This window comes from Prionailurus bengalensis, chromosome E2, assembly GCF_016509475.1.
Source record: "Prionailurus bengalensis isolate Pbe53 chromosome E2, Fcat_Pben_1.1_paternal_pri, whole genome shotgun sequence".
Lineage (NCBI taxonomy): Eukaryota > Metazoa > Chordata > Mammalia > Carnivora > Felidae > Prionailurus > Prionailurus bengalensis.
Window position 1 is genome coordinate 50,791,226 of NC_057352.1, and position 576,716 is coordinate 51,367,941.

At 39.0% G+C, this 576,716-nt stretch overlaps 1 protein-coding gene and 2 pseudogenes across 1 annotated transcript; 2 read left to right on the forward strand and 1 right to left on the reverse strand.

The window, feature by feature from the left end:
• Window positions 1-152,612: 152,612 nt before the first annotated feature.
• On the forward strand, window positions 152,613-406,597 carry CNTNAP4 (contactin associated protein family member 4). The gene is made up of 24 exons (XM_043599720.1): window positions 152,613-153,165; window positions 190,107-190,217; window positions 229,638-229,831; window positions 284,407-284,554; window positions 300,110-300,313; window positions 301,077-301,261; window positions 302,069-302,212; window positions 305,194-305,455; window positions 313,310-313,459; window positions 319,341-319,512; window positions 326,015-326,121; window positions 329,457-329,576; window positions 339,877-340,074; window positions 344,554-344,710; window positions 349,343-349,470; window positions 368,601-368,771; window positions 369,472-369,690; window positions 385,167-385,406; window positions 387,782-388,006; window positions 389,394-389,527; window positions 390,260-390,347; window positions 400,221-400,439; window positions 400,762-400,833; window positions 405,341-406,597. Exons 1-24 carry the CDS (start codon window positions 153,081-153,083, stop codon window positions 405,532-405,534), a joined length of 3,927 nt encoding a protein of 1,308 aa, XP_043455655.1. The 5' UTR covers window positions 152,613-153,080; the 3' UTR covers window positions 405,535-406,597.
• Window positions 314,436-315,335, forward strand: LOC122495194 (annotated as a pseudogene).
• Window positions 406,598-546,180: 139,583 nt separating the features above from the next.
• On the reverse strand, window positions 546,181-546,306 carry LOC122495344 (annotated as a pseudogene).
• Window positions 546,307-576,716: the final 30,410 nt, after the last annotated feature.

Consider the following 576,716-nt stretch of genomic DNA (forward strand, 5'->3'; position numbering starts at 1 on the left):
CTTAGGATGGTTGCTTTAAATTCTCCATCAGGCAGATGGAGATTTTTTTACAGAAATATTACTTTTATCTGTTTTGCTTAGATCTCTGGCTATGGCCTTATCACGTTCATTCATTTGGGATACATTCCTCTGTCTTCTCATTTTGTTTAAGTCTCCAACTGCTTTTCTGTATTAGAAAAGCCAATTGTGTCTCTTGTTCTTGAAAGTAATGGCCTTATGAAGAACAGATCATGCAGTGCCCAGGCCCTGGTGCTTCAGGTAGTGTCTCCAGTGTGTGCTGCCTGTACCCTCGTCTTGTGTTTTGGCTACTCTATCCTTCAGGCCAGTCATCTGCAGAAGCTCTCCTTGCCTGCTTTGGGTAGTGTTTGGTTCCTGTCCGGAATGTGGTGAATTTTAACCACGTGTGCTCTGGTCTGCTTGTGCAGTGACACCCGTTACCTTCATTGGAACTGAGGCCCTGCAAAACTCTCTGGTCAGGAGATGTGGTATGGGCAGGGGTTTGTGCTGGCCTCCTTGGGGAGGGGTCAGCTGTGCATGAGTGAAAAGGGCAATTTACCAGAGTGCAGGGGGGTGGGATATAGTATAAACAAGTTAGGCAGCCAGCCTTGGTGCTGCACTGCTTCCCATTGGTGGCTGTCCGTTGATGCTGAGGGGTGGTGGAAGGAAATGGCACAGGCCAGCTCCTTTGTTACTGGAGAGGTGTCTCTGTGGATACTGCCTCTCAGGGACATGCTCTTAGAACAGACATGCTCTTAGAACAGCATACAATCTCCCCACTGTGTGCCCTAGATCCTCTTGAGATCACTGTTTCCATGCTGTATGCCCCTGAGTTGTTTTCCTGACTTCTCTCCAGGAGCAGCACAAGGCCCTCTGAGCTCCATTCCAGCAAAGCCCGCTGACCTTTAAAATTCCAAGCTTTAAGGCCTGCTGGTTGTAAGAACTCATAAAATTCAGCCCTTCTCATTTTCCAACCCAGTGGCTATGGGGAAACTTTTTCCTTGTGTGTTTCTCTGTCATTCTTCTCTGTGACCATGGCTTCCTCTTCTCTGCAGCATCGAGGATCCATTTTTCCCCTAAACCGTGTCTCTGCACTTCCTACCTTATTTGATGTGGCCTCTTCCCTCCTTTTAATTGTGGAGCTTGTTCTGTCAGTCTTCAGGTCAATTTCTGGGGTAATTAGGGTGATTTGATAGGTATCTAGTTGTATTTGTGGGATGAGGAGATCCTAAGGGTCCTCGTACTCTACTGCCGTCTTCCTGTCTGAAGAACTTTTCAACTTAACACATTACAGGTTTATGGTAAGTTATAGCCAAGAAACATACCATTGCTGGCCTCACAGGCCCAGCAAAATACTTACTTGTGTTTGGAGTGGGAGGTCATCCCACTCCAAATGATAAGTTTAGGAAGAGTGAATAAGTACTTTAGGACGTATATGGTATCCTAGAAGTTAATTTTAACCGTCTCATCTATACTTAGCCACCTATTTTTCCTGAGTAACACATGCAGTCATCTCTAGGATTTGGGTATTTGTCTGAGTTTCTCTGATTGGCCTAAAGCAATGGAGGGGAGGGGAAAGTGACCCATGGGCAAAATAAAGGGAAGGAGTGAAGTGGCATGACAGAGTGATATCGGAGAGGAGGATGCACAAAAAGATGGAGATGGAGAGGAGCCAACCTGAAATACCAGAGTGCTTGCTGGATCTCTGGCAGGCACCTGTTCTGTCAGTTATTCCCTCCTGCTCTGGTGAGGAGGGATAGAATTCATCACTAGCTTCTTTTCTTCTACTTCCACACCTCTCTCTGGGGTTGGGAAAGGTGAGCAATTTGTTGTAAATGCATGATGAATTTCATTAAGTATTCACAACTGCTGTTAAAATCACTGGAGATCTGCAAAATAGAAACCCAACATGCCCAGAACAGGTTTGACACACAGAGCAAAGATGTGAAATTTGCCAGAAATTAAAAGCTGTGCTGGTAAATTCAGGTCCTTTATGATTCACTTTTTTTTTCCTGAGCAGAACATGATTTTATTGAAATAATGACAGTTACATGTTTTATTAATGTGCTTTTTAGACAGGCTTCATAATATGATCTCATCATAAAATCCTGGAAGGTAATGGATTTATCATTCAATGAGTTAATGCAGTAGAGAGTGCTTTGTAGTCTGGAAAGTGCTAAATAAATACTAGTTATTGCAATCATAATCCACATGGCATTTTGTCTTACAGATTTTTTATTTTAAAACAATTTTGGGGTTACAGAAAAATTATAAAAAAGTACAGAAAGCTTCCAAATACCCCAAATCTAGCTTCCCTTGTTATTAACATTTTAACGTGATATGGTACAATTATTATAATCAATGAGCCAATATAATATACAATTTAAAGTCTATATTTTAGTCAGATTTCCTTAGTTTTTTACCTAATGTCTTTTTTTTTTTTAATTGTTGTTGTTATGTGGTACCATCCAGGATACAACTTTACATTTAATTCTTGGGTTTCCTTAGGATGTTCCTGTCTGTGGCAGTTACTCAGACTTTCCTTGCTTTTGATGACCTTGACAGTTTTAAGGAGTCCTCGTCAGGTGTTTTGTAGAATGTCCCTCATTGGAGATTGGTCTGGTGTTTTCCTTATGATTAGACTGGGTTTGTGAATTTTTGAGAGCACAAGCACAGAGATAAAGTGTAATTTTCATCACCACATATCAAGGGTACATCGTATCAACATGACTTACCAGTCTTAACGCTTCCCTTGATCATCTGTCTGAAGCTGTGTCAGTTTCTCCACTGTAAAGTTACTCTTTTCCTCTTTTTTTTTAATACTGTACTCTTTGGAAGAAAGTAACTATGTGCAGCCCACAATCAAGGAGTAGAGAGTTGTACTTTACCTCCTTTAGGGTGGAGTGTCTACATAAATTACTTAAAACTCTTCTGCTTAGGAGATTTGTCTTTTTTTCCATTTATTTATTCAATCATATGCTTATATCTGTATGTAATTATATTTATTTTTTACTTTGCATTGTCATCCAGTACAACTTTATTTTATTGTTCAAATTATTTTAGCTTTGGTCGTTGGGGGCCATTTATGTTGGCTCTTAGGTCCCTTTGATATATCCCCATCATTGTGAGTGTGTTTTCATTTTATTGTTTTGTTTAGCATTTACTTACTTTCTGGCACCTGAAGATGCTCCAGGCTCATCTTGCAGATATCCTGCCCCAGTACTAGGATCAGCCATTTCTTCAAGGAGCCCTGGTTCCTTTTATTGAAGAATGGCATTAGAAACCAGTATCTGAGTGATAAATGCACTCATTGCTACTGAAGCATCATTCATTCTTCTGGGCCGCCTTAGCTGACAAAGCAAAGTATGTGTCCATACTAACGTTTGTATATACACATATCTATAAATATTTTACAGGTAACCATCGGCATGCACACTAAGATAAACATGAGTTCGTATTGATGTCTTCAACAGCAGTCTATCACCACATGGACCACCTGCTCCTGCTTATCTTAAACAGCCCATTCTAGCAATGAGAAACCTGACTCCCAGCTTTGCCATTCATTTACTTACCTGCTTTACAGATTTCAGCATTTACCATTAGTATGCTTCTTGTGGAAATAGAAGATAGAAGGTAGAATTAGACATGTACAAGATTTGTTAGGAGATAAACCTGGGTGGGGAATAGGATCAGTAGGGGAAGGTTTTAGATCATGAGACACATCTCGGACTTGTGAAAAGAGAAAGAGAAGGAGGGAAGGAAGGCAGTAAGAAGAGAAAGGCAAATGGGGTTAGAGAGGCCTCACACTGTGGTGCACCTCTGAAAAAGTCTTGACCAGGACACTGAGGGGTCCCAGAGCAGTTATTTCCCACCAGAGGAGATTCATCTAGGGCAGAAATGGCTGGCTCTAGTGTTCCCACTGTGCCCAGTCATTGACTAGGAGCAACTCAGATATAGTGTGGCTTTGGGGTAAAAATTGCCACAGAATTTAGAGTATAGCAGCTGGGGACTACCAACAAATGACACAGTTTATTGTAGGATATCCGAGCCACGCATTCCCATGGCCATTACAGGTCTGTATTGTCTAGCTCTGTTTTGTGCTGGATTGTGTCTACCCAGAATTCTGATGTTGATGTCCTAACCCTCAGTAACTCTAAAGAAGTAATTAAGGTAAAATGAGGTCTTAAGAATGGGCCCAATTCTGATATGACTCATGTCCTTATTAGAAGAGGAAATTAGGACACACACACATGCAGAGGGAAGACCATGTCTTCAAGTGGAAAGATGTGACCATCAAGTTGGCCAGAGAGGCGTCAGAAGAAACCACCTCTGCCAGCATCTTGAACTTAGACATATAGCCTCAGAATTGTGGGAAAATTTCTATTGTTTTAGCCATACAGTCTGTCATACTTTGTTATGGCAGCTTTAGCCAACTAATACAAGGTCTTAACATTTAAAAGTCTTTAATTAAAAATTAAAGGAAATTTTTAAATTTAAATTTTACAGGGAAAAATACTATGATATCTAGAATTTATTTTGGCATACTCCGGCGGGGGATAAAAAAAAGGAGGATAGATGATAAAGAATGCCAAGATGATTACTATGGAAATTTTTTGAGTCCATGAAAATTCATTATGTGTTCTCTTTACCTTAGTATATGATTGAAAATTGACATAATAAATAGCTTCAAAATGTAACTAACTCATTATTATTAATTATTGATGGGACTACTAGGCACAGCCTGCCAGGATCTGTATGGATTTTAAAATGTTAAATTTAGAATACCACAAGAATAGTAATGGCTACCCACTGAAAATCAGGAGTTCTACAATACACATTAAGTAAACTGTTCTAATGATTACAATATAGGCCAGTAAAGTAACTGTTATTGGCATTAATTTATACAGTTAGTGAATAACTTAGTTTGGACTTGAAGAATAGCCTACCTGTTTCAAAAGCCAGTGTTGTTTCCACTATACCTTTCTATTATGTCACTGTCTCCCATAAAGTAACTGCTTTTACTGAGTATATGTCAGGTATTTTGTATAAGCAGGAAGGAATGTCAGAGTTGAAAAAAACACTTTTTATGCATCTATGTATACAGTCATATGGTTGTTCTAATTTATTCTGTTAATGTGGTAAAATTGATTTTTAATAACTTTATTTGGATATAATTGACATATAATTAACTGCACATATTTAAATTCACAGTTTCTTAGATTTTAATATATGTATGCACCTGTGTAACGATCACTACAATCAGGATGATTACTATTTCTATCAGCCCCTAAAAGTTTCCTCTTCGTTTTTTATAATCCCTTATTCCTGCCACCTTCAAAACCTCACAACCAGTGATCTGTTTTTATTTATTTGTTTATTAAAACATTTTTTTAATATTCACTTACTTTTTGAGATGGGGGGCGGAGAGGGGCAGAGAGAGAGTTGTACAGAGGATCCTAAGTGGGATCTATGCTTACAGCAGCAAGCCCAACGTGGGCTCGAACTCACTCTGAGATCGCAACCTGTGCCGAAGTCAGATGCTCAACCGAGCCACCCAGGTGCCCCTTTATTTATTTTTTTAAAATACGCTCCAGGCCCAGCATGGAGCCCAGTGCAGGGCTTGAACTCATGACCCTGAGATCAAGACCTCAGCTGAGATCAAGAGTCGGTTAAGCAATAGACTGAGCAACCCACGTGCCCCAACCAGTGATCCATTTTATGTCACAGTAGGTTAGCGTACACTTTTTTAGAGCAGTGATCAGCAGACAATGTCCTATGAGCCAAATCTGGTTCAATTACCTGTTTCTGTAAGCAGCATTTTAGTGGAACACAGGCACATTTGTTTACCTATTGTGTACTTCTGGCAATGTAGAAGTCTGTCTACTTTGGTTTTAAATTTTCTGCTGGGTCCTGTGTAGTTTCTCTGAGAAGACAGAAATTCTCATGATCCAAAGAGGGATGTCTGGATCATTAGGACCCCTTCTTCATACGTCCTTAGTGTCTGCAGTTTTGTGTGCGCACATGGGCATCCTGGTTGCTTGAGATCTGTGGGAGCGTATCACGGGCTCATTCTGTGATCCCTGGTTAAGTTCTGGCTAACTTAGACAGGTGCTGTGTGTCTCAACCAGAATTGCAACCTCATGCTAGCTGTGTTTTAAGTATCCCCGGTTTTTGCTACCAGGATTGCTGCTGTTGTGGACAATGGCCAGGAGTTTGGTAGTTTTCTAGTCTCTGTTCCAAATTAAGTCAGTGCCCTCTGGCAGGGAAGCTGATGCTTCCTGCTTAGCCAGGCTGGTGTGGGAGGAATGAGGCAGATGAAAGCACCCCCAAGGCAAAGCTCCAAGTCCCACTGTTCATTTGCCTCAGATTGGGTAGTTTTCTTAAATTAACTCTTCTGGATTTGTTTTATATGCCTCTGCTTGATCTCCAGCGTGCCAAAATGATTGTTTTGGTCACTTTTGTCCAGTTGCGACATTACTTCCTGTGGAGGGATTTTGCTGGGCTCTTCATACTGTGGTTCCAGAATCCCTGCCTCCTTGAGGCCCTCTTTTAAGAGGTTTCTTATAGGCCCTATAACTCCCTTATTCTCCTCACTAATTCGCATCTTCCAAGAGCTGTCACAGCTTTCTTTGGCACACTTAAAAAACTTAGTTACTGTTATGTGACCTTGATGACATCTTCTGTACTGTGTTTACAGATTATTTTATTCACTTAACGTGTATTTACTTTGTATTTATCATCAGTGTGAAGGGCTCTGAGTTAGGAGAGGTGCTGCAACTTGAGTGGGCCCTTGCTCTCCTGAAATTCACATTTGTGTTTATAGATTAAAAAGTACATATATAATAAGTAGATAAAATTGTATGTGAACATTAGTAGTGCTTTTAGGTAAACAAAACTATGTACTAAAACGATGATAACTGGTGGTAGATAGGAACTGCTTCAAATAGAATGACATGCTTTTCAAAGGTGATAGTTATGTTGCAATGTGAATGATGAAGAGTTCTATGTGATAGTCTGGGGGATGTGTGTTTCATGCAGATAACCCCAAGGACAAATATTTTTTAAATGCTGGGTAATAGTGTGTAAACTGATAGACCTGGAGCTTAGGTGATTAAGAGTCATAAGCAGGAGTAAAGGTAAAAACAAATAAGGTCAGGGGCACCTTGGTGGCTCACTTGGTTAAGCATCCCACTTTGGCTCGGGTCATGATCTCACGCTTGTGAGTTTGAGCCTCACGTTGAGCTCTCTGTTGTCAGTACAGAGCCTGCTCTGTCTGGATCCTCTGTCTGTCCCTCTACCCTTTCCCCACTCATTCGTTTGTGTTCTCTCTCTCTCCCCACCCCCTCCCCCCCCCCGCCATTTCTCTCTCTCAAAATAAATAGACTTAAAAAAAAAACAAGGTCAGGAATTGCTACAAGTATTGGAAAACTATGTATTTATATGAATTGGAGTATGTAAGTAACATTTGACGTAGATCTCGGCAGTGTGCTGAAATGACATTGCCCTCTTTGGAGTTTCAAGAATACAATTTTATTTTCAGTCAATGGAGAAAGTCCCCAACTTTCAAATGGATGCTCTGTCTTTACATCCTACCAATTGAAGGCTTTTGTTATCTCAGTTTCAAACTAGATATGTGAATTAATGGGACTTGGAGAAAAGAACTCAGACATGATTTTAACATTTCAGTGTGGATTGGCTGATATTTCAGTTTCTTACACTATCTGCATGTTTCATGGACAAAGAAATGGATTGACACAAACCCCAGGTTTTGGTTTTCTCTCACCTACTGATGGAGGCTACAAAGCCTTAATATGATAGAAGTTTTCTTATTACAAGTGTATTAGGGCCCTTGACCCTGAAGCCTGGTTAAAAGTTAGAGTCCAGTGTCCTTATTTTTCAAACTGAGGTTTTATCACAGCTAAACATCAACCAGGGAATTTACATGTTGTATGGTTATGGCAGTGAATTATAGAGTCCCATCCTGACCTTACTTTTTAAGAAGCATTTTCAAAAAAGGCAAGCAGGAAGAGCATTTTACTTTCAGATACGAAAACAAAAATATCTAAGCAAGTATGCAGATAATGAGTTACTGTTTGGGGCTGGGCATTAACAGAAGCAGATGTGAACAATGGCATCCACTAGGGGAACATCTCAGCACCTTGTGTAGTGTCCCGCCTAGCTGGAGAAGAGAAGGAGAAACTGAGCTCCTCCAAACAAAGAAATTTCTTGATAGATGTGACTTCTGAAGAGCAATGATAATTTTGACGTTATATGCCACTTCATGGTTAGGTATGACAGTTTTTAGATATTTGTGAAGAAATAGAAGCAGATGAACTCATTTCTCCTAGAATATGGATACATATTCTTCAAAAGGTGAATGTATCCTGCATTAATACCCCTTTCAGCAGAGAACTGAAGTAAAACAAGTATTTATCTTCCATGAAAATGGTGAAACTGGAAAGGTGAAGTATAAAAAGAATCTTCAGAAAAATAATAAAAAGAAGACAATTACTAATAGACATAAGTGTGTTACTTACATCTGCATTTCCCCCCATTTTTACCTCTGTTTGTGTTGTACACTGTTAGTGGCACCTTTTTGATCTCATTAAAAAAGCGAAGTGCCCACTTCACTCGAGTATTAACATACATAGATATGCATGTCCTTAACCACCTGTGGATGAATATGCTCTGTGAACTAAACAAGTAAATCACATTCAGATAAATAGGGCATGAAATATTTCAGAGCATTTTACAGTGTCACTAACAGCCAAAGAAGTGTTATGTTTCTTACTTAAAGAAAGGTTTTAAAAGCAACCACAACAGCATTACCAAATCTAAGTTAATTAACAGTAATTCTGTATTGTCATGTAATACATGGTAAGTATTCCAAAATCCCCAAATGTATCATTTTTCTTTTTAAAAAATTAAAAAAAATGTTTATTTTTGAGAGACAGAGACAGAACGTGAGTGGGGAGGGACAGAGAGAGAGGGAGACAAAGAATCCAAAGCAGGCTTCAGGCTCTGAGTTGTCAGCACAGAGCCCGACGCGGGACTCGAACTCATGAAGCGTGAGATCATGACCTGAGCGGAAGTCGGATGCTCAACCGACTGAGCCACACAGGTGCCCCCTCTTATTGTGGTTTTAGTTTACAATTCCCTGATGGCATATTATGTTGACCATTTTTTATATGCTTATGTCTTGTCTATATGTCTTCTTTGGTGAGGTGTCTTTTAAGTTTTCTGCCCATATTTGAACTGTGAGTTACTCATTTTTTTTAGTGTTGTGTTTTAAGAGTTCTATGTATATTTTGAATAACAGTCCTTCCTTAGATGTATTTTGCAAGTATTTTCTCACTGTCTATGGCTTGACTTCTTATTCTCTTGACATTTTTGGTTTCACTGAAGTCCAGCTTACCAATTATTTTTTCTATGGATCATGCCTTTGGTATTATATCTAAAAGTCATCACCATACTCTAAGTCATCTAGATTTTATTTTATGCAGTCTTCTAAGAGTTTTCTAGTTTTCCATTTTATATTTATGTTTGATTCATTTTGAGTTCATTTTTTTTGAAGTATGTAAAGTCTGTATCTAGATTTTAGAGGGTTTTTTTTTTTGGTTATTGTTATTACTGTTATTGTTTTCTATGTGGATATCGAGTTGTTCCAGAACCATTTGTTGGAAAGACTTGTCTTTTCTCTATTTCACTGCCTTTGCTCCTTCATTAAACATCATCTGACTTTATTTGTGTGGGTCTGTTTCTGAGTTCTCTGTTCTGTTCCACTGATCTGTTGGTTTACTCTTTCTCTAGTACCTCACTACTTTGATTTCTATAGCTTACTAATAAGTCTGGAAGTATGGTAATGTCATTCCTCCAACTTTGTTCTCTCTTTCAGTATTGTGTTTGCTATTCTGGGTCCTTTGCTTTTCTATATAAGCTTTAGAATCAGTTTGTCGTTATCCATAAAATACCTTGTGGATTTTGATTGCATCAGTTATATCATTTTTTAACTGTATGTATCAAGATCCAAATAAGATTCAAGTATTGAAAATTATTTACATATGTTTAAGAGTCTTTTAATCTACCAATTCTGTTTCCCATCTCTCTTTCCATGCATCTTAATGATAGAAGCAACTTATTAATTATTCTGTAGAGTTTTCCACAGTTCTGATTTTGAATAGTATATCTTTCTGGTAATATTTAGCATGTTCCTCTGTTGTCTTTGTTTCTTACAAACTGGAAGTTGATCTACAGGTGTGATCGAATTCATTCTAGAATTTTTGGCAAAATTGCTTCATAGCTTGCCTTCTATACTTCCGTTAGCATGTACTTCATCTCATCTCATCTCATCTCTATCTCTCCCTCTCTCTCTCTCTCTCTCTCTCTCTCTCTCTTTCTCTCTCTCTGATGTTAGCAGCCATTTGTAAAATAGTGATATTCTATTTCCTTTTCAAATATTAGTTGGAATACTTTTTTAAAAAAAATCTCCTTTGTCAACTATTTGGTTACTCAAGAGTATGGCTTATTTATCATAATCAAGAGTTGGTTCCTTAGCATTCTTCAAAGTTTATTGAGACAATTCATCACTAATTATGAAAATGTCTTTAACTTCATTAAAGGATGTTATGAATAACTTTATGGTAATCTTAGAATTCAAGTGAAATTTTATTTATTTCATTTCATTCATTCATTTATTCATTCAAAGATTTTATTTTTAAGCAATCTCTACACCCAGCATGGGGCTCAAACTTACAACCCCAAGATCAAGCGTCTCATGCTCTACCAAACTGAGCCAGTCAGGTGCTCCTCAACTGAAATAAGATTTAAATTTTTTTCATTTATTTTTCAGACAGAGAGAGAGACAGATTGTGAGTCGGGGAGAGGTAGAGAGAGGAGGCAGAATCTGAAGCAGACTCCAGGCTCTGAGCTGTCAGCACAGAGCCCAGTGGAGGGCTCGAACTCATGAACTGTGAGATCATGACCTAAGCCAAAGTAGAATGTGTAACCAAGTGAGCTACCCAAGTGCCCCTGAAATGAGTTTTTAGAAAATTTCCTAGAAAAATACAGTGTACAAAACTAAAACCAGTAAAAAAGGAAATAAAAATGTGTAATAATGGTTACAGATATTAAAACCCTACAAAGGAATCTTTCATGCAAAGTCTTTAGTCTTATATGGTTTCTACCAGTGAGTTTCTAAAAAAATATTCAGTAAAGAAATATTACAATTTCTACGCCAATTATTCCATTATAGAGAAAAGGAGGAAATGTTTCCCAGATGATTTTATGGGTCTAGTATATCCTTGATACCAAAGCCTGACAAGAAAAGTATAAGAAAAGAAAAATATAGAGAAATACATTACATGAATATGAATGCAAAAGTCTAAATAAATTATTTGCATATCAAATGCAGTGCTTATAAATAGGACAATAAATCATGAACAAGTGAGGTTTATTCTAGGAATGCAAAGTTGATTTGACATTCTTATACCCATAAATACAGTTCAAGCATTAACAGAATAAGTAAGAATAAATGTCAAATTGCCATCTCAATAGCTAAATAAAAACCACTTGATAATTCCATACTCATTATGTTTAGAGCATTTAGCATGTTATCAATGGAAGGGAACTTCCTTAATATGATAACATATATAGTGATTTAATGACTTAATTCTGAGAAAGAGAATAAAATAGGTCTGCTATTATCACTTTAATCAACAAAGTAGCAGACAGCTCCACCAGTTCAGTAATGCAGATGCTGAAGTGAACAGAATAAGGAAAAGGAAACTGGTCATCAGTCATGGTATACATGAATGTGTACATGATTATTTCAAAGACTCAAGCACAGAAAATTAGAAAATGCTAATATCTAACAACATATAAAATTAATGTTAAGTTATATTTCATATTTTATAAACCTGTAAAGACGGTGAGTAAACACCTTTCCTCAGGTCTGTCTTTGCATTTATTTAATACAGTAGAAAATATATTTCTATTTATTTTCAACTCAAAACCAGGCAGCGGTATGTATTCTCTATAATCTCAAATGATTTTATAATATTTTATTTACCAGACACAGGAACAAAATTCCTTCCAAAGATTATAATTAAATTTTATGTATACCAGAAATGACCTGCCATAAACAGAGATAGAAATGATGAAAATTAGTGCAACGTGGTACATGGATAAAAGAACAAATAACATTTTGTCTATCTTCAAGAATGTTTCTTGCTTTTGAAATTAAACCCAGCAGGTAAGAAGATTCTAAACAGACTTCAAATTGTTGAACATCTGCTCACCCTAGCACAATCTAAAACAAGGAACACATAACATTTTACAATGGTAAAATTCATACAATCTAGTTAGAATCATTACACTATTAAATTTTGGGGGGAAAGCATGTCTCAAACCCAAATGTTTTCACTTTCAAGTGGTAAAACACTATTAAACTGTTCCAAACAGCTCTTTAATTTCATTAAAAATAGTTGAATATTTTTTGCTAATGTAAAATGTAAATGTAAAATTTTGAAAATGTAGATTGCAGCTTTAAGATGAGGCCGCTTCATTTCCTTCTTTCATACCCATGTGGCACTCTGACATGTTCTGGTTTGCTGCAGATACGAGAGGACTCACTTCATTTTGGGGTGACGAAAATGCCCAAGAATTTATTCTAGTTATTCATGTAATAAATACTCAGAAGAAGGTGACTTGGTCCTTCTAGTCCCGATGTTATCATTCATAGCCCTTGACGAGTTTGGACAGTCACCCTCTGTAGAAAGACTTGACCCATCCCGATTTGCCTCCATCCCAATACATCCTCCTGGGAGGTACAAACCAGTTGGCTTAGAGACCTTAAAGCCCCACTGCATGAATGGTTGCCACAGATGGCTCAAGAGTTTTGTATTGCACAGCTGATTTCATTGCCTCAGCTCGTCTTCCGTGCAGAAAGTACGAAGCTACCCTTCAGTTCTCCAGTTGGTCATCTTCGTAGTTGCAGACAAAACACGTTGTACACTGTATGACATCCTCAAAAAGATGAAAGTATAGTGATGAATGGATCCATGGTTCTCAGGGCTTAAGGGGAAAGAGGAAGGTGCGACTACAAAGGGCTAGCTCGGGGGTGTTTTCTGAGGTGATAGAATCGTTCTGTATCCAGATTATGAAGGTAGTTGCATGGATCTGTGTATGTGTTAACATTTGTAATGTGTACACCCAAAAAAGTCAATTTTACTGTATGGCAATTTAAAAAATAAATCGTCCTAAAAGAAAATTCAAAGTGTCGTTATTTGTAGAGAGGTTTCTGTTGCTGACCCCAGATCCACACCCACACAATTCAGTTAAGTAAAAAGTTTTCCAAGCACAGGCTCCCATGCCACTCTGTGTCTTAAACAGGATTATTTAAAAGCACGCTAAGGCAATTATCCCCTGTTGATGCCTAAGGAGAAGAAAAAAGTTGCTTTTTAAAAAGCTTTTAAACATTTAAAGTAATAAACAGCCTTTGAAAAAGCTATTCTCTTTTGTTAAAACAGCCCCCAGTGCCCCACCACCACAAATGGTGCTTTTGTTGGTGCCTGTATGAGATTGCAAGGGAAAGCAATAGTTTCAAAATTCTTTGCTTTACTGTAAAATTGATTTGAGATTGCCCTTTGCCCTTTGCTTTGTCTAATTGTCCTAACGTGAAGATCACATATCTGTATCGTTATTCAACAAGAATTAGAACAAAGAAAAACCCTGTCCTTGATTGCACAGCAATATAGAAAAAAATGAGATTCGTGTGACTATTTTTTTGTTGCATTGTGTCCTTTATGTTTGTTACTTTAATTTTTCCCAAGAGTTGAGAGTTATCAGATAATAGAGATGTAGAGCTAGGCTGAAGCAGAACTGTGGTTCTCTAATTTGTCTAAGAGAAACAAAAGCCATAAGCTTATCAAATTCTAAGGGCTATGTCTCTGAATAATTCATTTTTAAAAGGATAATTTGTATAAGAATTTGTATGACAAAACTGCATGCGTGGCTATGGAACCTGAAGGAAATCAACAAGCTAAATATCATGGAACTTGTATCAGGGACTTCAGCAATGTTCTTTTGTTTTTGACCTTTCCTCTCCATGCAAAGGGCAGTAATCAACTTTCTTAGAAGATAGTTAAATGGTAAAGGAGTCTTTTTGTGTTTTTGTTTTCATGTAAATTTATCTCAGTGAAATGAATACTTGACTTTCCTTCAGCTGAAATCATTGCTTTCCTAGCTAGAAATATAGATGTTTTTTCCTGGGTTTGCTCTGGGCTTGTTCATTCAAGATAACCTAGTTCAGAACAAAAGCTTACCCAACTGCAGTGAGTGTGCAGGACCAGACATGGACCAGGCCCTTCTTGGTCTGTACCTTTCATGGTGGTGTCAAGATGCTACAACCTAAATTACTCAATGTTTTTCCTCCGTGAATCTGAGAATTGAAAATTTAATGCAACGAAACTTAGTTCTAAATCCAAATGAGAGTATTATCACTCTGTGATTCCTTTTCTGAATCTGTTCATTAAAATATTTCTGTTGGCATATTGCATCACCTGCCTCAGAAAATTGCTTTCATATTTTTGCATTTATTTAAAGTTGTATTTAGGTTGCTACTTCTTCCAGAGATAGTACTAAATGCTTTTCAGAAATAAAAAGTTAATGACATATGGTGTTCCAAGAAAACATATTCGTGTGTATATATTACTCTGTGATGATTTGTGGCACAAACACATTCTTGACATCCATAAGACAAGAGACCTTCTGGATAAAGTCAAAACAAAAAGAACTTGAAAAATAAGTCAGATCTTCCTCAGAGTTGATGGTGAGAAATCAGAGTTGATTAGTGAAGAAAATTGGTAAAGTATATTAAATTACATTCAGAAAGGGGTAGCACAGAATTACGGAACTATGTAAATCAGCATGGAAACTCACTTGTTCATCAAATACCTGACTTTTCTTATAAGCAATGTGATTTTGCCTGAATTAATTCATACATTTGAGGCATAACTTTCAGTAAAATTAGACAGAAATAACTTTCTCTTAAATTTGCCGTCGGAGTGAAACAAAATAGTATCTGCATTTCAAAGAGGTCTAGTATAGTTCTAGACACATAACAAGTGTTCCTTCTCCCTGGATTTTGCTATTTAAAACCACATTCTCTAAACTTTTAAAACTCATAGGACCTTTTATTTTCTAGTAAACTCTCACCTGGAACCTAACATATAACAGATGAAATCAGAGCTTTTTTGGTTGCGGAGGAATTGAAGTCCTGGCTTTGGAGTCCCAGAGTCTCCTTCTGTCTGCTTTTCTCCCTTCCCTCCCCACTTCGATCTCTCTCCCAACTTCCAGACTCTCCTACCCCCACCCCCACCCCCGCCCCTGCCGCCCATACTAAGAGGGCTCTGGAAGCTCTAGGACTCCATTCTCTAGGACTCCATCCGAGAAACACAGTTTGAAAACTCCAACACCACCGTTTGGAAAGACAGCATTCTCAGATTTAATAGCCACAGTATCTTATGTACAAATAATACTTACCATGAACTTATTGGACACAATCATGTTGGTTAAAGGGGAAAAATCTTAAAAATCATTCATGTTAACCTAATGCTTGGAGTTCACTAAAAACCACATACATGTACATTATTTGTAAGTCTTTTCATGTAGAACCAATTTTTTTTTTTTTTTTAAGGAGCAGTGTTCAATTAATGTAGTTCTTAGGAAAACTATACCTGTGATTATATTATCTGTGATATTTAGTTTGAATTTTTTGTAATGTTTGTTTATTTTTGAGAGGGAGAGACAGAGCATGAGCAGGGGAAGCACACAGAGAGAGGGAGACACAGAACTTGAAGCAGGCTCCAGGTTTCACGCTGTCAGCACAGAGGGTGATGCTGGGCTCGAACCCACAAACCACAAGATCATGACCTGAGCTGTAGTCAGATGCTTAACCAACTGAGCCACCCAGGTGCCCCTAGTTTGATTTATTTTTAAGTGCACAGTTCAGTAGTGTTAAGTATATTCACATTATTTTGAAATAGAGCTCCAGAATTTTTCATCTTGCAAATCTGAAACTCTATTCCTATTAACTCCCAGGGCTCCTGGGTGGCTCAGTTGGTTGAGCATTCAGCTTCAGTTCAGATCATGATTTTGTGGTTCATGAGTTCAAGACCCACATCAGGCTCTCTGCTGTCAGCCTGTCAGCCCAGAGCCCCCTTCGAATCCTCTGTCTCCCTTTCTCTGCCCCTCCCCCACTTGGGCTCTCCCCAAAATAAATATTTAAAACAAACAAACGAAACAAAAAAACAACTTCCCTCTGTCTTCCCTCTGTCCCCTGATGGCTTTTTTTAAGTAAAGTAAGATATTGAAGAGATTCATGTACCCATCTAAGAGCAAAATCTTTCCATTTATGTTCCTAAATTTGTCTTGGACTGTCATTCAGAAACATTTTTATAATATGTTCCTTTATTGTGTCTTTCCTAAGCATTCAAATTACTTTTCTCAAGCAGATATTATGTCTCCCTCATATTTCACATATTATAATTGTATTGTAATTTAAATTTCATAGTTATTTCAAACACAACTAGTGTAGGATAGAGGAAACATACCCACACACTTTTAGTAAGCACATACCTGGTTGGAGAAGCAATGACAGGCATCCTAGCAAATGATCATAAGCCATGAGCTGTAGCATGTTATGAACATTGGCTGGTATGACTAACAGAAAGGAATTTATCGATTAATATGGTGTTCATCAAATGTAGATCACTGACAGAAAGTGTGTTGCTATCCATCTATTTGTGTGCTATATAATCTATAGGAATATCTATATCCATATCAATTTGGAAATACAAAGCTGGTAGCTATGTAAATGATCATTGCTGTTGATTGTACACTTTGAAAATGGTTATATGTAGTTAGCAATATTATGTAGATCAAATACTTTGCTATTATGCCGAAGACATCCACTAGAAAAGGCAAGTAAATAAGTCCATAAATAGTGTGTGACAGTAAGCAATATAACTTCCTTTCCTTAACTAAGATATAAGGAGTGTCTATTTTTTTTCTTAAATATAAAACAAATTGCCTTTACTCTTAGCCTATAGTATGGGGAGGATGAGTATTTTGAAATCTGAAATGGATGGAGTGAGGAAGGCAAAGTAGTTTTCAATTTAGGAGGGAATCTAACCAAAGATTACAAATTTGGGGGGTATATAGACTTCTAAACAATAACCTTGGGGTTTCTACAATCTCAAGACCACATTGGCAGTTATAAAATGTTTCAGAGCTCTGTCATAGCTGTTAAGTTGATAAAGAATTTATCAGTGGATTGCTGCTAAGGTAGGGCAGCTCATCTTTTCCCCCTTGGAATGGTAATGAGAACTTCTTGTCTCATTCTTTCATGCCTGTGTTCTTCGCTCACATTGGTTTGTAATTAGGTATAACTCAGTTGAAATCTTCATCACCTGCTGTTTCAATGGGCTGGGAACTGATCCAAATCTTTGATTTAGTGCCATTTTCTTGTTTCTCTTTCTAGCCTTTCCCTTTAATCCTTAGAATGCTGTCTATCATAATCTGTCAAACTCCATCTTTAAAATATGGAAGTCCAGGATAGACACTACAAATTTAGGCTTGTTTTCTATCAATTTTTAAACATATCTGTTTTTATTTTTTAATGCTGACAGAAATACTGTGGTGAAATCAATGGCTTTAACTCACATTCTATGAAAGCAGCTCTCTCATACTTGGTTCTAGGTTTGTTTTTTTTTTTCTCCAGAAATCCTATTTGTTTTTTGAAGAGTTCAACTGCATATTCTCTTGCATATGTGACAAAATTGAGAATTCCATCCATAGATTATGTTCTTGAGATGAGTTACATGGATTGGCTCAACAAGGGTATAATACAGAAACAATGTCTATGAATTCTTGGAAGGAAACGAACAAGTACTTAACCAATTACTCTGCCATCTGTAAACGTGTTTTAAACTGTGTTTGGTGTGTCAGCTAAAAGGGAAGCTGTGTAATACACAGTTTTGGCATCTGAGTTGATGAGAGAATATGTTCTGCAAGCTACCTTCCAGAACACGATCATCTTTCTGGGATTCTGGTTCAATAAACTGTTAAACGAGTGAAATTAATACTTAAAAAAAATTTTTTTTTGTTTTTTATTTTTTGAGAGACATAGTCCTACTTGGGGAGGGGCAGAGAGAGAGGGATACACAGAATCTGAAGCAGATTCCAGGCTCTGAGCTTTCAGCACAGAGCCCCACGTGGGGCTTGAACCCACGAAACCTGAGATCATGACCTGAGCTGAAGTTGGATGCTTAACCGACTGAGTCACCCAGGCGCTCCGAAATTCATACTTTTAACAGTTCTTCCAGGCTTGCTTCTCAAACAGGTATATTGTGCTTATAGCAGGTAGTTTCTGGTTTCTACATCAATCCTTTACTTAGCTAATGAGTCTGTAGTTTGTCAGTGCTTGTGAAGAATGCTTGTCTCCTCCATGTGGCATCATTCAGGATGGCTTAGTTGGCTGACATGACTGACAAGTAGGCATCTTTGCTCCCCTTCAAATGGGTGTCTCCTGCTGGGTCTTTGCAAAGGCTGCCCTGCTTCCTTACAGCATGATGTCTGGGGTCCAAAAGTGAATGTCAAAAGAAGCAAAAGTGAAACTTCCCATTTTCCTAAGACAGGTGCCAGAAATTGGCACAGCATCTTTCCCACCTTATTCTATTGGTAAAACACAAATCCCAGATGCAAGGGGAAGAAGGCACATGGAGCTCATCCCTTGATAAGAGAGCTATCTTCCTTTTTTAAAAAAAAATTTTTACATTTATTTATTTATTTTTGAGAGATAGGAAGACAGAGCACAAGTGGGGGATGGGCAGAGAGAGAAGGAGACACAGAGTCCGAAGCAGGCTCCAGGCTCTGAGCTGTCAGCACAGAGCCTGACACGGGGCTCGAACTCATGAACTGCAAGATCATGACCTGAGCTGAAGTTGGACGCTCAACCACCTGAGCCACCCAGGTACCCCAGAACTTTCAAGGAGTTATCAAAGAAGGCTATGTTTTAATACTACCATGTCATTTATTTAAAAATATTTTTGAATTTAAATTATTCCTTCTTGATGTATAGGTTAGTTAAATAGGAATTTCTTATTCTAAAATACAAGGAAGTTTTCTAGTTATATTTTTGTTACTGAATTCAAGTGTAATTTATATCACGAGATTACTTACTACATTTCATCAATTGTCAGCATGTTTAGGAATCATTTTGTATTTCACAGTATGATTAAAAGAATTTTTTTTAATGTTTATTTATTTTTGAGAGAGAGAGAGAGAGAGTGAGTGAGTGCACACAAGTGGTGGAGGGGGCAGAGACACACAACCTGAAGCAAGCTCCTGCTTCGGATGCCGTTGTCTCCTTCTCTCTCTGCCCATCCCCCACTTGTGCTCTCTCGCTCTCTCTCTCTCTCTCTCTCTCTCAAAAATAAATAAATAAATGTAAAAAATGTAAAATAAAATAAATGTAAAAACTCACAAACTGTGAGACCATGACCTGAGCTGCAGTTGGACGCTTAACCACCTCGGCACCCCTCAGTATGATTGGTTTTTAATGGTTCTTTTTAGAAATGGGGACTATTTAGATATATTCCAAAGTTGTTATTTCATGCAGTCTGATAATCTACATACATAATGTATTACTATCATTTGAATTTTTGAGATAAATGACTGTTTTTCTTTCTTCTACCTGTTCATTTCTTTTCCTCTCCTTTCATGCCATGAGTTAACATGTATATTTTCTTATGTCTTTTCTCTTCTATTGTTTTATAAGTTACACATTCCTTGAGAATTATTTCAGTAATTTCCCCAGAGCTGCATAGATTCATGTCACAGGCATAGTTAATGTATCAAAGTTAACACATATTAAAAATTTCCTTACTTCCCAGAGAAAACAGCATTCTTAGAATGCATTAACTTGATCTGTTATTGTTCTCAGGCATTGTAATCTTCTGTATTATGTATTTTAAAATGTCACTGTGTCTTATTATTATTGTTTTATCCAGTCATCATTCATTTACATTCACCAAGTATTTTTACATTTTCACTCAGAATAAAATACTTGATTGGCATTCATTTTTTAAAATATCATTTGAGATCTCATACCATGTCTTCTTGTTTCCATAATTTTTGTTGAGAAGTCTGTTGTCAGACTTATTCTTGGTTCTTTGAAGCTACTGTATATTATTCCCTCTGGGTACTTAAATTTTTTTCCTTTTTATTTGGTTTTCTGAAGGTTATTTGGTTTTCAAAAACATCAAGAAGTTTTCAAAAATATGATCTGCCTGTAATTATTTGTTCAGTTTTTTCTTTTTTCCCCTTTAGCTTCTTAAATTTGCAGGTTGATGTCTTTTGCCAGTTTTGGAAAATTCTCAGTCCTTTCTCTGCCCCTTTTTCTCTTTTCTCACCTTCAGTTCTTCAATAATATAAACTCTTTTCTTCATATAAGTAACTTATACCCTACTTTTTTCTTTTTTTTCTGTTATTTAGCTTGGCCGTTTTGTTCTCTGCTGTATTACAGGTAACTGAGTTTTTGTTTAGCTATGTATAATTTGTTGTTGAACACATTCATTGTTTTCTGTTTAAGTAATCAATAATTTCCCATTCTTTTTGTCTCTTTTTGTGGTTTACTGTTCTTTTTTTTTTTCCTGTGTTTTGTTTTATTTTATTTATTTATTTATTTATTTTTTTATTTTTTCAATATATGAAGTTTATTGTCAAATTGGTTTCCATACCACATCCAGTGCTCATCCCAAAAGGTGGTGGTTTACTATTCTGTGCAAACATTCTTGATCTGATTTTTATTTCCTTAAACATATTATGCAGAGTTATTTTACAATTCATGGTAATTCTTTTACCTGAATCCTGTATGGGTTTATTTGTATTTTCTGTTGTCTCCTTGATTTTGTTACTTAGTAGCATCTTGTAGTAATGACCTTTTAAGAATTCAGTGCTTGGGGCACCTGGGTGGCTCAGTCGGTTAAGCGTCTAACTTCGGCTCAGGTCATGATCTCACAGTTTGTGGGTTTGAGGCCTGCATCGGGCTCTGTGCTGACAGCTCAGAGCCTGGGGCCTGCTTTGGGTTCTGTGTCTCTCTCTCTTTCTGCCCCTCCACTGCTTGTGCTGTCTCTTTGTCTCTCAAAAATAAATAAATGTAAAAAAAAAATTAAATTCAGTGCTGTATAGTGTGAATAAGAAATTGACAAAATAATTTGCACCCTAAGAGAATGTACCCTTTTCCCAGAGAGGTTGTGCATTTGCTTTGGATAGAAGGTAGGGTCATTAGCAGTCATTGGTCTTGTGATCTATCTCAAGCTTATCCTTATCTTATGATATGGTCCTTTTGTTTTCCAAATCACAGCCTTTCTGATTTACCAAGTCTCTCTCTACTTGGAGGTTCCTTAATTCTGTGTTTATACTCCTAAATTTAGAAATCTGTCAAAAGCGTCTTTTCAGCCTCTCAGACACTTCTAAAATCATTGTCAACTTTTATGATAAATATATATTTTAATTCTTGCATCATCTCACCAAGTTTCTTATGCTGGACTTTCACCTTCTAATTTTTTTATTGCCTCATTAATTCTTTGATGTCTTTAAACAGAAATTTGTAATTTTAGTTTTTCTAGGTAATTTCAATTAGAAGGTTGTTCTTGTGGTAACTGCAATTCAGAGCAGTGGTAGCCACAGGAGCAACAGTTATGCTGAGTGCACAACACAGGATTATACCTGCTTAGTTCTACAAAGGGGACATACAGGTCAACAACCATACTTATACAGTATACTGATACTGTCTTGCTGTAGGTTCGTCTCAAGGACATTTCTGTTCTGAGGTCAATAGGACCATGTGAGGATTATCACCAGTGTCTGACAAATGTTCCCAGTATATTCTTCCCTGATTTATCTGCACATAAATGACAGATCCTTGCCATGCAGAAGGATGTTCTTCCTGTTAAAACAAAACCTGTTGACTTAACTGTGGCGTGTAATTGGGAGACTAACACTGAGACATGAGGTCACAATAATTTTACTATTTGCCTGTGACAAGGACCACATCAAATTGGGGAAGTGGGAAGATATTACTCAGTAGTCTAATCTTTTATATTTAATACCTTAACACATCTAATTCAGATCTACGTAAAGAACTTTAAAATAAGAATCTCTAAAAAATCATGACATTTCAGTCATTGGAATAGAAGATAAAGATAGGTGACATTTTTATTACAGATAATATGACATTTAGAGACCCTATCAAGAGAAGGTATTTTTGAAACAAAGTCCTAATTCTAGAATGCAGACATTTTATTGTCATCTTCCAAAGTAATAGGAATGTAATATATTTTCCTCTTTTTTCCATTGTACTATTATATGCTATCTGCCAGTTTTCTAAAAGTTGTGTACTGTATCTTATATCAAGTTTATCAGTTTTTGGCATAAGTGTATATTGCTAAAAATGTTTTTACCAATTTTATTTCATAATAACCTTATTTTGAGATAGGAAACAAAGTTGTCTTTATCTTTAACCACACTAATTTACATTTTAATTCTATCCTGAGTGAGATATAATTCTAATGCAATGTAATGTTTTGTATTAAGTATTCTATATTTTTAATTTATTGTATCTTGATTATTAAACATGTATTGATTTGAAGGAAAACATTAAAAATACCAAGAAACACGTCCCCTATAAGAATTTCTACTTTCAAAGAATAGGTTTTCAGATAAACATAAGCAGTTGGCTTATAAGCATTAAACTAATTTCATTACCCTTTGAATCGACAAAAAATGGCACTAGTTTCTGAACATAAGAGAAACGTATCTCATGTAAGGTGATTTCAATATTATGTCTAGCTTCTCTATTACTAATATGTGTTGCTTGCAATTCACAAGCCATTATATAATGCCATATAAATTTAATATGCCCTGAAGGGAATATGCTCTAGGGACACATTAAGAAGGCTAAATATGATTTTAAAAGCTATAAACTATGCTTTCCAATCTAGTGTTATTCAATCAGACCTAATTTATACTTCCAGCATAAGCTAAAAACAGAATAGTCAGAGTTTGCCTGGTTAATATCTAAGGCAAAGAGGAACTTTTAGCAAATTCTCTGATGTATCTCTAATTGATACTTCTATTGATAAAAGTCTGACAATGTTTATTAGTAGCCCATAGGAAAAAGAAATGCTTCTGATGGCTATAAGTGCATTTGCAAAAATTGTGTTGTAGTTTGGATCAGTGCCTTTATCTCAGCCAACTTCTTTCATTGGTCTGGTTTCTAAATATAGGCTTCTGCCTATGTTAATACTAAAAATTTCACTGTGAGTGTGATTCAATATCTAATTGTTTTCCTATCTTTGGCTGTTAGCCAGTAATCAGTTTTTAAGCATATGTACCATACCCCTAAGTACTGCCATTAACACCATGACCAACGAATGCAGTACACTCTCATCAACATGCCCCAGCTGTGTTGTCAACCGGGACATGCAACTGAAATACAAAATGCTTCAGCTAAAGGAAAGCCTTTAGAGAACTCCAAGGTCAAAAATACATCTCATGGACCTTGGTATATTTAGGGAAATGATACAGTGTAGTCTTCTCGGTGAAGACAGAAATGCCCACATTTACAAGTGATAATTTAGTGTACTAGAGTGCAATCTAGTCCTCTAGTGGTTATAGTCTTCTGTATAGTCTGCAAAACTGCAATCACCTGTGTGATTTTTATTTTTATTTATTTATTTATTTTTTCAACGTTTATTTATTTTTGGGACAGAGAGAGACAGAGCATGAACGGGGGAGGGTCAGAGAGAGAGGGAGACACAGAATCAGAAACAGGCTCCAGGCTCTGAGCCATCAGCCCAGAGCCCGACACGGGGCTCGAACTCACGGACCACGAGATCGTGACCTGGCTGAAGTCGGACGCTTAACCGACTGCGCCACCCAGGCGCCCCCCCCTTTTTTTTTTCAAACCTGTGTGATTTTTAAATAGCATTATTGAGGTATAATTTATATACCATAAATTTTTTTCATTTTAAATGTACAGTAGTTCTTTAATTTCCTTTAAATTCTCTTTAATTCCCTTTAAATTCCCTTTAATTTCCTTCCCTTTGGAAATGTGTCAAGTAAGAAATTGCTGCGGCTGAGGTCAAATAGGTTGTTGCCTGCTTTCTCTTCTAGGGTTTTGATGGTTTCCTGTCTCATATTCAGGTCCTTTATCCATTTTGAGTTTATTTTTGTGTATGGTGTAAGAAAGTAGTCTAGTTTCGTTCTTCATGTTGCTGTCCAGTTCTCCCAGCACTATTTACTAAAGAGACTGTCTTTTTTCCATTGGATACTCTTTCCTGCTTTGTCGAAGATTAGTTAGCTATACATTTGTGGGTCCAATTCTGGATTGCCTATTCTTTTTTTTTTTTTTTTAATTTTTTTTCAACGTTTTTAATTTATTTTTGGGGCAGAGAGAGACAGAGCATGAGTGGGGGAGGGACAGAGAGAGAGGGAGACACAGAATCGGAAACAGTCTCCAGGCTCCGAGCCATCAGCCCAGAACCTGACGCGGGGCTCGAACTCACGGACCGCGAGATCATGACCTGGCCGAAGTCGGACGCTTAACCGACTGCGCCACCCAGGCGCCCCTGGATTGCCTATTCTATTCCATTGGTCTATGGGTCCGTTTTTGTGCCAATACCATACTGTCTTGATGATTACAGCTTTGGTAGTGGAGGCTAAAGTCTGGGATTGTGATGCCTCCCGCTTTGGTCTTCTTCAAAATTACTTTGGCTATTTGGGGCCTTTTGTGGTTCCATATGAATTTTAGGATTGCTTGTTCTAGCTTTGAGAAGAATGCTGGTGCAATTTTGATTGGGATTGCATTGAATGTGTAGATAGCCTTGGGTAGTATTGACATTTTAACAATATTTATTCTTCCAGTCCATGAGCATGGAATGTTTTTCCATTTCTTTGTGTCTTCTTCAGTTTCCTTCATAAGCTTTCTGTAGTTTTCAGATCTTTCACACTTTTGGTTAGGTTTATTCCTAGGTATTTTGTGGTTTGTGGTACAGTTGTGAATGGTATCCGTTTCTTTATTTCTCTTTCTGTTGGTTCGTTATTGGTGTGTAAAAATGCAACCAATTTCTGTACATTGATTTTGTACCCTGTGACTTGGCTGAATTTCATGTATTAGTCTTTTGGTGGAGTCTTTGGGGTTTTCCATGTAGAGTATCATGTTGTCTGTGAAAAGCGGAAGTTTGACTTCTTTGTCAGTTTTGATGCCTTTTAATTCATTTTGTTGTCTGATTGCTGATCCTAGGACTTTCAACGCTATGTTAAACAACAGTGGTGAGAATGGACATTCCTGTTGTGTTCCTGATCTCAGGGGGAAAGCTCTCAGTGTTTCCACATTGAGGCTGATGTTAGCTGTGGGCATTTCCTATATGGCTTTTATGATGTTTAAGTATGTTCCTTCTATTCCGGCTTTCTTGAGGGTTTTAATTAAGCAAGAATGTTGTATTTTGTCAAATGCTTTTTTGCATGAATTGACAGATCATGTGGCTTTTATCCTTTCTTTTATTAATGTGATGTATCACATTGATTGATTTGCGAATATTGAACCAGCCCTGCAGCCCAGGAATGAATCCCACTTGAATGATTCTTTTTATATGCTGTTGAATTCAATTTGCTAGTATCTTGTTGAGAATTTTTGCATCCATGTTCATCAGGGATATTTGCCTGTAGTTCTCCTTTTTTATAGGATCTCTGTCTGGGTTGGGAATCAAGGTAATGCCAGCTTCATAGACTGAGTCTAGAAGTTTTCCTTCCACTTCTATTTATTGGAACAGCTTGAGAAGGATAAGTACTAACTCTGTTTTAAATGTCTGATAGAATTCCTCAGGGAAGCCATCTGGACCAGGACTTTTATTTTTTGGGAGACTTTTGATAAGTGATTCAACTTCCTCACTAGTTATGGGTTCAACTGGTGCAGCCACTCTGGAAAACAGTGTGGAGGTTCCTCAAAAAATTTAAAATAGATCTACCCTATGACCCAGCAATAGCACTACTAGGAATTTACCCTAGGGATACAGGAGTGCTGATGCATAGGGGCACATGTATCCCAATGTTTATAGCAGCACTTTCAACAATAGCCAAATTATGGAAATCACCTAAATGTCCATCATCTGATGAATGGATAAAGAAGATGTGGTTTATATATACAATGGAATACTACTTGGCAATGAGAAAGAATGAAACCCTGCCATTTGCAGCAACGTGGATGGAACTGGAAGGTATTATGCTGAGTAAAATAAATCAGTCAGAGAAGGACATATCATATTTTTTCACTCATATGTGGATCTTGAGAAACTTAACTGAAGGCTAGTGGGGAGAGGTGGGGGGAAAAAGTTACAGAGAGGGAGGGAGGCAAACCATAAGAGACTCCTAAATTCAGAGAATAAACTGAGCGTAGATGGAGGGGTGGGGGAGAGGGGAAAATGGGTGATGGGCATTGAGGAGGCCACTTGTTGGTATGAGCACTGGATGTTGTATGTAAGCCAATTTGACAATACATTATATTAAAAAATGTATGGTAGTTTTTAATAAATTTATATTTTTGCATGTAACAGCACAATCCCATATTTCCATCTCCCTAAAAAGATTCCTTGTGCCCAATCTCACTTTCCACTTTGAGCCACAGGCAAACAAGAATCTGCTTTCTGTTTACAAAATTTCATTTTTTAGACATTTCCTATTTATGGAAACTTCCTTTAAATGGAAACATATAATGTGTGGTCTTTCAGATCTGGCTTTTTTCACTTAGCATAATGGTTTTGAGGTTCATCTATATTTTGCCTGGAGCAGTAGTTCTTTTTTTTTTTTTTTACTGTTAGTAGTATTGCACTTTGTGGATATACTACATTTTATTTTTCCATTCATCAGTAGATGAACACTTTGATTGTTTTCACTTTTTAACTAGTATTAATAGTGCTACTGGAAATATGTGTTTACAAGTCTTTGTGTAGACCTATGTTTTCAGTTATCTTGTGTAGTTATCTAGAAGTAGAATTGATGGGTTATATGAGAATTTTATATTTAAAATTTTAAGAAATAAACTGTTTTCCAAAGTGTCAACACTATTTTAATTCTCATTATAAATATGCGAGTTTGCCATTTTCTCCATGTTCTTCCTAAGAGTTATTATTATCTGTTCTTAACTTTTTATTACTTTATTCTAGTAGGTGTTAAGTATCACAGGTGGTATTTATTTACCTTTCCCTGATTAATGATATCTCTTATGTGCTTGTTAATTACTCATTTATATGTTTTTGGGTAAAAGTCCATTCTACACTTTTGTCCATTTAAAATGAGCTTTTCTTATTTCTTAGTTTTAAGAGTTCCTTATAGTTTTTATTTTTTTTTATTTTTTATTAAAAAAAATTTTTTTTTCAACGTTTATTTATTTTTGGGACAGAGAGAGACAGAGCATGAGCGGGGGAGGGGCAGAGAGAGAGGGAGACACAGAATCGGAAACAGGCTCCAGGCTCTGAGCCATCAGCCCAGAGCCCGACGCGGGGTTCGAACTCACGGACCACGAGATCGTGACCTGGCTGAAGTCGGACGCTTAACCGACTGCGCCACCCAGGCGCCCCTCCTTATAGTTTTTAGATACACATCTTTTATGAGATATTTGATTTGCAAATAATTTCTAACAGTCTGATGCTTATATTTTTAGTTTCACTAATGGTGTCTTTTAAAACACAAATGTTTTGAACTTTGATAAGGTGTTTATTTTTTCATTTTTTTCATTTATAGAATGTATTTTTGTTGTATCTAAGAAGGTTTTGCATAGCCCAGATTATATAGATATTTTCTCCTATGTGTCATTTTTAAAATTTTATAGTTTTAGCTCTTCCATTTAGACACATTTTTAGTTAGTCACATGGCTTTCTCCATTTTTAAAACCAGCAACAGAGACTCTAGAGTTCTGAATTCGAACCTCCTTCTTGTTTTGAATCTCTTTCTCCAGGAAGAGCCTTGTTTATTTTTCAGAATCATCTGATTAGGTCAGACCCAGGGTGAATCATATCTCTTTTTTAAAGTCAACTGTGTTGTATAAAACAACCTAATCATATTCTGGCATATTCTTTAGTACCTTCCACACTCAACAGAAGGGGCCTACAGAGGATGTGGATCATAGGGAGTAAAATAGAACTACTGGAGATACTAGAATTCTGCCTGATGCTACTACTGATGTGTCTTTTGAAGCAAAATACATTGAGGGGAAAACATATACTAAATACAGTTTCACTTACCACTCTCATGGAGCTTTTAAAAAGTTAAGAGTAACAAAACAAATTCAAAACCATTTACTTCACAACTTTATGTATTAAAACATTCTCAAACTATGATTTTATGTTAAAACTTTCTTAAGTGTATAAAATCTGAGGCCAAGGTTCTAATATGCAGTGGCTTAAGCTGAAATTGTTACAATTATTATCTAATAGTAGGCAATGTAAAGTTTCAGATCTTATGATTGGATAAAGATATATATATAGATATAGATATATATATATATATACACACACATATGTATATATATATATATATATATATATATATATTTTTTTTTTTTTTTTAGAATACTGTCTCATTTGCCATTAGTTCACTGCTAAGATAAAGACAAACACAATGTGGTGTCAGATAAGTATATTTTCATGATAAATAAGAATCAGTATGGTTGCCTTCAGAGTTAATGTGCAGTTTGAACCGGTCTTTTTCAAATTCAAGTGCATGATAATTTACACTGATTGCATTTTCATAAAGATACCTGTGCTTAAAAATGATGGCCTCACAGGAACTATAAAATGTTGTACTTGAATGGCTTTGAAAATAAAAATACAATTATTTGAAAACTGATAGGTTGAAGAGCTTAGAATATATTTGGTTTTAAAGGCCTTCACCTACTCTAATTCTTCATTAAGGAAAATCAATCATAGGATGAGAACATGAATTAGATATCCCTAAATGTCATAACATTTATATATTGGATTTTATTTTTACTTCATTAAGAAACCAAATAGGACTGTAATTAAAGAAAACGATAGCATATGGTAGAGAGACTGTTCATGGTTTTCCCAACTTTAAACACCATTAGAAATTCTACACTGTGAAGGACAAACCAAGTGAACTATATGCATAATTGATTAGAAACTTATCCACTTTTAAATCACAGGGAAATCTACTTTGATTTAATTTGAAATCTGTTACACAACTCTGTTTGAAATTGAATGCCCTAAAATTTCCCATGATATCTGAAAGGAGATGAGAATGAACAAGATGGTGAGGGCTTGAAAACTCTTCTGGCAATATTATTTAATTTTGTAGACTTACTTAGATATATCATGAAATTGTGTATTTATAACTTCCGTAATCTCCCTCTGTAAAGCCTTGATTCAGTAAAAATGATTTGGATACCTACTGTGTACCAGGTGCCAGGAAAACGTTCTGAGCAAACTGAAAAGATTTTCCACCTCGCTGAAGTGGGGTGGAAAAACAAGACAAGCAAAAGTTGTATTTATAATATGTTGTGATAAGTGCTCTCGGGTCTGGGAAGAGTGGGACACAAATCAACACGTGATCTTAAAAGTCACTCTGATCACCCACAGATTATCAGGGTTTAACTTTATTTTTCCCTCTCCCATTCTAGTTTTTGGACTTGTATAACCATGAATTTCCTTGAATGTATTCATGTATTTTTGAAGTATGCACAAAAATATCTCTCCCTCAAGTCCGTAATAATTTTTATTTGGGTTAGTATTCTGTGGCCATGAAAGAGTAGAAGAATGAGGCTTCCTTGAATCTCTGCATTCTCTGTTCCCACTCAAGATTGAAGCAGTACAAGTGTGTAGCAATCATGTGATTCACATTTGTATGTTTGATGTGAGGGGACTCGTGTGTGTGTGTGTGTGTGTGTGTGTGTGTGTGTGTGTGTGTGGTTTATTGTGATGGTAAGTGTGGGATGGCGTGTGCTGTGCTGTGGTGTGTGGTTGATGTAATGTGGTCTGTTGGGGATGGTAGATGTGGGCGTGGGTGTGTAGTGGAGTATAGTATACTATGTGTTGTGCTCTGTGGTGCAGTGAGGTGTGTTAGGGTGACACGGGTGGTGTGTGTGTGTGTGTGTGTGTGTGTGTGTGTGTGTGTGTGCTTGCGTGCATGCACACTGTGGGATGTCGTGTTAAGGGTGGCTTGTGTACTGTAGGGTGGTAGATGTGTAGATGGCAGGTGTATGGGAGATGTAGGTCTGGGAGTCTGGGGTTTGGTGTATGATTCTGTACTTTATACTACATTTTTGAAGTATCATGTTCCTGAAGTCTTATAAACATTGAAGGAAATGTGTTCCCACAAATTAACAAGGAACCCAGGTTACACTCATTTATTATGCACTGTGTGAACTTGCTAAGTTTCAGTATGTGTTTCCTGGTCTGAATGCAATAGCACACACACAGAGAAGGCTTATTGGACATAAGCGGGGCTGGGTGTTCCTAAGATGAATATGACGAAGTGAGTAGGTATCCTCCATGAGCTTCAGTCTAGGAGGAGTATAAATTTGCCACCAATATGTAACTTTTTTGATCTTGACAGCAAGCATGAGGTTTCCATATAGGGAAGGATATACGTATATGTATATGTGTATGTATATGTATATGTATACGTATATGTATATGTCTATGTATATGTATATTTAAATGTTTATTTGTTTATTTTGAAAGAGAGTGAGCAGGGGAGGGGCAGAGAGAGGGAGAGAGAAAATCCCAAGCAGGCTCCATGCTCAGTGTGTAGCCTGATTTGGGGCTCGATCTCACCGTTGTGGGATTATGGCCTCAGCCAAAATTAAAAGTGGGGATCTTAGCCAGTTGAGCCACCCAGGTGCCCTTAGGGAGGGAAATATTTTAAGGGTAATATCCTGATAGATACCTTGAACTAGAGGGTGCGGTCACCAGGCCATGAGTGCACCCAGTCGCCACCAAGAGCTACTCAGTACAAGGAAATAAAATGACTCTTTGGTTCTTTCATCTTTGTCTTTCTGATTGGGAACGGGGGAAAATACGAATGAGAGAAGAGATGTGGAGAGAAGGGATGAGTGAGATTGTGCTACCTGGGGACTGGTGGGGGAGGGGTGAGGTGAAGGGAAGCTAGCAGGTGTTTTAACAAATACTTCATGTTTAAAATCAAATCGGTCACATTCTTGTCGTGTGATCACAGCTTTCATTTCCATCTTTAAAACACTGACTTTTCCTTTAAAATTACCATGGAGTTTAGTAACCTCAGAATGATATGCGGAGAGAGAGTTCCAGAAGGTGCTGTGAAAGGAGACAGAATCAGGAAAGCTTGATGTGGACTTTAGGCAGAGAGGACCCAGATCTGAAATGCTTAATGTCTGTGTAGATATTGGAGAAGATTCTCTACTACTCCAAGAAGGAGTTTCAGGGACTTGCACCACTCTTGAGGAACAGGGGAGAGACCCAGCTGAAGTCTGATTTATACTTATGAGGCCCATTCTTCACCTTACGGGGGGGTAGTGGAACACAATGGTGTCAGAGTGTAGTTTCTCATTACAGTTAAGGCATGAAGGATGAGTAAGTGCCACCGTGGTATAATCGGCAAGAAGAACTGGGCGCCTTATTGACTTGAAGGAAAAAGAAAATTGAGAGAAACTTGTGTAATTGTCTCATGTAGAAAGACAGGATGGAGATGGAACAAGAGAGAGCTAAAGCTCATCTTCTTTTCCTTCCCATGAAATCGTTGCTCCACCAGGACTCTTCTGCTCACCATGGCGTGGATGTGTTTCCCCTTCTCCAGTCAGCTCTCCCTCCTCTTCTTTCCCCATAGCTCCTGCTGATTGATCACCATCTCCTCTGTCCCTCAGATTCCACAATGCAGACTGTCAAAAGTTGGTGCCAAAAATCCCATGGATTTTAGAGTTAAAAACACAAAACACTCATTTTGGTGGGCGGACTCTAGAGCATCCCCTGTAATTTCTGCCCCACCTCATCTTTAAACCCTTAAGTGTGGATGGGACTTGTGAGTTGCTCCTGACCAATAGAATATGAAGGAGGTGGAGGATTATTGCAATTATTGTAATTAAGGTGTCACATCAGTTGATTTTGAGTTAATCAGAAGGAAGAGGTGCCTGGGTGGGCCTGGCTTAATCAGATCAAGGCCCCTACAGCTGCAGCTGAGCTCTCCCTGAGATGAGAAACACACTCTCCATCACTGTCTTGAAGAAGTAAGCTGCCACATTGTGAGAGGGTCTCTGGAGAGGACCAAGGAGCAAGGAACAATGGATGGCCTTTAGAAGCGGAGAATGACTCTTGATTGACAGAAATAAAACAAAAACCTCAGTCCCACAGCTACAAGGAGATGAATTATGTCAACATTCTGAGAGTATTTGGAAGCTGATCTTTTTCATTCAAGGTTCTTTTTTTTTTCTTTTTTCTAGGAGTTTACTTTTTTAGATTTTATTTTTTTAATAGGAAATTTGTCAAATTGGTTTCATTCAAGTTTCTAATGAGACTGTAGCCCTAAAGGACACCTGCATTTTTCCTTGTGTGTTCCTGAAGCAGACAACCCAGGTAGGTTGTGACTGAACTTTTGACGTATGGAAACCACGAGATAATGAATGAGTTTGGTTTTAAACTGCCAAGTTTGTGGTAGTGTGTTATACACCACAAAGCTAATACAGTCACCAATTTTAACTGTACTGAATTATCCAAAAAGATCACAGTGGTCTGAAATGATCAAAATACCATATACCGGTCAAAATGTAAAAGAATAGGTGGCTTAAACAACAGGAATTTATTTTCTCACACTTCTGGAGCCTAGAAGTACAACATCAAGATTCTTGGTCTTCAGTGAAGGCTCTCTTCCCAGTTTGCAGACAGCTGCCTTCTCATTATGTTCCCATATGCATATATACAGAGATTGATTAAATTTTCTTCTGTCTCTTCTTAAAAGAACAAAAATCCTGTTGATTCCAGGCTTCACACTTTTGCCCTCATCTAACCTTAACTACCTCCTTACTCTAGTTGCAGCCGTGCTGGCGGTTAGGGCTTCAGTGTATGAATTTTGAGACATACATTCAGCCCATAATAGTACTTTTCCTCATTGGATTTCATGTACTCCGTAAGTGATGTATAATACATAAATCTATAGGACATAAAAAAGCTGTTACAAAATGAGCAAAATGATGACCAGAACAATAGAAAATTTGGCAGAGGAATCTGTAATGTTTTCTGAAAAGATCATTTGATGTCCTAATGATAAATATAGATGAAAATTATGGCAGTGATTTTGCCTATTAAATTTGCAAAGATTAAAATACTGAAAAGGTTCTCAGTGATGACAAAATGTGGGGAAAAATAATCTGCGTTTTGCTGATTTGACAATTTCTCAAAATTTAAAATGCACATACAGTGTATGCATATAGAAAGATGTCGATTATAACATTGTTAGTGGTAGCAATATATTGGACTCATCTGAATGTTCCATTAAGAGGACAGTAGTTAAATGAATTACTCTGGATATCACTCTAGGAATTTGAAAAACAGGTCGACCTATTTGTATTGAATTTAAAAGAAGGCAGTTACATAGTATTAAGTGAAAAAAAAGTGGCAAGTTACTTGTAGTGCATTATCCTAGGATACATTTACTTATTTAATCAATCATTAATCAACTCGTCAATCAATTTCATCCATGCCCCTAACCACCTCCCCTCTGGCAACCACCAGTTTGTTCTCTGTATTTAAGAATATTTTTTTTCTCTCTTTTTTTCTTGTTGTTCATTTGTTTCTTAAGTTCTACATATGAGTAAAATCATATGGTATTTGTCTTTCTCTGTCTGATTTATTTCTTTTAGCATTATATCCTCTAGATCCACCTATTTGTTGCAAATGGCAAGATCTCATTCTTTTTTATGCCCTTTTGGTATTTGCCCAAACAAAATAAAAACACTAATTTCAAAAGATATATATACCCCTGTTTTATTGCAACATTATTTACATTAGACAAGATATGGAAGCAGCCCAAATGTCTATCATTAGATGAATGGTTAAAGATGGATGCTATATAGACAGTGGAATATTACTATGGTATCTTCTTTACAAATGTACTTAGCGTTGTGTATACAGATCACTGACAATAGTAATAATACCTGGATACTGAGATTGTGGAATGATTTCTGTTTTTTGAAATTTTCTGTATTGTTTGATTTTTTTCATCAATAAAAACTTTTCTACCATGGAGTTTTTTAAAAAGGAGACCGAGTTATGTTTTATAGGAATGTTTATATGATTAAAAATAAAACATCTCATTTTTATAAACAACTCTAGGTTTTTGTTTTGTTTTTAACCAAGTAAAAGGAAATTCATTACCCTTATAACTGTGCTAAAGCTTGCCAGTGTAACTGTACTAGATGATTCAGCTTTTCTATTATTCACTTAGATGCAATACTTTTTCATTTTTAACAATATCTGTGCAGTTTGTGATTCATTCCAGTTGGTTTGGTGAGTTATGTTCCATTGCTGTACCTCCTTACAAAAGAGAAATACAGACTTTAATAAGAGTCATTACTTTGTTGAAATTAAACAAGTCAGTAATTTTTTCCAAGTGGTCCCCCCAAACATGTCAGAATATTATTTTGGTAATTTTGTACTTGATTCTGTTACAGAGCTGCGATTCTCTCATATACGAAGTTCTGTTGGTTTGACTATATGGATAAGATCTAGATAACACCCCCTCTCTCATCTTACCCATTATTCTTTTATCAGTGCATTCCTCCATTACTTCATTAAGAAACAAATAATACCATGATTGTATTGAATGAACATGTTCAAATCATGATGTATGCAGCCACTGTGAATTTTAGTCGTTCCTGTCTCTTTTTTCTTTTTCTAAGGTTTGTCTCCTTTTGTAGGATATAATCACAGTCTAAGTTGATTATATCATACATATACAAAATAACATATTTATCTGGCTCAAAAGGGAAATCCTAAAAAGGCCATATGTCACTGGCCCTAAGTAAACATGATTTATGGTAAGACGACACTCTTTAAGTGATTAGGAAAATATGATAAGACAGCACCCTTTAAATGACTGAGTTGAGAAAAATAGCTCAATCCAGCAATTACAAGCATGCCATGCTAAGCATGACACAAACTCGTCTCTGAGTCATGCACTATATCCTATCTCCTTCCTTCTTGACAGTGAAATGTCCTCAGTTCTGTCTGGCCCTTGATCCCTGTCCAGGTTCTGTAGTGGACTGGATACAAATGACCTGCACCCTCAGTTTCAGACACACAAGCTTTGTGCAGATGTAGATGTCTCCATGAATAGAAAATAGATATGATATTTGAAGCAATTGTCTAGATAACTAAGGCACTAACACATTTTTCCTTTAAAAACATCAACACTCTGATGCCTGTATTGACCAAATTGGTCTTTTTCTTTGCTGTCTGAGAAAACACTTATGTAGACATAGTTAAGGAAACAAAGAAGAGATTTGAAAGTGGAATTTAATCTTATAATCAAACTTTCTTTTCTCCAGTCTCTTTCATGTTAATTATATTTTCAAGTGGCAAAATATTTGAGGCTCTTTGGAAATGAGCCCCGATAGAATTTTTAGTAAGTTACCAACACTCTCTTAGCAATGAGCCTCAATAATGAGGAAGATTGTGCATTTCTCATCTTTTTTAACTCTTGAACATAATCCATATTGCTACATATCTTTATAAACTAGGCTAAGACGTGAGACCATTTAGAAAAATTATTGCGATAAATGGGATTACTATGCCTTAATTGTCATACTGGATTAAAAAAATAAAACATAGCATTTTTTTTCAGTAATAAAACTAAACTTTGAAAATCAGTCTTCTTTTCCTAATGGTGCCTATGTTGACATAACAGTACATGTTGAAATTTGCTATCTAGCTGAGTAGAAATTGATGTTGCCCTTAATTTGGATCCATTATTCCGCCTCCAATGGTCTTTTATATTATTATCTCTGCTCTGAGAGCACTAAGATATATCAAACCCTCTCAGAGAAGGGATGTGTGACCTTGCTCATTGTATCTTTCTTTGAGACTCTGTAAACAAAATGACGTGATGTGTGCAGTAAACCCCACCATAAAAATATCAATGTGTAAATTTGATTAGTAATAATAGTAAAAATAGAATATACATTAATAAGATTATGGAGGAGGAAAATTTTAAGATCCAAAGGTGTCTATTTTGTGTTTATCAAACTTAATCTCATTAAGTTTTAGGATAGTATCATACAGGATCCTTCAACTCAATCTTTGTTCGTTTATTTATGAATTCGGATATTTTACTAAACATTATATGTCAGACATTCTGCTCTGCTCACTGGACACAGAGATAAATAGGAGACCACGACTGCCCTCTGGAGCTCACAGCACAGGGGAAAACCAATATGGAGTCTGAGGGCTTTAATGAAGTTTGGCGGGTACAACCGTAGAAATACATATGGGTTATTAGTGTAGCATTGGGAGGACTCATGAACCAACCTGGGGCTGGCCTGGGAAGTTTCCGAGAAGAAGCTACAGATAATCTGAGATTTGAAGGCCCAGCAACAGTGTCAGCAGAGGATTAGGGAGTCTTCTTAGCCATGGAGAGCCCGGGCGGGGGGGGGGGGGGGGGGGGGGGGGGGAATAGCCTGGGGCTAGGGTGAGCAGCAAGGGGACCAGGTAGGCAGTCGAGTCTCCAGTATGGAGGTGGGAGACAGGAAAGAAGCCGGCAGTGTCTTGAGCATAGTCATTGTTTTAGTGTTTAGTATAAAAAAAAGCATTGTCCTAATAGAATGTATTACTCTTGAGAATTCCCCTCGGCTAGGGAAAAAACCCAGTATTTTTGTTTACAACCAAGAATAATTTATATGCGATGCACTTATTTTATCTTTAAATATTTAGTAAAATATATTGGAATGAAATTTTGTGCCCATATATTTTTTTAATTTTTAAAAATTATAGTGTAATTTTTATACTGTACTATATAGTATAGTGACATAATGTTAGTTTCAGGTGTACAACATAGTGATTCTCTATATGTTATGCTATGTTCACCATAAGTGTAGCTACCGTCTGTTACCGTACATCACCGTTACAATACCATTGACTATATTCCCCATGTTGTACTTTTTATTTTCCTGACTTCAAAATTCACTCTCTCACTGGAAGCCTAAATCTCCCACTTCCCTTCACTCATTTACTTATCGCCCCCCCGCCCCCCCACCCCGCTCTCCTGGCAACTATCAGCTTGTTCTCTGTATTTGTAGGTCTGATTCTGCCAGAAAAAAACAGTATTCTTGATACTAATGCTCACATTACTTCCATTTGAAACCTATCTTTTTTTCTGGAAAATGTTCAACCTGTTCAAAATACAAGCTCAGTTGTCCAAACTATAGATTCTCGAGTGCTGATCTACTGCACTCCCTCTGGATTATTTGGTACCAAGGCAGGACTAACAGTGATTTAGCAAATGACTTACAAAGAATTATAAAGAATTCTTGTGTAAGGGCAGTTGGAAGAAGGACGCTGAGACAGAAGAGGGTTGGGAAGACCAGAAGCAGGGGATGCCCAAGTGAGGAGCAGTTATCTGCAATGTTTCCTGCTGAAAAGACAGAATAAGGAGGGAGAAAAGGAAAAAGACATTGATGGGAGGGGATTGTTTCCCTGTAAGAAGTTATGGTAGAATGATGAGAATCCTACACAGATAAAAATTCAGTTTGCGGTGGTGTAAGGAATGAAGGGTAGTGTAGTGCTTAGAGACTGTGCCTCAAGTTTAAGGCATTTGATGGTCAAAGGAAACATGGAGACAGCTTTTGAGGGAGGGCAGTGGGTGCATATATAGTTGTCCCTTGAACAACATGGGTTTGAACTCTGCGGGTCCACTTATGTGTGGCTTTTTTTTTTTCCTGGTAAGTACAGTACTGTGAATGTATTTTCTCTTCCTTATGATTTTCTTAATAATATTTTCTTTAGCTTATTTTAAGAATATAGTATAATACATACAATATACAAAATATGCATCAGTTGACTATGTTATCAATAAAGCTTCCAGTCAACACTAGGCTATTAATGGTGATGTTTTGGGACGTCCAGATTTTCACCTGTTCTGGGTGTTGGTGCCCCACACCCCCATGTTGCTCAAGGGTCAACTGTATGTATATATTCATATACATATATGTATACACACACATATACATACACACACACACACACACACACGTATGTTCCGTAAGGCAGAACGTGTGATCCCATTTTAGTTTAAAGGACTCTTTTTGGGTTTCATTTCGTTCTGTTTAGGATCAGAAATGAATTCAAGCTTCTAAAATACTGTTACTACTTTGTGCCTGTGTAACACATTCATTGTTCTTCAGATACTTAAAGTCCTTCACATACCTTTGCTAAAGTTGTTCAGTGTTTTAAAGATGAGCTATTTCATGTCAGCTGAGTGCTCAGGGAGGCCGCTTCCTAGAGAGGCAAAGCGTCTCTTTCTCAAGAAGCTTACAGCTTAAGTTAAAAATAAACCTCAGGAAAATGTTCATAGGAAGACATTTATAAAAGAATTCTGAAAATGTTCTACTAAAGATGTATTTAGGTAAGAACATGTCAAACTCTCTGATAATATTCATCGTAAATATACGTTTTTCTCCTCTCCTATATGAAGGATGAGAAGTGGTTGGAATGGAAATAAAACATCTTATTCTGGTTCACTTTTTCCTTTTACTATATTAACTTCAATTCCCAGTCTTTTCTGGTAAAATCATGTGTTGTTTTTTTTTATCAACTTTCCAATACCAGAATCACTTTGTAAATAAGATCTGAATGTTCAAGTCACAGAGGAACCCACGAGAGAAATAAAACAATTGTATCTTCTTACTCTCCATGGCCTTGAAGATTTCACTGATTTAATAACCCTCAAGTACATTTAGGATTATTGCATTTCAAGCAAAATAATTGTCTGCCAATTATTACATTAAAAAAGAAACTTCTATTAACTTTGAAATAAAGTAATTTCTTTCTTTGAATGAATAGAATTAAGTTGGAGGTGATTTTGATGTTATTGAAGAGGCCTTAATCACACTGTCTATTTAAGCTGTTTATCCAGATCTTTTCATGAGAATGCCTAAGGGATGTCCCCCCCCCCCCACCCTCATTACTACACAATTGGGAAAATATTAGATCTTAATAGCAAGCCATACTGGTACATTTTCTACTAGGATCTTTTTTTAATCTGGAATTTAATTTAAGGATTTAATCTAATTTTCTCTTGAATTGCTCATTTTTTTTTCACACGGTTGAAGTGTGGGTTATCATTTAAGAAAACCTCCCAATTATTCAGTATTGTGTGAATACACCAACATTCGAATAAAAATTAAAAAGGAGTTTCAGGTATCTGAAGATGTCTCTTACCACATCACTTTTATTGAAGATACAATTTAATGCTGAATATAGAAGAAAATGTATCCCATTTGCAAAGCTATTTAGAAAAGATAATAATAATCCCTGGGACTTCCTGATCACATAGCATCTGCCAGGCATTGCTCAAATGATTTGCGTTCATTATGTTACTTATTTCTCCCAGCAACCGTACAGGATAGATACTAGTATTATCACCCAAGGCACAGAGAGGTTAAGTAACTTAGTCACACAGCTGGTGAGAACAGAGTCCAGAATCCATACTCAAGCAGTCTATTCAGAGCTATAGCTGATTCTCAAATTATACCCTTTGTGTAACATTTCATTGCTCAACAACTGTTAGCAACAAGAACTGGTCTTTAAATGTAGTATTAAATTTTGGCAACCAACAAAAATTGAGAAATAGCTGACTGCTTACTAGCTGTAATATTTTACATAAATCTATCTCAGAAATTTAGTAGATTCATCTCATAACGGAAACTTAACTGTTTTTCCTGTGTTTTCTTGAGTATTGTTTGTATTCTTTCTGTATCCTAGTTCAAATGATCAATAGAAATGCTGAACAGGACAGCCCTGGCCAGCGTCCCCTGTCACAAAACGTAAATGTCACTCACGGTGGAAATCAATCCAGCAGCTTTGGCAAATGATAGATAAATTAAAATGCAAAATCACTGAAGAGTACTGAGTCCACATTTCACCGTTTTTTTTTTTAAATTTTTTTAATGTTTATTTTTGAGACAGGGAGAGAGACAGCATGAGCAGAGAGAGAGGGAGACACAGAATGTGAAGTAGGCTCCGGGCTCTGAGCTGTCAGCACAGAGCCCGACGTGGGGCTCAAACTCACAAACTGTGAGATCATGACCTGAGTCGAAGTCGGACGCTTAACTGACTGAACCACCCAGGCGCCCCCATTTCACCGTTTTGTCAGTTAAGATGGAAAGTTTCACCAAATGCCTTGGTAAAATTCAAATACTCACATGTTTTAGGGGTGAACTTTTAAAAGGGCCAAGGCAGTGTTTCTGCCAGGCTACTATAATCTCTGACATTACACTTAGCCATGAGAGGATGTTTATAAGTGTACAGGAATGAATGTGCCATAGAAGCAAGGTGTTTTGAAGGTTATTCAAGTGGGAGAGGAGGGATGACCCTACTCATGACTTTCTGCTGTATACTAAGATCTTGAAAGAAATGGTGTCTTCTCACTATGTGGAAAGGCTCTTGGTCAGGGACAAAGTGCAGATGATTGGGCTTTTAAGCAGTATTCTCTTCCATTTGGATGCTAACCAAAAAAAGCAGTGAATTTTGTGTTGGGGAAACCTCAGCAAAGAAAACCAGTTGTACATGCAGTAAATAGATTATCCACAGTAGGTTTCTGGAGCTGAGCAAAGAAGCAAGAGAAACAAAGTCCACAGGGGAGGATGCAGAAGATGTAGGAAAGGGGAGGAACAGAAAAGAGACAGTTGAAGTCAATGAAAGGTGAAGTACAAGAACACACGCTCGTGTACATGGCATATGGTGCCAGCCAAGATGCCCGCAGCGTGAAGAATGCTGACCCAGCTAGCCTGGGTAAAGGATTCTTCCGGCTCCGACGTGAAATTCCTGTCAGCATCATATGCGTATATGTTGTTGTGCTTTTCGTTTAATCACTCAGTGCATTTGTTGAGAAGTTTACCTAGAGGGTCACTAAGTAATTCTTTTTTTTTTTTAAATGATCCTTGCTAGTGTTCTGGTTAAATTATTTGGTGAAAACAAAAATAATGTGGAAAGCTTTAAGTGCCATGTTCCTTATGCCCAGACTGAAGTCCAACTCCAGATGATGTCAAGAACTGAATCTGTCTGGTCTTGTACTTATGTGGGATTAAATAACCACAGAGCATAAAATGGGGCTTGTACAAGGAATCGCTAGTGAGATATATGAGATTATTTAAATTTAAATGAGAAAATCTTCTCATACACATATTTTTCCTATTCTTTAATCATCTTGGTTGTCTCAAGTTAAAAACACCAGTAGTACAAGATTTTACACACACACACACACACACACACACACACGCACACACACACAATTTATTTTTAGATTTTAAAGTTAAATCTAATTCAAGAGACACGATTGGAAATATTTCACTGATTGAAAATGTTACGATATGAAAAAGATCTTAAATGCCATTTAAAATATGAATCTTCAAATGACATGCTTAGTTTCTTTTCACTGTGAGCATAAAGCTCTACTCTGTGGTGGGTGGCTGGAGGGGCATGGAGCTTAATAATCTGATTCATTACATCAGAAGTAAGCATTTGAATTTGGGTTGTCCTTTGGAGATACTTTAATGGTTACAAATATCAAAACAGATTGAAGTCTCATAAATCCCAGAATCTGTCATGATAATTATCATGTCCTATCTACCAATTTTTCTTTAAAAATTTTGTTTTGTTTTTATTTTATTTTGAAAGAGAGACAGAGTGTGAACGGGGAAAGGACAGAGAGAGAGGGAGACACAGAATCTGAAGCAGGCTTCTGGCTCTGAGCTGTCAGCCCAGAGCCTGACGTGGGGATCGAATCACGGACTGTGAGATCATGACTTGAGCCGAAGCCAGACACACAACCGCCTGAGCCACCCAGGTGCCCCTATCTACCAATTTTTCTTTAAGAACAGTAATAATTGGATTTGGAAACTCTGTACTAGTATACATCAGTAGCAAAACCCCTGAATTTTTCACGTGGACAATCTGCATTTCCCCTACTGACCACAGCTGCATTTTGCCACACTACTGTCTCCAGATTTGGGCTGATTTGACAGTTTGAATCTTGCAGATCAGGTAGGTAGACCAGTGAAACACTGAGCAAATCATGAGCAGATGGATTTCTGGACTTTGTTGGGTTTTATCTTTGGGTATTTTAGGTTCAAAGTCATCTTGAAATTTATGTTTTTAATTCCTACATTTATAATGATATGTAAGCCAGAAAAAAATTGCTATTTTCTATTTCCCTTCCACAATTTTTGTGTATTTTGTGCTTACAATGAACTGTTAGATCACACAAAGGATTGGTTTTACCCATTTATTAATATACTACCTCCATACTTCAACCTAGTCTCATGACCTATGATATTAACCAGAGTATGGTTGTTTCATCACACCTTCAGAGGACATCCTGTTTCGATAGCAGATACTTTTATGGAATCTAGGTTGGCTCTATGAACCCCCATAGGAAGATGTTCTCCTGAAGAGAATTGGGTCCCAGCCAGGACGGTTAGATTATACAGCTGTGGGAGCTGCTGGGTGGTTCAGTTGGTTAAACATCCAACTTCAACTCAGGTCATGATCTCATGATTTGTGGGTTCAAGCCCCGTGTCCAGCTCTGCGCTGACAGTTCAGAGCCTGGAGCCTTCTTCGGATTCTGTGTCTCCATCTCTCTCTCTGCCCCTCCCCCACTCATGCTCTGTCTCTCTCCATCTCTCTCAGAAATGAATAAACATTAAAAAAAAAAATTGTACAGCTCTGTAGGGACTCAGCTACACCGTTGAAATGGCGTGGCGTGGGAGAACACCTAACCTGAGAAATATGACCAAAGTGGCATGAACTAAAATCAATAAAATCAATCAGGAAATCACAAAGCATATATTCTGGGCTATGAAGCAGAACATTTTCCCTCAGTGGTAGAGAAATTGTCAGTAAATGGACTTGATTAAGAATAAAGTGAACATGAACCAGCATTTCACACATCTGTTGGGAAAGGATGGTCCAGGAATTCCTTCTCAGTATTCAACCACTTTACAGTAGATTCTGGAAATAGTGTGCTGAAGAGGAAAGAAGGAAATCCGCATTTATTGAGCACTTACAAAGAGTACATTTTGTGCAAGACTCCGTATGGGATTCTCATGGCCGCTCTTGTGAGATAATTATTCCCATTTACAGTTAAAGTCAGTGAGGCCCAGAGACACGGAGTCATTTTGACACATCAGAGTCAGAGGCAGACTCCGCAGCCAGGGCCATTTAATTTATGATCGTGTGCTCATCCCCAAACCATATAATTTGTGAATTTCATTGTTCATTTGTTTCGATAGAAGATGTTCTTTTATTTAACAAGTAATTCCTGGTAAGTCTCTAATATTTCAGACCTTGTCTCCTCTCTCAGACCCTCCTGATACATCTCTCGTTTGCTGGTGTTCCTTGTGATTCTGTGCTAGACCCTTTTGATCATACTTTGCACGCTTTTCACAGGCACCCTCATCCCCTTCCATGGGTGTAATTCTCTCCCTAACCAGTGTGCTGGCTTCACTGATACCCACCATTACATTCTTCAGTGAAATGTATTCATCGATTCCCACGGGATGTTGAACCATTGTGCCTGGGATATTGCATTTTCCACTTTTCCTCCTGCTGGTAGAGTTGTATGCTTATCTTGGTCAGTGGGTTTTGTTCACAAACCTGTTCAGGCAAGTTGGACATGTTATATTGTTTTCTGTATTTTATTTTTTTTATTTTTAGGGGGGTGGGGGTGGGCAGAGAGGAGAATCCCAAGAAGGCTCTCCATTATCAGTAGAGTGTGATGTGGGGAACCGTGAGATCATGACCTGAGCCTAGATCAAGAGTCAGATGCTTAACCGACTGAGCCACCCAGGTCCCCCCTGTATTCTGTATTTTAGGTACAGATTATGCCAATTGAAAATAGATTCAGACAAAAACAGTTGTTTCTATAAAAATCATGTTGAGTGCATTGGAAAGACTTGTTATAGGAAGTCATGAAATTTTTTTCCCTGTTGATTTAAAGGCAGAAAAGAGTAAGAGAATAATAAAAATCTAGATTTCTGTGCTCTGATATTTTTCACAATGTTTTGATGTTCTCATTCCACTTTAAAAACTTGAAACCAGAAACAATTACATAATGCTTTGTGAGTAAAGTTTTGCTTTCAGGGTAATGGAAAACAAAAAGTAGTAAACCTCTCCTAAACCAGAAAATCTTTTGTGTGTTTTAAGTTAAAATGTTTAAAACATATTACTATTTTATGCTTTTTCCTTTAGCTAACGTTTTCATTTAAACAGGGAAATTGAGGAACATTAGTGGGGTGGGCAGGGTTTAGGGAAATTAGTGAAGAATAATGCAGTAATTCAGTGCTACTGACTCAGCAACAGTGAGGGGCACTTTATTTCCCCTGTACTTGAGGAGACCTGGGGACAGTAGCTTGGCCTTTGGTAGAGGGGCAATTAAGGTTGATCCAGGAAGAAGGAAGCCATAGAAAAAGCCACCGACCTCTTTTTCTGCCTCTGATATCCAGCTGGTGCCCGCTTTTGGAGAGATTAATAAAAGACACATAGCATAATCCATCACTTTTGTCTTTTACATCTGCTTTTGATTTTTATATGGTTGGAAAATTTGTGCACTCAACAGTGAACTCACAAATCTCATTACATAATGTAACATCTTGAGGAAATACCAAATAGAACATATTCCCAACTGTAAAATGCTAGCTGTGCCACTGCTGTTCACATAAGGTAGCAGGGAGAAGTGGGGGGTGCAGTTGACGACAGTGGCAGCAAACATTACTGGAACAGCCCCCATTTGTATAGTTCATCACAAAGCCACAGTCAGTAATCAGAACGTTATTCTTCTACTACAACCATTTCTGTGTTTCACTTATTGTGCATTACAACCTTGAAATTAATGGCATTCTTTTTCTGGAGGGGTGAGTCAACCCTTCATTTCTAAAAAAATCCTTGAATATTTAGTGTTCCTATTCTTCATGGAGTTGCGTTAGTTTTTCATTGTCCAGGACTATTGGATAATGGTGTACTAAGGGACGTCCTCTTTGGTCCCCTAAATTTCACATAAAATTTTGTTTGCACATACCCCTCTGCACCATTGTGTAGCAGCAACTCCGTTCCCTCTCACTAAGAAAATCAGCTTCTTGGCCCCCTTCTTATTTTGTGTATACAGCACATGAGGACCTCACAATGAGAGACTTGCCTCATTACTCAACTCTGTCAATCCTTAACTGTATTTTTTGGTGGAAACTTTGCTCCTTTTGACACTAGGACTTTCAAACTCCTTCAGTCATAGTGTTGCTGGACAAAGAAATAAGAAATTTATCAAGTGATAACAATGATGAGGACACTCCTACCTCTACCTCGTGGTTTTTGGACCCACAGATTCCTGCACATTACATTAACTGCTCGCCTAAAGCATAGCCGTATTTTGTTGTACTGTCCTTGACCTTGCAAAGCAATGTCTCTTAACTGGCTTCAGAGACTGGAGCATGTGATAAGTCCAGTGATTTATATGGGAGTGAGCCTGTTGTTAACTTCCTTTGCTGTAAAAGGTGTTACCCTGGTTTGAGGCAATGTTACATGGGATGAAATGGTAATGCATAAGTTGTTCTATAAGTCAGGGATGATAGGAGCTGGATACCACCTGAGACTCTAGGGGATGAGGTGTTCCTTCAAAGTTGCCATCAAGACTTTCGGATTTTCCCCTTGTTTTGTAAATTGGACAATCTTGGTTTTCCATTTCTCTTTTTATCCAAATACATCCTCTACACCTCTCAGGAGCATCCAGCTGACTCTGTTCTCATTAATATTACTAATTCTACCATAGCAGCTAGTAAGTGTTACGGCCGCATGACCTCTTACATCCTGCTTTTCACGTGCGTCTCGTACCAGGTCATCACCAGGGAAAATCTGAATCATCATGATGCCACTTCATCCCGTGGCTTTCCATGAGGCTCTCAAAAATACCAACAACCCATTCTCAGAGTCCCATTTGAAAATTCATTTCTGGGGCATTTCTCGTACCACTTACTATATCTGCCAAGATTCTCACATGAAACACAGGACATACAGTAGGATAATTGAAGAGAATTTGTTAAAGGGACTGTGTATAGAAGTGTGGACAGGATTTAATGATACCCAGTAAAGACGGCGTATGCTATAAGGACAATTGACAATAGGAAGATTTTGCTCTTTGAGCGTCTCCAGCCTTTATTTACTCTTGTGCGGTAAAAAAGGTGAAGGGAGCAGGCTGCAACAGAGGGTAGCTGCAGGGAAAGAGCTACTTCCTTTCTTAGCTTCCAGTCTTCCATGTGACAGGTCTGTCTTTTTTAATTGGAAGGGGAGTGAGAAGACCATCCTTCTCCTTTTGCCCTTACCCATAGAAATAAACTGGTGTGTGTGTGTGTGTGTGTGTGTGTGTTTGTGTGTATGTACTCATATGTACACTAACATTTTCAGCAGTTTTTAGATATCTGTAACTATACTGAAATAAAAATAACATGTATTTTTCAAGATACATTGAGATGTAGAGAAGAGACTAAAGTCACTGAAGCTTTCATTGATATATAGGAAATAATATGGGTTGATTATTGCTATATGCTAAGAAATATGTGAGAAAATATTTCATAGAATACCAGTAATACTCTGAAGAATGGTATAATTTTTAAATGGATAATTATAATGCATGCATAATTCCCTTTATATAGAGACCTGTGTTTGGATTGTGTTCTACATGGACACATAGGAATAATACTATACATGTATTTCATGGTTTATAATTGCTCACCAGAATATTTCTAAGTAGAATAGCATGAATAATCTGCCATCAGTAATAGCTTGTATTTTTGTAACTATGACGACTCTTCCACAATGCAAATCATAATATGAGATGGTTTGAATGAGAATCACTCCTGTAAATCTCTTGGCCAGAAACACACACGTGCACATGCGCACGCGCGCACACACACACACACACACACACACACACACATTCACATTGTTAAACTGCATGTATTATTCAAGTTGACTTGAAAATTTAAATTGTGAATTTGCTAATGAAATGCATTCTTTGAAATAAACAAATACATGAGTCATTGTCTGCAATTTGACCAAGCCAGGCTGTTTCAAAGCTGTGAGATCAATCAGTTCCTTGAAAATCATTGCTAAATTGGATGTATAGAATTGCATTTTTAATTTTACAGAATTTAATTTCTTAGTTTAATTACTCTGCATTGCTTAGGTTGTAAAAGGACCTGATGAGTTATTTTTATTTATAGTGCTCCCATTCAGGGTGCTCATAATTATGTTTCAATGCAATGGCAATATGCAATCATCTATTTCAGTGTCTTTACATTTTTTGAAATCAAGCTTTTGCCAAAGGTTAAAGACCTGGTTTTAAAGATAAACTACTATTTGCTAAAATGATAAACGAGGAAATTTTCACATAGGCACATTACAAAATCATCACATCTGGGTGAAGTTATAATTTCTATTCGGCAAAGTCATCCAGTTTGAGAATTGTTAAATATTTATTGAGTACCTTCTGTGTACCATGCTTGGAAATGTAGAAATTTGATGTTTTCAAGAATCCAAAAGAAAGTCTACTCTTATTTAGGAGGTGCTTTGTGAGTATTGTAACAGTCAGGCCATGTAAAGATACATTTCAGATTCTTTAACTTGGCTTAGAAGACCTTTCATGGCCTCCCCGTCCAGTCCCAGACTGATCTCTCCCTTGAGCCCATCCCCTGTGACAGCTGTCCTGACCTTATTTCAGTTTCTCAAAACACCTTGCTCTCTCTCACTTCTGATCTTTTCCCTTGCTCATCCCTCTTCCTGTCTTGATCTCCATTCCTGCTCCCACATTGTCATCTTCCTGCCGAACCAAGTCCACGTCATCTTTCAGACACAAGCTTAAATGTGGTCTTACTCATTTAATGATACCCAACAGATATTTATTAAATACATTATCTGTTCCCACTTGACTAGGTTAGGTGATCTTGCTACTTGTTCTTACATCCTCTTCCCATTTTATTATAGTACTTATCAACTACCACTCTAATTTCTTAATTAATTTACCTGTCTCCCTTGCAGGATATTTATCTCAGAGAAGGCCAGACAATGACTATGTTATTTCTCCTTTAAATTCTGCCACCTGTCACCAAGACCTCTCTGTAATAGATGCTCTTAAACATTTGGGTAAATCAATCATGGAACAAATCAGACTCAATCATGGATCACAGAATACTTCAACAAGTATTATAGAAGAAGCGAGGAGTGCAAGTGGGGCAGAGTCCTCAGCTTGTTAAAAATAACATAGCCTGTCCTGGCTTTCAGCGCGGAGGACCAGTACAGGCTGGGCAAACTGTCAGAGCTTGTGAAGAAGCTGTGTCCTTATGTAGAGTGAGCCTGGTATGACCATTGGGCTCTTCAGAGGGAAAGACCATAGCATTTCACTCTTTTAGAGTGTGCATATGACACTTTGCTTCAAAGTTGATGCATCAAATGGTCTTCATGTTGAAAGAACTCCCAACAAAGCATTAGCAATCTGCACAGCCAGTTCATAGCACAGCAGCTCAAGAGTTGCTGAATATACTTTGCTTAGTTAACACAGTTGATCTGCCTGGAAGTTTACTGCAGTTAGCACTCAGAGGACATGTATTTTACACTAATGAAATCAAGAATTGTAAAGAGCCCTCAGGTCAGAAGTGATGCATGCAACGATAGAAATGTAGCATTAGAAGTTATATTTATATATACGAAAGAAGTAATTGTCAATTTGGTAACTGTAATTTCCCACTTGGTTTAAGGGAGATTTTCCTTACTCCCTTCTTCAGTCTGTGAACCACAGCCCCTCTGGTGGTCACTGTGAGCTGGTCTGTGCTCTGTGGCCACACATGGTTTTCTGCATTCTTAAACATCCTTTCCCTTCCTGCCTTCCTTCCACTCCTCATGCCAAATGCTTTTAACTTTCAACCCAGTTGTTTTTTGTCAATATTATCAGAGTGACAAGTCATATCCTGAAGACTGTCAAATTTATTTATTTACAACAGATTTTTGCAAGGTCTCTGAAGTCTGAGGGTGAAGGAGAAGACTGCTAATGACTTGTCAGAAGGATAGTTAATCAAATTAAATAGAGTTTTGTAAGTTTTAATGTAGAACCCCCCATCAGGTGATGCTGAGCAAGGCATGGCTTTCCAGCAGAGGTGGTGGACGGTGAGCACATCCTAAGACTAGGCTACTTGGGAGGAGCTCAAGCAGGGAACCCCACCTACCATTTTTCATTTCCTTATGTAAACCAACTATTGATATGCTTTGAGGAATAGAATACCAATTAGAACATTTGGGGCATGAAGGTATTTAGTGGGTGAAGAAACAAAACTATCATTATCAGTTCTGTTGCTTACAGAAAATTAGCAGGTAGCCTAGAGAATGAGAGCTGATGAATATTTTGCATTCATGAACCCAATTCCCCAAGGTGCAACAAGAAAACATGTTCATCTCTGAAAGCAAGCATAGCTTCCAGACATTTCAGCACTTACTTTTAAAATTGTGGAAATAACTCTTGCTTTAAATATGAATCAGAGCTGAAGCTGGGTAATAATTTCCTTCTCTGGTTTGGGTTGCCTTGAATTCTCAATTCAAAACTGTATTACATTGAGTAGAAACATAAAGAAATCAAACAATTGTTCACATACATTTTTTGACAGATATAAAGCCAGTTTATACTTTACTTTTATGAATGACAATTCAGAGAGGTTTACAGGTGATTTGATCACCTAAGCCAGTTTACATAAATGCAATGTGAGGAGGGGTTTCTATTACCAAATTGGACAAGGTTCATCTTTGAGTTTGCATAAAGTGTTCTGCAAATTGTTCTGTTTTGTAACTCTGTACCACAGGATTCTCAACACAGGATCTTTATTGGATTTACTTTCTCTAAGTGGGAAACGATTGATGGCCCTGAATGAAGAAATCAGTGTGAAAGATCAGCATCAGTGAGCAGAAACTGGCTTCACGGTGACTTGCCTTGTCAGAAGCCAAAAATTATAAATCCGTGATAGTTAAAATGGTGTGATGCTGGCATAAATAGGTCAGTGAAGCAACCTACATAGTTGTTAAATAGACTTTGATGTGATGCATACAATAAAATGAAAAGGAATGGATTATTTAAAAAAATCATTGGGATAATTAGCTCTATAAAAAGCATGCACGTGCACACACACACACATCTTAGAATTACTTGTTTGTTTTTATTTAAGTAGGATTCATGCCTGTCACAGAGCCGGGTGCTGTACTTGAACTCATGACCTTGACATCAAGAGTCAGATACTTAACCAATTGAGCCACCCAGGCACCCCCCATTTTAGAATTTTCATCGAACCTCACATGACAAAAAAATATTTTGAGTTTTAAGGTCTATACTTACATTTATACTTAAATCTTTGATATCATAAAAAACCTACAAATAAATTAGGCCAATAAATCAGGAAGGTATTTCTAATTTAAAAAAATCCCTGGAAGAAATAATAAAACAAGCCCTAGGGGCGCCTGGGTGGCTCAGTCGGTTAAGTGTCCGACTCCGGCTCAGGTCATGAACTCGTGATTCACAGGTTTGGGCCCCGCGTAGGGCTCTGTGCTGACATCTCAGAGCCTGGAATCTGCTTCAGATTCTGTGTCTCCCTTTCTCTCTGCCCCTGTCCCGCTCACGCTCTTGCTCTCTCTCTCTCTTTCAAAAAAAAAAAAGAACAAGCCCTAGTATACTTAGCCTTATAAAGTGTATCTTCCGTACATCACAGGCACTGTACAAAGTTAAAGATCAAATGCCAAACTAAGAAAAAAACATTTGCAACTATTATGACAATAGTAGATAATGGAGAGAGATTTAAAATACAGGAAAACCTTGGATTTCAGGTAACTTGTTTTGCGAGTGTTCTCCAAGACCAAGCAAATGGTTCTAATAAATTTTAACTTAAAAAACAAGCGATATCTTGCAATACGGGTAGTACATGATGCCGAATGTCACATGATCACAACTGAGCCAGTGGTTCTTGAAATTCGCTGTGATATATGAGTGCTTTGGATTATAAACATGTTTCCAGGACAAATTCTGCTCGCAAACCAAGGTTTTGCTGTATACATAGGTCATACAAATCTTGAGGGGAAAAAAAAGTGTAAAAACAAAGTAAAAATAAGAAAATGGCATGGAGGGATATTTTAAGGGAAAATGAGATACTCAATAAAAGTTAGAAAAGGTAAATTAGCCAGTAATAAAAAATGTATCAGTTAAATACCAGGCTATAATGCACACTCAGAATCTTTCTGAAGATGTAGTGAATCATGAGGCAGTGAGAGGAGAAGCATACTTATTAGCCTGGCTCCACCCTTGCCAACTCACTTGGCTTGAGTGTGCTCTTTAGTGGATGGTCACAGCACCTGCCGACTCTCACTCCGCAGTGATTTCTTTGGTGTCAGACAACCACTTGGCCTTTTGCCCTGATAGAAGAGGTGGCATCAGTTTCTTACGTGGCTAGCCTTAGAGTACCATGCTTTGTTGGTTGTCTGTAACATTTTCCCACGTCTTTGTAGAGGGCGCCTCAGTTACCCCATTAAGTTTGGCATCAGTTTCCTGTTGGGATATACCAGGATAAATATTCCAGTTTGAGTTCCTTCACAGGCTCTATGCCCTTAACTAGAAAATTTTAAATGGATTTTAATTTAAATGTTAAATGAACAAAGAGATTTATTTTCCATCACATCAATTTCTTTTTAATACAAACAATAGAAAAGGAGCTTTTACTACTCATTACTAACAGTTTGTATTAATTTATGATTATTAACATTTTAATCTACTGGCATTGCTAATTCAGAAAAACATTTTCTCTTTAGAGTAAATTTAAATGAAGCAAAACTAACCATTATTAATATGTATTTGGGAAATAAACGTCTTTATTTTCACTAACACCACAAAGCAAAGATAAACACTCACTAAGTAACTAGACAACGCAACAGTGACAGAGAAGAGCATCATTCAACTAGGACGTTTGTAAAAGCACTTCAATACAGCAAAAATGAGCAAGAAAAATATGAAGTCAGCGTATATCAATTGAGGAAAATTCCTTTTGAAAAAAGTGATAAAATAGAAATAAACTATACTAACAAAATGGAATTAAATATAGTCACAAGACCATTTAACAATACAAAAAACACTTGATTCATAAATTCAGAAGGTTAGAATAGGAATGGACAGCAACAGATGAAACTCAGGAAGAAAGAGAGTTTACTGAAGAGAGGAAAGAGGTGGAAGAAAAAGACAGAATGATGTCACAGATAATAAATTATAAAACGTCCAAGGAAGACATGACTGAAGTTAAACTTTCATTATTAGCATTGCAGAAAGGCAGGACAGCAAGCAAAAGAAGAAAAATGAAATTTTAAAAAAGGAATAAAAAGGATGAAAAGGAAAGTAGTGGGAATGGAAGACAGGAAAAGAAGGAATAACATTCATATTATTTTAGTTCCTGCAGAAGAAAACAAAACGATGCAACAGAAATATTTAAAACTTTAAGGGACTTTCCACACTTTTATTCACATGAACCCATGCACTCCAGTGTTCTATGTATGTATATATACACATTGTGTATCATGCATATATACACATATACACATATGTGCATGCACACACATCTTCTAAAGTTGTTCTCATATTTCATAAGAGACGTAGTGATATTTCCACTAAGAACAAAGCAAGTACCCACGATGTCTGCTGCTAATCAGCACTTTAAGGCAAATATTAATCAATATTTGATCAAGAGAAATGACTCAGGTAATGAGAATAGGTAAAACAGGTAAGGAGGGAGTAAAACTTTTTTTTTCCTTTTTGCAGCTGACATGAATGTATATCTGGAAAAGTAAGGAAATTAAGGAATCACTCATGAAACTAAAAATATTCAAGAAGTTACAGGATATGTCATTAACATGCAAAAATAATAGAAGCAGAGTACCAATTGAGGAAAGGTTTGAAATATTTCTGAAGGATACAAAAGTAGACTTGAACAAATGGGAAAACATCTCTTTTTCTTAGAATAAGTTAATGTTACAACGATGTTAGCACTGGCCAGCTTATTTTCTAAATTTTAACTCCAAACCTGCCCAAAAGAAAACTAACAGCAGTCATTTTTCTTGGAGTCAGACTAATGGGCACTGAACTTTGTATAGAAATAAGAAACTGTAGGAACAGCAATGAAAATAATGAAAAACTATGAGGGGAACAAGCCCTACCAGGTATTACTATGAATTCTCTGTAACTCAAATAGTTTGGTACTGGTGCATGGACAGACAAATAGAATTGTGCACTAGAACAGAAAGTCAAGAAATAGACCCAAATACGTACGGAAATTTAGTATGTGATAAATACAGCAGATGAACTTTGTAATAAGCAGTGCTTGAAAACTGAGTACATGTTTACAGAAAGAGAAAATTAATTCATGATAAAATAGAATCCATTATTCTCCTAAAATATGAACCAAAAGAGCATAAGGAATAAATTATAGTGTCACATAAAACATAATTTAGAATAAAATGTCAGAAAGGAGAGACAATGATGTTGCTTACTGATCAATGTTATAGGACATCAAGAAGTAAATATTGGTATGTAACATTGTAGACAGTGTAACACGTGCACACAAAATGTATTCCTAAATTCAAGCATATATAAATGAGAAAGAAGAAAGGATTCGTACTGTAGGATGCTATATAATAATTGTAGAAGGATTGATGGTGTTAAAAAAATCACCAGGTTCAACCATCATAGTGATAATTTATTCAGGCAATAAATAATGATGGATTAAGGCTGAAAAATAGTGGGTGAAATTTAGATGAAAAACAGGATATTTTTGTGGTTTCAAATATCTTCACAAAAAGTGCTCATTAAATGACAACAGGTAGACGTCATTCTACTCAAGTGGTCAAGGTTAACATCACCAATGTAGAGAAAAACCATCATTTGATTCATGATATGTTGCACCTCTGTGGTATTCCTGCTACAAATGCATAAGCTTGACCTAATCATAAGGAAACATCAAATAAACGCAAGTGGAGGAACGTATTATACAAAATAACTGGCCTAAATTCCCCCCCAAATGACAATGTCATGAAAAGTAAAAAAAAACGTTAAGGAATGTTTAAGATTACAGGTGAATAAAGAATTATGACAAATAAATGCAATAAATGTGTGATCCTAAATCGGCCCTTAGGCTAGAGAGATTATTTAAAGAGCAGTTAATTGTGACAAATTGTGAAATCAGAACATGGACTGCATATTGATCACCAGTATTTATTCAATGTTAATTTCATGATTTTTACAATGTTTGTGGATATTTTTTTAAAATGTTTGTTTATTTTTGAGAGAGAGAGAGAGAGAGAGAGAGAGAGAGAGAGAGAGAGAGAGCGTGAGGGGGGAGGGACAGAGAGAGAGAGAGGGAGACACAGAATCCATAGCAGGCTCCTGGCTCTGAGCTGTCAGCACAGAGCCTGATGTGGGGCTTGAGCTCACAAACTGTGAGATCATGACCTGAGCGGAAGTCAGACACTTAACTGACTGAGCCACCCAGGTGCCCAATGTTTGTGAGTATTTAAGAAAATATTCTTGTTAGAGAATAAATATTGAAGTTTTTATAGGTAAAGGAACAATGTGTGCAAACTCTCAGATGGTTCAGAAAAAAAATCATGAATATGTGTGTGTGCATGCTGTGCACATTTGCACATATATAGAGTTAGAAAAGAGGAAGAGAGAGATGGAGAGAATAAAGAAATGTGGCAAATATTAACAGTGAATCCGGCGAAGGGACTGTAGGGTGGCTAGATAAAATTCAGGAAACCCTGTTAAATTGGGATTTCAAATATAAAAACATTTTTTAGGGTAAATATCAAATATTGCTGTGACCTCCTTATACTAAATAAATTATTTGTTGTTTATTGGAAACTCACGTTTAATTGAATGCCCTCCTTCTCATACCAACTCTCCCTCTCTCTCTCACTTGCCAACTCTGACAGCTCCTTCTGCCATTAATTTGTAAATATGAAATATTAGCTGATAGGATAAATAATCTGTGTAATATCCCTATAGATTCTCTGATGTTTTAAATTATTTCAAAGTAAAAAGTTAGAGTAATGTGGGTTCTTGAAATTCTAATTTCTGTTAACTAATTTACATATGTTTTAGAAGGCGAGGGGCAGAAATGAACTTGGCAAAATTTTTTCGAAGTTTGTGTTTTTTAAAATTTATGTATATATATTTAAAGCTTATTTATCTATTTCGAGAGAGAGAGAATGCATGTGTGAGTGTAGAGGGAAGGGGCAGAAAGAGAGGGAGAGGGAGAATTCCAAGCAGGCTCCACACTGTCAGCGCAGAGCCCAGTGCAAGGCTCGAACTCAGAAACCATGAGATCATGACCCGAGGTGAAATCAAGAGTCAGACGCTTAACCGACTGAGCCTCCCAGCCACCCCTATATTTTTAAATGTTTTAATTGAATAGGTGATGCATAATATTACATTAGTTTCAAGTGTACATAGTTGATTTAACAATTCTGTGCTTCTCATGCTCACCACAGTAAGCATAGTCTCTGTCACCAAATGAAATTACTACAGTATTATTGACTGTATTCTCTATATTGTACTTTTCATCTCTGTGACTTACTTATTTTATAACTGGAAGTTTTTACCTCTTTATCCCCTTCACCTGTTTTGCCCATCCCCCATTCCCCTCCCCTCTGACAACCACTGATTTGTTCTCTGTGTTTATGAGTTTATTTCTTTTGTTTGCTTGCTTTTTTGTTTCTTGGTTTTTTTTTTTAGATTTCATATATAAGTGGCATTATATGGTATTTTCTTTCTTTGACTTATTTCTTTTAGCATAATACTCTCTAGGTTCATCCATGTTGTTGCAAATGGCAAGATCTTATTCTTTTTTATGGCTGAGTAAATAGTCCATTGTGTGTGTGTGTACGTGTGTGTGTGTATACACACATACACAGACACATCTTCTTTATCACTTCATCTGTTGATGGACACAGTTTGCTTTCATATCTTGGCTATTGTAAATAATGCTGTAGTAAGCATAGGAGTACTTACTGTCTTTTCAAATTAGTGTTTTCATTTTCTTTGGATAAATCTCCAAAAGTGGAATTACTGCATCATGCATATTTTTAATTTTTTGAGGAACTTCCATACTGTTTTCCATAGTGGCTCTGTCAGTTTGTATTCCCACCAACAGAGCATGAGGATTGTTTTTTCTCCACATCCTCAGTAACACTTGTTTCTTGTGTTGTTGATTTTAGCCATTCTGAATGGTGTGATGTGATAACTCATTGTAGTTTTCATTTGCATTTCCCTGGTGATGAGTGATATTGAGCATCTTTTCATGTGTTTGTTGTCCATCTGTATGTCTTCTTTGGAAAAATGTTCAGGTCCTCTACTCATTTTTAAATTAGATTATTTATAGGTGTTTTGGTGTTGGGTTCTCTATATATTTTGGATATTAACCCCTTATCAGATATGTCATTTGTAAATACCTTCTCCCATTCAGTAGGCTTCTGAAGTAGGCACATTTTTTAGGCATTCTCATAAAAAGATATATTTGCATATTAAAAAATGTTTTTATTTATTTTTGAGAGAGGGAGAGGGGGTAGGGAGAGAGAGAGAGTGAGAGAGTGAGTCAGAGAAAGAGGGAGACACAGAATCCGAAGCAGGCTCCAGGTTCTGAGCTGTGAAAGCAAATAACCATATTAGGGAATTACTACTATATCTATTATACTGAGAATAAATAAAGCTAATTAATTTTTCTAAGGTATTACAATTTAGCAAGATCCCCACAGCATATTGTCAAAGATAACCTTTAAAACAGTAAATGAAATATCATATATATTTCCGTGAGTTGATTTTTTTCACTCATTCTTCCATCAGCCAATATAATCCATAGACAATTATTAAAAATATTTTTATATTCGGAACTATGTCATTTAATATATTAAATATTAAAGCTGTCTCTCAGGTAAACTTAGTTTTCTGAATATGTAACTATAATAATTATTTAACAGACCTTTCCACCTAAATTCATTGAAGTATAATTTAAAAACTCTCATGTCAACAGAATAGAAATTAAGCATGGTGAATCACTGAATTCTACTCCTGAAACCAATATTACACTGTATGTTAACTAACTAGAATTTAAATAAAAATTTTGGGGAAAAAAGAATAGAAATTAAACAAAATTATCAAAAACTTTTAAGAAATACTTTTCAAAGGCTAATAATATTAACTGAAATTTAAAAAAATGGAATATGAATTTATTTACACAACCTGTGTTTCAGTAGGAATTAATATGGCTATATCATCCTTTATAAGATTATGTTAAACAATCATTTTGTTCTCTGAGAGTATTCTACCTACTGCTTCAACTCTTAAATGCTCATTTGTAACTCTAAAGTCAGACATTTGCCTGTGGTGAGAAACCCAGTCTGCTAATTACTACTATTAATTTGGATGGTGACTTTGCCTTTGTGTATATGAAATATTAGCAGATGTGATAAACAATGCATTTTGAATCTAAAAAACTCAGCAAACACATAAATGCTTTTTTCAATTTTATTTAAATTTGCCCCTGTATCAAAATGTCTGTGTAAATTTTTAAGACAGTAACATTTCTCAGTGTCTCATCTTTTTACATAGGGGTGTGTGTGTGTGTGTGTGTGTGTGTGTGTATGTATTCTTTTTCCATAGGGAAATATGATAACTACATTTCAAAATATCTTCAAAGGTTTGAAAACAGATTTATTTAACATCCTTTTAAAAATGCAATTATATTTCAAGTTTAAAATTAAGAATCAACTGATTTTTAACTGAGGGAAATGAGACTCCGCTAAAAAGAAATTTGGTTTTAGAGAGACCTTGGCAGACATCCTCTGAGGTGGCTGCCTGTAATCCGTTCTTCCCAGTGTTCATGTCTTTGTGTGTTCCCTTCCATTGAGTGTGAGTAGTCCTGTGACTTGCTTCTAAACAAGAATATGACAAAGGTGATGGATATGATGGCTCACACGGGATGCTCCTCATGTGATTACATTCTGTAAGAGTTCATCTTGCCAGTATACTTGCTCTGGAGACTCCTTGCTGGCCAATGAAGATAAGCCACCAAACTGACGAAGTCCACAAGGCAATAAACTGGGAGCAGCCTCTATAAACTGGGGATGGCCTTGAGGAATTGTAGGCAACTCTTAGAAGATGAGGGAACTTCCAACTGACAGCCAATGATTCTGTGTCTTTAGTTCTACAGACGTAAGGAAATTAATTCTGCCTATAATTTGAGTAAGATTATGGAAGTAGTTACTTCCCCATTCTAGCTTCCAGATGAGGAGGCAGCCTGAGCTACACCTTGATTTCAGCTTTGTGGAACTCCTAAGTGGCAGGTTACCCAGCTATGCTGACCCACAGAAACTCAGGGTGTGTGTGTGTGTGTGTGTGTGTGTGTGTGTGTGTGTGTGTGTGTGTGTTTAACTGCTAATTTGGTGGTAATTTTTACCTAGTAATAGACAACTAATGCAGACAACTCTCATTTTCTATAATGTTCCCCCAAAGAGTTTAAAATTAGAGAATGTCAAGATGGCTAAAAAGAAAATAAAGCACATCTTACCTATAAACCATCAATCTAAAAACTTCTGGAATTTTAAAATATTCAGTACAATTAAAGAGATTTTTGTTAATTACATTTTGGCTAAAATATTAGGCAAAATAAACTAAAAAGAGCCCACTTTCAAATAATTCCAAACAAGTGTTAATCTTTTTAAAATTTTTAAATGTTTTTAAATTTATTTTTGAGCGAGAGAGAGAGTGTGTGAGTGGGTGAGGGGAGGAGAGAGAGGGAGAATTGGAATTGGAAGCAGATTCCAGTCTCTGAGCTGTCAGTACAGTTTTAACATCTTAATTAGAATTTTGGGAAAATTACTAATTTTCAAACGGTTGGTAGAGTATTAGACAATCTCTGTTACGGTTTTATGGAAGAACTCAAAAGAAAGCTTAGTACCTTTAAACTGCAGATAGATTGATAATTGTTAAAAAATATAATGGTTTTGTGTTAACAAGGTATATATTTATAATTCACAATTTCCTGCTGAAATAATGAGAAAACTCATCCAGAATATGACCTTAATTTTTAAACATTTTTTCAGCATGATTCTATACAAAAGTATATGATAGTTTAATCCAACTATTCTTGAAAAATCAGGAAGGGAAAGAGAAGTTAAAATTTACAGAAGACTTACCTGGTATATTGTCAATGATGCCTCTGTATAAATAATTTCAAGTTCTCCTTTGGGAAACAAAGGGTCTATTTATGAGATGTCAGGCTCATCTGAAGCAGTACTCTTCTTAAATAATTTGTCTTAGTATCCCCATGAGACAGCAGCTATTCTTACAAGTTCAAATTCTTTGGAGGCTAGTAACTTACAAAATAATGTCTACCAATACATAATACATTGTCCAATGAGTTGAAATATAAACTGCACATTCACTCAGTCATCAGTTTATTTGTTAAAAAACCCCACAACCAAGTTCCTTTGTATTCATCAGTCTGATGCACATTTAGATATTGTATTATACTTCCTTATTCAATACTGAGTTTAGGCCACTAAAGCACCCATCTTACCATTTTAAAACACTCCCTATCTATACCAATAGAAACCTGGTTTGCAGGTATCCTACATTCATAAAAACCCACCTGTATTAAGTCCCACTTACTCGGTTGCCTTCCCCTTTTTCCCATTAGATTCTAGATTTTTTTATTCCCCTTTTCATCCTCCATTCAACCCCTGCCCCTCCCCCCACCCCAACTGCTGTACAGTCTTGGTCATTTTCAGATTTCTAGAAGTATTTTATTTTGATTTTTAAAAAAAAATATTTTTATATTTTTAAATGAATGATGTAATTAACTAAACATTAACAAAAAATTGATATACTCTACAGAAAGCAAATCCTTCCAGGCTATGGTTGGTTCTTTGAAACCATGTAATGAGTGGCCATTTAGGTCAGATCAACAAGCAGTTTTCAAGGCTCAGAATTTCTTTCTAGTATTTTCCCCAGGCACTCTTCTTAAGTATAAAGCCCTTGAATGTTGTCCATTCAGTTTACATCCCAAGGTAAATTGTGAACTTGTCAAACACAAAACAAATGCACCATGCTCCTTGTGACCAGCAGGCGGGCTGAGAGGGGAGCTTGTTGCTAACACAGACACTGAGGTGCGCTGCTCAGCTCAGCAGGAGGGCAAAGGATGAAGGCAGCCACCAACCTCCCAGTCATGCTTTATTTTTACAAAATCTTTGTTTTTTCAGCCTTGAGAAAGTCAAATGCAGCACTTAACCCCATTTCTAGACATTAAGTGCCCAAGTGTGCCTGTATATGCCCTCTCCCTGCTGGTTTAGGTAAGGAACAACCATTTAAGAAATGTTCATTGCCTCTTTATGTAGGCAGAATGCGGCACAATGTCAGTGACACTTGTGCTAAATTTGCTCTCTGGTTCCTGCTGCTGGGAAGTGCATCCTATCATTTCAAAGAATCAAATTTTCATTTGTATTTATCTTGCCAAAGTGAGTAAAGGATGAGTAACCAATCACAGTCACCAGCATCATTATTGTCATCTCTCTGTACATTTCCATTCTTGTATCCTGAGAGATATTAAAGATGTCTTTGCTGTAGGAATAGGTTTTCCATTTTCACTGCTCTGTAGACCAGACAAGGATTCCCAGTTAGAACCAGGACGATGGAGATCACTCTTTATTTCAGAAAATCATTCCTGGAGTAAAGTTAGTTTTGAAGCCACAGAAATCCTTATATTTGGTCTGTTTAGGTAGCACACTACATTTAGCCTGCATGACATCATGTGTGTATGACAGGCTAACCCATAATGAGGAATCACAGATAACAACTTTATGTACAAACAAAAGTCAAAACTTTTCTCACTTAGAAAAGTTTCTCCAAATCAATGGCTCTGTTCTGTTCTCGTATTATGTGCTAAATATACACATTTATTAGTAATTTTGCCTCATAAAGATTTTATAAAAACTATTCATTGCCAAAGGGAAAGCATTTTGAAACCAGAAACACTTTGAGAAGCATGTTCCTCCTTCTGCCTATTTTGTAAAGACTTTTCCCCCTTTATGTTTTCCATTAATATTCTGTATTGTGGTACACAAACATTAGTGTGGATCAGAATTTCTAAGTTAACATACATTTTAAAGCCATTAGAAAAAGCACAGACTGTGGTTGCTCTTTTTATGAGAATGGGGATTGAAGGCAGCTGTTTCAAAAGCACTAATGTACTTCAAACAATGATGTAATATCTAACGTACATAACCTTTTTAAGCCTGGTAATATAGAAGACATTTAGATTTACTATTAAAATGTGTCTCAGTTTTATTTCCTGCAAAAAAAAAAAATACAGAGAGACATGTGGAGCTTTGTTTTTCTATTTGTTATCTGAATGTCATGACCCATAAATAAAACTACGTATTACCCAGAACAGGGATAAATTTGGCAATTATTATCCCAGCCTAACAAAAGTATAAGAAGCTATTTAGGATCATTTAGGATCATAAACGGTGTCCCTGTAGATTAACCAAAAGACCCTTTAGACTTAAGTGGGGACAAATTAAACTGTTGGCTTGGCTCTCAAAGAGTCATCCCTTCTATAAATATTAACTGAGCATCTAATTATTTCCAAAGATGTCTGTGGGAAACAAGTAGACAAAACCATAGTCTGTCATCCTGGAGCTTCCTGTATGGAAGGGAAGGCTTTAATCAGGTCAATACAAGATGTATTAGTTTCTTATTTCTGCTGTAACAAATCAGCACTAAGACAAATTTCTTATCTAAAAGTTCTGGAATTCACAAATATAAAATGGGTTGACAGGCTCTGTTCCTTCCAGAGGCTCTAGAGGAAAATCTGTTTCCTTGCTGTTTTTGGCTCTAAAGTTCCCTCACATTTCCTGGCTCATAGTCTTCCATCTTCAAAGTTAGCTGCATAGATAGCAACTTCAAATCTTTCTGTCTCTGCTTTTGTCTTCACCTATTATTCTCTGATTATGACTATTTTGTCTCCCTCCTGTAATGGCCCTTGTGGTTACATTGGGCCCACTCAGATAATGCAGGACAGTCTCCCCATCTCAATATCCTTAACTTCATCACATCTGGAAAGTCCCTTTTGCCATGTAAGGTGATATATTCACAGTGGGTTGTTTTGAGGGCGGGTGGGAGGCATATTCTGCCTAGGACACAAGGTAAGTTGTCTAAAATGCTAGAACAGTGACAGAAAACAATATGGAGTATTTAAAGGTGGGAGATGGATTGGAATGGGTGAGAGAAGCTAGTGTTGAAAGGGACATAAGAAGAGGTGGGTATAACAGGAAGCATTACTAACAGAGCAAATTATACTACACAAAACAAGAAGCCAAAAGATTCAGATTATGTCTCTGATGTATATGTTCATGCAGATGTTGAGCAAGAGAGAGTCCTTTAGGAATATAATATTAGCAGTAACATAGAATTATGTGATGTGTGCTCATCTTGGGGGGATATTGGAAATGCCAGACAATTAACTGGTTAAGGGAATACATTTTTGAATTTTAATTCTTATTCATATATTCATTTTAATTTCAAATTGTTTGATTTCTAAGATACAAAAAGTTAAGTGTAGCAGAACATGAATAACATTATAAATATTTAATATACATAGGTTTACAGTGCATGTATTTTTTTTTTTTTTTACTTCAGCTCACTTCTAATGGCTCGAACCCAACAATATCAACCATAGCAATAGTGATACTCTGCCCTTATGGCATTAGAGATTACTGGTTCAAGGCATACCTCAGATTGGGGAGAAATGGGAGTCAGGTTCAGCCAGAACTTCAATAGCAGAAGAGTGGGAAGTTAAATATTGTATTATATCTACTACTACTTTGTGAGTCACTGTGTGTGATTTCTTTGTATTATAAGTCTGGGGAATATGGATCCTGAGATAATTTCAAAATTTTAGACCTTAGTGACTGGGGGTATAACCTGAATTAAGGCATAGAATATAGAATACAAAGAAATCAAGGGAGAAAATAATCATAAATAAAGGATCTCAAAGAATAAATGTGCCATACATTCTCCTTAATCTCCTAACCATTGAGTTTTGGTGGATAAATGGATAATTCAGCTGTGTTATTATGTCCTAAGTTGCTTTAATCAAAAGGTGGAGATGGTTAAAGAATGGTTATTCTAGGCCAAGGTGCACTTCCCATTATTTTGGCATTTAATTAATCCATGGCTGGTGATTATAAAACAGAGTTTCTTTACTATAAGATGTGGATTATACTATTTCCCATCTCTTTGTTTTTAGAAACCAATGAATTAGTAACTGTGTGTTACATTTAGTTAGTACTCAGATATTAGCCATTGTAAAAGAATACCCTTCAAAAATGTTTAAAAATAACTGTCATACAACTATATAGTAAGCACATGGAAATGTTTATTCCATCAATGAGGAAAAAAGAAAAATGTTTAGCTGGTTGAAACAAATTCAAATGATAGTGTATATACAAACACAGAAACAAAGAATGTTGGCATAAGATAAGTAAATAACAGTGCAAAACTGGTTAATGCCCTGCAAGACTATATAACCTTAAGTTTTGGAGCTGTCTTTTCTACTAGACAGAAAACATTGGCAGGTTTAACAGACAAGATCTATGAATTAACCTAAAACTTCCTAGAGTCTGGATTCTAATAAGTAATAAATGCCAAGTAAAATAAAGGCACATTCCCCTTTAGAATGAATAGTCATTATTTTGTGGAGACCCATTTGACAGTGTTCCGGTACTTATTGTCATTTTATTGTTAATGACACAGAGCCATCCTTTTGCCTCATTTCCAAGTTTTAAATAATAATACTGTTAAGTTCATTATGCAGTGAGAAAATTGAGCTTTAGAAAAGATGTAACTTATCTTAGGTAAAAAATTATAAATGAAATGGAGGAACCAGGATTTCAACGTAGTAGTTTGGATCTAAATAATTATTAATAACAGTGGCTACTATGTAGTGAGTCTTTTTTATTTTTTTTGAGAGAGACAGACAGAGAGACAGAGAATATGAGCTGGGGAGTGGCAGAGAGAGAAGGGGACAGAGGATCCAAAGAAGACTGTTCTGACAGCAGAGATGTGGGGCTTAAACTCAACCAGCTGTGAGTTGATGACCTAACCCTAGCCAGATGCCCAACTGACTGAGCCCACCCAAGCTCCCGTTTATGTAGAGTCTTAACAAGATACTGCAGACCCAGTGAAATGTCTTTCACATATTAACTCATTTAATTCCCGCCGTTAACATTAAGTAGGTTCTGGTTGTATCCCCATGGACTAAGAGAATACTACTGGTTGCCAGCTCTATGTGTTAATTGGAGTGAGAAAAAACTAAGCCATGGAAGCCCATATTGCACTGAGAATTGTCAGTCTTCATCCAGCTGTATTGAGCAGAAGGTAGATGGGATGTTCACTGCGCTAATTGAATTTGCCAGGTCCTGCAAATCACCATGATGAAGAGATTAAAGAGAATATATGGATTATTTGTTTTTTGAGAGTCTTAATTTAGTGATCCATGCATTCTCCCTTGATTGCCTTCCTTTTTTTGAACTTTATTTATTGATTCATATCATATTATTTTGATTCATGTCTAAGCTTTGAAATCATCTCAGGGTCCCCATCTTCTCCACCTATTTAATTATATATACGTATTGACCATATCTTACAGTTCTCCTTCTTCAAAGTAATAAAAGTGTGAGATTAATAGCAGCATTTCTCTAACTCAGCCTGATTCCATTTATTCCTTTCCAGGCCATGCTCTATGTCAGTTATCTCTAATCTCATCCAAGACAGAGATAGGGCTGTTGTTGGTACGGGTGATATTAGTATTTTTAGTATCAGGTTTGAGGTATACATACAAATTTATAACTGACGCACATGTTCTACTGTCCTGAAATATGGTGCACATTATAAAATAATAACACATTTGAAATGACAGGTACGAAGTAAGAATAAATCAACCCCAGTTGATTTTCTTTCTTCCTATTCGTCTCTTTCCAGATGTGCACATTTCCGTTAGGACATCATAACTCGAAAGTGCTGCCAAGTTATCTTTCCTAAAGGAGTATCTGATGGTTCAGCCCTCCTGCTCAGCATCTTGAAACATTCCTCAAGACTCACAGTCTCTTGAACCTGATGTTTCTTTGTTACCGTATGGTTCTGTTTGGAAAGGCCTTTTTCTTGCCCATCTTTCTCCATAGCCATCTCTCTACATTGATTAGACACTACCATGTTAACACGTGTTTCTTGATGGTCCTTTCCCATTCTCTGTTATAATGATCTTTTCCCTATTTCTTTTTTTTTTCCATTTTTTAACGTTTATTTTTGAGAGACAGAGACAGAGCACTTGTGGGGGAGGGGCAGAGAGAGAGGGAGACACAGAATCCGCAGCAGGCTCCAGGCTCCGAGCTGTCAGCACACAGCCCGACATGGGGCTCAAACCCATGAACCATGAGTTCATGTCCTGAGCCGAAGTTGGATGCTTAACCGACTGAGCCACCCAGACGCCCCTTCCCTATTTATGTATTAAGCACTACCATTGTTACAACAGCATGGCCGTGGACACTTTGGTGCCACTGTCACAGTCTTTATTTCGCCAAGAGAAACTGTAAGAAGACAGACTGTGGCTACATCTTTGTTTTCTTAGCAGAACTTGCAAACAGTAGATACTCAATAATGGGATGTCAAATAAATACCTTCTTTTAAGACCAAAAGAGTCAGACTTGAATTAGTTACTAATTGATCAAGTATTTTAATATTCACTTCTGACTGAATCCCAGAAATCACCTTTTGGGTTTATTTCATGATCCTGATCGGTTGTCGGATTTTTGCTCGATTCACATGGTGGCTTGCAGACAGATTCATACAATTGCTAGCGGATGGGTTTCTATAAATGGGTCAAGATATTATCGGAGGAAAAGTTCACGTAATTCTCAGTTATTCTCTTCAAGAAATAGAATTGAAACAGGGCCTCAGTTTAGACTGAATCTAAACTCTGTACTGCTGTATTTGAAAATATTGTTTGAAGGAGTTTAGTAATTTTTAAAGAGCTTTCTTCTGTCTCTGCTTACATAACAAGAGAAACCACAACCTCTTTGCTTTTTCTAATGGTTTTAAAACTTTACTTAGACATTCTAATACACTGTCATGTTTTCATATCATGATAAATATTTAATGTTAATGGAAAAGAGGCATATATTTTGAACATAAGTGTGGGAGAAATCTTTAAAAAATAGAGAAAGAAATTTAAGTTTCTAAAGGTATTTTATTTCTCAAAATGCTTTCCTCCTGCCAATGAATCTGCTTTTAAAAACCATTATGATACAGAATTACTAATGAATGTGTGTTTAGTACAGGAAGAAAGAATAGGGCAAGCAGCTGCTTTTGAGAAGTAACTTTTCAGGTCTAGAAGACAGTTTCAGTTCCTTCTGTGTCTGGAGTTGATCTTCTACCTTAATTCACATGTGGGGCGCCCTAGTGTACAGAGTGTTGGTGAACATAGGGGTCATGGCGTTTGAGGGTTGCCTAATATACTGAAATGGAAGGACTTATGTGTTGTTAACATAGACCTTCCTTGGGCAATATTTTCCCAAAAGAATGGGCACACATCTAGTCTTTGAAGAATGTGATCTCATGGTTCTTGCGTAACTGAAAAATGATAAGGAAGCCCAGTCTTTAACTGGTTTGTGCAGTAGAGAGCATCATCAGACATCACTCAGGAGGCAAGGATCAAAACAAACTGGAAATTTTTTGCTTACTTTATACAGTTTTGCTCATTTGGGAAGAAAAAAATACAAAAACATCAGTCCATTTGAAATGAAAGTTTGAACTGGACAGAAGTCAGACTTAGTGTCACAACCCAAGAGAAAATGAGCCCTGAGATCCTGCATCGTGTGTTACTTGTGCCTGCATCAGAAAGGTAATGAGCATTTCTCCAGTGCCTGTGCTTTACTTAGATTACCAATGTGAGGATATAATCATGTGAGCTTCCTCACTAGAAACGGGGCCACAGTTGCTGCGGGTACTGATACTGAAATAAATTGGGGGTAATTACATGCATATGAGGGAGCTTCGAGGGCCTCTCTTGGTCCTTCATCTTCCTGCAGACCTGAGCATCATTATGTCAGTGTCAGCATAAGCACCAAGGACTGATCTGTCACCTCTTCTCTATCTCTGCTCTCTGGTACCAGGAGCTGATTTCATGAGCTTCCCAGTGTGCTTGTTTTGGTCCTGACAAATTTATAGTATGCCTTGGGATATAAATTTAATTGACTATCATTTCAGGCTTTGTCATCAGAAAGGTCACTGGAGAAAAAATACACAGGGAAATTCTGAAGTTTGAAAATTGTTAGTTAATTTGAGCTTTTCATTTTAGTGAGGTTTTATTTTTAGGTTCAATTTTACTGTGCTGTGCCAAAGGCCGTTGTAAAACTTGATAGAGAAATAATTTCCTTTCTAAAATGATATAACATTTCATTGTAATTCTAATTATATTTAAGTTAATGGTAATATTAAGGTATATTTTGAATGGAGGCTAAGAGTCCTTTTTGTTTTACTCTTTGGCAACAGTGGAATTGTGAAGCTACCAAAGGTGAATGGCATTCGGGGTTATGTACTGACCACTGACAATGCTTTGGATGCTAAATTCTCTGCCCTGGCTGATGTGAAAAGTGTTTAAATATATGCACTTTAGGGACTACTTGAATTTCAGATTATAGGAAAGAAAGATGCATTATTGGAAATGTGGTTTTCTTGGACCCCCGATTTATTTTTATTTACATATTAAGGTATTTCTATTTAGTCTCTGGGTGGCATTTTCCTTCTAATCTTTTCCTAAAATTTACGCAGAATTGTTGTCTGTATTCTTCCTCATTTCTGCTATAATTGTTTTACTTATAGTGTTTAATAATTCTTCTTTTTATGGGTAACTAAATAGAAGTAGAAGTAAATATTAATCTATCGTCTCCAAAGAAAAGTCAGCATAACAGCCTCAACTTATATCTCTTCATTCACATGTTCATTGTTTCTGTTTTTCAATAAATACTGAGTGCTTCTTGCATATGTATTTTGCTGGGTGCAGGGAAGAATTAAAATAAGGTATGTAGCTCATGCCAACTTTTAAAGAATGCCTGAGGAATGTACAATCTAGGATGTGGTGACACATCAAATAATAAGAACAGCAACAACAAAGAGGCTAATAGTTTTTTTCTTAAAAAGGACATGATGAGCTATTGAAAAAGACTTTTCTAAAGACTATTGGAAAATGTTAGTAAAAAACAAGAAACTGTTGTAAGAATTGAAAAATGAGAAGAATTTGGATAACTCACAAGTCACAGAAGGAAATATAGGAAATGAGATCAGCAAAAGTCAAGGCAGAATTAGGAATAGGGTGGGCAACAGAGAAGTAGGAGCAAGAAGAGGGTTTGTGTGGAAAGAGAAGTTATCGAAATGGAAAAGATGGTTGGAACTGAGTTTTTAAGGCTTTGATTTCCTCTATGGAAGACCGTAGTCCTGAAGGATGATGGCGCAGGACACTTCAATTTCCTCTTGTAATAAGACCAACAAAACCCTTGGTAATTTTGCAGCACAGTAATGATCACGTGATAAGGTTTGAGAAAGTACATGATGTTTTCTTTTTTTTTTTTATATTAAATTTATTGTCAAATTGGTTTCCATACAACACCCAGTGCTCATCCCAAAAGGTGCCCTCCTCAATACCCATCACCCACCCTCTCCTCCCTCCCACCCCCCATCAACCCTCAGTTTGTTCTCAGTTTTTTTTTTTTTTAATTTTTTTTTTCAACGTTTATTTATTTTTGGGACAGAGAGAGACAGAGCATGAATGGGGGAGGGGCAGAGAGAGAGGGAGACACAGAATCGGAAGCAGGCTCCAGGCTCCGAGCCATCAGCCCAGAGCCCGACGCGGGGCTCGAACTCACGGACCGCGAGATCGTGACCTGGCTGAAGTCGGACGCTCAACCGACTGCGCCACCCAGGCGCCCCTGTTCTCAGTTTTTAACAGTCTCTTATGCTTTGGCTGTCTCCCACTCTAACCTCTTTTTTTTTTTTTTCCTTCCCCTCCCCCATGGGTTCCTGTTTAGTTTCTCAGGATCCACATAAGAGTGAAACCATATGGTATCTGTCTTTCTCTGTATGGCTTATTTCACTTAGCATCACACTCTCCAGTTCCATCCACGTTGCTACAAAAGGCCATATTTCATTTTTTCTCATTGCCACGTAGTATTCCATTGTGTATATAAACCACAATTTCTTTATCCATTCATCAGTTGATGGACATTTAGGCTCTTTCCATAATTTGGCTATTGTTGAGAGTGCTGCTATGAACATTGGGGTCCAAGTGCCCCTATGCATCAGTACTCCTGTATCCCTTGGGTAAATTCCTAGCAGTGCTACTGCTGGGTCATAGGGTAGGTCTATTTTTAATTTTCTGAGGAACCTCCACACTGCTTTCCAGAGCGGCTGCACCAATTTGCATTCCCACCAACAGTGCAAGAGGGTTCCCGTTTCTCCACATCCTCTCCAGCATCTATAGTCTCCTGATTTGTTCATTTTGGCCACTCTGACTGGCGTGAGGTGATACCTGAGTGTGGTTTTGATTTGTATTTCCCTGATAAGGAGCGACACTGAACATCTTTTCATGTGCCTGTTGGCCATCCGGATGTCTTCTTTAGAGAAGTGTGTATTCATGTTTTCTGCCCATTTCTTCACTGGGTTATTTGTTTTTCGGGTGTGGAGTTTGGTGAGCTCTTTATAGATTTTGGATACTAGCCCTTTGTCTGATATGTCATTTGCAAGTATCTTTTCCCATTCCGTTGGTTGCCTTTTAGTTTTGTTGGTTGTTTCCTTTGCTGTGCAGAAGCTTTTTATCTTCATAAGGTCCCAGTAATTCACTTTTGCTTTTAATTCCCTTGCCTTTGGGGATGTGTTGAGTAAGAGATTGCTACGGCTGAGGTCTGAGAGGTCTTTTCCTGCTTTCTCCTCTAAGGTTTTGATGGTTTCCTGTCTCACATTCAGGTCCTTTGTCCATTTTGAGTTTATTTTTGTGAATGGTGTGAGAAAGTGGTCTAGTTTCAACCTTCTGCATGTTGCTGTCCAGTTATGTCAGCACCATTTGTTAAAGAGACTGTCTCTTTTCCATTGGATGTTCTTTCCTGCTTTGTCAAAGATGAGTTGGCCATACGTTTGTGGGTCTAGTTCTGGGGTTTCTATTCTATTCCATTGGTCTATGTGTCTGTTTTTGTGCCATGATGTTTTCTTACATAGATTATTCCACCCTGAAACTAATTGGGAGTGGGGAGCCTAGTATCATGCTCAGGCATACTTTGCTATCAATGCTTTGATCATTTTTTAAACACTACTAATTGTTGCCTCAATCACAGATATGATAAAGCAGGAATGGGTTATACTACACCTAATTGTTCTCCCCTCTCTTTTATATTATTCTCATTTTAAGACAATGATTTTTAAAACTTAATTTTTAATTATAAAAATGAGTCATTTTATATTTCTCATATTAAAAAATGAAATTCAGACATTATGCTGGCATGCTCTCTTTTCCTTTTTCCTATCTTAAAAAAGCTAAACCTAATGCTTGCTTTAAAAAATGCAGCAAAGTTGGGGCACCTGGGTGGCTCAGTCAGTTAAGCGTCCGACTTCAGCTCAGGTCGTGATCTTGCGGTTCGTGGGTTTGAGCCCCGTGTCACACTTTGTGCTAACAGCATGAAGCCTGGAACCTGATTCAGATTCTGTGTCTCCCTCTCTCTCTGTCCCTTCCCCGCTTGCACTCTGTCTCTCTCTCTCAAAAATAAACATTAAAAAAATGTTTTTTTAAATGCAGCAAAATTGATATTGATGGGCCCTGGATTTCTTCCGGCTTTTTTTTCCCTCCTGCTGGCTGTCCTAAATGATTGTATCATCAGGCAGATATTAGAGCTATATAAATACATGCATTTTGCTTACAGTCTTCTAAGTCAGGTCTCATCTGCTAATGGGTGACCCAATTCTCTGATGTATTTAAATCCATCTGGTGCTTTCCATGTTTCTCTGATATATTTACTCACTGCTATAATTTAGGTGTCAGCAACATGTTTCTCTGTCTTGAATTATCCACTTTTGTCATTCAGATTATTAGTCTGTTCATTAAATGAGCTTCATTTACATACGACAATGCCTTTGTTACTACTTTTGAATCTCTTTAGGAATTTTGAGATATATTTCTAGACTGTGGATTATGACCCAAATTACAGTTCATCTATCCCCACTAAAGAGACATACCATTGCTTCATATTTCTGCTAGCAAGTACTTGCACATCAAGATTACTTATAAATCACCCAGAGGAATAAATGAAAAGCCAATGGTGAGAGATTAATTAAGTAGGATGTTACTAATGTCCTTCAAGAGAATAATTAATTTATGTATAAATATAGAGATATAAACCAAACTTAAGAAAATAAGAAAGAATCATCCATTAAGGGAGTGAAAATGACAAATGAAGCCCACTCATTCTAACGATTGGCCGTTATATAGAGCATGAAATAGGGGGAAACATGGAATACGAAGTAGGATCCAGTGAACAGTTCGTTGACTTTTCAAAAAAGAGGGATATGTACATCTACAAAAGTGAGGGAAAGGACTGATAAAGGATATTCTAAGCATGTAGAGAGAAATATAATTATGGGGAAAGTCCATGGAATGATGGAAGGTGATATGGGTCAATGGTGTAAGTGGAAAGGAGTTATGAGATGGTGGAGGTTGATTGAGAGGGAGATAAGGTCTTAGTGTATGGCTCTGCCTTTTAAAGTAAATATGCAGCCCTCTTGGCATTGTTTATCTTGAATGACTGAAACTCTGTACCCATTGAACAGCAACTTCTCGTATCCCCTTTCCTCCAGCCCCTGGCAACCACCATTCTACTTCCTATGAATTTGACTTAGATGACCTATGTCATATAAGTAGAATCATGAAGTATCTGACCCCCTGTGATTGGCTGATTTCACTTGGCATAATGTCCTTTAGGTTAATGCATAATGTACCATATAACGGGATTTTCTTCTTTTCTGTGCCTATATAATATTCTATTGTGTGTATATACCACATTTTCTTTACCCATTGATCTGTTGATGTTTTCATTGTTTCATCTGCTTAGCTGTGGTAAATAATACTGTAATGAACATGGGAGTGCAAATACATCTTAGAGATCCTGATTTCAACTCTTTGGGATAATGTTAAGCAAGTGGCATCTGTTGCCTTTATTAGGAGGAGAAGTCTGAGCACTTTTGACCTCTGCATCTTGGCATTGGAGTCACCAACAAGAATGCAATGGCAGTTGAGCACTGGGTGAAATAGCACTATTCGTTTATAGAGGAGGCAAAACAAGATCAGTTTCAATAGTGGATGTCAGTTTGCAGTGGCTGTTAGGTCCCTTGTGGCTTCTGATGCAGGGTGATTAGCCTATGCTACAGCAGAATGACTCTGTGTCCCCCTCCCGGGTACAGATATAGGCATGGGGTTGACCAGGTGCCAGATGATGCTTAAACAGAACAAAGGAGCACACACAGAGTCTAAAACAGGGAACGGTTTTCTCACATAAGGTACAAGTCCAGCATAGATTGTCAGGACTCTTTGTCTTGGCAAGGAAATGTTCTAGGCCTAAACCCATTTTTTTTTTTTTTTAAGAGAGAGAGAGGGAGAGAGAGAATCCCAAGCAGGCTCCACACTATCAGTGCAGAACCTGATGCAGGGTTCGAACTCACGAGCAATGAGATCATGACCTGAGCCAAAATCAAGAGTCTGATGCTTAACTGACTGAGCCACCCAGACCCCCCAGGCCTAAGCCATTCTTATGTTTGGAGACATAAGAATGTGGTGGAGTGGAAGTGAAAAGACTGCATGCATGAGACTAACTTTGCTGACAGATGGATACCCAGAATTGGGATTTCTAGATCATATTGTAGTTCTATTTTTAATTTTTTGAGGAAGCTCCATGCTGTTTTTTATAGTACTTGCACCATTTACATTCTCACCAAACTGTGCACAAGGATTCCAATTTCTTCACATCTTCACTAACACTTGTTTGTTTTTCTGATAATACTCATTCTAACAGGTATGAGGTGACACCTCATTGTGCTTTTGATTTGCATTTTTTAAGATTATTTGTTTTGTTTGTGTTGTGTTATTGAGCGGTAGGAGTTCCATATATATTAAAAAAATTTTTATGTATATTTTTGAGAGAAAGCACGTGAGAGAGTGAGCACATGAGTGGGGAGGGACAGAGAGAGACGAAGACACAGAATCTGAAGCAGGTTCCAGGCTCTGAGCTGTCAGCATAGAGCCCAACATGGGTTTCAAAATCATGAGCCGTGAGTTGATGACCTGAGCTGAAGTCAGATGTTTAAGTAACTGAGCCACCAGGCACTCCAGTTCATTATATATTTTAGAAATGAATCCTTATGAGATAGATGGTTTATAAATATTTTTTCCATTCTGTAGGTTACCTTTTCATTTCATTGATCGTTTCTTTTGCTGTGCAGTTTTTTAGTTTGATGTACTCCATCTTATCTGGTTTCAGATCTTACATTTAAATGTTTAATGCATTTTGAGTTGATTTTTGTACATGGCATAAGAGATCCTCTTGTGTGTTCCTGGCACCTTTGTCAAGGATCAAGACAATATACATGTGGGTTTATTCTTGGGCTCTCTATTCTGTTCCATTTGGTGTATATGTTTGCCTTTCTGCTGGTACCATACTGTTTTGATTACTGTAGCTTTGTAATATGTTTTGAAATCAAGAAGTTGAGGTCTTCAGTTTTGTTCTTTCTCGGGATTGTTGTGACTATTTGAGGCCTTTTGTGTTTCCTTACGAATATTAGGATTGTTTTGGTATTCCTGAAAAAGATGCCATTGGAATTTTAAGAGGGATTGCATCAGATCTATAGATCGCTTTGGTAGAATGGACATTTTAGGAACATGAAGTCTCCAAGTCCATGAACACGGGATGTCTCTCCATTTATGTGTGTTTTAAAAAATTTCTTTCAGCAATGTTTTGTAGTTTTTAGTGTAAGCCTTTCTCCTCCTTAATTTTATTTATAAGTATTTTATTTTTTATGATGCTGGGATAGTTTTATTAATTTTCTTTTCAGATTGGTCATTGTTAGTTATAAAAACACAGTTGGGGGTGCCTGGCTTGCTCAGTGGGTAAAGCATACAACTCTTAATCTCAGGGTCATGAGTTCAGACCCCACCTTGGGTGTGGAACCTACTTAAAAAAAGAAACCCAATTGATTTTTGTATATCTTTATACTTTTTAACTTAAAAAAATGTTTTTAGCATAGAATCAAGAGAAGAAAATAAGAAAGTTGCAAAGACCAGGTGGGGAGAGTTGGGGGAGATGAGTGATGGCAGAAAATCAGTGGAGATCTGGGCATTTAACAGGGTAATATAAGCTGCAGTGTCATGGATAATCAGATTCACGCCTTCAACAATGAGTTCATCCATCTTCCCTGGGTACCTGCCATCCACTACGTGACAGGTAGTGTGATGTGCGTTGGAAACACAATGGTGAAAGCCCAAGGACAGACGGTAAGACTGAATATCTGAATTTTTCAGGGATGGGAGAGATTTTTAGTATAGCTGAAACATAGAATGTTTAGGTCAAGGCAATAGAAAATTTTAAGAAGAGAGGGGTCAACACTGCCACAGTCTGAAGACATATTAGTTAAATTAAGGGAGCATGGGCTCTGTGTTAGTGATAAAGCAGGCATTCGTGATATTGACAAAAGCAGTTCCATTGGATTTATTTTGGGCTGGCAGCTGAATTATGGAGATGTGGCAGGTAAATGAAAAGAGTTGAAATAAGTGGTGAACTGAGCCAAAGTCAGATTAAGACTTAGTGCCTGTAAGCATAAAAACAATAGAGCTTACTCTGTTAGAGGGTATTCTCCATATACTTGTATTTTTCAAAATGACACTAAGTTCACTTGAAGTCTGGATTTGGGACAGCCTTCTTGTACATTATCTAATTGCACAGTTCTGCATGAATACATTGTAATGGACTCCTTGGTATTTTTGTGCTTTTACTTTGTTCATGCCATGCTTGATGCTCACTACGTGTGTGGTTGTTTAGCCCCGACGGGCTCATTTCAGGGAACTGGATTTTGAAGGAGTGGAGTTAGTTGGACTGAAAGTGAGTTGAGAAATCAGGGCTGAGGGTTTTGTGGGGAGGCAGGGTATTTTTTTTTTTCATTGGGGGAAGGCTTAAGGATATTTAAATGTTGAAGGAATGCAGTCCATAAAAAGAAAACAGTTGGATATGCCTAAGAGATGGCAAGATTGATGAAGCAAAGTTTGCTGAAAATTTGGAAAGGGCAAAATTGGGAGAAATGAAAGTCACCAAAGCAACATACACTCCGTTGGGAGCACCCGAGGTGTCTGCCTAGATTAAGGTGTGTTTAAGGCAAATCAACAAAACACAACAACAGAGAGTATCCAGTGATTTAACATGTACGTGTTCCTGCTTAGTTCACATACACGTTGGTTGTGTAAAGTGAAACATTGGCACGTATATTCGTTTATTTTTAGTGAAGTGCATTATATTTTGAGGAATTTGATTACAGAAATTAGTTGAGCTAGACCTTATGCAGTGTTAACTTAGAAAACTTAAAATGATAGCTAGCAATTCTTAAATGATCCCGTGTACACGGCACTCTGCTAAAGACTTTACAAGCATGATCTCACTTAATTTTCATCACAAACCTGTGGGTTAGAGACTATCAGTATTGGCAAGGGTCGTGTAGCCAAAACGTAGACAAGGATTTGATTGTAAAGGCCCTGCTTTTGTCTGTAGTGACACACTGTTGCCAATCATGTAGCATGTTTAAAGTAAGTTTGAACATGCAGAGAGAGTTCCTGTAACCAGATTTGTAATCACCGTGTGTCTCAGACTGAAGTGCAGCTAGATGGGACCACAAAGGTAGAGGACCAATTGGAATTCAAGAAAGGTTTGTTCACACATTATCAAAACTCTGTAACTAAGTATTATTTGAAGGGCTGCTTTATAAGCAACTGGTAGAGATCATTTTAAAAAGTGCATTTTTCATGGTAATTGACAGGTACATAAAATAATAGTGATACCTACCACAAAAATACCTACTGAAACTCATAAAGAAGATTGTTTGAAAGGGGCCAGGCAAAAACTCAAAGGCATATAGGTGGTGTCATGCACTCGCCCCCCTGTGAGCCCTGAGGCTGTCTCTACAGAGTGGTTCTCTAGCTTCCTGTCTGCCTCCCTCTGGTCCACTTCTCTGACGCTCCCTGCTTCCTTCTCTGTCCCCTCAAAAGCCATGTATTCTTGAGTTGTATTCTCTTGTCCCTTCCTCTGTATCCATCATAGGCTCTGAAATCTATACTCCCCTTGCACGGACACGCCTCTACCTCAGCAATGATTTCAGTTCAGTGTCCGGCTAAGAGGCCTCCTGCATATGATTTTATTCAGGTACATAACATTTCTGGGAAGAGCGGCCCACTGTTTTCATTTCTCAGTTGATAAAACTGAACCTGAGAGTGATTTTTCCAAGGTCTAACCCAGAATAACTCATGTTGATGGAGCTTAGATTCTTGCTTCATAGCCTCCAATAGGAAAGTATCACCTGGATGTAGAATTCTCCCAAGACACTTGGGTAGCACAGTGTAAATTGTTTTGTGAATCTCTCTCATTTAGATCATAATTCTTGGGTTTGACAGGTAAAGATGCTGAACTGTGAAGAGTGATGGAAACAATGTGTGAGTATAGATAAGGGCACAGATGGTTGCTGAAAATGATGAAAACAAGGTGCCAGGGGGTATGAAGAATCATACCCCGAATCTACATATTTTGCCTGTTCTCAAAATGACAGAAACTTAGGATAAATAGATGAATGTATGACATCCTTGATGTTACTTTTTTACTATCATATTATTATCAAATGTTCTTAGTGTCTAATTTATCACCATAAAATCTCAATAGACTATGGTATTATAGAATACATACAAAAACATTACTAGTGCAAACCCACTATGCCACGATGAAAAGTCACTAATATAATAGCAAATGTCTTTAAGGGTGCAAGGAGGCCATTAGAAGCTTTTGCCTATGCTTTTCTGTTGCTGTGTTTTCTATTTTTACTTTATTTTCTCTATAATTACAAAGAGAAGAAACTACTATTACCGCCTACTTAAGAGGCTAAAAAGGAAAATGAGTGACGGATTTTTTTTCCACATGCAGCAAACCAATTTTAGATGACTTCTGTTGTTTATTTAATTGTTAAAAGTTCTTCTGATAAACTGCTACAAAATTATCACGCAATGCAAAAAACCTTAATTCAAAAAAAACTAATGCACTGATATTACCCAAACTATAAGTTTCCTAGTTGATCTCTATTTCTTTAAACAAAGTCAAATGATTTTTTTCTCATTATTAGGTATTCTGTTAATTAATCAGTCACAGAGCCACATAGAATAATACCCCTTCCTCTTGTGTATGATGCACTAATTGTATGCACTACTTACGGTCTCTCTGATGCAGCTATATAGATAACCAGTTCAAATTCTAAGCTTCATTTTAAATATTCAATATTCAATAAATATTTATTAAAGCAAATTTAAAGTAGGAGAGTCTCTATTAATGCTTTGCTAAAAATGGAAGTGCAAAATGTACCAGCTCAGTTACTAATTTGTAAAGCCTAAGGAAGTTAGTTAACTTTCTGAATTCAATTTTCTCCATAAGAATAGCATAATAATTTTTTTTCATAATGCTGGGGATTTTAATAATTTTTATTACTTTGTATTAGGCAAAAGGTTCTCAGATTTGACACCAAAAGCACAATCCACAGGGGAATAAATGGCTAAACCTGACTTTAAAATGAAAGTTCTGTGCTCCAAAAGACATCTATAAGGAATAAGAAAGCAAGCAACAGTCCAGAATAAAATATTTGCAAATGATATATCTGATAAATTATTTGTATCAAGAATATCTGAAGAACTCATACAACTTAACAATTAAAAAAACCAAACAACTCAATTTAAATTTGGGGGGAGAAATGGAATGGAGAGTGATTGTTAGTGGGTACGAACTTTCTTTTTGGGATGATGAAATATTCTAAAATTTGATTATGTTGATGGTTGCACAACTCTATAAATATAATAAGAACCATTGAGTTGTACTCTTTTAATGGGTGAACTACATCTTATGTAAATAACATTTCAATAAGTTGCTAAAATGGGCAAAATACATGAAAAGACATTTCACTAAAGGAGACATATGAATGGCTAATAAACACATGAAAAGATGTTCAACGTCATTAGTCATTAGTCATTACAAATTATAAACCCACAATGGAACAATACTTCACACTCACTAGAATGGCTGTAATAAAAATGATAATACAACGTTGGCAAGCATGGGGAGAAAATGTAATCCTCAAACATTACCGGTGGAAATGTAAAATGATATAGCTACTTGAGAAAAGAGTATGACAGTTTTTTTTAAAAAGTTAAATGTGAATGTATCATACAATCCAGCAATTGCATCCTAGGTATCTACCCAAGAAAATGAAAACATATGTTCACTAAAGACTTGTATGTGAATGTTTATAGCAGCATTATTCATAATAGACAAAAAGTGGGAACGCTCAAAATTTCTATGGCCTGGTGAATGAATAAGCAGAATATGTTGTACCCATATAGTGGGATACTACTCAGTCATAAAATGAACTAACCACTGATACATACTAAAACATGAGCAAACCTCAAATTATTATGATAACTGATTGAGAAAAATAGAAGACTATTTGTTGTATGATTCCATTTATATGAAATGTCTAGAAAAAATAAATCTATATGGACAGAAAGGAGATTAGTGGATGCCTAGGGCTGGGGTAGAAACTGAGATTGAATGCAAATGGACATGAGAAATCTTTTTGGGGTGATATAAAAGTAAAGTCAAAATAAACTGAAAGTTATTTAGAGTATTAAGAAGTACCAGGGCGCCTGGGGGCTTAGTCGGTTAAACGTCTGACTTTGGCTTGGGTCATGATCTCACAGCTCATGGGTTTGAGCCCCATGTTGGGATTCTCTCTCCCTCCGCCTCTCCCTGCCCCTCCTATTTTCTCTCTCTCTCAAAATAAATAAGTAAACCTTTTTTTAAAAAAATACCAGGAAGTTTGTTGATGTTCTCTTCATACGTCCACATCAGACTGTTAATCATATGTATAAATACGTATTTTTAGTTTTATATGACCAATAGTCCGATGTTGATATGCCATTACTCTTACATTTCTACAAGAGTACTGCTGGTTTAATAATGGAAAAGCTTCTTAGGAATAGTTATAAACAAGAGTAGGTTCTTTTAAAGGTAATGAAATCAGTAGATTCTGTAATATGGTATAGACCACTTACCATCTTTGCCATATGACTAACCGATGGATCACTGTTGGTAGAATGATCAATTAAACAACCTCCTGGGGTTTGCTTCAGGGTTACCAGTTAAGTAATTATGATGATTAAGAAAAGATGTCTGTTTATTGACATGGTAAGGATTGTTCATTTTTCTTTTATTCTTTATTACTAATAGTAGGAGGAAGAAAATTTGAAAGATACTACATTCAAAACTCAGATACTTGTTCCTTGAATTGTATTTTACTTATGGAATTAATTCCTGTGAGATATTAAGAAAAACAGCTGAGTTGACCTATATAACAAAAATATAATCTTTGTGATTTTCTGAGACCAAAGAAAGAAGTAAGCAATTTGGGAACCTTTAGGAGTCATTCATACAGTGGAGAGAAAGGATCCAATGGTGAGAAAGCCCATCATGAGTCATTGAAAAAATTCCAAGTTGCGATGTGTGTGCTCCGTAGGTCGGAAGGCTACAGAGGAGGCATATGGCTTAGCATCTCTCACAAACCATGTCTTCCCTTTGTAGCCATCCCTTGACCTCTGCCTATATAATGTTTCAAAAAGTGAAAATTACACTTCCTAACAGAAATTGGTCATTATTCCTCTTGGGAGAAGATTCCCATTGTTCTCTGGTGTAACAAAATGACAATCCAGGATATAATACCCTAGAATTTATGGTCCGTTGGCATTCTTCTGGGGTTGAGTATTCTACATGCTACAATCCATGTCTCTGCATGTTGGATTTCCCCTGACATCATTTTTTTTGTGCTAATGAACTTGAATATCAAGTGCACGTGCGTTGGTGACCCCTCCTAACAACAAAAATACAAGGGCGCCTGGGTTGCTCAGTTGGTTAAATGACAGACTCAGGTCTTGATCTCATGGTTGGTGAGATCAAGTCCTGCATCGTCTGCTTGGGATTCTCTCTTTCTTTCTCTGCCCCTCACCCCCTCTCTTTCTTTCTCAAAAGAAATAAACCTTTACAAAAATACATATTCCCCCCAAAAAGTGATGTATAAATATACCTTAATTCTATAGTAAAAGAGTACTTCATCAAAAATGGAGTAGAATGTGTATTTTATGATGTTTGTTAGAATTCTGTGAGAATAGAAGAACCTTTCCTGACCTGAAACTCTTTGGTTTGCAATTTTCTGGAAACGTATAGACATGCTGTATAGCATGAGTAGGAATTGCAGATTCAGCTAAATTGCTAGGATAACATAACAGGGTCCATCAGTCACTGTGCTGTAATTGCTGAAGGTAACAGCCACCTAACGCAGGAATAAATTACGCCCAACTGTTAAGGACAATTATGTGCCTTATCAGTTGGTCAGCAACAAGTGGCTGGAATATATGGACCATTAATCTGTATGTGAGCAGTTGTTCTAATGTCCCTTCCAGAGAGAAAGCAAGACACCTCTTGGCCTCCCTTGTCAATCATCAGCAAATTAAAAACAACCTAACCAGCATCTTCTGTATCACAGGTTATTTTTTAAAAGAGAATATGAGCCTAGATAATAGACCTACAGTACTTTTTTATTTTTGAATTTGTTTGTTTGTTTGTTTATTTATTTATTTATTTATTTTTAGAGATCGTGCATGTGAGTGGGGGGAGAGGGGCACAGGGAGAGAGAGAGAGAGAGAGAGAGAGTGAGTGAGAGATTTCCAAGCAGGCTCCATACTCAGCTCAGAGCCTGATTCTGGGGGCTCGATCCTGTGACCCTGGGATCATGACCTGGGCTGAACTCAGGAGTCGGATGCTCAACCCACTGAGCCATCCAGGCTCCCCAGACCTACATTACTTTTAAAACCAATCAGTGTTTCAGAGCCTTTACCTTCCATGTTTCCTCATATTCGATAACTAAAACATTTCAGGGAGAAGAGGCTCAAAACCAGGAGATTCTGCATGACCTTAATGCTTTCTTCCTCAGCCCAGCCTTGATCCTAAGAGGATACAAAACTGATCATATAACTGATCATATATTTTTTTATAACTAAACAAATACGTATTTTAAAAATGAGAAGCAATGCAACAATATAGGTAGAAAAAAGGGAAGAAACCTGGGAGGTTAATTGCTAAATTCATTCTCTGAAGCTCGGTATATTTTCCAAGTCCAAGTTTTAAATTACAGTTCAGAAAGTTTACCACAAACTCACCTGGTTTTCTAGTAGCAGAGGCAAAGATAGAAATGATTCATACTGTCTTTATGACACAAGCAATCAAATGATAAAGAAAACACAATTTTTAATACTGCCACTGAAAAGAAATTTCATCACGAAGAGACTCTTCTGTTCTGTAGTGACTCATCAGCATCAACAACCTTATCCATGAATTCTGAGAGCATCCTGATTTTCTTTTCATTTTATTTCTTTTAACATTTCTCAGGGGATGGCATAGTACCAAAAAAATTGTTAGGTAAAATAATTGGTTCTGGAGAACACTTGGAAGGCAGACCATGTTTCTAATGAGCTCTAGGGAAGGGGATTGGCAAAAAGAACCTTAGTAATGGATGTTGGCATGCATTATGGACTCAGAGAAGGATCGGCTGTTCTACAAGCAGGAAAAGACCATGTATCACCTGGACAGGAACTGAATCCAGGGACTAGGTGGCCTCTGTGTTGACCCCCTTGGAAGAACATGGGTGTTTTCATTGTTTGTGAGGAGAGTCAAGTGAGTATTCAGGTATGACACATACAGATGCAGGATGTGGTGGAAACCGGCAAGAGGGTCACCGATCTCATTGGCATGTATAGACATTTGAGAAGAACAACATGTCCCAATCTCCCTTGCAGGTAAATTGCGGCCCTGGGACAAGTTTTGAAGAGTGGAACATAGTAAGGGGGTAGCTTTCTCTAGGTCTTGGCCCTGAGAGAATTGGTGTATTCCATGCAAGCTTCTCCTTTCTCCTGTCTCTGTTGTCCATGGCCTGTAAGGTGAGCACAACATGAAAGAAGACTGGTTTTCTGAGAGACCATATGGGAACGGAGGGGATAGCCAGCCATAGTACATCAAACTGTGATGTGAGCTAGAGGGTGTTACCCTGACTAATCTGGTTAATGGAAAAAAATAGTCGTATTTTTTAATGAGGAAATACATAAGAGGCAGAATTTACCTGTCATCTTTAACTTTTGTTATGATTATGTAGTCTAATATTGATCACATTTTTTTAAGTTTAGTAAAATTTCAGACTTATTTAAAATTTTTCCTACCTCTATTATCATTAGAATTTGTTTTGCTTTAAATATTTGTAAGGTGCAGATATGTTAAGTGACCTATCAAGTCACAGAGTTCATGGAATTATCTATTGAATTTTTGGCCTTTTAACTTATTATATATTAAAAAAATTTTTTTAATGTTTGTTTATTTTTGAGAGAGAGAGACAGAGCTTGAGCAGGGGATGGGTAGAGGGAGGGGGAAGCACCGAATCTGAAGCAGGCTCCAGGCTCCGAGCTGTCAGCACAGAGCCTGATGTGGGGCTTAAACTCACAAACTTCAAGATGATGATCTGAGCTGAAGTCAGATGACGCTTAACCGACTGAACCACCCAGGCGCTCCCTATTATTATTATTATTATTATTATTATTATTATTATTATCATTATTATTATTTTAGGGAGTGATTTGATAGCTTTTTTCATTTGTTACTTGGTAATTTGTTCAGAGTATATATTTTTGATAGGGTCAATTGTGGTGTTATTATATTATTAAATGTTACGTTTGTAATTATATTTTCCTAGATAATTCCTCATTTTATTAAGGTTTTCAAGTTTATTTGGGTAGAACTTAAGCAATGTGTTGGCAGGTGGTATATGAATAAACATCTTGATCTGAATTGGGTTGTCTTTACCATTTAATGTCTGTATGAAATTGATAGTCTTTTTGAAATGACTGAAAAAGTCTCTGTTCTTAGTTTTCTTTATATTTTTTGTAAAAAAGTTATTATTAGTACCTATTATCTATTCGTTATGAGAATTAAATACATATATGAAGTCGTTAGAACCCAATAGGAGGTCAGTGTATATTAGGTAGTGTATCATTAGTATCATTAGTGATTTTTCTACTTGCATGATTAGTTGTATTCATTTGCTCTTTCTCCATCTAAACATTTAAATTAATTAATTAAAATTAGACTCATTTCCCTAGACCGACATCCCATCAGTTCTCTAGCCAGATGGGAAGCACATCTCTCTCTCATTGCCTGTGGCAAATGTTGGAAGGGCAGGATAAGGATGCAGAGCATTTGTCGTGCGTGGCAGGTCTTATCGTGGCTTCCTGATTGATTACCCCTGATCTTTGAATCCTTGAATGGGGGAAAAGGCATTCTTTTTTGTAGGCAGACCTAAAAAGAAATGGGAGAAGTTGACAAAGATGAACTAAATTTTAAGTTTTGGGATCTCAGTAACATAAATTCTATATTGTAAAGAATGAGCAATTACAAGGAAGATGGCATAAATATTAATGTCTAGGACAAAGGGTTTGGATTATTTACATTAAAAAAATGACATATTTAATGTACCAACAGTCTGTCATACAACCTAAAAACAAAGATCACTAACTTGTCTTTTGGTAAAGATACACAAAACAGAGTAAGTATTTTAGGAAGCAAAAGTTTTTATAAAAATAGGAAAAACTAGCTCTCTGTTTTGGTAAAACAATATTAAACATTGATTGAACATTTCTAGCCATGCTGTTTGTCAACTATATAACCTTAAGCAAGTCCTCTTACAACCCTGACTCTCAGTCTCATCATTAGTATAACAGTAAAAATAATAATTTTTAATGAGATTTTTGAATCACTGTATAAAAAGTACTATGTATAGCACCTGGAGGGGAAAAGGAGCTTAATGCACGTCAGTGCTCTTTCCCTTTCTTTATTATTCCTCTCTTTTATAGACAGACTCAAGGTGAGGGTAATAAAGAAAACTTAGCTGTGCCATATATTGCAGCAATGTGTAAGAAAATAATACAAATAGTAGGTTATTAATGGAATTTTGATTCCAACTAAAATAGAGGTCACAGCATAAACACTGAAAGGGAGAAACTATACAAAACAATTACTAAATGGTTCCAGGCAGGATTTTAGTTTATATTTTTCTGACTCAGAATGTATGATCATGCATAAGGCCATCAGTGTTTGAAAGTAAAAAACAAAACAAAAAATATCAGTTGAAATACCTTTCCCATAAGGAAAGCAAATATTCTAATGGAAAATACAGAATCTTTTTCTTTAGGGAGCACTCTAAACAACAAGAAAAAATTCTGTTATTTGTAAACATTGCGTGTACATAAAATTTTCCCAGATGACAGCTCTTTTTTTGACTGAGGTAGAATTGACATACTAGTTTCAGGTATACAGCAGAATGACTTGATATTTGTATACACTGTGAAATGATTACCATGGTAAGTCTAGCTACTATCTGTCACCATACAAAATTATAAAACAAATTTTTGTTTCTTGTGATGAGAACTTTTAAGATTTACTTTCTTTTTTGGGGGGTGCCTGGGTGGCTCCGTTGGTTGAGCGTCCGACTTCAGCTCAGGTCATGATCTCGTGGTTTGTGAGTACAAGCCCTGCGTCGAGCTCTGTGCTGACAGCTCAGAGCCTGGAGTCTGCTTCGGATTCTATCTCTCCCCCTCTCTCTCTTCCCCTCCCCTGCTCGCATTCTGTCAATCTCTCTCTCAAAAATAAATAAGCACTAAAGAAAATTTAAAAAGATTTACTTTACAAAATTTTTTTATTTTGAAAGAGAGGAGAGAACCTGCTTTCAGTGCACAGCCCATTGGGGGGCTTGATCTCCCAAACCTTGAGATCATGACTTGAGCTGAAACCAAGAGTCGACTACTTAACCAACTGAGACACCCAGGCACCCCTTAAGACTTACTTTCTTAGCAACTTTCAATTTTGCAATATGATATTATTAAATATAGTCACCATGCTGTATATTTCATCCCCAATAAATGACAATTATTTTATTACGGAAAGTTTGTACCTCCTGACCCTATTCTGTCATTTTGCTCACCTCCCAACCCCCCTGCCCTCTGGCAACCAGCATTGTTTTCTCTGCATCTATGGGTTTTGGGATTTTTTTTTTCAACGTTTATTTATTTTTGGGACAGAGAGAGACAGAGCATGAACAGGGGAGGGGCAGAGAGAGAGGGAGACACAGAATCGGAAACAGGCTCCATGGCCCAGAGCCCGACGCGGGGCTCGAACTCACGGACCGCGAGATCGTGACCTGGCTGAAGTCGGACGCTTAACCAACTGTGCCACCCAGGCGCCCCTGTTTTGTTTTTTATTTAAACATTTTTTTTTAATGTTTATTTTTAATAGAGAGAGAGAACAAACAGGGAGGGACAGAGAGTAGGGGAGACAGAATCCAAAACAGGCTCCTGGCTCTGAGCTGTCAACACAGGGTCTGATGTGGGGCTTGAACTCACAGACTACGAGATCATGACCTGAACCGAAGTCTGACACTTAACTGACTGAGTCACCCAGACACCCCTGTTTTTTAGATTTTACGTATGAGTAAAATCATACAGTATTTGTCTTGCTCTTATTTCACTTAGTGTAATAGCCTCAAGGGCCATCTATGTTGTTGCAAATGGCAAGATTTCATTCTTTTTTATGGATGAGTAGTATTCCAGTGTGTGTGTGTGTGTGTGTGTGTGTGTGTGTGTGTGTGTGTACCACATCTTTATTCATTCATCTATTGATAGACACTTAGGTTCTTTCTGTATCTTCTTGACTATTGTAAATAATGCTGAGGTGGACATAGGGATACATACATCTTTTTGAATCAGTGTTTCAGACGAATACCCAGAAGTGGAATTGCTGGATCATATGGTAACTCTATTTTTAATTTTTTTATATACTAAGTGTTTGAAATCCAGGAGTTTTATACTTCTAGCACACATTAATTTGGATTAGCCACATTTCAAGTCCTCAGTAGCCACATGTGGCAACCATATTGGATGTTCACATGTATCTATTGCATTCTCAATTACACTTGTCTGTCACAAGTAACCAAGGTTGAAATGCATTTTTTCCCCAATTAAACACCTGATGAGACCAATTAGCTTACGATTGTGAAGTATTTGTTTTTGTATCTTCCTCAAAGATCCATCAGATTTTGTAAACTGTTGTTTTTGAAATGAGATTTGCAGATTAATCTGTCAAATGACAAAGTGAGGTGGATCTTACAGGTGGTGTTCTATCTGGATTGATCAGTAGGTAAAACAATTATCAACTAATAGGAAATTGACAATAATAATAAGATAGAAACCCCAAATGCAACACTGGAGACAGTAATGCTGTAGGTTGGAGTAATAATTCCAGGAGGAGATAAATATTAAACACAATGGAGTTTAGCAATTAAAACAGAAAAGAAATGGACAGAAAAAGGAGGCAATGTTTCCCCACCATGTTGAGAATATTATCTAGAATGATTCAGTACTGATGAGCAAATGATGCATGTCTTCTGTTTTCACATCCCAAGTAACGTGTATGGAAAAAAATTAATTTTAATTAGAGTTAAACAGAAAATAGAATTAGCTAGAGTCCTTTTTTTTTTTTTCCTTCTAAGTAGGCTCCATGCCCAGCACAGAGTCCAATGTGGAACTTAAACTCATGACTCTGAGATCAAGACCTGAGCTGAGACCAAGAGTCAGAGGCTTAATCGGCTGTGCCCCCGCAGGAGCCCCAGGTAGACTTTTAAAAATGTTGATCACTTAGGTTGTCTGTTGATATTAGAATTTTGAGTCTTATTCCTAAAAATTTAATAGGTCTATTTTCCTGTTTAGAAAGTTCTCTGGATTATTTCTTGTTTGTCTCTCACAATTTGAAGTTAGACCATGGTGCTGTTGGCAGAGTTTCTGTACCTACACACTAATCAGGGTACACAAATCATGATAAGTGACACCAGCTTAGTTCTGTTCTTCTTCTAGTTAACGATACAGTCATCACAAGCAGATAAAGAGGTAGAAAGCACTAATTGAATGATTATTTCAAATGTTAAAGACTCAGTGCATAATCATGGATTGGCCATGAAGGATAAAAGTCTACTTTTACTTGAGTTTCAGAAACAGGATTTTGGGTACATAAAATTAGAATAAGTGTTTTTATTTTTTTTAATTTTTTAATTATTATTTTTTAATATGAAATTCATTGTCAAATTGGTTTCCATACAATACCCAGTGCTCATCCCAACAGGTGCCCTCCTCAGTACCCATCACCCACCCGCCCCTCCCTCCTACCCCCCATCAACCCTCAGTTTGTTCTCCGTTTTTAAGAGTCTCTTATGTTTTGGCTCCCTCCCTCTCTAACCTTTTTTTTTCTTCCCCTCCCCCATTGTCTTCTGTTAAGTTTCTCGGGATCCACATAAGAGTGAATACATATGGCCTATCTGTGTTTCTCTGTATGACATATTTCACTTAGCATAACACTCTCCAGTGGCATCCATGTTGCTACAAAAGGCCTTATTTCATTCTTTCTCATTGCCACGTAGTATTCTGTTGTGTATATAAACCACAATTTCTTTATCCATTCATCAGTTGATGGACATTTAGGCTCTTTCCATCATTTGGCTATTGTTGAGAGTGCTGCTATAAACATTGGGGTCCAAGTGCCCCTATGCACCAGCACTCCTGTATCCCTTGGGTAAATTCCTAGCAGTGCTATTGGTGGGTCATAGGGTAGATCTATTTTTAATGTTTTGAGGAACCTCCACACTGTTTTCCAGAGCGGCTGCACCAGTTTGCATTCCCACCAACAGTGCAAGAGGGTTCCCGTTTCTCCACATTCTCGCCAGCGTCTATGGTCTCCTGATTTGTTCCTTTTAGCCACTCTGACTGGCGTGAGGTGATATCTGAGTGTGGTTTTGATTTGTATTTCCCTGATGAGGAGTGACGTTGAGCATCCTTTCATATGCCTGTTGGCCATCTGGATGTCTTCTTTAGAGAAGTGTCCATGTTTTCTGCCCATTTCTTCACTGGATTGTTTGTTTTTCGGGTGTGGAGTTTGGTGAGCTTTTTATAGATTTTGGATACTAGCCCTTTGTCCGATATATCATTTGCAAATATCTTTTCCCACTCCGTGGGTTGCCTTTTCGTTTTGTTGATTGTTTCCTTTGCAGTGCAGAAACTTTTTATCTTGATGAGGTCCCAATAGTTCATTTTTGCTTTTAATTCCCTTGCCTTTGGGGATGTGTCAAGTAAGAAATTGCTGCGGCTGAGGTCAGAGAGGTGTTTTCCTGCTTTCTCCTCTAGGGTTTTGATAGTTTCCTGTCTCACATTCAGGTCCTTTATCCATTTTGATTTTATTTTTGTGAATGGTGTAAGAAAGTGGTCTAGTTTCATCCTTCTGCATGTTGCTGTCCAGTTATGCCAACACCATTTGTTAAAGAGACTGCCTGTTTTCCATTGGATGTTCTTTCCTGCTTTGTCAAAGAATAGTTGGCCATACTTTTGTGGGTGTAATTCTGGGGTTTCTATTCTATAGAATGTGTTTTTAAACTCACCTTGTAAGTTAAACAAGGTGGTGTATTAGTCTCACAGTGTTCAAGGTAGATACATGAGATCAGTCATGGGCTTAGCATGACTTACCTTTCCCATTTTAACATTTTCTGGAAATAAAAGAAAGGAACATGTTTGTATGTAGCGTCATGAGGGAGTAAAAGTGATTCTGCCTCAAAAATTTGAATGAAAGATTTAGTTTAGTAGAGTAATAGATCTTTCTATATGCCATTGTAAATCCAAAAAGGATAATAGATGAAAATAAAAGCTATCATGACTCTCATGGTACAATCATGAAAGTGATTTTATTTAGCTGATTTCAAATAAACACATAAAAGAAATAGTTTGAAAATCAGAGTTAGAAACTGTTCAGTGAAAGGTTTTTTTAAAAAAAGGTATGCCACTCTGTCTTTGAAGATTTATAAACATAATTGTGTATGTGTAAAATATATTGTCCAACACAGAAATATCTGTAAGACTGGATATACTCTTTTTCCTTTACTTTTACATACCTTTTTCTATGTTTACAAAATTGATATCTGATTATGATATGAATCAGCCTGATGAGAAAAAAATATATTTTATTTTTTCCTCCTTTTAAAATCAGACTCTTTACTTTGAGGTAATTATAGGTTCATATGCAGTTGTAGAAATAACATTAAGTGATCTTGTGTACTCTTCACCTAGTTTTGCCAATAGCACCATCTTGTAAAACTGTAGTTCAGTGTCGCCACCAGGAAAGTCACATTGATACAATCCACTAATTTTATTTAGATTTCCCCAGTTTTACATGTATTCTGTGTGTGTGTGTGTGTGTGTGTGTATGTATGTGTGTGTGTGTGTGTAGTTGTTTGTAGTTTTGTCACATGTGTGGGTTGCTGTGTCTACTACTACAGTCAAGATAGAGAACAGTTCCATCACCACCAGGAACCCTGTTATAACCACATCCACCTTTCTCTTATCACTTATTCCCATCCCTAACCCCTGACAATCCCTAATCTTCTGTCTCCGTGATTTTTTGATTTTAAGATTATATAAATCTTATATGTAAGATTATATACATGTATGTATACATGTGCAATATGCAACTTTTGAGGTTGGTTTTTTTCACTCAGGACATTCCTCTTGGGATTCATTCACATTGTTCCGTGAATCAGTAATCTATTCCTTTTTATTGCTGAATAGTATTCCATGGTGTGGATGTACCACATTTATTTAACCATTCATCTATCAAAAAACATGTCATTTGTTTTTAGTCTCTGGCTATTACAAATAAAGCTGCTATGGATATTGGTAGGTTTCTGTGTTCTTTCTTATTTTTTAGGCATACAGGTGTAAATCCTATGGAACTTTGCAATGTGGATTTTAAATTTTGTTTTTTAAAAATTGTAAATTAAACAAGATAGTCACATTCAATAATTTCCTTGAAGATTTTTAACAAAAACGTGTTTTGGAATAGTCCTGTAAAAGTAGTTTTTTAGATTTGTGCATAAAACAAAGTTGGGCATATTTGAGATCAAAATTTCCTTGAAAGAGAAGAGAGATAAATCTAGAGAGAACCCTCTAGATGAAGAAAATTAGAGTTTGGGGTTCTTCTTGAATCAGCCTAAAATGCCTGTGATCGCCTCTTGAACAGGATGGGCAAAATGTCCCTGAGTGGTCTGCTCTGGGAGGACAAGGACAGCAAGGGTTGGGCCTTTGGCACTCTTACTAAGTTTAATTATTCCTTTTGCTCTGGAGGAAAGTGAATGAGGAGTTGGCATAGGGCTGATTGGTAAACTAATTGACGATGTCTCTCTTCTCTCCCTGTGGGAGAAAACAGCAGGCGTTAGAAACCATTGTTCCTACCTCTCAATGAGCTTATAAAACCAAATATTATCGTGTGAATAAATGCCATTTTGGATTCCCTTAGAATTACTTAAGGATGGTGTCCAATACTAGAGATCTCATGAAGTCTGGTTTCTCTTTATTCACATCAGGGGCAAGACCTTGCTGAGGCAAAAGCTTTAATACTGTTTACCAGAGACTCCCAATAATAAGAGTGACATCTTCAGAACTTGGAGTAAAGCAAGTTAGATGTTTTTAGAGCATTCTTTGTGTCATTAATAAGGTAGGGGACTCTGCACAGTACTTGAATAAGATAAAAGCATATTGCTTTCTTCAAACAAAACTAAACAATACAAAAACCAGAGACGTGACATATTTTAAAAAGAAAGTAAAAACCCACCAATTCTATACAATACCCACTTGCTTTCTAACACAGCTCTCTTCCTGTAAACAAGTTGAAGGCTGGAGTACTGCATTGAACTGTAAAGCTGAGCTCATGGTGGTAAATCAGGTGGATGACAGTAAGATTACATGTCATTTTTTCCTCATTCAGTTTTGAAGAGGAAGCAATTCCTGAACCTCCAGTCTACCTGTGTGTTCAGGGTAGAGGCTATACATTGTCCTTTGGAAGTGGGGACTGTTGGGTTTTTGTGTTAAGGTCATTTAAGTCACAAAAAAACCCAGAAATTTCTCTCTTTCTGCAAATTAAACACACTCCCCCGTTGTGTGGTAATGGATTTCAGTCCTTTGTAATTAAAGATCCAACTGTTCACCTCCTGAAACCAAGAGCTTTTTACCACGTTGTTGCTTCATTTATCTCTGGGGAAAGACACTGATCCACCCATTTGCTATTGGAGTGACACAGCGCTCTCAGTATTGCTGGCAGTAACACAGTAATAAAAGCAAACAGTAGACGTTTTGGAGAACCATTACCTCAACTCTCTAATGAGTTTTGTTTTTCAAGAGCTTTTCAGTAAAAAAGATTTACAACAGAGGAAACCTCAAAGTAAGATGACTGGCTCTTCAGAGTATTGTCACTGCTCAGAGTGATTAAAATATTTCCTGTCAGGTTCTTCAGCTGGACTTTGTTTCTTTTTTCTAGTATTTCCTTTCATCTTTCTTTACAAATCTCATTTCTTGTTTATTTTCTTCTCTTTCACTTCTAACTCATTTTATGTTTCCACATGACCCATGACAAATTCCTCTTTTTACCGTGTCCTCTTCTGGGTTGCCCAGAAAGCAGATCCCATGGCAGAGGGCATATATTCTATTACCAAAGGAAGCATGAGTGAGCAAGAGGGGAGGGAAGCAAAGAAGGAGGAAGATTGAAGGTGAGGGAGGGTATGTTTTCCTGATGATGCTACTAAGTGTGTTGAGTGTTGACAGATCCATGGTAACAAGCCCCCGAGAAGCTGAATAAACTGCCTTGCAACCAACTTGAGAGCTGAAGGGAGAAACACTCATTGACTGGATCCCATCTCTGGTTGTTCAGAATTTCACCCAATGTGGCCTTGCATTTCTGGTGATGCACGTATGAACGTATGTGGTTCTCCTAGAGAAGTTAACAAGAAGTTAACAACGAAGCTGTGGTGTTTTGAGGGGGATGTTTTTGAGAAGCCAGCCAGAGCTCATGCAGAGCTGGTCATCACAGGAGCAGTGGGACAGGAGCAGAAGACAGTTGAAGCCTAGAGCATATGAGGTGTCGTCTGCCACGTGTCCAATGCACACGGCAGTTGCTTGCTATATATTGTTAGTCCATGCAGAAGCATAGATGACACTGGCTCCTGCAACTGAGGAGGATTTAAAACAGTCTTAGAAAAATGGTCTTGGAATTCTGTTCTTAAGTTTCAAGAGATCACGAGTTCTATCATCTCTGAGCAACTAGCAAACAGGGATCATGCATGATTCATTCTGCATTTCCAAAATGAAGCAAAAGGTTTGCCACAAAACTGATGCTCAATACAATTTTTAGAAATAATGAGCGTTCAGGCATAGTTTGGAACTATAGTTTAGGAACACTACAACTTTAGGTATTAAAAGAAAAACTTCAGTGTAGTTTTATGACACTACTTGATACGACATGATCAGTCAATATTAGAAGTTTGGTCTCTGACATGCTAGCGCCATCTAAGAGGTCTACTTTTAATAATTGTCATGTCAACTTAGGCATCTCTGGAGACCATAATGTGCCCATTTTCATCTGACTAGTTGGTTGGTTTAAACCCTAAAGTCCTAGACATGGAGAGATGTCATCCAGTATGTGAGCTCGAAGGCACATCTGATAGCTCAGATAATAGCTACTCATGCTTATTTGTATTGATGTTGCCTTAGGAAATTGTAGCTAAAATGATTCATTAAGAACACTAAGGTACTGTGGGCAAACAGAGGTTAGAGAATAATAAGTATATAAATTAAATAGGTGTATTAAAGCAGTATTATATTGGGCCATGTTTATTTGGCTTTTTATTTTTTATTTTTGGCTTGTGCTGCTGAAATTTTTTTTTTAAGGATAACTGAATTATGTGTGGTTTGAATCTTAGCACATGTTTAGCTGTTAGATTAAAAAACTCTGATCTTTATTGCTATAGAAGTATTAATTTGTAACAACCAAATGATTTATGTCTCCTCCCAATAAAAATTCAAGCAACAGATTTTTTCAAATCTGGTAATGATAGACTCTTTACTTAGATCTTTTGTATTCTTTAAAAATTTTCTTTTTCGGGGCGCCTGGGTGGCGCAGTCGGTTGAGCGTCCGACTTCAGCCAGGTCACGATCTCGCGGTCCATGAGTTTGAGTCCCGCGTCGGGCTCTGGGCTGATGACTCAGAGCCTGGAGCCTGTTTCCGATTCTGTGTCTCCCTCTCTCTCTGCCCCTCCCCCGTTCATGCTCTGTCTCTCTCTGTCCCAAAAATAAATAAACGTTGAAAAAAAAAATTAAAAAAAAATTTTCTTTTTCATAATATACCTCACATTCATTTACAGAGATATAAGAATTTTGAAATCATATTCTCTGAATAATGTTTAAGATGGATGGCTTTTGATTTGTCCAGTAGCCGAAATGGAAAAAAAAACCCAACAAACTAAAAATTTGTGTTCCCAAGTCTTCATTTAAAGAGATACTGGTTCTGAATTCAACCAACCAGTTGATGGGGAGGATTACTTTCTTTTTTTGTTCATTTGCTGTTTTAGAAATAAAATAGTGGAAATGAGCATACATTTTGATGGGAGCATTAGCACACAGAATGAGAAATGTAAGTATTAATAGGTCTACTTTCTCACTCATCCCAATATCTACACATCCTCAGTCAAGAGACTTGGCAGTTTCTCCTGAATACTCTATCTATTGATATAGATACAGATATGATTTTTTTTCATACTTTATGACTCTGGGTTCCACTATGTAACCAAGAGGATCGTCTGGAGGTGACTGTGCCTGTCCAAACCTGGGAGGACACATGCAAGAGCCCTTGTATGTTTCTGCTTGCTCTCTTGTGCCTCTGATACTGACATTAGAAGTGTATGTCCAGGCTAAGCCACTGGCCCCAGGAAGAAGGTGAGAGACACAATGAGCAGAACTGTTCAGCCTACAGCACATTCTTCCACCTGATCCACAAGCACATGAGCAAGCCAGCCAAGATTTCACAGCCTCCCTGCCAAGGCCACTCTAGATAAGATGACCCCCAGTCAACCCACAGACATATAAGGCATATAACAATATTTTTTTAAAACTGCTCTGTTAAGGGATAGATAGACAGGAAACTGACACAACAAATAGGCGTCTGCTACCCAGAGTCATCATGAACTCTGTGTAAAATATGTTGTTATGTTGAAAACATTTCTGCAAAAAATATAGCTATTATTTTACCTATAGCTATGACATTACTAGCATTGGAGATACACTACTGTCCATCCTTTACTGAAGGAGTCTCTCAAATGTACGTATAGAAGGATATCTTCTGATAGCACTACAGTAAATTTAATTCCATTCCATTCCACGGGGGAATTTGGAAGCGCTATCATCCATAATAGCCTATCCAGCCTTAGAATGTTGTGAGTTGATGTAGAACATTTGTGGTATAGCATTACTTATGGGGATGATTTCCATTAACCAGTCTAATTTATTAAATCTTTATAGAATGCCTGCATAAAAATACAAATATGAAAGGAATAGCCCCTGCCTTTAAGAAGAATATATTATCATTGGAGAGATCAAATATAAGTTAAATTCTATGAAAGAATTTGAGAAATATGAAGACTCAATATCATTTTGGAGTTGGCTTAAATAGGAATGTTTAGATACTGGTAAAGTGTGGTATTTTCCAGAAGATATTTGCCATGGTAAAAGTAGTTTCATATATAGTGAAATGAGTTTTCTTTAATAAAATATGAGAGAATGTGCACCTTAGTTCTCAATGTTAATATTGGAAGTGTTCAACAAGTATTTTTTAAACCACTATCAGAAATGCCACAAATCAAAATTAAAATGATTTTCCTCTTTTCATTTACTTTTTTCTGTATCTACTTCACAAATATCTGTCTTCCCTTGAAGCTAGCCTATTTCAATACCTAAACAAATGTCCCATTCATTGTAGAGTCTCAGAAATAATTTCTCAAGTAAATAAATCATTAAATATCACATTATTTGTGGGGTACTCACATTTGATCACAGTGAAGTCAGTGTTTTGAAAGAAATATTTTAGGGCTCCAAATGTGAAAAACACATGTTATAATAAATTGTGCCCAGATCCCAGGGAGTGAAATCAGTGCCCCCCTATTTTATATTTACCAGTGTTTCTTGCTAATCAGAAGTGGCATCAAATAATTTCTCAGAAGTACTTCTGGTCCTTGTGTGATTTGCTGATAAGTCATGGCACATTTATGGGACACAGACATAGGAAAACCTTTCTTCCTAACCTCTACCTAAATTGTTTATAGATAAAAAGAAGCTCCCTATTTCCTAAGCCATAATAAGAAGGCCTGATGCCATCTCTCATATTGCAGTAGTAGAAAGAGGAAAGTGGAGAGGTTAAAATGGGGGCTCCAAGAGACAGGTTGCCTCCAGGCAGATCTGGCCTGCACTGTTCACTAGCTGGGACACTCTGTTCCTTGGTTTCCTCACCTGTAGAATGGGGATCTAAGAAATGCGCGGGGACTGTTAAAAGGCTTGAATGAATGAACACATGCAAGGTGCGCAGGACAGTGTGGTGCAAGGAGCCGGTATTCCATAGGGGTGAGCTGTGAGCGTGCTTGGAGTCCAGGACATCTACTTGCATTCTTGGGCTGGCTTCTTCATAAATCAGCCCTCTCTCTCCATGGCTTTGAATGTGTTGAGTTTTTGTTTTTTGTTTTCTGCCTGTGTCTATCAACTCCTCCTTTGATATGTTAATAGTACACAGAGCTCATCTTCCTTTTGTAAAGGCTGGTAGGAATGTAAATAGTTCTGCTTTCTGAGTAGGGAGGGAGGCCACATTTGGGAAGAGGCACCAGGCTGCCTTCTGTGCTCTTGCAGATAACCTCAGAGAACTCAGGAAGAGAAAAGTGTGGCCTAGGGAAGTGGCCAGAGCATTTTCTACTATAATTCAGCAGAAGAATCTCAGACAATGCACTACTTCTAGTAAGCATTGCCTTCTTCATTTGTAGGGGGCAGGCTCTAGAGAGTCCTGTGAAAACAAAACATAATATGCTTGAATGCAAAACACTTCAGTCTGTCTTTTCTCTAAATATAACCCATTTTCTCTACTCTCTTTTATTACATCAGGGAAAGAAACTCAACTGTACACCGTTGTGGCTAGTGGGGTTGCGTTCTTGCGTAGTGCTCTTTGTTCTTGGGTTAGAGGAGGCCTGTGTCACATGATGGAAGCAGTGGGGGACTCATGAGAGTCCTTCATGGGGCAGAATCTCATCTAGCGATAGTTTTGAACTAAGCAATCTGCCTTTTTCTCTGAATCTCATGTCAACGGTGGTGACAGGAAGAGGTCCTGATGATGAGGGATGTGTCCTGCAGAGCTGACACAGGCAGTTCTTTTGTTCAAAATGTGTTTTCTGGGTAAGTGTTGAGGCCAGGAGGGTCCGCGGCAGCCTCAAAAAAACAAAACAAAACAATGTTTTTGTTTGTTTGTCTTTTAAACACGAGACACATGAGGATCACATTTTCATAACGTTTCTGGATTTCATGATGTGATTTGTGTTAGCCCCCAAAGTGAAGGAACAGTTAATTAATAGACTGTTATCTTCAGGTGGGACACAAATGATTAATGGTTTGAAATTCAGAAACCCGTCCTTGTTGATGCTCGTCAGAAGCCTTTTACCTGGTTGGTGGTCAGAACCTCTATTACATTTTGTCACAGATCATAAAACAGGCCTGAGTGCCCTCTCTCCACAAAATACAGTGGACAGAATGCATTGGTGAAATAAAAATAACATCTGACAAATCCAGACTTTGGTAATACTCTCATTGCAATATACTCTCTGTTCTTAAACACTTTGGTCAAATGTGTGAACAGTTCGAGAACGCATACAGCAGCCAGCAGAACTAAAACATATGTTTCCTGATTGCCTGGTGTATGCACACACACACAACGGGAGAACACACACATGCTCACTTTTTCTGGCATTTTATTGCAGTTGCTCCTTTGTTTTAATTTTACTATTTTATTCAAAACTGTGATGGATAAATGTGTTCAAAGATTAAAGAAGTATTATGATAAATTAGAAAAGTAAGTGTGGATGTCATTGACACTGATTCTTAATGCTGCAAAATAATTTGATCTTTATTCCTTCAAAGGATCTGACCTTGATCTCCGTATACAATGCAAGAAAAGAGAGATGGGACAACCAGCTGTGCGGTTATTTTAACTCTAAAATAAAGCCACCAGTTTTTTAATATTTATTTTTGAGAGAGAGCACAAGTGGGAGAGGGGCAGAGAGAGAGAGAGAGACAGACAGACAGACAGACAGAATCTGAAGCAGTCTCTAGATTCCTTAGCTGTCAGCAAAGAGCCGGATGTGGGGCTCAAACTCGTGAATCATGAGATCATGAGCTGAGCGCAGTCGGACACTTAACCAACTGAGCGACCCAGTGCCCCTAAGCCACCCACCAGTTTTAATAGAGTTTTGAGTTTTAAAAGTAAGCCTAACATATTCAGGATAAGCAGCACATCTTTCTAATATTACAAAATTTGCAGTCATCATGAAAGTTTATTAGAGTCACTTGCAGATAACTTTATCATGTACGTACACAAATCAAGATAGATATTTATATATGTTGGTATATCAAGAAAAATTCCCAAATGTTTTAGGTATGTTCTAACTTATCTTCTTACAAAATTACTGTGATTTGCCAGAGCATGTTTCTCATTATTTCTAAACATTTGCTAATGGGTTGATTGGCTAGTATTGCTTGAAAGAGTCCCCTGTGTGAATTTAAGTTGCTTCCTCTAAATAAGGTACCTTTTGTTACGCTCCATTGTGTCATTCTTGCAAATTCTCTTAACTGACTCCTCTTTAAAGTCATTTGGTGAAAAACAGGCACAAAGTAGGTTGGTACGGTGTTGGCTGCTAAGAAGACATTAGTGTGTGTGGTTGTAAACATCCCCATCCATCCTTAATTGCATTGCTTTATCACAAACCCAATAGGGGTAAGAACCATACTATAGCAAAGCAATGTCCAGTATGATCTGATGCTCAGCCTAAGAACTGAGTAACAAGTTAAAGACATTATTATTATGATTATTGCTCTTATTATTATATAAATTAATAAGATAAAGGTAACATAGTTTTGGAATTGGTTCAATATTCAGTTGAAAGAGCACATGTAAATTTAGTAATTTTTTCCCAAGTCATACATATACTCATCAGTGAGAACAAAGTTAAGAGAGAGAAACTTAGCTCATCCAAAGAAATAAGATTTTACACAGCTCTGAAGATAAGGCAACTTTTCACCAAAGCCTGTTTCCCCCAGGGTTCTCTGACATCCCCCTGTTGTTGACTTAGAGGAGGAGTCACCCATTTTGCAAATGCCAACCACTAGGTGCAGGTTTGAGGCAAGAATACCCGTCCTCAAACCCGCCCATGGTTCTGAGGTACTAGGGAATGGGCAGAGCTGAGAGACAGAAAAATCTAGATCCAGATTCTAGATCAAAGATATGAAATAGCTAAAGGAAGTCTTATTATTTGAAAACCCATTTTGGAAAGAGGGTGGTCTGGCATTAATCCCATCCTACTACCCTTCCTGGCTATTATGCCATTTTTATAAGACATCAGAGGCAAACATGATGCAGCTCACTTTCTCTCCTGTTGGATCAAACAGAACAGGGACCAAGAGCCATAGTCCCTGGGAGCAACACCTGTGTGGAGTGATCGCTGCACGTACTCACTGCCCCCAGTAGGCATTGTCAGCAGTGAAAACTGAGTATGTGGCACTGTCCTGTCTTTCTTCCTGCTACAAGTGGGAATGTTCGTTGTGGTTATTTAGTGGTCTCATCATTAGCCTACATTAGTCGTGTCAGGGTAAGACGATCATTTGGCCATAGGTAACTAAATGATGAAGAGCCATTTCTGGATCTCTTTGAAAGGAATGCACATCACCCCAAGGTCATGGACCAAGAACTGAGCGGTCAACAGGCCAGACCGTGACAGGATTAGTGTGCACTTTAAGTGCATGTGGGAAAGTTGCATGATTTTGTTCAGAATTTCTTGTTACATTATATATAGGAAGAGAGAAAGTGAGGATGCTAAGAAGGAAAGGAGTAAAATGCAGTCACATTTTTGTCTGCCGAGCTTTCTTTTTTCTTTTGGGAACCCTTAGGTGAGCTATGTGGTGCTATCCATCAGGCGGGCTGGCTCTGTGGGTGGCTGACCTCAAGTGGGCAAATCAGGGCACATGTCACGCTTGGATGTGTTGATTCTTACGTGGGTGAACACAAGAAGAGTCTTCAAGAGTCTTAAGGAGACCGATGTGGGAAAATGGGAACCAGAAGGTGCCAGGAGCATCTCCTGGCTGCCTGGAGATGGCCATGAGAGTGAAATGAAATTTACTTTGCATATCCAAGAAATCTAGCCATACCCATGCCTTAGCCAGGAGGGTGCAGCAGTAAATTAACTATTGTATTAGTTACCTATTTCTGCTGTAACCATTTATAACAAATTTAGTGGCTTAAAACAACACACATTTATTATCTTACAGTTCTGGAGGCCAGAAGTCTAAAATTGGTCTTACATGGCTTAAGTCAAGAGCTGGAGGGTCTAAGGGAAAATGGGTTTCCTTGCCTTTTCCAGCTTCTGGAGGCCGCCTGCATTCCTGGCTCATGGTCCCTTCTTGCACATCTTAATCTTTCTGCTTCCGGTGTCACATCACCTTCCTTGGCTCTAACCCTCTGCATCCTTCTTGTAAGGACACTTCTGATAGATTGGGTCCACCTATTTGATACAGGATAATGTCCCCATGTCAAGATCCATAACTAATCACATTTTCAGAATCCCTTTTGCCAAATAAGATAATATATTAACAAGTTTTAGGGATTTGGATACGGACTCCCTTGGAAGGCATCATTCAGCCTAACACATCTATTTGCAGCTGTTTTGAGTTGAATTTTGTCACTTCCATCCAGGAGAATTCTCATTAAGGCATAATGATTCTACTTTATTATTTCCCTTGGAAGTCAACTGTTAATAATATATCCCCCTGCATTTAGCGTGTATTGTAAATTCTAAGAAGCAGAAATATTTAGAAGACGTGACATTAGATCGTGAATTATTAGTATTTTCATTCATACTATGATTTCAGGCTTGGTTTATTCATTTTTGGTATGCAGGCAACTCCTGATTCACAAGGTTATTGTGAAAATCAAATGAGATTTTTAAAATGCACTAAATTCATGCTGCATGCAGATAGAAGTTGCTTTTGTTATTTTATCTTACGTATGTGTCAACCTTTAGGATAAGTCATTTGCCAAACAATATTAACTGTAGGTTTTCAACATGGATCTTGCTATAATTGCTTTTATGTATTCCTCCTGCCTTAAAAAAAAAAGCAATGTAGGTACCCTCTGGTTAATGAAGGCAGAGAATAGGCAATTTCATCTTTTCTTCTGTCTCAAAATCCACTGGAAAAAAAAAGCAAAACAAGAAAAAATGTAGAAAAACCCAATCTTTATGGAGGCAAGGAAACAGACATATCCCAACACTCCAAATTGGCAAGAAGATAGGTTGAATATCATGAAATATGCTTGGAAACAAGTGAGGACGTGAGGAGCAGAAACATTCCTTTTCAGTATCAGGGAGGCTAAAGATTCTCCCGTGAATCTATGAGATCGTGACCTGAGCCGAAACCAAGAGTAGGATGCTTAACCAACTGAGCCACCCAGGCACCCAAGGATTTAGTTAATTTTGGAAGAACAGTCTGTACCAGTGTCACCAAGGTCCAAGATCTCAAAGTATCCAGAAATACGGAAAATTAAAAAAAAATGATTAATGTAGTTTATAGTAGGAGGGCTTTAATAGATAATGAATTGGAATACAAATAAATGATTTGTCGTACTATGCCAAAATTATCATTTATTATACACGTAATGTAATATTTAATTAAAGCCTAATGAAGATGCATTATATATGTTATATATAATTAGATCATTATATATTAGATCATTGACTAACAGAGGAATCTACTTTTGACAATTTCATGTTGTAGTTTTCAAAAAGTTTATTTTCTTCTTAAAATTGGATATTCTATGAATGTTCTATTTTATATTTTCAAGGCAGAACATTGGGAATGCCTACTCTGAAATTTGTATTTCACTCTATGTAAATTAACACCTGAAGAAAGAAGTAAGACTAATAAATTTTAATAGCAAAAAATACCAAAAGAAATATATAGATGGATATATTTCATGCATATGCCCACAGACTCCAGGCTCATAAGAGTTTGCATGTAATTGGAACCTGGGATGTGCAAAAATCTGGCTCCCTGCCACAAAGATAAAAAGGAATTGAGGATTCCAGACAAAAAGGGAAAAGACAAAGGGAAGGAATATTTATTAAGTCAGTGGGAGAACTTTTCATCCAGACTCAGTAACATAAACAATTAAACCTACTCTGAAACACAGTCTTCTTTTGTTAAAATAAATGCCTTTGGTATTAAGAATCTAGGAACTGATCAGATGCCATGTTAGAGAAGGAATGGGAAGCAAAACTAATTTATTCTGCAGAAATGACTAGTCAGTTTATAGCATTAGGTAGACCATAAAAGTATGAGATAACTACTCAATAAAATGGCATTCAGATACTTGTCAACAGAGTAAAAAAAAAAAATCCCTAGCACTGTTCTGCAGGGGGCAAGTGTTTAAAAATAGGTATCAGTGACAAAGGAAAGCATTGGGAATGTTTCTCATTAAAATCACAAATGGCACTGTGTTGGATGTGAGGACATACAGTCTGTAATGTAGAAATACAATTCAAAATTTCCTTTATAAGTTGGAGAAATGAAATGAACCATCAAAATAGATTGAAATTGAAGAGGGACATCATTGGCTCATTGACTGTGCACTTCCATCGTTAAAGTTTCTCATCTGAAAAACAGACATAAAATCTGTAAACAGACAAAGGACAGAATCCCCGGTCACGGCCTAGTTACGCGTAGCATGAAAAATTTTGATATAAAATCCATATGCATGCTTGACTCGCTTCTAAATGCCATGTGCACTAAATTCTTTTAAAACTCCGTAGAGTAAATTTCAACTATTTAATTTTTGTTGAGGAAAAGATCGTTGTATTTTCAACAACTTTAAAAACCTATTGAGATAATTGGTACTTCTTACTTTTAGATCTGTGCCTTTATTTTGAAGGGGGAAAGAAAAAGATAATTTGAATGTCTGAAATATTTGAAGGCAAGCACTTGCTTTTTTGTGTATTCATGTGTACTCTGTATTTACTTTGATGAGATTGCAAGTTCATCTATTTACACTGAAACCCAGTCAATAAACTAATTTATGCAGGATCGTTGGGAATATTCTTAAGAAGCTATTGATAGGATATAAATGTGTGCCATCTTTGGGCAGAACATGTATCTTCTTGTACATTTTACTCATAAGTCTCAACATTCAGTTAAGTTGCTTAAGCAACTTGAGGGGTTATCTCGTTTGTTCATTGTAGAACTTTAAGGAAGACAAGGTAGGTATTAATGTTTGCTTAAAAATGAGAAATTTGGAATTTAACAGCAGGAAACTATGGTACAAGAGAGGCACTAGATATTAAAAAGAGCACCAGATAATAAACCGGGAAAAGATCTGGCATTGGTTTTCACTCCAACTGGATGGATGGACATCTCTTGGTATCCTTTGGCCTTAGTATTTGCTAGTGTTGTTCTCGCCTACTGATTATTTCTAAAATATGTAATAATTTAATACATCCTAACCATTTCCTTGCCTCTGTGATTCTTCCCATCACAGGTATGTTCCCCACCTTTGTCAGTCGTGTAAACATTTAAAGTAGTACTACACACACAGGGAGTAATAAATGCTACGGCTTAATGTTATTGTTGTTATTATCTATTCAACAAATATTTGTTGAATATGTATAATTGTTATGCTGTGCATCATATTTAAAAAGGGGAAAACATAACACACACACACACACACACACACGATTTCTGTCTCTAAAGATTTCTGTCTTTATAGTCTAATGGGGCTACAAAAGGCATGTATTCAAAATCTGATTCTCCCCATCACGCTGCAACAGCTGCTCAGGTTTTATAAGACAGAGTTCATTGCTCTGACGTGTCACCCAAAGCATTCCATAATCTTACATTTCCCACAACTTTAGCCTTACTTATTGCCATTTGCTGTTTTAAAATCATAGATTTCAATGCACCCACGTTTTTTTTTTTAATTTTCTTGTCTTATCTGCAAATTAGTCATGTAGAATCTCACCTCTGTGCCTTTGTGTTTGATATTTCCTTTCTTTGGAATTTTCTGGAAACAATATAAAGCTGGCTAATTGATACATATCCTTTAGGACTGGGCCCAAATTCTACTTTTTTTACACCTGGTGCAGAGCCCAACGTAGGGCTTTGAACTCATGACCCTGAGATTAAGACCTGAGCTGAGATCAAGGGTTGGATGCTTAACTGACTGAGTCACCCAGGCACCCCAAAGTCTACCTTTTTTATGTAGCCTTCTCTGATTTTTTTCTCAACTTCCAACCCTAGGCTGTGTGTTATTTCTGAATCTGATACATTGGTGTATAACAGTGGTTCTCAACCAGGGGCGGCTGTACTCCATAAGGGACATTTGGCAATGTCTGGAAACATTTTGGTTGTCAAAACTGGGGTAATGCAGCTGGCATCCATTGCATCCATACTACCGAATGTTCTACAATGCATGAAATAGGCTGCCACAGCAAAGAATTTACCTTGTCCTCTATGTCAGTAGTGCTGGGGTTTGGAGACCTCATGTTGATAATTCTGCCTCCTCTACTACAATAGAAGCTTCCCTTGGCCAGTAGCTCTAATTTGTCTTTATGTCCTTAGCATCAAGTCCAAAGCCTGAAGCATGTTACATGATATTTGCTGAATAAATGAAAGAAGGGAGTGAAATATGCATGACTATATGAATAATCAGAAAGTGTTTGTTCAGTAGTAGACATTGACTATAGTGAGACCAAGCGCTGTGCTTCCCAATTTGGGAATATAACTTTTGAATAGGTGGGATTTGGAAGAGGGAATAGGGATAGGGAAGAGAAATCACAGTAACTGAAGATTAAAGTCCTATTAACAGAAAAGGAAAACTAAGAAAAACTTAATTAGAGACCCATGTATACAGTGACATTTTCAGTAGTGTAGACCCTCATATATATGGATGGAAATGTTTGAATAATGTTTATTACTGCAACCAGTCAAAATTAAGGATATGTAGGGTTTCAATAAAAATGGTTATTTAACCTTTTATTAAAATTAGAGTTAATGTAATTTATCTAAATATTAGTACAACATTGATTATTTAAGATGTGCTGTCTCAGTCTTTCTCTTTATTCCAAGCATAAAATTCTGTGTAAGCAAATGCTTCCTTTTTATGCCATTAGTGTGTGGTAGGTGAAAGAATTCTTATAAAATAAGAGCTACTTTAAACTGTCAAACTAAAATCAAATGGAAACAGTTTTGAAGTTTAAAATAGTTCTTTAAATTTTCATACCTTTCTGAAGTGTGTTATTTCCATCAATAAAGCCAGGAAAGCATTGAATTACCACTAGAAGCAGTTCTTGAAATACTTCCAGGTTTTGTAAAGAAAAATCCCCCCAGACTTGAAAAGGCTGGAAATCTCATGGGACACAGGTAGGAAGAGAGAGTTAAAAAGCTATGACAGAGAGTCTGAGATCCCAAACTTCCTTACAACTTCTAATAATATCACATTTTCCAAAAAGGCTAACTGCAAGTGTAATGAGAATTTCCCATTCATGCTCGTAGATAATTAGGAAAACTCACTTATTAATGGATTTCCATGATTTCTCCTTCCAGAATTGAAGGCTTCCCCCTCCTTGCCTTTCAGGTTCTTATAATGTATCCTTTTCTCCCACATTCTTTCTTACCCTTGTTTTTTAACCTCAAAAAATAATTTGTGAAGTTTTTACATATGAATAGTCTCCACATAGATGCATCTTTTAAATGTTCTCCCCTTTGAAAGCTTTTGACTAAAACTACCCACCAAGGAAATGCTCTCCGCAGATGTTGCCTGTGGTCTTTCTAAACAATTGTTATTATATTTTAAATCACCACTTTCATCCGCACTAAAATTTTATAAACAAAACATTCTCTAGAACTCTTTCTTCTTCCGTACAAAAGAATTTGAGTGTCTGACTCTTAGTACCACCTATTGCTTATCACTTAATTGCAGTTACATAGACATTTCTGACCCCAAATTTGTACGCAGTTGGAGTAACAGTTAAGTCATAATGACTTACGCTAATCTTTTACACGCCTGCAGGTGGCTCCATGGCTGCCCACAGATATCAAGTTTTAATCCCCAGAACCTATAAATGTTACTTTACAGGGAAGAAAGGTCTTCTCAGATGTGATGAAGGAAAGGCTCTTGAGGAGAGAGGATGGTTCTGTATTATCAGTATGGGCCCTAAGTGCAAACATAAGTGTTCTTGTAGGAAGGAAACAGGGGACGATTTGATACAGACAGAGAAGGAAAAAGACATACACAGACGAGGGGGAGGCAGAGTTTGCGGAGGAGGAGGGGGAGGAGGATCGTGCAGGCAGAGTTTGGAGTAATGTGATCACAAGCCAAGGAGTGCTCACCGCCCCTTCCTGAAGCTGAAAGAACGGATTCTCCCCTTGGAATCTCTTGGGGGAGCGCAGCCTTGCCGACAGCTTGATTTTGATCCAGTAACACTGACTTTAGACTTTGGCTTCCAGAACTGAGAGAGAATTAATTTCTGTTCCTTTAAACCCTTAAATTTGTGGCAATTTGTGACTGCAGCCACAGGAAATAAATACATGATACATGGCATCAAAATATATCTTAAGAAATGGAAAAAAAGGACAAAAAATGAAAACTCCACTCATGGGCCCATGTATGAATGTTAATGAGGCCAATTCCACCAGTATATATGGAACTCTAGAATCAGGTTTGAAGGAGAATTGGGAAATCATTTGGTGCACGTTGATTCCCAATACAGGAACTCTCTGTAATAACTTGTGTCTTGGTCGATCATCAAGCATTCACATGAGTCCCTTTCAGGGACAGTGAGCTCACCAATTTTAAGGCAGTACCTTTAGTGGTTGGCCAGCTGTGATTCCTTGAAAGATGCGTGCATCATCATAAAAATGAAGACAAGATGAAGTCATTCATTTGACAGATATTAATTGAGCATCTGTAATACATCAGACAACTCTTCAAGACCCTGGGATACAGCATAGTAAAGAAGAAGAAAAAGAGAAAATCATTTTGTAACTTGTCACAGTGACCATGGGAAGCTAATATGTGCCTGATATAAATTTTAAGTGGAAATAAAGTAGTGTGTGCTGACCGAAGTAAGAAATCAATAATGAGAATAAGGGAACGCTAAAAAGAAAAGGAAAAAAAATGGGATTGTTGATAATAAAATGATGGACTTCATACATTAACAAGATGTTGAGGGAGGATATGTTTTTCCAAGCGGAAAATCAGACCTAATATGGAAGCAATTACTTTGTCATTCATACTAAAAAGTTATTGATAACCTCTGGGCAGTGGAAAGTAAAATGGGTTTTCATACAAGTATATAGTTGTTTTAAAAGAGGGAATAAAATAACTTACATTAGTTAATTATATTATATTCTTCTAAGAAAAGAAAAAAATCCTGAACATTATTTAATAAAAATATAGTTTGCTCTTCTGTTTAATTTTCACATACCTGTAGCCTTCTTAGTTCAGCATAGTGCTGAATAAAGTTGCTTAGACTATCATGTCATGGCCTCTGTTAACACAGTAGAATCATATTAAGGGAGCCAGCATATATGGTATTGTGGGGAGAGGCAAGAACAGCAGATGCAAGACTTATGTCTGTGCCTTAAAGACCAGATGGGCCAGATTATGGAGCACTTGCATGGCCAGGATGAGACTTCAGTAACGGGCAACAGAAAGGAATTTACTTTAAAAGTTAAGCAAGTGGAAGAAGGACATGGCAAGAGGATCATTAACGGAAACAGTTTAAGGCAGATGAGAAATAGACTGGAGATGTGAGGAATTGATGAAGGAATCAGTCAGCACTTGGTCTCTTTTGTACAGTAAGAAACATGGTGGCAGGAGGCGGGGGCAGAGAGGCCGACAATCAAATGAAGACCCTGCAGAACTTAATGATCTTTTGGACAAAGGGGAATGAATGAAGAAGAGTCCAACATTTCTCCAGGTTTTTCATAGCAGGGGATTAGGGAAAACATGAAAGGGAAAGAAAAAGTATGGAGGTAAGATGTGGTCAGATAAAAAGTAATGAACATGAACTTCTAAATAGAAGTATTCAGTGAGTAATAGTCAGGTGGGAATAGAATAAAATAAGAAGCCAGAAGTTTGTTTTTCCCAGTAGAAACGCACCCAGGGGCATCAGTCACTTTTATATTAAGACTTATTTTAGCTGATGGGTTTAAATTCCTCTCTGGCTCACTTTCTCTTACCCTGACTCAGAGAGGAAGGTGACATATGAGATTGAGCACAAAAAGACAGTGTGTGGCTTTGGTGAAGTGTTCTATTGGCCTGTAGGTAAGAAAGAATTTATTCAAGCAGAACCTAAGAAACAATTTTAAAAAGTCTGACTAATGTGAGGACTAGTATTTGTAATGATAATACTCATAAGCAGCAGTCTCAAAAAAGGAACTACTGGAACTGGATTATTTGGTCATGAGAAAACAGTTTCACTGTCCATGCCAACCTGGGATGGAATCACGTTGGAATTGCAATTCCAGGGCTCTTTTTTTTTTTTTTCAACGTTTATTTATTTTTGGGACAGAGAGAGACAGAGCATGAATGGGGGAGGGGCAGAGAGAGAGGGAGACACAGAATCGGAAGCAGGCTCCAGGCTCTGAGCCATCAGCCCAGAGCCTGATGCGGGGCTCGAACTCACGGACCGCGAGATCGTGACCCGGCCGAAGTCGGACGCTTAACCAACTGCGCCACCCAGGCGCCCCTCCAGGGCTCTTTTTACAAGGTGTGGGTATTGGACCAGATACTTCATCTGTCTGTATCTCAGTTTCCCTATCTGTAAAAATAAATATTTTCTTCACAGGGATACTGTAAGGATACACTACTCATACTGTGGAAGAACAATACAACAATGCCTATTACAGTGCCTGGCTCTTTGTAAGAACTCAGTAAAAATTCTATTCTTTATACCCTTCTCACCTCCCCCAAATATAAAGAGAAAAAAAATCTATTTTTAATAGGTAGTGCCTGGTTAAGAAAAATGATCATATTTATATTTTGTGAACAGAGGTTCAGGTCAATATATAGGTAATAAAGCTCTACCCTCAAGCTTATATTGTTGTACCTTTGAATCTATGGTATTGACTAAACATTTCTCAGGTTTTAGATTACATTGAGATAAAAAGAATGAGAAAAAATTGTGATGTAAAGCAGAAGGTTTTTATTTGGGAATGTTGAGCTTTAGTGTTCAAATTTTAGCCTTAAGAGAATTTATTGGACTGTAAATTGATTACATGAGCACTGTTCTGCATATATAGTTCCGTAAAAATGTAACACTTAAACTTTCTTAATTTAAAAATTCAGCAAAAGTAACAATATTTGCCATGTATTAAATATTTAATATGTGCTAATCGTGAAGACATTATCACACTTAATCCTGTGAAAACAAACTTTTCACCTCCTAGTTTGATGAAATAATGTCAGATTTAAGTAAATGGTGGCAATATCTACATATTTTAACACTTGAATAAAATAGCTTCACTGTGCCCACACTTAAGTCTAGGAAGCTTAGATGTATTTAAAATTGTTGTATTATATAATAGACACTCAAGAGGGCAGGCACATTAGCCCATTCAGAGCCTAGAAGAGAAGTGAGGACCAACATATTGTAGGATTAAGAAGAATTGCTTAGGGGTGCCTGGGTGTCTCAGTTGGTTGGGCGTTAGACTTCAGCCCAGGTCATGATCTCACGGTTCTTGGGTTTGAGCCCCCAAGCCAGGCTGATATCTGCTGGCTGATAACTCACAGCCTGGAGCCTGCTTTGAATTCTCTGTCTCCCTCTCTCTCTACCCCTCTCCTACTTACACTCTGTCTCTCAAAAATAAATAAACATTGAAAAAAAAAGAACTGCTTAAAACTGACTTTGGATAGTTGGGTTGGAATCCAACTGAGTTGTCATTAGAATTGATTTAATCCAGTGTACCCTCCAGCATTTTATTTGAGGTAGATTTTGGGAGTTTAACTTTCAAGGCACACAGGATTAGAATTCTTTAAAAGGGTACAGGCATGACTAACATTGAGAGGAGTGATGAACACTTTTCAAACACTGGGTCCAGTTAGAGTTCTGGTCATTGACAGACTTAATGCAGTCTGAATCTCTGGTACATCTTCAACAGATGAAACATCAGCCGCATTTTAAGCTTCTTAGTTGGAAGTGAAAAGCGTCTCTGATATTTTTGTGAAACAAATTCTATGATTGTGTGTTTAGCTTGAGGAAGAATAAATAAAACACATCTCACCATTTGTGGCCACCTCTGTTTTGTTATTTAAGCATACTTAAGTCAAATGTTTCAGACCAGTTCAAGCAGGACCAGTTTAAGTCAGAGCTCTAGGAGATGGCAATCAATAGGGATTCAAATTACTCTAAGACTTCAATGTGTGGAACATTTAAGGGAGAAAACAATGTGAAATTAGGTAAACAAGCAACATGCTTAACAGAGGGTGGTTATACAGTTCATTAAGACAGACCATTAAGTCAATAATGCAATGGCTGTGAGCATTTATTTGGGCCCTTTTTCTAGCTTTTCATAAGCTGATCTTGGCTTTGCAATAATTTATTTTTTTCTACAAACGAATACAGTAAATCAGCAAATGTGCAGATAATGAAAAATCAATGCATTCTGTCATGTTTCCACCTCTCTTCAGATAATTCTCACTTTAGAAAGAAACTTAAGCCATCAGATATTAAATTTTTGAAGAAATAAAGGGACATATTGAAGGAGAAAATCATGTAAGATTTGAGGTCAATACAGGAAGTGTATTTGTGTATTTGTCTCAAAGCACTAGTAATGTCTTCTCTCATCTTCAAGTTACCTTTTTTTTTAGAGAGAGAGAGAGAGAGAGAGAGCCTGGGAGTGGGGGAGAGGGACAGAGGGAGAGAGAGAATCTTAAGCAGGCTCCATGCTGACGTGGGCTCAATCCCACAACCCTGGGATCATGACCTGAGCCAAAATTAAGAGTTGGATACTCAACTGACTGAACCACCTTGGTGCCCCTCGAGTTATTTTTTTTTAATCATTCTAATTTGCATTTCCCTTCATAATCAATTTTTTTACATAGATTCATACTCTACATTTAAAATGATGTGACCTGAATGTGAGACAGGAAACCATCAAAACCCTAGAGGAGAAAACAGGAAAAAAACCTCTCTGACCTCAGCTACAGCAATTTCTTACTCGACGGATCTCCAAAGGCAAGGGAATTAAAAGCAAAAATGAACTATTGGGACCTCATGAAGATAAAAAGCTTCTGCACAGCAAAGGAAACAATCAACAAAACTAAAAGCCAACCCACGGAATGGGAAAAGATATTTGCAAATGACATATCAGATAAAGTGCTAATATCCAAAATCTATAAAGAACTCACCAAACTGCACACCTGAAAAATAATCCAGTGAAGAAATGGGCAGAAAACATCAATAGACACTTCTCTAAAGAAGACTTCCAGATGGCCAACAGGCACATGAAAAGATGCTCAACATCACTCCTCATCAGGGAAACACAAATCAAAACCACACTGAGATACCACCTCACACGGGTCAGAGTGGGTAAAATGATCAAATTAGGAGACTATAGATGCTGGCGAGGATGTGGAGAAACAGGAACCCCCTTACAGTGTTGGTGGGAATGCAAACTGGTACAGCCACTCTGGAAAACAGTGTGGAGGGTCCTCAAAACATTAAAAATAGATCTACCCTATGACCCAGAAATAACACTACTAGGAATTTGCCCAAGCAGTATAGGAGTGCTAATGCATAGGGGCACTTGTCCCCAATGTTTATAGCAGCACTTTCAACAATAGCCAAATTATGGAAAGAGCCTAAATGTCCATCAACTGACGAATGGATAAAGAAGATGTGGTTTATATATACAATGGAGTACTACTTGGCAATGAGAAAGAATGAAATCTGGTCATTTGTAGCAACGTGGATGGAACTGGAGAGTGCTATGCTAAGTGAAATAAGTCATACAGAGAAAGACAGATACCATATGTTTTCACTCATATGTGGATCCTGAGAAACTTAACAGAAGACCATGGGGGAGGGGGAAGGGGGAAAAAAAGTTACAGAGAGGGAAGGAGGCAAACCATGAGACTCTTAAATACTGAGAATAAACTGAGGGTTGATGGAGGGTGGGGGAGAGGGGAAAGTGGGTGATGGGCACTGAAGAGGGCACCTGTTGGGATAAGCCCTGGGTGTGCTATGGAAACCAATTTGACAGTAAATTATATTTAATATAAAAAACAAATCAGAAAAAAAATAAAATGATGTGACTTGAAACCCAAAGGAGCTTATTCCTTAAATTGTCTTCCATTTGTAAATACTGGCAAGTAGTTGTCTTTCTATACATTCTTTTTATTAGTTTGCATATTTTATGGATTATTTATTTATTTGTTAAATCACCCATAAATATTTATTTTCTCCATTTCTGTGGGTCAGGAATTCAGGAGTGTTTTGGCTGGGTGTTTTCAGCATGGCGTCTCTGGAGGTTGTAATCAAGTCAGCCAGTGCTGCAGGAATCTGAAGGCATGCCTGGGTCTGGAGGATTTCTGTCAAGGAAAACTCATTCATATGACTAGCAAGTTCATGCTGGCCACCAGCATGAAACCTCTGATCCCTGTCATCTGCACCTCTCCATAGGGTTGCTTGAGTGTCCTTGCAACATGGCAGTTGGCTCTCCAGAGCAAATAATCCAAAAGAGAGCAAGATGAAGTCCTCAGTGTCTTTTTGCACCTAGTTTTGTCAGCCTGGTTCAGTGTGGAAAGAAACTACACAAAAGAATGAATACTAGGAAGTAAGAATCACTGGGGACTGCCTTGGAGCCTGGCTCCACAGGCCACCTTCTGGCCCCCTTGATTCAAATCCTTTCCATTGAAAAACAGCTGGCCCCTACTCAAGAGCCCCCGAAGTCTGATGCCACCACAGCATCAGCTTGGAATACAGAATCTTGGCATCTCAGTTAGTCCGGGTATGATGAGGCTCCTTGGGTGTGGCTCCTTAACTACAGCTCCTGCAGTACATTTCCTGTTGATCTGAAGACTTGTGAACAGCAGCGCTAGCGGGCAGTTCTCCGTCCAGGCCCAGGTACCAGTGTGCTCGCCCTGGCAGCTCCCTCAGTTCTCCGGAACTCTCTGGCAGTGACACAGACCTGCCCCGCAGGTAGCTGAGGGCTGTGCCAGAGGGGCGACCGCCCTGGTTCATCAGCACCCAGCCTCCCGAGTCAGTGGTCGCCTCTGCGAGGCCGGTGAAGGTTTACGTTCAGCTTCACGTACTTGCTGTTCGGGGGCAGTGGCTTGAGATCTTCAGTGGTGGTGCCAGGCTCGAGACCCCGAGGGCTTGGGGGCTTCCAGAGACGCAGACTCAGGCCAGGGAGTGGTGGTGGACGGAAATTCTATGCTCCGTGCCCTGCGAGGCTCCCAAAGACCCCTGAGACCCCTGCCCTTGGGCCAGACCGCCGGGCTCCCAGGGCCCCACTTGGCCACCACGCAACTACACTGGCCCTCAGCTGCCACCACCTTTGATGGTTATTTTGGGAATACGTTATTAAGAACATAATAGTTCACTTAGTGGATACTTTGTGCTACAACTTTGCTCTTAAATCTGATAGTTTAATTGAAAAAGGACCTAGTTGGAAAAGGAAAAACGACCAGAAGCACATGGAAAATATTTCATTGAGAGTAGTAAAATGTAGACCTGAAATTGATTTCAACAATATATAGTGTTTATTTAACATTCCCGTGCGCTCTCAGAACTGATACATACTACAAAACAACAACAGCAACAACCAACCAGTGTTTTTTTTCATGTTTCTTTTGTTTACTAAACAAAAATGTAATGATAAGTTCCAGAGAAGATGCATTATTTGTCCCCAAGTGAGAGAAAGCACCTCTCCTTTCACAGAATGCCAGCCTGTGTCCATTATTCTGGTGACTCACAGAATTCTGAGACATATATCCCAAAACTGAAAAGTTCCAAGCGCGCTTGATGAAAGAAGGCTGAAAGCACTATAAAATGATTTTTAAAAATCGCATCCCTTCCATAATTTCTAGAATCTGTTACCTGCTGATTTGGAGATTCTTGACTCTACAAACTTTAGTGTCTATTTTAACATTAGAGCCTGTAAGAGGTAATAAGCCAGTTTTTCAGAAAGGAAAACAGACACCCACTTACACAGCTTTCCTGATAGATGCTGATTTTGGTAACATACATCTGGTGATTGTTGGTTCATATAAATAATCAAACATGTCTATGCTGGAGACGCAGAAGAGTTTCTAATGATGTCTGTTTATACTGTTATTAATTCCAATGACTTTATTGTTTGGCTAGGCTAAATATCTTAATTTACATATCTTATATTTCACCTAACAGTGTTTTAAGATCCGTTGTTACATAAAACTCTGCTTGCTTTGCTGAATTCATAACTGTGAGGAGCAACATATTTATGATTAATGATGGAAAATATGCTTCCAAGATGTTTTTATTTGCATTTATAGATATAATTTGCTAAAGGATTTATGTGAGCACTACTCATAAATGTTCTGATCAGATGTTTGACTATAAAACATTTCTAAATGCCACACTCCACAGGCTAATGAACTATTCATCTGAAAGTATTCTGACTCACATAAGAATATCCTGCTGTTTTAGCACATCCTAGAACAAGAACATGTTCCCTGGACAGTTGGGAAAATTCAAAGGATAAAGCTGATGATGGACTCTGACCTATGAGTCAGGCAAGACTTAATGAAAGGCCCAGGATAACTAGAGATTAACCTTCAAAATCCAGGTCAGAGTTCACACACAGCCAGGAAAGCCGAGGGCACACGGGACATTCAGAGTAGAAAGGGATGTAATGAGGAAGTCACTTACATGATGACCAAGTATTGCATATGATTAGAGACATCCATGAGAAATTGAAAGACATCCTACCTAGACAGATAAAAATGAATGATATGCCTGGCCCATCTCAATTTATAGATTACTTGTACCTTTCAAGGCAATATTTGTAAATTGATTTCCCCCCACATAACTGCTGTTACCCCAGGTTGGGTTGTAATATCCTAGCCTATCTTTCCCCAGGGAATACTAGATAGCTTTTTTCTCATGGCCACCTTTTTCTAGACTTTCCAAGGCAGTTTGGCTGGCTCCATTATTACCACCTATGTTCATTTTTCTCTTCTTTTCATTCTGTGTCTGATGGTGTTTACCTCTACTTTATTTCCTCCATTATTTTTCGAACTAGGAAAATTATACTTTAACAAATTGTGTCAAAACAAAAATTGCACCAGACAAAGTTAAACAGGGAAGGAAGACTTTATTTAGGCTGCTGCAAAAGGGGAGGGAGACTGAACTCAACTCCCCTGAAACAAAAGGTGGGAGGAATTTTTGAGCATTGGAGGAGCTAGTGGAAAAGTACTGGAAGACATTAAGAGGGAGGTTGATCAATGGGATGTGTTGAGCACATCAAATTATTCCTGACCCTACAAATGTTTTTCACTCTGGTTAGGCCATTTGCTTACTAATTGGTGACCATCAAAGTTAGACTCTTACTCTCCCACAGAGACTGGGAGATAGGGCTGCTGTCTCCTTAGATGTTTACTTTCAAAGAGATGATTCCCACACACTTGAGAAATATTTCCTGGGTTGTAAAGCTCATAAGAGCTGGAAGAGGATTTGCATACATTTCAGAGGGGCAGAGAAAGAATTTATAATTGCAAGTTTTCTAAGTCAGCTTTCTAACAATAAGGAAGTCAGGGCCTGTAGTCAGGAAGAAACCTGTCTAAAATTTAATGAAACTGAAGAGAATATTAATCCTGTCTTGGTCAAATATTTATTATTGTTGAAATATTAACATTTGTATGTATAGTGTATCAGTTGCATATTTTATACTTGAGTATAAATTTTGTAACACACAAGCAAACTTCAGTCTTTAATCTTCTGTCTGTATTCTTAATTCCATTTCCTGCTTGTAGGGGTCCATCATCATTTGTTGAGCCAAAATTCACTAGAGTTCTCCCCAGTGCCAAACACTGAACAGCTTAGACATAGTCCCTCTTCTCCAGGACCTTTGTCCACTGGCTGCAAAGATGCTTAAGTCTTTATCATTGAAAGGTAACTCTGGTCATAGTGGAGAAGGGTGGAACAGCATATTATCCAGCAATGTTACCGTAAGCTGAACCAGAGTCCAGAAGAATATACAAAGCAGTCATTTTCTATATTCTGTTTGCCCATTTTCTATATTCCGGCGCAGAAAGTGTCCACAGTGGAGAAATGCATTGCTCAGCTTGCTCCTGACTCCCCATAGCCTGGGTAATCTGTTCAAAACTGTAGAGCTGCGCTGTCCAATCTGGTAGTCACTAGACACATTTGACTAGTGAGCACTTGAAATATGACTAGTCCAATTGAGAAGTGCTGCGATTGTAAAATATACCTCAAATTTCAGAAACTTATTATAAAAAGAATGTAAAATATCTCCGATAATTTTTATTTATTGCCTTTTAAAATGATACTATTTTGGTTATACTGGGTTAAATATTAAATTGAGTTTTGCTATTTCATATAATATGGTTATAGGAAATTCAGAATTATAAATGTGACATGCATCATATTACTATTTGTCAGCGAAGCTCTAGAAAGTCAGACTTCTACCTTTCCAGTACCTGGAGTATTCCTCTCCTTCATTTTGGTCTCTGTTACAGGGACTCTCCCCTTCCATTTGTGCCTGCTTCTCTAATTCAAATACCAGTTGAAATGGTACCTCCTCTCTACAGCACAGAATTACTTAACACTAGTTTATCATGTATAATGGTTATATACGTATTGTCTTATTCCTCATGCTAAAATCTACTACTTTTTCAGGGCATCTGGGTGGCTCAGTCGGTTAAGCATCCAACTTCAGCTCAGGTCATGATCTTGCTATTCCTGAGTTCAGGCCCTGTGTCAGGCTCTGTGCTGACAGCTCAGAGCCTGGAGCCTGTTTCAGATTCTCTGTCTCCCTCTCTCTCTGCCCCTCCCCCCCTCGCACTCTGTCTCGCTCTCAAAAATAAATAAACATTAAAAAAATTTAAAAATTTGGCTCCCTTTTGTGTCTAACCCCCCTAGACTTTATAAGGAAACACATGTAAAGCTCAATAGGTACCCATTTAATGTGTTAAATTCTGATCAAAGAGCTAGCTGAAAACCTAATGTCCTCAATTTATCACCACATTCTTACCATTTCACCTGCGGGAAAAGGAAGCCGGAAATAAGACCTTTAAGTATGCCGCTGCTCTGAGTTCAGAGAATCTGAGAAAACCCATGCTTGCCTCCCTCCCCACCCTAACCCAGTCATTAGGCCTCAATCGAGGAGTTGGAGCAAGTTACCAGATGGGGTCTGAATTCTTACTTCTCTAAAGGTGCTTGTGCTGGATTCAAGGATAAGTTGAACAGAAAGTTTTCTACTGTGTGAAACCAAGGAAATGATTAGAAATATATTTTTTATTGATGTGAAGGGTTTTTTTTTCTTCACAAGGAATCTTACTCAATGTCGTGATTGTTCCTTTCTTGTAAAAATGATGTCCAAAGGCAGGATTCTATTCATGTAAGCCATCAGTAAGCATCCCTGATAAATGAATGAAAGAAATCAGAGTATTCACTGCAAAGAATTTTGACTCCATGCTGACTTCAAGCAAGTACAATTTAATGGAAACATCAATGACAAAATATTTCTATGGTCAGTGTGCAGACCTATAAATTATTAAATTCTCTGAGGCTGTGAAGGAATGGTAAAACTCAGTTTTCAAAGTGTTTTAGGTAAATGTGTTTTAAAAGAGTTGCTGCTTGGGGCACATATAGAACAGCTTACTTTGTTGCCTTGTAAAAGCCTAATCGAGTAGCCTAGAGCATCATAAGGATGATCATCCCCCCCCCCCCCAATGGAAAGCACCACTTTATCTTTCACATTGTCCATTCTGGGCACACAAGGGAATTATACTTACTGCTAATGCAGAAGATGAATAAGCCCTCACATAAAACCACCGAGAACCAGGATTTATAGGGGCGGATTTTATAGAGGGCTTTAAGATTACGCATTAGTTCACATCCACTGTCCTCCAGCAGCTGACCCTGCGTCTCGGCTCAGAGTCCTGGATGTCCTCCGCACCACGTAGACCCGCCTCAGACAGCAAGACCCCAGTGTGAGGAGCCTTGCCTAGAAAGACATGCTCGACATAGAAGCTTACTTCACTTTCCTCTAGATTCAAGGTTGATGTGGAGACTGTATGGATTGCAATGGTTTGATGAAGCTAAACATTTTCAGTTCCAATGAAAGGAACCACTACGTTACTTGCTCTGAATAATATATACCAAACATGTTAACTCAGGGAACAAAACTCATTATACTTTTTCCGTATTTAAAATTTAAAGGTCATGGTTTCAATCAAGATTTCTTCGTCTTGGCACTGTTAACATTTTGGGCTGAGTAAGTCTTTCTTTTGGTGGTGGTGGTGCATTGTAGGCTATTTAGCAGCGTGCCTGACCTTTATCTGCTAGAAGCCAGTAGCCTCTGTCCCTCGGTTGTGAAAACCAAAAATGTCTCCAGACGCTGCCAAATGTCCCTTGGAGAGAAGGGCAGAATTGTCCCCCGAGCACCACTGATTTAAATGAATGTTTTACAGAGTTAACTTACACATGTGTATATGTATGTAATGCAAATACTCATCTATACTGGATATTTATCCGGGTGTACAGGTACATATGATCACATAAAACTGATATCTAAATACTTGACAAAATACACGAAATAAAACTTCAGTGCAATCAGTGTCAAGGAAAATCAAGAGGGACAATAATAATCTTCTCAAATTATGTATTCGTGTGCCAATTTTTTTGTTGAAAATTTGCTTTGAATATCATTATGTTAATTATGAAAGCACCCATCATTATAATTAAACAAAATGCAGTATTCTAAAAGTGTGTATTGAGCAAATCGAATGAGCCTGATGTTTTTGCAAGGTTTGGGCTGAAGTACAGCAGTGACACAAATGGCTCCCTGCTCTCATGAAGCTTACGGTATAGAGGTGTCGTATAAAAATCAAATAATCATGCAAGCAAATATGAAATCATGTTAACAATTTTGACATGTGCTCTCAAGATAAGGTTCATGGTAGGGACACTTATCCAAAGAAGTGAATTAAAATACTTATGCTATGCCTAGCCATACATATGTCACAAATCAACAATGGTCATTGTATCATTTATTTATTTTTTATTTTTTATTAAAAAAATTTTTTTTAACGTTTTATTTATTTTTGAGACAGAGAGAGACACAGCATGAACGGGGGAGGGGCAGAGAGAGAGGGAGACACAGAATCCGAAACAGGCTCCAGGCTCTGAGCCATCAGCCCAGAGCCCGACACGGGGCTCGAACTCGCGGACCGCGAGATCGTGACCTGAGCTGAAGTCGGACACTTAACCGACTGAGCCACCCAGACGCCCCTCATTGTATCATTTAATTTAATGGTAACGCTCATGGAATTCCAACAGAATACTGGAATAGTTGTTTAGAATTAAGGGACAGATAATCTCGGTTCTCCATGGGGGCAGACAATCTCGTGGCTTCAGGTAAGAGGAAGAAAGACCTAGGGGTCAGGTTGAAGTATCAACCCATAGTCTGAAAGAGAGATTGGAGAGTGGAACAAGTGAGAAGAATGATATTACACAGTGAAATAAAAAAAAAAAATCTAATGTGTTATAATAAGAACTACACTTGAAATAAACACATATATTTGTATACCCACACACATACATACCTATGTATGAGATTTTAAATAACAGTTCTATTTGGTAAAAACCTTATGAAGAAAAGGGCTACAATTTTATTCACAGGCTGTCTACTTAGTGAGCACCCCAACCTCATGGACCAAATGTCATGATAAAGGCATCATAAAACGTTTCTTGATAGTAAATTATTTTTCACTCTTGCTGGAAGTTGAGTGCAGGTTAGGATTGAGGGTTTGGGCGTGAGGTTCGGGTTCATGTAGCCAGTAAGATGGAAGCTCCACTATCTTGTAGCTGAAACTTCTGGAACACTCAGATTCCTGGTTACCATGGCAGGGCAGGGAAAACCAGCAGGATCAAATTGTGGACTTGGCCTGGCCATTTCATTGGACACAACAGTCACATGGTATTGCCTAACCACGCAGGGAAGAAAATGTAATATATGGGGAGTATTAGTATGTCTGCTACATATACTGAAATGTATATTTACAGAAGTATCTATACACTTTGCAACAGTGTTTTATCTAGTATTAGGGTGTTTATGAGAGAAATAAAAGAGAAGGAACTAAATAATCATCAATATAGACAGGTTAGATGCAATCATAATGTGTAATACTACAGGGTGGGTTCTCCAGTGCTTATTTGGAAAGAAGTATGAGATGTAAAGGGCAAAAAAAAAAATTAAAAAAATAAATAAAACATGGAGGATACTCTGCTGGCAAGTTTGGGGATTGGTGATCAAGAGAGAGACTTTTATTTTTAAGTTGATAGGCTCCTGTACTAAATGGATTTCTTTCTGAGTTTTTCATTTTCTACATATGCATTTAACCAAGCATTACTGAATTAATAGGTTAAGAAAATATAAAGGTTGCATTTTGACTACTCAGAAGAGAGACATATTATGAATGTAACAATATCACTAGAGCCCATTCAGAAATCATAGTGCATAAAGGAAGGAATCTTTAGAAGCAATACAAGCTTCAAGCAATTTTAACTTGTTCTCTTTCTTGAGTCTAAAATTGTTCAATGTGCTCAGATACTGACTGGCATTTTGACCATCAATTATCACTGTGTATTTATAGATAGGCTCTTTCCCAGCAATTTCAGAAGGTTAAAGCAAATGTATATAATCAGTCTATTATTTGAGAGAAGATAAAGTGCCATTGAGATTTGTGTAATCAAAGGAAAATGGTTCCAAAGATAACTTTAGCCCTAGCTGGTGTTAAAATGTTGAAAGAAAGAGCTTTTCAAATATAAGATAAATGTATATATTTACTTTTAAATCTAGTCAGTTTGGGACTTAAAAAAATACAGTTTTTCATGTTTGAATATGGCTTTATTGATGCACCATCACAGGAGTATATTATTGGAATTCTGCTTTGCAGGAGTGATGGATGTGTCTTGAGTCAGTCTTATTCAGCCTTAGAATTGAAGCAGTTCTAAGCCTGAAGAGATGCTTCCATTGGTCAGAAGGTTTCCTCTTTCACCTAATCAATACTTATGGTTCAGATAAAAATTCAGAATCACTTCCTCAGGGACCTATTCTCTGACCCCAAGACTAAGTCAGGTTCCCCTGAGTGGACAATTCGACCGTGCCTTACAATTTTCTTTTGCTCTGCTTATTACACCGTCCAGTTTAAGATTTGTGTTTGACGTGACTTGTCTGCCTCACATGACCAGCTCCACATCTGCTTTGCTCACCACTGTAAACACATCCCTGATCACAGTGAGTGAAGCATAACAAGTTTCTAAAGATACCTGTTGAATGAATGCATTTGGGCACACGTACGTGTTTGTGTATATGTCCTATGCAGAGTAACCTGCAAGAGGCTGGGGTTACTACAGGAAGGATCAAGAGTCACGTCTTTCCATCTTGTGTGGAAAGGACTAAAAGAGAATGAGTGTCGGAGCCAGCTCTGAACCAAATTGTACGCTGTGCTGCCCAAGTCCATTTATGATATGATTTTTGAAATCACGTCCCAGATTTGGGAAACATGCTATGTTTCCCATAGACTGACTATATGTATGATGCTTTGGACTATTGTGCCTGCCAGGCTGTCCTGGTCGGGAGTGGGCATGGGTAAACACATTAAGTGATGTTAGTAGGAGTTGGATTTTCCTAAAGACATAAAGGTATATGTGGTGCTGTGAAAACATGATTTTAATCTAAATAATAGGAGACCATTAAATAACATGGAGAGAGATGATTAGAATTAGCAGTTGGAGTTCTTCAGTGGGGGGGGGTACCCCATGAGAAGGGCTTGGTCTTTTTTCCTCTTCCTGTGAATAGTCATGTTTCATTTGCTATATTGTAATTTCCTCTATCCCTAAACCATCAGTAATGTCTGTTCCTCATACTCCAGCCTTTCTTCCAGTGGCAGACTGAGGAATTAAGACAAAGGTATAAAGCGATGATGCTGTGATCATCTAGGATGTTCTGGAATCCTGGCACTCCAGGACGGCATGTGTCAACTAGGTGATCTCAGGTCTGATGATGGTGGAGATAGGTTCCTGGGGAGGGCAAAGGAAGCATGGAGAATGGATGGCACAGGAATTACAGGGGTGTCGAGGGATGAGAAAAGGCTATGTGGAATTAGATGTAGAGAGAAGAGGCTGCACTGAAAAGGTGCATTAGGCTGTATCTTTGGTAAGGAGTTTGAATATCATTCTGCAACCAAACAGGGTTGTAGGTTTCAGAAAGATAATTCAAGAATCAGTGTAAAGGGAGGACAAGACCAATGCCGAAGTCATGAAAAAGTCACGTAACAACAAGGGAGTAGTTTCTAGAAAATGGAGATTGTGATTTTTTATATTCTAATTTCTTAAGTTTTATAAGTTGATTTTTTTACTATTGAAATAAAATATTATTTTGGGGAAAATGATCAACTTAGAAGTTTTACCTGGTTTGGGAAGGGGTATTTCACAGGTTATCAAGATTTTACTAAAGGATACCTGTTTTGTGATATTAGCAAGCAGAAAAAAACAGAAAAACAATCTGCACAAGTTTAGGATTGATGAAAAAGAAATAGCTTTGCATTTCACCCATCAGTCAGCACTCAACTGCATAGTTTGATCAACTGAATCATGAAAAGAGATGTATTTGTATGGTTAAAGAATGAAGCTTTGTTCTAGCACAGGAAGGGGTGTTGTGTACAGGTATGCACACACATGCCTGTGTGTATGTTGTATGTGTATACAATTCACACACACATTTCATCTCCATGAAATCCATCTTCAAAGATTGTAAAAATCTAAATACTGTAGCAATGTTAATTTTATTATCTGACAGAACTTCTCTTCCCAATAATTGCTCTGTAAGAATTAAATGCTAAATCAGCAAACTTCTAGAGTATTCAGTGAATCTGCTATTATGCAAGATTATGTAATTTCTGCTAAGTGGTTCCCAGAGGCTTACACAACAAGTTAACTTTGTCCTAAATGTGGATTAATTTCTTTACTATTTTCCAGCCTCATTTAACCTCTTTAGTGTGAAACATGATTAGTTCATCTGATATTTTATGTGATTTAAATAAGAAGAAAATTAACTCGCAGAAAATTTTAATTCCTTCCATATATTTTAGGAAATATGGCAATAGAGGTTTTGATATTGACTTTTGTCAGGTTTTTCTTTTTTGGTTCTTTTACCTCCGTGTGTGTGTGTGTGTGTGTGTGTGTGTGTGTGTGTGTGTGTAATATAATTTCTAATGACTTTCAGGAAAGATTATTTCATGTTGTTATAAAAGAGTTTCTCCTGTGAATAAAGAATATTTGCTCAAGGAAATAAAGGGAATGGCTGCAAATTTGGCATGACCTTTTGTTCAGTGTTCCCTGTTAAGTTATATATGTACTTTATTTGGCCTGTGCTTCCTTGGTATAGAACTCCTTAAAAATATGAGAATATAGCAACATCAGCTAGCCCAGAAGCAGTGCTATTAACCTATGTGGTCAGGGCAGCTGGGGACACGAGGGAGCAGTTAATCAGCTAATGGGCATTTCTGTAGGGAGAAGTTGTCTAGTGATAACATATGACTCATGCAGCCCAAGTGGACAGCATCATGCTTACTCCACTCCAGAACTAAATCCCGTTCTCTGAGTTGTTTTGCAGCCTGTCTCTGTGGACCTTTTCTCTTCCTTTGCCACTTTACCAGCCGGCCCCCATTAATTTATTAAATACATTGTTCACAGAGTTACCAAATTTAACTATAAAATAAAGGATGTTTTGACTTCATAAAAGAAACAAGTGAAATTTAAATCTGTTACTTACATCCATAACTGGTACTGAAGTAAGACTAGTTTTTTTTTTTCGCTTTTAAGTGATATCTTTATTATTTATTTAACATTTATTAAGTACTATTTTTTTTTCAATATATGAAATTTATTGTCAAATTGGTTTCCATACAACACCCAGTGCTCATCCCAAAAGGTGCCCTCCTCAATACCCATCACCCACCCTTCCCTCTCTCCCACCCCCCATCAACCCTCAGTTTGTTCTCAATATTTAAGAGTCTCTTATGCTTTGGCTCTCTTCCACTCTAACCTCTTTTTTTTTTTCCTTCCCCTCCCCCATGGGTTTCTGTTAACTTTCTCAGGATCCACATAAGAGTGAAACCATATGGTATCTGTCTTTCTCTGTATGGCTTATTTCACTTAGCATCACACTCTCCAGTTCCATCCACGTTGCTGCAAAGGGCCATATTTCATTCTTCCTCATTGCCACGTAGTACTCCGTTGTGTATATAAACCACAATTTCTTTATCCATTCATCAGTTGATGGACATTTAGGCTCTTTCCATAATTTGGCTCTTGTTGAGAGTGCTGCTATAAACATTGGGGTCCAAGTGCCCCTATGCATCAGCACTCCTGTATCCCTTGGGTAAATTCCTAGCAGTGCTACTGCTGGGTCATAGGGTAGGTCTATTTTTAATTTTCTGAGGAACCTCCACACTGTTTTCCAGAGTGGCTGCATCAGTTTGCATTCCCACCAACAGTGCAAGAGGGTTCCCGTTTCTCTGCATCCTCTCCAGCATCTATAGAGTAAGACTAGTTTTTAAGGCATTGCAATGTATTTTCATTACCCAGGTAACACATTTTATAGTCTTATTTCAATACAAGAAACTACAATAAGCTATAAATGATGGGTGCCAATCTCTTTACCACCTAGATAAACCCTGGAATCACCCTTTCTAGGTGTCCTCACCTTCAACTTCCACCAATAAGGCATAGGATATAATAACACATTTTAATTGTTGCCTTTTCTGAAATGGGAAGAATGGGGTTTCATTGTTGTTTTCATTTGTATCCACACATGTGATGTTCTTTATTCTTACTTATTGTCCATGGCCAAAAATGCTTATTGCATCTAACTTACATTTAAACACTTTAAAATCTGCTTTTTGGGTAGAGCTCTATATTACATGGAATTCTCAGGATATTGGATAATTTTGGTCTTGAATATATGTGTAATGATTAGACTTTAATAGCCCACTCTTCATAATAATTGGTAAACTCTGGGAAAATGTGAATAGTATCAGTCATATATATTTTTCATCAAAACATGTTTTAGATTTCTTATCAAGCAGGGGAACAAAGCATAGGCCATCAATCTGTTATAAAAATCTGTTGAGACCAGTGGTTCTCAAAGCAGGGTTCCCAGACCAGAAGCACTGGTATCACTTGGGAACTTGTTAGAAACACAAAGTTTGGGGCCCCACTCAAATCTACGAATCACAATCCTGGGGTCGGGTCCCACTACCTGTGTTTCAACAAACCCTTCAGGTGATTATGATGAACTAAACTGAAGTTTGAGAACAACTGGACTAGATCAACATTGAGGAACATCTTGTGAATGCTGCTTCAATGAGTTTTTCTCACTCCCTGAAGCTCATCACTATGCACGTTTTCTGATAAGACCTTCCCCTCTCCCTTCTTTCTCTCTTTCTTCTTCTCTCTCTCTTTCTCTCTGTCTCACACACTTTCCATCTATTTGTGTCTTTATTCTTTAATCTTTCCCAGATAATAGCTTCACTAATGTATTGCTACATGTGGAGAATCTATTAACTTTTAAGATAAAAAGTTCATTTGCTAAATTTTCCCCATATGTTCAAACTCATAAAGTGCTTGCTCTGATTGCTGTGTATAAACAAGAAGCATATCACTCAATTTGGCATAACTCTAAGAATACTTTTGTGGTCTTACATTAGCACAGAGTTTTGAACATGAGCTATTAAAATCTAAGATCTTCCATACTAGAGGTCATTATAAAAGCCCCAGTATGTGTCTAGATTTTTTAAATTAAAAATCTCAAAAAGTAAAGCATATTTATTCCTATTTATTCCTGTAGGCAGTAGGTGGAATGTAAGTACTGTTATTACTAATGTTATTATATTTCCATACATTACTTTCTTCAATCCTTGCAATAGCCCTTATATTGTCATCTTTCATGTTAGTCTGCTGAATTATACATCATCAAAAAGAATTGGATAGACACTCAAAATTTAAAATTTGTACAACTGGAACTATTTAAGTAAATTCTACTCATCATAACAGATTCTAAATAAACTTCAAATTAGCCTAAGGCTTTTAGTGAAATAAAATCATATGAAAAACTTCAAATTAGCCTAAGGCTTTTAGTGAAATAAAATCATATTAAAAATTTTCATTTGGGGCACCTGGGTGGCTCAGTTGGTTAAGTGTCTGACTTTGGTTCAGGTCTTGATCTCACAGTTCATGAGTTCGAGCCCCAAATCGGGCTCTCTGCTATCAGCCTGCTTCAGATCATGTCCCCGCTCCCCCCGCTGCACCTGCCCCATTCATCTTCTCTCTCTCTCTCTCTCTCTCTAATAAAAACTTGAAAACATTTTTTAAAATGTTCATGTTTAACATTTATAAAATTCTTAAATGTATTGTACCATTTAAAGTTGGGTTTCTGTTATAGAATTTTTAATTTTTAAAAGGTTTTAAAATTTTGTTTTTTCTTTCTATGTAAATAATTATTTGGAAAAATTATTTACATCCTAAGGAGGTATATAACTGTGGTGTTGTGAATTTCTGCATGTTCCAGACTGGGGAGTTTCTGGAGAGTTCATAAAAGTTCTCTTTTATGTAGTGCATTTCAGTCCAACTCATCATTTTCTAAATGTTGAGGGTCTAGACATTCATGGACTTAAAGAATGGTACTGTATTGAAAGTGCAATAAAGAATAAGAAAATGGAGCTCGTTCTTTCCTAAATAAATTCACTCTGGTCCCACTAAAGCTAATCAGAATTTAAGAATAATATAAGAGCCTAGTGCCTATATATTGTCACGTTATAAGCTCCTCTTTCGGAACTAAACTGGTAAAGAACTATGTTTACTTTTGCTGTGGAGCATCACTTGAGAAGACAATGCAAAGACAATTGGAAGTACTCATTTTCTCATTTGCAAAGAAAAAAAGTAACAAAGTGGCGTTTTTAGATAAAACTAGAAGACAAAAACGATTTGATAGAGGATGGTACTTCTCATATCAAATACTGGGTTTTTTTTGGAATTAAAGTTTGAGATGTTTGAGATGTTTTAAACACAGATAAACTAAGAGATCTAGGTTTCTATAAACAGTTATCAAATAGAGAGTAAGCCTAAGGTGTATGAATCATCCTTTAAGGAGAAGTTAATTAACTTGGGTACTTTAGGATCATTCTAACGAAAGAAGGATGGAGATCAGACATAGAGGTTTCACAGGAGAAATGGACATGATCTAATGATCCTGGGCTAATGAGATCTTGCTTTCTTTGGAGGACAAATGTGCATAATTTTGTTTGTAAAAAATCTATTCCATTACATTCAGAGGAATGTTCTTAATTGGAAATGTAATGTAGGATAAAGCATTCATGAGGTTACTAGGCAGTCACATTATAATTTTTTGCCTGCTCAAGATTTACCCCCAGCCTGGTTTTGGGGTGTCCCCAGTAGGCTGACTAGTGAGAAAGAGAGGGGCTTTCCTGCCCGGAAGGAAGGAGGACCACATCTCCCTTCTTGATTTCCTGGCAACTAGCATGTGGGCAGGCACCTGAGATTTGGCTGGTTATTTGCTCCCCACTCAGCCAGGTGGTGGTGAGTCAAAGACAGGGGGACAGCTGGGTCCTAACTCTTGACTCCTCAGGGCTGCCTTGGCTTCTGTGCAATTTCTAATCCAGGTCCTTGAGAATTACATGAATCGGCATTATTGTCCCAGTGTATTTCCTTCTTGCATACACATGGTGGCCAGTATCAGTTTCTTTTGCTTGCAACCAGGATCTCTTGTTTTGAAAAAATATTTTTGCATCTAATTCTTAAGGGTTGACTCCAGTTTTAGTAAGGTGCAGATGCTGCAGTTTTATTTCCTAAGGAAAATCATGGTCTATGCCTCCAAAAATTTACAACCTCATGCAGGAGGTGAATCGGTATGGAAAGTGCTCTGTACAGAGTAATAAAATAATCTGAGTGTTAATATGCATATTAAGAAACCAAATATTATACAGGAGTTTGAGGCAACTCAATAAAATACCAAGAACTTTTTCACACATGGTAGCTGTACTTTCATTGGGTAATTTTGCAAAATAACTGTGTGTGTGTGTGTGTGTGTGTGTGTGTGTGTGTGTGTGTGAGAGAGAGAGAGAGAGAGAGAGAGAGAGAAAGCGAATATTTTGGGTTGTTTAAAAACCTATGCGTGGCTTCCTCAAAGCTACCCAATCCAAAAACTTAGTTTTTTAACATGAACTGCTGTCTCCAGAAAACAAATAGAATTTGAAAGGAAGCCTTAAGATTAAGATCCAATGACTGAATTCTCCAATAAAAATAAAATCCATCCAATTTTCCCCCTGCCTTCTCATGTCTGAGAACTTCTCATTTTAAATACTAACAATGCAAGTCTTTTGAAGCCGATAAAATACTGGGAAGTTTGTTTGCCCAACGTGCTGATGACTGAGTGCCTATGTGAGTGTACATAATGTGCCTGCTGGTGTGACCTCTTATTGGAAATGAAGAAACAGATATATGTAAGGCATATTTCTTCCCTTATATACTCTGAACTTAACACAGGTCCTGTGTAAAGATAAAAGGGAAACTACTGTTTGTTTCTGAACACTTTCATCTAAAATAGATAAAGTTATAACTACCAACTTTGATTTCAGGCTCTTCAGTGAGACCTGGGTACATGTTTACAAATGTGAAGACTCCTGGCATCAGAATTTTCAAAGAAACAACTCTTTTATAGTCTGGCAGGGAACTGAGTAGGGGGAATGATGTAGGGACTTTTTGAATCTGATAATATTTAATCTGTAACTAAATCTGTTTGTATATTATTTTCTTCCCTAGCACAAGATATCTTCTTCCTTAATAGAAATAACAAAATATCTTTGTCTTCAAAAATGTTATCCAGGAATAGACAGTAGACAATAGGATACAAAAGTATGAAAGTATTTTTGAAAGACTGTTTTTTATAATGCAAAACATTTGCTGAATTGGAGGTTGATCAAACCTACATCCAAATCTGTTGGCCTTGGCCAATTGCCTGGAATTAATACCTATTTTTAAAAAATTTTTTTACTTCATTTATCTGGAGAGAGAGAGAGAGAGAGAGAGAGAGAGAGAGAGAGAGAGAGAGAGAGAAAGAAAGAGAAAGAGAACATGCACAAGTGGGTGAGGGACACAGAGAAGGAGAGACAGAATACCAAGCAGCCTCCACACCATCAACGCAGACCCTGATGTGGGGCTTGAACTTACAAACTGTGAGATCATGACCTGAGCCGAGATCAAGAGTCAGATGCTTAACTGACTGCACCACCCAGGCACCCCAATAATACCTAGTTTAAAAGTTACTTTCATTCTAATATCCATGTACAGATGAAGTCACTGTGAAAGAATGGATGGGTATTTGAAATAGGAGGAACTTGTTTTACACAAAATCCTGCATTAACTGGGGCATTGTTGGTGTGGAGAGGGGTGGTGATCAGGTGAATATTAGAACATCCTGAAATATTAGACATCTGGCCAGTGATTGGAGTTTTGTGATGTCCAAAATACATGGTCTCTCACAATCTGGGCTATAAATGATGGACAATCATGTATTATCTAATAAAAGCACATCCTTCATATGGGGTAACACCTGGAATTCTGTACTTTTATCATTATTCCTGCCAAAGTTAAGTCATTTTCAGAATCTTCCCTGGACTTCTAGTTGAAATTGTTGCATCAACACTGTTTTTTTCCCCTTCTTAAACTCCACTGCAATGATAGGAATGTAATTTTAAAAACAATCAAAGCATATGGAAAATAAAGAGTTCTGAGAGTCCACCATCAATTAAAGATACCAGCTTTATGGGGAATCAGAAGGCAACTGAGGTAGGGGCCACCGTAGGATTCAGTATCGGTCAGTGAGATGCAGGAGAAATTGTACTGGCTAACTTTTTAGAAAGTTATTTCTTTTCCTAATAAGAGCAGTCCACAGGAGATGAAAGGATTTTGCCACCCTGGCTAGCCTCTGCTTTCTGCTTTTGAAGGTGGTCCTCTTGCCTGGAGCAGAGTCAGCCATCGTGCAATGTGATTTGACAACTATAAAAATACAGAGCAAAATACTGAGGGCAGCAGGGAACAGCAGTAACGGTGTCCCTCCAGAATTACTGTAGATGGAACTAGAACCTCGGCTTGTTTAGATCACTGTTGTTGGTTTTACTATTACTTGTGCCTGAAATTCCTAACTGATGTAATGAGGTAGTAAAACATGTATGAATCTCGCATTAACCAAAACTATAAAATAGCAACTTTGTATGGGTAGTTTGAGAGGCACTGGGGTATGGTGAGGATACACTATGGTATCATCTGTTAGAATCCAAAACAAATAATGCACAAAAGTGCATCACTTTTTAGAGTATGGAGGTAAGTGCCAGGGGAAAGATTAGGGTGCCTGCCGTGAAAATTAGGACAGGGAAGGTGGAGATCATAATAATAATGACTAACATTTATTTTGTGCTGTGTTGCAGACATTGTGCATATTTTTTTACACATTTGTGCCCAACAATTCTACGAGGTGGGACCTTTGTAATCTCTCCACTCATCCGATGAAGCAAGTGGAGCAGAAATATATCAGATGACTTGACCTAGGACAGTTAATGAATGTTGTTTGAAGTAGGAGATGGCTGTTGTTCATTGTAAACTTTTTAGTGAAATCTCATTTTTTCACTAAGTACCTTTATTCATGTAATGAATGCAGAAAAAATCATTTAATAGATTCCAACTACTGAAGATTTATTGGGGCGCCTGGGTGGCTCTGTCAGTTAAGTGTCTGACTTCGGCTCAGGTCATGTTCTCGCGGTCCCTGAGTTCGCGCCCTGCGTCGGGCTCTGTGTTGACAGCTCAGAGCCCGGAGCCTGCTTCAGATTCTGTGTCTCCCCCTCTGTCTGCCCCTCCCTTGCTCACACTCTGTCTCTCTCTCTGTCAAAAATAAATGAAGATTTAAAAAAATGTAATAAAAAGAAAATATTTATTCGTTTCTCATTTTTTTGAAGAAATTCAGTATCTGTGAATTAATGTCTCTGAATCATTACCTTGTAATATTATAGTCTTAAAATATAATAGAATTCTGGATCTGAAAAGCCTATATAAGGCTTTAAGTGGATGTTTGTGATGTCAGGCAACACTTCTGGAAGTGGGCTTTGTCAGCCAGAAATCCTCCTGCTGAACACTCTTCTAAAATGTCAGGCGTCTTGTAAGAGAATCATGAGTTTGGCAAATCTTGCATTTACACATGACTTAGGTAATTGTTTCTGTTTCATTGAGCACCACATATCCAAATAGATTGAGTTAATTTTAAATTAAAGTCAGATCAGATAAAACTAGGAACAATGTAAAATAAATTAACTTCATTTAACTTTTACCCCAGAGAAACCAATGCTATTTCTTTAAGAAAATTTCTCATAATTTCTTCAAAAGTAGTTTCTTCAAAAGTAATCAAGAACGTAGATCCTTGTAAAGATAAACTTCTATTCATAACAGGAGAGCCTAGAACCTTGGATCTGAATAAGGCTTTAAGGATTGCTTAGTCCAACTTAGATCAGGCCTACACATATTTTTGCAAACAACCAGAAAACGAGTAACCAGTATCTGTCGCATAAATTCCATAACAAGGAACTCAAACCTTTTGAGGTCATCCAGAGCCAATCCAATTATGTGTTAAAGACTCTGACCTAAATTGGAATTACCTTTAAGAATTAATAATCTTGGGGCGCCTGGGTGGCGCAGTCGGTTAAGCGTCCGACTTCAGCCAGGTCACGATCTCGCGGTCCGGGAGTTCGAGCCCCGCGTCAGGCTCTGGGCTGATGGCTCGGAGCCTGGAGCCTGTTTCCGATTCTGTGTCTCCCTCTCTCTCTGCCCCTCCCCCGTTCATGCTCTGTCTCTCTCTGTCCCAAAAATAAAATTAAAAAAGTTGAAAAAAAAATTAAAAAAAAAAGAATTAATAATCTTGATTAAGAAAGCTTGAAGTAACACATGTTTATTAAACTGATATATAAAGATAATTATATGAAAGGCAATGTGGGCTTTCTCGAGTTATTTCTTTTCCCATTAGAGTTGATCCAAATCAAAGTGGCTACAAGGTACCGTTAGTCACAGAAAACTTTTCTTTGGATGGGACATGGGAAAAGGACATTGCACACTCTATAGTTTTGTTGTTGCTGTTTATGTAGGGACTAAAGTAAGTAATTTGATTCTGCCTTTATGAGAATCTAAATCTTGATAATTTGTTTTATCTCTGGCAAAGAACTTTGTTTTCTTCCATTTGAAAAAATTATGATAACATTAAGTCATCTTCAGTATCTAACGGTATCGTCTAAATCGGCAATAGTTTTTACTCACATCTCCTGCATGGAGGGCTATAGAATTTATGGCATTTTTGTAAAATCTAAAACATCTTTCAAATAATGAAATAATCATTTCATGACTTTCATTCTTGAATATGGTCTTTGATTTCACTGATTATATCCAATATGAGTATTTACATTTTACTAATCTAAGAGAAGGCAAAGAAAGGGAGACAAGATGAATTTTAAAGTTGGGTATGGTACATCTTAGACTTTTAAAAATAGATGTTTATGCATAGGAAAGAGTTGTCCTTAATTGATTTTACATAGCCATGGATTTAAAAAAATCATTAACTCTAATGATTGGAATGAAAACTTAGGAGTAGACGGAAAGACAACATTTGAACATAAAGGTGGTTTTCTGTTTTTACATTTATTTTTTAAACAGTAGAATTACTCTTGTTAAATGTGGTCTTATGACATTTCACTGTTATAAGCAAGAAATAGCTCTTATTTGAGGACAAGGATTGAAAATGGATGGTGATAGAAAAGAGTCACTGTGTGAGAAATAGATTTAGTGAGTTGAAATTTTCACTGCTTCACCTTTAAGTTACCTCCTTTGACTATTTATAACTCTATAAAAGGTGAAGTAAGCTTGTTTGATGTGAAGACTTACTTTTCATGCCTATGTAGGAACAATTTCTGATATAGGAGTCATTCTAAGTCTATTGAAGCAAAGTCATCCTAATGAGAGGTCATTTATGTACTTTAATGTAGGTGTTTTTCCATAGCTTAGGGAGCATTAAGCGTGGTCTTCATGCACGTTGTGAGGAAAGCTTCCTAAATGTGTGACTTAAACATACAGTGGGGCATAAGCAGCATTTCATGATATCGGATTTTAATAAAAATAATTAAAAATTTCAGAATATCTTTAATATTAGGGTATAAAATATCTCTGTTGCAAACTAGTATTAAAAGTTTGAGTATATTACATTTATACATGTGAGAGTGTGAAAATGAACACACTCGTCCAAGGTGACATCACCATAAATTGCTATTTTAACACCCAGAGCCAAGGTGAAAGACTAGTTAATGTTCCAAGTAAGTGTCTAAAGCCATCTACACATTATCTCTTAAGCTTAATTCAGGATTCAAAGAGTCTTACCCTCCTCATGGATAAGAGGAAGAGAAGAAGGGAGGAAGAGAAGTTAGGGAGGGAAGAAGGGAGAAAGGAAGAAAGAAAGGAAGAAAAATGGAAGGAAGGAAGGGAATCTTACAGGTCTAAGATGTATCCAAAAATTGAGTTTTCACTATATCTAATGCAGGCATAGGCAAAAATGTACCACATTTTTTCCTGTAAAAACATTAAACTCAAACAACCTTCTTATGTGTTATTTCTATGTGTAACATAATAACAAAGCCATTATGTTGAGACTTTGGTTCTTCAGTGTGTCCTTTGTTTTCCCTGGCTTTAAAATAAATGTTATGCAGTTACTCACTTTGCATTTCACTAACCCAATAGAGCACAATCATTATGCAACTAAATATAACAAAAAAAAAAAATCAAAGCACTGGTAATCCAAAATAACCTCGAGTTCATTCTGTCCATCATCTTCCTCTGAGGAAGGGAGGTGAAGAGATATTTAGACATGCTTGTGGAAGTGTGTCTTGTCACTAATCTCCCCTCATTTCATTTCTGTAACAACCATGTACAGTAGGTATTTTATGGATGGAGAAATAGTGGTTCTTACAAGGAGCCTAGCGATGAAGTCAGATACAGGATCAATACGTAAAGTCAATAATTTTTAAAATATACCATCAACAAACAGTTAGGAAACACACATATGTGTATATGTATATTTAAAACATATAGTTACCACTAAAATTATAGCGGGTCTAAAACCTAACAAAATTGTGCAAGCCTTGTGTATGGATGTTTTTGAAACTTTGCAGTTGTGCATTAGAGAAAATGTTAACAAATGCACACGTATCCCACGTTCATAATGGAAACACTTATCTCCTGAGGATGTCTTTTCTTTCTAAGTTGATTTATGGACTTGAGACGTATCCAGTGAAAACCTACAGGAATTTTCCACGAAACTTGACAAGCTGATTCTAAACTTTACGTGGAAGTACAATGGTTCTAAAAGATAAGTCGTGCCTGAACACAAAGATGGATAATGCATAATCTAGAGAGCAAGATTTTAAAAAACTAGGTAATTAATATAGTGTGCCACTGGTGCAGGGGTATATAAATTGACCAACCCAATAACATAAAAAGCCCACAGATGGTGCCAATAAAAATATGGAGAAAAATATGAACTTGCACTTCCTCAAAAAGAAGGATATATATTCAGTAAGTAAACACTTGAAGAAAAGTTTAAATTGAGTACAGGCAGAAACATGCACAATGACCCACTATGTTGTGCTTATTCAACTGGCAGAAAATTAGGAGAGGGGAAAATTCCCACTGTTTGAGAGGATGTCGATCAATGGAATTTATTACTCATTACTGACAGCTATTTAAATCAGCACAACCATGTTGAAAACTGGTTAAAAAAAAAGAAAACTAGTTTTATATTAACTTATGAATTTGAACATATGTACATTTATCCGCCTCTACTTATGTATCATGTAAAAATTTTACATCTTGCACCAGGAGACATAAAGAAGATAATTCATAGCAGAAGTTTTCGTAATTTAAAAAAATTCAGAGATGACCTGATTCATTGTAACCAATTAGTGTATATTCACACAACAGGTAGCAATAAAAATGAATGAACTACACCACCCGAAGGCAACAGGACAGTGTAGGTTATTCTTAGTAACATCCTGTTGCATGGAAAATAAAAAGCCGAAAGGTATGCAGTATGACTTCTTTTATATCTTCAAAACTCTGTAAAACTAGGCCTAGTTCAGGTGTATTCCTTATATTAATTAGCTTCTGTTCATTATTTTTTCCAAAATTAAGAAATAGACTCAAGGGTACCTGGGTGACTCAGTTGGTTAAGGGTCCAACACTTGGTTTTGGCGCAGGTCATGAGCTCACAGTTCATGAGTTTGAGCCCCACGTCGGGCTCTGCTCTGATAGTATGGAGCCTGCTTGGGATTCTCTCTCTCCCTCTCTGCCCCTCCCTAGCTTTCTCTTTTCTCTCTCTCTCTCTCTCTCTCTCTCTCTCTCTCAAAAAATAAACATAAACATAATAAAAATTAAAAAGAAAGAGACTAAAAATATAAATGAAATTAAAGGAAGAGACATGTGTGAACTGGTGACATGGAATTATGAACCAAAGGTTATAATTAATCCCATAATCCCATTCTGTGTAGCTAATAAAAAAAGAAATTAGAGATCAGAGAAGTTATTTTATTTGTCTAATGTCATACAAGTTCAATGGTATGCAGACTTAATACCGTCAGTGGGATTTAAATCCAGTATCTTTTCACCATCCCAACTTGCCATAAAGAATGGGGAAATAGAAAAGAGAAGTTCTTTAGGCTAGCTTTGCACCAAAGTTCTAAAATTATAGGAAGTGTACATTCTGGCAACTATTCAGTATAGTTCTGTAAGACACCTATGTCTAATTTTTCAAAACTTACCCCCCCCCCGATATTTTTCTAGCCTCATTTAAAAAGAAGAAAATAGATACACAAAAATGCTGAGACCAGCACTGACATTTTAAATATTTACAATAAACTGAAAGCACATTTTGTAATGCATTGTTCCACACACTCCAACTCAGATGTCTTTAAAGCATTTTCATAACATTTTACCTTATCAGAGCTGAAAGGAGCATTTGAGATCATCTCTTCAGATCCTCTTATTCGACAGATAAAGTTACCCAAGGTTACAGTGTTCATAGCAGAATCTGGACTCAAGGTCACTGCTGGTATCTAAATCCCATGGCGGTTTCTAGCCCTGATCCAGTGACCTGAGGGATTTCCGTCATTCTAGACAGAATAATGCTTTTAGAAGCAATTTGAGAAATAAAGTGAATGCCAAATATTCTAGCGTATTCTTCACACGGGAGATAGCTCTACCACAATGTATTATGCTTCCACCAAGTGCAGTCTCAGTAGAATTTAGCAGGTGCTCCCACTGAGCCAGCCCCTCTGCTGCCTCAGGTGAAGTTTCCTAAAAGTAGTGAGGATAGAAAAGTAAACTGGGGATCTCTTATAGTACACAGGAATAAAATTGGTGTAACAATGGGGAAAATGTCCTTAGTCAGGCTTGGAAATTATTTAAAATGCTTTATTAGGTGTATTTGAAAAGGGATGCCACTTTGAGAAAACTCAAATTAAATTTAACTTCAATACCTTGTCAAAAAGTTTCTTATTCCTGTTAATAAAAAATAAGCCCTTTGCATGTTATCTGGTCCAAGAAACAACTGTCTTTCAAATATTTTAGTCTTTCCTAAAAAGAAAACAAACAAACACCTTAAAATGTCATTTTCTCTGTCTTGAAATCCTTTCTCCTGCCCAGATGGTGACTTAGACTTCTGTCTATCGCTTGAATTCCAGTTTAAATGTTACCTCCTCTGATCTCTCAGTTTGTTAGATGTCTTTCCTAGAATTAGTCTGGGTCCACCTCATTTTCACCTTACCTCAGTCCTCGTTACAACAGAACTTGCTTTAGGGGCACCTGGTGGCTCATTCGGTTAAGTGTCCAACTTCAGCTCAGATCATGATCTCACGGTTTGTGGGTTCCAGCCCTGTGTCAGGCTCTGCACTGGCAGTGTGGAACCTGTTTGGCATTCTCTCCCTCTCTTCCGGTCTCTCTCTCTGCCCCATCCCCCACTTGCATGCACACACTCTCTCTCAATAAATAAAGAAACTTCAAAAACAAAAACAGAACTTGCTTTAGAGTTACATACCTGTCCACTGTTGCGTTGTGACAGGTGGAGGTAGGTACTATGTCTTACTCAGTGTGCTGGTCGTTTGCCATTTTCTCTGAGCCCCATTCTTGTCTCTGCATGTTCTGCCTGGTGTTATAGGAGGCTGGAAAACTGTAGGCGACATTTCCCAGGCTCCTATAATTTGTAGTTCCTGTTAGGTTCAACTCATGAGAGGTAGAAAGAGGGATAAGATACTCCTTTCTTGAACTTGATCTTAAGAGCAGCAAGGGTGGCCTGGGAGTCAGGGAGGCTCAGCAGCAATGGAAGTGCCTGGAGGGCAGGCTGATTTCCTTCTGTTCCTCCAGCCCTTCTGGTACTCACATAAGCAAATTCTGGAAAACTGTTTGAAACTCATAGAATGGCTCTGTTTATTCATATTTGGAAGTAGTGGAATGTTTAATAGAAAATAAGTAGTAAAAAAAAATAATAATTTGGTTGAGAGAGAATCCTTACTAATGAAAAATGGTTTTAGGTCTGCAGTTGCAAGACTTTGTAGGGATACCAAACTCTTAATAGAAAAACAGTCATTTAAAAAAAGGATTATTTATTAAATCAGGCACCTCTCAATTATCATTTTTGTGTAACAGTAGCATAGACACGCCCTCACTCACTCTGTTAGGTCATTTGTAGGTTAGTTAGTTCATTGTTGAGTATAAGATGTCAACATTATGTATACACCCAGCAAATTGAATGCAAATTTATTTTAGACTTCAAAAGATAATGCTTTGACTATCAAAAGACTAAGAAAGGCCCTTGGAAAAATTGATGAAGGCCACAAATATTTTTGTAAAATTTACCTTTCATGTTTATGTTGTTAAAGTCAGACAGATGCAAATGATGTCTTGTCATGTTGTCACACAGTTTTGTCAGAAAAATAACACACAGATAAAGAAGTCTCAGCATGAGTTAGATTATTTAATGGATGTAGATTCTTTCCATCCTCTCTTTGCAATGCGACATTGCTACTCCCCCAACACTGAAATGGAATCTCTTTCTCCAGCCCCTTAAATCTGAGGTGGGCTTGTGACTTGCTTTGACGAATAGAATGTGTTGGCATTGACGTAGCGTGACCTCCAGAGATGAAGCTTCAAGAGACCTTGCAGTTTATATCTTCTTCCTCTTTGATCACTGCTCTGAATCATCCACACAAGGGAGCCAATTTAGCCATGTGGAAGAGAACTGAAATGCTCCATCTGGCACCCAATCACCAAACATGTGAAAGAGGCCATTTTGGATTTTCTAGTTCGTCTAAACACCCGAGATAGGAGAAATAATAAGTCTTTATTGTCTTCAACCATGGCATCTTGGGGTGGTTTTTACACAGCAAAATTTGACTGAACCACAATACTTGCTTCAGTTTTAGATTATTTTAATACTAGCAAAGAGTTGGAATATGTTCAAAATTGTTCCTTTTTTAAAAGACCATGCCCTTTTTCATATAAAACAAATAATTGGCTATTTTACCAATCCAAAATATTTTTATAGCCAATTTTGTATTATCTTTGGACAGTATTCCATGGGTGAACACATTTTTGTCATTGTCGTAACCTCCATTTCTGAAAGAAAGTGAATGGACAAGAGGAATGGGCAGGTTTTTATGAGTGGTCAAAATACTCATCCCAATACAGGTCCATGTCTTCAGGGAAAAACGTGACATATTTAGTATGCAGGCCAGTGATTTTGATAATATACGATACAATGCGATATTTTCAATAGTATGTATGAGTTTCTTAAAATTTCCCTTTATGCAGTTAACAAAAATTAGGAGAGTCATTGGTCAAAGGTACAGTTTGTTCAAGAATGTGCAACTTTATAAATTATATATCTCTCTCTCCTTTAGAGGAAGATCCTGTGACACTGAAATTTTCTTGAAAATGAGTCAGGTGAAGAGATAATACCTATAAAGCTACACATCCAAAATGTGATGTCATTGAAAGGTTGTTAGATATATAACTATGCATTCATATACATGTGTCTACATGTATATATGTTACATATGACATTTATAACACATGTACTATATGTAACACATGTAGCACAAGTTGTGTTTCATGACTTGTGAGAAACACAAAGTTAAGAAAAAGTGCAAACACATAAAAGAAAATTAATAATACTGGATACTGGATCTGTGTTCAATGGCATATAAGTGGAGGTCCTAAAGCAAGAAAATTGTGACTTTATTAATTCGATCAGGGCATTCAGTGAAGTGCAGATCTTCTTCAACATAGGATGGGGTATGTTCTGATAAACACATAGTAAGTTGAAAATATCATTATGTTGCAAATGCATTTCATAAACTTAACCTGACAAACAGCATGGCTTTGTTTAACTGACCTTAAATGTGCTCAGAACATATACATTAGCTTGTAGTTGGACATTACCTCCCGAGTCAAAGCCTGTTTTATCATCAAGTGTTGAATATCCCTTGTAATTTATTGACTACTGTAGTAAAGGTGAAAAACAGAAAGGCTGTATGGGTATAGACAGTGGTCAGTCTATCCAGTTTTGACCCCCATGATCACATTGCTCATTGACTGGAAGCCATGGCTTGCTGCCACTGTCCAGCATCATGAGAATATGATTGCATAGCACAAACCTGGGAACAGATCCAAATTCCAAATCTGCAGTACAGTTTCTACTGAATGAGTATTGCTTTTTCCACTATTTGAAGTTGAGAAATCAGAAGTCAAAATATCTTAAGTTAGGAACTGTCTGTAAAAGAATTTCACAGGGACTTGGTAACTTAAAAAGGCTCACATCATTTTGTGGATATTTTTTTGCCATAAAGAGAACATGAATGTAATGGACTTAAATATTATAAATTTTTTATGCAAAAATGGACATGGGGTAACATCATCTCAATGTATAACATACAACTATGGGAACTCAGAGGGGTCAAAACTGATATTCTACCTCACTGCCTTTTGAGAGGTATCGTATCTATGATATGTATTTTAAAATCTAAGGGTGAGTATATTAAACCTTTGGTTTGGGCTAAACAGTGACATCAAATAAAATTTACAATAGATTTTTGGGAAAGTTTTTAAAAGCAATTTCCTGGATTTATTTTATTTTATTTTGTTATTTTTTGAGAGAGAGAAAGAGAGAACCCCAAGTGGGCTGCACACCCAACACAAAGCCTAATGTGGGTCTTGATCTTATCTCCATGAGATCATGATCTGAACCCAAATCAAGAGTTAGGCACTTAACCGACTGAGCCACCAGGTGCCCCAGAATTTATGTTTTTAAAAACTTTATTGAGGTATAATTGACACACATAAAGCTGTATATATTTAATATATACAACTTAAGAGTTCATGGGTTTATTTTTATATTAATAATGACAGGACACATTTATTACCCTCTCATTGTGTTAAAGAAACTAGGAACTTTGTATTAATCATTCTTTTTCATTGAAGTGTAATTGACACACTGTGTTAATTATCCTTATATAATATTCACACCTCACCTGGAAGGAAGGTATAAATATCAAAGGTGAGAGAGATTTGGGGACTTGCTCATGTAGATGAAAGAAGTAGAAATTGGGAACTCCTGATCTTGGGTTTCTTCCTGTTTCATTCAGCTGGGTCACAGTGCTCTCTATATTTTAGCTATCAATTTTATTCTATTTTCTAGTGTTCCTGTTTTCTTCTTTTATTTCCTCACATCCAAGCTACTCTATTTTAAAATGTGAATCAGAGTATGCACACTAATCCATATAAGAAGACCATTGTATACTTTAATTATGCCACACACAGTCTGTCACTTTTGTTTATCACCTTCGTAGGAGTATTCAACACACACCACCAAAATATTGTCTATGAATATCCAAGGTGGTTATTTCAGGCAGTTGAATTCACTTTTTATCCATAAAGAGCGTAGCGACTTTTTTCCTCTTTTGAGACTTTACAATCTGAAATTTTAATGCACGTAGTTTCAATAGGATTGGAAGGAAAATTGCCTTTAAATGCTTTTAATGGGAAAATTAGCTACTGAAATATTGACATATTGTAAAAATGTTACCCAGCCTTTGCAGACATCGAGAGCAGCACTGTCCAGTATGGCTTTCTGCTCGGACGGAAATGTTCTCTATCTGCATTGTCCAACATCTGGCTATCGTGAGTGAGCAACTGATCCTAATGTTAATATGGCTAGTAGCTACTGTGTTGGTTAGCAGGTCAAACTGAAATGACTTCACACGTCCCTCCACCTCCTAGGGCTGACCTTCTCATCCTGTTCAGGCAACACAAAGAACGGGAGCTAGTCTTTTTAAGATTGTGTGTGAATCTTGCAACAGTGCTCTTCCTTTTTCTCATCACTGTAAAGATGGCACCATTACCATGTTTGCAAAAGTAAGGACCAGTTTTACTTGTAGGAGATTAACCCCAGGTACCCTCCGTCTTCCATTACAGTAGTTTTCTACCTGCAAGTTGGAGAATTGCTCCCTGAAGGCACTTTAAGGCACATCAGCTGCCAGGCATGAAGCTTGCTGTGTGTTGTGGATCTGAAGATCTAGGTAGTGGGTGGATTTGATTTTCCTGGACCTGCCTGAGGCCAAAATTGTTTCCACTTCATTATTCTGAGAAATGGAAACGTTCCATGAGGCAGTCTAGAGTTCTGAAACATAAATGCTAGTAGATATAAGAAAATTTTCAAAGTCCTTATCTACCAAATTCTTTGTTTTCTGCAGCAACTGTGTTCCCTTATGCTTAAATCAGTTCACTATAAAGATATCACAAATCTAAGCATGACATTTTCTAGCGTTATGCATTCCTACTGGGATAAGCTTTTTTTCCTTCAGAGAAGTAAAACCGAATGCTGTAGTCACAAGGTTTCACCAAGACAAAAGTGTACAGGAGGCAGATCTTGGACAACTGCTTATCCTTTTCTTCATCCTCCCCATTCCCCATCGCTCTCTATCCTTTATTCTGTTTTACTTTTTTGTCCAACCCACTGGAGCCTGGTGATCTTTGACCATTCCTAAATCATGGTCAGTTTCTACGAAAAGTGCTGAAGTTCAGATGAGGGTGATCAAAACCAATATTTTTTTTTTAGAGTACTTGGATTTTAAGCAAAATGTTCTATGTGTTTAAGAAATTGAGCATTTTGTTGTATGCTGACTATATTTAAAACAGTTTGATGGAATCAAGGATTTATTTTCTAGCTCCTGAAGTCTCACCCTAGTTTTGTGTACCTATTGTTATTATGTGTACAGTTAACCCTGGTTAAGGGTCATCCTAAGCTTTCTATATCAAAGAAGACATCTAAATCATGAATTATCAAATAGGAAAGCTGCGTGTTAGTGAATATTGGCATAATGACTTATTCAATTAGACATGAGATCATCCACACAGTACTTAAAAGACACGTTCAAGCAAACTGTTTACAAAAGAGCTTTTTTAAAAAACACTGTTTCTCCTTCTCTGATCTCTCAATTCCTCATGGATAGTGAACGGACTTTTGGTCAGGGACACCATTTAGAAAGAATTCTTCATAAAATAGCATGCTTGTCTTAGGGGTAACAGAATTATGTAATACCATCATTTATCCCGCCACCCATTGTGGAGGAATAGGCATCAGGTTTATCTTCTTAATTGAAACAACCAAAGTAAAGGGACAAAATACATAAAATAATTGGTCTTAAGACACTAGATACCAGGAGACACAGGACAGTGATCTCCGAAAGCTGAGAGACAAAGTGAACTCTACAGTGGCCTCAGCTTGTTGCCTGTAGAATATTTCCAGGCAATGGTTACAGAGAGGAGAGGCCCAGACAGAGTCTGGTGGATTCTCTGAGTCGAGCAGGTAGAGCTGGGGTTTGAGACCAAAGCAGTTAGAATACACAGGGGAGAGTACCAAGGCGAAAAATGTTGCACGGGGGGAACCTCGGACATCTGTGGAGGATTCTTTTGGAGTATTCAGCAGAATGTCAATTAGCACATATGTATGAAGAAATTATCAGAGACCAAGAATAAACATTCAAAAATATTGGAGGGAAGAAGTTTTGGCATTTTCATGGAGTGTGGGAAAATGTCTATGCCTACCAGCAAGACAAAGAAAACTTACAATTCACAGGGCACTGGATAGACCACTCAGGAAAGTCTTGCCTCAGTAGTGGAGAATAATCAGTGCTAGGCTAAGGACTACTCCAGATTCACCTAAAAATCATGAAAGCAAGACCTGAATGGATCAAGTTATTTCTAAGTAACTTAGCTGCATCCCAGAATAAATAAGAAATTTTATAGGAATACAAAAATATCCAGTAACTAAAAAAGTAAAATTAATTTCACACAATATCTGGCATCCAATCAATGATTAACAGGTATGTGAAGAAGCATAGAACACAACCCATAATGAGGAAAGTGATCAATAATAATCTAATATTATTATAATCTAACAAATGTTAGAATGAGCAGCTAAGGACCTTAAAATACTTAATATAATTGTATTCCATATGTTCAAAAGGTCAAGTAGTGTCATGGAAGAAATACAAAGGATGAAAATTGAAGTTCTTGAGCAAAAAGTTTTAGTGCCTAACATAAAAAATACTCAAAATAAAACAGCATGTTAAATATGGCTGAACAAGAGACTAGTGAACCTAGAGACGTAGAAATGTACGGCATTCAAAATAAAATACACAGAGAAAAATTGAAAATGAAAAGAGCATCTGTGAGATGCAAGACTATTCCTACTGGCCCAATATACATGTAATTGGAGTCCCTGAAGAAAGAGGGGCAAACAAATTAGAAGAAATAATGACCAAAGTTGTCCAAGTTGATGAAGATGATAAAATGTAGATCCATGGTGCTCATATTCATGGACTGGAAGACTCAATATTCAGGGGTCATGTTTATCCAAGTTGCTTTACAGATGTAACACATCCCAAATAAATTCCAGAGAGGCTCTCTTGGCGATATTGGCAAACTGATTCTAAAGTTTATACAGAAAGACAAAAGACCTGGAAAAGCCAACACAATACTAAATAAGAACAAAGTCAGAAACTGACACTGTCCAACTTTAACTTTACATTAAAGCCATGGTAATCGAGACAGCCTGCTATTGGTGGAAGAATACACGGAATAATGGAATAAAAGAGCACAGAAATAGGCCCACACAAATATATTCAACTAACTTTGAAAAGGAGCAAAGGCAATTCAATGGAAACAATGTAGTCTTCAAACATTTCAACTTCCACAGAAATGGGCTCAATAGGGATTATAAATCTACATGTCAGAAGCAAAAATATAAAACTAGGGGAAATTTTTGGAGAAAATGTAGATCTTGAGTTTGGTGAAAAGCCTATAGATACCATATCAAAAACAAGATCCATGAAAGATCCACAGATGGGAAGAAGATATTTGTAAAACATGTATTTGATTAATGAATTATATTTAAAATATACAAAGCTCTTACACTCAACACTAAGAAAAAAATACAATTAGAAAATGGCAAAAGACCTGAACAGGTGTCTCCCCAAAGAAGATATACAGATGGCAAGTAAGCATACGTAAAGATGTTCAAGATCTTTTGTCATTAGAGAATTGCAAATAAGCACAACAATACAATACAACTACACTCTTATTAGAATGCCTAAAATCCAGAAAACATAATAAAATTGCTGGCAAGGAGGTGGAGCAACAGGAATTCTCATTCTCACTGGTAGGAATGCAAAATGGCACAGTCACTTTGAATGACTGGCAATTTTCTCAAAGGTTAAGCATCATCTTAACCATAGGATCCAGCAATCACACTCTTAGAAATGTATCCGAATGAGCTGAAAACTTTTGTCCACACAAGATACTGCATGTTAATGTTGATAGTAGCTTTATTAATAATTGCCTCAAACTGGAAGCAACCAAGAAGTGATTCAACAGTAAAAGGATTGACAAAAGTGGCATATGCATACAATGGAACATTACTCAGCAATAGAAAGAAAGGAGCTAATAAGCCATGAAAATCATGGGTTGAATCTTAAATGTGTATTGCTAAGTGAAAGAAGCCAGACTGAAAAGGCTACGTAATGTATGATTCCAGTTATATGGCATTCTTGGAAAGGCAAAACTATTGGTACTTATGGAATTGGAGGAAGAGTAGGAGAGGGTTAAGTAGATGAAGCATAGGAGACCTTTGTTAAGGGCAAGAAACCATTTTGTATTGTCTTATTTATGATTATGGACGCATGACCCTATGCATTTGTCAGAAGAGAACCTTACTGTGTGCAAATTAAAAAAAATATGTAAAGAGTGTAGGATTACCTGGATGGAATGCAAAATGTGACAAAACAATTATCTGTATTAGAAATGTATGAAAAACCCCATTTAAGGGGAGGAGTAAAAAAGATTCTGAACTAAGTTAAGTTTGGAAGTGAGTAGAGTCTGCAAGACTAAAGGAATAGTACCTAATCACTATAGTTTAGTTGATAAAGGTGTTTTACATGGGAGTAGAGGTTAAATATTGTGCTAATACTCCAAAGCCAATTGAAATTGAACAGTTAAGTAAATGAGGATGGATGGGAGTCAAATTTCTCATTGTTGGAATGGTAGTTTACAGATAGGAAAGAGAAGGATGCTGGAGTAATCCACATGATAACAGACTGAGATTGGAGACATCACTGTGAAATCATATTTAGCTTAATATAGATACAAATAAATAATGACACGGAGATATTTATAGATATCTGGATATACGCAGGTTAGTATATACATTTATTTTCTTGCTCTTTCGGCAGAGAGGACCTAGAAGTAAGGATACCAGTAGCAACAAGCATACTCAGGACCCAGAGCTTGGTTTCTAATAACCTTTAGTAAAAGGAACCAATGCTCTTTAAAGAAATAGCTGATTCTAGGACAGTGGCAAGAAATACAGAAAATGAGCTTAGAGAGTCCTTAGAGAAAATGATGCCAGAAACTAAGGAAGTGCTGAAATGTGTGCACTCACACACACGCACACACACACACAAACAATGGACGTATGTTAAAAAAAAATCCCACATGATTCAATCAAAAAGGCTACTTATAGAAGCTTTTTCATCCAAAGATGGAACAATTTGAGCAACAAAGTAGAGTAGTATTAGAGACCAATATATAACATAAGTATCCATAAGCCATATGATTGATTAAATAAATAAATTGGGAGAATAGATGAATCTTTCATGCAGAACAATTCCAAACGGTTTATAGAGATATTCTGCTCTCAAGTCGGTGGAGTATAATTCCCCACCCCTAAGTGTGTGTTGCACATAATGCCTTCCTTCCAAAGAGGAAAGAAGAAAAGGATGAAAAAAAAGAGTAATCTGACACTTTCTCCTCCGAGTGATCAAGGTCAACATCATCAATGATAAGTCACGTTAATGGTACATACTCTTGTATAATCTGATCAGAATGGCACTTTACCTCTGTAGTCCTCTCCTCAGAAACTTCATTTCTAGTTTAATCATGAAAAAAACAACAGACAAACCCATTAGAGGGCCGTTATAAAAAATAGCTAACCAATATTTTCAAAACTGTTAAAAAAATAATAAGGTAAGTCTGAGTACCTGTTACAGCCAAAAGGATCCTAAGGAGGCATAGATATTAAATATAGTGTGATATTCTGGAAGGGACCCAAGAACAAAGAAAGAACATTAGGTAAAAATGAAAAATATCTTAATAAGATAGGGATTTTTAGTTAACGATAATATGCCAATATTGGTTCATGAATTATAATGAATGAACCAAACTAATGTAAGATGCTAAAAATAAGGGAAACTGGGTATGGAGGGTAAATGGGTACTTTCTGTACTATCTTTGTAATTTTTCTGTAAGTCTAAAACTATTTTTATATTAAAATTTATTAAAATATTTCATAACTATTAACTATTTAAAATATCTTAAAATATTTATTTTAAAAAGGGAACATTTCAAGTCATGAAAGAACCAACACTCACTGTATAATACATAATATTTTAATCAGACTATCTAAAAATCTTAAATACTTTCTATTAAAAACTAAATTATATGTAATCAAATATTGTTGAATCATGCAAACTATAATATATATGTGCATGTAATAGATGCTATGATAATAAATGTATGCATATTACACATATTTATACACACACGATATGTAATATATAAATAATGTATGTCATTATATAATTCAGGTAGGCAAGAGTTACACATTTTCTTTAATATTAAGGAAAAAAAATAGGGAAGTTGCAGTACCACATAAAAAATGTGCATGTTTTTCCTTATTACTATTTTTTCCGAAGAGAACAGCCAGTGTTGCCTATAATTTTTATCTGTATTTGCCAATTAAACCTTTATTATGGAAGGGTTGTGTCAGGTGAGATGTTAATAGAAAGAGTGCTCTGCTAGAGCTTTCCCTGTTTGCAAAGTTGCAAAACTCAATATGTGTCTTATTATCAAAGTCATCACTTACACGATTTATAACATACTGATTAAAAGAGAAAATAAAACAGTAGCACTTAGGGCAATAAAAAGTCGCTTAGGAAAAGTGTGTTTATGTTTCAGAATGTTAAATCCCTTTACTGAAAATGCAATACAAAATAAAAGTAAATACCATTAATAAAATATTAACTCAATAAAGGTTCAGTCCCAACAATGACAACGGTGAATATTTTTGTATATTTACTGGTTATAGCATAGAAAACATTGTTTATATTCAATATAAATATTTTTGGGAAGGGGCTTTTCGCAAAAATTTTATTGTCTCATAAGTAGCTGATCTGAGATGAATTTCAGTGAGTGGGGGTGGTGATTCCTCAGTTCCCCACACCAGCAGGCAATTCTCAGGACACCAGCAGGGTGTCCAAAAATGCAACTCAGTTCTGACACCATCAACCTGGAGATCACATCAGATTATCAGGTTAAGGGCTCAGTTACAAGACTGCCCTCCCTCTCCTAGTTTTCCTGTACTTCTGACCAACCGGCTATATGTAAATCAGAGGTCCCTGCAACCCCTTCCCCCCTCCTTGGGTTTGATTATTTTGCTAGAGTGGTTCACACAACTCAGATAAAATTTTTTTTTAAATTTTTTTAATGTTTATTTATTTTTGAGAGAGAGAAAGAAAGTGTGAGCGAAGTAAGGGTAGAGAGAGACACAGAATCTGAAGCAGGCTCCAGGCTCTGAGCTGTCAGCACAGAGCCCGACGTAGGGCTCGAACTCATGAACTGTGAGATCATGACCTGAGCCGAAGTCGGACACTTAACTGACTGAGCCACCCAGGCGCCCCATAACTCAGAGAAATATTTTACTTATTAGATTGTGGGTTTACTATAAAAAGATATTACTCCAGAACACCAGACTTAAGAGGTCATAGAGTAAGGTATGGGGGAAAGGGTGAGAAGCTTCCATGCCCTCTCCAGTCATACCATTGTCCTTGAATCTCAACATGTTCACCAACCTGGAAGCTCTCTGAACCCAGTTACATGGGTATGATTAATTGTATCATTGGCTGCTGGCAATAGAACTCCGTCTCTAGCCTCCCTGTCCACCTCAGAAATGGGGAGGCAGGGAGGGACTGAAAGTTCCAAGGCTGAGGCAACCAGTCCCAGCCCTTAAGTTACCTAAGGGTTTTCCAAAGGTCACCTTATTAACATAACAAAGACACCTTTATCACCCTTTATCAGAGGAAATTCCAAGGGTTTGGGGAGCTGTGAGCCAAGAACAGCAGAAGAAAACCAAATATAATAAGAAATCTATTTTGGTCATTTGGATAACCAAATATATATATTTGTTATAAACCACAGTATTGTCCCTGAAGTATATTTTAGTTAAAAAAAATCTATTTTGAATAGTGACATCAGCAAAATTAAAGAATAAGAAGCCCACCTTGAAATTCCAGAAACCAGTTAGGAGATTCAGGCCCCAGGTAAAACAGTTGTTACTTGAATAAAGTAAACAAAGGAGAGCATCTTGATCTCTTTCTAGTCTTTTGATGTGACTTTGTTCCACTCTGGCCTGAAGGTCTTTTTCCAATCTAATTGACAGTCTAGGAGCCTCCTGGTACACTGTGGTGGGACGTACAGTTCTCTGGCAAGTTGTACCAACAGGAAATTGAAAGCTTTATTTTACAAATTCTAACACTTTGATTTGATTTATAATGCTTTCTCAGGCAGGGCCTGGCCCATAATATGCATATGGCAAACCCTAAGCACCAGCAGTTGTGTTTATCTTAATAGGTGAAAAATAGAACCACAAATGCATCCACGGGGAGAAGTGATTCGTGGCATCTGAATCAGCAGTACAGTAATGTGCAAAATTAGGGCTCTCTGCTTTCCTGATTTTCCCCATTCAGACTCTTTTTTTCTTTTTTTCCCCTGACACTAAGCACCATCTGGTGGGGATGTAGAAAAGAAACACAGGTGAGTGGGTCTTGGTGACCAACCCTTGCCTGCTACTAATGGGTCATGTCCCTTTGGTAAGTGGAATTCCTGTGCTCATTGAATTTCTCATCTGTGCCAAGTGAGGACAAGAACAATGATGGTCGTGTAACTCCTAGGGGCTTTCACTTTATGGCATTGTCTTGGCCATGAGGTTGATACTTTACTTATCCTTGGTGCACAGATGAGGAAACAGAAGCAGAGGTGATACATAGCTTGCCCAAGAGCATGTGCTGGTCGGTGGTATAGCTGGGGCCGACATTGAACCTGGGCTGCCAGACTCCAGCATTGCCTGCTCAAACCACTCCTCTGTATGGTCAGAATGCAGATATGTAAGGCCAGTATGTAAATGATGACTCAGTCAGTGCTAGGTACTTAGTAGGAGGTTGTCACAAATTCTATCACAATGGCTGTTTAGTCATTATTCCCTTGTATTGTTAAAAAAAAAAATCAAAGACCAAAGTAATGGAGTTACTTAATTAGAACCATAATGAAAGCTGAATTCATGTCTAGGCCCCTCTCTTTGCAAAGTCTACCTTCTCTCCCTTGCTTCACATTATCCAGGCCATGTCTCCCCTGTGTGGTCATCATACGGGGACAGATGTTGCGGAGGCTTGAAATGCTCTGAGCTTCTCTCCAGTGCCAGTCTCCACCTCATTCTATAGCCATAGCCCCTGATATGGAAAAATCCATCATAATGGCTGCTATGATAATTTATACTTAGTCTGAAAGAAATTATTGGCACAAAGGGCTCAAGTATTTTTCATTTATATGTACTGATCCTTTTAAAATGTATTCTCTAATTTGTTTTTTGGGAACAACTAAATATAAAGTTTTAATAGGAAGACACCGTCTCTCTTCTGGAGAGCCCAAGAACCTGTTCCTCAGTGTGGGGTCACTGAAAGTAATGATTTTAGAGCTTTGCAGAGCAGAATGCCACCCCCAGCCTTCTCTCCTATGCACTGTGACAACTGTGGACATACTACTTGCAATTTCCCTGAGGTTTAGTCTCTTTGTTATCTAGACATAATGATATTTCCCTCAATGATTGCTATAATTATTTAATTAGGTAACAAATGGCATATAGTATGTGTTCAATAAAATTTAATCCCCTTCAGTAATTACCTAACAGAAATTGTCAATTTATATCTGCTTTTGCTTAATATATTATATTGGAAAATAACAAAATCAGGGATGTAGGCCTAGGAATACAAGTAAACACTCAAGCAATGACCTTTCTTTTCCCTGCTGTTTTTTCCTAAGGCTTTGGGTTTTAGCCACCACTGACTGGTCAAGGAGGAGGTGTGCTGTGATGTGAGAAGCAGTAAGTCCCAGGCTGAGAGCATTAAAATTGGAGTCAGAAAAACAAAGTGCAGTGTTCAGTGCTTTACTTAACTAACTCTACGACCTGTTCAAATTATTTAAATTCTCTGTTCTTGTGTTTTCATCTGTAAAATAGGAAAAGTAAAAATATCTGTTCTGCTTTGTTTGTAGGCAAAGCTAAACTTGTTTGTTTAGCTCTTACAGCTAGACAGGAGGATGCTTCGGTCATTTTTCTCCTTCTTTCACTCTTTCCATAGCAAGGGTGCTGCTGCCATAGGCTTATTTTTTCTAATGTGTAATCACCCAGAGATGCTTGGCAACTCTTAGATTCCTATTCTTATAAAATAGATTATAAGATTATAATCTTATAAGGATAGATTCCTATTCTTATAAAATCCAGCACATTATCAGTTAAATATCTTCACATTTCTTTTAAAGAGATTATTTATCCTCTCTGACACCGTGTGATGTACTTATCATTGTGTGATATTAACTCCACTAGTTAAATATTTTAATATTCTACTCAAGAAATGGCAGTATTCATGGATCAGCCATTAGAAGAGTAATTTTTCTGTGGCTGATGGTCTTCTGAATTCAAGTTTATTCCTCCCTCCTTTAGAGCATTTGAATTACATCTTTACATTGTTTAGGCTTGGTGTGTGTGTGTGTGTGTGTGTGTGTGCGTGTGCGTGTGTGTGTGCATGTGCGTGTGTGTAGGGGGGGTTCCCGTCTTTAGTATCCCAGCATTTTTCACTTCAGGCCTTTGGGGAATTGTTATTAAAGAATTTGTAGGATGCAGCTGTCTATTCACAGCACGATGCGTTCATCAAAATAAATCCATCCAAAGCGCTCAGTTTGTGGATTTGTCCTCCTGATGCACTAAAATAAGAAATGTTAATTTCTCGCAGACTATTACCAGATGATTCTAAATATCTGCCAAACAGGAATGTCTGTTTCCTTGTGAGGAATTTCCATAATAAAATCCTGGCACCATAGCTGAGGAGGATAGTTTTATATAAACAGAGAAAAACAGCAGCAAGTATTTTCCCCGAGCACAGTTTTAGCTACAATTTACCAATACTGCTTAGTTATTTCTGTCTTCTTTTATGCTTTTGTTTTGAAACATAATGCAGTTTTACCTGGATGCCCTCCCGGATATTTACGAATGTGCTAGGTGTGTTGACTGGCTCCGATAAAGGCAAGACCTCCAGAAAATCCGGAGGCTTCGCCGACTCGCCCCTTCCCCCACCCACACTTCCAGAGGGGAGAAAGGGTTAAGGACTGTTGGAGAAGAGCGGGGCGGGGAGGGAGCCCCGAGGAGGCCTCGGAGCAGCAGGCCTCGTCTGCAGGTGCAGCTTCCATCAGCGGCTCGGCGCGCGGTGGGTTCTGAGCGCCGCTGTGAATTTGGAGGAGGGACCGCGGCCACAGTCGGGGACCGCCGCGGCGAGGAGTGGGCGTGGCCTGGTCGGTGTGGATGCTTGTTCGGAAAGATGCTGGGTGCTTTTCAGTGAGGAGCCAGGGCTGTGTGGGGGGAGCGTGTATGTGCCTGTGTGGGGAGCGTGTGTGTCTGTGTGTGTGTGTGTGTGTGTATGAGACAGAGAGAGAGAGAGAGAGAGTGAGAGAGAGAAAGGAGGGAGAGCCACTGAGAGACCCAGAGGTGCTGAAGACCCAGACGGCGCGGAGAGCCACTCACGATCTTTTGGGGGAGCCCAGTAAATGTGAACATGGGGTCTGTCGCCGGAGCTGTCCTCAAGACGCTACTTCTGTTATCTACTCAAAATTGGAACAGGGTTATAGCTGGGAATTCCTGTAAGTATACAGCAAATGATTTAAAACTTGCAGTGGTGGTGGGGGGGGGGGGGCTGTCTGCGAAACTTTAATTCTGTTGTTTTTATGATTATTTTTTGTAACTGGAATTGCTGCAAAGCATATTGCTATAAATGAAGCCTCACTTAAAAATCCTGCGAATGTGACTTGCTTTACACATGTCTTTCTTCCTGGTCTGGTCAAAATATGCAAAGTGTCATTTCTTTTTTTTTTGTCCAGGAGCAGACTCTTATCCTCTCATCTTTGAATATTCATTGAATAAAGCTCAAGTTCTAGTAAAACATTAAATTAGCATCTTAACCAGGGAATCGCCTGCGAATGTCTTCATTTCTTCCTTTTTAAGGATTACTGAATTCTATTGGAATTATGTCTAACAGGAAAACAACTGGCAGACTTCACATTATGCTGCATTAGCTTAGGTTTCTGAAGTTTGCATTGGCAGACTGCATCTTTAAAATGATGCCAGGCTGATAACTGAAATGCACTGCAGAATTCAGGAGCAAAATTGGTGGAGGTGAACCTCAGTATTAAGAATTGTGCCCTCACTCCGTATAGAATGAGATTTGAGTACTCTTGAAAGAGGGGGCTTGATTCCTACAGTTTGCTTAAAGGAAAAACATTCAGGTGCTTTGTCAGAAGTATTAATTCTTAAAAGTATTATTTTTAACTTTATACATTTGTGATTGAATATTCTAAGTTATTTGATTCAGGGAAGATCAATTAAGACTTTATTTCTTGTTTAAGTATCATCTGAAATAATTTGGCCGAAGTCCCTTCATCCACTTTTTATTGGAGATAGAAAAAGTTTTAAAAGTTATATTTGGCCTAAATCTCTAAATGGGAGAATTTCTATATCCTCCATGAATGATAAGTAAGCTCTGCAAATTCAACTTTTTACCTCTTTCTCTGATTTAAAAAGAAAACCTCAGTTGCTTTTCCAGAAAGGGCTATGAGGCCTGTTCAGGAATTTATGCTGCTGCTGTATAACCAGGGTTACGTTTAGGGGATACGAACAAGCCAGTAATCAGGCATTTGCTATGGCACATCCCTTGAGGACACTGAAGCACTTTGATGTGGGGAAAACATAATAAATGGCCCACCTGGCACAGGCCAAATGTCCCTTTACACTGTGTGGCTACTGTGATGTCAGGTTTCCATGCAGTATTAGCTCATTTAATGGTATGGTGTATCTATCACTCTGCAAGAGAACATCCCTCAGATGGCTGTCCTGTGTTTCAGATTCAGTTTTAATTTGGTTGTATAAGAATTCCATGAGACCAGAAAATTTTCATGTTTTCACTTAGTCACAGTCTTTGAATGCTGTCATGGTAACATTTGACAAGCGTTGTAGTAGACAAACGGTAACACGACAGACACGCAGACCCCTGCACACAAAGTTTTGCAGAGAAGGCAGAAGTAATTCATCGTCCAACTACAGAAGTTCAACAAAAAAGGAAGGCACTAGAGGTCACTCTTACAATGTGAAGCACATCACTTGAAGCATCCTTCCCTTCAGAAAAGCAGAGCTGGAAGTCTGGCCTAGACACAGTCCTGTCTTTCCAAGACACTGCCTGCGTTTGGGTTTATAATGTGTGAGTGCGATTGATACTTGTTTTATTGATGGTTGTTTATGTTTCTTTTCTTGAAATCCAGTAAAAGGCACATCGACATGAAATAGCTTTCTTTTTGTAACGCATCTTTTAGTGTGTTTACTGAATACATCTCAGAGGAGCTGCTGAGACTTGAGGAGAGCAGGAAATTCAGGGGTGCTTAGCTTTGGCTGAGCCTCCGGCTGACACTTAAAATTCCAACTCCGGTTCTGTATTTTCTCAGCTTTCGTTTGTTCACGAAGTGGTTTAATGCTCTTCTAAGTATTTGAAAAACTTAAAGAACCTATAGAATTTTAAATTATTAGGAATTCTTTAAATATTAAAGTTGGAGTTCTTGCTTACCATATGTATTGAGTTGACAGTCCTTAAAGTGTCAAAAATGCAGTAAGTGCCCTCATATAATTAACATTGCATCTAGTAATTTCTTGTTAATGTCACCTAGGTGGTATGATTTGCAGCAATATATATAAGAGAAAAATTCATTGCCTAATTTTTATTTTATTCTTTAATAGTTAGGTTTTTTTGTGTGTTTGTTTTTGGGTGTTTTGGGGTTTTGTTTTTCTTTTTGGGTTTTTTTTTTTTGGTAGGGAAGCAAGGTCTACTTACTACATAGGAGCTTCGTATCTTTTGTCTTGTTTAGAAGAACAAGTGTATATGTTTCCCAGCAAGGTTGGGGTTCAGTGTATGGACAAGTGACCATCAACCAGCATAAACATTTTGAAAGTGTTAAAATAACTCCAGTAATTCTTCTGGACAAGACTTTGTGTTAAAACATGAATCAATCTCGGATACCAATATTAAAGGCAGGGAGAACTGAATATAAATAAAGAAAATTAAAGGTCGGTCTCCCAGGTGAATACAAAGACCTTCTCCCTTTATTTACAGCTGATTCACCAGGAGCAAATCTGTTATTCACTGAGTCAGCCCAAAACTATCCCGGGCTGCCAATGTGTAAGTTTTCATGGGACAGCACTCTGTAAACCAGGCACAGCTCAGGGATTAGATGCCCTTTAATTTGAATGTTAGATGGTCTAGTTAATCAACAGGGTGACTTTACATCAGAAGGGTTCTGTGCAGACACACACAAATATACATGTATGTATGTCTATGTGTATGCGCATGTGTATATATGTGTATAAATCTGTAAAAAACCACCGGCCCCATGTGTTCACACATATTTGGTGGCTCCGCTTACTCCTCTCACCTGTCTAAAGATGAAGTAGGTTGAATGGACCACATTCTTTGCCTACTAGCGCCCTACTTGGCACTTCAAAAGCAGTGAATCAGCCCCAGGTCTTTCCTCTATGTTCTGGTCAAAACAGATTTGTGACTGTATTGAGGTGTTCCTTTCTTGAAAGTTTAGAGACGGATCCTGGTGGAAGGGCTTGCTGTTTCATACGTTGCACAGGCTGTTGGTTTCTTCACTTGCTACTAAGAGACATGCACTGAGAAGGAAGACCTCTATTTTTATAATTGTTCTTATGGACTCATAGTTTCTTGCTGAACCCTAAGATGTTTTGGGGGGAGAGGCTGACTCACCACAAAAGAAGGAATGGGTGTATATACTAAGGCAAGTAAGAGTCCTGTTGTTATTTTTACTCTTGCAGATCATGTGATGAAGGCTTTCTGACCTCCTCCCCAGCCTTACTTTGAAAATATTTAATGCTCACCAAGTAGCTTATGAATGACTTAATTAGAAGTTAAGTTCTTTCTTTTATCTAATTGAAAAAAAAGGCTTATCTGATACCTACCCTAAGGGAAGCCTGGGAAGGATATGTTGAAATCAGCAATAGGTGAAGGTAATTCCTTGAGCAGATGATCACTTTTGTGGGCTTTGGGATGCTGTGTGAATGCAACTGGACAGATTCCCAAATTGTTCAAACTCCACCTTGTGATTCTTTCTCAAAGTTTCCTTCTTTTTCCTCCTTCTCCCAAGAATTTCTTTCCATGGCAAAAAAATAACTAGACCGTAACAGTGAAGTACTAATAAAATATAATTACATGACACAATGCATAAATTGCTGAGCTTTGGACATAGAAGTAAGCATGTGCTTCGGCTTCCTTTTCTAGCAATGATACTAGTTTGTTTTCACCAGCTTGGTACATTCTCCCTACTTCTGATTGTAGGCATCCCCAGTAATTTCTAATAAGGGCAGCCTCCACCTCCGGGGATAACGCAGCTCACAGCTAACATGGGATCAAAAGTAGGACTTCCACATGAAACATAGTGCTTACTCTAAGTGATAAACATCATTGTCTCCTGAACTTAATTGCAGAATTTGTATCAGATACAAACAGTTCCTTTAGGGGACCCAATCTCGGTATCAAGATGGAATTAATTTACCTCTTCAGTGAAAACAAATTAATAGAATTGCATAATATCAATTGTCAGATAACATAATAATATTTAGCTCAGAGGTTGGCAAGATATGGCCCAGTGGCCAAATACGGCCCGGCCCGCTGCCTTGTTTCGTAGAGCCTGTGAGCTAAGGGTGGTTTTTATATTTTTAAATGTTTGGAAAAAATTAAAAGCAGAGTTCTTTGTGGTCCAAAAAAGTTACATGAAATTTCAATTTCAGTCATCCATTCCTCTCATTACTAGACCCGTATGGCAAAAATTTGTACTCAATTATTGTTACATTTTGCATTTTATCAATAAAATGTTCTCAAAATTGATGTCCCTCTCTTTCTATAAAGACCTACATGATATTCTTTACTCTCTGGCCTTTTATAGATAAAGTTCATTGACACTTAATTTAAGTAACATACAAAATAATGGTGAGACATGGGTCGTATATACATTATAGTTCTATGATAAAATTCAGTCTTAATTATTTAGCACAGAAATATGTACTTGTGGAATCATGGTACTGAAAGTAATGCTAGTATTACCAGGAACTATTAAAGAGGAGACCTGCAGATTAGTATCTTCCTCGTGTGTTTCTTCTTCAAGACTTTCTCATTCAGAAATCTGTTATTTCTGAATAACATACAGGTACGAATTACTTGCAACTCTTTGTAAAGCTTCAGCATCTTAGATATTTTAAATGAACACTCTGTTGTTATTTTATACTTTCATGAGTGTAAATTATCCCATTCCATACTAATCAGAAACTTGCACTTGGAATCACTGATTGTATGAGGGAGATGATGTTACTGGAAGAGTGTTCTTGTCCCTATGACTTTTACAGTAGCAGCTTCTTACAAATTTTGAAATTGGCAAACTTGCTAGAATAAATTAAAAAATAGATTTTCATTTAAGCACTCCCCACTGAGAATTCATAATAATTAAGCAGGTGCCTTTCACCTACTCATGCCAACATAATTAATTTTTATGTAAATGTCTTGTCCATTTGGAGTTGTATTTACTTTTCGTTTCCAAGAACTGCTCATTGGCCTCATTTTATTTACATTACCCTGTTTAATATTTTTTTTTCAGTTAAAAATTTGATGGAGCCTAACATTTTACAAATTCTTTTCACTCTAATTCCAGTGACATTTTTTTCCAAAGTAAGTAGCCATATGTTAAAATACTTTATTTTTCGTAATTTTGTTTTTAATGGCTCAGCTTTAATGAAGAGTCCTGTCTTACCACCCAAAGACCAGTTTCCAAATCAAAGACAACCAAGGACAGTCTCACAGAGCTCACTCCAATGTGACTCACTCTGGGTGTCAGCAAGAACTTCGGTGGAGCGCATGACTGCTGTGAACTGATGATGAGGGACAGTGACACTATCATTACATGGCTTTGAATTTTTTCATATTAGAGTATCAGTCTTGCTCCATAATTATCCATTTTTCTGCATTTGATCCCGTATTTAGAATTTGAGTTACTTTTACCTCAGATAAATCAATATTAGGGCCTTAATATTATCAACTAATGAATTCCACGTCTTTGGGTTGCCAGCTAGTCAGTTTACCTAAGTCCTCCATTCTCCTTTTAAAATCTCCACCTTTCCTCCTTGGTGATTAAAAGTTCACAGACCGACCCAGCCCCTGAAAACAGTAGGAGGAGTTATGAAAGCTTATCCAACATTGTTATATACATCCCAGATATGTATAATTAGGTTGGTAGTGAATATCTCTGGTGAAATATTAAATAATGCAGGCTTTGATCTAATTTTTTTCAGTGGGCTGGTATTTCAATTCTTGCCTAGCTTATTTTTTAAAAATTTTTATTGATTCAGAAATTTTGGCCTCCATTACTTATTTAGTGTTTATCTAGAATTAGTGCTGTTTTTCAAGACGAGTATGATAGGGAAGAGGAGACCTCTGGCAGAATATTTGCATAGAATAGGAGATGTTTCAAGAATTCGCTGCATTCATGAGGTGAAATGAGCTGTGTTGGTGGTGGTGGTGATGGTGGAGTGAATTCTCAGAGAATATGTGGATAATTGTTTGAAGGGCGCTTTCAATTATGGACTTTTAGAAATACTCTTTAACAAACCAAGCTTTAAAAACAGGTCTTGAATTGTAGGATAAAATGCTAAGGTCACTTAAAAGAAAAGATCTAAGAAAGAGAAATAAATGCCCTGAACTAAGTGAGGACAAAAATTAGGGAGCTTTAGGAGACCCTATGATTATCACTGAAAGTCCTTCTAAAAGAATGAACTCATTGAAAAGCCTCACTTAACTAGATATACTTAAATGAAATAACTTAGTCTGGAGATGTATGTTGTAATTTGAAGGCTTTGAGGGTTTTTTCTTAAAAACAGACTTAAAAATTTCTTGAGAAATAATAGTTTAACCATAACTCTAAATGACAGTAAATTGCATTTCTAAATAACAGAAGTATCATTGACCATTGGATTATCTTCTTGACTGCTTTTTTAGGGGGAAACTGATGTCTGAGGTTGCAACATTTACATTTTTTCCATGGGCTCTAAGGCTAGCTATCCACCTGTGTGCCTCAAATAGGTACACATGTAGGTGTGTATGCATATATGTATTTTTTTACTTGACTTCTCCAACCACCTTTCCTTGTTTTTTTAAACTGTGAATTTCAACCTTCCCCAATGCTGACTGCTCCAGAGTCCATTTGGTACAGACCAAATCTGATATGGTCCTGCACAAGTAAAGATATTTTTGTTTCCTAATTGATTTCTGGAGGGTAAAGTTTTTGTCCAAATGTCTTTTGCTGAAGTATTCACATACATGGTACCTGAAACTACAGTGTTATGGAAACGTAAAGAATGTACATGTAAAAAAAAAAAAAAGAATGTACATATAAAGTCCATTTCAACTTCTCATTATTCCTTCAGTTCTCTTGAGGAAAATTGGTATATGAAGAGGAAGTGTATGTGTTTGCTTTGGTTTTGTTTTTTTCCCCTCCCCATGGATTTTTGTCATGGTTCATGGAAAAGTGGTACGCTGGTAATAAAATCAGAGACATAGCATAACAGGAGGTAAAATTGGGTCTGTTTATATTACAGTTAATGAGTCATTCCATTGTAATAATTGGGAAAGTGAGTGAAGCTTGAAAACATTTGACATTTTAAGTAGTTTAAAATTAGTAACTATAAAAGTTTTTAATGCCATAAGTATTTAATAGAGCAGTGATGAAATTTACCTCTAAGGTTTTTAAATCACAAAGGAAAAAAATGGTATGATACGTATCAGTTGGCTATAGCTCTAATTACTTTTTTTATTAAGTACTTCTCATTACTTGGCAGTGCTCTAGAATAAGATATTATGTGCTTCTAAATCATAAAAGGCATATTTGTTTCTGTGACCATTCTTTCCCCACTGGCAATTATGGTACTTACAACTGAGGTCATAGGTTGGTATTAGTTTAGAAACAGCATGCAAATATATAAATTCACCTGCCTTCCTAAATTGCATTTATCGTATAGTTTCAAAGCAAACTGTAACTTTTAATTTTATTACTTAATTTCCTCTGCAGTTATAACCTATATATGGAGATTTTTTAAAATGCCCTTTAAATAAGGGCACTGATAAACTCTTTTTGGAATTGGTTGCAAACCTTAGAGTTGGTAGATACCTGGATGATATTGAATAGATGTCTCAACTGAAGGACCCACACCTGAGAGCACCACAGTTTCCTGTCAACATGACCTTTGCTCTGTCAGACTCCAGAGAGAGATTTTTGGGAAAATTTGAGAAAGTGAAATTTCTCTCTGGGCTAATAATTGTGCCCTAAGGTGTGTGTGTGTGTGTGTGTGTGTGTGTGTGTGTGTGTGTGCGCGTGTGTGTGTGTGTGTGTGTGTACTTAGATCTTCAGGACATCTTTAGTTTTCAAAGATATTGTTATGTGTTTGTCTTTTAAAATATATTGATCAGCAGATAGCCAAACAGAAAGAAGGAGCTAAATTGAAAATGGCCTGTAAGGGAAATGAGTTGCTGAGATGAAATTGTCAGTGCGTGTGTGTGTGTGTGTGTGCGCACGCACATGCATGTGAGTGTGCACGCATGTGTGTTCACGTGCTTATCTTGGAAGATACTCTTGGTGGGAATTGGGGAATGGTTCATATTGGTGGAGAAATGGAAAACATTGCCCCTGAGTGGCACATTTTCAACTAAGTAATGTTGGAGTATAGAATAGGATTCTTTCTTTGTTGCTACCATACCAGAATAATCTCTGGTATAGTTTTAAAACCGTATGTGGGATTAAAAATTAGCAAGAGGTCTTTCTGGATGTAACTTCACCTCATCCCAAACAGAGGGGCAATGTTGCTCTTTGGTGATCCCACAGTGCTTTATTTTCTAGGATATGACATGGAGAACTCACAGACTCGAACACTTAACTTCTAGCTGGTCCCACGTTGCTAGTCTTTCTGAACATGACAACGAAGGCAGAAAATGGCTGGAGAGATTTTGGCTTAAATGCCAGTAGATAAATTGAAGCAGAATGTAACTCTCGAAGACAGTGCAGTAAAGTGACACTGGTGCCAAGAGAAGGGCATTATAAACAAAGTTTAACATTGTTCACATCATTCACTTTTATCTCTCGCTTTTGGCTGATTTTAAACAAAAAGAATCCATCTCTAAGGCGGGAAGCTCTGTGAAAGCTTAGTGATCCTCTTAATTAAGGATTTATAATACATATTTACATTTGCCATATTTTGGATGTTTAGGCCTTAATTAAAAGAACACTGCTGAAATAAAAACAATTCTATCTTAAGTGGTGGCGAGGGAATTCTGTGCGAGGTTATAAAGCTGCTCAGATAGGCTCTTTTGTTCCACTGTGTATATGATTTCTGTGCTTATTTGAAGTGTTGTGCTTTAACATGGAGTCTGTATTATAATGCTGTTAAGAAAACGTCAGGCACCTGTGAAATGTCATAACACAATCTTTTAAGGATCATAAGATGTGTAGCCTTTCCTTAAACAAACAAAAGAGAGGATGATTTGGGAAAGGAAGTAGGCTACATTTAAGAAAGCAAAGAGCAAACAATGAAGGTAACATTTGGTTTCTTAAACTCATAGCATCCTATAGGACCTAATCACAAAACAGAACGTGGTGAAATAAAGTATCTCATAGTCAAATATCTATTAGAGAAATGGAAAAAGTGGGCTAATAAAATATGAGGTAGAATTTTAGGTACTAAGAATAAAATGATGATCATCATAATTTGCTATGCTTGACATGTAAAACTGAGCTATTTAGTGGTGTGGCCTTGTAAATGACCACATTCATTTCTTGAAAGCCTTGCTGTGTGCTTGCCTATGGAATGGTTGCTCTACGCGCACGTGCGTGCGTGCCTGCGTGCGTGTGTGTGTGTGTGTGTGTGTGTGTGTAGTTGCAACATGAAACAGATTAGCATGAAAAGAATGTATGTAGTATTAGTAATCAGTGAAACATTCTCCAGAGAAGATGCTGGCAGTTCTCTGATTTTCTGAATTAGCACAATTGAGCCTTGATCATTTTCCTTTTTCCTTCTCCTGGATTTGAGGATGATCTGGCTGTGGCATCTGTCATCTTACAGATTGCCAGGGTTGATTTGGCTGGTAGGACCAGCGCAGCAGCTGTCTCCTTCTTCCCTCATGACTTTCTGGGACTTCAGTTCCTTCCGTTCCACATCACGCATGATTTTTAAATACTACACATATTATTGTATTTTTAAGGAAGCCTGCCGTAATACATTGATATCTTTAATCAATTTTAAGGTTTTATCGAAAAAGAAAGTAACTCCTGCCTTGTGGCACTATCTCATTGCTAGGTGTTTCCAACAGTAAGTTCAGCCTTATTAGCACAGCAAATATCTTTGTCCTCTGTATTCATCGATTGTTCCGTGTTCCTCTGTCTCAGCTGCTGTGTCTCTACCACAGGGCTGCCCCTCCCCATGTCCTCTGGCCTTTATGACCTGGCCTTTACATCTGCTGTTCCCTTTGCCTGATGGCCATCAATCACTTCTCTCTAAATCCTCCTGAAAAACGTCTACCTAAAGCAAACCCGACTTCCTTCCTCAGTGGAGTCTTCCCTGATCAAACCATCTCAACTGTCACCATCTTGGCAGATGCCCCGTAGCACCTTGCGTGCTCACCATTCCTGCCCTGATCACAGACTCTCAAAGTGTGTTTTTAGAGAATATGTCTTCTTTACAAAATGGTGAAATCTTTGAAAGGCGAAGGTATTATTTTAATCATTTCTGTGTCTGCAACACCTGGCACGGTGCCTGGAGAAAAGAGGATATTCGGTAAATGTGAAAAGAATACACCAAAAGGTGACTTATCTGGATTTTTTTCACTTGAAACGCCAAAAAGAGAGGAGATGAACAGAATCAGGGTAAGCTGGAGCAATGTGTGTTTTTTAAAGATAAGATGTATTTTGGGGCCTCTGGTGGCTCAGTCGGTTAGGCATCTGACTTCGGCTCAGGTCATGATCTCACGATTAGTAGGTTTGAGCCCCATTTCAGGTTCAGAGCAGAGCCTGGAGCCTGCTTCGGATTCTGTATCTCCCTCTCACTCTACCCCTCCCCTGCTCGTGCTCTGTCTCTCTCACTCAAAAATAAATAAACATTAAAAAAATTTCTTTAAAAAGATTACTTAACATTTTTATTTAGGAGACCATGTATTTTTCCTTTAAAAAAAAACCTTTTTTTGCCTTTGTATTTATCTCTGGTATATTTCATTTAGATAGGCTGAGTACTTGATTCTCGTGTGTCATAATCCACTAGAATGAATATCATCACAGCCAGCCAGTTCTTACTGGCTCTCGCTATCTCTATCTTCCCCTCCCCACCCCCTTTCATATTATAATTTGATAGGCCACTGTCTCACATCATGTTTGGACTAAGGACTCAGTGGACAGGCAAACACAAAACACATCATGAGTATAAAGTTCGAAGCGCGCCTGTCGCTGTCCGGGTCGTCCTTGCGCCGCCCCATCTCTGCAGCACCTGCCAGTGATCTCCTCCAGTTTGGAAGTTGTACTACAAAGTTGTTTTTGCATTCCAGAAAGAAATCTTCAACTTCTTCATCTATCTTGGACTTCAGTTTCTTTATGTTGGCTTGTATTTTACATTTTCCCATTTGAAGACTTTTTTCCTTTACGGAGGGTAGAAGAAAAGTAAAATTAGTTCTCTTTTTTTAATATGAAATTTATTGTCAATGTTTATAGCAGCACTTTTAACAATAGCCAAATTGTGGAAAGAGCCTAAATGTCCATCACCTGATGAATGGATAAATAAATTGTGGTTTATATACACAATGGAATACTATGTGGCAGTGAGAAAGAATGAAATATGGCCTTTTGTAGCAACGTGGATGGAACTGGAGAGTGTTATGCTAAGTGAAATAAGTCATGCAGAGAAAGACAGATACCATATGGTTTCACTCTCATGTGGATCCTGAGAAACTTAACAGAAACCCATGGGGGAGGGGAAGGGAAAAAAAAAAGAGGTTAGAGTGGAAGAGAGCCAAAGCATAAGAGACTCTTAAAAACTGAGAACAAACTGAGGGTTGATGGGGGGGTGGGAGGAAGGGGAGGGTGGGTGATGGGTATTGAGGAAGGCACCTGTTGGGATGAGCACTGGGTGTTGTATGGAAACCAATTTGACAATAAATTTCATATTTAAAAAAAAAGAAATTGTGGTTTATATACACAGTGGAGTACTACATGGCAATGAGAAAGAATGAAATATGGCCTTTTGTAGTTCTCTATTTTTTTAACGTTATATCATTAACTTTATAAAGAGTGTAACCGCTGCTTCCTTTGTCTTCTCTTCGCTACATAAGCAAAACTTCATTGCCTTTACCTATTTTTACAAGTGCTCATGAATTCTGAGCTTTTATTTTCCTCTTTGAATTGTATGCATATTCTTTTTGTTAATTTCCTGTAAATTTTCATCACTCTTTTTAGATTCCCATCATGTTTCTTACTCCTCACTGTGTACCTTTAGGATTGTCATTGCCGGAATTCTAGAGTTCATAGCTTCTTGCATATGTTGACCTATGTTACTATTAATATTGACAAATATTCCTTTTGTGTGGCACTCTGTGGACTCTAAGGTGGTGGAGGCAGACATTATTATCATTATTTACAAACTAGGAAATGGAAATTTAGGACGTACTTCCAAAGCCATGAGTAAGGGCGAGGAGAGCTAAGGCTTGGACTTGATTTCCATGATGCCAAATCTATTGCTCTTCGAAATGGAATACACTCATATTCTCTCTGAGCCCTTGGAATCACCTCCCCTGAATAAGAGGACCCCACATGTGCTTGGTCTCAAGCTTCCCTCTCTGACATGATAAGTTATAAGGCATCATGCTTACTTTCTTTGCAAGGATTCTGTTACTTGTATTTTATCAACAAGTTCTTCTTTACTCTTCAGAGTGACGTGTCAAGCATCACTTGGTGTATACACCTAAAATCCTCTGAATGTCTGTTGACTCCCCTTGCTCCTTGGTACCAAAGACCTACCCACTCCGTTAAGTTCCTTCTTTGAGTCAGCAATCCCAAGAACAGGTTATAAGGGACTAAAAATGCTCCGATTGCCAAGAAAAAACAACTCCTTTCTGCAAGATGGTGACACTGTGTGACCCAGGCATTCTGCCAGTATTGTTTCCTTCTCACTTAACCCCTCTCCTTCCCCATTCCCTTCTCTATTCCCTTTGGGTATTGTATCAGTCTACGAAGCCCGCCATAACAAATAGCACAGACTGGGAGGCTTAGACAACAGAAAGTTATTTTCTCGTAGTTCTAGAGGTTGGGACTCAAAGTGCCAGCAGGGTTTCTGGTGAGGACTTTCTTCCTGGCTTGCAGTTGGCCACCTTCATACTATGTCCTCACATGGCCTTTCCGCTGGGTGTGTGATCAGTCAGACGTTTGGTGTCTCTTCCTCTTCTTGTAAGGACACCAGTCACATCCCACTAGGGGGGCCTGGCCCTTGAAAGGCCCTACTTTTATGATTTCAGTTAACCTTAATTATCTCCTTAAAGGCTTTGTCTCCAAATAGAGTCATATTGAGGGTTAAGGCTCCAATATATGAATTTTGAGGCAGGGGGGCGCAATTCAGTCCATAATGAATGTTCTCCCTGCCTCAACTGCCTGAATAAAATGAGTCTTCTCTTGATATTTAGGAGAATTTTTGCAAGTTCAGCAGCAGATATGTTGCTTTTACTGATCGAAACTTAGGTCAGTGAAGTCGTCTTCCAGTTGAATCCCTCCTCAGTGGCATTGCTAGGATGACACCCAAGGTACTCATCCATTACTCCTCCTGCCTGGTTGCCATGGGTGCTAGCTCCCACTGCCCTGTCTCTTCAACGTTTCTTTCCTTTTATCGACACCTGGTGCTCTCCACCTGTCTACCTGAGAGTTTCTCATATCCTCTAGAGGAACTCATCTTCATGACACCAACAATGCCTTCCTATAATATCACAGTGTTTTTTTAGCTTTGAAGCAAGTCATTTTCTTTGTGTGCACTATTCTGTTATAAATTTTCCTTCCACCAAGTCTTAGAGATAATACAGGATGGTAATTTACTTCCCTTTATCAAAATCACATCTTTATCTGTCACCCACCCTGCCATGTCTTACATCACAAATATTTTTTTAAGTTTTGTTTTTTAAAAATGTTTGTTTATTTTGAGAGAGAGAGAGAGTGAGCACTAGTGGGAGAGGGACAGAGAGAGAGAGGGAGAGAGAGAACCCCAAGCAGGCTCTGCATTGTCAGCACAGAGCCCGACATAGGACTTGAACCCACGAACCTGTGAGATCATGGCCTTGACCAAAACCAAGAGTTCGTTGCTTAGCCAACTGAACCACCTAGGTGCCCTGTCACAAATAGTATTTTATCCGTCTCCAAATTACTTTCTCCTCTGTGTTACCAAGCTCCAGTTGTGTTGTGATTCGCTCTATGCATTTCTCATGTCCCCTTATCAAAAGTTGATTTTGCACGTTGTTATCTTTGGCACTTTTCTGCTTTTTATTTGCAAATCTCAGAGCACACGGATTCTCCCTTTTCTTCCTGTGATCCTTGTATGTCGAGCCACAAACAAATAAGACATAAATAAAACGAAAAAACAACCATGATTCTAATAACTTCCTTAAATTCAATTTAAAATTTGTCTAATTTTAAATTTGTAGAATGCCCTCTAGTATTGGGAACTGGAACAGATGTTTGCCATACATTATTTCGCTCAATCTTAACACAGCATCTGTTCGCACCCAGTCTTTCCTCTTATGGGTGTTTTTCCATCCTCTCCAGTGCATTTCTCTTGTGGCTAAATAGTCTTTGTATTTATCTTTTCTAATGGTTCATAATAATCTATCAAGTGGATGTGCTCTTATTTAAACATTCCTCTGTTTTGAACCAATTGATTGTTCATTGATTTATTTGTAAATTCTCCTAGTCTCCCAGTATCTGCTTGTCCTGGTATATGGTGATCTTCAGATTCCTCATAGTATCTTAAGCCATTTGCAAGCGTCAAGGTCATGAAGGGTTCCACGTCTTTGTCCCCTTCGTCTGGCAAGAAAATCTGAATTTCTTTTGGAAGGAGAAATTTAAAGCAGTAGCTGTCTTACACCCTTCCCTTTCCTGCTCAAGGATTTATAACACTTGAAGATGGTTCAGTGTCTCTTCTAGCAGTATCATTTGTTCAAGCGTGGATCAGAGGAGGTGGGTAGAGATTGCCATGTCTGCCACATCTCAGAAGCACATCTGTCACCCTGCAGGAAACCCGCTCACTCATCAATTGGTCCTGTCAGCTCTACACAGCGCTGTCTCTTCTCTGCAGCCCTCAGCAGCATTGCCGATCCCCCCTACATGTGTCCCTCTCAGGAGCTCCATGCCCCGGCCTCTGATGGGCTGCTGCAAACACTGCTTTTTGGTTGTCCCCATGAGCCTCATGTTTTCTCCAAAAGGCATGAGTCATTATTTACGGCAAGAGCCCCTTAAATGCCGTATCACTTCTTCCCTTGGTACTGATTTTGGTAATCCTTCTGCTGTCGTAAGAGTTTTGTCTTCCTTTTTAAAAACCTTATGATTTCTTTCATCTTTTTGAGAAAAATTTCAACATCTCATGAAAACAGACTAGTATTCCTCAATATTTTTATTCCCTCCAAAGACAAGGAAAGCAACCCAAATTTAATGAAGATCAAAATGAAAAAGAAAACATTTCAGATTTACAATTTTGAATGAGAGCTGTTTCCATTGCTAAATCAACACCTGTGCTACTTGAGATTGTCTCCCAGAGAGTGGAAAGGATTCTGTGAAATATCAGATATGTCTTTGAGTGGGGTTCCTCATTAATCCAACCCATTTATAAAAAAGAACAGTATCAGAAGCATTAAGGGCACTTTGTGCTTCCCTCTTTCTCTGACTATTGTCCCCTATTCATCTAGCCCAGTTCTTTGTATAGTTATGCCTGAGGCTCTTAAAATTTCCTTCTTCCCTTGTATAAGGAATACACTACGCCTTTAAAGATCTGCCCTATCAAGCAAAGCAATGAGACTTCCATTTTAATACTGTTTTCTTTGATGACAATATTGACAAGATGCTTGCTAGTTCCTTCATCTTCTTGATGACACAAGTGAAAAATATTAAGGGAAAATGATTTCATCGGGCTTTAGTTAATTGGTCTAAAATGAATTTCTTATTAATTTGTATAATAAATTTGTTGGGTGGACTTCTGTGACTCTGCAGTTAAGGCAGTCTCTCACAAAGTACACCTTCGTAGTTTTATAGCTTGGAACTAATAGGATATTGTTGAAAATAAATGTATTTAACCACATATTTCATATGCTTGGCAAAATACCAGATGAAATACTACAAGCAAATGTTTCAACTTAGAGTTGAAATTTATTTCTTCTCCTGGAATGAACTATTTTTGTTTTTAGTTAAAAGACAAAATTGATGCCCAGAACCAATGGAGCGTTTGAAACTGAGAGTTGTGATAAGTTTTGTACTTTACATTCAATGGATGTTTCCTTTTTTCTTTTATTTTGTATCTTGTATTTTATTATTTTTTAATATGAAATTTATTGTCAGATTGGTTTCCATACAACACCCAGTGCTCATCCCAACAGGTGCCTCAATGGATGTTTCTTAACTATACATTCTTCTAAATGCAAAAGGTGCAAGCAGACTATGTCCCTGCCTGTCTGCCCAGTTGCCATTTCAAAGGTTCTGTTTCTTTCTTTCTTTCTTTCTTTCTTTCTTTCTTTCTTTCTTTCTTTCTTTCCTTGCTGGGCATTCAGCAATTTTATTTTATTTTATTTTATTTTATTTTATTTTATTTTATTTTATTTTATTTATTTTATTATCTTTTTAAATATAATTTATTTAAAAATTGGCTAATATACAGTGTGTAAAGTGTGCTCTTGGTTTTTGAGGTAGATACCCATGGTTCCTTGCTTACATACAGCACCCAGTGCTCATCCCAACAGGTGCCCTCCTCAATGCCCATCACCCATTTTCCCCTCTCCCCCATGCTCCCATCAAGCCTCAGATTGTTCTCTGTATTTAAGAGTCTCTTATGGTTTGTCTCCCTCCCTCTCTGTTTGTAACTATTTTGCCCCCTTCCCTTCCTCCATGGTTCTGCTTATTTCTAAACAAGCTTCCGATGAGATGTACAGAAAAACAAATATCAGAGTTACCCTAGAGTTTCTGGATTTTGGAGGTTGGGTAAGCAAATTATCCATCCATCCACTGAAACTCTCAAAGAGCTACCTGTGAGTTTCTTGTTGTGGTCAGGGTAGGGGTATAAAATCAGAAATCCCTGCATTCAGAGAACCAAAACCAAATGGGGAAGACAGAAAGACATGCCTTACAGTCACTAATAAAAGGCAGGCTGTGACACACACTCCATTTCAATCTAGATTCCTGGAGTAATGACATTCTGATTTATTTGGTAAACTCTTGTTGACCATGTGCTTCCTCTCATGTCCTTTAAAAATCAATAAATGACCAGTAATACTACTAGAATTGATATAAGATGAGTTTTTGTATTTTTCACCAACTTTGAGTGGATAGTTCAGAAATTTATCCCCACGAATTACACTGGATGAATATGGTCCATGTTAAATGAACTCTGAAATTGTATGCTTTGGGACCCTGGTTATTTTTCAGTTGGCACTGATGATTCAGAGGATTATGCTTAAGGAAGAAATACTAGTTAAATATATTATAAAAATTCTTGGTGAAATAATGTTTATAATCCCTAGATATATTTGGTTTCATACAATTACTCTTCACTGGATTACATGATTCTTCCTTCCATCTGTTAAAGCCTTCCTCACCCTTGTAATTTCTGAGGCCTCTTGGGGTTTCAACACATTCTACTCATTTTATTCATTTATTCACTCAACAAATATTAGCGTGTTACCTATCATTACACGTCTTCAGCATCAGTGGTTTTGAAATGTTAAAATGGTCACAATCAGTAACTTCTTGCTAACAATTTGAGAATGGAAGTTTTGGCTTCCAGGTATGTCAGCCTTTGAAATCATATTTTATGCCTAAGGTTTTGCTTTCCTGTACAACAAAACGTACAGTATTGTTCAGGGTGCTGATAAGGTGACCGGTGTCATTACAGACCACATGCTCATTGCTGTTTTGGCTTCAAGCTCAGCTTTGCCACTTTCTGGTCCTATCGAAAAGCACAGCACAGTGTGAGAGGCAAGGCATTTGGGTTGTTCTAGGCAGAGCTCCAGAGAAAGCTGTTTCTTGAAGGATGAATAGGAGAACCAGGAGGCAGAGAAGGGAGAGGCGAATTCCAGTCAGAATGAGCCCCACGAAAGCATGGAGCCTCTGAATGCGCCACACATAGTCCAGGAGGACTGAGGGCGAGGAGTGGTAGCAGATAAAGCTAAAGGCACAGTCGTGAAGCAGGCAGGTCATGGGAGGCCCTACGTATTTGATCTCTATGGGTCATCTTAATATTATAAGTGGTTACGTGCACACACACATTTGTGACATTGATTAGATTTGTGTTTTGTAAAGGTAAAACTCCTGGGCTCTGAAGGATAGGAATGCTGAGGGAAAGGCAAGGCAATGGGATCTAACCTGGAAATATAGAAAGCAGATATTTAGCTGGTAAATTAACTCATGTAAGAAGCAATAAGAGCGGGGCGCCTGGGTGGCGCAGTCGGTTAAGCGTCCGACTTCAGCCAGGTCACGATCTCGCGGTCCGTGAGTTCGAGCCCCGCGTCGGGCTCTGGGCTGATGGCTCAGAGCCTGGAGCCTGTTTCCAATTCTGTGTCTCCCTCTCTCTCTGCCCCTCGCCCGTTCATGCTCTGTCTCTCTCTGTCCCCAAAATAAATAAACGTTGAAAAAAAAAAATTAAAAAAAAAAAAAAAGAAGCAATAAGAGCTACAGAATAACCCAGATAGTGACAACGGCGGTAAGGAGCAGGCAACAGACTTTTTCCATGAGAGCATGTAAGACTGACAAGATGTCATGACTCACTGAAAACAGAGATACATCAGAGCGCAGAGAGGTCAATCCAGCTCTCTGCTTTCACTTTTGTTTTATTATTAATGTGTTTACATTCCAAGAAGGATAATACGCTATTCCTGTGTAGCTGCTTTCTTCCTGATTAAGGAATGTTAAGTGCCTTCATATTGGTTTCTTTTTTTTTTCTTCCATTCTCTTCTCCAACCTGCCTACAAAGGATCATATTTAAATTTGCTTGAGATTGTATGTGATTATGTATAATGCAATATTTTACAAAGATTCATGCCATGGTGACATATTGAGTAAAATCTTTCTGAGATAAGGCTCATCCAAAATACTTTCTGGTGTCACACATGGTTGCATTTTAATGAAGTCTTTTACTTCTGGAAGGAACAAGAATATATCCTGAATTGAAGGTTTCATGGAGTATTCTTTTTCCCTGTGACTGATGACTATGATGTTTTCTTGTCTTCCTCTCAAATATCTACCCCTACCCCAGCCACTTGGCTTAAACAGTAGAGACTCAAGACTTGCCTCTAATGACAAAAGGCTGAATTCCTATAGTTGGTTTGCTTAAATACTTTGGGACAAATACATTCTGGGCTGAAGTATCTACCACTTAATGTGTGTGTAAAAAGAGGATGCAGATAAAATAGAATAGCAAAGTTGATTAAAATGTTACCGTGTTCTCTTCAAGTTATGTTCAGTTTAATTAAACATTTACCCAGTGCTTGCCCTGTTGAAGTGCATGCTAGAGAACAGGCATACAAAGATGGATAGACTCTGTTCTCAGAATAGAAGAGAGGGGAGAGAGAGAAGAAGAAGAAGAAGAAGAAGAAGAAGAAGAAGAAGAAGAAGAAGAAGAAGAAGAAAAAAGAAATGATGCAGTTCATTAAATGTTAATGGTACCAATTTTGGATATGCCACATCATTTTGAACCCACTTCTTTTGCTATATCTAAGGATTCGGAGGCCAAAGGTGAATTCTGTTGAATTGTTGACTATATTCAATATCCCAAACATTGAGAGTAGCCGAAATAACCGTCCGTCTAGTTCTCCAGTATGTTCCGTGGTGTTATGCAGTCTTGTGAGATTTAAAAACATGACAGGAAGCATTAGAGGCTTTGAGTTTCCCTCCAATGTCAGCTATTACATTTTTAAACTATGTCCCTCTACCTGTCCAGCTATGAAGAAAAACCCAGAAGGTTTTTACTGAAAAAAGTTGTAAAGAAATAACCTTTACTAATGTATAAGTGAACACACAGGATTTACTAAGAATAAGAAGGAAACTTCTCTTTTGAAAAGTGTTTTAATATTTGAACATCCAAATTTCAAGTCCAACAAAACCAGCAACTGGTCTTTGGAAACCTGTTTCAACTGATGATCCTGTTTAACAATTCTTGGTCATTCAGATTTCACCATTTGTAATACACTATTATTTAAATTTTGCTTGAAAGCAGAAAATATATCTACAAAATTCTAATAGGTAGGAGTGTGCCCTCCCAATATAAATGATCTACATTGCAAACAACTTGAGTTATTGAATGGACTATAATAAAAGATGATTATTTATATTTATTCAACCACAATACTATATATGATTTATTATGTGTAGCTCTAAAAAATAAAAAAGGACCTGTTCTTCCAGATGTGCAAATTATGAATTAGTTAACAAATGGAAATTAAATCCTTAGTACTAAAGAATGAGCTAGGAAGCTTATAGGAAGATCCTGATTCCGGTCCATCACTTAAACTTCCCTCAACTTAATTGAAATGTATATTTTTAGGCTATAAAATAGTTGGTCGTCATCTCTTAAATTTGTCAGCATTTGCTAAACAAAAGGAAGCCCCCAAATTTAGGATCAATCCATTGATTGATCCATCATTAGATAAGCTTTCATTCAGTTAATGGTTATATGTAAATCCTCCAGCATGCTGTTTTCAGGCCACTTTACCCAAGCACTCCAAACAACTTGCCCTTTATGATTTTGTTTGGCATTTGCAAGACATAAAAATGTCTGTTTTAAATATTTCTTTAAAAGTATTATTTACACTACAAGGCCTGATAAATCAGATACTAACCTAGAAGCCAGAAATCATGTCTGCTGTTCTGTCCCCTCATCTTTGTATCAGATGCCTCATCTTTTTCTGATAATCCACAATCAGAAAACCTACGAGACGCTTTTCTCTGCTACCTGCCCCCCTCTATTTGAGTAGTTACAAATTAGTGGTTCTTCATCTTTCAGTGTCCTTGCATCTACCTTTTTCATTTTACTCCCACAGCCAGAAGCATGGGGCCTTTCCAACTGCACCTTGGGGCTGAACAGTTAGATCGGGACAAGAAACATGTGAACATAGAATTTCAATGTATTAATTACTGTGCAAGAGGCTTACATGAGTTGCCATGAGGACAAGGAGGACATTTGAGCGTGAGGCTCAATGGCTCCTGGAGGAGATTACAAGCTGATAGTCTTGGAGCAGCACAGAGCAGTGACCCTGAAAGGAACTGCTCATTTAATCAAAATATAATGGTCTCGGAGCATTCATATGAAGGGTTGATGGGATGGGGGGAAGTAGAATTGAAGATAAGTTTAGAATGAACGTTCTGGGTTTTTTAGAGGGCAATTAGGTTATTTAGGTTACCCCATTCTTGTGTGGGGGGGGTAGGGTGGGAGGAGGGGCAGTGCTAGAAACAGCAAGAGCCTCGATGCTAGCCTCAACTTTCAATCTCTCACTGACCCATTCAAAGGAGGAACACGGAGATTTGGAGCACAGCGAAGCAAGGCTTTAATCAATGTTCTTGCAAAAGCGGGTGTCTGATGGACAGGCACACTCGGGGGCAGTTACAGCAGACAGTGTATCTCCTAGCATGCACGTCCCTCCCGATTCCTCATTGTCTGAGTTACAGCCTTACCCACACATCGCCTATACCCATGTAAGGCAAAAAGTAGTCTGATTGGAACAAATGTACATTTCCTGAGGTGACACAGAGACCTGCAGTCCCTCGTTTGTATTTTGGCGCTTGCTCATTGCATAGCCCGCAAAAATAAGTCCATGAAATGGAGAGGGGAAGAAGAACCAGGAAGTGAAGTGTCCAAGAGTTTGGGACTCCATTGTGGGGGGTGGGGGGACTCTGTTTTAGGTTGTAAACCTACTGTTAACTAGACAGCACAGCTTTTATTTGGTATTTCTGAAAATGAATCATCTCCCTTACTTCTCAGAATCTCCAAGCGGAGAAATTCATTAGATTGTGAAATTCAGGCAGAAAGCCAGTGAGTGGAGTGACCACATCCTGGAAGCGATGGTGGCTGCAGCCATATAAAGCTCTCCAAGGGCTCAACTGCCCACAGGGATACTGGCCAACTGGGATGCAAGCCATCTCCAGGAGAACCACACTTTTGTAGGTTTTTTGATATGCAGACCCTTGGGATCTCTTTAACCAAGCAAAGGAGTGGAACAAAAACCTGGTAGAGATTTTTAATTTCATTTATTACAGTGTTTTATCTTCAAAAAGTCAAATAAGCCAACTTTTTGCAGGTGATATCTGGAGTATCGCTGATGTACATTTAAAGAAATGTCACGGCACAGGCTGTGTTCCATTGTCTGTTATATAAAGAACCTCACCTATCCCAGGTCGTGTCCACTTAGGACAACGTATTCAGTGTAGTTGCTCAAGGAACTCTTTCACAGTTCAGGCAATGTAGTGGGAGAGCTCTGTTGGTACCGTGATGTGGTCATTCAAAGTAAAGGCGTTGAGGGGTGCCTCAGTGGCTCAGTCGGTTAAGCGTCCGACTCTTGATTTTGGCTCAGGTCATGATCTCATGGTTTGCACTGACAAGCAGAGCCTGCTTGGGATTTTCTCTCTCCCTCTCTCTCTGCCCATTCCCTGCTGCCATGCTCTCTCTCTCTCTTTCTCTCAATCTCTGTCTCAAAGTAAAGGTGTTGAATGGAAAGAAATAATAAGCCCAAAGCCTTTAGCAGGAAATTTAGATTCTTTGGCCTTCAAATCACATCTAGAAAATGGAGATAATATTTTCCTCACAGGGTTCTTGTAAGGATTTAATGTGGCTGAGACATAGCATGCAATACACGTAACTATTACTATTCTTAGCATATTTCTCTAGAAGGCTCCAGTTAAAGTGTCATTGATACACTGGCGTGGATCAGTTCATCCTACTAATGCCTTAGCTGCTTAGTAGATTAGAAGCAGTAGATGAGATGCTATGACATATGCCAGGGAAGTACCTGAGTGATGGGTCAAGGAGAAGAGGTCTTTTATATTGGAGAGGTGAGGATGTGAACAAGTAAACAAATACTGGGTCAACTCGGCAGCATTTTGTAGGAACTAACATGAAAGCGATAACTTGTATACCTGAAAACAAGGTAAAAACTATACATTATTCTAATTCCAGAGATGTGTGAGTAGAAGTATGTAAGCAATTAGCATTTAAAAAGAAAAATTTTGAATGACACTGTTGAGTTTTGTCTTGTGCTACAAGAATTATCAGTTTTAAGGCATGGTAGTCTTCAAAAAACAAATGACATATCATGGCAATCCCATGATCCCATCAGCATATTCAAAGTTCTAAGGATTATTTTAAGCGAATTATTCTAAGTTCTAAAGTCAAATGGCAACTATTCAAAGATTTTTTTAAAAGAATTATGTTTTGAAGCCAAAAGCAGATGATGGCGGGATATGTAAAGGAATGGAAACATGTGTTTTCTATTTTTAAATAATTTCTGGTCTAATTTGAGATGTATGTACATCTAAGATAACGATTACAGCTGACATAATGGTATTTGTAAATAATATGTGAACTCAGATATATTGAAAGACCTGGAAGTAAATGAGTTCCCAGTATTTGGTATAAGGAATGTTATCGGGATGTTGGAAGGGTTACGGTAAGATGAACGACCTAGAAATGCTAAGGGTGCATCCTACAATCTCATCTAAAGCTTGGGCATCCTCTCAAGCTCACATATTTCTTAGCAGAGTTTAGTTCCTTGCAGCTGAGGCCCTTGATTTTCTTGCTTGCTGTCAGTCTGGGTCCGTTCTTAGTTCTTACGGGCCACCCACCACTGCTTACCATATGGCCCTCTCCGCAATATGGCAGTTTGTTCCTTCAAGGGCGGTGGGAGCAATTTCACTCATGCCTCATGTCTCTCTGACTTCTTTGTGTCTTTGACCTTCAGTACTTTTTGAAGGGCTCCCCTGATCAGGTTGTGTCCACTCAGGATAATCTCCCTTTCGAGTCACTAAAAGTCAGCTAAATTAGGGATCTTAATTAATTAACGACATCTGCAAAATACCCTTTGCCATTTAATGTAACATGATCACGGGAATGATACTGCATTGGATTCACAGGTTTTGCCTGCACTCAAGGGGAGAAGGTTATACCAGATGTCCATAATAAGGGGCTGCCTTAGAATCTTGCCTTCTGAGGGGTTCACACGCTTGGCTATCTTTCCAGCGGGGAGGGGCCTGTGCCAGGGCACTACTAGTATTTAAGGAGATAAGGGACTGGAAATATCTTGGTGTCCTTGAGAGAGTGGTGGTTCTGTGGTGGGGGTGTGGCCTTGCTGGAAACAGAGAGGTTCCAGAGCTCGGACCAGGTGTGATCAGCCTGTTCTCTTGTTGAGCTAGCTCACATCTGCTCAGCCAGCTTTTAATTAAGCTGCCCAAACCAGGGAAGTGTACCCCAAGGCCAGCGGAGCTTATCCGTTGCTTGATTATGAAATCAAACACAATAATCTCAACCAATGAAACAGAAATTTCCTCCATCTAATTTCATGTTATTACTCAGGGAAGCTTATTGTTTCTAGTTGGCTTGGTACCCTCTTTCCCACCCTCAGTCAGAAATAGCTGTTTATCAGAATTGCTTTACGGGCTTGCCTATTAAAAAGCATTTATGTGCAGAAAAACTCCTCATCACTGTGAAGCATTTCAGCCTTCATCTTTAAGTGTGATATTTTGAGGTACAAATAACAACTCTCAAAATAATTTAGTAATAAAATCGCGTATTTGCTCAGAAATGTCGAAATATCATCTAATATGACTAGAATAGGAACTGAATTGAGGCTTACTCAATTTTCCCGCTAGGAATCCAAGTCTAAAACATGGCAATTTCAGGTTGAAAATATCAGTTAATGGAAATAGCACATACTTAGGAGGTCATCATTGCTGTGACTTCATGCACATGCGATACAGCTGGGCACAGCATGAATGCTCTGAACATTCTAACTACATCATCAAAGGTGTCCTAATGAAGAGATGCCTGTGTTCCCTGAATTCTTTTCCATTTTCCTTGGGAATGGTGGCCACTCCATTTCTGCATCATAGGCTGCCTTAAATTCTGTTTTTCTGGAGCAAGTGAAACAAATCTAAAGCTCGAGGGACATAAAGAAAAATATGGCCTTTTAGAACATTAAAAATTGTTTCTTAATAGGAAAACAGTGCATCACAAGGACATTCTACTTCCTTTTTGGGGTTAATAATTCTGTACCAATTTTTTTTTAGAGCGAAGATGGCATTGTGGTTAGGCATGTTAAATGCTACCCTCTTTCTTTCTCCTTCTCAAGGGAAAATTCTGATAATAAGATTTTGTAAGAGATATCCAGCTAAATTTTATTCATTTCCAACTCCTGAAGTTTTTGAATTCAGAATAATAAACACTTAAGGCAGCAATCACAGACACTTACGTAGTACTTACTATACACAGGTGCCAGTACTCCTCTATCTGCTGACTCATTTAATCCTCAGAAAGCCCTGTTTACCTTAGTATCATCATGATCCCCATTTAGAGATGGGGAAGGCACTTTAAATAAAGTGTGGAAGATCAGTTAGTAATTGGCAGAGGCAGGACTTGAGCCCAGGGAGGATGGCTCCGAAGCTGTATTTGAAATCAGTGCGCTCCACCATAGACTGGCTTCTGCGTGAGGCGCCAGGTACCACGTGATGCTGACCCTCCAGACACTTTCGTCCCAGGAAGTGGGGACGCAGACCACCTAACAGGTGCCATAATAGGTACCTGTTCAGCTTAAGGAGGTACCTTCCAGAAGGGTGTGAGAGGTGGTGGCTCTCAGGGGGAATATCAGTGGAGAAGGGGGAGTATGGCTGTGACTTGGAGAGGAAGCAGGTGCTCAGAATGTCCCAGTTTTGTGTATTGAGGAGAGTCTTGGGGTAATCTCCTAAATGGTTCTGGGAATGAACCAGTCTTCTCTGTCTCAAATTATAATCCTATGTGTGGATTCCATTAACTCTAACAGCTTACCAAAAACAGGAGGTCTCCTCGTTAAAGCAATATATGTGTGTCCCCACATCAGACTCAGAAGTGCTCTTTAACAATCAGTGGGCAATAATTTGAGCCATAGAATATGCAAAAAAAAAAAATTCCTTTCTTGGTTCTACACCTACAAATTGGTAACTGTGGTAGGCAGAGTAATGGCCATCCAAGGATGTCCACATCTTAATCCCTGGGATCTTTGACTTGACCTTATAAGGCAAAAAGGACCTTGTAGGTATTATTAGATAAAGGCTCTTGAGATGGGGAGATTATCCTGGATTATCTAGGCGGGCTCAATGTCAGAATTCTCATTAGTGAAAATGGGCAGGAGGGGAGTCAGGGGAGAGGTGTGATCAGAGACCCTGAGTAAGGCAGTGGTCCTGCAGAGGTTGGAAAAGGGAAGCGAACAGATTCTCCCCCAGAGCCTCCAAAAGGAACGTTGCCCTGCTGAAACCTTATTTTAGCCCATGAAGCTAATTTTGGACTTCTGACGTCAGAACTGTAAGATAATTAAGACACCAAGTTTGCAGTCATTTGTTACATCAGCAATAAATAACAAACTACTACAGCAGCCATTTACTTCCTCTGCCTCTATTCCTGGGCTGTGAAGAACAAACAATTATCTGTAATAGTTCACTCAAGAGTTTTTACACGAGCCTATTAAAAAAGAAGAAAAAAGATGAAAAATTGTTTATAATATACATTTAAACCTATTCTGTTTTAAAGCTGTGTCTTGATTACCATTTGACTTTAGCTGTTCTATCATAGATATAAAGTCAATTTAATCTATGTCGTTTGCAGCTAATGGAGGGGTCACATAAACTCCTATGTAGGAGCTTAAACTGTAAATGTTCCAGAATCTGTGTCTGAGCAACTGTGGACAGAACCTCATTGGATTCATGTATACATGATATTTTCTCTCTCTTTCCTCCTTTTTCTTGCTTGACTGTTTTGTGTTTAGATTGTGAAAGGCATAGACCCCATGTTTGCTGAACATCATTTTTATTTGCATTTATTATCATTTTTTTCAACTACCAGTTTTTAACCTTACATGTGAGTTTGCTTTAGACTGGGCATCAGCTTTATTATTTTGAAGCGTGCTTTATATCTTATCCAAGTTACACCCCTATTAATGTTCTGAACCCCTCCCCGTGCCAACTCCACACAAATCCTAATTTTGTGAAAGGACTCTATCACTGTTTTAAACATGTTACATTCTTCAATCTATTGGAATTATTTTGGGTTTTATACTCATGTAAAGTTTCTCTCTTTAAGTTCTTTTGAAATCAAAAGTCAGTTCTGAAATTTAGATTCGGTCATAAAAGGAACTGGTTAGAGATACGTGAGCAAGCCTTCAGTCTATTCATGTGGGTGTCACATGTGGCCATTTTGTCGGAAAGAGTTTGTGATGTGTGCAGATTCTTGGAACCCTCATACTCTCTTTGCTTTTCGTATTCGTTCTACCCTTTCACCTTTGGTTGGTTTCGTTTGTTGGATTTGTAGGTTTCCTTGTCCTAAAATCTGGACTTTAAATAGTTGCTATTAAGCCTCTAAAATCAATCAGCCTCTGGCTGTGCTGTCATTAAAAGTTAACTGCCTTCCCATTAATCCATTAATTGTGGAGATTAATTGGGAAAGCGATTCAAACCAAGGATCTAACTTGGGGCACTAAGCCAGTGTTTGCCTCCAAGTGAAAGCTTATCCCATTAACATCACGGAGTATTAACAATTATGTATATAATTCACCCATGGCTTATATAGGAGAAAATGCCTAGAAACTGAGAGGCTGCTGTAATAATGAATTCTTGACAACTAGAAAATCCCCCATGAGTCTGACTCCGTTCTAGAAAAAATGCCAATATGTGCTTGCTTGTTTTAAATTGCAGCAATATGTTATTTTTAGATTTAAGCCACTGACAAAGTTAGAAGCTCATGTTTGTCTTATTTAATATATCTAAAGCTAGTATACTCAAGTGAATGCTAATTTTTATGCTGAGGTCAAATTTAATACTCAAAGAGGCTAAAAGAATTTAATAGTAGTATATACTCAGTGGTATTTAATTGAGTTGAAATGTTATTTTGGAAGATGATGAGAGAGAAAAATCAGGATTGGCCTGTATTTTGTTACCTGCTCTTTTGAAAAATTATGTTTTATTTTAGCCCGGTTGTATCACTATCCTTAAAACTTATTCTTTTTCTTTTTTTTTTTTCTCTCCAGAATGTGACTGTGGAGTATTTGCCTCCACACACTGTCAGTTGACTTAGCTATGTAGGGAAAATGGGGTGGGGTGTAACACCATAACCATTTTTCAATCCTTAAACAGCCTCATAAAGCAGTAGGAAAAGCATAAAGTGCCTTTGAAAGGAACAAAACTCTCCATTAGATAGGAATTAATTTGCAAGTCTCTTTTACCGGTCTCCAAACTATCACGGTGTCCCGGCTAAACTACACCCCAGACAAAGTAAGTCCGAATGACCTGGAATGGGGCACAGCCACAGGCAAGTTTTAAATCTCCCCCCTGTGATTCTACTATGCAGCTAGGTTGAATTACTGAAGGTGCATGTTCCACAGAAGAGACAGCCTGGTGCTGATCCATATATTTTTTATCAGGAAGTTGATGATGCTTTTCATACATTCCCGGGTCTTCTGTAAATTCTTAGGATGGACTTCTGTGGCTTTTCTTTGATGTGTGAGTGAATGCCTGGGATGGTTACAATAAGGGGGTGAGCTTGCAGAGTTGGGAAGAACTCATTATCATGGAAATAAAGGAGACTTTGAGAACAAGCAAAGGCTAGTTAGCCAGAGTTCCCTGTAGCAAGAGAGCCAGCCACCATCATCTTGAGGCAGAGGCTCAAGGGGGGGCAGGGTGGAGGGGGGAAGCTTTATAGTGGAAAAAAAAGGGGAGGCTTCAGGTATACCTGCATTGGAGGCTGCTGGTAAGAGGAAGCTGAAAGCAGGCTAAGTAGAAGGAGGGCATCCTATGTGATTGATTAGATGTGTGTATTTGGTTTCTTCTGTATTTGGTAGAGATTTAGAAATCTCTACTAAATACATTTATCCAGTGCTAAGTTGGAAGCAGAGGCAAAAATTAGGGAGGTTGTAAGTTATTAGACGAGTCCCGACTGTTTAGGGCCAGTTGCTACAGGGGTTAGTGTTTGGCTTTTTTGGGCTTATTACTGTAGATAGTAGGTTGGCTTCTTGGGCTGGTTACTGTAGGTTATGGGTCACAGTTCTATTTTTGTATGTAATCTGGCCATTGCCCATTTGTATATCCAATTTCTCACTGGACAAGAGTCAGAGGTGCCTGAAGGACTGGATCCTGTGTCTCTCCAGGGTAGGGAGATGGGACTACTCCTCGAACCTTGAAACTAGGCCTGGACCATTTGTAGAACTCAGACTGGGCTTATGGTTGACTCAGACAATATTGTCTAATTTTTCAGATAAGATCTTAGCTTGTATACAATATTTTTGATATATGTTAGCATAATTCCACACTTTCTGAAATTAGTTGATTTCTACTTTCAACTGAATGACAATTTCAGTAATATAGATTGGAGTAAAACATTCTGTTCCAGGAAATATATTTCTTGAAGGGAAGGTCATTCCTTAATCCTGATTCTGTCAATGGCATATTTGGAATAGGTCTTTCTGAAAAGACTCAGATTCTAATGTTTCCAAAGCTCCCTGTCACGGGTCCCACCTCTGCCTCTAGTTGTATGGGAATTTTTAAATATTTTAAGTATGTTTTCTATCTATCCTATCCTGTCCTCTCCAATGAATATTCGTCTGGGAAACATGATCCATTAGCAGGCATGCAAGTAATTTTGGAAGGTTTTCCAAATAATAGAGAAGGCAGCTAAGCTGGATGCTACTGAAAATTAGCTCTATTTTTTTTTGTCAAGTATATTTTAGATTACCAGTGTTTGTTTCAACAGTATACTTGCTCAGAATAGGAGTTCTATGTTGTTGGGTAAATTATTTAACCATGGTGTACCTTTCTCTTCAAGTGTCCAATGGAGTTAATACTATCAAATAATATAGGGTATTTGTCAGGATCAAATGAGTTAATACATGTGAAGCACTGAGAACATAAGCAGCTAATAATATATACCTATTATCTTAGTACAGGTAGTATTACACAGAGATTAAGAAAATTGAATTACTTTTATTAAAAACTGAACAGCTTTTACTTACTTATGAGAATTATGCATTAAAGCCCTTTATAAAATAAAATTAAATTACTTTCGATCGAGCTGTATTAAAATACTTTCACTATAGCTTGCATCTTTATTTGTAACAGGCTCTTGAGTTTTTTATATACACAGTTTGCCAGAGATCTAATTTATCATTGTCTTTTTAATGACAATTGTAAGTTTTTCTCTCGTGTGAAGAAGAAATGGTGATTTTTCTGAGATGTTGACCTGAAAGCTGTAGATTTGTGTGTGTGTGTGTGTGTGTGTGTGCGCGCGCATGCATATGAGTGTGTGAGAAAATGTCTCAATATAAATTAGGTTACTATGGACATTCTAACGATTCACTAAAACTGTCTTCTACATGTAATCAGTGTATAGAATTTTTTTTTTACAAAAACATTAAAAACTGATTTCACATTTCTAACTGTATCAAGGCTGACGTGGAAATTCTAATATGACTATGAAAAAGGTTGAACAAAAAATAATATAATTTTGGAAAAACAGAGAGAAGTAAGAGAGATGTCCATTTCTTCCTCTAATAGAAAAAGACACTAATTAACCAAACATGCCCTATTCACCGTGCTGAATAGTACAAGCCTTCCCCCATAATGATTGAATTTTTAAATGTCATTAGTGACTGGAGTCTTAATGAGCGCCTGTGCCACTTTGACCTAGATGTGCTCCCCTCCCCTAACCGTCATAAAGAGATCAGGCTGTGCCGTGGGTCCTCACCTGGTTCCGGGGGTCAGGGCAGCTCCCCTTGGCTGCCTCTCCATCGCCAAGCTCGATGAGGGGTGAGGTGGGGGGTGGGAGCTGAGTCCCTGCATGCACTGCGGCAGCCCAAAGCCTGGGTGGAAGCTGAGTTGACCCCTGTCCCTCCCCCTAGCTCTCAGGGGGATGGCAGGACACAGGTCAGAGCTGTCTTGCTGGGATGGGAGTTAGACAGCTGAGTCCAACCCATGTGCACGAGGTGGGGGGTACAAAAAGCAGCACTTGGGCCTGGAAGGCCTCAGTCTCCCAGGGCCTCCTGTCCAAAAAGTTGGGGAGGGCATGGAAGAAGTTCCATCCTGCTCCTGCAATTTAGAAACCTTCCTTCTCAGTGTCAAAAGACAGCCCGAGGGGAGCTCGGAGTTAGGGCTTCCACGCCAACGCAGAGCAAGTGCTGGACAGAAGGGGGGCGAGGGGCACACACGTGCCAGCAATGTGCAGGAAGCAGAGGAGAGTGGGCCGCAGCTCTGGAAGAGAAGTGGGGTGAGGTCAGGGCCCCAGGCCCAGTAGCTCATCTGCTCACAGCAGGAGGAAGGGGGCCTCGTCGTCCTCTCCCTGCTTGGCAGCTTCTGTGGAGGGCAGTCCCCTGGAGACTTGCAGGGGTGGGTGTTCAAAGGCACCACACTTGAACACTATATATTTACATATGTAAATATGTACATGGTATATTTAATACAGGTGTTGTATGTAAATGTATGTATATGTTTATACTATTATATAATGCATAATATGTACATATTATGTAGCATATTTAGACATGTAACTACATGTGTGCTAATGCATATATAGCATGTAAACATATTATTTACACATATAAATGCACATATGTATACACTTATACATACATATATATAAACTATGTAATGTAGATGTATATTTCAAGTATGTATGAAGTATGTATGAATTCATATTTATTAATGTGTATATATAATACATATATGCATAATACATATGATTATATATTTTTATTAATAACACATTTGTGTATATAATATGTATACATACAAAAATATATGGATACATAGTTCTATATGGATACCATACAGTGAGTATATGCGATCACTTAGAACTTGATGGCTAACTTAGCATTTATACAGCTTTTATACACATGTACATGTATACATTTTAATAAATGTATATGTACATACTTCTGTATGTACATATATATGTATTATAATCATGTATTAACATATTTATGCATATTATACATACATAAATACATATTTGTACATATCCAACTATACAAATTTATACATACATATATGTGTATACTATAATACATGTATACTATTATGTGTATAATAATATATGTACATGTATGTGGGAAATAAGTTCAAGAATTCCTTATACTTACATAAATGGGTTAAAGCTTAGGGCAGAAAGCCGCCACCATAGGGAGAAAGGGCCCAGGGTTAGTGAGAGAGATATTATAATAGGATCCCAAGTAACTTGTTATATCACTTGTTACATCCATCTGGTGCCAGTATACTTTGATCACAAACTCCACGTGCCCCCCCCAGACCCTTTGCTTCTTACACACACAAGTTAATCATTACTGTCTGATTGTTTTCTCCACTTTCACCATGGGTGTAAGATCTTGAGAGCTCAATAAATACCGAGAGGAAACCCCTGCTTGGGGCTCTTGTCTCCTCCCAGACATTAACCCCTCTTGTTTTCCATTCTGCGTCTGCTCTCTTGATGGACAAGAGAGAACTCCAGATTCATGGTCTGTGACACATATGTATGTCCCTAGTGAAGGAACCAGGATGGTAATGATGTGATACCGTATTTTATTTAAAAATAATACTATTATGTTTTGAACTGAAATAGTATATTATTTCAGATTTGAAATAGTATACTACTTCAGATTATTTCAGTATATAATAAATATATATTATTTCAGTATATTATTTCATTTATGACATATATTTATGCACTCTGAACAATGTTCATATGCACTCTGAGAAGCTGTAAATTAGAGCTAATAATGATGAGAATTTGAGGCAACCTGGAGTGCTAGATGAGAGATTCGTCCAGAGAAGACGAGTTCACCCAGTTTCTTTTACTGGAGTCTAGGATAGGGTTTCTCAGCCACTGCACTGTTGACATTTGGGACTGGATAATTCTTTGTCGTGAGGGCTGCCTGTACACCATAGGATGTTTAAGCAGCATCCCTGGTCTCAACCCACTAGATTCTAGAATACGCCCAAGTTGTGATGCTCAGAGTGTCTCCAGATGTTGCTGAGTTCCCCTGGGGCGTCTAACTCACCTCCTGTTGTGGTTCTCAGCTATGTCCAGGGCCTGCATTTTGCTGCAATTACTGGTACAGTCAGAGAAAACTTGTTTTCTGGAATTAAATTCACAGGAGACTGATACTTAATCTAGAATTCCATTTTATTAGTGTCTTGAGGGAAATATTCCTTTTACTCCAGACTCCTTACTGCTGTCTGAGTCCTTGCTCCTGTGGTTCAAGACTATTAAAGATCAATAGTTTTGTTGTTTGTTTGTTTATTACTTTATGGTTTTTTGGTAATAAGTTGCTTGGCACATCTGGAATTGAAGTGGACAACTTCTTGAGAGAGATGTTATTTATGTCGTTATGGTATCTGGTGAAATTCCTATACTCCCAACCTAAAGAAATAATAGTTGTAGTTATAGTGTTCTTACACACTGGATTCTAGACCCCATCTCACTTTTTGAAATACCATGGTTCCGCTACAGTGAGGCAAGCAAATTAACCAAAGTCTGTATTTCAATTACCTCATTTGTAAAATAACAGTAATATTGGTATCTTAAAGAAGAGTAGTAAAGATTAATAACTATGTGTAAAATAGGTAAGTTCTTAGTACAGCGTGCTCACTGAACATGTGTTGGTTATTATTAGTTTTTTTTTTAATTTTTTAACATTTTTTTACTATTGAGAGACAGAGAGACACAGAGCATGAGCAGGGGAGGGGTAGAGAGAGGGGGAGACATAGAATCTGAAGTAGGCTTCAGGCTCTGTCGGCACAGAGCCCGACGCGGGGCTCCAACTCACAGACTGTGAGATCATGACCTGAGCCAAAGTCGGACAGTCAACCGACTGAGCCACCCAGGCGCCCCTGTTATTATTAGTTTTTTAAAAAATGTTTATTAATTTATTTTGAGAGAGGGAGAGAAAGCAAGCACATGATCAGGAGAGGACAGAGAGAGAGAGAGAGAGAGAGAGAGAGAGAGAGAGAATCCCAAGCAGGCTTTGTGCTGTCAGTGCAGAGCCTGATGTAGGGCTCCATCTGACAAACTGAGAGATCCATGACCTGAGCTGAAATCAAGAGTCGGATGCTTCACCGACCGAGCCACCCAGGTACCCCTTTATTATTAGTTGTATATAAGAATAACTTTAGACTATTTTATTGCCAGATAAACATACCATAGATCATGGGGATATGTGTATGCTCGTTGCAAAACATAATAACACCATGTAATCACCACTCAGGCCAACAACTGGAAGTTTACCAAACACCAGAAGCCTCCCTGATCCATTTTCCATACCCCATATTCTTTCCCCCATAAATGAAATAAACGCACCTTCTCTTATTTTAATCCCATTTTAGGCTAAAAATAGAACAGTATTGATTCTCAGTTTATAATGGCAAAAACAAATGAGCAGTAAATATATGCCCTTAAGAGTGATTGCACTGGAGAGACATTTTACATCTGAAACATCGATTTGAATCTGCATAATTGATTGAAAATTGCAGTTAAACACGCTTTTTTGGGTCACACGTACACCTGAATACTGATAATGATTCAAAAGTGACTGTCCTTCTGGTAAACACATACCCACACGTGCACCCCCTGTAGAGATAACACACTCATTTGTACGCACAGATGCACACGTTGTCTTTTGCACAGTGTACGAAAGCCATTTGGTAGTTACTCCTGGTTGGGCACAATCAGAACTTCCTTCATCACTCTGTGGATTGTGTGTCTCTTTATGTCTACACTCCTTAATACTTGAATTACCACCAGATCGACAGTGTCAGTACTTAAGCCAATCAATAGACATGCAGGAACTGTGGGCCAGTTATCAAGTCTGTCTTAAGAGTCAGCTAAAGAATTTCAGGTGTGCAGGAAGAAAAAGTGTGCTTTAAATGAAAATGAGACAGTCTTAAAAAGTAAAATGCCATCTCAGGCAAATTCTTCTGAAAGGCATGCCAATGTTAAGTTGGCAAATTTTTACTTATCTCTTATATTTGAGACATTTGGCTTTAAAGAAAAAACACATTTCAAATAGGACTGCAGAAAAATATTGTAGTTTGAATGCTTTAGCAATGAAACTACCAACGACTGTTTTTTTTTAAACTGTTCAGGCAGAATAAGCTTTATAAAATTTCAGATGAATTTAGGTAATCCCTAGCTTAATTTAATTTAAATTAAATTATTGGTAAATAATTGGGACAATAACCCTGCCTGATTTTTAATTACCAGTTGTGTTAAATCCTAAATATGAGACAAATATTTTTTCTGATTAAAGTAAAAACTGACAACAACTTGATAATTGTATAAAATAAAAGACAAATATGTAAAGGTTGCATGGAATGAAGAATTACCTGAATAAAATAAAACATATATTACAACATGGTCTCCATGAGATTATTCTTTTTTTTTCATATATAATTTATTGTCCGATTGGTTTCCATACAACACCCAGTGCTCATCCCAACAGGTGCCCTCCTCAATGCCCATCACCCACTTTCCCCTCTCCCCCAACCCCCATGAGCCCTCAGTTTCCATGAGATTATTCTTATACTTTCCCTCTCTTTTCATGCCTTAGTTTTAATTTTATATGTGATACACATTAACAAGGTAGATGATAGGTATATACTTTGTATATATCCGTATGTGCATGTGTATTGATATATACATGCGTGTATGTATACACACATACACATCGCCTTCCTCTGGAAGTAACCATTGTCCTGAATTTTATGTTTTTCATTTCTTTGTTTTTTTAAAATTATGTATATTCTTAAACAACGTATTACTTAGCTTTGCTTAGTTTTAAGATTCTCAAAACTATCAGACCTGTTTTGTTTCTAAGATCCAACCATTATCTTCGGTGTGCATTGATGTAGTTCCTTTGTACTGCTATATGTGTTTCCATTGTGAAGAGTACTGTGATTTATTGATCTGTTCTGTGGTCATTGGATGTTTGGGTTGTCAACGATTTTTTCCTATTATGAGCAATGTTGCCGGAAATTGCACATCTCCTGGTGTACAAATGCAAGAGTTTCTCTAGGTCAGTGATTCGCAACTTTTCTCTTTTCAATGGACAGAGAAGATGCTGGTATTTGTATTACATCGTTGGGTAGGAAGGCAAACTCCTTGAGACCAGTGTTTCATCATGGGGACGTTCTCCCCAGGAGGACATCCATGTCAATGGAATTGGAGGAACATCGGGGTACAGAAAAGTTCAAATGCAAGAGCTAGTGACAAATTATGTTTTTAAAATAGGTGCTCAGATTTACACTCCCACCTGTTGGAACTTCTCTTAGCCCACACTCTCTGGATGATCTGGTAGTGTTAGAATTCTAAAATCTTGCGAATATACTATCTGTAAAGTAGCATCTCATTGTAGTCTTGATTTACACTTCTTTTTACTGATGAGTTTGAACATCGGTTTATATACATTCTGTTATGTGAACTCTCTGGTCTTGCCTTGTGCCATTTTTCCAAGGGTTTTTTCGAACCAATTTAAAGGTAGTTTTTGTCTTTATTTTATTTTGTTTCCCTTAATTTTGAATACTAATCACATGCTGTTTTGCATGTACTTTCCACATGTGATTTTTTTTTACGCATCTTTTAGCAACCATGATTTCTTGATTTTAATATAGTTTTGTTTATAAATCTTTCCTTACATACATTTACTTGTAAATTTGTATACTGATTAGGTATTTTTGTTTCTTGCTTAGGTAAATCTTTTCTATCTCAAGATATTATATTATTTTATAATTTCTACAAAATTTTTCTTCATATTCTCTTGTCTTTAAGTTTTTTTTTTCTTTTCTTATTGAACTTATTAGACCTCCAGGAGAAAATTGCATATAAGCAGTGGGCATATTGTTAGAGATCCTAGTATTTTTTGTTTTGTTTGTTTGTTTGTTTGACCTATGGAATCCAAGAAAGTTGTCAGCACTGTACTAACCTGAATGTGGATTTTCCCTTTTGGCAGATGATTGTGATGAGCCTCTGGTGTCTGCCTTGTCTCCGGCATCGTTCAGCAGTTCATCTGAACTTTCTAGCAGTCACGGTCCTGGATTTGCAAGGCTAAATCGAAGAGATGGTAAGTCTGCTTTTTACCTTTTGATTGGTTCGTGTTGAATCTCCCTAATTTTCCATTCTCTTTTAATGAAATCATTATAAGTGACCTATTGTAAAAGGAAGTACATGTCTCCATAAGCAAATGGCTGAAACTCACAAGTATATGACGTATAGGACTGGTTCTGGGATGGCAAAGGGTCACATCCTATTTTAAAGCCCGTGTCATCATTTCAGCACCCAAAGAACTGAAATCCTTCAGTATGGTGAGCTTTTATATTTATCTTATGACATAAACGTTTCTAAAACAAGATCTAATCATTATGTATATAGTAGCCATGAAAAATCTAATTGACCCCCTATTTCAAGTTAAACAGGAAGCTTGTGAGAAGAAGTAATTTTCAAAGACGCTAGTTATTTAAAAATAAGGAGCCCTCAGTTTGCGCAATTCTCAGTGTAGATGGCATGATTCTCTCTCCTGTGGAGGAATGGGAACTTAATAAGTTTCATGCTCCTCTAGGAATATGCAGTTCATATTGTTGACAGTCTCATAGGTAGGTTGTGTTTGATCGCTTGAATATGTTTAAGGGAAAGCGCAGATAATTAAAAGGCAACTTGCCGTTGAACTAAGAGAGAATTTCAAAACTCTCTGCACTTAGAGACAGCATCATCATGGCCCCTTTCCATAATATGTGAAGGCAAAAGCCATCTGCACTCACATTCTATAGAAAGAGGCTTGGCAGTTCTAACACAGAAAACGTTTTTAGCAACCATGGAAAAAATAGACACCGACATCATATATTATTGAAACCGTGATTTGCTCATTTATTATCCCCTTCTTGCATGCCATATGTCAGCCACTTCTTTTCATTTTTCTCCTTGATGTTCTCCTCGGTGCTGTTGTAGTGTTTCAGCACGATGCACATTGGATGTAACACATAGATCAAATTGTGTGTGTGTGTGTGTGTGTGTGTGTGTGTGTGTGTGTGTCTGTGTTTTGCCATCTGGTACACATGATACATATCTAACACCTTAGCATGACTTAATAAATTGAAGTTTATTTTAAAATGTCATCTCATATTATTTGCGACAGCCACCTTTGGGTGTATCTGAGTGTGAAAGCATCAATGGAGAGTAAGAACGGAGATCCTTGATCAAATAGGGAATTTGTGGGGCCTTGGATATATTTGTGTAGATACTGCTTGTCCGTTCCTTTTATTTGCCTTAGAGTGAGGGTTATTGGACTCTGTCTCCTTATTTGCAATTCTGAATCCTTTCCTGACCACAGGCAAGTGAGCTCTCCTAGCCCCTCTGCAGACCAGTCCAACTCTTGAACCTGTGCTTCTCCAAGCAGGAATGCTGACATCACAGCACTGATCTTGCAGTGAGGTCTCTCTCTTATACTCCTTTCCAAAGTAAGGCAGGGTATAACATTTACCACTGCTCTATTTGAGAAATAGGAGCTTTCCTAGGATTTGGCCCATGGAAGGATGCAAAATTTAATTTAACTATCTTTATTTCATTTGCTGAGATTCAATAAATCACACGAAATGTATATAAGTTATGAATTGGATCAAATCGTATTTCTCATTAATTTATAGACTCGTCAGAAGTCTCCACCAGTGAGACTCATTTTCATTCTTAATTCGTTTCTCTGGCTCTTGGTGAACCACAGTATCAAACTTCATGAATCTCATTTGCATGTTAATGAAATGGAGAAACAAAACAGGATCATTTTAATTATCTTTTGCTGGTTGTCAACCTACTTGATTACATTTTTTTCTTTTTTATTTAGTTTTTCTTTTTTCTTCCCTCTTAATTACATCAAGTGTTCACAAAGGAATGTCAGCTCTTGAGTGATTTATTAAAGGCTATATATTATTCCTACTATCAACATTCCTTGTAGTATATTTAGATCAGGCTGTGGAAGGGTGTTTAACCAAGTCAGCAGGTCACATGTAAATAAACTGAATCAACAAATAAAGGCCTAGGTCTCCCAGAAACACGGAGAGTGACCTCTTTCCTGTGGAATCTAGAAAATTGAGAGCCAAAGAACAAACAAGCAAGAAACAAAGAATCAAGCTTATCCAGTGGCTGTTCTCCATCCATGAGATAAATGCCATGGGTAACTGTGAAAATAACTAGACCCCGGGGCGGGAGAAGAAGACCAGAAAAAGATACTGTTGAACATAATGAGTCTCTCAGGAGGGACGAAGAAAAATGAACATTTTTGGAGGTATACTAAGTTACTTTTGCCACTTGAGTGCTGTTGTGGGTTGAGTTGTGTCCTTCAAAAGGATACATTCAAATTCTAACCCTGATACCTATGAATATGACTTTATTTGGATCTAGAGTCTCTGCAGTGTGATCAAGTTGAGGTCATATCAGTTTAGGTTATTGTGGATTAGGGTGAGCTCCAGATCAGGCCTTGTAAAGAGAATGAGATTTGGAGACACACAGAGACAGAAGAGACGGAGAGAGAGAGAAGAAGGCCATGTAGAAATGGAACATGTAGAAATGGAAGCAAACGTTGGAATGATGGGGTTTCAAACTAAGAAATGTCTGTATTGCCAGCAACTTCTAGAAGCTAGGAGGAGGCAGGGAAGGAGTCTTTTTAAAGCTTACAAGGGGAGGAGCATGGCCCCGCCAACACCTTGATTTTGGATGTCCAGCCTCCCAAACTGTGAGAGAATAAGTTCTGTTGTTTTAAGCTGCCCAGTTAGTGATATTTAGTTAAAGCAGTGCTGGGAAGCTGGTAAGAGTGCCCCTGAGGAAAGGACTTCTCCCTACTTGTTCGTACTGGGAGGATGCCTCGAAGTTTGAATCTGAAAGATCTCATAGCTCAGAGGAATAATCCAGATGTAAGGGTAAACAACACAGATGAACAAAAACCCATCCCTGCTAATACTGGCTACGTACTAGAATGAAATCTCTCTCTGCCTTTATATGCCGCCATATTGCTGCAGCTCCCATGTAGTTTGAATGATGATTGGCAGCTAAAGTTAACTAGTGTCCATGTCAAGTTCAGACAGGCTCTAGCATGCCAAGTGTGTTCTTACAACAGAATATAATGAGGCCACAGATGCAGAACTGTCCCTCAGGCTGCAGTGTAATCCAAATGAAAGTTTTAGTTTTGATGTACTCGAGAAACCTAGGAAATGGGTTACTGCCAACTGATATACTTGTGTACACATGTAAAATCATAAAGCAGTAAATAAAACTATCATACTTACATGTATTTATAGGTATGAGTGTAGATATACATATGTACCTGTGTTTATTTATATAGCAGATTGCTCCCATAACTGAAAAATTCTGCAAGTTTTCTGTCATCTATTCTGTAAGGTCGGAATATATCCTATTTTCCTAAAAGTTGAATGTTTGTCTCTGTTTTCCCATTGTCTATCTTTCTTTCTTTCTTTCTTTCTTTCTTTCTTTCTTTCTTTCTTTCTTTCTTTCTTTCTTTCTTTCTTTAAAAATTTTAAATGTTTATTTTGTGTGTGTGAGAGAGACAGCACGAGTGGGGGAGAGGCAGAGAGAGAGGGAGACCCAGAATCTGAAGCAGGCTCCAGGCTCGGAGCTTCCGGCACAGAGCACGACATGGGGCTCAAACCCAGGAACTGAGATCATGACCTGAGCTGAAGTCAGATGCTTAACCGACTGAGCCACCCAGGGACCCCTCCATTGTCTGTTTTTCTTCACTGCAGCTAAACCCTTCCACTCTAAATGCCTGCCGAGCAATGTTTTCCCCATGCCCATAGAATTTGCTGTTAACATCAAGCTATCTGTAGAGAAATTAGCATATTTGGCTAATTGACAGAGAGAACTCCCATTTTCAGATGTACTCCTAATGAGAATAATTATGACATTCTATGCAGAATTATTTGGTGATTCTTACTGCCCTAAATCATTGTGCTTCTTCACATACAACTATGATGCCTAAATTAAAACCCAAAAGATAAATCCCCAAGGTATGCATGCTACATGTCAGTGCTTAAGAGGACAGATGAGGTGAATGTTTCCTGCTGTTAAACATAGTGCAGAAAATCTTTTATAATTATCACATTTTAAAACGATAGCATTAATATACCTAATAACCAATACTTTCTTCATGAGGAAAAGAATAAGAGATGGGTTTTGCACAGCACAAAAAAAAAAAAAAACTCAAGCCTAAAGAAAGGGGACCCTCATTGGTACAGTGGGTGTGGGTCAGGAATGTGCATAGAGGTCCCTAGGACCAGAGATGGTGTGGGCAAGCTTCCTGACTGAGAAGAATATGGATTTGGTGCATATGGGGATGGCCTTTTATTGTAGTTTGTTCGAGAAGAAAAGATATTACCAGCTTGCTTGCTTCTATATCACCTGCTTTCCCATTATCCCAGAATCTGAGGTGCCCGAGTAAGCCCATGGTCCCTGAACAATTATCTGAATTGCAAGGGGCATGCACGTCCGCGTTGATTCAGGCAGTGAATACATGCTTTCTTACCAGATCTGCCCAATTCTTCTGTCTCATGCCGTAATTTATCTCCAGGACTAGGAGATGTACAGTTCTTAACACTGAGATGAGAGCACTGAAACTCGACTAGATCCCTGAAGAGTCAGATCCCTGAGAATTACCCCTGTAGTCACAGAACACGAGCTTCCCCAGCACGCTTGAACCTCAGCTAACCTACTCTCCTACTCACTCCAGTGGATCATAAAATTTTAGGTGAAAAGCAGACACTTCTGTATGAGACATCTCTGAGACCAATTCACCATTCTTGGGTTTAAATGACTACTACTTCTTACTTAAGGACGGGAAAAGTATTTAACCACTATGCTTTAATTTCCTAATTTTCTACTGGAAGAATAGGGATAGTACTGAAATGGTTTTGGCTTTATTGATAGCATTGAAATGGTGTTGGCTCTATTGAAAATGATCTTGGCTCTGGTATGGCGATAAGAAAAGCACAGTCCCAAGAGAACGTTAAACTGTTCAGAGTGTGCCCTGCCAGTTAACCACATTTTAGCAGGCCTCATGGGACCAAATATATAAATTACAAGGATAATCTCGGAGAATTCAGGCTTCCATATAACTCTGGTAGTAAGTGTTGGGTTTTTTTTTCCTGATTAATTATAAAGCAAAACAAAAACTATGTTTTATATGTTCAGTATTAGCTTGAAGTACGTTCTTCTATATCGTAGTCCAGGTTTGTGAACTAGGGCGATCTGATGCCTTTATGTAAAATATTTTACTTTTTTAGCAATTGGAAATTGGTTTATGAAGTTACACAGGAACTTCCAAGGAGATTAACATTTTGGAAAAGGTTTGGAAAATGAAGGTCTAGATCAATTTTATGGTCCGTGGTGTGTGGTTCATGCTTATAGATTATATTTTGTGTGCTGGCCTTGAGAAGGTAGAAAAAAAATGAGTAAAGATTTACATCTTATTTCTCCATATACCTATATCCTGTGTTCATTAAAGGAGGAGAGAATTTGCTATCATTTCCGTGATTAATATAGAATCACTTCTACTCTTCTATTGATTCACTTGACTTAACACCAGAGGTGCTTGTCTGCTCGGTCGCTTGGCCCCCTCTTTACTTTGGGTATCGCCCTCCTTTCTGGGCTCCCTTCCTTCTCAAGTCTCTTGCCAAAGTCTTGGTCATCCCTCTAACTTACCTTTATTGTCTTTGTCTGCCCTGTAGCACACTTTTTTCAGCTCTAAATCAACCTGATAATGTAACCTGAGTGAATGTGCCAAGTAGCCAACCCTAAGCAATTTACAGTGATAGAAAATCTGGTTTTAGAAACATGAAAACTGATCGTCATCCTAAATTGCAAGTTGCCTTAAGGAAATGAAATTACCTCTTCTTTTCTCCTTTCCTATAAAAGTATGGGGTTGAATTCGAGGATCTCTAAATTCTTAAATATTTTTTTTTTTCAACGTTTATTTATTTTTGGGACAGAGAGAGACAGAGCATGAACGGGGGAGGGGCAGAGAGAGAGGGAGACACAGAATCGGAAACAGGCTCCAGGCTCTGAGCCATCAGCCCAGAGCCCGACGCGGGGCTCGAACTCACGGACCGCAAGATCGTGACCTGGCTGAAGTCGGACGCTTAACCGACTGTGCCACCCAGGCGCCCCGAGGATCTCTAAATTCTATGACAATTCTGTGGCACTCTTTTCATTTCTGATACTCTATAGGCAATACCTTTTCTTTCTAACTCACTCTGGTAATGGAGAGAGTGAGTAGTGATATTGATGGCCCTTCAAGAAGAAGGTAAGTAGAGTCCCTGAAGGCAGATTGTTCTTCTAATTCCGCTCAAACTAGGAGACACAGAATGTTCCAGGCTTAGGAAATGTCTTAAGTTGCCATAGGATCTAGGAATTCAAGTCATAAATGTGATCCTACTGAAATTGATACCATGGCTCAAATTTGGCCAATTAAAATACATTCATGAGATTTACAATTATCATTAATATTTAACATATTTCTTTGTGTATATCTAACATTTTTCACAGGGCTGAGTAGGGAAATTTCACATATAGGTACAGAGAAAAACGTGAGCTAAGTAATCGGGTGGTGTGTTAGGTTGGATTCTCTCAGAAGCACACTCTGGGTGATGACTGAGGTGCCAGTGGTTTGTTAGGGGGTAGCTCCCAGGAGAACACAGTGAGGGAGTGGAGGAAGCAGGGTGAGGAAGGGGAAGAAGCCAGTCAGTTTCAAGTGAAGTTCCACACGCTGCCTGATCCCCCAGGAAATTCTGGATGGTAAAATCGTACCTAAGATTTTGTCCTACTTCATGGTAAAGAAACCTAGCCGAACAAGACGGCTGGGTGTGTGATCAGTTTAGAAAAGTTCGTGTCTGAGCTTGGGCCACTGTAACAAAATACCATAGACTGGAGGTCTTAAACGATAGACATTTCTTTCTTGCAGTTCTAGAGGCTGGGAAGTCTGAGATCAAGACATTGGCAGATTCAGTTCCTGGAGAGAGCCTACCTTAGCTGTGGACAGCCACCTTCTTGCTGTGTGCTCACAGGGCCTTTCCTTGATGCGTCTGTGTGGAGAGAGCCATCTCTGTCTTCCTCTTCTTGAAAGGGCACTAATCCCATCATGAGGGTCCCACTCTCAAGGCCTAATGTAAACCCGAATACCTCAAAAAGGCACCAAATACCATCACTTGGGGGTTAGGGCTTCAACTATGAATTTTGGGGAGACACATTAGTCTGTAACAGCTGCATTTTTGAAACTAGTAAACCAACCAGAAAGTATTAACTGCTTGAAGACAGCTGATAAAAACCCAAGATAGCCAGGCCTTCAGGGGCAAAGATCCTGGAGAGAAAGGAAATACCATATAGTGAGCCTGATATTTTCTGCAACACATAACAGGGGTTCAAAATGGACAGAAATGATAGGAGAAATAGACAATATAAATTGAAACATAAAACATAGTAAGGGGTTTTTAATCTCTCTCTCTCTGTATTTTATCGAGGAAGTGGGCAAAAAAAAAGTAGTGAAAATACAGAAGATTTTAACAGCAAAGTGAACAAATTTGACAAAATACATAAATAAGTAGTAATTATATTTATTTAATGGGCAGGATGCATTAAACTCTGCCCCCAACAACTATAGAATATACATTCTTAGGCAGTGTACCTTTGAATATTTACTTAAACTTATTCTGGGCCATAAAAAATTGTTTGAATAAATCTCAGAGGATTTAAATCAGACAGAATAAATACTGTGGATACAGTTGAATTAAACTAGAAATCAATAATTAGGAAATACTAAAAAACCTAGAAAGGTGTGGACTTTAATTAGTATGCTTTCCAAAAAGAAGTCTCAGCAGAAGTTAGGAAACATTTTAATTCAATGATAACAAAAGGCTATCGGGTCAAAATTGAGACGCAGCTTGGTCCAAACTGATAGCTTGACTTGCACAAATTACACAAGACAGAAGACTAAATATTAATGATCCATTTATTGCTTAGTTCTTCAACTTCTCAAGAAATGCTTAAGAAACAGCAGATTAAACCAAAATAAGGAAAAGGAAAGGAAAAAAAGAAAAGTGCATTAGTTAATGAAATAAAGACGTAGAATACCACCAATAAGACAAAAATATAGCAAGAGGACACTTTAACAAACGTTCTGCTAATGATGGTGAAAATTTAAATGGATTTAAAAAAATGATTTGAAAACACAACCTGAAAAGTCGTACCCAAGAAATAAAACGGAAAATTTAAATATCCCTCTGTCTGTTAAAGATAGTGAATCCATAATTCACACGCTCCAGTGGAGAAAACTCCAGGCTAAAATGCCTTCATACGTGAATTCTCCAAGATACTTTTAAGGAAGATAAAACTCTAATCTTACACATTCTCTTCCAGAGGACAGAAAAAAAAAGTCAAAATACTTCCCAACTCCTTCTGTGAGGCCAGCATAACCTTGATACCAAACCCCGTCAAGGACAAACAAGAAAGGAAAATTAAAAGCCACTCTCTCTCATGAATATAAATGCAAAATACTGCAAACAGAATGTTAGCATATATGTGTGGATGGGTCTGGGACTCAGCCTCAGAATGAGAATGCACCGTCTTGGCTGGACGGCACGCGGGCTCTGCTAGCAGGTGGGTTGTATAACCAAACTGGAGCTTTCTAGTCTGCTACCGTGCAGAAGAATCCGGAGCATCTTCTCGAGGAGAGGAAGCGTGAAGGTAGCTAGCCGTAGAAAACCATCTTTTTTTTGTATACACTCATTTTAGAGACTATTGTAATTAAAGATGTGCTGTAATCTATTGGCCGCCTCTTGGGTGACACGTCCCCTCAGCCACACCTCTTTCTCTGGCCGGCATGGTAAGGAGCAAGTCCAACTCCCGACAGGTGCAAGAGGGCCTGGTCTGAGATTGTACCGCTTACCTGTAGCTTCCTGCCCATGGCTCCCTGGATGCTCCCAGCGAATCCACCGGGCATTAAAATCCTGGCAGCGGAGTATGGGGAGTACTGTCTGCCTGTGAGGCTAATCTTGACCAACAGAGGACAAAAACTGATGGAGAAAATCTTCCCCGCTTGGTCCTCAGGGTGGAAAGTTCTGAGATGCATCACAATGAGGCTGACTTCTCATTTTATTCATGCATTGTGTTCCTGATTTTGTTCAGTTGTCCGGGTTGTCTTGTATCTCACTGAGCTTCTTTCTGATGGTCGTTTGACTTGTTTGTTAGGCAATTTGTAGATCTTCATTTCTTTGGGGTCAGTCGCTGGAAGTTTATTCCTGTCCGCGTCCTTCGGTGGTGTCCTATCTGCCTGATTTTTCGTGATCTGTACAGCCTTGCATTGTTGTCCCCGCCAGAAGGAGTGTCACCGGACAGGGCCCTGGGCTGCAGGATTGGTCCCAGACTGTGTCTGAGAGGGGCTGGAACTGATCAAAATGGCCATGTCAGGGTGCACAGCCCAGTGTGCAGGCCTGCTTTCAAGGGCATGGAAGAGCACGTCTCTTGCCAGACCCCTGGGTGGGCAGGGCTGCTCCAGGACTGTGGCTAAGAGCAGCCGGAGCCGAGTCACAGGGCCGCTTCTGAGTCCAGTGAAAGCAGGCAGGCCTGCCTCTGGGGGCGTGTGCGGGTGAGGCGTGAGTCTCCCTCGGGGTGCCTGAGTGGGCACGACTGCTTTGGGCTGCAGCTGAGAGGGTTTGGAATGGGGCCCAGGACCCCTTCAAGATCCACAGTCAGACCGAGGTTTGAGGGCTGACCTGCTGGAGGACAGGTGCGACTGCTTCCTGATGGAGCAGTGAGGAGGGCCTGGCCCGGTCTCTGCAGGGCAGAACTGCTGTCCGGAGCAGCCGGGAGGGGTGGGAGCCCAGGTACAGAGCTGTTGTCGAATGTCCTTTCCCACGGACGTGGGGACACGGGAGGGCTTGCCTCCGGGGCTGGGGTCAGGTGTGCCTCCCGGTGGGTCCCTGGGAGGGCAGACCTGTTCCTGGACTGCAGCTGGGTCCCAGAGCGCCCACAAAGGCACCTTTGTCAATGGAGGGTTGCCAAGTTATTGTTGTTACAGGGGGGATACAAGCAGGAGATTTCCTATTCTGCCATCTTTTTTTTTTTTTTAATGTTCCTTTTTCACAGAGAGAGACAGAGCATGAGTGGGGGAGGGGCAGAGAGAGAGCGAGAGAGAGAGAGAGAGAGAGAGAGAGAGAGAGAGAGACAGATACAGAACCTGAAGCAGGCTCCAGGCTCCGAGCTGTCAGCCCAGAGCCAGATGAGGGGCTTAGAGTCATGAAGCACAAGTTCATGACATGAACTGAAGTCAGACGCTTAACCCACTGAGCCACCCAGGCACCCCTCCCATTCTGTCATCTTGCTGACGTCACTTCATATATCCTCTGTCTGTCTGTCTGTCTGTCTGTCTGTCATTATCATCTGCTATCTAATGATCTGTAATTTCTGTTCCCATAAATTATCTCATTGGAATTGTAACTGTAACCCTTTTGAAGACTGCCCTGCAGATCTAATTCCACGAGAAAAGATGTGGAAAAATTACACAATTTTGTAAGGATTTCTCTATGTTTCTTCTCAAACAGGACTTTATATATCAAAGATTTCCTCCCTCAGTGGGAATTGTCAGGTCCTTAAAGGTCTAATAATTTAAGTAGAAAGCTGGCCCCAAATCCTATTTAAGTGATTTGAGGGTTGTTATTTTTCTCTTATCTTTTGTACCTTTAAAAAAAAGTTGACATGTAATGAATATTAACAGTAGGAAATAAAAGGGACACGTGTAAGATGGACTATATAATTGGCCATATAAAATGTAACTGATTTAATAGACTACATAAAAATATCTGACTGTATAAAAATGAAAAACAGGATCAGAGACGCTGCCAGAATGAGAATGTTTATGTGGGTTTTTCCAAAATCTCATCCTTGACCTTGGCATTGTGCATGCCCTCCTAGAATGAGCTGATCCACTGCCAGGGCCTCCAGGAGGAGGCCTGTGCAGACAATTCCCACATTTGTGCTGGAAGAGAAACATGTCTAACTATCTCCTTTCTTGTATTTTTAACTGCCTGCTGGAATTTTCCAGCTGCCTCCTAGATGTCTTGTCTTTACGAAAAAGCTCAACATATCTTAAAGTTAAATATATCACCTCCAAGCCAGCTTCTGCTCGTAATTATTTTTCTTTTTCTGGTTCCTGCTGGTTATCTTAATCGCCATGGCTTAACATTCTTAGAATCACCTTTTATTTCTCTCTTGATCCCTCCTCCTGAAGATGATAAATTCTGTGGATGCATGGTTTGCAATCTCTCTCTTTTATTCCTTTTTTTTTGTTGTTTTGTTTTTTGTTTTTTTAGATTCCATTGCTACTACACTAATGCAATTTTGGGATTTCTAACCAAGGTTATTTTAATAGAGCCATAACTGGTCATGTAATTCTGAGGCTCTCCTCAATAAAAATAAATTTGCACGTACAGTTGTGACCTTGTTTTTGCCTGTTTAAGATTTTTCAATGCCACTTTCCTTGCACACGTGGATGTTTCTGAATGTGCTTTCTAAAGTCCAGCTAATGGGGTGCCTGGGTGGCTCAGTCAGTTAAGCGTCTGACTTTGGCTCAGGTCATGATCTCACAGTTCGTGAGTTCAAGCTCCACGTTGGGCTCTGTGCTGACAGTTCGGAGCCTGGAGCCTACTTCGGATTCTGTATCCCCCTCTCTCTCTCTGCCTCTCCCCAGCTCACTCTCTCTTTCTGTCTCTGTCTCTGTCTCTCTCTCTCTCTCTCTCAAAAAGAAATAAACATTAAAAAAGTCCAGCTAATACTCTGCAGTGGTTGAGCAGATTATTTGGTAGTTTTAAGGAAAAAATAATAAAATATTCATAGATATTTCCAAATTAAACTGTAACATAACCTATGAATTGTCTACCATTTACTAACAGAATATAGTTTCTCTTAACTAACCCATCTTTGCTTAATTTGTGTGCTAATGCTTGGTTCGTTCTACAAATCTAATTATTTAATCTAAGTAAACCTAATAAATACTATATGACATTAATTCTATAGTTAGCACAAATACACAAAGAGCTCATTGATGCCTAAAAGTATAAATGGAATAAAAAAGTGAGAAATAGAAATTTGAACAATGTCCTAAATATAAGAAGTGACCATAATTTTAGTACGAAGAATAAATCCACACAAGCTGGGATATGTGAGTATTTGAATGTGGTGACTTCATATGAGCATCTAAATAAGGAAAGCACTGGATAGACAAAGCAAAGACATTGGACCTAGTAGACAAAGACTTTAAATCAACTCTTTTGAATGTGCTCACAGAGCCAAAAGAAATGCGAATAATGTCTCCACAAGTAGAGGATATCAATAGAGTTACAAACGGAAAGAAACTAGTGTTTTCTAATGTGAGTGTTAAGAATTTTTCTGTAATGGAAAAGAGCAGAACTACGTATGCATTGAAGTTGCACTCCTTGTGGCAAAATTACGTCTCATTACTGACATTCTGGGAAGCAAAGTAGAATAAGCTGTTTGCAGAATTCTTGTAGCAAAAGACGCTATCAAAACCCGTATTTTTTTAGTGGCTCTGAATGTGGAAGAGTAACTATTATGAGAATATGCTAGTAGCCTCCTGCTTTCTTCAATGTAAGGACTACCTTGATTCCGGAGTTTTAATCCTGCTTCAGCCTACATAAGAGCAAAAGCACTCATCAGTCTGGTTAGCCTTGGTGACCCACTGCAGGAGAAGCGCCTTTTCTGGATCATTTGGTGTGCTATTGCAGACCGGACAGTGCGGTGGAGCAGGACCTAGGTGGCCCTGGGTAGACAGGAGAGGCTCCATTCACAGAGGATGGTCGGCAGACGGTAACAGGTGCCAGTGTTAACAGCCTTACCAACTGTGGTCACTGGGAAGTTGGGTGGGGAGTTCTTTTCACTGTATTGTGCAAACACGTGGGCAGTGTTTCTGCTTTTCTGCGTTAAAGCACGCTGGTTGATGGTGGGAAAGGTGAGCACATAAATCCTCTAATGAAGGAAGACAAAAACGTTTTTAATGACAATAATAATTCCTTCAGAGACATGTCTGCCTGGGAGATGATTTGGGGAGCAGAAAGGGGTATGACATCCCTAGCTGTCTCCTTCTCCTCTTCCAGATCCAAGGCACACATGTCACCCAAGGCTTAAGGAAAGGGGGGGGTCATGGCACAGCTTGGGAACAAAGCTAAGTGGGTACTTTTTAGGCCTAGAATATAAAGGATTTGAAGGGGAATTGAGCAGCCCAAAGGAATCTCTTTTCCCCGTGTCCTGCTGAGGGGAGAAGAAAAGGAGGGTTGGACATGAGCAAGCAAGTATGAAGACAGGTTTCCCTGACATCCTGCCCCAGGTTAAGTCCACGGTGAGAAATGTGTCAGAACCCTGCACTCAACATTCAGGCAACTGCATGTGAAGGCTGTGAGGAGGGTGGGCAACGGAGAGGGGCCTGCCTGCCTCAAGATAAGTCACCAGCGCCCCGCACCCTCTTGCACTGTGGAGGGCTGGTAGTGTGGCAGAGAGAGAGTGTGGCAGCCCGAGGTGGCATGTGAGGAGAACCAAGGGCTGCTGTGGGTCCTGGAACGAATGCAGAAGGCAGGGACTGGAGCAGTGGGTGCGGGCAAAGGGTCACCCCCGGGATGGGAGGAAGGAAGACCACCTGAATGCCCTGATAAAGTATGGCCCACCCCTGGCCAGTCACCACGGAGCAGAGGGGAGGGGAGGCTGCTTGACTGTGTGTGGAGAAGACCAGAAGGTGGTCTTCCTGTCCCCAGCTTACAGGGCTGGCAGAAGGGGGAGATAGACCCCTGCAAGCATTTTGAAGCCTAAGGTGACAGAAATAAAATCCTGACTTGACTGAGTAATCCATGAACTGGACTGAGTTCCTCTGAAATGATTAGATTGATTTTCTACATTAGAGAGAACAGAAACTCAAGAGAGAAAATTAGATTGAGTTAGGGGAAAAGATGCATTTTTCATACCCGAGGCTGTAACTGAGAAATTCATGACTGCAATATGATTCTAGCTGCATTGCCCAAGTAGCTTATCTGAGCTGTGGTCGATACCCTGCTGGCTTGTGGGAGCCCGCTGTCAGCAGCTTTCCCAACTCAGCATTACCAAGTCGGGAGCTTGAAATCTGCCATCAAGGGAGCATTTACACCACAGGAATTGACAAATGCTATAAAGCAGGACTCCCTCCCCTCGACCCTCCCCAGGGACCAACATATTAAACACTTACTAGCATACCACTTACCTGAATTATAACCACTTACCTGACTTACCTCTTATAGCCAACATACAATGATCTTGGGAAAAAACATTAGAATATATTTTACAGATTGGACTGGGATGCAAAATACCTGAACCAAGAGTTTGATGTGCTCTCAGTACTTGTTTGTTGCTTAAAAAAAAATCTATAAATATGGTCTTTTTTTGTTTGTGTTTGTTTTTGTTTTGCATATTCACAATACAGCTAAGTTCTTTACCATAGTTTAAAAAACTTGTTTCTAGAACCACATACAACAAGTAAGTGTGTTAAGAATGTACATCCCGGGGGCACCTGGGTGGCTCAGTTGGTTAAGTATCCATCTTTATCGCAGGTCATGATCTCGCGGTTGAGTGAGTTTGAGCCCCGCGTCGGGCTCTGCTGACAGCTCAGAGCCTGGAGCCTGCTTCAGATTCTGTGTCTCCCTCTCTCTCTGCCCCTCCCCTACTCACACTCTGTCTCTCTCTCTCTCTCTCTCAAAAATAAACATTAAAAAAAGAAAAGAATGTACATCCCAGAGCGCCTGGGTGGCTCAGTTGGTTAAACATCCGACTCTTGATTTCCGCTCAGGTCACGATCTCACAGTTTGTGAGCCCGAGCCCCTTGTCGGGCTTTGCACTGAGAACATGTGGCCTGCTTGGGATTCTCTATTTCCCTTTTTCTGCCCCTTCCCCTCTTGCTGTCTATCTCTCTCTCTCTCAAAATAAATAAACATTAAAAAAAAAAAAAGAATGTATGTCCTAAGCTGTAACATTCAAACTTCCAGCTTTGGGGTTGGACATGTTGGTTGCCCTACTGTTTGATTTTATGCTAAAAAGAGAACAGTTCTCCATTCAATGTCTATCTTTGATCAAAATATACAGAAATCTCCAACAGATCCACAGAATCTTCTCTTTTTCTCAGTGACCTACTAATATGAGTTAAAATATTTTATAGAGTAAATATCAAGAGTGAGAAGTGAAAGCAACTGGCTACAGAAGTGGCCCAAACAGGTCAAACTATCCAATTACGCTGGTATAGCTTGGTCAAAGATTGCAAATAATATCTTCATGTAGACCAGTGGGAATAAGCATGCATATTATTAGTGACCTTAAATACTGTTTATTCCATACATTTAAAATTTCAGATGTCTTTTTGATATTAATTTATCTGAAGTTGGTGGTCCACACGTGTGCCCAACACAAAACCCACTAAGTAGTCCTCAGATGCTGAAAGTTGGACTGCTGTTTTCTTAGTGTTGAATGAAAGACTTTCAACGCTCTGACTCCACTTTCTTTTCCTGCCTTAATGACCACCGCCCTCTCCATGCCCTCTCTCTCCCTTCAGTCCAATTACTGCCATTCTGAAAAATGTGTCTTGCATCTGTCTGCCCTCAGATCATTCCTCTGCTTGGAAGGCTTCAACTCTCCGTTTTGACCTTTCAGAACCCGACCCTAGAACCTCAGTGGAATGTTTCTGTTTTCCCTAGTCACTCAGCCAGCAATGCTGTCTAGATCCTAAACATCTTTAGTGTATATCCTGTTTCAAGTCCTCGTATAATATGCATCACCTGCTCACGTGTCTGCATACTGTTTCACAAAAAGCAAACTTCCCAAAGGTGGAAGCCTTATCATCTGTGATGAGGAACAGGCTCTGGAGTCGATTGTGTTTGAGGCTTTGCCTGATTTTAGTGTAGTTCTGTGACCTTTCACAGGAGACTACCTCCCTTTGTCTCAGTGTCTTCTTGTCTAAAGTAGGAAATATAATAGTTTTCATCTCATAGGCTTGTGAGAATCAAATGAGTCAGGATAAGGAAGCACATCGTAGAACATGTGGGCAACTTCTATTTATAGCTGGTGACCCTGAGTCATTCCTGGCATTTATTTTGACTCTGTATGCACCGATAGGTACAGTGATCACACTTGGTCCCCTGATTGTGGGTATTCATGGTGGTGATCAGAGTGATATTGACATTCCTTTGTATACGGTAGTTTCTCTGAAAAACTTGTGTGTGATCCAATACGGAAAACCATAACCAGTCTCTATGATTAGGGAGATAAATTCTATATTCTTTGTTATGAGGGATGGCATTTAGAGATTTTTAAAAGAAGGTAATATTTCGTACCCTTCTATTTCCTTGTGCTTTCATAGTTCTAATTAAGAATTAGAAATGTCCTAAATTTCATAGCCCCTCCCAGATTCAGTTTTTTGGCATTTCATTTCTACCTTCTTCCTATTAGTAAAAGGTATGAGGAAAATTTAATAGTGTTGATATTGTTCAAAAACATAAAATCTACCACTTGGTAACTACATGTAAACTACAAGAATTTAATTTTAGGTGAGCAGGAACCCAAGAGCAACATAAAAGATTCCTGGTAAGGGGGTATCTGGGTGGCTCAGTTGGTTAAGTGTCCAACTTCGGCTCAGGTTCTCACAGTTCGTGGTGTTGAGACCCGTGTTGAGCTCTGTGTTGCCAGCTCAGAGCCTGGAACCTGCTTCATATTCTCTCTCTCTCTCTCTCTCTCTCTCTCTCTCTCTATCTCTCTCTCTCTCTCTCTCTGCCCCTCCCCCACTTGCACTCTGTCTCTCTCAAAAATAGACATTAAAAAAATAAAAAAGATACTTTATTAAATCAGTATTCACCAAATATTCATTTGTTCATTGGAATTCAAGACACATTTCAGATATTCAAAAAAAAAAAGATTGGTGAGAATTAATCAGAACTATTTCTTATACAAGAAATGGCAAAAAAGAGTTTAAGATCCTTTGAAATGTCAACTTTGCTCATTAAAAAAGTCCATCATTTTTCCTTTGTTACTAGAAAGCAAAACTGTTACAGACCTTTGACCTTCTGAAGTCACCTCACCATCTAATTTAGTTCATGTCACTGAGTTTGGCCATATTCAAACAGTAACAGCTCAGCTAATGGCAAGCCTCCCTTTTATGTCTGACCAGCTCACAAAAGTTTTTATAAGGTCAGACTTAAGTGTGACAATGGTATTCTAATATGGAGTCTGACTGTTAGTGATTAATTTAACAAATATATAAGCTCTATTCTTTCATATTACAAAGTTCTTGTAAACAGCCAGCCAGACTGCGGGAGAGGTGCTGTTTGAGCCGCCACAGACAGGTGGAGGAAAGAGACTCCTGGCTGTGTGAGAGGAGTACATAGCATTCAAGCAGAATTGTGACGAATGAGAATAGACTTCATAGAAAACTGCACTGTTTTATGAGGCCCCAATGCCGAATTGAAGTTGCATTAAATGACGTGCCTAGAAAGATTCCTTTTGTTACCAGAAAAAATTATTCAGCTTGCTTTTACTAAACCAATTCTGGGAACAATGACAAAAATAGATTGGTTCTTTAAGAGGCACATACTAAAGATTTCCAGAAGGGTAGGACATCAGGCAGGAACACAATTTCCTGTCTTCCTCTCCAAAGCCTGTAAATGTAGCCAAATCCCACTGGTCTTGCTTCCTTCATTGTCATGACCCTGGAAGAGCTGCCCCTCTGTTCTAACATGAATCACTCCACAGTATCCTATATCTTTCGTGCTTCCTCGGGATTCCTATTCCTTCCATTTTACATCTAACAAATTTCCCTTCCGCTGATGACTTTACTGTCAGCATCACCATCTAGAAAGTTTTCCAGGCCATCATCCTAGACTTTATAAGCTTCTCCTCGCCCTCCCAACATCCGATATCTAAAGGTATCCGCAGATGACCAAGCCCTGCCAATGTCACCCCACTAAAATCTCTAAAATGCTTTCATTTCTTTTTATTATCTTATTTACTCAATTCAAGATTATATCCCTAAGCAACTAACAAATAAATATAGAAAGTACGTTTTTAATGGAGTGGTTGAAATAACAAGGGCTCAAACCAAGGCAGGGATCATGAAAAGGCAAAGGCTGTAATGAAAATCGCCTCAGAAGTAACATTGACCAGATTTGGCAATTTCTACACATATAGAAATTTCTATTTCTGTTATTGAAAGGGAATAATTAGAAGTGATTTTAAGATTTCAGTCTGAGTGAAGATTGGAATGATGTGGCCATCTGGTTCTGACAGGAGGTAAGGCATCCATTTTTGGAAGGTTGAACTGGAGTTATCTATAGGGCATCCATGAATAGATCTATAGGAAACATTCAGGATTTGGGATACAGATTTCAAAGGAAAGTCAGAGCTTAAAAATAAAGATTTAGGCATCATCATCCAAAAAACAAAAAACTAATCATTGCAGCCATAGGCAATGAGAAATGCAGTTTATTGAGAATGAAAGCTAAACAGGAGAGTTGTATTAGCTTTTAAACAAAAGTAGAGAAAGGGAGCTCTATGAAGGATACTGAAAAAGGCTGGCCAAAGGGGCTGAGGAAGGGAAATGAGCTAAAGAAGGAAGGGTTTGTTCTAAGTGATTTGGTAATGACTTCTGATCTACAGATGTTTCCTGATGGGTTTTTCTCAGCTCATTTATTGACCTAGACAAATCTTCTGTTCTAAAGATACAGGATGTCAGCCTAGCAAAAACAAAAAGCTTTTGTTCCTTTTTTTGAAAGAATCATCTCTCAATTATGGAAATCCTGAAATTCTTATTAAAACTCAATTTGTGGATTACCTGGGAGTTCCATATAATGTCCATACCATTGTATTGTCCCTGTTTTTATAGAAAGGAATGTAAAGTGCTAGAAGTTTAGATCAAGCTTTCATATAATTTTGTAAAAATGGTGGACTTAAAAATTGTACAAAGGGTGCATAACATGACCCAATATTCTTCTCAGTTATGCATCTGTTACAGGAAAGATCTGTAACAGATGCATAACTGATTTATTTTATTTTATTTTATTATTTTATTTTTATTTTATATTATATTTATTTTACTAACTCCAGTATAGTTAACATACAGTGTTATGTTAGTTTCAGTAATTCCTTACATCATTGAGTGCTCATCACAACAAATGTACTTCTTAATCCCTGTCACCTCTTTCACCCATTCCCTCTCCCTCCCCCTTTGGTAATTCTGTTCTCAATAGTTAAGAATCTGTTTCTTGATTTGTCTCTCTCTCACTCTCTCTCTCTCTCTCTTCATTTACTGATTTGTTTTATTTCCTAAATTCCACACATGAGTGAAAGCATATGGTATTTCTCTTTCTCTGATTTATTCTGCTTGCCATTATACTTTAGCTCCATCCGTGTTGCTGCAAATGGCAAGATTTCATTCTTTTTTATGACTGAGTAATATTCCACTTTATATATCCTACCCCTTTATCCATTCATCATTTGATGGATGTGTGGGCTGCTTCCATAAATTGGGTATTGTAAATAATGCCACTATACACATAGGGGTACATGTATCCCTTTGAATTAGTGTTTTTTTTTTAAATTTATGTTTATTTTTGAGAGAGAGACAGAGACAGAGCACGGGTGGGGAAGGGGCAGAGAGAGCCAGAGACGCAGAATCCAAAGCAGGCTCCAGGCTTTGAGCTGTGAGCACAGAGCTTGATGCAGGGCTCGAGCTCACGAGCTGTAAGATCATGACCTGAGCCGAAGTCGTATGCTTAACCGACTGAGCCACCCAGGTGCCCCAATAAATTACCATTTAATCAGAGCTTAAGGATATTAAGAATTAAGAATAGTCTTAGATTAGGAAAGATTAGCAATTTCTGGGTTATAGGGTAGCTCTGTTTTTAACTTTTTGAGGAATCTCCATACTGTTTTTCACAGCAGCTGCACCAGTTTGCATTCCCACCAGCAGTGCAAGAGGGTCCGTTTTTTCCCTCATCCTCACCAATACTTGTTTTTTTCTTGTGTTTTTGATTTTAGCTATTCTGACAGGTGTGGGGTGATATCTCATTGTGGATTTTATTTTCTTTTCCCTGATGATGAGTAGTATTGAGCATCTTTTTAAGTGTCTTTTGGCCATCTGGGTATCTTTTTTGGAGAAACGTCTGTTCATTTCTTCTGCCTATTTTTAATTGGATTATTTATCTTTTGGGTGTTGAGTGTTGTTTTTTTGGAATATAAAAATTTATTTATTTATTTTAATATGAAATTTGTTGTCAAATTTGTTTCCATGCAACACCCAGTGCTCATCCCAACAGATGCCCACCCATGCCCATCACCCACTTTCCCCTCCCTCCTACCTCCCATCAACCCTCAATTTATTTTCAGTTTTTAAGAGTCTCTTATGGTTTGCCTCCTTCCCTCTCCATAACTTTTTTTTTCCCCTTCCCCTTTCCCATGGTCTTCTGTTAAATTTCTCAGGATCCACATAAGAGTGAAAACATATGGTATCTGCTTTCTCTGTATGACTTATTTCACTTAGCATAACACTCTCCATTTCCATCCACGTTACTACAAAAGGCTATATTTCATTCTTTCTCAGTGCCAAGTAGTATTCCATTGTGTATATAAGCCACAATTTCTTTATCCATTCATCAGTTGATGGACATTTAGGCTCTTTCCATAATTTGGCTATTGTTGAAAGTGCTACTACAAACATTGGGGTACAAGTACCCCTATGCATCAGCACTCCTGTATCCCTTGGGTAAATTCCTAGCAGTGCTATTGCTGGGTCATAGGGTAGATCTATTTTTAATTTTCTGAGGAACCTCCGCACTGTTTTCCAGAGCGGCTGCACCAGTTTGCATTCCCACCAACAGTGCAAGAGGGTTCCTGTTTCTCCACGTCCACTCCATCTATAGTCTCCTGATTTGTTCATTTTATTCACTCTGACCAATGTGGGGTGATATCTCAGTTTGGTTTTGATTTGTATTTCCCTGATGAGGAGTGACGTTGAGCATCTTTTCATGTGCCTGTTGGCCATCTGGAAGTCTTCTTTTTTTTTTTTTAATTTTTTTTTTAACGTTTATTTATTTTTGAGACAGAGAGAGACAGAGCATGAACAGGGGAGGGTCAGAGAGAGGGAGACACAGAATCTGAAACAGGCTCCAGGCTCTGAGCAGTCAGCCCAGAGCCTGACGCGGGGCTCGAACTCACGGACTGCGAGATGTTGACCTGAGCCGAAGTCGGCCGCCCAACCAACTGAGCCACCCAGGCGCCCCTGGAAGTCTTCTTTAGAGAAGTGCCTATTCATGTCTTTGGCCCGTTTCTTCACTGGATTATTTGTTTTTCAGGTGTGGAGTTTGGTGAGTTCTTTATAGATTTTGGATACTAGGCCTTTATCCGAAAGATTTTGGATACTAGCCCTTTATCCGATATGTCATTTGCAAATATCTTTTCCCATTCCGTGGGTTGCCTTTTAGTTTTGTTGATTGTTTCCTTTGCAGTGCAGAAGCTTTTTATCTTGATGCGGTCCCATTCATTTTTTATTTTAATTTGGGTGTTGAGTTTTATAAGTTCTTTATATATTTTGGATACTAACTCTTTATTGGATATGTTATTTGCAATTATCTTCTCCCATTCCTTAGGTTACCTTTTAGTTATTTTGATTATTTTCTTTGCTGTGTAGAGGCTTTATATTTTGATGTAGCCCCAAAAGATCATTTTTGCTTTTATTTCCCTTGCCTCAGGAGACATATCTAGAAAAATGTTGCTATGGCTGATGTCAGAGTAATTACTGCCTTTGCTCTCTTTAGGACTTTTATGGTTTCAGGCCTCATATTTCGGTCTTTGATCCATTTTGAGTTTATTTTTGTATATGATATAAGAAAGTGGTCCAGTTTCATTCTTTTGCATGTTGCTGTCCAGTTTTCCCAACACCACTTGTTGAAGAGACTTTATCCTATTGTGAGAGATTAATAGGCCATATAGTTGTAGGTTCATTTCTTAGTTTTCTGTGTTCCATTGACCTATGCCAATGTCCTACTCTTTTGATTACTACAGCTTTGTAATATAACTTGAAGTCAGGAATTACAAGACCTCCAACTTTGCTTTCTCAAGATTGCTTTGGCTATTTGAGGTCTTTTGTGCTTCCGTATATATTTTAGAATTTTTTGTTCTAGTTCTGTGAAAAATGCTGTTGGTATTTTGATAGGGATTGCATTAAATGTGTAGATTGCTTTGGGTAGTATAGACATTTTAAAAATACTTGTTCTTTCAGTCCATGAGCATAGAATGCCTTTCCATTTCTTTGTGTCATCTTCCATTTCTTTTATCAGTAGTTTATAGTTTTTCAGAGTACAGGTTTTTCACCTCTTTGGTTAGGTTTATTCCTAGGTATCTTACTGTTTTTGGTGCAGTGGTAAATGGGGTTGTTTTCTTAATTTCTTTCTGCTTCTTCAATATTAGTGTATAGAAATGCAACAGATTTATGCACAATTGACTTGTGTCCTGCAACTTTACTGAATTCATTTATCAGTTCTAGTAGTGTTTTGGTGGAGTCTTTTGAGTTTTGTCTATATAGTGTCATGTCATCTGCAAATAGTGAAAGTTTTACTTCTTCCTTGCTAATCTGGACACTTTTTATTTCTTCTTCTGGTCTAATTGCTAGGGCTAGGGCTTCCAGTACTATATTGAATAAAAATGGAGAGAGTGGGCATCCTTGTCTTGTTCTTGATCTTAGGATGATGTTTGCTATGGTTTTTTCATATATGGACTTTATTATGTTGAAGTGTTTTCCCCCTAACCCTACTTTGTTGAGGGTTTTTTATCATGAATGGATGTTGTACTTTGTCATATGGTTTCTCTGCATCTGTTGCAATGATCGTAGGGTTTTTTGGTTTTTATCCTTTCTCTTGTTGATGTGATGTATCACTTTGACTGATTTGCAAATATTGATCCACCCTTGCATTCTGGGAAGAAATCCCACTTGATCATGGTGAATGATTTTTTTTTTAACTGTACTGTTGTATGTGGTTTGCTGGTATCTTGTTGAGGATTTTCTATGTTCATCAGAGATTTTGGCCTATACTTCTCTTTTTTTGGGGGGGAGGGAGATGTCTTTATCTGGTTTTGATATCGGAGTGATACTGGCTTCATGTAATGAATTTGGAAGTTTTCCTTCTTTTTCTCTTCTTTGGAATAGTTTGAGTAGAACAGGTATTAATTCTTATTTAAATGTTTGGTAGAATTTGCCTGTGAAGCTGTCTGGCCCTGCACTTTTGTTTGTTGGGAGGTTTTTGATTACTGAAAATCAGTGCCTTTAAATAAAATACGAAGTTGTTGACATTATGGTTGACTGTTGAGCCAAACTGACTCTGGAAATATTGCATTCATATTTCCTGAAATTACAAATTGCCAATTTTTATAAGCCATTTTGAGGTATGATATACAAAAACCTCTACATCTTCAGTGTTTACAACTTGATGAGTTTGGAGATAAGAATACACTTATGATCCATACTACCCAAAACAATCAATTCAATGCAATTAAATTACCTATTCCTATTGAAATACCAACAGCATTTTTCACAGAAGTAGAACAAATAGTACTAAAATGCGTATGGAACCACAAAAGACCCTGAACACCTAAAGCAATCCTGAGAAACAAGGGCAAAGCTAGAGGTAGCATAATTCCAGACTTCAAGGTATGCTACAAAGCTGTAGTAATCAAAACAGTATGGCACTGGCACAGAAACAGACACTTAGATGAGTAGAACAGAGTAGAGAGCCCAGAAATGAACTCACAATTATATGATCAATTAAATACGACAAAGGAGACAAGAATATACGATGGGGAAAAAGACAGTTTCTTCAATCAGTAGTGCTGGGAAAACCGGACTGCCACATGTAAAAGAATGAAGCTTGAACACTTTCTAACAACATGCACAAAAGCAAACTCAACATTAAAGACCTAAATGTGATACCTGAAGCCATAAATATCCTATAAGACAGCATAAGCAGTAATTTCTTTGACATTGGCTATAACAACATTTTTCTAGATATGTCTCCTGAGGCAGGGGAAACAAAAGCTAAAATAAAGTGTTGGGACTGCATTACAATAAAAAGCTTTTGCACAGCAAAGGAAACCATTAATAAAAGACAAAAAAGCAACATACTGAATGGGAGAAGATATTTGCAAATGATAGATCTGATAAGTGGTTAATATCCAAAATCTATAAAGAATGTATACAGCTTAACACTGAAAAAAAACAAAAACAAAAACAAAAAACAAACAAACAAACAAAAAAACCCACCACCAAACAATCCATTTAAAAAATGGGCAGAGGACCTGAATAGACATTTTTCCAAAGAAGGCATGCAGATGGCCAACAGACACATTAAAAGAAGCTCAGGGCACCTGGATGGCTCAGTTGGGTAAGCATCTGACTCTTGATTCTGGCTCAGGTCATGATTTCACAGTTTATTTCAGGCCCCCACCTTGGGCTCTACAGTGACAGCGTGAAGCCTGCTTGGGCTTCTCTGTCTACCTCTCTCTGTGCTCCTCCCCTGCATGCTCGTGCTCTCTCTTTCTCAAAATAAATAAATAAACATTAAAAAAAAAGTTGTTCAATATCACTAGTCATCAAGGAAATGGAAATTGAAACTACAATGAGATATCATCTTATACCTGCCAGAATGGCTAAAATAAAAAAAGACAAGAAATAACAAGTGTTGTTGAGGATGTGAAGAAAAAGGAACCTTCTTACGCTGTTGGTGGGAATGTAAATTGGTATAGCCACTGTGGAAAACAGTGTGGAGATTCCTCAAAAAATTAAAAATAGAAATGCTGCATGATCTAGAAATTCCACTACTGGGTATTTACTCAAAGGAAATAAAAATACTAATTTAAAAAGATATATGCACCCTATGTTCATTGCAGCATTATTTACAATAGTTAAGATATAGAAGGAACTTAAGGGTCCATTAGGAGAAGAATGGATAAAGAAGTTGTCATATATATATATGTATGTATATATATACATATACATATATGTATACATATACATATATATGTATATGTATATATGTGTATATATACATATACATATATGTATACATATGCATATATATGTATATGTATATATATATATGTATATGTGTGATATATATATGCAGCCATAAAAAAGGGTGAGATCTTGCCATTTGTGACAACATGAATGGACCTAGCAGGTATAATGCTAAGTGAAATAAGATGGAGAGAGACAAATACCATGTGATTTACTCATATGTAGAATCTAAAAAAAAACCCAAACAAATGAATAAACAAACAAAAAAGAATCAGACCTATAAATACAGAGAACACACTGATGGTTGCCAGAGAGAAGGGGGTGGACAGATGGGCAAAATGGGTGAAAAGAAATGGGAGGTACGGGCTTATAGTTGTAGACTGAAAAAGTCACAGGAATAAAAGGTATAGCATAAGGAATATAATTCATGGTACTGTCATAGTGTTGTATGAGGACAGGAGGTAGCTACACTTGGGCTGAGCACAGCATAACATATACAGATGCTGAATCACTATGTTGTACACCTGAAACTAATGTAACATTGTGTCTACTGTGCTCAAATAAAAAAATTGTAAAAAATGCATTCATGAAACCATCACCATAATCAAGGCCATAAATTTTTTCATCACCTACAAAAATTTCCCTCTACCCCTTTCATTCATTCATTCATTCATTCATTCATTCACCTTAAAAAATTATGTTTATTTATTTTTGAGAGAGCAAGAGAGGAAGTGGGAGCAGGGAAGGGGCAGAGAGAGAGAGGCCGACCCAGAATCCGAAGCAGGCTCCAGGCTCTAAGCTGTCAGCACAGAGCCTGATGTAGGGCTCGAACCCACAAACCATGAGATCATGCCCTGAGCTGCAGTTGGATGCTTAACCGACTAGGCCACCCAGGTGCCCCATTCATTCATTCATTCATTCATTCTTTTTTATTAAAAGTTAAAAAAAATTCTTTTGTGGTAAATTATTTTTTTAATGTTTATTTTGGGGGGGGGAGGGGCAGAGATAGAGGGAGACAGAGAATCCCAAGCAGACTCCGTGCTGTGAATACAGAGCCTGATGCAGGGCTTGAACTCACAAACTGTGAGATCATGACCTGAGCCAAAACCAAGAGTCAGATGCTTAACCAACTGAGCCATCCAGGAGCCCCTTTTGTGGTAATTTTTAAAATAAAGATGGAAAATTCTGAATTCTGAAGGTACATTCCAAACAACAGCAAATTGATCTTTATTATTATTTTTTTTACTGTCAGAAAAGAATATAGCAAAATAGTAATAATTGCAATATAAGAATGCATGGTGGTAATTGACTTTCCATTGTGCTTATCAAAAGGATTTGCATTTTATAATTATTGTAGCCGTCATCACAAGCATGTGCTGAACTGATTCTGCTAGGATGCTGTTTTCTGGTTGCTACCATTCTCCTTGGTAGTAACAGAGTGTGTGGAAAATGCAGGGGTGTGGATGAGATTCACAGTATCGCCAGAAGCAATTTGAAATTGGCTAGGCAGAAGCATGACCTATTTTTTTTTTTTTTTTGGTCCGTCTTTTCTGATCTAGAAAATGTTTGCATTAACTCTCATTCCCAGCTGGAAGCATTCCTTTATTATGACTCAGTGGATCAATATACATTGGGAGCCATGAACTGTGATAGGTGGCCTGACAATCGTATGAAAGGCCTCACTGGTTTGAGTGGAAATGAGGTTGCTTTGTGAGAGGCAACTTTCTTTTTATCAAAAAGGACAATTTAGAACTTTCCATTATGCATTACAAATAGAAATAAGATGGAGATAAACAGAGCAAAATGATGTGCTTTTTTCCTCTTCTGCCTGCACTTCCCCACCTTTCGCATCCTGACAGACTGGATCCTGCTCCCTCAGCCTGGGGTGATTTTTATCTTGGTCAAGCCGGGGGAATTGCCTGCTCTTTCTCCTGTGGAACAATTAGTGGCATGTCATTTTAGAAGTTATTTTTTTCTCAGTGACAAAAATCACAAGTTTATAACCATAGGTTAAAATCAGATTAATGAATAGAAGTGCTTGATGGGAAAAATCGCCAGCAATGGCTTGTTACACTTACGTCTGTTTGTTTTCTTCACTGTTTGAGCACAATCCCCAAATTAAATATGTTGAACCTTGATTTGTTCTATATAAAGAGGTAAAGAACTCATTTAAAACACCTGTAATAATTGAGCATAACTCAAAACATCCCAACGTATGTCAATCGCTGGCCAAATTAGTGGTAATGTATCACATTTTTGACATAAAACCCGTAAGAGCATATTTTTTTCTCTGTGTTTTTCATAAAAACAGAACTCTTGTGTGCTCTTCTGTTTGTACATAGGCCAGGAGCCAGATGGAGCTGGCTAGGGTGCTTGGATGTTAGAGGAAGCAATTCATTTGTGTAGCAAAAGGGTCTGCAACTCAAAGCATTTCTAGAATTGAATGTGTGCATGGGGGAATATTGTACTTGCTGGCTTCAAACACTAAATTCTATTTGCATCCCACTGCCCCATGCTATTGTGGAACAGTATATCCATTAAAAGCAGTGTGTATGTGTGTGTGTGTATGTGTGTGTGTGTGTGTACTATATATATATATGTGTGTGTGTATATATATATGTATATATATTGTATATACATATATACTATAATGTAATTATTATAATTATATATATGATATTTTACATATATATAATTTTTTTTGCTTCTGTCTAATTTGTACCAGTTACTACTGTGATGCCTACTGAATTTTGAGCGATTTTGCTCTACAGTGCAGATCTGGAGTCCAGAATCTACTGCACATATGGCAGGATGTTTTTTGAATCAGATAGAAGCATTCATCCTGGTTGACCACCCATCTACACATGCAAATAGCCTTGTTTTTCACAATCCACATACAGTTTTATAAAATCATACTTTGCATAAAATGTATAATCGGCAGCTTTGGGGATATTAGGCACTTAAACATTTACTCATAAAGATACTACAGTACATTAACCATTCAGATCTGAGATATTAGTTGATCTGATTTTCTCAGCCAATTTCAGATCTCTGAGTTTGCAGGTTATGTGAGTTGAGGAATAACATGGAAACATGACATATTTTTTCAGTATTGTCAACACATTAGCACAGGTGAGTATTGTTTTAATTGGGGGGTGATCCTATTTGCTTTTCAGTTTAGAGACTCTTTCCCATATATGCCCACAAATCAGTTCACCTCAAGCCCTCTGGTGACTGCTGGGTAGAGTAGCCTCCTTTGATTGTGTCAATCCCTTCCAGATAAATGTTCAGACTTTTTTTTAGCTCATTTTATTTATTTTGAGAGAGAGGGAGAGGGAGAGAGAGAGGGACAGAGAGGAAGAGAGAGAAAGAGAGAGACAGAAGGGTAGATGCAGAGGTGGGGGGAGGAGAGAGAGAGAGAGAGAGAGAGAGAGAGAGAGAGAGAGAGAGAGAAAATCCCAAGCAGGTTCTGTACTCACAGTACAGAGTCCATTGTGGGGCCTGATCTCATGAACTGTGAGATCATGACCTGCCCTGAAATCAGACTTTATGATTTCCTCATCTTTCCTTTAGTTCTTTCCAAAATGATGGTTGGCATATGAGGAACTCAGATGATACAGGGCACGACTGGGTAGCAGCTCCCCCAGCATATGTTGGTTGTCATGTTGGTATTTACCACAAGATCGTTGGCTGGATCCTTTTATACCTGTCAGTGATATCTGCTGAGTGTGGTTGGGTTGGTCCTAACCCTACATGTTTGTTGTAATGCATTGCCAGTTTTAGTGGCCGATCCCTCCCTTGATTGTTTTCTTGGCCAAGGTCATCACCTTTTGCTGAAGGAGTCCCATGACACCTCTTGTTGCTATTCAGAGTCTATGAAGCTGGCTGTGACATTCTTTGGTTAATAAATGGAACAACTGTGCAGTCATCTCTGGGTGATGTCACTACCATGAAGAATCCCTCAAGTGAGCTTCTAGTCAGACCCTCATTCACTTCTGAGCATTGCTCTTTATCTTCTCCTCCTGGACTTTGATTGTGGAATGGTTTCTAGGGAATATAATTCATTAGACAGAAAGATGAAAAACACATTGTTCCAATTAAAAAACTCCCAGTTATCTCCTGCCAAAGAAAAATCACACTAGTACAGACTTCCAGTTACAAAATAAAAAAAGTCATGGAGATTAAAAGTACAACACAGGGAATCTAGTCAATAACATTGAAATAACATTGTATGGTGACAGATGATGACTATGTTTACTGTGGTAAGCACTGTGTAATGTATAGAATTGTTGAATCACTCTTGTACACCTGAAACTAATATGATATTGTATGTCAACTATACTTCAATAATAGATAAAAATAAAAAAAAACAAAAGAATAATTGCACGGATTGGGTAAAAAGACCAGACAGACTTTCAGTACCATAGCAATGAAGGTCAAGACTATTGCAATAGAGAAGAGACATTGAACCCAACTCTGTTGAAACAAAAGAGAGTTTGTAAGCTCTGGGTTGAGCCAGTAGAAAAGTACTGGAGAACATTAGGCGGGGACGTTGGTCATTGTGATCAGGTGTTTGTGTTTGCTAATTGGCGATTACAGAAATTAGACTCATGCCCTCCCATAGAGACTTGGAAATGAGGCACTTTCTTGATGACTGCATTTCAAGGGATGACTCAGGTCCTTGAGAAAGACATTCTTGGATGATAAACTTGGAACGAGGCTTGAGGAAGATTTATATCTCAGGGGGCAGAGAAATGGTTTATAGTTGCAAGTTTCCTAAATTAAATGCTCTAAGAAAAGGGAAGTCAGGCACTTCTAGTTGGGAAGGACCCTGTGTAAAGTTTAGTCAAGCTTCTGAGGTAAAAGCTAAGACTATCATGGTCACAAGCATCGCTAATAGTTTTTCCTGCTGCTTGTAAAATAAAAGTTTCCACAATGAAGTATCACTTAAAAAGGAATAAGTCATGGAATTAAATAAAGCACGTATATTCAAGACTGAACTCAAAAGTACCTAAGCCTAGAGGTAAACATATCTCCATAATTGGGAATATGATGTTATCTTAATATGTCTTAGCAGTTTTTACAAACTGAGAAAGCATTAAATGATTTAATCAATCAAATGCTTGGGATTGGTTTTGCACTTTTTACCTTTTTGATTTACTGTGTTCCAGTAATGCTGCCTTTTGCAGTCATTATGTGGAAATGATGTCTGTTGGTACAAGAGAGTGACTTCAGTTTTTTGACCCAGAAGGAGTGATATGAGGACATTTGGCTCATGACAGCTTATCATCTCTGTCTGGCTAAGGAAGATAAAAAAAAAAAAAAAAAGGAAGGTACGGAAGCAAAAAATGGTTTTTAAACCTCTGGGATATTGTCAGTATGTTCTTTTTGATGCATGATGTCATTTACTGAAATGACCTGTCTCACTGCAATAGATCTAAATCGAAACTTTTAGAAAAGCATCATAATGGGCTTAGAAAGCAAAACATGAGCAAGTCCTGATTATCGTTTGAATTTCTAGACATCATGTGCTAAAAGTCATTTTCCTAAAATGACTAATTTGAGTGAAATAAAACTTGCTGGCACAGAATTTAGTGTTTTTATAACTTTTTCCCAGCTTTCCAGAGTAAATTTGGCTGTCACAAAATTTGCAAATCAAATATACAAATCAAAATGCCCGAACAGAGGAAGGGTGTAAATATTTACTTTTCAATCCACTGAATTATTAAAGATTTCAGAAATGTTTGCTCTGGCAATACATGAAGTAGGATGGAAAGTCAGTCTGCCAATTTGCCGCGAGGGAAACACGGATCAACAGCAAAGAACTGAAACCTCAGAGAACTGAGCGAGGTATTATTAATTTAGAGCCTTTCTGGGGAAATGAAGTGAAAAGCATCTTTTTCACTGTATCAAAAATCCAAAAACAAAGCCATAAGTACATCTAGGAAATGTAGTTTACAAGTGATTAAACTGTATAACTTTGGGGCAATTGGTAGTGTGTGTGTGTGTGTGTGTGTGTGTGTGTGTGTATATACTTGAGCTTTCTCTTTGAGAACCTCACTGAAAATACCTCGCTGCAAAGAAACCTCATTTGGCTCCAGTTTCCACTTTGTCACTAATTTGGTATATGAATTTACACAGTCTTATTATACCTGGATGGCTACAGATTTATTTCATTCCTTTATGCAGTACATAGTTACTAAGCATCCACCGTGTGTCGGGCCATGTGCTAGACACTTAGGATCTATCTGTGGGTAAAACAGGCAAAGACTCTTGGTCTCATCAAGCTTATGATCTAGTAGGTCAAGATAAAAGATAAAGAATACATGTAATAAATAAGAAAATCATATACTATGTGTAAAAGGAAGTCATATACCATGTCAATTCCTGTCAAAAAGAATGAGAAAGTTGTTTTGGGTAAGAAAAATGGGAACAATATTGTTGGGTAAGAAAAATTGTGGCAAGGGAGGTCAGGGGATACAGGCCTCTATGGGAAGGATCAGATCCAAGCAAAGACTCGAAGGTGGCAGGGATGTTAGCCCAGTGTATCTCAGAGGGGAGCACTCCAGGCAGAAAGGATCACTTCGCACAGCAGGGACTGGGAGGTAGGAGAATGACTGGTGTTTGTGCAGGGAACCTCAGGGAGGGAGGCCCTTGCTGCTGATGGGGAGTGAACTGGGAAGAAGAGGCTGGGCAGACATGGGCGGGAGTGGTATAAGGGGGCAAATCAGATAGAACCCTGTGGGCCATATAGCAATGACTTTGTCTTTCACTGTGTGTATGATGGAGACTTACTGCAGTGTTTTGAACACAGGGATAATATTTTAAGCCTGTTACATGGAGAATGGAGCCTCCATGAGCTAGGGAAGAAGCAGAGAGACTTCTTGGGTGGCTTCTGCAAGAATGTAGGGTAAAATCATGTGCCTTGAGCCAAAGGAGTACCAATGAAGATGGGAAAATAGTCTGATGCTGGAGAGGTGAGAAGCACCAGTAACATTTTCTCTCGGAATGGTTATGTGGTGAAAAAGAGGCGAGTCAAGAATGACTTCTTTGTTGTTACTCTTCTGAGAAACCAGAAGGATGGAATTATCATAAACTGGGCTGGGGAAGGGTATGAACAGAGTAGGCCTGGGGGAGAGAATGATGTTTGGTTTGGAACATGTTACAGATATCAAGTTGAATGAAGCTCAGGAAGGAGATGTGGGGTGGAGATTAACTCAGGGAATTATTGGCATGTGGGTAATGCTTAAATCCACGAGGTCAAGAGAAATCATGAAGGAGTGCACATTGACAGAAAAGAACCAGGGCAAAGGACTGAGCCCTGGAGCACCTCAACCCTCAGAGCTGATAAGAGATAAAAAGAACTAGCAATGGAGACTGAGGAAGAAGGACCAGTAAGCTGAGGAGAAAATTAAGAGAAGGAGGTCTTGTGAAAATAAGTGAACAAAGTATACCGAAGCATTGGGAAGGGCCGGAATATTCAAATGTCTCTGGTGGGCCAGGTGGTAGGAAGGCTGAAACCTGAGCATTCGATTTGGTGACGTGGAGTTCTCTGGTAGTCTTGAGAAGAGCAGCTTCAGTTGAGTGGTAAAGAATGAAAGGCTGGTTGGAGTTGGCTGGAACGAGAATGAAATGAGAAGAATTGCAGAGCTTGAGTGTGGACATCTTATTCAAAGAACGGTAACATAAAAAGGAGAAAAAAAAAGTACAGAAGAGTCAAGAGAAGCTTTTTTTCTTTAAAAAAAAAAAAAGAAGGAAAAACAACAGCATGCTTGTACATCCGTGGGAATGATCCATTAAAGAGAAAAAAAGATAACGAGGCCAGAGAGAGGGGAGAATCGCTGAAGCAGTGGACCTGAGCAGGTCCATCACAAGTGAAGGGGCGAGCTCATGCCCTGTGGAAGGAACTAGAAGGCACAGGAATGGGCTCGGGCGCTGACTGTGCCAGCAGAGCTCCGTCTCACTTCACCTCCCACCTCTGCCTCCCTCTGTGTTGGCTTCACTCAGGCAGACTTTCCAAAAAGATCGCTGCTGCAGTTTGATTCCCGAGTCCCATCCTTTCAGCTTTCTGAGCAGAGAAAAGGATCTCTCCTTCAGTAGTCCCGACAGAATCCTGGAATTGCGCCACTAGCCTGGCTCAGGTGATGCGTCCATCCCTGGGGCCAGGGGAGGCAATGCCAAGATTCCAGAGTGTTCTGTGAAAAAAGACCAGCAAATTACAGCATCAATAGCATCGTGTTTTCTTCTTGGCAAAACAAGCAAACACACAAAAAAAACGACAAAAAACTAAGCTGGTAACAACACAAAGTTGTTAAGAGTTCTGCATGGTGACCCAGGGACACTGCAGTCCATTTAAGGGAGCCAAACAAATATTGGCACAATGTTCTTTTTGTTTCCTTACATTATTGTAATGTAATGTCAAGATCAAAATGATCCGGGCAAATTTAGACTCTTGGGGGAAATCTAGTTGACATGTGAAAAAAAAGTAATTATCTTAGAAGGAAGCTTTCCTATGACAATTTTAATTAAGCCAATCATTTTTGTAGAAATGTATGTGGCCTAGTGGTGGCTAGGACTGTCATTCAATTGTGTTCACTGTGCTTTGTGTCCTTGAACATTTGTGTCTTTCTACACTTTAAATATTGGGAAAGAAATATGGCTCCTTCTTTCTGAGCAGTTTGTACTTTTACGAAGTTGACAAAACTCTATGCCACATCATCTCCCTGATGACCACCAGGAATGGCAGGCATGTCATTTTTAATATTAGTAGGGGATAGAGGTGATTCTTTTCTCTATTTTAAGGCTTCAACCAAAAGTATTTTTTTCTTCAGTTTTTCTTTTCACTTTCCCGAAATTGTAAGATGTGTCTCTATGAGCAGAACTAATTATTATTGATATCTGGCAAATGGGATATATGGATATTAAATTTATAATTCAGCCAGGCAGTTACTTATAGTTAAATAATATTGAATAAGGGTATCTGCCTGGCTCAGTTGATAGAGCATGTGACTCTTGATCTCAAGGTCCTGAGTTCAAGCCCCCCACTGGACGTGGAACCTACTTAAGATGAATGTTTAAAAAAATTAAAGAAAAATAAATAATATTGAATTTATAATTTAGATATATTCCTGGGATAAAATTCACCACTATGGGCAATGACAGTTGTATAATTTTTTCAGGGGTAAAGAACTGAGAAGGAAGTGACTTTTAAAATGAGATCCTCAGGGGCGCCTGGGTGGCTCAGTCGGTTAAGTGTCCGACTTCAGCTCAGGTCACGATCTCGCGGTCCGTGAGTTCGAGCCCCGCGTCAGGCTCTGGGCTGATGGCTCAGAGCCTGGAGCCTGCTTCCCATTCTGTGTCCCCCCCCCTCTCTCTGCCCCTCCCCTGTTCATGCTCTGTCTCTCTCTGTCTCAAAAATAAATAAATGTAAAAAAAAAATTTTTTTTTAAATAAAATGAGATCCTCACTGAGATTTAAATTATTTTAAAAATAATTTCTTATCCACATTAAAGTGATTTGTATAACATTTGGAAAAATTTAATTTGCATAATATTAGGAAAATTTACTTAGCCTCTGTAAATATTTTTTTAAGTTTTATTTGAAAAGAAGAGGTGTTAAAACATTTCATTTCACTAGATAATTTTAGTAATTAAGCTTAATATGGTACATAAAATTTCTAGAGTAGAGTATTTGACATACAATAGGCACAGACAATTTATAGTTTGCTTTTCTTTCCCTATAATTCACAGCCACATATTTTATAGAAGCAAGTTCCCCAGGAAACTGATGTTTAAATTGGTAGGCACCCACTGGGTGCCTCAGTGGGTTAAGCACCCAACTTCGGTTCAAATCATGATCTCTCAGTTTGTGGGTTGAAGCCCCACATTAGGCTCTATGCTGGCAGCTTGGAGCCTGGAGCCTGCTTCAGATTCTGCGTCTCTGTCTCTCTCTGCCCCTCCCCCACTCACACTCTGTCTCTCTCTCAAAAATAAATAAACATTTTTTAAAAATTAAAAAAAATAAATAGAACTGGTAGGCAAGAGATGCTGTGTTTGTGGTCATTCAGGAACTAAATATTTTCAGAGCTGAATTTAGTGCTGTGATCATAAATCTGTATTTGGAGTCAATACTGATAATAATTGTTCTATAATTCAAAAAGTAACAACTGCCATGTACCCACATGCTTGCTGTATGTGAGAGAAATCAATAGGCACTTTAATATGCTTTTTGAAATTAATTCTCAGAGCAGTGCTACAACATTTAGTTTAAAAGTCTCACCAGTCGGGAGGACTTTCGTTTTTAAATGTGAGTTTTCAGGCTGTGATACGAAGAGTCAACAAATGTTTTTGTTTGGGTAGATTTATGACACTTTACTATGCCAAGTGTCAGTGATGAGGCCAAAGAAGGAGAAAAAGGAGGGTGGAATAGGAAGAAAATGAGCTGAGGGGACAAGACTCTTGTTTTTATCTGGTGGGTTATGTGTCAGTAACCATGGACGAGGTGGGGTTCTAAAGAGATGGTCTTTGGTCTGTAGGTATTGGCCTACTGTAATGGTGAACACATGGGCATATTAAAAGCATCGTTAAGAACGAATAGTACTTGACCAGCAGCTAAAAGTTTTGATTAATAAATAAAGTGAGGAATTCTTTTATTTTAGAGTAATTCAGACTTTACCATTGGCTGGAGTTAGCCCTCATTTCTTCCATGAAAAAAGTAAATACGACAATAGCATGGCTCCGGAATGCTGGGTGGTTTGGTAGTGGCCATACGGCTGCTAAAATATAACGTCAGCTTTTATTTCATGTCTGTTGTTCCTACTTGTCACCACAGGCTGCCAGTACCAAAGTATGTCACGTTCTACCTATATCTGTACCTATGTCTATACCTAGAAGTTTGCATTTTCCATATTCCTCTTCGACATTTGTTTTAGAATCAGAACAAGGATATCACTCCATCACACACTTAGACCATGTGCGTCTGCAGAGCTAAAACAGCTTCAAACCCTGTGGGGAATCTGTGGATTCCCTGGGGCCGATTTCACTTGGTAAAGCCCAGGAGCATCTGAATTTCCATGACTTTATTGGTGTACCTCTTTAATGATATAGCTTAATTTGCATATCAGTAGTACCTTTTCACCACAGGTGAGAAATTGAAATGTTCAAGGTCAATTAACTGCGAATGTTTCAAGTCGGGTAGTGCAGCTGTAACAGTGAGCGGTGCTGGGAAGAGGGAGCGGTCAGTGAGAGGTGCCTCTTTCTCCTGATGAGAATTGATGATCCAATTTTAACTCACCAGAATCATGCTGATTCTTTTTTCCTTACTGTGCTCCTCTCATGTGCTCACTTTTTAAATACTGGTCTATCAAGGAGTGTCAAAATGCTGGAGAAAGATTATGAAATTCTATATTGAAAAAGTGTATAGACCATTGAAATTAACTAGAAAGAGCAAGACACAAAATAATCAGTATTTTCCCAGAGGTATAAGCTACATATAGACAAAATTCCGAATGTCGAAATGTCAGGTTAAAATGATAGCCAGCCGGGGGCCCTTCATTCACTCTTTTCCAACTTTTCTATGTATGAAACAATGATATGGGGCGCCTGGGTGGCTCAGTCGGATAAGCATCCGTCTCTTGATTTTGGCTTAGGTCATGACTTCACTGTTGGTGAGACCAAGCCCTGTGTCAGGCTCTGTGCTGACATTGAGGAGCCTGCTTGGGATTTTCTCTCCCCTCTCTTTCTGCCCTTCCCCCCCACCCCACTCTCTCTTTCAACCAAAGTAAATAAATAAACTTAAAACAAATTTTTTTTAAATGGTAAAAAAAACAGAGAGATAGGCAGTAGTAACAGTATAAGAGGACTGAGGATGCTTGGTTAGCATTAGACCTCAGGAAACTTTCAACTTCCAAACTTGGAGAGATCCTTAGGAAGAATAGTAAGATTTAGAAGGACAGTAGAGGGAAATAGTTACCCATTCACCCCTCCCGTCATGTCCCCGTACTTCAGAGATACGGTCTTTGTTAATTCGAGGGAGGAAAATTGGCTCAACCGCCCCGTAGCTAAATTCTAGGGTTCCCCTACCTCTCTCAGCACCATCTTTTCTACATCCATTGGGAGCTTCCAGTTCCCATTGATCATAACAACATGAGAGGCACTGCAGGTCCTGGCTAAGAGCACCATGCCTCTTCCTGCTCTGCAGGTGACAGCCAGGTATTCAGACTCTCTGTATGTGACTTATCCTCTATTCAATAGGTTGCTCTGAGAATTAAATAACCATGTCTTCACAGAATGCCTGACACAAAGTACTCACTTGCTCAATAAATACTAAGCGAATTCTACCACAGTAGAATAAGTAGAAAAGGTAGGCTGGAGTTTCATTACATCCTGAGCAGTGAAATATGGAGGAAGAGTTGGCTTGGCTTTAAAAATAATGCCGTGGGAACAACTCCCACTGAGGGTTCAGGAATTTCCCGAGTTATTTGTGGCAGGCTATAATTCAAGATGTCTTCAGATCAGTCTTCCTTCTAGATAACAGGCTGCAAGAGTAAGAGGTGCCCCTTGTGGACAGCAGAGCTGTGCTGGAGAAGTGACACCAAGACACCAGAAATGCAGCCAGAGCATGTGTCTGCCAACAAACCCTCTTGCTCAAAATATGAGAGTATTCTTCTCTAACCTAAACGTACTAGATGGTATTGGTGGCCGACAGAACTCCACCCATCCAGGTTACTGGCCCAAACCACAGGTTCTTCAAGGGCAAATACAGAGAAAATTAAAAGTAAAAACAAGCCAACCAAAATTACTGTATGTATAACATTTTGGATGAAAAAGAGAGAGATGTGGAATGGAAGACATTTTTGAACAATGACTTCTTCCAAGAAAAAAAGGAAATTTGAAAAAAAAAAGTCTCATTCTAAAGACAATGTAGCGAATAACTTGGTAATCATACCCTAATACCAGTAGGAGTTAGCATTATAGCATCAGGATAGGATGTTGTTGTCACATAATTCCTTTTTAATATACTGTATTGACTCAGTTTTGAGCCTTACGTAGAGGATGGTCTGCCCTCTTTCATGAGCAGCTGATTATATCCATAATCTGCCCCCTTCCCTTGTTGGGCTTACAGCCTCAAGGTGGTGACAAAAGAATGTGGGAAAGAAAACATGTGCTAATATTCTTACTTGGGGTGTTATATATTAGATGTTACATTTTAAAAGATACTGAGTATTAGATGATTATGGATTTAAGAATGCGTTAAACCCTGTTTCATGCCTTTTACAATGATTACGTATTACTTACATAATTATCAATGTGAATATTACTTAAAATAAGTAAAGTCCCCAAATAAGGCTTTTTTGTATTAACTGGAAGAATGAAACATCTTAACAAGACATCCAGTAGTCACATCTCTAATATTCTGGTGTGCAGTGAGTAAAAGGAAACACAATAAGTTCGGCTCTACCCACACTTCCTTGAATATACAATAGGTTCCTATTTTTCACTCTTGAATGCTCAAGCACACCTTACTCTAGGACCTTTTCCCTGACTGCCCCTCCCCCACCTCTTACCTCCCCCCCTTACCCCACCTCCCCACCCGGCCAGGATAGAACCAGTGGTGTGTTGGTGAATTGGTTGGGGTGGGAATGGGTGCTGATCTGTAGAGTTTGCCAGTTTCTGTGGTTTAAATACTCCAACCATGGTCCGTTGCAAAAGTGGCTATATTCGGCAGTCAGCTTGCAAAATTCCTGAAAATTTAAGGGCCTCTCCTACACTGTTGCCAGCCAGCTCCAACTTTCTAGTGGATAGAACTCTCCTCCATCATCCGTTGTATTATTGTTTCCTGCACATGCCTCACCATTAACATTTGTGTTTCAAGCATGCTTTTCAATGTCTGTCCCTCCTATAAACCCATAAACACAGTGAGGATAGGGACTATCCTTTTTGACCACCTGTATTTTCAGGCTTTATGCTATACTTCTTTCTCTATGCCACAGTGTGAACTATGATTGAAGGTCGAACCATCACCTAATCATGTGTGTGGGCAGTAACCCTCCTAGTTCCAAGTGTAGACACGAATGTCCACTTATCAAATTAAGCACTTTGAACGTTCAGTAGAATCTCAGTTCTACCCCGTGTTGGGAGTTACAACACCTAGAAATGAACATAATTAACACAGGCTTCATCCATTTATACTAAATTCTTGTTTTTCTATATTATTCTACAATTATGAGAAGTTTCATATTTTGGAAATTTGACTTTATTAAATTCCATACAGGAATACAGTCTTACTGGCATTTCTATCCAATAACAGATTTTTAACTAATCTTCTTCCTGTTGTCTTCTGTTTCTATTTTCATAAAAGGAGCTGGTGGCTGGTCTCCACTTGTGTCAAACAAATACCAGTGGTTGCAGATTGACCTTGGAGAGAGAATGGAGATCACCGCTGTGGCCACCCAAGGGGGATATGGGAGCTCCAACTGGGTGACCAGCTACCTCCTGATGTTCAGTGATAGTGGCAGGAACTGGAAACAATATCGACAAGAAGACAGCATCTGGGTATGTTTCTTTAACAGAATGCATAGTCTCTCAGGGAAAAGAAGCAGAGTCATCCCTGTGTGTTGTTTACGAATCTCTTAAACTAAGTTGAGAAACAGAATCTTGGGAATTACTTAGAAAGCATTTTTCAAGGAAAAATGAATTAATATTCATTTTCTATTCTGTTTCATGGTATAACTTTTGAAAATACTAAAGGTGAGTGAACTTATCTCAGGGACCCCAGAAACTGAAAAAAAATCTTACTTGTCCACTACCTAGTGTGGAAGTCTAAGAAATAAATAAAACCTATCATTTGTTTTTAAGTTTTATCCAATAACCTAGTGGTTTTTGCATGGTCTTCATTTAAGGTTGGTTGACAGAATTTTTTCCTTTTATTTTCTCTGATGCCTCTGAGATTTCTGAACATCTCCTTCTCTCTCTAGTATTTGGAGGTTGGTATATATAATATTTGGAGTATTATATATGATATAAACATATATATATGTTTTTGTATATAAAACATATATGTTTTGTATATATAAACATATATATATGATTTGTATATAAACCATTCTCTAGTCTTTTAAAAGTGTGTAAGTGTGTAAAACGCTGCATGTTATTGGCAGGGGCATGGCTCCTTAAGAGAGACTGACAAGGAGGCAGTTTGCAATATGGCGGGTGGTATTTGTAGTTGGCTGATCACATATAAACACCTGGTGGAAGAAGGAAGCTACAGGCTGTTTGCTTGGTGGTGAAGAAAGGACTTCTTTGCTAGGACAAGGGTATTGGTTTGGATCTTATGTGGACCAGGGACAACGTGCTGCAGTCAAAGAACTTTCTTTTTTTTTCTTTTCCTCTGGCTGAGCTGCTGGAACCAGAGAAAATGAGTAACTTAATGAAGCATCATTCTTAGCACACAGATAATTTAGAAGCCTATTTGGGCACATAATGATAATTTTCTTTGATCAGTCAATTGCCTCTCTTTTGAAAGTTCCTAGAACTCAGTCATACATTATCAACTCATTGAAGAAATGGACTGCGATTTACTCACCTTTGTGTCTCTGAAGCATTTGGTGGCCATTCAATGCGTGTTTATTGATGTAAATTGAATTGAGAAGAAGTAACCCTGCTCTTTCTCTAGAGAGAACAACAGTTGGGCTGGAAGAAGTTGCCTATAAGCATTTTTAAGAAAAGCTGCCTTAAAATCCTAAGCAGGCTGAAGCGTAGAAGAGCAAGAAAAACTGGATATTACGGTTGAATTAATTTCATGAGAACCATTCAAAGTAGGGATAAAATAAACAGTAATTATGAACCAATAACAATGAAAGCTTAATGAGGTATTTATTTTAACTAGGTGTTTGGATTATCCTTTACTCTTTTTCTCAATTAAGCATTGGGTTTTAAACTAGATAAGTAGAGGTTAATTCATGCTAACATATAGATGTGTTAAGTAAAATGTACGTTGTTGACATTTCTTAAGATGATACATCAACCATGAAAATTATTTCTCCGTAATTCAGTTTTGGGGCAAGTCAAACTTAGACCACACCACTTGCCTTCCTTTGCTTACTCTTGTTCAGGTGAGGTTCTCAGGGGTGCCTGGGTGGCTCCGTCGGTTGGGCGTCCAACTTCAGCTCAGGTCATGATCTCACATTCCATGGGTTCGAGCCCCGCATCTGGCTCTGTGCTGACAGCTGAGCTCAGAGCCTGGAGCCTGCTTCCGATTCTGTGTCTCCTTCTCTCTGCTCCTCTCCTGCTCACACTCTGTCTCTATCTGCCTGTCTGTCTGTCTCTCTCTCTCTCAAAAATAAGCATTAAAAAAATTAAAAAAAAAAAAAGGTGAGGTTCTCAGGGTGAAATAGAGGCATAATGATATCCTTAACCAATCCAAACTAATCAATGTAAAGACAGATGACATCTATCATAATTACTTGCCAAGGTAATATTATTTTTTATGCTGTGCTTTGATTTGTTTGTTTATTCATTCTCTTCCTCTTTTGAGTGTGAACATCCTGAAAATAGAGGCTGTACCTTCCAACCTGTCATCTCAGCATCCAAATCTTTTTTTCATTATTTATTTATTTATTTGTTTGTTTGTTTATTCATTTTTAAAATTTTTCAATCTTTATTTATTTTGGGGAGACAGAGAGAGAGAGCACGAACAGGGGAGGGGCAGAGAGAGAGGGAGACACAGAATCCAAAGCAGGCTCCAGGCTCCGAGCTGTCAGCACCGAGCCCGACGCGGGGCTCGAACTCACGGACTGTGAGATCATGACCCGAGCCAAAGTTGGACGCTTAACCGACTGAACCACCCAGGTGCCCCAAATCTTTTTTTTTAATGTTGATTTATTTTGAGAGGGGGAGAAGGGGCAGAGAGAGAGAGGGAGAGAGAGAATCCCAAGCAGGCTCCATGCTCAGTGTGGAGCCTGACATGGGGCTCAATCTCACCACGGTGAGATTATCACCTGAGCCAGTATCAAAGGTCTGACATTTAACCAGTTGAGCCACCCAGGCACCCCTCGGCATCCTAGATCTTAAGAGTTCCTAGCTTGTTGCAGGCAAATGCTAAATGTTTGTTGAATGAATGAATGAATGAATGAATGAATGAATGAGGGAATGAATAAATGAATAAAAAATGCATTTTATTGTAGTGACCGCTTCCTCCTAGAATCAGTTATGTCTTTTAGTGCATTTATGTTTTACCAGTTTAATATACCTAGAGTTAGGATGCGCATTTCTTTACCCCCTATAAGTTTTGAACTTTTTATGGGAGAGGGTTTATCTTTTTCATCTGCATTTCCAGCATTTAGTACCCATTGTGGTATATCGCTTTTGTTGAGGTTATTACAGAAAAAAAAATCAATGAATGAATGGATTTGAAGACATTGATCTCCTATTCTGGGTCTAACTTTGTAAAGAAAAAAAAAATCTGAGAGGTATTAAAAGAGCTCATGTTAATGTCATCAAGAGATAAAATACATCAGAACAAAGCAAAAAATGATTCAGAGAAGCATGCAAACATGGGGTACAGAATTCTAGAGATTTGGAAATTAGTGGAATACGCAGATCATTGTAGATTGACTTTGTCAAAACAGCTGGGCTCACCTGGGTGTTGAAGAAAAAGCTTCAAAACTTAGATTATGGAAGGATTAAGGAAGCTATCCCACGTAGCTGGAAAAGAGTAGACAACAGCATGGACTTCGGCGATATCCAGAGGTACAGTTTCCCACAAAATAACCAGGAAATCTACTGGTCAGAATGGACTGTCAAGGTCAGGAAGGTCTGAATGATACTTTTGGATATGGTAAAGAAAACTGATGGATGACTTTGAGTGTCAAGATCAAAATTAAGACTTGGTGCAACAGGTACTATGACTCCACCGAAGTTATGATGTAGGTGAAACCACCCACATCCCATACCACGCACATCCTCCTGATGCCTGCTCGTCCCAGGTAGGCTGCTGAGTTCTCTCCTGCCCCTAGTTACGCAGGTACCTCTCCGAGGGAGGCTCCGTCTCCGTGAATCTACAACTGCCAAAGCAGGAAGAATGCAACGTGGTGAATTATGCCTAGTTCTTGCCATTTCACCTGGAATAACACAGATCACTTCAACCTGGATTGTTTTTTAGCCAAAGTACAATTTTTAATTGATGTACATAGTAAGGACTTTAACCCACTCCTGTGTTTTACAAATATAGATTTTCCAGGGTCGTTTTCTTTATTTGGCATTTTTTGGCCCATTTTTAAAAAAGGTATTCTGAGTTATATACAGACTGTACAAAAAATGCCCATTTTATTTAAGAGCTTCACATTCTGCCCCAGATGATAGAAATAAATCTATGAAAGAGGGTTAGGGAAGATATAAGCCATTATACAAGTATGTGATGGAAAAAGGAAGAAGAGACAATTGTTGTAAGTTTAGAAACAAATAAAATAAAACCCATCAACATGGATTGAAATGCTGCATTGAGGATCTTCATTCTCCCTTCATTTGATCCCACCTCGAGCGCTGGAGAGAACAATGGCTCTATATACCTGAAAGGTTTAATAAAAGGCCCTGATGCTTCTTACAAATAATCTTTAAAAAGAAAGATGAAGTATTTATTGTCTCTACAGGTCATGCACATATTTGATAGAACTGTAAACTTGACAGATAGATGATATTTTGTAAAATCACATATTAAAACATTTCTTTAGAAAAAAATTTATAGTCCAGGCCCATAAATGTAATTTATAGAAACTACTCTAGTACTTGGCATGTAAATATTTCACAAAATTAGAAAATGCAAGCCACTAAAATGGTTCCTCTCAAAATGAAGATAAAATAAAATCCCTCAACATCTATGATCAAAGGACTTTTCAGCCAGTTTTATTGTAAGTGATTGAAAAAGTGAATGTAAGGTGTAATTTCTGCTCATTTAAGGACAATTGCTAAGATATCATGAAAGTAACATCTTAGAAACTATTTTAAATAGATAAACATGTGCAGGAACTTTATAGCTAAATTATCCAAATGGTCCCTGATACATGCCCAAGATTCTTTGACACTCCAGACTATACAGGCAAGGAGTGGGAATGGTACCAATTTTATGAATTGTTTAGGTAAATATGATTGTTATACACAGAATAGTTTGCTTTTTGTTTTTTTATGGATGTCATTTGTACCTGGTTTTCCAAACAAACAAACAAAAACCTTTAGCGTATTTCTAAAGTTAGAGTAGTTTTATTTTGTTTCTTATTTTTCTTACTTTTTTCTTATTAAAAATTTTTTTGATGTTTTATTTATTTTTGAGACAGAGAGAAAGCATGAGCTGGGGAGGGGCAGAGAGAGGGAGACAGGGACCAAAGCAGACTCCGTGTTGACAGCAGAGAGCCTGATGTGGAGCTTAGACTCACGAACAGTGAGATCATGCTCTGAGCGGAGATCAGATGCTTACCCGACTGAGCCACTCAGGCGCCCCTTGTTTTTTACTTAGAAGTGTTTAATGTCATGGTTCTGGGTTTGTTTTGTGAAAAACACAGAGCCCCTGTGACATAGTAACATAGTCAATTAGGTAGAAGTATCACCTGTCCCAGAATATTCACACCATTATCACTGTGAATGATTGAGTCGTCAACTCTCAAAGCCACACAGTGCAGAAACACTACCTGCAAAGATGTTAACATGCATTTGTTTCAAATCAAATAAACATGTGGCCAGGGGAGTTTAATAGAAAACCTCAGGAGGCAGGAATACAAGCGGGAGGGGTGCTATAAGCTTGCTGGACTCCATGCCATGCAAGGCACATCTTTCCTCGTCCTTCCCCTCTGTCGAGCCCTTATTCTAGCAACTTAAACCTGCAAAAATCATTTGTGGGGTTTCAAAGCACAACAGTACTAATGCCGTGTATGTCAACCTGTCAAACCATCAGGTTTAATGCATCGCAAGACTTGCCTCAGTACTTGGACAGAGGCCTAGAGAAGGCCTTAAGCTGCATCTGTCTTTCTGGATGGCCTCTACTCCGATGCCAAAAAGACATTTTTAATGGAAGTTGCTATTATTTGTATCGTCAGGAAATCTCTTGATGTATTTCTATTTAATCATGACTTCTTCACCCTTTTGAAAATGATTAACCTAGTAGTGCATGCTTAAAGGTGGCTGCATCTGGGTTTTTAATGTGGCTTCAGTCATGGGTCTGAACAGTTAGTTTGCTAGGCACCTTCTCTATCATGTAGTGTGGTTTCTTTCACCTCCGTGCATCCGTGCTCGTTCTCTAATGTGCTCTGTGAGTCCCTTCTCATAAACTTCTTTGGACACGCATATATATGGGAACTTTGTATCAATATGTGATGCACAAAATACATATATGGGAACTCCCATGCATTTCAAGTACACATAAACAGTGATATGAGACAAATGGTAATGTTGTTTCACATTCTTCAAAATGATCTGCCTCTAAGCAAGCAAAGTAAAAATTATTTGAACAGAGTGATTAGAGTTAACAGGAGATTGGAATTGGTGCCCTCCTCAGAGGGCACACTCACACTCAGGATCGTTCTCAAATCATCAACCAGGGAATAACATGTGTTAAAGACACTTTCCAACTTGCGTCTCACATTCTACCATGTCACAGTTCAGTGATAACAACATGACCCCCTTTTCTCCATTCTTTCTTGCCATCGCTGTGATCTGATGTCGTAGATGTCTACTTCCGGCTTTTCTAGTTCCAGCCTCCGGAGACTACATTTGGAGTTCTCTCTTGGAACAAGTCTGTCCTTTTGAAATGTCTCTTTTGTTGTTAAGACCTAGGCATCTAGGTCTCTCTGTAAACCGATGCATTAGGCTCTCTTTCCTAATTTTTGGTTTTTTAAGTTCCGAACTTATAGGCATGTTTTGATCAGAGAAAGAGATAGAAAAATATATAAAGCTAGAAAGGAGGTGACAAGATTTGGCACTGATACAATATAATGTTTAAAAATCTAAGAGAATTATTTTACTATTTTTTTTAAGATGGTAACTCAGTAATGTGCCTAACAACAAAATTAATTTTTTAAATCAGTAATTTATCTTCCCACTTATAAATAACTGCATAGACAATACAAAAGGAATACATACTCCACTTAAACTAGAACCAAAAATGAATAAATATCAAGGTAAAACTTAGAAAAATCTACAGGATATATAAAAATAATATTTAGAATATTACTGAAGGATATAAAAGAAGACTTGATTAAATGGCAAGTCATATCTGTTTTGAAGTGGAAAATAGTATCACAAGCTACTCATTCTACCTAAAATAACTCATAAAAATGAAATCATTCTGAATTTCATGTATAAAAAGTATGAACAAATACATAAGTTAGCAAAATAACAGTAGTAAGGAGAACCTACATGTTAGAAAAATTTTATAAATGTATGTTAATTAAAACATGTTGATACTGGCACATGAAAACATAGTGAAAGAATAAAAGAGAGCATCCATTACTAAGTCCAAATACCATTTAGGGATTTGCCTAAGATACACGTAGCATTGAAAATATGTGAGGACTGCTAGGAGTTTACCCAAGGGATACAGGAGTACTGATGCATAGGGGCACTTGGACCCCAATGTTTATAGCAGCACTCTCAACAAGAGCCAAATTATGGAAAGAGCCTAAATGTCCATCAACTGATGAATGGAGAAAGAAATTGTGGTTTATATACGCAATGGACTACTACATGGCAAAGAGAAAGAACGAAATATGGCCCTTTGTAGCAATGTGGATGGAACTGGAGAGTGTGAGGCTAAGTGAAATAAGCCATACAGAGAAAGACAGATACCATATGGTTTCACTCTTATGTGGATCCTGAGAAACTTAACAGAAACCCATGGGGGAGGGGAAGGAAAAAAAAAGAGAGGTTAGAGTGGGAGAGAGCCAAAGCATAAGAGATTCTTAAAAACTGAGAACAAACTGAGGGCTGATGGGGGGTGGGAGGGAGGGGAGGGTGGGTGATGGGTATTGAGGAGGGCACCTGTTGGGATGAACACTTGGTGTTGTATGGAAACCAATTTGACAATAAATTTCATATATTGAAAAAAAAAGAAAATATGTGAGGAAATGTATATAGTCAATAATGGAACTTAGTAAGCTATAGTTTCTAGAAAAATAAGTAACATTTTTATATCAAAATGGATTCTAGATGAATTGAATATTTAAAAATAATACAGGGGCTCTTGGGTGGCTCAGTTGTTTGAACATCTAACTCTATATTTTGGCTCAGGTCATGATCCTGAGATCGAGCCCCACGTTAGGCCTCCCAATGAGCATGGAGTCTGCTTGGGAATCTCTCTCTTTCCCTGTGTTCCCCTGCTCACACACTCTCTCTAAATAATAATAAAACAGACATAGAAAAAAGTAATAGAAGAAAACACAAGATGATGGATAGATAACACAATAATATTGGAAGGCACATGTCTTTCTAAGCAAGAGAACCAAACCCAGGTGCCATTGAGGAGATGATGAAAAATGAGATAATATTTAGAGAGCTGCATGAAAAAATAACATAAACAATATTAAAAGGAAGAGTATAAATTGAAAAATATTTGTAGCCTCTATGATGGCAGTGCCCACTTTGATTCACCAGCAGCAGTGGTCCTGGGGTTGAGATTGATATTCAGATTGACAATGACTGAATGGACTTCATTCACCTGCAAGTTTACTTAGATTTAAAAAGCCAAAACATAAGAGACTCTTAAAAACTGAGAACAAACTGAGGGTTGTTGGGGGGGTGGGAGGGAGGGGAGGGTGGGTGAGGGGTACTGCAGAGGGCACCTGTTGGGATGAGCACTGGGTGTTGTATGGAAACCAATTTGACAATTTCATATTTTAAAAAAGGGATACAGGGCAGGCAGTATCACAGTGTGCACAGCAACAGCATAATGGATGCTTAGTTACACTGAACAGCTTCTAAATATCCCCACGACTTGAATTGGGATAAACGTGGTCACGATGGGCAAGGCTGAGTGGGTGTGACCACCACAGATCAGGAAAGCCATCAGCTTCAGGGCACCTTCAGCTTTCATACCTTGCCAATGACATAACTCCTCCGAGATACCTGCCAACCCGCTTTTTGTTTCAGCGTGCCTGCATCTCATCACTCCCACATTACTCACTGATTACAGGTGATGTCTGTCGTTCCCAAATGTTGCAGCTTATTTGAATTCTGATACCCAGGTAGCATCCATGGCAATCAAATAGTATTTGGGATGGAAACCAGGTATTGGGATTTTAAAGAAATAGTACCAGGCGATTCCAATTTGCTGCAAAGTGTGGGAACCATTGGATTACTCCATAAACACACTTGACAACCAAGTATAGGTTCTTAGTTCAGTACAACGCATAATCAGCAGGATGCCGATGTATCTTAGATCCAGTAAACTCCTGTGCATTCCTCGAGTATATGTTGCAAGAAGGATTTGGCTAAAGATCAATGCTAGGTAAAAAGAGCTATAAACCAGATGTTAACTCAGTCCTTCTAATGAGAAAGATGGTCTAATATGGTAGCCACTAGCTATCTAGTGCTATTTAAATTTAAAACTCAATTAACTAAAATGAAAGAAAATAAAAATAAAGTTTCTCAGTCACGCTAGCCACATTTTAAGTGCTGAATAGCTAGCTAGATGAAGCCATTGGTTACTGTATTGGTGCAGTTATAGAACATGCCCATTATCTCCGAAGATTCTATTAGCACAGGTACAAAATACTCTTGAAAATTAATAATAAAAAATAAAGCTTTATTTTTTTTAAAAAGGAAGCAAAATATAAACAGACACTGCCTAGAAAGGAAAGGATGATATGTAAGTATGTGTAAGCGTCTACCACCTCATTCATTATTGAAGACATGCGCATTAAAACAGGTGTCAGTGTGGTTTATATACACAATGGAGTACTACGTGGCAAGGAGAAAGAATGCAATATGGCCCTTTGTAGCAATGTGGATGGAATTGGAGAGTGTTATGCTAAGTGAAATAAGCCATACAGAGAAAGACAGATATCAAATGTGTTCACTCTTACGTGGATCCTAAGAAACTTAACAGGAACCCATGGGGGAGGGGAAGGAAATAAAAAGAGGTTAGAGTGGGAGAGAGCCAAAGCATAAGAGACTCTTAAAAACTGAGAACAAACTGAGGGCTGATGGGGGGTGGGAGGGAGGAGAAGGTGGGTGATGGGTACTGAGGAGGGCACCTGTTGGGATGAACACTGGGTGTTGTATGGAAACCAATTTGACAATAAATTTCATATATTTAAAAAAAAATAGGTGTCAGGTAGCATTCCCTAAAAGACTTGAATAAATGAGAATGTTGGAACTACAGTGTTCTTTGGACATAATTTGCCAAGTTGTTTTGTGTAACAAAGTAATGTCTTCTTTAGTTTTAATAGTTACACATTTAATATGATGACTCTTCTTACAAAATTTTAACTACGGTATGAAAACTGTGGTATTATGGGTACTACTGTTTAACACAAGAGGAAGCTAAAAATTGATTTTAAAGAAAAGCATCTAAAAAGCGAGAAGGATGAACACTTATTATGGCCCAGAATCTTCTGTCGATAGGTTTGTAAATAATATAAGTTAAGGTCTATAAATAAAAGAGTGGAGGGATTATTTGCTCAAATAAAAAGAAATACTCCAGGCATTATTCTGTGTGCATTATATATTTATTCAGTTATTCTTCACAATCCAGTGAGTTAGGAACTCTGATAATGCCCAGTTTGTGTATACGCAAACAGAGATGCGAAGGTTACTTTCCCAAGGCCACACAGCTAAATGGGGCAAGATTTTGCTCCTCAGGAACCTGGCTTCTATATCCCCTATGTTACAGGTCAAAATATTATGTGTATGAAATCAGCATTTTGAAGGAGAACCCAAATGATTTAAAACACAGAAAACATTGCCATAGGGAGTCCAAAACAGTGTTGCCTAATGCTTTAAATCTATCCAGGTATATAATCTGCACCAAAAAGTAGCCCAAACTCTAGGGGTTAATCCTGCAAGCTCACTTGCATTGTACATTTGAAATGTATGCAAGAATATTCACTGCAACGTTGTCTGCAGCAGCAAAATGATATTGATTGAACCCAGCAGCCGTATATCACTCGCTTAAATAAATTATAGCACCTCCACCCAATGGAATAACTTATGGCCATCAAAAACAGATGATGCAAGAATATACTACCATTTCTGGAGTGGGTTCCAAAACTGATGTGAAATTTTGAAAGTGAGCAGACATTTGATGCTAAAGAGTGAATCTTAGGGACTGAAGAGGAAGAGATGGGGGGGGTGGGTGATGGATGGAATATTTATTTATGGAAGCACAGGTAAAGATTAGATTTATATGAGGTTTCAAATAGGGCAAAGTAATCTGGATGTGGAAGAAACAAAGGAGAACAAATAGAGGAGAACAGGTAGGAAATAATTCAATTATCAAATTTTTAAGAAAAACAGTGACTATTTCCTACTTGTTGTATAATGCTATAATATTTAATGATACTCTAAAGCCTACGTGAGTTATCAGTCTGTAGCATCATATGATATTTGTTAATGCTTATTTTAGTAGTGGTCTAAAAAATATATTTGTCTAATGGGTGGGTGGCAGTCTGACGTGCACGTCATTAGTCTTTGATCATGTTATTACAGATTAAAAAATACTTGAGTTCTGATGCTAAATTGATCTCTGAGTCAGTGCCCAGTCAGAAAAACCAGAATCACTCCAGGCCCCTGAAACTGCACAGTCGTCAGAGGAAATTGGTTACAGGTGACGGAAAAGCTGATCAGCCAAACGTGAGGCGGTGAGACGACTCAGAGCTTAGTGACAGCAGGAAGATGCTGTAACGCCAAGGGCCGGAGGGAAAAAATGAGAAGGTCATGCCTCCAGAGCTTAGAGGCTGACGTTGTCTATTAGTGCTAGAATCCTGGCAGCGGCTTCCCAGTAGAGGATTGGAGAAGCAAGGGTGTCCTTTGGGAGTAGGAGCCTTGTGAAAAAAAGACTCAGCCACTACCAAGAAGCTGCCCAGGCAGAGCAAGAGTGGGGAGAAGTATCCTGGCCCCTCCCTGCCCTTCACCTGCCCACCTCTCCCCAGCTCTGGGCTGGAAGCTTGCTAAACCAGGAGCCTACAATTCTCAGTCAGCATCACTCAGCCCTCGCATGCCTCAGAACAGAGCAGGGAAAGGGTGATACGTGGTTCTAAGTGAAACAAGCAGATGACCAGCACAGCCCTAAGGACAACTCACCTCAGTGTGCTGCTTTTTGTGTCCTTACAGAACGAGGGTGCAGGTAGAATCCAGGTACTTAACTGAGTGCTGTCTCATTCCCTTCCAGCTGCAAAATTGCATGCTTCCCCATCGACCCATAAAGAAAGTAGATCAATAATATTTTGATGCCGAAGAAACTGAGATTTAAGATCCTAAGTTCCGACCTAAGTTCATGTGAGTAGTTAGAACTTTTATAAAGTTTTACATTGAGCTCTCTTCCTTCCTTATATTGGTAAGTACACAAAGCTAGCAAAGAGCAGTATCGCGACATACCAAGAGAAGGGAATCCGTGGTGAATATTCAGATCCTTGGTTTAGGGTCATATTTTACACATAATCTGCTCTCAGGCGGTAGAATGATGCTAACTTTAATAGACTGTGGATTTAATCCTTTTTTGTTTCTCAACATATGTATTGTAGTTCAAGGTGTAGGTTTGCTTTCAGTGCTGTCAGTGTGGGAGAGTTAGCGTTGCTCTGTTCATCAGCAAACGTTGTGCAGGTAAAGGCCAAGGCTTGCTGCAGAGGACTAGGTAGAAGGGCATATATGTGGATTAATACACATTTGTTGTTGCCTCCGGGATGGGGTAACTCCATGCATTTGGTGTACAAAAATCAGCATGCCACTCTATTTTACTGAAATGTTTTGCTTGGCTGACAGGCCTGAGGGCCTGTCCAACCCAAACCTGGTTCGTTTCATTGACCGCTCCCTTGGGTAGGATGAACCACACCTCCGGACTCCCCCACTCAGTGATTGCTCTTAGGACATTCACCAGGGTGCCTTGTGCTCTCACACTTCTCTTGTGGGTATGCTCTTCATTTATCTCAGGCACGCTTGCCAAATATGCTTCAGTTCATCCCCTCCAACTTGGGGCCTTCTAACCACTTACTTTCTGGTCCCTCCTGCCCTATCACTTTTCCTGTGTTCACTAACTCATCACCAGGGTCTTGTTTCGAATGACATCTGTGATAGTGTCATTTCCACGGAGTCCTTATGGATTACTTTGCATGGTTTGTATAACCTTAATCGACTGGATTTCAAACGCATTCATGTATTTTTCATTCTCTTTCACTGTACTTACACATTTTCCTTTATTCCAAATTATACACTCACTACAAATAAATACCCAAATGCTACTGGCTAAAATGCATACCATTTCTTAATTAAGGCTGTGAATTTCTAGGAGATAGAAACCATGCTTTTTTTTTTTTTTTTGCTAATGTGGTTTGGAATACATATGAATAATACCATGATAGTAAAAGGAAACGCTTTTGTGATTACTTAAGGTCCAAAGTACAAAAATCTGGTGATGTGTCTGCCGGTTGACAAGGCAGAGGTATGTGTATGTACTGAGATGAGGCATCCATATAATATTCTGCATGAATATGTAGAAGAAAAACTCTTAGTCATAAGAATCAGAACTTGAACCAAATGTCTTTATCCATCCATATTCCCAATTGCCTTTAGGAGTTATACCTCATTGCCTAAGATTGTCTTTGTATATAATTATCCGCATCTAACTACTTTCAGAAGCATTCACAAAGAATAATCCTTTGGCCAATTTAGAAGAGTCATGCTTTAGAAAAGATTCAAATGTTAGGGCATTTGTGCAGAAGTAGCTGTGAGTATGAAAAGGAGAACAGAGGAAGCAAAAATACTAGGAAATATTCCACAGAGCTGTGTCTATAAATCAGAGAGATGCAGCTCAAAAGAAATCATATTTGATTTGTATTCTGCAAATGAAATTTTTATTTGGCTGTGAACGCCTATCTCCCATTCTGTATTTCTTATTGTTATTATTAATCTCTCATACCGAAAGGTTGTCTTCTCTTTGGAATCTTGAACATTTTAAGTACTTAATAATAGGGTTCTTTTTCAATAAGAGAGAGAGAAGACAAAAATTGCTGGAGCAGTGCAAAGAGATCCTCAGGGAGCAATGGCTTTATTACAATATGTCAGAGTCATCATGAGTTGGGGGTGGGCTGGGGAATAGCAGTTTCAGGAAAAACTTGTATTTATTTTAGCAAGTTGGTGGAAAGTTGCAGAAGAGTGTCCCAAGAGCTGCAAAGCTATTATGGTAATAGAGGTTCCATCTTTACACTCTGAAATAAAAAGAGGTAAAAAAAAATTTTTTTTTTCACGATGTCACTTTGGAAATAGATTTTCTACCCTTAGATTAGAATAAATGCATGGATTAATGAAGTTCACAGTGATGTTTATACTCTCCTTGAAAATCTGCATGTTGGGGTGCCTGGGTGGCTCAGTCGGTTAAGCATCCGGATGCTTTGGTTAAGCTTCGGATTCTGTGACTTCCTCTCTCTCTCCCCCTCCCCTGCTTGCACCCTGTGCCTCTCTCTCTCTCTCTCAAAAATAAATAAAACATCTCAATTAAAAAAAATCTGCATGTCAAAGATGACAGATAAATACTGAAACTTCTCTAAATTAGAAATTGTTCTGTCCGGTCCCCTTTTCCCCATAAAATCCACCCCCCTTGGATACATGTGTAGACAAACACTGAATTTTCAGGGTGCCGACCCAGAAAAGAACCTCCCCATGGCTCTGAGAGCGCAGCTTAGGCTGGAGACCGCAAACGGGCACCTGTGGTACCACGCATGTGCAGGAGCAGAGAGCGTAGATTCTTAGTTTGATGCAGGGTTGCAATGTGCAGGCATAACTGTGGTGGAGGACAGCAGGACAAGGACACTGTGGGCTGGCAAAAGCATAGAGGAAGGGCAGTAGAGAGTTAGCACCATAAGAAGGAGGAGGTGAAGTCGAGGGGGCCCTGGCAAAAGACTGTATTAGTCGGGGTTCTCCAGAGAAATGGAACCAACAGGATGTACATAGATTTATTTTAAGGAATTGGCTTATATGATTGTGGAGGTTTGACGAGTCCAAAATCTGCAAGGTAGACTGGAAAGCTAGAGGACCCACAAAAGAATTGCAGTTTGCGTTCCAAGGGGTCTGCTGCCACAATCCCCTCTTCCGGGGAAATCAGGCATTTTTCTACTCAGGCCTTCCACTGATTGGATGAGGCCCACCCACATCTGGAGAGTAATCTGCTTTATTCAGAAGTCTACCGATTTAAATGTTAGTCTAATAAAAAAATACCTTCACGGAGACATCTAGAATATCGTTTGACCCAATGTCTAAGCACTGTGACCTAGTCAAGTTGACACAGAAAATCATCACAGAGATGGAAGATGTCAAAGGAACAGTGGAGTTATTGGGGCTAAACAGCAAATAAGAATGGGAGAAAAAGAAATATCTGGCGGCCTACGATCAAAGAGTAGAATATAAGCACTTACCATTTTAAAAGTGGTGCAATCATAAGAAATGATTAAGGACCAAGATATGGGCAGGAAAATGTTTAAAGAGGAGCAGACGAAGGCGGTCCACGTCCAGGATGTTTTATAGAGCGTCCAAAGGATACAGAAGCAGAGAGATTGCCATGGACATGAGGTGACCTGTTGTTTGGGGAGCACCCGAGCCGAGGGGGCAGGATTTGCTATTCCCTGCTGATATTCATAAAAAAGAGAGGATAGTGTTTCCTCTCTTTTTTTCTTTTTCTTTTGTTGGCTTATTTTCATGAGGAAGAAGGAAAAATTATATGAAATTGCTAGGAGACCTATAAAAATACTGACCCCATGGACGTAGAGATTTTGGGAAAAGTATGTAAACTTCACATTAGATCCCAAAGTGCTAATTTGGATGTCATGGGACACGTGAATCTCTTTCGGAAACACCCTCACAGACACACCCAGAAATCATGTTTTACCAGCTATCTGGGCATCCAACCCTTAGCCAAGAAAAGTTGACATATAAAATTAGCCATCACAGATGCCTTTCACTCTGCAATGTACCACAGCTATTATAGGATCTAATTAAATCCAAGCCCTACTTTCTGGTCCTTAAATCACTCCAATTTACAGAAAGACATGGGAAATAGGAGAAAAGAATGTAAGAGGATCATGATTTTTGCAAGTGACTGTGGAAGGTATTCCAGGGAACTTGACATATCCTGAAAGAAAATGAAATCAACAGGAGCACTGACACCTTACTTCACTTCACTACAGTGTAGAGGTGAGATGGTTTTCTTCCACTAGTTGTCATTCTAATTTTCTTTTCCTTTAAAAATTTAATTTGTAAAATCCATTTTATCTTTTCAACTGTCTTTGGAGTTTGGAGTTGCATTGGTTTTACTTTCTGTCTTTTTCCATTTCTGCTTTTAGCTGAGTTAACTCCAAAATATGCTACTCTTCCTCTCACTGATTTCGTCTTATTATTGCCATTATACCTTGTAGATTGCAGCCAGAGGTCACACTCTAATTACTCAGATGCTGTTTTATCATTCAGGTGAGATACATCTATTAGTCATGCTTTTCCTCCCAATAGAACTGGAGATTAACCAAGCGGTGGCGTCATCTTTTGAGTGACTTCTGATATTCTGCTGCTGATTTAGTAGTTACGTGCACACATATCAGTTTCAATCACTACTGACTGATCTTAGCTGGTTCTGACCAGGACGGTGGTCCTCATCTTTTCTCTAAATTGATTCATGGATGTGTAATATTCTGACCTCCTGTACTGTATTTGGGTTAATGACATGTGAAGGATTTCTCTGTGCATAAGTTCAGATTTAAAAAGATATGCTTAACATCTATATAATGGTGTACATCTTGATGACCTCAGGGTATGAAGTCCTTGACTATGAGTGTATTTGTCTGTCTAGCTCAATGATATTCAGTCAAATACTTGATGTAGGGAGTCAGAGTTACGTGGTGAATGTTCTACATATTTTTTGAGAAAAATACTGTATCAGCTGAAACTCAGGTTTACTGCAGTATCTCAAGACATTCTAGGTCCATTATATTCTGCTGGAAAATGTGTTCAAAATGACCCAATGCATTTAGGACTAGATATACACTATAATTTATTTTAATTTGAATAAGAAATAATATCTAGAGGGCTTGTGGCATGTAGTGTGGAAAACTGGTGGGATTGTGGGTGGTGATATTTATGCTTGCTGAGGGAATCGTACTGTTTCTGGCATAAGCCTACAGGACCAGGATTTGTTTTTGCTGTCAAACTCCGCACCTCTCTGTATCACATAATTGGTCTTGGTCTCACTGATGAAAAAGAACATTTTAAACTAAGTTCATGTTTCCTTCAGATTGCAAGATTACTTTGAAATCAGTGCTATTATATTTTAAAGGGACATGATGGGCTTATATTTTATTCTCTATTTTTTTTCTGCTGTCCGCCTGTTTTTTAAAAGCTCATGATTTTGTGAATAGACTCAAGCAAAGTATAACAATAAGATGACTCAAGAAGCAAGAAATGACTCAAGCCCAAGAAATGAGCTTGAAACTAAATGTGATTAGGAGATGTCTTTTTTTTTTTTTTGAAAATATTCATCAATTGCTTATTTGTAACTGGAGATACTACTATATAGTTGAAAAGCTGTTTTCTTACCAGTAGGCATTACTTGGAAAATAACAACATGTACTTGAGCCATGCATAAATATTTAAAGGTTCTGATGATGTAGCAGTTACCAAGGATAGAGCCAATGAGTGCTCAGGAAGTCATATATATAGGATGCTTCTTCCACACCACAAGCATCAATATGTGCCCCTTAGAATGCTAAGGAAAAATTATGATCTGTCATGAACTCAGTTACTTTAAGTTAGATGTCTGCTATTATAACTGTTACTATACTGTTATTAACTACTGACTGCCCTGGACCTTGTCTTCTGTTACTCTCCTCTGTAAATGTGCTCTACAACTGCAAAGTTTTTCTCCATACCTTAGAACCTCTTTTCTCTATCACCCATTATCATTTACCCACAGTTCCTTTGTCCTAAAACCGAAGTTAATCAGTACTTTCAACACTTTCTTTCCCAAAATGCATTTCATCAGATGGGCTGACTTTTAAAATCTAACAATTTTAATGAAGGAAACTTTTTTTTTTAAGTTGACATTCTCCAGATGCCAGCAGTCCCTAGGGGCATCAACACAGAGGCCACTGGAATCCCTTTGGAGAGATTCCCCAGAGCTGACACATGACACAAGACGCAGTAATCTCCCTGTCTCCCCACCCAAGTCCTTTCCTAGCAGAGACTCTGAGAGCTGTATAGCTGCCTCCATGAGATGTCATGATAATAATTCTGACATCATTCTAGTGGAAGGAGAAGGCAGGTGGCCAATGATATGTGAGGAGCTAGGCTGGGAAAGGCCCCAAACTTTGCTGTAGGGTATCCTGGACTGTTCCCCTTCCTTCATAGGATTATCGCTTTCATCTGGAAAATTCTTCAAGGGTGATGACCATTTAAAAAGATGAACATGTGGCTTACTCCTGCCCCTCACATTTGTTTGATAACCTTGACAAAGACAAGGTGAAGAAAGTGGGCATGGTCTACTGCCATCTATTTAAATAAAGGGAACAGAAATGTATACATATATTTACTAATGTATATATTAGTATGTATTGTGATTCTAAAACTAATCCTGATAAAATAGTTAAGTGATTTTATTAGTATCATTAGAAATCATAATTTCAATATAAAAAGAAATCTAAAATTTGAAGAGGTTAAGTAAATCTCCTACAGTCCTGAACTCCAAATACCCCTTTATCCAAATACCCCCAGACCTCAGGTACCTAGACCCCAAATACCACTTACTCTGAGGGGATCAAGGACTCCCTATGGAGAATGGCTGAATCCAGATCTGGGGTGTGAAATACACAAAATATATGTGGTATAGATATCTTATGCCAGAATACTAGGTTTTAATCAGACACTTGGAGTCATGTGAAAAAGACCCAGAAACCAACTCAGAAAGGATTTCACTGGCCAAAACGAAACAATTAGAACATTTATAAGAATACTAGAAATGGGTTAAAACACCAAGTCAGTTAAACATTTATGAATTAATAATATGAAAATTTCCTTATTCACCATCAGTGGAAGATGCTAGGGAATTAACTCATTAGTCTGAACATCAGTTCATAAAAAAAAATGAAGTATTTTCTACTTTTTCTGATTAAATTGCATCAGAGGGTAACCAAATATTCGTTGAGAGGAAGTTTCTTTTCACAGAAGTATTTTATTTAGATTTTTTAGAAAAGGTTTTGAGAAAGGGATGATAGAATCAGAATATCACCATTTTTTAACCGCTAATGAGATAACGTACTGATCGCTAACATTATAAAAAGAGAGGCAACCGGGTGTAACACCACTCCTGATAGATGTATACAGTGTGTTCTTTGAGTAATTCTTGCTGAAAAGTCCAACCCAAGTCAAATCAAGTCTCAAAATCTACCTCCGGGTCTATAAGCTAGAGCGCAACAAAGGGACGTATTTGACACACCACAGAGAGGCAGTCAGCAAACTGTGGGAAACAATAAGACAAATGGTGAGGGACTTTTCACTACACAAACTGGAAGAAAATGAAAGGGAGGTGACTTATAGGTAAAAAGACACTTAAGAGAAACATCACCAAATTTAACTTGTGGAAATTTTTGGTATTCTGGTTGGAACAATAGTGCATGAACACAGCCACTTTCCAAAGATAAGCGGTCATCTCAGGACGCTGGTGATATTACAGAACTATTGTCAGTATTTTAGATGTTAACATTAAATTGCAGTTTTGTTTCAAAAGGAATCCTTATCCTTTAAAGATCTATTTTGAGATATTTATGTATGAAATCACATACATCTCAGTCGTCAGGATGTCTGAGACTGAATTTAAAGTAATCTTGTAGGAAAGGAGGGGGCGTGCGTATAGGTGAAATAAAATTGGCCATGAGTTAGCAATTTTTTATTGTTTTAAAATTTTTATGTTTGATTTTGAGAGAGAGGGAGACAGAGAGCAAGCAAGGGAGGGGCAGAGAGAGAGAGAGGGAGACACAGAATCTGAAGCAGCCTCTAGGCTCTGAGCTGTCAGCACAGAGCCCAACGCGGGGCTCCAACTCATGGACCGTGAGATGATGACCTGAGCCCAAGTTAGACATTTAACCAACTGAGCCACCCAGGTGCCCCGAGTTAGCAATTTTTAAAATCAGATATATGTGTTTTTATTGTTCTCTTCTCCCTACTTGGGTATATATTTGAAAATGACCATAAAATTTTTAATGCCAGATATAAGTTTTCCCCTCTTTAGATTTTTCATAGTCAAGTTTCTATTCTTGCACAACATAATTTTCCTTGCAGTAAAGCCAGCAATGAGGAACACCTTTAGGACCAAGTTAAATCAAGTATCAAGATTAATGCGAATTCGTTTGCCTCAGTTGAAAGGAGGTGGTCCAGGCCCAAGTGAGGCCAGTTCTTGATAAAGGAGCGTTTGTGTCGGGAGTGGGGAAGGAGGAGACCAAAGTTTGCTGCTACCACAAAATAGAGAAAAGGAAGGAAAGGCAGATCTGACAGAGAAGAAAAAGGAGAGAAATGGAGAAAAGAAGGGAAATAAGGGGGTGGGTCTTCTCTTCCTTCTCCAGCCCCACATCTCAGGCTAAGTGACACTCGAACCCATGGGCCACGTAGCTCTGGTTTTGACTGACTTGCTTTTCGCTTTCCCAGCCCCCCGTGAGATTGAACTTCCTGGTGTCTTCACAATGAGGTAGATTCCTTCACCTCTTACAGGGACACTCATGGATAGTGATGGAAGTGGTCATGCCAGCCAGGCTTCATCATAACCTCAAAATCATCTACATTTGTCTAGGCCCTGAAAAATAATTTCAAAAATATAAAAGCATACATGGTAACACATTTTCAAATAGTTTTCTTTGATTATGATTAATCAGCATATAAGTCATAGTTAGGCTGTTTTTTCCTCCTAAAATAACTAATATAAGGTAAAATTAGAAAATAGGAACCACAGGGAAAACATATAGTTTAATACATGAGTTACATTCGAAGTGTGCATTTAAAATGCTTAAAAATCAGTGATTTCATTTATAGTCACTATTCAACTAGCTACAATATTTTTAAAGAAAAATAGTCTAAGGCATAAATACAGTGAACATGCACATGTGGATTATTCTGACACCTGACAGGCACAATTTGTAGCATTTGAAACTTAGGTGTTAGAAGCATAGTTATGAATCTTTTATTAAAGATCATTTTTTATGACATTATAATGCTTTTTGTTGATTTGCCTTGATTCCTACTCCAGATTCTTCTAGTCTACTTAAAACAGTAAGAGCCGTACAATAAATATAGTTAATTATCATTATTCGTGACTGTTGTGTTTTGTGAAGTCTTCATAAATGTGGAATTCGCAAATACTGAGCTGCGCTCCTGGGAGTAATACAGGGTTAGGTTTCTGCCAGCCTCTGGCCACATTTTCATCAATCAGTCAACACATAACTTATTTTTTGTGTGTTTCTGTTTAAAGACACTTTATTTAATATGTACTGTTGACTCATTAGCACTGAACACACGGCCAACAGTACTATAAGTCAGGCCTAGGCAAAGCTTTATCTGTCACAGTATTTTCTCCATGAGGCACATCCCAGCCTCCCTGCACTTTAGAAGATGGTACTTTGACACTAATGCTTAGTTGATATTTTAAACAGCAAAATCGCCAACAAAAGTATAAAAATGCAAAATTGTGACACTAAGTAGACCATGAAAAAGACACTTGGTTTACGGTTATGAGAGTTGGAGCAGGAAAGTGGAATGTTGTCTTGTTTGAACTTCATTGGCAACTTGCACCCTGGCCAACCCAAATTTTTGCCTCTGTGCATGTTCACAGATGGCCACAAAAGCACCATGGATATTGATTATGGGATTACAAGTAAATTTTGGTGAGTCGATGAATTTACACATACAGAAATCTTTGAATAATGAGGATAGGCTTTAATTTACTGTCTGTCTAAAAACTGTAAAATAGGTCACTAGCTCTGGTTCACTCTTTCTATAACTTTTATTATGTTTACACAACCAGCTTCAGGCAAAATTATGAAGTGAGCATATTTTTGTCTCTTGCAAATTGCCTTTTGCCTTCTCTGCGCTACACTTAAAAAAATATTTCAATCTGTGTTTGCTGTCAGTTAGGAATTAATAAGACTAAAAATCAAAATGCAAGGTCCAAAGATAAAGATCATGTCTGTCTTGTTTACATTAATTTTGCAGAGCCTGACTTGGTGTTGGAAACATAATGGGTGCTCAGGAAATATTTAGAAAACATAAATTAATGTGTACCAGCTAATAAATATATCCTACCATGGTAAGCAGAATGGCCCTCCAAAGATGTCCACATCCTAAATCTTAGGACCTGTGAATGAATATTCCATGAGGAGGAGATTTAGTGTTGCAGATGGAATGAAAGCTGGTAATCAGCTGGTTGTAGAAGGGAAGATTACCTGGCTTTGTATAGGTTAGCCCAGTGTTATCACAAGGGGCCTTAAAAATCAAAGAATGAGGCAGAAAAAGAGATATAACATGAGGTATGGCTGAGGAAGGAGGCCAGGATTATACAATGTGAAAATGACTCAATCCGCTGTTGCTGGCTTTGAAGATAGAGGAAGGGGTCCGTGAGTCAAGGAATGTAGAAGGGCTCTAGAAACTGGAAAAGGCAGGGAAATGGAGTGTCTCCTGGTGCCCCCAACAAGGAACGTGGCCCTGCTTGCACCTTGCTTCTTGCCCAGTGACACCTGTGTCCTATTTCTGCCCTCCAGAACTGTCAGGTAATATATTTGTATTTTAAGCCATGAAATATTTGACAATTTGTTACCCAGCCAGGCCACAGAAAAGTAATACACTCAGCAAATGGCATTTCTAGTCTAACAAGTGACATCACACGTTTGAAAAGCCTCTAAGACCCCACAGTGAATATTTAGGTAACAATGTCAAACCTCATGGTGAGGGCTGGAACTGATATTTGCTGAGAAGTTCATTCGCAGCCCTCAAATCTCACTGAATCGTTTGGGAGCTCTTCATGAAATTGATTGATTGATTTTGTAAATCCTTTGGAACCAATACTCTATCTTGCTTTCTGGCCAAAATAATTGATTTTGTTATCTCACTGTTGTGTCATTTTCAAGTGTGAGAGAAATTATAGTTTTATGTATTTATAAATCATGTGCTAAATAATACCTCTTTATTTCTAAAATTTTGTAATCAGGCTTTGGGTAAAATATGAGAAGATCAACCTCACAATACTCGAAAAAAAAAAAGAAGGAAAGAAAGAAAGAAATTGCCCTCTGAAACTTGAGAATTAATGTTCAGAATTAATCTAGCAAAGAAGTAATGAAAATTAATGTTGTTTTAAAAACCACTGAACACGGACAAAATTTTGATTACCTATTGTCAGCCAATATGATTTAATAGAGGTTTAGGTAAGGATGATTATGTTGTCAAGAGAATGAAATAGGATGACACAGAGTACGTCTTTCTTTCTTTTTTTTTTAAGTTTATTTATTTTGAGAGAGAGAGAGAGCATGCAAACACAGGCAGGGGAGGGACAGCGAGAGAGGGAGAGAGAGAGAGAGAGAGAGAGAGAGAGAGAGAGAGAGAGAGAGAATCCCAAGGAGGCTCTGAACTCCACTTTGAGCCTGCTGTGGGGCTCAAACTCATGACCATGAGATCATGACCTGAGCCAAAATCAAGGTGGGTACCTAACTGACCAAGCCAACCAGGCACCCCCAGAGTACTTATTTCTGTGACCTAATACATAGGCGGAACTCAGTAAATGTAAAACTATTGTTACTGTTGAGGATGCCATTTATTACTATGTAAACATAGTAGGATATATCCCCCTCTTGCCTTGTGTTCTAGGCTAGTGAAAATATTTCATTTAAAAATGTATTAATTTTACTGAAACTCAAAACTATGCATTAGTCATATAAGTCATTAAGATGTGCTTGGGAGTCTATTTTGTCCCAGAGTGAAAGGGTTTATATTTTATTATCAGTTAGTGACTTGAGAGGTTGCATAAAAATTACCCTCAAATGTAGGTGGGTAGCAATTACTTTACACATTCCCACCGTGTAGACTTAGCTAAGTCAGCACCTTATGGTGTCAGGAACATTCCTGAGACATTTACCCGGAGAGTTCGTTAGAGTATTGCTGTTGATTTCATCCATCCTCAGAAAGGCAGCAGCATTGTGTACTGCCAGGAATTTGCTCTCCTAGGAAGTCAGCAGTTTTTAAACGTTGGTATAATAATTGAAGCGGAAAGACATACTTTCCCCTACACAGCAAACCACCACTCGTTCTTATTTGAGGGCAGTGATGAAGTGGCTCTGAAACATTGAGAAATGTACATGTCGTAGACTATTGATTGAACGGATTTGAAACAAATGAAGGAGACAATCTGGTTCTGGAATCTTCATGTATTTGTTAGTCCACACAAGGTAAAACAAACACCAAGGATAAGGACAAACGAGATACTCAAAGTTCTTTCATGTGTAATACTATGAGTTGTGATAGTATCTCTGGTGTAATAATATCACTTCCTGTGATGTGCAAATATTTATCTATTGATTTATTGCCTGTCCTGTGCCAGATGTTTTAAACATTTAATATGTATCTCTGTGTTTCTCTTTGAAACCTACATTCACAGAAATACCATTTATTGACACTTTACATACACGGAAACTGAAATCAGAGGGATTAAATAACCTTGCCAAGTCATACAAAGTGGGTAGTCAGTATCTGACACCAAACTGCACGTCTGTCCCAGCATCCTCTGCTGCTAGAGTAGGATCGTTCGTTTTGTGCTTCAGACTGTACTATTTGATAAATACGCCTGTGTGTATTCTAGAAAAAAGAAGGAAAATGACTTTTTAAATAGTAAATTACATGTATGTAATGACTATTATACACATGTATCTAAACCAAAATATTACATAGTGATATAATGTAAAGAGCGCTGTTTAGTATATAACAATTTGAGCGTGCACAAAAATGTTTTTACTGGTGGGTAGAAAATGAATCTGGCTAGATACTAGAGAGGCTCAACCGTTAGGAAATGACTGAACAGAATAAAGCTTTCTGTGTGCGTGCGCGCGCTCAGGTAGTGCAAATGGTGTCATTTAGGCCACCTGGACGTGAGTGTGTGTCCTAACACATGTGTATGCACACGTACACATGTGTGCCATCCAGCCATTCAGCCTGTTTTGTGTTTGTGTTTACCTCTGAAACTAAGATCAGCGTCGCGGGAGTTCTTTCCATGGCAGTGCTGACAGCTCCTCTTCCTTCCAGACCCGTGTGTGGGAGCCTCGTTGCCTCAGCACGGTCACCTGTCCTGTGCTCAGTATTCTAATTCTTCTTTCTAGTATGCCTGCCCGAACTAAGGTCTTTTAGCCTGGGTTCCCCCTCCAGAATTGGAGTTCAGCTTATTTATTTGGAAGGCGATCCCAAGAAACAATATAGGAGAATGGGAAGTAGAGACTGAGAAGGGAAGGCAACTACTAAAAGAGCAGTTTGAACTGGGGCTTCATCCCAGCAGGAATTCTAGGAGCCAGTGCCTGTCATGGCTCGGTGTCCTCCATCCAACGGGCAAACTATCCACTGTCTCTGTTCACTCATTAGTTGAGGACTCACCCTTCCTCCCTGGGAGACATACAAAGCACACAGACGAATGTGCGGTGCTAGAAGCTGGTTTAGCAAGACGTACGTGGAAGCAAAGGCCCCAGGCATATGGTGGGTTATTCACATTTCTTGCTACACTGGTCCTACCTTATCCGTTAGAGCTAATCGTTTAAAGCCATCAAGTTCTTTTCCATCACTGCGCTTGAGACCTATTGGGCTGGACCATGCTCTGAAGGCCAGGGTCTGGACTGTATCCTTCTGTCAGGACTCTTGCTTCCTCCTTAAAAACTCGGTGTGTGGTTACTTCTCTACGAGAAGCCCAGCGTTCCTTCCTTCATTAGGCCTTCATGGCAGAGGCTGTGTTCATGGACTGGAGCTCAACTCTCTATCGTAAATAATCATGACTAAAAGACTCTACGTGTTCTAAGCAGTCATCGGGGCTTCTCATCAATGCATTACCAAGGGCAGCCCATATCAAAAGCCTAGGGTGTGACTTGAAACCAAGATTATCCCTGTAGGCCTACTCCTGGTACCAAAACCTGTATTAGTGGTTCTCCAGAGAAAAAGAGCCAGTTTTATATAAGCATCTCTCTCTCTCTGTATAGATGTACTATCATGTATTGGCTTATGTGATTATGGAGACTGAGAAGTCCCACCATTTGCAAGCTAAAGACCCAAGAAAGGTGGCAGTTTAAGTCAAAGGCCTGAGAGCCAGAGGGCCGATGAAGTGGATTCCAGTCCAAGTCTGAAGGCCTGAGAATCAGGATCACTGAATCAGGAGAAGATCATGTCCTGGTTCATAGTGAGGCAGAGAGAGCATGAATCTAAACTTCTTCCACTTTTGTTCTATTTAAGCTTTCAACAGATTGGGTGATAGTCACCCAAGTTGGGAAGGGCCATTTGCTCTACTCAGTCCACCAATTCAAGGGCTCATTTCTTCTGGAAACATCCTCACAGATGCACCCAGAAACAGTGCTTACTCAGCTATCGAGACATCCGGTGGCCTAGGCAAGTTGACGCAGTTTACCGCCACCCACCGCTTACCAACTTGTCCACCCTTCCGCCTCGATTTTCTTAGCTAAGTTAAATTCTTTTGATCTCTTCCAAGTTGAACCCTAGGAAGTTTGAAAAGTTTAGAGTATGCTATTTCTTTTAGTTCCCATTGAGTGCTTTTGACTGTCGATGTGGACAGGAAGTCGCACTGACTTTTGGCCAAAATGTAAAGATTACTACTGCCCTCCTGTGTGTAAGAATTAGACGTGGTAAACATTTCCAACATAAGTGACCTGAAACGTTACTTTATTTCTCATCTCTTATTATTTTCAGCTGAAAAAGTCAACCCACCTCCAATTTCCTTTCCCACCAGTGGCAGTGTTTCCAATTTGTATCTGACTTGTAGAAATCGCTTTTTTATGGGTGAATGTTCTGAAGCACACTAATGTTTATTTATCTAAAATTTCTTGTTATGACAAAACTGTATTTGGCCTAGTAAGGGGCAGCCCGGCATTTTATGGCTCAACTGCATTCCCTTATATGACATTCAAAGTCTGCTTTCCTAATTAGCAGTGTCAGCATCACTTAGGAGCTTGTTAGAAATGCACAATGTGAGACTGCTTCCCAGACCTACCCAATCAGAATACCTGGGGAGGGTCCAGGAAGGTTTTAACAACCCCTCCCTGTGATGTTGTGCACACTAAGCTTGAGTAGCACAGCTGTATAGTCCTCAAAATGTGGTTCTGGGACCAGCAGCCTCAGAAGCGTCCTCAAGGAGCACTCGCTGGAAATGCTGACTCTCAGGCGCCCCTTCCAGGTCTGCTGTGTCATCATCCGCCTGTTAACAAGAGCCCCAGGAAATGCATGTGCAATTAAAGTTTGAACAGCACTATTCCACGGGACTCAGCTTTGCATTTTCAGTGTCAGTAAGTGGTAAGATGTGTCCAGCTATTCAATAAAATTGGTATTCAAAAATGCTGTTTTAAAAGAAAGTATTTAAAAGGAGAGTTACGTTAAGGAAATGTTCCTAAACTAGCCCAAAAGGAGAACCAATATTAACTTGGCAAAGTTCTTACTGGAAAGCTATGAACTAGGATATTAAATATGTGTAATATGGGTCCTATAAAAAGAAAGCTACTAGAGAAAGAAGGGTAGAGGAAGTCATACTGCAGACCTACTTTCTACTTCATTACTTTTTTTTTTTTTAAACAAGACACTGTAAGTCTACTCGAAATGATTGGAACACATCCTTGAGGAGATAGGGGGGAAAATGTCTTATCTCAATGCAGAGTGCAGAGATTTATTTTCCAGCAAGCCCTGGCAGCTCTTGGCACATATTGTCTTTTGGGAAATGTATCTCCGTCAAACACAAAGAAAAAATAATTTTTTTTTTGAGTGTTGAGTCCCTAGGGAAGAACACTTATTGGAAATAACAAGTGGACATGGAATTTGAGTTTGTGAAGTTTGCACATGCACGTGGATACCTGGGCACAGGGTTACTCCTTTGGCATAGACGTTCCTGAGTCCCCGTGTGTGGCGATACTGTCGGTGCCACAGCAGGGCAGGTGACTGTCGAGACGGTCGGTACCAGGCGGAAGGACGCCAGAGCCTTAAACCAGTGTCTCTGCTTCATACCTTGCCATGTCATGATCACATCAGCTGCTTTGTCACGCCTGAGAAATGGGGTCTTAGCATAATAGGCTTATCAGTTTTATCACAAGACTTTAATATCTGTAAGCCTGTGAAGTGGCTATCACAGCAGTGATGGTCTCTCCTTCCCATATGGTGCTCTTCTTCGGTCTTTGGTTCAGATGTATCACACTCCAAGACTCTCTGCCAAATGCACTCTCTTCACAAACCAGCTTACAACCTTTAATCCATTTAGGGTAAAAAAAAAAAATGGCTTACGGATGGATACATTTCTATCGCTGTGGTCCTCTTAACAACTGAGAACAATTTGAATATCCACCGAGAAGCTCCAGAATGTGTTCTAGATACGATATGTGATGAATTGGTCACATAGATCGTATCCTAAAATGAGTGGGGGTAATCACCAAATCAACCCTACTTGATACCATATCCCTTAATTCACACCCTTATTTGTCCCAGTGACAATGCTTGTAAGCTTTGGGCTGTCACTCAGGGATTCAAATGTGCGTTCATGCTCAGCATGCACTGAGCACTAGGCTCCAAAGTGATCCCAGCCTGGGGGCAGTGCTCAGAAGCCTGAAAATACCTGGGAGTAGTGTGATGCCGCATAGAGAGTATCCTGACTGTGGGACTTCAGGCAAGGCTTAGGCAGCTGGGTAGGGAATGAGAGGAGATCCTGTGAATTTAGGCAGCAGAGAAAAAGCTCACAGGGGAGTGGAGGGCACATGGCGGGGGGGTGGGGGAGCCAGGAGGGATGGAGCAAATGGGTCGTTTTCATGTTGAGCTGAGTCCCCAGCCCACCTCCCTGAGAAGAGACTTCAGCCCTCTCTGCTGAGATCCAGCTAAAATCTCGCATTCGTTGATGCCTCTGCAGAGAACTGCTGGGTCCATCAAGTAGCTATAAAATAACTTAAACATTAGCGCTTAAATGAAGTCAGAGAAAAATATAGTCAATACAAATGACTTATTTCATTTTTTTCCTAACAGAAACAAACTCTGTTAGACTGTGAGCACGTTAGTGTGTCTAATATTTCCCCTGATTGTTTCTCCTCTGGATATACTTCTTCATGGGGGATGAACAGGCATGCCAAAGGAAAAAACTCAAATGGAGCAGGGAGAGAAGTTCTGCCTATTTATTATGGCATGCTCTGGCTTCTACGACATCTGAAAATTCATGAGAAAATATGTACCTTTTAAAATTCATCTTATCGTTTGACATTCATCATGAGAAGCTCTGATCTTAGTGGTAGAATAGAGCTGGTCAGGAATGTTTACTTGTTTTGCAAGTTGACCTTGAGCAAGTTATTTAAATAGTCTCTATTCAAATGGAGTTTATTCTGTAAATCACAGATGCTGTGTCCTTTGCTGTCATTGAGATCAGGAAGGTTGGATTTGCAAGTGCCCACACATGTGCACACCTCATCATGTTTGGAATGTGTGGAAAGAGCGACTGTGTTTTCCAATTGCTAATTAACTGTAATAAAAATGAGCAATATTGTATTTACTCGTGCTAAATTACAATTATAAAATGATTTAATAGTGAGACGGTAACTATAAACAAATAGCAAGAGGAGAGGACCTAATTTTCTGCTAATTTTGAGAGCGATGAGATGGAGTGGGACTTTTCTTCCTTTCTCCTTCCTGCCCCTCCCCCCCCAATTCTATCTATAACAAACATATTTAAATTACTTTTATAATGAAAGTTTTCATGTTTTCAACATAAATTATACTTGGAAATAAAACAGTTTTATTAAAATTAAATTTAAACACTCTCGGTGTCTACTTAAATATTTATTTAGTTCAATCGAAATGTTACTATCAAAGGAGACCTAGGCAATGCCGATAAAGAAATGCGTGAAACGTGGGCACGAGTGTATATCATTCACATCCTCCTGCCGTGGAAAGTGCCGAAGGTCGAAATCCCCAGTTCATGTCTTCTCCCCCGACCATTACGAACAGATTGTTGGCCCCATTTACTCACCTTTTCCCAAAGCGATGGCTGGATAACACGATGGATAAATTTCTGCCAATTAAGAGAACAATGAGGCAAATCACTGTGACTAGAGCCCCCAAGAGTTCTTCTGTTTTTAAAGACAGTTGTATGTTGAAGTGGTTTACTTCTGATGACAACACAAGACTCTCCCAGAGGAATGGCCATAATAACGATAAATGAAAACTGATTGGGAATCACTGAGGTCCAGCTTTAGGGAGATTGTGACCTATTGAAATTGCTTTAAATCGGATCCTTAGAGGGCATCGGGGGACTTGACATTATTAATTTTTTTCACCTCACTATTCGTTTTACAGGCTGAAGGTTGCTAAAACAGCGTGTGATAAATTATTTCATTTCAGGAGAAATTACATCTTGAAAGTATCTTCAGTAAAATTAAATGGATAAGCTCTCTCTCGGTCATCCAAACTGGTAACAGGCAGCAGCAACACTGTGGCCTCCAGAAAAGATCTTTGGTTTTTTATTAACCTGAACAGTGGGGAAAATAAAATAATCTTGACCACAAATAAGGAAAGATCTCAACATCAACTAAAAATAAGATATATTTATAAATGACTGTGTTGTGGAATTCACTTCCAATTCTGCTTCATTAAACTTTGATTACTAAATTCTTAAGCATTGACACATCTACAAGAACAAGAGGTGTGATTTCACATCCCTCGCAACCCACACGACAGCTATACGTTTAATTCAACGAGTAATAGCAAACATACTGAGCTCAATAATAGCTGCCGTTGCTGGCCCCCAGCCAGACCCCACCGGAAACAGACTTGTGGTCAGACGAGGTTGGGCTTGCTTCCTGTTACAACACGAGAGAAGGCGCACCATATTTGTGTATCTGAATGTATATGGAGGAGGCGGAGGGAGGAATGGGACAGAGCTAAAGCTGTATGTAATCGGTAAAGAAGGAGGAATGAATCGCTCACGCTAGCCAAAGCGGTGGACGTTGGCTCACTTATGTGCTTCAGACATTGCTTGAGTTTGGGGATGCGTTCCGACAGGATTACAGAGTGCTCTTATTTTCACCTCACTCCATCACAGTCACAGAGTGACCTTGCGGGATGTTGGCGTCTTGTGAAATTATGTTGAATAGTGAAGCACCGGCCTGGCTCCCAGCTGAGCACGGTCAGGGCTGCTTTTATCTTTCTCACTGTCCTTCACCTCGTGCATCCTGTGTATCAGTCAGCACCACCGGACCCGCACACAAATCACTCGTGACTCCTCAGAACTACCCTGTGAGCCTAGGAGGCATCGTTTTCCCCAAGTTACTCATAAAACATCTGAATCCCCTGGAAGTCCAGTGGCTTGCCCACGGACCCACAGTGAAGAACGAAAGCTATTTATTATAAAAACATAATTAGGTCAATAAGTCAACACACTAGAAACAGTGAGAGGTTTCAAAGGAAGCAGAGACACAAGTGGTCAAGGGGAAGCTGAAAGTCTTTTGGGGTGTCATTGAAGGAGTGAAGGAAATTCACAAAGAGTTTTCCTGGGTGGGTGGTGTCTGGGAGTCATCCAGGTCCACTGTGAGCAAAGGCAAGAGGAAGAGTGAGAGCACAGGAGCGGCACAGCAGGAGTGACAGCTGGTGTAGACAGAATAGACAACAGTCCAGAGCGGAGGATAGGGGTGCCAGGCTGGGGTGGGGTTGGAGGAGCAGGCTGGAGAAGGGTGCGCTGAATTCACCACTGCATGTTTTTGACCCAGGACTGAGGGTTATTCCCAGCTGGGCATGATGTCTGCAATAAGAATGAATATCTACTGAGCTTTAAAATTTTTTTTAACGTTTGTTTATTTTTGAGAGAAGACAGAGAACATGAGCGGGGGAGGGGCAGAGAGAGAGGGAGACACAGAATCCGAAGCAGGCTCCAGGCTCCGAGCTGTCAGCACAGAGCCCGACATGGGGCTCAAACTCACAAACCACGAGATCATGACCTGAGCTGAAGTCAGACGACGCTCAATCGACTGAGCCACCCAGGCGCCCTTCTATTGAGCTTTTAGTGTCAAGTATTCATTTATCTATTCAGCAGGCACTTATTGAGTATTGTTTCTTAGGCAATGAGGTACATTCAGGGGAATCAGTCACGGGTATGACGCTTTCCTTTTTTTAGAGGGTATCACCACTGAACATTCGAATAGTACTTTATAATCCAGCTTCTATTCTGGTGAACACATGAACAGAGATCCAAGGGCCTCCAGGAGAAGGAACACCAAACCCTTTATGGGCATGAGAGGATTTATGCAGTAGGTGATGTTGGGGCCCAGAGCCCAAAGCATGAGGAGCAGTTTTCAGGCAGGGAATCCATAGATGATGCTGGAGGGAGAAGGACAGCAGAAGGATCAATAAATAAACCACGAGGACTGAGGAAAGTGGTTACAGACAATGGTCAGAAGGATGCTGGTGATCCCTGAGCTGTTAATGTCAGGAGAACTGTAGGGAAGGAGATTAAGGTACAAGGGATTGCATATTTTTTGGAAATGGAACATGTAGGAGCAGTGACTGCTGGCCCCCTTCCTCAGGAGAGTAGGCATGGGTATGTGATAGAAGGGGAGGAAGCTTTGGGATATGCATACGGCACACGGCGGATATGGAGTGCGCAGGTCTGTTTTCACTGAAACGCCTTTCTAGGAATAGTATATATAGCAGTGCTACATTCCTAAGAGTGTCAGCAAATAGCCAAAAATAATAAGGCCTGAGCCCTAAAATACTAGTGTTAGAGTCAATTCATAAATTCTGACATTTCATGAATAAAATTTCATGGTTGCAATCAGAGCGCTATAAATAAGTAAAGGCATAAAGGAATATCTATATGTATATATACACACGTACATATAGATGTGTGTCTATGCATATATATGAGAGAGAGAGAGAGAGAGAGAGGGAAAGAAGAATCTTATGCTACAGGACACCTTAGATTCATGTGTACAGAGGTCCTCAGACATTGCTTAGCTTACATCAGAATCATCCGGAGAGCTGGCTAACTGCCACCTAATACTGCAGGCTGGACACCTACCCTGCCTTAATACTCATTCCCCCGGTCACGGACACTCAGATTGCTTTCAGCCATCAGCCACCATGAGGCAAAGAGCATGGCCCTTAAGTACCTATGCAATAATTCCTTCGGGATCTATAACCAGAGACAGAATCGCTGGGTAATAGGGTATTCGCACACCAATGCTTCATCAGTGATCCTACTACATAATGCAAGGGTGCTCTCACGAACAGCTGTACTGGTCTGCACTCCCGCCAGCAGTATGTGAGGGTTCCTACATCCCCATATTCCTTCAACACGTGGTATTATCAGCTTCCTGAATTTCGTTAGCCTTTGAAGCACAGAGTGGTATCTCATTTCTCATTGTCTTTTTTGGGAATAATCTTGAGCATCTGTTCATCTATTTGGTTTTTCTACCTTAACTTGCTGACTGCATGATCTTGAGTGTCACTTCACCTTTCTAAGTTGTCTCTTCTATAAAATGGGGGAAAAGTAAATCTCTCTCTCTCACACAGGAAGGTCATGAAGTGAGAATAATGAATGCAGAGTGATTTGTACTAGGTCTGGAAAGTAGTAAGCTCTCCAGAAAAGTTAGCTACGTTTGTTGTTATTCTTGGATTTTTTAAAAATACATACGTTTTATCAAAAGGCAAATTTAGAAAGCCTTTAGGCGATTGGGTTATTAGAAAATTGCCAATAATCAGAATTCAGTTAGAGGATATTCTCCTGAGGTCCCTGGAACCCACGGTGAAGGGAGATCAAGAGAAAGTGCATAGATGATAACATCCAGATAATTGGTAATCTCAAGGTAATTGATAACGCCAGGACAAGGGAGTTTTGGTAGTGGAAGGAGGCTAACGGTAGATGAAGAAAAGAATGATATATCTTGCTCTTCCTTTTTTTGTTTACATTTCTATGGTATTATAATCGCATCATTAAAACTTGCCACATAGAGGAAGTTAAAAAAAAAGAAATCCATGAGTTTATCACTTAATGAAACCACCATTAAAACTTTGATGGATCTTCTGTATTCTTATTATGCTTAACTCTCAATTAACTTATAAGTATGCTGATCATACAATCATGTATCATATTCAAGTAATGAAGAGAGCATACTAATTTTTCAATAGTCTGCAAAAATCACCATTTTAATTGCTTCATAATATTCCGTCAAGTGCATGTGCCAGGGTAATTATACTTCAAAGCTTGGGACTTGAAAGTAATTCAGTGTCCTCAAAAATGTATAGTATAAGTTACAAATTATTTTAATCAAATGTATTTAGACATGCTCACATATCTTAGTGTAAGCCGATGTGCTGAGAAATACCTTATATTTGTACAGCCCCATAGAGTAAACACTTTCGGTAATATTATCTTCAAGTGGAGCTGTGATCTGGGCAATCTGGGTATTATTACTGTGTTAGAGATGAAAGAACCAGCCAAGGCTCCGTGTTTAAGAACTGCCTTAGATCTGACCTTTGGAAGACCCCCTACAGGGATTCCATTCCCTGGTGCATTTCCTTAATACAACATCATTCTACTTCTTAATCGAAACAGCTCGAAGTAAAGTTAACCAAGAGACTGAATCAGAATCTCTAGTGCATGTGGGTGTTTGGAAAGCTTGAGTAATCATTCTTAAGTCGCTCGATACATGGTGTCTTTTTGTAAGGCTCTGTCAGGATTTTTGTGACCGTCAAATGAATATGTGAAATTGCGAGGCACAGTGAATAGACACATTCGAAATTTAAGATTTAATACAAGACTTGCAGTGTGCGTTACATAAACACATTCTGACTACTTCAGAACTTATGACGAGGACATTATGGTAAAGAATTTGTGATAAATGTGTGACAGAAGCATGTATTTCAAATAAGGAAATAATTTAACTTCTCCAATTCTGAATAGAAAATGGCACAGAATTAGTAGAATGATCATGTGCAGTTGTGTTTTTTTTAATTTTTTAATGTTTATTTTTGAGACCGAGAGAGAAAGAGGGAGAGGGTCCATGAGTCGGGGAGGGGCAGAGAGAGAGGGAGGCACAGAATGCAAAGCAGGCTCCAGGCTCTGACGCTCAACTGACTGAGCCTCCCAGGGGCTCCTGATCAAATGCAGTTGTTAATGAGCTTTTCATCAACAGAATTGTGTTTTCTCAGTATGTCACTCTCTGTGAGCACTTAGCTTCACTAGCAGAGGTGACATTAGGTTACAGTATTCTAGAAACCATCATAAAACCACACCAGAGTTGCAATTACTCCTTCCCTGTGGTCATCGAGGTCTGACCAGTATAATCGTTGAGCAAAATAAAGCAGAGAATCGCAACTTTCGATATCATCAGTTTCTAAATAAATTACTTTGGAAGCATAATGTATAGCATGTAAATGGCCCCCAGATTATACTTTTTTACATAGCTAAAGAATATAATATATGGAAACTGAGAATTTTATCAAGCACAATCAATCTTGATTACTAAATAAAACAGTTTTTGTGGTGCATTGAGAGCTTTTAAGTTGAGTAGACAGATTAAAATAAATTTCTTGTCTGTCCATTTGGAAACTTACAATATATACCTATGATAAGTAGAAAGTTAGAAAGGGAAATATTAGCTTGTGAATAGACTAGGCTTCTTATGTACACCACTTCATTTAATTTTTACAGCAATCTCTGCCCACATTTATTCTTTTTTTTTTTTTAATTTTTTTTTCAACGTTTATTTATTTTTGGGACAGAGAGAGACAGAGCATGAACGGGGGAGGGGCAGAGAGAGAGGGAGACACAGAATCGGAAACAGGCTCCAGGCTCCGAGCCATCAGCCCAGAGCCTGACGCGGGGCTCGAACTCACGGACTGCGAGATCGTGACCTGGCTGAAGTCAGACGCTTAACCGACTGCGCCACCCAGGCGCCTCTGCCCACATTTATTCTGTGTACGCAAGTAAACAGAATGGCAAAATGAACACTCTTGGACACATTCCCCAGTTGTCAACTAATGGCCAGTCCTGTCCCACCCATCTCCCCCATATACTGTCTCCATTAAATTATCTTGAAACAAATAATAAGCATGCTAATCTTTCATCCTTAACTATTTCAGTTTGAATCTCTGAAAGGTAAGAGCCTTTCTTAAAACAGAACCTTGAAAAATTCAACAGTAACTCATTTACATCCTTGAATATCCCATTGGTTTTCGAATTTCCAAGTTAACTGAAAAATGCATTTCCTTTTGCCAGTGTCCACATAGAGACTATAACTTTTCAAAGACAGCAATCTAATAAGAAATAAAGATTTGTTTTAAGGACTGTTGAGATCACAGCCTGTTCTCTGTGCATATACTTTGTGTAGTGTTGCCTCATTTACACCTGTTACTCAATTGAGAGGTGAGTCCCAGAGAAATTGCTAAAGGTGCATATGTTCAGAGCAGACCCTTCTTCCTATTCTTATGGAGCGTGATTTTCATCCCTTAGAGAACAAAGCCAGAGTAGGTCATGGTGTCTGTCATTCCTGTATTCATAAATGTTACATTTGTGACCTAAGAATTTTTGACTGTTCTGGAAGAAGTCAAAAGAGAATTTGAATGTATTTTAGAACAATAAACTCTACGGTACATATTGCATTAAGATAAATGTTATTTACGTGTTAAATAATAAGCCTCAATATGTGTCATTGGAATTCTAGTAGAGGTTGCCCTCAGAGTCATTCATTTTAGTTTTTTTTAATCTATGGAGAGGAAGACATTTTATCAGTTTCTTAAGGGAATAATTAATGGTTATTCTATTATATATATTATATACTATAAATAATGTAGTTTCAAATAAGGAGAATTTGAAAACCTGTACAATATCACTGAAACCACATGCATTGTATTTGATAAACTGACTTTGAGGATGCATACAAACATCTCTAATAAAAGTTATGTATGTTTAAATTTATTACATACTTTTGAAATGTTTTTAAAATGTTCATCAAGTAATCTCAGTTGCATTGAAACAAATAATACGGGCACTTAGGAACCTCTTATTGCTGCATTGGTACTACAGTTACACACACTGAAATATAATTCCCCAAGTTTTTATTCAAACGCTAGTTAGAAAAGGATAACTTTGCATTCATGAAGTTAAAACTATTTTTATTTAAGCGACTTTTCTGGGAAGTATTTTCTTGATATTTTTTTGTCTTGGGGTTAAAAATACTGTCCACGACCCCCAAGTAAGTATTAGGCTTTATTTCCTAAATGGGATTGTCACTTTGATGAAGGACATTCAGAGGAGCTGCTGTTTCTCTTTTGACTGTGTAGCTGGGAGACTCAGGTATTAAACCCAAATAATGCCATTCGGTCACTCTCATTAGCTGTGAATGACAGTGTGCCGTGTGCCGGCACGTGATCGCCACACCACAGCAACCACAGACTGCCATTTATTGTTATTATGAGCCAGGCAGATGTTAACCACTTTATTTTACTTAATTTGTAGTTCAAACTTTGGAAGTAATTACTTCTATCCCCAATTTATAGATGAAGAAACAGAGGCTTAGGAATATATCTCCTTCAAGTTTCTCCAGCTAATAAGATCCCTGACTATTATGAGCCACAGTTGTCGGCAACTGTCTGTCCTTTTCCAGGGCCAACCAAGGTGTCTTGGTAAAAAGTTTGGATGGATATCCTTAATTTCTCTTTACGGAGAGGGGGTGAAGGCATTATTAATGTTTCAGTTGTTGTTGGAAGAATGATCATTGGGGCTTGAAAAAAGTTGTCTATAGAGGAAAAAGCAGTATTTGAACACAAAATAAATGAGCAGTATTTGAACACAAAAGTCAACTCGTCTGGGTTGAGTAGGGAAAAGAACTTCCCAAATTGCAGACATCCTAGCATTAAAAATGGAGCACATGCATTAAGGCATTTAAGTTCTCTGTGTTCTTTGTTCCATTTATCTGTATCAAGGTACCCATGGGTATGGGAGCCATTTACTGGTTTGTTTTCTTGTTTTGTTACATCTGGCAGTATTTCAAAAGGCAATGCAGGTAGGCAGGTGTTATTATTGATTGAAATAAAAACAGTTTTGTGCCAGTCTCTCTAACCCATTGTCTGCTGCATGCATTTATTCAGCTTCTGCTCCCATAGGGCACACGAGTGGGTCTCTTTGGTGAAGAATAGGTTAAGAAAGTGCACATTTCACTCCCTGATTGCATTATTACTAAATAAAGCAGGCTCTTCTTTGTGTAATGAAACTTTAATTGTGTGACCAAATCATACAGACTCTGAAGGTCAAACGACCCAAAATAATACCACATTGTATTTTAGTCCGTGTGTTCTAAAAATATTTGGTGAAATTTAAAGTTGGCACCAATGTGAAAAGGAATACTTTAGAGGCCATTTATCTTTGTATCTGCTAAGACTGAGGGTTATAGTTAGACGTGGCCGGTAATATAGCTTCTCTGAGTGACAAGCTTGTATGAAAGTTTAGATGTTGATCTAAGTGAAGATACATTGTTCACCAGTTATATATTGTATATGGTATTTAATGTACATCACAATGTGCATTGCAATATACATTAGTGTGCATACAATATACATTAGTACTATAATGTATTTAATGTATGTTAAATAATGAATGGCTTCAGAGACCAAAATGAGAGCCTAAAGCTGTAAGGAACCTTAAGGGCTGATTGAACTGTATCCAAGCTTTTAAACAGTTCAGTTTTGAAAATTAAGTATAATGAAGTGGGTATTTTGTTTTATTCTGCTGGAAAGATTGGTTGCTTTTTAAGTCTCTTTCTAAAACACGTATTGAAGTTTGTACTTGGAAAAACTGATTAGCAGTCATTTAATAAATAAACGGCATTTTGAAGCACCCTGAAGACTAGTCAATATATTGGAAAGACTGTATAGAAACATTAATAGAAGGTAGAGGTGAGAAATAATTTATTTTAAATTTTATAATATCTCTAATAGAGAACAGTAGTTTTCTTTCATTACTGAACAATAGTTATTTTAATACGGTCATAAGAATGCCATTATTCCTTGTAATATTAATGGTAAAAAGAAAGATGTTAATGGAGCTCTTTATGGTATAATGCATGAAAAATTATATGATATCTAAAATCTGAAGCTGAAAGGTACTTCTCATGGTGTTCTTAATGATCTATAGAAAAGCACAAAAGTGAAAAATACAGTTTTAATGAAGTATTCTTCAGAATCTTATCTTTTTGCTTTTGGATAAATACATGCAAATTTAAATCTTGACTGCCTTCACTGAACTATCTTTTAAAGCATTAAGGACTTACTTCTTTGACAAAGTTGGCATAATTATTTTCATTTAACTTTTCATAGTGAAGTGCACCACACGTCCAAAGAGACAAAAGGTGCACACACACACACACACACACACACATCAGTGAATTATCAAAAAGTGAACATACTTATGTCAATATTACCTCGGCCAAAAATATTACAATATCTCAAGCACCTCCTTTCATCCTTTTCTGATCACTACCACCTCTCTCTTCTCCCCAAGTCATCACCATCGTGACTGTTAATGCTTGTTTTGAATTATATACCCAACAAGTCATGTAACATACACTTCTTTACATCTGGCTACCTGGGGTAACATTATGTTGTATATAATTGATTTGTTTTCATTGCTTTACAAAATCCCGTTATATAAACATATCTGAATGTGTTTATCCGTTCTACAAATGGATGTGTGAGTTGGATTTGGAGACTGTCCTGAATAATTCTTGAAGAACATTCATGTGCATTTGGTGCACAATGCTTGCTTTTCTGGTGGGCACGCTCTTGAGAAGGGAATGGCTGGCGCATAACGTGTGTGTTTACTTTTAGTGGAACACGTGAAAGACTTTTTATGGAGATTGCGTTAATTTACACTCCCAACAGCAGTGTTAGAAAAATTCCATTTCTTCCACATTCTTGACAGCATTTGGTATTGTCAGTTTTCTTTTAATTCTAGCTTTATGTTGTTTCCCCCAGTTTTAGCTATTCTGGTTGGTGTGCAGAACTTTCTCTATGGTTTTAATTTGCACAGCCCTGTGCCTAATGAGGTTGGACACCATGGCATGGGTTTGTTAGTAATTTCGGTATTTCCTTGTCCCTTTTTCATTATTGCTTTAGAGTTCTCTCCTAAATTCTGTACACTAATATACTGAAGACTGGGTTCTTCCATTCTTTGGCTTCTCTTTTCACTATTTTAACATCTTTCAATGAACACAAGTTCTTAGTTTCATATATTCTGATTTGACAGCCTTTCGTCTTATGTGTCAACCTTTCCTTTGTGTCATGTTCAAGACACCTTTGCCCTCCTCCGGGTTACGAAGATATCCAGCTATGCTGCCTTCTAACACATCTTTGCTAACTTTATAGTTTTGCCTTTCACATTTAGATTTGTAGTCTTACTGGAATTCCTTTCTGTGCATGATTTAAGGGAGTGATCAACCTTCCTTTTTCCCCCCTCCTTTCTTTTCTTTTTTCTTCTTTTTCCTCAGTGTGGATGTTTGATTGACCCAGCACTGTACATTTAAAAGAGGTGGTTTATTGTTTGTTTGTTGTTTTTTAACTGCTCTGCATTGCAAACATTGTCAAAATCCTCTCTTCATAGATGTTCAGCCAGTTTCTGGATTCTCTATTCTGTTCCATTGGTCTGTTTGAGGAACCTTCTGCCAATATGACATTCTATTATTTTTGTGCCATTATGAGACTTGATATCCAGTAAAGAAAATCCTCCAGCTTTGTTTTTCTTCAAGAGTATCTTGGTGATTTCTGTCCCTTTATGTTTTCACTAACAATGTATGAGAGTTCTTATTAATTCACATCCTCACCAGTATTTGGTGTTGTCAGTGTTGTGGATTTTGGCTATTCTAAAAGGTGTGTAAATTCAATTCATATTTATATATAGACTTTCATTCAGCAGGTTTGCTAAACACGCTCTATAGAGTAAAAAAATTTCTATACACATAATCATCCAACGTATGAATGACAGCCGACTTCTTTCTTTCTTTCGAATCCATATTATCTGTTAAATATTTTTCTTACCCTAGTTAGAATATTCACTTCATCGTGAATGAAGGGGTCTGTAGAGAACATACTTTGATTCCCACACTCAAAGCAGATCTCCACATTTCTTCTAGCATGTGACAGCTTGCTGTAAGGTTTTTATAGATATCCTTTGCAGATTTAGAAATTCCCTTTATGGCTAAAAGTTTTAATCATGTTTAGATGTTGAATTTAATCAAATGCTCTTTCTATATCTGTTTAGAAGATCATATTTTCTTCAGTTTGATTAATTACATTGAAGGATTCTTAAATATTAAGCAATCCTTATGTTCCTGGAAGACACTTGATTAAGTGATGAGCTATTAAACTTTTTCTTTATTTCTATATACTCTAGCAACTTCTCAATTAATTTTACAGGATAGTAAGAATTGTGTTTATGAATAAGATTGGCCTTTATTTTCCTTCTTGTAAATTCTTTGTCAGATTTTGGTATCAAGGTTAGGCTAGCCTCATGAAACAAGTTGGGAAGCATTCTGTTTTTCTACTTTTTGAAGGTGTTTGTATAAGATCAGTGTTATTTTGTCCTTAAATGTTTAGAAGAATTTACAAGGGAAGACATCAGGGCCTGGAATTTTCCATGTGTGAATATTTTTTAATTATGGATTTAATTTTGCCAGTAGAGATAGGCTACTCAGATTTTCCTGTTTTTCATCTGTTTTGGCAGGTTACTGTTTGTTTGGAATTTGTTCACTTAATGTTCAAAAACCTTTCACAATAACCTCTTATTGTCATTCTAACTTGTATGGGATCATAGTGGGGTTGCTCTTTCGAATTCCTGGTATTGATCAGTTGTGTCTCTTTTTTCTTTTCCTTGATCAGTCTAGCTAGGGTTTCATTAATTTCAATGTTCTTTCAAAGCCTTATATCACTTACTTTGTGTTTCATTCTTGGTTTTAGTTTACTGTATTTTTTTCCCTAAGGTCTTACCATCCATCCTTTTTTTTTTTTTTTTTTTGAAATTTATTGTCAAATTGGTTTCCATACAACACCCAGTGCTCAACCATCCGTCCTTATTAGCTCATTAATCTTCTGCCTTTTTTCTTTGGATGCCCATGTACTCAGTACCAGTGACTTCTCATGCACTTGTGATATTGGTAATTTGGGTCTTTCTCTCTTATTTGTTTGGACAACATGAGTAGGGACTTATCAATTTCAGCAAATTTTTCCAAGAAACAGCTTTTGATTTTGTTGATTTTCTCTGTTTTTCTGTTTTTAATTTCATTTATTTGTGCTCTGATTTTTTATAATTTTATTTTGCTTATTTTTGATTTATATTACTCTACATTCTCTAGTATCGTAGGTTGGAAACTGACTTATTTAGATCTTTGCCTTTTTAAAAATGTATGCATTTAGTGCTACAAATGCTGGTATATCTCACAAATTTTGATAAATTATATTTTTATTTTCATTTAGATCAATTTTTAAAAATTTTACTTGGGACATATGCATAAACCCTTGGGTTATTTCCAAATATTTTGGGGTTTTCTAACTATCATTCTGTTACTGGTTTCTAGTTCAATCCTGTTGTGATTTGAGAGCATACTTTGTACAGTTCCCAATTCTTTTATATTTGTGAGGGTGCGATTTAGGGCCTATAACGTGGTCCATCTTGATGAATATTTCATGTGATCTTAAGAAGACTGTTTCTGCTGCTGTTAGATGGAAAATTCTAAAATGTCAATTCGATCCAGTTGACTAATACCGATATACACGTCTTCTGTATTCTTACTGTTTTTCTGTCTTTTTGATGTATCAACTACTCCACCTATAATAATGGATTTGTCTATTTCTCTCTGTGGTTCTATCAGCATTTGCCTCATGTATTTTGACCCTTTTGTTGTTACGTGCTATACATAGAGGATTGTTATACCATGTTGGAAACTTGGCTGCTGTGTCTGTTTATCTCTGATAATCTTTCTTGTTCTGCAGGCTGCTTTGTTTGAAATTAACATGGCTACTCCAGCTTTCTTTAGATTGGTGTTAGTGTTCGGCTAAAATACAAAATGAAAACCAAACTTGAAAATTCCCTGAGCAGACAAAACCATTTAACCCACATAAGCAAAACTGAATCTAGATTATTCCATGAACGTAAGTGAAACTTAGTCATTTTCCTAAAGATGGTACAAGATAACTACTTTTAACCATCTGGAAACCCCTATTGTAATAACCAATCACGTAAAGGTTAAACAACTTCCTCATTTTCATTTTATGAGCCATCCTGTAATGCCGTGCTTCTAAGCCTCATAGAGTTTTGGTTTGAAAGCTCCCAGTTCTTTTATTCATTCATTCATTCATTCATTCACTCTTTTATTTATTTATTTATTTATTTATTTATTTAATGTTTATTTATTTTTGAGAGGTGGGAAGGGGTAGAAAGAGACAGAGACACAGTATCTGAAACAGGCTCCAGGCTCCAAGCCATCAGCACTGAGCCCAACGCGGGGCTCAAACTCATGAGCCATGAGATCATGACCTGAGCTGAAGTCAGACGCGCCACTGATTGAGCCACCTAGGCGCCCCTGAAACTCCCAGTCCTTGAACTGTTCTGATATGCACAATAAACTCTTACTAATTACTCTTTTATTGATCTGGTGGTTTAAATTTTGCTATTTTTAGATTTTTGACATTAGCATGGTAAATCTCTATCCTTTTACATTTAACGTATTTTAGTCTTATATTGAAAGTGAATTCCTTGCAGATGAACTATAGTTGGGTTTCATCATTCTTTATATATAGCCTGACAATCTCTGTCTTTTAATGTAGTATTTAGACTACAGCTAAATGTAGTATTTACACTGTAGCTTTTATTTTTTTTTAATTTTTTTTTTAACGTTTATTTATTTTTGAGACAGAGAGAGACAGAGCATGAACAGGGGAGGGTCAGAGAGAGAGGGAGACACAGAATCTGAAACGGGCTCCAGGCTCTGAGCTGTCAGCACAGAGCCCGACGCGGGGCTCGAACTCACGGACCGCGAGACCATAACCTGAGCCGAAGTCGGCCGCTCAACCGACGGAGCCACCCAGGCGCCCCTAGACTGTAGCTTTTAAAGTGATTTTTGATTTATTTGGATTAATATCTACTATGTTTGTAACTGTTTTCTGTTTGTTGCATTTGCCTTTTGTTTCTTGCTCCCCCTTTTTAATGTGTTATCTGAGTTTGAGAATTTTGTATGATTCAATTTTATCTCTTTCCGTACTGATATACTTAAAAAAATTTTTAGTGACTGCCCTTGCCTGTCAAAGTCCATCTTCAAATAACATTATACTACTTAATAAATAGTGCAGGTAACTTAGAATACTCCCAATCCCTCCCTCTCATTACCTGCAATGTTGCTGCCGTGCATTTAATTCATCCAAGTGCTATCATCACCCAACAGATCTTGACTAATGTTTCTTTAAACAGTTATCTTGTAACTAACAATAAAAAATTATCTTATCTTAAGTTCTTTTATTCCTTCTCAAGTGCTCTTCCTTTCTCTGCATGTTTCTGACCTATGTCATTTAACTTTTGTATAAAGAACTTCTTTGAAATATTTTTTGCAGAGCAAGTCTGGTAGCAATGAGTTCTGTTGAGTTTTGTCTGAGAAAGTTTTCATTTTTTCACTTTTGAGAGAGAACTTCTCCAGGTAGAGAATTCCCAGTTTATTTTTACTTCTTTCAACACTTTAAATATTTCACTTCACTCTCTTCCTGCTTGCGTGTTTTCTGATGAGAAGTCCAATATAATTCTTACCCTTGTTCCTCTGTAGGTATGGTGTTTGCTTTTCTCTGGTTCTTTAAAAATGTTCTCTATACCTTTGGCTTTCTGCAATTTGATTATATTTTGACTCAGTATAGAGTTTATTTTGATTTCTAATCTGCTTGTTACTCTTTGAAATTCCTGGGCCTACTTTCGGGTCTGTCATTAATTTTGGAAAGTCGTTGGCCATTATTCAAATATTTCTTCCACTCCATTCTCTCTTTCCTTACCTTCTGGTATTCCACTTATGCACATGTTACAATTTTTGCAGTTATACACAGGTGTTGGATATTCCCTTCTGCTTTTTTCCTTTTTGCATTAGAGTGCAGGAAGTTTATGTTTTCTTATCTTTGAGCTCACTGATTCTTTCCTTGGTTGTGTTGCATTTATTGATGTGCCCATCAAAGACATTATCCATTTCTGTCATGGTGTTTTTGATTTATGATATTTCCCTTTGATTCTTTCTTAGAGTTCTCATCTCTCTGTTTATCTTACCCATCTTTCTTGCATGCTGTCCACTTGTCTCATTAGAACCCTTAGCATATTAGAGTTGTCTTAAATTCGTAGTCTGATAATTCCAACATCTGAGATGTATGTAATTGATGATTGTTTTGTCTCTGCAGTGTGGTTTTTTTCTGGCCTTTTGGCGTGCCTTGCAATTTCTCTTCGAAATGTGGACATGTTGTATTAAATTTTGGTTTGTTTAATGTTTATTTATTTTTGAGAGAGAGAGAGAGACAGAGCATGAGCAGGGGAGGGGCAGAGAGAGAGAGGGAGACACAGAATCAGAAGTGGCTCCAGGCTCTGAACTGTCAGCACAGAGCCCAACGTGGGGCTCGAACTCATGAACAGCAAGATCATGACCTGAGCTGAAGTCAGACCCTTAACCGACTGAACTACCCAGACACCCCTGGACATGTTGTATTCAGTAATGGGAACTGAAGTGAATGGAATTTTTGTGTGAGGATTTATATTAACCTGGTGAGGAATTGGGCTGTATTTAATGTTTGATGTAGGTGTTGTAGGTGCCGGAAGCTTCAAATTCATCTAATACTCTTAGATGAATTTTTGTCTCTCCTCTTGACTTTGGGGTCCTCTTCAGAGGTGGTCCGTGTTTACAGTGCTTTCAGCTGTTATCCAGTATTATTACACTGGAGTTCTGCTGGTTGGATGTTATGATATGAGGGTATGAGAGCATTCTGTATTATTCCAGCTAAATGTCACTGTTTGTAGTGGGCTTCTGTCTTGGGACTGTGACCTTCACTAGTGTGTCTCTAGGGGCATAGCTCATTCCCTTCCTGCCCTTACTTCTTTTCCTGGCTATTGACTCCTGTTCACTGTTCCCTTGGGTGGGACAGGGAGAGTAGGGAACCCAGAGTGGGAAGAATGTTCTTCCCTAATGGGGATGAGGCTCTGGCAAAGTCTTTCCTCCTAGACAGTAGGCCTTTGTTGTGCAGAACACTTGGGGCGTATTTCACAATAATTACCTTTCCCTTACCCTGCCATTGCCCAGGAGGGAATCTTTTTCTGATCTTCATGGAGAACGTGAAAGTTTCCTAAAAGTCAAGTTCACAGAAATGTAGGGCCCTCTAAGACTGTGGTCCCCAGGAGTTTCTCTCTCTCTTTGTCATGCCAGCTCACCCTCAGCCTCCATCAGTTTATCACTATTACCACATAAGCAACCCTATCAGTTTCTGGCACCAGTGGCAGATCCTGGTGAACACATCTTGGCTCTGACTCTTTGGATCGTCTTGTTTCTCCAGATTCCAGGGCGATAGTTTGCCATGGTTTTAGTCAGCTCAGGCTGCAGTCACAAAACACTGCAGACTGGTGGGTGGCTAAACAAAACAGACCTTTAGTTTTCACAGTTGTGGAATTGGGAAAGTCCAAGATCAAGTTGCTGGCTAATTCAAACCATTCCTGGTCAGAACCCACTTCCTGGCTTGCAGACATCAGCCTTCTCAGTGTCTTCCACTGGCTCTGGTCTCTTTTCTCATGATTATGACGCTAATCCCATCATGGGGGCCTGCCCTCATGACTTCATCTAAACCTAATGACACCCCAAAGGCCCCACTTTCAAATACATCACATTGGAGTTAGGGCCTTAATATGAATTTTGGAGGGACACAATCCAATCCATAGCACCAAATAACCTAAGTTTTCTGACAGGTCTAAGAAAGGTCATTGATTTTCAGTCTGTCTGACTTTGTTGTTGCTTAGAGTACAGTCATGATTTCCAAGCTCTTTAAATACAGAGCTGATGCCTTTCCTGTTTACTAGTTAGTATGTGTGTGTGTGTATCCACGACTCCAAATTTCCCTTTAAGAACAGTTTTCACTGCTGCTTTCTTACTTTCTGTGGTGTGTAGGACATTATGTATGAAAAATGAAAACACAGTTTGCAACCTAGAAAGATATCTTTCTACAGAATGTAACTACATTTGCTTCTGCAGGTAGAAATGAGCACCAGACTTTTCTGACTATCTTAATGTTATTTCACAGATTGAGAAGGTAGAAAGCTGAATTTTAGTCCCTCTAAGGAGTTGTCTGTCTGTGACTTACCCTTTGTCCTAAGCTGTAGACCCTCTGAGTTCCGATACAAAATCTGTGGAAGTTTACAGGATATCTTCATCCTTGGGGGACCTAGTTCTAAAATTTTGTCTTTAACCCTGTGCAGTTGTAAAAAGATCTGATGTTCAGGTTCTTTCTGTCTCAGGTTCTATTCAGGAATCCTAGAAAGAGAAAAGGGTCTCAAAGGTAGGGCTCTATTTTATTGTCTTTGAGCGCTTCATTCCCTATTTTTTATTTTGTGCAACTTTTCTAGCAGGAGGATTGTTCAGAATTTCCTAGTCTACCACTACCATAATATGATGATTTTTTAAAGCTAAAAGTTATCTTTCAATAAAATTTTAGTCTTCCAAAAAACTAGACATATTTTACCCTAATACAAATTTAAGAGTAATGACCTATCCATGTGTCTTCCATAAAACAATTTATTGCTGTCTCTGAACAATAGTTACAAACTATAGCCAAGGCCGTATTGTTCATGTGCTTTTTTGCTCTTGCCGTTCGATTCTTCCATCCTGAGAAGTGAAACATTCTATGCTAAAAGGGATAAAACAGTGTATTTTACAACTTGGTTTCTTCAGATTCTAATATAATGGGCAAGACATGGGACCTTACTGAAATACTGCCAAGAATTTGGTATTGATGCAAGTAAATATTTTAAAGACAGTATTTTCAGAGCAGAGGGGGTGGTAGAAACTGATTTTATATCAATAAAATTCTGTATTCTTATTTTGAAATTTGAGACTTATCATAAACACAGAACAACCCTTAACTTTCTAATTTCATTCCTCTACTCTCATTGCTATTTCTTTATTACAATTAATGAATGACGTTCACACTCACTTAAGAGAGAATCAGCATTTATACGTAGAGTTACAATGGGCTTATTCAACATGTGTTTACAAGTTACTTACTTGGGTTTATGCTAGCAAATTTCCCACTTTCCAGTTGTTATTTTTTCTTTGCTTTCTCAGTTTTTTTAATTTTTTGTTTTTAGACGAGACAGTCTCTTGGGAGGCTCACTGGTGCACTTGGTAAATATTTATAACCAACACCATAAAACAAAGGTCTGACTTCCATTAGACAGCATGTTGTTACGATGCATTCAGTGTCCGCCTGTCAGCTGACTGTGTCAAAATGAGTTGTTCTTGGAAATAGGTCATATGTGAGTCACATGAATTCTCATAACAAGAGAGGTCAGAGGATTTTCATGTTTGCCTGCTGGTCATGTTGAATTTATATTCGTATTGCTGTTTATTTTGGTGGGAGCTAAACCAATTTTTATGTAATTACACAGCCTGCTATGTAACTACATGTAAGTGGTCCCATGTTTCTGATTTATTACAGAAGTGTTTTGGATCCCCTTATGAACTGCCATATGGGCATTTCCCTTTATGCGTCTTGACTTTCATAGATGAGCTGCTCAATTAATATTTATAAAACAGATGAATGCTGTTATACCTCTTCATAAACTTTAGAATCATTATGGACATACTTAAAATCTTGTGAAGAACTTTAATTCATTAACTCCATAAATTATCTCGGTTAGAATGCATTTTTAAACCATCTATGAATACCTCATTGAGCTTGAAAATCAAGTCTCCAAGAAAAGAAAAATACAATTAAGGCTTTTTGATTTTTGTCACATAAGACACATGACCTTAATTCTACTTGTAGGTGTTTCATACATTTGATGAAATACTGGCATATTCTTTTGCATTTCGTATCTGTGAGGAAGTTATCATTTTATGTACGAGTCCTATTGATGATTGAACGTTTGTCTTTTCTTTTTATTCTACTCCAGTAATTTTGAGAAAATGTAAAGTTTATGGAACCATGCTTTTGTCTATAATAGTTAACTGGGAGAGCTGTGTTCAGCGATCATCTGAGTCGTATTACTCTCAATATGTCAAAGATTTTAAATGTAAATTATGAGAAAGAGTGGGGGGAGCCTCAGATAAAATATCAAGCTTCCTCTAGGGCGACTGGTTTAGCTTTCATGTTCTTTTGGAAGGAAGCCTATTGATAGTTTAGCTAAATTATGTTCTCTGGAGTCAGCAAAGCCTGGGATTAAATCCTTCCTCTGCCACTTCTTAGCTGTGTGGCTTTAGACACACAACTTCTATAATTTTCATTATCCTCAATTTTAAAGTGGGTGCAAAAATGACTATCTTACAGCATTGATGGAAGTATTACAGCTGTGTAATGCATTTCTCCTGCACCTGACCCTGAGTACAGATTTGCACACTGAAGACCTTTAGACTGATAACACAGAACACGTTTGCTACATATTTCTCCCCTTAGAAGTTAGCCCTGGTGAACCCTTCTCCTGAAATCTCTTCCCTCTCTAAAGTTTTGCAATGATATAGGGAGGGGAAAAGAGCATGGCTTATTCACAAGCCAGAAAATTTTTCATAATCAGCTAAAGACCAAAGCACAAATTGGCTTGGCATGCATTAGAAATGCAGATTCCAGGGCCCCACTTGTAGATTTAGCACATGGGGTTCAGGATCTAGAAATTGCATTTTTAAAATATAATTTATTGTCAAATTGGCTTTCATACAACACCCAGTGCTCCCAACAAGTGCCCTCCTCAATGCCCATCACCCACTTTCCCCTCTCCCCTGCCCCATCCAACCTCAGTTTGTTCTCTGTATTTAAAAGTCTCTTGTGTGGGGCGCCTGGGTGGCGCAGTCGGTTGAGCGTCCGACTTCAGCCAGGTCACGATCTCGCAGTCCGTGAGTTCGAGCCCCGCGTCAGGCTCTGGGCTGATGGCTCCGAGCCTGGAGCCTGTTTCCGATTCTGTGTCTCCCTCTCTCTCTGCCCCTCCCCCATTCATGCTCTGTCCCTCTCTGTCCCCAAAAAATAAATAAACGTTGAAAAAAAAATTAAAAAATTAAAAAAAATAAAAGTCTCTTGTGGTTTGGCTCCCTCCCACTCTGTTTGTAACTTTTTCCCCCTTCCCTTCCCCCATGGTCTTCTGTTAAGTTTCTTAAGATCCACATATGAGTGAAAACATATGATACCATGTGTTTTCACTCATATGTAGAAATTGCATTTTTAAACAGCTCCTCAAGTAATTCTAACAGACACCAAAGTTCAGAATCTATAATAAAAGGAAAGACAGGAGCGCCTGAGTGGCTCAGTTGGTTAAGGTCTGACTTCCGGCTCAGGTCATGATCTCCCAGTTTTGTGGGTTTGAGTGCCTCGTGGGGGCATCAGAGGCTGCACTAATATTACGGAGACTGATTCTGTGTCTTCCTCGCTCTCTGCCCCTCCCCCACTAGCAGTCTTTCTCTCTCAAAAATGAATAAACATGAAAAAAAATTGGGAAAAATGAAGACATAAACATCCACATAATAAAATTATTTTTTTTTAATGAGCAACTTAAATCCATGCGTTCTTTATGAACTTGCGATGGTGTAAAAAAAGTATTCATAGCAAGTTGAAGAATATCTCTTAGGCGAGGGAAGTACATTTGAAACCTGATAGTATGCATAGAACTTTTCATTCATAAGGTAATGTAACATCAGCCACATCCCTAATTGACTACCATTCTGAAAAAGGGGCCCATTAAATACAGAATTCCCAAGCAAAGTCTTTATCTTATGTATTGAAAAAATTTCACCATGAGGAGCAAGACAAGACAAAATTATTGCTCAGTTAACGAATTCTTAATTAATAGCAATGATTCCTGTTCTCTGGCTGACATTGATCCTAGGAAGTTATTTAAGGTACTCAGAGCATTCCAAGATAGTGTTCTGCCTGTTCTGTCACTGAACACACTTCCTCTGTCTGCATCTTCTTTCATTATACTGATTATTATAAAAATAAAAATGTTCATTTAGAAAAAAACCCCAGATGTGACTGGAATGTGCTAAAACCCCCATATCCCCCACCTCACAAGTTCCCTCACCCTTTGTAAGAAAAAGCTGCTTAAAAGTTTGAATGTGCCAAGACATTTTTATTACGTATATAAGCTAAGCACCTTATATTTCTTCTTTATGTTCTGAAAATTTACATAGCTCATAAATCGATCAGGTAAAATGTGAACGATTGCCACGCGTGGACCTCCCCCTTCCATTTACCTGTCTGTTGCCACGGCCACTATGTATCTTTCCTCTTAATCCTTTAAGATGTTGAGAACATCATACTGGCATCTGTCTAAATCTGTGAATGTGCATTAATGTTGAAAAAACATGAGATCTTTTGGAAGGTTATCTAATTCATCATCCAGCTGTTCACCGAAAGAAATCAAAATTGTATTAGCCTGCCAGAGGCAGCCAGGAAAATAGAATCGAAGTGTAAGGGGGTCTGATTAGGATTGAATGTCAGTGGACCAGGGCTTCGACCCGCATTGCCTTTCCCACATTGGCCTGATTTGGGGAGCCTGGAAACACACACGGGGGCACACACACACACACACACACACACACACACACACACCACCAATGCCCAGAGTATGAAATTTTGACCAGTGAGAAGGTTGGAGCTTTCTGGAAGGGTCTGATTACAAAGTTAAAATACCTGTGGAATTAAGCAGTGTTCTCCTGTCTATGTTCTGGGAAATAATAGCTAAGAATGAGGGCCTAATATGTTTAAAACATACCAGAGAAGTATCCCTGTCATGGGAGATACAGTGCACTTTAGCACATTCACAGTTGACATGCTCTTAGAGGTTCTGTAAATAAGACACCTGTTGAATTTTGTTTTGTTTTGAAGCCCAGTCTTTCCCAAACATACGCATCCAACAGGTATCTTATTGTGAACCACCTTGAGCCAAGCCATGTTCTAGGTACTATGGATGGAGGGCACGGAAGGTCTTTGCTTTCATGGAGCTCATTTTCTAGTGGGGTAAGATAAACAAACAATAATCGAACAGAAGAAGACCCCAAATAATGAGTAATATGAAGAAAATAAAATAGGCAATAAGGTGTGGGGTGTGCCAGGTACACTGCCTTTGCAACTGTGATTAGCAAGGGCCTGACTTAAGGGGTAATATTTTGACCAAAGCCTCAAAGGGCAAGAAGAGCTGGTTGTGCCAGAGACCTTGCGGAGAGAACTTACAGAGCAGCAGAGACAGCTGGTGCAGAGGCCCTAAGCAGCCCTGAGCTTGGTTGTTCTAGGGGCTCCAGGGTGGCATAAACCTAATGGAGGGTGTTGTCAAAGAGCGTATGTTTGATAAGGAGATTGGATTTTGTTCTAAGTGGTAAAGAAAGCAGTTGGGGTTACATGGTTTGATTTACCTTTAAAATTAAAACAATTTTTTACATGTTTATTTATTTTTGAGAGAGAGAGAGAGCGTGTGCGCATGCAAGTGGGTGAGGGGCAGAGAGAGAGGGAGACACGGATCTGAAACAGGCTCCAGGCCCCGAGCTGTCAGCACAGAGTCCAACACGGGACTTGAACTCACTAGCCGTGATATCATGACCTGAGCTGAAGTCGGATGGTTAACCGACTGAGCCACCCAGGCACCCACCTTTAAAAATGTTTTTGACTTCTCAGAGAGGAAGAGACTAGGGCTGCATATGGGGTTGGTGCCAGGGAACAGGAGAACAAAAAAGGTGAGGACGAGGTCATTCAGATAATTCTGGTGAGATGATTCTTTGTTGAACTGGGTGGTCATAGCTGAGATGAAGAGAGGTGCCCAGATTTGGGATATAATTTGGAGGTGCCATCACAGAACTGCCTGTGGTGTGTGAGCCTGAGAGCTGGTGTATGGAATATTGGTGGAGTGGGAGCAAGAAGTAGGGAATCTATTGATAAGGGGAGTCAAATCAAATTAATCTGACTACGAAACACTGAGCCTTTAAAAAAAATGTATCAGAAAATATTTTGGCCAAATCATAAGAGGCTCTTAAAAGCTGAGAATAAACTGAGGGTTGATGGGGGGTGGGAGGGAGGGGAAAGTGGGTGATGGGCATTGAGGAGGGCACCTGTTGGGATGAGCACTGGGTGTTGTATGGAAACCAATTTGACAATAAATTTCATATTAAAAAAATATTTTGGTAAATGCTGCTAAAGGGATATTAGTGAAAAGGAAAGAAAAGTAGGTAAATGAGCAGGCTCCCTGTATATAGGTATTCCTAATGTATTTGCCTTTTTTTATGCAGTCTACATGAGGCCAGCCGTATTTGTTGATCCAGTCAGTCATGGTCAACAGACCTACCAAGAGCGTGAATAGATCCCTTATTTTGTTCCTACATTTGCTGATTATTACAGTTGAAAAAAAAATCAAAAGAGGGGAAAAGGAGAAAAAAAAAGAAGGAGGAGGAAGGGAGGATGGGTAGTGGAAGAGGAGAAGAAGAAATAAAAAAATAAATATAAATTATTGAGAACAACTTCCACTTCCCCTAACTTTTTCATATATGAAAGTGTACCATCCGTCATGGAGGAGAAAAGTAAAGTGCTTAGATGTTAGGTGCTCTGGTGTGTGGCTTTTGCAGGTGAACTACGTGGTAGGCAGATGCATCCTGGTTTTGCGGAAGGAGGGTAGCTCTTGGTCTTACCATACAACAGTTTTCCAAATACCAGAGGGTTATTTTCTACCTTTCTGACCTTTCATTTCCTCACCTGCACTTTGTGCCAGCTTAACATCATTCTCAAGGTCTTTCTAGCTTTCAGATTCTAGAGTCTGTAAGTCTAATTATAGGTCTTCCCAATTGTTATTGCTTCTAATTTCCCTTAACAGTTTTTCTTTTTTCATACAGGCACTTTTGTGTTGTTATTTTTTTATTAAATCACTTTGACGTACCGGCAGTGCAGTGCGTGAGGTTGAACAGCCTGTTTTCGGAGTGTAGTTCCTTAGTTCTGAATGGGTGACACTTTTGTTTATGTTACTAAGAGGATAAAATAAAACAATGGAAACAGGTTCCTAACTTTTATCATTCATCAGTGACTAAGCAACTTCTTTGCTGAATCAGATCCTGCTTTTTTAATGCGGGGAGAAGATTTTCTCAAAATTTTTTTGTGCCATTCACAACGTTAATACCTTTTAAGTATAATTTGCACTTTATAGAAACAACGTTTATTGAGGGTATCGTGTTGAAAGCTGGCTTAATGGGGAAGGTGGAATTTCATCTACTCTCAATATAAAGAAAAGCTTGAGCAATCGTGACTTCTGTGTGAAAGAGGGACATTACAATGTAACTGGTAATAATGATTTTCTTGGAGAAGGCAGCCATTTTTATAGTAAAAAAACAAATCAGACATTGCTTGTGGACACTCTAGGTCACAGGGTAAAATGGATATTCTCCAAATGCATTGATTTCTTTCTTTCCCTTTTCTTTTAGGGCTTTTCAGGAAATGCAAATGCAGACAGTGTTGTGTACTATAGACTCCAGCCTTCCATCAAAGCCCGATTTCTGCGCTTCATCCCTTTAGAGTGGAACCCCAGGGGCAGAATTGGAATGCGGATTGAGGTGTTCGGATGTGCATACAGTAAGTGTTTGTTTACCCAACACACTGACGTAGAGATCAAAAGATGTTTTAAGAGCCAACCTGCACACCGAAATTGACTTTATAGCTATGTAAAGAGATCGAAACACAGGAATGATCTTTGTGGAAAGCGTGTGTGTGTGTGTGTGTGTGTGTGTGTGTGTGTGTGTGTTGTGCGCATGAGCCCGTGCATGGCAATATTGACTTCAGTATTTAGTGTTATATTTTAAATCCGAAATGGAAGCGTTTTATAGATAGATCAATCCCTACGGAGATAGGTACACACAGCTCCCTGTTAATGGACATATGTGAATCCATTTATCCAAATCTAATATTATTAACTAGATCCTAACTTGCAAATATTAGAGTTTCCCCCTCCATGGACTGTATCTGATGATGTTTCACTTAGGCACCCTGAATTTCATAAAAGATACAGTGTTCCATTTAGTATAACCAGTCAAACGTTAGGCACCAAAGAATGTTGGTCTCTTTAGCCTAAAAATAATATGCCGTGTAACTCACTTATAAATATGCTGTGCCCTCAACATAAATTCATAGAAAAAGTAAAGACCTCTGCTAAAATATAAAATGTGTTTGAAATACTTTCACATAAAAAATGGTAGAAACCACAGATTTCACTTAGTCTCCTCTTAATGAAGCATTTTATTATATCTTTTTGTGGGGCAGGGGCCTAAGAGTTATTGATAGCCTACCTCAAGCCACACCATCCTGTTAGATGGTCTTTTATTATGGAACAGTGAGTTAGTTAACATGATCTACAATTATCAGATGAGCAGTCTGAGGTTTGGAGAGATTCAGTGATTTGCCCAGTGTCCCACGCCTAGTACACGGAAGAATCCGGAAAAGAGCCTGAGATTGTTCAGTTCCTCTATATCACTATTTAGCTAAAAGCTAAAGCTTTTTAGCCACTAAAGCTTTTGTCACACGTAGTTTATCACTTTTTGATGTAAGTCCAGTTAGGTTCCGGTTCACTTCATTTGCATGCAGGCAAGATAGGTCGTGCACAGGACAGGCGACGTGTTGACGTTGTTGAAACTGTGTCAGACGGACAAACTATGTTGTCCAGACTGCACATCTCCTTGCAGTAGTTAGTGATGTTCCCGGCATCCTTCTGTCCCATCAAAGGTAACTGACTGGCCTTTTGTTCCCATTGGAGGCTACAGAATAGCGATCACAGTGTGAATATCAACAGTAATCATAATCATAGCAATAACACTAATTTTAATAGTACTAAGTCTTTGAAAAATTCTAGAAGTAGCAGTGTTTTCTTGACTGCTTATTACAGCATTACATGAACAGTTTATAATTTTTTAAAAAGTCCAGGTAAATATTATTAGGTTACTATTCCCTTCCCACCTCCCCCCCGCCTTTGCAAAAGGGGAGGTTAAAAGCTCAGGCACTAGGACTTGCTGAAGCCATGCTGATGGGAAGTCACAACGCGGGATTTGCAGCCAGATCTGCTAGGCTCCAGAACCCACGTGCAGGCTTAGGCTCCATCCAGCTGTTGATTCGCAGCGATGAGCCAGGGAAGCATACTTCTTACCATCTACCCACCTACTCTCTTGTCTCCAACAGCTCAGCTTAGCTGTTCCTGTTACATGGTACCTCCTCCTTCGCAATGATCCGTTGGAATAAAATCACCCTTTAAAAAAAGTATCCCACCCCAAATTGCAATTCTGAAACACAGAACTCAGTCCGTCTTATTTGTGTTTGGGTCGTAGAGTATAGCAAAGCCCAGGCTGCACCCTGGATACTTAGCAAAACAGACTTCAGATGCTTTATATTTGTAGTTGCATCTCTACTTAACTCAGAGCGTCCACCTTGCAAAGTATTTATTTATCACAGTATAAAAATAGCTAACAGTTCTTGAGCCCTTACTCTGTGTCAGATACAGTTTTTATAGACGTTCTCATTTCATCCTAAAAATCACCCATTTAACAGAGTCTTAGAAATATCAAACAGGTTCCCCAGTTGTACACCCTTGGTACACATTCAATCTGGGATGTAAATTCAACATTCGTTGAAAAAGGACTACTGACAGTTTTTCCAAAACTAAAGCATCGCTCATCATGTCCCCATGGAAGGAAGGGGCTGCTGAGGAACAGGGTCCTTTGAGTTCTTTGCTGCCATATATGCTTCATGATGACCCAAATCTCCCTCCACTCTCATTGATCTGCAACCCTGTGGAACATTCTTTTTCCTGTGACTTCATTTGCTGTCTCTTGCAGTGAGCACATTGTCCATGCATTTAATCAGCTTCCTGTTTTCATTGACCCGCAGTTGAAGTAACGGTACTGAGAGCCAACAAGATTTGAAATTCAAACATAAACACGTATGGTAAAATGGTATGACAGGACTGAGTGTAAAATGGCTGTTGTATAATTTTGGATAAGAGGAAAAATAATAAACAATGGAAAAGTATTATCATAGATAACGTAAAAGAACCTCAAAATGGGTTGGGTGTGAGTCCCTTCTTGAGTGAATTTGATCAAATATATTTTAATTCTTCAGTTACAGTTATATTATCCACCTGTTAATAGTATCAGCCTCACAGACTATGAATTTACTGAAGCATGATTCTATGTAATTATCATTTATTAAATAGTTAATAGGTATCAGATATTTTCTTTTTAGGCATTTTCTGAGTTACTCCTAATAACACATTCAAATAGGGGCATGAATATTACCACTTTATGCAGGAGTAAGAGGAGAGGAACAGAATTGTCTGCTGCATGAGCCCCGGGCTTGCTCTGAGTTCTGGTACAGAAATAAGTGGGGACCACCAGCCCCCCTTGCCCTCAGAAGGAAGAGCGGCAGGTGCTATCTGCACAAGAACACAGCTCGTAAGATTCTGTGTGCCACTCCCCAGAGTAGCCCAGATCCGAGATCAGTCTGGATTTTCTTCAGATACACAAGGCCATTCTCCTACAATCCCTTTAAAAAAGGACAAGCAGTGTTGGGGAGGGTTCAGGGTCTCTCTCCTAGATCCCAGTCACAGGATTCCTGAACATGCTGGCAATTAAGTGAGCCTCTTGGGAAAGCCCGGAGGCCTGCATGCAACCCACAGCCTTTGTATCCACATCGCTTGCACCAAGTTAATGTGACTTTTTTCTGGGCTTTGCCTGAGCTGCTCACTTAAGAGTGCTATATACCAGGGTGCTTCAAGTCTCCTGACACGGGGGAAAGTGAACTTTAGAGAAATTAAGAACTTTGTCCGCATTACGCAGACTGCCTGTGTGAGATCTAAGATTTAAATTCACATCCATTACTTTCCAAAGCCAGTGCTCTTGACAACTCTATGAATCATACATGTGTTCGCCTTTTAAGTATTTATTGACACTTGCTGAAAGAGAACTCTACTAGGTATTGGGTGTAGGGAGAAATTCTAAAACAATGTAGATTTCTTAATAAATGGGAATTATTATATATAATTGGGGTTTTTTTGTATTCTAATCCTAGGTTTATTCAGTACAGTCCTTTTACTTTATACAACAAAGCGCAAACACAACATTATCTAAAATACTACATAGTTACAAAATGCAAAGCAAAGTTTATAGTACTGACTGTACAATAAAAGCCAAAAAAGCATGTACACGTTGCCAAAGTAATCTACAAGACCACCACCATGAATAACAGCTCCGGCACGGGGATCTGTGATGACCCTTGCTGAGCTGGCTCTCAACTTGCTTGTTAATTTCAGAGAGAGAAAGGGAGAAGTGGGGTGTGGGGGTACGTGCGTGCGTGAGTACTTGTAAAAACAGCGCCATTTGTGGCAACTAACATTTGGTGCTTGACCCCTAGAGGTCAGAAGAGGCAATGTCATAAAAATTACACAAACTCCGTGTAACATATGGTAGCATGAGTGTAGGTTGGGAGGAATAAAATGATTGAGAAATTGAGTGTAAGTGTAAGAACGCTGATAGCAATAGGTTTGAAACTGAAGTGCAGATATTTTCACTTGAGAGGCTGGGAGGACAGTCCAGATAGGGGAAGGGGCGGACCCTTGTCAAACACGGAGACAAGAATTGCTTGGAGGATCGGTTTTTATTGGAGAACAGTCATTCAGGCTGAAAATAAGGGCACACACATGTCAGGAGGCTTCTGGTCTCATGTGTGCAAGTAACAGTAAGGACCAGAGCACCAACAATCAGGAGAGAGGCTTCTCTTGATTCACATCAGACTCAAATATACTGAGGATGTGGATTCAGAGATCTTAGTGATCGCACATGAGGGTCCCTGAGTTATCAGATTTGAACAAGCATCTGGAAAGTGGTGCCATGTGCTGAGAGGGGCAAGGGAGAGTGAATGAGCTCTGAAAGGGCACAGGAGAGAGAATTAATTGCACTGTTGACTTAACTGAATTCAAGCCTGGGGAATTCGGAAGGTTGGAACACGAAACCCTCTGAGCTGAAGATACATAATTGAAAGCTACATAAATATCATTGTTATTAAATCATAACTTTCCACTTGCAGAATTTCTGGTAATAATAACAGTATGAAGTGCTGTGTTTGGACAACTGCTCATGTCTTTGAAAAGGACAAATGCATTTCTATCATCATTAAAGCAGGTCTTTAACGCTGTTTTTCAGGTAGTGTGCATTTTTATGCCACCCCCCTCCTTGTGCCTAATGCATATGTCCGCTGAAGTTCTAGGTAGCCGCTCTGATGAATATTGTAGAGACAGTGGCTATTGTGAGAGCCACACATGATTTTATTAGCCTCTGTCCGGGTGAGTTAGGGCAGTAACTTGTTATGAAGGTACATCAAGTGAATGGAAAATCCATATCAAAGAGCATGTTCTACTTTTATGTCGGAAAACTTGGAAGTTGTTTTCTGAGTAATGAGAGAAGTAGAAGCTAAATTTTATGGGTTCAAAGAGAAAGTATAAATTTCAGATGCCTTGGCCATAGCAGCCGTGAACATGTTTATAGATCTAGACGAGAGAGGTAGGTAAGGAAATAACTCATGGAAGAAAGAACAAGAAGAGAAAACGTTTCGTGGTAAAGGTACGGTCTACGGAATGTCCCAAAGGAAAGTAAACAATGGTAAACAAAGGCAGAGAAAGGAGACAAAACTGAGTGAAAGCAGCTCTGTCTGAGATGTCCTTGGGGAAGTGGCCATTAAGCCACAGGAGATAGTGTTCTTTAATGGTGGACGAATTGCTGTGACAGTTGCCCTCAGTATAAATACGGAGTTCCTTCCCTCTAGTCTTGTGTAAACATCCTCATTTTGCAGTGCGGGATCTTCCTTTCCTCATCCTCAACAGAAGAAGAGCATCCAGCTTCCTGGCCGCACCGAGCACTTTCCATTTCTTCCACACGCCATGATATGATTTTTGTAGACTTGGGATCTTTGCACAGTGCCCAGGGCAATCACCACATGTGGAGCCTTCACTTGTCTACCGAGATGAGTCTTTCATTCAGCACCTTTTCTCAGCATAGAAATCAGTCTCCAGCAGCTTCTCTGACACCTCACTTTTGGGTCAGAGGACATTTCCGCCTGTTCCTGGAACAGCCATTCTGCTCCCCGTCGTACCATGCACACATGGTACTGTATTGTAGTCAGCTATTCCTTCTTTGTCCTGAGTCTTCTGGATAGGTGCGCGAACAAAGGGAGGTAGGGTTGGTGAGCCTCAGGAAGGCTTTTCCCGTCAACCGGGAGGCACGTGCAGGCCGTGAAAGATATGACGTAGAACACGGGAGAACTAAGAAGGTTGGAAGACAACAAACACATAGAAGGATAGAAACTACACAGAATATAGAAAGTGTTGTGTTTATTTGCTTAAATCCAGACCAATTAAGAGAAAATTATGGATTCTGTTTAACAAATGGAAGTAGGTCAACAATTACAAAACTCAGGCCAACTTAATAAAAATATGCTTTTTATCGTTTAAAAAATATTGGAAGTTGGAACTGCTTCTATCAGTAGATTTTAATTTGGAAAACACATTAATAGGAAATGCAAGAAAGTAGCCTGAGAAATGCAGCTACTAACACTAAACCGACTCTTGAGTTTTCTGTCTATTCGGGACCAATCTCTTACACCACATGTCTGGTTAGGGGGAGAAATGAAAGGCAGTAAATGTGTTAGATTTACTCTAAAGAATAGTTATAATTGAACTCAATACATATTTATGAAGCAGCTCCCCCATGTTAACAGCTAAAAACTTGATCCAGGTGAATTACATACAATCCCTGCACTCAGATTGTTTATCAGCTGATACCGTAGCTGAGGAATCCGAGCTTATGCCGGAGTTTGAAAAAGAAGATAGATTCTGGTGGGCCTAAAATCAAAGAGGTTAAATTCTAATTCTTTGAAAAATTGATAGTCTTAAGATTTTAATCTGATGATAAATGGGGTTATATTAAAATGAAAATAAGGTGAGCTATTAGGATACCAGAAAAAAAAGAAGCAGCTATGAAACCCTCTGGGATTATGTCACAAGAACTCAGGGCCTGCTGAGGAGGCCCTCACTGACCAAAAATGGAAATATTGTAGCATCAGTAAGGATAGTAACTACAGTTCCACAACATGTTAAGTATGTTTAAGTGAGTGGGTTCATGACAATACTAAAAAACAAAAATCCAATCGGTTACCTATGAGAGAGATGAAGGAACCAACTCCTTATTTTGAAAACTAGTAAATGAAGGGAAACATCAAGAATTTATCTCACTTTTCCTATGTGATCTGTACTTCAAGGTACAGATCAAATAGAAGTTAACAGGGCATTTCTCTTTAAAGGTCTATTCCAGGTAATAGGTAAAGAGGGAAATAAGCAAATAGAATTAGCATAGTCCCACTTTGCAGCCCTAAATAAATTAATAGACCAAGTCAATGACTATAAAAGTTCACAAACAGATGATTTGCTTTTCAGTACCGGTCACAGAAGAGTCGCTTTTATTGGACTGTCTTGCTACAACTGGAATCACTGGATAGAAAATATACATTAAAAAACCTCCTTCAGGTTTCTGAAGTTCAACTTAAAACAGGATGATATTTGACAAGATTTGATCTTGAGAGAAGGAAAGCAAATTTTGAGAGATCCACGTTTCACTGAATTTTTCCTAAAAATGCATCCCAGTTGCAGGGCATCATAATGCTCAAGCAGAAAAGTAGCCAGATTTTACTGGGCTGTGGAGGCGGGGTCCAGAGTTCAGGGTTGCCAGAGTGGCTAGAAATTTAGGGTAGAATCCGGAAAAGGAGGGGGTCAGAGAGGGAGGGCCTCAACTCCCACATAAAAACTCCCCTTCGGTCCTCGGCTGATCCCTGACCTGCGCATGCCCAAGATGGGGTACCAAGAAGCTCAGGAGAGAGTGGGATGGGAGATCCAAGCGCTGAAGATTTCCACATCTGCCTAATGCTGGAAGGAACACCTTTGGAAAAAAATCAATCCTGCCAATTTACAGGGACTTGTGGGACATGTTGGGCTCTTAACTGAAAAGCCAGAGGGCATTGCTTTAGGAGTAAAGACCAATCTGTGGACCAATTGATATGTCCTGGGGCTAAGGACAAAACCAAAGTAGATCCATCCCAACAAAATCTGGAACCAAACTTTCACAGGGTCAAGGTGATCCATGGACCTCATCCATCTCCTTCCTGCCACCACCATCCCTCCCTCCCCAGGTTTCACCCTCCCACCCTTCCTCACCCCTCCCCAAACTTGTACCCTCCCCTTCCCTGCCTCCTCCTTCTTTCCTGATCCTAGACATTCACAGAGGTGGACATCTACTCAGACTAAGATTCATTTCCCCAAAGATGTCCCCAGTCAAAAACCTCATTCAAATCTCCCTGTTCAAAACTCCCGTGCAACCTGCCCTTTTCCTTCATGCTCCACTTAACAGTTTGTAAATATATCTGTACACGTGGGGTGAGTTGCTTGATGTCTTTCTTTTCCTTCAGACTGAGGGATCCATGAGGACAGAACGTGTTCACTGTTGTAACATCAGCTCCTACTGTAGGAGCTCAGTAACTATTTGCTACATAGAGAATTCAGAAAAACATCCAGTTAGCCATGACAAAAATGGAAAAATGAATAAATGTATAGAAACCACAGATTTATTACTTTCCTACAGTAGCAGTTGATTACATAAGTGTGGGATAAACATGTCGGCTGTCGAATGTTTGTTATTATTAAAGTGATGGTAAGAGCATACCGAATATGTAATAAATTAGGCATTTTGATACTTCCATTTGAAACGCACAGCTTTTTGTGTTGTATGAGAAACTGGAATTTTTCTCCACATATTCCAAATAAGGAAATTGAGAATCCATGTTTATGTGACTTCTGTGGCATTACAAAATTACAAACAAATATTAGAAACAGAAATACAGCTTATGTCCTCCAATGACACACTGAAGTGTCCTCGGTGTAGTAGATGTTACCCATTTCAAATCTATTTAAAATGTTCATTTAGATTGATATTTGGGTGGCAGTGGGCTTGTTTGTTCCTATAACCTCCTGGAGTGTTATCACTGATCTTAATTCAGTCTATTTAAAACCATGATAGTAAAGTCACCTTTTGCCTGTGGTTATATACAGCACTTGATCCTGTACCTTCTTCCTTTTTATTGTATTAATTTGGGTTGTTTTAAACTTAAGAGTGCCTTAAATCATTCTGTGTTCTTTTATGCTACCATGCAAAAATAGTCCAGCCCATTTCCTGTTGATTTCTCAAGTGCTTGGGCTCTCCTCGCCATCTCTTCAAAACCCAATTCAGTAATGCAGATCTCAAGTGCCCATACATCATGCTGTTGCTTTAATATTTCACTATATAATAGTTTAACGGTGACTCAGCCTGATTTATGTTTCTTAGAAGTCAAAATTGGACCTGTGTTTAGAAATTCATAGGTAGTAACTTTCAAATAAAGAAGCAGTATGATCAGTATTGGAGACTGACTTTCTTGTTTAGCCCAGAAGAGTTTGGTCGATTGTTCTTTCTCCACTGAGAGCCCTTTTCTCTGTTTATATTTTTGGGGTGCTTCCCACAGAATTCATAGAAAGCTGTCATGTCTTTTTCAGGAACTCTCTCATGACCTTTAATAAAGGCAGTTTTCTCTTACTCAAGGATTCGTGTTCCAGTTCATGCATTTTCTATTCCAGTTTTTCTCTTTTACATTTCTTAGCCAACTGACCTCATCAGTGATGCAATGATTCATAGTTAATTCACAGAGCCAGTTTCTCTCCAAAACATCTTTCAAGGACAAGCTGCTCCCATGTCCAGTTTTCTTCAAGTACCACCTACGTGTAGATAAACATACTCATTTTCCATGGTCCAATTCAATATGCAACGAAGTTACTCATTTTCAGACAGAAGGTTTCTTTAACCTTCTTGTTCTTCTTGTCAGATAATCCTGATGCTGTCATCTGCTCAGGGGTCCCTCAGGAACCTGTTTTCCTGGGTGTGGCTCTAGGAGCTCCTACGCTGGTGGATATAAAGCAGAACCCAGGATGTTGGATGCTTCTGGAAACCTCACAAGATACTCCTCAGTTGATTCTAGCATGGCTAGACCATGGAGCTCAATTTAAGAAAACATGCTCCTGTATGTTTTTTTTCTTAGCAATCCACTTGGAGTGGTAGGGACGGTGTTGCCTTTTCAAATCGCAACCTCTCACATTTTGTGAAGCCTCAAACTTTGGAGCAGGGGTAGGATGTAGGTGTGAGGGAAGGATACCGGGTCGAGTGGAAGATATTACACTGAGGGGTGTATCTGCATGTGTCATATGCCCAGGTAAAAGAACAATTTGCTGCTCGCATAGGTACATCTGCAATTTAGTTGACATCCTTCTCACAGGCTGAGTGGATCAACTCCTCCTGCACATGTTAGAAATCATTCAGACCCAGCCCTGACGCAGCAGCAAAGCTCTAAGCACTGGCCTGAAAAATCACATCTCAGGGATGTGTGTCTTTCCCATTACAATGGAAGCTCCTTGAACAAAAATGTGCTTTGTATTTATGCATTGCTGTGTCTCCCCCTGTTCACAGGGAGCTCTCCATAGATACGTGCTTGCAGAAAGGGGCGCAAGTAGGCATTTCAGCAATACCACTTCTGACACAAGTCCCTGAAAGAAACTTGAATATTTTTATTGGAAATCTCTTCGTTCCATGGGAGATTGTATTTCTGAATCATGCAAATAAAGCAGACTGTACCTCTTTCCTGGGGTCACGGGGAGAATTGATATGAGAGTAGGGCCTACAGTCTTTGTGAGTCTCTTCTTTCCTTGACGCCTGCTATAAATGAGAAGATTTGAGATGGAGGTATTCACTAAGGAGGATTCAGGTCACCGACAATTGCCATAGTGAGTCAGCTCAAGCATTAGCTGACAGACAGAGAAAAAGCCACAGAACCCACAGATGGCTCAAAATCATTCTTGCTGCATAACCCGGCAGTGACATTGATAATGGAGCATTCCTCGTGCTCTTCAGAAATTCATTATTTTTTAAAGAGTTCAGTTTTAAATACACCGAATGTATGTGTTGAACTATTTTTGCTGTACCTCTTTCCCTGCCCAGTGTTCTAACAATAAGTAATAGCAGTAGTTAATGTTTATTGACTTTTAATTATGCACCAGCAATTCTTCCAAAAATTATGCAGATAGACATTCGTGCAACAATCCTGTGAAGAATATACTATTGTTATTCCCATGTGCCAGATAGGAAAGGGACAAAGGGGTGGAACACCTTGTGCCACAGAGGGAGTCATGCCCTGTTACCTGTTACTAAGTTACATTATGGGACATAGGCACTTACAGTTGTGATTAAACTAAGGTCGTTGAGGTAGGGAAAGTAGCCTGGATTATCTAGTTGGACCTGATGGAATTACAAGGGTCTTTACAAGAGGGAGGTGAGAGGATCAGTCAGAGAAGGAGATGTAACTGAGAAACAAAGTGGGGGATTTGAAGATGCTATGATGCTAGCCTTGCACATGAAGAGAAGTCGTGAACTGAGGAATGCAGATGGTCTCTCCAAGCTGGAAAAGGGGAAAAAAGGGATCATCTTCCAGAGACTTCCGAAGGAAAGCAGCTCCTGCCAACCCCTTGATTTTAGGACTTTTTGAATTCCCAGACTAGAAGATGATAAGTTTGTGTCGTTTCATGTGACTGAGTTTGTGGTCATTTGTTACATCAATAACAGGAAACTCATACAGTTGCCCAAGGGAGGGTGAAGGTGCAAATCCACGCCGACTAGTTATCTTAACTCCTGGGCTACCCTGTAATAAAAAAAACTATTAAAAATGTCTCAGAAGGGGGCTAGCCTGAGGAGGCTAAATGTGTCAGAACAATTTGCAACTTATTACTAGAAAATTAGAGTTTATGCCCTCCCTCTGGTGAACAGGATATGACAGGGTCACAATATTAATATTGATGGCAATCTAATCATTAAAATATAACCTGAGTGACAAGCCTACTAATGAACAGATTTACAATTAGAAAAATAATTCTTTCAGTCAAGTAACATGTCTCCTCCTACATCGTTGGACTGTGGGTCTTTGGCTGTTATAAATTTTGTTAACTTCTGATTTCTAATTTTTATTACAGCCAATTGTCTAATACCTCTGTTTTTCCTATGTATGCATTTCAACCGTGTACAAAAGATTCGTTTTCTGAAAGTGTTTGACAAAAGATGGGCATAAGTGTGATTCTGTTAATTGAAACATGATTATTACTTGGATGCTTAATTTAGTGTTTCTAAACAAATAAATACAGAGTTAGATTACTTTCATGAATGGCATGCATTCATTATATCTTTCATAGGTTAGTTTCAATGTAAATAAATATTGTTATGAATCATCTGAACTTTTCTTTTGTGAGAATGTATTTGCATTGGTAGTGTCCTTTGTGGAATAGCAAAAATAAATTCACCTTGAATGTTACTAGTGACGGCTCAGACGTGAAATGTTGCTTCCCCAGCCAATGATGTGAAGCCCAAGTTGAACTTTAAAGGTTAGTAATGTTGAAAGTAAAAATTTCAAAAACAAACAAATAGACATGACTTTCATTCAAATACAGAATAAATACATATGAAAGATTAATTAAAGAAGGAATCAGAAATATGGTAAAGCTAGTTGAAAGAAGATTCAAGAGACTGAGTGTAGATAGGAATCCTGGAAAGTATGTTGGATTACTATCACTAGGTTGGGTACATAAATGGTTAATGTCGAACAGGGCACTAAAACCAAAAGCATTTATTTTCTATCACACAGAAGTCATTTGTATTTCCACTGGGAAAACAATTTACAAATTAACATGTAACTGAGCACAGTCTGGCTCTAACCCATAATAAATAGTAAAATGAGACTTTTATTAATTCACCTAGAATTAAATAATCTTTAGATGGACCTGTGAGAAAATGGTCCAATATGACATTGAAAGGAGGTGAAATTATTGCTTTGGGTTATATCCAGTTTTTCCAGTTAAGAGTGGGTAAGACCATTTTCAGGAGAGACTACAAACCTATCTCTCCCACCAGCATCCTTGGAGAGATAGATTCTCATAATGAATTCAAATTAATTCTCTCTGTGTCTCTCTCTCCCTCTCTCTCTCTCTCTCTGTCTCTCTGTCTTTCTCAAGATTCTTTTTCATATAGTTCCAGATTTTTATATCATTAACTGTATGTGCCACAACGCAGAGTTTTGTGATTATTGCTTAAAAGTCTATGCTGCTTGTATTTCAGATATGTTGTGTAAATTGCTTTTTATAACAGTGACTTATATTAGACCCATATAAGTAAGTTTTCTATCTAAAGTAATACTGTTAGGAGTCATCCTGAGTTTTTTATTTTATGATAATTCTTGTACACATATTGCACACATGTAAGTTGAAGTTATCGTATACTAACATTGTACTCACATTCTGAATTATATTTAGCTTTTCTTCCCTGAAGATATTGTTCACACACACACTGAAGTCCGTGATGGTGTGGCAGCAAGTTTGTTGATTTCCCTACTTAAACTACTTTCTCACTTACAGACCCATTTTCTTTTTTTTTTTTTAATTTTTTTTTTCAACGTTTATTTATTTTTGGGACAGAGAGAGACAGAGCATGAACGGGGGAGGGGCAGAGAGAGAGGGAGACACAGAATCGGAAACAGGCTCCAGGCTCTGAGCCATCAGCCCAGAGCCTGACGCAGGGCTTGAACTCACGGACTGCGAGATCGTGACCTGCCTGAAGTCGGACGCTTAACCGACTGCGCCACCCAGGCGCCCCTACAGACCCATTTTCAGAGAAAGCCCCACTCCTCTTCCTCCTCTGAGAGCTGAGTTACTGACTGTCTCTGTATTTCTTTTCATGACGGTAGAGGAGAGAAAGTATTGGGAGAGTAATTCTAAGAGTAAGAGAGTCTTAAGAGTAATTCTAAGAGCTTATGGGGACATGTGTAGGACTTGAAGATTGTGAGGAGTAGAAAGGTTAGTAGTGAGGTTTCTAGATCAGAGGGGTGAGTTTCTCCAACTACCTTAACTAAAGAGCCAGTCTTCTGTTGACCTTGATCAGTCTGTCATGGTTGTTCACTTGCTGAGCAGTGTCCACCTTCATGGAATGTCAGCTCCATGAGGGCAGGGGGCTGTGCTGGTGTTGATTACTCTCTCGATCTCAGCATCCATCACAGGGTCTCACAAACGATTTGCTGAATAGATACTTATTGTTTCTGAATGTCTCAGATTTCTTGGTTAATATCCATGGAGTAAGAAGATAATAGGTAAGAATGAGAGAAAATGGCAAGTGGCTTCGTTTTAAGAGATGAAGCAGTATACCATTGCTTTAGACATCAATTGTCTGACACACTTTTCACTTTCCTTTGTTGCTGATGGAAATATACAAGGCACAAAAGCTTTAGGTGCCATGAAGGATGATTATGACCATTATAATGTGATAATAATAATAGCGAAGAAGAGAAAGAAAGAAATAGTGGGGTAAAGTAACACAGGCTAAACCTTTATTGGAAAAAAAATTCTCTTGGTAGCTTATTCCAAAAATAGACTTTATCTAAAGTAAAATCATTATTATGATGGTTGCCTTTAAGCAATACATTAACTCAGAGATAACTGCATTGCTCCAAATGCATCAGCATTTAAAGTCTGTCTTATTGGAATTTTTCTTAATTTATTGTAATCTAATAATCATAGAACACATTATTTGTATTTGACACAGAGTTATGTTTTTACCATGCACATTCATTCAGCTATATAACAAGGAATAATTGTTCAGTTAACATTATTCTTTCTACAGAATGCAATGTTTATTCATGTGCATTTGGTGAATGAATTCTTTATAAGCACATTAACAAGATGTGGAAAAATCAAACCTCTGACTTTTCAAAAGATAGCTGCATAAAATAGTTGAAAAAATTTGGGGGGGGTGGTGAATATAAATGGTTCACATTAAATATGATGGATAATCTGAATGAAATGTATATTTGGGCATACAAGTAGCTGTAATAATTTTGTCAAATGAAACAAGATGAGTAAACTTTAATGTCATTTCATTGACTGGGAAAAGTCAGCTAACCGGTTGAAAAATAGCTTCATTGGGTTTCCCTAACTTCTTCATTTATTACATAAATGTACTCGCAAGGGTAATTGCCTTAAAAAAATCTTTGACTTGCGAAATGTAGAAAGCCCTGCTCGGCTTTCTGAGTATTATCAGTTCTATTTTGTGTCTGTTGTTTGGGTGCAACTGATTTTGACAGATATGCTGTTATGTTACTGGTATAACATGACATCTTTTTTCAGATGAACTGAATAAAAGTGATCTTGACAATGAGTAGATAAGACACTGTCAGAAAGCTGAAAAAACATGTCAATGTCACAGTTTTGACACAAATGCAGCAGAAAAGCCCTTATAATATCATTAAGTGACTATCTTTCCAGTGATGCTCTTTAGAAGACAGAAGATAGCATTGCTCTTAAATACTATTACTTAGCCACAAAAATAATAGAATAAAACAAAGCACAAAGGTCAGGTTAATATATACTTGAGATGGCATTTGATGAGTCTGATGGATGTGTTTATATTTTTATGCAGATCTTTTATCTATAGCATGTGTGAGAGAATTTTTGAGATATCAAAACCATTTTTTCAGGAGCTAAACACCATTTGCCTTCAGCACTTCAGGAACATGATTAAAAATACTGATGGTGAAATATGCAAAGTGGTTGTGTGGATATTGATCATAACCTTTTTCTTGATTTTATTTTTTCATTGAATGAAAAGAAATAGCTTTCAATAATAGAAAATTAGGAGTACATTTTGAGATGTATTTCTAGATAATGATTTTGTAAATAGGTTAGCAAGGACTAAAATGGAATCAATCCCAGGCATCAAGAGGGAATTAGACACGAGCTTTTATTTTCCTTGTCTTGGAACTGAACTATACGTGCCTGTGTGTATGCACAATGGTTTATATATGTATATATGTGTATGTATATATATATGTGTGTGTATATATATGTACATTCACATGTACATATATGCACATTTAAAATGCTTTAATAAAAAGTATATTTATCCTTTAGAATGACTTTAATGTCTTTGTCTTTAGGATCAGAAGTGGTTGATCTTGATGGAAAAAGTTCCCTTGTCTATAGATTTGATCAAAACTCCCTGAGCCCAATAAAGGATGTTATTTCTTTGAAATTTAAAACTATGCAGAGTGATGGAATTCTGCTCCACCGGGAAGGGCAAAATGGAGATCATATCACGTTGGACTTACGAAGAGGAAAACTCTTTTTACTTATTAATTCAGGTAAATCTATTTGGCGAAGTGTTTGACAGTCTGGCCACTTAGATATCACTTCAGTAACTTTATGCTTTTATAGCTTATCGTATAACAATTAAGGTGCCTTATTTCCAGATTCAGGGGCTTATATGTACACCAGTATCATACATATAAAAATGGTTCCTATTTTGCAAATTGTACAAGACCCTCATTTAAAAATTTTTTTAATGTTTTATTTATTTTTGAGACAGAGAGTGAGCAGGGGAGGGACAGAGAGAAGGAGACACAGAATCTGAAGCGGGCTCCAGGCTCTGAGCTGTCAGCACAGAGCCCTATGCAGGGCTTGAGACCAGGAACCATGAGATCATAACCTGAGCCCAAGTCGGACGCTTAACCACCTGAGCTACCCAGGCACCCCTGCAAGACCCTCATTTGATGTTTCTTTTGCTTAGTGCTGACAGAACTACATAGCTGTTTTCAAACATCATGAAGAAAGGGATGAGTCCCTGAAAAATACTGAGCTAGTAAAAAGAATGAAATTGTAGCAAAGATATGTTTTACTTTGCAAATGGCATGTGATGGGAAATACTAATAAAAAGAATTAATGGCGAAAGAAATTCCAGCAAGGTTGAGAGGATATTATATTCAAACTTCAGGTAAATCCATGCCAGTGTTTCGGATGGAATGCAAGGAAGAAGATTGCAATTATGAGAGATCCTGGTCCCCAAGGGGAAACTTTTTTTTTTTTTAGACTGGAAATAATGGTACTGTTGTTTTTTTCTCTTCTAAGGTGAAACCAAACTGCCCTCCGCTCACACGCTGATCAATCTCACCCTGGGCAGCCTGCTGGACGATCAGCACTGGCATTCAGTGCTGATCCAACGGTTGGGCAGACAAGTGAACTTTACAGTGGATGAGCACAGGCACCGTTTCCACGCCCAGGGAGAATTCAGTTACCTGGACCTTGATTATGAGGTGTGATAGTTATGTTCCAATTAATGCAGATTTTTACAATGTATATGTGGCGCAGCCATGCAAAAGAAAACATACTGTAGAGACAGCACCCCTTCCCTCTTTCAGAGTAAATCAAAGTCCTGGTGACATGTTTCCCAAGGTGACCTAACTCACAGTAGCAGATTTGAGCATATGCTACTGAGGCTTTGTCTTTCTGATGATATGTTAATCTGTTATCAGAGAGAGAGAGAGTTTTCTTTTTTACCTGAAATGTATAGTCACAGATTATCACATGTAGGAAATCTCCAAGAGATCATATTACCACCGGTAAATACAGAATGTGTTGCATGATTTTTTTGTGCGCTTTAGGGTACCCTCAAGCAGTGTAGATTTATGGAGAGGTTGTAGTAACTAATAGATTAATTAATTCATTATCAATCGATTCAAATGCACAAACACCAATGTGTGCCGGAAATACATATAGAACAAAACGCCATTATAACCAGTTAATGTTATTAAACAGAGATTTACCATGGATATAAAGAGGCATTTTTATTCATCAGCCAATAAACATCCAGATGTGATTAGTAACTTGTAAGAGTAATCAAGCTCTAGTGTAAATGAAAACTGAATGCATGTAAATTTGTTTTCAAATCTGCATTTTAATTTTTTAAAAATATCCATACGAAATTAGCAACATGGCAGTGTAGGGTGATGAAAAATTGATTTATCTGTGATGATTAAAGCTATAGTTACTAATCATAATTACTTAAGCAAACTATCAGAAAATCACTAAACAATATTATTGATGCCATTTTTCTTTCTAAGATCAGCTTCGGAGGGATTCCAGCACCTGGAAAATCAGTGTCATTCCCCCATAAAAATTTTCATGGGTGTCTAGAAAATCTCTTTTATAATGGAGTAGATATCATTGATTTGGCCAAGCAACAAAAACCAGAGATCATCACTATGGTAAGAGAATCTTCATGTAAATGAATGAATGAAATTGTGTTGCTTTTTCACACAATAAAATTGCTTGCTTCCCTTTGGATTCCCACTTGATATGATGTGAGATTACTTTCTCTCTTTTTTTAAGAGATTACTCTTTTAAAAATTTTCTCTGCTTGGCAATATTCAGGTAAGGGATTAATTCTACTTAAAGCAATTATAATTCACAGAGCGTGATTATTTTATTTTTATATGAAGTAAAACATTTTTTTTACAGTTGATAATTTCATTTTGTTGTGATGCTGTTACTCCAGGGGACCAATTTCCTTTGCTCTGTAACTACCTTAATAAGATATGCCCTGACAACCTCCCTTAATCAAGGGAATCAAGTTCCTGGAATCAGATAATATCCATGTGTATTAGAGAGGCATTTGAAAAACTATATTTTGCCATGGTCATTCATAACAAGTAAAAGAAACGAACAGGCCGTTATGACACTGCCTCTGCCAATCTGTCCCAATAGCGATGTTGGTCAGGCTGCGTTATATTCTAATTCTATGGAAATGCAGCAGATTTTAAATATAACCGCATTGGTCTGGGGTCAGTCAGGGAAGTAGCACCACTACGAGTTTTAGGAACAAGGGATCTCTTTTAGGACTTGGATCTTCACATTTGTCAGAGAAGCTGAAAAGTGGAGGCCAGCTGTCAGGAAGAAGAGTTAGAACAGGGTGAAGGAAAGCCAGCTCCTCTGTGATCATCCCTCACTGTGCTTGTATCACAGGAAATAAATACATAAACAAACAAACAAACAAACAAACAAACAAACTCCCATGGAAAAAAATGGCTGGCATTTCACTTTTGCCTCAAATACCACACAAGCTCCGTTTTTGACTAACTTTTAACCAGAACCAGCCAGGAAAGAGGATTCTGGGAGACATGGTTTCCAGCTTAACTAGCTTCATGAAAGAAGCTTCAAGAAAGAAGCTTCATGAAAGAAAAGAAAACGTAGATCCTTTTCAATACATTTCTTTAATTGTTCAAAATTCAGGATATATAAATTCAAGCTCGTGTTATATCAGCCAGTCGCAAAGCACATCACGGGAATATTTATTTTCTTATAAAATGTTTTATTCCTAATTCTCTGTGTGAATTGATGTTATCTATAGGAATATACCATTCAGAAAGATTTTTAGTCATACTTTGATAAGAGGGAAGATGATTTAAAAGGAAAATCAAAAAGCCATAGGTAGATGTGTGTGTTTCATTGGCAAAACGAGCTTCCAGAAACTGCCCATGCAGCTAACACCTACTTTTCACTGGCAAGAGGATTTGCTGCTTGCGGGGTAGCAGGCCACTGTCCAAATGAAGCATCAGACCAAACTGCTGCTGGTAAAATGTTTCCAGTTTTACGAGGTTTGTTAGTTTATAATTGCCTTTACATTATGGGTCAGCGTCACTTACCCTTCAGCTTTTATTTTCCATTCACTGGGACAAGATATTTGTCCACAGTGAAAGCTAATTCACTTTTAACAGGATCACAACATAGCCAAATATCTTTGTTTAACCAAGACTAACTGGTTTAATTCCAATGTGTATCCTTCTAAGTACAGTTGATTTCATTGACTTTTCAAATCTGTATTTGGAAAAGATGCTAAAGAATATTTTCAGGAAAAGTAAAAACCTTTATCTTCATTTCTGAAGCCTGTTAAGGAACATGTTTAACTATTTCTAAATAATTCAGAGGGTAAAGATTTTTTAAATCCTTAAATATATACTTTACTAGTTAGATAATTTTTATACATAGTATTTTAATGAAAATTTATGCAAGTCTAAGGTGTCTTGAAACTCTATTTTAAAACTGTTAGATGAGAAATAATACATGTAAATCTGATGACACAGGCATAATAAGAAAGAGCCAAAAATGTTTAAAAAATAATGTTGGGACGCCTGGCTGGCTCATTCAGTAGAGCATGAGACTCTTGATCTCCGAGTTGTTCGTTCAAGCCCCGCGTTGGGTATACAGGTTACTTAAAAAAATAAAAAATAAAATCTTTAAAAAAATTAAAAGAATGTAAGTAGTACATTGTACATTGTAGTATCCAAGAAAAAAGGAAAGATGGGCTGATGCTATAAAGAGACCATTCTGAGGAAAGCTAGTCCCAAAGAGCCACAAACTCATGAAAAATGCTTAGATTCGCTATTGGTCAGGTAAATGCAAGATAAATGAGAATGATATATCACTTTGGCATTTTGTCATTGAACCTGTGCAAATTTAAAAGATCTATAATACCTATTCCTGCCAAGGATGTGGGGACAAGGATATGCTTGTATATTACCGGTAGAACTGTGGAGTATTTTAACTTCTTTTTGGAAAAGAAACTGGAAATATTTATTAAAACATATAAGTATATATAGTTCTGCATTTAGAACCCTTTTCCGTAGAACTGAAAATATACAGAGGAGCATACCGAGTTATTTATTACAGTCTTTCTGGGAAAGACAAAACCTGGAAATGAGGATATATATATGGATATATATATAGATGAAATATGAAAAAATACAGAAGGAAAAAGAATAGCTCGTTAATATTGGTTATGTTATGGGATGGATTAGAACCAAAGGCAGCAAAGGACGAAGGAGAAAAGCATTTTCAGCCAGAGCCCAAGGAGTAGAAATCCAAGAGAAGATACAAACAAAGAATTGGCTTGAATAAATTTGTACTGAATTCAGTCACATTGAGTTAGATGCCTTTACAGAAGTTGCGAGCTGGGGAAAAATGGATTTCACCCAGAGCCTAGGGAAAAGTTTGCCTGACCGTGCTGTCACTGGATTTTGAAGAACCTTTAAGATAAATGGCAAGGATTTGAATTTTCATGTTGATAGCCTTTTGTTGTTTTAAATCAAGGGTAATTTGAGATCCATAAACAGCCTTTGTGACACTTCAGTTTCTATTACTAACATGATGGGAGTCATTCTGAAAGCTTTTTCTTTTGCTTCATTCTCAGGGAAATGTGTCCTTTTCTTGTTCGCAGTCACAGTCTGTGCCTGTGACTTTTCTCAGCCCCAGGAGTTACTTAGCCCTGCCAGGCTTTTCCGGGGAGGACGAGCTGTCTGCTACTTTTCAATTTCGAACCTGGAATAAGGCAGGACTTCTGCTATTCAGTGAACTTCAGCTGGTTTCAGGGGGTCTCCTCCTCTTTCTTAATGATGGAAAACTTAAGCTGAATCTCTACCAGCCAGGAAAATTACCCAGTGACATCACAGCAGGTAATAAGTGTATTCCTGCAGGCACAGCGTATGGGTTTGAAAGATTTCATTATCTCTCTGTCCCTTTTCCATAAACTTTTATGCATAACCAAAAACAAAAACTAGTGTTTGTTTAATGAATGAATACTTGAGTTAATAAGATTATCAGGACTCTTCCTTAGAGGACCTCGATTCTAATTTCCTTTTAAGTGTGGCTTCAGCCCTAGCAGGTCTTAGTAACCAGAATGATAGTTATGGGGGAATAGAAATTTCCTTTCATGACCCTCTTCCCACTCCAGATAAATCCACATATTCTGAGGAAATGTGTTTTGGGAGAAATGCAAAAGACTTTGAAATGGGCCCAAAAGTTTACTGGGTGTCTTCATGGGAAGACTAGGCTTTGTCTAACACAGCTATTAGCCTAATCTGGTCTGTGAGAGAAAAGGAGTGTTTCTTGGATCTGTATTTCTCTGTCTGTGTGTGATGTAAAACCCAAGCACTTGGTCAAAGTAACTTCACTTGCTGATATATTCTGTACAGAGTTGGATATATTGGGGAGGATGAAAAGGTTTGTGCAAACTTCTCCATTTGGGTACCAGAGGGGATTCTCTCTACTTCTAGGCAATACGGTTATCATCTTAATGATTAGAAGTGCTATAATTAAGGAGACTGTATGAGTATTTGGAAAATTAATACCTAATTTAGGTCAGCGCTTTGGGTGAGGGATATTTTTGCCTCTTCATTAAAATTATGTAGTTCTTGACAAGGGATCTCCAGCACGTTTTCATACACATGGAATAACACCCAAGCCAAGCAACTAGAGGTCACATTGGGGTGAGTTGCTACATCAGTTTAATAAATGATCTTTCAAAAAAATTGAAAGATGCCATTGTACTACTCCTCTGTGTTAACTCTGGCCAAAATTAATCGCATATGAGAGGAAAATTGGCAGAAATACAGTTGGAAGCTAAATATAGGAAGAACAAGTGTATCAACGGACACACAAATACCTAGTCTTTATGTATTGGTGTTCAGTCTGTCGCTGCAGTTTAAATGTGGGAGCTGGAAGTTCGATATTAAATATAATTTTTAACAGCTACTATGTTGTGACTTTTTCATGTAATGCTCAAAATGTGGTGGATTTGCAGACCCGACAAAAGGAAACAAAGGAAACAAATTAATCAGTGCCATCTAAATAATTAATAGGCTCCCTAAAATGAGGGCCCCAAAATGTAAGCTTGTCATTAATGTGTCGTTTATTGTGATTTATTTGACATTCTAAGAAGCGGTGGTATGCAGAGCCTTGTTTCAACACCTTAAAGAAACTGCTTCAGTACAGTGTACTATAGTGAGCCCCATGAAGCTGGTTCATTCTAAACACTTTACAGGCATGAATATGTAATAAATTACTAGGTGTTGAGTCTATATAGAATACTCTGATTTGAAAATCTTTAAATTGATATTTAAATTCCTATACAGTCTAATCCACGATGGTGTCATAGGACTCAGTGTAGCTGTTCTGTAGCGAGTAACAAGGAGTGCAGACTATGGATGAACGATGAACGCCAGGCTAGGAGAAATTGTTGAACTTCACAGTACACAGGTGGGCCTTGACTTACCGACCCCCAACTCCCATTTTTCCCCGTTTCTCTTAAGATACTAATTTTTGCCGGTTTCAGTGAGGCAAGCACCTTTTGCACTTGAAAGGGGACTCTGTAAATGGTAGTTGGGTGGGTGGTTCATTTGTACAAGGTTCGAGAACTAGGTCATTTGTCAGAATGTATTATTATGACTCCTTAAAGGGAACCAAATACTTATTGGTGGATTGTTACCATATCATGTTGAAGCTTGCCATTTTATAAGGATGGTTCAATTTTTCTTAGCTACTAAGGTATAACTTCCCAATCTTAACATGTTTTAAAGAATCAACATTTTTATCTTTTGCAGTGGCATAAAAATTAAATTATGCTGTGGAAGAACTGAATTGTTCAAATCTTTGAATTAGCAGGATACATTTTTAATGCGCTGTATAGTTTGGCACAATGTCACTTGGAATTCTTTGAAAATATTATGTCAACCTATATCATTTTGAAATATTAAAGATATTATATTAGTCTAAATTATAAAAGATATTAGCTGGATTACAGAATCCCTCATGACACAAAATATTTCCAGTCTTTGTCGCTTTTACAGATGTCAAAGCAAAAATCATCAGATGACATCAAGAACCCAACGCACAGTGTGGTTATATTTTCCTGTTTAAAGCAGACTCTGTATGGTAGGATTTGAGATTCTGCTATGATTTAGCATTTCTGCTGCTGCTTTTGCCTGAGGGTGAAAATCAGGCCTATAAACCAGCTTCTTGCTCTCAGGGGCAGGGCCTGGTGATGCGGGCTTGCAGAGTAAGAAATGTTTCTGGCATTTTTTCACTTACTAGACCTTCGCGATTCTTGTGACCTCTGCAGAGGCCCGGCCCTCTTGATTTGCCTAACCCAGGAGAAGGCCTGTGTCATTTCACCTTCCTCCCTTTCACTGTTGGACTCTTCCTACCTTTCAGAGGGTAAACCTGTCACTCTCTGAAACTCCCTCTTTCTCCAAAAGTGACCGGCACCAGGGATCTCCATATTTTCATCTTGACAAGAGCTTTCTGGAGGCCTGGAACTTTAGTTCTGGTTGGCAAATATAGCTAATGGATGAATATAGCTAATGGGTGCTCTGTTGTCAGAGCACTCAAATATATTTAAAAACGGAAAAAACCCTTCACTTGTTCCTTGAGCAATTGCCTATGTATAACTCCCTTTTGCACCTTCGCAAAGTACCTACCCTGTCCAGCAGGGTCTTCCTTCTTTATACATCTTATTTCATGATGCCTATTCTCATCTTAGGAGCCAGTGATGGTGGCTAAGCTGTCACAGAATTTCTGTGGCAATTTAGGGCTGATTCCAGAAGATTGTACATGAGGAGCAGATATAAATCTTTTTCCTCTTTCTGTATTTTGTGAGACAGAGAGAGAGAGGGGGAGGGGAGAGGGGGGAGAGGAGGGAGGAAGAAGAGAGGGAGGGAGAGGAAGAGATTTCTGGTGAACAGCCGTGTTCTTCCCTATGACCTGCCATTCCCGCTTACTTCTTATTCTGGTCTTCCATCATTCCATTTAGCGTTGCCCACGCCTTCCACGCAGCCTACACCACACTACCTGTAATCAAACAAGTCGGGCTGAATGCTTATTGCAGCAAGGGGAGCACACACCTGGGGAGCCATGGGCGTGTCTCAGTTTTAAGGTGTTAAGGGTGATTTATTGTAAGATTTGGGGCTGTTAGCTCATTTGGGGGGAGGCTTCAAGGAAGTGGAAAATTGCTCTGGATTAAATGCTGCTAGGAAGTGAGGGTAATTGTGTGATTAAGTATCTTTGTAAATCTTATCTAGAAGGATGGAGGAATGAAATAAGGTAATTGATGTAAAACAAAAACAAAAACAAAAACAAAAAACATCCGTTGTCGTTCATATTATCCTGAGGAGGAAGTTTGGTAATTCTTTGGTTTTCGCAGAAGCCTTGTTATCGTCTATGGTTAGACAAGATAAGAAAGTAGTCTTGGCTTTTTTTGGTCCAAGTTCAGTGTGGTCACAGAGTTACCTTGTCTAATATTGGTATTCTATGAGATTGTGTTCAATGGGAGAGCTCGCTCTGAGTGCTCGCCAACGTCCCATAGCATCACCCGGCTGAGAGTGCGAGGCCATGTCCTGGCTGTTGGGGCGGCTTTTCTGTTTCTCAAACTTAATTATTTACAAGAGCAAAAAAGTAAAGGAACTGCCTGTCCTGCAGGCAGAGAAGAGTGTGGGTTTTGGAATCAACTTACCAGCGAGACACTACCTTGGGTGATTTGATCTTCCTACTTGAGCCTCATTTTCTCCATCTTTAAAATGAGAATAGCAATAGCAGTGTTGAAGATCACATGGCACAATGCATGTAAGGCACCCAATACCTGTTATAGATACCAGTTCAGTAAAAACTATTTTTATTATCTTACTGTTATACCAACAACATGTCCCTCCCCAACTCAAAACTTATGAGTGGTGGGAGCAGTGCTAAAATTAGCATTTACTTACCTAATATCATGAACAAGAATGAGTGCAAATTCTATGATTTGTCACCTTCCATCCTTTTAAAGCGGCGTGGTCTTTTAAGGGGCTCCCTCTCATCAGATCCAAAAGCAGCAAGGAGTTGTACACTTAAAAAAAATAGAATCTTGGGGTGCCTGGGTGGCTCGGTCAACTAAGCATATGATTCTTGATTTCCGCTCAGGTCATGATCTCACGGTTTGTGAGTTCGAGCCCCACATCAGGCTCTGTGCTGACAGGGTAGAGCCTGCTTGAGATACTCTCTCACCCCCTCCCTCTGCCCCTTTCCTGTGTGTGCACACGTGCTCTCTCTCTCTCTCTGTCTCACTCAAAAAAAATATATAAACTTTAAAAATAGAATCTATTTTTAAACTTTACTTCTGATGTTTTTTAAATTTATTTTTGAGAGAGGGCATGAGTGGGAGTGGGGGAGGGACAGAGAGACAGGGGAACAGAAGATCCAAAGCAGGCGCTGAGCTGACAGTAGTAAGCCCCATGTGGGGCTCGTACCCACAAACTGTGAGCTCATGACCTGAGCCCAAGTCAGATGCTCAATCGGCTGAGCCACCCAGGCACCCTGTAAAAAAGAGAATCAAATTTTAAAATTATCCTTTTAGTGTCTCCAGTTAAGAGAAAGAAATCAAATGGATTGTTCATTATTTCATTTACATAATAAATCCTATTGATGGGTAACAAGCCTCCTCATCGTAAGTGAGCGGTGTCTGTTATAAGTGAGGTCTGAGAATAGCTTCCCGAAGTTTCCCCCACGACCATAGCACAACTTCACAACGTGCTAGCTGCCTAGGTGGGTGACTGAACTGTGTCAGATGACAGAATGGCTGTCCTGACCATCTTTTGTTCCTAATCTAAACTGGCTTCTGTACTAAGGGAAGAAATTCCCGAGCCTTTGACTTTACTCCTACGCATACCTCACCCAGCAGATCCCTGGAGCGCTGCTACTCAAAGTGTGGTCCCTGAGTGACACTCATTCGGTGAAATACTTGTTTCCAGATGGAGTATAAAAATTGGGATTAAGCTCTAAAACACTGCTGGAGCAATAAATTCTTGCTGCATCATCCGAGGCCAAGGTCGCTGGACTCGTATTTTATGTCTTCTTTATTTAATTTTTAGTAATTGATTTTCGCTGAGGTTTTGAAAGGATCAGTCCGCAGTAGATCAGAAAAGAAAATGTTCATCACCACAGGTGGCTTGGGAAGCACTGTCCTCGACCGCTAGAAAGCCTAAAATTAAATAAGAGCTGCAAAGTCGTGTCTATAGGCACACCCAGCCTTTGAGAGAGCTGATAGGAGGCACGTGGTAGGGGAGGGAGGGTGGGAGGTGTCTGTAGGTGTGACGCAAAGCTCAATACAAAGGCTTTCACTCTAAATGTATCCTCTTAAAGGAAGCTCTAGATGACAAATCTGGGGCATTTGATTTATTTTAGTCCAATCTCACACCGTCAGGGATTACATAACTCCTCAGTTGTCTATTTCGGAACCCACTCTTAGAAAAGGTATCTAAAAGTATCTAACCTACATTTTTCATTTCTCAGTTTTTAGGTCTTTCTCATTACCTTTCACAAACTAAACCAGTTGGGTCTTTGAAAATCTTTTCTCCTTCCTGGATGTAGTATAAAAATGAGCTTTGGTGCCCAGGATGGAATTTGCGTTACACTAAATAAATCCAGGGCAAAGAGCTTAATCGCCTAACAGAGCTTCTACACTTTTTCTGTCTGCAAAATAACTGGTCAAAAATAGCTGAGGAAGTAAAGAAGTTGTACATTGTACATAGTAACAGAAAAGAGACCATGACCTTTGGGTTTAATAGAGTACTCATAGTTTAGTTTACTAATTTGATCCATAAAGTCATACAGCATTGAGTATTCAATGGATATAAAAAACCTTGATGGTTAATCCGCAATAGAGGTGCTTAGATTCCACCTGTCTGCTCATGTTCAACCAGCGACAGACTTAATTCCCTTTAAGAAGGAAAGGGCTAACTCATCTCATGGATTCATGACACAGGAGCTTCAGTGGGAGGGATGGGAGGTTATTTTTTAGAAGTGATGAGAAAACTTTGATTTTTGATTCGTGTGAATTTTGGTCATGTATATCATCTTGGGAAATCCAGGGAAAATATAAAAATGAACAAAACCCACAATTTTCCATGATGAAAAAATTACTGTTGATATATCGGAGTCGTTTCAGCCCTTCCCCGTATGTATACAAAAAAATAGGAGTATCCTTAGAATTGTATATATGGAGTTGATTCTCATTCTTTGCAGTAGTTCTATTGTAGAAAGTCACTGTGGACACTGCATTAACAAACACTGAGCCATCACTCCTAGAATGAATGGGGTTAGGTTCCTGTGACTTTCTGGTCACAACATTTTTGTCAACCAGTCAATCCATAACCTTGTTTTATGTGTGATTCTGTTTAAAGATACCTTATTTCATATATATTGTCGATCCATTAACATTGAACTCATGGTCAACTGCACTATAAGCAATGGCTGAGTGAAGTTCATCGAGCATGTATGTTTTCTCTGTGAGACACATCACACCCTTCTTGCATATAGTAACACCAAACCTGTACTTTGTCACTAGGACTGATATCTTTTTTTTTTTTTAGTGTTTTTTTAATTTATTTTGAGAGAGAGAGTGTGCATGTACATGAGCGGGGGTGGGGTAGAGAGAGAAGGGGCGAGAGAGAGAATCCCCAGCAGGCTCTGCACTGTCAGGGGCTTGATCTCACCAACCCCTGGGATCATGACCTGAGCTGAAATCATGACCCATGTCACTCAAGTGACTGAGCCACCCAGGTGCCCCCTGAGGTCTTTTAAATTGCAAAATCACCAACCAAAAGCACAAAAAGTTGGAAAACGTGTTTACATACGACAGCTGAAACAAGTGTCATCTCCTTGTTTAACCTCAGCTGGAAACGTGTGTCCATCCACTCCGTTTTTTCACTCTTCTATATACGTTTCTGTGAATGATTCCAAAGATGCCCTGAGTATTGGTTTTGGGGTTACAGATACATTATGGTGACTTAGGTGGATTTGCAAATCCTATGCACTATGAGGATCGACTATGTAAATGTGGTTTTACACACTGCTTAATTTATTTATTTATATATTTTTATGTTTATTTATTTATTTATGAGAGGGACACAGACAGCATGTGAGCAGGGGAAGGGTGGGGAGAGAGGGAAAGGGAGAGAATCCCAAACAGGCTCCGTGCTGCCAGCCCAGAGCCTGACGTGGGGCTTGAACTCATAAAACTGTGAGAGCATGACCTGAGCCGAAACCAAGAGTCAGACACTTAACTGACTGAGCTGCCCAGGTGCCCCCATACTGCTTTATTTTTTAACTTTGTATTATATGGGCAAACTTTCAATATTCATTATAGTCTCTCCCAATATTTTTGTAATGATTGACTTGATATACTTTGCTAAATATATAAAATGACTACACACAAATGTAAAAAAAAAAAAAAAGCAGATAAGTCGTTTTATTGGGTTAGACTTTGCCCAGTGTTGGGGATTTTGTTCCCTTTATTGAGGCCCTCAGAAAGGAATCATATACCATTTTCCCCAAGAGGGTACCCACTTGTCTCCTCTTCCTGTCTTTTGGTTTCCTTTTGTTAACATATGGAAGTGCTGTGCTTGATTGGGTGATGTGTATATTGCTGTTCCTAACCAACGGCTTATGCTGTTCCCTGTTGAGAGATAACTCTTTTAACTGATTTTTATCTCCCCTAGGTGTTGGATTAAATGATGGGCAGTGGCATTCCATCTCCTTATCTGCCAAAAGGAATCACTTGAGTGTGGTAGTGGATGGCCAGGTGGCCTCTGTTGCTTCTTCCCTGGGGTCTGAGCAGACTTATTCAGGTGGCACCTATTATTTTGGAGGTAAGAGAAGAGGTCAGGCCATATGGGACACTGACCCATATTTGCAGTTACTTGCCCTTTTGTCCTGGAGATGTCATCATTTTAACGAATGTCAATAGTATGGAATAATGTCTCCCTCTCGTTGAGCATGGAAATGTTGAGTGAATCAAGATGGACCGACTATGGCCTAAAAGGCCTTTCTTAGGGATGGATTTACTTATGTTTACAATTTCTGCGTGAGAATGACTGCAAATAAGCCACCCTCTTCAGTTCTTACTTTCGAACTTTGTTATATTTTCCTAGTGTTAAATGGTTCTTATATGACTTTTTCAGATTTTTATGGCCTGGTTTTATTGCAGTATTTTCGTGAACATGGCTCTTAGCTCCTCTGGAGCATCCTTATTGCTTTCCTACTGTCCAATGCAGAAGGGCAATATTATGCCAATGGCAAATAATCTAACTCAATTAGCCATAGAAACCTCTGCTCATCGCTAAGTAATAATGCACTGATACCGTGGATGAAATTAGGGCATCAACCTTCAACACCAGGTCATCTCTCTAAGAGAACAAAGACACATGAAGCGTTTACCTGCCCAGGGGATGTTTGATTGAACTAAAAGTTTGGAAAAGAAAACCTTGGAAATGGAAATGAATCTTTAGCGTGGAAAATTAAAATCAAAGGTGATTTGCCATTAGAAAGGCAAAGGTGTAAAACTGTTAGTAGTAAGACTTATTTCTAATCTTGACTTGGTATGTTTTTTATTGCTGCAATTTTGAATTTTAACAGTCCTTCTGTCTAGAATCACTTTTGAATTTGGTGGCAAGTAGCCCAATCTTTATTATTCATCAGTAAAATACAAATTCCTTTCTAAGAGTTGACAGTAAGCACACAGACCATGCATCATTCGTCTGATATTAACACTTTCAAACAAACACTTTCCATGCTACCCAAGGAGGGGTGCATATGGCGTTGTTCTGTGTTCCCACCATAACTTAAAGGGAAACTTTCACAAAGTCCAGAGCCCTCGATGTCCTACAATTGAAGGAGGAGGATGCCGTCAAATTTTTGCAGGAGGAACCACGTGGGTGGCACCAACCTTGACTTGCAAGTGGAACGACAGTACATCTACAAAAGGAAAGATGATGGCGTCTACATCATGAATCTGAAGAGAATTTGGGAGAAGCTTCTGCTGGCAGTTCGTGCACCATTGTTGCTGATGAAAACCTGGCTGATGTTAGTGTCGTATCATACAGGAATCCTGGCCAGCAAGCTGGGCTGAAGTGTTCTGCCACTGGAGCCACTCCTGTTGCTGGCCACTTCACCCCCGGAACCTCCACGAACCAGATCCAGGCAGCCTTCCAGGAGCTGAGACTTCTGCTGGTTATTAATCGCAGGGCTGACCACCAGTCTCTCACAGAGGTGTCTTATATTAACCTGCCTACCATCACTCTGTGTAGCACAAACTCCCCTCTCTGCCCTGTGGACATCGCCATCCGTTGTCACGACAAGGGAGCTCGCTCAGTGGGTCTGATGTATTGGATGCTGGCCTGGGAAGTTCTGTGCACGTGTGGTGCCATTACCCACAACACCCGTAGGAAGTTGTGTCTGGTCTCTACTTCTACGGAGATCCTGAAGAGATTGAAAAGGAGGAGCAGATTGCTGCTGAAGAGACTGTGACCAAGGAGGAATTTCAGGGTGAATGGGCTGCTCCAACTCCTGAGTTCACTGCCACTCACCCTGAAGTCACAGACTGGTCCTGAAGGTGGGCGGGTGCCCCCTGTGCCTGTTTGGCATTTCCCTACTGACTCGGGCGCTCAGCCTGCTGCTGAAGACTGGTCCACAGCTCCCCCTGCTCAGGCGACTGAATGGGCAGGAACCAGCACTGAGTGGTCTTAAGCTGCTCTTCCACAAAGGCCAATGAAATGGAAATAAGGTGGATGGAAAGTAAAAAATTTCTTAAAAAAAAAAGAGAACAAACAAACAAAACCCCCTACATAATCCATTACTGTGAATGGCAGCATAGTGGCAACAATCCCAAAAGATGTAATTGCCTTCTTTAGTGAGATTTGTGCATTTCTGAACCAACTTGTTTATTAAACCTCATGGAATATATGATTGATTTTCTGGCAATCCATAGGAGCACATTCCTTTAATAAATGGTAAGATCTAGAGAACAAATTAACTAAGAGCTTTCACTTCAACGGAAAAGATTTAGAAGCACTAAAAGAGATTTTAAAAACATGCATATTGTTAAGTGTGGAAAAAAAAAGACTAGATAAAAATGACTGGATTGGATGGGGCGCCTGGGTGGCGCAGTCGGTTAAGCGTCCGACTTCAGCCAGGTCACCATCTCGCGCTCTGTGAGTTCGAGCCCCGCGTCAGGCTCTGGGCTGATGGCTCCGAGCCTGGAGCCTGTTTCCGATTCTGTGTCTCCCTCTCTCTCTGCCCCTCCCCCATTCATGCTCTGTCTCTCTCTGTCCCAAAAAATAAACGTTGAAAAAAAAATTTTTTTTTTTAAATAAAAAAAAAATGACTGGATTGGATAAAAGTGTAAATCATGCAAATAGAATCATCATTCTTACAGTATTTTTCATCCTTTATGTTCATATTTAACAATGCCTACCTATTTTTGTGGAAAATTTTTATTGCTATTATTCATTCTGTAATATTTTTTTATGGTGAAACCTACATCACATGTGCACTCTGTAATTTTGCTTGTTTTTATTATGATACACACCATTTTATTTAAATAAACTTTTAATCTTTGAATAGTTTTAGATTTATCAAAAAGCTGCAAAGATACCCAGAGTTCCCATACCCCCTGAACCCAGTGTCCTCGGTTGCTCACATCTTAACATCATGTGTGCATTTTAAAGCATATTAATTAGAATGCTGTGCATATCTACATGTGCATTTCCCAGCTTAGAAAGATAATAGTATCAGTATCCATTTGTCCCTTCAGGGTCATGTCTCTTCTCCCCAGATAAACACTGTCTCGAATTTGGGGTATTTCTCCCTCTCATGTTCTTTTTAACTGGCATCTATTGAGGTGTTTCTGAGTTCCTGACCAATATACTGTGGAATGTTCCATAATAAAACGCAATCAAGTTCTCGGTTGGTGTCCTTTGGTACCAGAACATTTTGAGCATGAGATTCTACTGATCTCATGCTCTGCAAACTGTAGAGCACCCTGACACTTCCAGGATTGGGAACAAGGGTCCAAAAGAAAGCAGGAGGCCTTCTGCTGCCCAGCTCCCCCACCTCCTCTTCCCGGGTTTGTGCTCCAGAGACTAATAGAGAAGGTCCATCCTTCTGGAAGCTCACTTGGGGCTTTGGGCTGGGAATCCTGGATTCCAAAAGTGGACTGGAAGGGGAGTGGGGTGATCATCTCTTCCCAGTTTTCGCACTGGATGCCCTGAGTCCGAAGGCAAACTGTGACAGTTGTTGACCCTACTGGACCTTCGGCTCTTTGTGCATGAGAGCCCCTGTATGACTAGGATCTGCTTTATCTAGGTGGAAGGCGCTTCCTAGGGTGTTAATTCTTTAGCCAGTTTATCCTCAAGTGAATAAATGTCCCATGTTCTGAGATGGGATCTTATAAGTTTTCTTCCATTTGTGTCTCAGTTCAGCTGCAAATTTCCGGTGATCTTATCAGCCTACAATCAGCCTAACGTGGCTGCCGTGCCCCCCTGTTCCACCAGCCCACATTGTACGTCCATTCTAGGCCCATCTTGAGAGTGACAGTTATATTGGGAGGGGGACTGCTCAGAAACCACAGCATTCTGCATATGCCATGCCAGATCCCATTATCTGTCCGTCGTTCTCTACTCTTTCTCCCCCCAGCCCCTGCTGAGTGCTTTTCACAAATTTGGACTGCTTTGTGGCGCATTGTGCCCAGCTTTTATCATTTATAAATTATAAATTTTAAGTCTGGGTTGAGGACAGATAAATGTCTAATTTCTGTATGTTGCCCCATGTGATCTTTGTGCTAAAGAATAACACACTGTGCGGTGCAAACTGGAGGCACTAGACCGTGTGCAGAATTCTCACACCCCCGCTTGTGTAAATCAAACATTATCCATCCAGTGAACAGGCTAGACCACCGTGAAGTCAAAGCCGACATCTGACTTCTGGTGCAGTGACATCGAGTGATAATTTATCTGTCATCTTCAGAAGTGCTTAACATGCCAACTGCCTCCAGGAATGGATCCATCCATTAATTCAACATTAAGTATTCCCTAGAAATCTTCATATTTTAAAACTTCCATCTCAAACGGGTTCAGTGCTGAACCTCTCCTTGCTATTGCAATATATTCACTTGTGGGTGCCTGTTATCATAGACTAATGAGACTAACCTGGCTTGAAGCTTTCTTTATTCTTAGAATCTCTTGCTTATTAAACATCGTAACTAGGAATACAAAGTTCCTCATGGTACGGCAATGTGCTTTCTGAAAGTTCCATCATCTTTCTTGGTGACTGAGTTTGCTTGGTTTTATTCCCTGCAGGCATATTGCAAAATTTATTTTATTCTGAGATAGTTTGAAATGTGTCAGGAAACACTACCTGGAGAAAAGGAGATTAGCAGAGCTGTTTATATTCCTGGCATATTGTAGTCACCCCCAAATATTGTTGAACTATTATCGTCTCAGTTGTTACTTTAACATTCTTAATTGGTTAATAAGTCATCTAGAAAACATAGCGAGGTTATAATAACCATATCCTATACCACAGAAGAATTTTAAGCACCGAAAATGTGTGTAGTGGCCTGTGCAATAAATTGATACTCAAAGAGCATTCATCACCTTTTCTTGATACGTCAAACTTGAAACTTCAGAGTCTCCCTTGGTCAAAATATAATATTTCAGTGTACCTGATAATAGTTTTAAATATGAATCCTGGTCTTCACTTGCCATATAAATGGGTTTTGTTAGGAAAACAAGCATTAAAGGGGAAATATCTTCAGTCACAGTATGTAATTATAATGGAAATTCTCAGGTAGAAAAATAGCGTGGATTGTATTGGAATTAGGAAGTTGCTGATTCATTTCTTATTCTTCGAAACTGTAATAGTGCTTGACAACCATAACGGCAAAGAAAGATTAATGAAAAATACATAAGTATAATATATGTGCTCATACTCCATAAAATTATTTATTTCACTTGGATAGAGAAACACTTAGAACATCATTAAAACTCAGAGAGTAATGGTTAATATTATATAGTTCTTTATTATTTAAATAATTAGAAACAGGGCTTAGGTAAGTGTTAGAAAAAATCAATATAAATGGAACATTCTTTTGTGAGTGAAAGGATAAATAAAATCACAGTGAAATGTTTTTGACATTAAGTCATTATGATTTATTAAAATGCATGTGTATATGGCTTTTATATGCATATAAAAATAAAGTATTTAATTAAATAGATGGTTGGTAATTTTATCCCAAGTCAATATAACTCCTTTCCCAAATAGTTTCAAATACCAAGGTATTTCATAGTTCTTGATTTATCTTTTCTTATGTGCAGTGTACATTTTGAATCTTTATGCCTTTTTTTGCATTCCAAAAGACTAAGTTCCTATGTTTAACTGTAATACATAATTTAATATTATGTAATAATAATATACTATAATAGTTGTATGATAATTACTGTAACATTATTTCGTAAGAATCCTATGGTAGTAATGAGAAATACTTTGTATAAATTGCAGTTTGTCATTTAGATCAAACTAATGATGACTGCAAGGGCTCTTCCTCCCTCTTTTAATTTTAAGAAAATAATCAAATGGCTACTTCTTTTCTTTCTTTCTTTTTTTTTTCATAATGAAGCAGTCTATGGTGCTAAATCCTGATTGATTATGATGTATCCTGACTTGTTTTGTTTTGTTTTGTTTTGTTTTGATCAGGTTGTCCTGACAACAGCTTTGGATCCAAATGTAAAAATCCACTTGGTGGATTTCAGGGATGTATGAGACTCATTTCTGTCAGTAACAAGGTGGTGGATCTGATTTCAGTTCAGCAGGGATCCCTTGGAAACTTCAGTGACCTTCAGATAGACTCATGTGGAATCACAGACAGGTACGGATCTCATTTTTTCTTTAACTTTGACCCGTCCATTTTCAAATGTTTGGCAGCATATTAAAACTTATATATAAAATGAACATGTTTTAAAACTCCCTTTCCCACCATCACCTATTCCACAGGAAATGGATGATACATTAGAAATAAGAAAAATATGCTTTTAGTTTTATGCTTCGTGTTTCCAGGGATAAAATTTAGGTGGGAGACATGTGACCATGTTATTTATATGTTAACATGCTACCGATTTACAAAAGGTAATGTTGATGCTGCTATAACTTTTATTTATTTTATTTTTATTTTTTAATTTGCATCCAAGTTATTTAGCATAGTGCTGTAATGATTTAAGGAATAGATTCCAGTGATTCATCCCCTATGTATATAACACCCAGTGCTCATCCCAACAAGTGTCCTCCCTAATGCCCCTTACCCATTTACCCCATCCCCCATCCACAACCCTTCCAGCAAGCCTCAGTTTGTTCTCTGTAACTAAAACTCTCTTATGTTTTGTCCTCCTCCTTGTTTTTACGTTATTTTTGCTTCCCTTCCGTTATGTTCATCTGTTTTGTATCTTAAATTCCTCATACAAATGGAGTCATATGATATTTGTCTTTCTCTGTCTAATTTCACTTAGCATAATATCCTCTAGTTCCATCCACGTAGTTGCAAATGGCAGGATTTCATTCTTTTTTATTGCCGACTAATACTCTATTGTATATATGTACACCACATTTCTTTATCCATTCGTCAGTCAGTGGACATTTGGGCTCTTTCCATACTTTGGTTATTATCAATAGTGCTGTTATAAACATTGGGGTGCATATGCCCCTGTGAAACAGCACACCTGTATCCCTTGGATAAATACCTACTAGTGCAATTTCTGGGTCATAAGATAGTTCTATTTTTAATTTTTTGAGGAACCTCCTTACTGTTTTCCAGAGTGGCTGTGCCAGTTTGCATTCCCACCAGCAGTGCAAAAGATCTCCTCTTTCTCTGCATCCTCGCCAACATCTGTAGTTGCCTGAGTTGTTAATGTTAGCCATTCTGACAGGTGTCAGGTCGTATCTCATTGGGGTTTTGATTTGTATTTCCCTGATGATGAATGATGTTGAGCATTTTTTCATGTGTTAGCCATCTGGATGTCTTCTTTGGAGAAGTGTCTGTTCATGTCTTTTGCCCATTGCTTCATTGGATTATTTGTTTTTTGGGGTGTTGAGTTTGATAAATTCTTTATAGATTTTGGATACTAACCCTTTATCTGATATGTCACTTGCAAATATCTTCTTCCATTCTATCAGTTGCCTTTTAGTTTTGCTGATTGTTTCCTTTGCTGTGCAGATGGTTTTTATTTTGATGAGGTCCCAATAGTTCATGTTTGCTTTTGTTTCCCTTGCCCCCAGAGACGTGTTGAGTAAGAAGTTGCCGCGGCAATGCCGCTATAATTTTAGACGAGTATAAATGTATCAAAAAAATATCATTAAACTCAATAAATTAGTACATTCTAACAGTGTTGATCAGCACGTACTAGTAAGTCAGAGACCTTTGTGGCTGGTTATCAAAATGTCTTTTGCTTCTCTGACAGCTGACTAATATTTTCAGTGGCATAGCAGTTTAACAGTTGCTCTGCTCCTAATGTGTACCTTTAACAGCACATTACTGTCTTCTCTGCAGGGCAAATAAAAAGGAACCCTCCTTTGGAAAAGTTTGGAACTATAGCATTGATCAAGGTATAAACATGATCCAGTAGTTTCATTAGGAGCTCTAGTACAGGACATGGTAGCATAAGATTTGGGAGTTAATTGTAGAGGACAGGTAAATTTTAAAATAACAATTGATAGTTAATAATTAAAAAGTATTTTTAGGCCTGGGCAACTATAGCCAAATAATCTTGCCAGTCATGTTTTAATATGAAGGTTGTTAATTTTAATTATTGAGTTTAATGGAATGTCATGGTCATTGCGGATAAAAAAATTAAACATTGTGACAGACTTAGCTCCTACCCCGTAGAGGTGTTCAATATATATTTTGAATAAATATAAATACTGAGCTTTAAAAATTACTTTTTATTTGCATGAGACATTTTATCAACATAAACGTATATATTATATCTGTTATTATATATGATGTGTGTTATATCTAATAGACTGTTAATCTGTCAGTGTCTGTGGATCCTGTTTTTTGAACACTAATAGGTGTTGTGTTGTATGTAGAAAAAAAGTAATTGTAATCTCATTTAACAATGGATTAAAAGGCCATACTTTCCTCTTTATGAATATGCATTTATCTATTTAACCCAATTTGTAGCTAAAATAATTCTTTCTATAATGAAAGATGATACGTAAAGGAAGAATTTAGACAGTAAACCTCAGTTGGCTTGATTTTGGTACTAAATGACAGTGACCTTCTCCATAGTTACGTCCACATCAGCTCTAGAACCTTAATCCCCGTTTGGGGAAGGGCATGCCAGCTCTGAAGAGGTAGGGCTCACTTCCAAGTGGCTAACAATCATTAGGATCTGCGGGGAGATTCAGTCATCCACAATCAGTGATAGTCGTGTTAACCATCTTAGATTGTAGACAATTCCTTTGGTGCTAGTGGATCCACACTTCTCCAAACTGGGTTTCTCCGAAGCTGCCATTTTACCCGAGGAGGCTGGATTGCCTACTTTCTGGAGGTACACACTTGTAAAACAGAGGACTGTGGTTTATAGCACAGTTGGAGAATGTATGGTTTTAGTACCACACTTTGAGAAGACTTTTCAGAAAGAGTGAGCAAATTGTGGATAGATTGTGGCTATACATGCTTTCTTTTTTAAAGAAAAACTTATGACTAATAGTAGCCCTAGCAGTATTAAAAATAATAGCAAAAATCAAAGTAACTTTTATGTATGTTTACCTTTTAAATTTCCAAAAGTATTTCTCAACTCATTTTCTTATATTCAGAAGAAAACGTGTATTCATTTATTTTGGTCGTCTATGCTATACTTATTGACATAGCTTCCAAGCATTATTAAATAAAGTCTCTTTTTTTTAAAAATCTGTTTACCAGGCTGTATTCTCAGCACTTAACATGAATTAGTATTTAAGTCTGTGAGTTTGAGTGACTATGTGTAAGGATGATGCAAGAGTGTGAGGAGTCTGGGAATGCATGTGTGAATGACCTACAAGTGTGTGCACGTGTGTGGGAATAGCGTTGATGTGTGTGAGTGTGTGTATATGTACAAGTTAGCATGTGAGGAGCTGTGTGGTGGTGTATGTAAGGATTTGCATGAGTGTGGGAGGTGCTTTTGGATATGTGAGTAAGCTTGTGAATGTGTACGTGTGTGAGAGACTGTGTGTAACAACCATTCTAAAATGAATTTTGCCTATTTATTTTTTAATGTTAAAGATCTCATTGGGTATATTAAATGATTTATGAATTGGACAGGGTCCCATTTAGTAGATAGAGGGGCACTCCCTAAAATGAATTTTAAATTAATTAATGTGTATTTAAAGTAATTCTCACAAAACACCCTTAGAGTCTCTTCCTGGTAGTGTTTGTTTCTTGTAAATCTGAGAGCAGGTGCACAGAGAGGTGAGGTTGGCTAAGAGGACGCAGCTCAGGAGAGAGCCCACATCCGATCTCAGCTCTCTGGGGCTGGCCAGGTCCCACTGAAATGTCTGCCTGCCAAACTGCACAGCCCCCTGGGCGCACATTCACATCTATTGTGGTTCCTATTCAAGCTACATATAATAAACACATAATTTGATGATTTAATACATTGCAATGAAAAATAAACAGGAACATGAAAAATATACTTAAAAATCTGACAGGAACTTAAGCAAATGTAACTCCTTTTTTACTGTAACTTTAAGTTGGATCAGATCTACATGTAAAGGTGTACATATATTTACACATGCTCACACTCACCTTTGTACGGTCATTCGCACATACTCTTTACACACAGATGAACAGCCTCTCATACGTGTGTACACATTTGTGTGCTCAGTCACACACTTCCAAAGCTTTACCACATCCAGTCTTTACAATACACTCTTTATTTGCACATTCTGGCACCTCCTTACTTACTAATCCACGCACATGCACACACACATGCGCACACTTACAAGAACATTCCCACACCCCTTACGTACTCACATCTTCCTTATCCACATTCACACATGCACACTCACCTAGAAGCCCTGCCCCTGTCCTCTATGGACATACAGGGGAAGTGACCCTAAGTCAGAAATCTGGGTGCCTGAGGGCTGAGGGAGGCCAGTCCCTCGGCGAGGTGAGGACAGAACCACAAAGGGGGCTGCTGTCCGTATCTCCTGCCCATTATGAACAGTGAAAATAATGACAAATATCAACAGAAAAGTGTCGGAGGCTACAGAGAATGACTAAGGAAAGAGAAGAGCGTAAATTGTTTAGAACACTGAATGAAAATCAGTCCTTCACTCTACAATGTAATTTGCTGTAGGTTACTTACTAGTTGTCAGGAGAGGCTACTACGCGGTGAATTTCAACACCACCCACAATCCAGTCTTCACATTGTACTTAAAAAATGCGAAAAGTCAGGTCTAACAAGAATCAAGGAAGATGAATTCAATATCTTTCAGCAGCAGCAAATCAGATAGAAATGGCACATGTATCACACTGATTATTCATTCTTTAGAATCTTAGTTATAGCCACTTATATCTGCTCCCTTTTAAAGCATGGCTGAGGTCCGTGAGCCTGCTGTCCTTTTCTTTTCTGATCACCAACTAGGATTTTTCATGTTTTAAGTTTTTTAATCTACCTCTTTCTTCTAGATTGTTACTGATCTGAAATGCTTAAAAAATACGTACAGCATGAAACATTCTTGAATGGATTCCTGTGAATCTATAAAAATACTAAAATATATATAAACTTAATTGGCATAGAAAGATGCCCACTATTTATTTGTGCATCCTTAAGAAGGAGGTTGGAAAATAACATAACGATTTTATTTATGAATATAATCACACACACAAATGCATATATGCGTTTATATATGCATGTGCATGCATGTATATATTTGTAATGGTGATTTTTATATATGAGATTATAAACCATATTTCTCCTCTGCTGTGTCCTGGGTTGTTTGATTTTTTGTACACTGGATATCTGTTTTTTATAATCAGGAAAAATCACTGGCATTGTTTTCAGTTAAAATTGGAGAAATCCTATGAGCAGAACACGAAGTTCCCATCCTTAGTTTTAATAAAGGAGGTGGCAGAAACCCCAAGCATGAATATATTCTTGATAGGCTTTGCAGTTTAATTTTTTGTTTGGGAGTAATGGAGAGCATTTCAAACTTTGGTCTCAATAGATCTTTCCATATCAATACTGAAAAGCATCCATAATCTGATCAGGGCTCTTCAGGTCGATACCAGAAGCTCCCCAAGTTTTTTGGCCACAGTGCCTTATATAGTTCAGTAATTTTTTCATAGTGTTCCAAGCCAGAAGATATAACTAACGCCTTCATTTAAGATGTAACTTAGGTCCAAACAACTTTATAGATATGTCCTAAAATTTAGTAAGCCTTTGAAAATGGAATATACATACATAATATATATTGTAATTTATATATGTAGATTATATATATGTATATATATATATATAATTTGAAAAATATTTTAATTTTATTTTGAATTCAACACAGCTACTTCATAATTACACGTGTTTACCTGTTGAGTATTGCACAACTTTTCAAAACTTGGGATCAGGTCAGACACTGCCACCCTCATTTTTGTTCAACACTGATTTCACATGGTTTCACATGGTTTCAGTTTTTTAGCAACTACTGAAAACCCAGGTTCTTAAATATGGGACATCATTGAAAGGAATGTATTATGATCTAATGTTGACCTTGAACTACCTCAAGCAGGAAATTGTGCAAGTTTGGGCAGATATTGAGTATGCCTGTATTTCTCTGGAAAAGTTCAAATATCCTGGGAGCCCCTGTGAGTTCCATTCAGCACCCTAGAGCACCCCGCCACACTGCTATGAATTTGTGTGCCTGTCCAATGAAACTTCAATATTCCTAGAGGTATTCACTCTACTCAAAAAGTGAATAAAGATGTCCCTCCGTCTTACTTCCTTCTTTTCTTCTCTCTTTTTTTTTCTTGTTTCTTTAAATATTCAGTGTAGTAAATCAATAAGATTGAGTGTTGTTATTTTATGTAAGCTATTGGTATTTCTGGCAGCATATTGAATTAGTGTTATGTTTACTTAGGGAAAAGAAAGTGCTCTGATGTAGCAGGACATGTTGAAAATTAAGCAGTCACAACCAACGAGAATTGGTTGAAATCTGATGCAGCTATTGATCTAAGGTTTGGTTCTGTGATTAAAGCACCTTAATGACAGACTGAATAACCATTAGTCATGTTAAATTTACCCTTTCTGGTACTGTGGACATTCTTCTCTCACATGACCATGACCAACAGCTTATGACAGCTCAAAATGAAAAGTAGTGATTGTATCTGCACCCTTTTGTAGGTGTTTGCCCAACTACTGTGAACATGGCGGTGAATGTTCCCAGTCCTGGAATACCTTTCACTGCAACTGTGCAAACACTGGCTACACGGGAGCTACTTGCCACAACTGTAAGCCGAACACACTTGCTTCTTCTTGCCTCTGTTCCGATTTCCTTGTTCCATTTCCCTTTTTGTGGCTGTGCGCATGTATGTCCGTGGATTGGAACGTGCAAGCCTGAATTTTAGCGTCCAGTTGATTCCTAGTTTATTTTAAATCCACACCTCTTTGCACAAAGTTGTCGAAGTAGCTTATAGAAATAGGTAACATAAAACAGGATAGAAAAGAGTAGGAGAGCTGGCAAAGGAGAAATGTATATCGAAAAAAAAGGCAGCTAAGGATAAATATAAATAGTGAATAAACATAGATAATGAATAAATAATAAATAATACAGAATGAGTAATCCTTAAATTCTCATAACCCCATTAGTGAGAATAATGAAATAAGGATGGCAGGTAACGATGTTAATCATAATAGTTCATTTTATTGAATGTTTTCTAAATGCAGGTACTGATATAATATTTTATATGTCCCAGTTCATTGAATTCTGATGTTCCAAATTCACTGAATTAGTAGGTTACTATTATCATCCCTAGTTTACTCATGAAATATCAGAGACTAATCACCTTGCCCAAGCCTCCTTCAATAACTGAGGGACACTGAGTATGTGAACACTTGGAATTGTGCTTCAGAGCCTGGGAGCACAACCAGTAAATACTCTATGTATATTATAAACCATGCAGTTTTTCTGATGAAGTGTTTGCATGCATTGTAAGTAAGACTCATATGCCATTTTGATGTCCGCTTTTTCCGCACATAGGATGGGGAGATCTAAACGCCCATTTTTCTCTCCCACTTTTTCACATTATTACAGACACTGCTGAGCGGCTTCTCTCCTACTACGATGTCCCATAGCCTTGACTTCAGGCGAGGGTGTTCTATGCAGTCATCAGTCTCTCCATTCGCAGTCTCTTCACCTTGTGCTACTTTGTACTCCTGTCGGAGTGGAGAGTTAGCATCCCGGGCTCCCAGCCCTGCAGGTTCTGGAAGGGACCCTCAGAGGTCCTGATTCGGGGCTGAGGAGGGCGTGAGTGGGAGGGGCTCGTGGTGTCACCCTCAAGCCTGCACCACTGCAGCCAGGGTCATTCTTAGGCATCAGCTTATCTTCGCATCATGAAGGAGGCCTACTGTTGCTAAGGGCACGCCTCACTGTAACTAGAGACCAAGTTACTTGAGCCAGGTCCAGTAGCAGAAGGCCAGTCTAGTTGACTTTTTCTCATCCGCCATCTTCCTAATTGTAGTAACTCCCAACAAAACACTAATTCAATGTGTTTTAATTGACCCTTTGTAATTGTTATGAATGACTGAATCTAAATATTTACATTCTGAGGGAAAAAACTGGTTGATAAAGTATTTTTGTTTATGGCCACATTTTGCTCTAAGCATAGAGTTAACTTACTAGGTTCTTGAACAGGTAGGTCCAAATGGAGCTGAAGGGTTTTGGCCAATAAACATTCTGAGAAATGGGGCCAGGAGGACAAACTTGGTTGTAGTGAAGTCTTCACTATCATTAGCATAAATAGAGAACGGGGCAGGGATGGAGTCTTTAAAAGGTTTTATTAGAAAATAATATGTTATAAACATTCATATTATAAAGAGTCAAGCAATACACACGAAGCAAATGTACTCCCAATTACCATTATGGAATCATGTCTCCTTTCTTTTTCAAAGTTTATTTATTTATTTTGAGAGAGAGAGAGTACGAATAGGGTAAGGGCAGAGAGAGAGGGGAAGAGAGAGAATCCCAAGCAGGCTCTGCACTATCACTGCAGAGCCTGACATGGGGCTCGAACCCGTAAACTGTGAGATCACTACTTCAGCCAAAATCAATAGTCAGATACTTAACCAACTGAGCCATCCAGGCACCTCAAATATGTGTCCTTTCTAATACCAACCCTGACTCTCAAGTTATCTATATCTCCTGCCAACCGCCTTCAAAGAATTTATGAACATATGTATATGTGTGCAGAAGTGAATAAAATAACCATTTTTACATGCCTGTTTCACTGCACAAAATATAAATGTGACTAGAAAACAACCCATGCTTAAATTCTTGTCTATGTAATGTATAATAGGAACAAAATAAAACCATCAGAAGGTGGAGGTATAGGGAAGTAAATTTGTATGATTATCTGAAATTTCAGTAATATTGAGCAAATTAGTTACATTATTTCATATTGCCTAAAAAGTCATTAACATAATTTTCAAAAATTTAGACTAGATCAAGGAAGGACATTCAGGGTATGACTTATTTCTCATTTCATAAAATCAAAAGCTTTATGAAAATTATCAGTACATTTGACCAAATGTTCAGTGTGATGTGTGTATCATATACAGCTATTAATATCAAACCTTGTACATGGCAAATGTATAATTGTATAATCAAAAACATCCAATTATGGGGACACCTGGGGGCTCAGTCAGTTAAACATCCAACTCTTGATTTCTTCTCAGGTCATGATCTCATGGTTTCTGGGATCAGGCCCCTTGTTGGGTTCTGCACTGACAGTGTGGAGCCTGCTTGGGATCCTCTCTCCCTCTCTCTCTCTGCCTGTCTCCTACTCATGCTTTCTCTCTCCCAAAGTAAATAAATGAACTTTAAAAAAACAAACAAACATCCAATTATGGATCAAAACATATTGAGACCACCTGAAGGAATATTTAATATAGATATTTCTTCTGCTTCCAATTTTAATTATCTTAAATTCTCGTTACAGAGAATTAGAGAAAGTTTCTTTAGTAAATTACTTTTAAAATTATTGATGAAGAGCTTTGCCGGTCATTATGTTTTTTAAAGATTTTATATGTGAGTAATTTTTGTGAGAAAGAATTGTTACAACATTATTTAAAACCTTTCTATTTCATAATTATTGGATAATAGCAGATTATTTAAGGAGATTACACTACTGTGTTTCAGATGTTAGGTGACGCTGGAATTAGAAATTCCAAAGTGGATGTCACAAGATCCATTTGAATGGATGTCCAAAATGGGATGTCCATACTTCTAAGTATGTTAACATTTAAAACACATACCGTCTCTTTTGTTGTTTTACCTCATGTAAAAAAATGTTTTTTTATTTTGACTCAGTAATCTCATATTCCTTTAATGACAGAAAGAAATGCCATGAAATTCAACCTCATTCTGCCTTTCTCTATATAACCTACTTTCATCCATATTAGTTATTTTTTTTTTAAAAAGAATGAGTTTTAAAGTGTGTTCTCTCTTTTCTCCCGGTCAGTAATGTACATATTACATTTCAGCACTTGGAGTGTTTTGTGTCCAAATTAGAACTTCAGAGATTCATTTTATACTATTCCATTTATGATGGTCCATTTTTTTTTACAGCTATCTATGAGCAGTCATGTGAATCCTATAAGCACAGAGGAAATACTTCAGGGTTTTACTATATAGATTCAGATGGAAGTGGTCCCCTGGAACCCTTTCTTCTATATTGCAATATGACTGGTGAGTTAATCAATTTTCATTTAATAGTTAAATTTGCATGAAGCTTTAAACACACAAAATTAAAATGAAACCAGTAGAAAGTTGGCCTAATTTGCAACTTGATTAAAATGTATATTGTTCAGCAAAAGAGCTCAACATAAATCTTTAAAAAATAGTTTAATGGTAATGATTTAAAATGTTTTATTATTTTCAATGAATGTGGTATCTGGGTAGAACATCTAATAATAAAGTATCTTATTAAGTCTCCAAACAAAAAGGACAGACTTTATTTCTCTGAGAAGATTGATACATGTGAAAGCTTTGGAAAATATTTACTTTTTAAATGTAGGTAAACATAACTTGTATTCTTGAATTTGTTACTTACATACATTTAAATAGGTATTAATAGTCATGGAAAATGTGTTTGATTAAATGCAACATCCACTTATGAAAAGGGAGAAAATGAAAACTCAATAAATTACCAATGGAAGGAAATTTCCTTACTTTGTTAAAGAGCACTCACCAAAAACTCTCCAGCACATTCATACTTCATGGTGAAATATTGAAATCTTTACGTGTGTTACCAGCATTAACACAAGATGCCTGCTATTCACTCTGTTCACCATTGTATGGGATAGAGGTCCTTGCCAGTGCAATAAAGCAAGAGAAAGAAAGGAAGGATTGAAGTACTGGAAAGGTAGAACTAAGGTTCTCATTATCTGTCCTCGGCCAGGTGATATATTGAGAATATTCTCCATAATTTACAGATAAACTTTAGGGTGATCACTGGGTATCAAGTTAATGTAAAAACTAATTTCATGTCTGTATACCAGCAATAAGCAAAATGAAGTTTTAGATTTTATTTTCAATAGTGTAAAAAAAAATCTCAAATACAAGGTAATAAATCTAATGAAAGATATGCATGGTTTCTATATAGATAAGGATAAAATGCTCATGAGATAAATTGAAATTCTAACTAGATGGGAAAATGTAAAAATTTCATTGATTGGGAAACTCAGTATAGTATAAATCTCAATTCTTCCCATGTAGGTATTGATTCAGTGAAAACCTTAATTAAAATTCCAGTGGAGTATTTATTTGTTGATATAATTGCTTTGATGAAAACTGGAACGCAGATTCTAAGATTTATCAGCAGATTTGAAGGGACACAAAGAACCATATGGATAGTTGACTTACTCCAAAGGCATTGATATACAGTGAAGGGAATATGGTCTTTCAACCAGTGGTGCTTGGGAGCCAGCAGGGGGAGGGGAAGGGGTGTATATAAATGTCATAAAAAGGAATCTTGATCTCTGCATCATCAAACCCAAAAAAATGGAGTCTGGATGAACTGTGCTGTCTACTGTAGTAGGCACTTGTAACAAATGCCTATTTTGATTCAATTTTTTTAATGTTTATTTATTTTTGACAGAGAGGAAGTTAGAGTGTGAGTGGGGGAGGGACAGAGAGGGAGACACAGAATCCGAAGCAGGCTCCAGGCTCTGAGCTGTCAGCACAGAGCCCGATACAGGACTCAAACTCACGACCAGTGAGATCATGCCCTGAGCCGAGGTCGGACACTCAATCGACTGAGCCACCCAAGCAACCCTCGATTCAAATTTAATAAAAACTATGAACATGGGGGAGGGGAAGGAAAAAAAAAAAAAAGAGGTTAGAATGGGAGAGAGCCAAAGCATAAGAGACTGTTAAAAACTGAGAACAAACTGAGGGTTGATGGGGGGTGGGAGGGAGGAGAGGGTGGATGATGGGTATTGAGGAGGGCACCTTTTGGGATGAGCACTGGGTGTTGTATGGAAACCAATTTGTCAATAAATTTCAGAAAAAAAAAACAAATTTAATAAAAACTAATTAATAAAGCTAAATGAATTGAAATACATTTTAAATTTAAATTAATAAAAACAAGATTAAGTTAACCATCCCGTTTTCCAACCTCACTGGCCATATTTTAACTGCTCAGCAGCTGCCTATTCCATCGTGGCCAAAAGTTTACATTGAATAGCTCCGTGTCAGGAAGTCACAGTTTTCTGGAGCAAAACAAACAGAAAAAGGAAATATTACATTGAAGTAGGAGGTGTTTCAGAGGAAGATTCACTACTTAAAAATCAGGCAGTGAATATCTGGGGCAAGAACCTTCCAGGCAAAGGAAATAGCAAGTGCTAAGTGCTGAGAGCAGTGATCTTCCCAGGTGCTTTCAGAAAACAGCAACAAATCTAGTGTGGTAGGAGTGTGGCAAGTTATCTGGGAGTAGTGGGAGAGCAAGAGAGTCGAGTACGGCAGGGGCAGGCGGGGAAGTCACGAGGTCCTTACAACAATGTTGTAAAGTCCCTGATATTTACTTGAATGAGATGAGAAGACACTGGGGACTTTGAAGCACCGATGGATGCACTCTGACTGCCTTCAGTGGGATCATGATGGCTCCAGTGTTGGGAAATGCCCATCTAGGAGCAGGGGTCCACACATACACACACATGCATATACACACATACACTCCATAGGCATGGCTATACATAAGATGCGGATCCATGTGTACTTGTGTATAATGTATGTGTCTCTGTATGTCTGTAGTAGGAGTGGAAACCCGCTTGGACAACCAGTTCAAGTAGTGCAAGGATCCAGGCAGGATGATGGTAGATCATAGCAGTGTGGATGGTGGAGGCAGTTTTGACTTTCTCACCAAGTATGTGTGAGATGTGAGAAAACAAAAGGAAACCAAAATAACACCACGTTCTGGCTTGGGCAGCTGGAGTAGTCGAGTTGCCGACATTTGAGAGGTGGTCAGAAAAGGTTTGAGGGCAAAGACCAGCAGCTCGGTCAAAATTTTACACATTTTGAGTTTGAGATGTCCGTGACACATTCAAAGGAGATACTGAGAAAGGCTGTTGAATATGGGAGCAAAACTTCCTTTGGATTAATGTGTAATTCTAAAACCTGGAGGATGGTGCTGAAACCATGGCAACAGATATTTGGGAAAATTAGAAAATTAGACTGTATCTTCAAAGGTTTTTCGTGTAACACAGCTAGGCGTCTTCCATTTGTTCTCACAGTCATTGAAGGCATTGCCTGTCTTAGTCCGTTTGAGCTGCTGTAGCAAAATAACCACAGACTGGGTAGCTTACAAACAACAGAAATTCGTTTCTTACAGTTTTAGAGACTGGGAAGTCCAAGCTCGTGGCACCAGCATAGTCAACTGAGGGTCTCTCCTGGGCCACAGACTTCTGGTATTCTCATGTGATGGAAGAGGGTCTCTGGGGTCTCTTTTACAAGACGACTGATCCGCACCCTCATGACCTAATTACCCGATGATTCAACATATGAATGGGGGGGGCACAAACATTCGGGCACTGCCCACACGCCAAAGCACCCTAAGACACATGATTCCCGCATGTGTGTCCCTTCAGTGACGGACCCAGCACGGACCCCCAGGCAGCACTTGAGTCAGGTTCTGACAACATGTTTGCGGTGACAACAGAATCAATATTTTACAAATCTTCCCAGTTGACTCCTCTGTGTACCTAGCTTTGAGAATCACTGCTTTGGACCTGTGCTTCTCCAACTTCACAAAACAGACTGTTCTATTATGTGAGGTTGAAACATAATACATTTGAAAATACTTCACAGAGAGGAAGGGAAGACTTTGCAGTGAAATACAGGAATTTAAGTGTCAAATAACTTTTTGATTTTTCTTGTTCATACAGCTTGGGTTGTGAGTGACATGCAACAATCTATCCCTGCGTCCTTGTGAATCCTGTGTTCCCACAATGCATCCTGAAGTATCCACAGGCACATGCTTAGAAGGTTTTGATTCTATAAATCAGATACCTCTAGGTTGATAAGTATCTGTAATCTTTAAAACTTTACGAAACATAGACACACACCACACACATACACACACAAGTCTCATTATCCGTGATTGTAACATCGTTATGTTCCGCAAGGCAACAACAGACACTGAATTAGCCAACATTCTCATCAACCGATCAACACATGACCTTGTTTGACTTGTGTTTCAGATTAGAGACACCTTATTTAATACATACTGTTAATTCATTGACATTGAACTCACAACCAACAGCACTGTGACTCACACTTCAACGAGGTTTATTCTAGCACCTGTTTTCTCATGAGGCACGTCACACAGCCTTCTTGCACTCGAAATACTAGACAGCTCTTTAGCACCACACTTCGAGGCCATTGTTAAAAAAAATTTTTTTTGGATACGTGTGGATTGGGCAACTCAAGCTTTTTGCTGCGTGTGCATGTCTGTAGATGTACAAGAGTGCCTCGAGTCATGATTTGGGGGTTCAAATAAATTTTAGGCAGTAGGCGATTTCCAGATAATGAGGAACTGCAAATAGTGAGGGTTGGATTATATTCACATACATACATATATTATCTTTGTATGGACAATCATTCCAAAATTGATAGGCCAGGTGCACTTAAATGATCTAAATGACAAGGAAATTCCGAGTTTCATTTTATGGAATGAATGGTTCCCTTTCTATTAAATCAACATTTACCTCCTCATATTACTTTACCAGTCACGAGCCTTATCGCAGTCAACGAAGCGTCGTGCTAATTCGGTAACAACTCTGACGGACATGAAGGAAATATGTATATGCACACATACAGAGGTTAATTTTGCCTCAGCAAAATGATCAGAAAGCATTGATGCTGGAGAGGACATTCGCAACATGTAAAGCCGTTTGAAAAGCAAGCCATTGAGAGCAGATACAGATAATCCAGTTAGGAATCAGCTAAGTGTCATCAGAAACCCCAGAATATTGAAATACATTCACGCTAAAGTGGCAATCCCAGAATGTAACAACCCAGTGAAAAATAATGTTACAGCTTGAAACGTTCCCTATTGATCTGGTTTTTGCAAATGAGGAAAGCAGGGAGGTTGGGGAAAGAATCATTAGGGAGCAATCAGGGACTAAAACCTTGTCTCCTTTCTCCCAGTCTGAACATTTTTCCACTAGAAAAGGCTGTGTTCTATCAGTGTCACATTGCTTATAGCCAGTAACATATCCTCTAGTTGTATAAATCAAGTATAACAATTATAAAAACAAGGCAAAATGCTGAATCAGTAACTTGCAAATGGGTAACTTAAAAAAAATCCAGTTATTAGTCTAGAATCATTGTCAAACAAATGATTCCATGTGGATTTAAATACCTTGAAGCATTACAAGCTAAAAACTACAAAGGAAACTTCTTTTGAATGGATAATTTCCCAAACTATGTTAAAGACTGAAAATTCTTTCTAAACAGAGTACTGTAAATATAATTTAAAAATAAGTAGACAGGATAATAGGAATCCCAGTGGCTGTCTCTTTAGAAATGTACATGGCTTTTGTCTTCTACATTAAATCCACTTTTTCTTTTCTTTTTTTTTTTTAAGTTTATTTTTTGGGCGCGGGGGTGGCGCAGAGAGAGAGAGCCACAGAATCTGAGCAGGCTTCAGGCTCCCAGCTGTCAGCACAGAGCCCGACGTGGGGCTAGAACCCGTGAACCGTCAGATCATGACCTCAGCCAAAGTCAGATGCACTGAGCCACCCAGGAGCCCCTAAATCCACTGCTCTTTCTAAAATGAAATAGCTCTAGGTTCAAGGCGTTGTTTCTCATGATCAAACATATGCATTGTAAGGACAATTGTTTCAGTGGGGAGCGATTGATGAGTGCTTGAGCTGGGGCTTTCAAACTTTGATGATAATGCTAATTCCGTCGCTTAACCTTATTCTTTCTCTCTGCACCACCACCAAGACTCCTACATTTAGTTTCACTGACTCAATTTTCAAGCCCAAGGCCTGGGCCTCTGCTCTCTAAACAAGCTCTGAGGTAGGGGCTCCTGAGACCATCCCCTGGGAAGCTGGAGCGCCCTAAGATTTATAACAACAAAATTATTTTTACTCTAGGCATTTCAACAATCAGGCCTTCCTGATAGCTCTGAGAGTTAATAACCAACTATCGTTATTCAGATGCAGCCTTGTTTACGTCCAGTTTTGCCCCAGAACACTAGCTGCTCTTCCCTTTCATCTCCGAGGCTTTCCTGAACACAGCACTTCCTACCTGACCTCACAGCTTTTCATCACATCTGTCACCCTCCGCTGTTAATCCTGAAGGAACACGAGCTCTGCAAGAGTGTTGCTTAAACAGCATGTTTTTTCTTTACACTGTTATCACACTAAAAAATAGCAGTCAGCCTAAGATAAATCAGGTTCTTAATTACTCAGGTGCTTTACATACAATCTATATATTAGAAATCTCTTCGGGGAAAGACACCGGTGGACCCAAACTGCCTTTCCTTTTTTTTTTAGTATATTTATTAAATTTCATAGATTTGCTGCCCGTTTCAGCTGTCTTTCCTTACTCATGTCCCTGTGTCTCCTTACTGCAACAACTTAACTCTCTTGGCCTTTGGTAGAGGATAATTAAAAAAAAAAAATAATACAATCATGACTCTTAGGCAGATAGAAAAATAAAAGCTCAAAAACACATTGTAAAGATTTTAACGCATTGTTCATGAGGAAACTGGTAAGCTGTTACAACCAGTTCAAAGGAGAATCCAAAGAACAGACCTCGGGGCACATCGGTAATGTTGAAATTAATGTGCAGACGGAGGAAGACCTGGCTTCGTCCATAGTAGAAAAGGGGAGTCCCTTGAACTTCTGCCGGATGGAATTTGCTCGTCTGTGGGCAATCATTACTTGTTGTAAGGAAAACAATGCTTTGCTTGCTGAGCCAATAAGTAAGACTAAACACATTAATTAATTAATTAAATCCAGAAGCCTGTGTTAAAGGATAATTTCATATGCATATGTCTTGGAAGTTAGAGATAGTGAATTTCTCTGGAGAGATTGAGAAGGCTTATCCCCCCCAGATGCATTTGCCTGCCCTCCAAAAGTGATTTAAACAACCTGTGGACTGGCGCCTCTCCCCAGAGATCTGTGGCGTTCTAGAGCCAGAAGGCCCGTCTCCCTCTGTGGAGGGGAGGAGAAGATGTGCCAGCCATCGCCCGTAATCTCCAAGTCTCATACTTTTGGGGGTTTCCTCTCTTGGGTGCAGACCCCGCATGGGCGGGCGCGTCTGGCGCTCTCTGTATTGGCCCACAGGACATTGGGCCGTAGAGCCTAGAGGCTGCTAAGATTTTCCGTGGGCAGACGGCCCCTGATCCAAAGACTTCTGTGTCTGTGAGCGGCCGTCTTCCTCCACCCGTGTAAATCTAGATCTCGGTAGCTAGATGCAGACAAACGGATAGAATGCAGATAGGAGGCAAGATAACCAGTTAACTTACAAGTAGGATAATGTGTCACGCCCTCCACAGTGTCAGACTTACTCTTTTGCAAAACTATGAGTTGACAGTTTACAAAGTTCTAAAGCAGCTGAGAGGCAAGGCAAGGCTCACGGCCACCATAGAACCTGAAGGTTGTACTCTCGTCTGGAGAGTACCTTGTCTTTAATTCGTTCATGTGTTTATTCCCTCAGTTCTGTAACTAAAGTCTTTTGGGCGTGTTGTGCCAGCCCCGTGCTGTGTGCTGCAGATATGGTGGTTAGCAAATCAGAAACCATCACTCTTCTCAGGGAGCCTCCAGGCCAGTGGAAAAGCCCCATGGAATAAATCACAAAATGCTGAGTTACAAATGATGATAAAGTCTGTGTCCTTTACGGTTGTAATTTCTAAACATCAGCTAATGCAATCATGTCGGAAAGAGCAGGAGAGAGGCTCGGGGTTAATAGTTGTGAGAGGTTCCCCTGTTTGCAAAGCACATGGGGCTTTGCATGGCTGCTGGGCACTCATTTTCTCATTGCTCCTCGTGATGTCTCTGCTTCGCCCCGGAAATCGAGATTGCCTGATAAATGCAGCATCTGTTTAACTTCCTTCATGCTTTGTAGCACTTTTTATTGAAAAATGAAATCAGCAACACCTGAGTGGCTCAGTCAGTTAAGCGTCTGATTCTTGATTTCGGCTCTGGTTGTGATCTCAAGGTTCGTGAGTTGAAGCCCTGCGCTGGGCTCTGTGTTGACGGTACAGAGCCTGGTTGGGATTCTCTTTCTCCTTCTCTCTGCCCCGGCCCCCCTCAAAATGAATAAATAGTTTTTAAAAATGAAATCATTTAAAGAAACTACCGTAACACTGAAATTTTAGAATTTCAAAAGGAAACATTTCTGGGCACGGTCCTTCAAGGGATGTCGTGCACCACAGCCTTGGATTTCTTACCCCTTAAAAGACCTTTAGAATCATGTGTTTACTGTGACCCAGTGGATGCTAAACTCTAGGGAAGCCCCTCTCGGAGTGAACCAAAAGGCAAAGAGGCAAAAGCAGGCATATTGTCCTGTTCCTTTGGCAGCTACCCAGCCAGAGTCGAGCTTCCTCATGCTGTCCATTGATTCATTACAAGGAAATTTTGTTTGCTGAACAATTAAAGCAGACTCCAGTGGAGGCTAGGTTAGTGGATTTGCCTGATTAATGATCATGAACTTTTTTTTCTTAAAGAGTATGTATTTATGTATTTCTTTTGAGAGTGCGAGTGAGCACATGCGAGCGAAGGAGGGGCAGGGAGAGAGGGAGAGAGAAAATCCCAAGCAGGCCGAGGCGGGGCTCGATCCCACAAACCGTGAGGTCCTGACTTGTGCCGGACCAAGAGTCAGACGCTTAACCGACTGAACCACCCAAGCGCTCCAATAATCACAAACCTCTAATAGCGAAGGTTGGGTTGGCTAAAATCATAGAATTTCAGACCTATGATATTGTCCTATATTCTGCCAGTTTATTTTCTAAATTTGGAAATGGAGGCTCAGATTTTACCTGACTTTCTTAAGGGCACATCTCTTCCAGATCTGCAACTCAAATATCCTGACGGTCTATACTATGTCACAGTCTGGCCATCCATAATTAATTTCCTTAGCTTTTATATCATGTCCTCTTTAAGGAAATTAATTTACTGATAAAGCTGAATGGTGAGGAGAAATGCAAAGCAGAAATAAAAGTAACGGCCATTGTTTCCAAGAAAAATAGTGATGCACTCACACATAGAAGGCAATAAGACTGTCACAGCTGCCTCCCGTCTTATTTAGCAGACAGACCTTTCTATTCAAAACTCTGGTGACCTGGTGAGGCATGGGAGTGAAATCTCTTATCTTGTTTTGGTTGTCGATCCATGTGAATGCATTAGCTAAAGAGAGGGGAGGAAATTCTACCTACTGTTTCCTCCAATTTGGAATAGTCCTCTGTAATACAGAAGAGTTATGTGGCTTAACGTCACATAGATAGCAGAGTTTTGACAACTTCCAATCTGTTTCTTACCTATTAAATCAGAGGACTTTTGATTAATCTGTTCTTGTGCCTGCATCTATCACCGTAAATATAATGCGAAGTCAATTTCTGGGAAGGTTGAAGGCTAGATACAATATGCCTACCTTCCATTACAAACATTGTAGGATTTTTATTTCATTTCATAATTTTGGTAATCATTGTGATGGTAATGTTTACAGACATTCAAGTGTCGATAGGGATTGCTCTAGCAAGGACTCAAAGATATTTTATTTTTTATTTTAGTTGAGTTGCTGATGCTGTATCAGGTGTGTTCAGCTCAAGGAAGTAATGTCCTATTGTATTCCATAACTATGCACATCACACAATACCAAAATGAATATTTAAAATTCGATTTAAAAAGAAAAGGATGGGCACTCATAATTAAATGTTGTCTGAAGAGAGAGATATATATAGCCCATAAAAATCTGACCTTTCTTTGCTGGTAAAGGGAATGGTAAAGGGAATTTTTAAGAGTAGAAAAATCATCGCTTATATCATATAATTTAAAATATTTCAGAAATTCACAGATACACCTTTTTTCACATCGTAGCATCCCTGAATTCAGGGTGTATCAATAATCAACAATGTTTTATAGTTATAATAGGCAGCTTTTTCTTTTGTTTTTTTAAGTAAAATCATGATGCATCTTTAAAAAATAGAATATTGGATTCAATGAAATGAAACGTGTCGCAAATTTTAATAATTAGTTTTCTTAATATTTTTCACCATAAACATTTTCTGGTTAAATTATATGGCCACGTAAAATAAAAATCATGGCAAATGCATGGCAGTCGTATAAACTTCAGGGAAAAGAGTCACTTTACTATAATTTAAATATTTTAAGAACCCATTTGTGTTGAAACCTCAGAGAGGTTTGATGACTAGAAAAACTTGACTCAGATAAAAGGTGATTTTGATTTTCTTTATTTATTTTAACTTTTGCAGACTAGTGATGGTCTCCTCTCTTTCTTCCCCATTTCCGCATACAAGAAACTGCATGGACCGTCATACAGCACAATGGCTCTGACCTAACAAGAGTCAGAAACACTAACCCAGAGAACCCATATGCTGGGTTTTTCGAGTATGTGGCCAGCATGGAGCAGCTCCAGGCCACAATTAACCTTGCGGACCACTGTGAGCAGGAGCTTACCTACTACTGCAAGAAGTCACGGCTTGCCAATAAACAAGGTAAGGAAACTGAGGCACCTGTCCCTCTGTGCACATGGCACCGTCGCTTTACTTAACCAGCTCCCGAGGATTTGAATCACGCCGTGGTGGTGGTGGCATTCGGCCACGGAGCGTGTCTGCCCCCTGTATACTTAGCAAACATGTCACAGTCTGGAAGTCACAGCAATGCTTTTGCCCGAAGAAAGAACAAGGTCAATTTACTCTGAGCTTTGTTCAAAACCTCGATTGCCTTCGGAGTCTCTTCCTGGCCTCAGTCAGATAACTCTACAGAAAGGAGCTTCATTCTGATCCTCAATGAATGCTCAGTGTCTATCCTTTAGAAAGGGCAGGTGACACATACTGTTTGTTTTATCAGGAAGAGAGTTAATGAAAATATGACTCACTTTTCTCAAAGTGACTATTCTGTGCGACTCTTTTTTCATGGATTGTTGGCAGCTAGCCTCTGGGTAAAATTGAAAATTAGGATAGGCTGCTGAAAACAGTTTATTCAGCAGTTTAAATCGGAAATCAGAAAACCATCTTTTAACTCTTTCCTTTATTCTACTTTTAATAACCAGTCTGCTCTTCAGTTCTGTGTTTGGTTTTGTTTTCCCATTAGAACATCTCATTATGTGACGGTATCTTGGGCCCCACCACCCAGTGCTGGCGCAATGCTGGAATTTACTGCAGGCGCTTTCCATCTGGCCTCCCGTAGGCATCCCTCATATCTTCTCATCACCCAATGTGTAATCTAGAATTTAATCTTTTTGAAGGGAATTAAGCTTTAAGAAACACGACTTCAGTCATGACGCTTTTCTTTTTTTTTTTTTTTAATTTTTTTTAACATTTATTTATTTTTGAGACAGAGAGAGACAGAGCATGAATGGTGGGAGGGCCAGAGAGAGAGGGAGACACAGAATCTGAAGCAGGCTCCAGGCTCTGAGCTGTCAGCACAGAGCCTGATGTGGGGCTCGAACTCACGGACTGTGAGATCGTGACCTGAGCGAAGTCGGACGCTCAACCGACTGAGCCACCCAGGCGCCCCTCATGACGCTTTTCTACTTAACTAAGCTCCAGGCCTTCCTCTTTGCTGTCCGTCCAAAACAGACTCTTGTCTGATTCATACCATTCCCTAAGACACTGTTTTCTAGGAGTAATATTGAGGTATATTCTTCTTTAGAAATTAGAAAGATTCTGAGACATCTGCACAATAAAGCTACTTGGCGCGTGTTTACCCCTGTTTGTTATCTTAAGAGAGGTCTGAATACCATGACAACAATTTTAAAAGACATGCATTTCATATGTGAATGTCATATGTCATATGGGTCAAGCAGAAAGATTTGAACCCTTTTTTGTTAAGTTCATTTATTTATTTTGAGAGAGACGGAAAGAATGCAAGCTGGGAGCTGGGGAGGGACAGAGAGAGAGAGAGAGAGAGAGAGAGAGAGAGAGAATCCCAAACAGGCTCTGCAGAGTCAGCACAGAGGCCCAGTTGGGGCTCAAACTCCAAAACCGTGAGATCGTGACCTGAGTGGAAATCAAGAATCGGATGCTTCACTGACTGAGCCACCCAGGTGCCCCAAGATTCTGAACTCTCGGGATGACATTTGAACTTGTTGCTTCTAGTTAAGCAGCTCTTCTACTTACTGTCCACCCACGTAATACAACCAGATTCTTCTTTCCCTTGTGACTGGCTTCACACCTCTCCTCCTTTTTCTCCTTCCTCTATTTCAGAATGTCCTCGTTTGGCCATTTACCCCCACCAACCCTTCCCATCTTGCTGGTCTCCTCTCACATCTTACCCGCCCTGAAACCTCAATCCCATTTGTGAATGACCATCAGATAATTACGGTGTAAAGAGCATAAGACTTAAAGGCAGGGAGAGATGTGGGTTCAAATTCCAGGGCTCTTGTTGATTAGGTATAGAGCTTGGATAGATGAATCTTTCTCTTCTATGACATGGGGCCAGTGGTACCAACCTCACAGGGCGTGGCAATAATTGGATGACATAGCACAGCACGTACAAAGTGCCTGAAGTGAGCTTCTCTCATTTCAGCTCTCTGGTGCATCATGGTTATAGTTCACGTAGCAGTTTAGTATGCAACTGATTGTTCATTGATGCTTAGAATCTAAAAACATAGATAAGCAAATATGGAAGTCTAATCTAAGAAGAATGAGAACCTTATTTATGGAAGGATAAATGAATGAGATGCAACAAAATGAACTGAGTTGCCTAACTAGAAAAGAAAGACAAAAGGGAAGATAAGCATCAAAGTCACAAATCAGCCAAACTCTGGAAGAAACAGAAAACAAAATCCCCAAGGGGTTGGCGAGCAAGCACCACCCAAAGTAAAGAGCACAGTATAGAGTGTGAAGGAACCCCTCCCTTCATGGCCAATGGTGCCCATGCATCTGGGTGTTTCAGCCAGTCTTGAGAGCCACTAGTAAAGAAAAAGCTGTAGAACAAAGGGTGATGATGCTTGTTACATACACAGATTTTCGTTAGGTCCATCACCCAAGAACTCATATGGAATGAACTTGAGTTTGAAAATAGAGAGAACAGGGGCGCCTGGGTGGCTCAGTTGGTTGGGCAACTGACAGTCAGCTCAGGTCATGATCTCACCCTTCGTGGGTTGGAGCCCCACCTCGGGCTCTGCGCTAATCAAAACAGAGCCTGCTTCGGAGTATTTGTCTCATTCCCTCTCTCTCTCTGCCCCTCCCCCACAAATTCTCTCTCTCTTTCTCTCAAATAAATAAATATATAAACATAAAAAAAGGAAAATAGAACAATTTGGAGTTTAAGTTCACAATAAGAAATACACGGGGAAGAACAGGAAGGTGCTGTCAGACAAGTTAAGTTTACAGTTTCAGATCTTAAAGGTAGAGCAGTTTCAAGTAATAATGGTGCCATAACTGTGAACGAATAAAGTGGGATGTGTATGAAAATAAATTTTCTGCAAGCTGTGGAGCTATGACTCAGCACATTGCAAAGATGATCAATGTGGATACTCAGGTCATTTGGGATTTTAACTATGGGAAGGGGAATGTCCTACCATGATCACTGATATTTTATAATTTTAATTTTTAACTTAGAAAATTTCTCATGACTTTCTTCATTCTTTCCTATGCTTATTTAAATTCTTCAGGACACTTGAAAAAGTCTTAAAGGGAACCGCATGTCCTTGGTACTTTAAAATATTCAGTGGTTTCAAGGAAGATTGGTGAAAATATTATTCAATATTTAGGAATAATTTATGTTCTTTTTAATCTATGAACACATAATGTTTAAGCGGTATATTGGAATATACCTATTAAATGTTTCAAGATGGTTAAGTTCATCATGCAATTAAAAAAAATGAAAAACCTTGATTTTAATGTCTTTATCCATAACACAAACTTCCAGTTCGCTTGGGTTTTTTGGCATGGTATGTGCTGGTATGGAAAGGAACACTGGGAGAGAGGTTATCAGCATTAGTAGAGGTTTAATCAAATGGTAAGTTGTTATGAGCATTGACATTTGTAAATGAGGGAGAAATTAGTATAAGTCCGTATTTTCAATAGGGCTCATGGCAGTAACTTAAAAGTTTTGAAAGTCAACAGAAAAATGATCTAACAACTTTGAGGAGCTGACTGATTTGATGTCACATTCTTCTCATGCCCTGATTCTCAAATGACTATGATTTTTCCTCACTACCTATTGTTTTTTGCTAAGACAGATTGCCTGCATTCCTCACCTGAATGTTCTGTCTATTCTTTGTGCTAGTTCTTTGGCATCATGTTTAGTCGTAACTCTAAGAAGGAGCTGGAAGCTGAACATTCATCATAGAAAGCAATGCACTTGGCTAAGGGAAACTTTGTTTTTGAGTGTAGCGTTTGCTTCAGGCATAAAGATCTTTCATTGTTATTTCTGTAGTCTCCAAATAAATAGCCAAGCCATTAAATGGAAGAAAAAAGCCCACAAACTTCCAAATAGATCCTAAATCATAAGGAAGGGGTGCCATACAATGCCTAATGTAAATAAACAGCTCATGTGTTTTTAGTTGAATAAATGTATTGAGATCAATCGCTGACTTTCCATAACATTCTATAGTGTTTTAATGGGCATTTCATGATCTCAAATCAATTTTGCTTCTGATATCATAATTACTGTGGCTTATATTTTGATGCCTTCTTGTTTCAGAAATTATTTTTAAAGAACTTACATATGTGAACTCCTCTCAAAACATTTTTAAATGTCATGTCTGAATTAAAAAGGAACTACTGGTTTCTTTTCTACTTAAAGAAAAATATATTGACCATTTAAGCTTAAATAATAAAATATATTTTTTAAAAGCTTTCTTAAGGAAATGCCATCAGTAGCAGTCTTTGGAATATCATTACATCAGACCAGCCTTTTCCTGCCTTCAGTCTTTTGACTGATTTGGGAAGGAAGGGAATGGACTGGCCTGGAAGGCTGTGGGGTCTAGAGCTGATGTCACATTTCTCGCATTTATCTTTCAGATGGACGCCCTCTGAGTTGGTGGGTTGGAAGAACCAATGAAACACAGACGTACTGGGGAGGTTCTTTGCCTGATCCTCAGAAGTGTACTTGTGGATTAGAAGGGAACTGCATTGATTCTCAGTATTACTGCAACTGTGACGCTGACCGGAATGAATGGTGATTTCCTTATGCAAAATAAAGTTGTTTTTATTTAATGTTTATTTATTTTTGAGGGAGAGAAAAAGAGAGAGAGGGAGGAGGAGGGCCAGAGAAAGAGAGAGAGGGAGGGAGAGACAAAATCCAAAGCAGGCTCCAGGTTCTGAGCTGTCAGCGCAGAGCCCGAGGCAGGGGTCAAACTCACGAACCGTGAGATCATGACCTGAGCCGAAGTCGGACGCTTAATCGACTGAGCCACCCAGACACCCCGATATAAAGTTTATTGTTAAAAATGAATCACTCAGAACATACAGCAGAGCGAGGCAGATACTGAACAAATTAGTACAGTGAAGAAATTACATAAAGGTATGTTTTGACGAAATGTGTTACAATCAGTTTGAATCCTAAATGTGAAGACCAGTATCTTTTTATTTGAGTTTTTTGGAAATGGACCACAAATCATTACATTTTATTTTTATAATAGGATGAAATAGAGACATCTGTTTCATGTTTCCTGTTCATTGTAAGTCAGTTATCATTCTTTTTAAAATTGAATGTGGTTAAGAATTCTATTATTTTCACAATATATTTATAGACATTAATTACTGAAGCACAGTTCTTCAACAATCTACCTCTAAAACCTTTAAACATGTAAACTTAGAAAGTCTCACAGTTATTTGAACATGTAGCTCTTTAGTTTTTTTTTAAGGACAAACCATGCCACAAAGAACTAATAGTCTACTTATCATACCTCAAAAAAGGAAATCTAAAACACTTAGGGATTTGAAAACTAAGGCTGAAATATTGTTTTAAGTAGAAGAGAAGCCTTATGTGTATGTTTGCCTTTGAAAATTTTGAAAAGAGGGGCGCCTGGGTGGCGTAGTCGGTTAAGCGTCCGACTTCAGCCAGGTCACGATCTCGCGGTCCGTGAGTTCGAGCCCCGCGTCGGGCTCTGGGCTGATGGCTCAGAGCCTGGAGCCTGTTTCCGATTCTGTGTCTCCCTCTCTTTCTGCCCCTCCCCCGTTCATGCTCTGTCTCTCTCTGTCCCAAAAATAAATAAACGTTGAAAATAAAAATTAAAAAAAAAAAAAAAAAAAAGAAAATTTTGAAAAGATATTTAGTATATTTGAGACTAGAGTTGAAATATACATTGGTTTTATTTATTTGTGAAGTGAAAGGTTTTTAAATTTTCCTATTCGCATTTCAGCATTCCATATGTATATCTTACATCACTAAGCACCTGGATCTGTACATAAAAATTATCTAAAAAAATTTTTTTTAACGCTTATTTATTTTTGTCAGAGAGAGTGCGAGTGGGAGAGGGGCGGAGAGGGAGGGAGGCACAGAATCCGAAGCAGGCTCCAGGCTCTCAGCTGTCAGCACAGAGCCTGATGTGGGGCTCGAACCCATGAACCCGTGATACCATGACCTGAGCTGAACTCGGAGGCTCAACTAACTGAGCTAACCAGGTACCCCAAGAATTATTTTTAAAAGTACTAATAGTCAATTTGGCTGTAAATGGGATTGATTTGGTTACAGAATCTACATTAATTTCAGTAATCTGTTGTTAATTGAGCTCACGTTTTGAATTATGGAATACTCTGTGTATTTATTTGGCAAACATCAAGGCTACATTATATTTAAAAAAAGATTGTTTTAGAATACTCTAAAAGGAGGTTTCTGCATGGAGTCACGATTATATTTTTAGTGTTACATGTTTCATAGAGTATTGTCTTTCTTGCTCAAACTCCAGTTTTTCAGAATATCTACCTCCTGTGGAGGGCACTCTTTTCCTCACTGCCTTCACACACACGCACACACCCACCCACCCACACACACACACACACAAAATGCCTACACAATAATAGTGTGTCTTAAAGGGCAAATAAAATGTTAATAGCAGTGCTTACCAGGAAAAATACCTAACCTAATCACCAAATTTCTCCAATGCCTCTGTAACATATTATTCATCAAAATAATTTTTAGGGGCACCTGGTGTGGTTCAGTCTGTCACATGTCCAACTCGATTTCGGTTCAGGTCATGATCTCAGGGTTGTGGGATCGAGCCCCACGTTGGGCTCCGTGCTGGGTGTGGGGGCTACTGAAGATTCTCTCTCTCTCCCTCTCCATCTGCCCCTCCCCACCCCGTGTGCTCTCTTTCTCTCTCGCTCAAAAAAAGCCATTTTTAAAAATAAGATTTTAAAATTTCTCGTATTAAATTCTGCTCCTGGTAAAGTAGCTTGCATGGAGCTAACCTTCCTTAGACACATTTATAATCTCTGGAAATATATTTAGAAAAGCACCTAGTTGAAGAAGGTGGAGAGCAGCCAAATGTAGGCAGAAACTACCAAGGTTGGGGGACGTTGACCCTTGAAAGAAGGAATTCAAGTGGGTGAGATAGATGTTTATATGCTTTTTTGCATGAGGGCACTCACCAAACCACGTGCCATGAGGTGGTTAGGACTCCAAGGGAATACTAGATTTTTTCGGCTCCAGGTATCAGAGGACAGAGTTTAGGGCTGCCAAAATGACTAAAAATTGAGGAGGGAGTGGAAATCCCAGAAAGAAGAAAACTACCTGGGCAGAGTTCACTCTGTCAACTCCCCTCAGTGCCCCGACTGCCCTTGAACCGCATATGCACAGGGGAGGTTTCTGGGAATCAAGCAGAGAGCTACCCCTGGAAAACTGAACGAGCTCTAGGGACATTTCAGTGGCATTTCACTTGGACCTTGTGACTTGCTTTAAATAAATAGAATATGATCAAAGGGAGGAGAGTCACTTCTGAGATGGAGTCACAAAAGACTATGATTTCTGATTTCCTTGCAACTCTCTCTGCGACTCCTGTTTTGATGAGGCAATCTGCCGTGTCATGAGCTGTCCTGGGGAGAGGCTCATATGGCAAGGAATTGAAGGTGACCATCAACCGACACCAGTGAAGAGCCAGGGCCCTCAGTCCATCCGCTGGCAAGGAGCAGACTACTGCCAACGACGAACCACACGAGTGAGCTTGGAAGCGGATCCTTCCCCTGTCAAGCACTGTGATGGCGGTAGTCCTTGCCAACACTCTCGTTGCAGCTGGGCGGGGGACTCGGAGCCAGACTCTCCTGTTGAGCTCTGCCCAGATTCTTGACACACGGAAACATAGATCATAAATGTTGTTTTAAGTCGTGAAGTTTTAGGATAGTTTGTACTGCCATGGTAGATCACTAATACAACATCAATGTACAGATTCCAGAAACTCAGAAGATCTGAAGCAGAATAAAAACAGAGAAGAACACACCTTGGCTTATTGTTCAAATTGCTGCTAAAAAAAATGATAAAGATAAATATTGTAAAAGCAACAGCCAGGTTGGACAGATCTGGTGGAATGCATTCCATGCAGGAAAACAGAGAGATACCAGTGAAGGCTGACTCCTCATCAGAAGCACAGGTCAGAAGACAATGGAATGATCTCTTTAATGTGCTGAGAAAGAAAGCAATGTCAACCTAGAATTCTATACTAAATAAATAGATATTTCAAAACTGAAGGTGAAATGAAGTCCTTCTCAGATTAAGGAAATGCTGAATTTGTTCCCAACACAACTGCACTGTAACAGTATACTAACAGAAATGCTACAGGCTGAAGAGAAATAATACCAGACAAAAACTCATCTTCAGAAAGGAACGAAGAAGACTGGAAATCATGATTATGTCAGGAAATATAAAAGCCAGCATTTAAGTTCTTTTTTTTTAATTAAAAAAGTAGATTAAAATTTACTGTTTAATTTTATTATAACATTTATAACACCTAGATTTAAACTATATTACAGCAATAACACAAGGAGCAGGTGTGTGTGTGGTGGGGGGTAGGGGGAAGTTAAGAATATTATCCTGTAGTAAGCTTCTGACATTTTATATTAAGTAATATAACATAAAATCTAAGTAAAGTGGATGAATTAAAGACGCATCATGTAAAGATCCGTAAAGCAAACATTAAAAACTATAAACAGACATATAGCTCAAAAGTGAGTAAAAAATAAAATTGAATACAAAGAAATACGTAGTTAGCCAAGAGATTTAGGAAAGAGGGTGCAGAAATACAGGAAATCCTATGGGAAAAAATAAGCAACAAATAACAAAATGCTAGAACTAAGAACACAATATCAGTCATTATACTAAATGTAATTATTTATTAATTTACTTGTTTTCTATTCTTTTTTGCTATTGGATTATAATTGGTATACAATATTACATTAATATGTATATTAATTATACAATAGTATATTGTATAATTGGTATACAATATTATATTAATATATACAATATATATTATATTATATTATATTATATTATATTATATTATATTATATTATGCAACGTAGTGATTTGATACTTTTGTACATTATGAAATGATTATCTCGGCATAACCATTCCACTGAAAAGGTAGAAAATGCTCAACTGAATTTCAGAATCACCAGCTATAGTCAGTCTGCAGGAGACGTGAAAACGTGGCCATATTTTCATATGCTTAAGTGAGCAATTGTTTCCTTGCTTTTTTGTGTGTGCAGATTTAGCTCAGAATACCTTGGCTTTGAAAGGTAGTGAGGATTATTGCTTATTTTATAATTACAGATTGTAATTTTAAGGATTTTTGTTGTTGTTACTGTTTTTTAGGACCAATGACACTGGATTCCTTTCTTATAAAGAACACCTGCCAGTAAGGAAGATCGTGGTTACAGACACGGGCCGACCGCACTCAGAAGCAGCTTATAAACTGGGGCCTCTACTCTGCCGGGGAGACAGTAAGTGGTGGCATTGTGCTGTAAACATATCTGGGGAAACCGATGTCGCTGAGGACTCATGTTTCTGTCATAGAATAATTAATCAGACTTCTCTTGTGACAGCGCATGAGCAGTGTTGGAAGTCTTTCTTTCAGTAGGTCAGCAAAGAACGTACCCTCATAAAGTTTAAAGCCCTGCAACAAAGGCTGTGACAGCAGGGCTTGTTCAGATCCCAAGAGAAAGAAACCACTAAGCATCTCAATTTGATTGGTTGGTAAACACATCCCAGCATTCCTAAATTTCTACCTGCTGTTATCTATATTGGAAAGCCTCAGTGCTGCATAAAAGTGTGGAGAATGTATGTGAGTTTTCTCCTGTTGGGCCCGTGGTGAAATTAGAGCATCAATAGGATCAAATGCCAGTTTGGTCAAACATATTTCAACTTTTGATCTCATTTTTGTTTCCAGTGTGTGTGTCCAACTCTAAATCAATGGGACACGCTGTTTTGTATATTCAATGTATTCGCACTCTAAAGCAGAATTTTAAAATTCAAATATAGTTTCACAGAAAATATTTCTTTTCAGCAGGGATTGAAATGAGTATATGTATCCATACGTGTGGAGACTGATGCATTAATTATTTGTGCCTTTAGTTATTTCCAGGACTTAAAACGGAAATGGGAAAAATACTTATTCACATTAAAAGTATACCCTAAAATAAAGTTTTATTCTAGGGGCTCGACAAAGGAAGAGACGATCTAACAACGCAGTGGATTTATGGAGATACACAGCAGAAGCTGCTTAGTTAAAAAGCAAAAATGATACTGGCCTATAAAAATTTATATATACTTATAAAAAATGTCTGCCATTATACCTACCATCCCCAATCTTAAGCATCTCTACTTCCTGTCCTGCCAGTAGGCTCACACAATCACACGAAGAAGACATAGGATATTTCATGGAGAGAAAAATTAGGTGCAAAAAGACGAGGTTGTAAACTCAGGATGCATCCAGGGAAGTACGATGATTTTGTGACTGCAGAGAAATTGTTCTATACCTCACACACAGTTTTCCCTGCTGGCTCTCATCTTAACCCTTCAGGGGCCTGGGCTGGCTTCCTCCCTCTCCCTTATATCATTTGCCACAGTCCCCGGGAAGGTGTCTGCTTTGACTCACGTCACTACCACTGGCGCTGAGGGCTTCTTTCGCACAGACTTTCTGCCATGAACTTAAAACACACTGCACTTTTCACTTAAAGTAGAGGTTTTCCATGCAAGGCAGTGTTTGCCCCTCGGTGGACATTTGGCAATACCTGAAGACACTTTTGACTGGTACAGTTGTTGGGGGTTTGAGTGCTACTGGCATCTAGAGGGAGAGGTCAGGAATACTGCTAAATATCCTATAATGTGCAAGACAGCCATCTGCAACAAGGAATGATCTGGTCCAAAATGTCAATAGTACTGAAGTTGAGAAACCACAGCATTAAACTTTTGTGACCGTGGGGCTGCAGAGGGAGGAAAAACATTAGGTATAAGAATTTGCAAGCAATTTAAGTATTTAGAGACCTGCTAAATAATTTCTCACTTTTAAATGAAATAGTAATTGAGAGTTTCCTTGGCCTTCTCACACATCTATTTTAGGCTTGAGGCTCATCCTCACATAACGTCACAGGACTGTTTTCTGCCTGGGGGACTCGTTCTTATTTTCTCAGTCAGAAGAGCAATGGCTACAGAACAATGGATGCCCCCCCTTTCTCTACATGGGAAATCTGCACCCCCGAAGGTGCAGTGCCTTAGGCACATTTATTTTTCTTCCCAGTAGAGATAGACTGGGTAGATATGGGATTTCTAGATATGGAATCATGCACACTGGGCCTGATAAGCAGAAGAAAGGTATGCAGACACTATCCTGAAGGCAGTAGGACCTGAATATTGAATAATTTAAGGCTGAGAAATAGCTTAATCTTCACAATCCAATTGAAAACATGAAGACCAGTTATAAATCTAAAGGCCAGCGAAGTGACCTTTGATGTAAGACAAGGAAAAATGATGAGGACTTGAACCAGGCAGTTGTTGGCATGGGACTTACGGAAGGGGCTCAGAGAAAGAGGTAAATTCGGCATGATCTGGATGGGAGTGGAGGCTGAAAGCGTGAAAGTGGAGGTTGAAAGATCTCTGACTTTCTGATCGAAGTAAAGCTGCTGTGACAGTAAGAATTCTAGTACCCTTCACTGAGACAAAGGGACTTTTAGATTTTCTTTGACAGAACAACGGAAAAATGAGTATAAAAAAATAGACATTTTGGTTTTATCACACACATGAGAGATGTTGAAAGTTTTCTATCTAGCTATGTTTTTCTAGGAAAGAGGACAGAAGCCTTGAGAAGGCAGGACAAAGAAACAAAAATGACTCTGAGACCTATTGATACCAAATATGAGCTTGCCCCTAATTAATTGAGGTTGTCTTTTTCCAAGTCCTTCTTTGATTATTTTTTTAAATGTATGTGGTTCTGAAATTCCACGTGACTGCTGCCATTGTCGTTTGATACCAGAAGCACAGGTAACATTGTTAGGTGTTTGTCTTAAAGCACAACAGGTATGAACGATAAAGCTGCCTTTAAAGTTGTGCTACAGACACAAAACTTAGTAAATACTATTGTCCTTACGAATTTATTTATGAATATGGAAATAAATTTCTTGAAGATTTATGTGAAAAGTAAATGGCATCCTATTTATGATAAAAGCATTTGACATCCTATTTATGATAAAAGCAGAGTAGGAACTGAAGAGAACATCCTCAGTGTTTTAAAAGGCATATATGGGGGCACCTGGGTGGTTCAGGCCATTAAGCATCTGACTCTTGATTTAGGCTCACGTCCTGATCTCTTGTGAGATTGAGCCCAGGCTCCACACTGGGCATGGAGCCTGCTTAAGATTCTCTCTCTCTCCCTCTGCCCCTCCCCTGCCCGCACTCTCTCTCCAAAAAAAGAAAAAAAAAAATTAAAGGCATCTATGAAGATCTGACAGCTAATATCATATTGAATAGCCAAAGACTTAAAATGCTTTCCCTCTGAGATCAGGATCAAGGCAAAGATGTCTGCTATCACCTGTCCGATTCAATATCGTACTGTTGGTCCTAGCATATGCAATATGAAAAGGAATTCAAGGCATATAGATCAGAATGGAAGATATAAAATGTTCCATTTATAAATGATACGGATTTCTAGGTAGGAAATCTGTAAGAACTTTTTTTAAAGTGAGTTTAGCAAGGTCACAGGATACAAGGTCAGTATTCAAAAATAAATTTCTGTATTTTCTTAATAAAAACTGTTAATTAAAATGTTAAAATACCTCTTATAGTAGCACCAAAAATACTAAATTCTTTGGCATAAATGTAACAAAATTACATAACATTGATGAGAAATCATTAAAGAAGAACTAAGTAAAAATATAATAGTTGTGGAATGAGAGCTATAATAGTTGTGGATTGAAAGATTTGATATTGTTAAGATGTCAGTTTTTCTAAAATTGATATACAGGTTCATTACAATCCCAATCAAAACCCATTAGGTACTTTTCTTTTTCCTCTTCATAGAAATTGGCAAGCTTATTCTAAACTGTGTGCCAAAACACAAAGAAACTAGAATAACTAAAACATTGTGAAAAATAAAAACCAAGTTTGAGACTTAACACTTTTTAAGACGACACATTACAAAACTGTAGAATTAAAGACAATGTGATATTGACATCAAGATAGAGAAATAGATTGATAAAACAGAACAGAGAGCCCAGAATATATACATTCAATTCATTTTTGAAAAAGCTGCCAGATGGGGCGCCTGGGTGGCGCAGTCGGTTAAGCGTCAGACTTCAGCCAGGTCACGATCTCGCGGTCCGTGAGTTCGAACCCCGCGTCGGGCTCCGGGCTGATGGCTCGGAGCCTGGAGCCTGTTTCCGATTCTGTGTCTCCCTCTCTCTCTGCCCCTCCCCCGTTCATGCTCTGTCTCTCTCTGTCCCCAAAATAAATAAACGTTGAAAAAAAAATTTTTTTTTAAATAAAAAAAAGAAAAAAAAAGAAAAAGCTGCCAGAGCAACTCAATGGAGAAAGAACAGTCCAATTTAAGACAGTGCTGGAATAATTACAATGCATTTGAAAAAAAACAAAAACAAACAAAAATCTCAACCCATTCTTCAAACTGTGTACAAAAAATAACTCAAAACTAATCATATACTTAAATGTGAACCCACAACCTATAACCTTCTTTAAGAAAATATAGGAGGGGCGCCTGGGTGGCGCAGTCGGTTAAGCGTCCGACTTCAGCCAGGTCACGATCTCGTGGTCCGTGAGTTCGAGCCCCGCGTCGGGCTCCGGGCTGATGGCTCGGAGCCTGGAGCCTGTTTCCGATTCTGTGTCACCCTCTCTCTCTGCCCCTCCCCCATTCATGTTCTGTCTCTCTCTGTCCCAAAAATAAATTAAAAAAAAAAAAAATTAAAAAAAAAAAAGAAAATATAGGAAAAAATCTTAGTGACTTTAAGTTAGGCATAGATTTCTTAAATACAACACCAAATGCCTGATCCATAAAATTGTTAAAAATGATAAATTAAATTTCATCGAATTTAAAAACTACTTTTAAAATGACGTTGTTAAGAAAGTGAAAAGACAAGCCACAAACTGGGAGAAAATATTTACAAAATACATACCCGATAAAGCCTAGTGTCCAGGATATAGAAAGAACATTACTCTCACGGGTCAATAATAAAAAATATTCAGATTAAGACATGGGCAAAAGATTTGCACATTTATCAGAGAAAATATACAGATTTCAAAAAGCACATAAAAAGATTTTCAAGGGGCGCCTGGGTGGCTCAGTGTCCACCTACGTGTCTACCTTCGACTCAGGTCCTGATGATCTTGTGGTTTGTGAGTTCGAGCCCTGCATCAGGCTCTGTGCTGACAGTTCAGAGCCTGGAGCCTGCTTTGGATTCTGTCTCCTTCTATCTCTGCCCCTGCCCCACTTGTGCTCTTTCTCTATCAAAAATAAGTAAATGTAAAATAATAATAAAAAAAAGATTCTCAATATCCTTAGTCATTAGGAAAATGTAAAATGATACCATAAGGAGATATCAATATATAACTGTTAAAATTGATAAAATTTTTTAAAAAACAGACAATATCAAATTCTGGTGAAGATTCAGAGTAACAGGAACTCTCATTGCTGGTGCAAATGTAAAATGCTACAGACACTTTGGAAGATAGTTTGGCAGATTTTTTTGTTTTTGTTTTTGTTTTTGTTTTTTTATAGGTTAAGCACACATTTACCATATGATACAGCAATTCCATTCTTAGATATACAAGAGACATAAAAAAAACCTGTATGTAAAGGTTTATACTGGCTCTATTCATAGTCTCCTAAAACTGGAACCCACCCAAATGTCCATCAACAAGTGAATGAATAAGGTTCCCATTTTACTGTGGTGTAGCCACTCTATACAACGGAATTCTACTGAACATTAAAAAGAAATGGAGTATTGATACATACAGTAACGTGAATGAATCTTTATGCTAAGTAAAAGAGTCTTACTTAAAATATGTGCTGGATGATTCAGTGTCTAAGGTATTTTGGAAAAGGCAAAACCATGGGAACAAAAACAGGATTTCACTTGCCAACAGCTTCAAGGTGAGAGGAATTCTGCAAAGGGGAACAGATTAAGGACATGTTCTACATCTTGAGTGTGGTGGTGGTTTCATGGCTTTATGCATCTATCAAGATTGTTACACAAATAAAGGGTCATTTTTATTCATGTAAATTATCCTTCAATACATCTGACTCCAAAAAAAAAAAGCCCTCAAAAAAAAAAAGACTAAATGTTAGTATGAACTAAATGCTCTTTTTTAAAGAGAAGTTTTAGGTTTATAACAAAATTGAAAGGCAAGTATGGAGATTGCTTTATATCCCCTGCCCACACACATAGATAACCTCTCTTATCAACATCACTCACCAGAATGGTACATTTTTTTTTAACCAAGGATGATAACTGCTTAATTTAAAAATTGGTTTATCTAAAGAATACCGTAAAACTAGAAGACATTGATGAAAAAAATTGATAACACAAACAAATGAAAATATATACCATGCTCATGGATTGGAAGGATCAATATAATTAAAATCTCCATATTACCAAAGCAATATACAGATTCAGTGCAATCCCTATTATAATACCAATAGTATTTTTCACAGAACTAGAATAATTCTAAAAGTTGTATGAAACCACAAAAGACCCTGAGTAGCCAAACCAATCTTGAGAAAGAAGAACAAAGTGGGAGGTGTCACACTCCCAGATTTCAAGTATACTACAAAGGTATATCCACACTTAATCTACAAGAAAGGAGGCAAGAATATACAATGGAGAAAAGACAACCCCTTCAACAAATGGTGCTGGGGAAACTGGACAGCTACATGCAAAAGAATGAAACCTGACCACTTTCTTACACCATATACAAAATAAACTCAAAGTGGATTAAAGGCCTGAATGTGAGAACTGAAACTATAAAACTCCTTAAACAAAACATAGGCAGTAATCTCTTGGACATCAGCTTTAGAAACATTTTTCTAGCTATGTCTCCCCAGGTAAGGGAAACGAAAGCAAAAATAAACTAAAATAAAAAGCTTTTGTACAGCAAAGAAAACCATTAACAAAACAAAAAGGCAAGATACTGAATGGGAGAAGATATTTGCAGATGATATATTTGATAAGGGGTAATATCCAAAGTATATAATAATCTTCCACAACTCAACACATAATCCAATTAAAATGAGCAGAGGACTGGAATAGGCATTTTCCTAAAGAAGACGTAAGGATGGTCAACAGACATGTGAAAAGATGCTCAATATCACTAATCATCAGGGAAACGAAAATCAAAACACAATGAGATATCACCTTATACTTGTCAGAATTGCTAGTATCAAAAAGATAAGAAATAACAAGTGTTGGCCAGGAACTCTTGTTCACTGAACGAGTGTTCATTGAACTCTTGTACACCGTTGGTGGGAATGTACATTGGTGCAACCTGTGTACAACAGTATTGAGGCTCCTCAAAACATTAAAAATAGAGTTACCATTTGATCCAGGAATTCTGCTGCTGGGCATTTGCCTAAAGAAAATGAAAACAGTAATTTGAAAAGATATATGCATCCCTATGTTTATTGTAGCATTATTTACAATAGGCAAGATATAGAAGCAGCTTACATGTCCATCAGTAGATGAAGGGATAAGGAAGAAGCAGTATATATTAAGTATTATATATCTTATTAATATATCTATTAAGTCTATATCTTATTAATCTATATCTTATTAATTAATTAATCTATATCTTATTAATCTATATCTTATTAATATATCTATTAAGTGTATATATATCAGCCATGAAAAAGATGAGATCTTGCCACTTGCGACAACATGGATGGACCTAGAGGGTATTGTGCCAAGTGAAATAAGTCAGCCCGAGATAGACAAATACCATATGATTTCACTCGTATGTGGAATCTAAAAACCAAAACAAAACAAAACAGAAGCAGACCCATAAATACAGGGAACAAAATCGTGGTTGCCAGAGGGGCAGAGGTGGGCGATGGGTGAAATGGGTAAAGGGGATTTGGAGGACCAGAGTTCTAATTATGGAATGAATAAATCCAGGGAATAAAAGGGACGGAATAGGGAATATAGTCAATGGTATTGTAGGAGTGTTGCATGGCGACAGATGGTAGCTACACTTGTGGTGAACACAGCATAACATATACGGTTGTCGAATCTCTGTCATACTCCTGAAACTAATGTAACACTGTATGTCAACTGTACTTCAATTTAAAAAAATACCAGAAATAAATTCATAAAACAGCCAAGGTTTTAGTAACACGGTTGTCCTCTAGGACACTCATAGAATCCTGCTGAACATGTTTCTAACTTTTATTAACTGTAGAAGCAAAAGAGTCAAAGGAAAGAATTATGGGAAAACATCTGGGCTTACTGGTTAATAAGTTGTAATTAGTCAGAGGGCTTACTCGTATACTTTCCTTTCTCCCAGAAGCAGTGGGAACATCCTCATTTTGAGGTTCCATCCAAAGTCTTCTTGACTGGTAATCCCTCAACTTTGGCATGCAGAAAAATTAACTGGAGAGCATGCCCACTGTGCTTACACTGTCTTCAGAACTCTCCCCAAATGCTAAAGAGAAAGAGTGGATATCCAGTATTGACACACAGGTCAGGAGGACATCTACAGAGACCTTTCCCTACTTCTGCAGGTCCTGTGGCAGAGGGAAAACTCATGGACCTCTGATGGCATCTGGCTTCACTGCCTTTTCATTTCCTTTCCTTCATCTGCAAAATCTCCCCAAGCGAAACATTTACTGAAACTTTCTACACTCAGTGAAGACTTCAGTAGGTCTCTAGAGGACTTGGCCTTATACTTTCAAAGAATATTGAACAAATTACAGAGATATATTTTCATACTGGCTTTTAATTATTTTTGAGCCTCTCAAGAGCAGATCCATTGCTCGTTTATTATTGTGTTCCTGGCACCTAGTCCATTACCTGTTACATGAAAGATAATCAATAAATAGCAGTTTGTGAAAGAATGAGAAAGATCCATCATATATGGCTCAAGAAACCTATAACCTTGAATTATTTGAAAGAGACAGGAATAAGGTTTTGATGTATCCGCAATTAAATGATGTGCAAATATATACTTTGAATGAAAAGAGTTCAGCTTTTATTGAAAGATGTATTCCAATTGAAAAATCACATAGTACATGGAGTATCTAGTTTCATCTGAACCATCTTTCATCAATACACTTGGACTTGGGCAGTGAAAGTGCTTTCAAATGAATATATGATTTTACTTAATATTAATAATTTTGATTTTTACTCTTCTAATAATCCAGCACCTTTGTAAAACTGAAATACTTTCTACTTGTTGGAGAAAACAGTACTTTGTCCATTTTGTTTGTTTTCTGTTCTTTTGAGATGACTTATATTACTCACTGGTAATTAATGCTCAAGCAGCTTCACAAATGTGAGGGAACATTCTCTCTCATGCTTTCAAAAGATTTCCCCTTTTCTGAGACCAGGAATCCTGATAATTCTCAAGACTGTAATAATACCTCTTGTGATAATTTTATATACATGCATACCTTTATTTATAGTTTTAATATTAAATATTAGTGACTTAATTGATATAGGCATTATAAAATTTTAAGGTATACAGAAATGTATAAATGTCAAAGAAAAGGGTATACTAATAACCAAGATTCACACAGCTCAGAAATAATGATTCACATCAGTGAATATTATTCCAGACATTGCTAGATATTCCCAGAGCAGGGTTTCCCAACTTTGGCAATCCCAACATTGGGGCTGTTATGATTGGGGGCTGTCCTGTGTATTGCTGAACATGTAGCAGTATCCCTGGTCTCAATCCACTAGTAGCACTTTTCCCCTAATTGTGACAACCAAATATGTCTCCAGAAATTTTCAGATGTCCCCTGGGGGCAAAACCTTCTCATGTTGAGAGAAGCACTACTCTAGACAGAAAAATAGAAACAGAGATTGAGAAATAAGTTTGCAAAACTTTATTAATGGAAATCGACAGAGAAAGAAGAAAACCAAATTGAAGCCAAGGGAATTGCTTTACATTATTTATATATCTCATAAATATATGTTCAACTTGAATGATCCCACTAAACCTTAAAAAAAGATTATGAAAATTTAAAACATTACAGAGTCCCTAGGCTTTATGTTAAACTCATTTTTAAATTTTATACAGTATTGATCTATTGTGAAAAATGGGAAAAGTAACTCATTTGTCCTCTCCTCTTCTTTTTCTCCCCCACCTCTCCTTTTTGCTAATTTTGCTGTTATTTGTATAGTTGTTTATTTCTTAATGCTAACTGCTAATCTATCATCAGAGCCTCTCTATTCTTGAATGGTTTTTTATTTTGATTTGTTTCTTCTTGGACTGCATTGTCAGGTAGCTGATGTTTTCTGTTTTCCTCCAGAAAGACTCTTGAGTGTTGCATTTCTTGAGTATGCACGTGCTTGGGAATATTTGTTGCCTCAGAACTCTAAAATAAACTTTGCAAGTTTAACTTTATATTATTTTTTTGGTAACAGCTTTAGTGAGAAATAATTCACATGCCCTACAATTCACCCATTTAAAGCGTACAGTCTGATCATATTTTAGTATATTTGATCATTTCGGTACATTATAGAGTTATGCAGCCATCACCACAACCCAACCAATTTTGGAACATTTTCATCACCCCGAAAAGAAACCTGTACCCACTGATCAGACAGTCCCTGTTTCCCTCCTGCGCTGACTCCAACCCTAGTCAACAACATTTAGATGCAAACACAAGAGTATGTGGTCTTCGTGACTTGCTGTTTTCACTTAGCATGATATTGTCAAGGCTTATCCATGTTGTACTGTGTATCAACACTTCATTAATATTTATGACCAGATAATGTTCCATTGTATGGACAGATGACATTTTGTTTACCCATTAATCGGTTGACAGATGTGTGGCTTGGTTCCACTTTTTGGCTATTATAAATAATGCTATACATGAACATCCATGTATGAGGTTTTTCCTGGATACATGTTTTAACTTATCTTGAGTATATTTCTAGGAATAGAACTTCTGGGGTATAAGGTAACCCTACATTTGAACTTTTTATTTATTTATCTTTCTTAATTTTTCTAATGTTTATTTATTTATTTTGAGAGACACACACACACACACACACACACACACAGTGTCAGTGAGGCAGGGGCATAGAGAGAGAGGAGAGAGAGCGAGAATCCCAGTCAGGCTCCACACTGTCAGTGCAAAGCCCAATGTGGGACTCGAACTCATGAAACCATGAGATCATGACCCGAGCTGAGATAACGAGTCGGACACTTAACCACCTGAGCCACTCAGTCACCCCTTCAACTTTTTAGAAACTGATGTAACATTTTAGTGGGTTGCACTTTGTGACTCACCATTTGTACATATTATCCTACTTTTGTCTGCGCTGAGACATGCAGTCATCCTGTCCTTCCACACCTTTTCCAGATAGCTTTTGGCTGATATTTCATTACAAAGTAGGCTTTTACTTTTATTGTTCCTCAAAAGGGTTTGTGCATGCTTTATTCTCAGATTTCTTTCAAATATGAGAATGTCTGCCTATTGCTTTAACACACAAAAAATTAGGCTGGATACGTTTTCTTTCTCTCAGAAATTTGTGGGGAGTGCTTCTTTGTCTTCTGGTATTGAATCTTGCTGTATTCTGAAGCCAAACTTATTTTTTCACCTTCTAGAGGATTGGCTTTTTCTGACCAAATACTTTAATATTCTGTCCTCAAGGTCAGTAACTTAACAAGGATGCGTCTCAGTGTTACACTTTGGCATTAATTCTCCCTCAAGTTGAATATCATATGGTAAACTATAGAAAGTGTGTATTTTTTAAACTGTTTGGTGTTGCAAACATGATCTAAATTTCTGCTCTCAGTTCATTAATCTGAACAAGGTAGTTTTTTAACTCTGGCATTTGAGTGTTTCTAACTATTTGACTCAATGTACTTCTTCTCAGTTAATCCATTGTGTTGAAATTTTATGTCAATCAAGGAACCACCAAAACTTAAGCATAGTTAAAAAAGATTGTTCTAAGTTTCTTATTCTAAGAAATTCTTGTCATTGAAATTGTTTTTTTCATTTTGTCTGCATTGACTTGTTCAGCTGTCTGAGAAATCACAGCTGCCCAAAATGCATTAAATAATCAAAGGTGCATGTAGGCAATAAATAACTTTGCAGAAGTTACATTCATAGACTTGAGAAAGATATTGACTAGTGATTTGGTTAATTTCTCTTCCATTCGACAGAGTTTTGTTCCATTTGGCAGACTACGTATAAACCATTAAGGAGAGTGAGGATCAATTCTGTTTTAACAGATAATCATATAATTTTGCAAGCTCTACTATGTCTGATAATCCTCTACCAATAGGAAATTCTTTTTAATTTTTATATTTTTATTTTCTTTCCTTAGGTTCTCTTTATTTAATTTTCCTCATGTTTCTTCTCCCTTTTTTTTTACCCCTTCCTCCTTTTCCTCTTCTTCTTTCACTCTCTCTTCTGTTCCCCTCTTTCCCTCCCTCGTTCTACTTGTCTACCAAAGAATTTGAGTGTATTTACTGAGATAAGTACAGTAAGCTTTCTTATTGCTACTTTGACAAAGGAAATCTTATCGTTTCATTCAACAAATATTTACTGAGCCCATACATTATACTATGCCTTCTCCACATCCTGAAAGAGAGAGAGAGAGAGAGAGAGAGAGAGAGAGAGAGAGAGAGAGAGAGCATGCACACAGTGAACAGAATAGATAAAAGTATCTGCATTTTGGGGGCTTGAGTTCTCTTGGAGGATGATAGACAATAACAAAGTAAAATATATGGTATGATAGATGCTAATAAGATGTGTTGTGAAGACAACGTAGTTGAGGCAGGGTGGTGTGGGATTGGAAATTTTAAACAGCATGGTCATAAAATGCCCACTAAGAAGGTGGCATTTGAATAAAAGTCTGAAGGAAATAAGGGAGCACGGCATGTGTATATCTGTGAAACAGTACTCTGAGACAGAGGAAAAAGCCAGAGTAGCCACGTAGAGATGGGGATGTAGCCGATATGCTCATGGAACAGCAAGATGATTAAAACATCTGGAGCAGGGGCGCCTGGGTGGCGCAGTCGGTTAAGCGTCCGACTTCAGCCAGGTCACGATCTCGCGGTCCGGGAGTTCGAGCCCCGCGTCGGGCTCTGGGCTGATGGCTCAGAGCCTGGAGCCTGTTTCCGATGCTGTGTCTCCCTCTCTCTCTGCCCCTCCCCCGTTCATGCTCTGTCTCTCTCTGTCGCAAAAATAAATAAACGTTGAAAAAAAAAAAACATCTGGAGCAGAGTGAGCGAAGAGAATGGCAGAAGACATTCGAAGATCAGGTGGTCAGATCATGGAGGGTTTTGAAAGGTTTAATTTTTTCAACTTGAATGCAATTGGAAAACATTAGACAATTTTGAGTAGAGGCTTGATGTGATCTAACTTACATTTTAATGAGATTTAACAGGGGCAGTGAAAGCAAGGAGGCCATTTATAAGACCATATCACCAACCCAGCTGAGGAGTCATAGTGGTTTGGGCCATGGGCACAATGACAATAGTTGTAGTATGGGACTAATTCAAAAGGAGAAGCAATACAGTTTGCTGATGGATTGATGTAGGTTGCAAAAGCATCAAGAATGACACCAAGGTGCTTGGTCTAATAGTCAATTAGAGGCACAGAACTGGCATTTCCCAAGATAGAAAATATTGCTGCTGGGGTCAAGGAGTTGCAGAAGAATGTAAACAACTCAGTTTTTGAACATATTAAAGTTGAGTTGACATGTTCAGATAGAATGTGGGGTTGTTAGTTTGAGAGTTCCAGGCTTCAGATATGTAGTTGTAAGCCATCAGCATATTTAAAGCCATGAGATGGGCCAGCAGGAGTTATTGTGGATGGATAAGTGGGCATTCCAATATTAATAGGGATTGGAGGCATTCAGACATTAGTAGGTTGAAGAGGGGAGGAGGAAGAAAGAAAGAAACAGTATTACAACACTAATGAGAAAGGCAAGAGTGTTGGTGTTCTGGAGCCAAGTGAAGAAAATGTTTCAAGGAGGGGAGAATAATCAACTACGTTAATTGTTGTTGATAGATTAAGGTTAAGTAAGATGAGGGCTGAGAATTGACAAAGGACTAGTATCTAGAATATATAAAGAACCCTGGGAAATCAACAGTGGAAATAAAAAGAAACAATGCAATTAAAATAGGGATGTTATGGACTGAATTGTTTCCCCACCCCCAAAGCTTATATGTTGAAGCCCTAACCCCATTGTAACTGTGTTAACTGGTAGGGTCTTTAAAGAGGTAATTTAAGGGGCGCCTGGGTGGCTCCATCCGTTAAGCGTCCGACTTCAGCTCAGGTCATGATCTCAGGGTCCGTGAGTTTGAGCCCTGCGTCGGGCTCTGTGCTGACAGCTCAGAGCCTGGAACCTGCTTCAGATTCTGTGTCTCCCTCTCTCTCTGACCCTCCCCTATTCATGTTCTGTCTCTCTCTGTCTCAAAAATAAATAAACATTTTTAAAAAAGAGGTAATTTAAGTTAAATGAGGTCATAAGGCTGGGGCCCTAATTTGATTGGTCTTGTGGTTTTTTGTTGTTTTTTTCTTAACGTTTATTTACTTTTGAGACAGAGAGAGACAGAGCATGAACAGGGGAGGGTCAGAGAGAGTGGGAGACACAGAATCTGAAACAGGCTCCAGGCTCTGAACTGTCAGCACAGAGCCTGACACGGGGCTCGAACTCACGGACCGCCAGATGGTGACCTGAGCCGAAGTCGGACGCTTAACCGACTGAGCCACCCAGGCGCCCCTGGTCTTGTGTTTTTATACAAAGAGGAAGAGACATCAGAGGGTTCTCTCTTCCCACCTGTGCACAGAGGAAAGGCCAAGAGTGAAGGTGGCCCTCAGCAAGCCAGGGATATAATGGGTAAAAGAGATTTCACCAAAGGGCTACAGATGGCAATTAGCACATGAAAGGATACTCAAAATCATTAGCCCTTGGGCAAATGCATATCAAAACCACGATGAGATGTCACTACACACCCTTCAAAATGGCTATAAAAATAATGATACAGAATTCTGACTAGGATGTGGAAAACCAGCTCGCTTACACATTGCTGGCGGGGATGTAAATAATACAGCCACTCTGGAAAGGACTGTGGCAGTTTCATAAAAAGTAAAACACGCAACTCTCCTATGACTCAGGGATAGCACTTATCCCAGAGAACTGAGAATTTATGTTCGTACAAAAACTCTTACATGGATATTCATAGCGGCTTTGATTGTAATAGCTGAAAACTAGAAACAATCCAGATGTCTTTCAACAGGAGAATAGTTAAACAAATTTTGGTACATCTGTACGTGGAATACTGTTCAGCAATAAAAAGGAATGAACTATTGATTCGCACACCAACTTGGTGTATCTTCAGAGAGAAATCTGAGTGAAAAATATGTCAGTCTCAAAGGCTACCTACCTTCCATTTATGGAACATTCTTCGGATGACAATAGAGAATAGGGGTTGTAAGAGGGCTACAGAAGAGTGAGGGCAGGAGGGAAATGAGTGTGTCTATAAAAGAGAAGCATTGGAGGCTACTTGCCATGAAGCAGATGTCCTGCATCTTGACTGCTATCAGTGTGAATATCCCGGTTTTGATACACTACGGTTTTGCAAGATGTTAGCGTTGGGGAAAATCTAGCTAATGGATGCACAGAATCTTTCTGTGTTATCTCTTACAACCGCACAAGAAGCTACAATTACCTCCAAATAAAAACTCAAATGCAAGAAATTATACTTCCAGCTTTTGAAATGACTCTTACCTCCAGAAAGATCCGTTTGACTAGTAAATTATCCCTTGCCTTGGCATTTCTGTATTTCACTTCAGTTTATTTACTTTTAAGAAAGGTAGTGTTACCAAACTTATCGAGTTGTGTACATTAAATACGTACAGCTCTTTACATGACAATTATACCTCAATAAAGTGGGGCAAGAAAGAAAGGTAGGGTTAGTGTGTCATATGCCTTTTGCTTTTATAAGTAAAAACACAGTGCCTTAAAAAATAATGGCTTTTTCAAATGTTGTTCTTTTTTAAAAACAGCTTTATTAAGGTGTAATTTACATGCCGTATAATTCATGCATATAAAGTGAACTATTCAGTGACTTTTAGTATAGTCACAGCATTGTGTAACCATTACTGCAATCAATTTTAGAACATTTTTATTATGCAGAAAGAACTCCCCACCCCTTAGTCCCTGTTATTCTCTAATTGCCTCCTCTCCCCAGTTCCAGAGAACCACTAATCTAACTTTCTGTCTCTATAAATCTGTTATTTTTTTAAAATTTATTTATTTATTTTGAGAGAGAGAGTGTGAATGGAGGAGGAGCAGAGAAAGGGAAAGAGAGCATCCCAAGCAGGCTGCATGCTGTCAGCGTGATGCAGGGCTCATTCCCACGAACTGTGAAATCATGATCGCAGCTGAAATCAAGAGTTGGACGCTTAACCCACTGAGCCACCCCGGCGCCCCTAAATCTGTTCTTTTTAATGGATAATCTATTAATGATATAAATAAAAGTTTATCAAAAAGAATATTTTTAAATTCTTTTTTTTAAGTTTATTTATTTGAGAGAGAGAGACATAGAGCGTGAGTTGGTGAGGGGCACACAGAGAGGGAGAGAGACAGAATCCCAAACAGGCTACCCTCTGCCAGTGGAGAGCCCGACAAGGGCTCGAACCCACGAAACTGTGAGATTATGACCTGAGCTGAAACCAAAAGTTGGATGCTCAACCAACTGAGTCACCCAGGCGCCCTTTAAATTACTTGTAATCTTAACATTCTACTAAGCTAAGTTTCCTAAATGAGCTCTTTTTTACTTTGTGTATGGAATTCAATCCTTAGTACATCTTCCTCTTCTATGTAAATAACTGTCTGGATCCCAGTATCCATTGCATTTTTTTTTTTAATTTGGGAAGAATAAAAGGTGGGATTCCTGAAGGAATATTTCCAAGTTTTGAGTACCCTCTACTGAATTTAATTGAAAAGATATGAATTATTAATTACTGAAATTTTTTAAATTATTAGTTAATTACATAGAATAACACATCATGCATTGTTTTTGTTGGGATGATAAAAGTGGTCCTATTCTCCCGATTGCAGGTGATTGCATTCCAGTCTGCCCCTGGATGCAGCTTAAGGATTTTTGAACCACCTTAGCCAGGAACTCTCTCTTCAAAAGACCTGCAGCTTCCTGCTGGCGCCCGCCTGCTGGGCTCTGCTTTGCTGGGCCTCCTGTTCTTTCCCCTCCTTTTTCGGAGGCAGTCCACGTTCTCCTGGGTGCTTCTTAGCACAGTCTGGAAAGAGCTGAGATATCATACGCCATAAACATGATTTGATCATGGAAATATTGGCCTTTGCTTTCTTTACCATTGTTTCGAATTAGCAGCAATTTCCTAATCCAATAAAATGGTGTCTTTTTTTTCTTTTCTTTTTTATTTTTTTAACCTATTGTGAATCTGTACAATAAGGTTTGCTAACTGGGCTAAATAGGCATGATGATGTATGTGAGAATGTTTAAGCTACCTAAGGTAATACATTGTTTTCATTACTATAAAAACATTCATTGTAAAGATAGCAGCAATTCAGAAATTGGTTTTTTTTGTTTGTTTATTTCAGCCAGGTTCCTGAAACCTTCTGCAGGATGCTTCATTGGGTTAGGTGTGATATAGAAATGAAACAACTGAAATATTATGTCTTATAGTAATATTATCTCATGTAGACCTTTAAGGAATTCTGAGTGTTCTTTTTAATCTGACCGAATGAAGAAGATTCGGTGATGTTCCACAACTTAAAGTTACAGCTTTAATTTTCATATACATCACATTTCAACAGAAAGGCATTTAATTCCTTTTAAAATAGGTCAGGTAAGAGCTTTTAAGAACACAAATGTGTTGTTATCCCTGATTTGATATTTCGCATTTCCTTGCAGTTTTTCCTAGAGATCAAAATGTCTAAGCATAGAAATAGCTGTAAAATGGAAATAAGACTAGGCTTGGCCAACTCAGATAATATACAGTTTCATTTGGCTGTAGAAAAAAAAAAGCCCTCAAAGTATATTCTCAGCGGAATAAATGCAGCTCTAAAATTGTTCACAGATGAGCTGAGAATTGACTTTTGAATCAGGTCCATAAGAAAAACAGAAAACGTAAACTGGATACAGCCACCGCTTGTTTGGTCCAGGATTTATAGAAAATAAATTAAAATCTAAGGAACGGAGAGAAGCTGAGGCAAGTCTGCGATTTTTAACTCTAGCTATCTGTTCCCTGCTAACATAATGAACCATTGTTTTGAAATTACTGTTTTCTGACTTCAGTGGATCAATACGTCTTCCAGGAAGGTAATTTAGATAGAATTTTAACCAATGTTGTGAGTGCGTATGGAGGCAGGTGTATATTTATATTCCGTGTGTCGAGAACTTGCTGGTGGCAGCAGCAAATACATAGTTCATTTCTCGGGTGGTGCTTCTCATCAGCCACACAGAGACACTTGGATTTCGCTCTTGCCACTTCGATCACTACATTTATACTTATTTCCCATGCTTTCTGCTGTATAAGTCCCACAATATTTTCTCAAAAGGAAAGTTGTAGGTATAACTGCTCCCCCCCCCCCCCAAAAAAAAAGAATGGGAAAGTGAAGATGAGAAGTGGCATGTGGACAGAAATTATAATTCAATTAATAGTCCACATAATTGTTTTCACATCCCTTAATTTATACCCCCAACCTTTTGCACATTTTCTCCTTATATTGAGCATTTTTAAACTTTTCAAGAGCCCTTTCCTACTGTTGATCACTTCACTGTTACAGGCAAAGTAAGAGATAATTTTGAATGGAAAGAGCATTTTTGTGAGAAGATCAGGAAAGTAAGTGTCTTGATCTTTAATTAGGTGAGAATATTTTGAATGCCAGTCTCAGTTTAGAAAATCACAAGGCCCATTAATGAAAACAGTTAGTTGAAGGCGTAACTCTGTGAAGTGTGTGTGTTAGAAGTGTCAGAACAAAAACCGCTTTGAGCTTCTTTAGAGTTTTGTTATTCAAAGGAATGTAGGTGTTTCAGTTTTCAAGTTATAAAAAAATTAAGTCTATTAGTGAATATTTGGCAGATTTTTACCACATCACTTTGGCAGAGGGTGGTATTTGGGGTGAGGCTATTTTTCTTACATAAAATATAACGTTCAGACCATTTCTGTAGTGATCATTCCTCTCCTATGTTGGAAGGAATCCAGGATCACAATCCTTGTAAAATCTCCATTCTTCTGCCCATGTCCTGTAGAGTAAGTATATAGTTAATAGAAAAAAGAAAAGCAGGTTTGTATAAATTAGCAATATTTTTAGTAGCAGAAATACTAAAAATTGAAAATGTAATTATGCCATTCATTTCATGAATTTTTCTTTTTGATTTTTTTCCTTTTTTTTTTTTCAAACAGGATCATTTTGGAATTCAGCTTCCTTCAATACTGAGGCTTCATACCTTCATTTCCCTACTTTCCATGGAGAACTTAGTGCAGATGTGTCTTTCTTTTTTAAGACAACAGCTTCATCTGGGGTATTTTTAGAGAACCTGGGGATTACCGATTTTATAAGGATAGAGCTACACTGTGAGTCTCCTTTTCCTTAGAGGCCTGTGGAATTCTATTTAGTAGTAAATCCTTTAACTAATTGTTAACGTACTGTGTTTCTACTTTATCAGCTGAATCTCTTCATTGTGTCCTTTTGAAAAAAATCTGATATTGTTAGCCTTTTTGCAAGAAAATAATTTAATATTTAACACAATAATTTGGGAATATAATTGGTATTCTCTAGAACCAATTTAAGAAGGGTTTTAAATTCAGATAATTAAACTTTTTTAAAAACTAAATTCTCAGTCAGTTACAAAGTTAATTAGATCCCCAGCCTTATAATTTTGGTATACGCTTAGATCACCATTAGTCTCTTAAGATCAAATGTATATTACATGCTTTTAAAATTATAGAAACTTTGAATCATTGTAAAAATTATCTTTACATAAAAGGCCAGAGCCTATTTAGTTTTCTTATTCTGGCCAAATAGCTTTACTCTTTTCTCAATATGAGAAATTAACTCTGAGGATGAATTTTTTAAGATCGGAGTTTTTTCCCAAATGTGTTTGACTGTCTTATTCCCCCTCTGTCTTTTACTGACGTCATTGGTTCCTTCCATAAGATTTGAGCCCTTATCTTTGTATTTCCTGACTGCTATGCTATGGCGCTGTTCCTGAAGAGGACTCCGCTTTCCCCCGTGTGGACTAACTTGAACAATCTTCGTATCTCATATTTCCAGCACCGGCAGTAGTGACCTTTTCATTTGATGTGGGGAATGGACCTTTTGAAATCTCAGTGCAGTCACCCACTCATTTCAATGACAACCAGTGGCACCACGTCAAGGTTGAAAGGAACATGAAAGAGGCAACTATCCAAGTGGATCAGCTCTTACCGAAGACGCAGCCTGCTCCCACTGACGGCCATGTCCTTTTACAGCTCAACAGTCAACTCTTCGTGGGTAAGTTCTGTTGTCATTTAACTCTATGATGTCAGCGCAGTTGTGGGCCAAAATGAAATCATACCAACTATGAAAATGGTGGTAACAGCCACAACAAACCACTGTTTACTGAGAACCTACGTCCCAGGCTGTGCCAGGTGTTTTATGCCTTCCTGGTACCCAAACCTGTGAAATGAGTTAACCCCATTTTACAGATGAGGTGACTGAGCTACCAGGGATCTAAAAGCCTTGCCTTCAGGAATCTACCTAGTAAGTGAGATTTAAATTTGTATTTGATTAATGCCTAAATCTGGATTCTTACTATTACAGATTATGTAATCTGTTTGCTTTGTTTGTTTGTTTTTACATTAGTGCTTTTAGTGTTATGTTGGAGGTGTTTATCTCTGTTCCCAGAGGATTTAAGGAACTCTCCCTGTAATTCCAGCTGATGCCAACCAGGGACCCTCGTCAAAAAACAGGCCAGTAGAAGACAAAAGGAAAAGCAGGAACAAAGTGTATAAACCGTCAGTTCTGCTGGTGTCTCTCATTTTGCCTATTTTTTGGATGCCTTCTGATCACCTACCTCATACTTATATCCAACTGTTCCTTTATTGCCTAAATACATTCACTTGGTATCTATACACTTGATGGTGGAATCCTTCTGGAAGTGTTTATTTTTAATCTTGCTAATTACTTTACAGAACTCATCGACCATGAGTGCAAGGAATTATTTCTTACTTGATCACTTTGCAGATATTTTAATGCAAAAAAAGGGCACGGCAATGCTATAAAAGCAGGATAGGTTATAAATGATGAGAAACTTTTTTTCAAGCATTTTAACAGTTGTGTTTTAGAATAAAATTCAACATACCTATTACATCGTTCATTGCTTAATAATCTTGTTTATTACTCTCACTGCAAAAGATAAGCCTATTTGTGACTTACTTGATTAAGACATATTTGGGATTTCTAATGAATTTATATACTCCTTACTTCTATCATTTATTCTTTCACTCAATAAATATTTAATGAACAGATTCTATGAATAGGGCACTGTAATAGACAATCTAATCATGATCTTATGGCCACTCGACTGATTTAAGGGTATGGAAATAATGAGGAATACTTGAAATACCTAACTTTTAGTAACATGCTGGAAATTCAGGAAATTGACACAGATATTTCCTGAATTACAAAACCTGAGAGATCGCTGCAACCAAAGGTATGGCAATTTAAAATCTGTCAGTATCTTGGAAATAGCCTTACTATTCTTGGAAATTGAGAAGGCTGAAACAGTCCTAGAATTTTACAGTGAGGTCTGCTGCAGTTCGCCTGAACGTGACCTTTTATCCTTTGTGCGAATTTTAACTTCATAGAAATGAAGTCACTATGTATTGTGTCTGATAGGAATCCGGGCCTTAATTTGATTTCAGGTAGCTGTAGTGGCTGGAAGCACTATTATTATATCAGAAGACTGTGTTGGAACAGACTTGAGTCTTCTGCCATCAATCATGTGTTATAATTTTAATAAATATACCTAAGAGATTTCATCTTTATGGAGGCAATCGGTTAGGCTTTTGACATCCCCATATGTGTTCAAATCCAAAGGCTGCCCTATGTGAAAGTTTTATAAACTAAAATCCTCGCTGTGTTTAAGTCAAGTCATAGAAAATTAAAAAGGCAGAAAGATCTCTGAAAAATGTATCTACTCTTAATAAAAATCTGTTTATACAATTCCCTTCTTTTTACTCACAGGTAACTGAGAAAATTGACATGGTTAATGTGATGATATTGAAAGAAGAACTCGTTTTATTTTATTTTATTTTATTTTATTTTATTTTATTTTATTTTATTTTACTTTCTTCCAAGATTTTACTTAAATTCATGTTAACTGTTAACATATAGTGTAATATTGGTTTCAGGAGTAGAATTCAGTCATCCATCACTTACATACAACACCCAGTGTTCAACACAACAAGTGCCCTTCTTAATGCCCATCACCCATGTAGCCCGTCTCCCACCCACTTCCTTCCATCAGCCCTCAGTTTGCTGTCTATAGTTAAGTCTCTTAACTCCCTCACTGTTTGATCTTATTTTTTCTTCCCCTCCCCTATGTTCATCTGTTTTGTTTCTTAATTCCACATATGAGTGAAATCATATGGTATTTGTCTTTTCTCTGCCTGACTTATTTTGCTTAGCATAATACACTTTAGCTCCATACACGTTTTTGCAAATGGCAAGATTTCATTCTTTTTGGTGGCTGAGTATTATTCCATTGTATATATATATACACCACATCTTCTTTATCCTTTCACCAGTCAATGGACATTTGGGCTCTTTCCATAATTTGGCTATTGCTGATAGTGCTGCTGTGAACGTTGGGGTGCGTGTGCCCCTTTGAATTGGTATTTTTGTGTCCTTTGGGTAAAATACCTAGTAGTGCAATTGCTGGGTCTGAGGGTAGTTCTATTTTCAACTTTTTGAGAAACCACACTGTTTTCTGGAGTGGCTACACCAGTCCCACCAATAGTGTAAGAGGATTTCCCTTTTTCCACGTCCTCATCAACATCAGTTGTTTCCTGAGTTGTTCATTTTAGCCATTCTGACAGGTGTGAGGTGATATCTCATTGTGGTTTTGCTTGTGTTTCCCCAATGATGAGTGATATTGAGCATTTTTTCTTTCATGTGTCTGTTAGCCATCTGGATGTCTTCTTTGGAGAAATGTCTGTTCATACCTTCTTCCCATTTTTCCACTGGATTATTTATGTTTTGGGTGTTGAGTTTCATAAGTTCTTTATAGATTTTGGATACTAGCCATGTTACCCATTATGTCATTTGCAAATACCTTCTCCCATTGCCTAGGTTGTATTTTAGTTTTGTTGATTGTTTTCTTCACTGTGCAGAAGTTTTTTATCTTGATGAGGTCCCGGTAGTTTATTTTGTTTCCTTTGCCTCTGGAGATGTGTCTAGTAAGCACTTGCTCCAGCCAGAGTCAAAGAGGTTACTGCCTGTGTTCTCCTCCAGGATTTTGTTGGTTTCCTATCTTACATGTAGGTCTTTCATCCATTTTGAATTTGTTTTTGTGTATGGTGTAAGAAAGCGGTCCAGGTTCATTCTTATGTATGCTGCCGTCCATTTTCCCAGCACCATTTGTTGAAGCAGTTGTCTTTTTTTCCATCGGATATACTTTCTTGCTTTGTCAAAGATGAGTTGAGCATAAAGTTATAGGTCCAATTCTGGGTTCTCCATTCTGTTCCACTGATCTATGTGTCTCTTTTTGTGCCAGTACTTTACTGTTTTGATGATCACAGCTTTGTAATACAGCTTGAAGTCTGGCATTGTGATACCTCCTACTTTGCTTTTCTTTTTGAACATTACTTTGGCTATTTGGGGTCTTTTATGGTTCAAATACAAATTTTAGGATATTTGTTCTAGGTCTGTGAAAAATGCTGGTGTTATTTTGATAGGGATTGCGTTAAATGTGTAGATTGCTTTGTGTGGTGTAGACATTTTAACAATATCTACTCTTCGAATCAAAGGCATGGAATGTTTTTCCATTTCTTTGTTTCTTCTTCAGTTTTTTCATAAATGTTCTTTGGTTTTCAGAGCACAAATCTTTTGCCTGTTTGGTTGGGTTTATTCACAGGTATCTTATGGTTTTTGGTGCAGTTGTAAATGGGATAGATTCCTTGATTTCTCTTTCTGCCGCTTCACTGTTGGTGTATCAAAATGCAACCAATATATGTACATTGATTTCATACCCTGCAACTTTGCTGAATTCATGTGTCAGCTCTAGCAGTTTTTTGGTGGAGTCTTTCAGGTTTTCCATGTAGAGTGAAATCTGTGAAGAGTGAAAGTTTGACTTTATCCTTACCAATATGGATGCCTTTTATTTCTTTTTGTTGTCTGATGGGTGAGGCTAGGACTTCCAGCGCTATGTGGAATAAAAGTGGTGAGAGTGGACATCCGTGTTGTATTCCTGACTTTAGGGGAAATGCTCTCAGTTTTTCCCGATTAAGTATGATATTAGCTGTGGGTCTTTCATATATGGCCTTTATGATGTTGAGATTTCCTTCTGTCCCTACTTCCTTGAGGGTTTTTATCAAGAAAGGATGCTGTATTTTGTCAAGTGCCTTTTCTGCATCTATTGAGAAGATCATATGGTTCTTTTCTGTTCTTTTATTAATGTGGTGTATCACATTGATTGATTTGAATATGGAACCACTCCTGCAGGCCAAGAATGACTCCCACTTGAATGTGGTGAATAATTCTCTTAATGTACTGTCGGATTCGATTTGCTAGTATCTTGTTGAGAATTTTTGCATCCATGTTCATCAGGGATGTTGGTTTGTAGTTCTCCTTTTTAGTGGGATCTTTGTCTGGTTTTGGAATCAAGGCAATGCTGACCTCATAGAATGAGCTTGGAAGTTTTCCTTCCATTTCTCTTTTTGGAACAGTTCAGAAGAATAGGTTTTAACTCTTTTTAAACGTTTGCTAGAATTCCTCTGGGAAGCCATCTGGCCCTGGACCTTTGAGAGTTGGAAGATTTTTGATTACTGATCCTATTTATTTGCTGGTTATGAGCCTGTTCAAATTTTCTATTTCTTCCTGTTTCAGATTTGGTAGTTTATATGTTTCTAGGAATTTATCCATTTCTTCCAGATTGCCCAGTTTGTTGGCATATAATTGCTCATGATATTCTCTTATAATTGTATTTCTGTGGTGTTGGTTGTTATCTCTCCTCTTTCATTCATGATTTTATTTATTTGGGTCCTTTCTCTTTTCTTTTTGATAAGTCTGGCTAGCGGGTTTATCAATTTTGTTAATTCTTTCAAAGAACCATCTCCGAGTTTTATTGTTTTTTTTTTTTAATTTGTATATCCTTTATTTCTGGTGTAATCTTTATTATTTCTCTTCTTCTGCTGGCTTCGGGTTTTATTTGCTGTTCTTTTTCCAGCTCCTTTAGGTGTAAGGTTAGTTTGTATATTTGAGACTTTTCTTGCTTCCTGATTGAGGAAGCTATCTACTTCCCTCTTCTTCCCGACTTCTCGCTATCTACTTCCCTCGTAAGACCACCTTTCCTGTATCCCAAAGGTTTTGGACTATTGTGTTTTCATTTTCATTTGCTTCCATGTATTTTTTCAATTTCTTCTCTAATTTCCTGGTTAACCCATTCATTCATTAACAGGATGTTCTTTATCCTCCATATATTTGTAGTCTTTCCAGATTTTTTCTTGTGGTTGACTTCAAGTTTCAGTGTGGTCTGAAAATATGCAAAGAATGATCTCAGTCTTTTTGTACTGGTTGAAGCCTGATTTGTGACCCAGTATGTGATCTCTTCTGGAAAATGTTCCACGTGCATTCTAAATGTGTCTTCTGCTGCTCTGGGATGAAATCCTCTGAATATATCTGTTAAGTCCATCTGGTCCAGTGTGTCATTCAAAGCCATTGTTTCCCAGTTGATTTTGTGCTTTAGATTATCTGTCCGTTGCTGTAAGTAGACTGTTGAAGTCTTCTACTATTACAGTATTGTTACCAATGAATTTCAGTAAGTGTGTTTTTTATTGATTTATATATTTGGCTTCTCCCAAGTTGAATGCAAAAATAGTTACTATTGTTAGACCTTGTTGGATAGACCTCTTTATTTTATTAGGCGATAGTGCCCTTCTTTATCTCTTTTTACAGTCTTTGGTTAAAAATCTAGTTTGTCTGATTTTGGCCCCAGTATGGCTATGCCAGCTTACTTTTGATGTCCCTTAGCATGACAAATGGTTCACCACCTCGTCACTTTAAAACTGGAGGTGTCTTTGGGTCTAAAATGGGTCTCTTTCAACCAGCATATTTATGGGTCTTGGTTTTTTATCCGTTCTGATGCCCTGTGTCTCTTGATTGGGGAGCATTTAAGGACCCATGTTTTAAAAAAGGCTTAGGGAGAGGCAGGTCACTGGCTGTCAAAGAGCACATCAGGGTTTTCTTTTATCTCTATTTCTACCCCATGAGTAGACCACGCTCTTAGGAACAGGCCCCAACCTAGTCATTAAAAAATGACACTTACAAGATGGAATATTAACTTATCAATTTATAATATTACTAATAAACACATCAAGATATTTTTTAAATTTCTAGATTAACATACTTCAATGGGAGTTAAATCATAATTTAAAAAGTTACAATGTGGGGTGCCTGATGGCTCAGTCGGTTGAGCGTCTGACTTCAGCGCAGGTCATGGTCTCATGGTTCACGGGTTCGAGCCCCGCATCAGGCTCTGTGCTGACAGCTCAGAGCCTGGAGCCTGCTTTGGATTCTGTGTCTCCCTCTCTCTCTGCCCCTCTCCTGCTTGTGCTCGGTCTCTCTCTGTCTCTCAAAAATAAATAAATGTTAAAAAAAATTTTTTTAAGTTACAATGAATTAGTGCAAAGTGGGTGAAAAGCTAGTAAAAAATCAATAAAGATTAGAGCTAACTTAGTGTAGCGTTTACTGAGACCAAAAAGTAGCTCTCTGCATTCCTTATAGTATATTTCAGTGGAAGAGACAAGAGGCAGCCAATAAAAGAGGAAATAGTAAGATAATATAGTTATTATTTATAATATGTTGTTAATACACATATACACACATGCGTGTATGCACACATATATCTATGTGTGTGTGTATATATGTATATACAGACACAATTTCAGATAATGATCAATTCTATAAAAAGTCGAGCAATAAATTAGGTTAAGGGGCTTCTACTTTCAGCAGGGTGGTCAGGAGAGTGCTCTTTGAGGACCTTACATTTGAACAGAGGCCAGAGGAAGCAGAAGAGGGAACGTGAACATCTGGAGGGAGAGAATTCCCAGCAGAGGAACCATGGCTCAAAGCGAAGTGAAGGAGTCAGGGAGCAAGGAGGAAGCCATGGTAGCAGGACGGTAGAGTTGGTCTGAGGGAAAGCCTGTTGCAAATCATGGTCACTTTGACTGGGTCTTGAGACTGTGGTGAGGAATCTGGGTCTTATTCTGAGGCTCAGAGGAGCGCCTGATCTAATGTACCTTTCCACGTCTTCCTGACCACTGTGAAGAATGTGGATGGAGGGAACAGGGTAGAAGCAGGCTAGGGCAGTGGTCCCCGTGAGAGATGACGTTGGTGTGGGCTGAAGCGGACACAAGTGAAAAGCAGCGTTGGGCCGTACTTTATATACACACAGCTTGTGGTGGATTTGTTGTTGCTGCTAGTGCGTGACTACTTACTCCTGCTAATCTTCTCGGGGACAAGACACTTCTCTTAGGTCTCTGGGATTCTCACATCATTTCGCACTTTTCAGTTTCAACTGAAGTTAGCTTTTCTTGTTTTCTTCCTTTATCCTAACCTGTAGGATGATTCACGCCGTTCCCTGACCCTTCAGTCTAGATTATATACTACGAACTCTATAAACCATACTCTTTCAAGGCAGCAAAAGACTGGTGGTCCTTCTTCACACCCTGGAGAAAATATCTCCCCTCCTTCCTTTTCTTCAGTGAGATCCCACCCGCCCCATAATCACACTCTCCCAGGAAATCGGGCTTCTTTGTTCATATGTTCTGTGCCAGTACATGTCAGATGTAGAAGGCACCTTCTCTTGGACACTGTTTCCCCACATATGAATACCTTCCAATATTCTAGAGCTAAGTGTGTTCCCAGAGTCATGACTCTGTGGGTGAGTAGGAGTCTCTCTTCTAATGCAACAGAATTGATCTTCTGGTTCACAGTTTAAAAGGTAATTTCATTCCCCTTACTTACAAGTTCAAGAGTTTAATTTGCAGTTCACCCATCATTCTTAAAATTAATTATGGCTGATCAGTATTCTTAAGTGTGCATAATGACTATCATTTGTTTTGGGGTATCAGTATATATTAATGAGATAAATGTAACTATAAAGAGTAAGTCTATAGTTCAGTATAACTTTTTTCTCCTAAAAAAATGTTTAAATCCAGACAGTGATGATGGTGATTTCAGTTATATAGAAACACGTCTTTTTAAAAAACTTTTTTTTAATGTTTTATTTATTTTTGAGAGAGTGCAAGTGGGGGAGGGGCAGAGAGAGAGGGGGACAGAGGATCCAAACCAGGCTCTGCACTGACAGCAGTGAGCCTGATGTGGGGTTGAACTCATGGACGGCAAGATCATGACCTGAGCCAAAGTCAGACGCTCAGCCGACTGAGCCCTCTCAACTGTAAGACTAAGCTAATGTTAGTCACTCTAAGATAGATTATGTTAGTATCCCAGCATTTAGTCGCTTTTGCCAGAAATGTACCTTCTTGCTTGTAAACAAATTTGGCAGAAAACATTAACACTATTGTGGAATATTTCAAATACCAAATAAAGTCATTTTATAATACAACAAATATGAAACATTAGAAAATTTGATAATGTAGAAATATATTTGTTTGAGATATATCTTTAACACTTTTACCTACAAGTAAAATGTGGATATCTGGATATATGTTAATTTTGATTCCAGTTATATTCTCCATCTCACTGTGCTACCACAGCCTGGTCAATGTTGATATGTCCACAATGTGGACATTACTTTTTTTTTTTTTGGGTGGTGTCTCAGAAATGACTAGTAGGATGGGATGTCATGGAAAACATCTAAGGTGTTTTCTCCATTACTGGCTTCAAACCTCCCTGATGGTCTAGTGGGTAGGATTTGGCACTCTCTCCATTGCTGGCTTCACTCTCTCCTCTAAAGACCAATCATGAAGTGTGTCCACATCTCGGAGTATAACTCTGAGGCCAGACTAATGCTTCACCTTCTGAACAAAATCAGTGAAAATAAGTAGAAAGCAAGATAAAAACGTGATTCAGCTGGGCAACAATGATCTATGACATTGAAATGGAAATAAAGGAAATGGTCATTTCAGAGATGGAACTGTTAGTCTACACCAAAAAATGATAGAACAGAAGGTTTTTAACAATACCTGCAGTTCCAAACGTTAGAACAAGTATCTTCATCTAAACCAAACTATAGGATTCCGTGCAAAGTGAAGGAGTAATAAAATAATGAACACAAAGCCTTGTATGAGACAGTGGAAACATTTAACGTGAATGTAATGTGATTAGAAACAGTGAACACCAATGCAGTGACAATCTCCTCTCCTTTCCCAAATATCCCAACTGTCAGATGGCTTCTCATAATAAAAATGGCAATTCACCCTTTAGTTCGAGCCTTCTAGTTCTTTCTCCATTCTTGTTCTTATTTATGGCACTGAGTCTTTACTGACCTTTTCACATTCTTTCACTTTGTCCTTTGTGTGTGTGTGTGATTTATGATGTGTCTGAGTTAAAAAGTCCTATTCAGACATTCTATTTATTACCTTAAAAAATAAGTTTAGTGGCATGATGTTAATTGGTGTATTAAACATATGTCCTTGACCTTGTTACAATGAAGTCTCAATGTCGAGAGTCATTGCTGTTATCATTCACCCGCAAACATTCCCCAACCACGGAAATGATGGAGAGAAAAGAATCAATCATTTTTTTAAGCTGAAATGTGACAGTGGTCATTTTCTATTTTGGTTTGTAAACTCAGCATTTTTCTTAGAAGCTTCTTAAATTAGCCTTGAATTGATTTTCATTCAACTAGCTCTGCAATTTTTGTTTGCAGTCTAAATTCTTTTACTGACAGGTTTTTTTAAATGGGGCAAACTCCATCTCAATACTTTGTGACTAGGACCTGAAGGAGAAGTAAGAACTCCTGACATGGATGCATAAGTCATTTGCATTGCATTTGAATTGCATCAAATCCACAAATATTTATTGGGCTTCTAGAGCAAACAGTTTCTAAATGCCACACGTGAGGGTTAATGTTGAACTCTGAGCCTGTCGAAGGTCTGAAGTTTGGTTATCACCGTTAGTTACACATTAGTATCGCTCAGGGATATTTTGGGAAACTGACATGACCGGTACAAAGGTAGATTTGTTTACTGTGGATGGGCATTTGTGCCCTTGCAAAGTTGGATATCACAAATATATCCTTGTACTGGTCTCTTGGTGAACATATGCTTGTATTTCTGTTGGGTCTCTACCTAACAGTGGAATTACTGGGTCATAAGATGTGCATATGTTAAGCCTTAAAAGACACTGCCAGATAGCTATTGACCATTTGGATATCCTCCTTTGTGACATGGCTGTTCAAATCTGTTGCCCATTTTCTACAGGGTTGTCTTCTTCTTTTTTTTTTTTAAGGTTTATAAGAATTTTGGATTTATTTCAAGTAACGTTATTACAGATTTCTTCTCTCTTTCTGTGGATTGTATTTTCATATACTTTTTTTTAGTTTTTTAAAAAAATCTTTTAATGTTCATTTATTTTTTGAGAAAGAGAGCATGAGCAGGGGAGGGGCAGAGAGGGAGACACAGAATCCAAAATCAGGCTCCAGGCTCTGAGCTGGCAGCACAGAGCCCACGAACTGTGAGATCATGACCTGAGCTGAAGTTGAACACTTAACTGACTGAGCCACCCAGGCGCCCTTGTATTTTCATGTACTTAATGGGGTCTTTTGATGAACAGAGTCATTAATCATAATATATTCTAGATTTTTTCTTTTTACTTTTAGTTTACTTTTGATAGGCTAAAATAGTTATGGGAAGAGAATGGCAGTAGTTTTATGTTTGAGTAATTTTTCTTTCAGTCTGGTTTTCTTTTGTAGTAAGTATGTTCCCACATTACCAAAGTGCAATGCAATGAAAGTCACATTTCTCTTTAATGTAATCCTATTACTTACTTCAATTGTGTTCTCTCTTCCTTGAGATGTCTTTTTCATGATCAGCTTAAGAGGCACTCAGTTTACTTTTGCCTGTTTAGCAAACAGATCTTGGTGACTGTTGACTGAAATCTGAATTCAGATGGGATCTCTTCAGAGCAGAGAATATGACTAATACCACTAACAGTTCATTTCTTTAAAATGGGTCAGACCAGAGAGGTGCTGTGGCATTGGCATATAAGAAATCTAAATAGACCCACATTTTTCTGCTGTCACTACCACGAGAGCATGTCCTCACCATTGACTTTGGTTCAGAGAATAGCGCCTGCATTTTCTGCACTATGATACTGTTGCTTCACAGCTTCCTATTTCAACCATAATAGTTCTTTGAACCTAAGGAAGAGCTGGTTCTTCCTCCTCCTCCCAGTTCTCCTAGGGTTTTCCTCAATGAGGAACATTCCATGGCAAAGTTATTGCTGGGGTCCAGTCTCACGGGTCTGTGCGTTAATGCCTCATTTCTACGATGCTAAGCGTTCCCCCAGGATGGTTGAATAGACCAGGACTAAAGATCCAATGCATAATCTGTAGAAGACCGTGTTTTTCCTTTAATCCCCTCACTTGGTCCTGGGCCCTGCATGCATGTGCAACAACCTTCCTGTTCCAAGCTGATCAGTGGTTAGAGCCTTAGCGGCCTTTCTCTGTCACAGTGCCATGGTCAGGGAGAGCCCCTGTACTCTGCCAGACAAGTTTCTATAACTTTAAATTTTGAAGAGGTTCTCCATTTCTTTTTTTTCTAAGGCCCCTGGGCAAATATGCCATTGTTCCCAATTAATCCTCAATAGTATTCAAGCACAGCACATAAATAATTTGCCATTAAAAAATTAAAGGTCTTCCTGCTCCAAAAAAAAAAAAAAAAATTGGCATAGGAAAGAGCCGGCTCGTACTTCGTGACAATAGCATCTGTCACTTAGACTCACTTCCTGAGAGTAATGAACGTGATAAAAGGGTTGGACTCCATCTCTGTTCATCACCTAGCACACCTATTGGTGCAGGTCCCAGTATTGTTATGTAAGTGAACAGATTCAGGTTTTTATTCCTTCACATAGGAAGGTTAGGCATTAGTTTCACAAGATGCCTAGTGTTTGTGAAGTTCCAGAATTCATTATATCTGATATAGCATGGCAGGTAAATTGATAGGAAATTAATTGGAAGACAGTTCCAAACATAATAGCTCAGTGGAAACATCCAGAATCAATTAATCAAACTGCAGCTCATTTTAATTGGACCTACTCTAACCCTGGACAGTTGTTGGAATCTTTAATTAAGCTTTCAAGCCCAATACTGTTTACATTGGCCATGTTCTCCAGAGTAGTTAATCTTAAAATAAGAAGTTATTAACTTGAAACCTAATGGTAAAGTAAAAATCTTCCACACTTGTAAGACACATATGTTTATGTTTAATTAGACTTTTTTTTTTTTTGATAATTTAAAAATGTAGTTTCAAACTATTTGGTTAGGTAAACGTGAACTCTTTGCAAGTTCACAATTCAGATGTCCTGTTTACAGGGCTGGGTGTTGATTTTCTTCTCACTACTATAAATATATGTATCTCATACATGTATTTGAAGGGGCTGTTTCCTGTTAATGTCCCGGGACCATCCTCTGACCTTCTTGTCCACCAGGTACCTATTTCTATCATTAACCTCATGTGGTAATCATGTGCTTCCCTGTTTGAATCTATTACTAGATCACGTGCTCTTTGAGGGCAAGGTCAGTTGCATATAATTCTGAACCTCCAAGGCCAGACTCGATGCCCAGCACAGAGCTACTAAGTAGAGCTTGTAGAACTGAAATGCCGTCCAAACCAAAAATGATCTAAGAAGCAGAAGACAATGAAAATGATCTTTTTTGACCATAGTTTGGTGTTAAAAGAAAGGGACTCCCTTACAATAAAAGGCCAACGGTAGATTCTTGCCCTTTTCTGCCTCTAAGTGAATGTGTGTGTTTTAATATTTCCTCAGCTATGCCCCTGGGTTTGTCCCTGGAATTCTCTATGCCCCTTGGTCCTCATCATCTGGAACAAAACAAAATAGATAAGAATAAATAAGCTGGGGCAGATGAAAAGGAATGGTATTCAATTGTTGGCCTCCCAAGTTATTTAGTTTTTATGATGTCACTGGCAGAAGGAGATCAACTCCTAAATCAGGGAAATGATGTTACAGAGTGACAAATGCTTAACAGACCATGATTTAATGTGACTGTATACTATATATATATATATATATATATATATATATATATATGTATGTATCTCATGATTTAAAGTACTCTAATGTAAAGTAAATTAAATATACCAGTAATCCAGACTTCCCAGCACCTGACCCTCCTCCAAAGAGTTCCTGGGCCAAAGATAAAAGTAAGGCTGAAGCCTTCCTTACCCAGGAAAGAAAACTCCAGCAAAGATGCTAAGAGCATTTGGTCCAAGACTTAACTCTGAGCTCTCGACGTTCTGTTGAGATGAGTTAGTGTGAGAATAGGGAGGTCTGAAGTGCAGGTGAACGGCAGCTTTAACGTGGAAGGAAAAGAAGAGGAGTCCTAAGATTAAGGGGAGGAGAGAGGCTTCAAGAATGGAAGGAGACAGTAGATGTAGGAGGAAGCGAACAAGAAGACTGGCCGTTGTTCTGAGACTCTGGGACGAGGTGAACTCCTTTCCCCTGCCTTGCCCACGGAAACTGGAATCGGAATATGTCTGGCTGCGTAGCACACTGCATTTTGATTTATAAATAGCAAGTATGACCCACACCCTGAAGACTTGTATTTGCTTCATAGAAGAGGCACAAACAATGTTAAGTGAAACAACTTCGATACACCAATTTAAGTACAGTTGTTTGCATGGAGACCCTTATGTCTATGAATCTGAATTCTAAATACCATCAGTGTCATGAGCCCCAAATTCTTAGGATTCCTTTCAGTTTCCCCTTCATGGTATTTCATTATCCAAAAATATAGAATTAATGTATTCAGAAATATTCCTTGGGTTTTATCCTCATTCTCAGTTTTGGGAACCCAAGCCACCTCATGGGGCCAGTGATGTTCCTCTCTCCAGCCTTTGAAGCACCCAACCCCCACTCCTATGGCCTAATCCAGTTTAACGAGCCATTGCATTGACTGATTATTAATATCTAATTATTAAGAATCAGTTATTATTTTCAATTGCTGATCAATTAGGTATGATTATAAATAATTATTGCACAGCTATTTTGCGTCAGGCACCGTCCTGTGTGCTGGGGTGCAGTGTGATTGAAGCGGCCATCCCCAAAGTGTATGCAATGGTGGGACTCTGATGATATACAAAAGTAAAGTGGTGAAATGTAACACCTGGTACACGGTGACAAAAGGCCGATTCATTTAGGGTCTTTCCAACTTTCGGTTCTGAAAGTTAAAAACAACAACAGCAACTTTAATTTCTGAAGATGAGGAGATGTTAAGTAATGAAGGCTAGCTAGATCAGGAGCTAGCTAAGTGTGGTGGTAGAGGAGGGAGGAAACATGTTCTAGAAAGAGACAGTATGTACGGAGTGGGTCTAACATTCTGGTGGTGAGACAGCCTCATCCATTCACTGACAAAGCTCCTTTGTAGAGGACCCGTGACCATCTAATAATGCCTCTGGGTAGAATCATCCAGACTATTTAGATTAGAGTACTGTTTTCCCACTTTGAGTTCGGGCATTAATTTTGAGGGTTCCTGGGCACACAGGTGGGTGAAGATCCTCCTAGAGCTTGCATTCTTACTAGGATAGTGCCCAGAAAATGTGGTAGTCAGGTGACCACCTGAATATGATGCACCTGGGAGGCTTGTTGATTGTTTCGATCCACAGCCCTATTTCCAGCCCACAGAATCAGCATTTCTTAGAGCGAGCCTGTATTTTTAAGAAGACTTCCATGTGACATTTACATTCCTTAAAGTTGGAGAGCCTCTGGTGTAGAATGTCAGGGTCTGATTCCACTCAGACATCGTAAACCTCTTCAGGGTGACTTGATAAGTGCATATATGGTCATGTATTACCCAATAAATGCTACACCACCGTCTCTCCATTGACCCCTTTCCCCAGTTTGTTGAGAATCTTTCCAAGCTTAAAATGACCCACCCTGGACCAGTATTTAGAGAAAAATTCACTGGGACATATGCCAGACAAAAGCAGATAATCTCAGCTACCATGTTTTCGATGGAAGAATAACCAAAAGACCCCATCGGTCCACAGTCAAGTTAGAAGAACTCAAGGTGTCTTTCATAATTCTCAGTAAATTAAAACCAGACCAGCATCAGGATCAAGTTTCAATATGAAGAACGAGCCGCACTCACCCACAAATATATGCTGATTTAAAATTGCCAAAAACAAAGTTAGCTTCCACATACGAGTATCAATCCATCTCATTGTTACTTTGCATGAAAGATACAGCCTCATTTTGTTCTCGGAAAGAAAGCAACTAAAAAAGAGAACCTCTCCGACTTGTATTTTAATAAATCATTTTTAGAAAACCAACGTGTAACAAATTCAACTTTGCGAAAAAATGGAATTAATGTTTTATCTTCTTAAATCCTTTCAATATCCTGTCACAAATTTGCTTCCCAAATTATATTGGCTCATCCAACGCTTGCCCTTCCCTGTAAGGCCACAGCCTTTGCCCTTCCCTGCGAAGCCTCAGTTTTGCTGGGTCTTTCAATCCTGAAGCAAACGCCTAGGAACATGTTTCCATTTGCAGTATTTCCCTTCTAGGTGGAACAGCCACCAGACAGAGGGGCTTTCTGGGCTGCATTCGGTCTCTGCAGTTGAACGGGATGTCCCTGGACCTGGAAGAGAGGGCTAAGGTGACCCCTGGCGTGGAGCCGGGCTGTAGAGGCCACTGCAGCAGCTACGGGAAGTTGTGTCTCAATGGAGGGAAGTGCAGAGAAAAGCTCAGCGGGTTCTCTTGTGACTGCACCTTCTCTGCATACACGGGGCCTTTCTGCTCGAAGGGTAAGCATGGCGTGGGACGTCTTCGCAGGAAAACTCATCCGATATGAAGAAAACATCCTGTAGTCATTTTCTGGGTAGCTATTTGAAACCCAATTATTTCCATTTCTGATTTTTTTTTTTTTGCCAGTTAACTATTTCATGCTAATCCTATTTCATTTCTTAGATATTGGCCTCAATTCTTAAAAAAAGAAAAACTATTCATGATAAATCCTCTAAAGTTGCCTCTTGATGTCTTTAAAAAAATTTTTTTTAATGTTTATTTTTGAGAGAGAGAGAGAGAAAGAGCAGGGGATGGTCAGAGAGAGAGGGAGACACAGAATCCAAAGCAGGCTCCAGGCTCTGAGCTGTCAGCACAGAGCCGGATGCAGGGCTCGAACTCACAGACTGTGAGATCATGACCTGAGCCGAAGTCGGGCGCTTAACCAACCGCCTGAGCACCCAGGTGCCCCTCCTCTCATTGTCTTAAAGTGTTAGCTGCTCAATCTGCTTTTATTTATCCCGTGTTGATGTGCTTAAGTAAATATGCTAACAACCTGTTCCACGGGGCAGTTCTCTATTTTAAAATCTTTAAAGGCATTATTGTTATTTTTGATGAAGATAGTCAATAATGCAAGGAAATTTAGGAAGTATTGTTTTTCGGTTTTTTGCTAAACGTATTTTTTTCCAAGAATAAAAATAACTTTGGGGTGCTTAGGTGGCTCAGTCGGTTAAGCGACCGACTCTTGATTTCCACCCAGGTCATGATCTCATGGTTTGTGAGTTCGAGCCCCACATTGGGCTCTGTGCTGGCACGGAGACTGGTTGGGATCCTCTCTCTCCCTCTCTCTCCCCCACTCCTCTCTCTCTCTGTATCTCAAAGATAAATAAACAAACATTGAAAAAGAATAAAAATTACTTTTCCATTAAATATGGATGTGTAACAAAATAAAGATTACTCTGGCATTTTGCTCTATGATGTGGCCAATGTCTGTGAAGTGGAATATTTTTCTGTCTGTCTTGTTCACAGACCTATGTCATGGAAGAAAGAAAGGACTGAGTATAGTATTAAGTGTTCTAGATGGACTTCTCTGAATACACAAACATTTGTTATGCTGTCATAGTTGCTCACAGAAAACTGCCATCCAGCTTAATTTAGTTGCTTTATTTGCGTGTGTCTGGGCTACTGAAGGCTAACAAAAATCGCCTCCAAATTGAAGCAGCCCCTGCTTTGCACAGAAAGCATTTGGGATTATTTCATGAAAAGTGGGTTAAAAGTCCTCCACTTTTGACCAGAACTAAGTTACTATTTAAAATCCGCCTGTGATAAACAACTCACACCCTGCTGCTCTCATTTTAGAAGGTTTTTCACATTTAGAGGTAGAGTGGAGACCACTTCTTCCCAAGAACTTGTCTTCCTTTTCTGAATCAAAATGATTTCTAGTTAAGCTCGCTAAGTGCAGTCAGGAATCCTACTCTGCATATCATATTGACTATAAAAAGGTCCATTATAATAACATAATAAAACAAGCAAACAAAATAGTCCTCCAGTGCCAAGGAACGGAGACGTTGCTATGTTACCCCGTGAGCATCATCTGCTACTCACATCCCACAACTGGTCTTTTATAGTAATGGAGAGAAGCAGGATTCAAGGATCCAGTGCTGATTATTCCTCCAGATCCTCATTTTCATGCAAACATTTATACATATGTACATAAATGTGTGTGTATATAAGTGTATATATAGACACGTATATGTGTGTGTGTGTGTGTGTGCACATGCATGTGTGTGTGAATTTGGGATATTAATCTCATATAAGTAAAGTACTATGATTTTGTAAAACTGAAAGAGGCTGGATAGTTCCTTATGTTGATCACTGCTACAAAGATGCCCACTGCCCTCTCCTATTAACGCAGGACTTGGCTTCTTCTCGTAGGGCACAATAAATAGGGGAAAGTGTTTAGGCAAAAAGGAACATTTCTGCCTGTTGATCCTGGAAGGTAAGAGGACCCCTCAAACTTCCTTCCTTCCTATTATAGGAAGACTAGTGCATTCTAGTTACAAAATAATAGATGGGACCAAAAATTTAAATAAGCAAATGGACGGTAAGGGAGACGAAAGTCAAGAAGCCTGGTTTATGTCTGACGTCAGAGAGGAGAACGTTATGCTTGTAATTAGAAGGTGAACTAGTAAATTAATTACATATAATTCTAGCATAAAGCCATTTCAAGGACCATCATAAGAGCTCTGTTAATATTCTGTGTTATTTAATTCTGGTTTGGGGCGATTTGTTATATCTATATAATTTGATATTTTTAATTAAAAATAATATATCAATATAGCTGAAATAAGATCCTTGTATTTAATTTTTTTAACATAAAATGTGTGTGTCATTTCAGAGATCTCTGCATATTTTGGATCTGGCTCATCTGTGATTTACAATTTTCAAGAAAATTATTCCTTAAGTAAAAATTCCAGCTCCCACGCTGCTTCGTTTCATGGCGACATGAAGCTGAGCAGAGAAATGATCAAATTTAGCTTCCGAACAGCGCGAGCACCAAGCTTACTGCTTTATGTGAGCTCCTTTTATAAAGAATACCTTTCAGTTATCATTGCCAAAAATGGTGAGTGCTTTTTAGAGGAGAGAGAGAGAGAGAGAGAGAGGGAGAAAATTAAATTAGAACATTAGTAATAATATGGATCGTTCTGATGTTCTTGCCTCTCAAACTGCAAACAGGAAGAAAAGCGTGCCTATACTGTCCTATAAATTTAACCTAAAAGGATTATTTATGAAATTATTAAGATAGTTTTGTTATAATTTTGATAATTTCGCATTTTCAATGTTAACTTGTTATTTATATAAAATACTTCCTGTATTTTATTGTTGTTAGAAACTCTTTACTATCCCATATAATATCAGTATCAATTTTGTGGTTCATTTTGAAATGAGATGCCTATTTGCATATAATAAATATTTCCATCAATTAAAAGTAGAGACATTTGGGGGGAATGTTAACAACCTAGCATTATGTATAAGAAAATGTCCACAAAGTAACCTGTCGGTTCTAATCATCAGCAACAAAATTGTCGTGGGAAATGCTGGTACATTACTGCAGGGCAGTGGCTTCTGGGTTAGGATGTGTGTATGCTACAGAAACTTTGTCGCAGAAAACCACTTATGGATATTTTCCTCCTCCCTGTATCCAGATTAAAGATAGGAATCCTGTAGATAAATTGTCTGAGTGAGGAAAATAAATTTATAAACCTGAATATATCATTGCAACTAAAATAAATATGGCCCAAGGGCACTGAACACTAAATATACTTTAATAAGTATATTTACCACCACTGTGTACCTTTTGAACTTGAAGCATATCTCTACATTAAGATATTTTCTTTGTTAAATTGGAGATACCCTGTGAAATAAAGTAATTGGCATCTTTGCAGGCAGCTAAGTGAGTAGCATTAAGTCTCACGGTAAGTTTGGCTCAAAACTGTTCATTTCATCCTAATTTCATTCCAAAATCCATGGCTGTGACCACTTGGAAATATTTCTCATCTTTAGTAAAACTCCATTTGCTTATAAAAATTCCATTAACCAATTGCATCATTGGAGTGGTAGATGTATTTTTAAAAAGATTATAGAAACAACGTTATTGTAATATTCCACAGTAGTTTGGCATTTCATAATATAATAAGGTGTATTTTTTTTTAAAGGTAGAAGCTAGTTCGGAGATTTGCTTATGTTTGACTGCATATTTGACTTCTAGGGGAAAAATTCAAGATTTGCAGGAAAGGCTGCCTATTAGTAACATGCGTGGTCCTGATCTCAAAAATAGTGCAGTTTGACATAGGAGCTGACTTCTGGGAATTATGAGGACAGGAGGCATCCAAATAAGCCGTGAATTTTCCACCAGAAATTACTAACTAAAAAGAATACTCCTGAGTTTTTATAAGTAGCTCTTTAACTACAATTTTAACTAAAACTGTAACTTCTCTCCCCTACTTTAGGAAGTTTGCAGATCAGGTACAAGCTAAACAGATACCAAGAACCTGATGTCGTTAACTTTGATTTCAAAAACATGGCGGATGGACAGCTTCACCACGTAGAGATCAACAGAGAAGAAGGAGTGCTCTTTGTAGAGGTAATACAGGAAACTCAACAGAAGCAGTGGTTATAGTTAGGATTCCCCAGCATGAAGGACCGCCGGCAGAATCGTGATCATGAACAGACTGAAGGCATTCTTTCAGTGCTGCTCTCACACAGACCATGGACAGACCCTCAAATGTGGTCTCGTTTTTGAAAGGATCAAGGTTCTGTCCATTGGATACTGAAAAATGCTACACTTTCCTCATTTGTTTTACATTGCTCAGGAGGGAAAGCCGAATGGCTTATCATACGTACCACTAGTGGGGCCATCGTCGCTCTAATGAAACCAGTGGAATTATTCACTGTACCAGCTGTGGAAGCAAAGCACGAACATTTTGGCCCTCTACACAGAGGAAGACTTCTTAGCTGAATGACTCAGGTTAAAGGGCCAAGCTAAGTAAAAGTATTAAGGTGAAAATAACTCGTCTATATATTTTTTAGCTTTACCAATTTTGGATTTCTCATACAATGGAGAAAATTAAAGGGATATAAGGGGCCAGAAGGTGGGGCACACTGTTAGGATAGAATGGAAAATTTAGAAAATATCATTCACCTTTGTGAATGGCTCTTTAAAATTTGTTGTTCTCAGTCTTTGGGGCCACACTAAACTGCCTATTTTTTATCTTTTTTTTTTTTTTTTTTTTTTTGCCTTCCTTTGCCCTCTGTCCTCTCCTCAACAAAATGGCGTCCGTGCGGATGCTTGCATTCTCACGTAACAATTCTGTAGATTGATGACAACGCAAGGAGACAAGTCCATCTGTCATCGGGTACAGAACTCAGCGCCATCAAGTCTCTTGTACTGGGCCGGATTTCAGGTAAGGAAAGGAACAGCCTTTCCCTAATTGTGACGCATAAAGATCAGAAGAGTCATACTGGAAACACGCGTGCACACGCATAGGCCACACACCAATTTATCATGCCGAAAGAAATCTTGTTTCGTTTTAATTATAAAGTCGGTGATAATGGAGGCAGAAACTCTACCTTCTCAGGTCTACTTTGTGTGACCCTGTGCAGGGACGTCTTGCTGAGCAAGCCCTGCCCTCTGACAGTAATGCCACTGTGCTCTCACGTAGTAAAACGTGATCCAGTTCTCACACTTCAAAAATAGAAGGAAAGGTAGAAATAACAGCCTTTGTATCGATCAGCTGCCAAATATACAAGCTGTCATCTAATGATCAAACCAGGACTAGGCCTAAAAGAGAAGGTAGGGGAGAGCAATGGCTTTTGTTCTAATTAGTAAATGTGCTTTAGGTTCTGGCTTGGGGCCTGTTTGCTTTGTTGAGATGTGGTGGTGGCCAGCCGCTCTTGCCGAAACCCAGTGTCTGTGCCTTGTGATTATTAGTTATATCCAACAGTTACTTCTGACTATTCGCACTGAAGTAGAAATGTACTCTTGCCATCTTAATGTCAAAATATATATATACGTTTTCTTACACTTGCCAACGGGGACTACGCGGAAAGAGGGGTGGTAAATTTTGAAAGGGTTTTCTTTCTAGTTGCAAGTAAATTATAAAGAGGAGTGATATTTCACCTTATTTGGGAGGGTGAGGGGACTTCTTGTAGCCTGGTTTTTATTTCTTGTTGGATATTTGACAGGAACCTGCAGTATTTTGTCCCAGATAGTAAATGGAATCTTTCATTTTTTTGAACTTTGCAGCAGTTTGTACCTTGACTAATCATTCCTTATGCTGCCTGTACATAATTCAGATTCTTGAGAATGTTTGATTAAACCCATGGGTGAATGATCAAAATATTGGCCCTTGAGTGGGTTAAGAGTTAAATTTATAAATATTTATAGGCCCTCTAGGACCGTGATTAGCCCCCAAAATCGTGTGCTCTCATCCTGCAAACAGGGGAAATGTGAATTGCATTGTTCTCCCTCAGTATGCCAGAGTAGACGTAAAAAATACGTGCAAAGTGCTACTTAGATATTTGGAAGCTTAACTGAAAAATTCCAAGTGAGTTTCATCATGTAAATTATGTAAATTCAACTGTAGTAATAAAAAGAATCAAAGAAATATAACAAATCTTGATCTCAGGAGCTCCTCATCTAGCAGGGTCTGAGATGAGGCATTACATAAAAATGTAAAACACAAGATAGAAAATTGTAATAGTTATGCCTAATGTTAATACAATCATAGTTTTAAGGAAATAAAATCTTCAAATTTAATGCCAGCATTGCTGATGAAAATACTTTTTGTGAGTAGAAATATGTTAAATATATTATAAAACAATTGGGAAACTTATCTGCATTCTATTAGGAAGATTGTATTAATGACACAGTAGAATAATAACATTCGTTATATAAATATTTGTTTCCCTTTTTGTAAATGAGTAGGGAGATTAGTAGGGAATTAACGATGTTAATGTTTTTACTCCAGAATAGCATATCATTAAAACGCATCTCACTCATACTGAAAAATAAGATTAAAGTCCAAACTGAGCAGTGAACTTTATAGTCTGAATCAACTCATTCTCCTAAAAGTATAGGTAAGAATTTATTTGCCATGTGCCTAAGGTGTGGATCTTGACCAAGGACTAATGGTCTGTTTGATCATTAATTCAAAGGAATTAATGTAATTCAAAGGAAAGTAATAATTTGTGGTCAAATTTGGTGTGGTATATGAATTTACAATAAAATATATGTAGTATATTATTATATTTTAATGTAGTATATTAATTTATAGTAAAATAGACACTAAAATGGAACTATTAATTTTCCAGAGAGTTGCTCAATCTTGAAATTCCTTGTTATGTTAGTCCGGGTCCTCCAACAAGCAGTTGCCAAGACAAAATTAACCATGTGACGACTTTATTCAGGGAACACTTGTAAAGTAGGAGGTGGGGAGGGAGCTGGCCAAGAGCGGCAGAGCCATCAGATGGCCACGCACGCACCTCTGCCTCCAATGAAGGAGAGAGGGAGGGAAACTCGGAAGTATCCTGGAAGTCTGTGCAATCTAAGAAGGGTTGAGCAGTCTTTGGGGAGCCCTTGGGTCAGCCAGCTGTCAGAGGAGTCTCCTGTTTCCCAAGAATGAGCCCACCTTAGGAATCCCTGCTCTGATCAGCCACCGCTGGGAGACAGCCACAGGAAGCATGGCCTTAGCCCAAGTATAAAGATGGGTTTCAGAGCCCAGCAGCAGGGGCCTTGGTCAGTTACCCTCCTCTAATTAGAGGTCTGCAAGACACATTCTCACGGCCCCACGCTTATCAGATATATTTTTCCTTTTTGGAAGCCCCTTTGGCTCACTGATTCGTTTAGCACATACTCTGTGATCACGTGTTATATTCACGAAGAGTGCCATTCGGCAAGGTGGACATTACACCTGTCCTCACAGAGCTTATGGTTAGCAGACATACACGTAACCGTCACACAAAAGGTTCCTGTGTATCTGATTGAGTATAATGTATCCTATGTTGCCTTAGATAAAATAGTTCCAAATTACCCTCCAAATTAAAATGAGTTAAAATATTTCTATCATCTTATGATTTCTGAATATTTCTTCTAAGGGGGCAGAATATAAACATTGATCAATTATATATATATTTTTGGAGTTGTGATTTGTCTACCTTTTCAAGCCAAGAGTTAAGGAGATGATCACTCACTGCCATATTAGATGGAAACCCAGAAAGAAGGACATCTCTTCCCTCTTTCAACTTTCTCCGTTATGCATTTCTTAAATTTTGGAAGAACTATGGAGATAATTTTGGATTGTCCTGTGAACCAGGGTTACTAGTAGATACTCAAAAAGAAGGTAAATTTTAGAAACAGTACCAAACTGTAGTATGACAGCACAGAAGCCATCTCCAACTCCCTGTCACACTTAAAAGACTAAGGACTCAATAACTTTGACAATAATGCTCAGTAATAGTTGGGGGCTGTGGTGGGGAAGTCAAGGCTTTAGCCAAGCAGTTTCGTTCAGATCCTCCTACTATCGACAGAGTACATTAAATCTGCTTTTCATGTTCATAATTCACTATAAAATTAAGCTCTGAATTCTGTATCTCAGTACTTTTATATGCTATAATAGTTTTATGATTTATTTTAGTAAAAGCTGGATGATTATTTTCACTTACTGTGAGTAGTAGCTTTTGCATATTAGAGGTCTGGATCAGTAGTGATTGTTCCTCTCTTCTGAGGATACAGAGCCAGGAGGTACCTCAGATTACTGCAGTGGAGATGAGGCCAGATGTAAATAATGTCTGTCATCAGCAAGGAAAGGACAGCCACTCAATCTCTACCGAAGAGCCGTAAGAACAGTTTCCTGTGTGTCAGGAATCCTTTATGTAAAACGTGCTTCGGTGCCTAGAGGTGAGGAAAAATCAGATGACCTGAGTCCTGTTTGTGTAACTATATTGTGAGATGACACTTGAGATAGTGGTTATTTCACAAGCAACTTTTAAAAGAGAAGTACAGCTTAGAACAGGAGAAATCTTGTTCTAAGTAAGTAAGTAAGAAATCTTAAAATTTTTTTTCTTCATCAGGTTGATTTTTGAGTATTTTAACAGTTGGAATGTCATAGACTATCTTCAGTGCATACCGTGGCTTTAACTTTCTGGAGGCTTTGTTTCCAGAGAGTTAGCAGTACCATTTTGAATTGGCCATACCTAGAAACTGGAAAACACCTTTCTCCTTGTTATAGTACGTGAGCATTGATCAAAGTGTCATGTCCCAAACCCAGAGAACACTCCTGTTGCCGAAACATGTTCTTTGATTTTAATTATGGAGCAAATGGGAGGGTAGACATTGGGATTTTGTCAGAGGCTCATGTAGTCACGAGGATGTGCTCCAGGTGGGAAGGATGAATGTGATCCTTTGACAACAAGATCACCCTCGTTGCTCTCATCTGGTAGTCAAACATAACGAAGCAGAGCTCTGCTTACACTTCAAAAAAAACCAAAACAAAACCAAATGATAAAAGCGAAAGCCACAAATCCCAAATTATATATTTATCAGCTGCCAGATCTAGAAACCTTTGTACAGAGACAAAACCAGAATAATTTCTAAAATAAAAAAGAGAAGGCAGTTGTTTATTCCTTTCATTACTAGCCTGCTTTAAAATGTGACTGCACCAGGAATAAGTAAACAATAAAGCCATTATCAGGGACTTACACTACAGTGTGAATGACCTTATTAAAGAACAAGAATTGAAGGAAGAGAAAGAGAGGAGGAGGTTGGCAGGAGAGTGGCTGCACGAGTTTGGGGCACAAAGCAAACAGAGCAAACAGTTTCCGGCCCAGTGATGAGCTGTGGGAGCACTCAGAGTAAGAGCAGTAGACGTGAATTCCGTTAGTGTCGTCTATTAAGTATAATAGAGGGTTCGAGATGGTTTCCATGTCATCATAGTACAATTTAATGTCATTACCTAAAAAATTACACTCCTTGCTTGATATCTGCTAGTGATGCTTGTTAATGATGATTGGAGTTAAAAATTTGTTCCTGCGGTCCATTTCCTTTGTAAAAATGAGCACTGGAGGACAGAGAGGAAGCCGTTTTATTTCCTTCTGGTCTTCCTTCTAAAAAGGCAGACAGTCTGATGCCATCTCTCTGTCAAGTATGTTGTTCACAGGTTGTAAGTACGGACGCCGAAGTGAATGATTCCTCAATCAGCTCCTTTAAGAGAACTATTAACTTGAACATTATCCAAAAAGAGATCTCTCCAAGATGTCATTAATCAAAGGAGATATGCAGGTGTAAAGTTGTTTTGCTAACTCATTGAGATTTTGTTGGGTCACGATTCCACACATGAAAAAAAAAATCCCAATTAAGACCATTACATGATCGTGAAATCGCATAAAACCTCTCACGGAAAAATGTGCTCACATCTTGAATGATACAATTTAACCTAGTGTAAAATGACTGCAGAGTCACTGTTCAAAGGCTGAGTGAAGTTTACAGCTACTATCCATTACTTTGTTATGTCAGACATGTTATGGCGCGGGAACCGTGACAGCAGAAATTCGTCGTCCATCGTGGTAGGGGATGAACCAGTCTGCCTCGAGACAGACTTGGTCCATAGCCCTCCGTAATTAATAGGCTGCATTACGTTTGTTTTTATATCCAAAGCTCATTGCCAAATCAAGTTCTGAGTTCTGTTTATGGATTGTTTTTATGTTAGAAGAGTTTTCTAAAAGCCCGAAGATGTTTTTCACTCATTCTGTGCTGAGCGGTAGCTTTGGTATATTTAGAGGCAATGACCCATCGGGATCATTGATCTCTTCTGACGCTGCAGAGCCAGGAAGTGGCTCAGATTTCTGCAGTGGAGATTTAGGCCAGATGTAAATAAAGTGTGTGGTCAGAGGGAAGAGGGTGTCTAGTCCAGCTCTTAGAAGAGCTAGAGGAACACACGTCAGTCTCGATGCTATTCTATGGAAAACCTGCTTCAAAGCCAAAGGGGTATGTAAGATAGTTTAATCAGATTATTTAAGGACCCTGTGATTTTGTAAATGTCTTACGGCACTTAAGACAAGTTATGTCGAAAGCGAAAGAGAAGTACAGGTCACCCAGAGATCTCTTAACTATAAATAGCTTCTGTATTAATCAGATTTTCAAGGTGATATCTCAGAGCGGTAGGTTTGGTTGACAAATAAATACCTTTTATGAAAAACTGCTTCCTCATCCATGTGGTATATTTGCCGTCTGCTCCGCCATTTTACTTTCCCATGAACTCTTGTCTAGGATCCTGGCCGTAATGGTATATAACGGTCAAAATGCCAGGCTCCTCCTCTGATTTATTGCACCATGTTCGGCAAGGCTTTCCATCTGATCTTCATAGATTAAAGATACTGAGATCCTTTTTAAATAAGGCCCCTCTTCATAGGTATGGCCAAACCACTTGGTTTTGTTTTCTGAGGTTTTCTGTTTGTTTGTTAAGGAGAGCCACAAGAAATTCCATGAAGCACTCTTTGCAATTATTCTTCCATTTACGTCACACCTTCTCCAGAAACAGTCCTCTTACTACGTATGGAAAGGCACTTCGTACACATTTTAATTCCTCGGTACCCTCTTTTTCTTGTAGATCTTTCGTTAAAAGGTTTCTTCTCTAACAAAGCAGGAGTCATTCTGTTTGTTGGAAAGTACAGTTGAGGCTGATTTTTTAATAGGCAAGATCACCCAAACATCTGAGTCAATAAGGATTTTTACAACCAGAAACATCCAAAACATGATTGTCTTCTCAGGGTTTGTGTAAAGCAGGAGACAGTGGTGTCAGCATCTCAGGAGTCAGGTAACAGGAAAGATAGAGATTTTTGCTCGTTGGCTTTGTTAATGCAGTTGTCGATGTCTAGCAAAGATATCTAATGCTATGTATTTCTAAGGCCAGCTTTGCTTATGAACAACATATTGTAACTGTTAATTTTGCCTGGTCTCAGTTCTGGGGGGCAGGGGGTGGCTGCAAAGCCCCTGTGCTCTGCCTTCACTCCTAATTCCCACCCATTGACTCTCCTGCAAATAGGAGTTGCTGGTCCAGCCCAGCAGGCAGGGGGGAGCATTAGAGGTTGTCAGTGAAGAGAGCCTTGGGTGACCCCGTGCGCCCTGGTTGGAAGGGTCTGGACCAGCCTGCGAGAGTCTCTGGGGAACACCCTGAATTGTGTAGATCCGTCCTCTCCACTTGGAAATGCTTGGCTTACAGAGATCTCTGGGACCCCCGTGGGGAAAGGTCAGCATTGAAAACGTCACTGTGCTTAATCCCCCCCTTTGCCAAAGAGGTAGTGACCTGAAACTTGAGGAGTTCCTGAGTCCTGCTGACGATGACCTGAGGTTTGAGTCCTCTCTGGCTGGAGGTTAGGGGTGCCTGGCCCGTACCCTCCCTGATGTGGGGCAGCTACATTGTCTACCTTCTCTAGATGTCAGCCGCCTAAGGAAACCAGTGACTGACAATCACCCAGCGGAGGAGAAAAACAGCTCTATTCTTAAGACTCACAACAATGAAACGGGAGAAGAAACAAAGCCACCGAATCACTCCCTATCACAATGGGCATATTCAGGGAGACAGACACCATCTGATGAGACTTAGTAAGAGCCCTTGCTTCCAACAAAGCAAAAAAAGACCTTGAGGAACTAAAAAGGTGTGAGTGTTCCAGACTCAAAGTCAGTAGGAAAGAGTGATGTTTGTTGAAACGTGAACTCATCACCTAGAAGATCAAGTGATGAAGGCTTCGACTCACACAATATTAGGTCCTAAAGGATAGAAATCAGGCTGGAAAAGTAAAACAGCTTAGAGAAAATGCAGAGAAGATGTGGTGTGAATAATCAGCAGACCAATAGGATAAAGAAGAGGAAGGAGAAGCAGGTTACGACACTTGGCAGGCTAACGCAAAACCTTGTGTCTCCAGATGAGAAGGGCCCACCATATTCTATGCAAAATTCCTAACACACAGGGAATCTTGCAAAATTTAAGGAAGAAGTGATGGAGCCAGAAGATGCTGGAATAATATCTCCAGACCACTAAGGGAACAGGGCTCTGAAGAATCAACCTTAAAATAGATGCACAAAAATCACCTAATCCATCAAGATAAATTTCTGTTCCAGACGCACTCCATCACATTTTCTAATTGATTTATTCAGAGCATTACCACTCTTCAAAATTTTCATTAGTTCCTGTTTCTGTGTTTATTTTCTCTCTCTGCTGCTAGAATGTAACATGCTTGATATGCGCGGAATTTATTTCCTGTATCTCTAGCTCTTAAAACAAAAATTAATTGATTAACTGCCCACTTTACGTTTTAAGAGTTTAAAGTCTTTTATACCGTAACTTGTAATTTGAAAAATGTTTTTACTTAAAGGTGTAGTTTTTAAGATTCATCTCATATCAGATTTGTACCAGAGAAGTGAATCTCATCTATTTACATTTTTCGGGGAGGGGGTAGTGTTCAAAAGATAAGATTTTTCAAAAGCCTATCGAAATTGTAATCAAGATTTTAACACTGTAGAATCAATGTGAAAAGCACTGTCCTGATTATGTTGTTTTTAATGTATATTTCTTGTTCCTTTCTTATTAAAGTAAAAAACCTCCAAAGTAAGAATGCTGCCTTTCTAAACATAAATATGCTTGAATGTATATCCATTCAAATGAGTGAATGCTGTGTGTTGGAACTAAGTTAGTTCTTGGTTTCCACACATGCACGACATGGCTTCTGTGGAACAACGTAATGCCGGGGGGTTGAGGGTCTCCCGTAGGTTCAAGGAGCCAGTCTGGGTGCAGTGAGGCGGGATGGCCTGGTAGTAAGAACATGACTTTCGGAGGTAGAGCCCCTGAGCCTGAATGCCATACATCCAGAGTAATCAGGTCAGGCTCATTCGGAGGTGACGTGCCAAGAGTCACTTCAAGAATAGTTGCTCTCCAGCCAAACAAACTAATAACAAAATAAATCAGCAGCCCAATCAGAAAGTGGTTCATAAATAGAAGAGTCTTGTGATTTGGAGCCCAACAGGCCTGACTCCCGAGCAGACTGCCGATGGCTGTGTGGCCTCAGGCCATCACTGCAGTTCTGAACCCACGCGTCTCGCCTGTGTGACTGACTGGGATAAGATACTGGCGGCTACTGGAAGCTGTCAACACAGACGTGCGAATCCCTTAGAACGGTGCCATTGTAAGCACCCAATAAATACTAAATATCTTTTTTTTTTTAAGAGACAAGAGTGTCAAATTGTGTCTGTGTCCTTGTATATGCAGTGCAGGAGACATTAGTCCTCCTTTTTTATGGTCATATTGGGTGGGGAGGTGCTATATGGTCTGGTCACATTTGAACTTTAAAACTATAGTTAGTTCCCCTGGTTTAGATTTCAGGCTCGCCACACACAAAATGTAAATATATTCTTCACTCTAAAATCATAAATTAGTATTCCGGCATTCAAGCCAACCTCTGTTCCATCATAGTCCCAGAGAAACTCAACTCTGGTTAATGTGGGGGAGGGGTTTTCTGTCTAGAGGGGCCACACATGTTTCTGCCTGAGTGACAGCAGCCCTGAAACAGGGAGTGAGGTGTGGACGCTTTCACTGCTGTGCATGAGGAATTAGTGCTACTCTAGACACTTTGGGGTGTAGCCTTCCCACCTGATAACATCTTCCCCCTGCGTGTTTGGATGGGGCCAGAGAATACACTTTGGGGTGTAGCCTTCCCACCTGATAACATCTTCCCCCTGCGTGTTTGGATGGGGCCAGAGAATACCAGATGGCTTTCAGCCAGACCGAGCTGTCTGCTTGGGCAGTTAACAGGGGAACTCTAGAAGCTCCATTTTCCCTCTAGCTCCTGTGATGGTCGTGACTTACGTCTCAAAGGCTGAGCTGAATTCATTTCCAAATCGGGAAGCACTTTAATCTCTTGAACATTGACTGCAAGCCCTATCACAAATCACGTTAATCATCTATTTTTAAATGTAACATCTCACGAACCCTCATCAGTTCAAAACCTGGCTCATCCGTCCGGAGGCTTCAATCATTTCCAGATCACCATATCATATTAAATTAGCCATACTTAAAAACTTGCTTTCGTTAACCTCAGGAGGCTCAGCGGTAGTCACGGAGAGACTTAACGGATCTGACTGTTTTAATAAAGACCCAAGAAAGGGGAGTTTAGTCCACTGCATGTCTGTTGTTACTGTATTATCAGACTCAGAACATTCCATCTCTAGCCTTGCCTGTTTGTTCTTGCATGATTATTAATATTTTGGTGTTTCTTTGGATTTCCAGAGTACACTGACGTAGACCAGGAGACAGCCCTGGCCGGTGCACAGGGCTTCCTGGGCTGTCTGTCTGCGGTGCAGCTCAGCCACGTGGCCCCTCTGAAGGCCGCGCTGCAGCCTAGCCACCCGGCCCCTGTCACCGTCTCAGGACATGTGACAGAGTCCAGCTGTGTGTCCCAGGCTGGCACTGATGCCACATCAAGGGAGAGGACACACTCATTTGCAGGTAGGGGAATGGCTCCTCCTTTGCAGTAACAAATGCACTTGTCCCCTGGGTGTTGAATCTTCTGATGCCGCTGTTGCAATGCATTCTCAAGGTGGCCTCCCCAGATTGGTTTTGTTTAACTTCCAACCCATTTCTCTTCTAGATCCTCAGTGCCTTATCCATGTGAGCCACTGCAGTTGATGCTGCTGAGGTTAAAAAAAAAAAAATCACAGAGATCCCACACTGATTAAATGTTTTAAGATTTTTTTTTCCCCCAAATTTCTTCTTTTTACTTGGCTCTATCCCTCCCTCCCACTTTTTTTTTTTTATCCTTTTACTGCAGATCATTCTGGAACAAGAGATGACAGAGAACCTCTAGCTAATGCAATCAGAAGTGACTCTGCAGTAATTGGAGGTAACAGAAGGCGTGAATGAACTCTTCTTTGGTACTTCTCATCTCTAGGAGTGGGGAATAGTTAGCACTAGAGAAACGGTGGGGAATCCACACATATCCCCACTGCGGGACACTGGATCCTGAGGTCAATGGCGGGGGTGGTTTATTATTTATACTGGGTTGTCTTTTAGAGTCTTCTTGAATTCATGAATTCCTTGAAGATTTTCAGTATACATAATTGATCATTTCCCTGAAGTGCCACACTCATACAGTTGCTACTCTGTGTAAAACTGAGCATCATTTAACTTGAAAATGGCCTTCTACAATCCCTAAGGAATTCTGAATATATTTGGGGAGGTACTATTTCTGTTGGCTTCTTGGATTTTGTCGTATTGTTTCCACAAGAGTTTATGTAAAAAGTAGGAAAAACCTGAGATTAACACTGGGAACATACATTTTATGTTGTGTTAATACTCAATGAAATGGGTATTTCCATGGTTTAGATGCTCACATCAGTGAATATAACACTTTTAGTTGTATTTTTTTTTATCAAATATTAGGCCAATGGAATGAAAGTGGTTTGTAGTTATTTTAAATTGCAGAATTAACACAAAAAATTTTAAAGTATACCTTCCTGGCAATGAAACAGCATGTTCTCTGAGACACAATTTATTCAAAGCCAACCCCCAAAATATACCTTTTTCTTCCTGATGAATGATCGTCAGAAAGTAATTAATCAGATAATGGAAATGCTAAGTGACTCACCTTTTCTCCACACTTTGCATATGAGATGAACATAAAAAATAAAGTTATTACATTGCCAGATAATGTGATTTCACTTTAACTTGGGCAATTTATGTGGGCTTTATGTCTGGTCCGTTTTTGTTCTATTTTTTTACATCTTTACTCATTCAGACATCAACTTCCTTGAAGTCGTTAGGATTTTACTTAAACAGAGAATAGTACTAGTCATATCTTTGTGCCATTTCAGTTGCTTTTCTTTTTATCAGATTAATGGTGTATAAATTAAAGATACATAAGATAGAATTCCCATTTAGTCATATGATAAGCAAAAAACAAACAGCAGTAAGTCTCTCCGAAAGGAGTAGTTAATAACTGAGTGTCTAAAAGAAAATACATTAATATATTATTAAAAATACATTATGTGGTAAAAACTCATTTGAAGCTATAGCAATTAATGTGCTTAACATTTTAGCATTTTTATTTTTTTAATGTTTTTATTTATTTTTGAGAGAGAGACAGATTACTAGTGAGGGAGGGGCAGAGAGAGAAGGAGACACAGAATCCAAAGCAGGCTCCAGGCTCCGAGCTGTTAGCACAGAGCCCGACGCAGGGCTCAAACTCACAAACCGCGAGATCATGACTTGAGCCGAAGTCGGCCGCTCAACCGAATGAGCTGCCCAGGCGCCCCAATGTGCTTAACATTTTAAATGACGATTCCTTGTCAAAGAAATTGTCTCAGTCCCCCAATGGTGCTTTTTCCATACATTTAACTGGTATAGATATAGGGAGACACAGATTCACAGATATACATAGAGAATGACTGGACGGTCAAGCCAGTATTAGAGCACAATGCTGAATCTTTAGAATATTGTTGCTTTGGGCAAAGATCATTGTTAATATTTACAGAATATAGGAGGGGTATATTGATAAGTCATCCTCTGTTACTGTGGAATGGAAACATGTTATAGGTCATCTCTGAAATCTGTCTTGGCTCAAATACGTAGAGCAGAGAAAGACAGTGTGGAAGGTGTGTGCAGCTTTGGAACTGAGGGCCTGGGAACACGTGGTGTCTGCTTTTGCTCATTGCTCAGACAAAGCTTCAGAAGCAGAGCAGTTGATCATGGCCGTTGAAGCTCAGAAGGCCTTGTCTTGGGACCACATGCAATTTATCTGCTAAATCACAGAATATCATCCTCCAGGGTGTTTCTCCATCTGGTAGCATCGCGGTATAATTCTTCGCCCGTTGTCTCGTTACTCGTAAATTGCGCCCACTGTGTAACAATAATTAATCCATTTAAAATTTCTCCAAATTGGCTAATCGCCCTATGTTCTACATTTTAGATCATCTTTTTCTTCACTTACAAACACTGAATAATGTAAGATGGGAAAATTGTTCAATAAGACTTTTTTAACCGTGACCCAGATATTACAGAGGGTTTCTGGCCAGGCTACACAGATATGGATGGTGAGAATTAGACAAAGAGAAAGCTACCTAATTTCCTCATAAAAACATTCACACAGAGCTTCAGATGGCAATGTCACAGAGCACAGTGGTTTGCCGTATTTTATTTAGTGTATCTTTTTTTTTTTTTTTTGGTATAGCAGGTTAAATCAAGGTTTTTGTTGGATGTGACAAATCCTGACATGACACCTTCCCCAAATTAAAGGAGATAAATCACATATATGAAACAAACTAGTTCCAGAGTCCCCCCATGATTATGACCATCTGGATGTCCTGTCTGGGCCACTGTAATATTGATATTTATTTTATAATTGCTGTAGCCTGGTCTCTACTATACCTCATCAGTTTTTCATATTGAAATAATTCAGAATATCTCTCTTGAAACAAGAGGCCTAAATTAAGAGGCCAGACAATAGAAATATTTATAGCGACTCAACTGATGAGAGGCAAAATATATAACAACAAATGATATTCTGATTAAAATTATTATTTATTAATATGACTAATAATAATAAAAACAACTGTATCTGTTAGTAAATTCTTCAGATTTCAAGTGCAGAATTTGGTTGCCACATTTATGTTAGACTTATATGAGCAAGGAATTACTGTCCTTCTCAGGTAAGCCCGACCCAACCTAACATTGGCTTAGCCATTGGCAATATTATATAATTTGCTGTAGTGAATTTAATTGCCCATTAAATCATGTGCTCAGGAGTCCACTGTGATTGGTGAGAACCTTCAATGTGTTGGCTTGGTCGGTTTCCATTAGAGTTCTATGCCCCTGACTTAAACTGGAATGAAGAATTCCTAGCTTTACAATATGACAGTTGATCCACATTGCTGTTTTCATTGTGCCTATTTTTGTCTGAAAACAACTTCATCGGTTAATACCTCCACCGTTTTCATCAGAAAAGTCTAAGTGTTAGGAAATTCTTGAACTCATGGTGACAGGCAATAGTTTTCCAAATTCTCTTTTTCATCTGAAAGCTTGACTTTTATCACTGGCGACATATATTGTCAGTTGTTTTTCTTCAAGTGACAGACTCACTTCACACATTTTAGAGAAAATATCTGCCAAATATCCAAGTCAAAACAACCATAGTTTGTCAGTCATTCTTTCAAATAAAAATGGTGTTCCATGAAGCGAAAAGTAAGTAGTTGAGCTCACAAGTCAGCTGTTCACACAGGCGCTCTTCCTGGAGACAGCCATCGTACTTGGAGATCCATCCAAAGTATTTTCTACCTCATTGCCCAAAATGTTAAAAAGGCTTATAGACAAAAGGTCAGTATTTCATAAAATAAGTAATTTTTAGGGCTTCATTAAGGACACTCTTAAAATGAATCTGGCTTGCTTTTTTTTTTTTCTTTTTTGTGGGATTGCCTGGCAATCTAACGCCTTCTGCCTTATGAATTCCACGACCGCTTTTACAGTTCGGTAGCCTTGCCTCAATTCGTGCTAAGGTACCAGGAATTTTACCTAACCCTGTTTTACATTAATAGTGGATATGTCAACACAATGAGAGAGGCATCTTAGAATTATTATGAAAATAGCTTTGACCCTGTGGATCTCCTCAAAGTGTCCTGAGGACCAATAGGGATTCACAGAACACGCTTTGAAGAACTACTAGCCCGATGTAACGCCAAGGTCGATAACCCTATGTTGGCATAGCTAAGAATTGTGGTATTTAAATATTTTATTTACAACCAGATGTTTCAAAATATCAATATTTCTCCTACAGAAATAATCGAAATAATCTATGTTATCTGTGTCAATATATTTCACTAGTCAGGATTATTCATATACATATATCCTGTTCCTCCTATTCAGCAGTATGACAGACTATTGAGAATCAACTGAATTACAGTGTTTAAATATTGAAGTACAAAAACACATTTAATTATTTTACAACATTACTACTATCTGTAAATTTAAAATAATAACAATTTGTGTGTTAATATGCAGTGACCAACCACAGGGTCTTAGAGACATGTCAATAACATCTTGCGTTATATGTAAATGCACTAAAAATTTGAAAAATAAGTGGAAATGCACTAAATAAATCCAGTATCGTATGCATGCAGAATAAATGGAGGTGAACCCCCAGGGCTGATAGAGGAACTCAGGGACAGACAGACTCGGGTATATTATGACACCACCCGATCCAGAAATACTTGAGGTTTTGATATTTTTAATTCATACCTACTAGATGCTTGATGTATGTAGAAAATGATTTTATCATGACTTATTAAGCAACGAAGTCAGCAGGGCTTCCGTTTGGACAAAAGTTCTGACTTTGCGTTGTTTTTCTCTTCCCTCCCCAGGTCTGATAGCGGTTGTAATCTTTATCTTGCTGTGCATTGCTGCCATTGCTGTTCGCATTTATCAGCAGAAAAGGTTATACAAAAGAAATGAGGCAAAAAGGTCAGAGAATGTAGACAGTGCCGAGGCTGTTTTGAAAAGTGAGCTTAATATACAAAGTGCAGTCAATGAAAATCAGAAAGAGTACTTCTTCTGATTGGCAGCTGTGTTTTAACTTACAATCCCGACAGTCTGTTTTAATAGCCGGGGGCTCTCAACGGACAAGAACATGTTCTTCCACTGAATGTACACGCAGGTGATTTGCAGCACTGCCGTCTTGCCATATCCAGACTCCAGATGGCTCCAGGAGGCCTCATCCAGTGATGTATTTCCCATAGCCGTCGTTCTACAGAACAAGGGATGAGATACCGCTCTTAATTTCCGACCGTTCTGATAGGATCTAAAACGGAAGTTTAACTCGCTTGATGACTACGGTTTTTAAATGTGAAGACCATATCCCTGGTCTCTCCACCGTGTGGTACGTAAGTTTTGTTAGAGGTAAAAATCAAAATTGGACAATACGGACCTTGCTTTACTGGAGAACATGCTCGTGTTTGCTTTAGTGTCCCTATGGTGTTATTAATAGACCTGGAAATGCTTCTAAGATCCTTTTTGGCTGGTGTTTGCATCTTCAGTGGCCAAAAGTATATAAAACCCCTTTGCCTTTCTCTGTGTTACATTCAATACAGTTTATCAATAGTCTTGAAAGATGTTGTGTTGTCATTGGTTTGTTTTGATTGTTCTTTTTCTATTTGACTTCTCTTAATGATTTGGGATACCTTAGGTTTTGAGTGTCAGACTTCAGCTCTGAATGTAAAATTCATATGCAACCAGACTCGGAAAGTGCTTTGGTTGTCAGCGTGCGATGTCTTGCCTTTTAAAATTTTCATAATCTGCTATCATTGTTCAGTAGTGGCGGGAGGTAAGACCCTGGATAATGCCAATTTCCCAAAGAATGTGAAATGTTTGCAACTCTTCAACTTGTCAACATAAAAACCACAACTCTTAACAATGCACAAATTTTATTTACAACTGTAATATCTCATATGAAACACACCTTTGAGAATATTTTCCCCAAACCTTATGCCAGTTTTCTTTATAGGTTTGTTCTTCTGTTTTTCTAAAGTTTATCACCAAATTTTCTTTGATCTCCCTTGACTGTATTCCGTGGGGAATGTTTCTTATGTATTAGAAAAAAAAAAAAAAAAGACAGCTGGAAGTGGAGAGCTCCATTCCCCATCCTAAAACATACACTCCTTCAGGCATACATTTTTCTGTGCCCTGACCTCCGGGACAGACTTTGTAAAATATAAGCTGCAGCCACGCCCCCCTCCCCTACTTTCTCCAAAAGCAGTTGAGTGGTTACAGAGTGCTCACTCTATGGGGTGATGGCTTATTGCATGATTTATGCTTCGTCTGCCCTTCTGTCATCTCTCATTTATGGTGACGGGGTAATTTCTCGAAAAGTACCAAAAATCAATATAACCTGCTAACTAGTGCTTTCTGATTAGGGTGTATATGCATACCAAGAGATCATAGAATTATCAGTGACCTTATGAAACTTGTTGCAATAATTGATTTTGAGGCAAAGCAAACAAGGTGCATGCATGTAGTTCTCTTTAAATTTCATAAGCCAGTTATATAATAAAGGCACTTTGCTGTTTATGATCACGCTGCTCGGGTGCCTGGCAAGGAACAGTTGGGTCCCTTAGTTCGTCCACACCAGAACAATTTGGGAATACATAAATTAATCATCTTATTTTCCTTCTCAACCTCCTTACAAAAGCTGCCTGTCTTTTCCGTAGCTCTGTATCCATTTTGCTGTTTCTGTAAATGCCTGACTAAATTTAGGATATGAATTAACATAGTAGTTTATGAAGGACCGATGTTGATGAGTGGCATACTTTCTTCTTTTTAATTGAAAGACTTGAAGAATAGAACACAGAAGTGCTAGTTTTTATTTGATGTAAAGCTGAATACAAGCATCCTAACGGCCCTGAATCTGTTAGAAGTGTTCATGTGATTTAGTAGCCGCATTAACCTGGTTGGGAGTGTAGACAGGTTTATAGATGGTGAAGCCTCATGGTACTGTGTGGTCCGCACCACCAGAAGCTGCAACGTGATGGCCTCACAACGCATTGATTCGTCATTTGTCATGATTTTCAGTTCCGGGTTTGTAATCTATTCTTTCTTTTTTCTTAATAAAATGCATTTTTGAAGTTAAAATGCAGGATATATTTTAAGAGACGTTGTATAAAGGTTTAAACTGAGGGAATGATACTGGATTTTCATTTTCTTAAAACAGTAAAAAGATGTGTAGATGTCCACCTCCTTTACTGGCGGTCTGTGTTTTTTAAGTCTTTTGGTACATCCCGTGATTATTATGAATTATTAACGAAAACTGCATTTATCGTGTATTTTCCTTTGAAATGGACACAAAAATGGCAGGAGAAAACAGAAAAAGGTTTACTGATTATAACAGGTGAGGGCAGTTGAACGACACTTAAAGTTTTGCCGGAGGCTAGCCTTTGTCAGCAACTGTTTGTTGAAACATTCTGTGTGTTTAAACGGGGCTCTATCCTTTTACTTCTCCAGAGAGCTTGGCCAGTGAGGCTACACTGACAGACCCGATTATGTCGAAGGATACTGTGCACCCTTCTATAATATAAAAGTTTTTAAGAAGTCCCTTATCTGTGATTTCACAGGAACACAATATATAATTAACATTCTCTTTTTAAGAAGACGAACTTTCTAAATCTCATTAAATTCCAATGTGCTAATATGCAAATAGAGTGGAGTTAATGTGGCATTGAATACTGGCCTCTATGAAATAGGGGTCATCTGTGGGAAATGACATCTTAATTTTGTGGAAGCCGTGCCACTTAAATGGCCCTTGACCATTCTAGCAAATAGCTTCGTTTTTAAAAAATTCCGTCCCCAAGGGGGCTCCTGGGTGGCTCAGTGGGTTAAGCGTCCCAGTCCTCATTTTGGCCCAGGTCGTGATCTCATGGTTCCTCTGCTGACAGCACAGAACCTGCTTGGGATTCTCTCTCTCCCTCTCTGTCTCTCTCTCCTTCTCTCTCTGGGCCCCCCACCCCTTGTGCTTGATTTCTCTCTCTCTCAAAATAAATATTAAAAAAAAAATCCTTTCTCAAGTGTCACTCTTTGAAACACATTTAATAAATTCTTTAGATGGCAAGGTAAACACCTGACGACCAAACAGAAGCCAGTTATTTAAAATTGTTTATGTTGGGGCACCTAGGTGGCTCAGTCAGTTAAGCGTCCAACTTTGGCTCAGGTCATGATCTCATGATTCATGGGTTCGATCCCTGTGTTGGGCTCTCTGCTGACAGCTCAGAGCCCGGAGCCTGCTTTGGATTCTCTCTCTGCCCCTCCCCAGCTCATGCTGTGTGTGTGTGTGTGTGTGTGTCTCTCTCTCTCTCTCTCTCAAAAATAAATAAACATTGAAAAAAACTTTTTTAATTAAAAAAAATTGTTAATGTTAAAAAATAAAACTGCCAGTTATTCTACCAGCAAAAGTGGGTTTATTCGGGAACAGCAGAGATGCAATTCGGGATAAGCAAGCTATGGCAAAATGATAGGCAAGTTGCCTGGACAAAGGAGAGGAATGCTATTTGTAGAGGAAAGGGGGCAGGGAGGTTGGAAAGCCTGTTACCAACAAGTCCATTGGAATAAACTGGGAGTTCCAAGTGTGGGGGCTTCTCATTGGCTGAGCTGTGACTGTCTGTCATTGGCTGTGTTGCAGGAGGTGTGTAGGGGGAGGTGGGGTCAGGGAAGAGGAAATCGTTTTCCTCCTTCCTCCTATTCCTCCTGCTGGGAATAGTGAAGTAGTTTCCCACGAAAGGTGGTCTTTTCCTCTTGGGTCTGTAATTGAGGAGGGGTAGGGCATGAGCGTGCCCTGCTGGCCTCCTGCCTCCATTGTAAATGAGGTTCCCTTTTATAAATTTTCACAAAATCCACTTTCATGAATTGGTACTATCTTTCATGTATAACGGAATCTGGGAATGGGGTCCATCAGGCAACTGGAGAGCACAGATGTGTTACTGAATGATACGTATTAGTGTGAACAGCTGAGTTTTACAGATGAAATGTCCAGGACACAGGTATATGAGGTGGTGTCCCCAAAAGGACACGTCAGCAATGTGGAAGTGATGAAACCGTGATGGGAATTTCCTTTTGTTCCCACGTGTTTCTGATCTTAGTACTTCCAAGACCTGGAGTTTTGGCAATTATTTAGTGGCATGGAAAAATTGAAGGATCTTGGTGTCCTCTTTGTCCAGAATGACCTATACTTCTATATCTCTCCCATATCCTTTAAAAAGAACATAGATCTTGGGGCACCTGGGTGGCGCAGTCGGGTGAGCGTCCGACTTCAGCCAGGTCACGATCTCGCGGTCCGTGAGTTCGAGCCCCGCGTCAGGCTCTGAGCTGATGGCTCAGAGCCTGGAGCCTGTTTCCGATTCTGTGTCTCCCTCTCTCTCTGCCCCTCCCCCGTTCATGCTCTGTCTCTCTCTGTCCCAAAAATAAATAAACGTTGAAAAAAAATTTTTTTTTAAAAAAGAACACAGATCTTTATCTGGTAGGTCATTGCCATTGATAGATTTGGTTTTCTTTAAAAAATATTTAGTAAGCTTATGGCCCTCGACACCAGGAGAGACGATTATAACTGGAGCACTTTGTATAGTCATGAAATACACCATACGAGCTCAACCCAATGGATCAAGGCATCAAATATCTTCGTTATAACAGAAGAAAAGATGAAATAGACCCAACTCACGTCAACAACGTTCAGTCGATTGATTGGCTTTTTGGTCCTTGTGTTGACTATGAGATGGATCTACTAGATATGTTCAGGATGTCCTGGTGGTCGTTTATTTTTCCCAAGTTTGAGTGATGGAGAGTGGTAACGGAAGAAAAAGAACAGAAGGAACGGAAGCCGACTGTCTATGTGTTGGGGACATGCATGAGTGAGCGTATGCATGTGTACAAGAAGGAATACCAAATGAGGAGAAAGCGAATATGAACTGTGAAACAGTCTGCATATAATTTAGCTAAGAGAGCTGGACTTTTGGTGTGGCAAGAGCTTCCCTGGGGACTGGTTTTGAAGATTTTCAAATGAAAATAAATGGGATGGAAAACAGTCTGACCCAGATTATCATGGCTTCTCCAGTGCAATAGCCTTTTAGTCTTTTCCTTATTTGTAACATTAAATTTTTTGTTAAAAAATACGTGAATATATTGAAAAAAATGAAATAGCATAAGAAATCTTACAAGGAAACATAGCTCTCTGTTACCATATTGCCTCCCCATCCGTCTCAGCTCTTTTAGATGCCTCTTGTGAGCTGCCCCCATCTCTTCATCACATGATGTAGCAGGCCAGCTTCCTTGGGAAGCAAACTCCAAGACAGTGGTTATCACAAAGGACATTTATTGGGGAGAATTGTTGGGATCAACACCTGTGGGAGAGGGGAGGAGGAAGGATGGGGCCCATCACCCAACCTGTGCTGCTGTCACAAGGGCTCAGCCAACCCTGATGTCCTGAGTGGGAGTGAGGGGGCTGAGCATTTACACTCTCCTTTCAGCCAGGCACTGGATGTTGACTGCCTGGGGAAGTGGGTAATGAACTTGGACAAACAGCTCTCTTCAGCCTCAGCAGTTCCTAAGGAAGGAGAACAAATGCTGCTCAGCATCTGGGGAAAAGAAATCGTTCAGTGCTGCCCCAGGGATCTGGGTGGCACAGCTCATCATCCCTGAGGGTTTGCCCCTGTGCTGCTCAGATCCATCATCATCTGTGTTCTGGGATCAGCTCCTTCAGGACTCTGGCGAGCCTCATTTCCTGGGAAACTTACATGAGGAAGGAGGACAGAACAAACCACATATCCTGCCCCTGCAAGTGATCTCTTGGCTGCCACTGGTACTCATTCTCTCCCTCCACTGCTGCCCGTGCAGGACTCCTTTACTAGCTAACAGCTCTGTAGAGAGTTTGAACCATTGCCTCCTATGACCTCTCCAGCTGTAGCTGCTGTTCTTTTGCACTTACCATTAAAATTGGTCAAAGAAGTATCTAGAGGCCAAACATATTCCTCCTTGTCCCCAAAGTGTAAAAGTAGCTCTCTCTTATCACTTATCAGGGACAATTACTCCTGACATAGCCTCCCACATAACACTGCCTCAGCCAAAGATCCACGTTACAGCAGAGATGCATGGGAATGAGCACATTTCCGTGAGACTGCTGGTCCTTTCATATCATACCTTCAGAAGATATGATCTCTGTAGATCCTCAACAGGTAGTGTTGGCTGATACCTTACAGGCAATAAAGACAACTCATTGCTGAAATAAGTAATGATTCCAATCAAAAGTAATCTCTGATCCTTTCAGGGTAGAACAGATCTGATGTAGTCAACTTGCCACAAAATTGGTGTTTTTGTAGAGGGGAACCATTCTGGGGAATGGACACTGGTGTCTGTTGCTGACCACTCAACCATTCGGGAGTGGCAGTAGTTATATCAATCCTGACGAGTGGGAGCTCATGTTGCTTGATGATGCATAGCTTCCATTCGTGCCTCCACAGCTACTCTGTTCGTACATCCATTGTACTAGCAGTTCCTTCAGTGGCCAGTGATTAAGGTTGGTTGATACTTAGTCATTCTGTCTGATTTGGTTGTTTAGTGATTATTTCAAGGCAGCATATGATTTCTGGTAGGCAAAGATCTTTACATTTCATGCCCATCCCATAGTTCCGTCCATCTGCTTCTCTTTCAGACCTTCTTGTCTCTGATCTTCCCAATCTCCTTCTAGGTCCTTGACAAATTGGCCAAATTACTGCCCATAAGTCCATATATATTATATCCTTGAGCCATTTCTTTCACACAAAGTGGGTAACTATGGCACCATCCAAAAGTTCTGCTCAAGTGGAGGTTTCTCCTCACCACCATCTTTCTGTGGTCCTCTGACCAGAATGGTAGTGGTGTTACTTTCCATTTTCAGCCTGCATTCATATTCTAAGCTTACCCATCCATTCACCCAGTTCACACTTTTCACTTCTCTAGCAGTTGGTAATAAGGAACCATTCATGCAACTCTAAGCATAAGCTGAGCGAACAGTGCTGGGGAAGAGTAGTGGATAACTTAAGGATCTGGGCAGGTGGCTTGTGCAGCTTTTTAGTGCCTACTCATGCTTGATCCCACGTACACTGTTTCCAATTTATGTTGGCTTTCTTCTGAGCCCACATAACTTGTGACTTGGTGAGTCTGAGAGAAGCCAGCGATTTTGCCCACATTTACCATCCCAATGTGAGGAACCTCCTCTCTAGCAGAGCTCAGTAGAACATCGGGAGATTTTTTAGAGAGTTGTGTATTTCTCTGCTGCAGATGACGTGGCATGGCTCTCAAACCTTGCATTTCTTCAATGTGATGTTCCCATTGGTGATGGCCAAGGAAACCTGCATAGCGTCTTTTTCCACCAATGATGCCACGTAGGGTCTGCAGGATTGTGTGGTCCAAGGGGCTGGACCTCATGTCTGTTGTTTAGACCCCACTGTAGAACCTGTTCTTATTCTGGGCCCCACTGAAAGCTGGCTGAAGCCTTACATGCTACCCAATATTTGGTCACAGCCCTATTCCCAAGTGTGGAAAATACCTCTTCTAGAACCCAAAGAAGCCTACTAGGCACTGTGCTATCTTTTTCATAGTGGGAAATGAGAGATAAAATACTTTGTTACTGACTGTGGAGAGAGGTCCCAGCATGCCCTTTTTCTGTAAAATGCCAGATAGTAAATGGGTTAAGCTTATGCCACAGATCCCTAACTCTGTCATTGTCATGTGAGAGCATCCATAGACAATGTGAAAAGAAAAAAAAAAAAAAGAGTATATCTGCATCCCAACAAAGCTATGTAAAACGTAAGAAGTAGGCTAGATTTGATGCATAGGCCATAGTTTTCTGACTTCTGCCTTAAAACACTAGATTCTTAATGATTGTATGATTGGGCGGCCAATATAATAGACTAGTATGTTCCACAGGATGTCCAAATGACACAGGTCTCTTTGGACTATACCATGGCAGGGAGAGGAAGTGTTCATATGGCTTTTGGGGCAAGGCTGTTGTCCATTCCAGATGACTACAGAGTGCTTCTAAATATCCATTCTGATAGGTTGGAAAAGAACACATTTTTCACATCAACATCCACATACTCTATACCTGAGATGATGTTACTCTAGCAGAAATGCCAACATCTGGTACAACAGCTGCAACTGGGGCTCCTGCAATCTACTTCCCCTCTGCCAGGGAAGGTAACATATTCACAGGTTGCAGAGGCTAGAACGTGGACAGCTTTGAGGGGCCATTAGTGTGCCTGCAACACCCCCATTTTCTGTGGTTTTCTCCATCCAAGTGGCCTGATGTTGTTTATTCCAGATCCTTTTTGTTTGAACTTTTCTAGAAAGATATCTATAGTCAGGTGTCTCTTTATGTCTTTATGTGTGAAATTCCTATGAAGTAACTACCTGTCCCCATAGTTCATGAGTCGGGTACATAATGTCTCAGCCATTCCTTTACATAATTTGTTCTTACTTTCCTTGTGTGGAAGAAATGCCAACAGCCAGTGAATCTAGCCAGAGTGGAACTCCTCCCGTGGCCCCAGCTTCCTTGCTTACCCTTCCCTCCTCCTGAGTAAAGTTTAACAATGCTCATCACTTGATTTGCTCCTGGCTTCATATTGCCTTTGACAGTTAGGGGCTCTAACAATTGTTGTTTGAAAAGTCAAGAAACCAATAATATCTGTTTTATCATGCCATAAACTAGAAAGACCGGTCCTTATTATAATTCATTATGTCATGCCACACTAAATTGGGTTTGCTCTTGATAAAATAATGTCTTTATTCCATGTGCTGATGCTAGGTATGGTTTTAGACCCATTGAACTAACACATCTGCTTCCAAGCTGTTCACAGAAGAAACTTTCTGATAAATTATGTTGTTGTGAAGGAATTCATATTTTCATTGAAAACAGGCTGTTATAAATGATTCATGTTTCTCTGCATTTTCAACAGGAACAAATTAATTTTTTAATTGAGCAGTGAAATGACCTGTTCTTCCAAAATACATATTAAAAGAAGATGGTTACAAATGGTCATGGTGATTTAGACTCTTTGCAATAAGTTTTTTCATTTGCTTGCAATATTTGACAAACTTTTCTTAGTAGAAATCTATAGCACCAAATAAATTATCATAGAATGGCATCTTCTAGAGTAGGATTGTAGTTATATGAAAGAACATAAGCTAGGGGCGTCTGGGTGGCTCAGTCGGTGGGCGTCTGACTTCGGCTCAGGTCATGATCTCACAGTTCATGAGTTTGAGCCCCACATCTGGCTCTGCGCTGACAGCTCAGAGACTGGAGCCTGTTTCAGATTCATTGTCTGCCTCTCTCTCTGCTCCTCCCCCACTCACATTCTGTCTCTCTCTCAAAAATAAATAAACATTAAGAAAAAATTTAAAAAAAAAACATAAGCTAAACATAATGAAAGCACCACATTTTATCATACAAACAATATTCAGAAATTAAAACAAATACTGACCAAACTCATTTCAACTTAGGTTGAATCTTTATATTATGAATTATAGTAGTGATAATGTTAATAATAGTTGCTGAATGGTATCACATTTTCTGAATACACATTTATTTCCTACCTGTAATTTGTATAAGAGATAGAAAATCTCTTATCTTTCCTGATGACTTTCTTAGTGGAAATTTAGTACACTTCGGCCTTACCATAGTTGAAATTTCACGATGTATGAAATTGATATGGTGCTAAAGTGCCTCTAAAAACTTCTTTAAGCAATTTCTACTTTTCTATTGGCTTCTATCATGAAATTGAAGCTTAGCTACAGAATTTAAACTGTAAAACATAATATAAACATAGAGTCAGTCTTATCCTTGAAATCTTTAATTTGAAGGGAAATATTTTCTGAGATATTAATATTGAACAAGCAAAATTGCTACTAAATTGCCAAAACAAATCATACTTACCCATATACATATGCAACTGTTTTTTTTTTCCACGCGAATATTTTTCTACTGAAGAAGTAGGTCTGGGGAAAGGTATAGAATCTCCAACTGGCTCCCAGACAGCTCAGGGAAACCAAGGCAGACTTCAACCTAATTCCTTCAGCCAGATACCATCGTTTCCCTTCATATCCAAATAAAAATAGTTTGAGCCCCTATCTTGAGACTGTAGGAAGTTGGATCTTTTAAGTGGATACCTCATCCCCCCTCCCCAAGATTTTCTGGAGGCCCTGAAAGAATGATGTCATGTTCTACAAACCCATCTTGGTCATTAAAAGTTACTTCAGCCAGATGCCCACATTGGGTCATCAGTCTAGTGACCAAAAAATAATTTAAACTCAGTAGATGATCTCTGTTGTTCCTGACCAGCTTCTGTCTGGCTATAGTTTGGGTTTCCTTTAATTCACCAAATACAGGGAAGACCAGACTATAGCATTTCAGAAAAAAAAAATATGGACATAATGGAAATAATATAAAGTGATTGTAATGCAGAACAAGTGAATTCAATTGGATATCAATTATCATGGTTCCTAGAGTCCCCCGATCATGCCACTCCAGTGACTTGTTCTACTTAGTCTTCTGCCCAGCTGTTCTCTCACCCAGGATGGTATGATCTCCTTCCCACTCACCAAACATAACGACTACAGTCAAATGAAGGGCAGTTCCTTGCCAACATCTGATTTCTTCCTGCCCCAGGGTGAACACAATGTATATTACTTAGTGGAAACTTTTACCCAGACAGCATAGAGCCAGGCTTCCAAGTCGTTTCTGGGACAAAGTGCTTGACAGTTGATTTCCCAAAGTTGGGAACATCCATCCTTGTAGAAGACCAGGTGGAAGATTTTGACATACTCTCTCTGGTATATTGTATGGACTCACCATTGAGTTACCATGAAAATTCACCTCATTGTCCATGCTCTAAGCCTAAACCTCGTCCCGACACAGTGTCCACCTGTAGCTCCCTGCTGCTGGCCGCCTCCGCTGCTTCCTGCCTTGTGGAATTGCATCATCATCCACCTTGTTGTCAGAAGCTGAAATCAAACCAGAAGGCCCCTTTCATCATAATCCCCATCCGATTGATCACATGGCTAACCTGAACCAAATTGCTCATGTTTTTTTCCTCACTAATATTCTTTCAGTTCAGTTTTATTTATTTTCCATTCATCCCCTGTCCCCATCACATAAAATTTGAATTTGCTATTCCTTTGTAGTAAATCCCTTTCTCTTTGAACTAATTAGTTGATTCATTTCCATCATTTTGAGCATCATTTTATTTTCCAGCAAAACTTTCCCTGGTCTCCATTTCAAGGTCAAATTCTCGTACTGAAAGCACAGCACTTGTGTGCCTTCTCCATGAGACAGAGCCTCATGAGATCAAGAGATGGGCTCTCTGTGTTTCCAGTTCAGTCCCATTACCAAGTACAAGGCCAGCTGTTTAACAGCCACCCAATAGAGTTAACTGAATATACATCCATTAAATACATAATGACTTAGAACTGGTTGTTTTCTGTATACATGTGATTGAAGGGTCAGTTTCTGGTGACCCACCCCCCTGACAAAGGAAGACAGATGCCAGACACGAATAACTATGCTTACCTCCCCAGCTGGATCCCTCGTCCCATTGAAATGCAAGTTCTGTTATTACAAAATAGATTTACCCATCCCCACGCCACTGTACTTATCAAGAAAGCTTTTTTAATCAGCATCTCATGTAATACTCCGCCATTACTAAAATCAATCTTCTTTTACTATCTTGCAAGCTAACACAGAGCAAAACAAAAGGCAAATGTGTGGGCATGGAAAACTTTGTTCTCTAGTCACAGTTCTTACATCGTCTAGCTCTGTATCTCTCATTTGCTCTTAATAAAATACATTAGCCTTCACCCCACTTTCCTGTATTTCATAAGCAGAGGGCTGCCAAAGACATTTACTTCCGTCCGTTCTATATTCTCCAGGCCATTATGTAGAATCGAAAGCTCCTCGCTCAACAGTTTTCCGATGCAACGCTCTCTCTCCTTGCGTCGATGTAAGAGGGATACAATATGTGGTCACAATTGCAAACACTGTCATGAGCATTTGGATTCATTTAAAAGAAAAAGGGTACAGTTTGAGCATAATAGATTAGACCATGTGTTTGAAGTGGAAAAAAAAAGTTGGGAGGTCTTGTATTGCCATGACCTTCCACAATTTGCAATTATGCAACTTACATTTTCTAGTATAAAATTTGGGTGTGTTTTGAAATTGGAATATTTTTGTTTGGTTTGGAAATTATTTCACTTGAAATCCACATGGATTGGGGGAGGGTGGAGGCAGAGAGAGAGAAAGAGAGAAGGAGGGAGGGAGAGAGAAAGCTCTTATTGGGCAGGATGCTTCCTGTTGCTTGGATGTTTGGCTCTGGGGAGAAGCTGGAATCCAGCAGCCCTGCTGTGGCTCACCCAGGAGTCAGCAGGGCCCCATTTGTGAGTGACTCTGGCGGGCAGGATGATGGAGGGTAATTGCTTTCATTTACTTGATTAAAATTGGGAGAAAGGCAGACAGTCCTCCTGTCATTTCTTACGCAGCTTGCTGACTATTGTTCTTCTTTTTAAATGGACATTTACTCCCCATTTAGAACAATAAAATACCTCAACGCAAACATTAAGCAACACGTAGCTTATCTATCACACGCCCAACTTCTCTTGATAGTAATAACCATGAATACAGCGTCCATTACATGGCAAGTTCTACATTTTTACAAGTTGCTTTATAGATTCATTTTGTGATCACTAATAAACCTATTTAGAAAGTATCCAATTAAGAAAAGCTTAATGAAAGCCAATTACTCAATGCCCTAAATTTTGTACATTTTATTTTTGAGGTACTGAAATGTGGTTTAAATGGGTCACATTATATACATTAGTGCTAAAAATGTAGCCCTCGTTCAATGCCAATTTACCCACAATAACACTTATGGGCAATTAACATTTCATTTTGCATGCTATATTCATCAGTAATTTTCTTTTACTTATTATAATGTTTGAAGAGTGTAACTACATTTATAATAAACGCATTTTATTAGTAATCAAGCTGGACTTTTCATTCATCCACAGACCTGGCAGTTTACATGGGAGGATGTGTCCATTCATATACCAGCAGAACTTTCAGAAGCATAAACTCAAATGCATTTTCCAGGAGGGAAATTAATGTCCCCATTGTGTGCTAGGTTTAATCTGCAAATGGCACAAGAAAGGACAGCGCCACATGAAAATACTATGTCTCTTTTTAAAAATGTTTTTATTTAAAGGGGCGCATGGGTGGCTCATTGGTTAAGTGTCTGACTTCAGCTCAGGTCATGATCTCATGGTTCTGATATGCCCCGATTCGAGAGACCCCCCGAAAACAAACCACCAGAGTCCAGAGTCAAAGCCAAGCGGCAAGGGTCGTTTATTGCAGGTTCGAACCCGGTCCTCCGCGCACTCGTTGCTGGTGACGCTAAGAGGCCCTGAGCGAGGATCTTACAGCTTCTTTTATAGACAGGCACAAACACGTTAGGGATTTTTTGCGGTTACAGAGCTGTTATTGGTTGACATTTAAATTTGAACACTTAGCAGAACTTGATTGGTTCCCGCCTTTTTTTCAAACCACTCAGCAGAACTTGATTGGTTCCCACCTTTAGGTCAGACCACAACCGGGCACGCCCTGGCTGAGTACACCTGGTAATTTTTCTCTTAGTCTCTCATTCCCCCCTCTCTTTGCTGCCTTAAGAGCCAATCTTGGATCTTATGTGTCTGACTCAAATGTTTCGGTAATGACGGGTTGGTATTGGGTCCTAAGCACCATCAGTTGGATCGTGTTAACTCGGTCTTTGATAAAGGCAACTAGTTTATTAATAATATAAGGCCCGAAGGTGAGGAGGAGAAGGAGGAGTGTAAGGGGCCCAGCTAGAGCAGAAAGCAGGGTAGCTAGCCATGGGGACTGATTGAACCAAGACTCAAACCAGCCTTGTTGTTGTTCTCGTTCTCGCCTCCGTTTGGCCAGGCCTTCTCTAACTTTAGCCATGGACTCTCGGACTACTCTGGTGTGGTCAGCATAAAAACAACATTCTTCTCTTAAGGCTGCACATAAACCTCCCTGTTGGAGGAAGACTAGATCTAGCCCCCTTCGGTTCTGTAGGACTACTTCAGAAAGGGAGGTCAGAGATTTTTCGAGGTGCGAGATTGAGTCCTCAAGTCTGGCTATATCCTCATCAATGGCTGCCCTTAGGCTATTGAACCCCTGGTGCTGGATGACTAGTGATGAGATCCCTGTTCCTGCCCCTATGGTACCGAGGCCAAATAAGGTGGCCAAGGTTATGGACATAAAGGGTTCCCGTTTTGTTCTTATTGACTCTATTGCTTCCGTCCCTTCTGTCCACAGATCATATACAACATTTTCTCGGTGGTAAATAACCTTTGGAAATACTAATACCATGATACAATATTCGGGTGACGAATTAAAAACATCTCTGCTAACACATGGGGTGAGCCCTGTCTTAGAACAAATCCACCAACTGTCAGGAGCTGGAATTATCCATTTAGATTCATCTATAGAGTAATTAGTCGGGGCACAGAGCTGGATATGGCTAGAGGGGACCTTTCCTATACAAGTCCCATTGCCAGTGACCGCTTGCAGTGTGAGGCTGGGGCCCTTTCGATTCCACCTGCAAGCTGCTGGCGACTCTTCTGACTGTGAAAAAGGGGCAGCTAGACCTATGGCTTCATAGAAGGGGGGTTTTATATCATAACATAGCCAGCGGGCCCTTGTTGCCTCAGGGTCCGATCGGTTTAAGGCCTCATACGCTGCTGTTAGCAATTTCCATAGGGAGTCTATGCCTTCTGGGTTCTGATTTTCTTGGACAGCTTGTGCTTTTACTCCTGGGGTAACGACGGGGGTCCTGCTGGAGGGAGTAGTGGGGATCTGCCTGGGGATAGGCTCGTCTCTTTTTTTATTTTTATTTTTTCCTAATATCTGATTTGGCCCCACCGGTTGTACAAGAGGGGAGACTTTTAATTTTATTTGAATGGCAGTCCCAAAGAGGGGACGTTGATAAAAGTAGAGTCCCCAAGTCAGTCCTAAGACCCATCGCCTGTCTTTTTTCCCTTCCTCTGTAAATCTTACACAAATAAGGTTACAGTTTTCATCATACCTGGTGCGGGTACATGGTCGGACATAGGACATTTCAATAAATTGGGGTTTTACTTCCCACTTCCATTCCCCATCACTGGAGGTGACACAACTCCAGGCTGCGCAATAGAGGGTTTCAAACCCTCCACATGTGCGCCTCATCGCCCCCGTCCTAAATCCCGGACATGCATAAAATCCATTTCTACTTATTGATACCCTCCTTTGCAGTTGCCTCCATTTACCTCCTTCCATTTCTTCTAATGGACTAACTAACTTTTTCTAAATTAAAATATAAATCTGGCCACCAGGTATTTAATGGGGCAGTTCCTAGGGTTTTGTTGTAGATTTCATGAGTCTCTAAGTTAGTAATTTCCCATGTCAAATTATAGGCGGTGTGGGGGTTTGGATTTACAGACAGCTTTCTTGCTTGAACAGGATGCGGAGGAGCTGCTGGCAGTTGTCCCAGGTGGGCTGGTGGGTGAACATGACACTGTCTAAAAGAGCTATTAGGTCTTTAGGGTTGTCAGAGAATCGAGCATTCTGTGTTTTCCAGTTGTAAAGGTCACTGGTGGAAAAGGGCCAATACTGGAGTCGGGGGTTGCCTGTTTCATCGGGGGGTCCTATTTCCCACAGGGGTAGGGCCACAGTGGAGTCGGGGAGGCGAGGGTTTGGCTCACGCTGGGTGCGTCTGCGGGTTCAGCCGGCTGGCCCCTCGCAGTTGGTTTCATTTTCAATGGGGCCCGGCGCGGCTGCTGCCTCCCGTCCTCCTGGTTCCAGCGCAGCTGCTGCTTCCCGTCCTCCCGGTTCCCCTAGGGGGGCAACTAGCGGGGCGACTGGTGGGGAGGCTGCTGCGGGCAGGGCCTGGGGTACGAGGGGAGGGGGATGATAGGGTGGAGGGTCTAGGGATAATAGGTCCTGACTATCAGGCAATATGGGATACAAGGGCGCGGCTGGCGTCCTTGATTTTTGGGGATCTGCAGGCCGCATGGCAAGGACCTTACACGTTCCCGACGATAGGAAGGGGGCCAACCAAGGGGGTGGATTTTCCACTAAATTCTGCCATACAAGAATGTAGGGAATCTGATCCAGGTGTCCCTCACGACCCAGTAGAAAAATCTTTGATTTCACCTTAGCAATTATAGGGAGGCAGAAAGTTCCTTCAGTTGGCCATCCAACGCCGAAGGTTGACCATTCGGAGCAGCAGAGGGTTATTAATTTTCCCCGCCGGATGTCTAAACTCAAATTATGTCCTCTGGTTCTAACATCCCTGAAGTTAGCAACGAGGAGAGAAAAGAGGAGTGCTTTGAGATTGGCCCATCTGTATCCTGGAGGTGGAGGAAAGGATTAAAAGGAGAAACAGTAAAGTTATGAGGATTTCTGGCTGGGCCAGGCCAGGTCACCTGTGAAAGAGAAGGAGTTTAACACTTAAAGGTTATAGAATAGAGAACACAACACTTAGATCGCTAGCGTGTTTTGGGTGTCTGCCACCCAAACAGAAAAATTCCGATGGGCCCAAAAAGGTGCCCCAGATGGGTGCCAGTGGACGTTTCCTACTGGACCCAACCGACTGCCCTATAGCGCATCCGCCAGGGCTGTGTCAGTCACCCATACAGATCCCTTGAGGGAGAGCCAGAAACGAACAGACAAACAGAAACAGACAGAGCCGGCTCACTTACCGATCGGTCTCAGGGACGACCCGTTGACTTGGGGTCTGGTGGGTTTGGGGGGATCCCGGACGAGCCCCCAAATGATATGCCCCGATTCGAGAGACCCCCCCCCCGAAAACAAACCACCAGAGTCCAGAGTCAAAGCCAAGCAGCAAGGGTCATTTATTGCAGGTTCAAACCCGGTCCTCCACGCACTTGTTGCTGGTGACGCTAAGAGGCCCCGAGTGAGGATCTTACAGCTTCTTTTATAGACAGGCACAAACAAGTTAGGGATTTTTTGCGGTTACAGAGCTGTTATTAGTTGACATTTAAATTTGAACACTCAGCAGAACTTGATTGGTTCCCGCCTTTAGGTCAGACCACAACCGGGCACGCCCTGGCTGGTTCCGGGAATGGCGGGGGGGGGGGGGGGGGGGGGGGGGGGGGGAGTGGGTAGGGTCTTTTCTTTGCAGTTGTGAGTACACCTGGTAATTTTTCTCTTAGTCTCTCAGTTCATGAGTTTGTGAGTTGGAGCTCCGTGTCGGGCTGTGCGGACAGCTCAGAGCCTGGAGCCTGTTTCAGATTCTGTGTCTCCCCCTCTCTCTGCCCTTCCCCCACTGGCACTCGCTCGCTTTCTCTCTTTCTCTCTCTCAAGAATAAACATTAAAAAATTGTAAAAAAAGTTTTTATTTGAAATAATTTTAGGCTTACAGAAAAGTTGCAAAATTGGTACAGAATCCACATTTACCCTTCACTCAGATTCCCTAATGTTAACAACCATTGGGAGAACCAGGAAATTATGGTTGGATACTAAACCACAGATTTTATAGAAATTTCTCCAGTGTGCCCCCTAATATCCTATTTTTGTTCCAGGATGCGGCCCAGGATCCCTGATTGCATATAGCAACTGAGGTCTTTAATGACCTTCCATCTATGATAGTTCCTCAGTCTACCCTTGTCTTTCAGGACCTTGACTCATTTGATTTTTTTTTAAATAACTGATCATTCTGTAGACGGTCACTCAATCTTGGCTTGCCACATATTTTCTCATTATTAAATCGAGCTTATGCATTTTTTGGCCAGAATACCACAGAAGAGATGTTATATCCTCAGTTCATAACAGCCTGGGGTACATGATGTCAATATGTCTTGTTACTTGCAATATGGGCCTCAAATTCTTGGTTAACGTGGTGTCTGTCACCACTGGGTTTCTCCTTGATGAGGTTACTTTTAGCCTAGGTTGATGTCCTGTTTCTCCTTAAATTTTCACCCACTGATTTTAGCATCCCTTAGGGGATCCTGCCCACTACCGTTATTACTGAGGTATATTCCTTATGATGATCATACATTTCCCTCATTGCTTCCACATTTATTAATTTGAATTTTTCTTTAAAGAAGAACTATCTTTCAGGGCCACCTGGGTGGCTCAGTCAGTTGAGGGTCAGAACATCGACTCAGGTCATGATCTCCCAGTTCATGAGTTCAAGCCCCACATCGGGATCACTGCTGTAAGCCCAGAGCCCACATGGAATCCTCCGTCCTCCTCTCTCTGCCCATCCCCAACTTGTGCTCTCTCTCTCTTTCTCTCAAAAATTAACATTTAAAGAAGAACCACCTTTCTCTACCTTTTAACTGTTTAATGAATGTGAGTATGGACACATGCGTATTTGTTTTACTGGATGAGTTCTAATCCAGTACCCTATTTACATTGTTACTCAGATTGTTCCAGAATCAGCCTCCTTAGCGATGGCCCCCAGGCAAAGCTTGTGGTTGGGCACTGAGTTTCATATGCTCAAATCCGCTGGGGTTTTGTTAAAGAAATTATTGATACTGATATTTAATCACAAATACTTAACCTCTGTGCATTTCTGGGAGAAAAACACCTAATGGAGAGAGAATAAATATGGTATTTTTCCACATGCAACATCTTTCTCTGTATACCTCTGCAGTCCTAAGCACACCTCAGTTTAAGTCTGTTTTTCCTTCCCTTCTCTTCTATTTTTTTTTTTTTAATTTGAGAGAGAGAGAGTGCGTTCTTAGGAGGGGCAGCAGGAGAGAGAGAGAGAGAGAGAGAGAGAGAGAGAGAGAGAGAGAGTCCCAGGAAGGCTCCACATTCTGCTTGGAGCCCAACTCAGGGCTCAATCCCATGACCCTGGGATCATGATTTGAGCTGAAATCAAGAGTTGGATACTCAGCAACTGAGCCCCCCAGGTACCCTTCCCCCCGCCTCTTCTATTTTAAGGGGAAACCTGGGACTTCTTCAACTTGGCTGTGCATACTGCTATTGTCAAAGACAAAGCCACGCCCTAGTTAAAGTGGGAAGGATGGATTTTAATCAGAAATAACTACTGCCGTGGGGGAACGGGTCCAGTGTGAACCGAACCTGATTTGGGTTTGCACCGAGGTGCCAGGGTGTTGAAAGGGAGATGAGGGAGCATGGGGGCGGGGGCTCCATAGCCAGAGACGGGACACATCACAAAGGGCTAGTCCGTGCAAATGCAGTTGGGACAGGTGTGTCCGTTTCCTGGCAACGATCGAAGTTAACCTGCTCCCCTGCCATCCTCAAGTGTTGGCTGTAACAAGCAGTACGTCATACGGGCAGCCCTAAGTTTTTTCAGGCATGCACTTTATGGGGTGGGGGCTAGGCCATCTTAGGAATGTTAGAAACCCTGTTAGTCTCAGTTCAGCTGTTTATGGGACAAGGTGAGGCCTCATCAAGAAAAGGGAGCGTGGCTAGAATTTGGTCTAGAGGACAGTGTTTGTTACCTTATCCTTCTTTGTGTCCTTTTATGGGTGCTAATTGTTTTGCTCTGACACAAGACCATTATGATTTTATTCTGCAGACGCTAGATCTCTGAAGTTTCTGAGTCTGTTTTAAGAACATCTTTTTTTTTTTTTTTTTTTTTTTGGCACAAGGGTTTTTATCTCATCTGCCCACAGTCGGGCTCTGACCTGTGAGCGTGTGTCCACCGGAAAGAGAGGACTCCAGTCATGCCCTCCGCCCACTTTCCCCGACAGCAGCTGCGGTTAACCAGAGATGATTTACATTTTCACAGTGTTTCAGAGGATAGGATATCTTTTGTGAACCTGATTTTTAAAAAAAATTTTTTAACATTTATTCATTTTTGAGAGTGAGAGAGCGGGGGAGGGGCAGAGAGAGGGAGACACAGAATCTGAAGCAGGCTCCAGGCCCCGAGCCATCAGCACAGAGAGGGGCTCGAACTCACGGACTGTGAGACCATGACCCGAGCTGAAGTTAGATGCTTAACCGACTGTCACCCAGGCGCCCCTGTGAACCTGAATTTTGAAGGAACCCAAATGGTCCTCTGGATATTTTAAAACATATTTGTATGAGACACCAAATATATGCATCATATAGCATAATATATATATTCAGTGTTATATATACATATATAGATCCATCTATATATATACATACATATTTATGTCTATGTATATAGTTATTTAAATGTGTGTATATATATGCCTGTGTAGTTATGTACTAAGCATCTCGTATGATTTCTTTTATAGTCAGCTGCCTGAATTACAAAAGACGTTTCTCAAAGCTACTTTGCTAGAGGTTCATAAAGGCAGTTAGATTATTTTCCAAGAGAGATGAGTTACAGGCTACCCTGGAAAAATCTGGGTACATGTGTAGACTCATTTGGCCTGCAAAGTTTTGAAAGGGGCTTTCTCTCCCGAGGTAGCTTTCTTTAACAGCACATATTCCAAAGCCTTCTCGTTACAGCCTCCTGGAAGATGCATCTTATAAACCCTAATGCTGCAACTAACTTTCGCTCTTACCTGTACGAAGGCACTCAGGAATGGCCCAGCCACATCAGGGGAGTCCCTGTGTGAGCTTGGCATGTAGTAAGTGCTATGTAACTTTCATACTGATTGACCAGGTAGTCAGCGAGACAGGAGCTGGAGGCAAAGGCGGTGATAAATAGATGACACATTAGAAGCCCGAGGGTACAACATCCTGGCTTGGTGGCTCTTAACGTCCTGGCCTTGCAGCTTCCAACACCCCGAGGCTGGCAGACCAGGACAGACAGGTGTAGAGAATAGGTGCTCTCCTCTTCAACCTCTGCCCCAGGGTAACCTGTAGGTTCATCAGATATATTTGCATTGAGGTTTTGACCCCCGAGCCCCATGGGGGAAGATGGCCAGCCGTGGCAGCTCCCTAGAAACCCTGTAGGGTCAAAAACTCTTGCTCCCGGACCTGTGGGAGGGGTCCCCCACATAATTGGAAGCAGCTTTATTTAGAGACCATCCTGTCCATGACCCACAACCCCTTCTTGACTGGCCTTTCTTGAGAGTGTACGATCCTGAATCAACTGCTTTGTGCCGGCTACTTTCCTCCTGGCTGTCTTGACTTGAGCACGGATCCTCACGTAAATCTTTCACGAGGAATCCAGGAACGGAGACCTTCATTCACACAACGCAGACTCTCCTACTGGGAACAATACCTATTGTGCATTTCGTCTCACTCCAATCAACTGACTCATGGGTAATGTATAGGTAATAATAATTTCCGCACATTATTTAATATAAATAGGAGAACATTGGTTGTTTCACTATAATCAAAGCATGAACTCCACGAATCTTTTCCAAAGCAATTTCTTGGCAAGACAGGACAGGGACGTGGGCAAATGCTAGAGATGTCTGTGACTTTGATCCATATTATCTATGTGTTTGATGCAGTGGTTCTCAAAACTTAGTGAAAATAAGTCATCTCAGCTGTGCATGCCCAAACCCCAAATCAAGTGATTCTGGTTCACTGTGAGCAACGGGAATTTCCATGTTTTCTGACGGTGCGCAGGGGCAGAGAGAGGGAGAGAGAGAATCCCAAGCAGGATCCATGCTGTCAGCACAGAGCCCCACAGGGGGGGTCCATCTCATGAACCGCAAGATCATACCCTAAGCTGAAATCAAGAGTCAGATGCTTAGCAGATGAGCCACCAGGCGCCCCAGGAATTTCCATTTTTAATCAACCTCTCCAAGCCGGGAGAAGGCTGAGGCAGAGCTGTGGCTTGGGCGCTATCCCTGGGGTTTGCTCCTGGCCCGCAGGGGCGTGGTGGGGAGGGCTGCCGGAAGGGGTTTTGGGCTTATTAGCAGCAGCCCCGGCGAGGGACGGCTTCCAGGAGGTGAAACCGCAAAATCAAGCAGGACGCTCCTGCGTTCTCAGTAAGACAGAAACACTCAACCTCTGCATTTGACCTTCTCTGATTCAGGGTTGCATTTATTGGCAGGTAAGTCATCTCAGCATTGATTTCAGGAAAAGGAATAAACTGTAAATGTGCTTTTTCAAAATGAGTCCCCACCCTGCAACAGTCACCCTGCACCTAAGAAAAAGCGAAGACATGAACGTCTAATTTTTTTTTTTAATCAGTGGCAATTTTCAACTTAATTTTCTAGTTCTAAGAGGCTTGTTTATTCCTGGCTTGTGATGTGGCCAGAGATCATGGGTTCACATGATTTGTGTATGATCTAAATAACTTTTTTGCAAACCGTTTTTGTTTTTGTTTTTTTTCACTCTCTGGTTCCTATTTATTTTCAAACTTGCATAAAAGAGTTAATATTGCATTCAGCTTTCCCTATAAGCATAGTGTAACTCCTTTGGTATGTGAGCTAATGCCTGGTGTGCAGACTAGGCTGATGTTCAATCCAGGTGAGTATCATCTGAGCTGTAAAATGTATCAGGATTCCCTCGTCCCTGGGAATTAAATACAAGTAGCAATAATGTGAATATAAACAAAGATTTTCACCAGGGGATATGAACATGCTCTTGAAGTGGTATAGAAGCAAAATACTTTCTTGTCATAATTAAGAGGTTAAGGTGCAATTCCAGCTATGCTTTCCAAAGTTTTGGGGAAAATTGGTATCTTCTGTAAACTAAATTAAAATTTATAAGGCTTCTGACTTGGAATTCAGTGGTAAGCCTATATATTTGTTAGGCTGCTAATATGATTCCCAGCCTCATCACCACCACCCCCCCCCCCCGCCGGAAAAACCTCCCCCAAATTCAGTATTTAAAACATCATTGCAAAGAACTATATTAAGATGTGTAAATACACATTGAGGCTAGTGATAGCTAATTTGACAAAGTTGGGTGCCTATTTGAAAAGGAGGGAAGCAATCGTGAATATACTCTTAGACTTTATCGAAGTGGTCTGGTCATTAGAATCACGTGCGAATCTCTTGTTACAATTTTATCACTTGTAACGGTAAAAGCAAAGCCTCTTAAAGGCAGAAGATAGATTTTAGACCAATCGGGTTTTAATTGCTATAGGTCTATCACGAAGAAACTATCCAATAAGCATGTCTTAAATGTGAAACTGGATATTGAGAGTGGTGAGCAGAGACTAAGAAGGCAGATAATTTGCACCAGCATTATGGTGAAGGACACGGGAGAGTGTGAGATAACCAGAATAAAACAGAAATAGAACAGCTGGGAAATCGTTTGTTTGCCTTGCCTATTGTGAATTTTTTCCTCAAATCATGGGTTTTGAAGTAGGATAGAGAAATGAACACAAAAACTTTAAATACATGAGATGCAAACACTAAGTATCCAGAGAGATCTGAAGGGCAAGCTATCTAGAGCTGTGATGGTCTATTTTAACCTGCACAGAAATCACCAGGGATCTCGTTAAAGCTGTTTCTGATTCAGATGGTCTGGAGTTGACCCGGGGAGTTTGTATCTCTAACAAGTTTCCAGGGATGCCCACGTTGCTGATCCACAGACCACATTTTGAATAGTGAGGTGTTAAACTGAGTGCGTACACGCCCATGAGTGGCTGCATTTTGCATGACCAGTCAGGGAGGGAACGCAAATATCAGAATTCTATTAACCCTCCTTGGATACAGAGAGTTGTATTGAAACAAGTCCTTTGTAAGACTCCACATCCTTTGTCCTGTAAGGAGAGCAGAGCCCCAATTAACATCCAGCTCTTGAAATCACACAGTCCTGAAATCCAGCTGGTGCTGCCCAGTGGAGAAGCAGGTGTGTGACTTAGAGTCGATTGGGTAGAATCTGGCGGGGTGGGGGGAAAGAAGATGAGATGTGTTGAAATCAATAAAGGACTAAAAATCCTTGGGATTTTTAGATTTTGGAGATTTCCGGGCGGAATGAGTTTGGGGGTGGGCACATATCATTTCACCTGATGGGATATTTCTGCTGGAGCCTTATTTATTTGCTCGTGACATCTGTTTTCTCAGCTTTGGAGGCAGAATGCAGTGAGTTTCCTCAGCAAATAGCGTGCTATGGTATAAGCAGTGTCAAAGTCTTGACATTTTCAGACACTCGAACACTCATTTAAAAAAAATGTTTAAAAGTGTTTTTTTTTTTCCAAAACTAAACCCGGGTCTCGATTATAGAGCTGCACCCCCCCCCCCTCCCCGATTGTGGTCACAAGGTCATGTGGATCGTTACTGGACATCTTTACAAATGTTCCTTTTCTTAGGTGAAAGGTTTGAAACCTAAAAATTCCTAGGTAAAAATACAGATTTTAAAGAAGCCTTTTTCTAGAGTGAAACAACCAGCACTGTGTCTTAACATGAAGTGACTTTTGTCCCTGTGGTCTGCACTGTGGCAGAAATCCCTGCCATTTGTATACTTTTTCTCGTCTGGGTGTGACTGGTGTAAGAGTCCTCAAATGGATTTTGTTTTGTGACCTTCCAGAGGTTGGCTGCATGGAAGACTCTAGTATATTTGGCTTAACATATCTAAAAGAATCATTTAAGACTTTATAAGTGAACAGGTCATTAGCTAAGACTATTGACGTTAGTAATTGATGATGGCTGATAGGTGGATATATTTGCTGATGAGCCTCGGTAAGCACGTTTATACTCGTCAAGTCTGATGAAAAGGTGACCCTGTGTTCCTGCCAGTGAGGAAGGAGTTCTGTTCTACCAGCACCTTCCACTGTGGTCCTTTTTTACATCTTTGCTCATTCCTGGGCAAGTCCTATCCTGGTCCTTAACTCTTGGCCACAGGTCCTCTGTACTTTCTCCAAGCTTGACCATCGCTCTGTGTGGCATTATTCCCTTGTTTTGAAAGTCCTCTGACTCCTGTACAGCTGATTCTTTACCAACTGTATATTCTTGTGCCTCAGTTTTCCACGTAAATTTGATGTCCTGGGGTGCCTGAAGTGTGCTGTGTTTTGTGTTTGTTTTCAGGATCTTTTTGGCCAACTGCCCCTACTACTGGGTCTTGAATTCTTTTATCGTCTATGGCAGTGATTCTCAAATTTTGAGGGGTTTTAAAAAATTCCAAAGATGAGACTGGATTCCAGACATCAGAATCCTTAGGGTTGGACCTACGCATTTTTTTTAACTCCCTATGAGATTCCTGTATACAGCCAAGTGTGAGATCCCGTGTTCTAAGGGGCTCTTCCCCATTATATGCACATGGCACCGGTGTTGTCATCAGCCACATATGCTGTCCCCTGTGGAGACCTATGGATGACAGACTAGGCTGACCACACTGGCTTTATTGCATGGAGTCAGTCTGAGCACTGAGACTACAAGCCAGTTGGACTCCACAGCGGCCATCACAATTCCTGACAGCTCTTGACCTCTCCTGACTGATCTGCCTCCTGTCATATTGTTCTTCAAAGTCATTAACCTAACCCCAGAGAGAAGCTCCAGGTTTTCAGTTGAAATAATTGTGCTTCAGGGACATTCGGAAAGCTGTTCTCCTAAGACAATAAACGAAAAGAAAATATATCTGGTCTCTCTAGTCTTCCCCTTTTCCTTCCAATTTTTTTTCTTTTGCCAAAAACAATCTGCCAAGTTTCTAGCTATATTTCGCAACCAAAGGTGGCAGGAACATCCCAGAGAGAAATAAACTAACTCATTCTCTTCCCGTCAGAGTAAATTAAAACAGGACCATTTTGTGAGGCTTTTATTTAAATTTACTTTTTTTTTCTATTTGTGTTTGTAAGAGAGGGAAAAATGGCCAATTCATTTTTTCCATATGTAGATCTTAGTTCAAATTACTTCTTTGGAAGTTTTGCTACCCTTTCTTTTATTGCTTGATGGAAATACACCTGCTGCACTGAAAGGGGACTGACTCTGTTGTAATCTCCTGTGTCTGACTTGCCTTCCATCTTCAGTGGTTAGCCTCATCGGAAAATCTCAATAAATGGTCCTCACAAGGATTTCTGCTAATCCTAAATTTGGTTAGAGATTTGCCTCTCCATCCCAATTTATTGCAATAATTACTTAGTGAATATCATGAGCTGGACACTTGGCGGCTTAGCGAGTCAGACTTCTGCATTCCTGGCTATGTTGCTGGGCACCGTCTATTAGGCATCCAGCAATAACGACGCAAAAGGTAGGAGCGATACCGCGATGCCACCTGTGGCTGCAATTTCCACTAGATCCTGAAGGGCGGATGGGATTTTGACAGAAAGAATGTGATGGAAAGGAAGAGAGGGCATCACCTTCGAATGTGGAGGGGCCGTGGGCCGGGGTGGGGTGTTGAGTCAATTCCCCTTTCGTTCCGTGCAGATGTGGAGAAATTGGATAAATGAAAAGGGAGATTAAAATTGTACAATCTCAGTCAGTTTCTCAGCAGGCATCTCTCTGAAGGTTGGTTCTGTAGCTGCTGGCAGGTGGCCAACTTGCTAAGTCCTCTTAAATTGACAGAGAAGCCAGATAAATATCCACTCCTGGCAGCCCTTCCCTGACAGATGGTCTGGCATTGATGGTGTAATCCCAGACAACAATGGCGGGGCTAAAAGCTCTGTAGCCTGGCGTCTCCTAGTTACCACATGTGGTATGTAACTAGGATTTCAATGTGTTCGCAGGCACCATGCTGGAAGCAGGGAAGATGAAGCCATATATAAAAACCAAGAAATTGCACCCACATCTGAGAGGGTGGGGGTTTTGAAGGAAGGGGCCGCATAAAAAGCTGCCTTTTGGGCTTAAAGTGCAAAAATAGAAGAAAGTGAGCATCATCGTTGCTTTTCTCAAAATGCACACCAGCAACACACTTAGGACCCCCAAAGGAAATGGAAAATAAATGAGCTTCTAAGACCTTTGATTCAGTGGCTTTTCAAGTCTTTTGGTCCGCAAGTTGCATTTTAGTACCAAGAAAAACGTCCAACAACTTGTAAGTGTCCTTGATGGCTGTAATTATTTGTACCGCTATTTCCTGACACTGGTCATGCTGTGCACAAGGATAAAGGATGGTGTGGTCATGGCCGCATGATCCAAGGAAGTAGAAGGCTGCGGAAGACAGAAGATCATCACTTAAACTGGGTCCTTGGGCGGGTCACTACCTCTCTGGTTTAGTTGCTGTTTCTCTTGACAAAATGTCTCCTTTGCCAATCTAACTTTTATTTTGGAGAAATTACTGTGTTTTACCAAAAGCCACATATTTCTTTTTCCTATAGAATGACTTAGCTACTTGGGACAGAGACCATCTTAGGAGAACGTCAGCTCAAATTACATGGATACGGATAGGATGTAGATAAATGCCTATAACAACGAAGATATTAAGGAAGGTCTCTGAAGCAGTGAGATTGATGCCTAAATTAAGATCTTGAAGTGGAAAGTATGGGCCTCGATGAGAGATACTGAGGAAAAAGAATGATGGGTGCTTCCAACCTGTTTCGAGTCTTGAGGCCATCTATTAGCACAGTGGCTAATCTTGAAAGTAGAAACAAATTTGCAGCTGTAGAATAGTGACAGTCTTGAAGCTCTTGTTTGCAAGAAGGCCATGCTCAGTGGTGGGATCCCATGACTTTATTTGACTTGGGGCTGGAAGTTGATTATACCTGATTTTCCCCCCAGATCTAATTAGCTTCTAAAAAAAATGGTGCTTTAAATTGATATCTTTGTCTCTATTTCATCTATTAACGAGAGGTTAGGCTAAAGAAAGAAATTTCGGTTCATCCTTCGGTAGATTCATACTTAAGAAGAAAGTCCATCCTTGGTTTCAAGTTAAATAATGTGAAGTCACTTAGGAAGGGACCTTATCCAAAAGAGACAAAGTGTCCTCCAGGGAGGCCCTCCATACTCTCTTTGCTCCTGATTGTGTTAGCGGGGGAGGAATACTTCATTCATTGGATGAACAAAAAGGTATTGATCTCTGAACCCATGCCAGTCCTGTTTGAGGAAGCAGAAATGTGGTAGTGAACACATACAGCAGAAAGTCCTTTCCCTCCCAGCTTCTCTGCTTCGAGGTTGCTCATAAGGCTGCCGTCAAGATGCCGACCAGAGGTGAGGTCTCACTTGATGGCTCAACTGGGGAAGGATCTCCTTCCTAGCTCATTTTCCCAACTCTTGACAGAATTCCTCTCCTTAAAGACTGTTGGGCAGAGGGCTTCACTTCCTCAGTGTTGGCTGCAGATCACTGGCCATTACTTGCCCTGTGGCTTTTCTTTCATTGAGCATCAACGCTTGCAAGAGGCAGAGTTTGCTAGAAAAACCTAAGTCTTTGTACCCAGTCACAGAAGTGGCACACTTTCAAAGTTGAGGTATTCTATTCGTTAGAAGCAAGGGGGTCGTGTCAGGGGATTCCAAGAGGTTTTGAGTAGCAGAAGATGGGATTTTTGGGGATCATTTTAGAAGCTCCTATCAGAGTTTGTGTGTGTGTGTGTGTGTGTCTGTCTGTCTGTCTGTCTTAGTGTGTGCATCTAGTATTTACAGAAGGCCAAAATATAGTTGCTTGAGTGACAGAAGAGAGAGAAGTGTATGTCTGTTCATTGAAGTTTCTTTTTTGTTCCCTTTGGATATGCAAAGCCAGGGTTGGAGATGCCAGTTGGACCTCCAGTTTGGAAATATCAATGAGCGAGTTTAAGGATCTCTGAATCTGGAGTTGAGAGAGAATCTGGAGCTACATAGAAGATTGGTTGTCCTGAATTAGGGGATGATACTTGAAGTCATGATCCTGGATGACCCAGGAATTAGGGTCAATAGGAGAGAGAAGAGGTCTGAGGTTTGAGTCTGGGGTGTTTTCTTCTGTTCGTTTTAAGGACACAGCTGCCTGATAAGAGTTTCTTATAAATGTTTAAAAACATAAAATTAAAAATGTAAAAATCTTTTTTGACTCTAAAATTGCATTGTATTGAGGGCAATTGTGCTGTGATTGCTTGGAGTTTGGCTTGCCACCTACAGGATCAAATATTATCCAGACTAACAATTTAGGGTGAGAAGTCAAGATTCAAGAGTTCAAAAAAAATAGGGAAGGCAGAGAAATGCAAGGAGCTGATATGCTTGATTTAATTCTCAACCTTGAAAACCCCACGGAGCCCTATTTATCCACAGCCCATGGCTATGTCTCCCATGCAGCATGACCCTATCAGAGCTTAGGTTTATTCAGCTCCTGTTTCTTCCACTTGTTCCCAGGGCAGGTTATGTTCCAGTTTTTTCTCTGGGACACAGTTATTTTTATTCCCATGAAGGCACAGTTGTCAGTGGTTCCTGACCAAGACCATGCAGTTAGAACATAAGTATCGGCTGTGTCTGGGGAACAAAGTAAAACCTCCCTGAACTTCATCTATTCTGCCCATCTGAGGAGCAGAAGTCAATTACCTTCACAGTCACCTGCACCTTGAGGATTCCATGGTTTTAATTTTTTTTTTAATGTTTATTTTGAGAGAGAGAGGGAGGGAGGGAGGGGCAGAGAGAAGGAGACACAGAACTCGAGCAGGCTCCAGGCTCTGAGCTGTCTGCACACGACAGCAGAACACACAAACTGGGAGATCACGTCCTGAGCCTACGTGGACGCTTAACCAAGTTGAGCCAACCAGGCGCCTCTAGGATTTCATCGTTTTAAACAGAGGAAGGGCTATTAGTGCTGGTGCTAAAACAAGGGACGTGAATTAAGGGTGAGGGGCCACATGAGCCCCAGATGAGCCTCTGAAGCTGTTGAAGCTCTTAAGAACTCCCCCTGCGTCCCAGTCTCTCCCCTGACAGCCGCCTCTGCATTTATGCCTGGAATCCTTCTCCACGGGAATTGACTAATCGCTGCTGAGGCTAGGCGAGCCCTGAATCCCAGCACCCACCTGTACCCGCATCCAAACAAAGCATGTCCCTGTTCAGGACTCCCACCTTCCCCCTGTGTCCTTCCGTGTTCCCAAATCCTTGTACTCCTTACAGTCTCCCCGCACCTTATGTTCCCAGTCCGCATACACGTGTCCCTCCTGAGTCCCCAAATCTTCACCCACATTCCTCACAGGTCCCTCTTAGAACACCCTTCCCACGTGCCTCCATGTCCCCTACAAGTGCCTCCCCGTGCTCACAGAAACACATCTACTCACACGTGTATTCATTAGTTGACCAACATCTGCACTCAGTTAAACCCCAGCCTGCACATCTAGACTCCGCGTGGGCGCTCCCGTGCACACACACACGAGCACACGTCTGAATACGCGCACCGCACACACGTGCACATGATCTTTAAGATTTAACAGGCTGCTTATGAAAGCTTGTTTTACTCAAAACTGTGTATTTCATGGAATCAAAAGAATTATGAATAATCATGAGCTTCCAGAACATCTAGAACTCTCTCTTTGCTTTTACTTGCGTCTGATGTTAGGCTGAAGAGGATATGCTGTGTGTCCCACGCGTTCAATAAAACTAAGCTTCTCCGGTATGCATTTAAATCAGATTTTCAGTTTCCCATTAAAAAATCTGTGAAACTACCTTGTCAGCGATGGTTTTATAGGATCCCCTGTCCACGCGGAAGTTAAAGTTAATGCTCCCTGAGTTGACATACGGAGCCAATTTGATGAATGTGTGTTCAAACGAAATACAGCTCAATGATTCAAAGCTGGGTAACACTGATGAACTCGCTTGCAGTGCCTGGTTATTTTTTTGATTAAATTCTTTTTATGATATAAGTACTTAGGGAAAACTAGAAAATTGGGACTGTAAAGATAATGTTGATTTTAAAAGACAACTAGCACTGTCCATTCGACTTGCACTAAAACTTACATGATAATAGGTACACCTATAATTGAGTGGTTACACCTACATTAATATGAAAGGATATATTGATTTTTGTGGTCAAAGCATTGCGTTTTTGAAAATGCTCCACGAATGGTATTTATCCCGTCCTCTCGGTGCCGTGTGGACTAGAGTCTGCGTAAACAGAAGGCATTTTATCGTACACATTCTTCCTCAGGACTTCGCCACTTGAGATCGGGACTTTTTGAACATGCACACGCGAACATAGGGGAGATGGAAGGTCTTTTATTCTTTAGAAAATGCGGTGGAAAGGCCCTTCGTTTCAGGGGACTGTTGATGGAGCTCTCGCAGTGTATGGATGGATATGATGAAGAAAACTGGATTGGAACTGACTTCATGGAAATCACATAGCCTTTCCATTAGTTCGGGTTGTTGACAACTAACTATAGCAGTGTTAATAGTACCTGTGATTCGCGCCAATCGAAATCAGATATTTTCATGTCACATTATGGTGTCATACAGCTCTCAAAATAGTTTATATTCATGACTAGAAATTACAGTAGTTATTAGACTGCCATAAAACTTGTTATTTAATGCAGTAAACATACATGTAGATCAAATACCGGGATACCTCTCTATCAGTATTCTGAAACGAATCCCGCAGACTTCCCCAGACTGCCAAAATTTAAACTAAATGTGGTTAAAAACCCACACTCTGGATGAATTTGCTGGGAGGCTTTGTCATTCAGTTGTTTTCAATGACAACAAGCTTGATTAAAATATAGAAATAAAAGTTTTTAAACCATTGTGGGAGGGTCATCAGGATTGGAAAATCTCATCGCAGAGAACAGAAAATGGAAGGGGCTGAAAATATCCTGCATGTATAAGCCACCAATGAAGATTTATACTAATTAAATATAAGTAAGGCTTAAAAGCATACCTCTGAGAGAAGACCCAGATATTTCCATTAACTAAATTGTCCCAAATTAGTCCTTAAGTCATTATCATACAAGGGTGGCAAAAGTGAGACCAAGAGCTATTTGAAAATCAGTTGAGGCAAAAAAGAGCTTAGATAACAGAGTGGCACCTTAATACCATGTGTCGTGGGCATTACTTGTTTTAGCCTCATTGGTATGTAGTTGCCATGTAGAAAACACAAATGTAATCTTTGGGGACATATTTAACTCCCATAGTGTTAGATTGGTATGTGATGTTTCTCTATTGACATTAGTTGGTTTTGTAAAAATGGAATTACCTCTTAACTAACCCCGAGAAAGCATGTCCCTTGATGAGTTACCCTTATTAAGCACAGTCAAGATTCCTGATTTACATTTATAGGGGAAAGGGTGTGTGTGTGTGTGTGTGTGTGTGTAGAGTCATTCTGTAAAACTGAAGCCTACAACATTTAGTATTCAAAATGATTTTAGGGGCACCTGGGTGGCTCAGTCAGTTAAGCATCCAACTCTTGATCTCAGCTCAGGTCATGATCCGGGGGGTCATGAGTTCAAGCCCCACCTCCACAGCACAGAGCCTATTCTAAAAAAAAAAAAAAGATTTTAAAGTGTTACAGTTGTTTTCATAATATATACATGTCTTTCATTAGCATTTGCTTTTCATCTTGGTCTGGTTGGTTGTCGTTTTCAAATATTGTACATTCAAAACGTTAATAAAGCCCATTTTGTTGAGAAGATTTTAAAGAAGTAGCATGAGAAAGAAACTTTGCCTCATTCGTTATGCAGCTGCTTTTCGAAAGCAATTGTCTTTGTGTGCTTGATCCATTTGGAAAGCAATTTGTCTATTAATAGTATTATGACACTTTAATATAAATTCAAATCGATAAATGGCGTTCCATGCTAATTGCTCCTGGATTAAAAGTGGGAATTAAATATTCCAGTTCCATAACTGGTGAAGATAATGCCTTTCCTGGCATGAGCATTTCTGTCAATTGCCTATCTATTTTTCTTCAAGTTTTTATTGTTAAAAATTCTCTACAAATAACTGCACTCATTGATACCTATGACTGTCCTTAAGACTGTTAAAACAGTTGGGGCACCTGGGTGGCTCAGTCGGTTAAGCGGCCAATTTTGGCTCAGGTCATGATCTCACAGTTCATGGGTTCAAGCCCCACGTCGGGCTCTAGGCTGACAGCTCAGAGCCTGGAGCCTGCCTCAGATGCTGTGTCTCCCTCTCTCTCTGCCCCTTCCCCACTCACGCTCTGTGTCTCTTGAAAATAAATAAATGTTTAAACAAAAAAAGACTGTGGAAACAGTTCATGGTAGCTAAATTATTGAGATGATCAAAAACAAGTGAGTTAGATCTATCCAGCTATGTCAACCTTCAAGTAACTTGAACATGCGTCAATCACGTGTCTTCTGGATTCTGCTGAGTTAACTAGCTGGCTGTAATTGGTCACATCGATGCAACGTGACAGAGCATTGGGCCATATACATAGTATGAGGGATCAAGGGATCAGACCTACAAGAGACAGAAGCTGTGATTCTAAGTTTGGCTTTAAAAGAAATGTAGACCAAACATATCCAATCTTTCAGAGAATTTTCTTTAGCAAAGCAACTCCGACTTCTCTCTACCCCTTTATTCTACACCTACAGTCTTATATTCCACCTAAAGCCACAAGCCTTCTTAATTCTGGTATCCCCTTCCTCTTCAACTGAATTGTAAGGTCCTATGGGCATGAATGGTGTCTCTGTGTTGAACCTATTTTTTTTTCATGGATGAAGTGGATGCCCCACATTGCTTGCTGGGACTTTTAACGAAGGGGGTTGGTGCCTGAGTGGACTGAAATGAGTGGAAACTGTGGACCCTTGGCAAACAAAACCTTCATTGACTTTATCAGACTCCCACAAATGCTTTCTGCTCTCCCTCTTTCTTGGTTGTCATTTCACCTGCCAGACTTCTGAAATTGGGGGCAAGGGGAAGTATCCCTCCTTAGGGTATGAGGTTTGGGTTTCTGTTTGGGTCTGACGGGCATTATCTCTTAAAAAGGGAAAACTAACAGGAAAGGGGAGACGGAAAGGAACCAAGTAAATAAATTTCCCCTCTATTCTCTTCCCCAATATGAGACTCGTACTTGTAACTCTTCTGGAGAATTCCCAAGTGCTGAATGAGCATCCTATGGCCTGTGTCGTCCATAGATCCATGTGAAGCATTCCCATCCTATTGGAGAACATGTTCTTTGGCCTCACTTTCTTTTTCCTTCCCTTCCTCTTCTCTGGACTTTTACCACCCAAGTAACGTTTTAGCAACCTGAGTCCTTTCCTCAGGCTCTGTTTTCCCGGGTTGTGACAATTTGTATTAGAAGTATTTTTAAGATACAAATCTTCAAAATGGACTTGAGGATTTGGATTGCCCTCCTGAATGAAAGTAACAGTGATCACATCACTGGTCCTTAAGTGAGGTGGTACCAGTCCCTAGCACGCAGGGTTGGGTTTACTTAGAAGGAGATACTAGCTCACGTACCTACCCTAAGAAATTCTTGCTATACATCAGAATAATGAAGTAGAATGGTTTTTGACAGAATTATAGAAAGATGTGACAATCCCAGGGCAGTTGACGGACAATTTAAGACAGAAATTGTTGTGAAGTCCAGAGGACCTCAACTGGGGCTTTGAGGCCTTTGAGGCTCTTTGAGGCTTCCCGCAGCCTCAAAGAACCACATACTGGAAATAAGGCTTAGGCTCTGGTTATAAGAGCGCAGACCCGCAAACAAAACTAAAGGTACGGGAAAAAAATTAGTTCCTCTGACTCACCGGGGGATACATGGGTGGATAAATACAAGGCCTTTTTATCTTCAAAGTTCCCTGCTTTCCAAAGGACATTAGCTTTCCCTGGTCTGGAGGCCAAGTGAAGGCCTTACTGAAAGCAGGTACCTTGTGGGATAAAACTTTCTCCCTCACTGCCTCCAAGTCAATAACCAGAGTCAGTTCTCAATGATGAAGTACAAGCCCTGTGCCCCGGGCGGGGAAGGAAACAGCACAGCAAAGCAGATTCAGGACATTGCGATTATGTCAAGCACAACTGGGAGTATGTGTGGACAGCCGTGAACTTGTAAGTGCTTGAGACTGTGTGCGTGGTGCATGCACGTGCAATATGAAACTGAATAGGACCGAATTCATTGATGGGCACGCTTTCTCCCATAATTCATTCTCGTAAAAATGTTGGGAGCTGATCTTAATATTTTTCTTCGATGGAACCGTGGAGCCTTGATCAGATGATAGGCTTCCAAATAAGTGGAGTGCAAACACCTCTCCACAGTGCAGAACAAAGTGGTGGGCATGTTAGAATGACTTAGGATGCAGTGTTGAGTTTTCACAATCTGATATAATTGACCTGCTCACCCTGAGTTCTCTTTCTTTGAATGATGTGAGAAAAGGAAACAAGATATAGAAGGTCAGTTAATTTCTTCCAAAACGGAGACAGTAGTGGGATAGTGGACACATCAAATACTTTGGTTTCTCTTTTTTAAAGATCCATCTTGCATGCTCAAAGTTGCTGCTCAATTCTGAATTCCACAGTGACATCATCTGAAGGTGTGCCATGGAAAACAGAAGATTAAGATTAACAAGATTGATTTATAAATCAATTAGCAGTTATTGGCAGGTATATTGAAAGTTGAAAAGATTATAAACTTCAAGTATGTAATTAGTTTTCTTGAGGTGAGTTGATCACTATGAGTCATTAGTGATCGTCCAGGACTCTTGTCATTAAGAGACCAGGTGAGTTTAGGAGCACCTGGCTGGTTCAGTTGTAAGGGCATGCGGCTCTTGATCTCAGGGTTGTGAGTTTGAGCCCCACACGGGGTGTTGAGATGACTGAAAACAATGGAATCTTAAAAATTGGTGATATGGAGCAAATTGCTTCATTCAACTTCTTTGTAAAATGAGCCAGGTCTAAATTTTTTCAAAACTTTTTGGATAGTTGTGATGTAGCATCACATTAATGAACTGATTCATGCGGAGGTTATTTGTGTGGGTTGGAAACATTGCTGACAGTCGCCAGTAAATCAGGTTTTGAGGAGCACGTCACAGAACCCAATGGCTTCCGAGATCCCTGGGGAGAGTGCTAAGATTGTGAAGTTCTCGAAGTAAATTTACAAAATCAACTTTTAAAATGTGTTTTTGAAACATCAGATCGATGGGTTGAGCGATTGAGTACTTTTTCTGCACAAATCTGAGTTATTCCACTGAAACAGAAAAGACCACATGTGTTATTAAGTAACCTTTCAATAAAATAATTGGCATTGAATTTAAACAATTGTCACATAAATTATGCAATACACTGGAGTACTGGTACTTTCTGATAGTTTGAGATAGCCCAGCAGTATTGGCCAAGTACGTAGGCCTACTTTATGCGGCAACAGGTCGGAATAGTTAAGAATATTGCTGTCCTCGGCTAAAATGAAGAATATAGTTAAGATTGTTTCTAAGAATAGGAATACAGATATTATGTATCTCTGCATGAAGTGATCACTTCATTCCTGAAACTTGCATCTATATTTATAAATAAAATCATAATAATTATACCAGTGTTGACAGAATTTGTCAAGAAAAATCTTTTCTAGAGCTTCTTTCATTAATGCAATTTATTTCATTGATTGATATTCTGTACAGTGATGTAAAATTATTTCACTTTTTCCTTTTTGATTATAACTTAAAGTATTTTTCACTAAGACCTTTTCTGTGTGGTTATACAACAAATTTGCTTCATGATGGAGAATTTGTACATGTATCAGTTTTACTGGTTACCATTACCAGCCTTGTGAATTTCTTTATGATGGCTATGTAATCCAACTCAAATTGTGCAGGGCCAAATTTTGCAACATGCTTTGTGTGAACCACTCTATTCCTTACTCGCATGCACCATTGAGTCAACGATCCATAGCAGGATTTTAACATGCTAATTAGAGTAAAACCTTAGATCGCGAGTAACTTGTTCCACAAGACGAGCAAACATTTTTAATAAATTTGAACTTGATAAGCGAGTGATGTCTTGCAACACGAGTAGTATATGATGCTGAACGTCACATGATCACAAGTGAGACAATGAAATTGTCTTGAAATTCACAAGTGCTTTTAGATTACAAGCATTTTGCTGGAACAAATTATGCTCGCCATTCAAGGTTTTACTGATTCTTTGTTTGTTTATGTGTTTGATCTGTATAATCAAAAAGATATCACTGCCAGTGATTACCTATATACCTTAATAATTGTGCTGCCTTCCTCCGGAAGTAACCCTGCAGCATTTATGTGAGCCAACAATACTGCCGAAGTGTCTCTTACTGGAGGCCAGACAGCTAAGATGGGGTCAAACTGGGGGGTCAAAAAGAATTTAATGGAATTAGGGAAATTTCACTTTCTAAAGCCACTAATTCATTTATAACATTTGATCTGTTTTTAATCTGGTTGAAATTAAAATCTGGTCCTGAGGATCTATCAATAATTTATACCATGATTTGTCAAAAAGTACATTATGGTTATAAATGGCCAGGATAAAATGAACTTAGTTTTGGAACAATGTATGTGTTGTTTAAACTTTCCTTAAAAATTTTGTGATTAGTAAGTGGTATTGAAATTAGAAGTATAAAGAGGTCTAGGTGATCACCCACAGTGGGTTTTGCCACAGAATGACAGACAGGACTTTTGTGGCCACCACAATCCTCATTCATTCATCCATTCATTCAAAACTGGTTCACTGGGGCACTGTACTAAGTACCACAGATAAAATGATCTGCAAGACTGATAACACTCTTGACTTTGTGGGTGTTAAAATTTAAGGGAGACGGGCAACAGTGTGCTGAGTACTAGGACTCCAGAATTTCATGTAATATCTAACTCCGGTTCACCGAGGTGCCCTATGGAGAATGTGATCCCAATTCGAGACAGAGAATGTAGACTGGCTCAGAGCTTTCCCATCCCAGGCAATTCTAACAGCTCTTTGGGTACCTCTCTTCTCTGGGGATCACCAGTAATCACTGAACCACAGATGTCTGTGGTTTATTTCACACAGTTAAATAAAATTCCAAATAAATGATCTAATATGGGGATCCAGATTTCTAAGTAGACCATTGGCTGTTCATTCTTTGGGGCAGCTTTTTCTTGCCACTGAGCTCAAGGCTCAACCTGTTTTTTGTTTGTTTGTTTGTTTGTTTTTGTTTTTGTCTTTTTATTCTGAAGTTAGATAATAGTGTAGTCTTGGCTTCAGAAACAGAATCCAATGATTCATCACTTACATATAACACCCAGGGCTCATCCCAACAAGTGTCCTCCTTAATGCCCACCACCCATCTTCCCCACCTTCATCAACCCTCAGTTTCTTCTCTGTCTTTAAGTGTCTCTTATGGTTTGCCTCCCTCTGTTTCTGTCTTATTTTTCCTTCCCTTCCCCTATGATCATTTAAGTTTCTCAAATTCCACCTATGAGTGAAATCATAGGATATCTTTCTCCGACTGACTTATTTCACTTAGCATAATACCCTCCAGTTCCATCCATGTTGTTGCAGATGGCAAGATTTCACTCTTTTTCATTGCCAAGTAGTATTCCATTTGTGTGTGTGTGTGTGTGTGTGTATACATATATACATACACACACACACACACACACGACCTCTTCTTAATCCATTCATCAGTTGATGTACATTTGGGCTCTTGTCATAATTTGGTTATTGTTGATAACGGTGTTATAACTACTGGGGTGCATGTGCCCCCTTAGAATCAGCACTCTTGTATCCTTTGGATAAATTCCTAGTAGTACAAATGCTTGGTTATATGGTAATTCTATTTTTAATTTTGGGGGGAAGCTCCATACTGTGGAAACCCATGTTTTTAAGTTTATTTTGAGGGAGAGCATGACCAGGGGAGGAACAGAGAGAGAGAGAGAGGGGGGGGGGTGGGGAATGAGAATGCGAGTCCTGACAAGGTGCTCAATCCCACGAACCATGAGATCATGACCTGAACAGAAACCAAGAGTCAGACACTTAACCACCTGAGCCACTCAGGCATTCCTAAACCCAATTTTTAATCAGACATTTTAATCGTTTTTGTCAGTAAGTTCAAGAGAGCCACGATGAATTCTGAAGTCTGAACTCTGATCCAGGACTCTGATTAGAAAGTCCATCTTTTTACATAAATGCCTGCACCTCCGTAATGTTTTTTCTCTCGTCTGATTAACTGAGGATCTATTTTGTCATTCTTCAATATGAACTGTGCCTCCTTTTTTCTTTTTACACACCCTTCCTTCTTGCATATTAGAGTGCTCAAAGGTGCCCTTCAACCATACCCAATCCAGGCATTAACACATCTCCCCAATCAGATCATGAGAGATCATGAATGCTGGGGGAAGAAGAAATAAAAACTGAGTTCAAATCTTTGTTCTGCCGCATAGTCATTGTGTGACCTCATCAAAAAGTATAACCCCTCTTAAATGGGAGACAATTACAACCATACCTGGTACTTAACAGGATTGATTTTAAAAAGTAAATGAGGGGCGCCTGGGTGGCGCAGTCGGTTAAGTGTCCGACTTCAGCCAGGTCACGACCTCACGGTCCGTGAGTTCGAGCCCCGCATCGGGCTCTGGGCTGATGGCTCAGAGCCTGGAGCCTGTTTCCGATTCTGTGTCTCCCTCTCTCTCTGCCTCTCCCCCGCTCATGCTCTGTCTCTCTCTGTCCCAAAAAATAAATAAACGTTGAAAAAAAAATTAAAAAAAAATAAAAAGTAAATGAAAAGTTTTAAGATCAGCCCTTGGCACAGTGTAGAGAAAGCAGCGTGTGCTACTTATTTTTTTTTAATGTTTTTAATGTTTGTTTATTTTAGAGAGAGAGATTGAGATGGAGCACAATTAAGGGCGGGGCAGAGAAAGAGGGAGACACAGAATCCAAAGCAGGCTCCAGTCTCTGAGCTGTCAGCACAGAGCCTGACGAGGAGCTCGAACTCACCATGAGATCGTAACCTGATGCTTAGCCAACTGAGCCACCCAGGTGCCCCACGCGGTACTTACTTCTAAGGTTGCTGTTATCCCCAGTCCTCTGCTCTTTCTGCTACCAGCACCGCTAATTTTCTCATTCACGATGTGCTGGAATTTTAAGACTGAGGCTCTCAACAAAAAGCTCGCTTTCTGAAATCTAGGGGAACTGGCATCTGAGGTACATAGTGATCATGGGTGGTTATTGACAAAGCTAAGAAGTGAATATCAGTAAAAGTAAATGGCAGGTTTTGGAGAAGAATGATAAAAGTATAAAACAGGGAGGCAACAGGAAATTTATTAGGGGGGTGTTGGAGAAAATATTACTTGTAGGAGCCATAGTTGGTAGGTAGTAAGATAATGAATAAAGTCAGAAAGAGGAAGGGTTGAGAAGCAGTGGTTTATTCAGGTAATTGTTGCGTTTATCTGGTCAATTTTTATCCCCAAATATCTTTCTGGCAGGAGCTCTGTTTTAACTACATTTCAAATTTGCTTTTTTAAGTAGGAGTGTGTTGGTAGATTCTCAGAGAGAAGAAAACAAAAGAAAAGGGAACCCTCATCCCGATTGATAGCTTTTGCCAATTTCCGGGGTGTAAATACTCCTGGATGGTTCTAGGGTTGAAAAGAAATTCACAGACGTGGCTTTCTTGTGAGCTGGTACAAGCTGGTTCCAGCACGCCTCTGCTTTTAAACCTTGTTTAAAAGTGAATGCTTACAGCATTGTATTTTTAACAGTGACCACAAAATGAGCTTTAATCCTCATACTAGAAGTCTAAGTGGACTCTATACATATTATGTTCCTGTCTCTTTATGGGCTTTAAGGCTGCCTTTTAGGGACTGCTCTTTTCTCCCTGAGCTGCATGGCTTCAATTACAGTTAATTGTGACCATAAAAACGATTAATCATTTTGCGAAGGCTACTTCTGTGTGTGGGGAAATCAAGAGAATAGATGAACACATTAGGCAGGTAATAATGGCCTTTCCACTATAAAAATTTTATTAGAAAAAGCAAAACATAGCATCTAACTATCAACACTTATTATTTATATTAACATTAAGCACATTTGAAAAGAATGCAAGCACAGAGACTCAATTCAGCTCCTATGCAGCATCCATCTGATTAACCTACAAACGTTATGTCTCCTCCATCAAATAGTTTTTCCCTTAATATCTTTTAAAGAGATTTCTTTGGTGCTTCAGATGTCAGAAGAAGCAAGGTCTTGACACTTGTATTTGCCTGAGTTAGCCACTTAAGGCTGTCCCTTGTCATAAAAGTCCTCAGTGCCTGGTCTAAATGCGACTTTGGGAAGGGCCCAAGCGTCTGTAGGAAGGGGGTACCCAGCCCAAGGGAAGAGACGTAAGTTCCTGCAGGAAGATGCTGAGTGTCTACGCACACAGCTCTGTCCAGGCAAATAAAAATTTCCTTTCGATCTGTCATCAAGGCAGCGGGGAAATGGACAGCCTGATCGGTGTGCCTGGGTGGTACCACGAGGCTCAGAAGAACAGGAACCGGGGACACCGGGTGTTTTACTTGAGCTGTGTGTCAACCTAAAGAGGCTTCGTGCAGCATCGACCAGATTCGCTAAGCAGCATTTTTTGAAGGGCACCTGGGTGGCTCAGTTGGTCGAGCGCCTGACTTCTGTCCGGGTCATGAGCTCACAATGGGTGAATTTGAGCCCCACCTCCGGCTTGCTGCTGTCGGTGCAGAACCCACTTGGGATCCTCTGTCCCTCCCTACTTGCGTTTTCTCTCTCGAAAATAAATGTAAAAATTTTTTTTTAAAAAAAAGAAGTCATTTTTGAAGAAATTCTAGCATAGAGGTGTGCTCTCCCTCCTGGAGATCCTACTTCACTGCTCTTCACTGCTCTCAGGGGGGATGGACAGGTCCATAGACAGCTACCCATTCTGAAAGCCAAGTACTTTTTGGGTAAACAAGGGACACGGGGTCCTCCAGGAAATTTGTGCCACTAGAGGCACTGCCGGAGGGGCCAGTTTGAGGTGACTGCAGGAATCCAGAACCGAGGATGGGGACCACTCCAAGCTGCGTTGGACGGCACGGGCAATCCTCGGGAGGGGCTTTGCTGTGGCCCGGACATCCTGGAAGGTGATCTTGGCTTTGCTGTCTTCCTTGTAGAGGGCAACAGCTCCCATCATCTTCAGGATCCAAAGGGAATGGGGGACATAGTGACTTTTGCCTTTTCATCATGCTCTTCCTTAAGCTTCGATAAAAACTACTTAAGCTTAGGAATCCTGGGAATATATGTGTGTGTGTGTGTGTGTGTGTGTGTGTGTGTGTGTATATATTAATGTTTATTTTTGAGAGAGAGAACAAGTGTGAGCAGGGGAAGAACATAGAGAAAGAGAGGAGGACACAGAATCTGAAGCAGACTCCAGGCTCTGAGTGGTTAGCACAGAGCTCACTGTGGGGTTTGAACTCATGAACTGTAAGATCATGACCTGAGCCAAAGTCAGATGCTTAACTGACTGAGCCACTCAGGCGCCCCAGAATCCTGGGCATTTCGTTGCTAAAAACTTCCTGCAGAGGCTCCAATTGAATCTGTCAATCAGACGGGATGACTAAGGTGCTCGGACCCTGGGATGTGGGAATTAGTACTTAAACATTCTAATAAGCTTTCAGCCTTCTCTAGGGGTAGAGTTGAGACTTAAGGAGCCCTTTGTGGAAGAATGCTTGTATGTAACGTAATTGGAATGAATCCTTCTCACCCAGCACGCTTATTTCCTGGGGTTCTGCTGAGAAATCCATATGCATCATTTTATTCAGTCCCCACAATCACAACGAAACTGGCACCTTTATTATTATCATGTATTATGATGGTGTCCAAGTAGGATGTGGGGAAAACTCAGTTTTAGTGGAATACGTGCTGTGCCCAAGGATTTAGTTAGGAAGTGATTTGAACTCACTTATTTGAGACACCTAAGAGGCTAGGGCTTGTCAACTTCTGGCCCAAATCTCTGTGTCTGTGTTGGACATTGATGGAAACTACCAAGAGAATTACTGACAGCATTTAAAATTTGTCTTCTTGGGGCACGTGGGTGGCTGAGTTGGTTAAGTGTGCGTGACTCTTGAGATCATGACCTGAGCCAAAATCGCTTGTTCACGAGATCAAGCGCCACATTGGGCTCTGTGCTGGCAGCATGGAGGCTGCGAGGGATTCTGTCTCCCTCTCTCTGCCCCTCCCCTGCTCGCACGTGCCCACGCTCTCCAAACAAACTTTAAAAAAAAATGAAAAATTGTATCGTCTCTATTTTACTTTTGTTTTCGTCTCTCTGTGGCTACCAGACAATTCTAGGCTAGGATCCATACGTTGATGATGAAGAGAGAAAGGAAGGCATGATTGCCTGGGTAAATCAGACCCCTGGTGCAGTTTTCCTTTAAATGGTTGAAACCATTTTTTAAAAAAAATTTTTCCTTTTCATTCGTTTTCACCTTGGCTGACGCCTTTCTGTTTGGTCGACTGTGTTTGCTCTGTGGTGTGCGGGGTGGGCAGGTGCTTACGAAGTCTACCAGTCCTCGAGGAGAGAAATGGAGAAAAGGCAGAGAAGCATTAGTGAATAGGCTCGAAATGGAAGCTCATCTACAAGCAAGTGGATATTTATGGTTTAATATCGCGGCCAACCAGTTTTGAGGCCCTGATTTAGCATTCCATCATACAGAGAATCGATCCACTTGTCCTTGCCTGGAGTCAGATGTAGTTAGATGAAATGAAGCTGATCTTTGCTGTCTGCAGACGCACACGAGCCAAATGTTAACCAGCTATTAAAAACTAAAATAATGTTATCTCTTTCCTGTTTCTGAAATGACAGCCAGAGCAGAGCCACTCAGCATCACCCCAACATTGTCTGCCTCTGGAGTGTTTAGCTAATTGTCTTGATTCTTGAAAATGTGTTTTCTACCATAAGCACCTATAAAAAGGATTGCCGTAATGGTTTTTGCCTGTGGCAAAATATGAAGAGTGCCCAAGCTTATGTGGTCCGGTTGTGTTTTTTTTTTTTAGACAGGCAAACACAGAAGTTCCTTTTACATTTGACTACCCAGCAATTTCCATAATATTTTCACAATTATATATTACATAAACGCTCTCACTACATAATGAATATTTTTATTCCTTGATTCAATTTTATGGTAGGGAGACCATAATGGCATTAAAAATGTGGAAAATTCCTCTTCTTTTTAATGCCATCTGGGTTTCTACAATAGATGCCAAGTGGATATATGAATTCTAAAAATTATATAAAGTTGCTTACATAACTTCAATCTTATGATCTTTAGAAGGATTTGATATGTAGAGCAGACCCATCCAATCTGACCTTTTGTTGGTTTTTGGATATTTTCACAAAGATTGGGGGAGGGGGCTAAAAAGAATCCAGAAATTTCCATTTAGAGACTATTGCCTGCCATTATTTTTAATGACAAATGCCTCCAATTCAAGCAATGACAACAAAAGTATACAAATAAAAACTAAAACATTTCCCTAAGTCTAACCATCCAAAAAAAATTGTTTACTTTTGGGGAACCTCATTCTGGGTGCTTTTAAGAGCACATACACAAATAGATGATAGGTTTATGGAAAAAAGTATATTTTAACATTTTTAAAGATTATTCATTTTGAGAGAGAGTGAGAGCGGGGGCAAAGGGAGAGAGAGAGAGAATCCCAAGCAGACTTCATGCAGGGCTTGAGCTCACAAATGGTGAGACCATGACTTGAGCCGAAATCAAGAGTCAGATGCCTAATCAACTGAGCCACCCAGGCTCCCTGGAAACCATGTATTTTAAAAATAAATCACATTCTGTATTTTTAATGAAAACCAAGACAAATGATAGAAAATAGGAACTGCCAACAATGGTCTGTCATCTGGTTGTCAAAAAAGTTTTTTTTGTCTCCAATGCAGAACTTTTTTTTTTTCATACCCAGGAGCAAGGAAGCAAATCCTGCTTTTTATGCTCAGTGTATTTTTAAATTAAATGTTTATACATATGTTTAATACAAATCTCGATATTTATTTTTACTTTAAGTGAAAAATAAGCAGGTGAAACTAAGGAAATTTCACTTAAACACCAATGTTTAAATAAAAGTTTAAAAATAAACTGCCTAGTGTTAAGAAAAAAATAACCTTAGTCCCTTAGAAACCATATGACGTTATAGCTAAAGACCTCAATGTAAAGAACCTTGAGGGTGATGATAGAATATAATTCAGGTATCCCAACTTGGATGTGTGTTGCTTTTCCTCTCTGGAAATTTACTGAATATTTTTATTCTTGAATACCAGGAACACTCTATCATTTTATACATAAAATGGTTACTCAATTATTTAAAAATACTTAGTGATTAGTACAAATTGAATGCTTACTAAATGGTTCACGTAATGAATAATTTATCATTTACAATATCATTGAGAATAGGAAGAAGGTTGGAAAAAGAGGACTTCACCCTATTTTGATTTTTTTAACATAAAAATTTAAATGTCAAGAGCTTAGCTGGCTTAATTTTTGGTTTTAATTTATATTCTGCTCCTATCTGTGTATACTGCCCTGTGATTTAAAAATACTTAATAACTGGCACGAGTTGAATATTTACCAAATGCCAACTACTATTCTAAGCATTTTAATTTGTTCCTCAAAACAGATACTGAGTCAGATACTGATGAATTGGATTTAGAAAGTGGTTCCAAGTTACCCTTGCTTGGGGGGGGGGGTGGATGGATGGCAACTCACTCATTTTGGCGACTGATTCCACATTCGCAAATGCTACCGTGTATTTGCTCTAAGTTTTGGTCTACGTCACAGCAGATACACAAAAGCGGAAAATAGACCCCACGGTTCACGATCTCACAGAGACAGAGAGGTAAAGCAGAAAACTGGATCCAGTGTGATCCATGAAAGTACAGCACAGAAGCGGTAAGAAGGGAAACAGGAAATACTTCAAAAAGAGTTTTCAAGATAAACGATGTGCGTGTGCCCACGCGCCCGCACACGTGTGTGTAAGTGGAGGTGCAGGTGGCAGTGTTTCCATGCCGCCAGAACATCAGGTATGATAGGAAGGCACAAGGTACCATGAAATAATTGGGTAAATTCCAGGTTAGTGGTGGACATGCGGTATAAGATACAAGCAACTTAACAAAAAGAAAGAAACTTGGTGAGAAATATGATAAGAGAGGGCTTTGGGTGCCTTGGGAAGACGTCTCATTCTGTAGGTGACGTTGGCCAATGAAGATTTTAATCAATGAAGGAAACATTTCTGTTGTAGAGGGATGATTGGCCGTTTGCAGATTGGAAGATGAATGGTGGAGACACAAATGAAGTTACAAGGCGGTCATAATTCTCTTAGTGACAGATGATGTGTTACTTTGTCTTATCAGCATCCTTAGTCCTGCTTAGAAAACACACAGTAAAAACAATTCAGGGAAAAATAGTTCACTGTACCATGAAAACAAAATCCTGACTAACGTGGGGAGAAATGTGGTTCTGTTGGAGGAAGTTTGTACAGGAAGGATGGGTTTTTGTTGTTGTTGTTGCTGCTGTGTGTTTTGTTTTTTAGTTTTCTTTTTCTTTTTTTTTTTTTTTAGCATAAAGAGTAGATAATTGGATATCATGTTTCTGTATCAGGGAAAATTTCAGATGAGATGTGCAACCTTTCCAAGACGGGTTTTCACCAATGAAGTAGATGAAGCATATTGCCAAGGTGACTTCATTGTCCGAACTGTGGAAACAGAATTTATCCACAACAGAAATCAGTTGAGGGCCACGGGAACAAGGGAAACTTCAGTGGGGTAAAAACTCTGGTATTCAGTGATATACCAAGATCTCCCAGTTTGTTTAGTGTAACCTAATATTTAACCTAGTATGAGAATCTGTATCTTTCTACCATCATCATTGTTATTGACATCATCTTCATTAAGTAAATCCTAGGCACTTAAATTCACTTGACCCTACAACACCTTTAAGAATTGGGTGCCATCACGTTGTCCCTCTCTGTTGGTCTTTTTTTTTTTCTAATTTGTGTTATTTATTTTATTTTTTAAATATTTATTTCTGAGAGAGAGAAAGCATGAGCAGGGAAGGGATGGTAGAAGGCGGGGGAGGCACAGAATCCAAAGCAGGCTCCAGGGTCTGAGCTGACAGTCCAGAGCCCGATGCAGGGCTTGAACTCAGGAACCATGAGATCATGACCTGAGTTGAAGTCAGAAGTTTAACCGACTGAGCCACCCAGGTGTCCCTATGTTATTTATTTTAGAAAGAGAGTGAGGGAGCAGTGGAGGAGCAGAGAGAGAAAGAGAATCTTAAGCAGGCTCCACACGCGGCACAGAGCCTGATGCGGGGCTTGATCCCACAACCCCGGGATCATGACTCAAGCTGTAATCAAGAGTCTGATGCTCAACCAAAGGAGCAACCCAGGAGCCCCTCTCTGTGTTCTGTTTTGTTTTGTTTTGTTTCTTAAGTCATGAGGCAATATTGGAGGATTTAGTTTACTAGACCACGTAGATTCCCGATTCCCTACCCATTCTGTCTGAATTTGGAGCCCACGCTGAATTCCCTTATTTGAAGACAATTCAGGGAAAGTCAGGATTCAGCTTTTGCCGTGTGAATCTAAGGGACAGGATCAGGAGAACAAGAAGAAGCGAAGAATCTCTAAGGAGATGCATTGGGACCTAACAGAAGCACATCTCCTTGACATCTCTACTGATCGCCAAATAACCGGCTCCCTGGAGGTCCCCCCACTAACACCAGATACTCCCTGTGGCGGATGAGGAAAGGTGGGTGGGTAGCGGCACTACCCTAAGTGTCCTAACTCATCTAGTCCTTGTGATGATGCCACAGAGCAGTTCTGTGACTCTCACTGCCATCTCACACGCCAGGAAAATGAGGCACGAACGGGTTAGGTATCTGGCCTGATGCCAAAAGCTAGTGAAGGGAGAAGCCAGCATCAAAACCCAAGCAGCCCAGCTCTGGAGTCGGCCACCCTGTGGAGATGCTTCAGGCATCGGAACATATGGCTGAACTAAGTGAGTTTTGCCTTCCCTTCTAACCTTGAAACTTGCTGATCATATGCACTCTGCTGACTGACACATTCCTATAGAAACACACTGCATCTCCTTGATGTTACACTGCCTGTCACATTCGGGAATTCTGGGGGAAAAAAAAAACCTCTCTGAAGGTCATGCATGGGCAGGTGCTATAATGTGAAAGGAATTGAAATCCTAATTTGAAGGAATGCTTCATTTGCATCTACATGCTGCTGTATGATTTATGACAGGGAGACTTTGCACTGAGATAGAAAGTTTTACTGTGTGAGTGATTTTTCATTTTCCAATCTCAACAGGGGCTTGGAAATCAAAATAAAAAATTAATCACCTTATTTCGATTTATATTAGAAAGTAATTTAAGAAGACGTCTCCAAAGTTTTCTTATTTGACACACTAGTTGTCTTTGATTGTAATCACATTATCACAAGTAGGTGAAGTCTCTAAAAATGACCAGGCAGAAAAAAAATATATTAAAACCCCGCAGAGTTGGGGGCCCGTGGGTGTGTGAAGTGAAGGCCATCGTGAGAATAGCCTTACGTGCTAGTAGACGACTTAGTAACTTAAGCTCCTTGGTACGGAAGGTGGTTATTGAGACATTTCATAAACCTTCATGGCACTGGATCCTTGCTAAATACGTTTCGAAATTCTTTTTCTTGTTCCCCAATTACTGCGTATGGAAATATCCGTAACAAAAAAGAACAGAGCCCATCAAGTGTTATTTCCACCTCCGTAGATTGCGACAAAATACAAATAATTCAAGACTACACTCATTATATGCAGTTTGAAATTACTCTTCCTGCAGATTCTTATCTGACTATAATAAATAGGAGATACTTTGTCATTCTCATGGAATAGCACGTTTATCTCCTTTCTCCCACAGTAGGCAGAGAACACAGCGGTAGTTACGGGAAGGAAGGCCGTGAGATATCAGTGTGAAAGATAACGCGCACCTGGTTCAGCTAAATAGGTTAGGAAATTTCATTTCCACCATATAATAACGGCTAGAGAGTCAACTTTCTATATGAGATGAAAACTCTCCCCGTCCTCAATCATGACGCCGCATGTAGATGTAGGTAGAACACGCCTTCAAACGAGCGTTTCCATTCCTTTCCTCTGAAAAAGAAGTTCTGGGCTTTAATTTCCATAGGTCAGCATGACTTGTCAGAGTTCATTATCATCAGTGCTAATAACGTATCCACTTACATTACGTTCTTCCAAATGATGCAGTTTTACATGAATAAGATAGAAGTTTAACGAACAACGGACTGATACCTGACTTCCACGGTGTCCCTGCAATACAAAGATGATTAAGTAATGAGCTGTGAAGAAGTCGAAACGTGAAATTATGTCATTATACACACAAGAGTTTGTATTTTTTTCATTGGAAATTTCAAAATTGTGATCACTTTCTTTTTTTTTCTGTAAAGACTTCGCCATACTGCGCTTCTTTTATTTTTCGTACCGTTGACCAACAAGGTAAGCGTGCAATGGGATTTTCGGAGCTGGATACCTTTACAGGTCAAGTAGCTTCAGAGCTAAGTGGTCGTTCTAAAGAGGTCCGTCAGGTGTGTTAAGACACAAGTTGCTGTGTGAGGGCTGTTGGTCTTCCATATGCTAGTGTCGTTTCTAGGGCGTTTGAAAATCAGTCAGGCTATCTCACAAGATTTACCCCTCTCAAAATCTCGGCTGGCGTGGAATTTGCCATGTTTGCAAATCTTTAGAAAGGGAGCTATGTTCCCTTCTAGGAAACTTCAGGTTAAATGGAGGGACAAGAAATTGCACATTGGCTCAACTCTTAGAGAAAAATCTATGTTAAATACTCGAAATGTGTGAGGAACTAGGGGTAGCCGGGAAATTGCTAAACAGTTCACGTTTTTTGGCACACAGATAGGAGTATGACTTAGGGATTCGCCTACCTCAGTCTAACCCCCAATCCCATTTTCAAAAGCATGTCTCCTATTTTTCTAAATAGCGTTAATACTCATAAATAATGTCATGAAAATGACCAGCAATTATTCATTATAATTGCAAACCAGAGAGTATGCATTGTGGGCTTTCAATTTATTTTACAATGTATTTTAGACGCCTAGAACATTCGTATATGCATGTGTGTATGCACGTAGATACGTGTTGGTATGTTATACTCATACATATAACACAACTACACAAAGAAGACTTCACCACTTAAAGAATAGTGTGAGCAAACAAAAACACTTGATTTGCACTGAGAATGGGATCCTAACTTGACTGTAGCAAATTCAGCAAGAAAAGGTGATTAACAGCCATGTATCAATAGCTGTATTAATCCAAAGTCCCTACTGCCAGCAGTTTTATATTTGTCTCTCTGAGCTTCCAGATGGACGGTGGCTGAGAGGACATTGTGTTTCACTGGAGCAATTAGTTTTTTCTTAGGATAATTTTTCAACAGTCAGAAGTATTAGCAAGCTTAGCAAGAGATTCATTTTATTTTTCTGTATGACAGGAATGGCGGTTCTTTGGTGGTTGGCCATTTAGTCCAAAGCACCAGCTGGCAATCAAATCAAGATAATTTTTGTTTCGTTTCTTGGCTTGTTTCCTATATATTGCATGCGGAAGAGATACTTTTTAAATTAAGTTACTGAACAGAAATGTTGGGTCCTAGCCTGGAAATGGATTAACGGTTATTGAGATATCAGATCACAGCACGGTGTGTGGTTCAAGTTCCAAACAACAGGTGTCTGTTTTCTCTTTCTTACGGTGGTGATCATTGTTTTCAAATCTACCTAAAAGTGATGTCTTAGTGCTGCAAAAAGCAGATCTGAAAGTCAGAGGAGTTGTTGTTGTTTTAATGTTTATTTATTTTTGAGAGGGACAGAATGCAAGCAGGGGAGGGGCAGAGAGAGAGGGAGACACAGAATCCGAAGCAGGCTCCAGACTCTGAGCTGCCAGCCCAGAGCCCAACGCAGGGCTTGAACCCCTGAACCGTGAGATCATGGCCGGAGCCCAAGTCAGACGCTTAATCGACTAAGCCACCCAGGTGCCCGGTGTTTTAGTTTTTTGTTTTTTAATTTCACAATACTATTTACCCAAAGTTGTATAGTATCAGAGTAGAAATTTTAATGCCTTGTTAAAATGTCTTCCAGTGTTTCAGGAACATGGGCGTTTTAAGAATGAGGTTAATTTTCGAGCCCGGGCCGCTGAAACAAACACATGCGCAGTGCTTGAAAGAAGACTTTTTGCGTGACTTAAATTGAAACTACTTTTCCGGATGCACGGTGGTGCTGTACAAATGAGCAGTCCCCATCAGCCGCTGTGGAACCAGCCTCTTTGCCCCTCTAAGGCTTGTGCCCTCACCTGTAACCAGCAGATCCTTTGTACCGACCTCTCATGGTAGATAGGAGTTGGATGCTTAGGCACAAGAAGCAGTGGTCCACTTCCTGGCACCTGGTGGTGTGGGCCATTGCACTCGCACGCGTGCACAGACCATTTCTTCGAAACTTGAGAATAACCTCTTCAGGGGCTTGCACCAGGCATTGTGGTAAACACTTACAAACAGCCGTTCATTTAGTCCACATACCCATCCCGTAAATAGGTATTTTTTAAAGTCTGCAAGATGTGAAACAACATGTCCAAGGTCCTACCGCCATCGGGCAGCGGATCTGAGATTCAAATGTTCCTCGCATTCCAACTCCAACGCTCTCAATCAGTGTTCTTTAGCTAATTGTTATGAATATCATCGATAGGGACATATGTACATATATAAATACACATGTATAGAAGAAATATAAAGTAATTGCTTATGTGTGTAAATTCATTTATTTCCACTTATAATTTTCTTAGTATATCTAGATACGTTACCAAGATAACATATTTTAGATAGGATGTATTTCAAATATATCTAAGATATATATTTAGATAGGAAAGAAATGAAGCCTGGTTCTTTTCACTGCCACGGTAAAGAATATAGGATAGCAAAAGGAAAGGAAAGCAGAGCAAAGTTTTATTAAAGCACTCATTGGAGGAAAGAGAGTCAAGGGAGACAATAGCCAGGGGATAGACCCGGGTGTGGGCTTGTGTCATTTTTTTCTTGCGGGTGGGTCTAGGGTCACAACATTTGAGTGACCGGCCTGGGTTACATAACAATTAGCCTAAGAGGGGTGTCCTTTCCCATGATACATTTGACATGCCTGCAGGGGGGTAGGGAAACCTCAACATTGTTTCTATTCTAGAGACAAAGGTCACATCAGGACAAGTGGCTGCTTACTGGGCAAAGTGTAATATGCACAACAAATTTAACTCTTCCTCTGCCAGGATGTCGTAACCGCAAACCAATTGCTGGGCCGGTGGAGTGGGGTGGTCCCTGGGCTGTCCTCAGGTCCTCATCTGGGGCTCTCAGCAGGACGTCTAAGGTCCATCCTCCTGTCACCCAAGCCTAGCCTCCTGCCTAGCAGACAAAAATGTGGATATTCTATGTAAAGGCATAATATAGCCATAGCCTGTGTGCGTGCATCCTTTCCCTGTATGTGAATGTAAATTGCTTTCTTTCCCCTTGATTGTCTTTATAACAGAGTTCGTGATAATTCACAGTGTTGCCCAGACTTTGGCACTCACTTTCCTGGAGGCCCTACTGGCCTCTTGGAAAGGTCCCTGGGTTGGGAGTTAGAGAGGGCTGTTTCAGGTTGGAGCTTTACTTTCTGCATATACGAAATGAGGGTCTTGGGTGGAAGGGCCATTGAATTTCCAAGATGGCCCGATCATAGGGAGGTGCTAAAGGTTTTCTAGCACTGCGCTCTGGTGGGAGAGGAAAGGAAACGGGTATCAACAGTCATTTCAAGAAACATTACCATCTGCCATGACTTTTACAACAATTCAAAAAGAACAATAACAACCGCAAAATTCCTGATCAAAGCCGTGGCTGAATTTATGAATTTGATTTTCATGCAAATTCAGCTCTGAACACGAAGTGAGTCGTGAAATGGAATTTGAAGGGGTCGTGCTCCGTGCTCGTGACTGACTGCAACATCCATCTGCCCCACTCCCCGCCCCCACCCCCATCCTCACAGGGAAGAGATCATTCAGGCTGACGTGTGTCAGATGCTGTAAAATGGAGTTAATCATTTGAGAATGGAAAAATGAAGTTGTTTTCACACCGATAATGAAACTCCTATTTGTTGTAGAGATTCCCGCCCCCGCCGGGAACCTTAAAATACTGCAAAATCTTACCTATTAAAAACTATATAAAAATAGATCTTAGGAATATGTTTGAATGCCTGCAGAAAGGTCTGTAGCGAGAATCGGTAAAAATTTTGATTTTCTGCTAAAAATATCATAAAAGTTTATGAAAAATAATCAAAGGACAGGAGGGAAGCTACGTTAATAGAGAAATTTAACAGCTTTTATTCCAGTAATAAAGATGAGAAAAGTAAGGAAACATCTATAGTAAATATAGCTGTAATGTTATCGCTAACCTTAATATATGGAACTCTCAATGATTTAGGATAATGGTGCTTTCAAGGGTAGTGAATGATTTATAAATTTTAAATGAACTGCTTACTCAGGTTAATAATTCTTATAATTAATTGCCTGCTTAATAATTATTATCCTCTATCCAAATGATTAGTCTTCAATGTTTTCGTATTGTCTAGGTAAATATGACTCTCACACTGAAAGAACTTAATTAATGCTATAATTTACATGACTTGCTAAATTGTTACTTTATATTTTCCCCTATACTTGGTGATTGAGAAGTTTCAAGCATTATTTGTCCTGAAAGTTTATTACCATTTTGTCTCGTAAATTCAAAATCAATTTATTATTGTGTGTTATTACAGGCTATGTCCTATTTACTGGGGTAGAGTTTTCACCCGGGAATGCCTGCTATTATATTTCTCGAACAAACAAACAAACAAACATAAAAAAGAAATATGTCCAAGTAACTCCAAAGTTCTAAAACTGAAATCGGTGTTCAAGCTCTTTTTATATCTAGATACCTGAGATAATAAATATCAGCCCTCAGCGCTTGCAAAGTAATCTGACAAGTACAAGGGGGAGCATTCATGTTTTAAATATGGTTTGCAAAGCGTGGCTTCTGTTATTTTCCTCTGTTATTTTCTCCATTCAAACAGTAGAGTGTTTCTGTTTCTGTCAACCTAGCGACCAGAAGAGAACTTGTAATGTATTTCTAGACTTTGTTGATGTTTTTTAATTTCTTTCCTTTACCATAGTTGTATTAACATTTTTTAATCATAGGCCTGGATGTTTACTTTTCTAACAACAGGATATTATTCATTCAGAACACACACTTTTCGTATTAACCAAGGCTTTCTGAAATCACTCTGGTGTGTCAGTTGAAGGTACAATTAGGTGTTTTTCTAAATGCCCAATAATTACCCAGCAGAAAATTCTACCATTTTTATTTCTTAGTTTTAACATACCCAGAGTGGTAACTCAAAAAAAATAAGAAAGACCCAAACACGTTTTATGTGGATTTTAAAGTAAGCTTTATATTGAAGCATAATGTAGATAAAGAAAAATGCACCGATCCTGACCATGCAGTTCGGTGAATTTTCACAAAGTAAAGACGTGAAGGTGGCTGTCATAGAAGATGTCCCGTGCAATTCCTTATGGTGGTTACTAACCCATGTGCGAACTCGACACTGACTTCCACCACCATCGCGCCCCTTTCATTAGCCTCCCATGAATGAAATCATGAAAGCCTTTTGTTGTGGGCTGGTTTTCCCCAACATTATGTTTGACGTCTATCCACATCATTATGTAAGACGTGAACCGATTTTTCTCACTGCTCTATAGTACTGCATCATGGAAATACATACATGAAAGATAGAGCCATTCCAGCATTGCTGGGGCTTAAGCAGCTGACTGATCCACCTGTTCCACATAGTAAATTTGGATCTATGGATATGTGGGCAACGGACTGAAATGAGGCACAGCACAGCTGGCCAGAGCAGTTGTAAGAGATGGGGACAGCTTGAATTAAGAATGCGGCATTAGGGAGGAGAGAATTGAGTGATTTTTTTTTTTACATCAATTACAAGGTGTTTCTGATTAGCTGGGTGTAGGAGTTGAGAGTAAGAGAACTGTGAAGGCTTTTTTTCTTTGGTTTTTAAGTGACTTATTGAGGAATGACTGACATACAAAAAGCTGTATGTGTTTAATGTATACAGCTCGATGAGTTTGGAGATAGCTATATGTTTGTGAAAACATCACCACAGTTGCTTGAAGCAAAAAGGCAAATCAAAGTCTGCTTATTTTTTATTTTTAAAATTGTTTTAGAGAGAGAACACGAGCAGAGGAGAGGAGCAGAGAGAGAGAGAGAGAGAGGGAGGGAGGGAGGGAGAGAATCTGAAGCAGGCTCCACACTCAGAACAGAGCCCAACACGGGGCTTGATCCCATGACCCTGGGATCATGACCTGAGCCGAAATCAAGAGTTGGCCATTCAATGGACTGAGCTACTCAGTACCCCTGGTTTTCTTGTTGTTGTTTATTGTTTTTTGGTTTTGGGGGGGTTTTTTGTTTTTTGTTTGTTTGTTTTTTTTTTAAACAAAATATCTAGGTGAAATTGTTTTTTCTGAGACCAGTTTCCGAACATCAGGAATGTCAAGGTGTCCGTCAGGGGTATGTCACATCCGAGCTGTCTGTGCGATATCCGTATCCAAGTGTTGATCAGGCATTTGGGTAAATGAGCTTGAAGCTCATCGGGCTGAAAATGTAAACTGGGAACTGCTGATATACGGATAATATTTAAAACCATGGGAATGGTCACGATCATCTAGGAATTGAATAGAGAAGGAGGAGAGATGTTACCTGAGTCTTGAAAGAAATTCAGTATCTAAGGGATCATATGAAAAGGGAAGCTCGAAAAAGAGACCGACGTATTTCAGACTTACAGGAGGAACCATGGCCAGGGTGATACACAGAAAGCCAAGAGAGGTGGAGACTGGGAGCAACCAGAGTCAATATCGGTGAGCTGTCTGGTAGGATCAGGGCTAAATAATGCTTGCGCGTTTTGCAGAGTGGGTGTCTGAATCTGGCAGTTTGATTGGCGGGGGATAGGAACACTAAGGAAATGGAGATTATTGGGTGTAGACTACTCTTTTGAGAAACTGCCAACGAAGGCAAGGAGAGGACAGAGTGGTAACTGGTGGGTGTGGGGTTCAAGGGTTTCTTTTTAAGTTAGAAATGATTAAGTGAACTGGATGCTGACAGGACTGATTAAGTTGAAAGAGATCCAAGATCCTGAACAGACAGAGAGGTGACCCAGCACCCCAGAGAAATTCCCCTCCAGCCCCTATCGTGGCATGGATGGAGCTCCAGAAGCAACTTCAAGTGGCTGGGTAGAACCACAAGGCTGAATTTCCCCAAGGTATGACTGAAAGGCTCCCCAAGGAAGCTCTTAATCACCTGTGCTAAGACAGCAGTCGGCCCACACCCAAAGCATCTGCAATCACAACACCAGGACAGGGACTGATGACCGCCCCCCCCCCCTTCTACCCCTCTTGCTTCACCTCTCCTATTAACTCTGGGGAGTAAATGTCCAAAGTGTCCCATCACCCGCATAAACCAGGCCAGTAATGAACTTTTTTTCAGTACTGATTTTTCAGGTTTCCTATTAGAGACAGTTTACTTCAGCAATTTTTCTTTCACTGCCTAAACTGGGCACTGGGTTCCTCCTCCATGTGGTTAACAGACTGGTTCTTATCTGTATTCTCCTCTGTACTAGAAGAGGGACCAGAGACAAAGTACTATGTTTTGTTCTTCCATTTATCCAATATGGATTTAACAGGTTTTTAATTTTTTGTAATTGTTGATTTATTTTGAGAGAGCACATGAGCATGAGCAGGGGAGTAAAGAGAGAAAGGGAGAGAGAGAATCCCAAGCAGGCTCCACCCTGACAGTATGGAGCCCAAAGCAGGGCTCGATCTCACAAACCATGAGATCATGACCTGAGCCGAAATCAAGAGTCCAACACATAACTGACTGAACTACCCAGGCGCCCCAGTTTAACAAGTGTTTATTAGACATATTTTTAAGTTCTTAGGGCACTTGGTAATGGCTGACCCACCAAGGGCACTACCAGTAAATTTGTTGAATGAATGAATGAATGCATGTAGACACAAATGAATGAAGTCTAGTAGAAGGAGTAATCAGAGTTGTTTGGTAGTAATTCTTTGTCTAGAGTGCATTGTTTTTTTTAATGTTTCTATTTGAGAGAGAGAGAGAGAGAGAGAGAGAGAGAGAGAGAGAGGCAGAGAGAAAGAGAATCTCAAGCAGACTCAGTGCTGTCAGCTCAGAGCCTAACGTGGGGCTTGATCCCAATGAATTGTGAAATCATGACCTGAGCAGAAATCAAGAGTCGGAGGCTTAACTGCCTGAGCCACCCAGGTGATTACCTTGAACTTTGATACTGACTTACTGTGAACAACGTTTTATCGTATATTTGCTTAGAACACTTCCACCCTTTACAAAACTTTGAATCTATAAAGGGATGACACGGATATTTAAAACACCATATTTATTTCAGAATCTTGCAAACACTTAATTACATTGTTTTATGAAACAAGCTAATGTTCCCCAAGCTCACATAATACGCCAATATAAACAGCATGTAAGAATAATTCTAAGAGATTTTTAATTTTCTAAAATCCATTAAAAAGAAAATTTCAGGGGCGCCTGGGTGGCGCAGTCGGTTAAGCGTCCGACTTCAGCCAGGTCACGATCTCGCGGTCCGTGAGTTCGAGCCCCGCGTCGGGCTCTGGGCTGATGGCTCAGAGCCTGGAGCCTGTTTCCGATTCTGTGTCTCCCTCTCTCTCTGCCCCTCCCCCGTTCATGCTCTGTCTCTCTCTGCCCCAAAAATAAATAAACGTTGAAAAAAAAATTAAAAAAAAAATTTCAGTGACCAACTACGGTTTCCATCAGTGTGCCAGAATGGAGGAACTGTCATCTGCCCTAACCAAAGGTCCAACTAGAATTGCTCAAGAACTTATTTGCTGTTGGGAATCTAGACACCACTCAAGATGGTCACAAAATACTTCAGCACCTTAGAAAGCACATTTCATTCTCTGGCATTAAGGTGTCCATTTTCTCTGGCGTGTGGCTAAGAACTCCAAAGGTAGAGGCCTGGGGTCTCACGTTTACTTTGTAAACAACATGCAAATATATTGGAGCGGTACTGTATTTACTGCCATCGTCTTCTGAAAACTAAAACATGAGCCCTTCACCCCTCCCCCCCATGTCCAATCTCAGAAGAAGGTCCAAGCAGGTGTGGGGTCGGTTACACTGGGAAACCTTTTCCCTTAACTTCACCTCAAATCGTGGGCGGTTTGAGAACAGAAGCCATGTGCAATTCATGCTTGCTACCCAGAGTTTAGAGTAGCATCCGGCTTTTAGGAAAAGCACAATATTTTCATTAACTCAATGAAGACCTATGTGAAGTTCTTCCAGCATCGATCCACGAGCAATAGATTGAATGGCAAAGTAATGACTCAGGGCCCAAAACTGTCACCAAAGCCTGTTGCCATGTGTGCTTTATCACTGGCATTCAGGGGGAAGAGCAAGCAGGGAACGTAAACATGTTTCCCTGGCTAAGGGGACTTCCGCTTTCCGGGTGAGCGCGTAAGGCGCTTGGAAGTCTCCATTGGGTCCTAACAGCTAGCGTGAAAATCAGCAGCTCTTCGTGGATTCGTAAGAGAGGGGACGACGCAGGCAAACACAGGGAGGCACAGCTTCCCAGAGCAGAAGCTGGGTGGAAACCAGGCAGGAACCAGGGCTGCGGTAGGGGGCCTGGGTTGTAACTGACCAATTGCCAGACAAATCAGAATTACAAACTCTGGGGGTTGGGGGGGGGTGCCTTTCATAACGGCTTTCCCACAACACTGTGAGATTTTACCTTCAGGAGCCAAACCAGGTGCCCACAGTAAATACCAGGAAAAAGAAAGTCTCTGCCCTACAGCACAGAGACTGACATGGGGCTGATCTCCCTAGCGGTGAGATGATGGCCTGAGCTGAAACCAAGAGTCAGAGGCTTAAATGGTTGAGCCACCGAGGTACCCTGATGCTTCTTTGAAACATGTATCTCCTATCCATTTTGTGCATTTATTTCATTTCCCAAAATTGATGTCTATTTATTAAAACTTAAACCTTTCTTGCAACATCTAAGAGACATGTGTGTTTATACCTGCTCTGACTCAGGTATGAGTGTGCCTTGTATCTCCTTATATACATGTGCCAGTGAGGAGAAGAGGGAGAGGAAGCAGAGTACGGATGCAGCCATAGACGGAGGGACTGACGGGATCTGCCCCGGTAGTGCTCCGTACTATAGAGTTTAGACTAAAACTGAGCTCTTCAGTTTTCACAGACAATTCAAAATTTACGTGTTTTATGGGCATATTGGTGGCTCAGTCGGTTGAGAATCAGACTCTTGATTTCAACTCAGGTCATGATCCCAGGGTCATGGGATTGAAACCCACATCAAGCCCAGTGTTGGGCTCCCCACTGAGTGTGGAGCCTGCTTAAGATTCTCTCTCTCTCTCTGTCTGTCTCTCTCTCTCTGCCCCTCTCCCTCCCTCTCTCTCTAAAAGGAATTAAAAAAATGTTTAAATGCCCATATTTTACACACATATAACCAAGTAAATGCAAAGCTCCAAGAGCCATTTACACAGCTATCCTCTTTAACAGAAAGCCTTTTGCCAATGCAAGAGAATAGACTGGTTAGAGAAATGCCATTAGGTTTCTCTCCAGTCATCAATCTGTTAATCCCCCTGGTCTGCATGGTCTCTGGAGCTTTGGCCACAGATAACACGTTTACAGACACTGCCCGCAGGCCTGAGCCCAGATGTCCCTTTAGCCATTTCCACAGAGCGAATGATTAAATTCGACCATAGAATTTTTTACCCAAACATTTCCATTCAGACTCTGCCCCATTTCTTCACCACTCTGAACGATACCCAAAGAATAAAAGGAAATGAACAAAAGTGATTGGTTCATACAAGGAACATAAAGATTTCTGGGCAACATAAAAAAGGGGCTGCTTTGTAGGCTGTGGCTGGAACAGAGGCCAAGTGTTGATGGAGTCATGAACTCATCTCCCCCAGAGCTGCAGGTGTTCATTTAAAGCAACAGGCTCTACACAACGTTTTCTGCGCTGGTGGTTTCGGGAGCCTTGAAAATCCACTGAGGGATTTTTTTCCTTTAGCCAAATATCTGTTTCTTAAGGCATGAAAATTACGAGTATCTGAAAGAAAGTAGGGTTGTCATTTCCCTTTAGTGGCTCTCTGTCTGCTGTCTCACATGGTGGCCTGTGGCTGCATGTTGCTCTGAAGGATAGGAAATGTGGCTGATCCAAATTAAGATGTGCTATAAATGGAAAATACACACTGAATTTTAAACATTTAAAAACATTGTAGGTTGAAATACCATTTTGGATATCTTGGATTATTTAAAAAAATTTTTTTAATGTTTATTCATTTTTGAGAGACACAGAGCACAAGTGGGGGAGGAACAGAGAGAGAGGGAGACAGAATCGGAAGCAGGCTCCAGACTCTGAGCTGTCAACATGGAGCCCGACGTGGGGCTTGAATTCATGAGCCACAAAATCATGACCTGAGCCGAAGTCAGACCCCCAACCGACTGAGCCACCCAGGCACCTCTTGGATATCTTGGATTAAATAGGATATGTTATTGAACTCAATCTCACTTGTTTCTTTCTACTTTAAATGTGATCACTGGAAATGTTTAAATGACCAAAGTAGCTCGCTTTATGTTACTACTGGTCAGGGCCACTCTGTACAGTTCTCTTCTTCAACAGTAAAAAGGGAGAAATGAGCTAAGTCATTCTTGACCTTTATGATTGTCTCGAGCAGAGAACCCATCTCGTCTGCACTCTCTAAACCCTCGTACACCATGCCTGAGGCCGTGGAGTGGATGGAGAGCCTTCAAATGCTTCCTAGTTCCTTTAAAATTAAGTAGTGGTGTCCTTTTAAACCCAAACGTTAGCCCTTTTGCTCTCAGACCCCTATTACTTATCCTGCAAAATACAAGTTAGAGCAATGTCGTTAAGGCCCATTTCCTGATCATCGCCCTGCACACGCGTTAAGTCCAGTGTGCTTTAGAGTCTTGTCACTGTGTCATTTGACCGCTGAGGCCTGTTGGTTGCATGCAACGGAAAACAACTCTGATAACCAAAGCAGGAAAATAAATGCACTGGAAAGACATCTAACGCCTACAGAAGCACCCAGAAGGTGGGAGAACAGGTTTACTGAGTTGGCGGGAACTGAAAGAGGGGATACACCATCCCCTCCATTAAATAATAATGTCCATGTTTTCATTGACCCGGTAACTGTCTCTCCTCAAATCGTACATGGGAGCCTGTGATTGGCATGGTGACCCATACCCATGCCCTAACCACCACAAGAGGCTTAAGCTGACCCACAGGGAGGCAGATCCCCACCCACCATCAGAACTCACACGATGGAGCCTATCCCAAATGTGAGAAAGACATTCAGACTCCGGGTATTAATTTTTATTAACAAGCATCCCTCCAGATGCTTCCAGAAATAGCGCCTCTGTGGTACAGAAGAGCAGACAGGAAGGTTGGCAGTAGGGCTGACACAGAAATTTGAAATTCATATTTTTAGTGGAAAAGATGCTGGTGTCTTAAACACAGCATGGTTTTAAAAGCATCAGCTTATGAAAATAAACTGTGATTTAGACTGAACAAAAATTTCCCGTGCTTCCCAAAATGAAACCGGCCTTCTCAATGTGTTTCTAATGAGGACTGAATCTGAGTTTCAGAACCTTTCGATTTTTTCAATCTACAGACATTTATTGACCTATTAGTCTTAGTTCAGCCTCTAAGAATGGAAGATCAAGGAACAGCAGATAATTGCATATAGACATTTCCATTAAAGGGGACCATGTAGGGCTTTCTGCGGTTGTTAATGGTCTGTTGACACTCAGTAGGAGAGAAACTCGTTATATTCCTGACTTTATACAGAGCTATGCCTATAATTAGCTAGACATTGCTTAGGGTACTCATTTAATTGCAATTATCAAATTTTAAAAATCCCCCTTTTCTTTACTTAAAAATATATACCATCAAAGCCATCCATGCCCATCCAAAGGAAGAACAGCGCTCAAGGGCTGGCCTATCATGAAAAACCAAACCGGTCCTTGCCCTCATCTACTTTAACCATTTTCAAAATTTTTATTATTGCAGAGGTTACACACACAACTTTAAATAAAGCATTCATACTGCAATTTAAAAAAGTCTATTATCTAGACCCAAGGCACCAAATGACAACGTTCCCACTTTGTATTTCACAGTCTGTTGATTCCAGATCATCACAAACAACTGTAATTGGTGGGTACAAAGTAAAGATCACAACGGAAGAATTAAAGGGACTGAAACAGAGGTTTTTCCAGTGACCGTTTTCTAGTCTGACTTGGCCTCCCTCTGTCTATTCCTGCAAGGGGACAACTTGGGATAAATTGTCAAGGTGACTGCGCGTGTCTTGAGTCTTTCTATGAGAACGGAGGGAACCACACCTTTCGTTCTGAGCTGCTGTGTGGCCCAGGGGCTGTTGCAACTGTCCTTCTGGAACGGCCGGGGCAAGAGCTACTCTCTCCCCAAACTTGGTCTGGTTTGTCTTCGGTCTGTTGACGGCTCAGCGGCCAGAACGCAGCTGCTGTTTGCAGCTCCGTTCTTTTCCCTTAGAAAACTCAAGCCAAGAGAAAATGTGAAGGAAGCAGAATATTTATTTTTGGCACTTGTTCATCTGCTCAGGCTTTAATGTCATAAATAGAATAATCTGAACAGCAGGATGTACCAAGCCCCGTGGTGTGGATGTCAAAAATCAAATCAGGGGACTAGTCCTCTATTATTTGAAGCGAAAGCTAGTATTTCTCTTTTTGTTGCTGTGTGAGTGTGCATGTGTGTTTTATTGTACACACACGCACAAATATTGATAGAGATAATGCTCCAAGTAAATAGGCTTTGCAACGATACTTTGGAAAACACGTACGTGAATAGGACTTCAGTTTAAACTATAATTATCCAGGTGATAAAAGCTCAGGTATTGGTAAAAATTCTGCCCTCTTGACACAAAATCTGATTTCTTGCACTAGTTCCCATTTTAATAAATGGCAACTGCCGTCCTTTTGATGGCTCTGGTCAAAACACGTGGAATTATCCTAGTTCTTCTGTGTATTGTCACTAGTTACAACTAATCCATCAATAAAACTGCTCAGCTGTACAATCCAAATATGTTCACAACCCAACCACTTTTCAGCACCTTCCATGATTAGCTTCTCGGCCCGACACCATCTGTTAATGGAGTTTTGCACGAACTATTCTCCCTCTTCATCTGCAGTTGTGTTAGATTCCCAGTCTGATCATAGTAATGTCCCTGCCATGTCTCTGTCTCATGCTGGCTTTCCGTCTTCAAATTGTGGGGGTTTTTTTTTTTTTTGTCTTTTGGTGTGTCTTGTAATTTTTAAATAGCCAGACCTGATGTACCAGGTAAAAGGAACTGTAAAGAGGTAACGTAGCCGGGAGGTGTGGGTGGAGGAGAATGTTCTATAACCCGTGCCTCCTGCCTGTGATCTTCACACGCCTTCCGCTGTTTTGTCTCCCCGCAGAGGCGGGACAGGATGGCCAGAGCAGGCTGAACTTGAGGACTTCCCTTCTCCCATGTGGAAGCCAAAGTTGGCTATCTCCCTGCCCAGGATCTGTTAGGTTTGGTCCAGCAGTTTCTCCTGAAGGCAGGTCTCCTTAAGAACAGAGCACTCTGGTGTGTATTTATTTTTATTTAGTTTTTTTGTAAGTTCTTATTTCAATTATAGGTAGTTAGCACACAGCGTAATATTAGTTTCAGGTGTACGACACAGTGATTCAACAATCCTGCACCACATCCCGTGTCCATCACAAGTGCCCTTCTTCATCCCCACCTCCTACTTCACACGTTCCCCGTCGGTAACTATCGGTTTGTTCATTATAGTTGCGAGTCCATTTCTTGGTTTGCCTCTTTTTCCCTTTGCTCATTGGTTTTTCTTAAATTCTACACATGACTGAAGTCGTATGGCATTTTTCTTTCTCTGATGGACTTGTTTCACTTGGCATTATACCCTCTAGCTCCACCCATGTCATTCCAAATGGCAAGACTTTGTTCTTCATGGCTGAGTAATATTCCATTGTACATATATACCACATCATCCTTATCCATTCATCATTCAGCGGACACCTAGACTGTTTTCGTAATTTGACCATCGTAGATAGTGCTGCTTGGTGTGTTTTTAAGCATTCGTCACCCCTCTTCCAGACTTCTCCTTCCAGAAGTACAAGTTTGGGATTCTCTCTCTCTCCCTCTCTCTCTGCCCCTCCCTTGCTCCCTCTTTCTCTCTCTCTCAAAATAAATAAACTTAAAAAAATAAAGAAACACATTTTATTTTTAAAAGAAGTTTTAATCCTTGAAAAAATGTTGTCTTATTGAGGTATACTTAATATACAAAAACCTGGACATATTTGATATGTACATTTTGACAAGTCTGGACAGATGCATGTACCCATGATACCATCAGCACAATCAAGGTAGTAAACATATCCATCACCTCCAAAAGATTTCTTGTGTCACTTTCCTTTTTTATTTTTTGTGGTAAGAACACTTCACATAAGATCTAACCTCTTTCTAATATATTATCTTTTGCTGCATGCATTCCTTCCACAATTACTAACTGCCAAATTTTTTTCAGGCTTGAATTAAACATGCAGTATGCTAAAAATAAGAAATACACAATCCCTACCTTTCAGAAAGCAAAATATGCTTTATTAGGCATCTGAAATACATCAAATCTGAGGCATAATATGACTCATATTGAAGAGTTTAGCCTTTGTTTAAAGGCTTTGGGAAGGATTTAAAGAACCTAGTTGGCATAATTACGTGTGTGTATAGGAAATATTAGTCAGGCTACAGGTGAAAATGAGAAGGAAGAACAGAGTGAGTCATGTGACAAGACCAGAAGGAAGTGGATATGTTCACAAGGTGGGACGTGGTGGTGCCTGAACCAGGGCTTGGGAATATGAATGAAAAGAACCAGCAAGGTTTCAGAAATACTTGGCACGTGAACTGGCCTGACTTGGTGATTGGATCTATAGCTGAGGTGAGAAAGAAGAGACGAAATCTCTCCACAGCGAATTTAACAACATGTGTACTGAAATTGAATATATAACTACTCAGATACAGTCTCGAAACCTCCTAGAGAGGCAAGCTTCCGCCTGTCAGTCAGGATTCCACATATGTAGCATCAGAATGAGTCAACAGATGTCATTGTGTTATGATTCAGTATTTAATGAAGTGACAGGAGACAAGGAGTTCTAGAAAGAAACTTTTCTCAGCTTGCACAGGTAAAAAGTTGGTTTTGAAACCTGGTATATTGGCTAGCTATTTCTTAAAACAACCTATATTTATCATCTCATGTTTTGTGCATCGTGAGACTGGGAATGACCTAGTTGGATCCCCCTGTCAGTGGCTAAGGAAGGTACCATCAATCTGCCAGCCAAGGTATCAGTTTTATCTGAGGCTCAGCTGGGGAAGGATCCCATTTTAAGCTCCCGGAGTTGTTGGCAGAATTCAGTCCCTTTGCAAACTATTGGGCTTTACAGAAATTTTTCTTTTCTTTGTTTGTTTTGTTTCTTCTTTCTTTCTTTCTTTTTCTTTCTTTCTTTCTTTCTTTCTTTCTTTCTTTCTTTCTTTCTTTCTTTCTTTCTTTCTTTCTTTCTTTCTTTCTTTCTTTCTTTCTTTTCCTTTCTCTCTCTCTCTCTCTCTCTCCCCTTCCCTCCCTCCCTTTCTTTCTGCTGTGTTGTGGACAGAGGGTGCCCTCAGGTGTTTATCACACGGTTCCCTTCATAGGCCAGTCCACAACATGGCAGCTGGCTTCTTCAAAGGCAGCAAAGGAGAAAATGTCTCCTAGCAAGACAACTGTTGAAATCTTACATGATGTGATCACATGTAACCTGTCATCATTGCTGTGTTCTACAGGTTAGAAGGAAGTCACAGGTCTGGCCCACACTCAAGGGGAGGAGGTTATAAAGGAGTATGGGGAGGTGGGGGGGGGGTCACGGGGGTAACACAGATGAATACAATTCCCGTAAGCCCCTAGGTTGTTATTCCTATCTAATTCTCAGGCATTTAGGGATAAAGTAATACCTAATGTGAAACAGTGGTATCGTATAAACGTATCTTTCTTGTTCTTTGCCTGTCTCATCTGTTTCTGTTCAGTATATAAAAAGTTTTGTTTATAAACTTCAACTAAGTAATTATCCAAAACTAGTTGACTCAAAGAAAATACAACATTATCTTCTAAAGCGGTGAAAATTATGTCGCCGAAGCTCTGGGGATATCATTGTGAGCAAAGAAAATAGAAGCTTATGGAAAAAAAATGTCTTAGTAACAGGGTTTCCAGTAATTCAATTCAACTTCTTGAAGCCTCTTTCTATTCTAATATCCTTTGGTGTAATCCCTGATGAGTATTCTGTATGTGCAGTAACACAAACAGGCATCCATTTGGCACAATTTGAGTACTGACTGGCAGGAAATGTATAGAGGAGATCACAGAGCTGCTCTTGCCGTTGGCTGTTCATCTTTTCTACCAAGCCTTACTGAGCAGGATGAGAGGGAAATAATAATGCCTAATATTTCTAATACCACACTTGTATCAGCAGTGAAGGTAGATATGTTTGTTCCACACATTTGGTCATTTATGAAGTTCACCTGTAACAACCATGTCAAAACCCAGCGAGCAAATGGCAGGGCACATGTAGTCTTGTGTATGGCATCTGTTCACCATTTCTCAGCCACTATGGGCCACGTCCTCACCTAAGACTTGGTCACAACAGATAAGTTGACTTCTGTTTTAATGCCACCTTTTTCCTCAGCTTGGCTTTAGTGAGGTAGGTGTTCTGATAATTATTCAGCTCAGAATCCAAAGAGTTTAAAATCCATACTGAGGTGAGCAAAGACACGAAGGTGGAACTCTAATGGGAGAAGATGCCTATATTCATCAAATTTTAGTGATCACCATTTCTTTATACCTCTAGACTGCAGAATACTTTCAACCGAAGGCACAGATCCATGCATGGGTATATAAATACTACTCACTGTATTTTTACATATGTTTCCCAAAGTCTATTCTATTGCCCTTGCCATCCTATGTGCATGCAGTGACCTTCCCATAGATCTGGGAATATCAGGTTTGCACACAGCAGACATTGCCTTAACGTCCACCCACCGGTGTCCTGGAACAAACTGGATCCTCCGTTGTTTCTGTGCCACTAGTTGACTTGTGTCCACGGCACTCTTGCTTTTGCCTGCTTGGCTGAACTACATGCTTGCCAAGAATCAGTCATGTTCCTTTCAGAACTGCTTTTGCCACTTCAGTTGTTACTCTCATTACATGTTGTAATTAAAGACCAAAAAAATTTGCTGAAATCAAAGTTGAAGGTAGAAGTCAGTGGTTCAACTGAAACTAAATTAAAGGCTTTAGAAAGCTTCGGTAAAGAAAAGGAGCTTGAAAATAGCTGTCAAATTAGGTGTTGATGAGGTAACTGTAAAAGATGGGAAAATATTTACACAGATTCTGCCCTCAGAATGGCCCAAAAAAAGTCTTTCTGACTCAATTTGAAATAACCTAAAACTAGGATTTTAAAAAAATGTTTATTTGCTTTTGAGAGACAGAGAGAAAGAGTGAGCAAGAGGAGGGGAGGGGCAGAGAGAGAGAGGGAGACAGAGGATCTGAAGTGGGCTTTGTGCTGACAGCAGAGAGCCCTACATGGGGCTCGAACACACAGACTGTGAGATCATGACCTCAGTCAAAGTGAGATGCTTAACTGACTGAGTCACCCAGGCGCCCCTTACACTAGGATTTTTTAAAAGCTACATTATGGATGTAGATTATGAGAAAATTACACAGGACAGTCATCGGACAACATTCATGGAAAGGACTGCTTTTCTGGCCAAACATTAGGAAAAATACACACCTATTTAGGAGTTTAATTTAAAAATGTTATCATTGTCATGATTCAGCTTTTAGTTACCTTTATTTTTTATTAACCTCTATAATTCACACATCATAAAAGTCACCTTTATTTTTTTTAGTTTATTTATTTGTTTGGGGGGGGCAGAGAGAGAGAGAGAGAGAGGGAGAGAGAGAGAGAGAGAGAGAGAGAGAGAGAGAGAGAGAGAATCCCCCAAGCAGGCCTCGCACTGTCACCGGAGAGCTTGATGCAGGGCTCGAACTCACGAACCGTGAGATCATGAAGGGAGCTAAAATCAAGAGACACTTAACTGACTGAGCCACCCAGGTGCCTCTAAAATTCACCTTTAAAGTATTGAATGCAGTGGTTTCCAGTATATTTATAAATCCATCAACCATTACTACTAATCCTAGAACATTTCCATCATTTGTATATTTTGGGCTTTTCATATAGATGGAATCATACATATGTAGCCTTTTGTGGTTGACTTCTTTCACTTGGCATAGTATTTTCAAGGTTCATCCATGTTGTCATATGAATCCTTTTTATGAATGAATGGTGATTCATTTTATGGATATGCCAAATTTTGTTTGTCTAGTTATCAGTAAGTGGGCATTTGAGATTTTCCACTTTTTGGCTGTTACAAACAATGCTGCTATGAACTTTTGTGTACCATTTTTTGCATGGCCATATATTTTCAATTCTCTTGGGTGTATACCTACAAATAGAATTGCTGAGTCCTATGGCAACTGTATTTCACTTTCTAAAGAAATACCAAACTCTTTTCCAAAGAAGAACTACACCATCTTATATTCTCACCAGCAATGTATCAAAATTCTAATTTTTCCACATTTTTGCCAACCTTTGTTTTTTCTTTTTATTATTACAGCCATTTTAAACTAGTATGTTATTGTGGTTTTAATTTGAATTTCACTAATGACTAATGGATTTTAAGGATCTTTCCATGTGTTAATTGGCCATATATATGTCTTCTTTGGTGAAATTTCTATTGAAATCCTTCACCTGTTTTTTTTTATTCCATTTTTTAGGTTGCCTTTCCTTTTTTGATAGTGTCCTTTAAGTGACAAAAAATATTAATGTTGAATTCCAATTCATTGGTTGCTTGTGCTTTTGCTGTCATATCTAAGGAAATCACTGCTGAATCTGAGGTTACCAGTGTTTACAACTGTGTGTTCTTCTAATTGTTTACAGTTTTTGTACTTAGATTCAGGTTTTTGTGTGTGTGATTTTTGAGTTCTGTGTACGGTGTGAGGTAGAGACCAAAACTCATTTTTTGAACATGATATCCACTTGTGCCAGTAACCGCCTGTTGAAAGACTCTTCTTTCCCAATTTAAGCACCTTGACATTCTTGTTGAAATGTATGAGTTTACTCAGGACTCTCAATTCTACTCCATTGACCATATGTCTTTCCATATGTCAGATTGCCAGAGTCTTCACTACTGGAGCTTCACAGTAAGTATTGAAATTGGCAAGTGTGAGCCCTCCAACTTTGTTCTTAGTTTTAAGATTATTTTGGCAATGGTGGGTCCTTTGCATTTCCATTTAAGTTTTAGGATTACCTTAGTTCACACAAACGGCAATTGCGTTTTTTGGTAGCAATGGTGCCACGTAGATTATATGGGAAAGGTTGCCATCATCACACTATTAAGTCTTCAATTCATGGGATGTCTTGACATTTATTTACATATTCTTCAATTTCTTTCAACAGTGTTTTGTACTTTTCAGTGTATACCTCTTGCACTTTTTAGTTAAATGCATTTGTAAGTATGTTATTCTTTGCTCTTGAAAATGGAATTGATTTCTTAAATTCATGTTCAGATTATTTATTGCCAGCCTATAGAAATACAAGTGATTTTTTATATATGGACCTTGTAACCTTCAGACATACTGAACTCATTCGCTATCTCTGTTGTTAACATGGATTTCTTAGAAATTTCTATACATAACATCCTATCATCTGCAAATAGTTTCATTCTTCCTTTCCAGTGTGATGGCCTTTTTTTCTTTTTCTTGTCTAATCATCCTAGCTAATCCTGTAATACAATGTTGAATACAAGTAGTGAGAGCAAACATTCTTGTCTTTCTCCTAATTGTAGGGGAAAAACTTTCAGCATTCATTATTAAGAATGATTTTAGCTTTGAGCTTTTTAATAGATGTCCTTTATCAGGTCCCTTTCTGTTGCAAGTTTGTGGGTTTTTTTCCTTAATCATGAAAAGGTTGGAGTTTGTACCTTAAACCATTTCCTTACTCTTTATTTCTTCATTTGGATTCAAATTACTCTCTAGCCTTGTTTTCACTTCAGCCTGAAGGAACCCTTTTTGTATTTCTGGTTAAGAAGATCGGCTCATGACTTATATAGTTATCCCTGCCTATTTAAAATAAATTCATCTGTTGAAGAACTCAGGACAACTGTAAGAATTTCTATAGAATGGACCTTATTTTTTAATCTACTCCTGGTTCCACATGTTCTGTCATTTGTAGTTCTTTGAATACTTGGTGCAGGATCAGGCTTCATCAGACCCAAGTTCCATTCCTCTAGAAAGACTCTCAAGGTGGTGTTGTGTTCTTTATCCAGGAGATACATGACATTTATGCATTTCAATCTTGGTTATTTTAGCCGTCATTGATGCTCAATGATTAAATTCTTTAATTAGGCAGTGCATCTGGGTGGCTCAGTTGGTTAAGCATCTGACTCTTGATTTCAACTAAGGTCATGATCTCATGACTCACTGGTTCAAGCCCTGTGTCTGGCTCTGTGCTGATGGCCCAGAGCCTGCTTCAGATTCTCTCCCTCCCTCTCTGTGTCTCTCCGTCCCCTGCTCCCTCACTAGCATGCAGTCTCTCTCTCGAAAATAAATAAAAGCATTTAAAAAATAATAAGCTAATTTTGCAAATGGTGGCATTTTAATTGTTGCTTCTTTTAAAAATTAATTTGTTGGGATATTGTTATAAAGAGACACTTCCCGTGATTTACTCTTTGATTACCAGCAGTACAGTTCATACAGATAAAGTAGAATAAATGCTTGCTTCTTTCCCTTTACTTAGCACTTTTCAAGAAAATAACTTGTTTTCTTACCATCCTCCAAAGATGACCAGTTAGTTTTTGTTTGGTGTTTTATTTTTGTTTATTTGATGATTTGTCACTGTTATTTTTTTATTCCAGCACTCTTTCAGGGACTAGAGATGTAAAGCTGAACACAAAGTATCTGCTTTAAAAACCTCCCAGTTTACTTCCAGATTAATCCACATTAAAAAGCTACTTAGATAAAGCATATACAAACAATGCAGTATTTTCTTTGTATGAAAATTTCTATCTTACTCCTCTCTGGGACCTAAAAGCACTGAACAATTCCAATAATCAATAGCATTTCTATGTACTAGAAATGAATGGGGTTTAGAACCAGAGGAAGAACAGAGAGTAAGCACACACAAAAAATCTTATCTGTAAAGACATAAGATGCAAATGTTTTAAATGTTTTGAAAGAGTAGGGGCGCCTGGGTGGCTCAGTTGGTTGAGCGTCCGACTTCGCCTCAGGTCATGATTTCGTGGTTCGTGAGTTCGAGCCCTGCATCGGGCTCTGTGCTGACAGCTCAGAGCCTGGAGCCTGTTTCAGATTCTGTGTCTCCCTCTCTCTCTGACCCTCCCCCGTTCATGCTCTGTCTCTCTCTGTCTCAAAAATAAATAAACGTTAAAAAAAATTTAAAAAAAAAGAGTAGAATGTGGCATAATGCTTCAACTTCATAAAGAATACCTCATCGAAACAGAATTGTGATTTGGAAGAAGCAATTTTTAAATTGGGGCTGGAAGAATGAGTAGAAGCCAGGCGAGCCGAGATGAGGGAACAAAATCCAGGCCCAGAAAGCAACATAAGTGGGAAGAACCGAGGCATGAAATAACTTGGCATAACTGGGGAAAAGACAGGAGGCTTTACCTCAGAATGCCAATTAATTTAACCTGGGAAACACCAGGTACAAGTTGAAATGCAATAGTAACATTCTTTCCTTCCAGTTTACAAAGCACGTTTTTCTGTGTACAAACATATGATGGATAATAAAAAAAAATATGACATTAACAAATTCTTTTTTTTTAAGTTTATGTATTTAGAGAGAGCAAAAGCTTGCACCAGTGAGTGGGCATGAGTCGGGGAAGGGCAGAGAGAGAGAATCCCAAGCATTGGTAGCCCAGAGCTCATGTGGGGAACCTTGAAATCATGAACTGAGCTGAAGTCAGATGCTTCACTGACTGAGCCACCCAGGTGCCCCAACAAATTCTCAATATAATACATTTTGGCGAAACTGCTTCATCTGATGTTAGATTAATAGCAAATTTCCAATTCTCTAAGCACAAAGATACACTTGTTAGCCTATTAGAAAGTTGAAGCTTTCTCTCAGATTTTTCTCAAATATTACCAACAACTGATAGTTATAAACTAGTTCATGCATTAAAGACAGGGCATCTTCTTGGTCTTCCCAGGATGGAAAGAGGTGTTATTTTTTTGTATCCAATCTCTCTGATATATCATCTATTCTTTCCAACCATGTATTTTTTTTTTTACAGTCAATGAGTTTTGACAAATATATACACCCATATAATAATCAGGGTAAAAATACAGGGCATTTTTTTAAAATTTTTTTTTCAACGTTTATTTATTTTTTGGGGGACAGAGAGAGACAGAGCATGAACGGGGGAGGGGCAGAGAGAGAGGGAGACACAGAATCGGAAACAGGCTCCAGGCTCTGAGCCATCAGCCCAGAGCCTGACGCGGGGCTCGAACTCATGGACCGCGAGATCGTGACCTGGCTGAAGTCGGACGCTTAACCGACTGCGCCACCCAGGCGCCCCTACAGGGCATTTTTATAAAAATACAGAACATTTTTATCACCCCAAAATGTTCTTTTATATTCTTTAAAAGTCATCCCCCTCAACTCCTAGCCCCATAAAGCACTGACCTTCCTGTTGTTACTATTAACTTATATTATTCTGCATTTTATCAACAGAATCGTAAAATGTGAACTGTGTGTGTACCTTTTACCCAACATAATACTTTTGAGATTGATCTATGTTATTCTGTGGATCAGTAGCCCATTCCTTTTTATTACTAAATACTATTGTGCTGCATAGATATACCATAATTTGTTCATCCACATACCAGAGGAAGGACTTTGGGAGTATTTCCAGTTTTGGTCTAACATGAACAATTATGTAGGAGACTTTGTATGGACATATGTCTTCATTTTTATTGGGTAACTCCCTAGATGTAAAACTGCTTAGGTACATAGTTAAGTGTATGTAGAAGAAACTGTCAAACTTTTCCAAAACTTTTCCAGATAAGTTATCTGATTTTATACCCCCAGAAAAAATATACAAGATTTCTAGTTTTCCACACACTTGCAAGCACTATTGACATCTTTCTAAATGTCAGGTTTCTTAGAGACCTTATATTAATGTGAATTTTCTTGACGACTAATGATATACTTTTTCATGTGTTCATCACTCATTTCTAACTCTTGTGAATGATTTGTTCAAATATTTTGTACATTTTAAGTTGTTTGCTTTGTTATAGAGTTATTAGGGTTATTTATATATTTTTGATGCAAGCCTAATTATACAATATTTTTGTTGTCTTATTGAAGACTTAAAATTTTGATGAAATCTAAGTATTAGGATTCATTTGTCTGTTCCTCTTTCAAATATATTTTTAATGATGTGTACTTGCTGTTGTTCTATATAAAAATTCATTGAGCTCATGAATGCTGTGAAGATATATTCTATTTTCTTCTAGAAGTTTCATAATTTTACCTTGTAAACATTGAACTATATCCATTTTAACTTCGTGTCAAAGAACAAAGTTCTTTTTTTATGTGGATATCCAATTGTTCTAATGCTTGTTGAAAAAATTCTCTCCCCCCTTGACTTCTCTTGGCAACTTTGTGGAAAATCAATTCTTATTATATACATAAGTCTGTTTCTAGACACTCTATTTTCTTCCATTCATCTACTTTTCTATCTTTGTATCAGCACCATACCATCTTAATTAGTGTAGTCTTATGGTAAGTCTTGAAATTAGAGTTCTCCCTCTTTGTTCTTATTTTTTTAGAAGAGATTTTGCCTTTTGAGTTTTTTTGAATATCCATATAAATTTTAGCATTTGCTCAATTTCTACTAAAAAGCCTATTGGGTGTTTGCATGGGATTGCATTAAATGTGACGATCAGTTTACAGAGAACTGAGTTCTTAACAGTACTGAGCCTCTGACGCACAAGAACATTGTATTTCTCCATTTACTGTAATTTCTCTATGCAGAATTCCTTTTCTAGTTTTCAAAGTACAGATCTTTTATCAATTTTAAATTTTTTAAATAATTTTGTGTTTTTGGATGCTATAATAAACTGTATTCTTCTAATTTAAATCTCAAATTCTTAGTTGCTTATATATAGAAACACATGAGTCTCCCTTGCCTGCTATCTCATTAAATTCACCTAATAGTTCTAGTGAATTTTAAATGGCTTCCTTAGGATTTTCTCTACACACAATCATGTCTTTATTTCTATCTTAATTTCCAGTTATAAAAACTGTAGCCTCTTTTGCCATGAAATTTGTACTAGAATCTAAAAGTTTCTTGAGAAGCAGCAATTTGAATGTAGACAATAATCTGAGTTCCTTCTTTTTTTTTGCTCTGTGTTCTCTTTTTTCTTACCTTATTGCATTGGCTAAGACCACCTGTACAATAGTAAAGAGAAGTTGTAAAAGAGAAACGTTTGCTTTATTCCTGACCCTAAGGAAAATGCATTTAGTCTTTCACTGCTGAGTATGATGTTATATGCAGATTGTATTGCAGCCCTTTAGCAGCTAGAGGAAATTGTCTTTTATTACTAGTTGGCTGAGATTTTTATCATTGGTATTAACAGAATATATGTTCCTAAGGAGGGGGGGAACTCTGTTGTTAAGACGTATTACAATTTTATATACTTCTAGATCCTTTTTTCTAAATATCTGTTGAGGAATTTCATTTCTGTGTACACGAGGGATGTTGGTCTTCAGCGTGATAGTGTTGTAAGTTTTTCTTGGCTGTTTTGCTATGATATGGCATCATATAATGTGTTTATAAGTAGAGGAAAATACTAAACAAGAATGGTTGTGAGTAGACCAATTAGTGTTTAGTGTGTAGGATACATTTAATATGGAAAGTCACTGGGTGTGAGGAAGATAAAGCACAAAACTTATTTTAATAGTACACAAAAACAGGTTTCTTTGCTTGGAGAAACACTAAATAATGGTAGAAATAAAACGCACAGATAAATATTGATTATAGATATTTAGGGAGATGTATATTTAATTGAACCAAGAATTGCAAATAATGCTGCAAATATCAATTGTAATTGTTGTGGAATGAGTTCATCTGAAAGGCTTCTAAACAAGAGGATTTTGAGGATGAGCTCTGGAATACATAAGCTTTGCTATAGTCCTCTTAATTGTAATCCCAACTCCATTCTCTCCACTGGAAAGATGAAAATGACTTACCTCCATTGGAAAGATGAAAGTGTTCAGGTTTTTTTCCAGTCAGATTTATCATGTCTTACTTTCTAGTGATAAGACCCCAGACTCTTGCCATGCAGATTTCATAAACTAAAAGTTAAGACCAGACTCCCTGAAAAATCCAGTTTCCCATCTGTTCAACAATACTTTGAGTTTTGTTGTTATTAAATTATCTGGGAAAATGTTTCTGGATATTTCAGAAGTATCTTATGCTCAAATGAAGGACATTATCATAATTATATTAATTCAAAATATGACCAAGTTTTACCTCTACACCCATTATTTTCAAATGTTACTTCACATAGATAATTTTCCAGTAGTCAGTCCTTCAAGAGTTCCTCTGTATGTGTGTGTATGCACATGTGTGTATGTATGTGTGTGTGTGTGCGCGCACGTGTGTATCAGACAGGAACTGTGGTCTCATCTGTAGACTGTCCTAATGATATTTTTTTTTTATAAATTTTTTTTTCAACGTTTATTTATTTTTGGGACAGAGAGAGACAGAGCATGAACGGGGGAGGGGCAGAGAGAGAGGGAGACACAGAGTTGGAAACAGGCTCCAGGCTCTGAGCCATCAGCCCAGAGCCCGACGCGGGGCTCGAACTCACAGACCGCGAGATCGTGACCTGGCTGAAGTCGGACACTTAACCGACTGTGCCACCCAGGCGCCCCTGTCCTAATGATATTTTAAAAGTTGGGGGCACCTGGGTGGCTCACTTAAGCGTCCAATTTCAGCTCAGACTATGATCTTGTGTCTTGTGGTTTTTGAGTTCCAGCCCCGCATCAAGTTCTCTGCTATAAGGAGATATCTGCTTTGGATCCTCTCTCTTTCTCTCTCTCTCTCTGTCTCTGCCCTTCATTCACTCTCAAAAATAAATTTAAAAACATTAAAAAAATAAAAGTTGATATTTAACAGATTTTTTCCTTAAAATAACATCTTACTTGATAACACTGTGTCTTGGGTTTTTCCTTTTATTTATTGAATTTCTTCCTTTAACTGGGATTCTCTATTAATTTTCTCACTACAAATGGGTTCCTTGATTTGATTCAGAAGCCCTAAATTCCCGCCTGTAATTACAGCAGGTGCCCTTTTAAGACAGGTGGATGTGTACCTTTCTGCTTCTTTAAGTCTCTTAAAATAACTTTGTATTTATTACATTCTTCTATAACTGATGTGATCATTATGAAAAAAAATGTAAACATTGAAAATCTTCTTTTACATTCGCCATAATTCCACTGGTCAGAGGTAACAAACACGTGAGTTAAAATCAGTCATACATCAATTCATAATTTAGTTTAGCTCTCCATTATGATTTAACCTTGACATTACATTCATTTATAACTTTACCATGTCTTCCCCTCTGATATTTCTGTCAATATTATTCCATAGTCTTCTGTTTTAATGAAGAAACTGAAGCTCTTCTGATTTACATTCAGTGAACTTAACCTGGTTTTCATGATTGGACACTTGTAAAATTTCCTTTTGTTTTTTTTTTCCCTTGTGCCTTGAATAATTTTCAAATCTTGGCATTTCATCACCTTATTTTATTAAAATTTTTTTTAGTGTTTATTTTTGAGAGAGCTAGAATATGAGTGGTGGAGGGGCAGAGAGGGAAACACAGAATCCACAGGGGGCTCCAGGCTCTGAGTTGTCAGCACAGAGCCTGTTGCCAGGCTCGAACTCATGAACCATGAGATCATGACCTGAGCCAAAGTCGGACGCTTAACCGACTAAGCCACCCAGGTGCCCCAAATCCCTCTATTTTTTAAAACTCATTTTGCAAACTTTCTGAATTGTCAATCTCAGTGTAAGTGTGTGTGTGTGTGTGTGTGTGTGTGTGTGTGTGTGTAATTCAATAAATATTATTAAATTCTAACTTCATTATGTCTATTTTTCTACCTTAAGGAATGCCTATTCTTAGCTGATTGCACAGGCACAGCCTTGATTATTGTTCATGGTCAAAGCATGTCGCCTGTTGTCTTGGTCATTGCTTACTCTGGATATAAAATCAAAGCTAGTTTCCTTCTAACTAGTTGCTAAATAGTTGGACTATCACCCTGGCTGGAATGTTTTTTTTTTCTCTCTCTCTCCCTCTTTTTCCCCTCTCTCTCTCTTTGTCTCTCTTTCCTCTCCTCCCTTCTCCTTTTTGAGAATATTTTCTAGAATGCTTAGTTGTAGTCTAAACAGTTCAACCTGTGGTCCAGTTTTGCTGTTTATAGTAAATATCACATGAAGATCTGGTAATGTTTGCTGGAACAGAGACCCCTTCTTTCCTTTGTTTTCTTTGCTTTCTGGACCAGTTTCCCCTGACATTTTCCTTTAGATGTAGACTTGATCGAGGTATGAAATCAAGAAATTCCAGTGCTACAAAACAACTTTTACAGTCCCTGTGAAGTCCGATAATCTTGAGCACATTTATCCTACTGAGAAAAATAATCCCAATTGGAGATGTCCCATTAAACTAGTATCACCAAAATCTTGTCTGGATCTACTATTGCCCTGGCTGATACCTTTTACGGGTCTCATCTTGCTGTGTTTCCTCTCAAAATCTCAATTTACCAATTCTTGTGCGTATCAAGGAAAAAGTGTTACCCCTAACTCCAATTACAAATAATACATTGCTCTACAGTTCCCTGATAATATTAGAGCATGGATCTCTCTCTCACATCTGTCTTAAGTTTCTATAAACACTTGTTAAAGCCTTCCCATATTTTGAAATTCTCTCATTACAGTTAAGAGACCTCTTTCCGGGGGCGCCTGGGTGGCTCACTCAGTTAAGCATCTGACTCTTGATTGCAGCTCAGGTCATGGTCTCACAGTTTGTTAGCTCAAGCCCCTCATTGGGTTCCATGCTGACAGTGCAGAGCCTGTTTGGGATTCTCTCTCCCTCTCTCTCTGCCCCTCCCTCACTTGCTCATACTCTCTCTCTCTTCCTCAAAATAAAATAAATAAATAAACATCAAAGTAAAAAAGACCTCCTTCCAGTAGCTTCCTGGGGTTCTGGCCCTTAATGCAGAAGGTGTTGATCTGCTATTTATAACAGCCTCTCCTTCTGTTAGATTTCAGTTGTATACATGAGAACGTTTTTTTGTTTTAGAAACTGTGGGACACCTCTCATGAAAGTGAGATTGAAGCCTGTGGTTTTCTAAGCAGGTCAGTCCTTCCCTCCTTGCCTTCCTGAGAAAACCTACCTAGAAATCCTTTAGTTTTTAAATAATTTCATCAACTTTCTATTCCACCTAAGAAAATTTGCTATTATTTTAATACATTTTAATGAATGATCTCATGTCTTTTATTTGTTTAATAAAAAATTATCCATCTTTTATATCGGAAACAGTTCCCTTCTGGGGAGAATTAGGTTTCTAAATCCAAGAGCTGCAGTCAGAGCATATGGAGGCAACCTTGGGTCATGTCCCAGGAGGTGACTGCAGATAAACCACATGAATTCAAGGTTGGTTTTTTCACAGACCTATTTCATGGTTCTGATCACAGTTCAAATACTGCACATCAGGAATGGATTTCAGGTGGCCTAATGCAGCTGTCTTCTAAGACCAAGTATTAGCAATGTCTAACTGACCTAGCTGGAGAAAACAACAACAACAACAACAACAACAACAACAAAACATGGGAAGACCCACAAAAGTTTCAACCCTTGTGCAAAAACCAAACTCATGGTGTCAACTGGATTCACTGGCAACCTGTCCTATATAGTGTAAAGGTTTACCATAATTAACAAAAGACATGAGGCAGACATGATGCATATTCCACATCACCATGTAGGAAACCCTAGACTTGAGAGATATCCTCACTCCCTTTTTCCAAGTTAGGAAATATTGTGGTTTTATAGTGGTGAGAGCTGGCCATGTGTGGAACAAGTTAGCACAGGGAGTAGCCAAGTCTGGGGGTCTGCCCAGACTTGATCTTCTTGTAGCCTTATTCTCGCTATGTGTGTACCTTCAATCTCCAGCCCAGCTAAGGCCCCTAGCTTATAGGGTTACTTAGAATCAGTCTAGACAAGTATTGTTCAGAAAAATAAAATACATGCCACACATGTAACTTTAAATTTTTTGGAGGCACACTTTAGAAAGTTACAAGAAAAATGAAACGAACTAGTGTATTTATCCAAATATATCCAAAATAATTCAGCATGTAATTCAAATGAATTAGTGAGCTATTTTACATTCTTTATCTGTGTTGTCTTTGAAATCCCATGTGTATTTTACACGTATGACACATCTTACTTGGATTAGCCACATTTCGAGTGCTTGATAGCCATACGTAACTTGCAGCTTATCTTATCGAACTGCACAGTCTTTGTGACATTTTTCCACTAGCACCACTGTCTGTTAAATACATATGATTTCATTACTATTAAGATGTCCCCTGAGTAAGGGTAGATGCTCTTCTCCAGAGTTGCTGGCAAGACTGATGTTTGATGAGTCTAATAATACAGACTGTATTCTCAGATTGCTTTACCAAGTCTCTAGATGGATGGCCAGCCCTGTCCAGTCTCCTGAAGGATAGCTCCCTCTAGTGTCTCTACTTGGATTAGCGAATTGTTTTCAGCGTAACATAAAGCTTCTCATGATGCCACGTCAGCATTTTTCCTTCTTCCACCAAGGATATACCATACGTAGAACACGTAAGAATGGATTTCCAAACAGCCTCATGACTTTCGGTTTGGGAAATCCAATCAGTAGACTTAGGGGAGGATTTGGGGGTTCAAGCAGTCCAGCAGCCACCGCAGAGAGGACTTTTGAAGGGTTTTCACCAAAGGCTTCAAATGCAGTGAAGAAATTTGTTCATAAATGCAGTGAACCGCTCTCGAACCCTGGCTAACGTGTATTTCTGAGGATACCATTTCCCTCTGTCAGTGAGCGCCATCGAGATGCTTCCTCAATTTGAATGTTTATCTGCCATCAGTCACCCAAGTCATGATGGGTGTTTCTGGTTTTGAGATTGTCTGAAGCTTTCCTGTAGTAGAAGCAATTCCTACCAATGCCCAACAGCAAGCTTACAATTATGTTTCTAAATGGCTGCATTGAGCAGCTGCATCGGACCATTTTCAAGTCTAAAATCCTTGCCTTCTCCACTGAGTAGCTATATCGATTTCTGCCAAAGGCTCTGGTCTGTGTGTGTTCTAGTTGCTTACACTTCTGCAGTCATTTGTGCAATGGGGTCGTAAGGCTCAAGAGGCAATGCCTGATTGGCAGTCCTTTATAAATCTTTTATTTGTTTGTTTCTGTCAGGGCACAATTCAATCTCCGATTTCTTTCTGGTGACTTTGTGAATAGGACTAACAATATCCCCAAATGGGAGCTATGATTTTGCCATAACTCAAATAGTTTCTCTGGTCTTGGGACTGTTTAGTGGCAGGGTCAAGATCAGATCATAAATTATTTCTCACACGATGAAGAAAGTTCTTTGTGGTTCTAGCTCTAGTTATTTTTCAAATGTTCAGAGACTAGGGTGAGTCTTGAATTTTAATGGAGTCTGTCTGCTGTGCTCTCAATCTCTAAATTCCCCTGTGCTCCTTCCTCTGAGGAGGCAATTATATTTCACTAATGTTATCAACTTACTCTTTTTAAAAAATTTTTAACGTTTATTATTATTATTTATTTTTGAGAGAGAGAGAGATGGAGCATGAGTGGGGAAAGGGCCATGAGTGGGAGACACAGAACCCGAAGCAGGCTCCAGGTTCTGAGCTGTCAGCACAGAGCCTGATGCAGGGCTCGAACTCAAAAATTGTGAGACTGTGACCTGAGCTGAAATCAGACGCTTAACCAACTGAGACACCCAGATGCCCGCCACCTTAGTCTTAATGGTTATGAAGACCATGTGAAGCTACACTAGACGGTGACTGGTGAACACATGAACACAAATTGTACTTGACTAGCTTCTGAAATAAAAATAGAAGAGCAAACATGAACTAAATCGATATTACATACTAGTCTCCTTTGGCCCATTGCCTTTTGGTGCAAAGTTTTTTGTTTTTGTTTTTTTGAAATCATATCTACAGTGCATCTGAAGCAACTGGTAGACCTACCTAGATGAATTCCCAATCGTTCACTATCAGTACCTGCAAATCATCTGCTTTGCCTTTTGGCTTGAAAGGGCTGTTAAAAAGAGAATTAATGGAGATCAATACGCCTGCTCCAACCATTAATGCTAACTAAAGCATTAATCTCCTCTTGCACTCCTGGAATTCTATATTGTTTAATATTTTCTACAGAGGAGGGCTTGGGAATTGCAAAGATTCTCATTTAGTATTTCAGTTGAGACAAGGCTGAAGGCAGACATGGAAGACAATTTAATAATGGGGGAGACATCGTCCTCCATGTACACATGGCACCCATCCCAATTATGCATTTTAATAAAGGTGATGCAACCAGCGAAAACCTTCTGTCATCAAGTTTTCCAAATTAGAGTTTAACCTTTATCTGGTATTATCTATCATGGCATGTTGATAGTTTCACCTTAAAGTCCTCTTGGGTGTCCTATCCACCCCCCCCCCCCCCATGAGGATTATGATACACTGGGTCCCAAGGGCAATCATTCTAAATATTTTAGTTATTTCCCAGAGGCCACTCCACCCACATAATTTCTAGTTCCTTCAATTGCCCTCCTGAGAGTTGGGTGAGCAAATCCCAAACCCTCAGTTTGCTTTAAAAATGTTATCGTTTTAACTAGGGAATAAATTCCGTCCTTCTTTATGTATTTTCCATTCCAAATCATGGATTTGTATAATTGGATTTATGCTTATCCATATTAGGTGATATGCAGTGAATGTGAAGGTGCTGTGAAGGTTTGTGGGTGTCATAGGCAGAGCTAAAGTTGGTTTTGCATCTTTCAGGCCACAAGATTTTGCCACCAACACCCTACTGAGGATCTTTGCCATTGCTTCCTTTATCATCCTGCCTTTTTAAAAATTTTTTTAAAAAATCTTTATTTATTTTTGAGAGAGAGTGAGAGAGAGTGTGAGCAGGGGAGGAATGGAGAGGGAGACACAGAATCTCAAATAGGCTCCAGGCTCCAAGCTGTCAGCAGAGAGCCCGACGTGGGGCTCGAACTCATGAACCATGAGATCATGACCTGAGGTGAAGTCGGACGCCCAACCGACTGTGCCACCCAGGTGCCCCATATCATCCTGCCTTTTCAACAGAAATAAGCAACTCCATCCAGCATACTACACCCATTATTACTTTTTTCTTCTTTCTTTATAATTTTCCCCTTAGTCTAAACTTTCTTTTGAGGCACGTGGGCATCTTGACCACCATTGGGTCCCCTGTATAGTACCTGAGCTTTGCTGTCTTTGAGTCTTTTCTTGACCTGTAGATTGCAATATTACATGAGGGGCCCAAATGTGGGGAGCATCTCACACCACAGTATCTATCATGGTTTGGGTCAGCAGTATGAAACAAGACGTATCCATTTTCTTGCTTGTGGTGATGGTTTCCCAAGTGTATATGTGGGCCAAAAGTCTGAATGTGCGTGGTTTGCTGTGTGCCAATTATATCTCAAAGCTGTTACGGAGATGAGTTGCTCCAATGGTCATTTAACTCCTCTAAAGTTGCATTTACCTTTATCATTCCTACTGCTTCTGAAAGATGGTTTCATTTTGCCCAGCACCAGCCTGATGCATAGTTATCGATGGGTATGAGACCAGAGCTATAACATGTATAGTCTCTGGGAGGCTCCAAACCTACAGATACAGTTTTCAGAGTGTCTCTTCCTACGCCAGGCATATCTTGGCTTTGGAACTTGTCAAGAATATATGACAAGCTAGCCAGGGAAGCTGATGAGTTCCAGAGTCTCACTAGGCACCTGGCCTTGTTCTGGCTCTGTGTGTAGCCTCCATGCTTCAGCAGAGCTTCAGCCTGTGATTTGCAAGATAATTCAACACAAACAATTTAGATGGACCAGGATGTAATGCTAAAATCATTTCTAAATTAGTAATCAGCGCATAGCAAACCCTTTCAGGACCCTCATTTATCTTTTAGCTAGCATATTCGATCCGTCGATATTTGCAAAGAATTCTGGTCAGGGTCAAACTTCTTCAGGGATCCCCGAGGAGGGAGGAATAAATTACAGGCCCATGGTTACCCTTTCACATAATAGCTAAAAGGCCATTATGTGGAAAGATTCTCCCTGAAATCTAATTCTTGCCTCAGCCAGGTCAATTTAGGAAGACTGGCCTGCCAGCAGCTAGCTCTCAAATGCTGCCCAAACAGAAAAAAGCTTGTGGTTTTGAGTAAGGTCCAGACTGTGCTTGATGCCTCTATAGAAACAGATGTTATTCTGTGTGAGAACCACAATTTGCCCATGGACATAACCTAATGGTAGACAGGGAAATCTTCAACATTTATCTTTCTATGTTGATGCTGCAATAGGTAGCTTCGAAGGTGACCCCTGATGGTCCCTGCTTCTGAGTACAAGTCTTTGTAGTCCCCTCCCCCTGTGTGTGGGCTGGCCTAGAAATTTGTTTCTAGCCAAAAGAATATAGCAAAGGTGAGGGGGTTATCCCTTCTGTGATTAAGTTACATAATAACGTTAACTTTCATCTTATTAGTAATGCTTGCTTACTCTGGAAGTAAGTTGCCATGTTGGGGAGGCCCACAGGCCAAGGGCAACTTCTAGCTCGCAGCCATCTATGAGACCTTCAACCCAACAGCCCAAGGGAAACAATCCCACCAACTGACCAAAAAAATGAGCTCAGAGGCCAATTCTTTCACAGTCAAGACTTCAGATGAGACCACAACCCTGGCTGACAATGGGGTTGCCAAGTTTGGGAGAAAGCCTAAAGCAGAGGACCCAGTTGAGCTGTGCTCAAATTCCTGAGTTATAAGAGAATAAATGTGTGTTTCTTTGGCCATTAAAACCACAGCAGGTGGTTATGGAGCAATAAATAATGAATAGAGGCATGGTCTTAAAAGTATAAAGGTAAAGTGCATGCTTTCTGACTTTTTCCTTCCGCTCATTGTCTGGTTACTTTCCATTCAGCTTTGAAGATGAGCTCATTCACTGAGCAGATCATGACTTGAGGTAAATAGTATGAAAAATAAAACTGCTTCATAGGTCAAGAAGAAAAGGGAACTGCCTCACAGGTCAAGAAGGAAATAGTTAAGAGAGATTGTGCAAGAACACAAAGAGTGAAAGGACACCTGGGTGGCTCAGTCAGTTAAGCATCCGACTCTTGGTTTCAGCTCAGGTCATGATCTCTCAGTTCTTGAGATTGAGCCCTGCATTGGGCTCCATGCTGGCAGTGTGAAGCCTGCTTGGGATTCTTTCTCTTTCCCCATCACTCCCATCCCCAAAATAAACAAACTTAAAAAAAAAAAAGAACACAAAGGGTAGAGACTATTACTGAAGTTGGTCCCAAATAATTAAGCCATCAAATATGATCTGGCTTTGCCATTAATCCTTCCAAACCTTTGGTAGGGACCAAAGTGTAGCAGGATCTTCCCAGGAATGGCTTTAGGCTGGGAGTCTGGAGAGAGGACCTACTATAACAAAAACAGGGAATGGCATTTCACAGTGGTGTAACGTATGTGAAAAAACCAAGAGGGAAGGAAGGAACAGTCTTGGGTATAAGTACAGTTTAAACCGAATCCTAATGGGAACTTGTGCCCATTGAAATAACGTAAGGTTTGTAATTAAAAGCACAGATTCCATTGGCTTGGCAACTGAAAAATACCAGATGTTGCATTGTGAACAGTAGGTGATCAATTTAGGCCAGAAAAATGTCCATTTGTTTCCGGAAGTGAGCAAAACAATATCCCTAAAGTGAATTGAAAAAATGTATGTCCAAGAGACAAAGATATCTGGGAAAAACATAACTATATTTTGGCATACTATATACTTCTACATTTAATTTTTTATCAGTTTTATAAGGGCTAACACAATGGTAGTCTCTTAGAAAATGCATAAATCAACAGAAGCAAAAACATCAATTTTTCAACTTACCATCCTCATTATTAAGTATATAGAGAAAGAGACCATTAAATTCACCTCTCAACAATGGATGTGTCTATATCCAAACTTTCATGAAGTTCCTTGAACTTTTAAAATTTAAAGATATTAAAATTGGCCCTGACTATAACTTTAAATATGAGTATTTTTCTTTATATTCCTTTGTAAAATTTTGGGGAGAATGTCAAGTTAGCATGGGAATCCTATCTCCCCTATTATCTCTTCCTGCATCCTGATGAGTATTAGCAAAATAAGTTCAGAATATGGTAAGAATATAGGTAAACTGACATCAAAGCTAAATAGGAAGTACAATAACAATTTTGAGGGTTTTCTGCTAGATGTAATAGAGCTAGGGTCATTTTAAAGAATATAAGGGTAACCTAGCAACTCTCTCTTTTCTGACGAAGCCATGTCATGTCATTTCTGTTGGATGTAACTAGAGTGTTCTCTAAGATGTTTTAACGAGCAAAAAAAATTCATAGCCTAGGGGTTAGGGAAGACTGAGCCAAATAATAAATAAGCCATTTGCTAATCGATCATTGAATATCAAATTCTTTGGAACCCCTGAAAAAGTCCCAGGAAAATAGTAGATCCTCAAGAAATATGTCGGATCACTGAAGGCACATCTGTCTAATTGGGATCAAATAGCCATGGCAGAAACAGCAGGACACCTCCCTGCCATTGTGCTGTTCACTGGTGAGGCTGCGGGAGGTGGCCAAGTAGACAAATCATTGTTAAGAACTGTCATTGCACTAGGAACTTCTCATTCACAGAACTTGACGGAAGTGAAATTTCACCATCGTTTGTGGGATTACCTGTGCATTGTTGATCAGACTGTGCTTTGTGTTTAACATGGGATCTGTTTCATGGCTAGAGCTTGAAACTGACTAACTGAACCCCATCCAGCAAAGGCACTCATTCAGTTTCCTAGACAGAACTTGCTTAATGCTTGCGTTAGTCTATGACTAAGTGAACTTAATCTTAGAAAAGAAAAAAAAAAAGAAAATTTAACAAATCAAAATTCTTTCTTAAGGCCGACATCCTCTGGTAGTAAGTTGACCTTTTGGACCGTTAAAATAACCTTCATATTTTTAAATGACAGTGGGAGGCAGAGTAAGAGGGATGTGTGTGTGCACGCACCCATGTTGGCATGCTTAGCTTCTCTGGCTTTGATTTGCAATAAAAGGTAGTGGGAGTATGTGGATATTATGCTTATATGCACATGAGCATGCATGTAATGTGTGTGTGTACTTTGTAAGAAATTTTTCAAATCCAGAAGTCCAAGAGCTACAGGCCTAGGATAGGATATACTTTTCATACATTAATCTTGGTTATACTAGGATATTTGTTTTCAGACTTTGTTATTGTTTGGGTCCTTAATCAGAGATTCACGGTCTTTGTATATCTGCTCTAAACTTTTCCCAGGCTCTATTTATGACAGAGTTCTGAGGTTTGAGTCTACGGCGGGGGGTGCGGGTGGGGCGCACGCACACATGTGTGTTGAACACCATGAGGCTCTGCCCACCAGTCCTCCATGGGTAGAGAGGAGGCTAATTTATACATGGCCCGTGGCTTTATCAACATCTTCTCCTGACAAAGAATGAAATTCCACTGTGGCTAGCTGGTATACTTAGAAAGGGTAAAATAGAACACCTGCACCCCAGTCATTATCCATGAATACAACTTGGGTCCTTGAAATTTACAAAGATTGTAGTTGAGACCTGAACTGTTTTAATCTGTCCATTTCTCTGGGTGCTCTAAACTCTATCCTTATACTGATCCAGAGGAGGATTGAACCAAGAACCCAGCCTACTGACACCATCATGGGGCACTTTTCCTCAACTATAGTTTTCCATCACTGTCATTATAATTTTGAGGGATGTTTTAACATATAAGGTGAAACCTATGTGATTTAGTATAAAATGTTGAAAACAATCTGCGCTTTACACAGGGTCTCTGATGCTAATGGGGAAAGGTTTTCTCAGCAGAAGTGAGGATAATTGTGTTTTCTTCGAGCACTGACTTTAATAGCATTTTTAGGACGTAGCCAAGCAGTTGGGTAAATGTGCTCCCCTCACTAGACTGATTGATGGAGAAAAGGAAGTCAATTCAACTGTTCCTTCTAGCAACTTTATGCGAACCAGATTTCATCTTGTATTCTGTATCTTTGTTTTACCTTTCGTGAGTTTCCCCATTTAAGTGTTTTATTATTTTGATTTCATTATAGTCTCTATATTTTGAAAGTTGCCATAAACCTATTTTTTGAAATTTTTATAGTTTTATTTATTTTTGAGAGTGAGAAAGGCAGAGAGAGAGACAGAGAGCGAGAACGAGAGCGAGCAGGGGAGGGGCAGAGAGAGAGGGAGACAGAGAATCCGAAGCAGGCTCTAGGCTCTGAGCTGTCAGCACAGACTCCGACAGAGGGCTTGAACCCACGAACCATGAGATCATGACCTGAGCCCAAGTCCAACACTTAACTGACTGAACCACCCAGGCACCCTGCCATAAACCTATTTTTTTAAGAAACTAGGATAACTAAATTTTAAAACATCAGAAAAAAGTATATGAGAAAATAAATTGTGTCCAATGCTTTTTAAAATATGTACATTTAGAACAGAACTATGGATTTAGTTTTAGAAACATATATTATATGTTAAATATAAATAAATACGCACATTTAAAATATATCCCTATATTTAAGATCTGTATTTTCCAGCATTGGGCACAACTGTTAAAATAGTTATGAGGTGGTCATAGAGACAAAATTATAAAGAGTTAGGAATATGAAGAGGTTGCTATTTTAAATAAAGTCAAACAAAGCATCATTTCATTAGAAGAACAGGTAAACTTTGAGACAGAGAAAAACAAATACGGTATTTACACGTCTCCCTTCTCCTGTGCTTTTCTGTTAACTCTGAATACACCAAGGATAAATATTATTGAAGATAATTACTTGCCTTGGGAAATATCATGGGTGTTTTTCCCCCTCAAACACAAACAATAGCCTGTTCTATTCCATCACACAATTTCTAAAATCAATCCTGTGAGGAGACAGCACAGTCTTCAGCAACGTTTAGGATGTAGGACACTGACTTAAATTAAGCCTCATGATGCCTGAAACAATGACTCCTGGGAGTGAAAAACTTAGAAGGTCAATAATCCTCTACATACTCACAAAATAGAGAACTTGCTCCTAAAAAGAGGACTCATCTCCTCAACAACCAGGAAAAACTAGAGCAGATTTTTAAAATAAATATTTTCTTGTACTTAGGGTTGTTTCTGTGACAACTCCCATTACGCTTCAGAGGGAGACAATCCTGAAATGCAAAATGTCTTAAGTAGAGTTGCTACATTTTCTTTTGGAAAAAAACCCGACACAAACCAAACCCTTGGAAGTACGGTAATGCAAAGGTAAATTATTTTTTTCCCCATGATGCTGCGGAATTACCTTTGCACTTTTGAAGAGAGATCATATATATAAATGGATTGACCTATGGTTTGCCTTTTCTCAAGTGGGGGACATCGGCAGTCAAGTGGCTGGAGTTAATGGCATGATCTGTAGGTTTGAGACTTTGTATAGCGTTAGGGATAACGAATATAGTAATATGCTCTACGTATACATACATACGTATATATGCATTTCTTCAGAGTGTACGAAATTGTACTTTTTATTTTTTTATTTTTTATTTTATTTTTTTGTACTTTTTATTTTTTTATGTTTATTTTTTAGAGAGATTGACAGAGTGTGAGCATGGGAGGGGGAAAGATAGATGGAGACACAGAATCTGAAGCAGGCTCCAGGCTCTGAGCTGTCAGCATGCATTCACGAACCTGTGAGATCATGACCTGAGCCCGAGTCCGACGCTTAACCGACTGAGCCACCCAGGCGCCCCCAGAGTGTATGAAATTGTAAAAACACTTGGAAAATCAACACTGCAAAATTCTTGATACTTTAGATATTTGTTTCTTCCTACCCTAAAATACAGATTTCTTCCAGTAATTAAAGAGTGAAAATCATTAGTAAGTTCAATTACATTTGAGTCAAGAATTTCTCTTCATCACAGGTAATACTAGAATTGTATTTTCAAAAACTGGGCAAAATCTAGTGTTTATATGGGTGGGAGACAACAGAAGCTCTTGTCCACTGCTTAGGGGAGTGTTTTATTCACATAACCATTTTGGAAAAGAGTTTGAGACTGAGATGAGAGACAATCGTTCAGATTATATTTGGCGAAATATAGCTGAAAGATCAAGAAATAAGATTTTTCAGTTCATTAATTAGTTTTTGCAAAATAGCTTTAATTGTACAAACACATAGAGAGACTGATGAGATCATCTGGGTTGTCCTTCATGCCAGGATTCACGGCAAAGTGTCCTATAGCTTCGACATTTGGGATAGTATGCTCGTCTTTGGGATACAAAGCTTTAGATAAAAGAGGGAAGGATTAGAGAATAGAGCTAAATATCAACCATTCTCAGTAAAGAACAGTCTTTTATAATGTAGAAAAGAGATCCTTGACTGACAGCAAAAAGAAATTAAGCAAAAAAGAAACGTATTTTGAGCTCAGAATTTCCCAATATCAGAAGTCCAAGCTGCAAGACTGAGATGTTTAAAAGCTAAATTGTGTGGCTAACCTTTTAATGTAATCCCTGAATTTCATGAGACAAAGAAAGCTTTTGAGAGCAAAAAGACGTGAAATTGAAATTATGATTTAAAATAAAACAAGAATGACTTCTTTCCTGATGTTTCTTTGACAAATGGTGCTAGGAAAACTGGATATCCATATGGAAAAGAATGAAATATCTGAGCCTTCTTTTATACTATATAGGAAAATCAGCTTAAAACAGATTAAAGATTCAAACAAAGACCTGAAACTATGAGACTCCTACAAGAAAACAGGGGAAAAGCTACATGACCTTGGTGTTGGCAATGGTTTCTTGGACAGGACACCAAAAACACAAGCAACTAAAGGACCAATAAACTAGTGGGACTACATCAAACTAGAAAGCTTCTGCACAGCAATCATCCGTGAAAAAACAATCCACGGAATGGGAGAAAATGCTGGCCAATACTATATCCGACAGGGGTTAAGCTCTAAAACATACAAAGCACTTGTACTAGTCAATAGCAAAATAAATAAATAATCCTAAATAACCCAATTAAAAAATGGACCAAAGAGGGGCGCCTGGGTGGCTCAGTTGGTTGGGCGTCCAACTTCGTCTCAGGTCACGAACTCGCGGTATGTGAGTTCGAGCCCTGCGTCAGGCTCTGTGCTGACTGCTCAGAGCCTGGAGCTTGTTTCAGATTCTGTGTCTCCCTCTCTCTCTGACCCTCCCCCGTTCATACTCTGTCTCTCTCTGTCGCAAAAATAAACGTTAAAAAATGGACCAAAGATTTGAATAGATGTTTCTCCAAAGCACAGATACAGATGGCCAACAGACACCTGGAAAAGATGCTCAACCTCACTCGTCGTCAGGAAAATCCAAATCAAAACCACAATGTGATATCGCCTCACTCCAGTTGGATGGCTATTAACAAAAAAGAAAATAAATGTTGGTGAGGATGTGGAGAAAAGGGAACCCTTGTGCATTACTGATAGGAATGAGAAATGGTCCTGCCATTGTGGAATGCAGACAGTATGGAAGTTCCTCAAAAATTAAAAATAGAACTACCATATGATCCAGCAACACCACTTCTGATTGTTTATCCAAAACAAAATTAGATCTTGGGGCACCTTGGTAACTCAGTCAGTTGAGTGTCCGACTCTTGGTTTCAGCTCAGGTCATGATCTCATGGTTCTTGAGTTCTAGCCCCTCACTGGGCTCCATGCTGATGGTATGGATCCTGACTGGGATTTTCTCTCTCTCTGTCTCTCTCTCTCTCTCTGCCCCTTCCCACATTCTCTCTCTCTCTCTCTCAAAATAAATATTAAAAAAATTAGGTCTTGAAGAAATACTTCCACACCCATGTTAACTATAGCATTATTCACAGTATCCAAGATATACAACCTAAGTACCCATCAGCCAATGAATGGATAAAGAAAATGTGGTGAATACATACAATGGAATAATATTCAGCCTTAAAAAGGAGGAAGTCCTGCCATAAGCAACAACATGAATGAACCCGGAAAACATGATGCTAAGTGAAATAGGCCAGACACAGAGGGACAAATACTGTAATATTATAGGAGGCATCTAAAATAGTCAAGTGCATAAAAACCCTAGAATGGTGGTTGCCAGGAGCCGGGGGGGGGGGGTGGCGAGGGGGAAGAAATGGGGAGTTGCTCTTCAAAAGGCATAAAATTTCAGTCCTAGGAGTAAGTCCTAGAGATCTGCTGTACAACATCATGCCTATAGTTAACAATACTGAACTGTGCACTTAATAAAGAAAACATTTCTAGTGATGAATTATAAAATAGTTTCTATACAAATGAAAATTCTGACATAGATTTTGAGGAAGAACTTGTTGTGTTTGGAATAAATGAGAAATTATGCCATATCTCCAAAAGTGAGTTAAAAATGAATTATTGATAACGAGAGTTCATACCACATGCTATTAGCTGGACATATGATAGCTACTCACTTGGAAAACAATGTGAAAAAGAAAAGGAATATCAGAAGGAAATATCACTCTGACCTATTAATTGCTTTTCAGTGAAATAAACTGATGTTTTATCTCATTTTAAAGAAAGTAAAGGACAGGGCAGCAGCGGGGTGGGGGCTGGGGGTGCCTGGGTGGCTCAGTTGGTTAAGCGTCTGACTTTGGCCCAGGTCATGATCTTGCGGTCTGCGAGTTTGAGCCCTGTGTTGGCCTCTGTGCTGACAGCTCAGAGCCTGGATCCTGCTTCGGATTCTGTGTCTCCTACTCTCTGCCCCTCCCCCACTCACACTCTGTCTCACTCTCAAAAATGAATAAATGTTTAAAAAATTAAAGCTAAGTATACATGGGTGAAATCACATCAAGGAAGAAATTTCTTCAGACATGAACTATTTTTAGAAGATCATTTAATCAATGTGATTTCTTAGACTTAATTTTTAAAAAAATTTTAATGGTTACTTTGAGAGAGAGAGAGAGTGTGTGTGTGAGTGAGTGAGTGGGGGAGGGGACAGAGAGAGAGGGAGAAAGATGATCCTAAGTAGGCTCCATGCTGTCAGCACAGAGCCCAATGTGGAGCTCAAACTCACAAACCATGAGATCATGACCCGAGCCCAGATCAAGTGTTGGAAGCTTAACCAACTGAGCCACCCAGGCGCCCCCTGAGACTTGATTTAATTGGCATTCAGTGATACAGACAATCCCCTGAATAAGCCAGGTGACTAACCTGCCGGAGGAAGAGTTATTTTAGGAAGGGAGGGTATAACATCCCTTTCTCATGGTGGCACTCATGACTCAGACTTCTGTTGGTGCTGGCTTGTGCCCGTGCATCCCTGGGGATAAGCTTGAAGAACTCCTCCATTCACATATAGTGCTAGCACATGGAATGATTTGAGTAATCAGCTCTGAGGAGTGAAGAGATAGGGAAGTTATCTCCGGTGGTGGTTAGTCTCCAAAGATAGCTACCTGCCATTACTTTCCTCCTGTTTCCACATACCGCTTGCTTTGTACAATAGATGGCATACAGTTCGCCCTGTGTCCAGCCCTCTCGCATTTGGGCTGTCCTAAGTGACTGGCTTGACCACTCGAATGCAACGGAATTGATGTTCTGGGATTTGGGAAGCTGGTGACAAGAAGCTGCAAGATTCCTTCTTATTCTGGCTCTGGGGAAAATGAGGCCATGTAAGGATTCTTGGCCACTCCCCAGATGTTCCCCTCATCCTCAGCTGAGATACCGGACACATGAGCTTCTGGTTCCAACGACCATTTGACGGCAACTGTCTGTGAGGCCCCAAGGGTGAACTGTCTCGTTGAGCCCGATCAATGCACATGACTATGACAAGTGATAAAGTACTGGGTTAAACCCCCCTATGTGGGGGTGGTAGGTTACGTAGCAGTGTATAACCAAACATCTTGACTTCAAATGAGAATATTTAGCATTTTATTCCATCCGCTCAGCATTTAAAAAAATCTCCCAAAGTATCTTCTTGGCATGTTTCTTGTTGTTGTTCATCTAATTAGCACCCTGTTAAATGATATGCCAAGAGCGTCTTTACTTCAGGCTACATTTCTTGTGTAGGTGTATGTTTTCGGCACGGCTGTCAACTCAATGATGCTGCAAAAGCCTCTAAATTCCTTCAAGACTGCGCCACACATTATTTCCTGGCATGCTTTGATTATATCCCCTCTGCTGTCTGTCCCTGAACTATTTATAGTAAAAATTGATGTACTGAAGGAAGCCAAAAAAAAAAAAAAAGAGCCTACAAATAATATCAAAGCAAAATATGAATTTCTCTCTCTCCTCGTCATATTAGCCATTAATAACACAATCTGTTGATTCTCTCCTAAGATCAATTTCCTCAAAATATACTACAGTTTTCCTGTAAAAGACTGAAATATTGGCTTCAATTTGCATTTTTCCCGATTACCAGTGAGGTTGAACATTTTCTGGCTACGTGTTTATTGCTTTTCAGGTGAATTGCTCATACATATTTTGTGCATTACTGATTTTTAGGATTTCTTTATACTGGCTGCTTGCATAAGCTATAAAGACACTCCTTGTCTGTGTCTTACATTTTGAATCTGTTTATACTTATTTTATTGTTGCAGGATTTCCTTTATGACTGTGCTGCTTTAAGAAAATCTTCTTTACTTTAATATCCTAAGGATAATTATCTATATATTTTCTAGACATTTTAGATGAGCTTTACTCGTTGAGGTGGTTAGAATATTTGGGCTGGACTCTGGCATGTAGTATGAACAAGGAATATATATTTTTCCCTATGGATGTTAACTTTTCCCATTAGCATTTAATAAGAGAACCGTCATTTCTAGTGACTGGTAATAATGTCTCTTTTAGAAACCAGGTCTCCACACACACCTGGGTATGACTCTGAGGTCAGCGTTCTCTTATTTTTGTCTCTTATCTATTAATACCATAAAATATAACCTATTAAAAGGTTATATTTTAAGACTGTTTATAGTCACTTCACAGCATGTTTTGCTATTACGAATGGAAGTCTTTGGTGTTTTATATTTTTATTTTGATTAATGAATAATTATTAATTTTCACATTCATCCATCAAAGGAAATAGTGCATCTCGCCAAAGGTGGTGATGCCAATGCTGGGCTGATTTTGAGCCCCGGCATTACCACTTGGTAGTTGAGTCACTTACAATTCTGCTAATTTTTGCTTTATGCAGTCTGGGGCTAAGTTAATAAAAGCACTAATATTTACGGCTATACTAGTAAATGACTTGGAAATCCCTAATAGGGGGGTGCCTGGGTGGTTCAGTTGGTTAAGCACCCGACTCTTGGATTCAGCTCAGGTCATGATCTCACAGAGCCTGCTTGGGATTCTCTCTCTTCCTCTCTGCCTGCCTCTTACCCACTCTCTCTTTCCAAATAAATATACATAAACTTAAAAAAAAGTAAAATCCCTTTTAAGTATGTTATTTGCTAATTTTCTGTGTGGCAGGCATTGCAAACTTGAGCGAGCAAGTATTTCCATTAAAGGAAAGTGCTATGATTAATCCTGATAGGTGAGGGAATTTTGCTAAATGGCACAGGTATTATTATATTGTGATTGCTACAGCAGAGGGATCAGGAAAAACAGTATATTTAGACTGAAAGTGAAATATATTTTTCCACTGTACTGTGTCACTTAAGTTTCCCTCCACTTCCAGCATGTTAATATAACATTTTCTTGTGCCGTGTACCTCTGCACATACTTTTGCCTGATGCTCTGTTTTTGTGCAAAAAGAATGGTTTCCCAATTTAACCATTACTTCTGAAATCCTGAGGACTTTTTACGGGGATAAATAAACCCCCCACAAAGGTATAAATCCACCATTCACACTGGTTCTCACATGTAAGGATCGCATTTCCAAAAACCCATGAGATTGAATGGCATCACGTGACTTGTGAGACCAGGGAAGCAGAAGTGACCTGTGCTTCTGGTACAGAGAATTTCATGTTAGTTTGAAACCCTCCACAGGCTTTTTTCCCTTTGCTAATAGTTAAAAATATGGCGGCCCCAAGTGGCCTTGTGTCCCTGATGATCAATGTGCAGAGTCACCTGCTGCTTGGATTGGGGAAAAATATAAGCCGCTGTGATTTGGGGTTCTTTCTTTGCACACCTGGCCTATTCTGAGTAGGAGGAGCTACCTTCATGGAAACTAACATGTGACATCAACAGCAATGATAGTTAAGAGGCAAACTGATATCTAAGAAGACTATACTAATGGCCATTCGTCAATTCTTTGATGAAATTTTTGATGAAATTGAGTGTGGTCTGAAATAATTTGGGAAGTAAAAGAGCGTAGAGCCCAGTACGGACATGTAGAGCTGAAAGAGGAAAGTGCTTTTTATCATCAAGAGGTAAAAGATAAAATTCACAAGGTTTTTGTTCAAGAAAGGATGATAGAGCTTATATGGCAAGGATCAAATCAAGGGTATAGTTTCTCTCCATTGTTAGAACTTCTAAGTGCATTAAAAAGACACCTGGTAGATTTTTTTTTAGATTGAGAGACAGAATGTGTGTACGATCCAATGTATCTTTTGACAAGTTCCTTTGATAAGGTCATGCTTTTTAGTTATTTCCTGTAGGTCGCAAAGTAGTGTGGTCATATCTACAGCATATTCTTTTAACAAAGTTTCTCTGATTGAATAGATTCTAAAGAAACCTCCAATGATTTTTTGCATGCTTAATTTATTGGGTCTTCTTACTCCTAAACAACTTGTCGTTCTTTGTTTAAATATTTGTTAATTTTTCCCTTCCAAACTGGTGTGATTCCTTCTGGCAACAAATTGATTTCATCTAGTAATTACCCAGACTTTCTTATAATAGGAGATTCTGCCTTTTCAGAGATATTTGCATCATCTTAATAACAAAATCCATACTTAAGCAAATATTTTGCTATATCTTAGGCCTAGGGGTTTCTCATGTTGGATATTGCAATCTTCTAAAGTACCCTGGGTGCATGTAGTTTTGTTTTTTAATAATTTCATTTTGGCTTGTTCATTGCTGGTGTATAGAAGTTAAAATTGATTTTTAAAATATTCTAGTGTCCCATTACCTTGTTGAATTAGTTTGTTTAAAAGTGTTTTTAGTGATTCCTTAGAACTTTATACATAAAAGATCATGCCATCTTTGAATAGAGCTATCTTTCTTTCTTACAATCTGTATGAATTTTGTAACTTTCTGTTGTCTAATTTTCCTGAATAGGTCCTCTAGCTCAAAATTGAGATGTCTTCTAGAGCAGTTTTAGGTTCACAACAAAATGAGAGTAAGGTACAGCCATTTCCCATATACCTGCTCCTATATATACACAGCCTCCCCATTATCAGTGTCTCCCACCAGAGCCGTTAGTTTATGACAACTGATGAACCTACAGTGACACACTACAACCACCTGAAGTCCATAGTTGAAGTTAGAGTTCCCTCTTGGTGTTGTACACTCTCTGGATTTGGAAAAATGTACAGTGACATGTATCCATTGTTATAATGTCATTTAGAATATTTTCACTGACCCAAAACACCTCTATGCTCGGTATGTTCATCCCTGCTTCCCCCAAATCCTGGAAACCACTGATCTGTTTAATGCCTCCAGAGGTGTGTCTTGTCTAGAATGTCATATAGTTGAAATCGTCCAGTACACAGCCTTTGTAGATTGACCTCTTTCACTTAGTAGTATGCCCTTAGGTTCTTCCCTATCTTTCAATGACTTGATAGCGCATTTCTTTTTAGCATTGAACAATATTCCATTGTCTGGCTGGACTCCAGTTTATCCACACCCACTGAAGGACATCTTGGTGGTTATGGAGAGTGTTGCTTTCAACATCCGTGTGCAGCTTCTTGTGTGGACAGAGTCTTCAACTCCTTTGAGGAAACAGCAAGGAGTAGGATTGCTGGAACATACTGTAAGAATATGTTCAGTCTTGTAAGAAGTTGCCCAACTCTCTCCCAAACCATCTACACCATTTTTCATGCTCATCAGCAGTGAACGAGAGTTCCTGTTGCTCCACATCCTCATCAGCTTTTGGTGTTGTCGGTGTTGTGTATTTGGCGCATTCTGATAGGTTTTTGGCCTTTCCCTGGGATGTGGCAACATGTGATGAGGAACATCTTTTCATATGTTGACTTGACATCTGCATATCTTTGGTGAAATGTCTGCTGCTGTCTTTGTCCTATTTTTTAATCAGGTTGTTTTCTTATTGTTGAGTTGTAAAAGTTCTTTGTAGATTTCAGGTAACAGTCCTTTATCAGATGTGTCTTTTACAAACATTTTCTCCCTGCATTGGGCTTCTCATTTTCTTGAAATTATCTTTCCTCTAGTGAGTTGTGTTTTTTTTTAATTTTTAAAAAAATGTTTGTTTTTGACAGAGAATGGGCAGAGGAGGGGCAGAGAGAGAGAGAGAGGGAGACCCAGAATCCGAAGCAGGCTTCAGGCTCTGAACTGTCAGCACAGAGCCCAATGCAGGGCTCAAACTCACAAACTGTGAGTTCATGATCTGAGCCGAAGTTGGACACTTAACTAAGTGCCCCTCCTCTAGTGAGACTTTGTAAGTTTGTTTATTCTGAAAGAGAACGAGTGGGGTAGGGGCAGAGAGGGAGAGAGATTATCCCAAGTAGGCTCTATGCTGCCGGCTGTCCGAGCTTAATGCAGGGCTCAATCCCATGAACCACAAGATCATGACCTGAGATGAAATCAAGAGTCAGACATTTAACCCACTGAGCCACCCCAGTGCCCCTCCTTTAGTGAATTGTTGTGTTATACTTTTCAACTCTAGACTTCCCATTTATTTCTTTAATAAGTTCTGTCTTCTTGAGACATTGTCATATCTTCCTTTAATTCTTTAAACATGACTTTTGTCCTTTTAACATCTTTGATGTCTAATGTATCTATAATGTCTAATAGCTGTGCTTAGACTTTTAAATTATATTTTAGCCTGAAAAGTACTGGATTTTGTCAAATTCTGCCTGCACATTACCCCTGGGTCAGCAGAAGCCACATTTTGTTCAACATCTGTGCTTAAGCCCTCTTGGCCAACCAGATTTTAGCCTTTACCATTTTCTGTGCATCTGGCTTAGAGGCCCCTACTACAGTTCAAGTTTAGATCTTTCCCCATGTTCAGTCAGGGATTAGGAGTTTGGAAATCCCTTCCCAATCACTTCTGGAAGGGCACAGTCCTGGGTATGCATGCACTATTCCAGAGCACCAGGGATGGTTGTATTTTTGAGCCCAGTTTTCTAAGGAGCCCAGTTTCTGAGTTGCTTATGGATCACCCAATGTTTGGTTAGAGCTTGTGCTTGATCCTCTAGTGACAGTGAGGCTTCTGCCCTTTGTTGACGGATGTGTGACTTGGGGACCATTTTTACATCTGTGTCAGAGTTCTAGTTTCTCCTGAATGGGTTCAGCCTAGCACCTGTGCAGACTTCTCAACCCTCAAAGCTGGATGTGAAACCAGAATGGTTCTTAATGGCTATGTCTTTCCTTGATTGTGCTCAACTTCTAACTGGCCTACCATTGTGCTGTTGGCTACCATTATCATGGAGCTATGGGCTCCCTCTTAAACACTCCACTAAGATCTCTGTTGTTTTGTCAATGTCTTTGAGTATGGACACCTCCATATTCTTTCCCAAAGTCCCCTCGTAGAACAGAAGAGTCCCTCTTCTATAGAGCCTGCCCTTCTGGGGCATCCTACAGGAGCTTCTATAAGAACTTCTAGGACATTGTACAGGAGCTGGGGATAAGGACAGTGGCCCCCTTCTTCTGTGGTGGTGACATCTTGCTCTAAAAGCACGTGCTGGGTGACTAGTGTTACCTAGTTGGCTTGGCTTCTCCCTCCAGCATGACACTTATACCTTAAGAACAAAGCTGAGGCAAAGATAATTCGGGCCATTCTTGGCTTGCTACAACCCGGAGTGGAGCTCCCATCCTATGTGGGGAAAAGGGAGCCTGGTGCTTTTGGCTATGCCTTCTGGGGATATTGCTTCTGCCATCAGGAGCTAAAGGAAATTAGAAATGCTAGTGATTTACTCCTTTGGCAAAGAACTAGAGTCCTAGCCTGTGAGCTACAGGAAGAGGGAAGCCTATATTTCTAGTTGCCCCACACAGAGTAGTGCTTTTGCCACAATGAGCTAGGGGCATGTGGGAGGGAGTAGGTCAGATGCCACAAATTTTCAAGCATGCAGACCTTGATTTTTTTTTTTTGAGAGAGTATGTGAGCAGGATTTAGGGGTGGGATAGAGAGAGAGAGAGAATCCCAGGTAAGCTCCACACTGTCAGTGCAGTGCCCAATGTAGGGCTTGAACTCATCAACAGTGAGATCATGACCTGAGCCGAAATCAAGAGTCAGACACTTAACTGAGCCACCCAGGCGCCCCAGACCTTCATTTCTATATGTCAGTACCCACTACAGGAATCGAGGATTCTTGGAGAAGTAGAGAAACTTCAAGATAAGCCTAGAACATCTTGTGCCAAAAAGTAAATCAGTGTTTAATATGGGGACACGTCAGGAGACAGTCTGGAGGGGTTCCCTGCAGGCACAATCTGGAACAATCTGAGCATAAAAACTGAATTAAAGAAGCAAATATGAGTCTAGACTGATGTAAATAAATGAATGTTGGGAAAGAGAAAACGGTCATGTAGAGCAGAAAACTAATAAATATAGAATCAACTTTTATAATTTTATTATAAAATCACTTTTTGCCACCATCAGTCATGACTGATGCAGGCAAGTATTATTAAGAGGTGGATAAAATTTTAATGAACAGAATATTTACATAATCTCAAAGCATCTCTCTCCAGTTACTTGTTAATCACAAAAGAAACAATAGTAATTTTATAGGGAAGAGAACTGGTTAACACCATCTAATGATATGATCAACTTAGTATCACCAGCAAATGGACAAGCTGACAGCCTTTGTCTTCTCAAATAATGCTCTGGGAAGACACAACACCAAGTCTGTGGTGTTCCTACTAAGAATGCGTGATCTGGATCTAGTCACAAGGAAAAACATCAGGCAAATGCAAGTTGAAGGCCATTCTGCAAAATAACTGGCCTGTGTCCTTCAAGAATCTTAAGGTCACGAAAGGCCAAAGAAAGGCTGAAAACGGTTTCATACGAAAGGCGAATCAAGGTACTCAACAACTGAATGTGATTCTGGACTTGACTTGATCCAGGAAAATATTATTATGAAGGACATTATTAGGACAGTTGGTAACATCTTAACATGACCTGTGGTATATATGAGAGTAGTGTATCGGTGTTAGGCATCCTGATTTTCATACATGTATTGTGACTGCATAAGAAAACAGGCATATTTAGGAAATAGCCACTGACTTTATTTATGGAAAAAGAGATGTGATGTTTACAAATGATCCTCACATCATTGAGAAAAATATCTGTATTTGAAAATTCATAAGGAGTCATCAGAAAAGTACATAGCGTTTGACCACCATATGAAATTTGTTCTAAAATAAATGGCAATGGAGAAAAATCCATTTGCATTGCTATTAAACAACAGGTTAATTTTAGTCATTTGTTTCAGTAAAAACAGCTTCACTTTGCACGACCAGGAATAACAGAATGTTTAAGGAAACTGCTTAATCGACCTGATGTAACATTATGTACCCACTAAATATCATTACCAAATACATGGTTAACATAACCATATAAAAGCATTGATGATGGCTGTATAAAATTAGCATGTGAGCTCGGAGTGGAAAGAAATTTGAAAATAATTTAATTTGTGATGCAATTCTGAGCATCTTCCTCTACTTTCTGTATCCTTGGGTTAATGTCCTTTAATAGCAAGTGCATTAAAAAGCTGAAGTGATCAGTCTTAGAGCCCAGCACAAACACACTGCAAATGTTCTGAGCCTACGGCCACTGAATTCAAGTGAATTCATTCTTACGGGCATTAAATGAGATGGAAACACTGATGGGTGTAGTGTTCACCCAATTCAGGTTGGGGACGGATTACCCATTTGTTAGGACAATGTAACTTCAGTCCTTGCCTTCCCATGTTGTATCACGGCCCCCATGACAGCCACGTGGTGTCCATGAAAAGACCACTCCAATTTATTGCCTTTCTTGGGGAAGCAGGCGCAGAGAGCAGCACTTCCTAAGTTCTGTTTGTTTTGTTTGATATAATTGAGCTCAGTTGGATACATTCATGATATGTACTCTCTGCAGCAGAGGATAAAACAAAGGTTTTGGCAAGGAATTTTTTTAAAAGCTCCAACTATAACAACAAACAAACACAAACCTCATCTGCAAGCCACTGGTGTGCTAGCCATGAGCACGGAAAATCAAAGGAGGGAAAAGAAGGGTAAAAAATTCAGTTTCTGACTTTGTTCTGCTAAAATGATCTGAGCTAGGACAATTATTCTAAGAAATGATGAAAAAAAGCCATTGATGACATTTTTTTAATTGACAGAATTAACTGCTAGATCAAACCTTGACTACAGAGAACTTCAGCTTCGTTCTTGTAAGTATATTTGCAGACCTATTTACCCTAAATTCAATTAATAGCCTGATTCTAGGTTTCAAAAGTACTGCTAAATCAACCCAAGGCAGGACGAAATTTTTAAAGCTGGTTGTATTTATTTGCCACTTTTAAGAACATACCTGTGAAGAATCCCACTGAGGTATTAGATGGGGGGAAGTCAGGAAGGGGATTTCATGGCAGATGAGCCCATTAAGGCTCGAGAACTATCCCTCTGGACAGGCAGGAGGTCTCCATTGGTCTGTTCAGGATTAGTTAACGCAAATCCTCATGCTCCTTGGTCAGGAAAGAGTCTTCAGTCAGGTCCAATGCCAGCCTCGCATATGTGGGGTCACTCAAAGTTTACGACTCTTTAACAAGGCTGGAGGGTTAGAATAATTTTCAACAAACAGTTTTCATCTTGATATTTCCTAGGCAAGTGCTCCTATCCAGGGAGATTTTTCCTTTTACACAATTATAAAGAAGGGTTTCTAGTAAATGTGATCTTGGAGAAGTAATATTATGAAATTAAGTCGGAGAAAGTCTATTTCAAAAGCAATCCAATCCATGAGTTACATAAACAATGATGAAAAATGACTAAAGAAAAGTAATCTCAAGGGAGAGGACTGGCCTATGCTCCATCCAAACCAGAAATCAGCCAATACAAATGGATGTGTTTACCAAGTATACATATGAAATACATTTGTAGGTATGTATGCATATATATGTAAATTTACAATCCAATGTATACTTTATGTATATATAAATATAGCTAACATATTTGCAAACTTTAAGAGTAAGAATACAAGAGAAACCTACACACATCCTCCTCAGTTCAAGAAATCACACACTACTGGTTCCTTTGAAGTCCATTTTCTCTGCAGATCATTAACTTGCTTTACTTCAGTTTTATCATCCTTCCTTTCAGTGTTAAGACCCTAAAATCAGGCTTGATCCCACACTGTTATTAAATTTATGAAGTATCATGCCACTGATAAGGTTTGTAGAATCTAGGAAATAAGGTCAACTGGGCATTTTTATGAACTCCAAGAAGGAAATAATTTGCATTCTAAGTGAGTAGGGGAAGAAGAAGATTGTAATACCCAAAGAAGGTATTTCTCCTCCCCTAAAATACTGAAACTTACCAATTTTTCCTCTGTGGTCCTAGGTTGTCTGGCTGGGGCTCTGCAAAAGACAAGGGAACAACAGAAGGTTGTCAACACGTGTCTCCCCTACACCTGCCCATACTCGGTAATCAGGGACTCAAAGGGGTAGCTAGAGCTTGGGTTGATATAGCATCAGAATGAAAGAACCGTAGCTTTTTAGTAAAGCGACAAGACAAAGGAAAAGGACTTTGGGTTTCTAGGGCAGGGAAAGGGAGGAAGCTAAGGGCTAGCTAGTAATGTTTATGATGTCCCCCTGGTGCCGTCTCTGAGCTGACTGGGGTCTAGAGTTGTCTCCAGTGATTCACATCTGTCCTTCCTGGTAGAGAAGGGAGAGGAGACACCTTTACATATGTTTCTTGTCTCTGCTTCTCAGTTGCCTTCAGCTCAAAATAATCCTTAACCAAAGTGGCATAGTCTGCTACTCTTCAGTGTCAAAAAAAAAAAAAAAAAAAAAAAAAAAAAAAAGAAGGTGGAATAGGAAAAAGGAACCTAGAATATGGGCTCTGGAAACAAGCACAATTCAATGTCATTATGCAGACTGCTGATCTTTGAGATGTGATTAAATAGCTAACAAATACGTCTCCATAAATCTGTGTCTTAGAGTGGTTTAATTTCCTTCGTGCTAGAAGTTTTCATTAGCAGATTCTTGAGAGCTGAACAGGATAGGATGATGAAAACTCCAAGAGAAGGAGAAACCCCATGGGAACAGATTAGGGTACCTTCATCTTTCTACAGATTTTTGGAAGCTGAAAAACAAGGCCATGGGTAGAAAATGATCTTCAGGCCAGTGTATGAGAGAAAAAATCGCCAATATCTAGAAAAGAGCAATTTGCATTTTAAGGTGTATCCAGTGATCTGAGAGATAGCACCACATCGGGTGAATAATAACTTCACCTGCTGCAAGCTTTTCTTAACATCTCTATTTAGTGCTTGAATGCACCCTTCTATTTTGTTCTATCTGCTACTCTCCCAAAGTACCAAGCCCTACACAATATCCAAAGCCCTCATTTTTAAGGCTACCTACATCTAATTCTTAGCACGGGTTGTAGGTGTGCAGACTAACTCTACGAAAAGCTGTATTCCCACATCTTTTTTTTTTTCCGTATCACAGTGAAAATGTAAATTGCAAATCTCTTTACTTCTCAGATTGTGTGCTGGGTCCCCTGCAGTTACAGAAATACTATTCTCTTATCATCAGAAGGTCAGAATCTCCTTACCTGTGTGGCCATGGAAGCACTGTTCCTCCTTCCCAAATTGGATCCTTTTCTTAAAAAGCTGCATCTTCTTTGCCTGAGGGCACTTTTCTGATATTCATGTATTTCAAAGCAAGCTTCGTTATCCAGAAAAGAAAAATTATGATGGTCTCTGCTTCTCTGAAACTATAAAAACTCACAAGCAGGGAGTCCCTGTCAAGTCACCTGAATTTCCCCCCATTAAATAGCTAATTTATTCAATAATAGTGGCACAGGAATATTCCTCAGACACCTACTCTACAGATAAACACATTCTCAAAATTCCATCCAGCCCTTTGGAGGCTTTTTCTATATACTGGGCTTACAGCCTGTGAGGATTAATGTTATGTGTCAACTTGGTGATGTCATGGTACCCAAACAGATGGTTAGACATCAGTTTAGATGCAGCTGGGAAGGTATATTTTACATGAGATTAACATTTAATTCAGAATAATTTGAGTAAAGCAGATTATTCTCCATGATGTCGGTGGGCCTCATCCAATCAGTTGAAGGCCTCAAGAGACAAAGACTGAGGTCTCCCAAGGAAGAGGGGATTCTGTAAAAAGTAGATAGCTTTTCATACTCAAACTGCAGCATCAACTCGTCCCTGGGTCACCAGTCTGCCTGCAAATTTCAGACTTGCCAGCCCCCAAGATAACATGAGCCCATCCCTTTAAATCCAACTCTTTATATCTAGTGGAAGGTACATCCATCTTATTGGTTCTATTTTCCTATACAACTCTGGCAGGTAGACTGCTTCAGCAATTTTGTTGGTGTTGTGAAGCAGGCTTCACAATGAGCTAAGAGCCCAATGCAAGGCTCGAACTCACAACCCTGAGATCAAGACCTGAGCTGAGATCAAGAGTCAGATGCTTAACTGACTGAGCCACCCGGGGCCCCAACTGCTTCAGTACTTTTAAACACATTTAAATACATTGACCAAGATGGCCTTCACATTACCCTCAGCTCCATCAAACTTTTTACAAAGGCACCTGATGTTCCTGTCTAGAATATTTATGTAAGGAAGCTTGTCAATATTTTTTCCTGCCTCTTTGAGATGATAAATCTTTTAAAAAGCATCTTGCCAGTTTTGCATCCCGTATTTTTGAATGTAAACATCGAGGGAGATAGACCCCCCAGCACGCCAAGTCTCTGTGAAAAGATAGGAGCCTAATGTTGATGTGTGCCTTGCTCCTGGTTATAAAACTACTTCCTGTCCCAACGGTACTACAGAATTTATTTTTCCTTTGGGTAAATCCAATTAGCAAACACAGAGGAGTTGGGTTCTGCCTCTCATGCCAGCGCTTACGAACTCTTTTCTGCCCTCATTCAACTTCAGTGAAGTTGAGCTCAGTGACATTGAGTTGAGTGTTGTCCTGTCCCCTGTTGTAAATAGCCTAGAACAGAGTCTGTCTTCCATTAATGTTGCTGCAGCTTTTGCTTTGGCAAGAGCAAGAGACCATTCTTTTCTGAATTAGATACTGAAGTTACTCGCAATTGGCCAGAAGTCAACAATGAGCTTTCCATGATACAGTCAGATCTCTTTAGTCATTCACAAATTGTGTACCTGCCTGAAAATGAAATTTCTGATTAAAAAAATTTTTTAAAGCATACTCTGCATGGGAGACATAAATAGTAAATGTAAGCCTAGGAGTTAAAAAAAAAAGTTTCCAGTAAAACTTTGAACCTAGAGAAAGTCTGGTAGCTACATACAGTGAAGGTCAAGGTTCTCTCTTTGCTCTACCTTTCTCAATTCACCGGGAGAGCGTTAGATCCTTTCTCCTGTGGCATCCATTTCTTCTCGCTCCATTGATCAAAACTTAACTCTGCACTGTGAACAAAGATTAAATCAAAATGTCGAAGCTGGATATCCAAAGTCCAACATAACACTTTTTATCCAAAATTAAACAATCCTAGGAAATGAAGGCTAAGGTGTCATTCTGATATCGGAGGACATGGTGCTGTTTGTGAATGTTTCCTGGTGAATGCCTAATGTCAGCTTTAGACTTTTTTTTTTTGCCTCTTGTGCTAATCTCATTCCCTAGAGATGAATATTTAAATATTTTGTCTGTGGAATTTAGCCTCACAAATTAAGCATTTATGAATTATAGACTAGAATCCTATTCATATTGTGAGATAATGAGACACAATGGCCTCCTCTTAATCATATTAGAGAGGCCAGGGCCCACTGTCTGGACATAAGTTGGATGGTCAATTTGTCTTGACCTGCTTTGAATTGAAAATTATTGTGCTAACGGGTGTCATTTGCTGGGATGATTTATAGCCTTCCTACACAGTGTTCCCGCTGCTTAGTCATAACCTTCTAGAATGTGTCTGCACAGACAGAACATCAAGCCATCCCTAGACTGGCCGGTGCTCAGAGAATTTACACTTGCGGAACGATTTACGCAAGAGCTGGATGTAAGACGCAGGTAGAATCAGTGTATTTACTCATTCAAGAAAGAAGCGGCATACACTTAGTATACACGGCAACTCTAGATTCCAGCCAGGTATTCACAAAGCGGAAAGCTTCACTGAGTTCTGTGTGTGGAATTTTTAGTGGGGCTTCATTAGGTAGTCATGATTTATTAAATCACTGGACATGAGACTGAACTCAATCTCCAAGGCCCCCCCCACCCCTCCTCCCAGAAGTCAAGGTAGCCCAAAGTTACAATGCTCTAAGCAGGGGTTGGTCTCTTTGGGGACCAGCCTCCATCCTGAAGCTAATTAGGGCTTGGCCATGAGTGCCCTCATTAGCATAATAGATACACACCTGTCACTCTAATTCCAAGGGTTTTACAAAGTCTTTGCCTGGATCCAGAGGCAAAAAAACAGAACAATTCTGTATTAGACCACAGATGACGGCTCCAAAAATTTAGGATACGTGAGATCTACAAAGGTGACTATTTCAAGGTTCACCCTTTGTGGATATGAACGGAGGTTCAGAACTTCCTCTTTTTCAAGGGCATGTAAAGAATTCTACCTCGTTGATGAGTGTGTAAGTTGACATAATCACTTGAGAACAAGTATGTGGCACTAGCCACTAACCCTAAGCATACGAATACCCCTGATTTAGCAAATCCACTTCTGGGTAAACACCTGATAAAAATGTCCACTGTCAGGAAAAAAATGACACATTTGAAATGCACACACACCCACACCAAAGATTACTGGGTTTCGGTCCAGCTCACCCTCTCCATCTTCTAATTCATTGTTTTTGAGCTATTTTCTAATCTACCGGTGCTAAGAAACTAAAGTTCTGTAAGTTATCGTTTTTCCAGAATAATTTAATGGATTTAATTTTGTGTAATGCAATAGATTATTGTCCTGTAAATGATGACAAGTTTAGCATTTACACATAAATTCATTTCCACATTCCCGATTGCCTGTATATGGGTAAATTGTTTGAATTCTCCTTTGAACCAATGGAACATCTTGCTGGCCTCCTAATTGAGTTATATAAAATCTATGGCATGTGGGTTTTTTTTTTTACATTTGCATGAAAGTTATGATTTTGCCCTTTAAAAAATTGTATCAATTACCACCACCAAAACCAAATGGTGGAAAATTTATAGAAATATTACATATATGTGGGTGAGAAAGGGTTAACATTGAGTCTGCAACTCTCTTTCATCCTCCTTTAAACACACTGATGGAATTTACTACCTTGAAGATAAATGGCAGTCTTCTGGGGCTGCTGTATACTGATTTCTTACCTTATTTTTTAGCATGCTACACTTGGTCTGTCTGGGTTGTATATTGTACATAAGGCTCCAGCAGGGATGTGCAGGGGCTGGGAGTCTTCACTTCATCCCTCTGAACCCAAAAGGCATCTTGGTGTAGAAGACAAGTTGACCTATGGAGCCGCATCTAGAAAGAGGCAAAGTAGTGCTTACTTCTGACATTAGAGCATTTTATTAAAATCCTGCTGGATTCTGATCTGATACTCCTGGAGGTGTAACTTTGTGGTCACAGTGTATTTGACTCACAATCCACAACTGATAAATGTGCAGGTAGTTTAGAGCTCAATAAAGTTAGAGGTTAACCAGAAAATATTGATAATATAATTTATTGGCCTTTAGACAGCCAATCTTATACATAATTTAGCAATCTTAGACATATTTAGACATTTTTTTCTTGACTAACCAATCTCCTTCTTTCTCAGTTGTTAAGCGAGCTCTTAAAGTCTTGATGGTTCCCTCATTGATGAGTTGAATAAAATTTTGAGAATTGTGCTTTACATCCTATTATCATTAAAGGCTAAGTTAAAAAAAGGCATCCTAATAAACTCGTAAAAATGGAGGTCATATATTTCATTACATACCATTAAATATTATTTAAATTTTAAATACTGTTTAAATTTCACTATTTTTATGACTACATGTAACAGTTCTTCAACTGAAAAGTTTAGTCAAGAAATGTTCTTATAGGAAGACGAGTTCAATATTTATCTCAACAACTTGGATTCATAGTTACGTTTTTAGGATATTTATGGTTGGGGCCACTGTGGACTTTTGTCTTTCTTATTTATGGTCCTAGTGGCAAATAACAGTTTTTTTAAGAATCTACCTGTATCCATTTCTTCACACCAATAGCAATATTCACCTTAACAGAACTGTGTGCCTTTGTGGTGGGGTTAACATCTTAACTGAAGTTTTGTTTACAACAAACAAAACAAAATAAAACAAAACCAAAAACCCTACATGTTGGTTTGGATGGGATATTTGAAGAAAATGTAGAAAGTGTTATCCAGAGTTAAAGAAGTTTGTTTTTGTTTTCCTTTCATGTCTTGCAGTAAGTTCCATATTCTAGTCTTACATGTAAAGAGTGTGAATGTCATTACTTTATATTAACAATAAGGAAAATAACTGAAAAAATCAAATCATCTCAGATCTGCCAGAGATAAGGTCGCTGGGCAAAACGATGCACCAAATTTGGAGACATAGATGGAAACGGAGAATCACAACTTATCAGAGTGAAACCCACAAGCAGAAACTTTTGCTGGAACCAGAGCTAGGTTCCTTTTACCTCGTACATCATGTGCCAATGCCAAGAAAAAATCTGAGAGTACTAAAAGGTCAAAATCTCAGTTTGAAGAAATAGAACAAGCATTAGAACCAGACTCATATGTCAGGGATGTTAAAATTAGCAGAGCAGGAATTCAAAACAACTCTGTTAATGAAAAGAGATTATACAAGAACAGATGTGTAATGTAAGTAGTGATGGAAATAGTGATGGAAATTCTCAGAATCAATTAAAAATATGAGAGATCAATAACACTGTCACAGAAAGGACACAACTGAGGAAAGACTCTCTGAACTTGAGGACATTTCGATAGAATCTTCCAAAACTAAAAAGCAAAGAAAACAAACAAACCAACCAACCCCCAAAAAACCCATGCCACAGAATATGCAAGAACCCTAGGGCAACTACAAAAGATGTGATACTTGCATATGGGGAATACCAGAAAAAGTAACAGAATAAATATTTGAACCAATAATGCATGAGAATTTCCAAATATTAATGTTGGACCTCAAACTATGAATCTAGGCAGCTTGGTGAAATAAATGTAAAACAGCATAAATATAAAACAAATAAATATAAAACAAAAAGTTACATTTAGGCATACCCTATCCAAACTTCAGAAAATCAAAGATAAAGAAAAACCTTTAAAAAAGCCCAGAGGATAAAATTACCTTATCTAGAGAGGATCAGAGGATTAGATCTGATTCTCAGAAATGATGCAAGCAAGAGGAGAAGGAAGTGAAATATTTAAAGTGTGGAGAGAGGGAAAATGTCACCAATCTAGAATTCTTTACCCTCTGAAATTATTCTTCAGCATTTAAAGAGAAATACTTCCTCACACAAGCAAAAATTGAGCAAATGTTTTGCTAGTAGATTTGCTTTGCAAGAAGTATTAAATTTTCACAAAGTGAGTATTGAGGGAAGGTATCTCAATGTAGTAAAGAACATACAGGACATATCCAAAGTTAACATCATACTCAATGGTTTAAAGTTGAAAGATTTTCATCTAAGATCAGGAACAAGACAAGGATGCCCACTCTCACCACTTTTATTCAATATAATATTGGAAATCCTAGCCATGGCAATTAAGAAAGAAAAATGAAAGGCATTAAAATTAGAAAAGAAGTAAAACCGTCACTATTTGCAGATGACATGGTACTATATATATTAAATAATTCTTAAGACTCCACCAAAAAAACTACTACAATAAATTAATTCAGTAGAGTCACAGGATACAAAAATAACATACAGAAATTGGTTGCACTTCTCTACACTAAAAATAAGTTATCAGAATGAGAAATTAACAAAACAATCCCATTTACATTTACACCAAACAGAATAAAATACCTAGGAATAAATTTAATCAAGGAGGTGAAAGACCTGTACTCTCAAAACTCTGAGACACTGATAAAAGAAACTGAACCTGGCCCAACTAGAAAGATATACCATGTTCGTGAATTGGAAGAATACTGTTGAAATGTCCATACTACCCAAAGCAATATACATATTCAATGCAATCCTTGTCAAAATATCAGTGACATTTTTTACAGAACTAGAACAGAGAATGCTGAAGTTTGCATGGAGCCACAAAACACCCTGAAGAGCCAAAGCAAACTTGAGAAAGCAGAACAAAGCTGGAGGTAACATGCGCTCTGATTTCAAACTATGCTACAAAGTTGTACTAATCAAAAAGGTATGGTAATGGCACAGAAAGAGACACACAGATCAGAGGATAGAGAGCCCAGAGATAAATCTATGATTATATGGTCAATTAATCTATGACAAAGGAGGCAAGAATATACAATGGGGAAAAGACCATCTCTTCAATAAATGGTGCTGGGAAAACTGAACCACTATATTATACTGTATACAAAAATGAATTCAAAATGGATTAAAGACTTGTATGTAAGACCTAAAACTATAAAATTCCTAGAAGAAACCATAGGCAGTGGACTCTTTGACATTAATCTTAGCAATTTTTTATTTTTGTTTTTGGATCATCCTTCTCAGGCAAGGGCAACAAAGGCTAAAATAAATGAGATTAGATGAAACCAAAAACTTTTTGCACAGGGAAGGAAACCATGAAGAAAACGAAAAGGCAACCTATGAATGGAAGAAGATATTTTCAAATCATATATCCTAAATACATAAAGAACTTGTAGAGCTTAATATATATATTATACACACACACACACACACACACACACATACACACATGTATATATCAACCCAATTAATAAATGGACAAAAGACTTGAAGACATTTTTTCCAAAGAAGACATCAGATGGCCAACAGACACATGACATGATGCTCAACATCACTCATCATCAGGGAAATGCATATCAAAACTACAGTGAGCTATCATCTCATACCTTTCAGATTAGCTATCATAAAAAACAACAACAACAAAATAACAAGTGCAGCCAGGATGTGGAGAAAAGGGAATCCTTGTACACTGTTGGTGGGAATGTGCATTAGTGTAGTCACTATGGAAAATGGTATGGAGGTTCCTTTGAAAAGCTAAAAAGAGAATTACTATGTGAACCAGAAATTCCACTTCTTGGGTATTTATCTGCAGAAAATGAAAACACCAGTTCAAAGAGATACATGCACCCCTATGTTCACTGCAGCATTTATTTACAACAGTCAAGATACGGAAGCAATGTAAGTGTCCATCCATACATGAGTGGTTAAAGATGTGGTATACACACACACACACACACACACACACACACACACACACACGATGGAATGAAATCTTACCATGTGTGACAACATGGATGGAACTAGAGGGTATTATACTGGGTGAAATAAGTCAGACACAGGAAGACAAATAATGTCTGATTTCAATTACATGTGGAAACTGAAAAACAGAACAGATGAATGAACAAAACCGAAACAGACTCACAGATATAGGAAACAAACTATCGTTACCAGAGGGGAGACGCTGGTGGCAGATGAAGGTGAAGGGGATTAAGAGGTACAAACTTCTAGTTATAAAAGAAAAAGTCATGGGGATGTAATGTACAGCATGTTAAAAGTTCTTAAGAGATTAGTAAAATGATATAGGTCAGAAACTCAGATGCAGGGGTGTCTGGGTGGCTCAGTCAGTTAAGTGTTCGACTTGAGGTCAGGTCATGATCTCATGGTTCATGAGGTTGAGCCCTGTGTCGGGCTCTGTGCTGACAGCTCAGAGCCCAGAGCCCTCTTCCGATTCTGTGTCTCCCTCTCTCTCTGCCCCTCCCCTGCTTTCACTCTGTCTCTCTCTCTCTCTCTCTCAAAAATAAACATTAAAAAAAAAACCTCAGATGCACATAAAGAAAGAGCATCAGAGAAGGAATACGTGAAGGCAAAATAAAAACGTTTCCTTCTCTTATTCTGAATTAATCTAACAGATAACTGTTTAAAATCACAGCAACAACCTATGTGATTATGTATGTTTATGTGTTTGTAGTTACTTAGGTACAAATGAAATGAATGGCAGCAATAATGCAAAGGATAGGGAGAAAAAATAGGATTATTTGTCATTAGGAGGGCATCCCTAACACAGCATCAAACTACAGGAAGCTAAAACTGATAGAAACGCAAGGAGAAAGAGATAGATCCGTTGTCAAAGTTGGACGCTTCCTCTATGAGTTTAACATTCCTCTATGAGAAGTGGCAAGATTCAGCAGGCAAAAAAGGTAGTAAGGACATACTGAATTCAACACATCAGACACTGGACGTAATATTGTCTGCAGACCGCTTCATCCAACAGCAGCAGTTATGGAAGCTCCCAGGGAACATTCACCCAGAGAGACCACATTCTGGGCCGTAACACATCCTAACAAATTTGAAAGAAGGGAAACCATACAATGTCGGCTCTCTGACCACGATGGAATTTAACTAGAAATCAGTACCAGAAGGAGAGCTGAAAAATCCCCTTAATTGGGAGACTGAAAAAGACACTTGCACCACGCAGGTCAAAGAAGAGATCCCAAGAGAAAGTTAAACATATTCTGAACTAAATGAACATGAAAACACAACTTGCCCAAATCTGTGGGATGCAGTCAAAGCAGTGCTTTCGCCCATCCGATTCGTCCTCTTCGTGGAACAGCACAGAGACCTGCTGTCGCTCCTCCTCCCCCTGGGTCCTCGCGGTGTCTTGGGCTTTCAGGCCAGCTGCCCACTGAGCTCCATCATGCAAGGGCACTGGCTTCCCCTGCACGACACTTACGTGGTCGGAGCTGAGGACACTGCAAGCATACACAGGTTCCTGTCCACCCTCAGGTTCCAGCTCATGTTCGTGGGTCCCACCTTGTCCACGATGAGCCCACTCTTCACTTGTCTTCCTTCTTTAACTGCCTGACATGTTGACTTCAACCTCAAGCGTCCAACACAAACAGCCTTGAGACTGCTTCACCAGCTCCCACAATTGCAGACAGTCAAATCCCTGTGATGGGCAAACAGGCAGCCTACAGACAACTTCATGCGTAGTGATGAAAGACTGGATATTTCCCTCTACCTTCAGGAACAATACAAAACGTTTACTCTATTTTTTTTTTTTAAGAGAGTGTGCACAAGCAAGCAAGTGGGGGGTTGGGGCCGAGGAGGAAAAAGAGAGACTCTTAAGCAGGCTCCTTGCCCAGTGCCTACCCCAATGAAGGGCTCGATCCCACACCCCTGGGATCAGGACCCGAGCTGAAATCTAGAGGCAGACACTCAACCAACTGAGCTACCCAGGTGCCCCAAAATGTTCACTCTTAGAATTCCTTTCACTGTTGTGCTGGAGCTCCTAGCCAAAGAAACACGGTTAAAGAACTAAAAGGCACAGTGCTGGAAATGAAGATCCAGAACCGTCTTTACAAATAGCCTGGTCACTGGGGCGCCCGGGTGGCTCAGTCGGTGGGGCGTCCGACTTCAGTTCAGGTCATGATCTCGCAGTCCCCGAGTTCAAGCCCTGCGTCAGGCTCTGTGCTGACAGCTCAGGGCCTACAGCCTGCTTCGGATTCTGTGTCTCCCTCTCTCTGACCCTCCCCTGTTCATGCTCGCTCTCTGTCTCAAAAATAAATAAATGTTAAAAACAACAACAACAACAACAACAAAAAAAAAACAGCCTGGTCATCTATGTAGAAACTCCTAAAGAATCTACATGAAAAAAGTAACTACTAAAAAAAAGTGAGTTTAGCAAGCATACAGAATTTAAAACAAACAGGAAAAAGTACACTAAATATATGTGTAGGACTTGAACTCCAGAAAAGAGAAGTGTAATCTATCCTGACAGAGAGTAGGTTACTGGTTGCCTGAGGCTGGCCCTTGGTGTAGGTTTGACTGAGCAGGGTCTCAAAAGAACCTCTTGAGGTGAAATTCTCTATCTGGAGGTATTGGTGCTTATATTAATTAGTATGTACATTTTTTTAATTCATGGAAATCTGCACTTAACATGGAGGTATTATGGAAATTATATTCCAATGCATTTTAGAAAGTTTTGTTTTTATTTAAAAAAGATTTTTTTAGTAATATCTACACCCGATGTGGGACTTAAACTCATAACTCCAAGATCAAGAGTCACATGCTCTACTGACTGAGCCAGCCAGGAGCCCCTCAGAAAAATTTTAAAAATCACATATCTAAATCCAATTTTAAGACTACTGATAATCACTTTATAACAACATTCAAGAATATGTATGCTTACACTGTTACAAACACAGCCAGATTCCATTTAAATTTAGTAAGTTAAGTAACATGAACTTGAACAAGTCCCTGATGTCTTTGGACATAGAATTTTACCTTCATATACTTTGGGATCTCATCTAGGAACAAAGGATCTATGGGGCTGTTGAAAGAACTTTCTGTGATCATATAAATGTTCTGCATCTACTCTGTCCAGTATAATAGTCCAAAGCTACATGTGGTTATTGCATATTGAAAGATAACTACCTGGGGTTCTGCGTGGCTCAGCTGACTGAGTGTCCAACTCTTGATTTTGGCTCGGGTAATGACCTCACGGGACGTGGGATCAAGCCCCGTGTCGAGCTCTGCACTGACTGCGTGGAGCCCGCTTGGGATTCTCTCTCTCTCCCTCTCTCTTCACCTCTTCCCCACTTGCACTTCTCTCTTTCCTGATTAATTAAAAAAAAAATTACAAAGAATAAAGAAAGATTACTACCAAGCTAGGAAGCTATTTAGCAGCATTTGATTTTATTTAATTTAAACCTAAATAGCCATACGTGACTGGGGGCTACTATAATTGACACCCCGAAATAGTCTTTTTTATCTGAATCTAGTGAGTCTACAGCTATAAAAGTATTTTAAAAAATCACCTCTTAAGTAACCTCAACGTTTTATTATAATTAGCTCGCACGAATAGTCTGTGATACCGTGTGAATTACAGAAGACACAATGCCACTACAGGGATGGATGGCAAATATATTGACCATAAGTAAGCTGTTTAATTGGGAGGTGTGCAATTTCTGACTCCTGTTTGTGTCATCACACACACAACCTGCTGGTTGGATCAATTTCACCAAGTGTAGCCTGGGAAAGAAGAAAAACTACTCAGCTACATTTTAAATGGTGATCACTGTAGGTGAACAAGAACAATGGTGTTAAATTATTTTCAGAGGAGCGAAATATAGAATGACTTGCATTTGGAGAACACCACCCAGTGAGCTTAGCGGCACGTTTTTGACAGTTTGCCTGACTTTGCTCATCCCTAGAAGTTGGCTCATTAAGATACTTTCTCCACAGATCTGCTCCTCTTCTATAGTGTTTTAAGACATGCACAGCAGCCTTAAAGGTGAATGCTCATTTTCAAACAGACCTTCCTATAAGAAACAATGCTGAAAAATAATATTCTGGTTTTTTTGAGATGTGTGAATCAAGACCTCAAAGTACACGTCATCAACTGACTTGCCTTTAATACACCTACAAATCTTCACCTTGTACTAAACGGAGTGATAAAAAAGGAGTCCCTGACATAACCTGCAATGTTTTACTGTCATTTACGGTCTGATTCATCCTTACGAAATGTCTACCCTATACACAGGGCAAGTTGAAATTAAACTTTTATTGTTCAGGTGAGTCTGGACTCAAAGGATTTGTTCCCATAGAGGAAAATTAAGGTTCTGTCTAGAAACAGTACTTAACTATATACACATATACATTCCATTATATATATTTATACTTCTACATGTGTATGAAACATGTCCACTAAAGCCTTATGGAATTAAATGCACAGATCGCACATAACATGTAATAAATGACATGTGTGGACAACATAATGTAAAACAGTTTACACACATCTTCCAAGCAACACAGCTCTTGTGAGATCCTCATTTACGTAACAGTCCCATGGTCAAATGGAACAGAAAATTGCTGTCTACCTTCCCTCTGGGACATGCACTGGGCACTTGCGTACCCTGAAGCACCTGAACTCTTACACAACAGTGGAAAGTGGATAATGTGTCCAACCAAAGAGTTTATAAACGTATTTGGCCAAAGTACCCCTTTGCACTGAAACACTTACCGTGAACCAGCTCTAACACTCATGGTCCAAAGAACACACTTTGGGGAAAATCATCACGGAAAGCTCCATTCATTTTTCACTATAGGTTACAATACTCATTTCAATACTGATTCAAACGCAATGGCCATAACTTACGATGTTTATTCTATTTTCCTAAGTTTGTGGCAGCCTTACCTAACATGTGTCTTCCTATATTTAGCCAAAACGGATTCCAATATAATAATCTTTGCATGCATTTTTCATTGAAAATTACATCTTTGCAAGCACGTGAGCTTATGCACATATTGTAATACATTCTGTATGAAAGCATACTTTTATATGTTATTTGTGACCTTATAGATGAAAAGATTCTATGTATAGTGAATGAACTGCAGTTTCCTGTTGACTGAAATGTACAAATAAACAGGAAACAAACTGCAAAAAAGATGCCCTGGACCTTGGGGCTTCTCCTAATTTCTTATTGTCTAACTATGTGCCTGGCTGAGTGAGTTCATCTTTCTAATTTTTATATGCAAAAGAAGATAGAAGATAGATAAAGTAATTTATCTATGTATTATCCTGTTATAAAATGAATCTCAAGGGATTTCTAGACATACCTTTTCTTACATATAAAAAGATTTAGGGGTGCTTAGGTGGCTCAGTTAAGTGTCCGACTTCAGCTTAGGCCATGATCTTGTGGTGTGTGAGTTCAAGTCCCACGTCGGGATCTGGGCTGACAGCTCAGAGCCTGGAGCCTGCCTGGGTTTCTGTGCCTCCCTCTCTCTGCCCCTCCCCCACTCATGTTCTGTCTTTCTGTCAAAAATAAATAAACATTAAAAAAATTTTTTTAAAGATATTATGAGAATATACATCTCACGTAGAAGATAAACATACAAATGGTTAAAGGGAAAATATTAGCACGAAGATAAAAAATTGAAGCAAGGCTGAGGAAGACAATCAGTTCGTCCCTAAAAATGCTTTTCATTCTAATATTCTAGGATGCTATATTTGAAAATGAGTATATGATTTATTTTACTTGAGTTTTACTGGCTGTTTTCACGCTTTCCTAGTATAGGATCTAGCGACTAGATAAATGTGCTGTAAAAATGCATCTTTAAAGGAAATTATACTCTGAATTTATTTAAATCAGAGTATATTTTACAAGAATTGTTTTCAGGACTTGAGGAAAATTAAATAAAACTGCAATATTTAGGAATTTACTTTGTATCTCTGAATATTAAATAAGTTCATTCCACACTGCTTATAAATTTATATGCACATTCAAATTCTGTATTTGATTAATATGTATTTTACTGAGTCTTCACTGCTTCATAATTATTCTCTGTTTTGGCGAAAATTATTCTTTGAAGTCACAGATTGAAAAAACAAGCTCAATATCTCATTTATTTTTTGGTTTTCTTCCTTCATCATACTATTTATTTTAGGAATATTCTCCTACAGATGTTTCCATTGTATGAACATCTTTTAGTTTACTACTTGTTACTTTTATGCTTTATTACTTTTGTTTAGAGGAAATAAACTCATTGATCCTCCTTAGGTATATTTGAGCCCCTCTTCATAACATTACATGACAACGGGGTTATAAATAGGACTCATCCCTTATGCATTTCTGGGTGATATTATTCTCAGCACACACTCTGGACAGACACCATCATAAGATAATTCAGTGTATCTAAAAAGATGGATTCTATCGATGTAGCAAGGTCTGCTCTGGGTGCCAGACAAGTGTTTTGGCTCCTATTACTCTGTATTTGTTCTCTCTGCCTCAGTATTCCAAACATACTCTATTATCTGCTTTCATGGTCTTCTTCAGATGGATGTTATTTTGTTTGGATTACATATTCTATGATTTAACAATGAGATTGTACACGTTCACAATTTTTTTTTAAAAAATTCATTGAAAATATAGGAAGTAGAAATACCTAAACAGTTCTAACTTATTCTCTTTCAATAGCGATAATAAACCTTGTACGTGTATTTTTACTTTGGCACTGGATGGCACTTGCTTGGGCAGACGGAGAAGGTATATAATTCAGAGATATCACCCAATTTCAGTTTACTATGTGCTAGGCACTGTGATGAAGGATTAACACGTAAGTTGTAACATTTACCTCTCATAGAAGCATTTTAGAGATTCTGGAAAAAAAAAAAGAGGTGCATGGGGATTAATTAACTTCCCAAACCATAGCCTCAGCAAGGCAATGAACGCACGCGCACACACATACACACACACACACACACGCACACACGCACACACACACACATGCATAGCCAAAAGATACAGCTACTTGTATGCTTCGTAATTAACCTATGATTTGTCCTCTACCATCTCTAGTCTAGTACAACTAAAGGTAATTGCAAAATAAATATATAAATCTAGCTGTGGGAGTTTTGAGCCAGTAGATTTCCATGACCGGGAGAAATTAATCATGTTTGGGAAAGTAGAGTGGGTTGGCAAAGAGTTGATAGAAAAAAAGAACCCTGAGTTCCTTCAAGAGATAAAAATTTTACGGTGATGAAAATGTGCTCAGTTATAAAATGCTTTCAAATGTATTGGCTTTTTGATAATGCAAATAGCAGATGAAAAGCAGTTGGGCCTACTGAAATGCAGAGCCTCACATACATTCTTCCATGTTTTTGTAATGGAAGTAAATAATAAATTAGGATTTGGCTTAATTTAATTTTAGGCAAATTGCACAGATATTTCATATTTAGTCCACAAAACAGGATTCTACAGTATCTTCCCAGAGATGTTGATGTAGAGATTAGTCTAGTGTGTTTTAGTACTCACTATTTTTGTTTATGTATTTATTGAGAGAGAGAGAGAGACAGAGACAGAGACAGAGTGAGTGGGGGAGGGTAAGAGAGAGCAAGACAGAGACACAGAATCCGAACCAGGCTCCAGGCTCTGAGCTGTCAGCACAGAGCCCGACACAGGGCTCACATTCACGAGCCATGAGATCAGGACCTGAGCGAAAGTCAGATGCTCAACCAACTGAACCACCCAGGTGCCCCATATTCAGTATTTTCTTTAAGGATCAAATCCTTTATTATGCTCAAGACAACATATTAATTTTGTCTATTAAATCTGAACAAACTAAAGTAGGCAAGCTTCCTCTTATCCCTTCCCCACCCCAACCTTCATTCTAGGGCTGCCCCTACTTTTATTTCATGCAGGGCTCAAAACAGAATTTGAAAACCTCCTCTCCCTTCTATGGGCCCCTTTTATGGATATGGAAATAGTGGCCCAAAGAGGTTAATTATCTACAGGAGGTTGGAAAACTAGGCTGTGGCTGCTGTGTCAGGCCCAGAATTCATACCGGGTCCTCCCCACTGGGGATAGCTCTGTGGTACATGGGTACAGATGCAGAAATTCCACAGATTACTAAAGATAAAACATCAACAGACTTTCCTGAAAACCTGTTCTGTCATAGGAATAACAGCCTAAGAATGTCACCGGCAGGACTGCAAAAAACATGGAGAATATAAGAGACCAGTTAAGACCACTGGAGTGGAGAGCCCATCAAGGAAACAATGTATGCAAGGATGTTGTGTTTCCAAAAGGAAGGAGTGTGGTTAGTTCATGCCTACTCCATGCCTGTAGTTCAATAATTCACTTTAAGAAGAGACCGTCGATAAAAACAAAAGGAGGGAGAAGAAGCAAAATACAATGCCCTAAGAATAGGTCTCAGGGCGAGGTCTGGTTCTCGAATAGAAAGCTTTAAAGCTCTACTCAATAATAGGGGTACACAAAAGAGATTCTCAAATAGCCCAAAGACATCTCTTCCTGGAAAGATACATTAAATATCATAAGATGTAAATGTCTTCCAATCAAACACTTGTCACCTCAGACCCAATAGCGTAGATACATACACCCTGCTGTAGAAAATCATATATTTTCATCGTGTGAAATATGACCATGAGCATGCATGAGAAGAGTCTGGAAAAGATGCACACCAAATATTAATGACAATTTAAGAACCGGGACTAGAATCAGGAATTGTGGCAGATCTATGAAGTACAATCTCACCTGCTTCATGTCCTGCCTGATTTGTTTTAAAACCAGAATTATACACTGTTTTTACCTTACCATTTTATGTTCGAGCAAAACCAGAAGTACGGTCAGCTCAAATATAACCAAAAATGCCTTTTTCCCCCTTATTATTTTCTCTTTTTTATCCTGCTTAGATTGACTTCATTGATGACCGGGAAGCTGGGGGCTTTTTTTCTGATAAAAATGATGGACAGTACAAGGACAAAGGCGTGCGGGTTAATGCTAATAAAATGTGAATAAAATCTGTGCCAAGATGAAATCATCCCTCGATTTCCATTCATTCTGCAAACAATCTGGTGATCAGCTGCTTTTATTGTACCCTGTGTGCATTTCTCTCACAAAAAGAAACAAGGCAGCGTTTTGAGAATACTCACTTTTGAGAGAAAATTTAAGCCACTGATCTTGGAAGACCTTGCTTTGTAGAGTTCCTCTGTGTGTGTTTGAGAGTGTGTGCTATGTTTCCTTTCTGTACCCTTGAATATTAAAGAACATTTTCAATCTCCATTGATGTATTTCTTTCTTCCTCTTCCATTTCATTCCTCGTGTGATAGTTAGCCTTCAGTGGCAAGCAGAATGAAGAATCCCCAACGATGACCGTGTCCTACCGTCCTGTGGATCTATTACCTTTCATGTCAAAGGGGAGTTTAAGTTGCAGACAGCATTAGGGTTGCTAACAAGCCGACTTTATAATGAGGTTATTCTGGATTACACAGGTGGACACAATGTAGTAACAGGGTCCTTAAAGTGGAAGGTGGAGGCTGAGAGGAGGTAAGGGTAATGTGGTGTGATGTGAGAAGGGGCCCTACCTACTCTTGCTGGCTTTGAAGATGAAGCAAAGGGTCACGAGCCCAAGAATCGGGGTGGTCTGTAACCGGGAAAAGGAAACAGATTCCTCCCTAGAGCCTCCAAAGGGAACACAGTCCCGGTCACATGATGATTTTGTGTTCAATGAGACCCATTTCAGATTTCTGACCTCCACAGTCCTAAGACAATACATTTGTATCGTTTTAAGTCTGTGGTAATTTGAGAGCGCAACTGAATACGCCAACCCAGAAAGCAGAGGCTACCGGGTGCTTCCCCGCAACCCCTGGGTCAACAGGCTGGACCGGGTGCCTCCTCTGAGCTCTCGGAACCCCCACCCCACCCTGTGTTGGCGCCTCTTGGTGTAGTGGTTAGAAAGGAGCTTGAGGACAAACCCTTACTTGTCTGAGGCCCCAACCTTTAACCTCTGGGATCTCCGATGACTGCACGTCTCGTTCAGAGGGGCTATAAAAATACAGTAGTAGGACTGTTGGTTGCTTTGCCCAAATAAAGTTATTTTTACATGGAGTAAAATTGTTGGGACAGAGAGAGACAGAGCATGCACGGGGGAGGGGCAGAGAGAGAGGGAGACACAGAATCGGAAACAGGCTCCAGGCTCTGAGCCATCAGCCCAGAGCCTGACGCGGGGCTCGAACCCACGGACCGTGAGATCATGACCTGGCTGAAGTCGGACACTTAACCGACTGCGCCACCCAGGCGTCCCAAACCACCTTATTTTTAACCTTGGCAATTTGCCTCTGGGGTCTAAGTACTTAATCAACACAATCAGAGAGTTCTTCAATATGTCTGTATAAAAAAAGTCTACCCCCCCTAAATCACCTGTGAAGAAGAGGCTTTAGCTAAAATGTTAAGGTTATCATACCCAGAATGACGGGCCCGGCCAGAGGAGCGGATGACTCAAGGCATGTCACAGCAAGGTAGATCCCCTTCTGGATGGCATCCAGCCCAGAGTTCACGGGAGCTTCCTCCTGCGAGAGATGCACAGAATTGAAGATAATCCTACTGTGTACTCCTGTTTTCATTTAGCAGGAATCCGGAGTTCACAGGGTATGGTCTTAGGAGGACATGTGAATGTCCCTGAAGCCTGTTGATTTGTTCCTGCTACGAGGGCTGCAGTCACAGAAATGGAGGCTCTGAGGGAGGTGCAGTGGGTACGGGGGTACTCCGCCAGGCACACTTCCGGGCCCACGTGATGGGAATATAAGTTGCCCACAGCTCACAACACACACTTGATAGAGTCTGTCTCCCCAGGCTTCAGCCCAGATCCCATTTCACTTTTTACATCTTTACCTAAACCAGAGATATTTTGCTCCAGTAAAACCCTGTTAATTGGCTACTAACTCCTCTTTTGCTGATTTTATACTTAGCAGACGTATGTCATTACTATCAAGCACAAAAAAGAGGTAGGAAAAGATTTCTCCACGCACAACAAAAGTTCTTACTGTCAGTGGCCCTGGACTTAAGAATACTTTCTACCATTTGAATATTCCCGGATTTACAGTTCCTAAATTCAGATGTTTAACAAAATAACACTATTTATTCAGTGACTGTGAAAGACTTCTAGTATGTTCTAGAAAAAATCTTTAAAGCATTCAGAACGCAAACTGGTATATAACCTAAGTGGTGATGATATTGTGAATGGGCTGTTAATTGAGGAAGATAATTATTATGTACGTTATCTACCGAAACAAAACTGTCCTGGTGAGAAAAATGACAGCACCATCTACTCTGCCTGTGACATCTCTTTAACCTCTCTTTGAAAAGTAAACCCACGGAAATTTTTGCCTGGTATATACTGAAAAATAAAAACAAAGCCCAGAGTACCCACAAAGGTTATGAGATTTCCATAGTTTTTCTTCAGAGATAGTCAACCATTGAATATGCATTCTCATAAGACAAATTCATGGAAAGAGACTCCAAATACTAGAAGGAAGGTTGTCTCAGTTCACTGAATGTGAACAGAACTGTTACAATATTCATAAGCCAAACTCACATTGAAAAGGAGATTTTTTTTTCCAAACAAGCAGGGCATAGCATTTTATAACGCATCAAGTTACAGAATGTATTCATATTCAATAAACCTAGTTGTATTTTATGATTAAAGATAATATAAGGCTTTGTATGAATGACATTCTTGATGTATTGGAAAAAAAAAATAAACGTCCAATGGCATGAAAGCATACAATTTAAGGACACGTTTAAGTAGGCCCCATGCTCAAGTGGGGCTCAAACTCATGACCGTGAGATCAAGAGTCACATGTTCTGCCGACTGAGCCAGCCAGGCACCGCAAGGACACATTTTTTTTTTTTTTCAACGTTTTATTTTATTTTTGGGACAGAGAGAGACAGAGCATGAACGGGGGAGGGGCAGAGAGAGAGGGAGACACAGAATCAGAAACAGGCTCCAGGCTCTGAGCCATCAGCCCAGAGCCTGACGCGGGGCTCGAACTCACAGACCGCGAGATCGTGACCTGGCTGAAGTCGGACGCTTAACCGACTGCGCCACCCAGGCGCCCCAGGACACATTTTGAAAACGCAGCTTTTTCTTAAAGAATTCAAATGTAATGTTACAAAAAATACTATTTATGTAAGAAGTGCCAACTTTTACCTTTAATTTAGCAATTTGATGTCAGTTGTCTGTTTGCTTTAATCTCCCCACGTCTTCCAAGAAGTAAAAGAAAACAGTGTATCTGTAATCACATGGTAATCATTAAAACATCCTGAAGGGAACAGAGGAGACGAGTCCTTCTCAAGTCTTGACATTTTCAGCCCCTGCAGAGGAATCAGAGGAACAACTATCACAAAGAGGGTGGCTTTCAAACTACCCTAACAGCAATAAAAACCTCAACAGTTTCGACTTTTAAAAAATGACTCAAATTAAGTATACTTAATTCTGAAGGTATACACGAATGCCTCTCCATATCTACAGCTATGACTATGTCTGTGTCTGTCCATATCTATCTAAGAAATTAGTTTTTGTGATACAAAAGGAAACTAATTCCTGCCTCTTAATGGAAATAGAATACAGAAAAGTGGGTATTGAAATAGTTAAAATATTAAGAGGTGTAGAAAACTCCTTTAAATTTACTTACATTGATATTGTCTCCGAATATGCAGAACTTATTAATAATTTATGTAAAAAGAAAACACTGAAAAGTCTCAACAGCAGGGACCTGAGTAAATACGTAGGATGCAGACAGACTCTATGTTAAGTCAGATTTCAAAGGTTTTCTGCTATTTCAGAATAGCATAAAATATGGTTTCTTACTGTCCTTGGTAATGAAAATTTAGCTAGGCTAATGGACAATTCCCAAAACTCACAAAGCCGCTGACTGACCTACCGTCTCATAAACTTGTACATACATGAACCTATGACACTCAATGATCTTAGCTAACTTCTACCTTATTTTCCCCTTATTGTTCTTTGATTTGAAAGACAGAGTTCAGTCTGATGGTTTATAGGAAAATTGTGGGTAAGCAAATATTGTGCATAGAAAAAAATATAGAAAAGTCAGTCTCTGGATAACAAAAAGCCAGCGTGATACTTTTCACATTTATTGTAGAACATGTCATCAGGAAGAGACCACCAACTGAAAGCTCTTCTTGGGGCGCCTGGGCGGCTCAGTCAGTTAAGTGTGTGACTGCAGCTCAGGTCATGATCTCACAGTCCGTGAGTTCGAGCCCCGCGTCAGGCTCTGTGCTGACAGCTCAGTGCCTGGAGCCTGCTTTGGATTCTGTGTCTCCTTCTCTCTCTCTGCTCCTCCCCTGCTCATGCTCTGTCTCTGTCTCAAAAATAAATAAAAAACATTAAAAAAAAAAAAAAGGAAAAAAAAGAAAGCTCTTGTTAGTTACAAGTTGATTAGTAACATTTAGAATTTGAAGCAACATGTAAGCAGTGATTTGTTAACTGCTGCCCATAGATGAAGACACTAGGAATCACCATTTGGGAAGCCGTTCAACGTGATCCATGAAGGTGCTCGCTGGAGAAATTCACAAAGCCAACACATTTCATTTCAGCCACCAGTGACAGTGGGCCCTAAATGTATGTCGCAGTTTCTACTATCTTTGGGTCTAGGTGAAGGTACTCCCAGGCCACTCCACTTCTCAGAGCGAATGCTTAAACACCATCCATGTCTCAAATGGAAGAGTTTAAACAAGGCACATAATACATGTTCAAGCACACGGGTATTTATGCAATGTTACTGAGGCACATTATGGATCTTAGTAAGTAATGTATAGGAAGGTAACTATGTTCAAAGAAGTTTACAAATAGTTCCTCTGTCAGAGATAGTCCAATGTTGTGCTTGTCAAATGGAAGGCAATAATACCGATTCAATTCATTTTGCTTATTGTGCAACACTAGCTAGCAAAGGTTTATTATTTTTTCCTTGGGTGATATTTCTAGATGAAGTGAAGTGCCTGATAATTTCTTTTAACATATTTGCAAAGCTGAATTCAGCCCCATGATTCATTGTAACTGCTTCAGAACACGATGTGAGAATTAAAAAATGAATAAAAACGCAGTAGAAAGGAAAATTCAAAGCACACCATTTGTTAGGATCAATTTTTTTTTTCTTTTTGCAAGCATAGCACTTCAATCTCAATAGTGTTCCAAAGCTTCCAAAGCTTATAATGGTGGGGATACGCATATTTTTCTCTCTGAAAAACAGGCCAGGAGATAATGAAACTATAATTTCAGAATACTGCAACCGATATAAAATGGCCACATGTGTGGTGCTCAAGCACTCTCTATGAGTACTTTCTGTAAAATAATCATATATTAAACTCAAGGAATAAGGAAAATGAATTTCAACAAAGCGAAGGAAAAGCAAGGGAATATTAAATATTGCAGGAGAACACTCTAGTCAAATCAGTATTTCATTAATCCACCTTGAATCAATTTAATTCCCTCCCACATCTTAATCAAGACAGCTTTGAAGTGATAGAACCTTAGAGACAGAGTTTAGAAGTCAGTGAATTCTGCAAAACCAATCGAGTTGTTTCTTTATATAAGTAATTACAATGGTATCAAAGGCCTTTCCCGACTATCACACACATGTGCCATTGAAGACATTTTTAATAGTCATTAGGTGTTTATGGAAAACCTGTATCAATTTACACATGCGTACACATAAGTACATTTCACAGCGTATTTATCTGTAGTTGGCTTATACCACGTAGAAAGAGGAGATCTGATACTTTGAAGTTTATTTTTATTTTTCAGCTGTCGAAGAGTTAACCTGAGGTTCTGGCGAAAGACGTGGTTGAAAACAAACTATATACATATATGCACACATATATATTTATTAGCGTTTTTTTTGAGAGAGAGAGAGAGAGGGAGGGAGGGGCAGAGAGAGAGGGAGAGAGAGACTCCTAAGCAGGCTCTGTGCTATCAGCACAGAGCCCGATGTGGGGATCGAACTCACGACCCTGAGATCATGACCTGTGCTTAAATCAAGAGTGGGACCCTTAAACGACTGAGCCACCCAGGCACCCCAAAGTATATTTTTTGCTTCAGTGTTTTTTCCATGCTCCAGAGAGTCTTTCACACATTGCCTGGAAACCAGCCAAACAGTCCTACTGTCTTATCAGGGGGTAAACGAAACACCAGGGCACGTACGTGGTTCTCTTACTACCCGACGGTTAGATGTGCTTCTGATGTCATGTCCCCTTTGCCACTGAAGAAAACATGTCTTAACTTCTATTCCTGTTAGCCTTTCACTACTTGTACTTCCCTTTATTTTTAGGATGTTAATCTTTGTGGTTTAGATTTGGATTTAATTTTTATGCAAGAGACTCTGGGATGGAAAACAAAACATGAACAAATTATAATTTCAAGAATGAATCTCTTCATGGAGCTTGGCCTTTTGTTTCTCCTCCTCTGGAATATCGATCTGGAATCATTTTCAGAGCAGGACATTTCAAACCATAAAAAAATTACTGTTCATAATCAGCGTACACATTTAGACTTCTTCAAAGTTCTCAAATCCTAGGGAAAGTATTAGAAGTCATACTCAGAAGAAAATCAATAAACTAATGTAAAATGTTTAAAATATCCAAACTCACGTATAGTTTTGTTTTCTATACACATACATATTAAACGTCAAAGGACAAACCACACAAATTTAAGCGATAAATAATTTGCAACCCGTATGAGGAAAGACTTCCTTGGCTTGCAAAGAGCTTAAACAAAGCAATCAGGAAAATAAAATTTATATGTAAATTTAAATTTATTAACATTTCTATATATCATATATTTTTATGAAATCTATTACTTATATATTACATATTACATATTTATGTGTAAATGTTACATATTTACACACACGTTACACATATAGATGTAAAAAATATTACACATATTACTTATATATAACATAGTTACAAATGTTTATATATAACTTATTTTTATATATTATGCATAGAAAAATAAATTCTAATGGCAATATGATCATGAACAGATGTGATAACACAGAATCTCTAATTTGAGGGGGTCTACGTTATCAATGAAGCAATTTGAATACCATGTGCTATCTAAGTGTTGATAATCTCTCCTACACAGAAGAATGTTAAGAATATATGTCAACCTACTAGTAAATCAGGGTTGGGAATGAGCCAGCAGAAAGACAACTATAGGTTTGGAAATACTGGATTTATGATCTACAAAAAGACTTCACATAAAAATGGCTTTACCTAGTGGGGCGCCTGGGTGGCGCAGCCGGTTAAGCGTCCGACTTCAGCCAGGTCACGATCTCGCGGTCCGTGAGTTTGAGCCCCGCGTCAGGCTCTGGGCTGATGGCTCAGAGCCTGGAGCCTGTTTCCAATTCTGTGTCTCCCTCTCTTTCTGCCTCTCCCCCGTTCATGCTCTGTCTCTCTCTGTCCCAAAAATGAATAAACGTTGAAAAAAAAAATTTTTTTTAAAAATGGCTTTACCTAGAGATGTAAAGATGTGCACTGGCCTTTCCTAGAAACTGCTTTAAAATGTGTAGGGTATTTAAAAAAGAAAACGAATTGAGCTGTGTAAAGATCACACGTAGTTGGAGGAATCATTTTAGTTATTCTCCAAGTAGGGTGATTTTACCAAGTAGTGTGTAGGAGGCCCTGTCCCAGAAGGTTACAAGGCCCGCTGTGTCCAAAAGATTTAGGTTCATACAGCTCCAAGTGGGCCGACCCGTATTCCCTAAACTGCTGATTCTGATGTCCTGTTCTCATTATACACATAATATTTATTAAAGTCTAATATCTTAGAATAGCAAATAAACATAGATTATCAGTCTTGCCTTTTAACAATATATGCTACCATGATGTAAAGTTATCATCAATTCATCCTAAGCACTTACACAGTCAAAGATATATGTTATGTACTCAATAGATAAATAAATGAACGTAAATGCTTTTATCTTCTCCTTTTTAGTGGGGTCTTTGTTGGATTTTGGAATCAAGGTAATGCTGGCCTTATAAAATGAGTGTGGATGTTTTCCTTCCATTTCTATTTTTTGGAGCAGTTTCAGAAGAATAGGCATTCTTTTTTTTTTTTTTTTTACCAATTATTTTTATTTTTTTAACATTTTTTAATGTTTATTTTTGAGGCGGGGGTGAGGGGCAGAGAGAGAGAGGGAGACACAGAATCTGAAGCAGGCTCCAGGCTTTGAGCTGTCAGCACAGAGCCCAACACAGGGCTTGAACTCATGGACTGCATGATCATGACCTGGGCTAAAGTCAGATGCTTAACCTACTGAGCCAACCAGGCACCCCTATTAATTCTTCTTCAAATGTTTGGTAGAATTCCCCCTGGGAAGCCATCTGGCCCTGGATTCTTGTTTGTTGGGAGATTTTTTTAAATTTAAATCCAAGTTAGTTAACATATAGTGTAATAATGATTTCAGGAATAGAATTTAGTGATTCAGCACTTACGTATAACACCCCGTGCTCATCCCAATAAGTGCCCTCCTTAAAGCCCCTCACCCCTCTAGCCCATCCTGCCACCCAACACCCCACCAGCAACCCTTAGTTTGTTCTCTGTATTTAAGAATCTCTTATGATTTGTCTCCCTCTCTGTTTTTATATTACTTTTGCTTCCCTTCCTTTATTCATCTGTTTTGTATCTTAAATTCCACAAAGGAGTGAAATCATATGATACTTATCTTTCTCTGACTTATTTCACTTAGCATAATACACTCTAGTTCCATCCATGTTGTTGCAAATGGCAAGATTTCATTCTTTTTAATCACAGAGTAATATTCCATTGTATGTATGTATATATGTATGTATGCATGCATATACACACACACACACACACACACACACACACACCCCGCATCATCTTTATCCATTCATCAGTTGATGGATATTTGGGCTCTTTCCACACTTTGGCTATTGTCAATAGTGCTTCTATAAACATTGGGGTGCACGTGTCAGTATTTTTCAATCAGTATTTTTGTATACTATGGATAAGATACCTAGTAGTGTGATTGCTGGGTAGTAGGGTAGTTCTATTTTTAATTTTTTGAGGAACCTCCATACTGTTTTCCAGAGTGGCTGCGCCAGTTTGCATTCCCACCAGCAGTGCAAAAGAGATCCTCTTTCTCTGCACCCTTGCCAATATCTGTTGTTGCCTGAGTTGTTCATTTTAGCCATTCTAACAGCTATGAGGTGGTATCTCATTGCGTTTTTGATTTGTATTTTGTTGGGAGATTTTTTTATTACTGATTCTATTTCTTTGCTGGTTATAGATGTGCTCAAATTTTCTATTTCTTCCTGTTTCAGTTTTGGTAGTTTATGTGTTTATAGGAATTTGTCTATTTCTTCCGGATTGCCCAATTTGTTGGCATATATTTGTTCATAATATTCTCTTATTGTATTACTGTAGTGTTGGTTGTGATCGCTCCTCTTTCATTTGTGATATTATTTATTTGGGTCCTTTCTCTTTCTTTGTGGTAAGTCTGGCTAAGGGTTTATCAATTCTGCCAATTCTTTTAAAGAATTCTCTTAGCTTCATTGATCTGTTCTACTGGTTTTTTGTTTGTTTCTCTATCATTTATTTCTGCTCTAATCTTTATTATTTCCCTTTTTCTCCTGGTTTTGGACTTTATTTGCTGTTCTTTTTCCAGATCCTTTAGGTGTAAGGTTAGGTTGTGTATTTGAGACTTTTCTTGCTTCCTGATAAAGGCCTTATTGCTATATACTTCCCTCTTAGGGTCACCTTTGCTGTATCCCAAAGGTTTTGGACTGTTCCATGTTCACTTTCATTTGCTTCCGTATATTTTTTAATTTCTTCTTTAATTTCCTAGTTAACTCATTCATTTTTTAGTAGGATGTTCTTTAACCTCCATGTATTTGTGGTCTTTCCAAATTTTTCTTGTGGTTGATTTCAAGTTTCATAGCATTATAGTCTGAAAATATGCATGGTATGATTTCAATCTTTTTGTACTGCTTAAGGCCCAACCTGTGACCCATATGATCCATTCTGGCAAATGTTCTGTGTGCACTCGAAAAGAATGTGTATTCTGCTGCTTTAGGATGAAATTCTGTGAATAGATCTGTTATATCCATTTGGTCCAGTATATCATTCAAAGCCATTGTTTTTCCCAGTTGACCTTCTGCTTAGATGATCTGGCCATTGCTTAAGTGGGGTGTTAAAGTCCCCTACTATTATTACAGACCAATATCCCTGATGAACATGGATGCAAAAGTTCTCAACAAGATACTAGCAAATTGAATCCAAAAGTACGTTAAAAGAATTATTCAACATAATCAAGTGAGATTTATTTCTGGGCTGCAGGGGTTGTTTAATATCCACAAATCAATCAATGTGATACACCTCATGAATAAAAGAAAGGGTAAGAACCACGTTATCTTCTCAATAGATGCAGAAAAGGCATTTGACAAAATACAACATCCTTTCTTAATAAAAACCCTCAACGAAGTAGGGACAGAAGGAAACCTCAACATCATAAAGGCCATATATGAAAGACCCATAGCTAATATCATACTTAATTGGGAAAAACTGAGAGCATTTTCCCTACGGTCAGGAATACAACAGGGATGTCCACTCTCACTACTTTTATTCCACATAGCGCTGGAAGTCCTAGCCTCAGCAATCAGACAACAAAAAGAAATAAAAGGCATCCAAACCAGCAAGTAAGAAGTCAAACTTTCACTCTTCACGGACAACATGATATTATATGCAGAAAACCTAAAAGACTCCACCAAAAAATTGTAGAACTGATACATAAATTCAGCAAATCCACAGGATAAGAAATCAACATACATAAATCTGTTGCATTTCTATACATCAATAATGGAGCAGCAGAGAAAGAAATCAAGGAATCAATCCCATTTACAATTGCACCAAAACCCATAAGATACCTATGAATAAACCTAACCAAAGCGGTGAAAGATCTGTACTCTGAAAACTATAGAGCATTTATGAAATAAACTGAACCAGACACAAAGAAATGGAAAAACATTCCATGCTCATGGGCTGAAAGAGCAAATATTGCTAAAATGTCTGTAGTACCCAAAGCAGTCTACACATTCAACACAATCCCTATCAAAATAACACAAGCATTTTTCACAGAGCTAGAACAAACAATCCTAAAATATGTATGGAACCAGAAAAGACCCCAAACAGCCAAAGTAATGTTGAAAAAGAAAAGCAGGAGGCACCACAATTCTGGACTTCATGCTGTATTAAAGCTATAATCATCAAGACAGTATAGTACTTACACAAAAAGAGCCATACAGATCAATGGAACAGACTAGAGAAGCCAGAAATAGACCCACAAATATATGGTCAACTAATCTTCAATGAAGCAGGAAAGATATCCAATGGAAAAAAGACAGTTTCTTGAGCATATGGTGTTGGAAAACCTAGATAGCAATTTGCAGAAGAATGAAAGTGGACCACTTTCTTACACCATACACAAAAATAAATTCAAAATGGATGAAAGATCTAAATGTGAGACAGGAAACCATCAAAATCCCAGAGAAGAATGCAGACAGCAACCTCTTTGACCTCAATTTGCAAATGGCATAGCAGATAAAGGGTTAGTATCCAAAATCTATAAAGATTTTACCAAATTCAACACCCAAAAAGCAAGTAATCTAGTGAAGAAATGGTCAAAAGACATGAACAGACACTTTTTGAAAGAAGATAACCAGATGGCTAACAGACACATGAAAAGATGCTCAACATCACTTATCATCAGGGAAATACAAATCAAAACTACAATGAAATAGCACACACACCTGTCAGAATGGATAAAATTAACAACTCAGGAAACAACAGATGTTGTTGAGGGGTGAGGGCGTGGAGAAAGGGGAACCCTCTTACACTGTTGGTGGGAGTGTGGACTGGTACAGTCACTCTGGAAAACAGAGTGGAGGTTCCTCAAAAAGTTAAAAAAAGGAACTACCCTCCAACCTGGCAATTGTACTGCTAGGTATTTATCCAAAGGATACAAAAATACTGATTCAAAGGGGCACATGCACCCCAATGTTTATAACTTACCATCAAAAATGGCCAAATTATGGAAAGAGTCCAAATGTCCATTTAATGATTAATGGATAAAGAAGATGTGCCATACACACACACACACACACACACACACACACACACACACACACAAGATGAAATATTACTCAGCCATCAAAAAGAATGAAGTCTTGCCATCTGCAATGGCATGGATGGAACTAGAGTGTATTATGCTAAGTGAAATAAGTCAGTCAAAGAAAGACAAATATTATATGATTTCACTCATATGTGGAAATTAGGAGACAAAATAGATGGATATAGGAGAAGGGGAGAAAAAATAGGATAAGATAAAAACAGAGAAGGAGACAAACCATAGGAGACTCTTAAATACAGAGAACAAACTGATGATTGCTGGAGGGGTGGTGGGCAGGGGATGAGCTAAACGGGTGATTAATAAGGACACTGTCCATTTAGAAGGACACTTGTTCGGATGAGCTTTGGGATGAATCACTGAATTCGACTCCTGAAACTAATACGTTATATGTTAACTAACTTGAATTTAAATAAAATCTTAAAAGAAAAAAATAACAAATGCCTTTATCGTAACATTTATAGGAAATGACCAACCCTTTTTTATATACTACAGGGGCTTATCCTCTAACAGAAGAGACGGAAAGGCTCAGCAAAGTGAAATATGAATAATATTATGAGGTTCTCACAAAGACATGGACATAGTCCCAAGAGAATTCTTATAGCTTTGGATCAACTTTTGAATGAGTGGTGAAATTTGTTCATGTAACATTTCCAGGATGGACATCATTTGTAAAATAATATTATGATTCTTTCAGGCAAGTGTTAAACATTATGGAAAGGTACAAAAATGATAAGCCTTTTCATATATTGGTGAGTGAAAAATGCACGTGTTCAGAGAAGAAATGGGTCAGTTTATTAAACACTTTGTCAGTGATGACCAGAACATTTTCCCCGAGGTGTTCAAAAACCATGAACACCGTAACGTTAAGACATAGTTCTTAAGTGAGGTAAATGAAAAAAAAAACACCAATTTGTAAGTATAATTATAATTTTCTTGGCAAGTGTTTCTGAACCAAATTGATATTAATGAGTTAAAATATCATAATTGTACAGGTAATTTCTTAGACTGGATATTTTGATACTCTAGTTAAAATTCCTCCAGAATCATTCTATTTGCACATTTATTAAATCAGTAAAGTTAAAATCATGAAGGTAGATTAATAAACGCATAGAACTTGTATTTGAGATTTACTTAAATCAGTTACAAATCACCTTATGTTTGTGACAAATCTAATCCATAAGGAGAATAATTTTAGCCGAAAGTAAAATCATTGTGCTACTTTCAATTGTAAATATTTGTTTAACTTAGAAGGAAAAACAGACATCAATTTGAATTGGTTTTGGATATGCTGGCATTTACCTGGGGTGGATGAAAACATCTAGGGATGAGACATTCATTGTGCATGAGAGAAAATTTAATCAATGCATTTCCTATTCATATAGCATTCAGTAACTTTTGTGATAAAATCTTTTTCTTTACAATACTGTAAAAAGTAAAGTACTACATCTCTTTCTACACACAAAGAAGGAATAGTCCCATTCATTGGAAGTAATCAGTTCTACTGAGAGAAAAATTCCCGAAGATGAAACTCTTTAACTTTCAACATTAAGAATTGCCCTATTTTTACAGAGGATATCAAACATCAACATGGTGTAACACAAACTGCCTGATGGAAATCTGACTGTTATTTTATGGTTCATTTTGATTCATTTTCCCTTTTGCTTTTGAGGGAATTTAAAAGGCATTTAAAATTAGCCATCAATGGAAGCTAGAAGAACATCTCCAACTTTAATTCAGTGGTATGATGGTAAATGTTTAACACCTGGCTCCGGTGGCTGGGAGGGGGTGTCTCTGACCTGTAATATTTGCCAATTTCTGTGCTATAAATGTCTCCACTGTGGTCAGTTTAAAAGGAACTGTGTTTAACAACGATCTCACAAAATTGCTCACGACTCAACAATGGAGCCTTGCAAGACGCTAGAGCCAGCTCCGTCCTGCACACCAGTGGCCAGAAGGGGAAAGAGGGAGGGAGCCCTTCTAGTGACTGCTGACATGTACTGTGCAGCTAAGGAGGGAGGTTCCCATCCTGGTTTTGCTACGTATTTGTCTTGTGACTGTGGACAAGTCATGTACAGTCAATGAGCTCCAGTTGTGTCGTGGTGCTATTGACATGACCAACACCGTAAAGTTGGTATCATGATTAAACGAGGCAATGCATGTACAATGGTTAGAACGTCCGACAGAGTAATTTCTTGAATAGTATTTCTTGCCCATACATGTGAGGCTTCATTATTCTCATGAGAATTATAGCTATTACATTTTTTAATGTTTTCACTGGAGGTAGGTCTGTAATTTTATTTCTGCTAAGTATGGACCGCTCTCAAGAATGAATTCTCACTGACTTGAAGGTGAAAGACGTATCGATTCCAGGGTGCCAAAGCTTATACAGCATAATATTCTAATTCTGAATTTTCATTCTGCAATGAAAGCAAACTGTGGCACAACACATTATTTTAAAAAACAGGATTGGTTACGACAGCCTTATGAGAGACCTCATTGTTTTTCACTTTTACCTTGTCAATTTCTTTTCCTCTCAATATAATGTTTCTCCCATTACCGCCATTTCACGTTTCCACCCTTTCACATTTGGGTTTATTTTATAGCCTCCCTAATTATATGTAATTATATTACAATGTGTCAACAAATAAACTTCACTCACAATATCTGTTGTAATCCTCACAATCATTCTTAACTATACACTACTTTGATCCGAGCAACGAAGTTCACGGAAATTAAGTGATTTACTCCAAATCCTACAAGTGACAGCGACAGATTTAGAATCTAAACCTTGGTCACTTGAATATCCAGCTAGTGGTGTAGTCAGGAAGCAGAACTGAGAAGCCTTTGCAGTAACCAATACGCTCAGGAAGCATGGGCAAGGACACAGGAGATATCGAACATCTAGATGTCTCCTGAAAGATCGCTTGAACTCCACCATATCAAGGAAAACTACCACTGTGAGAGTAACCATTGGGTCATAGAGAGTTAAGGGATGGCTGTATTTTTGGATGAGACGAGATGAGCAGATGAGACCACACAGAAAGTCATGGCCCTAGTGAAATGACTCTGGAGAAAAGTCTCCTTTTTAGACAGCTTTTCCCCTCTTAGGATAAATGCAGGCTAGTTAGTCGTACTGGGGAATCCTGGGTGGGGGGAACTGCTATCAGAAATACATACGTGCTGGGTTAGGTCAGGAAAGGGTCCGGGGTAATTCAGAAAATTTGACAGGAAAAGTCATTCAATGTTTTCCAATAATGGGCCAGTTCTGACCCATTTCAAGGTCCAATCAGCTATTCTCCAGTTTAGACAAACTTTATTGCCTTTCTCCCCCCACCACTGGAGAATTTTGCTAAAAACTCCATTAGCCTGTGTGAAATGGTATTTAATTTGAACTTGCAAAACTTCTTTAAAGCCTACGTTGCTATGTAGCTGCCATGTGCTGCTCAGGAGAGTAATTTAGGTAAGCATGCAGAATTTTAATAAAAATAAACGAAAACACATCCTTCTTTAAGTTTCTCCTTACAAATGCATTTTAAAAATTCCAACTGCTAGGTTCAATGGTGCATGGAAAATGATGTTTGCATTTCATTATATTGGTGTACCTTAAAATTCAAGGAACCTTCAAAGACAAGATGTTTCAAATAGGAAAAAATCAGAACCAAACATGACGCCATACCATTTTACGGTCAATGTTAGAACGTATTAATGGTTAGGATTTTTAACATTTCGCATTAACAAATTTTGGTACAGACTCTTGTTCTGTATTAGAGACGCATCAGGTTAACTTTGTCATTCCACTAATGACTTTGACACACGGCCATTAGATTTTACTGCCTGCATCAATTCAGCTTTTAAAACAGTCTACCCCTAGATATAAAAGAAGATCAGTGTAATGACACAGTGTTGGAAAGCAAAAATAATGAATCCCACTAGATAAATGGGGCAAAAAATCTGATCGTTCTTGGAAACCATCAAAGTTAAGAACTCTACCTTATCGTAAGTATAACAAATAATGGCACATAGAGTCTTGCAGAGGGGAGGGATGGTCAGGTGGTGGTGGGTATATAATCTCTAGCATGGGAGTTTACCTCTCAGGTTATTTTCCTTTACAATTGTGACAGTAGTCATATTTATCTGATGGGACTGAGCCAAAGATTAAGTGAGATAATACAGAGAGAGTACCTGCAATAGTACGAGGCACAGATTACATGCTCAATATCTGTACCATCATCAGTGTGAACCTGTCTTAATAAGTACTTGATTTTAGGGGTATTTTCTAAGATGCATTCTACCCATTTATGGGAAATTCAGTACAGATACTGAATTGAGCATGTTAAAGTGTGCACGGTATTTCCTTTTCTCCCTGCTTGTTTATGATACATTTATTATTTATTCACAGGACATGGCTAATGTTTAAAGCCCATGGGGCCTATTATTAATTATTACACGGAATAAACGCAAAGGAGCCCTGAAGTAGATATGGAAGAACTGATCTATAATATTAATCATTATATATGCTATATTAGTCCCTCTCCTACTCTGAGGCCATAAACTATCCCATAGTCTATGTGGACACTGTCTTATAGATATAGATGCTCATGATGAACCCACTACATTCCTTTGATTATGTGATTAAAAAGAACCAGACAGCCTCAGACATGCTGTGGCAGCAACGATTAAAAAATAATGTTCTTGATGGCACGGAAGAAAAATCACGTCTGATCTCTAATGCAATCGGAACGTATAAAATGACAGTGTGTGTGAATTTTTGTTATCACACTAATGAGAAAAATATATACGTATATATATATATTTATATATATTTACAATTTTTTTTTTAAAAAAGACACTAACCTTCTATCTTATTTCCTCCAATGAGAGAGGGAATTTTCAACTTTCAGCTTTCACACATAATTTAGCTCACGGGTGACACGAAATCTGATTATCAGGGATGATTCTCCAGCAAGGAGAGTTTAGCTGCCTAGGAAGAGCCTCGGGGTGCTCTTTCTTTCTGGAAGCCCCCATTACCTGCACAGACCACAGGGCACGCTCCCCAGCTCCATGGAGCAGCTTTATGTGCTGTGGCCAAGGACCGCTCGTTTCTCCGTGACAGACGCTATTCGCTGTTGCTTCTATGACTATTCACAACACTCTGTGCAATTAAAGAAAAATAAATACAAGAAAGTGAGCCTGGAAAATATTCCCTGGTTAGGTCACGTTTACAATAAAAACCCTACCGATGAAAGCACGATGAGCCAGACCCATCCGCAAGGAAGAGACACAAGATGACACAATGGCTTGAGTGCCTCAGGCCGCCCTCGAGGACCCTGTCCGCTTCCTGATCTGGGGGCTACACCGCCACTCCTTTACAAGCCCTAATTCCCAGCGCAGGCTCCTCAGCCCCCACGTCCCTGAGGTTGCAAAGGAGTTATAATTTGGGTCCCCCTTTCCCACCCAAACTTCTAATCTCTCCATTCCGCATCGGTCCCGTTATTCACCTCTTCTGCTCCATCCCAGCCCCCCGCAGACTGTTAGATGAAATCACACATTTGAGCAGATTGGTGTCGTCACGCGTTCCAGGAACACAGTGGCATCTGGGCTCTAACGCTGCTGAGCAATACTGTCATGCCCACTGGTCAACTACCGGTGCAGGGAAAAAAAACACCACAGCTACGATTTTAATTCTTTGTTAACCTCTTCTCAAAACCTGCCACCAGCCACTTTTCTCTGCTGATAACTTCTCTTCCTTCCCAGAGAAAATTGAGGCTTTTAACCTGTATTCAAAACGTTTGCTTTTCTACGGACTCCCACGCAGCCCTAAATATCCTCTGGTATCTCCCATTAAACGTATAGATACAGCCCGTTCCTAACCTAATGTCCCTCTTGAGCTACTCCTTTATCTTTTTCCATCCCTTTCATAGCCAAGTGGTTTGGAAATAGGGTTTAAATTCGCTAACACATTTAGCTTCCCATTTAAAAGTTTAATCTCCGGCCAACTGACTTCTCCCCCCATCACCTTCACTGAAAATGTTCTGGCTAAGTTCTTCAATTACCTTCTAAATGCCAAAGCCAAGGAAGCCTCCCCAGCCCTCCTTCTACTTAAAGTCTCTACTGTGCTTGTATTTATCCTTAGAAATACAAGTGAGAAGTGCATTTCCACTGCAAAGATAGTACTTTTTCCCCTGTAGAAACCTTCAGCTATACTAAAGAAGAGGGGCGAGGTATGCACGTATCCTGACCACTCGTGTGAAAGCAGTGTTTCGCATTCTCATGTATTTCTTTTTAGGATTTCTTCTACGCACTTAGTGGCATTTTGTACACGTGGACATCATGCTTTTTGGTGAACATAAGGCCATAAACATTTCCCCATGTTATTAGTAATCTTCAGAAACAATATTTAAGGCTGTATAATTTTCCATCACATGGAAAAATATACTTCATTCTTGCACAGCATGTCTTGCACAGCGAGACACATTCCCGTATTATTAAGTATTCTTGAAAAACGTGACGGGGATGCATGGTGGCGGAGGATTTTGGTGCTGTGGTTGTACAATAACTAACCTTCTGCTAGACTTTTAGGCTATCAATTTCTTTGCCATCATAACTAGCGCTACAGTGAATACTAAGGTACCCATGATCATCCTGAATCTTCTATGTTGGTATTTGTTATCGCTTCCCAAATGAGGATATAAACTTTCCCATTTAAGGTATTTGTTCTTTTCACAACTACCACACAGAATTTCTCCTTACATCTCAAAAAGAACATATTATTAGAGCTTGTACCTAGATGGCAATAAGGCAGGGAAAACCATTACTGACAATCGACACGGCTACATATTGGATTCTCTTATTAAGGGAGAAGTGAGCCAGTGTGATTCCTGGAAGTCTTATCTGGGAGATCTCTTCTCATTTGTCTAGACTTTTTTTTGAGTTATGAACATATTTATTGTATGCAACACAGCTTACCCATTTGAACAACTGTACTTACCTTACATGAGTGAGGACCACTGGTGACAGTGCCTTAAGATAAATTAGCTTAGATTGAGGGGAAAATAGGAAAATGCCAAATAGATAAGAAAGTCTTTCCTGGCTTAAGTTATCGCAGACAAAACGAGCTTCTTCGTTGAATCTTGTAGTGTCACTGAAGTCTGGAAAGTACTATTTCGTTGTGTTATTCGTGACTTACACTAATGAAGTCTGCCTTTTCCACCAAGCACGAAGGTGCTGTGGAGAAAATGATTCTCAAGGGTACACAGAGACTTCAGATCATTTGGTTTAAGTCTTGCTCTGAATCTCACCCCAGTAATTAGCAACCTCCAAGCTGGGGCAGAGTACCAGAAGAGAGTCTGTTGGTGAGTGTGGAAAATAAGATAGGAATGAAAAAGATGCCAAGAAGACAACGTTCCTTATTTGAACATAGGTAAAAAATTGATACCTGATTTAGCTCCTGAAACTAGTCTCCATGGATCTGCACATCATCCTTGCTGAGGGGCCACGCTAATCTTTCTGTATTGTTCCAACTTTAGTACACGTGCAGCCAAAGCGAGCCTGCTCTTGAAATTATTCTGATTTAAACTGTGAAAAAGATACAGAAAAGAACCAGTTTTAATTTGCTACTTGTATTTAGAAGGAGTTAGTGTAGGAAGATAGTCTTTGATGAGTTGATTGATTGGTTGAATGGCCCCAACTCATAAATACATTTTCAAATTCAATGATGGACCCAAGACCAGTTTTGCTCTGCTAGGGCATGCATGTTTGGAAATCTTTCCCAGCCCAAATAAATACAATTAAGTAGATATTCTGACTTTAAGCTCCTGCAAAGGAGCATTGAAAGTTTTGGCTGAGACACACAGATATAAAAGATACAGCGTAATGAAGTGTTAGGAGTCAGATCACGATGTAGATATCGAAAGAAAATGCTAGCAACTGATATTCACTTGGCTGGAGGGTAGAAAATGGTTAGGAGTTTTATCTTTTTATTCAATTTTTTTAATGTTTATTTTTGAGAGAGAGGGAAGGTGGGTAGAGGAGATGCAGAGAGGAGGACAGAGGATCTGAAGTGGGCTCCACGCTGACAGCAGAGAGCCTGACGCAGGGCTCAAACTGATGAACAGCAAGATCATGACTTGAGCTAGACACTTAACTGACTGAGCCACCCAGGTGCCTCAGGAATTTTAGTTGTAGACAGAATTTTATGAAGATGATTTCTTCAGAGAAACCGGTGCCATTTGTCCCACACACACCCACCCCCCGCAATACACAGGGGGACAGGGTGTGTGAGTTGGTGTAAGCTTCTGTGTGCATGTAGGGGGAGGAATCTTGAGGGTAGAAGGTGAGCTACCAATGGAGCCCAAAGGAAAGCTTGCTTCATGCTTCCTGGAAGGGGTGAAAATGGCAAAATGGAATCTGACTCTTGCCATTGAAACGTAGAGGTCTACAGAACATTTTTTTTTAATGTATGTTTATCTTTGAGAGAGACAGAGACAGAGACAGAGCGTGAGTAGGAGAGGGACAGAGAGGGAGGGAGACACAGAATCCGAAGCAGGCTTCAGGCTCTGAGATGTCAGCACAGAGCTCGACCCTGGGTTCAAATTCAAAAACTGCGAGATCATGACCTGAGCCAAAGTTGGACGCTTAACCAGGAGCCCCGAACATTTTTTTAGTAATAAAAAATAAAGTTTTAAATAAAGCAGAACAACAATAAAAGTAGCCACACAGGAATTGCCCTGGACTTTTACTGAGCAGGGACATAGAGCAGGTGATGTTGTACGATCCTTGAGATACTAAAACTCAGCCTGGACCTCCTGGACCTATTTTGACACCTGAACAAGTAAACCTGGAAAGAAGACAGAACTCTAGCAGAGAGTCTGTGTGGCTTGAAGGTCCTGAATATTAGAGGTGGAGAGAGGAGTGGCAATCATATCACAGAAAACATCACCCAAACTGCCACTGAGTGCAATCAGCGGACTGACAGGTGGGGGAGCTCTGAAGAAGTTATGGAAACACCCATGCAAGTGAGAGAATCTGCTTTAAGTATCTTCCAGGTCTAGAGAGAGGGAAGCTCATGTCCTGCTGTCCAGGTAAGCAGGAGCTCTCCCATCCCCCCATTTCTTTCCTCCCTCAGTTCCATCATATATTATCTAACAGTGAGAAGACAACACTGGGGTCCACATCCAACTACACCCGAGCTTCTGGATGCTTCAGCTGTATAAGGAGCTCTTAAAACCTTGGAAATGATCTAAGATAATCATGTGTTTCCATAAAATATATAAAAGACATTCTAATCACCATTACTGAAGACTGGTTTCTCCATCCAGTTCAATCACTCCTCTCTTCCCCTCCTCTCAGGGGACTTTGAAGGGGCTATCAGCCTTCTGACGTGTTCTTAACTTTCAGACGAATGTTGATATTTTTCAACATTATTAATCACTGAAAATTCAAAAAGGACCACAAGGGTAAACTGTAGAGAAAGATCAGTTTCACTCAACGCTGTTACATGAAAAACAGTTTTTTCCCCCAAAATCATGTTCCTAGTAATATTTATAGACCATGAAAGTGAATACACAGCGGAAAAAAGAGATATTTCTCAGATATTTTGTGAAAAAGGTTCTTGAAAAGTCACAATGTTATGCAATTCTGTATCGCCTATTTTCAAGCAGTTTCAAATAATATTTTCTTTATAAATAAACTCACTTCCATCAGTTGGGTTCCAAGACCACATGATAAGAACACTCAAAAGTCATGAAAATTCCAGATCACAAAAAGGCTAGGTTTACTTGGCTTGCACATAAATAAATATACATGCACAGACTGGGCCAATATTTTGAAGTAAAGATGAACGGGAACATTCAGAGTTATTTTGAGATGCTAAAAGATTAATTCCAGTCATATGATTCACAGAGAGATTTCCCCTTTAGGGGTCATGGTGACAAGAGGCATTCTTGAGATAACAGAAATGTCATGAAAATCATGGAATTAAGTGAGAATTTGATTCATTTCTACACTAACCCTTGAGGAAAAAATTAAAGTGAGGAAAAGATCAGTTAAAGTTATTTATATAAAAAAAAAAACAAAAACAAGAACAAAAAACATTATAGGGGCACCTGGGTGGATCAGTTGATTAAGCGACCAACTTCAGCTCAGGTCATGATCTCACAGTTCATGGGTTTGAGCCCCCCATCAGGCTATGTGCTGACAGCTCAGAGTCTGGAGCCTGCTTCATATTCTGTGTCTCCCTCTCTCTCTCTCTCTCTCTGCACTTCCCCCACTCACACTCTGTGTGTGTCTCTTTCTCTCTTAAAAATAAACATTGAAAAATTTTAAAAAGCATTATGTAAATATTACCAAAAGGAAAATAGAAAACCTCTACAAATTGAGGTATGTCCACCTAAAAATACAGAAGATAAATCCTACTTGATGGTTATAGGTTCTTTGCAAAATGTGACAAACGTTGAACAGCTGGGGATTATTGTATGCTGCTGTTAAAAAGGAAACATTATGAATTTTTTTTTGCCTTTTTCACAAGCAAAACCATCTGCCACTTTTCAGCAAAGTGAATACTATGGACAGCTGTAACCTCTGGTTGGACAACACCTAACTGTTAGAAAAACAAAGAAAAGGGCTACAGTCATGCTTTTAATAGCTTCATGACATGACCCTAGGTGACATCGGCAAGAAGAGTGGGGTAAGAACATTCAAAATTCCTCTTCTCCATAAAAGAATGAGATCACTGGCATGAGAAACAAAATCAGGATTTTCAAAATTCTGGAAATCCACCAAAGGGAGTAATACCGGGACTTTTATTCTAGAAAAGTAGTTGAATCTCAGGAAGAACAGTCTGCTTTGTCCTACTTTAACTTTCCCTGTCTCCATCCCAGAGACGGGGGTGGAAAGGCTGATACCACTGAGAGTGGAGAGGCCCCTTCCACCAGCATGAAAGACTCATTAGAATTGAGAGGCTCAGCGTCCCCAGCTTCATCAGGATCTTCCCACATGTCCCCATTCCAAAGAACAGGCTCTCATTCTTTCCTAGTCATTGCTCTCACTTTAATAACAGACACCCTGAGAGGCTAGGAGTTCAATCTGTGTTGTAACTCAGCCAGTTGCAGGATGGGGTCCTGTGCTTGATTTGCAGCAATTTCAGCCCTGTGTGTATGGCATCGCCTTCAAGGCACATATAGAAGCTCTTGGGTCATTTATGTGGTGTTTCAGCTGAGAAATCAGATCAAATCTCTGAGCTCATCCATTTCTTTCACCACTTCGTCCAGCCACATTAGGAAAAAGGAACTAATGTCATTTATATTCCCCCGTTTGCCAAAAAGGTTTCCAAGTATTACATACAGAGTCTCTTAACTCCTTGATGAGGAGGATCCAATGCACGTCTTTTGCATATTGCTATCAAGGGCTCACACCATGGGCGACCAGCGCTCTCTTTACTGCTGCAAACAGAATCATTAGCATCTTCAAATCTAATTAGATTAGAGAGCCAACTCCAGAAACCCCAGAACCAATTCAGAAAACTCAGCCCTAAATTTTACTTCTTCGGAGTGCCTGGGGGGCTCAGTTGGTTTAGTCACCAACTCTTGATTTCAGCTCAGGTCATGATCTTGAGTGTCCAACTCTTGATTTCAGCTCAGGTCATGATCTCATGGTTCGTGAGTTCAAGCCCCTCATCTGTCAATGCAGAGCCTCCTTGGGATTCTCTCTCTCTCTCTCTGCCTCTTCCCCCAACTGCACTCTCTCTCTTTCAAAATAAATAAATAAACCTAAAAAATATTTCCCTTTCTCTAAAACCACTTTTAGGTATTATTCAGGTTCTCCAGACAAACCTAACCAAGGACATACAGATATACAGAATATTTATTATGAGCTATTTACTCATGTGATTACAAAGTTTGAGAAGTCCCATGATCTGCCATGTGCAAGCTAGAAACTCAGGAAAGCAAATGGTGTTTGGTCCAACCCAAAGGAATGAGGACCAGTAGATCCAATGGTCTCAGCCCAAGTCTGCAGCTATGGGAACCAGGGGCACTAATGTCCAAGGGCAGGAGAAGAGGGATATCCCAGCTCCAGTACTGAGAGCGAATCTATCCTTCTTCTACCTTTTTGGTCTATTGGGTCCTCAATGGACTGGGTGATGCCCATCCATATTGGTGATGGCAATCTTTTTTATTCTGTCTGCAGGTCCAAATGCTGATCTCTTTCAGAAACACACTCACAGACACACCCAGAAATAATGTTTTACCAGCTACCTGGGTATCACTTAGCCCAAACTGACACGTAAAATTAACCTTGTTGTCATATTGTTCCTGTGAAGATCATGAATGAAAGATTTCCTTCCTGAGAGGAGGACGGATTGGTCCCGAGGAGGCAGACCGGAGGAAGCCCATTAAGCAGGACCCCGGCTGCCTCCACGTAAGTCCCCAGGTACCACTGGGATGGTGTTTCATGACATCACCATGCAGACAGACTTCTGGGAATCTACAGTGGTCAGGAAACCACAGAAGGGGGAGGGCCAGGAGGACACCTCATCTGTTGTGTGACGAGGGCCTGCACAAGCAGTGGAGGGTGAGAGCAGGACCTTCCCAAAGCACATGAGTAGAAAAGTTGTCCCTGACTCTCAGGTTCTGCTTTCCGTGGGTTCAAATGAACCTTTGTTGGAATTAAGGATGTGAAGCCCCTACCTTGACCCCAAGAGAAGCAGGACATCGGGCCCATGTGCTTCTCCCCACCTCCTGCTGTGACCTTGCTGTGTGGCCCTAGGCAGGCCATGTAATTTCCAGGACGTGTAAGTAATGAACCTTTTAAACATTTTTTCAAAGTTCCCTGGTGGTTATTGCTGAGGGCATCTTGAACTCATATGAACCGCAAGGGCCAGTCGGGCGACATCTCTGGTTATCAACAGTCTGAGACTGACATAAAACACTACCTTGCAGCCTAAAGCATCACTCATGAACCAGGCACAGTGCGCAAACACGCAGCATTTCATCCCTCTTACCTTGACGGTGATGGGTATGGAGCACAGAAAAGCAAATAGTGCTCTGCACCTGGAATAACAATATTTTTTTTTTAATTTTTTTTTCAACGTTTATTTATTTTTTGGGGGACAGAGAGAGACAGAGCGTGAACGGGGGAGGGGCAGAGAGAGAGGGAGACACAGAATCTGAAACAGGCTCCAGGCTCTGAGCCATCAGCCCAGAGCCTGACGCGGGGCTCGAACTCATGGACCGCGAGATCGTGACCTGGCTGAAGTCGGACGCTTAACCGACTGCGCCATCCAGGCGCCCCTGGAATAACAATATTTTAAGAGCAATTAGAACCATTTGAAAAAGGTGTGCTTCTAGACTACAGACATCCCTGTCCTATATTATTTGTTTCTCCATTTATTAATTTTTACCTTACATAAATATGAGTTTATACTTGCTTAGGAATAAAAATACATTTCCCAAAGAAGCCTTCTACTCCTGCTTCTCAGTTCCTGTTTGCAAATACAACCCTTTGTATGTGAGAGGGTCATCATTTTTCACAGCAATGGAGGTGGGAAATAGTATCTTCCCACACATGAGGACATAGAGGGGAATGACAGAATACGGCAGTGGCAGCTTCCTGGATCAGGCTTCAAATGCCGCTGTTTAGGATCATGAGGAGAGTTTTTATGCCACACACGGCTTTCCACATCTTCATGCTGGCAAAGGCACTACCAACCCTTGACTTCCCGCGTCTCTTACATAGACCTTTCTTGGGCTTACAAAGTAACGTGCCATCATCACCCACATCGAGCATGAAAAGGCTGGCTTAAGCGGGATTGGCTCAAGGTTGCACAATATACAAATGACATGTTTGGGGATAAAATCCACCCCCATCCCCGAACTCATTCTTGCAGGTGCTGTAGGCTCAGGTCACTGCTAACCACAGAAATTTAGGGAGGGGAATGTAATCACCGCCCATCAACAAAAAGAAATGAATCGCTGATGAATATGAGAATAGTGATGAATCTTGAAAACATGCTGGGCAAAAAAAAAAAAAAAAAGCCTGACACACAGAAAGTATAATTCAGTTTCTTTGATATTCTAGAAGAGGCAACACTAACCTATAGTGGCAGAAAGCAAATCAGGTTTTGCCTACTCCTGGGGGTTAGAGGCGACGGACTGCAAATGGGCCAAGTGAACTTTGGGGGATGATAAAAAGACTCTGCCTCGGAAGTGGTGATTGTTGCATGTGTGTCTGCATTTGTCAAAACTCATTGAACTATACATTTAAAATGAGTACATTTTATTGGGATGTAAGTTATGCCTCCATAAAATTGATTTAAAAAAATCACACCTTTGAGGTGGGCGCAAGGCGCAGCATTGCTTCTCATTCATATAATTTGACTGCACGTTAATAACAAAATCTTGAAGAAAAAAAAAGACAGGAAGCACATGAGCAGGACCCTGGGACAGCTGCCCTCATCCACATTCTAAGAGAAAATTAATCAGAATCAACTTAACTTGTCAGACAAGGGCACACACAGCCTCTATGTGCAAACAACAAAAAATCATTCCAGAATGTTCAACTTGATAGTAATATTGAAATTATGTTCATTTTTGGTTTTTAGGCTATGAATTAGTATTTTTGTCCCCTGATAGTTTGCACATGTGCATGAGCACCATCAGATTATCACATGGAGAAAACATTACAAGGAAAAAAATGATGCACTTATCCTGGAGAACCGTTACATCGCAGACCATGCGAAAGTATGTGAAAGTTTCTTTTTCTTCTTTTTTATTTTAGAGAGAGAGAACACATGCACAAGTGAGGGGGAAGAGCAGAGAGAGAGGGAGAGAGAGAATCCCAAGCAGGCCCCATGCTGAGCATGGAGCCCCAAAGAGGGCTTGATCCCACGACACCGAGACCTGAGCTGAAATCAAGCGTTGGACACTTAACCGACCGAGCTGCCCAGGCAGCTTCAAGTTTCTTTTAAGGAGCAAAATTAAGAGTCAATCCACCCATAAGCTGTCATCCTAACACATTTCCAAAAAGGAAAACGTTCTTGACATATCTTTTAAAAGTCAGTGAAGAATCGGTCATCATCCTTTTCAATCCGCTCTGTGGTTTTAACTCCCCGTTTGTACTATGTGAACAGCAGAGAGGGTGTCATTTTTTCCAGTCACTCCTAAGATAACAAAAACCCCTCATAAGTCAAATTATAAGCAGTCTAATGGTAGCAATTAAAATGTCTGGTCCTAGTGAGAGCAAACCTTGAAACTCTGTCCAAGGTTGGAGCTCCTCCCCCACTCAGGTCCAGCCTCCCACAGGCTGAACATCTATGATGGAGAACGGAGACCACTGTTTGTTTCCCCACCATATTCTTGTCCTCCTCTCTCCCCTCTCCATTATCTTGCCGGGCTACCAATGGCTCTTCTGGTTTTAAAGTAGAGTAGGGACAGGATACAGAGACAGAAGAGGTCTCAGTTGACTGACACGGTCAAAGATTTCATCTGTGGCTGATCGGTGCCAGCCCCCTCTTTGGGGGCAGAGGGTCTCTCGGATAGGACCCTCTAGGATTAATCCTTCCTCCTTGGCAGTGGCTATAAAAGATGCCTCTTGGGCACCTGGGTGGTTCAGTCCATTAAGTGCTTGACTCCTGATTTCGATTCAGATCACAATCTCGTGGTTAGTGAGACTGAGTCCCACAGTGGGCTCTGCACTGACAGCAGGGACCCTGCTTGGGATTCTCTCTTTCCCTCTCTCTCTCTGCCCATTGCCTGCTCGCTTGTTCTCTCTCTTAAAATAAATAAAATAAAATAAAATAAAATAAAATAAAATAAAATAAAATAAAATAAAGTAAAACAAAACAAAACAAAACAAAACAAAACAAAACAAAACAAAACAAAATAAATGATGCCTCTTAACATTTGTGTCCTTGGACATACTAATAACAGATGGGAGAATGGAACAAGTCATCCCTAGATAACAGATTTTAAATATTTTCCCAGAAAACTGAAAACGGACAGAAATTTTGGTGCAAGAGTAGAGGATGTCATCCCTAGATAACAGATTTTAAATATTTTCCCAGAAAACTGAAAACGGACAGAAATTTTGGTGCAAAAGTAGAGGATGTCAGAACCACAGGGAGGACCAGAGGAGAAGAGAGAATCAGCCTGCCCTGCAAGCAGAGTCCCAGAAATATCCAGAAGGGGGCTGGCAGATATGTGGGAGATAGGAACAAGAGACAGAGCTCAAACAACAGAGAATAATCAAAGCACTGTTAAAAATGCAATCCTCCGGGTCCCATACACCTCCTCCAACTTCACGCACTGTAAAGGCAGCCAGCCAGGCCAAGCTCTACAAAGTTTTCCTCTAAGTGCTAACACACGCTGTCTGAAGAGAGAACTGGGACACTAGGGTGGCTATTCCCCTCCGCAGTGAGCCCTCCAGCTCTGGAAGAGGGTGCCTCAGCACCGAGACTGCCCTCTACTGGTTCAGCCTAAAATGAAGCTCTGGAAAATACAAGCACACAGAACTTCCCATTGGATTTTCTATGATGAGACACAAAAGGCCAACAAGGAACCACCATATTCTTGAAGAAAACCAACAGCATGGGCCAATAAGAAAAAATGAAGTACACAGCACTAATATTTTAGCAATCAGTGAGTTCCGACTGACAACCAGTCTCAAATTGGCTTATTCAACAAACAAACAAACAAACATACAAACAAATAGGAAGTCTAAGACCAAGGTGCCAGCAGAGTTTCTTCTGAGGCTTGAAGAGCTAGATGACTGTCTTTTCCCTATGTCCCTGTGTCCTAATCTCCTCTTCTTACATGGACACCAGCCACATTGGGTTAGGGTCCACCCTAATGACCTCATTTTAATGTAGTTACCTCTTGAAAGACCCTATCCCCAAATACTGTCCCGTTCTAAAGTACTGCGGGTCAGGACTTTAATGTATAAATTTTACAAAGACACAGATCAAGCCTATAACATACATTAGCTCCATTAACTGCAAATGCCGGGTCAGCCTTAGCATTAGGCACGGTCAGGGTCATGCATCCAGGGGCATTCATGGGCATCTTCACCTGCCTTCTGTTGCTTGTGTTACACCTTACATTGAGAACAGGCACACAGGTGATTTGAAAAGTAATTCAGCATTCTGTAAACAATCAACTGATATGCATATCAAACAATTCTAAAATTAAAATTCTATTTTCTTAAGTTTATTTATTTTGAGAGAGAGAGAGAGAGCAGAGGAGGGGCAGAGAGAGAGAGGGAGAAAGAAAGAATCCCAAGCAGGCTCTGTGCTGACTCAATCTCACCCACCGTGAGATCCTGACCTGGGCCAAAATCAAGAGCCAGACGCTTAACCAACCGAGCCACCCTGCCACCCCAAATCCTATTTTTAAGAATCCATGTCATTTGGCCGTCACTTCTTGGCCAAATCATTCCATCATTGCTTTCATCTGGACTCATTAGCCCTTGTACTGCGGACACAAGCAGACACAATAGTTCTCATTCATAAATCTGGCTGCCATTACAGCAGGGTGGCCACAGACACAGTCAAATGGCCACTCTGTGCATCCAACCTTTCTGTTGCCTTGAGGATGCGGGGTGTGTGGAGAATGGAGTGCGGAGGGAAAGACAAGGATGGCAGTGCCTATCAGGACCTTCTCAGAGCTCCCAACCTCAGGAGAGTCCTGCACTTATTTACACACCACCACTGATTGGAAATCACACTTGGTGTTTCCTCGGATTGTCGTATACCACCCAATAAAAGAAACCCAGGCTTCCAAATTTGGATTACATTTTTAAATCAAACCAAAAATGCATGTATCAATTATAACGATTGATACTGACTCAGGAGATGGGTATATTCAAGAAATCATGGCAGTGCTTACAAGCAACATCTGAGGACACATGTTAATATGTTTTGATGCTACCTTGTGGTCTAAATTGGGTGTCTCTCTTTAATGGCTTTCATGATGACTGGCTTAAGCCATCTGTACTCAAGTGGATTCCAAAGTGTTTCAGGGAACTAGGCAATCAAGTGACCAATTTAAAAGATGTGAAGGGGCACTATTGATTTTTTTAAATGCTATTTTTAAGGGTTTTCTGACAGTTTTAGTGGTAGTTGGAAGAATGTCAAATTTACCCTTTAGTAGAAAAATTGATTATATGCAAGAGGGCGCAGCAATGTTGTTTTCTTAATCCTCAACTTATCCTGAACAGTGTTTTCTTCTCCACTGTTCTTTTATCTGAAAGGAGTTCATTTAAGAAGGAAAAAAGATGAATGTACATCACGAAATCCTTCTGTATATTTAAGTGGCCACAGAGAAAGTAAAACTCATAGTGTTCAAAATCAAGTAGTTTCTGTAATAATTAGCGGATTGGGTTCACTAACTAAGTACAAGGTTTCGATCTCTGGTCTTTGCTACAGAGCGTTCTTGATTCAACACTCCACATGTTCTACGAGATCAAAGGTATGCCAAATGCTGGAATAAGGACATGAGAAAGAAAAAATAAAAATATATTCTCATTTTCTAAATAAAATACTGTTTTTATAAAATGTAAGAAATTCATGGGCTTATATAATTTCATCACAAAGCCCACTACATAGGACCAGTAAGATCAAAATTACATACTCTGTCACTTATCAGAACTATTACTTAGATCCTAAAAACACAAAGAAATTAACTGCCATTCTCCTTTTGATACAAATCACACCTTCCTATAGTTCACTATAGCTCTTGTGGCTTCTGTGCATCTACAAGACATAATACATATTTCTAAATACAATTTAATTGGTGTTAAATGTGGTATTATGTCTGCAAGCATCAAGTGGTAGGCTAGGAATTATGTGACCATTACAATCCCTGCATACTGTTTATGAGTTATCCCCAAAAGGCACCATATTCTGCAGCTTTTGGGACCATATTTCCAGTTGCGATGTCTTCAGAGTAAGCCACCTACCATGGTAAAAATATCTCTTTTCATATTCCAAGCAATGTGACTGGGGGAGCCACCAATATTCAGTGGGTATCGTACATTCGAAGCCTTTTTTTTTTAATTTTAATTAAATGCAAGAACAGCCTTGCTTGCAAAGTTAAGAATTTCAGGGAAGAAATATGGAATATCCATCTGCTCTAAATAAAAAGAAATTCTGCTTGATTACCTGGTTCATGTAAAGATGATAGAATCTTGAATCTTTTTATGGTTTCCTTAGATTTGAAGGTCAGAAATATTTCAGCTACCTGTGACTTACCCTGTTCGTTACAAGAGATACAAGGAGTCATTCCAGTTAGCCCATATATTTGTTTATCATATGCTGAATACGTCTCTTCAAGAGATGATTTATTTTAAATTTAGAAATGCTACTATTTTTTCAAAATATAAACTCCTTATATTGCAATACTATATAGATACTTTGCTTCCCCCATTAACATCTTACATAACCATAGTGCGTTTGTCAAAACCAAGAAATGGATGTAGGAACATTACTATTAACTGAAGTTATGACTTTATTCAGATTCCATCAGTTTTTCCATTAATGCCCATTTTCCACTGCAAGATTCAACACAGGATACATCACATTAGACTTGATTGTCATGTCTTCCCAGTTTCCTGTGATGTACAACAGCTTCTTGGTCCCCTCCCTTCCTCCCTTCCTTCCTTCCTTCCTTCCTTCCTTCCTTCCTCCCTTCTTTCTCTCTTTCTTTCTTCTTTTCTTTTCTTCTCTTCTCCTTTTCTTTCTCCCTTTCTCTCTCTTTCTTTATTTCTCTTTCTTTCTTTCTTTCTTTCTTTCTTTCTTTCTTTCTCTTTCTTTCTGCCTTCATGGTCTTGAGGAGGGTTTCTGGGCATCCTGTAGAGTGTCCTCCAGTCTGGGGCAGTCTGATGTCTTCTCAAGATTAGACTGGGGTCACAGGCTTTAGGGAAGATTACCACAGAGGTGAAGGGTCCTACCTTCCCTTATCACTTCATATCAAGAGGTACATGATGTCGATAGGACATCATGAATGATACTGGCCTTCACCACGTGGCTAAGGCAGGGTTTGCCAGGTTTCTCTAGTCTAAAGTTATTATTCGTACCCTCTTCCCTATTCTTTGAAAGCAAATTACTGAGACCAACCCACATTTAGTGGACTTGAAGTGATGAGGACACGTTCCATCCTCGGGAAGGGGGATTATCTACATATATTCCTTGTTATTTCAGTAAAGAAGTTCTTCTTGCATATGTATTTATTCAATTATTTGTGTATATTAATACGACATGTGGGTATTTCTTTTATACTTTGGGCTATTATCCAATATAATATCTTTTTTTTTTGCTAAAATTATTTCAGTTTTGGCCTTTGGGAAATCTTTCAGGTTGACTCCTACATCCAGTTGACATAATTCCATGCTGTTGTTTTTTGAACATGTCCTCAGTTTCTGGTACTAAATGATCCTCCTGGCTCATCTGGTATTTTCTTTGCACCACCACTAGAATGCCTAGTGCAAGGTAACTTCCTCCCGAAGAACAGAGTATGGGAAGGGAGTGGGGAGTACAGGAACTGTAAGTGATGAAATCTGCCAAACACTTTCTTTGCCGGTGATCAACATCAATATCAATCAATCAATCAATCAATCAATATAAGTCATATTTATAGTATGTACCCTTGAAATATTGTGATGAAAATGGCATCCTACTTCTGTGGACTTCCTCCCCACATAACCTGCACAACCCTGTCTAATCATAAGAAAAGCATCAGATCATCCCAATTTAGAGACATTCTACAAAATACTTAACTGGTATCCCTAAAAACTGTCAATATTACCAAAAGCAAGGGAAGTCTGAGAAGCTGTCACAGCCACGAGTAGGCTAAGGACATAGGACTACCAAATGTAACATGGTCACCTGGATGGGACGCTGGAATAGGAAAGGACGTTAGGTAAAAACTAAGGGAGTGTGAATAGGTTAATAAAAAATGCATCGATCTTGGTCCGTTAATGTAACAAATGTACCATACTAACATACGATGTTCCTAAGAGACGAAACGGAGTATGGGCTATATGGAGATTCTCTGTACTATTTTCACAATTTTTCTCTATTGCTAAAATTGTCCCCAAAATAAATTTAATTAAAAAATAGGCATGCAGTAAATATGATTGACTTGAGAGCAAGAACTGAAGACCCCGCTGACATTTTATCCCCCGAATTGATCGGAGTGATCGAGTCTGCATTCATTAATCAGAACATAAATGAAGCTGAGCATCAGAGGATAATTTGCACATGAATACACCACTAAAGTTTCTCTCCAAGTCTGAGTCTATCTAAAAGTTTGTCCTCGCAAAACTTAGAATTCTCTTATTAAGAGTAGAAATCAATTCCATTCATTTGTTTATTTTTCCAATTTTAGAAAGAATGGTATTTGAATACATAATATAAGCATGGCACTACTTGGTCTCGTCTCCAAGAAATGCTTCATAAAGAGGAGGGGACCAAAGTCTCCGGGTATCAGGTGAGTAGCGGATACAAGAGAAAGTCCTGTAGCCCACGGGGAGCCTGGGAGCAAAAATGAGATCTCGCAATTAAGAAAATGCCATAAAGTAAAACTGCATTTCTAGGTGAAAACCCCAATTCCCAGGGAGAATAATTACAATGCCATGATTCTTATTAAGTGTTCCAGTTACGGGGGCTTGGAGACTTCATGCTGGACATTAAGTAGGAACAAGATGCTTATTACCATGAAACCAGGTTGGCTAAAGCCCAGGTATTCTGAAGAGGCAGGATTACATTTACGTCAATATGTTTAAGTACTCTGAAAATGGCAAGAAACACAGCGTCTGTCGAAGTGTTCCACATTTTACCCGTCCAAAGATTTGAACAGGGGCTCGCTGCCATTCTGTCGCTGTAATCTGGAACTGAGAGAGCAGGACCGCTGCCCAGGATGAGGGCATTGGCGGAGACAGGGATGGATACAGAAACTCGCCTTCCCCAGCCAGCTCCTCCTGTGCACCTTATCGATGCTGCCGGGGATTTGAAGAACCTCTGAGACATGCTCCAAAGCACCGATGACCCAATTCCTTAGGCCAGGTGACAGGTGATAAACTAGACTTTCAACGCCCGTCGCAAAGGAGAACGTGCTGGAACTGGCACATCTCAGTGTGAGCAGGTCCAACAGAGCGCAATCCCAGGAGGATGGCAGGACAGGCAAGCTTCACCAGCCCCCAGGCCCAGGAGCCTAGGGGCTCGCTAATTCCTGTCTCCCTGACATCTCCCATGGAAGGGAGGCAAAGCAGCAGCCCACTGTACCCCCCAGAGGAGCATGAGCTGCCGCACAACCCAGTCCCATCAAGGATGGTAGAGGCAGGGCTGGGAAGGATGCTAGAAGGGCCTGGCGGGGAGCATGAGGACAGGAGGTGTGTGCAGGTGAATGGGGTGACCCGCAAAGCACTGTGAATGACGGGAGCGGGGGGTGGGGGGGGTGGCAACATTAAAGCAGCCCTCCCTCCCGACCCCGTCCTCTCCTGCACCCCTCGTCTCTGCCCCTCTTCCACAGTAGACTCAGCTGAGTCACCAGTGGTTTCACCAGATGACTGAGTGAGTCACTGCTTTTTGGCTGCCATTCCCTAGAACAGGCTTCTATTCAAGTCCCTTCTGTGCTGTGATCTGGGCTGCCAGGAGCCACAGAGAGGCTCATCTCGATTCTGCTGGCCCCGTTTTATCATGCAAACCACTCTTCTGTTAACCACTTCCTCTGTAAGGGAGGTGCCAGCTGGTGCGCTCCTGCCAGAGAAACTGGCTTACAACCTAAAACCCAATCTTTCTGTGTATCCAAAATGCTTCCCCAAATGTGTCCTACTTCCGCAGTGGGAACGACCACGTTGGTCACCCCTGGCTCACCAATCGTGCCTGATATATTTAGACTATCTCACCGTCCTGGGTACATTAATTTCCATTCCACACGGCATCAACTTGGAAACATTTCTCTCTTTCTATGCAGTCACTAATTACAACAAAGCCTCACATACGACAATTGTGTATTTAGTGGTCTTACTTGAAGAATTAGGGTTTGGGGGAGGGGAACAGAATTGGGGCCTATTTAGGAACCACAAACACGACTTCAAATTCAATGCCGGGCACCCACATTCTTAAAATATCCTTTAGTGACTCTTACTAGGGATTGTCCTCGAGTGTCCCACCTCCATCCAGTCCTTAGACTTTAGCCATTTGGGTGGCGTCTCTCAACTCATTTCTCTCCCTTGACTTCTCCTCACCTCCCTACTAATTAAAAAAAATTTTTTTTTACTGTTTACCTTGATTTTTGAGACACAGACAGAGCATGAGCGGGGAAGAGGCAGAGAGAGAGAGGGAGACACAGAATCAGAAGCAGGCTCCAGGCTCTGAGCTGTCAGCACAGAGCCCGACGTGGGGCTCGATCTCGTCAACTGCGAGATCATGACTGGAGCGGAAGTCAGACGCTCAACCGACTGAGCCACCCAGGCGCCCCCCCCCCCCCAACACTAATTTTAAATATTTGCAGTTGCTTCAAGGCTGCCATGTTGCCTGCCCCAAACACTGTCGCCAAACGGTGCTACAAATCGGTAGACATGGTGGAGACACGCCTCGAGAGCTCTGAAGGAGAAGGGGCCCTGTGCCTTTGAAAAGAAGGGTGGTCGTAAACAGGAAGTCTGTGCACCCTTTATGTTTGCAATACAGCCTTCAGGAGAAACGTCTCTTAGAGACTAAGATACAAAGAAACATGTCAAAGGTCTGGCTGGTCTACCTGGGGAAGGTAATAACCGCCTTCCCCAGTTGTCTAGGGAGAGGCTGTTTTCCTTCCCGCCTCTCCTGTGAGAACTATGTCCTTTTTAGTCTCACTACCCACTTGAACGGGTCTTTGATTAAGAGATACAAAGAGAATGCCAAACACCCTCCATCTTTCTAAAACTAACCAGGATAGGGGTATACGGCGCTGAGAGTTTCTAAAAAAAGGACGGTCCCGTTGTTTGTTACAACTGTTGCACAGCTAAATCATACTATCATTTTTCACCCTTCTTTTAAAAGAATTAGGAAAAATGGGTAGATTAAAGAACAAACCACATAGTCACTCCAAAGTGGTTGCTGGAGCAAGATAAAAATCAAATCAGCAACCGTTGCATGTAAATTAAAATACAAAGAGGAAATTCACTGCCTCTGACAATTATCTTATTTGTGGTTATTTTGTGACTTTTAAGGTAGGTTAAAAACATGAAATAACTGTAATATGTTTCTACTTAGATTTTTAAATGAAGGAGACCAGGTAGCTATATCAGAAGATATTTCAACAAGGCATATGAATTCACTGGGGAAAAAAAAAATCAACAATTCTTCTCTTTAAAAATATATTTGGGGGCACCTGGATGGCTCAGTTGGTGAAATGTCTGACTCCTGATTTCGGCTCAGGTCATGATCTCACAATTCCTGAGATCCAGCCCTGAGAGGAATTCCTCTCTCCTCTCTCTCTGTCCCTCCCCCGCTCATGTCCTCTCTCTCTCTCAAAATAAATAAATAAACTTAAAAAAAAATAAACACGTATTTGGTATAATTTTCTAAAGCAAAGAAATAAATATCCGCTAAAATAGCAATTTACTCAGGATGGATGATTTTTTAAAACTAATCCTGGCATTCCGTGCTAAGGTTTTCGAACGCACGCTGCATTTTCACAAAACCAAAGAGCTGCTCCTGATTTTGGTGGTCAGAAACACCTAGAATGGTAACATCAGGTACGTTGACAGTTGTAGGCCAAAATTCATCGGAATGACTCTAATTTCAAACTAAACGATTTCTTTTATGGCACAAAAAATTTCGCTTACTTCCCTTTTTCTGATTCTAGTTCACATTTTACCTAAGAGACCTACCCTCTATATTGGAAGAAACAGAAAAATCCCTAAGGAAAGTGCTTACCACATAACTGCTGAGTAAAAGCAGCTGACTTAGAAGGGGCACTCTCTAAAGATACTTGCTTCTTTTCTTACTGTAACATCGGCATTGTACGACAATGCTATTTTTATGACTGTGAACAAGCCTTTCAATAACTCAATCAGGTAATTTTAAGGGTTGTTTGTAGGGAGCTCCATTTTTTCTCATTTTAATAAGTATATTTCTGTACCTCTGTATTTTGACTAATGCCTCGTGTCTTTATTGTTACTCATCCCTTTGTCTTCTATCAATTACCCATTTAGAATCAAGTTGAAAATGAAGCCGAAGGGAAGGAGGACGCAATTTTAAATATATTCGTAAAAACGGCAAGGTCAATAGGTAAACGTTATTTTAAAATATGTAATGCAGGGGCGCCTGGGTGGCGCAGTCGGTTAAGCGTCCGACTTCAGCCAGGTCACAATCTCGCGGTCCATGAGTTCGAGCCCCGCGTCGGGCTCTGGGCTGATGGCTCAGAGCCTGGAGCCTGTTTCCGATTCTGTGTCTCCCTCTCTCTCTGTCCCTCCCCCGCTCATGCTCTGTCTCTCTCTGTCCCAAAAATAAATAAACGTTGAAAAAAAAATTAAAAAACAAAAAATTAAAAAAAAAATTAAAAAAAAAAAAGAAGATAAAATATGTAATGCAGAGTACTGAACTTTTTTATCTTTGTGTCTAAAAATATATGGTCCATGTAGTTGCTGCTGATTGAGAGTTTTGAAAAACAGGGGGAAAGGCCAAGAGGTGGGACTGGTTGATAAATCACCTGATTTACCAAGGGACTAGAGTTTTCTACCGAAGGACAACAGAGCCAAACACTCACATCTGCAGCTCAAAGTCCCTAGCACAGCTTCATTCAACAGTGATGGCTAGTAAAAAGTGGTGAATGAATGACATAATTCATTCACAAGGATATTTTCTTTTTATTTCTTTAGCAAAATCTTTTTCTTTAAAGTTTTTTTATTTTGAGAGAGCAAGAGCAGGGAAGGGGCAGAGACACAGGGAAAGAGAGAATCTCAAGCAGCCTCTGCACGGTCAGCACAGTGCCTGATGTGGGGCTTGAACTCATGAACCGTGTGATCATGACCTAGGCAGAAATCAAGAGGCGGACGCTTAACCGACTGAGCCACACAGGCGCCCTGTTTCTTTAGCAAAATCTTAACATTCTCCCTCTCTCACACCATCTGTTCCAACTATGTGGCCTTACAAGTATGAAAGCAGTGCCATTAACTGGAGTCTTAAAGAGAAAAGGGGCATATATGAGAAGAAGGTGGTTACCATTATAGACATGGGGTAAGTCAAACACCTATCAGTAAAGCTTGTGATACATTCAAGCAAGAGCTGGTAGTTGGAAATGTAAAATGGGTAAAATATGAAAATGAAGGACACACACTTCTAACATAACAGACTGTACAGGTAATGATCTAGATGTGAATACCCCAACACCACAGCTTTTAACACTACTCTGCCGATCATTTCCCCAGGCTGAGCCTTACACCTCCACATACAGAACCACGGAGGACATAAGAACCCTCTGACAAAACGCACCCTCCGCCATGACTCATTTCTCTGGGATGGCTCAGTGATCTATTCCCACGGCTGCAGGGATGTGCGTGGGACGTTCACTGGACACAGGCTGCACCCCCAGGCTTGCAAGATTTCACACAGATTCTCTTCTCCAGTGTGAAAATCCCCACAGACTATCCAGAGAACCTCCCTATTTAAAGTCAATAGTATCAGAGTGACTTAGATCTCCAAATGTCATTTGAAGTGACATGTAAATTATGAATGAATGGATGATAAAAAAAAAAGGCAGTACTGTATAGATTAGAAGCAAGAAGTCTAGGTGGAGGGAGCAGGCTGTGATCAAGCCCTGAGGCATGAAACCCTTGGCATGTTCAAAGAACTGAAAGGTCCTGGCGTGGATCGGGAGTGCTGACCACACAGGTGAAAATCCGTGTTGGACACAGAATCGTTCTTCCAGTCATGCCAGTCTAGAACTTTGTGACTTATAACCAAGATAAAAATAAATGTTTCATTGGTGGTTTTTTATAATGCAATTTTAAAGGTGGATTTTTAAAAAATAAGGTGAAGGAGGTAACCCTAATAAAAATGTAAAAACCCTGGGGCACCTGGGGGGCTCAGTCGGTTAAGCCTCCAACTTTGGCTCAGGTCATGATCTCACAGTTCGTGAGTTCGGTCCCCGAATTGGGCTCTGTGCTGACAGCTCGGAGCCTGGAGCCTGCTTCCGATTCTGTGTCTCCCTCTCTCTCTACCCCTGCCCTGCTCACGCTCTGTCTCTGTCTCTCAAAAAGTGAATAAACGTTAAAAAAAAAAAAAAGAAAAAGAAAAAAAGTGTAAAAACCCTGAAGTCATGAAAGGGAGTCACTGATTCCCGGTTTTTAAAATGACCAACCCAAGTCACGTGGGGTCTACATTTCTAATCTGGGCTGTTGATGCTAGACTTAACTAGCAAGCATACTTGGACCCTCTCTTCTAGTCATTCCCAACAGGTGTTCAGTAGAATGCTGATTTTTAAAAGTTAACTGGAAATTTTAAAAATAATTCCAAAGCCAAATTTTGCTCAGCATGTGCTGAGTATAAAGAAACAAATTCTCAAAGTGCCTGGGTGGCTCGGTCGGTTGAGCATCTGACTTTGGCTCAGGTCATGACCTCATGGTTTGTGAGTTCAAGCCCCGAGTCTAGCTCTGTGCTGACAGCTCAGAGCCCCAAGCCTGCTTTGGATTCTATGTTTCCCTCTCTCTCTGTCCCTCCCCTGCTCACATTCTGTGTCTCTCTCTCAAAAATAAAGTTAAAAAAAATTCTCATCTATACACATAGAGACATTATCTTATACATAAATAATTATATAACTTATTCGGCTACTACCTTCTTTTTTTTCCTGAGCTCCCTAACAACATTACAGCTTCAGGGGACATAATTTGGTCATTGCTGCTTCAGGAGACTCAATAACGGTAAATCCCTCCTGGTACTTGTTTGCTCATTTTAAAATACTGTTTCTTTTTATATATTTTCCATTAAAATAATTATGAAGACTTAATCTTTAAGAACATAAAATGGGCTATTTAGTCCTTTAGGCATAGGAGATTAATTTGATGACTTTATTTTGGATTTTATTTCCAGTTGAGGTTTATAACTGGATGACAAAAGCCCATAATCTGGCCAAAAGCAAATGAGGGATGTGTAAAGTCAGGGAAATCTTCTCCAACAACTTTTAGAAGGGCTACTGTGTGACCTGAGGTCCTAATTTTGGATTGACCAAACTTGTATTTACTTGAATCATATCAAACGCCATACTAATTTGGCCTTATTTCACGGAACCAATTATTGTCTCAAAATAAATCACTAAAACCTCTGAAGAGAAAGTAGACCATTCAAATGCTCTTGTAATTCTGAAAGATAGGGATGAATCTTTAACTATCTTGAAATCAGGTAACACGCACATGTTGCCAATGTAGTTACAGAGAGTTCCTGAGTACCTGTTACCCAGCTTCTGGCCATGATAACGTATACACATAACATACTGTCAAAACCAGAAATATGATGGTGCTACAGTATTACTACTCAGGTCCAGACTTTATTTGGATTTGAATAGCTTTTACACGCAGTGTGTGTGTGTGTGTGTGTGTGTGTGTGTGTGTGCGCGCGCGCGCATGTTGTGGAGTGGGGGGGAGTAGATATCTTGTAAGGAAGGATTCTATCCAGGGAGTTTTGAAAAAAGATAGCTGCTGGAAGCAAGCTAATTAGACATCCACTGCTAACAATCTTGACCTCAATTAGGTGAAGGATTCCTAATTAAATCGTTACAGGCTTTTGTGTTAAATGGTAATTGAATGCCTAAAAGTTCTTCACAATTATATCATATTAACAAGAATGTATTTGCATTTTTAATGCTTTATTGATTTCCAATTCATGACAGGGCTGTTAGTTTTATCTTACCATGCCATTGAAAGCTTTACAAATTGTTCTTTAGGGTTGACAAGCTTAGGGAACAGGTTAAAAAAACAACAAAGTTTGTGACCCACTCGAGGTTTTGCAGACTCCTGCATTTCAGCAACTCTTTACCACAAATACCTCCACCTATTTAAATATAAATCTGTGGGTAAGAAGGCAGAGGACATGGTGAAACTGGAGATATGTGGCTAGGCCACTCCCTGTTTCTTACCATTTTTATATCATGAAGCAAGACTTATTTTATTTAGGCCTGGTTTTCAGGGGCCGCTATGAGTTGGTTTGACTAATTTAACTGTACACATGAAAACCTTAGGTTTCAATATGTCTCCTATTTACTTATTTAACATAAATTGCAGTATGGAGGGCACTGGCTTCAATGGAGGATGGTGCAGTTCCGCGGGCACTGGGTTCACTGATACATAATGATATCTATGTTCATAAATACATATATCATTAATTCCTCTAAAATATTTACCCAAATCTGTTAACAAAACTCTAGTACTTGATTTTATTTATTGACTCATCTTTTGCACTGGCGTTGACGAGCCCATTGACAAAAACTTGTACCAGGTGGTCAAAGCTAGACTTTTAAAAAAATCAGTCTACCTACTTTACAATCAAGCACAGGCCTGAATGGATCTTTTGAACGTGAATTTAATTGGTCATTCAAAATGATGGGATTAATTTGAGAAGGCCTAAATGGGTTCATGGATTTAAACAAATTGGAAAGAAGATACAACACATGAGTCTGTCTCAAATTCAGACTATTTTCTCTAGAAGTACAGTGATATATTTTCATTTTTTTATGTCAAAAGCAATTTCAGAACCAAATATTGTTGTGAAAATGTATCTCTTCCCCCAAATAATCCACCATGCCCCACCTTCCACCAACTTCCTTCATGCTGTGTTACACGCTATTTGTAGATTTCAGGGTCTTTTCAACTTGATTTTAGGAAGGGTATTTTCATAGATTATGCATTCCAGAGGCACCACGTGCATTACTCACCTATATATGAGGGTACATTCCTTACCCATATATTAGATTCGTCATCTGTTATAAGCCTCTGAAGCACAGTCTTAGAAATCGGATAGCTACGCACTTGAATACATTAACAAATGTAAACATAACATTTTTCTTAATCTTTTTTCATTAATGTCTTCTGGGACTCTGTGAGATGATGGAAGTTACACTAAATCAATCAGAAATTTTAAAATTAAAAAGAATTTTTTTAAGCATTTATTCAATTTTGAGAGAGAGAGAGAGAGAGAGAGAGAGACAGAGCATGAGGGAGGGAGGGGTAGACAGAGAGGGAGACACAGGATCTGTTCCAGGCTCTGGGTTGCCGGATGTGGGGCTCGAACCCACGAAATGCAAGATCATGATCTGAACCGAAGTCAGACACCCAACCGACTGAGCCACCCAGGCGCCCCAGAAATTTAAAATTTTTTAAAAAGGAAAATCTTTGCAAATACGTCCTGGAGAAAAACATTGGCTTGAAATGAGCAATTCTTACCTAATGTGTCAGTTAGGTGAATGCACACCTTAATTATCAAGCAGACAGATAATGCTAACTCTTCTGCTGTCAGCCATAAAATACTCACGATAGAAAGGACGAAAGAGTTAAATTAAAAGTTTGCTCTAGGGTATGTATTTCAAGTTCCTAATATCATTTAGGGGAATACAAACATTTTCTTGAAATTATTCCGATATGGTTAACAGTGAACAATTTTATTCAGGTATAACTGGAAGTGAACAATAACAAATCAGCAAACATAATTCATGGCAAAAGGATCTCGAAAATACAGTGAACAAAGGGTGACCTTACCTCTTGTCTCCCACAGCACAATGGAGCAAACAGCCTGGAATGTTAAACTTTCACCTACTTCATTTCCCTCTTTCCTAGTATTTGATGCACTAACAGCCCTATACAAATTCAAGTCCTTGAAAAGTACTTTAAAATATTTAATATTGGTCACAGAGTATTAATCTACCAAAAAAAATCAATATTCCTATTGACGTGCCCCTGTTAATCTGGTCTGCTCTTTGTGAACACTTACACAGTAAAATTCCGTCATAAGATCCTATGTTATGCACTCATCTATATTAGGAACAGTCCACTTCAATATTCCTACGTTCCTGCTCATGGAATCATAGAACAGGAGGATTGAGATACTTCAGATGTAACATAGCTGAGTCCACCATAACGGATTCAGGACACAGATGTTAATTATTTTCCCAAATTTCACCATAATAAGGGCATATGTGTATTTTCCAACTATTTTGCACTTCACCACTTTTAGCAAATAAATGATTGAGCAGTTACTGCCAGACGTTTCACACCACAGTTTTCAAATCAGTGACTATATCCTTGGTCTATCCAAATTGGGGCATCAACCAAGTGTGCCAGGCTCTGTTTACGAGCCTCCCCTGATCTGCTTAACCAAGCTGGCCTTGTCTTTTTGTCTTGTTTTGCACACAGAAAGACCCCCAAGAACCACCTGTACCATTCTCGTGGCCTTAAATATCATCGCATCCTAAACGACTGTTGTGTGGTATTCCTCAAAGGGTTAAAGGCTAGAGTCTGCTATAGCCTGTATCCTGTGTGACATCTCTTCCATGTTTTCCAACCTCTGAATCTCTAGACTACACCTGCATAGTTTCTCCAGACTTTTTAGCCCTAACACTACTTCTGTTTTCATTGGTCTAATCTTTTTTTTCCAACTCATCCATTTAATTTTTAAAGCCAGTGATATAGTTTTCAATATGTGTTTTCAAAATCCACTACCGGCTATTTATTCAAAGAAAACAAAAACAATAATTCAAAAAGATATATGTTTCCTATATTCAATGCAGCACTGTTTATGACAGCCAAGGTACGGAGGCAATCCAAGTGTCCATCCATAGACAAATGGATAAAGAACATGTGAGTCGGTTAAGCAGCCAACTTTGACTCAGGTCATGATCTCACAGTTCATGAGTTTGAGCAAGACGTCGTCAGGCTCTCTGCTGTCAGCACAGAGCCTGCTTCAGATCCTCTGTGCCCCTCCCCTCCCCTGCTTGCTTGCTCTCTCTTGCTCTCAAAAATAAGTACACACTAAAAAAAAAAGATGTGATAAACACACACACAATGGAATATTATTCAGCCATAAACAAGAATGAGACCTTGCCATTTGTGACAAGGTGGATGGACCTAAAGTCTATTACACTAAGTGAAATAAGTCAGACAGAAAAAGACAAATACCATATGGTTTCACTTACACATGGAATCTAAAACACAAGACAAATGAATAAACAAACAAAAAACCCAGTATCTGACATATAAATACAGCAAACAAACTAGGGGGGGAGAAGGAAAGGGCACAGTGGGTGAAAAGGAGTGAAAGATACGGGGCTTCCCATTATGGAATGAATGAGTCACGGGAATAAAAGGTACAGCATAGGGAATATAGTCAATGGCACTGTAACAGCGATGTATGGTGACAGAAGGTAGTTACATTTGTGGTGAACAGAGCATAATATAGAGAGTGGTTGAATCACTATTGTACACCTGAAACTAATGTACCATTGTCAACTATACTCAAATTTAAGAATTTTCTTTTGAGTGACTGGTGGCTCAGTTGGTTAAGCTTCTGACTTTGGCTCAGGTCATAATCACATGGTTTGTTAATTCAAGTCCTGCATTGGGAAAACTTGAGCCCCGCTTTAGGTGAGCCCCGCTTCTCTCTCTCCCTCACTCACTTGAGCCCTCTCTCTCTCTCAAAAAACAATTGTTTTTTAAAAATTTAAAAATTTGGAAATTTCATTTCTAAGCAGTTCATTTTTTTCCAAATGTGCTTTATCTTTTAAAAATATTTTTAGCGGTTGCCCTAGAGACCATAATATGCTTTTATAACTTAACTATATTTTCAAATAATACTATGCTGTTTCAGACACCTTAAAAAAGATTACGAGCCAGTCCCCCTCCCATCCCCTGTAACATTGCTGGCATTCATGTCATCATCCATACTGATCTATTAGATCAATTAAGAATATGATGAGATTTTGTTTTACTTCATTATTTTTCCAGTGCTTTCTCTTTCTTTTTGTAGATCTGAGTTTCTTCTTTCTGAAAAATTTCTTTTAGCATTCCTCGCAGGGCATGATTGCTGGCAATGTATTCCCTGTTTTAGTTTGTCTAAAGGAAGTCTATTTCTCTTTCACTCTTGAAGGGTGATTTTACTGGATATAAAATTCTAAGTTGGTGTGTTTTGTTTTTCTTTCAACACTTAAAAATTTCACTCTGTTCTCTTCTTGCCTGTATGGTTACTGACACAAAGTCCACTGTAAATTATTATCCTTGTTCCTCTAGAGATAAGGAAATACCTTTGTGCCCTCAGCTTCTGTTAAGATTTTATCTTCGTCTTAGGTTTTGTGCACTTCATTTCTTGTGTTTTAATCCACTCTTAGACATTTGTCAATACTTGGTTTGCATTAATTCCACAATCCTTAGTTCTTGGGTTCTGATTACATATATTTTTTCCCGACAACTCTTGCTAATATGATTTTTTCCTTTTCATGTCTTGTTATTCTGAAGTGTGAGCTCATCCTTGGTGTATCTGTTTGGGAAAAATCAACCTCTTGAGCTGATGAAGGGTGTTTTTTTTTTCTTTTTGTAAGTATGTTTTTAACTTCTGCAAGGTAGTGGTTGCAATATCAACTGTGGATAAATTTAAATTTATTTCTAAGCCTGAGTTTTTCCCAATTACAACAGTATTATGAATTTGAACCCCAAAGACATATGAGGGCATGCCTATGCTTATAAATACTTGAGCGATTTTAAAAAATTTACATCCTAGACTGAAACAGGCAAAGTCCTTTGCTTGCTCCTACATTAAGAGGGTAACACTTGGAAATATCAGTTAAGAGGTCTTCAAGTATTTCAAATTCAACCTATTTGGATGTAAACTCTTTATCTCTTCCCTCATAGATTATCAGTACTACGATGGAATTATTGTGATCATTTAGTAAGGTATAGTGTGGTGGTGAATCCCTCAACAAAACATCATCGAGTTACAATACATCAACATAGTCAAGAGTTAGTAAATTAAACACTGTGTTTGGCATAGTCACTTAAAACTAGAGGCTTTAAACCACCTAGAAGAATTCCTATCAGGCCCTGTATTGGCCTTATAAGCTAATTCCAAAAGAAAAAAAAAGACTTAAAAATTAATTACCACTATATAAATATTTTATAATTTCTTCAGAGCATAATGTCAATATTTCAACGCAAAATCCCTTGAGCCTGACTTCTGGTTCATGAGTTGCTAATGCTGTTAGTTATTTGCTATATCGAGATCCTTTTGCCCATAAAGAAAACTGGGTTCTCTTAAAACAAAGACTAATTTTTGATTCCCCCTCCAAACCCACCTACCCCAAACCTATACCCCTCCCCCCGGCCAGCTTTCCTCTCTCAGGAAATGGCAGCTCTCCTCGAGGTGTTCAGACTAAAATCCTGGGGTCATCTTGATTCCCCTCTCTTTTACCAATCCTATCTACTCCTCCAGCAAATCCTGAAAACCTTACCTTTAAAACGTATCCAGAATCCAAACCTCTCTCTCCAGCATGTTTGTTGTAAGCTGGGAGCTAATCTATGTGCTTCTATCTTTTCTGTACTCCACAGAACGACCAGAGTGAGCCCTTATTATTTATTCAGGATACGGCACTTTATTTACTGAGTCAGACCACATCACACCCTGCTCATAACTCTCCAATGACTTCTCATCTCACTCAGAATAAAATTCAAAGTTCTAAAGCAACATGCCTCAAAGACCCTATGTGATGCAGCCAGAAAGCAGAATGTCTTGCAACTCAGTTAATGTAACTCCCTTCTCCAATGTCTATTCCTCAAGGAGACTGTCCCGGACCAGGGGACATAAAACTATAGCACATCCCTTGGGGCACTTGGGTAGCTCAGTCAGTTAAGCTACCGACTTCAGCTCAGGTCATGATCTCGCGGTTTGTGAGTTCGAGCCCCGCATCAGGCTCTGCACTGACAGCTCAGAGGCTGGAGCCTGTTTCAGATTCTGTGTCTCCCTCTCTCTCTGCCCCTCCCCTGCTCACGCTCTGTCTCTCTTTCCTTCAAAAATAAATAAACCTTAAAAAAAAAAAACTATATCACATTCCCCTGTCACTCTATCCCTTCCTCTGTTGTATTATGCTTTCTTTCTATCCATAGAATCACCTAGTATTCCTACACACTTCTCGACGTTTACTCATTATCTATTGATAATAATCTGTCTCTGTGGAGTTTGCTGTTATTTCTACAGGAGCCAGATCACTGGCTGGGAACAAAGTAGGTGCTTTATCAACATCTGTTCATTCATCGAAAAACATTTGTTTCACTATATTTAGTGTTCAGAATAAAGTGTTGAGCCGAATGTCCATGTGTTCAATACATTATTAAACATAGAACAACAAAAAAATGTATATTGGCTTTATAAAGGGTGTATAAACAGAGCATCTCATCTGCTTTAGGGAACTGAGTCACTTCTCTGAAGAACTGACATCTGTACAGATATGGGTGTGTGAAAGGTATTTTGAGTGACAAGGGCATTTCAGGTTGAGGATCAGCGTGTGCAAAGGCCCTGTGGCAGAAAGGAGCAAGGCCTAGTCATGTAAATGAGAGAAGCCCAATGTGCCTGTTGAACACAGGAAAGGGGGAGACTGAGAGTAAGACAAATAGTGGGCAAAGCTCAAAAGTCTGCACAGATCTTGATAAAAGTATTCTTGATCCTTGGGCAACTGAGCAGTTAGTGCAGTTTGAAATATTGAGATCAGGCAATCAGGTTCCCATGGAAGAAGACAATTGTGCCTCCAGGGAATGAAATGCAGAGACTTTTGCCATAATCTGCAACATGAACTAGGAAATGGATTGCAGCCTATCTGTGGATAGTTTCCTAGAGACATCCGGAGGTTGAATTGGCATTGCCTGATGACTAATTAGACTCTGAGGAAATTGTTAAGTATCACAAACACCTCCTAGACGAATGGTTTGCTCAGATGTAAGGACAATGGTGCTGTTTGCTGCTTTGGGAGGGAAAGGAAGGTGCGAATATGAATTTGGACGCACACGCTTTTCTCTCCTTCAGCAGTGATATTTAGAGACTGCATTATTGTTCCTGAACAAACTCAGCCCTCCAATTTCTGCAAATTATGTTGGTAAGAGAGCTGCTCATTTTAAAACTATCCTCACATGTATGACTGCATCTTAAATGTGGCAGATTTTAGAAGTGTCCCAGCAAATAACTGTAATACGTTATAAGGTCCCTTATGACCTTTATTTTCTCTTTGCTATGCTGCTGTGGAGTGATTTACTCATGCTTGTTTGCAGGACAAGGTGGGGGAATTTGAACCTAAAGAATATTTTAAAAAGTAATTCTTGTCTCCAAACAATTTAAAGTTTGAAATATGCAATAAATAATGTCCAAATAATAAAGTAATACATCTTCTAGGAACAGTTCTCTCTAGAAGAAGCAGGTCTCATGGATTATCTTCATTGCCAATAATCAGAATCTTAAATCAGAGGCAAAATATTAGCTCCTGAAATATTAGTGTCAGTAGAAAAATACAGAGATGCTTCATCATTTAATTTCAGTAGAGGCTACCTCAGGGTTTTCTTTCTTTTTTTTTTTAATTAAAAAATTTTTTTGAGACACACACACACACACACACACACACACACACACACACAGAGTGTGAGTGGGGGAAGGGAAGAAAGAGACGAGGAAAGAGAATCCCAAGCAGACTCTGTGAGATCATGACCTGAGCTGAAATGGAGAGTGGGACACTTAACTAACTGAGCCTCCCAGGCCCCTCAACCTGAGTGTTTTCAAATAAATGACAGAAGTAAACTCAACAGAACATTTTATTAATTTAAAAACTGGTCATAAGTGGGTTTGAAATAATTCTATTTTACTGAAACATTATGAAAATATAGATCTTGAAGTCAGCTATTTAGGTTTGAATTATGAAATACTTAATCATTACTTAGATGGTTTAACAATATCAAAATATCTGAATAATTATCTATTTTCACTTTATATAAGTGGCTGCTACTCTATGGAAACAACCACAATTATATATATATATATATATATATATATATATATATATATATATATATATATTATTAAATTTAAATGCAATATGTTAACTTTGCACTTGGTTCAGAGTATAATATTGAAGAAAACCAAAAACAACATTGCATCTAACCCATGAGGGAATAACACACACACACACACACACACACACACACACACACACACACACACACACATACCCACCCACCCACCCATGAATCTAGCCATTTTCCATTACTGCAAAGTATATTCTGACTTAGAAAGTGAGCCAAATGTCCCACAGAAAGGAAAAATCACAAGCAGCTCTCTTTGAAGTAGATCTGACTTGAACCACCTAGAGCTCAAAAGCACATTGAAAAAGAATCTTTTCATGATTTGAAGGAAGTCATCTCACTGTTGCTGAGCATGACTGGGTAATCAGAATTGGAGTGGGAATCTATAGGGAAAAATTACTTTAACACAGATTGATTATCCTTGAGGTGTGATTCAGTCGGTTGGGCATCCAACTCTTGATTCCTGCCCAGGTCATGATCCCAGGGTCGTGGGATCGAACCCTGCATTGGGCTCTGCGCTGAACATGGAGCCTCCTTAAGATTCTCTCTCTCTCCCTCTGCTACTCTCCCCCCCCCACCTCTCAAAAATAAATAAATTAAATTAAATAGACTGGTTATCCTTACATGAATAACTAAGCCTCACATAAAAGATAGGATTACCATATTTGGGTTTATATAACATGTATCTTGATATTCCAGAGACAACATATTTGGCAAAATTACTAGAAAATAATGTAATAATCATTTCATTATTGAACCGAATTTGTATAGAAGAAACTTCTTACTAACTGACAAGGTTGGGCTCTTACGAAGAAAGCTGCTGTAAACACTTGTCTGCATGTCTGTGTGGGACATAGGTTTTCATTCCCCAGAATAAATATCTAGGAGTTGAATTGCTG

Excerpts from the sequence above, each read along its gene's own strand:
- CNTNAP4 (XM_043599720.1), top strand. The coding sequence starts at position 153,081 with ATGGGGTCTGTCGCCGGAGCTGTCCTCAAGACGCTACTTCTGTTATCT. Across the intron at positions 329,577-339,876 it reads TCTATATTGCAATATGACTG|AAACTGCATGGACCGTCATA; the intron begins GTGAGTTAATCA and ends TCCGCATACAAG. Across the intron at positions 369,691-385,166 it reads CAACAGTCAACTCTTCGTGG|GTGGAACAGCCACCAGACAG; the intron begins GTAAGTTCTGTT and ends TTTCCCTTCTAG.